Source organism: Kogia breviceps, chromosome X, assembly GCF_026419965.1.
Source record: "Kogia breviceps isolate mKogBre1 chromosome X, mKogBre1 haplotype 1, whole genome shotgun sequence".
Classification (NCBI taxonomy): Eukaryota; Metazoa; Chordata; class Mammalia; order Artiodactyla; family Physeteridae; genus Kogia; species Kogia breviceps.
This window is the reverse complement of record NC_081330.1, coordinates 130,997,963-131,574,678: the sequence shown is the minus strand read 5'-3', so window position 1 is coordinate 131,574,678 and position 576,716 is coordinate 130,997,963. Positions and strand designations below refer to the sequence as shown.

General features: G+C 41.3%; 1 protein-coding gene across 5 annotated transcripts; it reads right to left on the bottom strand.

Annotated features, from left to right (window-relative positions):
• Positions 1–233,696: 233,696 nt before the first annotated feature.
• On the bottom strand, positions 233,697–566,909 carry NLGN4X (neuroligin 4 X-linked). Of its 5 annotated transcripts, XM_067023747.1 has the most exons (9): positions 566,803–566,909; positions 566,179–566,461; positions 531,150–531,318; positions 527,111–527,201; positions 493,276–494,077; positions 359,241–359,393; positions 251,111–251,296; positions 246,343–247,132; positions 233,697–236,600 (listed from the first exon to the last, which is right to left on the bottom strand). In XM_067023747.1, the coding sequence occupies exons 5-9, from the start codon at positions 493,745–493,747 to the stop codon at positions 235,751–235,753; spliced, it is 2,451 nt and encodes an 816-aa protein (XP_066879848.1). In that variant the 5' UTR covers positions 493,748–494,077; positions 527,111–527,201; positions 531,150–531,318; positions 566,179–566,461; positions 566,803–566,909; the 3' UTR covers positions 233,697–235,750. The 5 variants fall into 5 exon arrangements, with proteins under 5 accessions (XP_066879848.1, XP_066879847.1, XP_066879850.1 ...); XM_067023746.1 differs by lacking the exon at positions 566,803–566,909 and having other exon boundaries at positions 566,179–566,692; XM_067023749.1 differs by lacking the exons at positions 566,179–566,461; positions 566,803–566,909 and adding an exon at positions 565,094–565,196.
• Between the last annotated feature and the right edge of the window lie 9,807 nt (positions 566,910–576,716).

Here is a 576,716-nt window from a genome sequence, read left to right as displayed (position 1 = left end):
GGAGACTGAAATGCATGTGCAGTATTACCTTAGGTCCAGCTGATTAAATATCAAAAATCTCAGCATTCCCAAACTTTTCTCTGGATTCTGTATTTGATTACAATAAGCATCAGGTTTTAGATGGTTCTGAATCATTTTTAACTACAGCAATTTTGAAGATATTCATGGGAAATATAATGGCATCATATCTAATCACCTTTGACCAAAAGATATTACAGCACAGAGCTGGGTAAAGCCACTGAAAATAACAACTATGGAAGTTTTCATTGGGTTTCATATCAAATAATTTATTTCTATGAAGTTAAAACTTGAACAGATTTAGAATAAAGGTATTTCCCCTAAGAGAGGTTAATGATAAACAGGCTCAAAATGTTCAAAATATCGATACTTGCTATTCCATAAAATAAATCATAAGATATGCTAAAGTTCTGGTATGTTTTCTTTAAAAAAATTTTCAAAAGCCATAAATTGTTCATCATTTTTCAAATAACAATATTCAGTAAATGCTGAATTTGCTTCAATAATTTATGTTTTAATTTTCCATATCTATTATGTTCTTCAAAATAAAATAGAAAACAGCAGGCAACAGAGAGATAGCAATTAAATTGTGCTAATTATTAATTACTTCTAAATAACTGCAAACAATTCACTCTTGGGGGTATAAATACATTTGTGACCATACACAATAAACTGTCAAAATATCTTTAACAAAAGTCAGTTAGTGAATTATGTGTGAAATCCTTACTGTGCAATCTGAAATAAAGGTTATTGACAATGTTTTCTTAACCCATGTGGAAAAGTTTGGGATCTCCATCTTCATAAAAATCCCAGTAGAGAATTCTACCAACTTTGCTCTGAAATGCAAATTAGTGTTCATTTTACTAAATATACACATTTAAGACAATTTGTGAAATGTAAATACTATTTTTCCAGTTAACACCTGTCTTTTTTGGAATTAATATACGTTGTTGAAAATATACTTCCAATAAGAATAGTCAATAGACATATAATTTGAATCCTAAATATCAACAGTCTTAGATTTAATAATCTATTAAAAGGAGCTTCAAGATGGCGAAAGAGTAAGACGCAGAGATCACCTTTCTCCTCACAAATACACCTACATGTGGAACTGCTCCTACAGAACACCTACTGAACGCTGGCAGAAGACCTCAGACCTGCCAAGAGGCAAGAAACTCCCCACGTAACTGGGTAGGGCAAAAGAAAAAAAGAAAAAACGGGCCAAATCCAAAGCTGAACCCTGGGAGCTGTGCGAACAAAGAAGAGAAAGGGAAATCTCAGGAGCAGTGGATTAAATCTCCACAATCAACTTGATGTACCTACATCTGTGGAATACCTGAATAAACAATGAATCATCCCAAATTGAGGAGGTGGACTTTGAGAGCAACTATATACATATATTTTTTCCCCTTTTTCTCTTTTTGTGAGTGTGTGTGTGTATGCTTCTGTGTGTGATTTTGTCTGTAGAGTTTTTTTTTTTTTTAACATCTCCATTGGAGTACAATTGCTCCAAAATGGTGTGACAGTTTCCACTCTACAACAAAGTGAATCAGCCATACATATACACATCCTCCCACATCACCTCCCTCTTGCGTCTCCCTCCCTCACACCCTCCTCTGTATAGTTTTGCTTTTACCATTTGCCCTAGGGTTCTGTATGTACCTTTTTTCTTTTTTTTTAGTATAGTTTTTAAAACTTGTTATCATTGGTGGATTTGTTTTTTGGTTTGGTTGCTCTCTTCTTTCTTTTATTTTTTATTACTTTAAAATTTTTTAATAATTTTTTTTATTTTAATAACTTTGTTTTATTTTACCTTCTTCTTTCTTTCATTCTTTTCTCCCTTTTATTCAGAGCCATGTGGATGACAGGCTCTTGGTGCTCTAGCTAGGCGTCAGGGCTGTGCCTCTGACATGAGAGAGCCAAGTTCAGGACATTGGTCCACAAGAGACCTCCCTGCTCCATGTAATATCAAATGGTGAAAATCTCCCAGAGATTTCCATCTCAACGCAAGACCCAGCTCTAATCAATGACCAGTAAGCTACAGTGCTGGACACCACACGCCAAACAACTATCAAGACAGGAACACAGCCCCATCCATTAGCACAGAGCTGCCTAAAATCAAAAATAAGGCCACAGACACACCAAAACACACCACCAGATGTGGAACTGCCCACCAGAAAACAAGATCCAGCCTCATCCACCACAACACAGGCACTAGTCCCCTCCCCCGGGAAGCCTACACAACCCACTGAACTAACCTTAGCCACTGGGGGCAGACACCAAAAACGAGAGGAACTAAGAACCTGCAGCCTGTGAAAAGGAGACCCCAAACACAGTAAGTTAAGCAAAACGAGAAGACAGAGAAACATACAGCAGATGAAGGAGCAAGGTAAAATCCCACCAGGCCTAACAAATGAAGAGGAAACAGGCAGTCTACTGAAAAAGAATTCAGAGTAATGATAGTAAATCATGATAAATGATCCAAATAAATGATCCAAAATCCTGGAAATAGAAAGGAGAAAATAAAAAAACGTTTAACAAGGACCTAGAAGAACTAAAGAGCAAAAGAACAGTGATGAACAACACAATAAAAGAAATTGAAAATTCTCTAGAAGGGATCAATAGCAGAATAACTGAGGCAGAAGAAGGGATAAGTGACCTGGAAGATAAAATACTTGAAATAACTACTGCAGAGCAGAATAAAGAAAAAAGAATGAAAAGAATTGAGGACAGTCTCAGAGACCTCTGGGAAAACATTAAATGCACCAACATTCGAATTATAGGGGTCTCAGAAGAAGAGAAGAAAAAGAAAGGGATGGAGAAAATATTTGAAGAGATTATAGTTGAAAAGTTCCCTAATGTGAGAAAGGAAATAGTTAATCAAGTCCAGGAAGCATGAAACACACCAAGACACATATTAATCAAATCAAACTATCAAAAATTAAATACAAAGAAAAAATATTAAAAGCAGCAAGGGAAAAACAACAAATAACATACAAGGGAATCCCCATATGGTTAACAGCTGATCCTTCAGCAGAAACTCTGCAAGCCAGAAGGGAGTGGCATGACATATTTAAAGTGATGAAGGAAAAAAACCTACAACCAAGATTACTCTACCCAGCAAGGATCTCATTCAGATTTGATGGATAAATTAAAACCTTTACAGACAAGCAAAACCTAAGAGAATTCAGCACCACCAAACTAGCTTCACAACAAATGCTAAAGGAACTTCCCTAGGCAGGAAACACAAAAGAAGGAAAAGACCTACAATAACAAACCCCAAACAATTAAGAAATGGTAATAGGAACATACATATTGATAATTACCTTAAATGTAAATGGTTTAAATGCTCCCACCAAAAGACACAGACTGGCTGAATGGATACAAAAACAAGACCCGTATATACACTGTCTACAAGAGAACCACCTCAGACCTAGGGACACACACAGACTGAAAGTGAGGAGATGGAAAAAGATATTCCATTCACATGGACATCAAAAGGAAGCTGGAGTAGCAATTCTCATATCAGACAAAATACACTTTAAAAGAAAGACTACTACAAGAGATGAAGAAAGACACTACATAATGATCAAGGGATCAATCCAAGAAGAAAATAAAACAATTGTAAATATTTATGCACCCAACATAGGAGCACCTCAATACATAAGGCAAATACTAACAGCCAAAAAAGGGGAAATCGACAGTAACCCATTCATAGTAGGGGACTTTAACACCCCACTTTCACCAATGGACAGATCATCCAAAATGAAAATAAATAAGGAAACACAAACTTTAAATGATACATTAAACAAGATGGACTTAATTGATATTTATATGACATTCCATCCAAAAACAACAGAATACACTTTCTTCTCAAGTGTTCATGGAACATTCTCCAGGATAGATCATACCTTGGGTCACAAATCAAGCCTTGGTAAATTTAAGAAAATTGAAATTATATCAAGTATCTTTTCCTACCACAATGCTATGAGACTAGATATCAATTACAAGAAAATATCTGTAAAAAATACAAACACATGGAGGTTAAACAATACACTACTTAATAACCAAGAGATCACTGAAATCAAAAAATACCAAGAAACAAATGACAATGAAAACACGACAACCCAAAATGTATGGGATGCAGTAAAAGCAGTTCTAAGAGGGAAGTTTATAGCAATACAATCCCATCTTAGGAAACAAGAAACATCTCAAATAAACAACCTAACCTTACACCTAAAGCAATTAGAGAAAGAAGAAGAACAACAACAAAAAAACCCAAAGTCAGCAGAAGGAAAGAAATCATAAAGATCAGATGAGAAATCAATGAAAAAGACATGAAGAAAATGATAGCAGAGATCAATAAAACTAAAAGCTGGTTCTTTGAGAAGATAAACAAAATTGATAAACCATTAGCCAGACTCATCAAGAAAAAAAGGGAGAATTAGAAATTATCAATAGAATTAGAAATGAAAAAGGAGATGTAACAACTGACATTGCAGAAATACAAAGGATCACGAGTGATTACTACAAGCAACTCTATGCCAATAAAATGGACAACCTGGAAGAAATGGACAAATTCTTAGAAATGCACAACCTGCCGAGACTGAACCAGGAAGAAATAGAAAATATGAACAGACCATTCACAAGCACTGAAATTGAAACTGTGATTAAAAATCTTCCAACAAACAAAAGCCAAGGACCAGATGGCTTCACGGGCCAATTCTATCAAACATTTAGAGAAGAGCTAACACCTATCCTTCTCAAACTCTTCCAAAACATAGCAGAAGGAGGAACACTCCCAAACTCATTCTATGAGGCCACCATCATCCTGATACCAAAACCAGACAAAGACAGCACAAAGAAAGAAAACTATAGGTCAATATCACTAATGAAGACAGATGCAAAAATCCTCAACAAAATACTAGCAAACAGAATCCAACAGCACATTAAAAGGATCATACACCATGATCAAGTGGGGATTATCCCAGGAATGCAAGGATTCTTCAACATACACAAATCAATCAAGGTGATACACCATATTAATAAATTGAAGGAGAAAAACCATATGATCATCTCAATAGATGCAGATAAAGCTTTTGACAAAATTCAACACCCATTTATGATAAAAACCCTCCAGAAAGTAGGCATAGAGGGAACATACCTCAACATAATAAAGGCCATATATGACAAACCCACAGCCAACATCATCCTCAATGGTGAAAAACTGAAACCATTTCCACTAAGATCAGGAACAAGACAAGGTTGCCCACTCTCACCACTTATTCAACATAGTTTTGGAAGTCCTAGCCATGGCAATCAGAGAAGAAAAAGAAATAAAGGGAATCCAAATTGGAAAAGAAGTAAAGATGTCACTGTTTGCAGATGACCTGATACTATACACAGAGAATCCTAAAGATGCTACCAGAAAACTACTAGAGCTAATCAATGGATTTGGTAAAGGAGCAGGATACAAAATTAATGCACAGGAATCTCTTGCATTCCTATACACTAATGATGCAAAATCTGAAAGTGAAATTAAGAAAACACTCCCATTTACCAATGCAACAAAAAGAATAAAATATCTAGGAATAAACCTACATAAGGAGACCAAAGACCTGTATGCAGAAAATTATAAGATACTGATGAAAGACATTAAAGATAATACAAACAGCTGGAGAGATATACCATGTTCTTGGATTGGAAGAATTAACACTGTGACAATGACCCTACGACCAAAAGCAATCTACAGATTCAATGCAATCCTTATCAAATTACTACTGACACTTTTCACAGAACTAGAACAAAATATTGCACAATTTGTATGGAAACACAAAAGACCTCAAATAGCCAAAGTAATCTTGAGAAAGAAAAACAGAGCTGGAGGAATCAGGCTCCCTGAATTCAGACTATACTACAAAGCTACAGTAATCAACACAGTATGGTACTGGCACAAAAACAGAAATATAGATCAATGGAACAGAATAGAAAGCCCAGAGATAAACCCATGCACCTATGGTCACCTGATCTTTGACAAAGGAGGCAAGAATATACAGTGGAGAAAAGACAGCCTCTTCAATAAGTGGTACTGGGAAAAGTGGACAGCTACATGTAAAAGAATGAAATTAGAACACTCCCTAACACCATACACAAAAATAAACTCCAAATGGATCAAAGACCTATATGTAAGGCCAGACACTATCAAACTCTTAGAGGAAAACATAGGCAGAACACTCTATGACATAAATCACAGCAAGATCCTTTTTGACCCACCTCCTAGAGAAATGGAAATAAAAACAAAAATAAACAAATGGGACCTAGTGAACCTTAAAAGCTTTTGCACAGCAAAGGAAACGATCATCAAAAAGAAAAGACAACCTACAGAATGGGAGAAAATGTTTGCAAACGACACGACTGAAAAGGGGCTCATTTCCAAAATATACAAACAGCTCTTAAAACTCAGTATTGAAAAACAAAAAATGGGCCAAATAGACATCTCTCCAAAGAGGACATACAGATGGCCAACGCACATGAAAAGGTGTTCAATATTGCTAATTATTAGAGAAATACAAATCAAAACTACAACGAGGTATCACCTCACCCAGGTCAGAATAGCCATCATCAAAAAAGTCTACAAACAATCAATGCTGGAGAGGGTGTGGAGAAAAGGGAATCCTCCTACACTGTTGGTGGGAATGTAAATTGATACAGCCACTATGGAAACAGTATGGAGGTTCCTTAAAAAATTAAACATAGAACTACCATATGACCCAGCAATCCCACTACTGGGTATTTATCCAGAAAAGATGAAAACTGTAATTTGAAAGGATACATGCAGCCCAATGTGCATGGCAGCACCGTTCACAACAGCCAAGACATGGAAACTAACCAAGTGAACATCAATAGATGAATAAAGAAGATGTGGTATATATATACAATGGAATATTATGCAGCCATAAAAAAGAATAAAATAGTGTCATTTGCAGCACCATGGATGGACCTAGAGAATATCATACTAAGTCAAGTCAGACAGAGAAAGACAGATATTTTATGTTATCACTTATAGGTAGAATCTAAATATTAATACAAATGAGCCTGTATACAAAACCAAAATAGATTTACAGACATAGAAAACAAACTTATGGTTACCAGTTGGGAAACGGCAGGGGAAGGATAAATTAGGAGTTTGGGATTAACATATACACACAATGATACATAAAATAGATAATCAACAAAGACCTACTGTAGAGCACAGAGAATTATACTCAATGTCTTATAATAACCTATAATGGAAAAGAATCTGAAAAAATATGTAACTGAATCACTTTGCTATACACCAGAATCAATACTGCAAATCAATTATAATTGAAAAAGAAAAAACAAGGAAAGTATGAACATCTAAGTTCATAAAACATTAAGAATAATGTCAACTTTACACCTAAAGTTTCTCTATTTTGCATGTTCCAAAATATATATTGCATTTCCACATTATCCTAACTTAGGGAAGAGAATTTTATACACAGTATGTATCACTAAATCATTTGTAACTCTTCGACTGAGTTAGCAATATTCTAGTATTGTCAGGAGAATAATATAATAACATGGAAAATCCAGTATCAGCATTGCAAAACCCCAGATTAAAACATGCAGTGTCAACCTTGCAAACTACAAATATGAGCTTGCCAAAAAAAAAAAAGCCAAGGTTTACACAGTGGATATCTTAGGAGAATTGTATCTTATACCCATCCAATTAAAAAGCACAATACTACAAAGACAAAGTAACATTAAAACCACATATTCTTGAACATTTGTGAAGAGATTAAAGTTATGTTGCTTATAACATTGGCATTTATAAAAATTTTAGGTAGGTACACACATGGTGTTGCTATGTTTAAAGTCTGAGATGAATTAGCTATATATGGAGCTCCATCAAGTTACATGAAGTAATTTCTTTGTCTTAGCCCTCACCTATGGAGCCAACTTCGGTGATTCTAGATGAACACAAACTTAATTGTGAAACCAAAAGAAATCAAATATTATAGTTGTACATATACTATATATAATATAAATACATATACTATGTTAACAATGTAAACAAGTTTTTAGATAATGTAAAATAATGGTTTGTTTTTGTATTTAGAGATACTTATTTATAATTTTTTATTGGAGAATAGTTGATTTACAATGTTGTGTTAGTTTCTGTTGTAAAGCAAAGTGAATCAGTTATACATATACCCACTCTTTATCAGATTCTATTCCCATATAGGTCATGACAGAGTACTGAGTAGAGTTCCCTGTGCTATACAGTAGGTCCTTATTAGTTATCTATTTTATATATAGTAGTGTGTATACGTCAATCCCAATCTCCTAATTTATCACTTCCCTTGCCCACGGCTTAGTAACTGTTTAATTTTAAGTAAAAGAAGATTAACAGAATTTTAATATTTTACTAATATCATAATTATTGGGAAAACAGGAGTTTAATACACAGGCACAGTACATGATATTTAGATGATCTGGTGAAAAAGTCTATTGTGGTATGAGTTTCTGGATTCTTCAAATCTTTTAAGAAGTAAATGCTTAAAATCTTCCCAATAACTCTCCTAGAAAGGTTATCCTACCCATTCACTTTTCCTAGAAGAATTGTAAATCTTCTTTTATGTGAGTAACCTTGGGGAAAAAGGTTATGGGGAGATTAAGAGAGATACTTATGTGCAGAGGCAGATATAGAATGCAATTTGAATACTATTAGGATAAATTTCGAGGATTGTTAATGCTACATGCTTTGTGATTAGCACACACCCTTCAATATAGATGTTTTAAAAGCAAACTATGAATTAAAGTTAAATTGGCATCTGGAGAAATTCTCTGTAGTAACAGAAAGCCACACATCAAGGTGTACCTAGAAGAGAGAGTAAGGAAATTTCATGGGAGAGTTTTTGTGTTGTTGTTTTTTTTTTGGGGGGGGTGTTTTTTTTTAATTGAAGTATAGTTGATTTACAATGCTGTGCCAGTCTCTGCTGTACAGCAAAGTGACTCAGTTATGCACATAGAGACATTTTAAATATTCTTTTCTATTATGGTTTATCAAAGGATATTGAATATAGTTCCCTGTGCTCTACAGTAGGACCCTGTTGTGTATCCATTCTAAATGTAATAGTTTGCATCTACTAACCCCAAGCTCCCAGTCCATCCCTCTCTCCCCTGCTCCCCCTTGATAACCACAAGTCTGTTCTCTATATCTATGAGTCTGTTTCTGTTTCATAGATAGGTTCATTTGTGCCACATTTTAGATTCCACATATAAGTGATATCATATGGTGTTTGTCTTTCTCCTTCTGACTTACTTCACTCAGTATGACACTCTAGTTGCATCCATGTTGCTGCAAATGGCATTATTTCATTCTTTTTTGTGGCTGAGTACTATTCCATTGTATATATGTAACACATCTTCTTTCTCCAATTCATCTGATGATGGACACTTAGGTTGCTTCCATGTCCTGGCTATTGAGAGGAGTGCTGCTATGAACATAGGGGTGCATGTGCCTTTTGAATGGGAGGTTTATGATCCAGCAATCCCACTCCTGGGACTATACCTGGACAAAACTATACTTCATGGGAGAGTTTTGGGTGAGAAAGTTTGGCAAGTTTTTAGTGGCCCAGGTAAATAGACAAAACTTTGTCTCAGGCAACCGCAGGTAAGCAAAGTGCTAAGGGATGCTTCTTGGAGGATGTTCTTGCAGTCCTCACAGGTGGAAATAATACACCCTGGATGTTAGGAGCACTAGTTCCATGATGGAATAATGACTCTACCGCTTAGGAACTTTATCATCTTGGCCAAATTATCAGTTTCTTATTGACCTTGTCTTTTTATCTATAAATCAGGAATCTCGGATATGACCTCGTGGCTAGTATAGTGGCCTATAGGAGATAATACAGGTAATATTCTGGGTGAAGATAACATAAGATTTCCTCTTGCAAATCTAAGTATATGTAGAGCTCTCTTTTCCTCCTACGTGGTCTTCATAGAGTCAGAGGAAGGAGGAGCAACACAGCATATTTGTTCTTGAACTGTATTATTTTGCTTGGTTTGTTCAAGACTCACCACCATATAAAAGCTGCCACCACCCTTGTAGAGCTGCTGTGTAGATGCATCACATCCATGCTTTCTAAAGCAAAACAAGGAAATCAATGGCTGCATCTTCCTCAACAGGAAGAGTCTTCTGTCCCTGGAGGAATTTCACGAGAGGCTCATCCAAAATATTCAGTCCCACAAATGTACACCATGTGTGAGACACCATATTGGATGTTGGGATGCAAAAGTGTATATGAAATGAAGCACTGGTAGAAAGGTAGAAGTGACTTTCCTCTCAATCTTCCTCCCCTTATGGATTTCCAGGCTCCTCAATGGTGATCAAATGCAATGGCAAGGAAGCCTACCTTGTAATTAACCCCCTGAGGAAAAGTGAGAGAATAGAAGGCAATAAAAGAATAAGAAGGCTCTGCTTTCACATTTGGTGAAGATAGAGTGTCCCTTTGATGCATATAACCAGAAAAAGCCAACGACAATGAGAAAAATCATTTTCTTGAGTCTACCAGAAAGTGGAAGACAAAACTTGTATGATGGCAGACATGGATATTTACCAATAAATGAAAGTCCCTAGACATAAGTATTAGGTTTTCATGAGGCAAAACAAATGACTATACATGTATCAGCTTTAAGCAATGACCTTTCTGTCTCTGTGGTACAGGAGTTTGAGCACATCACACCTGGATCATAAGTAAGACTGCAGTCTGGGGGTTGGTCAGGGCTACATTCTCTTTTGAAGGTTCTGCTGGGGAAGAACCCACTTCTGTAATACACTCAGTTTGTTGGAAGAACTCATCTCCTTATAGGTCTAGAACTTATGGAAGCTTGCTTCTTTAAAGCTAGCAATGGAGAGAGAGAGAAAGAAAACGAGAGACAGTGGTGGGGGGAAAGAAGGAGGGGGAGAGAAAGAGAGAGAGATGAGAGACACGCTAACTAAAGTTTTAATAAGCCTGACACTTACAATCAATAAAACATGCAAAATGTAAGGGGATGTGACTATTTCTTAGAAGCAAGCTTCAAATTTAAGCAGACAAAAAAGATAAATAAAAGGAACCGACTGTTGAATTGATTCCAATCACTTTGATAAAATCTTAATAGATGTAAGTGATCCAATTTTTCCACCTGAAAAGCAGATGTTATCAGGTTGGATTTAAAAATTGACATGCGCTCTCTACAAGGACTCTATATTAAATATGAACACCCATAATGGTTCACAGTTTAAAAATATGGGAAAATATTTTATCATGCAAACACAAAAACCAAGCTGCACTGGCTATATGGCAATCAGAAAATGTGCACTTCAGAGCAAGAAATAAGGGCAGGGATAAAGAAGGGTATTATGGGATGGTAAAAGCATCAACTCACGAAAAATATTTAAAAATGCTTAAATTTTTTTGCATCTAACAACTGGAATTCTAATGCCTACAGCAAAATCTAACAGACTGGAAAGAAGAAGTAAACAAATCCAAATTATAATTGGAGATTTTAATACCACACTCTTAGAACTAGTCAGATAAAACAGACAAAATCTCAGTATTAATATGGCAGACCTAAATATTGTGAACCAATATGACATAATTAGCACGTACAGACACAGCATCCAACACAAGAATATACACTGTTTTCGAGTAGAAATAAAATACTCAAATATAATTGATATGCTGGACCATAAAACGTCAGTAGATTTAAAGGATGCAAAATCATACAAGTATGTTTTCTGAGGTAGGGATGTGAAATCCTTTCCTTCTAGGTTTGTTGGCTGGTCTAAGAATTAAATTGGCATAACAGAGGTTAATAGGAGAAAAACATTTAATTATGTACACACAAGAGTCCCACAAACACAGGAGACTGCCCCCACCACACACACACCCAGGAAACGTTGGTCAATTGAGGCGTATATGTTATCCTGAACTAAGAAACGGGATAGAGACTTGGGTCTTCAAAGGGCATGGTAACTCAGAGGATAAGAAAAACAGATGTTTGGTTAAGTAGAAGTTTGATCTGCCATGCAGATAGATGTTTCAGATTAAAAGTTCTATCTGGTAACAGCTCTTTTTCTGGGAAAGGTTCCCTACCTAAATTCTTTTAAGCAGGTAAGGGAGAGAGCCAAGTTTTTCCTGAGTTTGCTGGGTCTTGATTGCCTTCAGCTTGAAACAATCCACATGCCAAACTGGCACATTTAGAGTGGCATATTATGCTCCCCTTCACTGACTACAATAGTATTTAATTAGAATAAAGCTGGAAACAAAATTTAATTGGAAACTAAAAAATATATATATATCTGGAAAGATTCTAATTACTTAGACATGAAGCAGACATTTCAAAATAACCTACAAGTCAAGGATGAGTTGAGGAGATAGTCACAATGGAAGACAGAAGATGTTTATAACTGAATGAGAATGAAAACAAAATACATAAAAATTTGTGGGATGCAGCTAAGGCAGTGCTTGGAGGGAAATTCAAAGCATTAAATGCTTACATTAGGAAACAATAAAGACTATGGATTGATAATTAAAACTTCCATCAAAACAATCAGAAGACTGAAATAAAGGGCAGAAAGCAATGCACTTGAAGGGAAAAAATAGAAAAAAGAATCATTAAAATGAAAAGCTGTGTTGCTGGAATGAACCACTAATTTAAATCTCCAGTCAGAGAGAGAGACAGAGAGAGAAACAGACAAACAGACAAACAGAACAGAAATAACCACTAACAGAAATTAAGCAATGGACATCACTAAATAAAGCATGCCATGGTATTAAGGAATGTTATGATCAACATTATACCAATATATTAGATAACTTTGATGAAATTATCCAATACATACACCACCAATACTCACTCAAGAAGGAAAACATAACATGAATATCCCATATTTATTAGAGAAACTGAATTCATAGTTAAAATCACTCTAATAAAGAAAACTCCAGGCCCAGTTTGCTTTACTGGCACACTCTATCAAATATTTAATGACAAAGCATTGCAGTGCTACACAATGAAAAAAGTAGAAAAGGAGGAATATTTTTCAGGTTATTCTAGGGAAGTCTAGATTGACATGGAAACAGAATGAGACAGAGATATCCTAAGAAAACAAATCCACACACCAATATGTCTCATGACCACAGATAGAAAAATTGTTAATGTATTCCTAAAAATAAATCCAGCCATACATACAAATGTTAATACATCATGATTAAATGAGATTTATGCCAGGCATGTGAGTATAGCTCAACTTTGAAAACAGTAATAAAAAAACCTATTTGGGATTAACAGATACTATTATATATAAAATAGATAAGCAACAGGGACCTACTATATAGTACAGGGAACTATGTTCAATATCTTGTAATAACTTATGGAAGAGAATCTGAAACAGTGTATATATTCATATATATATATATATATATATATAACTGAATCACTTTGCTGTACACCTGAAACACTGTAAATAAACTATACTTCAATTTTTTACAGTTTACCTAAATTGGGAAAAAGGGGGAAAAGAAACCTAAAAAATTATGATCATTTATAGAGAATCGGAGAAGGCATTTCAGAAAATACAACATCCAATCTTGATAAATATTCTCAAACTGGGATCATAAGAGGCCTTACTCAACCAAGAAAGACTATCTAAGAAAAATCTACAGCCATATATACATCTCACTGGTGAATGAATGACTGAATCACCCCCCGACCCCAGTATCAGAAAACAAGCAAAGATACATTCTCTTATCAGAGGTATTAGGGGTTTGGTTCCAGACCACTGCAATAACTTGAATATTGCAATAAAGTGAGTCATATGCATTTTTTTTGTTTCCCAGTGCATGTAAAAGTGACATTTACACTATACCATAGTCTATTAAGTGTACAATAGCATTTTCTTGGGAAAATAAAAACACCTTACATAACTTCATTAAAAAATACTTTATTGCTAGAAAACGTTCACCATCATATGACAATGCAGGGTTTCCACAAACTTTCAATTTGTAAAAAATACGCGGGATCTGCAGGGCTTCTCTGGTGGCACAGTTGTTAAGAATACACCTGCCAATTCAGGGGACACGAGTTCGATCCCTGGCCCGGGAAGATCCCACGTGCTGCGGAGCAACTAAGCCCATGCACCACAACTACTGAGCCTGCACTCTAGAGCCTATGTGCTGCAACTACTGAGCCCACGTGCCACAACTACTGAAGCCCGTGCACTTAGAGTCCGTGCTCCACAGCAAGAGAAGCCACCACAATGAGAAGTCCATGCACTGCAACGAAGAGTACCCCCTGCTCACCGCAACTAGAGAAAGCCCGTATGCAGCAACAAAGACCCAACGCAGCCAAAAATAAATAAATAAAATAAATAAATTTATTTTAAAAATACAGTATCTGCGAAGCACAATAAAGTGAGACACAAAAAAATGAGGTGTGCCTGTTTTGCAAGTTCTACCCAGTGCACTGAGAAAGAAGAAATGAAATAAAAAGGCATACAGAGAGACTGAAAGGAAGAACCATATCTGCCTTGCTTTGCAGATGACATTATTGCCTGCAAAGACAAGGCTAAGTGACCTCAAATAAAATCTTCGAAAACTAATGAGTTTATCAATTAAACTGGCTAAATCTTCATATCTAAAATTCCTATGCTTTTGTAGGGGAGGAACACTTTCTTTTCCTTCTAGGTTTTTTAGGTGGCGTAATTCAATTGACATAAGACAGATTAACAGGAGAAAAGCAAATTTGATTTTGTACATCCAGGAGCTCATAAAAATATAAGACAAGTAACCCAGAAAAGCGGGAAGCTTTTATATCTCTTAGACAACGATACAATAAATCCGTGAGGAAGTGGTAAGAGAAAGCAGTTTGGGCTTGAGGTAGTAAATTAGTAAAAAAGAAGAAGAAAAAAAAAAGTAACAAGGTTTGTTTATACAGACTTCTTGTTCCTGAATTCTCTGTCTCTGGTGATAAGAATGTCTCTTTCTCCTGGTACAGGGAATGTACCTTTCACACAGGAGATTTATTTCCTGCTTTCAGGAGGACAAATGAGGGTCAGAGTATCCTTCTTGCACTGGCTGTTTCTTAAATAACTTTAATTTAAAGTAAACAACATGTCAAAATGGCATATTTGCAGGCAGACTGACCTGAACCCCATTACGTTTAAATATATTAACAATGAATGACTGGAAATTAAAATTTAAGAAAAGCATTGGTAATAGCACAAAACCATAAGGAATTCAAGCATACAGCTAACAAAATGTGTGCAAGACTGGTGTGCTGAAAACAAAGTATTGATGAGAGAAATCAGAGAGGAATATTGGCCAGAAGTCAGTTCTCCTCAAATCGATCTCTGATTTAACACAATCCCCAACAATTCACAGCAAAGGTTTTGGAGAAACTCACAGCTGCTCCTAAAATTCATATGTGGAAGCAGTGAACCTAGACTAACCAGAAAAATTGGAACACAAAAGCTGGAAAACTCATACTACCTGATTTCATGATTTACTTTAAAAGTTTGGTATTCAAGAGAGTGGAATATTGGTAAAAGCATAGGCACAGGTTTTTGAAACAGATTTGAACATCAAAAAATAGATTCACATAAATTATTTTTGATATGTATGAAGGTAATAAATTACTTTTGATACCAGCATCAAGGGCATCAGGCTAATTCAAAAGAGATGACAGTTTTTCAACAATTGGTACTGGAATAATTGTACATCCATGTGCAAAAAAAAATACCCCTCCAAACATAATGCATTTCTCAGACCATACTAAAAATTAACTTCATATGTATTAGATTAAAATGGAAACCTTAGGGTTTTTTTGGTGGCGCAGTGGTTGAGAATCTGCCTGCCGATGCAGGGGACATGGGTTCATGCCCCAGTCCAGGAAGATCCCACATGCCGCAGAGCGGCTGGGCCCGTGAGCCATGGCCACTGAGCCTGTGCATCTGGAGCCTGTGCTCTACAACAGGAGAGGCCACAACAGTGAGAGGCCCACGTACCACACACACACACACAAAAAGGAAACCTTAAAAGAAAACTTTTAGAAGGAAACTCAGGATAAAATTGCTATGCTAAGCAAACATTTTTTTTAGAACACACACAAAATGATGAATTGTAAAGAGAAAAATGGAAATCTATCCAAAATGACCAGCTTTTTAAAGGACGCTGTAAATAAAAGGGCAAAGAAAAGTCACAGGCTGGGAGCAACTATGTGCAAAATCTGTAGCCAATAAAGGACTTATGGGCTTCCCTGGTGGCGCAGTGGTTGAGAATCCGCCTGCCGATGCAGGGGACACGGGTTCGTGCCCTGGTCCGGGAAGATCCCACATGCCACGGAGCAACTAAGCCCGTGAGCCATGGCCGCTGGGCCTGTGCGTCCGGAGCCTGTGCTCCGCAACGGGAGAGGCCACAACAGTGAGAGGCCCGCATAACGAAAAAAAATAAATAAATAAAAAAAAAAAAAAAAAAAAAGGACTTATATACAGAGTACAGAAACAATTCTCACAATACAATAATAAGGAAACATACAATTCCCCCCAAATCTAATAACATATTGGAACAGACCCCATACCTAGAAGTTATTTCCATGGTCAATAAGCAAAAGAAAAGAAATTCAGCATTAGAGATTTACAAGTGAAAACCCCATTAGCTTACAAGGCACATCTTTTAGAATAACTACAGGAGGGTGAAAAGTGCTGACAATGCCAAGTGTTGGTAAGGATAGGGATCCACAGGAATTATCTTGCACTGGTGCTAGGGTTGCAAACTGTAATAGCCACTTGAAAAAGCAATCTGGCAATTTCTGACATCATTTAACTTACATTCACCATAGAACCAGCTATCCCACTGCAGAAATTCAACCATGAGAAAAGAAACCATCTGTACACAGAGACCTGGATGTAGATGTTTCCATCAAGTTTATCTATGATCAGAAAAATCTGGAAACAATCCAGAAGTCCATCAATGTATAAATGGATAATCAAATTCTGGTGAAGGGGAGCAGAATATGCCACCCCAAAATATTCCTTGTTGGCAGAAGGATTATCTTGAGCTGGTTATTTCTGAGAAACCGCAGACATAGGAGGAACTTTGAAAACTGAGTAGAAGTTGCTCTATTGTAAGGACATTGACAAGAGGAATCTCCATGTGTAAGAGTGTTTCTTTCTCTGTACCAGGAAGAGAAGGATGGCTCTAAATCCCTAGAAATTCTTATCACTAGAGAAGGGAGAATTTAAATCTGTATGAAAACCATATACCCTTATTTTCTGTGCTTTTCCCCTGAACTGACTTCCCTCCCCCAACATATTTCTTTAGTCTTTAGCTGAAGATGGTATTTAAGGTGATGCCTTGGACCATTTTGGAGAATTTTACTCAATTTTCCTGGGTATGTCCCATGTATACAGGATATGTACATGTTATTAAACTTCTATTTTTCTCTTGTTGATTTTTCTTTTATTATGGGGTGAAGGTGTCTCAGCCAAGACCCTAGAAGGGTAGAGGGAAAGTTATTTGTTTTGCCTACAGGAATATAACCCTTCCATGAAATATTCTTGAGCAATATAGGAGCATACTGATTGGGTAACAATATAGATTAGTCTTAAAAGATTATGCTAAGGGCTTCCCTGGTGGTGCAGTGGTTGAGAGTCCGCCTGCCGATACAAGGGACATGTTCGTGCCGCGGAGCGGCTGGGCCCGTGAGCCGTGGCTGCTGAGCCTGCGTGTCTGGAGCCTGTGCTCTGCAACGGGAGAGGCCACAAGAGTGAGAGGCTCGCGTACCGCAAAAAAAAAAAAAAGATTATGCTAAGTAAAAGAGGTTTTAAAAGCAAATATTGTATTATTTCTTTTATGTGACATTCTGGAGAAGGCAAAACTCTGGAAAGAAGAGAAAACATTAATGGTCGCCAGGGGCTGGGGTTGGAGGATTGGGTAATGACAATATTTTTGACTGTAGTGGTGATTATGTGACCGTATATATTAAAATTCTTAGAAAAGCTCCATTAAAATAGGTGAATTTTACTGTATGTATAAAATTTTTCTTCAATAAATCTGCATGTAAAACCTATGAGATGCCTCTGAAGCATTCCAAAGTTAGCTAGAAGTCAAAAGAAATTCAATTAGAATTTGTCATTTGGATGTCCATCAACAGATGAATGGATAAAGAAGATGTGGTACATGTATACAATGGAATATTACTCAGCCATAAAAAGGAATGAAATAATGCCATTTGCAGCAACATGGATGGACCTAGAGGTGATCATATTATGTGAAGTCAGACAGAGAAAGATGAATATAATATGCTATCACTTATATGTGGAATCTTAAAAAAATGGTACTAATGAACTTATTTATGAAACAGAAATAGAGTCACAGATGCAAAAAACAAATTTATGGTTACCAAGGGGGAACGGTGGGGGAGGAATAAATTGGGAGAATGGTATTAACATACACACATTACTATATATAAAATAGATATAACTAGTAAGAACCCACTGTATAGCACAGGGAACTCTACCCAGTACTCTGTAATGACCTCTATAGGAAAAGAATCTAAAAAAGACTGGATATATGTATATGTATAACTGATTCACTTCGTTGTACACCTGAAACTAACACAACATTGTAAACCAACTACACTCCAATAAAAATTAATTTTAAAACGAATTTGTTATTTGGAAAGTTTGTCAAAAATATCAGAAATGTTTCAAAACACTTGGTCAAACAGGACCACATGTCACTGTGAAACAATAGTTACTCAATCAAAGTGACAATAAAAGATTTTAAAAGCAAATACAGTTTACTTAAAGGCCAAGAAACTCATACATTCTGTTGTCAAAAGCAGATCAATATTCTAAGAAAGCTTTGTTCTCTTAACAGAGAAATCCAATCCTGCACCAGCCTACTCTTAACAAAATCCATTTACCTAATTAAATTTAATCTAATCTTAGCCAATCCTTTTCCACAAACTTTCTACAACTTTCTGTGTCCATATTATTTATCCACATTATTTTGTCCATTATTTTCTTTTCCATTCATTCCACAACCAGCTCTAGGTCAAAACTACCCTCTTTATATTTCCTTTAACAAAATGCATTCCCAGATCATATGAACCTGAAATTCATTCTGGCCAGTTTCTTTTATATTTCTGAGAATTTATATAAGCACTTAATTTCCTTTAAGCCAATTAAATAGAATTCATTTACAAATTAATTTTGATAATACCACTCAGAGGTAAAGACATATCTATAATGAATACAGACATCCATCCATCCATACATACAGAGATCTCATAGTTTTTCTGCTTGAGTTTCTTCAGTCTCAAGAATCAAAGATGATTAGATACAGGTTCCTGAGAACCCAGATAGGTAATTTACATCTCAAAGGCGCTGGGAGAGAAATGCAAGTTCCTCCTAGAAAACTAGTTTCCTTAAACCACACATGCAAAAATCAGTTTTAGAATGTCCAGTTCCATCTCAGCTATTTTCAGGGCAAGACTTTCTTCAGTTCAGTTATAATCAACAGCAATGACAGACAATAATATATATCATTCATGTTCACATGCCTCACTTCTGGAGGAAAGTAAATCAGCATTCAAGTTAGGACGCCCTAAGGAGGGTCAAAACCAGGAAGAGAGAACAGGATATGGACTCGTGTACGAAGACACACACACTACTGAGATAAATGCCACACCAATTCCAAAAGGTTCACTTTGACACAAGAGCACAGAAACCTATACATAAGGAATTTCATAGCATTTACCTTCCCTTTTACAAAACAGTTGTAGTTGAAAGATGCTGTTATAATTTAGAGCCATTGTTCTACAGATCCAAGGAATACTAAGGCTATGCAGTGTGACAACAAAATATTTTCTTTCACTCGTGGGAGCATAGCTGACAGTCTCCCAGTTTTACAAAATACATCTTAGGAGAGTACAAGATGGAACAGAGCTCTGATTACCCATACTGAATTATTCACAGCAGGTGTTGCCATATATCAAGTAAACAGCAAACCAATTCAATGCAAAACGATCTCTCAGGGTCACAGTTCCTTAGCCCCAGAAAGGGAGATTCCCAGCCAATGCCCTGTTAGTCAGAGATGAAGCCCTATGACCAGACTTGGGTTTAAAGCAGAGAACCCTGAGGAATGCCCCACCAGAGATGAAGCCAAATGACCAGGCCTTAGTCCAAAAGGGAAAATCCCAACCAATGATCTGCCATAGGCTAAACCAACACAACAGGGAAGGATACCCTGGTATCATCACACGTGAGCTATTACCTACCAGAGATATCTCAACCAGCTAATGCAAGTACTGATGCATTCACAAAGATACAAACAACAAACATGGTCCCACAAACAACAGATCAGACCACGAAGAGTCCAAAAATTCAATTCCCATTCCCAGACGGAGGCCTGCCAACAGATGAGCCCAGCTCTGGAACGAGAATGGGTCCAGAGCAGAGGACTTCCCAGCTTGCCCATGCTGGAGTGACTCATCCCAGAATAAAACCAAAGGGGGACCATGGTCCAGGTTCTTCCCTACAGATAACCCCATATGCTGAGTGTGGCCGGCACCATCAGGGAGACGCCCTCCAACTTCCTGGGAGCAAACTGAGCTCTGGTAGCTTCTGGAGATCCAGGGAAAGGACGAGCCCCACAACTAGGGTCAACCGGTCACGGGCATGGACTTCTGGCTGGCTTACCAAAATTGTTGTTGAACCCAAGCCTGTGTGCCTGACACACCGTGAGGCCAAACACCCTGAAATGTCAGAGTCTGGAGCAGAGAAAAGCTCATTGCAAGGGCTGAGCAAAGAGAGCACGCAGCTCGTGCTCAAAAAGCCTGAACTCCCTGGTGGTTTTCAGGGAAGAGTTGTTATAAGCAACATTTGGGGGAAGGTCTAAAGGGTAGGTGACCCTTCACTGGTTGGTGGTGAGGTAACGGGGTAGTGTTCCAGGAAATCTCATCAGCCTTCTGGTTCCAATCAGTCTGGGGTCCAGGCTGATGTACTTTTGCTCAGCCTGAATTTACCATCCCCCACCTGGCGGTGGGGTGGGGGGATTAGTTCCTACAGAGGAGCTCAGGGATACATTCTTATGTATAATCCCTTGAGAAGGAACCAGGACCCTGCTCCATCCCTGTACTATTGTTTCTTGACTGTTCCTCCCTTGTTTCTGCATCCCCTCCCTTCCCTAATGAGTAGCTGTTTGCATCTGCCCTTTGGAACTCAGGGAAGGTCCTCCAGGAGGCTGAAGCCTTTTTCCTACAAACAAGAAACAGGGGGCATGGGAAGGCTTTGGTACCCAGGAGGGCCCCCACAGTGTCCTCTTTAATTTCACTACAGTGACTATACTTTTGATTTGACTAGTCCTAGCAATAAATATATATATATATATATATATTTTTTTTTTTTACAGGAAGGGGACTTTTAAATTTTTATTTAAATTTTTCATTTATTTATTTATTTTTTGGCCACGTGGCATGTGGGATCTCAGTTCCCCAACTGGGAATCGAACCCATGCTCCCAGCAGTAACAGCATGGAGTCTTAACCACTGGCCTGCCAGGAAAGTCCCCAGTCCTAGCAATACTGTCTATGGCTTCTTTATTATTTTGGTGCACTATGTTAATGGATGCAAAATACCTTGAATTTACTGTAACCTCTTACGTTCAAAATTAAGAATCTTATATTTGTACAGTATCTTACATCTGTTCTGTAAGGTGGGTAGTTGTTTGGCTGCACCCTGCACACCTGCAAGCCCTGCACTTGCGTGGCCTTGAAGCAAGGTCCTTGAGTGACACCCTACTGTGTGCAGCAGATGACAGGCAGGACACGGCTATCATCTCAGCTGCTTGGGGGAGAAGGAGACTACCACATATAGAGGGAATTGACATCAGGTGGGCTCATCCGTTACGAGGGAAACCAGCAGGGGGGCAGGGGGCAAGCAGGGAGGCAGTTACTAATTCAGCCCTATCATTAAGAGGACTGGGTAGTCCTGTGAATGAAGCAGGCACTAGTCAAGCAGGGGCAGGTACAGAGAGCAAAACAGCCATCTGGGAGGGCTTGAACTTACAGTAGTGTTTATCATTTTACTATGATGGGAAAACTGAAATCCAAAGAAAGCAATCTGTGTTCTCTCAGAGCTTCCAATCAATTAAAGCTGCAACCATCTCCAAGTTATCTTATGAGCTGCGTTCTTTCCAACACAGCATAGATCATTCATCCTTCGCATCTCTGCAAAGGCAGGTGCATCACACGGTTAGACAACACACATGGATTTTCAGGCAGGACCCAGAGGTGATGGTTCTGTCGATGACTGCTGACTGTGATTTTCTTGGAGGAAGCTAATGATGGAAGCTAATATGAATTAGAGCCATTTCCTCAAGATGAGAAATTAATCAACTAGACTCTCACAAACAGGGAGGTGTTCAGTGGTGGTTATGTTGAGAAAGACGTGAATCTTCTCAAAAGACATTAAAAATACTCCCCAGGAGCTGCAGAAACGGGATGTGCCTTTTTCTCCCTTTCCTGCTTATCTTTTTTTTTTTTTTTTTTTTTTTTCTTTTTTTTTGTGGTATGCGGACCTCACTGCTGTGGCCTCTCCCGTTGCGGAGTACAGGCTCCGGACGCACAAGCCCAGCGGCCATGGCTCACGGGCCCAGCCCCTCCGCGGCACGTGGGATCCCCCCAGACCGGGGCACGAACCCGCCTCCCCTGCACCGGCAGGCGGATTCTCAACCACTGCGCCACCAGGGAAGCCCGCCCTGCTTATCTTTGCATAGCTCTGATGCATTTATACAACTCATTATGCTAAATGCACTGAATTGCAATGATTTACATATGAAAGTGGTAGAGGCTGTATCAGGTACAATTTGCTGTTTTCATATAAAAAGATAAGCAGCAGACTGTGTTTATTCAATTCAATATATTTCACCTGAAGAAATATGGAAGCAAACAGCCTACAGTGAACAGAATGAACGCAGCTGCATAACCTGTTGTGAATACGAAGAAGACACTGTTGAAATCAGTGACAGGCCAGCACAAAAGTCATAAAACAAAGGACATTGCAAATGTTAGAATAAAGCTGAAAACTACTGAGTGTCACACAGTGCAATTACCAATGCAAGTTTCTCCATTGAGTGTAGATTACTTGATGGAAAGTCTTTATTTTTTTCAACCCCAATGCTCTTGCACAGTAGATCTTTCATTAAACTGGTAAGAAATCAAGAATGAATGAAGAATGAAAAGGAGAGAGGACAGAAGAAATAAAAGAAAGCAAGTTTAGAAGGACATTTGAGAGGACATCTGGCATTAATTAGGAATTGAAGGGGCTATGAAGGAGTCTTAGCAAAGAAACATTCGCATTCTGGCTCGAAACACCAGTTGACTTGGTATTGGAGTGGGGAGGGTGGAGAAAGGAGTTGGAAATCAGTCGATCTCTCAGGAGGAGAGATACTATTTGACCTGATTTTGAATGAAAGAAAAATACCCTAACCCATTGTTGCAAGGGGTGGGTTTCAAACCCCCGGTCCTGGCATTTTTGCAGCAATTGGACATTGATGATTACAAGTAAGGTCAGAGGAGAATAACTACAGGTTTCAGACTTGGACCAGTTTGGAGGATGGAGTGGGGTGGGAGAGATTTTAGGGAGAAAGACAAATCCGGAGTCCATTGGCCAAGGTCAATTTTGGCATCCTTGACACGTGTAGTTCTCATTTATGGAGACTCCAACTGAGGCAAGGTTGCCACTCAACCCCACTTCCTAGTTCTAGAAACCCTCAGGGGTCTGGTCATTGCCTTAAGTCTGCTCCATCCTTTCTGAAGCTCTGGGTCCACAGAACTGAGACGCCGCAAAGAAGACTGCTGATAGCGGCCATCATCCCAGCCTCCTAAGTCTCCTAGAAGGCAAAGCTGAGATGGGAATCCCTGTGCAAAGACTGGCTGAGGAAGAAGTCTCGGGAGAAGATGCTGAGGGAAGCTGAGCAGGGCAGGAGGAATCTGAAGCAAAGACGTACTCCCACCTGTAGATGATCTGTTACCTGTTGCCACAGTTCTGAAACAAAGCTTGCTGGCCCCAACTGCAGAGTTTGTGATTCATTGGATATTCCTTGCCCAGGGGGTCTGCACATCGAAACCCACCACGGTGGAGTTTACAGTACATCATCAAATGAGAACCACCCGGAGGGAACTCAGCGATGGGTTCTGTTTTGTGGGCTGTATTCATCAATCCCTGTGGCTCTATCCCATCGTGTGCTTTTCTATAGATCCATGGTACCTTTGTAGGTCTGGTACATCAGAGAGGTCTATGGAGACTTTGGGGGTTGAGTAAAATACTCTCTTCTTTTTCTTAGACTTTTAATTTTATACTGGAGTATACTTGATTAACAATGTCAGCTTCAGGTGTACATCAAAGCGATTCCATTACACGTAATGCAAAGGCATTATTTTGACTGTGGAGGGCCTTCTATATTTTAGGAAGAGTACAGGACTGTGGATATTACCATTGAGACAAAACTAGACATTTTTGATTGAAAACTGTTCTACACGTCAGGCATATCAATCGAAGCTTTAATTTTTTAGTCCCAATGTCCATTTGTGTTCAAACAAAATCTCAAATTATATAACCACTGAATTCTCCCATGATGAAGAAAAGTTAAGGTGATGATTTCAAGCACACAGAGGTATGTGGTTTTTAGCCAGAATTAAATGTTTTAAGTCCTTGCATTGAGTACTGCCTCAGAGCAACGGTTCGGATAGATAAAGCCTATGGTTTATATCAAGATGGACATGAAAGGGCTTCGCTAGTGGTCCAGTAACTAATGCTCTGCCCTCCCAATGCAGGGGGCCCGGGTTCGATCCCTGGTCAGGGAACTAGATCCCGCATGCCTCAACGAAGACCCCACACGCTGCAACTAAGACCTGGTGCAGCCAACTATATAAATAAATATTTAAAAAGAAACAAAAGATGGACATGCAGAGTCATTATCTCCAGGAGCTCAGAAGCCAGAGAGAAAATCACACGCATTTCCAAATAAAGCAAATCTAGGATGACTTCATCTTTGTGATCTCTGTGTTTTCCTTTCCCTTTCCAATCTCTCTCCTCCCTTCCCCCACCTACAACAGAAATATGACAACATACAAGAAACAGCATCTCCTGCAAGCCATCTGCCACAAACCCAATACACACGTTAAATTCCTTGTGGAAGGTATTAATATCTAGATAGAGAGAATTTTGAGTTCTGCTGTTTCCCTAGGCAACTCTCCACACATCAGTGGTCCAGATATTTATCTGTAAGAGATACGCGGCACATCCACAGAAAACGTCCGATTGGCCCGCAAAGCAGCCGATCCATTAACGACCCTGGCACTGTGTTAATTGCTGCAGCGGTGTTCGCTGGGTTTCAACCAACACCTTGGGAAATTTTCTAAGGACCAGAGGAAAAAAGCAGGATCGGTGTTTGTTTGTTTTGCGGTACGCGGGCCTCTCACTGCCGTGGCCTCTCCCGTTGCGGAGCACAGGCTCCGGACGTGCAGGCTCAGCGGCCGCGGCTCACGGGCCCAGCCGCTCCGCGGCACGTGGGATCCTCCCGGACCAGGGCACGAACCCATGTCCCCCGCGCGTCGACAGGCGGACTCTCAACCACTGCGCCACCAGGGAAGCCCATTGAAGAACTATTATTGCAGATTCTGGACACCAAAGAGATCTCCTACAATTGGCTATTCCTCTGATGACTCCTTGAGTTTGAACAATTCCAGAATATTCTTGATGCTACAGGAACCAGCACATCCATGGAAGCACCACAGAGGCAATCCACAAAGGAAACAAACTATATTCCACCAGAGAAGCAGTTGGAAGATTTGAATGGCTCATTCAATCACTGCCCATATGTCAGTAATAGGAAATACACGGCCTCAAAATACACACTTATGCAGCAAGCCACAGGGCAAGGGCTGCCAACAGAAGCTGGAGAAAGCAAGGACCAGATTTTCCCTTGGAGCATCCTGAAGGAACAAGACCCTGCCAACACCTTGACTGTAGCTCAGTTATAACCTTTATGGACATTTGGCATCCAGGACTGTAAGGAAATACGTTTCTTTTGTTTTAAAGTAAAAGAAAAGAAGACACAGTGGGGTAAGGGGAAGCTAGGATGAAGTGAGAGAGCAGCACTGACATATATACACTACCAAATGTAAAATAGATAGTTATTGGGAAGCAGCTGCATAGCACAGGGAGATCAGCTCGGTGCTCTGTGACCACCTAGAGGGGTGGGATAGGGAGGGTGGGAGGGAGACGCAAGAGGGAGGGGGTATGGGGATATATGTATGCATATAGCTGATTCACTTTGTTATACAGCAGCAACTAACACACCACTGTAAAGCAATTATACTCCAAGAAAGATGAAAAAAAAAAAAAACCAACAACCCCAAAACAAACTAACAGAATCACTTTGCTGTACACCTGAAAGTAACTCAACATCCTAAATCAACTATAGTCCAATATAAAATCAAATTTTTTTAAACAAGAACATACGGGGACTTCCCTGGTGGCGCAGTGGTTAAGAATCCGCCTACCAATGCAGGGGACACAGTTTCGAGCCCCGATCTGGGAAGATCTCACATGCCGTGAGGCAACTAAGCCCGTGAGCCGCAACTACTGAGCCTGTGCTCTAGAGCCCACAAGCCACAACTACTGAGCCTGTGAGCCACGACTCCTGAAGCCCACACACCTACGGCCCGTACTCCACAACAAGAGAAGCCACCGCAATGAGAAGCCCATGCACGGCAATGAAGAGTAGCCCTCGCTCGCCGCAACTAGAGAAAAGCCCGTGCTCAGCAACAAAGACCCAAGGCGGCCAAAAATAAAATAAAGGAAATTAAAAAGAAAAGAAAGAAAAGACTAAAGCAATTCAGAGCAATTATACTCCAATAAATAAGAAAAAAGAAAAGATAAGAAATATAGCATTGTCCTTAACCATACGGGTTCTGAAGACACCTCATGTTATTTACATTATGACATATATCATTACAACGTGGAGCAGTAAGTGTTAGGAGGAGGACATAGGGGAAATGAGATTCTCATTTCAAGTTGATGTGATGCACTGTGGGAGCACCGAGGGTAGACCACCCCGAGAAACTGACCTGAGGGACGAGATCTAAACTGGATGGCTAGGGAGGATCAGGAGGAAGAGAGACAGGCGAGAAGGCCATGATTTGTGGGTGCAATCAAGGCTGCTCAGCTTCATAGGTGGTGCTTGAAAGTCGGGAGAAGAGACCCTTAGCAGGCAAGGGCCCAGATGCAGAATGGAGTATAAGATGTGCAGGACTTTGAGGTCAGCACGGACAGGATCTCTTCTACCTGGTTACCGGCTCCTGGTAAGAGGAAAGTCCTGTCCAGCCAGGGAAGGTTCCAGAAGGAGAGCCCTTGCCCACTGAGCAGAGAAGAAGGGAAATCGCTCTCTGCCATGATCCCCACCACGGAGCACGTGAACTTGGAGGTTTCCTGAGCGAGTCAAGGACTTCTCAGGGGCTTCCCTGGTGGCGCAGTGGTTGAGAATCCGCCTGCCGATGCAGGAGACACGGGTTCGTGCCCTGGTCCGGGAAGATCCCACATGCCGCGGAGCAACTAAGCCCGTGAGCCATGGCCGCTAGGCCTGCGCGTCCGGAGCCTGTACTCCGCAACGGGAGAGGCCACAACAGTGAGAGGCCCGCATACCGCAAAAAAAAAAAAAAAAAAAAAAAAAAAAAAAAAAAAAAAAAAAAAAAAAAAAAAAAAAAAAAAAAAAAAAAAGGACTTCTCAGGATGAATCTGTGGAGGAGCAGATGGGAAATCTGCGTCTTCCGTAACGTGTTGGAGGACAATTTTCAGTCTCTGACCCAGCAAATATGGGATGGGAGCCCTCAGGAGGTAGCCCCCAAATCAGGTTCTGTTTTTCTGGAAAAGCTGAATACAATTTTCGGTCCTAACACTACCCCACTTGATGTCCTGTTTGGGTCTCTTTTAGTTTTCCATCAGACACTGAAATTTAGAAAACTTCTCATGTCTCGAGATAGGAATCGATGCCATTTTCCTTACTCACTTTGAAGATTCTAATGGTATGGATGTGGCATGCTTGGTTTAACAATTTTCACAGTGATGGACAGGTCACTTGCTTACAATTTTTAACTGTAACAAGCAATAAAAATAAAGTCTGTATGTAATTGCAATAAAAGTTATTGCAATAAAATCTGAGTATATATCCTGTATTCCAGCACAGCCAACAGAAGTGGAATGTTAGCCATATAGATAAGGTCAAATTTTCAAATAGCCGCATGAAAGAAAAAGAAAAGAATGGGAAAAATTAATTTTTTAAGTATATTTGATTGAACCCAATATATATGAAATAGTGGAATATGCAATCACTATAAGACATTGTGAATGAGATATTTTATGTTCTTTCTTTCCTACGAAGTCTCTGACATTCAGTGTGTTTTATTTATTTTTATTGACTTTTAATGGAGTATAGCTACTTCACATTGCTGTGTTAGTTTCTACTGTACGGCAAAGTGAATCGGTCATACATATATCCCCTCTTTTTTGGGTTTCCTTCCCATTTAGGTCACCACAGAGCACTGAGTAGAGTTCCCTGTGCTATACAGTAGGTTCTCATTAGTGATCTATTTTAGATACAGTAATGTATATATGTATATAACGTATATATGTATATATGTCAAACCCAATCTAAATTTTAGATTTTAAATTCAGAGCACGGCTATGTTTAGAACGGACCCATTTGCAGTGTTCATGGAAATACGTGCTCATAGGCTATTTTATTGCACCTTGCAGCTCTGTACTCCTCTGTGTGAATGTATATTCTATACACATACTGTGTACACTCTGCACTGTGGGAACACCTCTATCCCAGACGACAGTCTTAAAAATGGAAATTAAAAATCCCAGGGCAGGTATACTTTTAACACCGATATAACCCAGTAACTGTTAACATCCAGACACAGGCTAAGCATCCTGTAATCTTAGCGCTCATGGTATGTCCAGCTCATTCAAACACTCCAGGATCAAAGGGTAGGATCTTTTGGGGGGATAACCCTATAAGAATCCCCAGGTATAGAAGCACAGAACCAATTCAGCACTTCATCTGATACATGGGCTATTCGCTATGGCCAAAGGCTGTTAACAGATTTTGCATTCACTGTTAACCTAGGCGTTAATAAATTGGTCATTAAGATGTTATTAAACATTTACAAAGAAAGAATATCCCGTGGTTACAGACTCAGAGGAATCCTCAACCTCTACCACCATCCCCATGGCCAAACTTTCCTCAGGTCTCCCGTGACCTTCAAGTGGTTTATAATTAATACTGGACAAGTCTTTCAGATCACAGAACATCCCAGGTCACTTCAATCCAGGAAAAGAGAAATGACCCTCCTACATGCTTCCTTATGGGCAGATATTAAAAGTGACTCGACTTCACCTGACTGGAGAAAGTGCAATTCACCCATCGGACTTCAAATGAGCAGAACTAATTCATTCACTGCAAGGGACATCAGAAACATCCCAGAACCCTCATAAAGAGTCCACCCTATTGCACATCTGCAAACGATGGCATGAGTTTACCACAGAGGATGTTAAGGATGATATTAAAGTTTACTGACTTCTGAGCCGTACTTTTCCTAAGAGTAGACACGATATGACTGGATAATAGACTAGGCAAGCACCACAAGTTATCAAACTGGAGGCGAACAGCAAAGCACCTCTGATGGAGAGGATGCATATCTGCGAGTACGGATACCAAGGCGAGGAGGAAGCAATGTGTTCGAGGCGGCTCTCTTACAAAACATCTGCACACCTGCGGGGAAGCTTTCTCGCTTTATTTTAATTTACCAATGAATATGCGTGTCCTGGTAGAAACGGCAAAACAGGAATGTGTCACTTAAAGCAGACAAGTTATCGACATAAGTTGGCAATTCTTGGTAGTAAAGACTGGTTCTTGGGAGACATGAAAATAGGGTTAATTCTGGAGGGAAGGTCAATATCCCTGTTGTATCAGTTTAAAGGGCAAAAAAAGAGTGAGGGGGAGCTTTGTGGGCTCGGGGACAGGAAGGGATTTGTTTGTGACAAAGGACTTCCGCCGTTGGGTTTCCTACGCAGATGTGGCTTGTTAAAGGTGAAACGTTGGAAACTTAAATCATTTGATGCATTTTTTATTCTTGTAAAAAATTTACTGAGGAATAATTGACAAATGTAATTGTGTACATTTAACGTGTGTAATGTGATGGTTTGATACACATGTATATTGTGGAGTTATTACCAAGATCAAGATAATTAACATATCCATTACCTCACATAGTTAACTTTATAATTTTTTTTGGTGGTGAAAACAGTTAAGATCTACTCCCAGCTACTTTTAAGAGTAAATTCTGAGGACTGAATGCACAGCATGGTGATTATAGTTAATAATGAGGGATTATATACTTAATCATTTATTTGTTAAAAAAAAAAGAAGGGCTTCCCTGGTGGCGCAGTGGTTGAGAATCCGCCTGCCGATGCAGGGGACACGGGTTCGTGCCCCGGGCCGGGAAGATCCCACATGCTGCGGAGCGGCTGGGCCCGTGAGCCATGGCCGCTGAGCCCGCGCGTCCGGATCCTGCGCTCCGCAACGGGAGAGGCCACAACAGTGAGAGGCCCGCATACCACAAAAAAAAAAAAAAAAAAAAAAAGGAATATCTCATAAAATACTTTAAAATGCACTCTGAATAGGAAAATAATACTTTTATACCAGAAAAAAAACAGTCTCGCAAGGACAAGGATGTAAATGTCCAACAATTAAAAGAATATTTTAGTAAAGAAAATGAAAACTAAAAATACATATGCTTCAAGCGTCAAAAAAGCATTACATTATGTTCACACACCAGTGTCACAAAGCTGAAGAGCTTGTTAAGAGAAATAATGAGAAAATAAGATAGTAGACTTTTACTCTTTTTCTTAGATAGCTCTAGCAGATGCCTGTGATTTAAAAAAATTAAAAGCTGGATTGTTACTTTAAAAAAAATTGAAGATGGGGACTTCCCTGCTGGCACAGTGGTTAAGAATCTGCCTGCCAATGCAGGCGACATGGGTTTGATCCCTGGTCCGGGAAGATCCCACATGCTGCGGAGCAACTAAGCCCATGAGCCACAAATACTGACCCTGCGCTCTAGAGCCCGTGAGTCACAACTCCTGGAGCCCACGTGCCCTAGAGCCAGCGTGCTGCAACTACTGAGCCTGTGTCCTGCAACTACTGAGGCCACAAGCCACAACTACTGAGCCCATGTGCCACAACTACACAGCCCACACGCCTAGAGCCTATGCCCCACAACAGGAGAAGCCACCGCAATGAGAAGCCTGTGCACTGCAACAAAGAGTAGCCCCCGCTCGCTGCAACTAGAGAAAGCCCGCGTGTAGCAATGAAGACCCAACACAGCCAAAAATAAATAAATTAATTAATTAATTAATTTAAAAAATCAAAGATGGAAAGCTACATCTCAGCTCAATTAAATAAGCCTTGAGCCACCTAAAAAAGTGACATCTGCAAATCATTCATTCATTAGTAATATCTAAGCCAAACAACTAGTTATCTTAGATTTAATGAATGACACATTTGGAAAAATTTAAAGAGGATTTGGGCTGATGGTTATCCAGTTTTTTTCAACAAATTGCTTGAAAATTAATAACATGTGTTAAGAAGAATAGTTAAACTATCTTAAGAACAAAAAGAACCAAAGAAACCTTAACTCAATCTCAAGGGCTGACTGGTCTGTTAATATTAAATTGTCTTTTACTTTCATAAACTGCCTTCTAAGTGAACCTACTAAGAAATCTTTTAATGGTCTATACCTGGTTACTTTCTGCTCTTGGAAGTAAACTGATAACAAGGAAATTCTTTGTATTTCAGGTATCTTGTTAAGTTGTAATGTTCTCTTCCATATTGTCCAGATAAATTTGACTATTTTAAGTCTCAACGTTGATGTATTTTAAATTTTTATAGAGCAAAACTCCTGTATTAGTAGATGATTCATGTAGATCTCACACACAAAAAAGTTGCCTTTTTTGAAATGTTGGGATAAGGACAAAGTCATGTTTGAACTGCAGGGGAAACAAGCAAGATCTTTCCCTCCCTTTTACATCTTTAGATTACAGGCTGGCGTTTTTTAATTACCAGTGTAAGTGCAAATGATGTATTTTACAGTAATGTGTCTGGCAGGCTTTAGAGAAAGGAATTATTTAAACTAGGTCATGGCCCCAGTTTTGCATGTCCAGAGCTACACAGTTTTCTCCTTCACAGAGGCTGTGTTTTAAACGTTCCCAGCTGAGCTTTGTCAGCTTGTGTCGCGTGAAGAATGGTGCGTGGGTTCTCTTTAACAGAAGGTGTTAAATAATGAGGAGAGAAAAGAAGTCACACCATCTCAGCTAGCTTTGTGTCCTACACACAGCAGAGACAGAACAGAAAGGCAGGTTGTTTTTTAAAAACAGGATGTGATTTTCCTACACATACTTATACTATGCTGTGTTCTAAGTTCTCAATAGTAAACACATGTGAATGTTTAGGAGTTGATTAGAAAGGCACCGTATGAATCTACCTAAAATCGTGGCAATTTTTACCTTTTGTACAGCAATGGAGGTTTTAATTCCATTTGACTTCTGTTGGGCTGCACCCCTCACGCCTGCAAGCCCTATACTTGCCTGGCCTGGAAACGGAAGAAAGAGCCTGGGGTCAGCAACAGAGACATCAGTGGTTTAATAGATGGTGGACCTTACACATCTGAAGCAAGGTCCTGGAGTGACAACGGACCGTGTGTGGCAGATGACGGAAAGGACATGGAAACAATCTTTGCTCCTCACGGGGGAAGGAGGCTACCATTTACAGGGAGATTGGAAAGCTGGCTCAACGGTTACCAAGGAAACCAGCGGCTGGGGCAGGGGGTAAGCACAGAGGCAGTAACAGATTAAGCCCTATCATTAAAAGGATGTGAGTGAAGCAGCGTCTGGTCAAGCAGGGGATGGACAGAAAGATGACAACAGCCATCGCAAATGGGCTGACCATACACCCTCCCTTCTCAAATGGAAAAATGGGTTAAACTACACGGTTTCAGTCTCCTACCATGTACTCAATCAAACTAGATTATTAAGCATCAATCAACAGGAAATATGTATATTTAAGATCACATATACATATCTATCTATCCATCCTTCTATCTGTCCATCCATCCATCAATCTCTCTATCTACCCATCTATCATTTATCTATGATCTATCTATTTATTTAGAGAGCATTGTGCTCATGAAATAGTTTATTTATTTATCTATCGATTGAGATATAGTTAACATACCACACTGTATTAGTTTTAAGTGTACAGCATAACGATCTGATAAAGTATATAAGCGAAATGATCATCACAATGTGTTTCGTTAACATAAATCACCACATCGTTTTTCGTAGTGATGAGAACTTTTAAGATTTACTGTCTTAGTAACTTTTAAATATAAAAAAGTGCTGTTCCCAATTACACAAATGGACGGACCATCCAGACAGAAAATTAATAAGGAAACAGAAGCATTAAATGATACATGAGACCAGATAGACTTAATTGATATTGATAGCACATTCTATCTGAAAGCAGCAAAATACACTTCTCAAATGCACACAGAACATTCTCCAAGACAGATCACATCTTGGGTCACAAATCAAGGCTTGGTAAATTTAAGAAAATTGAAAACATATCAAGCATCTTTTCTGACCACGGTGATATAAGATGAGAAATCAGTTACAGGAAAAAAACTGTAAAAACACAAACACATGGAGGCTAAACAATATGTTACTAAATAACCAAGAGATCACTGAAGAAATCAAAGAGGAAATCAAAAAATACCTAGAGACAAATGACAATGAAAACACTATGGGGGCTTCCCTGGTAGAACAGTGGTTAAGAATCCACCTGTCGGGCTTCCCTGGTGGCGCAGTGGTTGAGAGTCCGCCTGCCGATGCAGGAGACGCGGGTTCGTGCCCAGGTCCGGGAGGATCCCACATGCCGCGGAGCGACTGAGCCCGTGAGCCATGGCCGCTGGGCCTGCGCGTCCGGAGCCTGTGCTCCGCAACGGGAGAGGCCACAACAGTGAGAGGCCCGCATACCGCAAAAAAAAAAAAAAAAAAAAAAAAAAAAAAAAAAAAAAAAAAAGAATCCACCTGTCAATGCAGGGGACACAAGTTCGAGCCCTGGTCTGGGAAGATCCCACATGCCGTGGAACAACTGAGCCCGTGTGCCACAACTACTGAGCCTTCCCTCTAGAGCCCGCATGCCTAGAGCCCGTGCTCTGCAACAAGAGAAGCCACTGCAATGAGAAGCCCGCGCACCGCAACGAAGAGTAGGCCCCGCTCGCTGCAACTACAGAAAGTCTGCACACAGCAGCAAAGACCCAACACGGCCATAAATACATTTATTTTTTAAAAAAGAAAACACAATGACCCCAAACCTATGGGATGCAGCAAAAGCAGTTCTAAGAGGGAAATTTACAGCAACTCAATCTCACCTCAAGAAACAAAAATCTCAAATAAACAATCTAACCTGACACCTAAAGCAACAAGAAAAAGAAGAGTAACAACAAAAAAAAACCAAAACCCCAAGTTAGTAGAAGGAAAGAAATCATAAAGATCACAGCAGAAATAAATGAAATAGAAATGAAGAAAACAATAGCAAAGATCAATGAAACTAAAAGCTGGTTCTTTGAGAAGATAAACAAAATTGATAAACCTTTAGCCAGACTCATCAGGAAATAAATGGAGAGGACTAAAATCAATAAGATTAGAAATGAAAAAGGAAAAGTTACAACTGACACCACAGAAATACAAAGGATGATAAGAGATGACTATACGCAACTCTATGCCAATAAAATGGACAACCTGGAAGAAATGGACAAATTCTTAGAAAAGTACAACCTTCCAAGACTGAAACAGGAAGCAATAGAATATATGAACTGACCAATTATAAGTACTGAAATACAATCTGTGATTTTAAATACTCCCAACAAACAAGTCCAGGACCAGATGGCTTCACAGGCGAATTCTATCAAACATTTAGAGAAATCTCTTGCATTCCTATACACTAACAACAAAAGATCAGAAAGAGAAATTAAGGGAAAAAAATCCCATTTACAATTGCAACTAAAAGAACAAAATACCTAGGAATAAACCTGCCTATGGAGGCAAAAGACCTGTACTCAGAAAACTATAAGGTGCTGATGAAAGAAATTAAAGATGATACATGTGGATGGAGAGATATATCATGTTCTCAGATTGGAAGAATCAATATTGTAAAAATGACTATACTACCCAAAGCAATGTACAGATTGTTTGCTGGTTTGTTTTATAGATTACACATATAATTGAAATCAACGTATTTTTCTTTTTCTGACTTATTTCACTAAAAGTAATGCCCTCAAGGTCCATCCATGTTGTTGAAAATGGCAGGATGTCCTTTTTTTTAATGGAAGAATAATATTCCAGTGCATAGATATACCACATATTCCTTATCCATTCAACTGTCAGATGAATACTTTGTTTCTGTATCTTGGGTATTGTAGATAATGCTGCAATGAACATAGGGGTTTAGATGTCTTTTCAAGATAGTGATTTTGTTGCTTTCAGATAACTACCCAGGAGTAGAGTTGCTGGATCATATGGTAGTTCTATTTTTAATTTTTTGAGGAACCTCCACAGTTTTCCATAGTAAAACATCTCATTTTAATTGACGTCTTACCTTGTAACCAACAGTCTAATCAGAGACTGACATGCATTAATTCATTCAATCCTCATACCATTCTGTGATGACACCGTTATCCCCATTTTATAGATAAGAAATTCAAGGGTCAGACAGCTGGGTGACTCTCTCTCCTAAGTCTCATAGTCCAGACAGACCCTCTCCCCTTGAGTCCCCTGGGTTTAACTTCTGCACCACGCTTCCAAAAAGAAACATAAAATAAAAACAAGAGTCACCCACTAAGTGAAAAAGCTCTACTTCTCACGTTAAGAAGTTGGTATGCTTCCCTGCTGTGACATTTTTGAAATGACATTTTTGAGATGAAGAAGAGATGCATCCTCGTCGGAGGTGGGAGATCTTGGGAGCCTGAGAATGTGAAAGGGTAACACTAGGTAGATCTTTGTAGTGAGGGAATAATTCTGTATCGTTTTGTTTCAATTGAAGCAGAACTGATTTACGATATTGTGTTAGTTTCAGGTGTACAGAAAAGTGATTCAGATATATATTTATATACATATCTATACACACACATCCATTTTTTTTTAGTTTGTTTTCTATTATAGGTTATTACACGATATTGAATAGAGTCCCCTATGCTCTACAGTAGGGCCTTGTTGTTGATCTTTTTGATATATGGTTGTGTGTGTCTGTTTCTCCCACACGCCTGTTCTGTAAAGGAGCTTGTTTCTGTCATTTTTTTTAGATTCCACATATAAGTGATATGCCTCCCCTCACTTCTGGCTTCTTGACCAATTTTCAAATCCAGCAGCACGGCATCTTCGAATCTCCCTTTTTGACTTCTTTGTGAGTCCTCACATCTTCTCTAGGACTGGAGCCCCCTGCCTCCCTTTCAAAAGGACCCTCGTGATGACTTTGAGCCCAGCTGGATCCCTGGAGGTCATCTCCCCACCTCTAGATCCTCAAGATAACCACACCTGCAAAGTCCCTTTGACCGTGTAAAGTACTATATTCACAGGTTTGAAATGTTACGACATGGACATATTGGGGGTGGGGGAGCGTAATTCAGCTCCCTTGAGTACAGTCAGACAAGACAGTACTAAAGGAATGAACTTGCTGTCACCTTGAATAATAAGAATTATGAAGAAGCATGGCAGATGGGAGGAAATGAGGCTGAGTTGTTTGTGGTGAGGTGGATGGACCTGGAGTCTGTCGTACAGAGTGAAGTGGGTCAGAGGAAGGGAAGCAGATGCCGTGTGCTGACACATATGTGTGGACTCTAGGGGAAAAGAATGTCATGGGGAGATTAGTGGTAGGACGGGAATGAAACACAGACTTACTCGAGCATGGACTTGAGGCTATGGGGAGGGGGAGGGGTGGGCTGTGACGAAGTGGGGGAGTGGCAGGGACATATATACACTACCAAATGTAGGTTGGATGGCTGGTGGGAGGCTGCTGCATAGCACAGGGAGATCACCTCTGTGCTTTGTGACCGCCTGGGGGGGTGGGATGGGGAGGGTGGGAGGGGGGGTGATGCAGGAGGGAGGAGATGTGGGAGCATGTGTGTATGTATAACTGATTTAGTTTGTTGTAGAGGGAAAACTAACGCACTATTGTGGAGCAGTTGTACTCCAATAAAGATGTTAAAAAAATAAAATAAAATAAAATAAAATAAAAAATTAAAAAAAAAAAAAGAAGCATGGCAGAGAAGGATGCTAGCCCCTGCCATGTAGTTATAGCTACAATGATAGGGGTGGGTACAGATCTTCATTATCTCCCGCTTTATAATTTTTCAAAATATGTTTGTATCTTTCAACGTTGATACAATTGAGTCTCTATAGAATCATACTGTGGATTCCCATGGAAAGGGAAGTATCAAGTGTCTGATACAGAAAATGGAGCAACCAAACGTGGTCGATGGTTTCCGAGTATTCTTGACTTGACTTGGAAACAGCTTTCCAAGTGCAACTGTATGCAAGTTCATGGGCAGGTGCACAGCTTGCCAGCGAAAGGCAGAGACCCAGGTGTTGAAGCTGACACCTCAGCGTTAACAGCCTTTCAGGTAAGCTGTGTATGGTGCTGTGGTTTTCACGGAGCATGGAGGGATTCAGAAGACATCAGCTACTGTCTTTTACTTTTTTTTTTTTTTTCACAAACACTAAATAAAATGTGGCACTATGGGCTTCCCTGGTGGCGCAGTGGTTGAGAGTCCGCCTGCCGATGCAGGAGACACGGGTTCGTGCCCCGGTCCGGGAAGATCCCACATGCTGCGGAGCAACTGAGCCCGTGAGCCATGGCCGCTGCGCCTGCGCGTCCGGAGCCTGTGCTCCGCAACGGGAGAGGCCACAACAGTGAGAGGCCCGCATACCACACACACACAAAAAAGTGGCATTAATTTCAATTCAGTATATTGTATAGCTCCCCCTCCAGGCAGTCTCAAATGCAGTTTCCATACTCAAAAATCTCCCACCCGCAGCCCGAGAGGCAGACATCCAAACACACCAGCGTAATTCCGTGAGAAGACTGAAGCATACATAATAAACGACAGACATAAAGCCAGGCAGGATCATCATTCAAGGTTGGCAGACCTCACGAGCCATCCTCTCCTCCTGAAGAATTATACAACGCATTCAGCTTTGCAGCGTGTTAGATTGATTTACTTGACTATCGACTCCCACCAGGACACACCTTTGTTCTGGGACTTTGGCCTTAGGTTGTCTTTTGTTTCACCTACTATTTTTCCGAATATGCTGGGTGACTATTTCTGCATGTTTGTGACCTAGAGCTGACGTACACACAAGGTAACGGTGCTTCTCAAACATGATGTGCGACCAGATCACTGATGAAATGCAGATTCTGATTCTATAGATCTGGGGCGGGGTCTCTTGCTACCCTGCTCCTGAGTGATAATTCCAACTGATGTCCTGGAGTAGCAAGTGGCTAGACAAACTGAAAAGAGACACCATTGGAAACTGTGAAGCCAGATTTCTCTATAAGATTATGTGGAGAGGCATTCTGTGATGGAAAGACGTATTCAAACATTCTGACCCTACAGAGTGGAAAACTTGGGATTTCAGATGCCTCTAAGGGTCGTAACGGATGATATATAACAAATCCACTGTGAGAAAAAAGAAAAATCTAATTGGCCATCTCTCTTGTTCACGATCCATCCATCCATTCAATCATCGATCCTTCCATCGATCCAGCCGTACGATCACTTATTCATCCATCTATCAATCAATATATATATGCATAAATGCTCAGTTGACCCTCGAACAAAGTGGGTTTCAACTCTGCGAATCCACTTATATGCAGACTATTTTCAATAGTAAACACTACGGTACTACATAATTTGCAATGTTTTGACTCCGTGGATTTGGACCTGTGGATACAGAGAGCCAACTACACATTATACGTGGACTTCCGACTGCACGGATGGTTGGCACCCCTAAGCCGCCATGTTGTGAGGTTCAAGGGTCAACCGTATTTATGAACACACACAAACAAGCCAGAGCAATGGCCCATAAATTATGATCTAAAGAAAAAAGTTAACTTCACCAGAGGACTGAGAGTGGGAAATGGAAGCAAATACAATGCCAGCGAAGGTTTTGTTAAAGAAAACATTTGCTGCTTGCACCAAAAGTGTGTATTTTAAATAGGGCTAGACGAACTGAAAGGAGACACTGTTGCAAACTGTGAGGCAAGATTTCTCTGTAAGAGCTCGCGGAGAGGCATTCTATGATGGGAATGTGTATTCAAACATTCTGACTCTAGAGTGTGGAAAACGTGGGTTTTGAGATTCCTCCAGGGGTTGTATTGTGGATGATGACAAATGCACTCTGAGAAAAGAGGAAAACACAAATTCTCTCTGTCTATCAACCATCCATCAACCCATCCATCCACATCCAATTATGCATCTATTTATCTATCCATCCATCTATCTACATATATATGCATACATGTACTTATGTATACACCCACAAGCCAAAGCAGTAGCCCATAAATTATATTCTAAAGACAAAAGTTAATTTTGTCAAGGGGTTGAGAAAGAAAAATGGAAGTAAGATACAATAAGAGCAAAGGTTTTGTTAGAGAAAACTTTGGGTGCTTGCACCGAAAATGTGTTTTAAATACAAGCTGGAGAGCCCTTCAAACTCAACGCATACACATGCCTCCTCCCTCACCCGTCCTAAAAGAAAGAGAAAATGGATGGCCACTCGGGACTGCCCCTGGACACCTGTGAGATGCTTAGCCTTGGATTCTCAACAAGGAAGGGAGCTTAGAAATTGAAGTCCACATGGTTTGTGACAATGCTTCTCCAAAGCAATTTCTCTGAATGCACAAAAACCAGACCTCTTGCAGGTTTCTAATCCACACAGAGGTCCCCAGTGCTGCCTGGTATGGGAAGCAAATGCCCGCACTGTCAGATCCCAGTTCTATTTTCCCCCATGCTTGCTAATAACCATGGCAACAAAGTATCCCTGGTGTCCTTCTTTTCATAATCTCATCTTTTATCTCTGGACATCTTCCCTTTGAATTCCTTGGGAGTTCTCCACTTTGCACATGTGTCTCGTTTCAGTATCAGACATTTAAACCGTCTGTAAAACTTTCTATTACAGACATAACTTTAAAATAAGTTGGATGACACAAGTGGCCAAAATTCTTTTACCAACACTTCCTGAAAAAAATTCAACCAGGACTTTCCTGGCGATCCAGTGGTTCAGACTCCGTGCTTTCACTGCAGGGGGCATGGGTTCCATCCCGTAGTAGGGGAAGTAAGATCCCTCATGCCACGTGGCATGGCAAAAAAAAAAAGAAAAAGAAAAAGAAAGAAAGAAAAAACATTAACCTGGTGAGATCAATACCCAGTTAACTGATCTCATACAAAACCTGACTCAGTGTTGCTCTTTCTACAAAAGTGTTTGAAATATAGAAAGCTTTGACAAAATCTAGGAGCCATCGATCTAAATGCATCTTATTTTATGTAAAATGTGCAGCTGGTTTCCTAAATGCTTTAGAACAGTTCTTGTAAACGTGAATCGCTGGGGCCCTGATCCAGAGCAGGCTTTCTGGATGGGTCTGCAGGTGCTAGATTCTAGGTGAACAGTCATCTCTGTTGCAAACAAGTGTTCCCACCTGAAAAGTTTGAGACATATTTTTAGACATTTATTTAAAATTTCACATTATCACTCCATGTGCTCCCCCAGATTATCTGAGTCTTCTGTCCATGGTATATTCAATTGTTGGCTCCAGTGGTGATCTTTGGTTATCAGGCTTATTTCCAAAGATTTTTAAAAATTAATTGAGGGTCAGATTGGACTATGGTATATTTTTGACATTCCAAATGCCCTACCAAATATCACAGAAGAAAAAAATCATACATGTGTTAGAAAATGAATAAGTACCCAAATGATATGTTTCTGACATTTTCCTCACTCAAAATATTGAAACACCTGATGTGTGTTTTCTAATCATAAACAACAAGTCAATTCCTAATCATTCTCAGAACAGTCGATGTCTTCCTTTGTGTAAGCGTTTGAAGATTAATGTAAGCCTCTGAAATACAGCTGATGTTTAAACAGAGCTTAATTTAAAGAAGGCTTTTAAAAGATGGGAATTATTTTAGGGAACGGGGAGAAACGGAGACGTTCATGGCAGCCTTTGCTTGATAAGATGGGAGGGCATCTCCCGTGTCCTGCTGGTAGTATTTGTAGGAACGTGCTTTGTGAAGAGTGGTTTCACCAAGTCATTACTGCTAACCCGACAGCCGCCAACACCAGGACTACAGGTCTGGTATCAGCACTGCTTGTACTGAAAAGGGACTAGCCTTCATACCAGGTGGCATCCTAACAATTCGTTTAGTGCTTACAGCTATGCTATATTGTAGGTATTATTACAGTCCCAATATAATGGATGAGTTGACCCCTTCTGGTGCTTCTGTAATGTGCAAATGTGTGCTTGTGGGTTTCTGTTTGCTCTATTTCTCTCCACTTGACATTTACCTGCTTCTTCTAACTGTAGACTTCAAGAGCCACAGTCAGATATTAAAAATGACGCCTTATAGGGTGCGCTAACCCACTCTCAGCACTGTGTAAAGAGGCATCCCTGGGTCTGCTTCCCTGATTGTACCCCGACTGACACACCACCTCAACTGCCAAAACTATGGTCTATGCCTTGGGGGGACTCATTCGCAGCTATTAAAATCATGGAAGGGAAGAATCGTCAGTGACATGATAAAATTAGCATGATATTTTAATTTAAAAATGCAGACTGTACACCTAAACAGAAATATAATCCTTATTTTGAGAAGCAATAAAAACAGTAAGCATGTATTTGAAGATAAGAATAGTTTCCTAGGGATTTCCCTGGGGCCGCAGTGGTTGAGAGTCCGCCTGCCGATGCAGGGGACACGGGTTTGAGCCCTGGTCCGGGAAGATCCCACATGCCGCGGAGCAGCTAAGCCCGGGCGCCACAACTACTGAGCCCGCGCGCCTAGAGCCCGTGCTCTGCAATAAGAGAAGGCACTGCAATGAGAAGCTCGTGCACCGCAACGAAGAGTAGCCCCCGCTCGCCGCAACTAGAGAAAGCCTGCGCACAGCAACGAAGACCCAACGCAGCCAAAAATAAATACGTAAATAAATTTATATTAAAAAAAGAAGTTTCCTATTCTATGAGTTTTTAAAATTCCCTGAATATTTGACAACAAATATATTTTATGTTTATCATCTCCATATACTTGAACTTATGGATATTTCTTTTCATTGTATTGTTTTGTGTCTGATTTTCACTATCTGTTGTTGTGGGCAAAGGAATAAAATTACCAACTTCCCAAATTTCTCCTATCCATTTTAAATCAAATGAATGAGTTAAAAATTTCTAATTTATCAAAAGCTTTTTCAATATATTTATTTTTCAAGGGTACTTAGAAAGTCTGAGTCCCCTTTAAAAAGTATATCCATGAACAAAAAAATGAATGAATAAAGACTGTAAAAGGTAAAAGAAAGTATAAGAGTATCTTATTTGCTGCCTAAAGCAATCCATTAATAACTGAGTGGTTCCTGAAAAAAATGAGTTATTCTTCAAAAATAGGACTGAAAACCGGTCTATTGTGCCTATACAGCTTAGGTATAATATCACTATCCATGAAAACAGTTTTCTCTACCTTCTTTATAAGCAATTTTTGAAACTTCACACTTCTTAGATGATTTTGCTAGAACTAAGTGATTTTGAAATTATGGTAGTTTTCAACTGGGATATTTAAATGAATTCCACTGGGAAATTTTCATTATACTCTTTTTTTTTTTTGCCTTGCTCATACATGACTACTTATTCCATGTGTTGTCACCAACAACTAAGTTCCATTAACTTTAATGAAAAGGTTAATGAGTGCCTAAGAGTGATATTAAAATTGTCCTTGTATTTATTCAGCCATGTCTATATATTAAGTATATAAATCAGTATATTCTCAACTCAGTTTTTTTCTTGTCCTTCACACAGATAAATTTTCGTACATTTTGACGAGTAATATGAAAAAAAAAGAGCAAAGTGAGCCATATTTTTGGCATAATATGAGATATTCAAACTCAAATGGTTTATTTAGTTGGCTCTCACGATTTTTTCTTTTTTTGATGCAGATAATAAGTTTTAAGAGTAGAAAAACAGTTTATCCCAAGCTGTCAATGTGCTGTACATTCTTGGGAAATGTTTGCATTGCTTATATCTATGAAAATTATTATCTGGTGGAATACTATAAATTTAGAAACGTGCCCCTGCTACATGTTTAATATGCAATTTACTATATTTTAATACATCTGTATCAATAATACATTTTAAATGTTTTCAAGTTCTTACAGGACACTGCATATTCAAGGGAAACTTAATTTTGATATTAAAAAAAGACCCCATTTCTATCTTTGACCTATTGCTATGAATCCATGCTCCTCTCTCCTCCAAATACTTTCTAATACTGATGACTATATGTTAAAGCCTCCTTAGAATAAAAAAATGGATGAAGGGTCAATAGAATTTTCTGGTTTTTTCTTTGTTTTGTTTTGTTTTCTTTTGGCTATGTTGGGTCTTCGTTGCTGCGCGCGGGCTTTCTCTAGTTGCGGCGAGCGGGGGCTACTCTTCGTTGCTATGCGCAGGCTTCTCACTGCAGTGGCTTCTCTTGTTGCAGAGCACAGGCTCTAGGCACGCAGGCTTCAGAGTTGTGGCGTGCAGGCTCAGTAGCTGTGGCATGCGGGCTCTAGTGCGCAGGCTCAGTAGTTGTGGCGCACAGGCTTTGCTGCTCCGTGGCATGTGGGATCTTCCTGGACCAGGGCTCGAACCCACAACCCCTGCATTGGCAGGCGGATTCTTAACCACTGAACACCAGAGAAGTCCCCTCTCGGTTTTTTTTTTGTTTGTTTGCATTATCTAGATGAATTATTTTCATTTTGCTCATATTGATATGCTTTTGGTTAAAATAAAAATTATTTCAAAGTTACCAGGGAACAGTTTTTTTTAAAGATCCTCATTTCATCTATGTGCATTGTTTCTTTTAACTAGCAGTTTTTAATCTAATTTTATGCTGTTGTTGGTTTTGGCTGGCTTATTATTACCCAGTAGTTTTGTAATATATTTTTGCCTTCATTTTCTTACTTCCCAAAGTTCTTTCATCTGTATCTGTAACTGAAATAATTAAAGAATATGCAATGTTAGACATTTTCTTGATATGCTTTTAAATAGGAATTGTAGATGTAAAAAAAGGAAAGCAACACAGGAATTAATATTAACAAACAATTTTCAGAGCAATGCATCTTCATATTTTCAAGCATTAGTAAACAACCCATTTGCCGCTGAACTACCACAAATACATATTTCAATTTCTCTTGAGAACCTCTCACTAGTTTTTTTGCAATTTAATTAAATAGCAAGGTAGCACTGATTTCATGAATCTGTGTATCAAAGCTCTCTAGAATACACTTGAGGAGGATTTTTAAAGTAAGTGTAACCCTAAAATGCCTGGGTGAATAAGTCAGTGTGCTTTCAAGTGAAATACATTTCTTTGAAGTGAATAACACAAAATTTCAATGACACCTATGATTCAGCCACTAATATTTTACAACAGTAATATCCCTTCCTGTTTCAAAACTATGGATTTCAAAGCAATCTCCATCCAGAGGGTTATACAAGTGTGGGCTTTGACTTTAGCTGTGAGCTCTTGAAACCGCACAATTCATAGGTTCCTAAAACCATAGACATCTTTCTGTCTACACTCTCTCATATTCTACGTGTAATCTGTTCGATGAATCCTTTAGGCTAAACCTTTGAAATACTCTGAGGATCAGATACCACTTCTGACCAAACTCAACAGCATCACCCTGAAGGCTGAGCCGCCATTTTTTTCCCATGAATTTCTGCATTCTTGGTCTCCACCACTCGGGCACGTGTCCGAGACATTTCCCAACACAGGTAAGCAGATGATAACCGCCTTGCTCAATGCTTTGCAACAGCTCTCCAAGGTAGTCAGTGAAACAGATTTAAATATCTGGTACCCTGTCACACTGAGTCCTCATCTTGTATTTCTCCTACCCTCCCTGCCTTCAAGTCAGAGGTTACCTGGGAGACACCTGCTCACTCCTGCCTTGGGGTCTGTGCATTGTTTGGTCCCCACATCTGTGTAGCTCCCTCCCTCACTCCTTCCAACTCTTCCTTCAAGAATTGTCATGCCCGTTTTCCTTTCCTTTTCTGCCTTTAGACCTTGGTGAAAATTGCAGCCCACAACTCCACACTTCTGCTCCGCAGCCTGCCTGCTCTACATCAACTGTTTCAATAGCACTTGTTATTCTATTTTTCTAAAATACTTTTTAGTTTATTTACTATATTCTTCATTGACTCTTTTACTAATCGTAAGACCCCCAAGGGTAAGGATTTTTGCTTTGTTCATCACCGAAGTATCTTCAGCATCCTGTCTGTGACAATTCTGTATCAGAAAACAGATATGGACCATAGGATATCACTTGTAGGTGGAATCTAAGATATGACACAAATGAACCTACCTATGAAACAGAAACAGACTCACAGACATAGAGAACAGACTGGTGGTTGCCAAGGGGGAGAGGGTTGGGGGAGGGATGGAGTAGGAGTTTGAGGTTAGCTAATGTTAACTGTTATATATAGAATGGATAAACAACAAGGTGCTACTGCAGAGCACAGGGAACTATATTCAATAGCCTATGATAAACCATAGTGGAAAAGAATGTATGTACGTATAACTGAATCGCTTTTCTGTACAACAGAAATTAACACAACATTGTAAATCAACTATATTGCAGTTAAAATTATAAATAAAACAGGTATTAAATAAATAAAACAGCACCCTACCTGGACATTTATCAATAAATGAAAATATGAACACAATTTCTACAATTTCTCTTTAAACTAACTTAATTCAATATCATGTAGTACCCATAAGGGTTAACTGCAAAGTCTGTTTATTTTATCTTTCGGCATGCCACCTGATTACTAAAATAGTTATCGCCATCGATTACATCCCTTTGCACCATTTTCTGTCCTTATGAAAGAGTTTTGGGCATTTACTCTGGTAGAGCCTTTCTAGGGAGTCCAGTTACTGAGTATGATGAATGCATTCCATGAAAACAAAAGATTGGGGCAAATGCAAAAACTCAGCAAGACTTAGAGAAAGGCATAAAACCAAACAAGAGAATACACTACAACAGGAGTGTTCATTTGAAAATGTATTAAAAAAAATCTGCCCATCAATATCTTGTAATAACCTATAAGGGAAAAGAATCTGGAAAAGAATAATATATATACATATATATACGGCTGTACACCTGAAACTAACACAACATTGTAGATTAACTATAGTTCAATCTAAAAAAATGGTTTAAAAAGTCTTCCCAGAATCATTTTTATAAATTAAACCATTATGGGAAAAAGCCAGTTTCATGTGTCAGGAAAGATTCAATAAAAACCATCAGGTTTACTCGTATCTTCAATATTTAGTGAGCACCTACTGCATATGTGTATGCAGTGGCCTAGGTGTAGTGAATAAAACAGGCATGAAACCCTCTTTGTTCCTCTTAAACATCCTTGACAGGGAACAACAGCACATCAGGAGCTCGGAAATACTTCTGTGTCTTTGCTGCAAGTGTTTGCATCCTTCAGTTTGATAAAAGTTTACGGATGCCTCTTATTTGCACAGTACCAAGGTAGCCAACAAGGGTGGAAGGATAAATGACACGTGATCTAGCCTCTCTTTACTAAGAGCCCTCCGTCTAATAAATGCACAAAGATTTGGAAGAAGGTAGGGACGTCTTTGCAATTGTGTCTTGGTTATTGTTTTGTTATCTCTCTCTCTGCTCCCCGAGATAGTTTTATATTTCAGAGTTCAAAGACATTACTGGAATCCAGTATACCTCAGGCATATCTGTGTCTTTAGGGGTAGGAATGTAACCCACTCAGAAATGGGACATGGTGTGGAGGACGGTTATGATATAGACACAGGGTACCATTGGCATATAAGGAAAAATCTGGTAACTTCTTCTTTTATAATTTTTACAATTTTTTATAATTTAAAAAATTAATTTGTTATTGACTTTAGGTAAATGTTCAGGTCATTAACTCCTTGGCAATACATTTGTAAGCAATATTATTTGCAAAGAAATTAACAGTGCAAACTACCTCTATTATAAACAAATTTGTGTGTATCCCCTTTATGTTATGGACCCTAGGATACTAATTCCCATTTGTGTCACTAAATTAAAATAATAATTGAGATGACAAAGAAGGGTCAATGCTCACAGACTGGGTGGATGACTGCTAAATCAATTGTGGAAAAATCTAAATGTAAACAGAAATAAATATCTAATGTATAATAGCTGCCTAAAGGTACTCACAGAAATGAGTAAGGAAGCAGAAGAAGAGTTTTAAAGTGGAGACTATTTAAAGGAAAAAAAATAATGATTTAAGATGGAACAAAATTACACTAGATGAAGGTGACGTTTGAAACTTAAAATATTCTGATTTTAGTTGACTTTGGATATTTAATATTTTTAGGATAATTACTAAACATTTAGTAATTCTAGTCTATTTTGGGCTCTAACATATCTATATTTTTCTTTATTAAAAATACTATATAAAATAGAATGAACACTATATAAAATAGAATACTATATACTATTTGATGTTATAGAAAATGTGTTATAATGAAAGGTATTCACCTTTGTCCTAATTTCTTTAAAAAAAAAATGGAGATGTACAGTCAGTCCTTGATTTAATTCTGGGTTGAATTGACCAAGGATAAAATACAATTCAGAGATAATAAAAGAAATTCAATTGGGTATCAGATATTACAGAATTGTTAATAATTATTTACTTTCAGAAGTAAAACTAGAATTACACATTGTTTAGAAAGGATATTGAAATATTAAACTATAAAAAATGTCATCTTTGACATCCTTTACCAGATAAAAGTGAAGCAAATACAGCAAAATATCAAACATTGTCAAATCTAGGGAAAGAGTGCTTAGTATTTATTATACACAATGCTCTACATTTCTGTACATTTGAACGTTTGGGAAATTTTAAAAATTCAAGAAAAGGAATAACGGCATTTAGAAAGAAATTCATCATTTAATGTGCATTGAATAAAATGTGAAACCTTTTACTTATTCATATTTTACTTTATCTAAAACATATCTTGTTTAAAATTTGTAGTAATGGTTGAGGACCCTTCACCAAATCAAAAGAATTGGTTGTCCTGCTAAAATACCTTTGTTTACTTATCTTCATGGGAGAGAAAACAACGGGACCAGTGCATTAATGTTTGCCCAGTCACAACTAAGCCTGTGGTGTGAATGTCTGGAGTTGCATTTTTGAGGGATTGGTGCCAATTGCACATTGTAGATGCCCAGTGAGTAAAAAGAAAATATATTCTATGTATTCAAAGCGTAATGATAAGTTTACAAGACTCTTAATTGCATCGTGATATGGAGGTGTTGACTGTCAGGGAATAAAATAATTTCCTTAGTTTTGAGAAACTTTGATTCTACCATAAAATGCTATTCAGTGAAGTTTTTATGACGTTAAGAATTCTCTTAGGCGAAGGGCTGTTTTTAGTGTTGAGAAACCACAGATGTCTGACATAAAACAGGCATGATTTTGACAAGCCTAGGTCATTTTAAAACACTGTCAGGTAGTGGTACTCTTGGAAATGTTAAAAAAGCCAGAATCACTTTCAAAGTAGACACAGAGAGAACCGGCATCTATTTCTTTGATCCTTTAAACACACCAAAGATAGTCACATTTGTATACTGGCTATTCTGTATTTTGGCAACACAGAATTAAGTACAAATTTAAAGTAGCTGATATATGGATATAAAAATAACACATCAAGAACTTTGATATCCATTGGTATTGATACTGTACATTATGTGTAAAATAAAACATTGTACTTTTATGTTTTTCTACAAAAATAATATTGTTATCCAAATTCATTTAGAAGCTGAGAAGGTAGAAACCACTAATAGATTTCCATGTTCAAGAAATATATATTCAGAGTGGAAAAAAAGTACTATTCTTTCAACAGATGCAGGAAAACATTTGACAAAACCCAACACAAATTCATAATAAAAACTCTAGTAAACTAGGAATAGAAGGGAACTTTCTGAATTTGATAAAGACTATCTATGAAAAATACAGTTAAGCCTTCTCAGTAAGACCAGGTCTAAAGCTAGGATGCCCACCTCCTTTTCAACACTGTACTGGAATTTCTTACTAATGCAATAAGGCAAGAAAAGGAAATAAAAGGTATACAGATTGTGAAGGAAGACATCAACCTGTTTGTAGATGTCATGACCATCTATGTAGAAAGTCTAAAATAACTGATTAAAAAACTCCTGGAACTAAAAGGAGATGACAGCAAGGTTGTAGGATACAAGATTAATACACAAAAGTCAACTACTGTTCTATATACCAACAATAAACAAATGGAATTTGAAACTGAAAACAAAATGCCATTTATATTAGCACCTCCCCCAAGATAAAATACTTTGATATAAATCTAACAAAATATGTACAAAGTCTTCATGAGGAAAACTACAAAACTGTGATGAGTGAAATCAGAAAAACTAAATAAATGGAGATATATTCCATGATAATGTATAGGAAGAATCAATATTGTCAAGATAGCAGCTCTTCCCAACTTGATGTATAGATTTTATACCAATCCCAATCAAAATCCTAGCAAGTTATTTTGATAGGTATGGATGAACTGATTCTAAAGTTTATTTGGAGAAGCAAAAGACCCAGAATAGCAAACACAACATTGAAGGACAAAATGAAGGACTTATGCTATCTAACTTCAAGACATACTATAAAACTACAGTAATTAAGACAGTGTGGTATTGGCAAAAGAATAGACAAATAGATTAATGGAACAGAATGGAGAGCCCTGAAATAGACACAATATAGTCAACTGATCTTTGGCAAAAAAAGCAAAGGCAATACAATGGAACAAAGATAGTCTCTTCAACAAATGGTGCTGGAACAAATGGACATCCACATGCAAAAAATCAATTTAGATACAGACCTTACACCCTTCATAAAATTTAACTCAAAGAAGATCACAGACCTAAATATAAAATACAAAACTATAAAATTCCTAGATGATAACATAGGAGAAAACCCAGATGACTTTGGCTACAGTTGTATCTTTTTAGATACAATACCAAAGATGCAAACTGTGAAAGAATAACTGATAAGCTGGACATCATTAAAATTTAAAACTTCTACTCTGTGAAAGACAATGTCAAGAAAATGAGAAGATAAATCAAAGACCTGGAGAAAATATTTGCCAACGACACATCTGCTAAAGAACTGTTATCCAAAATATACTAAGAACTCTTTACACTCAACAATAAGAAAGCAAACAACCTGATTTTAAAAATGGACCAAAGACCTTAATAAGCACCTCACCAAAGAAGATTTAATGGTGGCAATAAAAATATGAAATGATGCTCCAGACCACATGTCATCAGGGAAATATGAATTAAAATACCAGTACACATTCATTAGAATGGCCAAAACCCCCAACACTGACAGAACCAAATGTTGGCAAAGATTTGGAGCAACAGAAATTCTCATAAATTGCTAGTAGGAATAAATAAATGGTACAGTTGGAAAGTTGAAAACCAGTTTTATAGTTTCCTGTAGAACTAAACATACTCTGACAGTAAGATGCAGCAATCACACTCCTTGGTATTTACCCAAAGGAGATGAACACTTGGGTCCACACAGAAACCTGCACATGGATATTTACAGCAGCTTTATTCATAATTGCCCAAACCTGGAAACAACCAAGATGTCCTTTAGTTGGTTATTGGATAAATAAACTGTGCTAGATCCAGACAATGGAATATATTCAGCTCTAAAAAGAAATGAGCTATCAATCCATTGAAAAAACATGGAGGAACTTCAAATGCATATTACTAAGTGAAAGAAGCCAGTCTGAAAAGGCTACACACCATGTAATGCCAACTCTATGGCATTCTGGAAAAGGGCAAAACTATGTAGACAGAAAAAGGATCAGTGGTTGCCAGGGGTTAGGGGGGAGGAAAGGATGAATAGACAGCACAGAGTTTTCTAGGGCAGTGAAAATATTCTGTATGATATTATAATGATGGATACGTGACCTTACACATTTGCGTAAACCCACAGAAAGTACGACACCAAAAGTGAATCCTAAGATAAACTATGGATGTGGGGTGATTATGATGTGTCAATGTAGGTTCATTCTTGGTAAACATGTCCCTTTCTGGTGAGTGATGTCAATAACAGGGGAGGCTATGCGTGGGTGGGGGCTTGAGGTATATGGGAAATCTCTCATCTCTCCCTTTTTTTTGTAAACTTAAAACTGCTCTAAACATAAAGTCTTAAAAAAAAGGAAAATTATTCTACATTAGTAGCAAACAATATTTTACTTACTCTATTATAAATATTTCTATAATTATTATTTTCCTATTTTATATAAAGGTTTGTAAACAAAAAAGGCCACTATATCAGCCTCTGTGGATATCAATGTATTCCTATAAACAGAAGGACAATTTTTAAGGCAAATTTAATATTTTATGTACTCTACCATCACAGAAGAACCTGCTTTCTTGTACATGCCCTTCCAGGGCCTGGACAAACAGTGGTGAGACAAATAAAGCTGACTGTCCCTTTGAGGAAATACTGTATCTGACTGACTGAGTAAATGATGATGTAGCAGCTAATGCCAGATTCTAGAAAGTTCTATCATGGAGGGAAAGAGAGAGTGTGATAGTGTCCTTGGTTTTGATTGATGGTCATAATGTTCCCTAGTAGTTCTGGAGGTTGTTCCACACACAGGGGTGGAAGCTGGGTGAATAGCAGAAGGTAAAATCTTGGGGAAATGAGTGAAAAAAGTGATTGGAGAAAAGACTGGGTCAATAACAGCATTAGGGGAGCAGAGGCGGGTCCAAGATGTACTGGTCTTCAGAGGCTATATACAGCAGTTTGAAGCTTGCTCTTAATGATCACAGGAAAGCATTCGAGGGTCAAACAGAGGAGATCCTCAGATGTTCTGTGGAGAACACACCGTAGGAGGCAAGAGTGGAAAACATAAGAATGAGTAAGAATGCTCAGAGGATGTCCAGGAAGATGTTGCCGGTAGTGGTACAAATGGAATTCAAGTCAGGTTTGCTTTCAACAGCGACAGGACAGGATTTATTGACATATTTATTTATCGTAGCATGAGGCACCCCAAATCTAAATATAAGCACGTCTGTTTTGAAGATTCCTCATAGCACTAAAAATCTGTAACCTGTGAACCTCAGCAGTGCCTAGCCGTCCATGTTTCTTGGGTACCATGGATGGTGGTCTGAAACTTGGAGTGGTTTGCACATCCAAATACAGCATATCACTTTCTCTCTCCAAAGTCAGAAAAGAATATATAGATTCTTTATCTAATACACGAATTTCTTATTCTCTGAAGGAGAAGGCTGTGTCCCGACTACCGTGTACGTGTGTCAAGTCAAATTCCAGGTCCTTCCGGCTGATCACAAGCTGAAGGAAGTCCCTGCAACCCTGCCTCACTGCGATGATTTGTTTGTTGGGCTTCATATGCTAGGAGTGCAATTCCTTATTGCCTTAATTGCCAGGACTTTCCCTCACTAGTTGTTGATGATATAACTTGTTCCTTTCAATGACCAAGTAGCTCTTCTGAAAACCCACATCATGTTTCTCTAGCCCTCTCTCTACCTAATCCATCACGTTACTAAAACATTATTTCTTCATATCCTGTCTCTGCCACTAGAAAGAAACCTCTGTTAATGCAGTCTCAAAATTTTAAATTTATCTTTATTCTCTCAAAACATTCCATATTCCCTGGCCCACCGAGGGCATCAATGAGCAACCTCGATCCAGAATACAGGGAGATCCTTAATATTTCTAATGAGAGAGATGTAAAAATAAAGGTATGCAATTTGAATATTTAAATATTTAGAGAATTAGATGAAATGATCAAATCCCAAGTCTCAAGCATTTAAATTTAATATGAAATAATATCTTAATTTAGAAACATTGCTTTTTCTCCTCTACACTTCATGACATAATTTTATGCACTTTTCCATACATTTTTGAAAGTGTCTTCTCCAAAACAAGGAACCAAATGCAATCGTTCATAAACATCAAATTCATCTCCAACTAAGAAATACTTGAGGTCAAGCAGATTTTGCACCACGCAGTCACTGAAAATTTTCACGTAAGGCACAAGTGCTGATTTCTATACCGTTACAAGTCTCGTTTTCCATTCTACTGGTATCTGCAGAATTGGTCATTCTACAAACAAAGCATTTACTGTATGCCTTTTTAAAGGGATTTAAAATGTTTAAAAGTCACTTGGATAGTTTCATGTCATCAGCAAAAAAATATTAAATGTTCAATTAGTTATTAATATGCAACATATATACACTAATATATATTACTATTACTGTATAGTGTTTATACATATACACTTATATATTATATTAGTAGTATGTATATATTATTAGTAATAACATAACTATACATAATTATGTATAGTACGTACCATTAGTAATAACTAATATATGTTATTACTATATACATACAATATGCATATATGTTAACACAGACAAATAAACTTATATATTACTATATACTAGTTATTAGTAATGATATATAAAACTATATATAATTATACATATTATATATAGCTATATAATTAGTAATAACTAATGCTTATTAGTTATTAGTACATATAATTAGTTATTTGTGTATACATATACTTTTGAGGGATTATATATTATGTTATATATAATATATAATAAAATATATTGTATATTATATATGATTATATACAGATTTATAATATACAAATATATGTATATAACGTATATATATATTTATTTTGAGGGAGTCATCTGAGGCTCCTGTGCCTTCTTCAGAGATTATACAGTTATTCAAAATAAAGTAATTCATAGATGGATGGTGATATTAGTTATCTACCTCTGGGTAACAAATTACCCCTTTTTCCTTTTCTGGGGGGATCCTGACAGCAATCAGTCAGTTGTTAAATATCTCTATACGGATTCTCCAACTTGTGGATCAAATATCCACGCCAGGCCAGCTTAGAAAACTAGGCTTCTACCTTGTCTGATCCCACCGATCCCACCATGGCTTCCTGCAGGCCGGTTGTCTTTGCTAAACTTCACAGCTGTCTCCCTATTGTATCCCTGTTTACAACACTTTGCATAGGAGAAAGAAACATGGAGAAACGATGTGAACGTGCTTCTTCAAAATGTATTCCGTCTCCCCTGGGGCTCCAGGGCGGGCTGCACTCTTTCATGCTTTGCTCCAAGTCTCGGGGGCGCATAAGTTTGAACATCCCTGTCTGCAGCCCAGTGAAATCTCAGTTGATTTCCGTATTGACTGTGGTACTTAAGGATTTTTTCCCCCCTTTTATGGAGACTCACTGTTCACAGCAGAAACTCTGTTTGATTGGTGTTTGATTGACATCAGTGCTCCCCCGTATTGGCTTTGAATGCAGAAAAACTTTGGAAGACGCAGACCCCACCAGCAACGAACTGCATGGGATGTGCGTGGATGAGGACTGCAGTAAAACAGAGAGGTTCTCTGCTCCTTCAAAAGCAAACCCTCCAGTGACTCCATAATTTCGCTTTACAGTGATTTTTCCGAATGCTGAGACAAAGAGTATCTTAACTCAAGCATGGGAACCGGTTACACGGTCTTGTGATCGATATGTACCATGGCCTATTAAATGAGATGCTTGTGACTGTGCCATTTTATCCTCAAAATCTTCTCATGGTCCTCCAAAAAGATCTCGTAAACTGGGTTTTAGAACATTTTTTTCCATAAAATCTTCTGTGGTACCACCGTGTATCGACTCAAAGATGACCACGTCACACAAGGTAAGCTTTTCAAATTTAACTATAACAAAAACAAGTGAAACTACTATTTCTAGACTCTAATTTCAATGCCTTTCTTTATTTGAGGGAAATATTCATAATAGGAATGAATAAAAGTAAATAAAGAATGAGTCTAAACTTGGAAGCAACTTCAGTCCGTGGATGGATCAATAACCTTGGCTGTATGTATCCAGACAATGGAATATTACTGAGCACTGAACAAAAATGACCTCTCAGGCCATGAAAAAACATGGAGGAACCTTAATGCATGTTACTAAGTGAAAGAATCCAGTCTGAAAAGGCTACATACTGTACGGTTCCAACTCTATGACATTCTGGAAAAGGTAAAACTACAGAGACAGTAAAAAAAAAAGATCAGTGATTGCCAGAAGGGTTCTTTAAGGGGCGTGAGGAGAGGGAGAGGTGAACAGGTACAGCACAGAGGAGTCTTGGGGCAGTGGAACTACTCTGCATGGTATTATAGTGAAAGCTACATTGTCCAGACCCACAGAAAGTACAACACCAAGCGTGAACCTTAATATAAACCATGGGCTTTGGGTGATACTGATGTATCAGTGTAGATTCATCAATTTTAACAAAGGTACCCTCTGGGGTTGAGGGGGGAGTTGATAATGGGGAAAGCTATGCATGGGTCCTGGTTGGGATTATATGGGAAATCTCTGTTATCTTCCCCTGAATTTTGCTGTGAAACTACAACTGCCCTAAAAATATAAAGTTTTGGGAAAAAAGAAGGAGTCTAAGTTTTGCACAGGTAATTCACAGCCTTCATCTGCATGGTGTGATACGTGCCCACCTCTTCCAGGCCATTCTACATACACACTTGTGCTGCGGGTGATTTATTAGGCTGTAGCTTCTGAGGGCAGTGTGGTTGAGTCTTGCCACCAGGGTGGGCATTTGGGGGCCTCTGTGCCCCGCCTCACTCCGCGAGCCATTCGGGGGCAGCCACACAAAGATGGCCTGTATCATTTCCCCGTTTGGCGGCAGCCTGCAAAGCACAGGATGACGGGCAAAAGATTTGCACCAGAGGCAAGCACAGCTCTTAATACGATGCATAACACCTGTTGGGGAAGTGAATCCGCAACATCATCACCCCAACTTCTAACCCATGTCAACCACAGCCTTTTAATGCCAGCCTCAGCTCAGAAGCAGCCGTTTACAACTAAGTCAAAATTCCCAGGTGTTTTCATAGTTCTCCTTGGTCTCCAACTCAAGAAAACTAGAGCATGGAACTGCAAGACAGTGATGCTTTTTAGGGTGATTACCTTGACCTTGCTCTAATTGTAGGGCAAAAAGTTGACAGGTTGATTCTTGTTAATAACTGGGGAAAAAAGGCTCTCAAAGCTGCTGGCAACACAGAAGACTTTACCAGCTGGGTCTGAAGCTACAGGAGCCAGTGAGGTCAAGTAAGAATTTGTGGACAGTTTGGCACACGTGTTATAGATGAGAAAAAGTTTGAATGCGTAAACATTTGAATAGAAATAATGATGGAAACTTTGGTGGAATGAAGGTTACACCTTCCTCCCATGAGGATTAACTGCCAGGTTATATAGATAATATATACCTTGTTCTACTGTAAATGTGTACATAGTGTACAAATCTCTGGATTAACCATTTCACAGGGCAATTTATTATTCTTGGTGCTTTGAGAGTGATTAACAGTCATATATATCCCTCGTTTGATGAAGCCACTAAAATGTAGGAAAAGGGAGATATTATAAGGTCTTCAGCTTCATGTTGTGGAGAACTCAGCGCCATGGATACAACGCTTACACTCCTATGGAGTTTGCACACCTATGGGTGTGCGTCTCCACATCTGTAAAAACTGGGTCAGTAATACTGGGTTTTCCATGTTCAATGCCTGTGTAGGCTCTAATCTTTCTCTTTAAATGTATGTCATCCACATAATGTATCACTGGATTAAGAGGAGAAAGATGTGGGCACCATGTATAATGTACAGCTTACCCATTTGGAAGCAAAATGGGAGAACGCCAAAAAGTATTTCAATGGACGAAAGCAGAACGTGATGGCATGTAGATTGTTTTGATTATCTCCCTGCAGCACACAGATGTGTTTTCAAACACATTTTTATAAATTATGCCTTGAGATTCTGTTCAAACCATCTGACGGAACAAATAATAAAACTAGGAAATGCCTTCTATGTATCCAGACTCGGTTAATCTTCTACTTTTATGGTTGGATGACTCCCTGATAATAAAGTTTCCATCTTTCTTGCCCAAGAATTATTCACCAGGTTTACATATATTTTGTTCTTCACTAAGTGTGTACATAGCATTCAACTCTCTGGATTAACCGTCTCATCAGGCCACTAACTGTTCTCTGTTCCTGGCGCACTGCTTTTCATTCATTCTCACTTTTAATTCTCAAAAGATGATAAACTCCTAAGGGCACGTGTCCCAAACACTGGGATACTTAGAGTCAGAATGAAGCAGCTGTATCCTATGCTCACCAACACATCATTTCTGTTACAACATACATGTCCATCCTCCACTGGCTGATGTGAAAAATTTACTTCTGATAAGTTACGAGGTCCTGTTGCACGTTAGCCTGTGGATTTTGTTATGTTTTGTTTTTTGGCTGCATCATGTCTTAGTTTGTGGCACGCAGGATCTTCATTGTGGCACGCGGGATCTTCGTTGAGGCACGCGGGATCTTTCGTTGCAGCACACGAGCTCTTCGTTGTGGTGCGTAGGCTTCTCTCTAGTTGTGGCGTGTGGGTTTTCTCTTCTCTAGTTGTGGCACACGGGGTCCAGTGCGTGTGGGTTCTGTAGTTTGTGGCAGGTGGGCTCTAGTTGAGGCGCAGAGGATCAGCACTTGTGGCGCGCGGGCTTAGGTGCCCCGCGGCATGTGGGATCTTAGTTCCCCGACCCGGGTTCGAACCCCCGTCCCCTGCACTGGAAGGTAGATTCTTTTCCACTGGACCACCAGGAAAGTCCCACCTGTGGAAAGTTTAATTTTGGATGTGAAATCCAAAGGAGGGATTTTGTAAGGTGAGGGAAAAGCCTCTTATAGGTTTTGTGTTCTTGTGTGCAATAAGGTCTTGTTAAATGATGTTGACATGTCCACTGTGACTGTTTTGGTTTATTTTCTTCCATTGAACTTTAGGTATGAGTTTACCCAGGTCTGCTGAAAATTAGATGTAACTGAGGCACGTACAACAAAGTAGAAAATGTATGAAATAAGATAGGACTGAAAACATTTTTGTATGAAAAATCTATCTTCTAATCACTATGGGCTAATGATCGCCAATTAATCTATCCCTCGAACCACAGAGTTCAAGGGATATCACCAGTTGCTTCTTGACCTCACTCACTGAAAGCTATTTATTTATTTTTGCAAGTTACTTAATTTGTTTATTTTTGGCTGCATTGGGTCTTCGTTGCTGCACGGGGCTTTCTCTAGTTGCAGCGAGAGGGGGCTACTCTTCATTGCGGTGCGTGGGCAACTCATCGCGGTGGCTTTTCTTGTTGCGGTGCACGGGCTCCAGGTGTGTGGGCTCAGTAGCTGGGGCTCACGGGCTTAGTTGCTCCGCGACATGTGGGATCTTCCTGGACCAGGGCTTGAGCCCATGACCCCTGCGTTGGCAGGCAGATTCCTAACCACTGCACCACCAGGGAAGCCCCATGAAAAGTATTTTAAGTTACAGCAGTCACGTTACCCCTATAAACCTAACCCTCTTACTCTCAGAATACAGCAGCATCACAGTCCACATCATCAGACAGAAAAGCGTGCATCACCCATGACGGCTTTCTCTCTCCTGCTGCAACGCCAACCCTATCAGTCCCAGGTCTATAGTATGTGTCTGCTGAAGGAATGTGTCTGCCACTGTGAGTGAAATGGCAGAAGCCACATGCTCTGCAAACCCAGTGACGTAGGGCGCAGGACTTTGAGGTTTTTTTTTTTTTGAGGAACAGCCAAGCTTGTTATCACAGGATGGAAAACCACAGGGCCAAATGCACAAGAGGAAACACCACGAAGAATTCATAGAAGCAGAAGTGAGACAGTCCTTGCACAAGGCTCACACACGCAGGGATTCCAAAGCATGTTGGCTATTTTCTATCACATTCTTTCTGTCCTTTCTAATTGTTCTGTCATTGTAAATGGAAAATCACCTTTCCAAGAGTTCCAAGGGAATTCAAAAACTGGATGGTCATGTCCACGTATACGTGGAATCTAATACACAGCAAACTAGTGAATAAAATAAAAAGAGAAGCAGACTCACAGAGAACAAACTAGTGGTGGCCAGCGGTGGGGCATGGGTATAGGGGTGAGGAAGTGGGAGTTACAAACTACTGGGTGTAAGACAGGCTACAAGGATGGATTTTACAACATGCGGAATAGAGCAAATATCTTGTAATAACTGTAGATGGAGTGCAACCTTCTAAAATTATATGAAAGATTCAAAAATTTTAAAATTAGGAACAAAAGAATTAATTCTGAACGTTGAGTCAATACTTAAACTATCTAGAACTCTTGGGAAATTTTTTAAAAATCAAAATTCTTGGGCTTCCCCGGTGGCGCAGTGGTTGCGAGTCCGCCTGCCGATGCAGGGGACACGGGTTCGTGCCCCGGTCCGGGAGGATCCCGCGTGCCGCGGAGCGGCTGGGCCCGTGAGCCGTGGCCGCTGAGCCTGCGTGTCCGGAGCCTGTGCTCCGCAACGGGAGAGGCGACAACAGCGAGAGCCCGCGTACCGCAAAAAAGAAGAAAAAAAATCAAAATTCTTATATTCGGTCTTACAATAAAATAGCTACCAGGCTACACTTGGTCTTCAATGAAAATCCTCTACATTCGTCTCTATGTTAACAAAATGAAGTACCTATGATGTACAAGGAAACTTCCTCTCATGCTGTTTGATCTTAACAACTTGATCTAGTAAACAGCTCATAGAGACTCATCGGTAGGAATAATATTGATCCTAGTTTTCTGCTGGGGATAATTAGATTAGCAGATCCAATTAAGTAGCTCCTATCAGAACGGCCAGCCTGGAAGAAAATTTGAACTCAGTTGTCCCGATTCTTATCCACCTGCATCGTGCTGCTTATGATTTCATTCCCACAGCCAGTGTCACACTGGTTGCCAGCAAATACTGGCCCTATGTAATGTTTGTAAATTCAGCGGGAACATGTATAAACTTGAAGTTATTAGCACAACAGCCTATTTTAAATAATTTCAAGTAAGAGGCGGCAAAAGTTTATCCCACGTAAATTCTACATCAAGTCAGTATCAAAAGTATTTTCACCATAAAGGCTTTTCTCTCCTTTCTGTGACATATAAAAGCATCATTGATGGACAAGAAATGAGAAATTGGTCTGAAAGAGGAATGTTTTGCCGAAGATACAATATCCATTGTAGGACAGACGCGTGAATGCTTCATGTCACATGATCAGAGTCACTCCTTTTAGCCCTAAATCCGCAACATTCTAAAAAGACATTACAAAACAGGCTGTCCTATTGAGGCCAAATCTTTGTTTCCTTTTGGATTCAATATTCTCCTTGTCTATCGGCCACACAGGAAAAGCCTGTATTCACAAAGCAAATGAGCCTTCGACACAGGTATGTCAAGAGCATGGGTCAAGAAATTATTTCCTTCGGCCTGTTTCCCCCTTAATAAAGTTTCTTTAATTAATGTAACTGATATTACTTATACATTAGATAAATATGTAATTCGTTAGACTTGAATGACCCGTGATATAACACAGTTCTGATCTTTCATGATACTGATGTAGACATAAAGACAATGGGTTTACATTGCACAGGAATGGAGGCTAAATCGATCCCCGGGATTTTTTCTTGGTGTCTCAGGGCAATGACAGTTCCCTACATTTGTAGGGGCTGCATTTAGCCAAGGGTAGCTACTGATTTCACCACACGCCTTTGATGGGGACAGATCCAGTGATACTTGTAACCAGGATCCACTGCCTGCCAGGAGGGATTTGACTTATCACATGGAGCACGGCAGGCAAATTTGATCTCAGGTCCTCAAGTTTCCGCTAACCCAGGCAGACTTCTGTTTTTTTGTTTTTTTTTTTTAAATAAACTTTCGGTTTTGGAATCATTTTTAGATTTGCAGAAAATGTACCGTGGCAGGGCAGTGTTCCCACGTATAACCTTCACCCAGCCTCCCCTAATATTAACATCTTGCATAAACATGGTTCTTTGGTCAAAGACATAAATATAGGTAGCACACCATTAATAAGACTCCAGTTTTAATGGGTTCGTGATATTTTCTTAAATGTGTAAAGATGTGCCAGGCACCTGTGAGAGGCCAGGATGGTGCTTTATGTGTGTTTCTTTTTAAAAAATTTTTATTTTATTTAAGTATCGTTGATTTACAATATGTCATTTTCAGGTGTACAGCACAGTGACTCAGTTTTTTAAACATATACATATATATATACATACATGTATATATATATATTTTTTGATTCCTTTCCCTTACATACATATATATATATATATTTTTATTCCTTTCCCTTATAGGTGATTACAAGATACTAAGTAGAGTTCCCTGTGCTATACAGTAGGTCCTTGCTGATTATCTATTTTATACATAGTAGTATGTATATGTTAATCCCAAACTCCTAGTTTATCCCCCCTCCTTTCCCCTCTGGTAACCATAAGTTTGTTTTTGAAGTCTGTAAGTCTGTTTGTGTTTTGTAAACAAGTTCATTTGTATCATTTTTTAAGAGGCCACATATGAGTGATATCCTATGGCATTTGTCTTTCTCTGTCTGACTTACTTCACTTAGTATGATCATCTCTAGGTGCATCCATGTTGCTGCAAATGGCATTATTTCATTTTTTTTTTATGACTGAGTAGTATTGCATTGCATACTAGTATTGCATTGCATACATGTACCACATCTTCTTTAGCCATTCCTCTGTCAGTGGGCACTTGGGTTGCTTCCTTGTCTTGGCTGTTGTCAATATGTATTTTCTAAATAAATCCTCACAGGAACATATGCATACGCTGAATCTAAGATGGATAGGGTTGAGTTGTCTCAACACTGGGTGCCTTGCAATTGACCCCCAGGATTGAAAAGGAAGGACCATTTGGTCAGAAGGATAAGCGAGCTTCATTTCTCTGCTATATTGACCTTTTTGTGAGCAAAATATGTTTGCTGCTGAATCTATCCCTTGATCACTCTCATTCTGATTCAACCCAATTATATATTATATTTCAGCTCTAAATAACCAACAGAAGTGCTTCATCTTCCAAACCTCTCAAGGTTTGGAGCAGTTGGATTCTAACAGCCCAGGCAAGAATACTTTCTAGGTAAACTTTAAAAGACGGAATGACTGAAATAAGGCAACAATTTAAACCATCTCTTTAGGATCTGAACGCTTTAGTGTAAATAAATACAAACTCAAAGTAATTCTTAGTAAATGTAAGGTAGATGTTGACGGCTGTGCGTGGCAGTTGTATTACAATGAGTAGTGGCAGGTTTCTTCGGGGAATTTTATAAATCCTAAACACACTACAAAACAGCATTCATGAGTTACCTATTGATAAAATTTTTTTAATGTCTATTTTATTGAACTGTATTTTTTAAAGGTGATGTTTCCCTTGGATAATAATTCAAGTTTAGAAGACAATGCTATTTATTTTTATCTATAAACACTACTTTTCTTACAACCAATTTGTGTAGATGTTTAACACAACACAAGAATGCAGCTTTCTAAATGTCACTGGACAATGAATGCATAGGAATTTATTTGAGGGTAAATCTGCGGACCAACTCCTAAAACTGATAATTTTTAAACTACCAGATTTGCTTTCTTAAATACCATCCACCAACTATAGGTTTAAACTTAAAAATTCATCATTTTCAGAACTCCCCTGGTGGCACAGTGGTTAAGAATCCTCCTGCCAATGCAGGGGAGACGGGTTCAAGCCCTGGTCCGGGAAGATCCCACATGCCGCGGAGCAACTAAGCCCGTGTGCCACAACTACTGAGCCTGCGCTCTAGAGCCCGCGAGCCACAACTACTGAGCTCACGTGCCACAATTACTGAAGCCCACGCACCACAACTACCGAAACTCATGCACCTAGAGCCCGTGATCCGCAACAAGAGAAGCCACCGCAATGAGAATCCCGCGCACCGCAACGGAAAGTAGCCCCCGCTCGCCGCAACTAGAGAAAACCCATGCGCAGCAACAAAGACCCAACATAGCCAAAAAGAAATACATGTAAAATAAATTTTAAAATATATAAATAAAATATATATTTAAAAAAATCCTTCCCAAATGCAACCACAGTTCATTATTCCTTGTTGTCAAAATGTACCTAAAATATCTCATGATTTGTCAGCCTGCTACTGCAGAGAAGTGACACATTTTGACAACCAACTATTTGTTGACTTTGGAATTCACATTGTGTGTGACAAGTACATATTAAGATATTAGGTTTTCCTGTTCTTTCTTTCAGCCATTTCTCTTTTCAATAGGAGTTGATTTTCTGGTTCAGGTCATGATGCCAGATTCTGATTTGGTCCCCACGAGAAGTCTTTGGTCACATACAGAATGCCACAAGTGGGCAACAGGCAAGGAACACAGTTTCTACACACCTTAATAAGTGGAAAACCATGTCCCAGTTGCAGAGAAGATACCTGTAGATGTGGAGGTCCACAGACAGCATGCATTTAGACCATAAGCATTCTTTAGATTTGTAAAAAAAAAAAAAAAAAAAAAAAAAAAAAAATAGACAAGCCTAAATCATCCTGGTTGCAACAGAGTTAGAAAATTTTTCTCTACCAATTGTTATACAAGGCTGACATTTTTAAAAAGCTGTGCAATTAGGGAGATCAGCTCACTGCTTTGTGAAAACCTAGATGGGTGGGAAGGAGGCTCAAGATGGAGTGGATGTGGGGATATAGGTATACGTACAGCTGATTCACTTTGTTGTACAGCAGAAACTAACACAATATTGTAAGGCAATTATACTCCAGTAAAGATATTTTTAAAAGTTGTGCAATGTCATTAAATGATACATTTAAAAAATTGCCAGGGTCATTAAGAAAAATCAAATTGTTCAAGCACTGGATTTAAATATACTCAACAGGACAAGCTTCCAATTATAAGATAAATAAGCCCTGGGGATGTAATGCACAGCATGGTAACTGTAGTAAATAATACTGTATTACATCTTTAAAAGTTGCTAAGAAAGTAGATCTTAAAAGTTCTCATCAGGGCTTCCCTGGTGGCACAGTGGTTGAGAGTCCGCCTGCCGATGCAGGGGACACGCGTTCGTGCCCCGGTCCGGGAAGATCCCACATGCCGCGGAGCGGCTGGGCCCGTGAGCCGTGGCCGCTGAGCCTGCGCGTCCGGAGCCTGCGCTCCGCAACGGGAGAGGCCACAACAGTGAGAGGCCCGCGTACCGCAAAAAAAAAAAAAAAAGTTCTCATCACAAGAAAGATGAGACAGTAACTACAGGTGGTGATGGATGTTAACTAGACTTATTGTGGTGATCATTTCACAATATATACAAATACAGAACCATCATGTTGTACCCCTGAAACTAATACAATGTTATATGTCAAGTATATCTCAATAAAAATAAAGAAAAAGTAAAAGAAATCTGTTTCTCTCTCTACTCATCTAATTCATTATTAATTTGGAAAATTTGATGTCCATAACAAGATTATTAAGGCATGGTTACTGAGTTTATTAAAATATTCATAAAAGGGTAAGAGTTATGTTTTAGAAATTTTACTACAGAAGGTAAGTATGACAAAATCAAATTCATATTCAAGGGGAAATAAATGACTTAGGAATATAAAAGGACTTTAAACAACAGTTTAAACAATATAAGCAATCAACATTGTTAGTTAACAATTAAGCATTTTTTAATCAATACTTTGTTTTAAAATGGATGCATGAATGTGAAAAAGAGTGGAAATGGAAAGCAGTAAAATTATTCATTTGTATTAAATGCCTTTTGAAGGAAGATTAAAGAGGTCTCCTTGATTTTTTCCTTTATAAAAAGTTTCACTCTTTCACTTGTGATAATTAATCACAAATGTTAATCATCTCCAATCCCCATGCTGTTATCCAGCCTCTTTCAAGTTTTTCTCACATTTGGAAATGAATTCTTTTTGTCAGGGCTTGCAATGAAGATCAATAGTTTAGACACTGCTTATACAGCTTTTAAAAATTCAAAGAACAAAGGACTATTTTTAAAAGTTCAAAAATTTCATCATATTCTCTCTTGAGCCAACATCACGACCATATTTCTTGCTTTCATGTCAACATCTAAATATTGTAAGGAAACTCACAATGACTCGGTATATTTTACTGGGTAAAAGCAAGGCTGAGTTTGATTAAAAGCTTATAAGTGAAAACACCAACTATCTATTTCTCATTAAGGATGACTTAGTTGGACTAATAACTAGACTTGAGTATAGAACAAGTGATCTAGTTGGCTCTATAGGTTCTAAAGGATCCTAGACAAATTCCATCAAAGAATCATCAGCTCTAAAACATCCATGTATGATTTAAAACTCCCCATAAAGTGGCATAGAGGGAACATACCTCTACATGATGAAGGCCATATATGACAAACTCACATCTAACATCATAGTCAATGGTGAAAAACTGAAAGCACTTCCTTTCACATCAGAAACAAGACAAGGATGCCCACTCTTGACATTTTTATTCAACATGGTTTTGCAAGTCCTAGCCACAGCAATCAGAGAAAAAGAAAAGGAATCCAAATTGGAAAGGAAGAAGTAAAACTGTCACTGTTTGCAGATGACATGATACTATGCATAGAAAATCCTAAAGATGTCACAAGAAAACTACCAGAGCTCATCAATGAATTAGGTAAAATTTCAAGATATGAAATTAATACACAAAAATTTGTTGCATTTCTATACCCTAACAAACTATCAGAAAGAGAAATGAAGGAAACCCATTTACCATCACATCAAAAAGAATAAAATACCTAAGAATAAACCTACCTAAGGAGGCAAAAGAGCTATACTTGGAAAACTTAAAGACACTGATGAAATAAATTGAAGACGATACAAATGGAAAGATTTACTGTGTTTCTGGATTGGAAGAATCAATATTGGTAAAATGACTATATTACTAAGGAAATCTACAGGTTCAGTGCAGTCCCTATCAAATTACCAATGGCAGTTTTCACAGAACTAGAACAAATAATTTAAAAATTTGTATGGAAACACAAAGACACTGAATAGCAAAAAACAGTCTTGAGAAAGAACGGAGCTGGGAGAATCATATGCTCTGACTTTAGACTATACTTCAAAGCTACCGTAATCAAAACAGTATAGTACTGGTACAAAAAACAGACACACAGATCAATGCAATAGGATAGAAAGTCCAGAAATGAACCCAAGAACTTATGGGCAATTAATCTACAACAAAAGAGGCAAGAATATACAGTCTCTTCAATAAGAGAGTCTCTTCAATAAGTGGTGCTGGGAAAACTGGACAGTTACATGTAAAAGAATGACATTAGAGCATTCTCTAATACCATATACAAAAATAAACTAAAAATGGATTAAAGACCTATATATAAGATTGGATAGTATAAAACTCCTAAAGGAAAACGTAGAACACTCTGACATAAATCACAGCAATATTGTTTTGATCCATCTGCTAAAGGACACAAAAGCAAAAATAAACAAATGGGACCTAATTAAACTTAAAAGGTTTTGCACAGCAAACAATCAACAAAATGAAAACACAGCCTACTGAATGGGAGAAAATATTTGCAAAGGATATGACCAATAAGGGATTAATATCCAACATATATAAACAGCACATACAACTCAACATCAAAAAAAAAAAAAACACCTGATAAAAAATGGGCAGAAGAAATCAACAGACATTTTTCCAAAGGAGACATACAGATGGCCAACAGTTACATGAAAAGATGCTCAACACTGCTAATCATCAGGGAAATATAAATCAAAACCACAATAAGATATCACCTCACACCTGTCAGAATGGCCATCATCAAAAAGAACACAAATAACAAATGTTGGCGAGGATGTGGAGAAAAAGGGAGCCCTCCTACACTGTGAGTGGGAATGTAAATTGGTGCAGCCACTATGGAGAACACTATGGAGATTCCTCAAAGAACTAACAATAGAACTACCATATGACCCAGAAATTCCACTCCTGTGTATACATGCAAAAAAACCAAAAACTCTAAGATACATTCACCCCAATGTTTGTAGCAGTGTTATTTACAATATCCAAGATACAGAAGAAATCTAAGTGTCCATCCACAAAGGAATGCATAAAGAAGATATGGTATGTATTTGTGTATAATACGTGTGTGTGTGTGTGTGTGTATATACAGTGTAATACTACTCAGCCATAAAAAAGAGTGAAACTTTGCTATTTGTAGCAACATGGATGGACTTGGAAGGCATTATGCTAAGTGACATAAGTCAGACAGAGATAGGCAAATACTGTATGATAGCACTTATATGTGGAATATGAAAAATACAAGAAACTAATGAATAAAACTAAAAAGAAAGAGACACAGATACAGAGAACAAACTAGTGGTTACGAGTTGGGAGAGGGAAGTGGGGAGGGGCAACACAGGGGTCGGGGATTAAGAGGTACAAACCATTAGGTATAAAACAAGCCACAAGGATATACTGTACAACACAGGGAATATAGACAATATTTTATAATAACCATAAATGGAATACAACCATTAAAAATTGTGAATCACTATATTGTACACCTGTAACTTATATAATACTGTATAGCAATTACACTTCAATTAAAAAATTAAAAAGCTTAGCACTGTGCTAGGTCCTAGCTATTTGGAAACAAATCATAATGTCTCAACACTGGCCAGCTTGAGGGTCCTTTTGAGGTCTTTGAGAATCCTTAATCATAGCATATGGGATCTGAAAAAATGAGAAATTGGATGTGGGTAGAATAAAACAGTTGAAGGCCAAACATCACCCTTATTGAGGATAAAAGCCCAGTTGTATTGTTCTGTTCTATTCCGTTCTGCTCCATACCGTTCCATCCTATTCTATTCCATTCTACCCTCTCTTATTTTATTCTGTATCTATGGACCAGTGGGCTTTCCCATCCTGAACCCCATGATTAGAGGTACATATATACCTAGTTATATGTAACACAGCCAAGTTGAGTGGACACTACCCTCCCCACCCAAGATGCCCATGCATGTAAAACATGTAGCAGAAAGGAGTATTGGGAAGGAGGCTGCATGGCCCCTGATGGCCTTTGCAGAGGATGGAGAGAGAGAGAGAGACAGACAGAGAAAGAGAGACAGAAGGTCAGGTTTTCAGCATCCAGCTACAATTCTCTAGAGAAAGCCCGCGTGCAGCAACGAAGACCCAACACAGCCAATAAATAAATAAAAAGAAAGACCTTAAAATTAAAAGAAAAGACTGCCATACCCTATATCCTGATCCTACACTTACTAGTATAATATTTTCCCTTAGAATTTTTGTCCTGTCTGTGCATTTCCATGAACGGCTTAATGGGAGACTGACAGTTACTTGTGCTGTCCTACACACAGGCTCCTGGTGTCCTCGGTTAATCCGAAAGACATGACTTTCATTCATAAATGTAGTAAACATCATAAACCTAGCATATTGATCTGTGAGGCAAATTCTCTACAACTTATTAACTCACATTATTTATCATTTTTTCAATAATAAAACTCATCCATCACACCTCTTCCTGTTCACATATGTCATACATTTTTTTTAGAAAACAATTTATCCATTGTCAAGAGGCCATGCACATACTTTGAACCGGCACACACCCCAGGGGTTTGGGGGTGTGAAGGATAAGGCAGAGGTAATGGGGATTACTTTGAAGGGACTTCCTTCTTGCTGTTCACTAGCATACGCCTCATTTAATTTTTCTTCTCATGGTTCTCTTAGCAGTCACTTAAGGGAGAATCCTGTCATGTGGTTTTATCATCTTTCTTTAAAGCAGAGATCATTCTAAGATGCTCCATAAATCAGAGGTCTGCAGAAAAACTGGAACAGTAGAGGAAAACGCGTCCTTCCTTCCATTGGCACGGGTTTCACGAACACCTACTACATGGCCCTGCATTACAGCAGTGGACAAAACAAAGCGCCTGCGTAGCAGTGTATCTCTGAATGGAACGGGGCAGGCGATCACAGATAGACACCCGTGACGTGGGAGTTGCCAATGGCAAGAATAGAAAGAACTGGAATGCTCGTTTAGGTGGTCCTTTAGATTGTCCCAGTATTGCTGTCAACCACAGGGAAGTGTGAACTGTACTGCAGCGACGGAGGACCGTGGCTTGAATCTGAGATCTACCAATTTTCTTTTCTTTTCCTTGTGTGTGTGGAGGTGCCGGTGTGGGGAGAAACTGGCTACTTCGAACATGCAGTCAGTACCTGCTACATGCCGAGACTCTGCTAAGTATCTGAAGCATACTATTCAATCCTTGTGACAACCATACTGCGTTATGCCGTGTCGTGTCGAGGGTTCCACGTTGAGCTGTGACCTCACGCTGTGTTATCCACATGGACTGAAGAGTGTCCCCCAACCCCCAAATTCATGTGCTGAAGCCCTAACCCCCAACGTGACTCCGTTTGGACATAAAGGCTTTGAGGACGTGATTATGGTAAAGTGAGGAGAGGCCACGTGGGAACACGGCAAGATGTCCACCTGCGAGCCGAGCTGAGAAGCTTCACCAGAAACCAGCCCTGTTCACACACCATGATCTGAGATTTCTAGTTTCTGGAATGTGAGAAAATAAATTTCTGTACTTCAAGCCACCCAATCCGTGGTATTTTGTTACGGCAGCCCTAGTAAGACTAATATGGCTGCTATGTTATCTTGCTGTGTTATACTGTGGAATGGAATGTTCCATTTACCACTTTGCCACTGCAGAAACTGAAGTGCAGAGACACTCAATGATTCACCTCGAGGCACAGGGCAACGAAGAGTTAGGGTGGAAATTCCGCCCGGAACAGCCTAAAGGCAAGGCAATCGTGTGCACACTCTCTCCCGTGGGCTTTTCCACCCTGCGCAAAACACCTAACCTCTTAGGGTCACGATCCCATTGTCAGCCAATGAGGGCTCTGATGTAGGTTACAGCCCTCTGGTCTGTGGTAGACATTCATAACTCACTAGGGTCAGGAGGATATAATAATAATTACATTACTGTCCTTCAAAGACGACAATATTTAGCGTCATCTAAAGAGCTCATTGGTACTTATGGAAACCACCCCAACCTACTCCTCTTGGGAAAGCACTTCATGTTTAGATGTTTACCCTCAATTGCTTAGCGTTGGGTTAAGACAAACCATGTGTTTGGAGCTAGGGCGTGCGGTCACAGCCTGTGCGTCCAAAGTCTTGTCTACTACTCCCAGTTCTGAAATGAATGGCATTGTGATTCTCCGTCTACCTTGTTCCCAGTCAAAGGAAAGGAAAGTCACACTATCTTTGATGACTTTTTCAAATGTCCTAATTATGTAAACCCTCACGGAAGACCAGACGTACTTATGTGGATCCAAACTTAAGAATTCAGTAATCAATATAAACTTTGAATCTCTTCTCTCCCCCCTTTCATGTTCTGCCTAAATCCAACCGCTGGAAGTGGAGAAACTTGTAAATCACTGACCGTAAATAATAAAAACTGACAGAAGAGCATAAGCCAAAATACCTCTAAAGCTGTGTTAAATGAAGGCGAGAGAGTTCACGGAATGTCAGCTGATACGTATATAAAAACATGTGATGCTCTGAAGAAAAGGTGCAAAACAGAAAATGACATTTTGATTCAGGAATGGAACTCAAGGCTCATACTTTTCTTTAAAATATACAACTTTTAAGTTACTTTAGGGGACTTCCCTGGTGGTGCAGTGGTTAAGAACCCGCATGCCAACGCAGGGGACACGGGTTCGAGCCCCGGTCCAGGAAGATCCCACATGCCGTGGAGCAACCAAGCCCGTGCGCCACAACTACTGAGCCTGAGCTCTAGAGCCCACGAGCCACAAGTACTGAGCCCACATGCCACAACTACTGAGCCTGTGCTCTAGAGCCCACGAGCCATAACTACTGGGCCCATGTGCCACAACTACTGAAGCCTGCATGCCTAGAGCCTTGCTCCACAAGAGAAGCCACCACAATGAGAAGCCCATGCACCCCAACGAAGAGTAGCCCCTGCTTGCTGCAACTAGAGAAGGCCCGCGTGCAGCAATGAAGACCCAATGCAGCCAAAAAGAAATAAATAAGTTACTTTAGATAAACATTAAGTGTGCCCAGAGATCCTTTTCAGGAGTGAAAACTCCCTAAGCGCTTCAACTACTTCTACTTTGGAGTATGAGTGATTTTTATCACCACTGACACGTCTTATGTATAGGATTTTTGCCATTAAATATATACGCATGTGTATATGTCATCGTGTTTTGCCTTTTTTTTTTCTTTGCACTGCAACTGCCAGTGTTTGCTGGTGAACCCTCTGCGGAGGCTACAACTTGACCCGGTGAGATTTTGGCTCTTTGCCAAAGGTTTTCTACACCGGGTGCGCCCACGGTCTGACAGCAAACAATTCATTCAGATGGAAATTTTCTCCATCCTTCTTGCACCACTTCAAGTGTCATGCATTAAATTTTAGGTGACAAATGTAAAAACAGGTGCTTCAGCGTGTAACTTCCTAACAAGGGACCAGTTAAGAAGGACGCATGAGAAAAGGACATTACAGATGAACTGGAAAATACTGGACAATTCTGCGCAAATCGTGTGCTTTGGAAGTTGTTGGTTACTTTGGGAGATGTGGGAAAAACCAAGTCGCTAATTATGCTAAGGAAGAGACAGTTGGTGCAACCTCTCTCTGTCACCCAAATCAAAACCAGACTCAGCCAGGATGATGGCTCAAGAGGAATTCTCACTCACCCTCATGGGAATCGTGGCAATGTTTTGTGGTTACAACTAGGAAACCTATTCCAGGTCACCAGCATCAAGCTGCTTCTCTGGAATAAAAACTGGTGGGTCTCACAGTTGAGAAAGATTAGGCCAATCCCAACAGCACGATGGGGCTGCCTTTGTATCCTCGTGTTGGTGATGCAAAAGCCGCGCAAGAGCCTGGCAGCCTCCAAGACAAATGTTTGTATTCAAAATTAGTCCCCCGGGAGCTTGTATGTCTCCTCCAATAATTCGGACTTGATTTTGCAGGTAACGCGATGTGACAAGGTAACGACCTGCCAAAACGAATCAAATCCAGTCAAAACTTGAAAGACAGTGTTTTATAAGCCTGTTTGGGGTGGGAGGCGGGAGACATACATCTCTTTACGGACTACCAGCATTGGCTATTAATGTCCTTGTGGTAGATCTGAAATAAAAAACTAAAAAGTATATAAATATCCAAGCAGTTTAGTAATATATACTAAATCTCTATTTTTATATACATATTATATATTACTAAATCTCTCCATGTTATCTCTCTATATATTATCTCTCTATAAATATATCTCTCTATATTACTAATACAGTATCAGGAATATATTACTGATGTAGTAAATTAGTAATATACTAATAAATATTACTAATAATTAGAAAATATTAATATATTTAACATGTTATTAAATTTAATATATTTAACATATTGTTATATTTAATGTATTATTAAAATACATTAATATTACTAAATTAGTAATATATTACTAAATCTCTCTCTACATAGAGAGATTTAGTAATATATAGAGATATACTTGAGAGAGAGGGAGAGAGATAGTGGGAGAAAAGAATTTCTAAACTGCACAAACATTATTTACACATGAGTATATGTATATATATGATTATATATATATGAGTATAAACATACATGCACATACGCATACAGAAAACAGTAGATAGGTAAGACACCTATATTATATGTGACTCATGTTGCAATATTAGGGTTCCCAGCCGTAACCCAAAAGAATTTGTTGCTTCCAGGACAGAAAGATAAAGGGAAGGAAGAATATATATGCATTAAGGATGGGGGCCAAACGTCACCCTCACTGAAGATAAAAGCCACACTGTACCGTTCTTACTATAATAACAATACACACACCTAACACACGTATATATGTGTGTATGTAATACCCATGTATATATCTGTAATAAATGTGTAAAACAGAATTAAGGATGCAAATACAGACACATGTTAGAATACATAATACAGTGTATCAAAGCAGAATTGGCAGATGTGGTTTTCTCCATTTTTAGAGGAGGGATCTGAAATGTAGCTTTTTAAATGTGTGACAAGTTGTTACAAGAACTGTCAAGAATATCGCAAAAACTTGTTTCTGGACCCCGAAACCCAGGATCTGTGCAAAAGAGCATTTGATGCCCCCCCTCCCACCGAAACCCCATAAATATTTCAAGTACGTTCAGTTTTAAAATTCTACATAGGAAATTCTCTTGTAACAAACAGCATCCACTTCGAGGATGTCAGAAATGGCAACTGGCCCTCAAGGCTGAATTACGGTGTCTTCCTAGACAGAGTCAGGGTCCATCCCGAGGCCGTCAATACACTACACAGTAACACGGGAAGCCTCCTGGATCACATAATAAAAAGCCATCATCCCGTGCGGCCCTATCGATGCAGCCTTCTCATCTACCTTGTTCAAGCACCTCTGATACTTTCCGACTTCACTCCAGGCTGCGCCAGGAAAAACGACAATAAAGCTACTGAGGGAAAGTAACCGAGTACATTTAAAGTTATCCGTGTGGACAGAAACAAATACTTAAACTTTTCCCGTGGACTGTCCGTGATCTGAAGATTTTAGACTTGTGGGTACTGCTGTCTTGCTTCACAAGGCATTTATGAGTCATCACAACGGGCTGCAGGTCACGATGGTTAGTGATGGCTTTAAAAATGTATGTTTGTTAGGGCTTCCCTGGTGGCGCAGTGGTTGGGAGTCCGCCTGCCGATGCAGGGGACACGGGTTCGTGCCCCGGTCCGGGAGGATCCCACGTGCCGCGGAGCGGCTGGGCCCGTGAGCCGTGGCCGCTGAGCCTGCGCGTCCGGAGCCTGTGCTCCGCAGCGGGAGAGGCCACAACAGTGAGAGGCCCGCGTACCGCAAAAAAAAAAAAAAAAAAAAAAAAAAAACGTATGTTTGTTAAATACTCTATGTTACCACTTATACGTGGAATCTAAAAATAAAACGGGTGGCAAGACAGAAGCAGACTCACAGGTATAGAGAACAAATTAGTGGTGACCAGTGGGGAGAGGGAAAAGGGGAGGGGCAGGATAGGGGGAGGGGATGAAGAGATACAAACTACCACGTTTAAAAGAAACAGGCTACAAGGACGTAGTGTACAACACAGGGAATATAGCTGATACTTTACAGTAAATTTAAATGGAGTACAGCCTCCCAAAATTTTGAATCACTATGTTTTGCAATATTACGTAGGTCTCGGGTGTATATAACTACACTTTAATTTTTAAAAAATGTGGGTTTAGCTGAGTCACACCAATGCAATAAGGCAGGAAGACTGAACAGCAAAAATGCTAACTTTAAACTCTAAATTATGTAGCAAGAGCATATTTTCTAGAAGTTACTACAAATCGAAAGTCGTTTGCAGAAAGAAGTGACTGAAAACAAAACCCCAAAGTTTCAATGTATTGCTTGCCAAGCAACAGTAGCTGGGCCTATAGATCCAAGTGTGTATGAGGCAAGCAATCAGCTGCTCTTATCCTGTATTGGGGAAGTTCTGGCAAACTTTCAACATGGAATTTTCAGGGGACGATTGATGGAAACATGGTTTCTGGTGGGAGGCTGGCGGCTGACGGGCTTGCTTTCCAAAGTACAAGGCTCTGTGGCTTGGCGGGTTTCAGACGCATCATTGCTGATGCATAAGAGACACTGATGGATTGGGTCACTTGGAAACCAGTTCTGGCGTTTTACGTGGCCATGGAGGGGGAATAAGTCTTATTTTTTTCCCCCTTGAATTTGGAGCCTCAGACCTTTGCACCCTCATGCATGTCTCGTGCATGGCTGGGTACACTCTTATGTACCTTTGTCCATTTTATCTGCCTCTCCTTTACCCGCCATGTTGGTCAGTTATCTATGTTCTCTGATTGTCTACTACTTTTCGTTTGACCTCCACACCTCAATCAAACCTGTGTGGTTCTGCTTTCAAAACTTCTCAAAGCCTGCCTTCTCCTTAGGAGCAACTGTCTTCACAAGGATTTCCAGGGGTCCCATGGTCCCCTGCCTAACATTCAAAAGGTAATAGTCCCAGAGACCTCTTCCAAAGAAGGCAGATATCTGGTATCAGGAATCATACTGTCCGGACTCCTTGCATGCATCGATACCCAGTCACTTTCCTCTCTAGAAAATGTTTGGCTTGTCACTTGAAGATGTGGAGGTTAAGATGCTCATGGTGTGAACAGATGTGAATTGTAAGAAGCATTTTCGTGTCTCCCCAAATCATATTCATTCACACCTTTTCTGATCTCAGTTCTTACAATGGATGTGGGGGAAAAAAAAAAAATCAACATGTTGGGATAAAAGTTCTAAAAGGATACACAAGTACTTTTAAAACCTTGCACTAGGAAGATGAGAGTCATATGTGGATGTTTATAATCTGTATGGATTCATGAGAAGCTTGTGGTTTTCTATGTAGAAAACCAAACCCAAAAATGCCTTCAATCCTACAGCAGAGATGGCTAGACTTTCCCCGCTATCCATTTCACTTTTCCTCTTTAGTTAATGAACTGTGGTCTTTGTCCAGCCCTGGTCAGTAGGGCACAGACCGTATTTTTCAGCCCCTCTTGGGATTGGGTGTGTCCATGAGAGCACATTATACACAACTGGAGGTAAAGATGAGTTGTCTGAATAACATCCAGGAAACTTTAAGGCAGAGAGGTGAGCTCTTTACACTAGCCATTCCTTTCCTAACAGGAGGTTAAGAATTTATGTTAAATCATGAAAAGACTCTGGATCAGCAACAGGCAGAAAACCCCCTGATTTCTAATACCATCAATCACCATGTGAGTCCCAGAGCAATTATCTTCAGGCTACTTTAAGATTGATAGTCACTGTTCTTGGATGTTCAAGCCACTAAATACGTGGGATTTTGTTTTGTTTTTACACTACCAGTCCAAAACCTACATGAAACTGAGCACGGCCCTGTGGAGCTCCTGGGCACAAAAGCCTTCCTCTGTCCCCCGTTTCTTGATTACAAGAAATAGGCTTCATTCAGCCTCCATGACCTTCCCTGAGCTCCAAGGGGCAGATGCAGGCAGTTGTTAATCAGGGAAGGGAGGGGACGCAGAGACAAGGGAGGCGCAGTGAAGAAACAATAGTGCAGCCTTGGGGCAGGGTCCTGGTTGGCCCTCAAGGGATCTTTGAGCCGTTTTGCAGACACTGAAACCTCCACCGGTCAGGAGAAGTTAACCGCATGTGGCCCACCAGCATGCAGACCTCAGACCGGTTGGAACCAGAAGGTTGATGATGCTGACTGCCACTTACCTCCCTACCAACCAATCAGAAGAAGGCCCACGAGCTGACCACGCCCCCTTTGAACCATGACGAGAAAACTCCTCACTGCCCCCTCCGGGTCCGGACACAAAGTTTTTGAGGGCATTAGCCAGCTGTGGCCCCCCTTGCCTGGCAAAGCAATAAAGCTATTCTCTTATACTTTACCCAACACTCCTCTGAGATTTAATTCAATGTCGGGATACAGAGGCTGGATTCGGCATCATAAGCAACTCAAGTCTACTTTTAAATACAGTTTCTATCTTACAGTGAGAAAATGAATTCTCCCATGTCTCTCTCTTACAAATAAATTTATTACAGCCTATGTTCCTAGGGTTATACTTGAATAAAACTTGTTTGACAATAAGAATCTTAGGCTTCAGCATGGGATATCCATGTTGCATGATATAATAAACATAAGGCATATTTATGTAAAGACCATGTTTAAAATTTTTTGGAATCTGAACATTTCATTATGGGAAATGTTATTTTGAGAAATGAAAGCAGATGAGACACGTTCTATTTTCAGACACAAAATTCCAATTGTATGTACACTTTAACGTCTTGCTTCTGTAATTGATATTGGCTATGTCAACTCTTCAACTATTCGTCTATGACAGGTAGGTAAATGATTTGGGATTTCATGCCAGTGTACAAATGAGGTACGCACAAAGATTTTCTTAATAAAAATGTGTTATTGATGCAGTGCTAATCTAGTATATATTATGCTTTCTTACACATTCAAAAACGTTGCTTTTTGCCTGTTGGGTTTAACAATTTATCAATATAGATCGCCTGGATTTAAGTATCAGGTTAAGATAATGACATATACTTGAGGTACTTCAACAGATTCCAGGAAGCTTGAGATGTTTACAGCCCTTTATCAGAGGCCAGGAGGTGGGCACGTAAATGATACCCAACTTTACAAACGTTCACAGCTAGTGGTAAGAACGCAGTAGCAAAGGAATGTCATCTGTGTGGCTTCAGAGAGAAGGTGACACATAAACAGGTCTGGAAGCATGAGTCTACAATTGCCCAGCATTGAACTTCTCCCGCCAACTCTTTCTCTTGCAAGGGCTGACTACCACCTACTCTGATTCAAGTCCTTACTGACACCACCTCAATTGTGCTTATTTCTCCCTTTGTGTTTTGTTCTTCTGTTCATGAAGGGTAAGGAATAGGGGTCCCCAAGAGAGGGAAGAGAACGAAAAGATACAAACAAGGACAGATAGGAGGTGTCATCGAGTGGATGGTTAGTGCCGATTCATGGAGTGTAAGACTATGTGAATTAACCAATGATGCAAGTGGTTGATGGTAAATGTTCCATTCTTGCTCAAGCGGGGGCTACTTCAAGGCATAACAAAGGGACTACATGTGAGGGTAATTGCAAATGCCTCGTTCAACACAGCACACTGAACACTTTTTGTCCCCATCAACTCGCCAGGAGGATTAAAGGAAAGTATATGCATAAGAAGCCAAAATTCACAAGGAGAGCAAACGACAGCATATTCAAGATTTCAGCAAAATAATGCAAACTGGAAGTCAGATGGATATATGCAATGTATCCAGATTAAGATAAAGGGAGTAAAACCAGGAAATAGGACACGTCTTGGCCCCAAACACCAGGAATGCTAGTAATTGGTGGTGTAAGAGGCCTTTGAAGGTGGAATCTCAGGTGGGGGTAAAGCAAGACTGCCTTGAAACACTCAGTCTCCCAATCCCCACATTCCAGCCCACATAGCTAGAAAAGTCACCTCCTACTGGACCTGGCAGTTGACCCACTAGAGATCATTTCTCTCCATGGGCACCATCCTTCCAACCACCAACCATGGCTAGTGGGCAGGGGGTGGATTTATACAGAAAACAAGGGAATTAAGGTAAAGTCTATACATCAAATGTTGAGAGGCTCAGCCCAATCTCCAGTGGATTCTAAAAATTGTTAACAGCACGGGTTAAAACCTTTCTCTCCAGGAAAACAGAGAGGAGAAAACAGAAAAGAAACTGGCATTTACATGTCCCTATTGTCCCCCATTTAAGTGTGAGCCCCACGTGTCGGCAAAACCTGTCCAAACACAGAGCTTCCATCTTTGTTTCAGTGCCTCTCCTGTACCTATGAGAGGGCCGCTGAGGATCACCTGGCATGTGAGGCGATACTCGAAGAAGCGCAAGACAGACAAACAGAGGGAACTCTGAACAGGGGTTCTCAAAGTGTCCAAGTGTGGACTGGAGACATCTGGGGGTCCGCAAGGTCAAGAGTCTTAATAATAAGAGTTGATTTACTGCTTGCCTCTTTTTTTCTGAGAACGTACGTACAGTGATGTTTACCACACGTTACATAGACTTAGACATCACGACACGCTAAATGCAAAGGGGATAGGAGACCCCGGCTGGGTTTCAGTTAGCTAGTCATGCAATAGAGCTGCAAGAACCTATGATACTTTCTCTATTCTCACTGCTTTTTGGAAAACATACCTCCTTTTAAAAAGATGCATTATCTTTTTTTAAAATGGCATTTGTTTGTTATTTTAAACTGGATAAAAAAATCTAAAAAATTCTTATTTCTAATTTCTAATGTAGATACCAATAAACGTAACCCTCCTGCAAAAAAACTAAAATATCTGTGTGGTGCAGATCATTTCACACATGGATCAGAAAGGTGGACTGTCTCTGCAGGTGGCTGTTGCTATTAATCTAGGCTTGGTTTTTACATCCTTCCATTTTCTAGGGACAGGAATTTTTTTTCCCACCTGATAGGGTGTGTTGTAGGAGACTGCCCTTACCTTATATTTAGTAATTTCCTGTGTGTGTGTGCGCATGTGTGTTCACACATATATCCATATATATACACCATATATGTCATATATGGGTATGTATACATATATCTACAGATACTGACAGATACAGATGAGAGGGAGGTGATTTATAGATACAGTGTTGGGTTGAACCCTGCAGACCTGCGAGCCTTGTAGGTGCCCAGCATGGGGACCGAGGAAAGAGCCCAGAGATGGGGACAGAGGCAGGGGATCTTAAGCAAAAGGTCTTGGGGCAACACCTCCACCATGTCCAGCAGACGACAAAGAGGACACGGCAATAACCTTTGCTAGTCGGGGGAGAAGGAGGCTACCGTTTATAGGGGAAGTGACATCAGGTTGGATCCTCCGTTACCAGGGAAACCGGTACCTGGCTGAGGGGGCAATCAGGTAGGCAGTTACCAATTAAGTCCTATAATTTAGAGGACTGGATAATCCTGTGACCAAAGCAGTGACTGGTCCAGAGAGCGAGAGACCAGCCATCTGCAGCGGCCTGACCGTGCACTGCTCACGCCACATACCCTGCACGACCCTTGCGATCTCGGTCCGCCTCTCTTCCGAGGTGTCCCTGGGGTCAGGGGTGCAGAGGGGCGCTGCAACCAAATACCACAAACGCAACGCAGACGCCGGCAGCTAGAGAGTAGCAAGCCAAATGGCTCATCGGGCCAATTTTTCAGGAAAGTGCAGAGCAGGACAGCCAGGGCATCTCACTGTAAGCCCAGGGTCCAGACTCATTTCCCAGTGAGGCCATCACTGCCACCCGGTCCGCCAACAGATTCCCTCCACTCAAAGGACAAAATATGACATTTAACGGGCACAATACAGGAGGATCGTGACCACCGAGCAGACACAAGCAAGGACAGCCTTCCGAGATAACGTCAACCCCGCCTGTGTTTTGTGTCCTGTCCTGCAGTACCGTTCCTCACATCCACCCTCCATCCTCATAGCTGGTGCCGAATACTAGAGAGATGGCATAAGACACCACAGGGTTAAGAGAACGGTGCTTTTCCCCACTAGGGAACCTGGATTCATGATATTAGGAGTCCTACATGGGGCCGGGTAAAGACAGGTGAAACCTCTAAGTCACGTTCTATCCTGTTTCCCATGGGGGCGGCCACCCCAAACCACCAGGGACTTACCTGCCACGTCCAGGGCCATCTTGCAAGGTGTTCCCCCAGGGTAGATCCACCGGCAAAGGGCAAATGTGAGTCAATGTCCTCACCGACAGTTGCGGCAGCGTTTCAGCCCTGTGCTGGTCAACAGTTGAACTCGGATGGTGTTGACAAGTTAGTTGCCTCTGGGCTAACATGGCGTAAGTGCTGGGTCAGTGGTCCCTGGGATGGATCCACATGTTTGAGAGCAAAGTTTCCCATCGCACTTCTCATTTAAGTCATCTATTCGTAGCAGGGCAGCCGCGGGATTTTAAGGAGGCTGGAAAGGCAGGGGTTTGCCATTTGTACCAGCCCATTCCGGACCTTTATGGCTGCTGAAGTGGCTTGCTGGATCCCCATCCATGTCCGTGGGGGTCCCAAAGGTCACGCACAACTGTTGTAGAACCCAAATAGTGGGGTTGTGCATTGCCAGATGACGGGCGCCGGCTTTTTTTTTTTTTAATGTCTCCCACCTGACGTAATGCATTGATTGTAGACAGCTGAGCTCACATCCCGCTATTCCCTTGCTCTGCCCGCTTCCATGGCTGGGACCGGCAGCCCAACAGTTCTCTGGCTGCTTTGCCATTGCCACGAGCTCCAACCTTCCGGGAAACCAGCCGCATCCAAATCACAACCTGTCCCTAGGCTGATAGCCCTAAAGCTTGCGAGGGATATCATGAGCCAGGAGCACAGGGCTGCCACTTTCAAACTCCAAAGAGACTCTGAGGTTAAGAGGGCGTCCTCGATAGAGTGGGAAAGAAAGATTCTTCTCGTGGCAGTCAGCTGCCACAGGGCTGCACAAGCTAGCGGGAGGCCTCCTTGGGACCACCCCCGTAGTTTTCGATTCTTTGTCCTTATTTCCCCACGTCTCAGCACTTCCTGGGGTTTCCTCGGCCTCCTGGCTTGGCTCATCAATTTGGGTCTGCAACCAGGTTTGCAAAGCTTGTAGTTGCCCAGCCTCAAGACCAAAGAAAGAGCTGGGAGTCAGCAACGGAGACTCAGTGGTTTAAGAGATTGGGGGCCCTTACACGTCTGAAGCAGGGTCCTAGAGCAACACCCGACCACAGGCAGCAGAGAAGACACAGCCGCCATCTTCACTACGCAGGGGGCGGAGGAAGCCACCATTTATGGGGGGGGATTTACGTCAGTTTGTCTCATCAGTTACCAGGGAAACCAGCGGCTGGGGCAGAGGGCAAGCACGTAGGCAGTTACTGATTAAGCCCTATAATTAAGACGATTGGAGAGTCCTGCGGGTGAAGCACTGCCTGGTCAAGCAGGGGCAGGACAGAGCCCATGAAGACAGCCATCTGCAATGGCCTGACCAAACACGTAGACAGACGTAGAATCTCCTGGCGGCCCAGTGGTTAGGACTTGGCACTTTCACTGCAGGGGGCCCGGGTTCATTTCCTGGTCAGGGAACTAAGATCCCACAGGCCACGCTAGTGTGGCCAAAAAAGAAAGAAAAGCAGAGAGACAAATAGGTAGATAGGTAAATATATGATGGGTATGATTACCATCAGATCCTGTTTTCTCCCCCAAAACTTCTAGATAATTTGACACAAATGACTGTATTATAAAAATAATATAGTATACCTTACAGCCTCTTTTCCCCCCAAATTGTCTCATGTATTAATTACCTCATTTGAACCATCCACTAATTTCGCCTTAACCAGGGACCTGGCTCTTATTGGGTGTCATCCGTAACATTTGGAGGAACAGTGGTGAGAACGTAAATTAGACCAGCATCTTTCAGTCTGAAAGCAGCATGTGTTCATTGTTTCCGAAGAAATGCACGTTAGGTCTCCATGTTGGAAAGAGTTCCCTCCACCTCAGAACTCATCAGAACTTTTGTTTTCAAGTCATCTTTCCCTAACGTTGTGTAATGTTTCAAAACCCAATCCTCTGAGTCAAACAGTGAGTTACCCTCCACCGCTACCTTTTTTTTGTTTACGGTAATTTTCTCTCTAGCTCCCTGCAGGTGAATTCAGATCAGGAAGTAAATACGTTTTCAAGGTAGAAAGCACCATGTAATTTGAAATGTAGAATGGAGCAAATTCCAAGACGGAGGCATTTGCCCAAAGGCACAAAGTAATTATTTTCCAAAGAGTGTGTCTGCTAATCCACAACTGTCGATGCACGGTGCTTTAATAAGACGTGCAACCGAGAAGGAATACTAAACAATTCTCCTTTGTGCCGATAAACTCCGGCTCGGGTCGGCGGCCACACAATGCGACGTTCTACAAACATCATGTAAACTCTCTTCGAAAAAAGCACGGCCAAGCCTCCTTAAACAGACTCTAATTCAGCCATGTGTTGCTTCCCCTGTGTGCTGAGGTTCTGTCTGTTTATGTTCAGGTTGATGGCAAAGCTGTGAACAGCTGCTGGGAATCAGAAAGTGACGCACTTTGCGTAAAAGAGACTACAGACAAATAATGCTGTGGAGTTGACGGGAAGATAAACAGAGCAGGGGAAATGACACCCTTCTGTCATGTCGTAACAGAGCAGGACCTTATGGGGCCTTCCCAGGACAGACACCACCCCGACATAGGGCCTCCACCTGTCTCTTGTTTGTAGAAAAACTTTAGCCAAAGAACAAGTTCAATCAGAGAAGAAAATGCAGAAGCAAAGGGAAGCAGTCAAACAAGGTGAAATGATATTACGTGAGCCATTCAACAAAGTCAAGGACAGTTAGTTCCTCCTCAAGGGCGACAGATCATATTCTGAGCCATGTCCTGTGAGCTGTTCCGTAGCTACTGAAAGCCCCAGCAGGTGGAAGAAGTTAACTACATGATGACCAGACTGTAGCCAGCACATAAGCTGCCACTTTTCCGAGAACTGGCCGTAAGGGGGTGGGAACAAACCGACCCTGGAACTGAAGACTAACTGTGCTTAAAGCAATCAAGATGATGCCCATCAAACCACCGCAGGACCAATTTCAAGATGATGGTTGCAGCTGACGGCACTGTTTCTGCCTGGAGCCCCTCCTCCAACATTGTTCTGTGTCCGTGTTTGTTTCATGCTTTTCCTTTGATTCCTGATGCAACGCACCCTTTGTCATATGTTCTTGAACCGTTTACATTTTATCCATGGATACATCCTTTCATATTTTAAAATTATTCTAGGGGTCTGGTTATTCTATTAATGTTTCTTACAGACTTGAAGCACTTGTTTTTTAATTGACGTATACTTGACTTACAATGTTTCAGGTGAGTCACTTTGCTGTACACCTGAAAATTTATATATATATAATTATATAATTTTTCAGATTCTTTTCCATTATAGGTTATTACAAGATATTGAATGTTGTTCCCTGCACCATTCAGTAGGTCCTTGTTTTTTATCTATTTTATATATAGTAGTGTGTATATGTTAATCACAAACTCCTAATTTATCACTACTCTCCTTTCCCCTTTGGTAACCATAAACTTGTTTCCTATGTCTGTAAGTCTATTTCATAAATAAGTTCATTTGTATTATTTTTTAGATTCTGCACGTAAGTGATATCATATATTTGTTTTCCTCTGTCTGACTTACTTCATTTAGTATGACTATCTCTAGGTGCATCCATGCTGCTGCAAATGGCATTATTTCATTCTTTTTTATGGCTGAGTAATATTCCATTTTGTGTGTGTTTGTGTGTGTGTGTGTGTGTATTACATCTTCTTTAGCCATTCATGTGTCAATGGACATTTGGGTGAAGTACTCTTTCTTAAAATACTACAATTGGTCCATCCCTCCTCCTATGTGTTGAAATGATAGAAGAGATAAGACCACCATTTCAGTTTTTGTTACTTTGCTTGCTTATGGCTTCTATATGATCAATAGAGTCTTTGATATCCAATATCATGATTTTATGATTTTCTGCTGTCATGTAAAAGTTTAGGAAGACCGTTCCACTGCCAAATCTAGAAAATATTATCCCTCTTTTCTCCTAATAATTTTTTTTGTTTTGGTTTTATTTCAGATTTTTAAGACTTTTTAAATCTTATTTGTGCAGGCAGGAATCTATCTTTATCACCGTCCCTCTTACATAGGCAAATATCCTAACACCAGTTAGGCAAATGACTCATTGATTTGATATAATCTTCTAATATATGATAAACGCCTTATACTCTTGGATCTGCCTTAGATTTAAAATTCGGTTTCTTAATGCTATATTTTTTTCTTTCTCTGTTTCAGTTATCTACTGTTTCTATTACAGTAGTAGAGGAGGATGCATTCATAGCTGCAGAACAACTATTTTCCCCCTTAATATCTCTTTCTCAAAATCTTTCTCTTAATCATCATAGCATATTTCTCAACCCCAAAATGTGAGACTTACTTTGGTAAATTATGCCCAAACCGCTATCCTTTTGATTGACCACATCCCGCTTATAGAAGTAATTTAAGATGGATGGGTATCTTTAGCATAGCATTTCTAAGTTATAAGAAAAGGATGTGTTGGTTTGAAATAGTAAACAGCCCTAAAGCATGTGATAAGAGAACCTTATTTATACACCCGATATAAGATTCTCGGGACCATGCTGTTTTCCTGAATCATTTGTAAGCCATGGAAGCCACAGAATATTCTGATGATACATGGAAGCTGGATTTTGCATGAGCTGGTTTATATCAGACCTAAACCTGTTAAGATTTAGTAACTGATCTTGAAAGCAAAGAGCATTATGCATTAATTCACTTCTGCAGGCTTTTCATCTCAGTTCCCTCAGTTGAAAACAGCTGGTGTAGCAGGTGGCCGCAACGGTACATGCATGCAATGGTGGAAAATATCAACTCAAATTTTTCCTTAATAAAACAAATAATAGTAGATGCGACAGATCCTAACTACCGTGGTGTAGAGAAACCACTAAAAATTATTAACAAGGCATATGCTGTAATATAATTCCTTAGCTTTATAAAAATGATTGTCTTCTTGTCAGCATCAGATTCAAAATTAATCAGTGTCACTTTCTCTTCCACGTACCTAAGTAAACAAAGCCACACTAATGCAGAAGTATATGTAGAAAGCATGAATGATTTTAAGTTGCATGTGGCTGAGAACCAGGTTTCTGGATGTTTTCTCTGATCGAGTGCACTTTTACTCTCACTGGAAACAAAAAAGTGTGTGGTGAATAATTAAACAACACATTTAGGCAATGGTGTGGTGTTCATCTAAAGCAAGGACTTCGTTCATTCCTAGAAACTGCTCGATTTGGTGAGCTTTGAGAGGTAATTACTTCTGGTCCCACATAAAAACATATTTCTCTGAAAACACACACACACACACACACACACACACACACACACACACACACACGAGAAAAAAGCTCCCAATTACATTGACAGTCTTCCAAAATGATCTTTCCAAATTGAATATTTCACTTTTGGGTATTAATAATATTGTCAATTATTCAGCCTCATTTTGATAAAGAGATGGTTCATGAATATCCTACGTTTGCTTTATTTGCCGAAGCCTGTTTTCCTGAGGTCGAATTAAAGAAGGTCGGGAGACAGGAAACTCAATCTGTGGATAGTTTTAAAATATATTACAGTAAAGTTTGAGCAAAAGTTAACTTGTAATAACTTCTAAAGACCCTCAAAGAATGTAGGAACTTTTATTTTTTGTTCTGGGATCACTGAGGTCAGAGTGATTCCAGGGACCATGTAGCTGGTCTCTTCTTTTTATTTATTTTTTTTAACATTCTTATTGGAGTATAATTGCTTTACAATGGTGTGTTAGTTTCTGCTGTATAACAAAGTGAATCAGCTATACGTATACATGTATCCCCATACCCCCTCCCTCTTGCGTCTCCCTCCCACCCTGCCTATCCCACCCCTCTAGGTGGTCACAGAGCACCGAGCTGATCTCCCTGTGCTATGTGGCTGCTTCCCACTAGCTATCTATTTTACATTTGGTAGTGTATATATGTCCATGCCACTCTCTCACTTTGTCCCAGCTTACCCTTCCCCCTCCCCGTGTCCTCAAGTCCATTCTCTAGTGGGTCTGCGTCTTTATTCCCGTCTTGCCCCTAGGTTCTTCATGACCTTTTTTGTTTGTTTTTTTTTAGATTCCATATATATATGTTAGCATACGGTATTTGTTTTTCTCTTTCTGACTTACTTCACTCTGTGTGACAGACTCTGTCTCTAAGGATATCCCTATCATATTCCCCCTGATATCACCACGTACTCATATGCCTGTCATCCACATGTTTACCTTCCAGACTCAATAAGTCCAAGGGTGCTTTCTGTCAACTAAAGTAAGACACTCAACACCCAATGACAGTGATGAGCTTGGTCTTGGTCCATTGTCTGGGTAACAATGATGCGATATCCGTCCCTCTCTAAGCATCCTCACAAACCTCTTTCACCTTCCCTTTCTAGTCTCTCATTCCCATTTTGCATCCCATTGTACCTACGGGTCCTATTTGGGGATGGGAACATTTATTTTATTCTCTAGGCTTTTCTTTGTTTGTTCGTTTTCAATCTCGACCCACATCTAACCTAAATTGAGAGATTCTCTCAAGTAATTAGGACTGGCATGCTTTTCGTAAATTTTGGAATCATTATGTGATATGGTAGTGGAAATCACTGTGCTAAGTGAACAAGTGATTCTATCCAAACACAAGATGAAATGGCCTGGAAGGAGATGAAGTGGCCTCCTTTCTCCAGATCCATTGCAGAAACAGTCTAAACTGCACGCAGAGGAAACACCTGCAACGAAACCTTCCTAAAAGCCTCAGCCATCTCCTCCCACTGCTCTGGACTCCTGCCCGCCCCGGGCTATGAATTCCCCCTCCATGGGCTGGGACAGCTGCCGCAGAGAAAGAAAGCTCATCTTCATCAAAATAGGCTTTGAAGCCCTTCTGCAGATAAACAGGCTTCATTTATGAACGACTTGATACTTTGATAAAAGAACACTTTGTTAAGTGGCTTGGCTTTTGCAAACAGCCCACACAGATATTTGCATGAGTCCTTTAGAGACTATCGGACAACAGGAGATGGCTAAAAATATTGTCCCAGGCTTCTGGTAAACCTACACAATCTATCCCTTCCAGGGATGGGAAAAGATTACCGAACCCTTTGGCTTGACTTAGCTTGTGCCAAAATAGAATTCTTCCTTTGGGAACCATCTGAATTTCATGTGTGTGACTGTACTCCTCATTCCTTAATAACTTATCCACGTGAAGCAGGCTCTTTTTGAAATTTTCAGTCGAAACTAGGAGACTAGTGAGAGTGGGTAACTAGAATAGTCAGTAACAGTAAACTAGAAACTGAATTGGGTCCCTAAAACACTGTTTCCCCCAGAAATGGTGGCTCTGGTGTATTCTTGTTTCAGAAAGGCAGTGAATATAAAGCGCAGCAGGAATAGTGTGTGAAAATCTCATTTGCACTGCACTTACAATGCCTGTGGGTCTTTTAAGCCTAAGTGATGGAACGAATAGCGCTGATATTTTAGTGTATTACACGTATTATGCCAAATAGGAGGGGTGTTGCTTACTGTGTATCTGTAGGGGGTGGGGAATTTATGAAATGCCACAGTGATTTTCAAGTTAAAAGAGAATTCACATCTGATGACCTAGTTCTTTCTTTTCTTTCGAAAATCCCAAGACACAAGCAATAACATACACATTAAAATGCAATCAGACATGAAGCAAAACAGGAACATCAGAAAAACCTAAGAGAAATAAGAAAACTATTAAGAGAAGTGGGCAAAAAAGTGAAAATATCAATATCTGTAAGTCTGATGTCGCAACAATGAGGAGATGGAAATCAATCACATTCAAAATACAAAAATGAATGTTTTAAAATCCTCTTTATAGAACAGATTTGTGGTTGCCATTGGGGGAGGGGGGTGGGGGAGGGATAGATTGGGAGTTTGGGATTAGCAGATACAAACTAGTATATATAGGACAGATAAGCAACAAGGTCCTACCATATAGCACAGGGAACTTTATTCAATATTCTGTGATAAACCATAATGGAAAAGAATATGAAAAAGAATATATATATGTATAACTGAGACACATTGCTCTACAGCAGAAATTAACACAACACTGTAAATCAACTACACTTTAATCAAATTTTAAAAATAAAAATACGGACTTACCCGGCAGTCCAGTGGTTAAGACTCTGCGCTTCCAATGCACGGGACACAGGTTCGAATCCTGGCTGGGGAACTAAGATCCCACGTGCCACATGGCTAAAATAAATAAACAAAATAAATATTTTTTAAAACTCCTCTTTATAAATATACATAGAAAAATGGGACTGCTATAGAAAACTACCATGTTTTAAATTAAAAGTCAGGAGTAAGAGGTGAGATGATGCATCAATCATTGGCCAAAATGGACTAAGGGGGACCTTACAGAATAGAAGAGAAGACAGCTTTCAAGGAAGTAGCTATCAGGACACAGAGAATAGTGGTCTTTGAGAGACGCAAGATGAACCAGTTGAAACCCTCAATTGCCTGGGCTTATTGTGTTCAGAGTGTTTCCAAGCCATGATCTAGGAAGAGGAATCTAGGCAGAGACCAGAAAACTTCTCTGAATCTTAGGAGACCAAGGCAGAGAGGTTCTCAGGACAGAGTACCAGGAAAGAGATGGTTTCACCCAGAGAGAAGAAAGGAGATCTGCAAAGAATCCTCCCCATGTTGTCAGCTGAGTAAACATCAGTGCATATATATAAGGAAACAATTACTCAAGCTTCTTAAGGCTGGGAAAAACAAAAACCTAAAATTTCCCACAGATCACCCAGGACCAGGATCAGTTCCTGTTCCGACCATCCATCCTGGAAAACCTCATGAAGCTTGCATGGGATATTGGATAAGATGCTCATTAAGGGATAATTAGCTTCTACCTGACAACCAGTCTGGTCCAGTCTAACAAATATTAACAGCAAGATGTAAAAAAGTCAAGCTGTGTCCACATGATTTAAGTGTGTCCCAGAACAAATGTCAAAGATATCTATAAGAATACAAAACAAAACAAAACAAAACAAAAATATCCAGCATCCAACAAGGTCAAATGCACAATGTCCAGCAAACAATCAAAAATACTGCATAAGATACAATCATGTACAGAAACCAATTCTGTTTCTATACACTGGCTAAAGGAATCAAATCCAAAACACCCTTTATCAAAAAACGAATACCTTTGACCATGGCATCAAAAATACAGAATATGTAGGGGCAAATTGAACAAAAGATTTTAAAGATCTGTACACTGTCACCAAAAAAAGTATTCCTGAGAAATGTACAGTGTTAAGAGTCAGAAAAATCAGTATTGTTAAGATGTCAACTATCTTCAGACTGATCTATATATTCAATTACATATCAATCAAGTCCCCAGCAGGCTTTTGGGTAGAAAATGACAAGCTGAATTTGAGATGCATATGGAAATGCAAAGGATGTAGCCTGATCACAATGACTTTGAAAGAAAAGAATGAAGTTGGAGAACACACATTACACATATTACATTATTTTTAAAGCTACCATAATCAAGATGGTATGACATCACCAACAACATAGAGAAATAAACCAGTGGAACAGAATACAGTGTCCAGAAATACACACACATACGAACAACTGATTTCTGAAAAATTGTTCAAAGGTAATTCAGTGGAGAAAGGATGGTTTTTTAAACAAATAATACAGGAGCAGATATCCATATGCCAATCCTCCCCCCCAAAAAAACACCTGAGTATATACCTTGCATTAAAAAAATAACTCAAAATGAACCATGGCTTGAATTTAAATTTGGATTTAAAACCTAGATCTATATAAGAGAAAGAAATGTGACCTAGGGTTGGCCAATGATTTCTTAGATATGACACCAAAATCACAATCCACAAAAAAATTATAAACAGAACTTAAAAATTAATAGTACCTGCTCTTTAAAAGACACTGTTAAGAGAATCACAGTACAGCTTGGCCTGGCACCCTCATGGTGCGGCTTTTTAGAGTCTGAGCTCTGGGTCAGTCATGTGGCTGACAGGGTCTTGGTGCTCCGGTAGGATGTCAGGCCTGTGGCTCTGAGGTGGGAAAGCCGAGTTCAGGACATTGGTCCACCACAGACCTCCTGGCTCCATGTACTATCAAACAGCGAAAGCTCTCCCAGAGATCTCCATCTCAATGTTAAGACCCAGCTCCACTCAACAACCAGCAAGTTCCAGTGCTGGATACCCCATGCCAACCAAATAGCAAGACAAGAACTCAACCCCACCCATTAGCAGAGAGAGACTGCCTAAAATCATAATAAAGTCACATACACTCCAAAACACACCACCAGACGTGATCTTGCCCACCAGAAAGAAAAGATCCAGCCTCATCCACCAGAACACAGGCAACAGTCCCCTCCACCAGGAAACCTACACAACCTACTGAACCAACCTTACCCAGTGGGGGCAGACATCAAAAACAATGGGAACTACAAACCTGCAGTCTGTGAAAAGGAAACTTCAAACACAGTAAGTTAAGCAAAATGAGAAGACAGAGAACAAATGGCAGATGAAGGAGCAAGGTAAAAACCCACTGAACCAAACAAATGAAGAGGAAACAGGCAGTCTACCTGAAAAAGAATTCAGAGCAACGATAGTAAAGATGATCCAAAACCTTGGAATAAAATGGAGAAAATTCAAGAAACATTTAACAAGGACCTAGAAGAATGAATGAGCCAACAAACAATGATGAACAACACAATAAATGAAATTAAAAATTCTTTAGAAGGAATCAATAGCAGAATAACTGAGGCAGAAGAATGGATAACTGACCTGGAAGATAAAATACTGGAAATAACTATTGCAGAGCAGAATAAAGAAAAAAGAATGAAAATAATTGAGGACAGTCTTAGAGACCACTGGAACAATATTAAATGCACCAACATTCGAATTATAGGGGTCCCAAAAGAAGAAGAGAAAAAGAAAGGGATGGAGTAAATACTTGAAGAGATTATAGTTGAAAACTTCCCTAATATGGGAAAGGAAATAGTCAAGTCCAGGAAACGCAGAGAGTCCCATACAGGATAAATCCAAGGAGAAACACGCCAAGACACATATTAATCAAACTATCAAAAATTAAATACAAAGAAAAAATTACTAAAAGCAGCAAGGGAAAAACAACAAATAACACACAAGGGAATCCCCATAAGGGTAACACCTGATCTTTCAGCAGAAACTCTGCAAGCCAGAAGGGAGTGGCAAGAAATATTTAAAGTGATGAAGGAAAAACCTACAACCAAGACTACTCTACCCAGCAAGGATCTCATTCAGATTCAAAGGAGAAATTAAAACCTTTACAGACAAGCAAAAGCTAAGAGAATTCAGCACCACCAAACCAGCTTTACAACAAACACTAAAGGAACTTCTCTACGCAGGAAACACAAGAGAAGGAAAAGACCAACAATAACAAATCGCAAACAATTAAGAAAATGGTAATAGGAACATACATATCAATAATTACCTTACATGTAAATGGATTAAATGCTCCCACCAAAAGACACAGACTGGCTGAATGGATACAAAAACAAGACCCGTATATACGCTGTCTACAAGACACCCACTTCAGACCTAGGGACACATACAGACTGAAAGTGACGGGATGGAAAAAGATATTCCATGCAAATGGAAATCAAAAGAAAGGTGGAGCAGCAATTCTCATATCAGACAAAATAGACTTTAAAATAAAGATTATTACAATAGACAAAGAAGGACACTACATAATGATCAAGGGATCAATACAAGAAGAAGATTTAAGAATTGTAAATATTTATGCACCCAACATAGGAGCACCACAATACAGAAGGTAAATGCTAACAGCCATAAAAGGGGAAATCGACAGTAACACAATCACAGTAAGGGACTTTAACACCCCACTTTCACCAATGGACAGATCATCTAAAATGAAAATAAATAAGGAAACAGAAGCTTTAAATAACATATTAAACACGATGGACTTAATTGATATTTATAGGACATTCCATCCAAAAACAACAGAATACACTTTCTTCTCAAATGCTCATGGAACATTCTCCAGGATAGAGCATATCTTGGGTAACAAATCAAGCCTTGGTAAATTTAAGAAAGTTGAAATCATATCAGGTATCTCTTCTGACTACAGCGCTATGAGACTACATATCAATTACAGGAAAAAACCTGTAAAAAATTTTTAAAAATGGATGATAAACAATACACTACTAAATAACCAAGAGATCACTAAAGAAATCAAAAAATCCCTAGAGGCAAATGACAATGAAAATACAAAAACCCAAAACCTATGGGATGCAGCAAAAGCAGTTCTTAGAGGGAAGTCTTTAGTCATACAGTCCTACCTCAAGAAACAAGAAAAATCTGAAATAAACAACCTAACCTTTCACCTAAAGCAGTTAGAGAAAGAAGAACAAAAAAACCCCAAAGTCAGCAGAAGGAAAGAAATCATAAATATCAGAGCAGAAATAAATGAAAAAGAAATGAAGGAAAAGATAGCAGAGATGAATAAAACTAAAAGATGGTTCTTTGAGAAGATAAACAATATTGATAAACTATTAGCCAGACTCATCAAGAAAAAATGGGAGAAGACTCAAATCAATAGAATTAGAAATGAAAAAGGAGAAGTAACAACTGACACTGCAGAAATACAAAGGATCATGAGAGATGACTACAGGCAACTCTTTGCCAATAAAATGGACAACCTGGAAGAAATGGACAAATTCTTAGAAATGCACAACCTTCTGAGACTGAACCAGGAAGAAACAGAAAATATAAACAGACCAATCACAAGCACTGAAATTGAGACTGTGATTAAAAGCCTTCCAACAAACAAAAGCCCAGGACCAGATGGCTTCACAGGCGAATTCTATCAAACATTTAGAGAAGAGCTAACACCTATACCTTCTAAAACTCTTCCAAAATATAGCAGAAGGAGGAACACTCCCAAACTCATTCTATGAGGCCACCATCATCCTGATACCAACACCAGACAAAGACGTCACAAAGAAAGAAAACTACAGGGCAATATCACTGATGAACATAGATGCAAAAATCCTCAACAAAATACTAGCAAACAGAATCCAACAGCATATTAAAAGGATAAGACACCATGATGAAGTGGGGTTTATCCCAGCAATGCAAGGATTCTTCCATATACACAAATCAATCAATGTGATACACCATATTAACAAATTGAAGGAGAAAAACCATATGATCATCTCAATAGATGCAGAAAAAGCTTTCAACAAAATTCAACACCCATTTACAATAAAAACCCTCCTGAAAGTAGGCATAGAGGGAACTTACCTCAACATAATAAAGGGCATATAGGACAAACCAACAGGCAACATCATTCTCAATGGTGAAAACTGAAACCATTTCCTCTAAGATCAGGACCAAAACAAGGTTGTCCACTCTCACCACTATTATTCAACATAGTTTTGGAAGTTTTAGCCACAGCAATCAGAGAAGAAAAAGAAATAAAAGGAATCGAAATTAGAAAAGAAGAAGTAAAGCGGTCACTGTTTGCAAATGACATGATACTCTACATAGAGTATCCTAAAGATGTTACCAGAAAACTACTAGAGCTAATCAATGAATTTGGTAAAGTAGTATGATACAAAATTAATGCACAGTAATCTCTTGCATTCTTATACAATAATGATGAAAAGTCTGAAAGAGAAATTAAGGAAACACTCCCATTTACCATTACAAGAAAAAGAATAAAATACCTAGGAATAAACCTACACGAGGAGGCAAAAGACCTGTATGCAGAAAACTATAATAAGACACTGATGAAAGAAATTAAAGATGATACAAACAGATGGAGAGATATACCATGTTCTTGGATTGGAAGAATCAACATTGTGAAAATGACTCTACTATCCAAAGAAATCTACAGATCCAATGCAATCCCTATCAAACTACCAATGGGATTTTTCACAGAACTAGAACAAAAAATTTCACAATTTGTATGGAAACACAAAAGATCCTGAATGGCCAAAGCAATCTTGAGAACGAAAAATGGAGCTGGAGAAATCAAGCTCTCAGATTTCAGACTATACTACAAAGCTACAGTAATCAAGACATTATGGTACTGGCACAAAAACAGAAATAGAGATCAATAGAAAAGGATAGAAAGCCCAGAGATAAACCCATTGAGATATGGTCACCTTACTTTTAATAAAGGAGGAAGGAATATACAATGGAGAAAACATATCCTCTTCAATAATTGGTGCTAGGAAAACTGGACAGGTACACGTAAAAGAGTGAAATTAGAACATTCCCTAACACCATACACAAAAATAAACTCAAAACGGATTAAAGACCTAAATGTAAGACCCGACACTATAAAACTCTTAGAGGAAAACAGTCTAGGAGGCAGAACACTCTAGAACATAAATCACAGCAAGATCCTTTTTTGACCCACCTCCTAGAGAAATGGAAATAAAAACAAAAATAACAAATGGGACCTTATGAAACTTAAAAGCTTTTGCACAGTAAAGGAAAGCATAAACGAGATGAAAAGACAACCCTCAGAATGGGAGAAAAGATTTGTAAATGAAGCAACTGACAAAGGATTAATCTCCAAAATTTACAAGCAGCTCATGCAGCTCAATATAAAAAACAAACAACTTAATCCAAAAATGGGCAGAGGATCTAAATAGACATTTCTCCAAAGAATATATACAGATTGCCAACAAACACATAAAAGAATGCTCAACATCACTAATCATTAGAGAAATGCAAACCAAAACTACAATGAGTTATCACCTCACACCAGTCAGAATAGCCATCATCAAAAAATCTACAAACAATAAATGCTGGAGAGCTTGTGGAGAAAAGGGAACCCTCTTGCACCGATGGTGGGACTGTAAATTGATACAGCCACTATGGAGAACAATATGGATGTTCCTTAAAAAACTAAAAATAGAACTACCATACGACCCAGCAATCCCACTACTGGGTATATATCTGGAGGAAACCATAATTCAAGAAGATATGCAGGGACTTCCCTGGTGGTGCAGTGGGTAAGAATCTGCTTGTCAATGCAGGGGACATGGGCTCCATCCCTGGTCCAGGAAGATCCCACATGTCGTGGAGCAACTAAGCCTGCACACCGCAACTACTGAAGTCCACGTGCTCTAGGGCCCATGTGCTGCAATTAATGAGCCCACATGCTGCAACGACTGAATCCCACGTGCCTAGAACCCGAGCTCCGTGACAAGAGAAGCCACCACAATGAGAAGCCCGCGCACCACAACTAGAGAAAGCCTGCGTGCAGCAACGAAGGCTCAATGCAGCCAAAAAAACCAAACCAAAACAAAAAAAGACAATACACATGCCCCAAATGTTCAAAGCAGCACTCTTTACAATATCCAAGACATGGAAGCAACCTAAATGTCCATCAACAGATAAATGGATAAACAAGATGTGGTACATATATACAATGGACTACTACTCAGCCATAAAAAAGGAATGAAACAATGCTACTTGTAGCCACATGGATGGACCTAGAGATTGTCAGACTAAGTGAAGCAAGTCAGACAGAGAAAGACAAATATCATATGATACTGCTTATATGTGTAATCTAAAGTATGACACAAATGAACTTATCTACAAAACAGAAACAGACTCACAGACATAGAAAACAAACTTATGGTTACCAAAGGGGGATGGGTGGGAAGAGTTGGAAGGATAAATTAGGAGTTTGGGATTAGCAGATACACACAACTATGTATAGAATAGGTAAACAACAAGGTCCTACTGTATAGCACAGGGAACTATACTCAATATCTTGCAATAACCTTTAAGGGAAAAGAATCTGAAAGAGAAAAAATATATATATATATATAAATAACTGAGTCACTTTGCTGTACACCTGAAACTGACACAATGTTGTAAATCACTATACTTCAGTTTTAAAAAAAGGCAAATGGAAACTGAAAACAAGCCAAAAAAGAAATACTTATACATAAAATGAATATTTAATAAACTTATTTTAAAATTTTCTATTACAATATTATACAATTTTTATCACTGAAGTGAACATATACAAACAAACATCTTAAAAAAACCACTGGACATGGAAATAAACAAAATATAAACTAAATCCCAGAATGGGTCTTTAAAGAGGCAAACTGCACTTAAAAGAGACGTGGAATTATGAGGAAAGGAAGCCAAATAAACCGGATCAATATTCCCCCTGAGAAACATTGATTTTTAAGAAATGACATGTTTTAAGAAATGAGTGTTTTTCTTGATGACTTCAACAAATGAGCTTAAGTCACACCTGTTCTGGAAGGAGCCATCCAGGTGTGAAAAATTATTCCCACGGCTGATTTTGTGCATGTACATGTTCATTAGGCAGATAGTAATTTCTATATTGCACTGGGAGGAAAGGAAGAGAGAAAGGAAGGAAGGAAGGAAGAAAAAAAGTAATATGCGTTTTCATATTTTGAGGGTGCAGGTCCTCAATTTTGAATTATATGGGCCTTAGAAGCAAAGGCTGATAAATGGCAAGATTGGACAGTGTCTGTGCACGTGTGTATGTGTGTGTGTGTGTGTGTGTGTGTATGTGTGTGTGTGTGTGTGTGTGTGTGTGTGTGTGTGTGTGTAGGAAGGAGGGGGTGTGGGTGAAGGTGGGAGTTGATTAGGAAAGGTGATAGTGGAGATTCTGCATCTGAGTTGAAAACAGTATCCGCAAATTCCATTTTCAAAAAGAAAACCCCTTCTCTTGCTCTTATGTTAGTCTTTATGTTAAGAGTCTTTGTCCCTTTGGTTTGGCAGGCAGTCCTCATAAGAGGACGTAAAAATCCCAATGACTTAGGGATTTTCCTCACAGTTGCCCCATGCCAACCAAAGGCAATAGACAAATCAGGAACAGGGTCACGGAATAGCAGAGAACGGCATCCGTCATCTTGACACCGTGCCAATTCTGTCCCCGCTCCCTGGGGGCCAGCGTCTGGGTCTGCAGCTCTAATTTTCACTTCTGTAGCAGATGTCTTGGTTATTAGTAAACACATCACAAATCTATGATCTCTCTCACACGTCCGCCATGATTTCAGCTTTAGGCTCGTGGCATGCCCATAATGTGTTGGAAAAGCAGCGTAGACTACGCAGCTCAGGATTCACATTGCTTTCCTAGCCGCACAGAGCCTGGTGACTGCAGCTGTGAAACTCCCGTGCTTCCTGCTGCCCTAGCTCGCCCACTATCTTCGGCAACAGCTCACGTCCCCGTGGATGCTCCCTGAATATATAAACGTTTCCTCAGCGCCGTCTAGTCCAGAGTGGTTCCTGCTTCAAAGACCTGCAGGATTCACTGTCCTGACCTTCAACTCCTCCATCACCCAGGTCAGGCTAGGTTTATGTTTTACTTGGATGAAATTCATCCACACCTGCAAGGACAGACAATGTCGCTCCTCTCCTCAACCCTCTCAAAATATTTTATCCACCCCAAGTATCTTGAATCGGTTGGCTTTCACATACTGATGTGTAATATTTGGGCATTTTGAGCTTTCTCTTGCATCCAGTGACAGTAAAACCCATAATCTAAGTGTACCGTTCTAGGAAAGGGGAATAAAAAAACATTGGTGGCATGGGATGCAGACAAAATTCCTTTCTCCCACCAGACTAAGGAGTCTGAAGTCTGGTGACATTTTTCAATAAATAGCAGTTAATAAAGGACTGAGGTGAGGGAGTACAATAAGTCCTCTACGTACGAACCTTCAAGTTGCGAACTTTCAAAGATGCGAACGTGCCTCCTGTGTGCCAGCCGTTGTCCTGTACAACTGTACTTTTCAAGGTACTGTACTGTAAGATTTAAAATATTTTATTTTTTGTGTTTGTATTTTATGTAGTATTTGTGTGAAAACTATTATAAACCTATTACAGAACAGTACTATATAGCCGAGTGTGTTAGCTGGGTACTTAGGCTACCTTTGTTGGACTTAACGAACAAATTGCACTTACGAACGCGCTCTCAGAACAGAACTCATCCGTGTGGAGGGGACTTACTGTAGTCATTTACTGAATCCATAGGTCTTAAGTGTTCCTTAAAATACTAATATCTCAACAACTGGAACACCTGTACGATAGCCAGGTGGAGTGTTCCAGAAAAACCTAGATTTTTCCTTCCAAAGATTCAGAATGGATCCACTGGTTTTAAATCTGGTATCCAGTAGAGGGAACATAGCCAAAGCCAATTCATATACTGCCTTCCTCTGGTAAATCTCAATGTGAAATATTCTCTCCCCACTAGGATTTGAACATATCAGAGCTACTGACCCCAATTTTTTCCACCATGATCATTAAATCTGCTGAGGAAGTTCTTTCTTAAGATGTCGTTTCTCCCAACATGGCTTCAGAAGTCCTCTGGGTAACATGGATCACGGACCCATTTATCTCACTGACAAACCCTTGTACTTGTGTTAAAAACTCCCGAGCAAATCGCTATAAGGACACAGATGAGTCCCATAGATGGTAGATGGTAACTTGTGGGAAGAAATGATTTATTGTAATAAATGCATGCTGATACATACAGGTATTTTCTTTTTTTTTTATACGGGTATTTTCTAATTATATAAGTCAAAAGATTGTTATGTATGCTTGCACTTCAAAAAAAGAAAATATACAGGAAAAGATAACTGTGTTCAAGCTATATGATCAACAAGATTAAACCCAAGGGAAACAAAAATCCACAATGTACACTATCACACGGAGCAAATCATTTTCATGCATATACAATGGGGAAAAGTTATAAACATATGCATTGCTTACTTACATTAAAGATGCATCCCTTCTTACAAGCGAAGTAAATAAATCAATAAAGTATTTTTACACTAGACGCCACCTCAAGTAATTAATTTAGTGAGGTAATCGGATTGACATAATTAGCATACTGAGCTGAATTACTACTTTGTGTGACACCATCCTATCAACTAATAACCAAGGATTGGGAGAATGCTAATTTTCACATACAGAGGGTAATAAGTTGGCCACTGAACTAAGAATAGTGCCAGCTGCATCAGACCTAGAGAGAACAGAAATAAAGGAGACAGTATTGACTTAAATTGAAAAGAAAAACACTAGCTATGTAATATCTCTCAGAGATAAGGGCTCAGGAGCTAACCAACATGACCAAGAGGAAAATGGCAGAAGGAAACCTACCTGGTGAGTGATTGATTCCCATTTGTTCCTTGAGAGAGTGGAACAGATTTCCAGATTTCTCAGATGACAGTGTCGCAAAGTCCCTCTGGAAAGTTTCTTTAAAATGTAGTTTCTGGTGGCTCAAAAGCCATCATTTTCAGCAATGGTTCTCAGGGACATGCGCAAGTCACATGGCCCATGGACAATATTTTTGAAGACTGTTCGTAAGAGACAGAGGAAGACAAAGAATGAAGGAGAAAATGATGGATGGATACACAGTTGTATTTTAACACTTCATCAATTATAACTAATGAGAACCTGCTGTATAGCCCAGGGAACTCTATGCAATGCTCTGTGGTGACCTAAATGGGAAGGAAATCCAAAAAAAGAGGGGATATATGGATACGTATAGCTGATTCACTTCACTGTACAGCAGAAACTAACACAACATTGTAAAGCAACTATACCCCAATTAAAGAAAAAAGATTATAACACAACTAAATTTTTGGACCAACTGCTTTTCTAAAAAATATTTAACTAAAAAACTAGTGGATAAAAATTCTGAGTGGTTATTGATCTAATAAATGGAAGACATGGTGAATTACATGTGTTAGAGCCCCAAAGGGGATTATATCATATGCCCCAAAAATCTCCAACTGACCAGTTAGAATATTAAAGAGAAATAAAGTGAAAAAATTTTTAAAGTGGTTTGCTAAAAAATGTGATGTCAAAAATATTTCCATAAGCTATATATACTTTTATACAAATGTTTGAAAAACATTTCTTGAAAACAAACTTCATTTTGACTAATATTATAATAATTGGTAGTATTGGGTGGAACAAGAGGTTCTTTATATAATCAACTCAATGATTTAACCAAAAGGCAATTCTTAGGGGAATGTCGCTATCTTCTCTCGGAATAATTTTTAATCATTGTTTTTTTCCTAATTTTTGTCCCCTCCCTTATTCCCAAGGAGACAGCTCTTGCATAATGGAAAGGCAGTTAAAATTTGTTTGAAAGACTCTACCAGATGGGTAAGTGAAGAGCAATTTTCTAGGAAAAATAAATGAGTAGGGGGTGAGGAAAGAAAGGTCATTTCCATTTTGTTTCATTCTCAAGTGATGCTGACAATTCATGAACCATTCAGTCTATTGTCTTTGATCCTGAAGCAGTTTGTTGATTTTTTGATGACTAACACTTATTTGAAATGCATGAAAAATGGCTACTTATCTCTGAAAGATGTCTCCACTTTTTGTGTGTGAAATGTGATACTGTCCCTTGAAAATCAAGTCCATGGAACACACAAATTAAGTTATTTCTGAAATATGAAGTTAGACCCTAGAAACCAATAACCAGGCTATTGACTGTCCCAGCACCATGCCTTATAGACACTTAATAAATGCCTTCCAGGGTCCACATAATAACACTTTATTGAGTTTTAGGGGGAAAAATTAGATAGCTACCATTTTTCACTCTGCATTAAGCTGATGAATATGGAAATAATAAAACATATGATAAGATAATGCCACCACATTCAACTTACCTTGCATGAAAAGGTCATATTTTGAGCCTTTTTTTTTTTTTTTTTTTTGCTAGATTCAAATAAAGTCTCTAGACATGCAAGATGGATATTTGAAAATTGACTATGAAAAAAAAAAAACAAAGGGTACCCTCTGTAAGATAAAGGAAATCTTGCTGTTAATTCAGTTGTGCTCCCATATATATTTTATAAATTGTCGTAATTCTTCAAATATCACCAGAGAGTGGAATTTAAAAAAGCATTATAAAGTAAGTAGTTTCACTTTAGAAAAGATGTCACAATACTTAGAATTATGAATGATTTGCCTTTTAGAAATAGAATTCATTCTATTTTTTAGAGCCGTACTTTCCAGTGGAATTCTCTGCAGTGATGAAAATGTTCTATATCTGAGCTGTACAATATGGTAACCATCAACCATTCTTCGTTATAAACGGTCAGTGTCTACATTTATGTCGGAGAGTTAGTTTCAAAGAACGAGTTCCATACATGAAATTCCACACATTTCCTATAATGACATGCAAATCCAGTTCTTAAAACATCCTTTAAAAGCATCTCTACGCATTTCAATGTGTTCTGCAAGAATTATACGTACATATTGGATTATTTCCAGAATTATATGAACATATGGGAGTTTTCCATTTGCTCTCGTGGGTCATAATTCTGAGGGTTTTGTACCTCATTTCAACCACAGCAGTTTTGGACAAAATAGCCTCTTTCATGATAAAATATCTGAAGAAAGAGTTTAAGGCTCCAATGACACACTATCACTTCTCTTTGATGCCAGACCCAAAACTACAATGTTGCCTGAGATTAAATACATTATTGCTATTACTCTGATTATGATCATTGTGCTTTTTTTCTTGTCTTCTAAAGAAAAAGTAAATGCATATAAAAATCGTAGTGTTCAGTCTCAATATGTAGAACAGCTACTGTGTGTTCCCTCAGCACGTTTCTTTTTTCCCCAGTTTTACTGAGAAATAATTGATATATATATCACTGTAAGTTTAGGGCATATACCATGACGGTTCAAGTTATGTATATTGTCAAGTGATGCCCACAGTAGGCTCCGCTAACACAGCTAATAGCATAAGTGCATCGTTTTTAACACACACGCTCTCTGCCTGGATCTAGAACAGGGTGGGAAAACTTTTTCTTTGAAAAACATCCAAATAATAATTATTTTAGGCTTTGCAGACGATAAGGGCTCTGTTGGAACTATTCAATTCTACACCTTTAGCTCCCATACAGCCATAGAAATGAATGGTGGTTATTTTCTGATACAGATTATTTTATAAATTAGTTGTTAGATTGGACGTGATCCGTGGCTGTGGTTCACCAACACCTGATTCAACATATCAAATTCACGCAAACTCAATGCTTCTGTGTCATTTTCTCATGGCCAATCTGGAATGCTGACCTCTTATTTTAAGGCATGTGTTGAAACACAGGCACATACTTTTTCTTACTAATAACTATTTTCCCCAAACTCAAGCATGGAAGCAGTCAGCAGACTTGCCGGTCTTGATGGACAAGGTCACCTCGCTTAGAACAAAGCTTTTAGGCATCAGCCAAACTCCTGGAAGACCTCAAAGTTCTCTTCGAACTCTCCAGGGACAGTTTTGCAACATTCAACGATACTGCAGTTAATGTTGCTATAATTATCTGAGAATCTGTCTGACTGGATTTTGAATGGGAGTAAGTGCATTAAAACAGCACCTCCGTGTTTAGAAAAGAGAAGAACGGATTTATCTGTCGAAGCCTGAAGGAAATAATGATTCATTTCCGTTGAGCATTTAGAAGATGATAGTAGAAAACCTGCTACAGCCTGCATCTGCTGGCTCTATGTAGACTTCAAGCTTAGCGCAGTGCTGAGAGAGAGAGAGACAGAGATAGAGACAGAGAGAGAGAGGGAGAAATATTTAAATAACCATGTCTTTATTTTCTGTAGTCTGATGCTTTGACATTTGGGGTTTTGCTGTCCATAAGGGACTGCATCTCCCAGGGCTAGTGACTTCCTAGACACAGTAACTAGCCCCCAAGTGCATTTTTCAACTACAAACCAATCAGTCTAGGACCCACACCCCAATCTCCTCCTCTGTGGGGCTCCCATACTCTGGACCACCATCCACCTGCCCTCATCCCCCCCAGAGCAGGTGCCAGACACCCAGGGACAGCCCGTCTCTCCCAGATCCCGCTGAAATGATCCAAACTAGCCAATCCTACGCCTGCCTCACCGGTTCCTCCCCGTCATAACCACAGTAAAGGCTCTCTCTCCATGTTTTTCTCCCCTGCTCTCTGCTCCTGACTAGCCCTGGGGCTGTGTGCTGTACCCCTCCTTTTGGGAGCTGTAGGAAACAAACTAGTTTTTCAGTGACAGTGATCTTCTCACTTGTGAGCCTTACAGTACCTCAAATCTTCTGGGATTTTTTTGGTTTTTTGTTTTAATTTTATTTATTTAGGCCACACTGTTCGCCACGTGGGATCTTAGCTCCCCGACCAGGGACTGAACCCGGGTCCCGGCAGTGAGAGTGCCACGTCCTAACCATTCGACCACCAGGGAATTCCCACAAATTTTCCGTTCATATACTGCATTTCAAAACTATACAAAAATTATATAGTATGCTATACAGTATATTATGTATATTATGTATATTTATATAATAGATACTATATAGTGTAAATACATATGTGTATTATAGATACATATAAAATACTATTAACATGTGTATATGCATTAATATATATAGTATTTTATATGTATCTATAATACACGTATGTATTTATACTATATAGCATACTTATACAATTATATATATTATATATAATAGTATATATTTTTATATATTGGGATAGTGTATTATTTAAAACCAAAATTTATATATATATAACATATATACACACACACGTATTTGTACACATATATGTAGGGATAGTCTCTTATTTAAACCAAAATTTAAATGTATATAACATATATATGTACATATATAGGGATAGTATATTATTTAAACCAAAATTTATATATATAACATACACATATACACATTAATTTGTGTGTGTGTGTGTGTGTATATATATATATATACACACAAGTTAATGAATGCCAGACCTTCATTCAATAAATATTCATGAACAACAAATTTGAACTAGCCTCTGAATTTACAAATGGTCCTCTGTTCTTTGACATTTGTTACGATTAGTGAGACTGACCTTTTCACCATAAAGATTTCTGTTCCATGATAACCATACTGGTGGCCATCAGATCCATCTGAAATGAAATAAAAACAAAGATAATTATGGCGAATATTCAGAAGATCTAACAAATGACACCATTTACCTTGGTGACTCTTCGGAAGCAGGTAGAAGTGTTCTGAGCTGTTGTGAAAACCCACGTTATGTGGAAAACGGCTCTAATCTCCACAGGGATTTGCGACAGCAGCCTCTGGCTACAGAAGGATGTCTCACACCCAGGAAAGAACCCCTGACGGTCCACCTGGGCAGACATCAGTGAGCTACATTTTCAGAAGTGAGTCCCAAGGATGTGTTTTCCTTATTTGCACCCTTTCATTGTCCCTTTGTGCATAAATGTTACAGTACATACATATTTTCTTATCTTAGATAACACTGAATTTCCCAAAGTAAAGCATGATCCTTTGTAGGTTCTCACTTCCCTTCAACGGGACCTCCAAGCTTTCAAATCGAAGCCTCTTCTCAGCTGAGACCAGAAACAACAGATCTAAATGATAATGCTTATTAAAAAGCCTTTGTCTCCATTGATTATGCTGCTATCGTCATCTGCCTTTGCTATGTTTTTAGTCCATGTTGTGTATTTTACTTATACTTTTCATTGCCCTATCTCCCATATTTTCAACAAGATTTCCCAACGAGATAAGCTTCTGGGTTTGACATAATATCTGGAAACGTACACAGCCTTGTATGAACCGGGAAGAAAATGGACCAGCTTATTTGAAATATGGACCAAATAGAGTCTTTATAATAAGGTCTATATTTCACTCTTAGCTCTGTCTATCGACCCAGAATATTATTCAGGTCTCATCAGGCTAAAGAAAATGACAAGACACTTTTCTTCATATATTCAGCTTATTGGGATAATGTTCTAATCTAAAACCAAGTTCAACATCTTCATCTTTGAGGGCTGTGTCACCACCTTGTTTCCAAGTGTCCCCAGGAGATGAAAATGAATCCATGCAAGGCTCAGAGGCTCTATGAGTGGGAGGAAAATCACGGTCATAATTTGCACAATGCTATAATATGTTCATAGAAATGTATTCTGAAATTTAGAGGAGATAGGGCAGGGAAACAGCTCGGTGAGACATCACATGACTAGCAAGGACAGGAAAATAATTTTCCAACCTATTCATGAATTGGCATTGAGACACAGAAGATTTTAAGTACATTTGCCCATGCGAAATTAAACTTTTATATTAGTTTATAGACAGACATATGAAAATCAGGAACATATACACATTCATTAATTCCACGTGGCAAATGTTAAGTCTCTGCATCAGTTTCAATACTTTAGAATGACCTTGTCTTTTATCAATTAGGATGTGTTTTCTCAGAAATTATCCATGGTGTTTCCACAACATGGAATGGGATGAATGGGATTTTTGACATTTGAGGCAAATGAGGAATAAAAACCACAGGGCTCTGTAGCCCTGATCCACGCTCTTTCCTCCATCCCATGTTGACTCTCTGTCTTGCCAGTTAAGGGGTAAATTGGGAAAAGAACTCAGAGATGGGAAAAGAAAAACAGCTAGACAGGCAGTAGATCAGAGAAAGGAAATGCAAGACAAAGGTGTAACTGCAAGACATAGAGATACAGGAACAGACAGACACTGAAAGAGGGAGACGTCAGAGAGAAACATAAAAATAGACTCTGTTCCTTTCCTGTGGTTGCTATAGAACAAACTATCACAAACTGGGTAGCTCACAACCATGGAAATTCGTTCTCTCACGGGTCTGGAGTTGAAGTCTGAAATCCAGGTGTCCTTGGGGCTGTGTTCTCACAATATGGATGGAATCCTTCTCCCACCTGCCTACCAGCAGCCTCTGACATTCCTTGGCTTGCAGCTGCCTTACAGCAATCTCTGGCTCTGTCATTACATGAATTTCACTGTGTGTCCCTCTTTCTACCTGGAAGTCTCCCCTCTGTGCATGTTAGTTTCTGTATTTCTTCTCTTCTTATAAAGACACCAGGCATATTGGATTATGAGCTCACCCTATGCCCATATGACTTCATCTTAAATTATATCTTAATTACATCTGCAGAGACTATTTCCAAATAAGATCACAGTCACAGGGGAAAAAAAACCTAAAAATAGAGCTACTGTATGATCTGCAATCCCACTCCCGGGCATATATCCAGAGAAAACTATAATTCAAAACAATACATGCACCCCAATGTTCACAGCAGCACTCTACAATAGCCAAGACACGGAAGCAACCTAAATGTCCATCGACAGAGGAATGGATAAAGAAGCTGTGGTACATGTATGCAATGGAATATTACTCAGCCATAAAAAAGAATGAAATAATGTCATTTGTAGCAACATGGGTGGACCTAGAGATTGTCATACTGAGTGAAATAAGTCAGACAGAGAAAGACAAATAGCATATGATATCGCTTATATGTGGAACCTTAAAAAATGGTACAAATGAACTTATTTACAAAACAGAAATAGAGTCACAGATGTAGAAAACAAACTTATGGTTACCAGGGGATGGGGGAGAGGGATAAATTAGGAGACTGGGATTGACATATACACACTACTATACATAAAATAGATAACTAATAAAGACCTACTGTATAGCATAGGGAATTCTACTGAATACTCTGTAATGACCTATATGGGAAAAGAATCTAAAAAAGAGTGGATATATGTATACGTATAACTGATTCACTTTGCTGTACACCTGAAACGAACAAAGCATTGTAAATCAACTGTACTCCAATATAAAGTAAAAAGTTAAAAAAAAAAATCACAGTCACGGGTGCCAGTGCTGAGGACACCAACTTTATTGCGGCGGGAGAGGGGCAACGACAATTCCACAGATAACATAGACAATGATTTTTAAAAGTTGTAGAAAGAGCAAGAGAAACAGATGTGAAAACCTGAGATGTTTGCATACAGTAAGCATGCAGAAAGTTCCACCCTCGCTGGAAAGTTTGCAGGACAGCTCCGAAATCAAACATAATCAATGTCAAACAAAAAAAGAAAGACCATTCTCTCTACCTTGATGGTAAAAGTTCCTCGTGAAATGATCTTATAATTTATTTTACTAAAACATTTAAAATGCCATGGGTTTCTCTTCACCACACTCCTTCCCCTCTCTCTCTACCGTGGCTTATGTCAGTTTAAATTGAGGGCCACTTTCCCACTCAAGACAAGGTATCCACTCTGCTATTTGCTCCTTCTCATCAACTGTGAACAGTGATTTTGCACACTTGATGCTGGATGGATAGAGACATTCCTGCTAGCATTTCAACAGCTCAGCAATATAGCTCAGGAATAATATTTACACTCATTAGTAAGTTATACTGTCTATGATCAAGAAGGCAGGCATTTTAATTTTACCCCGCAGCACTTAGGAGAAAGGTAAATTTAGAATTTAGCACCATATAAAATGCACCATAAATGTGGCACAAATAGGATCTGTGAGCACATTTCTTAATTTCAAGGATGTAGGAAATGAGTAAATGAAGGGAGAGGTCGTCGACCTGTATTTTTCTTTGAAGAGCTGAGAAAACATGCAAAAGGCGTAAACCAATGAATCCCAAATAGAAAGAATCTTGACAAAACCTCACACATTTGGGGAAGTGTCTCTCAGCTCCCTAGAGCTTTAAGTCAGAGAAGCTAGATGTTTCTACACATCAGAGGGATTTTTTTTTTTTTTTAAGTAGCGAGACCCCAGCAATGACAGCTTGACAATTGCAACAGCGGTTGGTGGTCAAGTATCGCCCCACAACCCCACCCACTCTCATAATCCCTTCTGTGAGGATTGTCCGCTAACCCTCTGTTGAACGGTTTTAAAATTTCCACTTCACCACCAGCAGAACAGATAAGCCATTGGAGGGTGAATCAATTCTGATGACATAAAAACCGTCTCTGTAGTCCTCAAATCCTTACCTACTTCTCAATGATAACGAAAACGCATGGCAGGTCCAGGTCTCGGGTAAAACACCCAATGCAGCAGAGAGAGAAGGGAAAAAAATGCCAGAAGGCTGACAAAACCACCTGTTCATGTAGGAATTGAAGTCAAATTTCATATGGAATAAAGGGAGTGATGTTTCAGAGACTGACCTCAAATGAGTCCAGCAAAGAAAGAAGGATTATTCTAACTCTAATGCCTACTTTCGTGTGTAGTAATTATTTTATATTATATTATAGCTATGTCTTTTTCTTGTACCAATTCCTTCTTGCAGGAAGTGAGAGGAAGGAGGTAAGTCATGAGGTGGAGGAAAAAAGAATGACCTGTATTAGAGAAGGAAACTAGGGTGGTATTGTGGAAATGACTATCTTGATAGGCAAAACAGATCTAGAATCTGCAATTAGATTTTATGTGTGTTTACGCGACCCAACCCCAAATTTGGAAATCAACAGTAACATCGGGCTACACTAGCCACTGGAGGATCTTCCAAAGAACTCAAAGGAAATGTGGAAAATGGTTTCTTTTCAAACAATCCCTATGGGGGAAAAATACGCCACACTGAAATTTCCTTCCAATATTTGTTTTGTCTCAGAGTCTAAATGTTACAGTTGCATATTCCATTGTAGTTTGCCTATTTTAACAAGGGTATGAATCAAATGGCAAATATCTGACAGAGTTTAAACCTTCCAATACAGGGGTGCCCACCTGCACCCACTGTAAGGCTGAATTCTACAAGAATGCGATGCCAGAACTCTGGTCGTGATGGTTGGATAACTGTCAAGGTTCTACTGAATCGGTCATTTTACAGAATGCCTTTCACACAAAAGTCCATCTTGCACATTTATAGTCAAGATGGAGGTCAAAAGTACTATAGCAAACTCATCCATTTCTCATTAAGGAAAAAGAAATCTGATGATTTTTAGTATCAGAATTTATTTCAGGAAGACGCAAACTGCCCTTTATAGGAAGGACCGCTTTATTTGAGCTTTTAAGTGAAGCATAAAAATATCGGTAAGTAATACCACCTTTCATCTTTATAATGCTGTGGAACTTACATAGTGCTTCCCATGCATTTTCTCTTTTTATTCTTGCAGTGAAAAAAGAAATTGAGAGGAGGATATACATTACTAACTCAATTTTATAGAGAAGTGTAGCCCCAAATCATTAAGTGACTTGTACAATATCTACCACCTAGAAAGTAGTAAATAGAACTAGAACTCAAATTTTCTTTTCTTTTTTTTTATGTTTATTTTTTATTTTATTTATTTTTTGCTGTGTTGGGTCTTTGTTGCTGCACGCTGGCTTTCTCTAGTCGCAGCGAGCGGGGGTTACTCTTCGTTGCAGTGAGTGGGCTTCTCATTGCGGTGGCTTCTCTTGTGGTGGAGCGTGGGCTCTCGGCGTGTGGGCTTCAGTAGTTGTGGCACATGGGCTCAGCAGTTGTGGCACACGTACTTAGTAGCTCCACGGCACGTGGGATCCTCTCGGACCTAGGCTCCAACCCGTGTCCCCTGCGTTGGCAGGCAGATTCTTAACCACGGCACCACCAGGGAAGCCCCTCAAGCTTTCTTAAACAGTTATTTTTTTCTACTAACCTTTGTCCCCATGAATAAAACAAATTCTCAGGTGTATCTCCCATGTTGCACTAACTCTTTAGGCAGAAGTTCTGGATTTAAACCCCTGATCTGTCACCTACTATATGATGTTGGGTGGACGACTCCACTGGCAAGAATTTATAACTTTGTGATGCTGCCACGGAGCTTCTGGAATCCTACATATGGGGAAAACTGTACTGGTGGTAAGAATAGGATGTGCGGGCTTCCCTGGTGGCGCAGTGGTTGAGAATCCGCCTGCCGATGCAGGGGACGCGGGTTCGTGCCCTGGTCCGGGAGGATCCCACATGCCGCGGAGCGGCTGGGCCCGTGAGCCACGGCCGCTGAGCCTGCGCGTCCGGAGCCTGTGCTCCGCAACGGGAGAGGCCACAGCAGTGAGAGGCCCGCATACCAAAAAAAAAAAAAAAAAAAAAAGAATAGGATGTGCCTCACAGAATTTTACTGGGACAGAGAAATATATTCTGGTTCATGGCTTTTCCTTCTCCCCCAAACCACTGTTATGCCTTGGATCTCCCAGAACCTATAAGTACATTGAAAATAGTAATGGTATGAGAAAATCACAACCACTGCAAAGGATTGAGGAATGACTTGTGCTCTGAAGACTTGGATTTACTACTTCAGGACTTTTCCAAGTCTTGGAATAATGGAAGTTCTAACCATAAAGGTTGTATGTGAGACTCAGTGACTTGTAAGTATTATCACCCAAGTCTTTGTACCATTAACTGTTAGACCCAAGAGCTTTTTCTAGGAGAGGAATCTCTCCTTTAGAATCAGGGATGAGTTCCTTAATCAACTGAAGAAGTTTTTCAAGCCACAGGACACACTTGCATGGCTCCTTTTTCCCATCTGAGGGTGTGTCAGGAGGGAAGCATAGAAGAAGTTTCACTGGGGAGGAGAAATTGGGGTACTTAAAAGAAATACCCAAGCCACCCAATTCTCCTTCTTTTTTTCTGAGTGTGTAAGAGTAACTCCTGGTACTGCTTGATCCCCACCAATGGGTATTCTTTTGGAAGAGGGGTGACACAAGTTTTAGATGAGTAAGTGTAACCCACCTAGGTTTGCTGGCCCCACGCACAGCAAGACAAACGCTGAGATGCTGAGGTTTGCAGCAGAGAAAGGGTTTATTCACAAGACAGCCAAGCAAGGAGATGGGAGAACAAATCTCAGATCCACCTCTCTGAAGGGGAGGGGCTTGAGATATTTAAAAGATGAAGAAGCAGGGTGGTCTTAGGTATGGGGAAAGGTGATTGGAGGTTAGGGAAAAGGTGAGGTAATTGGTGTTCTGTGCAGGACTATCTGAGTTACATGTTTCTCATGGGATGCATGTTCAAAACTTGAGGCATTTGGGGGCTTCCCTGGTGGCGCAGTGGTTAAGAATCTGCCTGCCAATGCAGGGGACATGGGTTCAAGCACTGGTCCGGGAAGCTCCCACATGCCATGGAGCAACTAAGCCCATGTGCCACAACTACTGAAGCCCGCATGCCTAGAGCCCGTGCTCTGCAACAAGAGAAGCTGCCACAGTGAGAAGCCCACGCACCGCAACAAAGAGTAGCCTCCGCTCACTGCAACTAGAGAAAGCCTGTGCACAGCAACAAAGACACAATGCAGCCTCCCCCCAAAAAAATGGAGGCATATAGCCATACTACCCAAAAGCAATCTACAGACTTAATGTAATTCTGATCAAATTACCCATGACATTTTTCAAAGAACTAGAACAAATAATCCTAAAATTTTTGTGGAACCATAAAAGACCCAGATGGGCAAAGCAGTTCTGAAGAAAAAGAACAAAGCAGAAGGCAGAACCCCCCCTGACTTCAGACAATACTACAAAGCTACAGGAATCAAAACAGCACGGTATCGGCACAAAAACAGACATATGGATACAAAGAGCAGAATATAGAGCCCAGAAACAAACTCACACACCTACAGTCAATTAATCTTCAACAACGGAGGCAAGAATACACAATGGGAAAAAGACAGTCTCTTCAGCAAGTGGTGCTGGGAAAGTTGGACACCTGCATGTAAATCATACTAAGTGAAGTAAGTCTGAAAGAGGAAGACAAATACAATATGATATCACTTATACGTGGAGTCTAAAATATGACACAAATGAACTTATTTACAAAATAGACTCACAGACATAGAGAACAGCCTTGTGGTTGTCAAGGGGGAGGAGTGTGGGAGGGATGGAGTGGGAGTTTGGGATTAGCAGATGCAAAGTATTATACAAAGGATGCACAAACAACAAGGTCCTACTGTAGAGCACAGAGAACTATATTCAATACCCTATGATAAACCATAATGGAAAAGAACATTTTTTAAAAAAGAATGTTATATGAACCTATTTATTCTCTTCTTGTTTTCTCCCCCTCTCTGATTAACCAGCACGATCTATGCAGGTTGATTTCAGGTTTGTCTTAAAGCATAATATAGGAATAGTTTCTTAAAAACAAAGATGACAGAACAATAGTAATAACAGGGTTTCATTCCCTAACTGTTTAAAAATGCAGTCACGTCCCAAAGAGCTCTTCTTTTCCTATTATTCTTTTTTTGCATTGACAGTCTCTTGGCCATTTTTCTACTTATTAGCACTTCCATCAGAAGGGAGGAAAAAGATGTGAAACCAAGACGTGTCAGTTTGAGACACAGAGTCTTATATTAGGCCCATCACCACCTCGAAATGCCTAGACAATTCCTGCTCCCCTGGGAGTGTTCAAAGCCACCAGCCCTACAAAATCCATGTCCCTACAAAACAGCAAAGCATTTCAGCATACATGTCGTATCCTTCTTATTTTTCTGTATGATTGTGGCATTGTGCACTTCACCCAAATAGAGGCGATGAGAGAATTATAACAGGTGGGTTAGATGCCAGAGTATTAGAAACCATTATTTGCTAATATGAAAACTGCCTTAAGAACATTAAGAAAACATACTGGTTTACCTCAAAGACTAAATTTGAATATTAAGTAAACTTGTGGTTATTTTTCCTTCTTTTAGCTAATACTGACGGAAAATTCCAAAAGAAACAATTCATATAAGCCAGGGTGAATTGATTCTTGCTTTGGATAACTTGTGCTGCTTTGATAGCCATTTTATTCCTTACTGAGTTAAAATATTAAAGAATCCCACACATGCCAGAACTTAGAGTCTACCTAGAATTATTACACCTTAAAACTGACATCTAATGTATGGTCAACTAATATTGGACAAGAGAGCCAAGAATACTCAATGGGGAAAAGATAGTCTCTTCTATAAATTTTGCTGAAGAAACTGGATCCCCACATGAAAATAATGAAACCGGACCCCTATCTTATACCAGCACTCACAAAAAATTAACTTCACATAGGTTAAAACTTAAATGAAAGACCTGAAACCATATAACTCCTAGAGCAAAACACAGGGGGAAAAGCTCCTTGACACTGGTCTTGGCAATGATTTTTCTGGATATGAAACCAAAAGCAACAAAATGAAAAATAAACAAGTGGGACTAAACCAAACTATCAACAGACCCATGAAAAGGTGATGGACATCACTACATGCAAACATCAGGGAATGGACATCACTAAATGGACAGCAGGGAAATGCAAACCAAAACCACATGAGATACCACCTCACACCTGTTAGAACGGCCATGATCAAAAACACAAGCAATAACAAATGCTGGCAGGGATGCGGAGAAAAGGGAACCCTTGTATATTGTCAGTCAGAATATAAATTGCTACAACCATTATGGAAAACAGTATGGACTTTGCTCCGAAAACTAAAAATAGAATTACCATATAATGCAGCAATATCAGTTCTGGGTATAGCCAAAGGAAAAGGGTACATATATATTTACATTAGCCAAGATATATATTATATATGTATATGTATACACATATATGTATATTGTATATATAATATATATGTTTATATATAATAAATATCTTGGCTACTATGGATTATATATATATATACATATATATATATTAAAAAGAAGGAGTTCTTACCTTTTGTGACAACATGGGCTGACCTTGAGGGCATTAGGCTAAGTGAAATAAGTCAGACAGAGAAAGACAAATTCCGTATGATCTCACTTGTATGTCGAATCTGAAAAAACAACAACAACAACAAACTCGTAGAACCAGAGAGGAGAAAGGTGGTTACCAGGGGCTGGTGGGGGGGTGGAGAAAATGGGGAGATGTCAGTCAAAAGGTAGAAACGTTCAGTTACAAGACAAATAAATTCTGGGGTCTAATGTACAGCATGGTTATGTATAAATCCAGTAAACATACAGTTAACAATAATACTGTATCATATACTTGAAAGTTGCTAAGAGAGCATATTTTAAAAGTTCTCACCACACTTATTGTTATTATCATTTCACAATATACATGTGTATCAAATCATCAGATCACACACCTTAAATGTACTCAACGTTATAAGTCAACTATATCTCAATAAAGCTGGAAAAAAATAAAAATAAAATGATAATTTAAAACAGGCATCTAACGTTTTTGTCCTAAAGTCTTTTCTGACCCAAATTTGAATGTTATGTCTTAGAGTAGCTAATAAATGCATAAAGCCCAACTTTAAGAATCCTTGCTGTGAAAAGAGTTGATGTAGGGATTTTTCTTTCAATCCGTTTATTTTACAAGTTTTTGTTAAATAACAAAGTAAGATGGTGATAAAATTCCAAGGAGCACGTAATTTCCTAAGGGCATCGCCTCAAACCCCAGTGCTAGTCCTGTTCCAGGACACCCGGTGCACGTTTATTGAAAACGATCTGGCATGGAGACATTTTCCATTAGTGCTAATATGGGTAATCACACTTCTTCAGTAGAAAGTATCTTATACAGATATTGTGAAAGAGTTGAAGGTCTCTGTCATACTAGAAACCCAACCTATAAGTGGTCAAATTTACAACTGAGCTTGTCAGCAAATTAAAAAAAAGAAAAAAGAAAGAAAAAGAAAAAAAGCTGGGTAGCAGCACCAGAACATTTGACTCAAATAGATGGTTTGGATTAACGGAACGAACCATTTCTACTTCACGTTCAACAAAAAAAGCTATATTTGAAACACCCTGCCTGGTGTTCTTATAATTGTGCATATGGTTGGAAATTCCTGTCTAGGTCAAATACTGAGTAATTCAAACCTAGTAGGAGAAAGAGGAAAGAAATCAGAAAAAGTAACATATTAGCACTTTTCATTAAATAGGGTTCTGCTGGGGGAAAAACTTTAAAACTTAATGTTTTCCACTAAGTATCCCTGCTTCCTTTACACTTTTGGAAAACAATACTGGGCTTAAATTCCCAAAGTATATTTAAATTCCTCCGGTGCGGTTGCTGACAGAAATCCATGCTATTTCCTCATACTCATGTTGGGTATATTTTGTGATACGGTCTATGCCTAGTGGGCCTGAAATTTTAAATAGTAATGTTTCTGAATGCTGCAGCCAGCAGTGTTGGAACCATAAAGAGTTACTTTGCGTAATAGAGTTGTATTATTCCAGAAACCAGCTCATCCTGCTGAACAGTGCTGATGCTTGAAGGAAGCTCTCTAACCACACCTTGCATTTGCCAAGCAAAATCTAAAAGACAACAACAGCCCAAATTACATAGATGCTGCAGAATTAGAGAGGAATTAATAAAGCCTAAAATTTTTAAAAGATACATGAGGATAGGGACTTCCCTGGCGGCGCAGTGGTTAAGAATACGCCTGCCAATGCAGGGGACGTAGGTTCGAGCCCTGGTCCGGGAAGATCTCACATGCCGCGGAGCAACTGAGCCCGTGAGCCACAACTACTGAGCCTGTGTGCCACAACTACTGAAGCCCGCGTGCCTAGAGCCCGTGTTCCCCAACGAGAGAAGCCACTGCTGCAATGACAAGCCTGCATACCACAACAAAGAGTAGCCCCCCCTCGCCACAACTAGAGAAAGCCCGCACGCAGCAACGAAGACCCAACGCGGCCATAAATAAATATATTTTTTTAAAGAAAAGATACACGAGGATAAAAGTTAACAAAACTTCCTAGTATGGGTTCTTTGGTAAAGAAAACAATATAACAGATAAACTGTTTAACACGATCATCATAGAAAAGGGCAGGGAGTGCAAATGTATAACGTAGGGAATGAGCAGACGAAATCTTCGCTGTGAAGGAGATTGAGCAATCAAAATCAACTTGTTTGGTCCAGTCCGTGCAAATGCATCTGAAAGCTTGAGTAAAATGGATGCTTTGCTGTACATCCATGTTTCTCCCCCAGAAGAAAGAGAAACTGGAAACTGACTAATTATATAATCCCAGAGAGACCCAACTTCACTCCCTGCCTCACCCATTCTCCCCATCAAAGACGGCATTTCCAGATGGCTTCACAATTTTCTTCTTTGAAAACAAGATTTACTTGCTAATATTTACCCTGGTTTAGGACACAGAAAAGGCGAAATAGTTCCACGTTTGATTATGAAGCTAGCAAAGCACTGACAAAATCCAAGAAATATCAGACAAACAACAACCAATTGATAGATATGTTTCAAACAACTCGCAAATAGAACATCAGCAGGCCGATGTGGAAAGAAAAATTCACTGTGATGACTTGAGGTTTATTTCAAGAACAAATGTAAATTCTCGTGTTTATTTATTAAACGTACGACGATCATCACCGTATATATGTAACTGCTATAAGTGACGAAAGGTGTTGACTAAATGTCACTAATTTTTCATTTAAAGAAAACCCCCAGCAAAATAGAAATAGCCGTATTATATATAATGTTTATACTGATATATATACAATGTTAAGATATTTATCTTATTCATATACTTATTATGTATGGGATGGACGTTAGTTAATTGTACCTGCCACTTACTGACCTCAGTTTTCCTGTAATGTCCACATTTTGGTTGAGCATAAAGAGTGAAATGTTCATCAAAGTGAACTTTGTCAAATTTACATTTTTATGTCTCCAGGTCTACATAAGGGGCATGGAGTAATGGTAAAGGCAATAATAAATGTACTGAACTAAAAAAATCAAAGTAATGGTAAAGGCAATAATAAATGGATATTTCTACAATTGTGTGGATGTAAAGTACATCATCTGGACTTAGGCTGGAAATACAGACACCGTATTTATGATGGAAGTCTTTGACACCACATTATTTTAAATATGGAAAATGTGTCCTGCTTTCCTTCAAGACCTCCAGAAATGTGGGTGATGGAGAGTTGGTTTTCTTCTCTCCCTCTGGGATTTTTCACCATGCATCCTCAAAAGGCAGCAAGGGAGAAGTGGATTAATTAATACCATAGGGAAGTGCTCTCCCCTGCTCAGTAAACCATGCAGTATTCTAGAAAAATGTATCTTAAGAGAGTTCCCAATTAAGATGGAACTTTTGTGACCCAAAGAAATGAAACAGAAATTATAAAGCCAATGCAAGTTTGATTTATGGTACTCGGGGTTTAAGACTATTGACTCGGAGCCTCTATGAATTTACTGTTATGAGGTAAAACGACCAGAACTGAATTTGCAACAGAAAAAAAAGAAAAAAGAAAAAAATGTACTTTACTTTTTGTAGGAATGAAATACACGACAGAAACGTGAACAGAGACATTGATGTCCAAGTGATAGATACACTTCATTACTGCCCATACTTACCTATTTTATAAAATATGATATGTTCTCAGTTCAAAAAGTGCAGTGGTACATAAAACAATTTTAAAGACTAAATAATGCACGTGTTCAAATTGATCTATGTTTCCATCCAAGAATTCCATTAGAGAAAGATTAAGGGATTCTTCCACATAAGGTAGAAAATAAGAAATTAAAGTCTAAATAATTTCAGGGGAAAAAAATCAAACCTTCATATTAAGACATGATTCTGAATGAAATATGAATGAAACACATCTGTTTGGATCTCTGCAAACGGCATAAATAGCTCAGGAAGGCAAGATACAATCAACCTTTTACTGACAAAGGAGGAGGCATAGAACCGGAAAATCTCCTGTATAGTTTCCAAAAACTCAATTCAGAGTAACTCCATTTTCATAGTTTCACTGAAATAATTAAAAACAAAATAGGAAGAGAGATGTCTCTCGGCAACTGCCTTTCTTCATAGCTATGCATTTAACACGAAGATTTCCAATTTAAAAGTAAAAACAGGCAAAGCATTGTCAGTTCACATAATTGCTGATTTTTGCCTACATTTTAGAAGAAATACAGAGGAAAAACCACAGATACATTATTAATGGGATGAATTGCTTTGGACATACATATTTCACATACTGAAGGTGTCTCAAATTGACCTCATTTGGAGAGGAATAAAGAACAAAAATAAAATATGTTCTTTCTCCTTTGCATTTTATTTTTTTGGTCTAACACATTTTGTTTTCACAGAAATGGATACGATAGGATTAACAAAAAGCAGCAGAGACAGCTGGTGATGCTGAGATGGATTTTTTTTTAAAGAAAAAATTGTAAAATGCATGATGGAAAATAGAACAGAGTTCAAGTTTGAACCGTTGTTCCTTACCCAGATACCTTATTATTCAAGAGACGTTCCCTCTTATATCCCGGCTACCCCTTGATATATTCGGACATGCTGAATATACTTATATTATCTGACTTATTTAACAGGATCGTGGGGTCATAGGACATTTTGAATGTTATTTTCTGAGATCTACTGGACCTCCACAAAATCACGTTACTGAAATAATAGTTCCATAAAATTCTTCTGATTTTGACTAAAAATAAAACTACCATATGACCAGCAATCCCACTACTGGGCATATACCCTGAGAAAACCGTAATTCAAAAAGACACAGGTACCCCAATGTTCATTGCAGCAGCACTATTTACAATAGCCAGGACATGGAAGCAAGCTAAATATCCATCAACAGAGGAATGGATAAAGAAGATGTGGTACATATATACAATGGAATATTACTCAGCCATAAAAAAGAATGAAATCATGCCATTTGCAGCAACATGGATGGACCTAGAGATGATCATACTAAGTGAAGTAAGTCAAAGACAAATACCATATGATATCACTTATGTGTGGAATCTAAAATATGACACAAATGAAGTTATTTATAAAACAGAAACAGACTCACAGACTTAGAAAACAAACTTATGGTTACCAAAGGGGAAAGTGATAGGGGATAAATTAGGAGTTTGGGATTAACATATACACACTACTATATATAAAATAGATAAAGAACAAGGACCTACTGTATAGCATAGGGAAACATATTCAATATATTGTAACAATCTATAATGGAAAAGGATCTGAATTTATATATGTGTCTGTGTGTGTGTATGTATGTGTGTGTGTGTGCATGTGTATCTGAATCACTTTGCTGTACACCTGAAACTAAAACATTGTAAATCAACTATACCTCAATAGGAAAGAAAAAAAGGAAAGGAAGGAAGGAAGGAAGGAAGGAAGTTGTTCCTTAAAGTGTTCAAGTAGGCACAGAATATACTGTATTGATAGCCAATTGAAGACTGTACTCAACATGTTTTTGAGTCATTCTGATAATTTTTTTTCCAAATTTGTTGCCTTTTGCTGCCTATAAATTTGTCCTGCCTGAAGCTCTAGAACCTTATTACTATAAATATATTAATTTATATTAATCATTTATATATAATTCATTTATTCATATAAATAAAATTCCAATATAGAGAATTTTATTTATCTGCCTTGTTTTCACAAATGTTGTATTTTTGTTGGTGTTGTTGTTTGATCATTTTGGCATTTTGGTGTTTCATTATGTTAGCTTCTTACACATCCACTTTTTACACAAATAAAAGGAAATAATTTGAGTTTCAACCTGTGTAATCCACAAGATGAAGGACATTTATTACTATCAAGAGAAAGGGCATTTCCATCACCTCAGATTCTACAAGACAAAAGATAGGATAGTTATGGTTTCCATATCATTCAATCCAAAATATTTACAACTTCCCCTGTGATTCCTTATTTGACCCATGGATAATTCTGGATGATCAATGACAAAAACAACAAAAGATGTTACATCTCATTCATATTTTCATTCACTACATCCTGAAACAATATTTTTGCCATATCACATTATATAAAATATATTCTTAAAATTTATTTCACCCATTTCAGTTTACTTTTTGAATGATGGCTGCAGGTAGAATATTTAAAATTATACACGTAGCTCAGAGTTTTGGCTCACTTTACATTTCTCTTGAAATAGTCCTGGAAGCGGTCATTTACTTTAATGCAATTATAAATATTATAAAAATATGTTTACCATCTTGGTATTTGTTTTCAATTTGTCATATATTTTATTCTTCGGATTGGACCTATTTTAGCATTTCATTTTAGCTCCATTATTGGCTTTTTGTGCCTCTTTGTTTATTGATTTAGTTGTTATTTCATGGTTTACAATATTTTAACTTATTACTGGCAAATTTCAAATAATTTGTACCACTTTATATATAATGTAAGAACCTCAAATTTTAAACATCCATATTCCCATTTTTATTTTTACTATTTTTGTCTCACATTTTCCTTGTACATGTATTATATAACAGAATATTTTATACTGTTTTGCTTTACATGATAAATTGTGATTTAATGAATTAAGAGATAAAATTATTCTATATTTATCTGTATAATTACCATTTCTAACTGTCTTCATTCCTTGTGTAGATATGTTTCTATCCGGTTTTACTTCCCTTCAAGATAAACTACAAGAAATCCTAATGAAGGTGCATTGTCTGCTGAGCTCTGAATTTTCTCAGCTTTTATTCGTCTAAAAGTATTTTCATTTTTCCTTTAGTTTTGAAGTATAATTTACAGATCTATTCCTATTTTCTATTTCTTCTTTCATCAGTTTTGGTAGTTTGTGTTTTCTAGGAATTTGCCCGTTTCGTCTACGTTACATAACATGTGGCATATAATTGTTCATAGCATTATCTTATAATCCATTTCATTTAGATAAGTTTTCATGTCTGATTTTAGTAATTTGACTCCTTTTTTTTCTTGGTCTGTCTAGGTAAAGATCTGTCAATTTTGTTGATCTTCTCAAGAAACAACTCTTGGGTTCATTAATTCTCTGTATTGATTTTTGATCCTCTCTGTCATTTTTCTTTATGATTTCCTTCTGAAGGCTATTTTTACTAAATATTTAGTTGTAGATAGATAGGCGTTTTTTTCCTTTGAAGACATGGTTTCATTCCTAAGATCATAAGTAAGAAAGCTTTGAGATTTCATACACCACGTTGGAAAATTGCAAAGCTCTGAAAGAATATTGCTAATGAAGACATAGTACTTAAACTCAACAATTACATATGCCGAAAGAAATAATTTTCTGAAGTTTATCCTAAGGTGCAATTCCGTGGCAACATCCCAGGGTATCCCACCACGAGACACGGAGAGCAAGGGACACGCAGAAGAGGCTCAGTAGATCTTAGACCATTAGGAGAAAGTCATGATTGATAGGACAAAGCACCATCTGCATCCTTAGCTGCAAGTGAATTACAGAATTTTAGCGATTCCTGAACAGTTGTAAATAGGATTTTTTAAATCAGAAACTGAATTTCGAGTCTATCCCTTGGATATTATCTTATAAAGCTCTATTTCAAATTGGCTGGTCAATAAAATCCATCGTGTTCTTTAAACATCTTTATTGTTATCATTTACAAAGGTTGAAATTCATCCGTTTTAAGTGTATGTTTCAGTGACTTTTAGTACACATAGGAACTGTGATAATTTAACGATTTAAGACAAATCCTTTTTATAGCCATTATAAAGTTCTTTCCAAAAAAACTTCCCCAGATTTTTTCATCAGTACGTCTCTATATAGCGCCGGCTTCCTAAAATGTTGCACAAATGTTGATATGCAACATGGAAAAGACAACTGCGTAGTCTTAGTATAAGGATAAGGACCAGTGTAATAACTGGATATATTCTCTTCCAGGAGCAAATGAAAACGTAAAATGAATACAGTATAAAATACCCCGTGCTAGCAGACATTTATGGAATGCTTCTTTTAGGGGAGCATGGTTTCACGAGCTCAGAGGAGTGATTCTGTAATTACCCCTCTCCGAAGGAGAGGACAGAGAAAGAGGAGAAGTAGAGAGAGATATCAGGAGAGGATAAAGGACAAAGGGGAGAAGGAAAGCGTTGCCTGAATGAGGGTCCTGAGGCCCTCGGGGCGACGAAGGCAGACTTACCAAATGGTGATGCTGAAACAAGAGGTTCTGGTGGTCGCTTGTCACCCCCGGACCGGGAAGCTGCATTTGGTGGTCCCGAAGGTGCCTGGATCCTGTCCTGGGCAAAAGACCCCACGGGCATCCCATCTGGGGTGCTACAAAGTATGGTACTGACCTGGGTCCTCAGTCTCTTAAGTGAATAGAAATTGATGAGGTCACATAAGCATTTCCGGCAGGGCTTTCCGGGGACTCGTGCTACAGCAGGCAGGAGCGAAAACAAGTAACACGTGCCTCTGCACGCTCCCCGAGGTCGGCGGGCTGCTTCCTTAAACGGGGTGAGGGTGAGGGCGGATTGGGGGGTCGGGCCAGAGCGGTGGCTCAGGTGGGCTTCCTGGCCCCTGAGAAGAGGCAGTTCGTTTGTCGCCCTTCTGTATCTTATTATTCCTAATTTGCCCCAGCTGTGCATGCAAGCAGTTATTTTTAGTCCCTTTTAGTTTCTTTGTATCTATTGCTTGGGGAGATGTTTGTCCAGGTGCAAGCCCTGCAGCAAAGGCTCGCAGGTCCCAGCCCGTCTCACTTCGTGTTCATTTCCCTCAAAGCAATACTATGATGTAGGGATCCTACCTGCCCTCTCTACACCCCAGAAATAAAAGCTCTGGAAACTCAGCTTCAATGGTTCATAAGCTCCTACCTAAAAAGCTTATTAACACAATGAGTTCCTTGCTAATTCCAGGTTCATATAATTACACATTTGTGTAATGAGGACAAAAAAAGAGCTATTTTCAAGTTGCTATGCTTTCATATTCAGAACGCTGAATTATTAGCATTTTAAGATCCATAATGAACATAACGTGTGCAACAGTATTTCAGATAATGTTACGTTCTCTGAAAACTTAGTTTTCAGAGAACGTAACTGTTGCACACATTATGTTAGGATCACAATGCAACAAGCTTTTATGAATTAAACACTGTGTCTCATGTGTGTGATTTCTGCTTTCAAAACACGGAATGCGTAGGGTTTGAACTTTTGCAAAAAACCACGCAATGATCGCTATCTACTGAATTAAAGTATGCCGTCTTGTGGCAGGCATGCGAGATGCCTCAGAAATATCCCAATAGAATAAACTAAGGCGAAGGAATGAAAAAAACAATACGGAGTATATATATTGCTGTTCTCCTGTGATTGACGTTAGGAAAAGTTGGTAACAGTGAATACTGTTTCACAGATACATGAAGGTATCATTCACTCCCCGAAGTGTATGAAGGTATCATTCTGCTGTATGCACTTCACAGAGGCCATGATTGCAAAAGTCTTTGGGGATACAGGTGGGAAAGGCACCCCATAGTGTAGCCAAAGGATTTAGCCAAATACCCTCAAAGTATTGTAATCCCCCTTCACTGCAAAGTGGAGCTGTTGATGGTACCTCGCAGATTGGGTGTCAATTATTCTACTAAAGAAAACTGTAATAATGACTTTGGATTCCTGGGTAACTAAGAGTAGAAAGGAGAGAGTGGACAGATCCTAATCACATTTTCATGAGCCTAAGGTCAGTACTCATTGTTTGGTCGAACAGAAAGCTATCCATTCTGAACGTGGTGCTGGCATCATTTACTAGGAAAACTTAGGTATCTATCCCGGGCAAGAAGCCGTGCCCTATTATGCAACGGCCAAATACAAAGGAATAGGTGCAATGCTCAGTTATCCTTGAATGCCCACCTCTCAGCCACCCCTTGCTCTACAAGTATGGAGCACATTGCTTTGGAGCTGCAACTCTAGAAAAATCTGCTGTGGTTTGGGGACAAACTGGGAAACGAAGTTGTATAGTTGATTAAATGTACTGAACCTCAGATGTCTCGCTGGTTTAAGCAGGAGGAATTGGTTTTGATTTCTAAACTATATGTGTCATATGTGCAACTTTAGATTTTTTGTTGATTTCTGCTCAGAAATTATGTAAACTCTGGTGGTCATTTCCTAGAGTTCAGATTCACTGCTTTGCTTGGGTCAAAACGGCGATCCTATATTCTGTAAATACACAAGAGTCTCTTAGTTTTAATATTCACAAGTATCTTTGCTTCCTCTTGTCCCAAAGAAGACATATATCTAGAACAGTTCAAACATTCATTGTTTGCACCTGCCCCTTAAAAGAGTTTATTATTAACACACTGCATCAGGGTTCATTTTCATGGTTAATCTTAATACTTATCAACACATTATATGGATTTGTTAGTACTGAAGACCTGACTGCACAATAAAATTAAAACTCAATGACAGGACTTTAAGATGATCTTTTCTAGAACTGCATGATTAAAACATCTCATTTTAATAATTGCAGGATTTTCAAAACCACATTTGTAATAGGTACACGTGTGGATATCAAACATTCAAACATAACAAAGATATTTTGAGCACAGGAAGGAACATTTTGGATGATATTTTTTAAGATCTTTTTTTTTTTTCTGCAAAGGATTTAAAAACACCTAGTTCTCACCACACTTCTACGTTTAACACGCTAAAAAGCACACGGTGACCTTCAAAGAAGCTATTTGTAGTCGCATCCGAAGTATAGCAGAGAGTAAAAAATTAAAATGTGAGATGTGAAAATATTGAGTAATTTGTCTCCCATGGTCCATCACTCTGAGGCATCAGGCTTCCTCATCACAGTTCTAAATTAGTATCTTTATGTAACCAAGTCTGCAGAGGAGGAAGGAGTAATTTGGTAACATACAAGAAATTCATCACTTCTCTCAGATAGCTTAGATCCAGTTATTAATTACCTCTCCTTCAGGGCATCCATTAGCATCAGGGAAGTGTGGAAAAGGTAATGCAGAGAAAAACAGTGAAAAATCTCTACCTGATAGACCCCAAATCAAGGTGTTTATCTAGGAAGGTCAGAGACAGGTTCTGGGACAAAGCAGAGGGAAATAAACCTTGGCTCTAATTGCTTCAGCCTCATGAGCTCCGTCCATCCTGGACAAAAGACGCAAGACAGATTGCCCTAATGTCAAATCTAATGTAAATTCAGCTGAGTTCAGTAAGCCCTCCTGGGGCATCCAGTCACAGTAAGGCAATGTATCTCACACTCTATTGTACGTATGAAGCCCGGAGTATCTCCAAACAGAACAGATGATGATTCACAGATCTCGGATGCTGGGGCATAAGAACTCCATAAATTCATATTCAGTGCCACGTTCTACCCAGGACACAAAATACCCCATTTATATTTTGGGAAAAAGAGAGGAAAAAAAAAAAAAAAACATGCATGTGGAACTTCCCTGGTGGTCCAGCAGTTAAGACTTCACGTTCCCAATATAGGGGGCCTGGGTTCAACCCCTGGTCGGGGAACTAGATCCCACATGCCGCAACTAAAAGATCCCTCACGCGGCCACGGAGATCCTGCGTGCCACAACTAAGAGCCAGTACAGCCAAATAAATACATAAATATTTTTTAAAAGCATGCATGTGTATTTACTGGGTCATCCTAGATGAGCTGTTTCCATTTCCCAAATTAAGTGCCTCTGTTTGATACCTTCTCTTAGAGTTTTTTGTGTGTGTGTTTTGCCTTGGTGTCCGCACGGTGACATACGAAGTTGTGTGTGACTTTGGGGTTGTTTACCTTTATATTTAATACACATCTGAGCAGCTCTTTTCCATTCACGTTATCCTATGTAATTACAGAGATTGGGTTTGTTATACGCGTGGCTGGATGTGACCACTGCTCAACATGGGATGTTTTCCAGATTGGCGTTTCTCATTAAGATGGTCCTAGAAACCTAAGCTGTATCTTAATCCCAACAAACCAAGTATAGAAGTATAGAAAAGTCATTCTGGGAGAAGATCAGGGCAATTTGGATATGAATAGGTGTTAGATGAGTTTCAGAAACGATTGTGAAAGTTGTTAAGTGCTGGACTCGTGTCCTAGAGAAGCCTGTATCAATTCGCACACTCTGGGTGGCTTAAAAGGACAAAAGTATATCCTCTCACAGTCTGGAGGCCGGAAGTCTGAAGTCACGGTGTCAGCAGGATTGGTTCCCTCTAGGGATGCTGAAGGAGGATGGGTCCCATGCCTCTCTCCTAGCTCCTGGTGGCTGCTGGCAATTCTTGGTCTCCTTGTCTTGTGGCTTGATCGCTCCAATCTCTGCCTCTGTCTTCACACTTTCCGCTCTGTGTGTCTTTTTTTCTCCTCTTTTTCTGTCTCTTAAAAGGACACTTGTCATTGCGTTTAGGACCCACTTGTCAATCCAGGAACATCTCATCTCGAGATCCTTAACTTTATCACTTCTGCAAAGACCCTTTTCCCAAATAAGGTCACATTCATGACATGAGTTCCAGGTGGACACTATGGAAACAAGTCCAGATGTGATAGTAGCATCGTGTGTATTTATAACCTTCATATCTGTCAAAGCTGAGTCTTAAAGGGATGACAGGTAAGAGTGTGCTCTCTGGAACTGAGTATAACAGACTTTCTTTTTTTCTGGCCGTGCCGTGACATATGTGGGATCCTAGCTCCCCGGCCAGGGATCGAACCAATGCCCCTTGCAGTGGAAGTGCAGAGTCTCAACCACTGGACTGCCAGGGAAGTCCCCAAAACAAACTTTTAACAAAGACAAACCTATAAAGCAGAAGCAGGAGAATGAATAACAAAGGTTGGCAAATATTTACATTGGGACATCCATGGCAAATATTAATATGGGACATCCCTGATGAGTCTGCAGGAATTCACTCTTCTCTTGGGCATGTGTTTGAGAGTTTCCATAATAAACAAAGTTAGTATAAAAGTATTAAAGAGTGAGTCAGTTTTCCTGGGTCTCTCCTATGTATACATGTTATTAAACTTTGTTAGATTTTCTCCTGTTCAAAAAGAGCTTGAAAGAAAAAAAATGGCATTAACTGATTTCAGCACTAGCATGTCAAGATAAACCAAGGTAGGTGAAATGATTTGCTTTCATTCCTATGTGACAATATAATATTAAACACACACACACACACACACTCCGGTGGCATAATGAGGAGAGACCACTTAAGGGGAATGGGATGTCCCTTGGAGATGATGAAAATGCTTTGGAAGTAGCTAGTGGTAATAGTTGCAAGACATTATGAATGTACCAATGCCACTGAATTGTACACTCTAAAATAGTTAATAGTTTGCTTTTATGTTATCTGAACTTTACTGCACTAAAGAAGAAAACATCCACCTCTATTTCAACAGTTAAAACACAGTAGCCTATACCATTTCCCCTACTAGCCCACCCCAAACCTGTCTACATTTATTCCATTTCTATTGCTTTTAGGGGTAGAATGCAAGAGCATCTTAAAATTTTTAAATTTACACACACTCAATGAGCTGCATTAAAAGAAGAGTGTAATCAATATTTCATTTAAACGGCAACCGATGCAGTTCTTTTCCGTCTCCGCTTAGTGACCTGCCACTGGCATTGCCAAGATCTGAGCTCACCTGCAAATTTTTATGAGGCAAACGATGTATTGGAAGTGATTAGAGAAAACGTTCTTAAAAATCAGGTGTTCTCTCTACTTCAGGGCATAACGATGTCATAGCAATAAGCACATTTCTGCCTACCTCAGTGACTAGTGGGTACAAACGGGAGCGTAAGAAAACAATAAAAAGCTAAATCCCATTTGTTTTTGCCTCCACCAGTTAAAGTTGGGCTGTTGGCAGATGGACAGAAAAATGAAGACGGGTGATGGAGAAAAGCAGGTATTATCGCCAATCGGGTCTTCTTACCATGATCGGAGAAGCAGACTGTGTTACTTGTTTCTCCCTTTATACTCTCTTTTATCTTTTTTATTCCAAACAAACAAATTTTTATTGGAGTAGAGTTGATTTACAAGGTTGTGTTAGTTTCAGGTGGACAACAAAGTGATTTAGTTATGTGTATATATTTGCAGCAACATGGATAGACCTAGAGATTATAATACTATGCGAAGTAAGACAAACATCCTATGATATCACTTACATGTGGAATCTAACACAATGATACAAATGAACTTATTTACACGTCCTTTTATCTTTTATGTCAAGGACAGGGCGATGGCTGACATTTAAGGTTATGGGTAGACTGTGAACAGATTGGTACCCACCCCCAGTGATCTGGAGGTTGATGGAATACTGAGGTCAGGATATTGTCCCGGATAAAGGATGTGCGTGCATGTTGACGGGCATGGAGGGTGAATGATGCTGAGAATCTTCTATTCACACAGGCAGATATGCTTGTCACCCTCACCCTGCTGCCTGTCCAGAGAGGTTGAGTTGTACGGATTCCATCAGTAGGGTCCCTGACTGTATGGTCTTGCTTGGGTTTGGCCAATGGGGAGCCCTGCCAAGGAGATCAGAGAGTGGGGGGAAGGGAACATGACTGGAGGGTATTTATTCTCTTGGCCTTCTCCCTATGGTGTTTCTTAGGATGGCAGAATCTCTCAAGCAAAGGCAATTCTTATCATGATCCTTTCTCCGTGGGACCATCTCCTTTAGGTTCTGGTAACCTCCTTCCCCTTCTCCCAGTGGGCTTCTGAGCAGTAAAGATCTCCAGTATTATGACTACTTGCTGCTTCTTTGCAGTTCCCCTGTAACACAAGCCACTCTTTTCGATGGAGTCCTGGTGCATTGTAACTCGCATAATGGACCCCTAAAGATGTCACCTTCTAACCCCAGAACCTGTGAATATGTTATGTTCCATTGCAAATATAAACTTTGATGATGTGACTAAAATTCTGGATCTTAAAGTAGGGGGACTTTAATCACAAAGGCCCTTGTAAGAGAGAGGCAGGAAGATAAGAGTCAAAGAGAAGATGGAAAGATGGAAAAAGAGGTGACGGAATTCCTGGCTTTGAAGATGGATGAAAGGCCACATAACAGGTATGCAGGCCCCTCCAGAAGCTGGAAGAGGAAAGGAAATGGATTCTCTGCCAGAGCCTCCAGATGGAATGCAGCCCTGCCTAAAACTAGATTTTAGCTCAGAAAATTCCATTTCTGATTTCTGACCTCCAGAATGACCACATCTGACTGTAAGACAGTAAATTTGTGTTATTTCAAGCCATCAAGATTGTGGTCATTTGTTATAGGGAATGAATATACTGTGTAAATATGTCTTTTTAAAATTAATTAATTAATTAATCTATTTATTTTTGGCTGTGTTGGGTCTTCGTTGCTGTGCATGGGCTTTCTCTAGTTGTGGTGAGTGGGGGCTACTCTGTTGCGGTGCACGGGCTTCTCATTGTGGTGACTTCTCTCGGTGTGGAGCAGGGGCTCTAGGCGCACAGGCTTCAGTAGTTGTGGCGCATGCGCTCAGTAGTTGTGGCTCGTGGGCTCTAGAGCACAGTCTCAGTAGTTGTGGCGCATGGGCTTAGTTGCTCCGCATCACGTGGGATCTTCCCAGACCAGGGATCAAACTCGTGTCCCTACACTGGCAGGTGGATTCTTAACCATTGTGCCACCAGGGAAGTCCCTGTAAATATCTCTTTTAAATTATCCTAATATGAGTGTCATCTGTTCTGAGTTGGGACCCTGAACTGACTCGTAACTCATTGATAAAACCAGATAACGTGGAAAGACAGGAATTTATTTTTTCCACTACTAGAAGCCTACCATATGCAGTGTCCATAAATCATAAGAATCACCTCATTTAATGTTTGCTCTTTGCCCCCAAATTCATCATCCTGTGAGATGATGGGTGCCTTTGTGACAGTGTCATGGCATGGTCATTGTCACATGCTGAGCTGTTACCAAGGAGATGCTGAGATGGAGGTTGAGTAAGGTATTTGGGGGTCAAGGCAGAGGAAGCAGGACTCAGAAAGACAAGGGAGCTTGGGAAATGGTTTAACAAAGTGTCAGCCAATCCAGGTGAGCTCTGGGGTCTCTGAGACCTTGTGGAGAGGACTTGGGGAGGGGGGCTGGGATGGTGAGACTCTTATGCCCCTGACATGAAAGGAGCATAACTTTCTGAGGTTACTCTCTGCAGAGGAGTCAACCATGAAGTTGCTGAAGCTACAGAGTGTTGATAGCTCAGAAACAATAGTATTTCTCTTAAAAGGGCATCTAAACGTTACCCATACCTGCTTAAAAAAAGAAAGGACTCCCCCATACTAAAGCTGCAATCCTAGCATAATAATGGTGATAATAAAAATGACTGATGCTCATATAGCTCTTACTATGTGTTAAAGAAGAGGTGGGTAGGACCGTTATCCTTAATTTTTACAGATGAGGAAACTGAGGCCCACAGACATTGAATCGTGTGTCCAAGATCACAGAGCGAGTGACAAACTCAGGAAGGCTGACTCTAGACTCAGTGGGCTTGACCACTACGGGATCCTGTCTCCAGGATGGAGTTCCCTTTGCTCTGTTGACACACCCAAGGGGAGATGTCTTCATTTCATCCCATTGGTTTTATCTCTTCCAAATATGGTTCCAAACAAGCGTAGTCAAGATCATTATCTCTGGAGTCTGTCCTTGTCCCTCTTTTCTCTTTCTTTCCCTCTAAATTCTCTGCTGGGATCATGACACTCATTCTTACGACTTGAAAGGGACCAATATCCTGATGAGGCCCCCCCAAATGTGTCTCTAAGCACATCAGCTCTCCAAGGTACCAAACATATACAGCTACTGTTCCTTCAGGAGCTGCCGACACCTGGAAATGTCGATGGCTGAAAATGAAATTTCTACAACTTCCTCGAAGTTGGTCCTCGTGAATTGCCTTATCCCTGGTGAGTGGCCCCACCGTCCACAAAGCTGCTCAGTAGCACTATGGGTCATCATTGATTTTTCCTTCTCCATCTTCCTACATTCATATGACCATCATTTCTCATGGAACCAACCATTTGTTCCCCTACATTTTGAATCTCATGGCTCATTTCCATCCCTGCTGCTTTGATGCAGGTTCTCATTACTCCACCCCGCATCCCTGGGTGGTCTTCTTAAATGTATCACTCTGTCCAGTTTTTATCCCATCAGTTCTTCTCTACAGCAGCCACACAAACTCAAAAGGCAACTCTGATCATGGTACCCACATGATGGCAAGTATCTCAGGGTCCCACCCCCCAAAAAATCTTCAGCAAGATGCTCTTTCAAGATTTGTCCCTTCCCTTCCACTTAATCTCGTTTTCCTGCCAATTCTGCCCAGTCTCTGTTGTACCACCTCTCAAACTGCGACCATACTAAATTATTTGCATATCTTAGAGTGGGACATATTGTATCTTGCCTTATACCCATGCTATTATTGTACATACAAAACACACGGGGGTCTTGAAAAAATGCAGATTCTGACTCAAGAGGTCTGGCATAGAGTTGGGGCACCTGATTTCTAATGATCTCCTGAGGGATGCTGATGCTTGGTGTAGTAAGTTGAACGGTGTCCCCCCAAAAGATGTGTTGAAGTCCTAACCTTAGTGAATATGTTCTTATTTGGAAATAGGGTCTTTGCACATGTAATCAAGTTAAGAGGAGGTTATACTGGGTCACGATGGGCCCTATATCCAATGACTAGTGTCCTTCTAAGGAGGGGAGATTTGGACATAGAAACACAGAGGGAAGAAGGCCAGGTGAAGATGGAGGTGGAGATCAGGGTGATGTGTCTATGAGCCAAGGAATCCCAAAGATGCTGGAAATCACTAGACAATGGAAGAGGCAAGTAAGGAGTCCTCCTTAGAGACTTTGGAGGAGCTAGGCACTGCCAACATTGGGATTTCAGACTTCTGGATTCCAGAATGGCAAGAGAATACATTTCTGCTATTTTAAGATCCCTAGTTTGTGGTAATTTGTTACAGCAGCCTAGGGGACTTATGCACTGCTGGTCTTCTGGCCATACTGTGAGTATCAAGAATCTATACCTTTCTACCAAGACGCTGGACTAAGGTTTTCCTTTAAACCCTCCACATCTGTGCCCTGGTTCCCAGGACACACCTGAGTGTTGGTTCCAGGAAAGACACACACTCTAGGAAATGTTTCCAGACACGCTCCTGATGGCTTTCAGGAAAGCTCAGCAACTGTCCGATTACTTCTGAGTATTTCCTATATGCAAGACTCTTGAAGTCAATGTCCTAGACATTCCCATCTTTTCGTACACTGTCCTTAGCACAGGTCTTGACACACCATAGGTTCCTCGAGCCTTTCTGAATAAATTTATGTGTCTAGAAGCTCAATAAGAGGCACCATTGATTTCTACAACTAAAGAACAGTAAACCCTTTTCTCTGTTATGCACTGAAATGGTTAAAGAATCAGGTGGAAAAAAAGTACTACTAAATTTATGAAATCATTAGATGTCAGAGTATTTTGAATAGTGCTCCAATTATGGGATTTTAAATCTCATTCTAACCTTCTTCTTCCTGCAATAGTGTTAAAATTGTCCTTTGAGGTTGAGCGATATGGCTTTGTTATTTGTAAAACTCATCACGCAGTTAGGAACGTATTTATAAATATAGATTGCATCACAGGATATTTACTGCATACAATAAGTAAGATGTCATCCATTCCATGCCTGGAGAGCTGAATGATCACTTGTGAAAGCAATCGCCCTTTGAATATTGCTTCTAATAATCCCACCCATCATATATATTTTTTCTTACTTCATCCGTACACCACGTTAAATGTAAATACAGATCACCTTCCCAATATCTATGAAAATTAAATCCCAACACGAATGAAAATTTACAGCCCCAGCTTATATAGAGCAATATTCCTGATAGTTAAAGCATTCCAACACAGTTAAATAAAGTTAAGTGAGAAGTCTAACTGGCCGTTTTAGTTCAGCCTTGCAGCCTTCATGGCTCTCATTCACTGTGTGAAGTGAGAGTCAACATGTGCCTGCCTTGGCTGTTTACGTATTTTGAGCTCAGAACTGGGAATGGCAGACAAAACTCTAATTCAGAAAGATACCTGCACCCCTATGTTCATAGCAGCAGGATTTACAATAGCCAGTGCATGGAAACAACATAAGTGTCCATCGACAGATGAATGGATAAAGAAGATGTGGTACATGTGTACAATGGAATATTACTCAGCCATTAAAAAGAATGTAATATTGCCATTTGCAGCAGCAGGGAAGGACCTAGAGATGACCATACTAAGTGAAGTCAGTCAGACAGAGAAAGACAAATATCATATGATACCACTTATATGTGGAATCTAAAATACGACACAAATGAACTTATCTACAAAACAGAAACAGACTCACAGACAGAGAGAACAGGCTTGTGGTTGCCAAGGGGGAGGGGAGGGGTGTGGAGGATGAATGGATTGGGATTTTGGGATTAGCAGATGCAAACTGTTATATATAGGATGGATAAACAACAAGGTCCTACTATACGGCCCAGGGAACTATACTCAATATCCTGTGATAAACCATAATGGGAAAGAATATGAAAAAGAATAGACATATGTATGTAAAACTGAATCACTTTGCTGTACAGCAGAAATTAACACAACACTGTAAATCAATTATACTTCAATAAAATAAATTAAACAGAAAAAGAACTGAGAATGGACCTGTGGGGGGAAAATAACAACCCTCAAAAATGTGCACATCCTAATCCGTGGAACCTGTGAATGGATTACCTTACTGGGCAGGAGGGACTTTGCAGATGTGATTAAGGACCTTGAGATGCTGAGATGATGCTGGATTATCCAGGTGGGTCCAATGTCATCACAAGGGTCTTTCTAAGAGGGAAGCCAAAGGGTCAGAGTCACAGAAGGACCTGCAAAGACAGAAGCCGAGGGCAGAGTGCTGTGCTCTGAAGTTGAAAGCGGGCTCGGGAGCCAAGGATTACAGGCACCTCTAGAATTACAGGCACCTCTAGAAGCCGCACAAGGTGAGACTATGGATTCTCCCCTAAAGCCTCCAGGAGGGATGCAGTTCTGTGGACACCTATATTTTAGCTTAGGGAGACCCCATTTTGCTTTGCTTTGTATTTTTGAAAGATTTTTATTTTTTTGGATGTGGACTATTTTTAAAGTCTTTATTGGACTTGTTACACCATTGCTTCTGTTTTATGTTTTGGTGTTTTTGGCTGCGAGGCATATGGGATCCTAGCTCCCTGGCCAGGGATCGAACCCACACCCCCTGCATTGGGAGGCAAAGTCTTAACCACTGGACCACCAGGGAAGTCCCCAGAGAGATCCCATTTTGGACTTCTGACCTCCACGACAACGATAAATTAGTGTTGTTTCAAGGTGCTACATTTGTAGCAATATCTTACAGCAGCCCTAAGAAACTCACGCAGACCAAACTCCAGGTTGCCTTCATTTTGGTGGTTTTAATCTCCAGTGCAGATGTCAAGGATGACTCAGATGGCATGCATTACTCCTCAGATGATACGAGAACATGCAAGAAAACAGTGAAATCTAACTGTCCCTTTAGTCTTGCAGTCATGTCTCTCTACAGGGACTGAAACCCCCATTATCGGTGGGTAGGACGATGTGGAACCCAATTACTGTGTAAGGAAAAAGAAACACAGAGCATAAGAGAAAGGAAAGGACATTGCACAGTTCTCTCCAGATCTGAAATCTCACGCAAGGAGAGATTCCCCTCTACCCTGTTGGCCAACATCCACTGAACAAGCATCCTCTCATGCTGGAGAGACTGAGGTTGATTTGTGCCTTTCTCCTCGGTCAGGTGTTTGCAGAAGGCAGCATGAAGACTGATATCCCTTTATTTTAACCCAAGCAGCAAAATCACAGCTTGACGACCGTAGCTCCACCTCATCCTTTGCCTAACGCTTCTGTGCACCTCACGGCAATTCAGCGCCTTGGCCACCTGCTTGGTTGTAATGACAGCTTTGATGAAGATAAACATGTGTGGATCTTTCTGTTGAACAAGATATCATTATCCAGCCATAAGAGTATCACTCTCCCCAGAGCCAAAGGTCAGTGTACCTTGGGAGTGACGCATCTCTACTCCACTCACGGTGGATGCTCACTCGGCAAATATTAAATATCTATGAACCTTCCCGCTGACAATGGATGGTTTCTAACTGCAGGCGGATTGTCTCTGGAGAATAATGTGCAAGGTAGAAAAGGCACAGAGGTTGATTTTCTGCACTCCAAAATAACATACAGCAGGGAAAGGGATTATTCAGAAATTATCTAGCTCTACAAAATATGTATTTTTTCAATTACCGATGATCAATTCTTATATTTACAATGCCATCTCAGAGCTCCTTTCACAACTGTCTGTGGGAAGGAAGCATCGCACTCAAGTTAAATAGCCTAACGATAAATCATGGTTTTAAATGATATGACCAAATATGACCATTATGTTCAGTAAACAACATCTTTTTCTTTTCCTTAAAAGGGTAAACTGTATACAAATCATGCGATTCTAAAAATACGAAGAATGTCCAATAAAGCACACTTATAAAATAATGTATCTTTTTGGTGATTTTTCTTTTTGTAAAGGAGGGGATTGGGAAGAGGAAATCGGATTTTTGTCATGGAACTGGTGTGAGGTCACTGCATGACCCTGGCCACGTCAACAACTACAGAAAATATTCTCAGCTCTAAAATTCTAATATTCTCATTTGCAAAACAATGGCTTTGAAATTAAAATGGAAAAGTTCTGCTGTTTATGCAGAACTCAATGGATCCACACACTGGACTGAAAAATATATATATTGTGTGAATACATTATACATATACATATTTATAATGCCATTTTATATATAATACACATTTATTTATTTACATATGTAAAATATTCAATCTATGCATGCATATTTATATCCTATAATAGCTTATTAATATATTATGTTAAAATTACATTCATATTATATAGAGCAATATACAGTGTAACTTTATATTGCATATAGATATAGACATATATATTCTTTAATTTCATTTGATCCTAATATTCATACAAGGCATTGTCATAGTGTCTTCCCATTTTGTAGATAAGGAACCTGAGGCCCAGAGAGTTGGGTGAACTTTCCATTAGGATGGAACTGAAAAGGCCAGAACTGGAATAGAAATACGAGACGGTACCGGAGCAGCATTCTCTTTGATCAATCTGTCTCACTCGTGTACAGGTGTCTTAGTCTCACTCCAGACCTACAGAATCAGACTCCTGCGCAGGGCTGGGATCTATAATTTTCATGCATTTTACGAGTAATTCCTAAGTATCCCCCAAATCTGAGAATCGCTGCTTTCCCAGTTCGATTGGTTTCAAAGCCATTTTATGTTCTAAGGACTTTAGATGTTCAGTGACAATTTTGCAATGATATTTGCAGATCTTTTGGCTAATTATACACTATATTTTTCATAGAGAGATTTACAAAATGTGACTGTTAATCCTCTTAAAATCTCCACAGGGAAGATAAATGATGAGAAGTGTATCACAGATTTGCCTTAATATAGTTTTAAGGAAAGATAAAAACAGGAAAAGACATTGAAATTCTATATCAATTTGTATACAGGGAAGAACGTACTCTTAATCTGATGCACAATTACTTGTTATTGTATAGCTCCAACATTTGCAGCAGCATGGATGGACCTGGAGACGATCATACTAAGTGAAGTAAGCCAGACAGAGGAAGACAAATACCATATGACACCACTTACAAGTGGAATCTAAAATATGATACAAATGAACTTATGGTTACCAAAGGGGAAAGTGACGTGTGGTTACGAAAGGGGAAAGTGAGAGGGGATAAATTAGGAGTTTGGGATTAACATATGCACACCACTACACATAAAATAGATAAACAGCGAGGTCCTACTGTATAGCACAGGGAATTTTATTCAATATCTTGTCATAACCTATGATGGAAAAGAATCTGGAAAAGAATATACATAACTGAATCACTGCTGTATACCTGAAACTAACACAACATTATAAATCAATTATACGTCAATAAAAAGTTGTTTTGGGGGGAACTATATTCAATATCCTGTAATGAACCATGATGGAAAAGACTACGAAAAAGGATCTATGTATATATAACTGAATCACTTTGCTGTACAGCAGTAATTAACACAACATTGTAATTCAACTATATTTCAATACAAAATAAATTTTTTTAAAGTTGTTTGCTTGGAAAAAAAAATAACTGTGTTAGTTTCCTAGGGTTGCTTTAGCAACGTGCCACATACTGGGTGTCCAAAAAAGAGAGAGAGAGAGAGAGAGACAGAGAGACAGAGAGAGAGAGAGAGAGAGAAAATACGACATATTCCCTCACAGTCCTGTAGACCCAAAGTCTGCAATCAAGGTGTGGACAGGAAAGCACCCCCTCCAGAAGCCGTAAGGGGAGATCTTTCCTTGCTCCTCCAGGTCCTGAGGTTCCCTGGTAATCCTTGGCATTGTAGCTGCACCACCCCAATCTCTGCCTTCACATTTACACGGCTGTCTTACATGGCAGGCCCCCATCCAGATTCCCACTCCTCCTAAGGACATCAGTCGTTGGAGTAGGGTCCACCCCGAGGCAACCTAACCTCATCTTAACTTGATGCCATGTGCAAAGACCCTCTTTCCAAGTAAGCTTGTGAGTGACCATGAACTTGGGGAGACATTGATCAACCCAACAGGTTGACCTTCAAGCTGAAAAATAATTACGGAACTTTTGCATCATTGTAGACAAGTTTGGGGAAAATGGCTGGTGGTGTTGATTGTGTAGAGGTGACTGTTTTAGAAAACAGAGCTCCCCAGCTCTAGAGAGATGCAGTAGAGCAGTCCCTGCAGTGAACAATGTTTTATTACACACTGAAAAATTTGTTCAGAGAGTCGAAATCAAGTTAAATGATCTTATCATAAAAACGGGCAGGAGGAAACTTTTGGAGGTGATGGATGTTTATTGCCTTGATTGTGCTAATGACTTCATGGGTCCCTACATGTGTTCAAACCTATCAAATTGTATATACGTATTAAATATGTGCAGTTTGGGGTATATCAATGACAACTCAATAAAGCGTTACAATTAAAAAAAAAAAAAGAAAACCAAGAAGAAAATGCATATGTCCATAGGTCAGAGGTAAAACTATGATGACATAGGTCAGGAACAGGGGTCCATGTGTGTACGCTGGATTCCTATGAAGGAGGATGGAATGTGTTTTGGGGTTCATTTTCTGATACTATGCACAGTTTTCTGGGTGTTCCACTGACCTTTCCATAAATCCGATATTCTTCTCACATTCCTCTCCACAGACCTTTTTTTTTTTTTATGGTATTTCTGGAAGGAAGGCACAGGAATCTATTACATATTCCTTCCTTTAATTTTTTACGTAAGTGATTTTTTTCCTTCCTCTCTGCAGTGTGAGAGCATCCTTTCTCTAAGTACAAACCATGAAAGCATGTCACGGCCAAGTCACTTCCTTGAATGTTTATTACATAACCAGTTCTACTGAAGTTGCGTAATTCTGCTAATCACCATACATCACTAAAATAGGATTTGAGAGTAGAGCTACATTTTCCTGCTTATTGACTATTTTCCTTTGCACACATTTGATCCTCCCATCTACATATATTCTGTGTAATTTGTTTTATCACGGTAACTAATTTGTTGTTCCATATGCCAGATGCACACCGCCCTTACTGTCTACCTCACAAACTGATTCCCTTAAGTGTGAAATGGAAACCTCACATGAACAGCAAACTTTCACCAACGGCTTGGCATACTTTCTTTTTCTTTCTTTCTTTTTTTTTTTTTTTTGCGGTACGCTGGCCTCTCACTGCTGTGGCCTCTCCCGTTGCGGAGCACAGGCTCCGGACGCGCAGGCCCAGCCGCTCCACGACACGTGGGATCCTCCCAGACCGGGGCACGAACCCGCGTCCCCTGCATCGGCAGGCGGACTCTCAACCACTGCGCCACCAGGGAAGCCCTTGGCATACTTTCTGATGAATGCTTTAGACCCACCTCCAAGTCCAGCTTCTTCTGTTTCACTGACAGTAAAATTACCAATGATTCACTTCTGAATATGGCCAACAGCACCCTTCTCCATTTTCTAGGAGAAAATGAATCCTACACAAAGTAAACCTATCTGTCATGTGTCAAAGTGCTATTTAAATTTTGAACCAGAATTTTGTTTCAAAATGTAGTCCTATGGGATCACGCTTTTTTCCCCGATGGGAGGAAGAGACCATCGTAAGTGTTGATGGGAACGAGCGCATGCAAAGGTGCCAAGGAGGATGCTCTATAACATGGGACATCCAAATGCTTATCTGGTCCCATGTGTACAGCCCTGAGTTCAACTCCACAGGGATGAGTAGCCTGCAAGTGAGATCAGGTCAAAAATACCTCCCACTTCAGGTCTACGAGTATTAGATTTGCTCCAGAGGCTTAATCCGGCTTAGCGGTTTTATCCATGAATGTTTGTGCTCCTAAGGACGATTGGGCAGGTCACTCAAAGCCTGAAACCCTATTATCACCATCAGGAAATGTCAACATTTGCAGAGTTGGTAAGAACTCCAGGTGGAGTCTTTCCTACAAAAAGAAGGTGACATCCTGGAAAGAAAGATCATGGGCTTCTGAAGGCTTATGACCTCCAGGGGCAGCCAGTTTCTTGGCTTAAAAAAAAGATGATACAGGATAATTTTTACTTCTTACATTTATATCTTAGGTAATCACATCTGTATCAATGGTAATACATGCCTATTAAATGCACTATCTTTTTTTAAATTCTTTTTTTAAAAATTGAAAGATAGTTGATTTACTACATTGTGTCAGTTTCAGGTGTACAGCGAAGTGATTCAGTCATATATATATATATATACTTTTTCAGATTCTTTTCCATTATGGTTTATTACGAGAATTTGAACATAGTTCCCTGTGCTATACAGCAGGTCCCTGTTGGTTTTTTTAACCTATTTTATACATAACAGTTTATATCTGCTAATCCCAAACTCTTAATCTATCCCTCTCCATCCCTTTCCCCTTTGGTAACCATGAGGTTATTTTCTACGTCTGTGAGTCTATTTGTTTTTTTTTTTTTTTTTTTGTGGTACGCGGGCCTCTCACTGCTGTGGCCTCTCCCATTGCGGAGCACAGGCTCCGGACACGCAGGCCCAGCGGCCACGGCTCACAGGCCCAGCCGCTCCACGGCACGCAGGATCCTCCCAGACCGGGGCACGAACCTGCGTCCCCCGCATCGGCAGGCGGACCCCCAACCACTGCGCCACCAGGGGAGCCCCTCTATTTCTGTTTTGTAAAGAAGTTCACTTGTATTATTTTTTTAGATACCACATATAACTAATATCATATGACATTTGTCTTTCTCTGTCTGACTCACTTCACTTAGTATGATAATCTCTAGGTCTATCCATGTTGCTGCAAATGGCATTATTTCATTCTTTTTTATGGCTGAGTAATATTCCACTGTATATATGTACCACATTTTCTTATCCTTTCATCTGTCGCCGGACATTTAGGTTGCTTCCATGTCTTGGCTATTGTAAATAGTGCTGCTGTGAACATTGGGTTACATGTATCTTTTCAAATTAGAGTCAAATACATGATCTTATGTTGTTAAACTATGTAGTGATCTAAGAGCAAAGGAAATGGATAGGTTTCCATCTCAACCATCCTGTTGACTACCCTCCTGACTTTGGACAATTTAATTTTTCTGTGCCTCAATTTCCTCACATATTAAAAGGGGAAGATGATTGGACTTTTCTTACCATGTGATAAATAAATGGCATGATACGTACTGAAAGCTTTGAATCGTGTCTGCCATCTTTTAAACACACATATCTTGTTTATTAATTTTACAGAGGAAACCCTAATGGTGACAGCTTCCATCATTTGTCAGTTTTCTCGGGGACAAAAATAAAGGCTGCATGGAAGAAGAGTACATTTTGGCTGTGGAGTCTCAGAGGACACCTTTGAGATCTTCAAAGGCAGATAAAAGAGAAAATTTAGAACCCAGTCATATCACACTTGCTATCAATGGTTGTACTTGGAGGATGCAACTGGAGTCCCTATTATGATCAAATAATGGAAACCCTTTTTATCATTAAATTTGTATTATGGATATAGTTCTCCCAAAGGGCAAAAAATATCATTACAGAAGAAAGTATTACCATTTAGTTGTAAGATAAAAATCTAAATACATGATTTGGCAATAAGCTCACAGCAGTTGTTAAACATTAAAATGAAAATTTTTAAAAAAGCACTGTTTCCAAATAATGATTATTTCCAAAGTATAGTTTTTAGTTTGGGTTTTTAAAAAAATTGTCCTTTTGAGAGAATGATGAAACTGAATCAAGTTCAATACTTTGCAGTGTTTCAAATAAGCAAATAGAATTTCCCCAAAGGGCACTTCTGGGAGTAAACTGTTTATAATTTGTCCTCAAAATGTTTTTACAAAGGAAAGATATGTCCTATTTAATTTCCTATTTAAATGATTCTCAACTTCTTGTGAAAATTGCATTATACTGAATTTTTATTCTGCTATTCAGATGTGTACAAATGTGTTTGCATACACAAACACTGGCCACTAAGTTAATTTTTAAACTAGATTTGACTTTTATTTTAAACCTCCTTTCACCGTTGGCTTTGAAGTTTCTTCGATACTCCCTTTCTTGTATGTCCATGTTGAGCAAATCATGCTACTTAAAATATTAATCATTTAGCAAATGGGAAAGAGACAAGGCATCAAAAAGTTAAATTGTGTAGTTAACACTAGTTATTTCTGTGGTGGTAGGATAATGTTGACTTTTTTTCCTTTGTATGTTTTCTGCATTTCTAAAGTGTTCCCCCCGTAATTTACCTTTTAAAATAAAAGATCTAGTTTTTCCCCTACAAGCTCTTTGTCTTCATCTGGTAGTTACAGGATTTCTGTCATATTATGATCATTTGGCCTTAATGTACTTTTCCCCTTGAATTCTTTACAATATTAACTTATACTTCCACAAAAAAAAAACCCATCAAGGGCAGTTTTTGAGCTAATGATTGAATATCCTGTATCAATTTACACAACTTTAATTCACATGTATCTAACAACCTTTGCAATTTTGACCTCAAGTCTTTTTTGTCACAGTTCCATTCCATTTTTTTATGTTTATGGCATTTTGTTTTATTTTTTTTAACTTTTTATTTTATATTGCAGTATAGGTGATTAACAGTGTTGTGTTAGTTGCAGGTGTACAACAAAGTGATTCCGTTATCCATATACATGGACCTCTTCTTTTTCAAATTCTTTTTCCATTTAGCTTGTTACATAATTTTGACCAGAGTTCCCTGTGCTATACAGTAGGTCCTTGTTATCCATTACATTTTGTGAAATGCCCTCTCTCTTGCTTTTTCTAGAGTGTGCTTGGAAATATCTAACATAGAGTATAAACCATCTTACCATGAAAGTACAAGTCTTAAATAAAAGAAAAATGTTTCTGTCACATACACCCTTTATTCAGGTTATAGCTCTTTTGCTAGCATTACGAAGCCTTTGTCTCTTCCAACTTTATAGTGGGAAGGTAGACAGAGAGAAAGAAAGAGAAGTGTCACTAAACGTTATAAATATGACAGAGAACCCAGTGTGAACACATCTGGGAAGAATGTAGAACAGGAAGCAAAACAAATGAGAAAATCTACATGGTTGTTGCTCACAGCAAACCCCAGCTTCATCTTGCAACTTAGAAAAAGGACTGTCATATTTTTCTACAAGTGGACAGACTATCCGTGCTTTTGGCTCCGGGGGCCAGGTGATCACCTCTGAACTGATAAGATAAGAGCAGACCTTGGCCACAGGCAACAGAATGGGGGTATCTGGGTTCCAGTAAAACTTTACAGGAACAGGCCACAGGGCCCGAGTGCTGTGTGTAGTTGCTCAACCTCTGCTACGGACGCCACCTAAGAAGAAGTGAAAACAGGCTTCTCGCCATTTATGCAAAGCCAAGGCTTAAATTAAAAACCACCACCACAAAAAAACCAAAAACAAACTGTGCAAAATTTCTCCAACCCTCCAGAGCAGGACACGGGGTGGCTCTTCACCCAGAGTATCTGCCACCCGTTGCTGCTTCTGCTTCTCTACGTCCAGGGAGAGGGTGCAGATTCCAGGGCGCTCCGTGCACGAGGGTGCAGAAAGCGATCAGCGGCACGGGGTAGGAGAATTTCACTCTAAAGAGAACGATGCCAGTGCAGGCAGAGAAAAAGAACCCTGGGGGCCATGCGTGCTGTGAATCTGGGAGTAGCTTTAAAAAAATGTACTAAGTTCATCTCCGAAAACCATGGAAACAGCGTGAGCAGGAAGGAGGACAACGAACCAGCCCAGGAAGTCACGTGGGGAGTGACGTTTGGAACGGCGATGGCTACTCTCACGGTTAGAGCAGCTGTGAAGCCCTGAGGCTCAGGCACTGCCCTTCTCCAGCCTGTTCACAGCTACCAGCTTACCCGAGATGAGTAAGGGAAAAGCGCACACACACAAATACAGAATAAAAGAATGGGAACTACATCCGGGGCATGCAACCCAAGAACGTAAATCTAAAATAGCCCATCCCATCAGAATAGGAAAAAAAGAATCAAAGAACTGCATTAGGATCAGGATTTCATATGTCTAAATTAAACCCCAGATATAGGACATTTCATTACTTGATTCAATAACTCTTTGGCAGCGTCCACTGGGTGCTGCTTTACGTCCATGAGGGACCAGGAAGACACTATATCCAATGAGGTATCCCACCCATCCTGGGAGGGTGGGGGGCTTCCTGCCTAGTAAGGGAAGTACACAGGTAAGCAAATAGTCATGACTCAGGATTCTAAGCGAGCAGACAGATGAGGGAGACGAACGGAGATTTCATTGGGGGGATAAAGCGCTTGTGCTGGGACTGGACAGATGACACATCAGACAAAGCCAGTCTCTGGGCAACCAGAGAATTTGTCAGGTCAAGGGTCCAATTATGGGGAACGTGATATGGATCCAGTTACCGGACTTTGTTGGCAAAAGGAAGACTGTAAGAAATGAAGAAGAATCCATGTCATCAGATTTGGAGGTCCGTGAAAGGTGGTGTAACCTGATGGTGAAAGCCACGGTTAAAGCTGCGGCATGTTCAACAGCTGGTCCAGATAAGCATCCATGAACTCCTAGGTGAGCATCATTGACCGCTTGGATAAGGGTCCAGGACCTCCTGGATAAGGGTCCATTTCTTCCTGGATCATGGTCCGTGATCACCAGAAGTAAAGAGGATAAATGGTGAAGACTGAAATCCGTGTAGCCTGATAAATCAATTCATTGGTATTCATTGGAATATTTTCACTGGATACATCTTAGGAACATTTCGCCGTTTTTTACTCTGTTGAGCAATTGTGTCAGTTGCAATTCTTCTCCCATATAAATAGGATGTTTCAAATACTGTTATTCAATAGAAATGACTATACTTCCTAATTATCCAGATAGCAGCTCATTTCCTGTGGAATCCACCTCCAAGGTGTATTATTCAAAGACAGCCTATAACTAATCAGGTAGGATGAAAGAAATCATAGAAACAGGTCAGGTTTTAAAAATTAAATTTTATCCTATGATTTCAGGGAAGCTAAACTAGCAGAAAATGAAATCCCAGCCCCCAAAAAAAATTTTAAAAAAGAATTGGAAAATGAAGTTTTAGCCTCAAGGGAAATATCAGAAAATTACTAATGGGATGAAGAAACCACAGCTCAGATCGCGAGGGTGGGAAAAAAATAAAGGAATGGAAATCACTGATCAAAAATGTATGACCTAGTCTTCAACAATGTATGATCTGTAAACACTAAACTCATGTGACCTGTGCCTATGGTGGGTTTAAAAAAAAAGAAGAAGAAAAGTCATGAAGGGTAAGAGGAAATAGGTAGTACAAAAGAGGTGATTGCATTTGCCAAGGAAGGTGATATTTTGGCGACATAGGTCAGACGAGGGATAGTTCCTTTTATCACTGGGCTTCTGTCAGATGGTTCTGTTACTTGTGATTGAAGATGCTGTTTCCCCGAAGACTCCTGGTCTCAACAAGGAACATATACATCCCCTCTCTCCTTAGAACTGCCTTGTTACCCACCTGAGAACTGTTCAGGTTTCTTGGAACCTGGATTTCTGCAAGAAAAATTTGGTAAGATCACCATAAACTCAACCAAGTTATGGGTAGCTTTGGTCAAAGACAGCTAGAGCTTCCTGGGTCTTGATTTTCCTGGTGACTTCGTTGAGTTTTTCGTATTCTTCAGACAATCAGGTGGGAAACATTTGGGAAAACTCTTCTAGTCATTAGGGCTAACCCTTCCAACAGCCCAGGGTGGGTGAGAAAGACTTGTGAACTACTGAATCTGTTTGTTTTGGGTACAGTTTTGCAGAGACCACTCATATTTCCTATCAGCTCTTCATATATTGCTACTCTTTCTTTGAGAGCCCAAATAGATATATCTCATACCATCTGTATTCATCTGTTTTGCTTCTAGCCTTCTGCTTGATAGTTGGACTATTTTTGTCTCTGTCCTCCATTTTCTGCAAATTCCTTCATAATAAGTTCCATGTTCTTCACTTCTTTTCTTTTCTACCATTCTATTCCAATTTCCTGAATCTTTCTTAGACACTTCTACACTATGTTTAATTCTCATTATCAAAGTATATATTTTAAAAATAAGATCTCTCGTTTTTCTTTCCAACATATCTGTTTGGCTCACTTTCAGTTTTATCATCTCGGTTTAATTCTGCCTTCTTCTTAGATGTTTTCTTTTTGGATGAGCCTAAACTATTTTTAGCAATAAATCATTGTAATTATAGTAGTGATGATCACCTTGTATTACAGAATAAGGGTACGTGATTACTCCAGTAAAGATCTTTCAAGAACTTCACTCAGTTCTGATTCTGTACCCCAGGCATAAAGCATGATTTCAAGTTGTGTGTGCAACTTTTTTATTTTACTGTCTGATGCTTTGACTCATGGTTTATCACAGATAAGAATCTCTTTGTCTCATTTTCTCTTCAAATCTTCATTTGCCTCTACTTTTCAGATAAAATGCTCACATCCCTAAGAATCTATGCCCACCTCTTCCAAGGTTTAGTCGCTTCTTTTTTCCTTTTGTATATCTAGTATAAAATGTCTATTTTTTATAGACTTTATTTTTATTATTTATTTATTATTTTATTATTTATTTGGTTGTGCTGAGTCTTAGCTGTGGCAGGCGGGCTCCTTAGTTGCAGCATGCATGTGGGATCTAGTTCTCTGATCATGGATTGAACCCAGGTCCCCTGCACTGGGATCATGGAGTCTTAACCACTGTGCCACCAGGGAAGTCCCAAAATATCTATTTTTATAATTGATTTTAACTCATCACTTATATATGCCATCATCAATGTACATCAACCAATCAGGGGCAGAAACTACACAGGGGTTTTCTCCACTTGTCTTATAACACAGAACTCTCCACACAGTAGATACTCAAATGTTAGATGAATTGAATTGTAAGTTACATAAATTCTTTTTGAAAATGTTTATGTATAATCTTAATTTAGAGGATTTCAATATTTTGAGTCATAATAGGAAACAAAACAAAAAACACTATTTTTTGAGAGAAATCTAAATATTTTCTTCATGTAAATACATAATTAAAACAGAGTTAATTATACATATTTTGAAATTTTCATGTGGCAGAGACAAAGCTAGTACTTTCTGAGAAATTACCGGAAGGAAAGGTGGGAAATGAAGACTATAAAGAGAAAATAATTATTTCATGGAATGAAATGAATTCATTTCAAGAAACTAAACAACTGTATTGGACTTTTAAACACTTTACTCCGTCGTCACTTTATCTGACAGGATTGCCAGCAATGTGGGTTTAAAACAAAGGTAGTTTTACTTAGAAATAAATATCACCTTGTGCCAAAAGAGAAAATGTGCATGATAGAAACAAAAGCAAAAATAAACAAACGGGACCTAATCAAACTTCAAAGCTTTCACACAGCAGAGGAAACCACCAACAAAACAAAGAGACAACCTACAGACTGGGAGAAAATATTTGCAAATGAAGCAACTGACAAAGGATTTATCTCCAACATATACATACAGCTCATGCAGCTCAATATCAAAAAACCAAAAAACCCAATCCATAAATGGGCAGAAGATCTAAAGAGACATTTTTCCAAAGAAGACATACAGATGGCCAATAGGCACACGAAACAATGCCCAACATCACTAATTATTCGAAAAATGCAAATCAAAACCACAATGAGGTATCACCTCATACCTGTTAGAATGGCCATCATCAAAAAGTCTACAAACAATAAATGCTGGAGAGGGTATGGAGAAAAGGGAACCCTCCTGCACTGTTGGTGGGAATGTAAACTGGTGCAGCCACTGTGGAGAACAGTATGGAGGCTTCTTAAAGAAACTAAAAATACAGCTACCATATGATCCAGCAATCCCACTCCTGGGCATGTATCCAGAGAAAACTAATTCAAAAACATACATGCACCCCAATGTTCATAGCAGCACTATTTACAGTAACCAGGACATGGAAGCAACCTAAATGTCCATTGACAGATGAGTAGATAAAGAAGATGTACATCTATACAATGGAATATTACTCAGCCATAAAAAAGAATGAATTATTGCCATTGGCAGGAAGATGAATGGACCTAGAGATTATCATACTAAGTGAAGTAAGTCACATAAAGATAAATATTATATGATACCACTTATATGTGGAATTTAAAAAATAATACAAATGGACTTATCTACCAAACAGAAACAGACTCACAGACATAGAAAACAAACTCTTGGTTACCAAAGGGGAAAGAAAGGGGGAGAAAAATTAGGAGTATGGGATTAACAGATACATACTACTATATATAAAATAAACCGTAAGGATTTACCATATAGCATATATGGTATATTTACCATATAGCTTAGGGAATTATATTCAGTATCTTGGAACAACCTATTATGGAAAAGAATCTGAAATATATATATATATATATATATATATATATATATATATATGAATCACTTTGCTGTACACCTAAAACTAACACAATATTGTAAATCAACTATACTTCAATTTTTTAAAAAAGAGTGGATAAAAGGTACAGGGAATGGATATTATTCAAATTCAATCAAACACAGTTTCTAAATTACAAGGAAAGTACAATAAAGGACTAAAACTTAGCTGGCTATAATTAAAAGGCACATACTCTTCTAGGAACCATGAAAATATCCCCTTGAATCTACACATCAAATATGAGAGGGAGAGATTATTTTCTTCCATTTACTGTTGAACAACTGAGACAAAAAGATACTGTATAGCACAGGAAGGTCAGCTCGGTGCTTTGCGATGACCTAGAGGGGTGGGATAGGGAGGGTGGGAGAGAGGCTCAAGAGGGAGGGGATATGGGTTTGCATGTCTGCATGTGACTGATTCACTTTGGTGTGCAAAAAGGCTAGCACAGTACTGTGAAGCAGTTATACTCCAATAAAGATCTATTAAAAAAAAAAAAAGATACCCAGTAATTGCCCCAATCACACAACCAATAAAGCGCAGAACTTCTGAAAAAATCCAAGTCTTGCAAACTATTATATATATAGGATGGATAAACAACAAGGTTGTACTGTACAGCAAAGGAACTATATTCAATATCTGGTGATAAACCATAACGGAAAAGAATACGAAAAAGAATATGTATGTATAACTGAATCATTTTGCTGTGCAGCAGAAATTAACACAACATTGTAAATCAACTCTACTTCAATAAAATAAATTTTAAAAAAAATCCTAGTCTTTTCCATATACTACACTGCACTCCCCCACCCCCCGTCATCCCAAATTCTTTTTTTTTTAATTTTAGAATTTTATTTATTTTTTTACACAGCAGGTTCTTATTAGTTATCCATCTTATACATATTAGTGTATATATGTCAAGACTTGCCTCACGCACTGCATTGCTCTGGAGTTCTGATGCAGAGAGAAGTAATAAGACATAAAATTATTGGTTTCTGTTCATCTACTCTCCATGTTTTCTTCTTTCCTCCCTTCCTTCTTTCCTTTCAACTTCCATAGTAATTGTTGATTCATAAGTCGCAATTTGAATTAATCCTACAGAGGATTAATCATCTTTGTGATGATCCGCCTCTTTTAATAGCAGAAAATACTTTCTTTCAAAATACACGAATATTACATAAGATGTATCCTCAAGAAACATCAGGGTTTTCTTTTTTTCGGGAAAGAAACAAAATAATATTTCCAATATGCATTTCTTATTGTTGTTTATTCTGAATAAATAAATATATGTGTGTGTGCTTTTATATATAAATATGCTTTTATAAAACCAGATAGATAAGATATAATGTGCTTAAGGTCCAGAACATCAGGATGGTCCACACACACATATAAATTCTTATTGCTGACATGAACTGAAAAACAAACAAAAATATAGAGATATACAGGCTCCTTTTCTTGCACAGATAAAGTGGATTTTTCCAAAATCACCATCAAATCCGTTGTCTTAGGATGCCAAGTGGTTGCAGGACAAAAGGTTCTATTACTCCTTTTCTGCCTCTCTAATTTAATACCCCGTGTCATGACGTACTTATGTACAAATTGTCTAATTGTCACTAGATCATCTTCATACTTCAGTATGTAAATCGCCACAACAGAGTTCAAAGGAGGCCTTTCTTATACAGACATGTGCTTCAGAGGTACTGCTTTCTACCCAGTCTCAAATATACTTTCCTTTCGTTCATAAAACGCTCACGAATTTCAAGGGAAGAAAATGACATTCAAATGTGTCAGGCAGAAAGAGCCCCAGAAAAGATGATTCCTGTGCTCTTTGTGTTCATTTATGACGTTTTAGGACAATGATCATGTAAATGTGTTTTTGCGGAATTTTAAGGTCTGATGTATCCTGTTGGAGGGGGAACGGAAAAATTTACTAATCAGACTCAGGTCATTACCTGCCTGACTTAAACATTTACTTGGATGATCTTTTTTTTTTTTAATAATCGAAAGCTGATAAATAGAGAGCAGTGAAGGGAGATTTATAATAGGACACAAACTTCATTTTTAAGCCTCTGGCTGAGGGCACTGATAGAATCAAATACTTCTGCATTCTTTGAAGAATATAAATTGTTTCATGGCTGGCCGTTCCCTGGGACTTGGTTATTCACTGTCGGGGATCAAAGATAAGGACTGGGGTGTTCAGCTGAAATGAGAGGTGTGTACAGTGTTGATAAAAATCAGAGGCCCTTCTGATACTAATGGGCCCATCAAACAGCTCCCCAATAGAAATAGCTTCCCCAGCTCTTTGGAATCAAGCAACTTTACTTTCTTAGAGGTGAAGGAATTGTCCTACCTGTCCTGCCTTCCAAGATGGGGCCAGGCTTCGGGATATTATGCAGACAGCTTTTCTGGGGCACTGAGGAGCTTTCCTTCAATACATCCCCTGGAAACAGCAAAGACTTTTAGGATTCCACTTTGGAATTCTGCCATCATGTACTGCTCAGACCAGGGGAAAACTAAAGGAAACTCTTTTTTTTTTTTTTTTTTTTTTTTTTTTGCGGTATGCGGGCCTCTCACTGTTGTGGCCTCTCCCGTTGCGGAGCACAGGCTCCGGACGCACAGGCCCAGCGGCCATGGCTCACGGGCTTAGTTGCTCCGCGGCATGTGGGATCTTCCCGGACCAGGGCACGAACCCGTGTCTCCTGCATCGGCAGGCGGATTCTCAACCACTGCGCCACCAGGGAAGCCCGAAAGGAAACTCTTAATCTTTCATGCTTCTTCCCGATCTAGCATTTGTAATAGACATGGGTTTCAGGTGAAGTGGACGGGTATGGATTCCATACCCAATTCTAAATCGTTTTTGCTCACAGTAACATGTTCAGATTTGATTAATAATGAGATGACTTGAGTATAGCACAGAGAACTCTGCTCAATATTATGTAACAACCTAAATGGGAAAAGAATTTGGAAAAGAATAGATGCATGTATATGTATAACTGAGTCACTTTGCTGTGCACCTGAAACTATCACAACACTGTTAATCGGCTATACTCCAATATAAAATAAAAAGTTTATATAGATAGATAGATAGATAGATAAATTAATGAGATGACTTGTAAGGGAATATTGTTACATGTGGTCCACTCTGGCCCACAGTGCCCTTTACTAATCAACCCCGAGTATTTGGGAAAATGTGGGCACGTCCCTCCTAAAGAGTTATTAGCAAGTTTCCTTAGCATTCGTCCTAGTTACCCGAAGTCCTATGGAAATATTCGCTTTTGTTCTATATTTATTTTTCTGACCCAGACAATATATTAGCATTCCTCTGCTTAAAATGAAAGATGGTATTCTTTTGGGAATTTTGTAGCAACTTGAGAATAGATACAGATTTAGATGTCCATATACAAATATTAGGCTACACGCATAGAGGCGCACACAAAATCTAGTATGAACCACCCAAAGCAAACCACAAACGTTTACCCCCCACCTCCGTCTCCATCAAAAGTCTCCACTCCTGTCCTTCCATCAACCACCCAACCCCATAGAAACAGGCCCACATCACTTACCTAAGGCAGAATCAGCACTATTTGCTTTGCTTCAGGACCTCAGGCTTGTCAACACATACGGTTCACACATGTGGCGCTGGGGGGCCAGGAGCAGCACAGCTGGCATCTGCGAGTTCCTGTAATGAGTCCGCATCCCTCAGAGGACAGAGGAGGAAACTACAGTAAGCGAGGTTTCCTCATTTTTCCAGAGTTGCAGAGTTCATCCCATTGATAAGAGGGCAAGCTGAGACAGTGTACACCTACAACGAATATAATGTGATATGTCAGTTATCTCTCAAGTAAACCAAAAAAGAGCAAAGGTATTAAAATCTAGTTCTTAGCCTTCCAGCTCTCTCTCTCCATTCAGAAAAAAACTGACTGAGTTTCTCATGTGTGTGAGGTCTTTAGCTGAGTTCCATTGATTTGATGAATCAGATGACTAAAATAGAACCAGTCCCTTTCCTAATGGTATTTGGGGAGACAGAAGGTAAACAAGAAATTAAAAGGTAGTTTAAGTTCCATGGTAGGAGAAACACTGATTTCAGAGAGGGCTACCTGCCCCTGTATGGCTTGAATGGATTGTAGGAGAAATTATAATGCATGACCACATATATTTATTCTAATCAGGGCACTAATCCTGTGTGAGGACCCCACCTTCATGAACTCATCTAAATCTAATTAGTTCCCCATGTCCAAATACCATCATATGGGGGGTTAGCACCTCAAAATATGAATTTGGGGAAATACAGATGTTCATCCAGATCATGTATATAATGTATGCCTGTTCCTCAGAAAACTAAAGATAGAATTACCATATGACCCAGCAATCCCACTCCCGGCCATACATTAAGACAAATCTATAAATTGAAAAGATACATGCATCCCTACGTTCACTGCAGCACTATTTACAATAGCCCAAACATGAAACCACCTAAGTGTCCATCGAGAGATGGATGGATAAAGAAGATGTGGTACATACATACAATGGAATACTACTCAGCCATAAAAAAGAATGAAATAATGCCATTTGCAGCAACATGGATGGACTTAGAGACGATCATACTAAGTGAAGTCAGTCAAAGACAAACATCATCTGATATCATTTATACGTGGAATCTAAAATACGGCACAAATGAACTTATCTACAAAACAGAAACAGACTCACAGATGTAGAGAACAGGTTTGCAGTTGTCAAGGCATGGGGGGGAGGGAGGGAGGGATTGGGAATCTGGGATTAGCAGATGTAAACTAGTATATATAGGATGGATAAACAATGAGGTCCTATATACAGCACAGGGAACTATATTCAATATCCTATGATAGGGGCTTCCCTGCGTGGTGCAGGGGTTCAGAATCCGCCTGCCAATGCAAGGGACACGGGTTTGAGTCCTGGTCCGGGAAGATCCCACATGCCGTGGAGCAACGAAGCCCGTGGGCCACAACTACTGAGCCTGCACTCTAGAGCCCGTGAGTCACAACTACTGAGCCCGCACACCTAGAGCCCATGCTCCGCAACAAGAGAAGCCACCGCCATGAGAAGCCCATGCGCTACAACAAAGAGTAGCCCCTGCTCGCCACAACTAGAGAAAGCCCACGTGCAGCAGCAAAGACTCAACAGAGGCAAAAATAACTAACTAAATAAAATTTTTTGAAAAAGAAAAAAGAATGTCTCTATGTGTATAACTGAGTCACTTTGCTGTACAGCAGAGACTGGCACAGCGTTGTAAATCAACTAGACTTCAATAAAAAAAAGTATGTCTAGATACATTGGATATATTTATTTATCATAAGTATAACTATTTTATGTGTAATATGTACTTATACTTAATACAAATATTTGTGTTTTACCTATATACATAAGTATGTATATATATGCAATATGTATGGATATACATACTCATACACATTGTATAAAACATACATGCACACATCACATACATATGTGTACACTTGCACGTGTGCCATAATGAATCAAGCTTCATGCTCACCTGGGGCCACCTGGAAGCACACCATTCTGCGCAAACGCATCAGACAGAAAGATGAAAAGAGCGCTTTTGCTGTTCCCAATCTACTGGGCATAAAGAGCCTTTTCTGTATTGCCTGGATATGCACATGGATGGACTTCTAGCAGAAAAAGGATGTCTGAGGTTAGGAACTGGGGCGGACCCAAAGTGCCCAGTTAAAATAAACCAGTATTTATTTATGAAGGCCCTGCTGTGTACCAAGTGTTTTCTATGTCTCACCTCATTCTATAGTTTTTGTACTCTTGGAGATATGACCATCCTGGTTTTACTGGAAAGGAAAACGCAGCACGGAGAATTGACGTAAAGTTGCGACTGGAGAACTGGTAAGTCGGGGCCTGATTTGCATGAAGCTGAGCTCGCCACCAACTGCCATCAGCTTCCCTCCACCAGTGGTTTCCAGCCTGTGGTCCTCTGAGCCTTGAGACTCCACAGAGGAGGGAGACCCAGGGACCGGGCAACAAAGCGCTTGAGTTTTCTGTCCCGTGCGTTTGGCTCAGCGTACAATCCAACTGGGAGAAAATCCCACTGCTACGTTTGCATTTGGAATCCACTTGGCTGCACCACACTACGGTCTGAGAGGCGTATCCCACACCCATCTGTACCCCGGCTTTCTGTGTCCTTTTAGAATCGTTTGATCCATGCTATCTGTATAATAAATACAGCGTTCTATTTTTCATTTTATGAGGATCTTTCTAATCTTCAGGGTCCCTACTCAATGATTTATTATCGGTCAATAAGATATACTTTTGTTTCGAAACAAAATCAGGGACATAGAGAACAAACCTGTGGTAGCCATGGGGGAGGGATTTGGGGGAGGGATGGACTGGGAGTCTGGCGTTAGCAGTTGCAAACTAGTACAGATAGGATGAGTCAACAACAAGGTCCTACTGCAGAGCCCAGGGAACGATATTCAATATCTCATGACAAACCATCATGGAAATGAATATGTAAAAGAATATGTGTATGTATATCTATCTATATATCTATCTATATATACACACACACACACATATATATACATGTATAACTGAGTCACACTGTAATTCAACTATACTTCAATAAAAATTTTTTTTAAAAGAAGGTACACTTGTCTCCCCTTTTCCTATAAAAACTAAGGCATGGTCCCAACTTAATGATCCAACAGAAAAGATTCATAAAAACAACTTAACCAAATAACAGAACTGACATGAAGGGTCCTGCTGATGTGATGCCCCCTCGGTAATCGTCAGAGACAGGCTAACCACCGGCCTCTTTGCATTTGTCTTAGCTTGTGGATTGTCAGTAAGCACTGGAGGGGTCTCCAAGGAAACCATGGTGTCTCCCCACAGCTACAGCATTCTCTTGCCCTACCCTCTCTTTGGAGGGTCTATTTTATAAACTCCATATCTTCCAGCCCCTCAAGGTAAGTGAAAGGTATCGCTGATTTGTTTCATGTTCTAAAGCAGAAAGTTCTCCTGGGGTCAGGGGGCAGGAAAGAAGACGCTAAGATTTTTCTTTCTTAATGATATATTTATTCAGCTCGGCTGTAACAGCAATATTTTAAAAACAGTCCTCATTTTCCCTAGCCAAGGGGTGTGATGTTGACCAAAATACTAAATCCAGTGGACCGGTGGCTTTTGAGAAGTGCCTCTGTCAAAATCACTACAGAGAAATATCCTTTTCCTCCCTTATAAACTATTTTAGTCCCATTTCCACGACTCCTGCCCCCTGATCGCCAGTCTGGAAATATTAGTGGCAGTGTGGCTAAGAATGTCACCTGCCATATCAGCAACAAAGATGTTGCAGCCATGAAGCCCTCAGTCACTGCAGCCACCCACACCTCCGCACCCTGAGGGGATTCAGGATAGAGAAAAACAGGATATTGGCCCCAGAGAACTAAGGTGCAGGTCCAAGGAATGATTTCAATGAGACCAGACCTTGCACACAGAAATGCGCTACAATCGTTAACTTGACATGTCTGGTTTTCTCTAGTTAACACTAACCTTTTGATGTTGGAACTACTAGGTCTTTGTGGCAGAAACCCCTACATATCCAGGCTCCTGCCCTTTTTGGAGCAGTCCCTCAGAGCCATCTGAGATACTGCTTGCTGGGCTTAAGTCCTCAGAAAGTCCGCCAAATACAACACAATTCTCAACTTTCAGGTTGTGCTTTTTTTTTTTTTTCAGTTGAGAGCAGCAACTGTCTGTCTACATGGGGATCAGAAGTGATTCTATGGATAAATGCATTTGAAATGTTTGCTAATCAGACTATTCTGATGGATTTTAGTTGTTTTTTTAAAAACATTTTGTTGGAGTATAGTTGATTTACGATGTTGTGTTAGTTTCAGGTGTACAGCAAAGTGAATCAGTTATACATATACATAGATCCACTCTTTTTTTAGATTCTTTTCCCATATAGGCCATTACAGAGTATTGAGTAGAGTTCCCTGCGCTACACAGTAGGTCCTTATTAGTTATCTATTATATATATAGTCGTGTGTATACGTCAATCCCAATCTTCCAGTTTATCCCTCCCACCCCTTACTCCTTGGTAACTGTAAGTTTGTTTTCTACATCTGTCACTCTATTTCCATTTGTAGATAAGTTCATTTGTACCCTTACCATATGATCCAGCAATCTCATTCCTGGGCATATATCTGGAGGAAACCATAATTTGAAAAGATACATGCACCCCTCTGCTCATAGCAGCACTATTTACAATAGGCAAGACATGAAAGCAATTTAAATGTCCATCACCAGATGAATGGATAAAAAAGATGTGGTACATATATACCACGGAATATTAGCCATAAAAAAGAATGAAATAATGCCATTTGCAGCAACATGCATGGACCTAGAGATGACCATACTACGTGAAATCAGTCAAAGACAAATATCACACGATAGGGCTTATATGTGGAATCTAAAAAAAGGATTTTCATTTTATAGAAAAAAGGTATGTACACATTTCCCTACTTGTTCACTGTCGTGTATGAGGTAGGTTTTGAATGCTGCATTTAATATCTCTGATACATCTCCTTAGAAGAACTGTTTGCATGAATTAGAATCTATATTCCCACCATCTCCCCAGCGTGGAAAAACACGAACGTGAACATGACATCTACTAAAACAAACTAAGACAAAACGAAGGACAATGGATTTTTTTTTCTTTAAAAATAATGTAACAGGATAAGTCACTTTTACAGTCTTAGTTGAATGTATTATCGAAATTCTCCCACCGAAGGCTGCTTGACTGGAACACGGAATACGACCAGTGTGTCTAGTGCTGTCTGCAAAGTGTACTGATTTAGTGTGCGGGCAAATTAGTCCTCCTGATCATGACCACAATCAAAGGATCATCAAAGTGTCTCCCTAGCGTTATGTTTTGTTCGCCGGTGCACAAAAGTACGTGGTGCAATTAAAAGTCCCCCCTTTTTTTCTAGGACAGGAAGAGGGAGGAAGAGGACAAAAACACATGAGAGGCAGAAGGTAGGAGGTCAGGAGGGAAAAGAAGAAAAATCTCTGGGAAGATATTTTTCATAACGGGAGAGAAACAAAAACAAAACCAGACATACCTGCACATTTGTGTCCAGATGTGGCGTGATTCATTGGCCCTGGCTTTGGAAATGAGTTTCTGAGATGTGCCGACTTCCCTTGGGGCCACCATGCACTCCACACTCCCAAGTGCACCTGCCCACAGGGAAGTGACTTCTTCTGTGTCTGCAAGCCTGAAAAACCACATAAGGTTATCTTTAAAAAACACCTAAAGTTGTTTTGTTGAATGAAGGGCAAGTTTTAAATTTACTCCAAATAATGATTCTATGATTAATTAATTCTAGCTAATTTCATGGCTTTTTGATCTTTAATTGATATTCCAAAATTATAACACTTATCAATAGTAAGCTTAAGTATGTTATATTTAACTATAAACATAACTATATTTATCTATCAATCATCTATCTATACATCCATCTTATCTATCTTGTTTCTATCTATATATCCATCTATATCGATCCATCTATCATCTATCAATCCATCTATTTATATCTATCTATCCATCCATCCATCATATCTGTCTATCTATCAGCTGTATGCATACACATCAGCTATATAAAGAAAATTCACTCTTGAAACGACTGCCTATTTCTGCAGCATGCACGTGTCCCAGGAAAGATTTCCACAAAATCTGCAGTGTTTGAAACATTCTGACCAATGGCACGCCAGAAGCCATTTGGGGCCTTCTGAGGGCCCCTCGAAGAACCCAACTGCCTTTGCAACCCGGGTGGACATGGAGAGAGCAGTCCCCTTCTGGTCAGGAGAAATGTGCTCATCTTAAGCCTCTCTGGGCAGAGAAAACCATCTAGGAGTTCTTCTAGGGGCCCCGAACCGCAGGGTCTCACCAGAGAATAAGCTCGATTTGCAGCTGCTGGTGACTGAGCTGGCTCCTCTCCATCCCCTCCCTGCATCGAGACTGCCTTAGAGAAAGCAGCAGCTGGATGTATTTACGAGGCATCTGTAAATGATTCTCCCGGGCAAACACTAGCATGGCCCTCTACCCAGTAAATAAAATGCAATCTCTCCAGGCTGCGCCGGTTGCCTCGCAGGACTGACATCTACCTGGATACTAGCAGAGTTCTATCCAATTTTGACCATGAGGAATTATATTCCAGATTTGATGATTTGAAGCTGGAATACCATACTCTTGAAATAATGGCCTGGATGACCACAGTTTGTTATAACTCTATCTCCCGTTGTTAGAAATAAAATCTCTCTCTCAAAATAAAGATACAGTGGTATCAGATCAAATGTGGCAGAGAACAAACAGAAATATGCTGGTCCAGGGACAGTGTCGAATGAGCAACAGGAGGTCGTGGAGAATTTAGAAATACAGGGGGATTTGGAGAAGATGGCGGAAGAGTAAGACGCGGGGATCACCTTCCTCCTCACAGAGACATCAGAAATACATCTACACGCGGAACTTCTCCTACAGAACACCCACCGAACGCTGGCAGAAGACCTCAGACCTCCCCAAAGGCAAGAAACTCCCCACGTACCTGGGTAGGGCAAGAGAAATAAACAGAGACAAAGAATAGGGACGGGACCTGCACCAGTGGGAGGGAGGGAGCCGTGAAGGAGGAAAGGTTCCCACACACTAGGAGCCCCTTCGCGGGCAGAGACTGCGGGTGGCGGAGGGGGAAGCTCCGGAGCCGCGGAGGAGAGCGCAGCCACAGGGGCGGAGAGATTCCCGCACAGAGGATCGGCGCCGACAGGCACTCACCAGCCCGAGAGGCTCGTCTGCTCACCCGCCGGGGCGGGCGGGGCCGGGAACTGAGGCTCGGGCTTCAGTCGGATCCCAGGGAAAGGTCTGGAGTTGGCGGCGGGAACACAGCCTGAAGGGGTTAGTGCGCCACGGCTGGCCGGGAGGGAGTCCGGGAAAAAGTCTGCAGCTGCCGAAGAGGCAAGAGACCTTTTCTTCCCTCTTTGCTTCCTGGTGCGCGAGGAGAGGGGATTAAGAGCACCGCGTAGAGGAGCTCCAGAAACGGGCGCGGGGCTGCCGAAGAGACAAGAGACTTTTTCTTACCTCTGTGTTTCCTGGTGCGCGAGGAGAGGGGATTAAGCGCGCCGCTTAAAGGAGCTCCAGAAACGGGCGCGGGGCTGCCGAAGAGACAGGAGACTTTTTCTTACCTCTGTGTTTCCTGGGGCGCGAGGAGAGGGGATTAAGTGCGCCGCTTAAAGGAGCTCCAGAAACGGGCGTGAGCCGCGGCTGTCGGCGCGGACACCAGAGACGGGTGTGGGACGCTAGGGTTGCTGCTGCCGCCACCAAGAGGCCTGTGTGCGAGCGCAGGTCACTCTCCACACCGCCCCTCCCGGGAGCCCGTGCAGCCCGCCACTGCCGGGGTCCCGGGACCCACGGACAGCTTCCCCGGGAGAACGCGCGGCGCGCCTCGGGCCGGTGCTGCGTCACACCGGCCTATGACGTCGCACGCTTGCCCCGCCTCCGTGCCCCTCCCTCCCCGCAGCCTGTGCCAGAGCCCACGAATCAGCTGCTCCTTTAACCCCGTCCTGTCTGAGCGAAGGGCAGACGCCCTCGGACGACCTACGCGCAGAGGCGGGGCCAAGTCCAAAGCTGAACCCCAGGAGCTGTGCGAACAAAGAGAGGGGGAGGTCCCTCCCAGCAGCCTCAGAAGCGGCAGATTAAAGCTCCACAATCAACTTGAAGTACCCTGCATCTGTGGAAAACCTGAATAGACAGCGAAATATCCCAAGTTGAGGAGGTGGACTTTGGGAGCAAGATATATTATTTTCCCCTTTTTTCTTTTTGTGAGTGTGTAGATGTGTGCTGCTGTGTGAGATTTTGTCTGTATAGCTTTGTTTTCACCATTTGTCCTAGGGTTAGACCGACCTTTTTTTTTTTTTTTGGTTTTTTCTTTCTTTTTCTTTTTTTTTAATAGAAATTTTTCTTCTTAATAATTATTTTTTTATTTTAATAACTGTATTTTACCCTACTTTATTTTGTCTTCTCCCCTTTCTTTCTTCCTTTCTTCCCTCCTTTCTTTCCTATTTCTCTCCTTCCTTCCTCCCTTCCTTTCTTTATTCCCTCCTTCCTTCCTCCTTTCCTTTCTTCCTCCCTCCTTTCCTTTCTTCCTTCCTTCCCTCCCTTCCTCCTTCCTTCCTTCCTTTCTTGCCTTTCGATTTTTTTTCTCCCTTTTGTTTTGAGCCGTGTGGATTAAAGGCTCTTGGCACGCCAGCCAGGTGTCAAGGTTGTGTCTCTGAGGTGGGAGAACTAACCTCAGGACACTGGTCCACAAGAGACCTCTCAGCTCCACGTAATATCAAACGGCGAAAATCTCCCAGAGATCTCCATCTCAATACCAAGACCCAGCTTCACTCAAGGACCAGCAAAGAAAAGTGCTGGACACCCTATACCCAACAAAGAGCGAGACAGGTCTACAGCCCCATCCATTAGCAGAGAGGCTGCCTAGAATCACAGTAAGGCTACCGACATTCCCATACACGCCCCCAGACGTGGACCTGCCCACCAGGGTGACGGCATCCAGCCTCATCCACCAGAACAGGGGCACTGGTCCCCCCAACCAGGAAACCTGCTCAACCCACTGAACCAACCTCAGCCACTGGGGACAGCCACCAAAAACAGAGAGAGCTACGAACCTGCAGCCTGCAAAAAGGAGACCCCAAACACAGTAAGATAAGCAAAATGAGAAGACAGAAAAACACACAGCAGATGAAGGAGCAAGATAAAAACACACCAGACCTAACAAATGAAGAGGTAATAGCCAGCCTACCTGAAAGGGAATTCAGAATAATGATGGTGAAGATGATTCAAAATCTTGGAAATAGAATAGACAAATTGCAAGAAACAGTTAAAAATGACCTAGAAGAAATAAAGAGGAAGCAAGTAACGATGAGCAACACAATAAATGAAATGAAAAATACTCTAGACGGGATCAGTAGCAGAATAACTGAGGCAGAAGGACGGATAAGTGACCTGGAAGATAAAATAGTGGAAATAACTACTGCAGAGCAGAAGAAAGAAAAAAGAATGAAAAGAACTGAGGACAGTCTCAGAGACCTCTGGGACAACATTAAACGCACCAACATTCGAATCATAGGGGTCCCAGAAGAAGAAGAGAAAAAGAAAGGGACTGAGAAAATATTTGAAGAGATTATAGTTGAAAACTTCCCTAATATAGGAAAGGAAATAGTCAACCAAGTCCAGGAAGCACAGAGAGTCCCATACAGGATAAACCCAAGGATAAACACGCCGAGACACATAATAATCAAACTGTCAAAAATTAAATACAAAGAAAACATATTAAAAGCAGCAAGGGAAAAACAACAAATAACACACAAGGGAATCCCCATAAGGCTAACATCTGATCTTTCAGCAGAAACTCTACAAGCCAGAAGGGAGTGGCAGGACATATTTAAAGTGATGAAGGAAAAAAACCTACAACCAAGATGACTCTACCCAGCAAGGATCTCATTCAGATTTGATGGAGAAATTAAAACCTTTACAGACAAGCAAAAGCTGAGAGAGTTCAGCACCACCAAACCAGCTTTACAGCAAATGCTAAAGGAACTTCTCTAAGCAAGAAACACAAGAGAAGGAAAAGACCCACAAGGACAAACAGCAAACAATTAAGTAAATGGTAATAGGAACATACATATTGATAATTACCTTAAATGTAAATGGATTAAATGCTCCCACCAAAAGACACAGACTGGCTGAATGAATACAAAAACCAGACCCATATATATGCTGTCTACAAGAGACCCACTTCAAACCTAGGGACACATACAGACTGAAAGGGGATGGAAAAAGATATTCCATGCAAATGGAAATCAGAAGAAAGCTGGAGTAGCAATTCTCATATCAGACAAAATAGACTTTAAAATAAAAACTATTACAAGAGACAAAGAAGGACACTACATAATGATCAAGGGATCGATCCATGAAGAAGATATAACAATTGTAAATATGTATGCACCCAACATAGGCGCACCTCAATACATAAGGCAAATACTAACAGCCATAAAAGGGGAAATTGACAGTAACACAATCATAGTAGGGAACTTTAACACCCCACTTTCACCAATGGACAGATCATCCAAAATGAAAATAAATAAGGAAACACAAACTTTAAATGATACATTATACAAGATGGATTTACTTGATATTTATAGGTCATTCCATCCAAAAACAACAGAATACACATTTTTCTCAAGTGCCCATGGAACATTCTCCAGGATAGATCATATCTTGGGTCACAAATCTAGCCTTGGCAAATTTAAGAAAATTGAAATCGTATCAAGTATCTTTTCTGACCACAACGCTATGAGACTAGATATCAATTACAGGAAAAGATCTGTAAAAAATACAAACACATGGAGGCTAAACAATACACTACTTAATAATGAAGTGATCACTGAAGAAATCAAAGAGGAAATCAAAAAGTACTTAGAAACAAACGACAATGGAGACACGACGACCCAAAACCTATGGGATACGGCAAAAGCAGCTCTAAGAGGGAAGTTTATAGCAATACAATCCTACCTTAAGAAACAGGAAGCATCTCGAATAAACAACCTAACTTTGCACCTAAAGCAATTAGAGAAGGAAGAACAAAAAAACCACAAATTTAGCAGAAGGAAAGAAATCATAAAGATCAGATGAGAAATCAATGAAAAAGAAATGAAGGAAACAATAGCAAAGATCAATAAAAGTAAAAGCTGGTTCTTTGAGAAGATAAATAAAATTGATAAACCATTAGCCAGACTCATCAAGAAAAAAAGGGAGAAGACTCAAATCAATAGAATTAGAAATGAAAAAGGAGATGTAACAACTGACTCTGCAGAAATACAAAAGATTATTAGAGATTACTACAAGCAACTCTATGGCAATAAAATGGACAACCTGGAAGAAATGGACAAATTCTTAGAAATGCACAACCTGCCAAGACTGAACCAGGAAGAAATAGAAACCATGAACAGACCAATCACAAGCACTGAAATTGAAACTGTGATTAAAAATCTTCCAACAAACAAAAGCCCAGGACCAGATGGCTTCACAGGCGAATTCTATCCAACATTTAGAGAAGAGCTAACACCTATCCTTCTCAAACTCTTCCAAAAGATAGCAGAGGGAGGAACACTCCCAAACTCATTCTATGAGGCCACCATCACCCTGATACCGAAACCAGACAAAGACGTCACAAAGAAAGAAAACTATAGGCCAATATCACTGATGAACATAGATGCAAAAATCCTCAACAAAATACTAGCAAACAGAATCCAACAGCACATTAAAAGGATCATACACCATGATCAAGTGGGGTTTATTCCAGGAATGCAAAGATTCTTCAATATATGCAAATCAATCAACGTGATACACCATATCAACAAGCTGAAGGAGAAAAACCATATGATCATCTCAATAGATGCAGAGAAAGCTTTTAACAAAATTCAACACCCATTTATGATAAAAACCCTGCAGAAAGTAGGCATAGAGGGAACTTTCCTCAATATAATAAAGGCCATATATGACAAACCCACAGCCAGCATTGTTCTCAATGGTGAAAAACTGAAACCATTTCCACTAAGATCAGGAACAAGACAAGGTTGCCCACTCTCACCACTCTTATTCAAGCTAGTTTTGGAAGTTCTAGCCACAGCAATCAGAGAAAATAAAGAAATAAAAGGAATCCAAATAGGAAAAGAAGAAGTAAAGCTGTCACTGTTTGCAGATGACATGATACTATACATAGAGAATCCTAAGGATGCTACCAGAAAACTACTAGAACTAATCAATGAATTTGGTAAAGTAGCAGGATACAAAATTAATGCACAGAAATCTCTGGCATTCTTATACACTAATGAGGAAAAATCTGAGAGGGAAATTAAGAAAACACTCCCATTTACCATTGCAACAAAAAGAATAAAATATCTAGGAATAAACCTACCTAAGGAGACAAAAGACTTGTATGCAGAAAACTATAAGACACTGATGAAAGAAATTAAAGATGATACAAATAGGTGGAGAAATATACCATGTTATTGGATTGGAAGAATCAACATTGTGAAAATGACTCTATTACCCAAAGCAATCTACAGATTCAATGCAATCCCTATCAAATTACCACTGGCATTCTTTACAAAACTAGAACAAAGAATTTCACAATTTGTATGGAAATACAGAAGACCCCGAATAGCCAAAGCAATCTTGAGAACGAAAAATGGAGCTGGAGGAATCAGGCTCCCTGACTTCAGACTCTACTACAAGGCCACAGTAATCAAGACAGTATGGTACTGGCACAAAAACAGAAATATAGATCAATGGAACAGGACAGAAAGCCCAGAGATAAACCCACACACATATGGTCACCTTCTCTTTGATAAAGGAGGGAAGGAAACACAGTGGAGAAAAGACAGCCTCTTCAATAAGTGGTGCTGGGAAAACTGGACAGCTACCTGCAGAAGTATGAAATTAGAACACTCCCTAACACTATACACAAAAATAAACTCAAAGTGGGTTAAAGACCTAAATGTAAGGCCAGATACTATCAAACTATTAGAGGAAAACATAGGCAGAACACTCTATGACATAAATCACAGCAAGATCCTTTTTGACCCATCTCCTAGAGAAATGGAAATAAAAACAAAAATAAACAAATGGGACCTAACGAAACTTAAAAGCTTTTGCACATCAAAGGATACCATAAACAAGACCAAACGACAACCCTCAGAATGGGAGAAAATATTTGCAAATGAAGCAACTGACAAAGGATTAATATCCAAAATTTATAAGCAACTCAGGCAGCTCAATAACAAAAAAACAAACAGCCCAATCCAAAAATGGGCAGAAGAACTAAATAGACATTTCTCCAAAGAAGATATACAGATTGCTAACAAACACATGAAAGAATGCTCAACATCATTAATCATTAGAGAAATGCAAATCAAAACTACAATGAGATATCATCTCACACCGGTCAGATTGGCCATCATCAAAAACTCTAGAAACAATAAATGCTGGAGAGGGTGTGGAGAAAAGGGAACACTCTTGCACTGTTGGTGGGAATGTAAAATGATACAGCCACTATGGAGAACAGTATGGAGGTTCCTTAAAAAACTACAAATAGAACTACCATATGACCCAGCAATCCCACTACTGGGCATATACCCTGAGAAAACCATAATTCAAAAAGAGTCATGTACCAAAATGTTTATTTCAGCTCTATTTACGATAGCCAGGACATGGAAGCAACCTAAGTGTCCATCAACAGATGAATGGATAAGGAAGATGTGGCACATATATACAATGGAATATTACTCAGCCATAGAAAGAAATGAAACTGAGTTATTTGTAATGAGGTGGATAGACCTGGAGTCTGTCCTACAGAGTGAAGTAAGTCAGAAGGATAAAAACAAATACCGTATGCTAACACATATATATGGAATCTAAAAAAAAAAATGTCATGAAGAGATTAGTGGTAGGACGGGAATAAAACACAGACCTACTAGAGCATGGACTTGAGGATATGGGGAGGGGGAAGGGTAAGCTGTGACGATGTGAGAGAGTGGCAGGGACATATACACACTACCAAATGTAAATTAGATAGCTAGTGGGAAGCTGCCGCATAGCACAGGGAGATCAGCTCGGTGCTTTGTGACCACCTAGAGGGGTGGGATAGGGAGGGTGGGAGGGAGGGTGACACAAGAGGGAAGAGTTATGGGAACATATACATATGTATATGTATAACTGATTCACTTTGTTGTAAAGGAGAAACTAACACACTATTGTAAAACAGTTATACTCAAATAAAGATGTTAAAAAAAAAGAATTTAGAAATACAAAGAGCTTGGAGAAACTAACACACTATTGTAAAACAGTTATACTCAAATAAAGATGTTAAAAAAAAAAAAAAAGAATTTAGAAATACAAAGAGCTTGCTCGCCACAGAAATGTAGCAAGTCAGTTACTCCGGATGTTTGTGGATCTTAAAGAGGGAGATGACCCTGGATATTAAAACATGAACCAAGATGACTTCAACCCTCATTTACCTTCCCATTCAAGAGAGATCACTTCTGCAGGGTGAATTAAATCAGGGGGCTGGGAGCTCAAATGTAATGATGTTTTGTGGACCTCGAGACCTCTTGCATAGAATCACAGCAAACAAAGGGTTCAGTTTATACCCTAAAACTAATTACTGGCTAGTCTCTCTGCAAAAACACCACCCCAGAGTTTCAGAATGTGAAAAAATGGGCACAGACTTCAGATCTGTGGATATTCATACGTTTTCACGTGCAACCATATGCTCCTTGCTGAAGTTTTCAATCCATTTTATGAGAGCATGCGTGCGCACACACCCACCCCCCCTCCACCCCCCCCACACACGGTAATGCATGTCTCATATATCTGCTCCAATGAATTCTCGTTCTGTCCTGAAACAGGTACTTGTCTTTAGAAATAATCTTTGCATACTACTAGAATCTAAATAGGAAGAGATGATCAAGATAGTTATTTGTGGGAAATACTGTGTGCAATTCATTTTTAACTAAATATGTGCCTGTTGTCAGGTAGCAAAATGAACAGCTAATGGGTAGGGTGCTTTAGCGTCTGCACAGCCCTTTGGCAGTGCTTACGTCCAGAATTATTTTTCAAATGTGGATCCAAGTCTCCTCCTATGTGTCACGAATCAGCCATAAGCCCATGGGCGAGTTTCTTCATCCTTCTAATGTCCCCTGTTCTAAGGTATAGACATGCTATGTAGATAAGAATTAACACGCGTAAAATATGTGATGTAAAATCTGGTGATAGTGCCTATTTGGATGATGAGGAGGATGAGAAGGAAGAAGATATTGACATACATTGTTCTCTTGGGCAGAATTCCTGTGAGGCAGCACCTGATGCAAATGGCTTATTCATAAAGATTGTAAGCAAGTAATGGAAGCAAGACATTGCCAGGAGATTGATTCAATATGGCAGAGTAGAAGGACGTGCACTCACTCCCTCTTGCAAGAGCACCAGAATCACAAATAACTACTGAAGAGTCATCAACAGGAAGACACTGGAACTCACCAAAAAAGATACCCCACATCCAAAGACAAAGGAGAAGCCACAATGAAATGGTATGAGGGGCGCAATCACAATAAAATCAAATCCCATAACTGTTGGGTGGGTGACTCAAAAACTGGAGAACACTTATGTCACAGAAGTCTACCCACTGGAGTGAAGGTTCTGAGCCCCACGTCAGGCTTCCCAACCTGGGGTTCTGGCAACGGGAGGAGGAATTCCTAGAAAATCAGACTTTGAAGCCTAGTGGGTTTTGATTGCAGGACTTCAACAGGACTGGGGGAAAGAGAGACTCCGCTCTTGGAGGACACACACAAAGTAGTGTCTGCATCAGGACACAGGGGAAGGAGCAGTGACCCCAGGGGAGACTGAACCAGACCTCCCTGCTAGTGTTGGAAGGTCTCCTGCAGAGGCAGGGGTGGGGCCGGGGTGGTGGCTGTGGCTCACTGTGGGGACAAGGACACTGGCAGCAGAAGTTCTGGGAAGTACTCCTTAGCATGAGCCCTCCCAGGGTCCGCCATTAGCCCCATCAAACAGCCCTGGTAGGCTCCAGTGTTGGGTTGCCTCAGACCAAACAACCAACAGGGAGGGAACACAGCCCCACCCATGAGCAGACAAGCAGATTAAAGTTTTACTGAGCTCTGCCCACCAGAGCAACACCCAGCTCTACCCACCACCAGTCTCTCCCATCAGGAAACTTACACAAGCCTCTTAGATAACCTCATCCACCAAAGGGCAGACAGCAGAAGCAAGAAGAATACAATCCTGCAGCCTGTGGAACGAAAACCAGATTCACAGAAAGATAGACAAAATGAAAAGGCAGAGGGCTATGTAACAGATGAAGGAACAAGATAAAACCCCAGAAAAACAACTAAATGGAGTGGAGATAGGAAACACTCCAGAAAAAGAATTCAGAATAATGATAGTGAAGATAATCCGGGACCTCAGGAAAAGAATGGAGGCAAAGATTGAGAATACACAAGAAATGTTTAACAAAGACCTAGAAGAATTAAAGAAAGAACAGCTAGAAGAATTAAAGAACAAACAGAGATGAACAATACAATAACTGAAATGAAAAATACACTAGAAGGAATCAATATCATAATAATTTAGGCAGAAGAACGGATAAGTGACCTGGAAGACAGAATGGTGGAATTCACTGCCATGGAACAGAATAAAGAAAAAAGAATGAGAAGAAATGAAGACAGCCTAAGAGACCTCTGGGACAACATTAAATGCAACATCATTTGCATGATAGGGATCCCAGATGGAGAAGAGAGAGAGAAAGGACCTGAAAAAATATTTCAAGAGATTATAGTCGAAAACTTCCCTAACATGGGAAAGGAAATAGCCACCCAAGTCCAGGAAGCACAGAGAGCCCCAGGCAGGATAAACCCAAGGAGAAACATGCCGAGACACATAGTAATCAAACTGACAAAAATTAAAGACAAAGAAAAATTATTGAAAGCAACAAGGGAAAAGTCACAAATAACATACAAGGGAATTCCCATAAGGTTAACAGCTGATTTCTCAGCAGAAACTCAACAAGCCAGAAGGGAATGGCATGACATATTTAAACTGATGAAGGGAAGAACCTACACCCACTATTACTCTACCAAGCAAGGATCTCATTCGGATTCGATGGAGAAATCAAAAGCTTTACAGACAAGCAAAATCTAAGAGAATTCAACACCACCAAACCAGCTCTACAAAAAGTGCTAAAGGGACGTCTCTAAGTAGGAAACACAAGAGACAAAAAGGACCTACAAAAACAAACACATAACAATTAAGAAAATGGTAATAAGAACATACATATTAATAATTACCTTAAATGTGAATGGATTAAATACTCCAACCAAAGACACAGGCTTGCTGAATGGATACAAAAACAAGACTCATATATATGCTGTCTGCCAGAGACCCACTTCAGACCTAGGGACACATATAGACTGAAAGTGAGGGGATGGAAAAAGATATTCCATGCAAATGGAAATCAAAAGAAAGCTGGAGTCGCAACACTCATATCAGATAAAATAGACTTTAAAATAAAGAATGTTACAAGAGACAAGGAAGGACACTACATAATGATCAAGGGATGAATCCAAGAAGATATAACAATTATATATGCACCCAACATAGGAGCACTGCAATACATAAGGCAAAGGCTAACAGCTATAAAAGAGGAAATCGACAGTAACACAATAATAGTTGGGGACTTTAACAGCTCACTTACACAAATGGACAGATCATCCAGACAGAAAATTAATAAGGAAACACAGTTTTAAATGATACAACAGACCAGATAGATTTAATTGATATTTATAGGACATTCTATCCAAAACAGCAGATTACACTTTCTTCTCAAGTGCACATGGAACATTCTCGAGGATAGATCACATCTTGGGTCACAAATCAAGCCTCAGTAAATTTAATAAAACTGAAACCATATCAAGCATCATTTCTGACCACAATGCTACGAGATTAGGAATCAATTACAGGGAAAAAATCATAAAAAAACACAAACACATGGACGCTAAACAATGTGTTACTAAATAACCAAGAGATCACTGAAGAAATCAAAGAGGAAATCAAAAAATACCTAGAGACAAATGACAATGAAAACACGACGATCTAAAACCTATGGGATGCAGAAAAAGCAGTTCTAAGAGGGAAGTTTATAGCAATACAAGCCTACCTCAAGAAATAAGAAAATCTCAAATAAACAATCTAACTTTACACCTAAAGGAACTAGAGAAAGAAGAACAAACAAAACCCAAAGTTAGTAGAAGGAAAGAAATCATAAAGATCAGAGCAGAAATAAATGTAAAGGAAATGAAAGACACATTAGCAAAGATCAATAAAACTAAAAGCTGGTTCTTTGAGAAGATAAACAAAATTGATAAACCATTAGCCAGATGCATCAAGAAAAAGAGGGAGAGGACTCAAATCAGTAAAATTAGAAATGAAAAAGGAGAAGTTACAACAGACACCACAGAAATACAAAGTATCCTAAGAGACTACTACAAGCAACTCTATGCCAATAAAGTGGACCACCAGGAAGAAATGGACAAATTCTTAGAAAGGTATAACCTTCCAAGACTAAACTGGGAAGAAACAGAAAATATGAACAGACCAATCACAAGTAATGAAATTGAAACTGTGATTAAAATCTTCCAACAAACAAAAGTCCAGGACCAGACGGCTTCACAGGTGAATTCTAGCAAACATTTAGAGAAGAGCTAACACCCATCCTTCTCAAACTCTTCCAAAAACCTGCAGAGGAAGGGACACTCCCAAACTCCTTCTATGAAGCCACAATCACCCTGTTACCAAAACCAGATGAAGATACTACCAAAAAAAAAAAATTACAGACCACTATCACCGATGGATATAGATGCAAAAATCCTCATCAAAATACTAGCAAACAGAATCCAACAACACACTGAAAAGATCATACACCATGATCAAGTGGGATTTATCCCAGGGATGCAAGGATTCTTCAATATATGCAAATCAATCAATGTGATACACAATATTAACAAGTTGAAGAATAAAAACCATATGATCATCACAATAGATGCAGAAAAAGCTTTTGACAAAATTCAACACCCATTCGTGATAAAAACTCTCCAGAAAGTAGGCATAGAGGGAACTTACCTCAACATAATAAAGGCCATATATGACAAACCCACAGCAAACATTATTCTCAATGGTGAAAAACTGAAACCATTTCTTCTAAGATCAGGAACAAGACAAGGATGTCCACTCTTGCCACTATTATTCAACAAGGTTTTGGAAGCTCCAGCCACGGCAATCAGAGAAGAAAAAGAAATAAAAGGAATCCACATTGGAAAAGAAGAAGTAAAACTGTCACTGTTTGCAGATGACATGATACTATACATAGAGTATCCTAAAGATGCCACCAGAAAACTACGATAGCTCATCAATGAATTTGGTAAAGTTGCAGGATACAAAATTAATGCACACAGAAATCTCTTGCATTCCTATACACTAAGGATAAAAAATCTGAAAGAGAAATTAAGGAAGCACTCCCATTTACCACTGCAACAAAAAGAATAAAATACCTAGGAATAAACCTACCTAGGGAGACAAAAGACCTGTCTGCAGAAAACTATAAGACACTGATGAAAGAAATTAAAGATGATACAAACAGATGGAGAGACACACCATGTTCTTGGATTGAAAGAATCAACACTGTGAAAATGACTATACTACCCAAAGCAATCTACAGATTCAATGCAATCCCTATCAAATTACCAATGGCATTTATTACAGAACTAGAACAAAAAATCTTAAAATTTGTATGGAGACACAAAAGACCCCAAATAGCCAAAGCAGTCTTGAGGGGAAAAAACGGAGCTGGAGGAATCAGACTCCGTGACTTCAGACTATACTACGAAGCTACAGTAATCAAGACAATATGATACTGGCACAAACACAGAAATATAGATCAATGGAACAGGATAGAAAGCCCAGAGATAAACCCATGCACTTATAGTCAACTAATCTATGACAGAGGAGGCAAGGATATACAATGAAGAAAAGACAGTCTCTTCAATAAGTGGTGCTGGGGGCTTCCCTGGTGGCGCAGTGGTTGAGAGTCCGCCTGCCGATGCAGGGGACACGGGTTCGTGCCCCGGTCCGGGAAGATCCCACATGCCGCGGAGCGGCTGGGCCCGTGAGCCATGGCTGCTGAGCCTGCGCGTCCGGAGCCTGTGCTCCGCAACGGGAGAGGCCACAACAGTGAGAGGCCCGCATAGCACAAAAGAAAAAAAAAAAAAAAGTGGTGCTGGGAAAACTGGACAGCTACATGTAAAGGAATGAAATTAGAACACTCCCTAACACCATACACAAAAATAAACTCAAAATGGATTAGAGACCAAAATGTAAAACTGGACACTATAAAATTCTTACAGGAAAACATAGGAAGAACACACTTTGACATAAATCACAGCAAGATCTCCTAGAGTAATGGAAATAAAAACAAAAATAAGCAAATGGGACAGAATGAAACATAAAAGCTTTTGCAAAGCAAAGGAAACTACAAACAAGACAAAAAGACAACCCTGTGAACAGGAGAAAATATTTGCAAATGAAGCAACGGACCAAGGATTAATCTCCAAAATATATAAACAGCTCGTGCAGCTCAATATTACAAAAAACAAAGAATCCAATCAAAAAATGGGCAGAAGACTTAAATAGACATTTCTCCAAAGAAGACATACAGATGGCCAAGAAGCACATGAAAAGCTGCTCAACATCACTAATTATTAGAGAAATGCAAATCAAAACTACAATGAGGTATCACCTCACACCAGATAGAATGGGCATCATCAGAAAATCTGCAAACAACAAATGCTGGAGAGGGTGTGGAGAAACGGGAACCCTCTTGCACTGTTGGTGGGATGTAAATTGGTGCAGCCACTATGGAGAACAGTATGGAGGTTCCTTAAAAAACTAAAAATAGAATTATCATATGACCCAACAATCCCACTACTGGGCATATACCCAGAGAAAACCATAATTCAAAAAGACACATGCACCCCAATGTTCGTTGCAGCACTGTTTACAATAGCCAGGTCATGGAAGCAACCTAAATGCCCATCGACAGATGAATGGATAAAGAAGATGTGGTACATATATACAACGGAATATTACTCAGCCATAAGAAGGAATGAAATTGAGTCATTTGTAGAGACGTGGATGGATCTAGAGACTGTCATACCGAGTGAAGTAAATCAGAAAGAGAGAAACAAATATCGTATATTAACACATGAATGTGGAACCTAGAAAATGGTACAGATGAACTGGTTTGCAAGGAAGAAATAGAGTCACAGATGTAGAGAACAAACGTATCGATACCAAGGGGCGAAACTGGTGGGGGGGCATGGTGGTGGGATGAATTGGGAGATTGGGATTGACATGTATACACTAATATGTATAAAATGGATAAGTAATGAGAACCTGCTGTAGAAAAAAATACATAAGATGAAATTCAAAGAAAAAAAAATCTAAAAAAAAAAAAAAAGACATTGCAGGGGAAGAAGTTAAGGCACATCGTAGCTTCAGCTGGAGTTCAGCTCCACCCTGATCCTATAGGGAGCTCTGGAGTGTGAAGAATCAGGATGCTTGTCAACAACCTATAATTCACTGAGCAGCCCCCAGCACCACGAATGACGCAGCCTCAGATGCCAATAGCACCAAAGCTGGAACACTCTCGAAGGACATTTTTCTGGAGAAGAATGATCTGTGTGTGACCAGCGGTCAACACTCAGGGCAGCTGGTGATTACGTACAATGACCCCATGAAGGGAATCCGGACGGGTGACAGAATTCGTGTCCACTAGCGTTGGTCTGTCTGTATTGGGCAACTATTTCAGAAGGGGAACCATTTTTACAATAGTTTCAAATAAATCTCAAGCTTGCAATTCTTTCAAAGTAATGAACTTACGTTCATACTCCATGAATGGCTTCTGAAGAGAGACAGCAAGGTGATGGTAACCCAGCATAGCCGGAAACTTCATTTTGCCAAGGACTTGACCCCAACTGCAAAATTAATGGAAGTGCTGCAGGGAAATTCGGAAGGAGCTGATGTTCCTTCAGGGAGCAGTGACAAGTCACTGCTGTGAGGGGGTTTCTTTGCGGAGTCCGGATGGTTGTTCCCCTAGGGATTCCATTAACATAACTGAAGGGAGGATTTATTGTGTTCTGGTTAAGTGGAATGAAAGGGGCTAATTAGAAGCTGCCCTTCTTGGGACATTAATTTAATCTTGAAATTCGTAAGAGTAGAGAGGGGCCAGGCTTAAATGTTACACACAATATACGTCTCCAGTTCTCTTGAAGAGAGGGACCGTGGCTTCAGTCCATCTAAATTAGTCATGAGTCCATAGTATATTTTTATGCATTTAAGTAGTGAGACTATTTCCCGTTTTTCTCCATGATTGATACATCAGAAACATGACAAAATTAAGCAAAGTGTACCTATTTGGGAAATACGTGGATTTTCCAGAATGATATAATGTCTTGGTCTTCTGTGACTTTGAGAATACACAATAGAATGTGCAGTAACACATTTTTCATATTAAAGTGTGTTCAGGTTAATCACACCTGATCATTTGTGATTTCATTCATTTCTAAGCCAACATGTTAATTTAAAAAATACATGTATTAAATATATAATATAAAATATATTAAAATTAAAAATATATTGATGGAGAAATCAAAAGCTTTACAGACAAGCAAAAGCTTAGAGAATTCAGCACCACCACACCAGCTCTGCAAGAAATGCTAAAGGAACTTCTCTAAGTGGAAAAGAAAAGGCTACAACTAGAAATAAGAAAATTATGAGTGGGAAAGGTTCCTGGTAAAAAATGATACAAATGAACTTATTCATAGAACAGAAACAGACTCATATTTCAAAAACAAACATACGGTTACCAAAGGGGAAATATGGGTGAGAGGGATAAATTGGGAGCTTGGGTCTAACATACACACACTACTATATATAAAATAGATAAACAACAGGGACCTACTGTACAGCACAGGGAACTCTACAAAATATTCTGTAATAACCTATATGGATAAAGAATCTGAAAAAGCATGAGTATATATAAAAAAATAAACAAATAAATATATATATGAATCATTTTGCTGTATACCTGAAATTAACACATTGTAAATCCTCCAATAAAATAAATTTAAAAAAATATGTACATAAAAGCTAAATTGTCCCCTGCTTCTTAAAAGGAAACATTTTTGCAGAAACACATCCATTTTATTAAACAAATAAAATTGGAACTAGTCTTCTTGACTCTTGTTCAAGAGTAAAAAAGAAAGAAATCAGCAGTAGATAGCATATCCAGCAAGAGGGAGACTCTTCTATAAAAGTATTGATGCAAACCAAGAAAAAAATTGCTTCCAATTTTATCATTTTCTGAAATGATAAGAATCAGATTGCTTGTGTCTCTACACAAATGACCCGGCTTCTCCCAGAAGTCTAGCTATAAAATGTTGAGCTATGGGGCTTCCCTGGTGGCACAGTGGTTGGGAGTCCGCCTGCCGATGCAGGGGACACGGGTTCGTGACCCAGTCCGGGAAGATCCCACGTGCCGTGGAGCGGCTGGGCCCGTGAGCCGTGGCCGCTGAGCCTGTGCATCCGGAGCCTGTGCTCCGCAACGGGAGAGGCCAAAACAGTGAGAGGCCCGCGTAATGCAAAAAAAAAAAAAAAGTTGAGTTACGGTATGTTCTTGCTAGGATGGGCTACTCTAGAAAAATTTCAGAGCAGCAGGGATGCAAAAAAAGTGATGTCACAGCGTTGCAGAAAAAAAATAATAATTTAGAAGTACTGACAGGAAAAGGATCAGACACAGGTGATGCTGAAAGATGTACGTTGAGGTGAAGTTCCGTGAAAAGAAGGAGTGAAAAAAACACCCAGGGAATGAATTGTTAAACTATTAAGTCTTCCTGAGATAAGCAACATTTTGATTTTAACAGGTGAATTTTAACTCCCTCGTAGCTGAAAATAACCTATGTTCTTGACTCAGGTTTTGATGTAATCATATCTCTGATGAATCATATTTCTGCGTTTGTACTTAAGAAGTGTTATTGAGTGTGGCCTGCGTTTAGGGTAACATATAAATAAAGTAAATAAATGGTCATGTTACCTTCGGGGATGGGTTTGGGCCCTGATTCCCAGATGGCAGGCCTAAAAAGATGACTTCATCAGTCATTCAGCTGCACTTGATCAGGTATGGGGGTGAGAGGGACGGAGCTTTGGGACGCAAACACCATAAGGAAACTCAGCGGAGACCTCCACATCCAACAGAGCGTGCTTGCCGTGAACTTTCCTGGTCTTCAGAATTGCTGTAGAGTTAAAATGGTCATCACACCGGTGCTTGAAGAGAATAAAATCAAAACAAAAGGAGTTAGCACAGACATAGAGAGCAGACTGGTGTTTGCCAAGGGGGAGGGAGGTGGGGGAGGGCCAGAGGGGGAGGCTGGGATTAGCGGATGCAAACTAGTATACGGAGGATGGATAAACAACAAGTTCCTACTGCAGAGCACAGGGAACTATAGTCAATATCCTGTGATAAACCATCATGGAAAAGAATATTTTTAAAAATTGTATAAATGTGTATAACTGAGTCACTTTGCTTCAATAAAGAAAGAAGTGTATGTTTCTGTCAGGTATCTCTATGCTCAGCTAGGAGCAGTGCTTAAAATTTGTTTTCTTTAAAAATATTTTTTAAAATTTATTTATTTTATTCTTTTTTTTTTTGGCCACATTGGGTCTTCATTGCTGCACACGGTCTTTCTCTAGTTGTGGCAAGCAGGGGCTACTCTGTGGCAGTGCACGGGCTTCTCACTGCGGTGGCTTCTCTTGTTGCGGAGCACGGGCTCTAGGCACGCGGGCTCCAGTAGTTGTGGCACGTGGGCTCAGTAGTTGTGGCTCACAGGCTCTAGAGCGCAGGCTCAGTACTTGTGGTGCACGGGCTTAGTTGCTCCGTGGCATGTGGGATCTTCCCGGACCAGGGATAGAGCCCGTATCCCCTGCATTGGCAGGTGGACTCTTAAGCACTGCACCACCAGGGAAGCCCCTAAATTTTATTTTATAAATGTGTGAACAAGTAAATGAATGGTTAAAAGAGTATACAGCAGCGGAGGGCCCTTTAAAAAGCTCTGTTCAGGGATGCATTTTCAAATCTTTGCCAGTCCGGTGCCTCGGCCACAGAGCAATAGCTACACTTCATTGAAGAGCTACATTGTACCAAGCATTTTAGCTTCATTAAGTCAAATTCTCACCACAGCCCCCAAAACTAGGTGGAGCTTAGTCAATTGGCCAAGAATCCACAGCTAGTAAGTGCCAGCATTCGACCTGGAAACAAGACTAACTGGCTGTTAAATCTGGGGGGTTATAATTCATCCCTGTTTCTTTGGGGAGATAACCCAGGAAATAATTTATATAAAAATAGATTCCTACATACCCAAATCATCATCTCCACATATGAAGAAATCCTAAGTCAGCTCTAAGGAATCGATGGGCATTTTTATTTCTTTCAATACCAGCACCTGTTCTGACCGACATTTTTACGACCTTGTTATTACAGGTTACATTTCGTGCGATAAAACTAGATGGGTATTTAAAAGTATAGGTGTTTACAGGTCCAACTTTCTTTTCTCAATAGTAAACAGTAATGCCTTTCATGACAATAGTGACAAGGAGATTAATTAGTCTGTGTTTTTTGTTTTTTTTTTGCGGTACGCGGGCCTCTCACTGCTGTGGCCTCTCCCGTTGCGGAGCACAGGCTCCGGACGCGCAGGCTCAGCGGCCACGGCTCACGGGCCCAGCCGCTCCGCGGCACGTGGGATCTTCCCGGACCGGGGCACGAACCCGTGTCCCCTGCATCGGCAGGCGGATTCTCAATCACTGCGCCACCAGGGAAGCCCTAGTCTGCGTTTTTAAAATACTTTGTGCTTCTGGCACCTGATTCTTTTCCTCTGGTGTGTTTCCAGTGGAGACCAGAAAAAATGATGAACTCTGGAAACAACGCCTGGAATATTATTAAATTATCCTTGTCCTGTTCATTGATTTGCAACATGTGGGACTTCAGACCTTCAGACCATGTGTGTTCCAGTGATATTTCCAAACTTCCACCATTGTTATCTGTTTTCGTCCGATTGAAAATGTCCACTCGTGTTAAAGTGAGGTTTCTTTGAAATATGGCATGAGCTGTAATCACCATGATGGCTCATTTTTCTTCTGAGTAAATTTAGGAACTCACACAGGACATAATAAATGAAGCTGGAAGTTAAAATTATGATATCTTAAATTATTCCATTTGTATTTTTAAGAGGGTGGTTATAATTAATTTCATATTTACCTAATTTTGTCATTATTCATTGGATTCTTTCATCTCACCCTTATTTTGTTGGACTTTATTTCCTATTAGAGGCATTGGAGTCAAGAGGAAATAATTCACACCACAGGTAATAATGAGAAGTTAATATGCTCCAAAAAACTATCTTTATTTCTTCTGAAGTTATACCCAAAGATATATACTATGTGCCACCAGCCAAAAAAGTAGGAAAACTGCTTTCCTCCAGATACACAAAACACAACTTTGACTAGCTATTGGAGTTTCATGGTAAAACAAAACAAAACAAAAACAGCCCAGTGGGTCCCATACCACTGTTAAAATGCACCATGGTTGCTTTGGTTTTTAGGGTGGTTTTATTTCTCATCTTATTTCACTGTGAGCACATTACACTAACATGAATAATATATGTGGTTAACAGATTTATATAGGAAACTGAAGATCTATGTTCACAGGCGAAGTATCTCAGAGGGATTCCATGAAAACCTGAATAATTGAATTTTTTAATGAAAATTCCATTGATCAATCTGAGCTTGAGTTTTGATAGGAAAAGTAGGATACATGCTTGTTTCTTTACCTTTACTTCTTTACCTTTATTTCAAAGTCATGAGCGGATTCTCAAGTATTTTCTAAAGATGATCAGTGTGGCTATTTTTAGCATTATCATGAACTCATACATGCAATAAAATTTGTATTTTAATACATTAAAACCGCTATCCTTATTAATGGTCAGAGTGTGTCATCTTTAGCCAGTGGGAGCCCATTCAAGTTGGCTCTAGAATCCTTTTGACACCGTCCTAGAAGTCTTAGACAGTTTTGCTTTCCAGTAACTGCACAATTGGTGAAGGAAATTCTCCTTTATAGATCAATTCCAAGTGAGAAGTTAAGAAAGATGGGCGTAAGGAAAGTATCCCTATTTTTCAGCCCCTTATGAACAAATGGATCTCGGCAATGATCATCAAGGTCTTGTAACATCCCCCAAAAGAGAGACAACCATGCCTTTTGTTGATCCTGGTGGAAGAACTCAGTACCATTAATGAAGCAGTCTTGCTAAATTCAAGCTAGTCTTGAAACTGATCAACGTTCTAGACCCTGCCATGTAGTTGCAACATAGGTTCAGCCTACCTGATGGGAAGCTCTGGGGCTAGAATGGCCAATCAGGGTTCTCCCAAACTGAAGTAAGTGGCCACCTGCTTTTATCCCTACACCAACCATTCACGGGTCAAGGTCCACCCCTTGGGGAGAGGTACAGACTTGAAGGTAGGCAACGCCTTGCAGTCTAGGGTAGTTCTCAGGAAGGGATGAAGCTAGGAGCCTCCAGCAGCCAACATTTCCAGCAAAGAAAGAGGAGTATGCCACTCTGAAGGCGGGAGGCATTGGGAGCAGAGCATCTCCTCTTCCACCAGTCCATAGTAACTTCTCCATATCAAGCTCTCCCAAGTCTTTGAGATTTTCCTTAATAAATCTCATTGCCAATCACTCGCTGGCAACCATTCCAGGCCAATGTAAGGCCATTCTGAAAGCCACGTGTAGAGTGTATAAGAAGCCCGAAGGAATATTAATGAAAGCAAAGAAAACATGAGATCGGGGGATGATTTTTCAGGTTCATAGGCTTTGCAGTAGAGCCTAAGTGAATAGGTACCTCTTCTCTCTGGTGTCTCTGTCTCCAGTCTGATACGATTTTTCTCTCTTACCTTTAATCTGGAAGGTTTGCAGCTGTGCATCCATCATCTTTTCCCCTTCATCACCCTCCAGGTATCCGTGACCAGGAAGGCAAAGTTGACTGTGAAAATACTAAAGAAAACGTGAATATTGTTGTCATTGTATGTTAAATTACAATATACAACCTTATGTTTCTAGACCCACGGTCCTGTAACTGTACTCTAAGCTGTTCAAAATAGTGGCAATATACATTTCCAAAAACATATTTTTAATGCAATTTCATCCTGTTGTTATATAAAAGACATTGCCCAAAGGAAAAAAGAATAACCTGCCTACCTAAAGATGACTATTCTTTTTTTTTTTTTTTTTGCGGTACGCGGGCCTGTCACTGCTGTGGCCTCTCCCGTTGCGGAGCACGGGCTCCGGATGCGCAGGCTCAGCGGCCACGGTTCACGGGCCCAGCCGCTCTGCGGCACGTGGGATCTTCCCGGACCGGGGCGCGAACCCGCGTCTCCTGCATCGGCAGGTGGACTCTCAACCACTGCGCCACCAGGGAAGCCCTGACTATTCTTTTTTTTAAGAGATTTTATTCTTAACATTTTGTTTTATATACTGCCAATCATTCTCTGCAAGTAGAAATACACACTATATGATGTTTTACCATAATATTTACAGGCTGTACACATTTTTTGAAATAAGCATTTTTTCAATTGATACGATAAACAATTTCCCCTTTGCTATGAAATATTTTTCTGTCCAACCATAGTAATTGATGGAATATATATATATATTGATGTATTACTAATAATTTATCCAGCAATCTATTGCTATCTATTTAGAAAGTTGAAGTATCCTTTTTATAAGCTATAAAAGGTGGTGGGGCTGGTGGTGAATATTCTCCTTAAAAACCATCACACTCTCTCCATCATTTCCTAAAGGAAATTCCTAAAATAAATATATCATCCCTTTTTTTTAAAAATGAAAAAATTACGTTGACAATTCTTCCAGAAAGGGCAAACGACAAATCTCACCAAACCTGAACTGGGATAGATAGCTCTCATCTACAAGTCTTAGGGAAATAGATGCTTAAAAAATTGTGATGTATTAGCAAACGCACCAGATTTTGATTATTTTGAATGACAGCAATATATATTATTTTCTTTTATTATTTCATGGATGTTTAGAGAAAATTAATATGTAAAAATGGATGTAAGGCATTCGCAGTCTAATTTTCCTGTGAACATCTAAAAGGTTAAAGACCACTTACTATGTATGAGTTTGTCTGTAACAGGAAATTAACTACTCATGCAATTAACGCCTCTGCTTGGAGTTCTCCATCTGACTTTGAAGTGCTAATTACCCAAATCCAGGAAAGAAATTAAGAAATGTAAAATGTTAATTAAATTCAGAAACAGAATTAATAAGAAAACCAATGTGAAATGGAAATTAAACAAGGGGAAATAAATATATATATATATCTGTTTAGACAGCAGGAAAAAAGAATCCAAAAGAAGTACAGAATTAAAAATAGACTTTAAAAGGTCTTCGAGTGATTTTGCCCACCTTTAATAGATTCAGTGATGGTTTTTGAGAAAGTAAGTAAGCATCCAATTTCACTAATCTGTGGATGTTTCCTTCACAAAACCAAAGTCCCATAATCACATCTAATTGAAACAGAAAATCAATTTATTTTAAGATGTCATTGAAACGCCTTTTTTGGATGGAATTTGGTAGCTAGGATTATGGAATAATCCTTAACTTCCTTTCCAAGAACGGGAATCATAATTCAAATTAAACAGAAGAATAGAGGCAAGATCTACTATATTAACTTCTCAAGGAAATCTAATTCCTGATAACAGTTCCATAAACTTTCCAGGCAATTTGGGTTTTGACACAAATTCAGTGGATTAGGGATCCTTCCAAATCGGCAACGGTCATTGCAGAGAAATGGCATTTACTGAGGGTTTCCTGATAATTATCTTGTGTTACCACCTTTATCCCTTTTAACCCAAATCTGTTTTTAACATTCTGGGGTGTTCTTTTTTTTTTTTTTTTTTTTTTAGTGCTTTTAACACATGGTGAGCAGGAAGAAAATGCAATTACATTTCCTACTACCACATATTTCTGATGAAAAATATTATTGAAGATGAGGGTGGATTATGTTTTTTATATTTAACATTTGATGATGTTACTAAGATCCATCCCCGTGATGATAGAGCTGTATCAATATTACTTAATAAATGTTGTGTCTTTTCAATATGTACTTGTTTTAATTTTTACTTTGATTTTGTTTTAATTTTTACTTTGAGTTACTAAGTTTTGACTTTTAATACTTAAGTGTTTGTTAACACTCTAAATATGATTTCCCGATGAAAAACTCATATGTCAGGAAATCGTATTTAAAGTATGAATTTTTGCTGTTTTCCTTGTTCTTCGAGGTCATCAGATATGTGTGTGAGACAGCTGTCTTACCTCAAGAATTTGCGTTCTCTGTTTATTTTGTCCTATGTTTTCTTCCTTCCCTTTGAGAAGCCAGTTACAGGTGTGGTTACTGCTTCACAGGTAATGGTACTGTAAGCACACCTAGTAATCAAAGTGGAAAAGGATTATAATTTATGAAATTGATGAAGCTGGGTCCAAGAAAATATTTCAGAAAAAAAAAGAGATTTCGAGAGTCAATGGTATAAACCTTGTCTTTTTCTGGATGCATCTGAGTAACTAAATCCCAGACACAAGCTCTATGGCCCAGGTGAGTAGAAGGTGAGTGGACAATTCAGATACATATAAGCAAATACATATTTATATTTATATATAAACATTATATGTAATATATATAGCAATAGCAATGGTATATCTACATAGATATGGTGTCTATGTAGCAGTGATATCTATATTTAGAGCAATTGTATATACTTATATGTTATATGTATACATGTACAAATATATGTGTATATTTATTTATTATTTTTTTAAAAAATATTTTATTTATGTATTTATTTTTCGCTGTGTTGGTCTTCGTTGCTGCGTGCGGACTTTCTCTAGTTGCAGCGAGTGGGGGCTACTCTTCCTTGTGCTGTGCGGGCTTCTCATTGCAGTGACTTCTCTTGTTGTGGAGCACAGGCTCTAGGCACACGGGCTTCAGTAGCTGTGGCACACGGGCTCAGTAGTTGTGGCTTGCAGGCTCTAGAGCATAGGCTCAGTAGTTGTGGTGCACGGGCTTAGTTGCTCCGCGGCACGTGGGATCTTCCTGGACCAGGGCTCAACCCATGTCCCCTGCACTGGCAAGCGGATTCGTAACCACTGCACCACCAGGGAAGTCCCTATGTGTATATTTATAATGTATATTTGTATATGTGTGTGTATGTGTATATATGTATATATATATTTCATCATGACATCATGATGTGCTCCCTTCAGAAAGTATAAATATGTAAGTATAATCCATTTTTTATTCTCAAGTGGTATATATATTCCTTTTCCTATTGAATCCATCCATTCGAAGCCCTCTCAGTGAGCTTAGGAATGCTCTATTTTCTTAAGGATCATGAACAGATCCGTCCATCTGAGACAGAAAAGAGGCGTAGTTTGAAGGATGTCCTGTGGATTCACCATCTTGGACCATTTGGGGACATAGTCTGGAGGGGTAGAAATAATATGGGTTCTTTGGAAACTGTCACTCCCTAGGGAAGGTTGTGATGGAGTAAGGGTATAACGTACATCCATGTTTCTAAAGTGTATTATGACTCAGAACATTCATTTTTGAGATTCTCTGGGGGAAGAAGGTGAGGGTACGTTCTGGGGTCAAATGAGATTTATTGATTTGCAATATACATTAGAATATTAAAATTTCCTCAATATCCTTCATGAAAGATCCTGCTTTTCCAGCACCCACACACTTACGTAAATGGAATTTTCTCCTCCCTACTAAATATGGGCATAACTTTTTGAGAAATACAGTTAGAAAATGAAAAAATTACTGAACAGTAATTATTTTTATTATTGAGAATAAAAATACAACACAACCTTTGTCTTCAGTGTTGTCATCTGTACATGAAGTCGGTTGGATAAAGCAGTTTCTAAGATTCCTTTCACATTGGAAGATTTATATCTGATAACAATAATTACCTGATTTGACTCTAATTATTTTTTCTGCAACATAACAGTCCTTTGCCTCACTTTTTTTTCCATTACGCAGATTTGTTTTTGATAATAGATGTGTTATCCGGAAATACCTGTATATTATATACAATATATCCTTTTTCCATATGGCCTTACCGTCCTCCAATTTAGTAAGAACACAAAGAAATGCATCCTTTAGAATATCTTCAGTTGAATTCTATCCATTAATGCTAATTTTTCCAGCTGCAATTCATACATCATGAACACACTCATATATAGAGGGGTCCTGAAAAGATGCAAGACTTTGAAATTTCCCATCCTTCTGGATGTTGCCAAAGAACATTGTCTTTAGTTTCAAATTCGCTTCTCTCCTGGAAAAAGAAAACTGCTGACAAAATGAAAGTCTAATTAACTCTCAGGTTGGTGGGAGACATGTGTGAAATTTTTAAAAATGTGAAAGGTGGCAGTTTTCTGTCTTCATTTATAACATGTCCTGTCATCCACCTGCAAGGTTCGTCATTTCTAAATGTCTCACCTGGAAAACACACGTCGGCGGTCACAAAAGCAGGCAATGATGCTCAAAGTCATTTTAAGTGGAAGGAGTGGATGAAGTTGAAAATGCTTCTTACAAAAATGCAGAAAACAATTGGTTCTACCACATTCTTTAGTCCACTGCAAGCAACTTCATTTAGATTGGTGTAATATGCAGCTGAACCCCAAAGCAATCTAGCAATCGCAGTGTTTCTAAAAGGTTTGGACAAACATTTAAGGAAAGATATCACAGGCAACTATCCATTACAGGAAAGCATTAATACCCCAGACCTATATGCAAGTGGTGTATCGTCTGATCTAGCAAGATTGATGGTTTAATACCAAGGGGTTAAGAAGGAGTGGTGATGAAATCAGGATCTCAAAGCGGTACCTGCAGTACCAAGTTCATCACAGCCCTATTCACAAGAGCCAAGATGTGGAAACAACCGAAGTGTCTGTGGATGGATGGATGGATAAAGCAAAGATGAGGTAGACAGGTTGATTGATAGGTAGATACAAAGATAGATAAGATAGATAGTAGATAGAGAGATAAGATAGACACTTAGAAACATAGATATAGATGATAGATAGATAATAGACACACACACAATGGAATATTATTGGGTCTTTAAAAATAAGTAAATCCTGACATTTGTGACAACATTGAGGGACCATGAGAACATTATGCTAAGTGAAATAAGCCAGATACAGAAAAACAAATACTGCATGATCTCACTTACATGTAGAATCTAAAAAAAATTGAGCCACAGAGAGAAGCAGAGGGTATAATAGTGGTTTCCAGGGGCTGGGGGCTGGTAGAAATGGGAAGATATTGGTCAAGGGATAAAAAGTTCCAGTTATGCAAGGGAAATATGTTCTAGCAATCTCACATACAGCATGGTGGCTATAATTAATAATACTTCACTGTGTACTTGAAATTTACCAAAAGAGTAGATCTCAAGGGTTTTTACCACACGTGAAAACATCGTAACTAAGTGAGGTGATGGATACATTAATTAGCTTGTTTGTGGTAATCATTTCAAATGGATACGTATCTCAGATCATCATGTTGTACACATGAAACACACAGAATTTTTATTTGTCAATTATACCTCCGAGAAGCTAGAAAAACAAATGGTAAATTGTACCAGACTATACTAGCAGGATATGTTTGTCACAGAATTACATCCAAATCAATACAGTAAGAGATTAATGACAAAGTATTCACACTCTGTCTTTTTAAAATAAATAAATAAATAAATTTATTTATTTATTTATGGCTGCGTTGGGTCTTCATTGCTGTGCGCGGGCTTTTCTCTAGTTGCAGCGAGCGGGGGCTACTCTTCGTTGTGGTGCGTGGGCTTCTCATTGCGGTGGCTTCTCTTGTTGCAAAGCACGGGTTCTAGGCACGTGGGCTTCAGTAGTTGTGGCGCACAGGCTTCGCTGCTCCACAGCATGTGGGATCTTCCTGGACCAGCGCTGGAACCCATGTCCCCTGCGTTGGCAGGCGGATCCTTAGCCACTGCGCCACTAGGGAAGTCCCCACACTCTGTCTTAAAAGTCGTATAAAGAAAAGTCCTGGCAAGCAGAACACATGGTATTTTCTAGAATTATCAGGAGTTCCAGGTATGATCGTTTGCCTTCTTTAAAGGCATCAGGAAGCATCAGTTCCATATTTTAGATATTCCATTAACTTCCAGAGTGACTTCAGCAAACTCATGAAGCTCTAGGGGTCTCAGTATCATAAGTATAATTTGCCAGTTTCTCCATCAAATTGTGAATCCTGCTTTAGAGTATGTAAACCCTAGAGTGTCATCTCACCCAGATTTACTATCCTCATGGACATCTGATATGAAAAACACTGAGTCCCAGTGGAATTATTTGATGAAGGCAGACCTAGTATCTCAAAGTTCATCTTCCAACTTTGAATCCTAGGCTCCTTCTGAAATGTCATTCTACCTCTAAGCTTCCATATTTTGTGTAAATGTACATCCTTCTCTTGTAGAAATCCCCCTTTCCCTTTACATCAATTTACGTGTTCATGTTTAGATCCATGGAAGTGTTGGGTCAATGCCCCTGCCTTGGACTTTTCTCTGTCTCGTGCTTGACTCAGAACAGTTCACTCAGGGACTTCATCCTAATCCTCTGTGATGTCCCCGTATCCATCCATCTGTCAGAACGTAAGTGTATGTTTGACTCTCGTTGATAAGTGAATATTTTATCCTCCAAGTTACATGAGAAAGTCTTTATGGAAGATTCCATGATCTGTCCCATTTTTTCCACTTCCCTGCCATGAATTTTATATCCACAACCTTGTCATGTAAGGGTGAAAAAAAGGCCAGCACTGGTAGAATTATCCTTGAGTTCCAGTGGTATGCAACTGCCACCTCTCGCCTGGGCTCCAGGAGAAATACAGAAAGGACATACCAGAAACAAACTACAGACTTGACCCTAGTTACAGACTGGAGCAGAGTGGCTCAGACTAACCCATGTCGACCTTCCTTTTCAGAATTCAGAAGTGAGGTCAGGTTGAAAAACCGATAGCAAAGGTGACAAATAGAGTGGCCATAAATGGTTTTGGAAGTAATTTACACATATTTTCAAGGAGTGGCCTTTGCTCTTAGTACCTTGTATAGAATATCAACCTGCATTTTTGCCCTAATAAGTGGCCACTTCAAGGCAGGAGAGCACATCAGTGGCCAGGATCTACAATTGTGTTTCCAGGAAATCTTACGAGCGAAATTAATCCATGCGTAATCTATCTCAAGTCTTCTTAATGCTCCAGTGTGTGTCAACCATTTTAGCTGTGCCCTTTATAAAAATCAGGTCGTAGGAAAGAGAAAAGGCTTACGCATTCTCTGTGTCACAGGCAGTAAACCGATGTAAGTAGCTTACCTAATGGGAATACTTTTCATGATTTCAGAATTGGGGCCAGCAATGGCTGTCATACTAATGTTCCATTTTCCTTCTATTACTTGCCAGCTGTTGCTTTTAAGTTCTTAAAGAAAACATCACTAGGTAGTCTGAAACAGTATCTGAGAAAGCAAGTATTAGACTATAGCATCACCTCCTCAATTTTCCCTGGACTTAATCCCCTTTTCCAAAAAACTTCTCTTAAGACAGAGGCTAAACTCTTCCTGGATCCACCCTCCACGTAAGTCCCTCTTTAATTGGGCAAAGTCTTCCAGTCAACGTCTCAGTCCTTTAATCTACTTCGGAAGGCAAGATCTGTCAACATGAGAAAGAAAAACAGGATTTCTCCAAACCCATCAAAGCAATATCTAATTTAACTCATTGACCATTTAAATCATCCAAACCATGCATTTCTGAATGGCATGAGCTTCTCTTTTTCAAGAGGATATGAAAACGGTCCTTGAAAAATCTTCAACAGAATGATTTACCAACCTGCACTCCAAGGATGTTTGGATAGCTGTGTCACAACTTTAAGAAATATTCTCCTCAGACAGAAAGAAGGCACCTATCCCAGGACTAGCAAGAAGTTAGTGATGTATAATGTTCAGGTGAACATCAACCTGGGTATACAATGCTTCAGCTACTCGTCTATGAATAAGACCCAAATTGGCACCAAAGTCCAGCTTGATTTCTCTGTTACATGGGTACTACTCAGAGCCCACTGAAAATCGTACTTCACTGTTAACTTACTACTTGCTAACAACCGAAAGAGTAATTAGGGCATAACGCAGACCAGCGCATGTGTGAGAGCTAAGGGTCATTTTTGAGGACCAACTGTCAGCTCTTCAACAGATTTAAATTATCCACCTGAACGATTTCACTCTAAATCACGTATTGACTACAAGGGCAACATCACTGATAAGATTGCCCTTTGAATGGAAACCTGCAAACCACAAAATCATATCTGAGGACTAGTAGGGATATACGTTTCACACCAGGGAGAGGTTAGAAAAACAGGGAAATCCGGGATGAACCAGAGCATAGAAATGAGGTGGGGAGTACAGAACTGAAAGGTATAAGTTGGTCAAGAATATCAGCTGCTCTAAGGGGATACACAGCCTGGTACATTGAGTATAATCTTGGTCATGCTTTTTCATCCTTCTCTGTATCCATGTCCTTTCAATATATATTCCTTCTATAAGGAGATGGAGTCTATTTCCCCTTCTGTCTCCGGAATCTTTGCTGTTCCTTGTCACCCCCAGACAAGTTGTTCCATCCAGGCCATCGTAGACAAGGAATCCCTCAGGCAACTGCAAGCCAGCCTCCGTGAGGAAAGACAAGTGTCTGATGTGTACTGGCCAAAGCCATGAGGCAACTCGGCCCAGCCTAGACCTGGAAGAACCAGGAAGATGAACCCTCCCTGAAGGGATCGCTCAAAGAAAGGGCAAACTAAATGATAATCGTTGATGTTTTAACAGTAGCAGGTTAAGAAACACCACCGATGAATGTCTGGCTAGGCAAATTTCATCAAACAAGGAATAGTATTAGGCAATGGTTGTGTTAAAATGAAAGTATAGGGCTTCCCTGGTGGTGCAGTGGTTGAGAGTCCGCCTGCCGATGCAGGGGACGCGGGTTCGCGCCCCGGTCCGGGAGGATCCCACGTGCCGTGGAGCGGCTGGGCCCGTGAGCCGTGGCCGCTGCGCCTGGGCGTCCGGAGCCTGTGCTCCGCAACGGGAGAGGAGGCCACAACAGTGAGAGGTCCGCGTACCGCAAAGAAAAAAAAAAAAAAAGAAAGTATCAAGAATTGAGTTAGGAATGTCAGAAAGTGGGCGACTGCATGCAGGAGACATCAGTTCAACCTCTGGTCTTGGGGAAAATGTCTTTTTCACTTTCATAGTGTCTGAGCCAGGAGGGCATCGTTTCTACCTGCTCCTCAAGAGAAAGGATCATAGACACTATAATTCCCAAGAGAGTCTTCTTCAACAGAAAATTCTTAATACCTTTATCTTCACTCTACACGTGCATCCTTCAATTTTATAAAGTCAAATATGCCACCTCCCATCACTGTAAAAATATAATTGTTTGGACATTTTAATATGTGAGGTTACAAAGGACTGAATGCTTTCCTAAGATAGGGATTTTGAATCAAACCTATTAATATAACTTTATATGAGTTATAACTTTATATGAGTTATAATATAACTTGAATGAGCAGCGATGAGAAAATAGTCTGGGAAATGGAAGGGTCTATTGTGGGAAATTGAGCCTCTTTCTTCTATATTGCTCAGTCACATAACACTATGAACGAAGGGAAAGGTTTCCATTATGGGACCTCCAATATTCATTTGTTGGACCTTACCTAATGTCATAAATATAAAAGACTTCATGGTAGACTCACAGGTATGAAATTATGTATAAGTACATAACCATGTATGTGAATGTGCCCCAAAGGCACTGTGCATTTCCCACTAACTCCTTTTTTTCAATTAATTTTTTTGGAGTAGAGTTGTTTTACAATGTTGTGTTAGTTTCTGCTGTACAGTAAAGTGAATCAGTTATACATATACATGTATCCCTTCTTTTTTAGATTCCCTTCCCATTCAGGTCACCACAGAGCACTGAGTAGAGTTCCCTGTGCTATACAGAAGGTTCTCATTAGTTATCTATTTTACACACAGTAGTGTATATATGTCCATCCCAATCTCCCAGTTCATCCCACCCCCCCTTCCCCCTTGGTAACCATAAGTTTGCTCTCTACACCTGTGACTCTATTACTGCTTTGCAAATAAGTTCATCTGTACCATTTTTCTAGATTCCACATATAAACAATATTATACGATATTTGCTTTTCTCTTTCTGACTTACTTCACTCTGTATGACAGTCTCTAGGTCTATCCACGTCTCCCCACTAACTCTTTTTTTTTTTTTAAGTTCTTAATTTTATTTATTTATTTATTATTTATTTATTTATTTATGGCTGCGTTGGGTTTTCGTTGCTGTGCGTGGGCTTTCTCTAGTTGCGGCGAGCAGGGGCTACTCTTCACTGCGGTGTGTGGGCTTCTCACTGTGGTGGCCTCTTGTTGCAGAGCACAGGCTCTAGGCTCACGGGCCTCAGGAGTTGTGGCACGTGGCTCAGGAGTTGTGGCTCGTGGGCTCTAGAGCACAAGGCTCAGTAGTGTGGCGCATGGGCTTAGTTACTCCACAGCACGTGGGATCTTCCTAGACCAGGGCTCAAACCCGTGTCCCCTGCATTGGCAGCTGGATTCTCAACCACTGCACCACCAGGGAAATCCCTCCCTGCTAACTCTTAACAGCAGGTTTTTGCTACACATACTTATCTGGGGCAGAGCAAGAGAGTTGATATATATCCTCTATGAGGTATTCAGGCTCACCCAGGTACTATGTAGCCACATTCCAAAGGCAGGAGTATGGGATGAGACCTAACAGAAATTCTCCAAAGCACCCCTGGTCTTCACACACTGTGAAGCAACTGCCCTTTAAAGGCTGTAGGAAGAGCCTCAGTACAAAGAGAGGTCTCTCAAAAACAAATATAGGAGCAGGACTAGAAAACAAAGGGAAAATCCTTAGCAAACCGAAAAGCTGGCTGATGCTGGGCAGTAAACAAGAGAGACCACCCATGGAATGAAATCATAACAGTGCTCAGCTGTAATTGATGCTGAAAAGAAAGCCTGGAGCATGCTTTCAAAATGCTTGAAGCCATTAGTAAGTTAAATCCAACCAAAGCTTCAAAAAGCATAAATTTAGCTAAATTAGAGGTCATATTGGCATGTCCCCATACTCCAAGGGCTTGATAGAAAAAAAAAAAAAAGTGTGTTTTTTCCCTGGAGTAAAAGATTATGTATGTCACACTCTACTATTCTTTTATACAAAATAACTGATATGCAAAATAAAGATCACGAGACATCCAAAGAAATAAAAATGGGTAACTTATGCTTAAAAGAGAAAATAGTCAATGAAAACAGACACACAGATGGTCCAGATGTTAAAGTTATCAGACAGGGTATTTAAAATAGCTAAGATAGAAAGAGAGAGAAAGAGAGGTGGGGGGAGATGAGAGAGGGATGGATGGATGGATAGATAGATAGATAGATAGATAGATAGATAGATAGATAGATAGATAGATGGAACTAATGTAGAAGACAAACCAAAGAATGAAAATAGACAAACAGGAAAATAAACAAATAGGGCCTAATCAAATTTAAAAGCTTTTGCACAGCAAAGGAAACCACAAATAAAAAAAAATGACAACCTATCATTTGGGAGAAAAAATTTGCAAACAATGAGACCAAGAAGGGCTTAATTTTGAAAATGTACGAACAGTTCATACAGCTCAATATCAAAAAATCCAAACAACCAAATCCAAAAATGGGCAGAAAACCTAAATAGACATTTCTCCAAAGAAGACATACAGATGGCCAAAAAGGTAATGAAATGAGGCTCAAAACTGCTAACCATTAGAGAAATGCAAATTAAAACTACAGTGAGGTACCACATCACACCAGAGTGGCCATCATCAAAAAATCTACAAATGATAAATGCTGGAGAGGGTGTGGAGAAAAGGGAACCTTCCTACACTGTTGGTGGGAATGTAAATCAGTGCAGCCACTGTGGAGATCATTATTGAGGTTCCTCAAAAAAATAAAAATAAGGCTTCCCTGGTGGCGCAGTGGTTAAGAAACCACCTGCCAATGCAGGGGACACGGGTTTGAGCCCTGGTCTGGGAAGATCCCACATGCCGCGGAGCAACGAAGCCCGTGCGCCACAACTACTGAGCCTGCGCTCTAGAGCCCACAAGCCACAACTACTGAGCCCGTACACCTAGAGCCCAAGCTCCGCAACAAGAGAAGCCACCGCAATGAGAAGCCCATGCACTGCAACAAAGAGTAGCCCCCGCTCGCCACAACTAGAGAAAGCCTGCGCGCAGCAACGAAGACCCAACGCAGCCATAAATAAATTAATTAAGTAAAAAAAAACAAAACTAAAAATAGAGTTACCATATGATACAGCAATCCCACTCCTGGACATACAACTGGAAAAGATGAAAACACTAATTTGAAAAGATACATGCACCCTATGTTCACAGCAGCACTATTTACAACAGCCAAGACATGGAAGCAACCTAAATGTCCATTGACATATGAATGCATAAAGAAGACATGGTCTCTGTGTGTGTGTGTGTGTGTGTGTGTGTGTATAATGGAATACTACTCAGCCATAAAACAGAATGAAATAATGACATTTGCAGCAACATGGATGGACCTGGAGATTACCATATTAAGTGAAATAAGTCAGACAGAGAAAGACAAGTATTATATGATATCACTTATATGTGGACTCTAAAAAAAGATACAAATGAACTTATTTGCAAAACGGAAATAGACTCACAGACATAGAATACAAACTTATGGTTACCAAAGGGGAAGAGTGGGGAGGGATAAATTAGGAGTTTGAATTAGCAGATACACACCACTATATATAAAATAGATAAACAAGGGAATTCTCTTGTGGTCCAGTGGTTAGGACACGGTGCTTTCACTGATGAGGGCCCAGGTTCAATCCCTAGTCAGGGAACTAAGATTCTGCAAGCTGCGTGGCATGGGAAAAAAAAATAAATAAATAAAGACAAACAATAAGGATTTACCGTATAGCACAGGGAACTATATTCAATATCTTGTAATAACCTATAATGAAAAAAGAATCAGAAAATGGATATATATACATATAGTAAATCAACTATATTTCAATTTTTTTAAAAAGTAGGTATTTTGGTAAAGATATGGAAATTATAAAAAGGCACCAAAAAGAAACACTGGAAATTAAAAACTATGGTATTAAAGATGACATATTCATTGGATTCACTCCACAGGAGACTGGAATAGCAAACGAAATAGTATATGTACCTTTGACATAGACAAGAAAAGCATCCAAACTGGTCAACAAAAATTTTAAATAAAAGAGTGGAAAACAAACCAAATAGAGCATCTGACATCTGATGGACAACATCGAATGCTATAACATATGTATAATTGGTATTTCAGAAAGAGACGAGACACGAGAAGAAGCAGAAAATACTTGAAAGAAAAATGGCCCCAAAATTTCTAAAGTTGATAAAATACATCACCCAAATAAGGCAAGAAGCTTGACAATCACCAAGCAGAATAAATACATAGAAAACGATACTGGCTACTGCATAGTCACACTGTTGAAAATCAAAGATAAACCTCAAAGCAGCCAGAGAATAAAGACACATTATATTCAGGGACACAATGAGAAGGATGCAATCTAACAATTCCACATACACAAGGGAGCCTGGAAGAGAAAAGAATAAAGAATATAAATTGCTGAAAGAATTGCTCTCTTACAGACTTGCAATAAAAAAGATGTTAATGATGGAGGTTTGAAATGTAGGAAATAATGCTGTTCTAAATGAAAAAAAAGGAAAAAATGCACTCACATTTAGTAGCACAGAACAAATATTCAGTAAAAATATGGAGGATTTGAACTATGTGATCAATAAAATATACCTAATTGACATTCTTGTTACAGTACATCCAGGAACTTTATTTATTTACTTTTTAAACATCTTTATTGGAGTATAATTGCTTTGCAATGCTGTGTCAGTTGCTGCTGTATAACAAAGTGAATCAGCTATACATATACATATATTCCTATATCTCTTCCCTCTTGCGTCTCCCTCCCACCCTCCCTATCCCACCCCTCCAGGTGGTCACAAAGCACCAAACTGATCTCCCTGTGCTATGCGGCTGCTTCCCACTAGCTATCTATTTTACATTTGGTAGTGTATATATGTCCATGCCACTCTCTCACTTCGTCCCAGCTTACCCTTCCCCCTCCCCGTGTCCTCAAGTCCATTCTCTACATCTGCGTCTTTATTCCTGTCCTGCCCCTAATTTCCTCAGAACTATTTTTTTTTTTTAGATTCCATATATATGTGTTAGCATATGGTATTTATTTTTCTCTTTCTGACTTACTTCACTCTGTATGACAGACTCTAGGTCCATCCACCTCACTACAAATAACCCAATTTCGTTTCTTTTTATGGCTGGGTAATATTCCATTGTATGTATGTGTCATATCTTCTTTATCCATTCATCTGTCGATGGACACTTAGGTTGCTTCCATGTCCTGGCTATTGTAAATAGAGCTGCAGTGAACATTGTGGTACATGACTCTTTTTGAATGATGGTTTTCTCAGGGTATATGCCCAGTAGTGGGATTGCTGGGTCATATGGTAGTTCTATTTTTAGTTTTTTGAGGAACCTCCATACTGTCCTCCATAGTGGCTGTATCCATTTACATTCCCACCAGCAGTGCAAGAGGGTTCCCTTTTCTCCACACCCTCTCCAGCATTTATTGCTTGTAGATTTTTTGATGATGACCATTCTGACTGGTGTGAGGTGATACCTCATTGTAGTTTTGATTTGTGTTTCTCTAATGATTAGTGATGTTGAGTATCCTTTCATGTGTTGTTGGCAATCTGTATATCTTCTTCGGAGAAATGTTTACTTTGGTCTTCTGCCCATTTTTTGGATTGGGTTGTTTGTTTTTTTGATATTAAACTGCATGAGCGCTTGTATATTTTGGAGATTAATCCTTTGTCAGACGCTTCATTTGCAAATATTTTCTCCCATTCTGTGTGTTGTCTTTTCAATGGTTTAGAATATATATTGATTTTCAAGGGCACCTGGACATTCGCTAGCATGATGTTCTATGCCTTACTATAAACCTCATCAATCATTAAAGCGTTGCAACCATATTAAGTATTTTTGCGGACTAAAAGGATATTAAATTTTATATCAGTTGCAATTAAATATGTAGAAAATGTCCAAGACACTTTAACAAAGCAAGAGGTATGTCTGTGCATTTTATCTCTGTGTGTGTGAGAGAGAGACAATGAGAAACAGAGAAAATTCATATATTAGGAACTTAAGAAAATATTTTTTTAAAACCCAGAGAATGAATACAAAATGACAAGAAAGTTAGAAAATGTTGACATCTGAAGATGAAAAGACCACATATCAATATGTGTGTGATGGAGCTAAACTGTACTTGGACTTAAAGAAAAGCATAAAATCAGCAAAGTAAGATTTGACATTAACAAACTCAAAAAGAAGAGCAAAATAAAGCCAAAGTTGAAGAAATTAAAGAATAAAAACAAATGTAGAAATTAGTATTTTAGAAAACATGCAAAACAGAGATATCAAGATCGTTAAATGTTTTCTTCTGAAAATTTAATACAATTGATAAATGTGTATGAAGAGTGATCAGGAAAAACACAGAAAACACAAATTTCTAATGCCAGAAATGGTAAAGGGATAATAGATGTGAAAATGATGATTAGGGCACACCATGAATAACTTTATGGTAATGAATGCAAAAACTTAGATAAAAATAAACATTTCCTTAAAAAAAAAACACCATTTATCAATACTGACATAAGGAGAAATAAAATTCAAACAGATATATAACTACAAAATTAGTCTGAAACATAATAATTTTAAAATACCATTAAAAACTCCTTTCAGGCCAATAGATTTACTGGTAAATTCTCTAAAATATTTGAAGGAGATATGCCACTAATACCGCATAAACACTTTTGAAAAATAAAATGAACACTTTTCCTCTTGTTCTAAAAGTGAGCATTACCTTGATACCAAAACCTGATAAAATGAATTACTAGCAACAGTTTAGAACACTAAATTCATGAATCTATTGGCAAGAATGCCCAATAAAATCTTAGGCAGTTGAATCCAGCAACATATAAAAAACTTGTTATATTATGACATTGAAAAATGAGAACAAAGGGAAGATTTACACTGTCTGACATCAAGAGATACTATAATATTACTTTCAGTACAGTAACACTGTAACAGTGAGATGGATAAGTATACCACAGGAAGAAATAGAATATTTAGGAACAGACGCAAGCATATATAAAACATTTTCAATAAACGATATTGGAACATCACTTAGTAAACTGAAAAAGAAGAGAACCTAGATTTCTACCTCACAACAGCTAATAATCAATTCTAGATGTGATATATACCTGAATTTAAAAGAAAGATTCTGGAAGAGAATACAGAAGAATTTCACTTTACCCATAGTGTAGCAAGATTTCTTGGACAGGACAGAAAAACAACCAACCATAAAACACCTAGTGGAAAAATTATATTCGATCAAATTGATCATTTCTGCTTACCACAGAGACCACTGTGAAAATATTTAGGTTAACCATAGACTGATAAAAATTAGACACAATATATATAAAATATTTTATGTATATAATATAAACTCCTACAAAGAAGCAATAAAGGGTAAACAATGCAATAAAATGGTTAAAGACTAAAACGTGTAATTCACAATTCAATATATAAAAATTACCAATAACCATAAGAAAATTTGCTCAACCTTAAATTCAAACCATAGCCACCATAATAGTCTAAATTATAAAGACTGACGATTCCATGTATTGGTAATTACTGGGAGCAATTGGAATTTTCTTGCTTTGCTGAAGGAGTACAAAATTAGACAACCTCTTTGGAAAACTAGCAGTTTCTTACAAAGTTAAAAGTGTGCCAACCCTACAGCTCAACAAGTCCCAGTAACATGAAAAAATATGTCCATGCAAAGATATGTGCACGGATGTTTATAGAACGTATGTTTGTAACAGCCCAAACCTGGAAACAACCCAAATGTCCAACATTTGGAGAAAAGTTAAACAGTCTAATTGTCCAAGCCAGTACTAACATTCAATAAAAATGCATGATCTGTTGATACACACAGTACCATGATGAATCTCAGAAATGTTATATTGAGTTTAAAAAAAATGACAAAACATATAATGTTATCTAATGAATAAAAAGTATAAGAACAGGGAAAGCTTTTCCAGAGAGACAGAAGCTAGGTTCTGGTGGGGAGTAAACGGATGGGAAATGGTCGTATACGGGGACTTTCTAGAATAATAGAAATATTCTGTGCATATATCAGGTGATTGTTATATGAATACATAAATTGACAGAGAACATCCAACTGAGTACTTAAAATCAGTGCATTTTCTGGGTGTCAAAAGGCATCTCAATAAAAATGCGTTTTTGAATCCAACATTCAAAACCTTTTATTTTTTTAAATTTAATTTTTTAAATTATTATTATTACTTTTGGCCACGCCTTGCCTCTTGTGGGATCTTAGTTCCCAGACCAGGGCTCGAAAGCCAGGGCCACGGCAGTGAAAGCACCGAGTCCTAACCACTGGACCACCAGGAAAGTCCCCTAACCTTCAATACCTTTTAATAAAACCTGAAAGAAAATTACCTCTCTCAAACACAAGGCAATGAAAGAAAAAAGGTTTAATACCTAGTACAAATTCTATTTAAGAACCAAAGGTAAATTGAGTGTGATGCATCTGAGATTTTAGAATGAGAAATAGCTTGCAAACAGGAAAAAATAAAATAAAAATCCAGGGCTTCCCTGGTGGCGCGGTGGTTGAGGGTCCGCCTGCTGCCGATGCAGGGGACACGGGTTCGTGCCCCGGTCCGGGAGGATCCCACGTGCCGCGGAGCGGCTGGGCCCGTGAGCCGTGACCGCTGAGCCTGCGCGTCCGGAGCCTGTGCTCCGCAACGGGAGAGGCCACGACAGTGAGAGGCCCGCGAACCGCAACAACAACAACAAATAAATAAAAAATAAAAAAATAAAAATCCAGTCGGAATCCTACCAATATCTTTGGGGAAGTTTCCATTCTTCATTGGTTTATATTTTTCTTCAAATAATTCATACAATACACTCTTTTACCTATTGGCATGATCTGCTGTGTTTTAGGAGTTCAAAAAAATAAAAATACAGATGACTATGGTGTATATGGGTCAACCCATGGCTAAAAGGTGGATGGAGTTAGTGGGAATTGGTGGTAAGGAGGTTTAGCTCCAGCATTCAAATTCCGTTAGATTATATCGCACTTTTATTCAAGCAATGTCAGCCTCATATATTTCATTCGATTCTAATTTGATGCTCAAACAAGCCACAGGACTTAAATTGTTTCTTGTTGGAGTTGTGATGACAACTAAGATGTCACTAATCACTTCTGAGTTAGGTGGGTATTTAGACCCCAGGGAGAATGGATCCCTGACCCCTTTCCAAGCACAGGCTATAGCTGGTGTAAATAACAGACCTATGTACCTGTGGCAGACAAAAATGGAACTGCAGTCCTAGTTACAAATGTCAGAGAAAACTCTATTGAGACAAGAGGCAGGGGGCAACACAAAGATCATTAAGTTAAAAGGGTCTGTCACGCTCCTCACCCCACATGGCTTTGCTGAGAATGTGTCGCAAAACATTTTGGTCTCATTTGGAAGCCTTGAAGATTTCAGATTTAGCATGTACTGAGAGTTGAAGGGGAAAAAAAATCCACCTCCATGAATTTTCATGAAATGAGTAGGCTTAAAAAATGAACCACTACAGATTTAACCCATCATATCACAGAATCCTCCAATTTAAAATGCTCTCAGGAGACCCATAATGTTATATAATAGTTTCTAAGGAGTTGAAAGTTTCACGTTTTTCTCCCCAAATAATTACACGTATTTAAGATGTCTACCAAATGGAAAGATAGTATTTTTCTAGGCTCTCACGATGTTGTAGGTATGGACAGAAAAATGTCACCTGCCATATCAGTAAACAAAGGATGTTGCAGCCATCAAGCCCTCAGCCACTGCAGCCTCCCATAGCTAGGCAACCTGAGGGGATTCAGGATGGAGAAAAGCATGGTACTGGCCCTCAGTAGGTAAGGTGCATACCAAAGGAATGATTTCAGCGAGACCAGACTCTTGCATCTTCCCATATATAGAAAGTGCTAAATTCATTAGCTTGAGATGTCTGGTTTTTCTTTAAATAACAGTAATCTTTTAAAACTCTCAATGTAGGAGGCTCTACACTGTTTCTCATCTCCCAATCAGCTTTATACAAAGGCAGAAGTGAAGTGCCTGTTGATTTTGCCCATGGTCAAAGGAATCTAAGGAAGAGAATATGACATCTTTCTTTCATTGTAGGTTTTGTTGCATATATTCTCTATATGTCTGTCCTCACTGCTTTTCAATTAAGTACCATTATTGTGGTTGTTGCAAAAATAAAAATGCTTGCACTAAAAAAAAAAAGACCAAAAAAATCCCCCCAAACAAAAAAAACCCAGTACTCTCTTAATGTTCCAAGTTTTTGTTGCAAAAATTCCTATACATCCTGGCTCCTCCCAGGCTTAAGTCCTCAGGATGCCCACCCAATAAAACAATTCTCAACTTTTAGGTTGTGCATTTTCTTCAGTCGACATAGGTAAGATATTCAAATTAGATTAGCAGTTGAGTAATGCCATGCATTTCGGTATGTATGATGCACTATATGACATTTCATTATGTCATACATTTCTAGGTGTGTCGTTACTGGTGTCCATGCAAAGAATCGGCAAATCACCTCTTCGTGTGCCAGAGCGTGTGCAGTCCTCAGTGAATTTTAAGAGAGAAAAATAGATTTTTGTAGCATCATTAAGAAAATCACCAGAGTTTTTTATACCAGTCTATCATGTATGCTCTGTTAAGTTAGTGGATGAAGCAAATAAAGACATTGTGTACCACCGTTTGATCAGTTCTCTTCACTGAGATTTACTTTAAGAATGAGTTTCATAGTTCAAACAGTAAAATTTAAAATCTCTCCTCCATCTTTCTGCAGGAATGTGTCATTTTTAATCATTCATCAGTGAACTCTTCCACCCAAGCCACTTTTCCAAAATCTAAGTTACATTTTGAAGGGAAACACTTCTTAAAAACTAGGTTATAATTTAATATCTTCTTTAAATATTCAGAGCCATTTAAATGAGTGTTTCCCACACTGTATTGTGGGTATTATTTGATACCTGAAATATATTGCATAACACCTGTTAAAACCCTGTGGAATCTCTGCTTCGACAGATATATTTTAGCAGATGCTAACTTATTATCTTTAAAAAATAATGGAATTTCAATAAGATACAATATATGCACAATAGAAGGCATACATCTTAAGTATGCAGCTTCATGAATTAGAACAAATAGATGTATCCATGGAAGCATCAACCAGAAGAAAATATAAAATATTTCCATCATCCCAGGAAGGTTCTTCCTGGCCACTTCCAAAAACTTTTATATCTCAAGATAATCATGGATTAGTGTCACCTGATCTTGAACTTAATATCAGTAGAGTCACCTAGTAGGTATTCTTTTGTATCTGGCTTCTTTCATGGAACAAAATGTTTCTGATGGACATTAAGACTTCCTTCCAGTTTAATTTCATGTATTCTTGATAGCTCTGCATCACAGTCATGGAGATCATTGATCGCATGGTGTGCTGGTCAACTCTAAGAGGGACACATTTAATTACTGCTTTTGAACCATCATGCTAATCCAACTGACTGAAACTGAATTGTCTAACTGTATCTGATTTTAACACGGTGAGAAGCTATAATACGAAACAACTCGAGGAAGTGGACACAATATCAAAATGGTCCTAAGTAAAGTGGAATCTGGTTAAAACTACTTACAATAGACATTTTATCTATTGCTTCAACACTCTTAAACAGAACTCGGTAGACAGTCCAAAATCCAACATCAGCATAACAAAAAGACAGCCTATCACTCTGGTACCCACCAGGAACCAAATAAAGAATCCACTGGTGGCTTCCCTGGTGGCGCAGTGGTTGAGAGTCCGCCTGCCAATGCAGGGGACGTGGGTTTGTGCCCCGGTTCGGGAAGATCCCACATGCCACGGAGCGGCTGGGCCCATGAACCGTGGCCGCTGAGCCTATGCGTCTGGAGCCTGTGCTCCGCAATGGGAGAGGCCACAGCAGTGAGAGGCCCGCGTACCGCAAAAAAGAAAAAAAAAAAAAAAAAAAAGAATCCACTGGTATCAGATTCTACCTAAGATTTCTACCTAAGAAACATCCAGCTTTAGAAAATTCTGTTTGAGCATTCAGAATTGTACATTATTCTTTTTTTTTTTTTTCGGTATGCGGGCCTCTCACTGTTGTGGCCTCCCCCGTTGCGGAGCACAGGCTCCGGACGCGCAGGCCCAGCGGCCATGGCTCACGGGCCCAGCCGCTCCGCGGCACGTGGGATCTTCCCGGACCAGGGCACGAACCCGTGTCTCCTGCATCGGCAGGCGGACTCTCAACCACTGCGCCACCAGGGAAGCCCTGTACATTATTCTTGTAACAACTTCATGAACAGTAAGGTCATGAAAAATTCTTATGCCTGGAAATCATTTTCCTTAATGCACAGGGATTCAGGAAATGCTGGTAAGATATCATTTTCATTGTGAATCTTTGCTGGTCGTTCTCCCTTTAACTTCTTCTTTCTCTCAAATTAAGAAAGGCAGCTTGTTCCTCTGAGGATAATTTACTTTCCGAAGGAGGCATTCTTAACCACTGATCCATATATGAGTTGAAAATCCCTGAAATTGTGTTATGTGCAAAGGCACAGATGTGCATTTTTCTGGTCAAGGTCAATCATTTTGATCAGATACTCAGAGGTGTTTGTGACTCAAAGGATGCCAATAATTGCTGCTTAAATAATGACATCTAAGCTTGCCGATACCTACAGAAATGTCAGAAAAAAATAATTTCTTGTAATTCAGGGAATCATAAAGTTCCTAAAATAAAGACCAGTGATTCCTGTTTTCAAATGGCAGCAAAAGTTTTTGTAAAAGCAAAGTTTCGTCTTCTGATAAATCCTTTCAAGATTCAGACTGTTCAAAAACTAAGTAGAAAAATTAAAGAAAACAAAAATGTTTGCCAATTTTTGAATCCATGCAATTGCACAACTGTGGTTTCATACTTTCTAATCACAAAGAAGATGTACAAAGTGCATCCTTATGTGATTTTACATCGGGACAGAGTAGAAAAGCTGTACTCATAGATGTCTTTTTAGGAAAATATAGAATAGTTTCATTAATATTATAACATCATACTTGGCAGGGGGGATTAAAACATTTTTCAGTGCAATTTGATTTCTAAGAGCTGGTTTACTCCGTCAGTCCACTGACTTAGGATGAAGATGGTTAAATTTCAATCTGGTCTTTGCAAAAATAACAAGTGAGAACATTTGGGATCACAGGTCTTATTTAAAGAACTGTATCACTTGAAGCTGAAATTAAATATGTAAATGTTAATGGTTTATTTTACACAAATCAAACTTGCATAAATAATTTCATATTAACATATGTACAAGTCATTTGCTCTTATTGACCCTGATGGGCTTATCAATTCTCATAAATGTTGAATCACTTACTGGACACATACACAAACAGAGATGGGTTTTTTAAAAATCATGAACGTGTAAGAAGTCTTTGATTAACTGGGGTGAAGGAAACCACAATATTAAAACTGCATTTTAAAATTTCCTGGCTAGAAAAAAAAAATAATTCAGAGATAACCCTGAATCCTTTGGTCACACAAGCCCCAGGGCAAAAATAATGGGTTGATTTAGCTAGAACAAATGGTACTTATTTAGATGCTCCTGAAGCATTCCAAATGTTTAAGAAACTACACGCAACATGTACTTTGGAGGAGCCAAGTCTCATTTGTAACCAAAAGCGGGGGAAAAAAAGGATAAGGCATCTCATTCTGGAATAAGAAGCTTCTTCTGACATGACCACGCTTACGTCTGTAGTCTTACCTAGCTCCCTTCTGGAGCAACTAACTTCTGTCTCAGCCATGCCAGTAGCCCAAGGCAGACAACTTCATTCTTGAAAAGGATGTCATACCGATGGGCTCCCTTCTCCTTGTGAATTCCCTGTCATTCTTCAAAACACACTTTAGGTTTCTTACTCCATTAGCTGTGCCCTGAGGCTCTCTACTAGCCCAGTCCAAGCTTGGTTCGATGACATTTCTTTGTAGTCCGTAACACCCCGGTGCACCTAAATTACAGTACTTCCTATTTTGTATTTCAACTCTTTGTTGGCTCCTAACCTTGACATGGTATATGGCTTGCAGGCCGGCCCTGTGCTTTTCATAAATGGCGCCCAACACAACGGCTGGCCATATACTGTTTTCCACCATGAGTTTAAAAAACATGAACAATCACCGCATTGATATCTTCCTTTTATAGTTTAAGAACATTGGGGATACTTAATTTCTTTGGAATTTATTTTGCTTTTGGAAAAGCTGTTTCTGTTAATCCAATCCATATATACTGACTGTGAGAATTTTACCTGCATTAATAATCCTTGAAATAAAATGACCCTAAGCTGAATTTTTTTGGAAATATCGATAATTTGAGTTGCAACAATATTGGAGTTATAAATTAGATGCTTTCTTAAAAATATATTAAGAAATTGGATTGTTTTAAGGAAAGACCTAATCGTGGACAATTTTTTAAAACTTTTTCTTCCTTTCTTTGCTCCTGCCCCACTCACTCTGTCGTGTGGTTTCTCATTTTCAAGTGAATTTATCCCATTGTCTTATTTTCCATGTCATAGATTTGCATCCTCTATCAGGTTCTTGATACTTGAATTTTCAATTATTGCATAAATGCTTTCACTTATCTCTCTGCATTTTGTCTCACTTTCCTTTAATTCATCTCACAATATGTATTCCTTTCTACGCGACCCTCTAATGTTTAAGAACTTCAATTAGTCCTCATTATAAAATTCTTTCCATTCAAGACTCCCAGAAATCTGGGCTCCAGGAACTTGTCTCAACTTACAACCCAGATTACACATAACCCCATTAATGGAACTTGTACAGACTGCAGTGCCTTTGGCTGAAACAAAAATTACCAGTTCAAATTGGCTTTGAGTATTAGAACTATGTATTATCTCACAAAGTATTACATGCCAAATCAGGGGAGCTCCCAAGTGACAAATCCAGAGACCCAACAATATTTGCAAAGATTTACACTCCTTCCATCTTTCCATTCTGTCAGCTTGATCCTCAAGCTAGTTTCTTTCTTTTCTCAAGATGACAGTCCCAATCTTACATATCATACCACATATCATAGAAGAATGCAACATATACACAGTACACACAATAATGTCCGGTGGCAGAAGAGAGGCTATTTCCTCATACTTTTTCCCAAAACCCCCAATACAAGTTATTCAAACTTTCCACTTGTTTCACTCCCTAACTCATTTCAAGAAAGAGTAATAAGACCTCTGAAAATGGCTCACACCAAGAATAATGATCCTTGAATCCAAGGATAGAGTCATGAATTTTTGAGACACTTTAGGGTTGGGTTCACAGTTGAGAAATACCAGAATTATGAAAAATATCTTTCACCTGCCTGTTCAGAGTCATTGCCTATTCTTCCCTCTCCCTTGAGGCTAAACTGTGTGGGTAAAATCACTAGGCTCCTGTGAAAGCTAAAAGACAGGTTGGTAATTCCAATGGGATTCTTGATCCTGAATCAATCAAGTGGCCTTAGCATGGTTTTTCAGAAGGTCACATCACAGCTTGACCCACCCAATGAATAACTTCTCTCTGTCTTTAACTCCTTGGGCTGAGAGATGCTGACAGCTCCACTACTGCTAGCCCTGGGTTCCTGCACTAATTTCTTTCTTTCTTTCTTTTTTTTTTTTTTTTTTTTTTTTTTGCAGTACGGGGGCCTCTCACTGTTGTGGTCTCTCCCGTTGCGGAGCACAGGCTCCGGACGCGCAGGCTCAACGGCCATGGCTCACGGGTCCAGCCACTCCGTGGCATGTGGGATCTTCCCAGACCGGGGCCCGAACCCGTGTCCCCTGCATCGGCAGGTGGACTCTCAACCACTGCACCACCAGGGAAGCCCCCCTGCACTAATTTCTATATCTCTGAATAGAATTCAGTTTAATGACCCAGTTACTATTTAAATGAATCTTCTGAGATGCTTATATCACTATCTATAACTTAGATGTCATTTGGCTAGGTGTTACAAAAAGAAATATTGCTGTACATTTATAAGGAGAATGTTAAAAAGAATTAAGCGATTCTAACATTCAATATAAAATACCCACTAGAACACAAAATTTAGAGCAAATGTAACTAGAAATAAATAAAGGGTAATAATTATGCTAGGGTAAATTTCCAGTCAAATAAGTCAAGTTGTAATGCTACAGTTAGGAAATTTAAAATGCAGACAACACTAATTGGTGAGTAAATTAAGATCAACTTTAGGGATTACTGTAATTTTAAAAGACACCAAGTGTATACACTGTACATTTACAACCCATACAAGGAAATCTGAATACTACTGTCAAGGGAAAACTTATAAAATGTAGTCAAACAATTGATTTCAAGGCTTAAAGTAATGTAAACTAACATGTTCATACAGCGAAAACTTGAGTAGTTTTTGGATCAAAAAGGTCTAAGAGCACTGATAGAATATGAATACTGGCTAAGGGGGTTAGTGGTAAGTGATTCGGGAGGGTTTGAGAGAAAAATCACTTTTTAAGGGCAAAGGCATGATGAATGATTTTGAGGATATGTCTTGTTCTTTTCTCTATTTTTACAATATTTTAGAGACTAGCTTAATGGTTGTACTTGACTTGATTGGACCCAGCTGTGGTTATACATATGGACAAATAGTTTAAAACAGCTGGAATTTATGTAATGTGATAAATCTGAACTCTTTCCAGGGCCATTAAGTGCTGTGTTAATCAGATGAATGTGAAATGGGTCTTTGAGACATTGTGTTGTGTTTAGGTAAAACTTAAATCTTCCTTTTCTCAATGTAACTTCTGAAATTCTGGGTTTAAAAAAAATCACTCTGTCCAATAAATTAATTTATTAACTTCTCAAGCCTTTGTCCCGCAGAGCAAAATTCTGTTAGACCAAAAATTACCACCACCGTTTTGGACTACAGCATTTGACAAGAACTAGTCAAAGAAAAACACTGGAACTGCGTTTTATTTGGATAGCAATTGGCAATCTTTTTTTAAAATTTTTTAATGGTGAGATAGTAAATATTTTTGGATTTACGTGCAAACTACTCAACTTTGCCATCTTTGTGAGAAGGTGGCCATAAATAATATGTAACCAGATGGGTATAGCTGAGTTCGGATAAAATTTTATTTATAAAAACATTTGGTAGATTGGATTTGGCCCATGGGTCTTAGTTTGCATACACCCCCCCAACTAAAAAAGATGTAAAAAATTACAATCCCAACATCATTTTGTTTTTATAAGTTCTGAAGGTGGAACAGGGATTGTTTTGTTGATTAAAAGGGTGGGAACGCCAGTCCTATTGACTAGAAACATGAGTGTAAAGTATTTCAAAGGAAGCTCTAATGTTTTCATCAACAACAAGATAGTCTTTGCTGACTCTTCCTAATTTCTAAAAAAACAAAACAAAACAGTTCAATTCTCACTAAATTGCATTCCAAAATTATCAGGGGTTAAGACTTACTTGGAATTCTATTTGAAGACCTTCCAGTGATGAGTTTCAGGGATGCATAACAAAGTTAACGTTATTTTCCATACCAGAGAATGTTTTTTCTTTTTCTTTCTGGAACCATCCCTCCACCCTTTGGGATTCTACTGGCTTTTATCTAGTTACAATATTTAATTATGAATCTTTTCCCCCTTCTCACCAAGGGTTGAGCAAATGATCCGGCTGGGTCAAGAGACTGATGCCTAACATGTTTCATCCATTAAATAGGTGATTAATTATGCGAGCCTGAGCACAGACTGACTTAATTCCACCAACCAGAGAGAAGCAAACTCAGAAACACGTGTGACAAAACCACTAATTATTAGAGAAATGCAAATCAATGAGGTATCACCTCATACCAGTCAGAATGGCCATCATCAAAAAATCTACAAACAATAAATGCTGGAGAGGGTGTGGAGAAAAGGGAACACTCTTGCACTGTTGGTGGGAATGTAAATTGATACAGCCACTATGGAGGACAGTATGGAGGTTCCTCAAAAAACTAAGAATAGAACTACCATACGACCCAGCAATCCCACTACTGGGCATATACCCTGAGAAAACCATCATTCAAAAAGAGTCATGTACCAAAATGTTCATTGCAGCTCTATTTACGATAGCCAGGACATGGAAGCAACCTAAGTGTCCAACGACAGATGAATGGATAAAGAAGATATGGCAGATATATACAACGGAATACTACCCAGCCATAAAAAGCAACGAAATTGAGTTATTTGTAGTGAGGTGGATGGACCTAGAGTCTGTCATACAGAGTGAAGTAAGTCAGAAAGAGAAAAATAAATACCGTATGCTAGCACATATATATGGAATCTAAAAAAAAAAAAAGTTATTAGGAACCTAGGGGCAGGACAAGAATAAAGACGCAGATGTACAGAATGGACTTGAGGATATGGGGAGGGGGAAGGGGAAGCTGGGACGAAGTGAGAGAGTGGCATGGACATATATACACTACCAAATGTAAAACAGATAGCTAGTGGGAAGCAGCCGCATAGCACAGGGAGATCAGCTCGGTGCTTTGTGACCACCTAGACGGGGGGGTGGGGGGGGGATAGGGAGGGGATATGGGGATATATGTATACGTAGAGCTGATTCACTTTGTTATACAGCAGCAACTAACACACCGTTGTAAAGCAATTATACTCCAATTAAGGTGTTTAAACAAAAAGAAAAAAAGAAAAGTGTAAGCTGCAGGTCAAGCAGTTCAGGGCTCCCCTGAACGCCTTCCACAGGAGGTAAATTGACACTGCCTGTGGAAAAAAAAAAGGGCTGTTACTAGGGTAGCGACACAGGAGAGATGAGCGCAACTTCCGCTGAAGTTAAAGAGTGCAATTTTATATGAATCTGAGGTAACATCAAAGCATCCACATGGCAATGTATTTTAGGCGGTAGAATGGGCACAGGACTGAAATTCGAGAGGGTGCTAAGCATTTCAGATGGAATCTTAGGTACGTGCTGTTTTGTGAGGTGAGTAGAGCTGTGTTGAGTCATGTCGGAGACATTCCTGGGGATGTTATTTCATCGGAGGTAGTGAATGCCTGTGACAGATGTCAAAACCAAGGCCAAAACAAAGGATACCCCACAGTCGGGGCCTTTTCTTGCATAATAAAACTATTAAAATTATAGAGAACTACTCTTTCTATTTTTCCATGAAAACTTATGGATGCAACACATAATTTGAAGGACGAATGAAAACTCTCACCTATTTTTGAGATTGTCTTAATTCCTTTGCTTTAAAAAATAATCTTGATTCAGGCTTGTATGTTAGTCCAGGTACATGGAGAAGAAGACAGGACAGAGTTCATTGTGCAGAAGATTTATTAGAGGGATGCTTCTGAGAGAACACAGGGAGCGAGTCAGGAGGGACTGGGGGAACTAGTTCTCTACTTGCGAACCTAAGAGACTATTAGCCTAGAGCTGCAGTAAAATATTTATAATTGCAACTAGTGATGATCATACCAAGCGAAGTAAGTCAAAAAGAGAAAGACAAATACCATATGATATCACATATATGGAATCTAAAATATGAAACGAACTTATCTACGAAACAGAAACAGAGTCACAGACATAGAGAACAGACTTGTGATTGCCAAGGGGGAGGGGGAAGGGGAGGGATAGACTGGGAGTTTGGGGTCAGTAGATGTAAACTATTACATATAGGATGGATAAACAACAAGGTCCTACTGTAGAGCACAGGGAGCTATATTCAATCTCCTGTGATAAACCATCATGGAAAAGAATATAAAAATGTATATATGCATATAACTGAGTCACTTTGCTGTACAGCAGAGATTAACACAACATTGTAAATCAAGTATACTTCAATAAAGATATTTAGATTGATATACAAATTTGTGAGGTGAATAGGTTTAAATGACCCCCACTGTCTCAGTCCATTCAGGATGCTATAACAGAATACCCTAGACTGAGTAGCTTGTAAGCAACAGAAATTTATTTCGTACAGTTGTGGGGACTGGAAGTCCGAGACCAAGGCTCCAACAGATTTTGTGTCTGGTGAGGCCCCTCTCCCTGTTTCATGGATTCCATCTCTCACCGTGTCCTCACACGGTAGAAGGTGTGAGGGGGCTCTCTGGGATGTCTTTTACAAGGGCACTAATCCCATCATGAGGGTGCCACCTTCATGACCTCATCACCTTCTGAAGGACCTACATCCTTTGCCATTCATTCTATGGCATCCAAGGAGCAGCCTCGCTGATAGTGTTGTAATAATTTCATTATATATCAACACTGTATATAATATCCCCTTTGGCAAGAAGGAGTGACATCCTTATAGCCTAAATCGTTAATATGTCCAAAGAAATTGCTTCTTTCTCTGGTGATGATTTCCTCGGACTTTGAGCTGTTCATTTGATGCCTGTTGTATTTTTCAGCATGAATATCTGATAGGACAGCAACCTTCTAAGTCACTGAGGCTTTTTCATGCTTGGATCAACACTGACTATTCTCTGTCTAGTTAAAGAGAAACATTATTTATTTATTTATTATTTATTAATTTGTTTGTTTGTTTATTTAGTTATGGCTGCGTTTGGTCTTCATTGCTGCACGCAGGCTTTCCCTAGTTGCAGTGAGCAGGGGCTACTCTTCATTGAGGTGTGTGGGCCCCTCACTGCAGTGGCCTCTCTTGTTGCAGAGCACGGGCTCTAGGTGTGCGGGCTTCAGGAGTTGTGGCTTGCAGGCTCAGCAGTCGTGGATCATGGGCTCCAGAGCGCAGGCTCTGCAGTTGTGGCGCACGGGCTTAGTTGCTCCGTGGCATGTGGGATCTTCCCGGACCAGGGCCCGAACCCGCGTCCCCTGCGTTGGCAGGCGGATTGCCAACCAGTGCGCCACCAGGGAAGCCCCGAGAAACTTTTTTGATTTGTCATTTAATCTTCTGAAATTTATAAGCTTGAACTGAAATTGGCATAATTCATAGTTATCTTCTAACTGTGGATTTTGTGGTATGTACCATTTCTGGTTACTCCTGTATCTTATAAATACAATTCTGGAATTTAAAAAAATCTGCCATAATTTAAGATTAGTTGTTAGTATAATAAAGACAATATTAAGGCTGTATTAGGTATTAAGAGGGTATTAAGTAAACCAAGAGATCTGAACAGATCTGTTCCCAAGTCAGCCTTTGCATATATATATAAACTCTTAGTTTGCTGTTTCATCATTGGGAAGAAAAGGAGGTTTCAGTCACTCTAAATTCTGGTATTTGAATGAATACTCAACACAGATGTGAATGCAGTATTTTCCATAGGACTCAAAATATACTAATTAAGGTCATCCACCTTGAAGCCTGAAACAATAACTAAGTAATAAGGAAATGAATTACCACTGTAAAAAGAGCGACAATTTTGAGGTGCCATGGATGTGAATATCAATCTCAAATTGGTCCTATAACTTTAGGACATAGATCATCTCTCTGAATATTTATGATCTCAGAAGTATGAAAAAGTTAATAATCCCAATATGATAAGATAGTGAGGACTAGATATAAAATAGAAGGAAAGTTTCAGGCATGTAATCGATGCCTGTTAAGATGCTTTTCTTGTTTTTATTGAGAAGATGAAATCATGGCCTCATCATGACTCTGGTTTACTTGAGTGGAACTGTGGACTTCAAAGGAAAATACAGCATTATCATAAATATCTTTTCAACATGTGAAGGAACTGAACGGTTTTGGAGGACATGCGTAGCATCAATGATTCCTTGAGGCTGTTCCTTAGAAATATAAATGAAAACCAATTTGTTCATTGAAAACCATGCACAGATACTGATAATAATTACTGTATTTCCTCAACATGTTGAAGAAAGAATGTGATATTTCCCAGACTGTTACGTCATTGCACTTGGACTTTGTACATGTTAGATTATATCATTATACAATCATAAAGCCTCCATCCAGAAGTAACAACAGTGGAAAATACATCTTCTCACTTTTATTTTTCCTTGCAGATGCTTCTGGTTAGCCCAATAGATAAACAAGAGTCTAGCATGGCCCAGGCTGGGCAACGCATTGGGACAAGACATGGTACACGAGGCACCTGAACTCTTAGAGAACCAGGCAGAATATTTAGAGCTGATTTGCAAGTCAGTGGTAACCTCTCTGATAACCCAATAGACTTCCTTTACATTTCATTATATAAATACGAAAATCATCTACAGAAAAACAACACCACCCTTCAGTTTTCTGTGGACAAAACCTCAGCTCACGTTCATCTGCACACCATAGAACTCTTTTGATGCTAATGAAGAACATAGACGATGACATATATTATCCCCAGCTGAGAGGCACTCTTCATTATATGATTTGGTAGAAATGTAACCTTCTAAATAGAAATGTTAAAACTTTGACATTTCAGTAGACTGCAACGGACTATATACATGGTCAAGATGGAATGATGTTCATATTCACTATGTAGGAACATAGAAGTGGCACTGAGATAGTTGCATGGCTATGACTGACGTGAAATGCACATTAATTAAAAGAGTGAATAATCACTTTAATAAAATACATAAGAAAAGTGTGCCGTAAAATAATCACAGGACATGGAATTTAGAGAAAGTGTCACTCTAACACTTATTTTTAACTTGAATTATCTCAGAACTGGGATGTCTGGTTATAGTCTTACAAAGGACTGAAACGTCACTGAAAATATTACATGAAGAAGGATAAACAATGTTCCTTTCAAGAACTGATAGTGGTTAAGTAGCATTTCTCATTTTCTTGAAGTGATTTGTAAATGTTTTTTAATCTTCATTACCATAGGTGTTCTCTTCTACATTTTTAGTAACTGTTAAAAATGGGAGGGCTTTGGGACATCCCTGGCGGTCCAGTGGTTAAGACTCTGTGCTTCCACTGCAGGGGGTGCAGCTTCCATCCCTGGTCAGGAAACTAAGATCCCACACGCAGCGTGCCACACGGCACAACCAAAAAAAGAAAAAGAAAAACGGGAGGGCTTTGCATTGGTATTATTAATAGTAAATTTCACAAAGTGTTAAATATTTTGAAACAATCGCAAAGATTTTATCTGGAGAGGCTGAAGGGCAGAATCTATCAGTTACTATCTTTCATAGCAGTTTACATAGAGGTATGGTTGACAGTCTTCTGATTCTGAATTATATATGTGTGGTTTGGACTCCATCATTTTCATATGCCCTTTGGTTATCTTCTTGGCTTCTGGAGCTACTCCCATAGTAGATGCTAGGCTAAGAAGCAGATATAAACTGGGAACATCTTTCATCTCTTGTTCAATTACAAACCTCAGCCAGATAGTATCGAGCTGGAGGGTCGGGGAAGTTCCCCAGGGGAGACTCATTCTAAAAGAGTCCCTGATGGAAGTAGAGTACCTGATGTAGAAAAAAATTTTATGGTTACCAGGAGATAAGGGCAGGGGGAGGGATAAATTGGGAGACTGGGATTGACATATACATGCTACTATATATATAAAATAGATAACTAATAAGGACCTACTGTATAGCACAGGGAACTCTAGTCAATAGTCTGTAATGACCTATATGGGAAGAGAACCTTAAAAAAAAAGAATGGATATATGTATATGTATAACTGATTCACTTTGCTGTACACCTGAAACTAACATTACATTGTAAATCAACTATACTCCAATAAAAACTAAAAAATAAAAAATAAAACAAGAGTCCCTGATAATCCCCAAGTATTGCTGTTCACATCTTTGTGAACATTAAGTGTTGGCTGTGCCACTGATTTCCCAGTAATAGGATGTCACTTTCGTGATTAATTCATAAAAGATCTGACTTCTATCTTGTGTGACTCTATCACCTTCTTGAGTTATAGGCATTCATGAAATATGCAGCTATGTTTGAGGAGGTCCAAGTGACAAGGAAATTAGGGTGGCCTCTGGCCAATTGTTATGGACTGAATGTTTGTGTCCCCTCCAAAATGCAAACATTGAAGCCGTAAGCCCCAGTGTGATGGTATTTGAGGTGGAGCCTTTGGGAAATAATTAGATGTAAACCTAATATGAGGTTGAGGCCACCATCATGGTTACTATCCTTATAAGAAGAGAGACCCAAAGCACTCTCTCTCTCTCCCCGCCACCCCCTTTCCCAATGCACACGAAGAAGAGATCATGAGAGCACGCAGGGAGATGGTAACCAGCTGCGTGTCAAGATAAGAGGACAAAGAATGAAACCTTACCTTGATGACACGTTGACCTTGGGTTTCCCAGTCTCCAGAACAGTGAGAAATAAGTGTCTATTGTTTAAGCCCCTCAAGTCTATGGTATTTTGTTAAGGTAGACTGAGTAGTCTATGACACCAGTTGAGACCCTCCATCCAACAGCTCATGAGCAACGGAATTCTGCCCATAGCTTGACTGAGCTTGACAATGGACCCTTCCCCAGTCAACCCTTCAGAGGAGACCTCAGTCATGGCCACCACTCTGATGGCAGCCTCGTGAGGGAGCCTAAGACAGATGACCCAGCTAAGCCATCCCCGGACTCCAAACTCACAGAAACTGTGGGATAATACTTGTGCTGTCTTAGGTCACACATATGTTGTAATTTGTGATAGAGCAAGAGGTAACAACTCACAAGGATGCATGAGAGCAGGGAGAATCATGGGTTTCAGGTAGAAGGATGATAGTGGCAGGTGTTTTGGAAAAATAAAGTCTATCAGGTAACTATCCAAGGTGGTAAATCAGAAGTGGGAAATGGTTTCCAAGAATCAAAAACATGTCTCATCATTGCCTCCAACATCTGAGTCTTGACCATTTTCTATTGCATTTCTCTTTTACTTGCTTCATCATTCACAATCCTGACACAAGCAAACCCCCGAATTCAAAGTATCTTGTATGTCAGTGCAGCCTTGCTGAATTCCTGTAGTCTCTCGGGTCATTCCCTTGAACCTTTGGTTCTGGAGCACCTTTCCAAAGTTGGGGGGGGGCTGGAAATCAAGATAGTTTTGGCGCTGGAAAAAAAAATTGGGTCCCCACCCCTGGGTTTGGAAGATAGGTCACATCAAGGAAGCAGCTAGAGCGGGCTAGGTTGGCATAACTGCTACTATTGCTGGAAAAGAACTTCTCTAGAGTTCAAATCAATCAATCACAATCTTCATCTAATAAAATTATTGTTAATTAGGTCTTTTCAATCATCAAGAGGCGTCATTCATTTGCGAGGCTATGAATACATTCTGGAACAAACTTATGCAAATAGTGATTTTATTCCTTTAATCAGACGTACTCTGGTCGGGGATAGCACTAAATAAAACATTAGATATCTTCCTTCCTTCCTTTGATGTTGTAAGTCTCTTGTTCATTATTGCAATAACAAGCTCAAAGCACTCACTACATGAAAATCATATAGAACTGAATTACAACAAGCAGGTGTAACTCGGTTTAGCCCATTAAATAGCAAGGGAGACTCTGTTCTCATTTATATTTCAGTGGCATCTATCTGTGGAGACCACAAATGTCATTGCTGGCATTTAGCATGAGGATAAGAAGAGATATTAAGGGTGTAGAAGAGAGCAGTTTCTTTCAGCTATGGCAAAAGGCAGAATGAGGGAGGTTGGTCTTACATTTCAACACAAATTAGTTAAGCTGGATTTCATTGAAAATTTAGCATTCGGAAGGGTGGCCAAGTTCTAGGAATCTTCATATGGCAGAAACAACTATAACTCTTTCCTTTCCAATTCTACACCAATAAAAACAATGAAAGAGGCATCATTCATGACTCATTCATATAAATAGATGTTGAGCGATAAGTTAACTTCTCTAGCACAGGGTTCCAGATTGCAGAGTGTAAACCTACTATAGCAGAAACAAAAGTCAGCTCACATTGCGAACAGTGAGTTGAGGGAAATCGCTAAATGGGTGAAGTCGATACAAGGGATAGAAAGATGATGGGAAGTTAGAAAATAATGGGAGAAATTAAGTCATATGAGAATTTTTTCCTGGTAATTCTGCAACTTAGCAGAGGGCTAATAAGGAGGCAGTTTCTCATAAAAGGATGATTTGTTAATGACGTAAGGTCAGACTTACGGCTCTTGTCCATCAGTGCAGGGGGTTGGGGAAATGGTTTCTTTGGGGCTACACCCTAGTAGTGAACAATGAGATCAAAAATACTGTTCTACAAACGTATGGACACCAAGTGGGGAAAGCGGCGGGGGGGTCAGGGATGGTGGTGTGATGAATTGGGCGATTGAGACTGACACGGATACAATGATGTGTATAAAATGGATGACTAATAAGAACCTGCTGTGTAAAAAAATAAATTAAATTTAAAAATTAAAAAAAATACTGTTCTAAAGAGTTACGAAGTTAAAGGAATCAGCCCATGGCCGTGATAATAGAATAAAAGCATTTTAGAATACATTATTTTCTCGCGAGCATGCATTATTCTATGGTAAAATCACAGCTTGCACTGTTGGTTTCTCTCCAAGCCAAAACTACATCAAAATACGGCATGTATTAATAACTCTGCCTTCCAGTCCACCCATGATCCAAAAGTCAGGCCAGTGTACAACTTAAAAAAACCCCAAACGTATTTGATTTACGAATGAACATAGTAATCAGGATTGGGGATGGATATCCAGCTATATTTTACAAATATCTTCCGGGTGTTCATGTTGTATCACCATGCCCATTGCTTTATCTTTATTCCATCCACTCCAATCAGTTTGTTCTCCTACCAAAACTACCTTTAAAGTAGTTAAAGACTTCAAACTTTAAAGGTAGATTCTTTCAGCAATCAAAAGACAAATAGCCCAATTTTCAAAGAGAATAAAGGAATCTAATAGACTTTTCTCTAAAGGAAAGATAAAAATGGCTACTAAACATATAACAAGAGGCTCAGCGTCATTAGGAAAATGCAAATCAAAATTGCAATGAGATATCACTTCAAACCCACAGTGGCTAAAATTTATTTTTTAAAAAAAGATGTTGTGTTGAGAGGATGTAGAGAAATCAGAACCCTGATAACAGTGCTGCTGGGAATGTAAAGTGGCGTAGCTGCTACAGAAAACAATTTGGCAGGTCCTCAGAAAGTTAAATCCTCCTCCTCCCCCTCCTAACTGAACATTGCGCTTCGTTAGAAGTGACTTCTAGATGGCCAAAAAGCACATGAAAAGATGCTCAACATCGCTAACTATTAGAGAAATGCAAATCAAAACTGCAGTGAGGGATCACCTCACACCGGTCAGAATGGCCATCATCAAAATGTCTACAAACAACAAATGCTGGAGAGGGTGTGGAGAAAAGGGAACCCTCCTGCACTGTTGGTGGGAATGTAAGTTGGTGCAGCCACTGTGGAGAACAGTATGGAGTTTCCTCAAAAACTAAAAATAGAGCTACCATATGACCCAGCAATCCCACTTCTAGGCGTATATCCAGACAAAACTATAATCCGAAAAGCTACATGCACCCCTAAGTTCATGGCAGCACTAATTACAATAGCCAAGACATGGATACAACCTAAATGCCCAGCAGAGGAATGGATAAAGAAGATGTGGTACATATATACAATGGAATATACTCAGCCATCAAAGGAATGAAATAATGCCATTTGCAGCAACATGGATGGACGTAGAGACTGTCATACTGAGTGAACTAAGTGAGACAGAGAAAGACAAATACCATAAGATATCACTTATATGTGCATCTAAAAAAGGATACAAATGAACTTATTTACAAAACAGTAACAGACTCACAGACATAGAAAACAAACTTAACGGTTACAAAAGGGGAGGGGGCAGGGATAAATTAGGAGTTTGGGATTAACATATACACACTACTATATATAAAAGAGATAACCAACAAGGACCTACTGTATAGCACAGGGAACTCTAGTCAATACTCTATAATAACGAATATGGGAAAAGAAACTGAAAAAGAATAGATACATGTATATGTATAAGTGAATCACTTTGCTGTACACCTGCAACTAATACAACATCGTAAGTCAACTATACTCCAATGTAAATAAAATAAAAATTAAATTAAAAAAAAATTAATAAAAAAGAAATGACTTCTTCTGTCTTGGGTATAAGCATCCATTCCCAGATTAGATACCATATACTGTTGACATTTGCCAATTTCACCTCTTCCCTGAGCTCTGGTGTCAAATGCTTGATGTAGGCCCTCAAATATCTCATGGGTTCTCGTATTTTTCATGTCCAGAAAAGGCATTTTGATTTCTTTCCTGGAGTTCTTTCCTCCCTTCCTAATGACAAGAAGTCACACTCAGTTTTTTTTTTTTTTCAACGAGTGGACTTTTGGCTTCTTCCATATCTGCCCTTGCCTATCCAAGGGCAAGCGCATGGGCTCCTATGCCCACAACAAACACAGAAGCCATCATTTCTCTTCTGTGTTATTTCATGTAAGCCACCTCTTTTCCCCCTACCCTCCTTGGCTTGAAACGGATCTCACAACCCTCCTTGCCCTCCCCACTCCGCGTCTGCCCTCTGACAAGTTTCACGGAGTTCTGTTGATGTAAGCCTCATGTCACTGTTCTGCTAAAACCAGTCATTTCCCTGTGAATTGCCAGCAATCCACCCATCTCTCACCAGAACCACAAGGTCATAGACTTCACTCCTGCTCACATTTACAGCCTCACCTTTTAACCCACCTACTCCGTCTGCATTCCAGGCCTCCAAATCTTCCTTCAGTCCTTATAAAGGTCCTGACCTGTCAACCCATCCCCTTCTATCTACACCTTTCCTCCCTCCTATCCCTAAACATTTGCACGATGGGGTCTTTCTCATCCTTCAGGATTCAGCTCTGATCAGACTGTCTCTGTTCCCCAGGCAGCTCCTGTCCGAGGATGCACCCCACACACCTATTTTATTCCATCATCAGGTCCTGTACAATTCACAACACAGTTTGAAACCCAATCCAGAAATGGGCAGAAGACCTAACTAGACATTTCTCCAAAGAAGACATACAGATTGCCAACAAACACATGAAAGGATGCTCAACATCACTAATCATTAGAGAAACGCAAATCCAAACTACAGTGAGGTATCACCTCACACCAGCCAGAATGGCCATCATCAAAAAAATCTACAAACAGTAAATGCTGGAGAGGGTGTGGAGAAAAGGGAACCCTCCTGCACTGTTGGTGGGAATGTAAACTGATGCAGCCACTATGGAGAACAGTATGGAGGTTCCTCAAAAAACTACAAATAGAACTACCATACGACACAGCAATCCCACTACTGGGCATATACCGTGAGAAAACCATAATTCAAAAAGAGTCATGTACCACAGTGTTCATTGCAGCTCTATTTACAATAGCCAGGACATGGAAGCAACCTAAGTGTCCATCAGCAGATGAATGGATAAAGAAGATGTGGCAAATATATATAATGGAACATTACTCGGCCATAAAAAGAACGAAATTGAGTCATTTGTAGTGAGGTGGATGGACCTAGAGTCTGTCATACAGAGTGAAGTCAGAAAGAGAAAAACAAATGCCATATGCTAACACATATGTGTGGAATCTAAGAAAAAAAAAAGTTCTGAGGAACCTAGGGGCAGGACAGGAATAAAGACGCAGATGTAGAGAATGGACTTGAGGATATGGGGAGGGGGAAGGGTAAGCTGGGATGAAGTGAGAGAGTGGCATGGACATATATACACGACCAAACGTAGAATAGATAGCTAGTGGGAAGCAGCCGCATAGCACAGGGAGATCAGCTCGGTGCTCTGGGACCACCTAGAGGGGTGGGATAGGGAGGGTGGGAGGGAGATGCAAGAGGGAGGGGGTATGGGGATATATGTATATGTATAGCGGACTCACTTTGTTGTAAAGCAGAAACTAACACCCCATTGTAAAGCAATTATACTGCAAGAAAGATGTTAAAAGAAAATAACAAAACACAGTTTGAAACTGCAGCTCTGTTTCCTCGTTCATATTATTTACCTTCTCAGCTAAACTGTAAGCTCTGCTTCTACTTGAAACTGAGTGTGTCCCAGAAACACGCAGGAAATCAGACACATAAAAATCGCTCATTAAAGATCCCCGAAATAGACCAATTTTAAGAAAGAGCTTTTGGACTCAAATAATTTAGCACTTTGGGACATAAGTTCTCCTCACCTGTGAAAATGAGAACATCTCATAAGGGATGCTGAGTGTCAATATATTCGAATACAGAACAGAATTATTTTAGTGGTGCCATGCAATAAACTTCACGATAAAGTATAATTTAAAATGAAATTTCCAATGAAAAACGTTGTAGAAACTAGGCATTAGAGCTTTTACAGAATATGACCTATATATGATGCAAAGCCCGTATGTCCCCAAGGAGGGATTCACATCACATAATTCACTTCTTTCAAGAACCATAGTTGAGAATGATATATTTGTGTATATTCCTCTGTCCATCCTTTTGAAATAATTACCATCTTTTCCTAGATCCGATTTTACAAGAACCAATACAATAATAATTCTCCAATTTGTATCTGAAGCAGTGGAAATTTCTCCAATTGAGATGTCACAAATTCCCAAGGTAATATTTTGGAGATTTTTTTTTAAAATATGTATTTTCAGACGATGTAGCGTGAATCCAAGGGTATTAACTCAATAGATGTTCATAGACGCTTGTCGAAAGCTCTAGTTCACTGCTGATTGACAGTGAAGTCTAGGTTGGGATTTTCCTTCTGTTTCCTCTGGGAGATTGAATGAAAAAAGTGGTCATTGAGCTGGAAGGGAGTCTACAAGACCAGAGGATCTTCCTCTTTCAAATAAGTTTGACTGTCATGAGGCTACATAGGAAGGATGGTGATAAGTGCTTTAACAGAGGTTTTGGGAATACTGGGGGGGTGCCTGGTCCCCTGGGTTGCATCTCAGGTCAACAGGGCACCGTTGACCGTCCTTCCCTGACTTTTTCTCAAGATTTTGCTGTCAGTCCTGACACAGAGCGGATGGCGCCACCTACTGGGAAACTCTTGTGGTTTCGTGGACCACGTTTCATTCCATTTATGTTTTTTTCTCTGTTAAAATGTATAGTTTTTCTGATGATACTGTTCCTACACATGCACTGGAAAAAGAAGGAAACCTAAAGATATTTATAATATTCCTATGATTTATATGTCATGATTTACCATAGGAAGGAAGAAATGGAGAATATACGTCAGGTATCCAAGGTGAAACAGCTAGTCAGTGTGGGAGCTGGAATGGGAATCAGTGTGGTTTGAGACCAAGTTCTCTCACCTCTCACAAAATATTGTGTCACAAGGAGAGGAGAAGGGAATGGATGAGAAAATCCTGTCTAATGTTCTTCTAGTGACCTTTGCAAACGACCCTGGTCAGCTTCATAGAAAGAACTTTTAATGACTTAGTAAAACATATGGATGGATAGATAGGTAGATAGAAAGATAGACAGATAGATAAAGATAGATTGACAGATAGTTAGAGATAGAGATGATAGGTAGATGATAGATCGATAGATGATTGATACAGGATTTTATTAGAGAATAAAGATAGATAAAATAGAGATGGATAGATGATAGATTAGATAGATACTGATAGATAGATATAGAGAGATAGATACAGAGATATAAAATTTAGATTTATAAATGTATAATATACATTTATTTATATATTTCCATCCATACAAACATACATAGTATATATTTACCATCTACTGTATATATTTTACACACACACACATCCTTAGCCCTACATCATATAGTGTGTGTGCATGTGTGTGTGTCTGTGTACCTCCTTAAAATCTAGTAAAAATATTTTCTAAAGCCGGAAGCAGAAGCTGGCCTCCAAAAGACAAGACAGATATCAATCCAACTGGATTGAGGAAGAGTGACCTCGGTACTATCACCTTTTTACATTTGCAAGTAATAGCTTTTCTGTTGCTGGGACAATAACGTGCTTATGAGGGCTTTGCCCCATTGGTGTCGACTTACGTATAAGCTGGTGCTGTCTGTCTTTCACAGAGGCACACAGCGACATTAACAAGACCTCCAGTGCCCACACGATGCTCACGTGAAAAGACCAAGCTTACGTCCCAATAATCTTTTTTTTGTCTTAGGACTGCCCATTTAAATGATGCTGAAATGAACGATACAGATTGTGTTTATCTAAAGATCATTCATCAACTAGTCCAAGAAAAGTAAAGATTTATGTTCAAGTACTGGACGGAGCATTTATAAGAGTAAATCTGAAAAAGTATATAATTGGTGTGTTTCAAAAGAAAAGGTTGAATCAACTATAACCCAATGAAAGTGAAAAAAAAGTTTCTATGCCCTATAGACATTTTTTCCCCATCAACAGTTGAGTGTGTATATATATATATATATATATATATATATATATATACTGCATATATGTATGTAATATATATATTATATACTACATCTTTATATATAGGATATACTATATATGCACATAGTATATATGTATTTTTGTATTATATATAATTTTTATATTATATATATAGCATCACAGATAATAAAATTATATATATATTTTTAATAGTATAATACTAGAATATATACACCTATATATGTGCATGTATACATATCTTTTATAATGTCTCACAAAATAGTCTCTTGATGAAAGAAGGGAAGGTATGTATATAAATTATAAGTGTATCATATGTATTATACTTACTACTACACATGGATATATATTAAGACTTCCCACTGATCAAGAAACTTGAGGAAAATTTTCCAATAACTTTCTGTTCCATAAAAATCTTGGAAAATTGCCCAAATCAATGTCATCCCTTCTCTTTAACCACCCCTCACACACCAAAGAGATTATTAGGATTTAGACATCCTAACATAGTGTGTGTGTATAGATGTGTAATAACCATGGAAGGACATTTGAGTGCTTTCTTTTTACCATTCACATCTGCTTCCTTTAAGATCAGAAGCATCATGTCTGAGACACACCCCACCTACTAAATGCACCTTTCTCTTCGTTTTCTCTCCTCCTGTAAATACCAGTTGAGTAGTATTTTCAAAATATTCTCTTTTTCCTTATGCTGTGTCTGCACCGTCTCCTAAGAGATAAACAAAGCGTGTGCTTTTCTTTCTCATCTATCCCCACAGGACCTAGTTGTGTCTTAGCTGTAAAGATGCCAGATGAATAAAGAGAAAACAAAACACGAACGATGCCAGGTTGTTAAGCAGAGTTCCTAGAAGTCATCAGGATAGAGTGACATCTTTCTCCAACTATTGCCTGGGAACAAACTTGAAAGAGAATTAGATTACCCAGGACCCTTTGAGATTTGTATGCATTTATAACGAAATCTCACATCTGCCATCTTGTTTTATCTTTAACTGGACCCTGAGGTGCAAACCCTGTCCCTTTGTAGCAGGTAAACACATAGAAATTAAGTAACCTGTCTAAGGTCACTTGACCTTCACTTGGCCAGTGAAGGACAAAGCTCTAGCCCCCCTGATTTTGGTCCCTGGCTCCTGGGTGCTTCCCTCTTATTTTGATGCATGCCTTGCACGTTAACATAACAGGATTCCTTAGCAGAAAGCTCCACGTCTTTCCCTCGGGAGGTTGAATGCAGATTAGATTTGCCTATACAGGAAGATGGCTTTTATTTTACTCATCAACGCATTTCCTGTGATCATTCACTGAAAAAAAAAAAAAAAAGTATGTTCTCACATAGAGAACAGACTTGTGGTTGCCAAAGGGCGGGGGGGAGAGATGGACTGGGATTTCAGGGTTAGTAGATGTAAACTATTACATTTAGGATGGATAAACAACAACGTCCTGCTGTAGAGCGCAGGGAACTATATTCCATACTCTGTGATCAACTATAATGGAAAATAATATAAAACAAGAATGTCTCTATGTATATAACTGAGTCACTCTGCTGTGCAGCAGAGGTTGGCACGATATGGTAAAACAGGTATACTTCAATAAAAAAAGAAAAAAAAGGGGGGGAAAAATGTCTTCAAATTGCTGCCTTTATTTGTGATTCTGCAAGAACGTGCCCGGCCATGGACTTTTCTGCACACATATCTTAAGAAACACAGATGAGACCACTGATGGCATCACCATCCATTCCCACCAAGATGAGCACAGCCTCTGCGCTCATCTTAGGCTGGAAAGTAGTTTCCACCAACAGCTTGACGCTAACTAAGGCGTCAATAAGAGGCTGCAGTGAACTACATTTTCCTCTTTCTTTTCCCCTGGTTGGCTCATTAGAGATCACACGTGTCCCCACCATCTCTGCAAAGGACACAGGCTAGCAGCTGGCTTTAGAATGAAAAGGGGCATCACGGAAAGAGACATTCTGCATATATTCTACAGAGAAACATATTATTTCACCACCTGACCCTTGGTACTATATCTTCTTTGCAATAGGCTAGCCACAAATACGTGGTTTTTGAAAATTAAAATCCAAGAGGGGTCTGTTCAGGTCTCAAAGTGCATTCGATTGTCTCTTGGACACACTTCAGAGTGCTGTGGACAGACGTCCCTTTCTATAAATTAAGGGTCCTTTCCAATCTGATTCACCTGGCTGGGAGAAGCAGCCTTGCCACCCCAAGCTGGACTTGCTATTGGAAACTGCAGGCAGGAGCCGCCTTGCTTCCGTGTCATTTTGACGCACCACTGGTCTGATGGAGCAAATCATTAAAATTTTAGGCTAACACAGAATAGGGTTCATGACAAATTTCCAAGTATGCCTCCTGTAAAACTCCCTTCTGAGGCGATTCTGTTACGGCGGCACAAAAGAAAATGAAAAGGAAGATACTATCCAAATAGGATGTGTTGCACGAGGGGAAAAAATGCTGGGAATCACAGAGACTAGAAATATAGGTTTGGCCTTTCTGGAAGTAGAATATTCAGTGAGAAAAATCCCCTTAAGAGATTCAAAAGAAAGAGTGCCGCATTCATTGAAAAGACAAAGGACCACTGTTAGCCACTTATTTCTGATTTCCTCGCTTACATGTCCATCATCGGAACTCAGGATATCCTTCATAAAGTGCTTAAACATCATGCAACGGGGATGAAGTCTATAGGTAAGGGAGGAGTTGGGAAATCTATGAACATCAAAAACGAATCATTTTTGTCTGTATTAAGGATGCTGTATCTCTGATTTGTGACATTCTTACAAGGAAGAGAGACCATCTGATTTTAGGGTTGTCATAGATACACAAACTGAAGCTGGGAGAGGACATTTCAATCAGAAATGCTCTCTTTTCAGAATCTTCTCTCTCTGCTTTACCCCAGCTTTTCCTCTCTGGGTTATCAGTTTCCTACCACCTCGTGCATTGGCTTGATCTTGCAAGGGTCCTCATGTAAGTAACATGGCTGAATCTCTCTGCCTTCCTACATTTCAAACATGCCCGCTCTGTGTTCCCTTTATGTTCTTGTGAGAGGCTCTCCGTGATCTGGTCATCATCTCTGTTGTTATTATTAATCACTCTTATTTTGTAATGGAGACGTTGAGCTTTTCTCACTGAGAAATTCACAGGCTATACCAATGAAGGGAGAGGAAACGGGGGTAAAGAAATTAACATTTTATAAAGTCATGAAAGCTGAGAAAACAAGCACCCTGCCCCCCACCCCCGACACACACAATGAATGATCTGCCTCTCTATTAAAGGAAGTAAGAGACGTAACTTAAAACATGCATGAAATTGAACTGCTGTCCTAAATTATATTGAATTCAAGACAGTTGATATAGCATGTAACTGTAGGGATTTCAGTAAGGGGTCCGCCCATCTAGGATGAAGGAATGTAGCAAGGCTCAAATCACACAGTGTTTATTTGCTCCAGGATTACTGTGGTCTTTACATTCATCATATGGTATATTATATAATGAAAGTCAATTTCTGGTGCTTCTTCATAGAAATATTACATTATGTGGTTCCAACATTTCTCTCAATGTAAGTGAGCAATAAAGCATGTTATGGTAAATGAAAGAATTAAATATAAGGTACCCCAAATGTAAAATCGATAGCTAGTGGGAAGCAGCCGCATACCACAGGGAGATCAGCTCGGTGCTTCGTGTCTACCTAGAGGGGTGGGATAGGGAGGGTGGGAGGGAGACGCAAGAGGGAGGAGATATGGGGATATATGTATACGTATAGCTGATTCACTTTGTTATGCAGCAGAAACTAACACACCATTGTAAAGCAATTATACTCCAATAAAGATGCTAAACAGATATATAAGGTACCCCATGACTTTTTGGTATAGACAAGAATCCATCCATTTTAGGAATCTTGGACCCCAAGTGGACACTCTTTCTACTAAATTATTTTTTGCTGTAAATCTAGGAGCTCAACGCTCCTGTGAGGAGAAAGGTACATGCAACACTTGATTTTCATGCCCCACAGCTGAAGGTGACATTTCCTCCGATTTTGGACACTAAACACCCATAAAGATAGCATCAGTTGTGAAGTTGCACACCATTTCTTCAACATCTGAGAAGTCAAAATTGTCCATTTCTCTCATTAGCCTAATACTAGAATAATATTTCCGGGGACTATTTTGAACAAAAACTGTCATCTGCCATAGTTTTTTATAAAGGGAATTTTCATGTGTTTTGCTAGCACCCACAGATCAGCCAATGCTCACATACTTTTGCATACAATCTTTGCAGACATGATAGAAATTGTTATTTTCCCTCGTCACCCTGATAATTAATTCGAAACACAGAACTTCAGCTCTCCACGTTACATAATATCTTATAGAAGCCGCCAAACGGACAGAGACACATCCTAAAACATCAGTGTGTGCCTTATTTCTGCCGGTATGTAGAACACATTTAAATGTGATCGAAAAGCAATTTGGAAAAACAGATTGAAATCTTGTTATTTGATGGGTAGCATTTAGGTCTATAATAAAAATGGGTCTCAAGGTTGTCAAAGGTGACCATAGGTCCTGTTAAATTCTTTTCCTATTAGAAACATGGCAGCTCATAGAAAGCTGAGTTGCAGATGTAGGGTGGGAAAAACACTGCATAAAAATAGAGGAGAGAAATGAAAGGTGGCATTATACTTCCTAAATGACAACATTAAACAAAAGTAGGGTTCCTGTGTGTTTGATTTTTACAGAACCTGGGGTCTGGTCTCACTTGGGGTCTGCACGCTCTTCCAAAGATGTGAGGACCACACGAGGAGTTTCGCAACAGAACCGTGGGATTGGAGACTGCAGCCAGATCAGATAACGAAGGTTTCTGACGCTGTGTACGTCTGGGGAAATGGGTTCCTCCTGCAATCCCATGTGCAAGGGTCAGTGCATTGGGACGCATGAGGTCATAACAGACACTTCGCAAAGCACGTGCTGAGGCCACTTGGGCAGGTGGCAGGCCCACAAACGTCTTGGGGCTGTGAACAGGTTTCTCCCTGCTTTCACACCTTTCCAAAGCTGGTTTTATAAGGCATTTGGCCAACGTGCTGCAGCCGGCACGCCTTCCTCTCCTATGTTATAAATTATTTACAATGTTTCCCCATGTAACTCTATCTCCTTAGATTTTCTAACCGTCCTATGCCGAGTTTCACGTTCTATATTTACCCATTGAGGTGAGAGGCAGGCACCGGTGGCGTTTTAAAACGTTATTTCAGCAAAAATGAGATTCCAAATGTTTAACGACCCCAAATGAACCTCCGAATCGTAACTAAAACAGTAGGTGAAATTGATCGATTGTGTTTTTAAATTTTAAATCAACTGACATTCTACAAAATTCGATAAGCACACTGAAGGTGATCAGAGAGTGTGTACCAGTGTGGATGATAGGTGGGGTGGGTGGGTGGCCTTAAAAGCATTTTAAAATTCAAGGCTATCAGTTTTCTGGAGGCAAAGAAGGATGATAGTGATTTTTTTTCTTCATTTAGATTTTTCAGAATCCCTACAGGGGACATTTTTTTCTGTACTGACGAGGAATAGAGCAAAACTATTTTCAAATTGGTTCAAAACTGCTTTCAAACCCTGGATATTTTATTTCCTTACTGCGACCTTGAGGAACTCTTTGAACTTTCTGGGTTTCACCGCTCCCTTCCGTAACATGAAAGCATCTACTCTAGGAGGGTGGTATAAAGATGAAGTGACTTAGTACATCTAACTTACTTAGAACAGCATGTTTGGATTATCATTTGAAAGTTTTAAAAGTCAAAACAAGCATGGGTAGATCTTGACGATATTGTGGATTGGGTCCCAGACCACCGCAATAAGGCAAATATCACAATCAAGCGAGTTACAAGAGTTTTTCTGGGTTTCCCAGTGCATATAAAAGTGATGCTTGCACTATACTGTAGTCTATTAAGTGTGCAATAGCACTGTGTGTAAAAAAAAAAAAACAATATACAGGCCTTAATTTTAAAATATTGCTAAAAAATGCTCACCATCCTCTGAGCCTTCAGCAAAGTCATAGTAGTAACATCAAAGCTCACTGGTCACAGATACCGTTGCAAACGTAATAATGAAGAAGTCTGAAATATTTTGAGAATTATCAAAATGTGACACAGACTCCAAGTGAGCAAATGTAGTTGGAAACACGACACTGACAGAGTTATAAACTGTCTATAGACTTATAGACAGTGATAGGCAGGGTCGCCGCAAACCCTCAAGTTGTGCAATAAAATGAGCTCTGCCTGTAATTGCTCTTTAAACCGCTGACCCAATAATTTAAAACATCTCTACGCTCTTGCTGTAAGAGTTTCTCTGTAAGTAGTGAATATCCTCCGAAAGTGTTACATATTTTGGCTGTCATTATACTTTGGAAAAAGTAATTTCAACATTGCCTACGTAACAGCGAAAATAATACCTAAACAATCCCTAAGATAAACCCTGACAAGACCTAAAATTCAATAATACGGAATGCCTTGAGATATTTGTTTTCAAGCTGTGTTCAGAAAGAAATCGCAAAGATTTGACAGATGTTACCACTGAAGCGTAATAATGCTTCTAATATTTGGACTGAGGCGCCATCTAAATTCCCAGTTTGATGGGACATTTCTTAGGGCTGTATTTCGGGGCTCCAGAAACTCGCCTCCCCATTTCCCTCCTCCATCAGTGGAAACACCCAAGTGCACGGTTCTCTACGGGTCCCTGGGACGAAGCGCTTAGAATAATTGTCCTTTCTGGGCTTCTCCCAGCTGAACCCCGTGGACATTCCTATGTTTCCAGCAGCTCTCAGTGCCATCCTATTAGAAGCTAATGACCTTAGCAACTAGTCTGAAGACCTCCCTTTCAGCCAAATGTGGAAGAGCCCTCGATCTCCCCCATTTTCCCTAAAGCTCTTGCCTTGAGAAAACAGGTATTTGTAGGTTTTGCAGGTATTTGGGCTGATAGTCACTTTACAGAAAGGCAGACATGTAAAAGACCGTTCTCTATATATCCATTTCTTTCTTAAAAATTTATTTATTTAGCTTTGGCTGCGTTGGGTCTTCGTTGCTGCGCGCGGGCTTTCTCTAGTTGCGGCGAGCGGGGGCTGCTCTTCGTTGCGGAGCACGGGCTCCAGGCGCGTGGGCTTCAGTAGTTGTGGCTCACGGGCTCTAGAGCGCAGGCTCAGTAGTTGTGACGCACGGGCTCAGTTGCTCCGCGGCACGTGAGATCTTCCCGGACCAGGGCTGGAACCCGTGTTCCCTGCATTGGCAGGTGGATTCTTAACCGCTGCGCTACCAGGGGAGCCCCTATATATCCATTGCTTTAAATAAGATAATAAGAACCTGCAGAGAAAGTACCATTTTCCTCCCTTAGCAGAATCTAGATTTTTTTTTTTTTTTCTTTTTCTAATCAGGCAGCCCAGAAAAGGGGAGGTGATGAGTGCGTCTGGAGGAAGTTGTGGGAAAGAAAAAACAGCTCTGCCGTCTGACTGCTAGTAACTAGCCTGATAGTGGCTAAGTGGGGTGGGCCCCACTGCGTAAAAATAATTTGCGGTAACAGGAGATGACAGTCGTCCGCAAGCATGTGGGGATAAGATGGAAACAAGGACCGTGTACAACCACGAAAAATGACCCAGACGACTCACCTTCCTTGCGTGTAAGTTACTCAACTCCACCAAGATGGGCTTGTTCATCTCTGATGGTGGTTCTTTCTCACTTCTAGAACATGCAACTCTAAAACTATTCCATCCATCTATCTATCTATCTATCTATGTATCCCATCTTTCTTCCTCTCTCTTCCTTCCTTCCTTTCCATACCTCCCTCCTTTTCTTTCCATATATCTATCCATCTGTCTACGTATCATCTATCTCAACTATCATGTTTATATCTACCTACCTACCTACTTACATCTATCATCTCTACCAACAATCTATGTGTCTATGTATCCATCCATCCATATCTGTCTCTATATTAATAAATCATTATACATGTAGCATTCATGTATGTTTCTCTATCTACAATCTACCTATCCCATCTTTCTTCCTCTCTTCCTTCCTTCCTTCCTTTCCATCCCTCCCTCCTTTCTTTCCATATATCTATCCATCTGTCTACCTATCATCTACCTCAACTATCATGTTTATACCTACCTACCTACTTACATCTATCATCTCTACCAACAATCTATGTGTCTATGTATCCATCCATCCGTCTCTGTATTAATAAATCATTATACATGTAGCATTCATGTGTCTGTTTCTCTAGCTACAATCTATCTATCCATCCCATCTTTCTTCCTCTCTTCCTTCCTTCTTTCCCTTCCATCCCTCCCTCCTTTTCTTTCCATATATCTATCCATCTGTCTACCTATCATCTATCTCAAGTATCATGTTTATATCTACCTACCTACTTACATCTATCATCTCTACCAACAATCTATGTGTCTATGTATCCATCCATCCATATCTGTCTCTGTATTAATAGATCATTATCCGTGTAGCATTCATGTGTCTGTTTCTCTATCTACAATCTATCTACCTATCCCATCTTTCTTCCTCTCTTCCTTCCTTCCTTCCCTTCCATCCCTCCCTCCTTTCTTTCCATATATCTATCCATCTGTCTACCTATCATCTATCTCAACTATCATGTTTATATCTACCTACCTACTTACATCTATCATCTCTACCAACAATCTATGTGTCTATGTATCCATCCATCCATATCTGTCTCTATTAATAGATCATTATCCGTGTAGCATTCATGTGTCTGTTTCTCTACAATCTATGCATCTGTATCCATCCATTCACCCAATGGTTCATCCTTTCTATCTGTCCATCAATCATCTATTCAATCTACATCTATCTATCTATCTATCTATCTATCTATCTATCTATCTATCTATCTATCTATCTGTTTTTTGGGTTTATCATTCCTACTTTGTCCCCACCTCCCCTGACAGGATGACAGTAACTAATTTCTCAAACGGGCTGCTCTGTCTGCTTACTCAGCTGCTTTCACTGCACCCAGCACCATCCCACCTCATTCACACCATCCCCACAACTGCTTTTGGAGGCAACACTCTCGAATATTGCTCCCCAAATAGTTGGGGATAATTGGGAACCAGCAACACTGGCGTCATTTTGCAGGCGTGCTGGAGATGCAGAGACTCCCGCCCATGCAGTCCCTGCTGGATCAGAACCTGCTCTGTAGCCTGATGTCAGCACATCCCTGGAACAACGTCTGAGAAGCACTGATAAAAACCGCAAACATGCTCACACCACTTCTGGGCCACCTTTTACCGTCTGCTGCTCGAATTCAGGACAAGGTGCACACAGCATGCCTTGTGATTTGAGGCATGTTATCAGCTGGATGCTGTTCCTCCCTTCCTCCCACCTTAATAATAGAAGGCGACACCTTCTATTTTCCAGCCAGGACAAAGAAAAGCCATGGTTCCCCAAACTTCCCGAGTCTCCTCACTTTGAGGGTGTGGAGTTCTGCCCTCCCGAAGCATCCACCATCACTGGTTTGTCTGCGTGGATGCCCACACACTTGGAGGGATGTGGTTTGGGGCAGCTTCCTACGGAGCACTGCCCGCCCCTTGCAGACGAGGTGAAGGGGCTGTGTCTCGACTCCCACGGGCACCCTAGGTACTGTCCCCAGCACCTGCTGCTGCTATACCTGGCTGTACTTCCCTGCTCTCCCCTTGGAGTCCTAGGATGGAGAGGGCTTCTTCTTTCATTTTTAACAGAAGGCCCAGCACAGAGCTGGGGTGATGGAGACGCTTGGTAAACATTTGCCGAAACAATACATAGATCAATGAATGAACGGACGCATTTTTACCATTCGTTGAATTATTCCGAATGGCCATTCAGAACGCATCAAATGGTGAAAAAAGGAATGGTTCCCCTCTTTCAAAAATTTGCTAGAGATCTAATTTTAAATCCACGAAAATGGCATTTCCATTAAATATATATGACCTATGTTTATGTGTTCATGAAATATTATTTCCATATTTATGTTACCTATTTACATATATGTAAACACATATTTTGTATGAGATAATGTAACTCATATGCACTAGAATTATAATACATATAACATATGATATATAAACATATCTGCAATATATATGTAATATAAAATGTATGTTTTAACTATATAATATATATTACATATTATATCACATATATGGTATATATTATGTATATTATTTTATATACAAATGTATATAAATGTTTCACATAGTATACCTAATAATATATGTATCTATAATTATTGAAATATAATTATACTTTATAAATATATTTGAATATTCATTATAATTCAATTATAAATACACAGTATATTAAAGTGTTTAGTATTTGTATGTAATATATAAATATGTATGTATATATGTGTATATATGTGTGTGTATATATATATCCTGTGTACATCACATTCAGCAAACGACCCGAGTCCAACACGTAAAAAAAAATTCAGAGTTCGAATACAGCAGTCACAGTCTTTGCTGTTTTCCTGTATCTGATAATTAGCTAATACTATCATGACATCCATGAACTTGAGTTAGACACTTTTGCTGCCTCCTTCACTGGTGAAGAGTTTGGGCTCTGGACACGCGATCTTCCTTTGGATCTGAGTTCCGCTGCTGCCCTGGAGCTTAATGTCTCTGATTCTCAACAACTTCAGTTTCAAAATAGAAACAATACAGGTGCCCCTTCGGGCTACCGTGACTGTTAAGATAAGGAAGGACCAGGTGCGTGTGAGGACCGGACACGTTAGGTCTCATCCGTATGGTAGTAATTTTCTGCCTCCCCAGTTGTATTCAAACAAATTTCTTGCTGTCAGAGATTTACTCAAATAAGGCTCCCTATTAGAAAGATTTAAGGCATAGACAACAAACACAACTCAAAACCCAGCAACAGAAGAAGAAGCAGTGGCTGAAGCTAATAAACCTCTTGTTATGAGTTTCACCAACCAGAGTGCCTTTCTCCAACGTCAGGCCGGAAGAAAATCCCGAGCGGGGACCCAAAACCACTAGAAACTGATATATTACCAGCTGAGTGTGCTGTCTCTCACCTACGTCAGAGGTGTCGCTTAGCTTTTAAAGTGAAAAAGACATCTAAAGAAGGAAAAATAAATCAGTATGTTAGGCCACCTACAAAAAAAGAATGGACGCGTAAGTATTTGCACAAAGCATTAGAAAATACTGTGATATTTTATTATTAAAAATGCTGCTGAAAAGTTTATACATATGTGTCCAGCCATATATATCTTCTATCATTACTTAAGGCAAAATCAAAAACAAAATCGCAAAATAATAATCCAAGAAACCAGTAAACCCCGCGTGCCAGTGAAGGTCAAGAATAAAAGCCTAGGAAAGTTTTTTTTCTAACTTACGGGTTTTTTTTTTTTTTTCTTATTTTTTCCTCTTTTTTACAGATAGCAAGTATATTTTATTCTCATAGAACTCTATGAAGATTCTATAACTTCTTTCCATGTAGAAATATCGTTTAAGGTGTATTAAATTGCTTTTGACCATAATCCTTTGTAAAAGCTAAAGTTATTCACTTAACAAGAACTCTTTTTTTTTTTTTTTTTTCCTTATCCAAATGTCACAAGCCTGATACATTACTGTGCATGTTGCTAGCAGAAGACAATTGGAAATACTAAACAAATACTGGAATTCACATTACAAACATACCGGACCCACATTGGTGTCAAGCATCACGTCCTTTGTAGTTTCCTGGAGAGCCTATTTGTCGTAGCTTAGCTGGGGTAATACACAGCTTGCAGAAATGGCCTGACAATAGCTTTAAAAAACGATGAACAAAAATCGTACACCTCTAGCTGCAGGAGTGACGCTTCACTCTATGCAAAGTTGGGATTATATTTCACATATGTATACACAGAGAATCACTCTTAAATTTAAACCAAGATGAACAACAGAATTTATTGGATGATCTGTATGCATTTTTAAGAGCTCTCTTTTTCTAGGGGGGGCCATTTTCAAGCTCTTTGATAGACATTGCTACAGTTTTAGTTTAGGGGTTCAATAATCAAAGATTATACAAAGAGACAAGGAATTTGGACTATCTTTGTGGAGAACGTCCACCTTGGCAAAGACATTTAATGTTGGGTTTCCATGAGAACCATGCCCAGAGACATTACCTTCAAATATCTTTGGCTACTATTTCCCGGTGTTGCAATAATTTTTGAAAGACAAAACATAAAGTCACCATGGTTACTATTTTTTTTTTTTTTGCCTCCACTTTAGGACACTTGCAAAAGATTCCTTAAGGAAAATTAAAAGGATGATGAGAAAATGACAAAGTGCCAGAGGGACAAACTTCGCATCCCTGTCTCACCAATTTAAAATGACTGAATATTTCTGTGTGTTATCTTGACAGTGAAGCCATCCTAACTTCCCGGAAAACCCATGCAAAGCACTTTTAATGTTCTATCCTTTTGTTTGTTTTCTCTCTGTAATACTCGTGGATCAGTGACTGATACACAAATCCACAAATGGTAATAGTTTCAGACAAGCATATGTTTTATCCCATAAATGATATAAAAAATAAAAATCCCTGCCTACTGATAAATAAGGGACTTACAGCTTAAACAGAAAGGAAAGACACATGCCCTCTTTCAATCTGATTAGCTAAGCTGAGCAGGTATTTCATCGGCCAAACCCTTCTGCAGCTGCTGGGGAATACAGAGCTGTATTGATTGACTCAGCAGAGCTTGGCCCTACCAAAGACAAGCTTTCTTTTCCTTTTTGGCAGGACCCTGGGATGGGAAGCAACTCTTCCTCAACAGATTCAAAGAACCAGAACTACAGAACGAGACTTGTATTCTGTTTTTCCCCCCGTGGTCACGCTGCATGTGCGTGCGTGTTTCTAATTCAACAAGCTTTAAATAGGCTCCACGTTGGGGATCCATCCTGGGGTTGCAACTTCATGAAGCCTTAACACACAAAAATAAAAGTTTTCCTAAAAATAACGGTCTCCTAAGAATGCTGTCGCATGCACTTTCCAGCCCCAAAAGGGGAGAGAGAGCCTAGTTGAACAGACGGTCTAGGTCCGCTGTGTGACAATCACATCCTTCTACAAATGAAACACGTTAGAAAACCCCATGTCTGTTGGCCACAAGGAATTAAGAAGAAAATCCTCCTTTGTCCTGGAGGAGACAGAGGTGATATGACTAATGTATATATCGATTTATATACATACAGACCACAATGGAAAGCACAATCTTGCTAAAAGCTCTTTCAAACTGAAAACACCAATAAAAGCTTTTTTTTGTTTTGTTTTGTTTTGTTTGTTTTTCTCTCTGTGTGTGTTTGTTTAAACGCACAGCTATATACATTTTTTTTTTTTTTTACAAAGTTTCTTAAATAGAGTTCAGGCTGGCAAAACATCTCTTTGCACAGAACTCTACGTATGTAACTGCATAGTCAGTTCTTTTATTTTAATAATAAAATTCTACTTTTCCTTCTCTCTGGATTACACCTCCATATGCTGGGTAAAAGCCCATAGATTCTTTCTTCACTTAAGTAGAGCCATCTGTCATATGGCACAAAAAGAACTTTTATTTATTTATTTCAATTGTAATTAAAAAAAAAAATGTGTCCTCAGCTGAGTTCCAGAAGTGTCAGCTTCTATGGTCACATTGGAAACATCCAGGTCCTTGAAACTTCGATGTCCTAGTTGCACTAAAGTTTGCTGGATGGTGGAGATCGTAAAGCAGTATTGTAACAGCAATGTATACGTTTCACATTTCGTAGGGTCAGAAGTTGATCTCGTTGTACTGGGAAATGCCAATGGAAAAGGTCTGCAAGGACACAGTGGCTGCCCTTTTGCTTTTTTTTTTTTTTTTTTGTCTTAAGCCAAACATTCCTTGTTTGGAGATGTTGCTTCTTTCTTACTCTCTTCAATGTGGCTGAGGGGAAGCGCAGAGGAAGGGGAAGGAGACGGCAAAGCTATACTCTAGTGGTTGAATGCCCGTGGGGTAAATTTGTACTGTTTTGTCCTCCACTGAAGGTATTGAACGTGTGCAAAGGCTGCATCCCCGTCAGTGTGTTGGGAATCATAGTGATGGTATTTGGTGTCATAAGTGGGATGTCATCGGGGGACCTGCGCAGCGTGAGGGTGTAGTCTGGAGGGCAGGTGAGCCTCAGCGTGTCGTGAGCCTGCAGGGACTCACACTCGTGATCATGCTCCAGCTGTTTCATCTGCAGGGACATGATCTCTTCGTTCTGGATGTGAGCGATGTCATTTGTGGTATTTCTCTGGGGACTGGGGCGCCTGTGTGTCTCATGGCGCCTCTTGTCCTTCTTATAGTACAGCGCCGCGAATGCCAAGATGTTAAGGAAGAGTAAGGATGCCCCCACGGCAATGGTGACGCTCAACTCAGTGGAATAATCCCGTTTGGTTTCGATGAGGACGGTGGTGTCCTCGGGCCCCGTTTTATGAGGGTCCTTGGAGTGTTTGGGGCTGTTGGCGGGAGTGATCGCTGGGCGTTTGGTCGTGGGCCATATCTTGGCAGGAGATCGCCGAGTTCCGTAGGGAAAGGAGGTCATGTCCGGAGGAGGAACCTTTGTGGTGGTGGACACGTACTGGAATATCTCATTCAAGTTGTGCAAGTGAGGCACGAGTTCCAACCAGAAAGCCACTTTTGTGGCTCGGTAATGGTCCCTCACTCTGGGTTTCAAGCCAATATGCAGATAGAGCTGGTCTTTGGGGTTATACTTGGACCAGGCCACTTCCTCAAAGCGATTGGGTTTTGTGTGAATGAACTTGGTGTCCTGAGGAACTGGCTGATTAGGATCACTGGGGACAGAAGGGAGAAAAAAAGAGAAAGGTCACACTCTTCCACATTTCCCAAGTAAATTTTAATCAAATACAATGAAATTACAATCAGATCATCTCATGTGTTTATCGATATGCACAAAGTACTCGAGTAGCAACAAATACATGGTGTTTTAGTCCCGACGCGCTACCATTTTGCCTTTTCTTTAAAATCCCCTTACCTTTATTTTAAAAATAATTTCTGGTGGCAGTATGATAGCATTTTCATAACACTTCTACATTTTTTTAAAATGCATCCAATTATCTTCCATGATAAAGAAGGAAACCAAAAATGTGTCTTGGAAAATTTTCAGCATTTCAAGTTTAACGACTTTTGAGTCAGAAATCTCAACCAGGGTGATCTGCCCGCAAGAGGGCATCTGGTAACGTCTGGAGATGTTTTTTGGTTGTTATAAGTGAAGGGTGGTGCCATGAATGGGTAGATGCCAGGGTGACTGTTAAATATGCTCCAGGGCACAGGAAAGCCCCTCCACAGCAGAGAAGTACCTGGTCCCAGGTATCAATAGTGTTGAGGCTGAGAAATCCTGATTTAGAGGCTATGGTCCAAAATTGGTGCCATTCTCTTTCTTCCTCAAGAATTGCTTCTAAGTAAATGAATAGATATTGCGGTTACAACTAAAATGTATATTAAAAATCAAATAAAAACTGGCTTTTGTAATTACAAGATGTTAATAAATAGAATTATCCATCAGTTGTTCGTTCTCTCTCAGAAAGAGCGGTATGTACGTACTTGGAAACCTTCTGAGTCACGTAAAGATCAAACAACATTCCGTTGATTTAAGAAGTTTGGTAAGACGGTGCTTTTAGATATGCAGAGTTAAGGATTTTAGAAAAAGTACCACACTATGCAAGAAATTGAGAGTTTTTATAGAATTCGAGTGTGCATGGCAACTGTGAACCTAAGAAGTCTCCAAGGATTTACATAAGTGGACACAGGCACAGGGAGAATCGCCAAAATTGAAAGATTCTCCACAAAACATGGTACTTGAAACATCTTTGCAACCAACTCTTAAGATAACAAACAACCTCCCCCCGCCCCACAAAGAAATCATATTCTCATTTCTTCCATTATTCTTAGGCTTGGTAAAGTGAGCTGTAAAACAGGTTTCCTCTTAATGTGTAACTGGTTTGGAAAATTTGAGATCGCGCATGATGTAACGCCACCTAGTTGACACTGAACATTCAGACATGTGCAGACCCAGTTTGCTCACATCTATTGCTCCAGGTTCTCTAACTTCTATTTTCCAGGTAACACTTTTATGAAGCTGCCTTCAGCCACTGCCTGTTTGCTCACGTATCAGAAGGCTGGGGGACCAGAAGGTCCCACTGGAAGACCTAACGTCTACAGACATTCCCAAGTAGTGTGCAGGATGCAAACGATGCACTTGACCGACAGATGCATCTGCCAAAGGAAGGACTTGAGCATTCAGTCTGAGGCTGTCAAAATCATTTCCATACATTAAGTTCTGCATCTCTCCCTCTTTACAAGCTGTGAAATCTTGAGCAAATCCTTAAGCCTCTCTTAGCCTCATCTTCCTCACCTATAAAGTGGATAAGAATACTGGGATGGAAAGGAAGTGAGACAGGTTGGAAAGGAAGTGAGAAAGGTTAAATAATAACTACAATATTCCTGACATGTAGTAAGAGCTCAATAAATAGTATCCCTCTCTGTAATGCATAAATTAGAATACCTACAAATTGCTAGCGAGAGAGGACTATAAATAACATACTGTATATAGCCACAGAATATACCTAATACTATACATTCTACATAGTATATGCTACATAAAAGTATACTGTATACCAGTATATATGGTACAGTAATATACTAAATATAGTGTATGCTGCATAACAATAAAGTGTATATATGGTACACTTAATTATATGTAGTATATACTGTTTAAAAGTATACTGTGTACATCACAGCATACATGGTACAGTATATACTGTATATAGTATATGCTGTATCAAAGTATACTATACACTGTGTATAGTATATACCGCATAACAATATACTGTATACCACTGTATATATGGTACACTGTATACTGTATATAGTATGCGTTGTATAAAAGTATACTATGTATATCATAGCATATATGGGACACTATGTACTGTATATAGTATATGTTGTATCAAAATATACTGTATACCACAGTGCATACATTATATTATACACTGTGTACAGTATATACTGTATAAAAGTATACTGTATACAACAGTACATACCGCATACTATATACACACAGAGACATATATATATATATAGATGCATAGGTATATATATGATCGTAGATATGATTATGTATGTGGTATGCAGGACAAAGAAATTTTACCACATAACTGAGTACACACTAACTGCTGTGCTCTTATTAGTGAGATGATAAATATAAAAAAGTATAGGTCTTAATACTATGAGCTTTCTTATTTATGTGTTCATTTGTAAACATTTATATACTTTAAAATACTCTGCTTTTAATTCATTTTTATATTCTTATATGTTTTCGAAAAATGTTGGATTTAATATAGCACCTCATGTTTTTTTATTTGAGTCTTCTGAAATACACTGTTGGAAAATTCCCATTTAATTGGAATCTGTCATGGAGAAATTTGTCATCGATTTTTATGGTTCTAAAAGCAACGAAAGGGAGTGAGGATTCCTTCTATATTTGCATTGATCTGATTTCACGGAATTGCGTCTTTCAGTTGTACTGACCTTTTACTGAAGAGAGGGCATCTAGGAAAGAGAGTGTCTTTTCATGTAGGATATTTGTCGATTTTTTTTAATGGAATTCGGTGTACATTTGAAAGGTGAGGAAACGCATTTATTTTGTTCTCAGAGAATAGAGGATTTTGAAAATCCGGTAAGTATGCTTTAGCCCGATACAATCTATCAAAGTTCTTGGAGATGCACAGTCAGAAGCCTTAAACCAAGATAAACTCACGGCGCTTATGAAGGATCATCATTTTCCCTTGTCAAACACCCCAAAGACAGTAAGATCTCTATGTGGGATACCACTGCCTTGTTATATAGACTTTGCTTCAGCACATGGCGTGTTTTAATTCCCATGAGTAAAATTAAAGATGATAATGATTAAGGAGAGAATGAAACAGACACACCTTCTTTCTCGAGCAAAAATATCAATACCTATCCATACTCCCTGTCACCTAAACATACATTTCACCTGTCGTATTTCATTTGCGATATCATCTTAGAAGTGGAGGGTTAAATGCGTCTCCAAGGTCTTGTGGTTCATTTTATTTGCGAGAGATGGGTAACATGATCCCTTTAAAAATACCAGTGAACCCTCTGATATGCTCCTTCGGATGGTATAAGGTTTTCCTTACCCCTAAAACAATGTCGTGGTTGACTATTTGTCCTTAGACCTCTAAGAAGAAAACTACCCCCTGCACCAAGAAGTATGTGTTCAGTCCGTCCTATACGACCGGTAGAGATGTTCCTTCACCGAACTTAAAATACTTTGGGGCAATAAAGGTCACTTTTAAAACCAGGCTTTGACTGCAACTCTATCTAACCCATCTTTCCTGTTTCCTGATTTTTGCAAAGACTGAGCAAAAGTGGAAATATAAATCAATCACGGGATATGAGCAAAATCAGAAGTAGAGATGGCATCTGAATACCCATGAAAAATATGTCATCCCACCCACTCGACCTATACAAATGTATTTCAACATACTGGAACATACGTTGCTCTTCTTACATAATATACATTGGCTTATCGGCCAACAGCCTTCCCATCTCTGAATTCCAAGAGCCTCGGAGGCCTTCCATACAGAATGGTGAAGGTATTGTTCACAGCCATATCTTCTGTAGAGACCCTCATTCTACCCATTTTATCCACCTCTCCCCACACAGAACCCAAATTGCATTGGTCCTTGATCAATGAAACACCTGATTTCTACTGAGTGGCCAGGACCAACGCCTTCCCACCTATTCCCCAAGAGGTTGGGTGTGACAAAGAGTTTACATCTGTGTAATCATTCGTGAACCTTGGGATTAGTTTTAATTTTTCCCAGACCGAACTTCTCATTTATCAAAACTCTCCAAGTAGCCTTATTTCTAGCCTAATCTTAATGTCCTGGCTTCACTGTCCTTTCCCAGCGCTGTTTTGGATTGGTCTTCTCACCTGGATTATTGAAACAGTCTCCTAGCGACGAAAGCACCCTCCTCTGCTCCCCTTCCCTCCCTCCCTCCTTCCCTCCCCTCCCCCTCTTTCTTTCTTTCTTTGTTTCCTTTCCTTCCCTCCCTCTCTCCTTCCTCCCATCCTTCTTTCCTTCCTTCCTTCCTTCCTTTCTTCCTCCCTTTCTTCCTCTCTTCCTCCCTTCCTTCCTTCCCTCCTTCCTTCCTTCCTTCCCTCCTTCCTTCCTTCCTTCCCTCCTTCCTTTCTCTTCCTTCCTTCCTTCTTTCCCTCCTTCCTTTCTCTTCCTTCCTTCCTTCCTTCCCTCCCTCCTTCCTTCCTTTCTTCCCTCCTTCCTTCCTTCCCTCCTTCCTTTCTCTTCCTTCCTTCCTTCTTTCCCTCCTTCCTTTCTCTTCCTTCCTTCCTTCTTTCCCTCCTTCCTTTCTCTTCCTTCCCTCCTTCCTTCCCTCCTTCCTTCCTTCCTTCCTTCCCTCCTTCCTTTCTCTTCCTTCCTTCCTTCTTTCCCTCCTTCCTTTCTCTTCCTTCCTTCCTTCCTTCCCTCCTTTCTTCCCTCCTTCCTTCCTTCCCTCCTTCCTTTCTCTTCCTTCCTTCCTTCCTTTCCTTCCTTCCTTCCATGCCTACCACACACACCATCCCCACATTATGTTTTCTGTGTTTAACAACAAGAACAACAAATTGGCATACCAGATGCATCTACACTTAAGCTATGTGTAAGGTCAGAACTGGGAGCTCTGGTCCATATAAAACGAAGCCCCAGTGTTCACCTCATCTCAGCAAACGTATGAAGAGTCAGGATCACCGGGGTGCTTTTTACGAGGGGCAGCAGATGTGAAGTTCCACCCAGCGACCACGGCAAAGCACGTTCTGACACAACGTAATCCTTTCTTCTCAGCCATGCGTTGTGATCAGACAGCCGATAGGATACTCTTAAAAGCCAAGTCCTGTTTCCGTGGTGCTTACAGGGAGCAGTGGGCAGTACTCAAGTGTATTCCATCATATTCTGTGGGTCATTTGCCTGAGTGTGTGTTCTGGAGAACAGAGCTAAGCACCTCACCTCACACTGTGACATCAGGGATGGTCTATCCTATGCTCTTCCCTTGCTGGCATCAGATAAGGTATGAGACCCTTAATGACACGGGAGATGGTTTAACCCCATGCTGTTCCATCACCGGCACCATACTGCCTCATTCTCCTCAGCTGGACCACTTTAGCAGCCCCCTAGGGACAAAGAAATCCTCCTCCACACAGGGCTGAGCATGCCACTACCCTATGGAAAATCAATCAATGAATAACTAGCAACCACCTCATAAGCCATATCATCCACTGGCAAACACCTGAATCTCTAGACTTTGCTCAATCCCCCATTTTTTGTTAAACCATAAGCTACTGAAACGTGATCCTCCTGACTTATGTTTGAAATGGCACACTGCATTGCACGTTAGAGGAGGTTCTGAGTAACTTCCTTAAAAGATGATTTGAGGGCTTCCCTGGTGGCGCAGTGGTTAAGAATCCACCTGCCAATGCCGGAGACACAGGTTCGAGCCCTGGTCCGGGAAGATCCCACATGCCGCGGAGCAACTAAACCTGTGCGCCACAACGACTGAGCCTGCGCTCTAGAGCCCACGAGACACACTACTGAGCCCAACGTGCCACAACTACCGAAGCCCATGCGCCTAGAGCCCGTGCTCTGCAACAAGAGAAGCCACCGCAATGAGAAGCCCGCGCACAGCAACGAAGAGTAGCCCCTGCTTGCCGCAACTAGAGAAAGCCCGGGTGCAGCAACGAAGACCTAACGCAGCCAAAGATAAATAAAATTAACGTAAAAAAAAAAAAAAGATGATTTGAGTCATTCCAACGACCTTTCAAATGTGTTGTGAAAACTCATTGCATTAATATCCCCAAGTACGATTTCAGCTATGCTCCACATGGACCACAGAAATAAAAATAGCTCCTGCTTGGATAAAATCCAGATTTTTCAGACTGACATCCGAGGCCATCCATTACTGAGATCCTGTTACCACAGTGAGATCTCTACCTGGACTCGGGTCAGATGACGGCTATTCCTCCAAGCTAAGTCCTCATTCCTTCCCCATCCGATACTTTAGCATCTTTACGAAATTCCAAAGTATCCTAAAAGCGCACCACTAGTGGCCACAGGAGTATAGTGGGCCAGGGATTAAGCGCAAGCTATTTTACATCTCCACCACTGGGTTCCCCAAATGAGGGACATGAACCACGGGCACTAAGCAAAGTGATTTTAGGAATATAGAGTTATGAAATTAAAAAGCACTCAACACCTTTTTTTTTATTTTTTATTTTTTGCGGTATGTGGGCCTCTCACTGTTGTGGCCTCTCCCGTTGCGGAGCACAGGCTCCGGACGCGCAGGCTCAGTGGCCACGGCTCACGGGCCCAGCCGCTCCGCGGCACGTGGGATCCTCCCGGACCGGGGCTCGAACCCGCGTCCCCTGCATCGGCAGGCGGACCCTCAACCACTGCGCCACCAGAGAAGCCCCTAAGCACTCAACATCTTAAAAAACATGTTAAAGAACACTCAACATTTTCAATCCTCACTTAGCCGTTGACAGGTCCTGGTGACCTATAGGTTTGGTGCTAGCATTTCTCTACCATCTCATGACATTAATTTCCTTTAATTTTTCTTTCTTTCTTTTTTTTTTTTTTTTTAAACAACAAGAGAAAATCCATCTCAGAGCCTTTGGCAGGCAAGAACAGCTAATGAGAATTTAATGGCTTTATTTGGATTTTGTAGTTTTCTTTAATTAAAAGTTAAATTGATGATGAATGATCCTAGCTTTCCATTTAAGAAAATCATATAAAGTTTATTCCCAAAACACGTGAGAGAAAAAGAAAGTAGGTGGCTTTAACACAAGTAAGTCATGATTTGTGTTTAGGTGTTAAGGAATTAATGATAGGTTTGGATGGTGATGTAGTCAATAGGCATGGCCATGGTGTGGGAAACGCTCCTGTGAGCTTTTCTGCTTCAAAAGAAGGCAACACTTTGCAAGGGCAGGCATTACCTATCTGAGTTCTATGACACAATTGGGCATTGGTCCTGCCTTTAAAAGGGGTTATGCATTGAACTGTTTCCCCCTCAAATTAAGATACACTGAAGTCCTAATACCCAGGACCTCACAGGGTGATCTATTGGAAATAGGGTTAGTGCAGATGTACTCAGTCAAGTTAAGATGAGGTTATAGTGGGAATTCCCTGGTGGTCCAGTGGTTAGGACTCTGCGCTTCCGCTGCAGGGGGCACTGGTTCGATCCCTGGTTGGGGAACTAAGATCCCACAAGCCATGCGGTCCGGCCAAAAAATAAAAATTAAAAAAAAGATGAGGTCATACTGGAGCAGGATGGACTCTTAAACCAATATGATTGGTGCCCTTATAAGATGGTCAAAATAAAAAAGAACAAAATAATGCCATTTGCAGCAACATGGATGCAACTAGAGACGATCATACTAAGTGAAGTAAATCAGAAAGAGAAAGACAAACACCATATGATATCATTTATATGTGGAATCTAAAATATGACACAAATGAACTTACCTACAAAACAGAAATAGAGTCACAGACAGAGAGAACAGACTTGTAGTTGCCAAAGGGGAGGGGGAGGGGGAGGGATGGAGTGGGAGTTTGGGATTCGCAGATGAAAATTATTATACATAGGATGGATAAACAATAAGGACCTACTGTACAGTACAGGGAACTATATTCAATATCCTGTGATAAACCATTATGGAAAAGAATATGAAAAAGAATGTATACATGTCTATAACTGAATCACTTTGCTGTAGAGCAGAAATTAACACAAGGTTGTAAATAAACTATACTTCAATAAAGATAAAAAAAGAAGAAGACGGCCGTATAAAGAGAGACGTGCTGGAGACTGCCACGGTATGACAGACACAGAGCTTGGAGAGATGCAGCTACAAGTCAGGCAACACCAAACATTGCCAGCAAAGCACCAGAAGTTAAGAAGGAGCATGGAAACATTCCCCTATGGGTCTTAGAGAGAACTCAGGCCTGCGGACACCTTCATCGTGGACTTCTAGCCTCCAGAACTGTGAAGTACACTTCTGTTGTTTTAAGCTACGTCATCATTTTTGGTACTTTGTTGCAGCAGCCCTAGGAATCTAATAAACAAGGGTTACTTAAAAACCTTGCTGACTTGACCTCAATCACCTCCTTGTCGAAAAAAGAACCTTTTGGGGACAGACAAGCATCTCTCCCCGGCACGGTTGTACCGTCTCCGTTTCCCACTGTCTTTCTTAGGTCAAACTTGTAAAATGGGACAGTCCAAAGCGGGTATCCGTACAACATATTTTCCACTCAAGAAACGTGCCACGCTTTTCCTAAGACTGCAAAACCATGAAAGCACGTCCCACCAGAGTATTTGGAATCATTGTAAAGAATGACACCTGCTCACCCCCTACACATCCCCGGCATCCCCACGTCCTCTCATTAGAGCTAAATGAGGCTCAGGCACTGCAGGGCTGCTGCAGGGTGGGGCCTAATTCCACCCCCCAGAGATCCACAGGAAGATTCTCCGTCCTCCAGAGCCGGGAGGGTCTTCACTGTAGCTTTGGTACAAGAAGCTCAAGGTTAGTGACAGAAGCACAGGCAGGTAGAAAAGAATGATACCTCATTAATTTCCACAATTAGGTCACTCAACAAGAGAAAATGAAAAGATGCTCTGATATTTGTAGGTCCTTAAGATGCTGCGGAGTGTTACCTTTCTTTGTTTGCAGAGAATCTGCTCAGTGGAAAATGGGTGGACCCTGTTGTGTATGTAACCCTTGTATACTTCCTACTTTATGTAGCCAATGAGCTTTCTATATGTGTGTATAGAGAGATATACAAATATACACACGTATGAAATGTATATTAATGAAATAAACATGTGTAAATATTTATATATAAACAAAATAAATACATTTTGTATGTATATGTATATATAGAAAATAAATCTCACAACAATGGAGAAATCCTATGCATGTATATAGACACATATGCGTATATATATCTTACACACACACACAGGATTTCTCTACAGTTATGAGATTAGGAGTTATTACATGTGCATATACATATATAATATATATATTATATACACATAGAGTATTTCTAGATATTTATTATGAGATTTATTTCATTCCTTGGCTATGCATTCCACGTGGCCCATGTCTTTGGAGAACCCTATTATTTACCAAACAAGACAAGGTCCTATCTGGATTAGAAACTCCAGGATCAGTTTTCAATAGACTAGCCAAATGTATCTAAATCTGCCCCCGGTAGCAAGTGTAGCATTTTCAATACGCATCCAGCACCTTAGCAGAAATCTGACCTGATAGAAAACGATTCGGGGGCAAAGAAAAAACGAGGTCTCCCCAGACGTCGGGGGGAAAACGGACCGCCTGTGTTACCGTGGGTGCCTGCCCGCACGCCGCAGTCTAGCCAGCCATGGGAACCACGCCCACCCGGGGGGCAGCAGACAAACAGCGACCCGACGGGGAGAAGGACATACCCGGTCTTGGCGAAGTTCGTCCAGTACGTCATGACCACGGCGCTGAGCATGACGTCGTTCTTGGAGAAGTTGCAGCTGAAGAGCTCCGTCGGGCCAATCATGGGGATCCCGAAGACGTAGGGCACTTCGTCGCCGTGGGCCGAGTCCGCCCAGCTGGGCTTCATCTCGCTCTGGCAGTGGTGGTAGAAGGCGTAGAAGTAGGTCGGGGAGCCGTACTGCGCGTGCAGGTCCGCGGTGGCCACGGCGGGGGCCACCCACTGGTGGTCGGTGAACAGGGCCACCAGGGTCTTGCGCCGCGTCTCGGGGTTCTCCTTGTCGGCCCAGTCCGTGTACATGAACTTGATGGTCTCCCGCAAGGTGTCCTTCCCCTCGGGGTAGCCGTAAAGGTTGTCCACGAAGTTGGACACCGAGAAGTCAAAATCGTTGGGCGTCACGCCATCCTCGTTGTCCACGATGCCGTCCACGAACTTCAGCCCCTCCCCCTGGTTGACGCCGAGCATGATGTCATAGTTAAGGAACTCGCCCTGCTCCATGAGGATCTGAGGGTCGTCGGGGATGACATCCCCGTCGATGACGGGCCCGAAGGAGATGTGGTACGTGGCCGGGGTGATGGTCTGCTGGGTGAGCTCTTTGTAGTTCTTATTCCGAAGGCACTCCACCATATCCGTGCTGTCCAGCATGTTGCAGCCGACTTTATCTGCCAATATCCGAGTGTACTTGGCAGGCTGGTAGTTCACGGCCCAGCTGGACAGGGCCGTCCCGCTCTGGATGATGGCCTTCTGGAACAGACCTGCAGGTGCAAAATTGTGGACATGCAAATGAAAACCCGAGAGACAGAAAAGCAGCTGTTACTCAGCAAAGAAGGCTCGGATTGTCTCTCGGGCATGTGGATTTCTGGATACTGGAGCATTCAGCGCAGTCGGCATCTCTCTCTCTCTCATCTCTGTCTCGTTCTTCCCCCTCCCCCTCCTGCTGGACAGTGGTCTTATAGGATGCTCTCAGACACACACACACACACACACACACACACACACACACACACACACACACACACACACAGAGTTTAGAAAACGAGATCGCATTTACACTTTAGCGGCAGTGCTAAAAACATACAACCTCTTTCTCCTTCCCCGATTTTGTGTAATATTAGTGTCTCCATCTCCAGAATTCATAAATAAAGAGTCTCAGAGTAATCACAAACCCCAGCCTCTAAAAATATGCTTTGTGGCCATGAGAGGTCAAAGTCTGTTTTCTCTTACAGGCACCACTTTCTTAGAGGGGAAAGATCCACTGAAGTCAGTGTCAGAGTATAAATTCTGGAATGCATTTTCATTTCCAGACTCCATATACTGAAGGTGCTAAAAACATGCAATTAAAATAAATTCATTAAATTAGCTATTCCTAAGGAAATCTTCACTTGCAAGCCCCACTAAAATGTATCTTTTTTCCAAAAACAATCATTAATTTCAAAGTTGCATCCACTCAAAGCCCAGACTTTTGTACAATTTATTCTACCACATTTTATTTTTTAATTTTATTTTATTTTATTTTTATTTTTGTTTGGTTTTTTTATTTTTTTTTTGCGGTACGCGGGCCTCTCACTGCTGTGGCCTCTCCCGTTGCGGAGCACAGGCTCCGGATGTGCAGGCTCAGCGGCCACGGCTCACGGGCCAAGTCGCTCCGCGGCACGTGGGATCTTCCCGGACCGGGGCACAAACCCGTGTCCCCTGCATCAGTAGGCGGACTCTCAACCACTGCGCCACCAGGGAAGCCCTCCACCACATTTTAAACATGTCTGCTTGGTGAGAAACTTGAAAAACCTTGGGCTGTTTTATGAGTAAAATTCTGTGTAGCTTGAAATTTCCTATCGGATTAGTCTAGTATGTGGATGTCCAGAAGTAAATAAAAGTCTATTTGTAACTACTCCAGTATGAGACGGAAGGCTATAAGATCACGGTGTTCTATTCCTTATCTCTTCCTGCCGTTTCCTTGAACTCCAGCATGATCCAGCTCTGATGCCTCATAAGTCACTGGGAGAATAAAAGTATTCGGGGGAGGGGGGTCCAGAAGTCCATGCCCTGTCGATGTTTAAGGTCATACAAGCAATCGAGGATGAAGGGAACATGACTGCAGTGAGGAAAACGTGATTCTAAAGACTAGAGGCTTGGCCCACAGATGACACACAAGACTGAGCTTTTTAAAGTGATCTGCCTTTGCCCAACACATCATCAAGCTCGTCTGGGGCCAATTTCCCAATGTTTACCATTCTGTTGCAAATGAGCAAGTACTGCCTTGTGTGTCTGGTTCTCAAGGTGAATGTTTTAAAGCACCTTAAGGAAATGATGTCCATATTTGATCTATTAAAAGACATTCATAGGGGCTTCCCTGGTGGCGCAGCGGTTGAGAGTCCGCCTGCCAATGCAGGGGGCACGGGTTCGTGCCCCGGTCCGGGAGGATCCCACGTGCCGCGGAGCCGCTGGGCCCGTGAGCCGTGGCCGCTGAGCCTGCGCGTCTGGAGCCTGTGCTCCGCAAGGGGAGAGGCCGAGACAGGGAGAGCCCCGCGTACCACAAAAAAAAAAAAAAAAGACATTTTTTCATAAATGAAGAATTAGAAAAATGTTGCTAGAAGTTACACATTTTCTCTCTCTGTCATAACTGCTGGCTGTGATTGAGGTAGCTGTGTGTGTGTGTGTGTGTGTGTGTGTGTGTGTGTGTGTGTGTGTGTGTATGTTTTGGTAGGGAAGTAATACAACCTGTGATAAAACTTGAAAAACTAAAGAAAAAGTCACCCATAATTCATACTATAAAATAGGAGCTAATTTAATATTTTTGGTACCATTCCTTCTTGGTGCTTTCCCTCCCACTGGTCCGTTGTGTATAACTGTGTCCAAGATCTGCATAGTATACGGATGTCATAACTAAGGAACTCCCCCTGCTCCAGCAGGATCTGAGAATTGCTTGGAATGGCATCCCTGTCCATGACAGGGTCCAAAGGGAATGTGGTACCCGGCCAAGGTGATGGTTTGCTGAATGAGCTCTTCATATCATGTCTCCCAGGTTAATGCATATCTTAAGCACAATTCTTAAAACAAATTATTTTTCCTTTGAGTAAATGCACGTGTCATTTACAATGTTCTTGTCTTTCTGGTCTTGTAGCTTTTCCTTTCATTCTTTGCTACAAGAATGCTGTGGTAGAAAACTCCATGAAAACACCCTTTTCCCACGTGTATGTTGATTTCATTAAGTTATATCATGACAAGTGAAATTCCTAAGGCCAACAGTCTGGGTACGTTCATTAATTCTTGATTCTATTGCTGGGTTGATTTTAGAGAGCTACTTTGCAGAAATGGTGCAAAGCATTGCCATATTCATTTCTGATCTACTGATTTAAGGAATTAACACTCTTCCCCCATTAGTTTTGGCTGACATATGTTTGTTTACTACTAGAGTTGACGCTGACTATTTTGTAAATGGAGAACCATGATTATATCCATTGAGAAATGGGAAAATACAGGTATTTTCTAAAACGCTATAGGAGTCGTTATCACTAATGATCTAATTTACTCACTTTTTCCTTTTTAAATAAAGGGTTAATACAAACATAAGCTTTTCATTCTACCTCTCCTCAGCCATTACAAAATAAAGAATCAAGAAATTCAGCCTTCACAAGACTTAAAAATCATCGTCAATCGTATCCTGCTAATGAAGCAATCAAGGCACAGAAAGAGTCAGCAACTTGTCCACGACAGTGCAGGAAGAGAGGAAAAAAATGGGATGCTGTCAAATGGCACGAGGATACTTCCCTTTTTTAACATGCTTAGGGTACTTTAAAGAAAGATAATATAAGACTCTTTAAAGAAAAATAATTCCTAAGTTTCACGTGCTTTTCATAAAAATCGTTCAAATAGATGTGGTAAATCCTTAAACCAACCAAAGACACAGGCTTGCCAAAGTGTCCCAGGGCTGCCTTTTCTTGTTTTGTTTTTATTTCTGTTCCATTTTTGAAGGGAGAGCCAGGAAGTTATTAAGGTGCCTCCAGGCCCACTGCACCCAAGTTCTGTTGATTTTTCTTTTAAAAATCTCTCATCTGATATTGCTGGGAACATCCATCACCAATGGACCAGAGAGAATCGACTTGAATTAGTCTGCACCAAAGACGTGACTTTATAACCATACGGCTGGCTACAAGCTTTGTTCATCATGAAATCTAAAAATCTGGAGATGCAAGATGAAAACTGAAGTTCATAAAATGTAAAGTTGTCCTAGTAAGCTCAGACGGGCAAAAGCAGGGTGTAGGCATTTCTAAGGAAGTCATTTTCCTCCAATTAGTGTAAGCAGCACTCCCTGCCATAAGTCTAAGTGAGAAAAATATATCGTTAAGGTAGTTAATAATACTGTACTGCACACTTAAAAGTGGCTAAGAGAGGAGATCGTAAAATTCTCATCAGAAGGAAAAAAATTTGTAACTAAGTGGTGACAGATGTTAATTGGACTTCCTGTGGTGGCTGTTTTGCACTGTATACCAACAGTGAATCGTCATGTTGTACACCTGAAACTAATCTAATGGTGTATGTCAATCATGCCTCAATTTAAAAAATCAGAAAGCAAGCCTAGAGAAGAGGAGGTGGGTGCATGTCATTTGGGGGATTTTCCGTGGAGGTTTCAATAGAGACTGTGGCCTCCCTGCATGCACCTTGGATAAGAGCTCAGTATGGGTTCATTTCTGGGTCCCAGGGTTCCCTGCCCACCGTGCGGACGCTCTTATTACCTTCTGAATAGTGAGACAAGGTCAAGAGGCTGACACAGGAAGCACCCGCGCCGGAGCCGAAGATGGTCACTCTCTTAGGATCCCCACCGAAGGCCCCGACATTCTCCTCAATCCAGCGTAATGCTTGGATCTGGTCCAGGAGCCCATAGTTGCCTTTGGCCGCCTGGTCGCCGGTACTTAAAAACCCTGCGGAAGAACACAGGATATTTGGGGCTGTCACCTACAAAACATACGTCAACATCGCTGCTATTCGGAAAGACATTCCACGGTTTACTTTGTTCATTCTTCACTTTTCCTTCCTATCAATAAGAAGCTACAGTGTAGCACCTTTTCCATGACAGAAAGGAGTATATTACGTAAATAAGAGTTACAATGGTTTTTGTTTCTTTTGAGACTATAATAAAGGGTCTCATCTGGGGGTTTGTATGGGGTTAACATATACGGGGAAATGAATCTAAAATATTTACAATACACGACGCTATCAGAAACCTATACACTTGACTAGATTTAAGTTATCACTCCTGTGCATATGTCGGTTTACCTTGGGAAAACAAAGAAGGCTTCTAAAAGAAGTTTTTCAGGGCAAAACAGTGTGTGTGTTGGCATCTGTGTATAAGATTGTGTGCACTGTATGCAAAACCAGTATAGGTTTGCTTTTCCCCATTGAATTCCTCATTAATATTTTCATTTAACTCCTTTTAATGCTTAAATCTCAAAGTAAATTATAGCCATCATGTTATGCCACACTTAAGTAGTTTAGGATGCATCTCTATTTTTCTATATAAGGAAGATTTCACAGTTACATGCAGAAACTTATAATTCTTTAATCCCAGCCAAAAGCCAGTGCATATTCAAATCTCCCTAACTGTCCCCAAAATAGCATGGGCTGGTACATTTTATTTAAAAAAAAATAGGAGGATTCTGTAAATTAAGCAATGAGATTTCACTCGAGGCATCAAATTCTAAATTCTTTCTGTTTTTAAAGCTGCAAATAAGGCAATACGGGCATTTACTTGTGGCAAAGTGATCAGCTTTCGAGGTCGATCTCATTCCCTGTTACTCTAACACTGCAAAAAGATCTTGACCTGGGAACTCTGTTTTCCTCTGATGTTTGAAGTCGTTTTTGTGGAAGAGACACTCTCCCACTCAGATTCAAAACTATGAATATTTTATAAAGCATCCTCCAAGCTTAAATACTTGCACAAACTTTAATCCAACTTTATGTCCAAATCTGTCTTGAATAAGCCTTCTGGGGGGAAAAAAAAAAAGTCATAAAAAGTTGGTTGTTTTTTTTTTTTTTTCCGTCCCATTCTTATTTGCCCCTATACCAAATGCCCAATTACGATATTTTTCCTTTCTGCACCATTTCTTTATTCCAAGGGTCGTGACGTTCACCCATTTCAACGAATGCTTATTCAATAACCATGGAAAGCAGCTGCAGTGTTCATATGAAGACAGACTGATCCAAGCCCTGAAATAACAGAAATAAGAACCAATGCCTTCAAACACATCCCTAAGCAAAGCTGACAGCAATCCAAGAGGCTCTCGGAGTACCAGCCTTCTCAAAACCTGCAACAAAATCACAAAGGATGAGATCTTACACCTGCTGAGAATTGAGTCTTCCCTTCCAGAGCTTGCCTGAGTACCTGTGGGAAATGGGGGATGGGAGCCAGGAGGGGATTAGAAATGGTCTGGTTCAAAAGAAGGCAGCCAGAAGGGCTACTGTTGCTGTTAATTCTAAAATCACAGTCATTGGGACCCACGATCGCCTAGCCCTACAGGTAGATGCAAGGTGACAGCTGCCGGGTCGTACATTTAGGGCACATCGCACACACCCACTCCCCTCTTAGGTTCCTGGGGATGGATGTGAGATTAGCTACGATGAGAGGGGGTGTTCAGATGTTTCCAGGCCCTCCTTGTTCAATTGGCAGTTACCAATTAGTGTTTCATGCCCGTGAATGTTCTGGGGCCTCTTACGTTTTACATGCTTTCTCATAAAATGAATTCACGCCCTGCTTGGGGGAAAAGCCTCTTTCACGCAGCTTTCTGGACGGAACGGGCTTATAATGGCAGCCTGGGTGCCCTGTGAGAACCGTAAGACAAGCCTCTCTTCCCGCATTCGGGAAAGAGGTGGTTCATTTCTAAAGGCTCCAGGAATTTTCTGGAAGAACTGTTCTGTTTTTAACTCATCCCTCCTCTACCCACCTTCCCCCTGCTCTCGGCTCTCACGGAATGACCTAGTCGCTTACTGTTTATGGGGGGGGGGGTGGGATTTGCAACAGCTGGTAAATCGTGAGGCTTGATGAACTCAGAGCCCCTCCGTGCCCAGCAAAACATGACTTGTACAACCTCGCCAACGGCGGGCTCACTAATCTTACATACCCGGGCAAATGTGACTTCTCCTAAGAGCAGCCCGTGGAAAGCCTTGATCTTGGCAATTCTGCTCGCCTTCTGAAAGTCCTGGGGGAAACAGCTCTCCACGTGTCTCTGAACTTGAGCAAAGGAACGTGGGTTTTTTGGAAGCTGGTGTTTCCAGAGCGTCTGCCGTGGAATCTTCATTTATTGCAATATCCAGGGATTGCTTTTTTTTTTTTTTTTTTTTGGTTCTTTTTAAAAATTGAAATGATAAGCAGGTCAGAGTCCCCAATGCAGGGACAGAATGAATGCAAGTCATTTTATGTTCCCTATGACGGCATATTCCTTTCCGATTCTCATTGTCAAAACACGGTGTTGGATATAACCCAGACATAGGATGTGGGTGGGTCTCCTAGCGTGGGACTGTATGAACAACAACATGATAGCAGCGCGTCAACTGGGAAACACACACACACATTACCGAACATCGAAGCGTCTGCAGAAGTCAGTTTCCCAGATGAGCACATAACTTTCCTTGACTGGCTCTAACGCCAGTGATTTTAAACGAACAGCCCCTTTCGCGGACAAACATTCTTGGACTCCAAATCCTCTCAGCGTTTCAGCTGATGAAACATTGGCTTTTGAGATTTACCGTCTCTGAACTGAAGCTTGTAAAGCAGTAAGCCGCCGCCACTCTCCACACACAAATGAACGATGAAAGAGACGCACAAAAGAGACCATTTGAATTCACACAGATTAATGACTAGATTGATGCTGACTTTCATTCAAAGTAGTGGAAGGAACAAAACACACACACACACACACACACACACACACACACACAAATACACGGGATATGCTGAGTGCCCGTGCAGTTATGTTAAAACTTGGTTCACGGAAAAGATGCTTAAAAAACCAAAATCTCATTTCCCACCTGCGTGTTGAATGAAATGAATATAACGTACGTTGTATTTGGTCTAATATTGCTCTAGAATAGAAGGTTTCAGGGTTTCAGGATAGCTAATCATGATCTAAATGTTTCTCGTTCATTTGAGTTGCAGGGGGTTAGGAGAATGATTCTGGGCCACGTGGTTTTCTGTCCACTTCAGGTCAACAGTAAGAAACCCAGAGGTGTCAGATGTGGCTGGATTTTGGTTCGTTTTAACATGACTTTAATGCCACAGAGGACTTTACCTCTTAGGAAATAATTCATTACATATGCACAGGAGGCGTTTTTTTGATGACCATTAAACAGAAAATAATTACTAAGTGAATACAGAAAAATATCTTGTACATTTTCAGGGTGTGTATTCACCTGTAATTCGCAGAATTAATCTAGGGTCTCAACTATATTTTTAAAAGAATTATATATCTGTGTGCATATATATGTATATGTTTGCATAATGACCTATTTTGATTATTTGGTTTCTTTGGAGGAGGATTTGCAAAATACAGCAAATCACTAGCCTTTAGTATATCAGAATCCCTCCCTCATATTTGTATATATATATGTGTACAGACATATATATGTATATATATACACACACACATATATATACATACACACATATTATGTGTGTATTTGAGTGTGTATGTGTATTTGAGAGAGAGTGTGTGTGTGTATTCGTACACACAATATTTAATTTAATGGAGTAAAAGCAAAAAGGAAATATTTAAATGAAATTGTTTCAATGAGAATAGACAGAATTTACTTTAGGTCACACAAATGAGCCCAAACAGAAATCTGTGTAATGAGAATTACAGCAGAGGTAGAAATGTGAAAAACAGGCCAATAAATGCACATCTATATTCTTTGATATTTACAGGAAATTATTCACTGGGTGCGTTTATTACAAGGTGAAAGTGAAGTTTTCTTATTGGAACCATTTATGACTAACAAAAGGGCAGAGATTCTAATGGATAGGATGAAAGGCAAGGGGGGTATACATTCAAATTCCGCAGGCGTGATAGGCAAAGCTAATTGAAATTGTGTCTGTTTTTAGTTTTCATTTTACTTAAAAATGACACGAGTCATAACTGATGCTGCTTCTACGGTATCTCCTCATCAGCTCAGTATCACACAGAGCCATTTCCAATGTCAGCGGAACACATCAAAGCCGCTTATGAAGGACACACGATTTCTACAGCAGAGGTTTCCAAACCTGGGGCCCCGGATGTTATTAGTGGGATTCCCTGCACTGCGTTCATAAAGTGTATTCTATCCCCACAGAATGATTTAGAATGAGGCTGCAAAGATGTCTTAAAGTACTTTAGTTGAAATTATATGGATTCACAAAACTAAAACCAGTTATATTCTGGAAGCAAAATACAAAGTGATAAACAGTTTATTTATTACACAATGTCAATGAAAAGGTGAAGATAATTGGTAAACATGTTTCATGATGCTGAAAATTTGGCAACAGCCAGTCTGGAACCAAACCCCCTTTGAGCCAACTTTAGATTCTTTTTGGTTCAAAACCTCATCCTTGATCATTTCTCCAGATTCGTTGATGACCCAAGCTCTACTGGCTGCCAGATCCTTTTGGTTTGATTTCTGGAATAGCTCATACACCTCATCAGTCCTAGGATTCTGCACCCGCCGTGTCCGAGATAAGAGCTCCAATTCACTGCCCTCAACCTTGCTGCTTCCAATCCATTTCTACAGCATCAAACTAACCATGGAGCACCTCAGTGTATACACCTTGACAAGACTCATGAAAATGGAAATCTGAATCCCTTTGACCCACCAGTTCTACTTCCATAAATGCTTTTTCTATTAAAAAAAAATCTCTCTCTGAATGTACAGAAATAAGTCATGCAAGGATCTACAAATAGAAATAGCCATGTAAGAGTCCAATCAATTCTTATTGATTATAATTTTGAAAATCAGGATGACGGGAATCTCAACATCCATGAATGGGAGATTTGTGGCACGAATTCCGTTGGCTGAATCCACATAACGGGAGGCTCTCTGTGTGTATAAAATGATACAGAGTACTTAAATGTGTAAACACAGAACCACATCCAAGTTCTCTTCACAGAAAACCGTGAGTTGCTGAAGACTGTGTCTTATGATCCGATTTTTATGAACATCATCAAATGGGTGTGTGAAATACAAACTGAAAGGAAATCAGGCAGTTCAGAGCATTTCTCTCCGGGAAGGTGGCTAGAGGTGATTTTCACACTTAATTTTAAATATCTGTGTGTTTTTTCTTCCAACTTGTAACTGCGTTTCTAGCAATCATACACGCACACACACACACACAGCAAGCTTGTTTTAAAGTCAAATGTATTAGTGGGATGTCCAGGGCCATTCCCTGTGGTCCCATCTTTACATCTCTGGACATGCTCTACACATGCCCTTTAGCCCACAAATCTACCACATTACACGTAACTGCCCCCTGGGATATGCCCTGCCTTTCCATCTCTCTTTGCCTTTGTATATTCACTCTTCTCCATCTCTTCCTAGGATGTTCTTTACAGGGCTGCCGGGATCCTGTGAACTGCCTTCCTCCTGTAGATGTGGTCTCACATCCAACCCCACTATTTGCCCATGGGGTACAGTGCCACCCGGAGACCAGCTCTGTCACCTCCCTGGTCCAGCCCCTTACGCAGGAATCACCCGCACATACAGGCACTGCCCTTTTATCTCCTTCCCTCCACCAATGCGGGTCCCTTTTCAACATTTTCCTAAGGGTCTCAATTCTCTCAAGTCAGTAAATTGCTTTAAGTGAGTTTCTATGACAGAACTGACCACTCTAGAGGAAGGGTATCTGCCCGCAGGTCCGTAGCCCGGTTATTGCTTGTACTGGAATCAGTCAAGTCAGCCTTGGATCTGAATCTACAGGAAAGCCTCGGGCATATTACCCAAGATTTCAGAGCCCTTTTCATTTTGTTTATGGTTTCCTTTACTGTGCAAAAACCTGTAGGTTTTATAACTTACAGAATGGGAGAAAATATTTGCAAATGATGTGACTGACAAGGACCTTAATTTCCAAGGTAAACAAACAGCTCATACAACTCAACATCAAAAAAAGCAAACTACCCAGTCAAAAAATGGGCAGAAGACCTAAACAGACATTTCTCCAAAGAAGACATACAGATGGCCAACAGGCGTGTGGAAACATGCTCAACATCGCTAATCTTTAGAGGAACGCACATCAGAACTACAATGAGGTATCACCTCACACCAGTCAGAATGGCCACCATCAAAAAGTCTAAAACAATAAATGCTGGAGAGGGTGTGGAGAAAAGGGAACCCTCCTACGCTGTTGGTGGGAATGTAAATTGATACAGCCACTGTGGAGAACAGTATGGAGGTTCCTTAAAAAACTAAAAATAGAACTACCATATGACCCAGCAATCCCACTACTGGGCGTATACCCTGAGAAAACCATAAATCAACAAGGTTCATGTACCACAATGTTCATTGCAGCTCTATTTACAATAGCCAGGACATGGAAGCAACCTAAATGTCCATCGACGGAGGAATGGATAAAGAAGATGAGGTACATGCATACAACGGGACACTACTACTCAGCCATAAAGAAGAAGGAAATAATGCCATCTGAAACATCATGAATGGACCTAGAGATGATCATACTAAGTGAAGTCAGAAAGACAAATACCATATGATATCACTTATTTGTGGAATCTAAAATATGACACAAATGAATATATTTACAAAACAGAAACAGACTCACAGACACAGAGAACTGACTGGTGGTAGCCAAGGGGGAGGGGGTGGGGGAGGGATGGACTGGGAGTGTGGCGTTAGCAGATGCAAACTGGTAGATATAGGATGGATCAACAACAAGGTCCTACTGTGGAGCACAGGGAACTCTATTCAATACCCTGTGATAAATCATCATGGAAAAGAATATGAAAAAGAATGTATATGTGTGTATAACTGAATCATTTTGCTGTGCAGCAGAAATTAACACATTGTAAATCAACTATTCTTCAATAAAAAATATTGAAAAAAAAAGTAACAGACTTCAAAGCTTCATTTTTCTCAGCTGTGGAACTGAGAAGAGTAAGTATCCAACACATAACATAGCTTGGGGAACTAACTGCACTGTGTCTGATGGACAGTGTGTGTTTAAGAACAGTCACCGACTAGACTGATTTCCTGCTAGTTATTTCTGTTTCACCCACATATAGCAAGTGAGGAGAGGTGTCTGCTGGTAAATAAAATGGGTCCGTAGGGAAAATGGATTACTGGTCTACTTAGACGTTGTCTTTAAGATTATGCAGATGATAAACCTTATGTGCTCTTTGACCGCAAATGTGGCTGGTGAATAATTCCGCATGAAGGTGATAGATATTTCTTTACAGTCTATTTATTAAGCTTTTATGAGGTGCTTGAAGTCTAAAGAGAAAGGCAATGCAAAATGTGTATCACAGGTTTATTCATGCTGGGAAAATTATGGAGATGCTTATTCAAACAACAGTTATGATATACCACAATAACCCAAGGAATGTGCTAAGAGCTGAGGGAAAATGATATATTAGAGTGGATTTCCACAGATATTGGAAAAACTTACACAAACTCTGTTTTTTCATTTGTGAGCTTCAATTTGTTCTTAATAAGAATATTTTAGAACCTATTAGGATTGCAAGTCATACTTTTTGCCAACACAGTATATTTGTGAAACATACATAAGATATAATATTTAGTACCTATATGGTATTCAGGGCACCGTAAATTGCATTTAAGAAAAAAAAGATGACATACACCTCTATGTTACAAATGTGAAACATGATTTGGATAATTCCTCTTAAAGTGAACAAATTTAAAGTAGGCTGCTCTGTTCTATCCTCAATCGCAAAACAAGCATGATGGTAGTGGGGATTCCTAGTATTTACTGTTGGATATCGTCGTGGGCAGACAAGAATTAATCTGGTTTGTTCTCAGTTATCCATAAGATGATCACAACAACTGAATGTAATAAAAGACCACACATTCTTTTTCATCTCTATCAAACGCCAGCAATGTCTACTAACTCACATAATGTTTTCTGTGTCCAAAAATATTACCAAGCTTTCCGATGCTGATTTTCTCTGGGAAACTTGGAACATGATTAAGAAGACTGTTTGTTGATGGTTTCCTTTGCTGCGCAAAAGTCTGATTAGGCCCCATTTGTTTACTTTTGTTTTTATTTCTATTGACTTGGGAGAATGGATAAAGAAGATGTGGTATAGATATACAATGGAATACTACTCACCCATATAAAAGAATGAAATAATGCCACTTAAAGCAACATGGATGGACTCAGAGATGATCATACTGAGTGAAATAAGTCAGACAAAGACAAATATCATATGATATCACTTATATGTGGAAAGTAAAAAACTGATACAAAAGCACTTATTTACAAAACAGAATAAACTCACAGACATACAAAACAAACTTATAGTTACCAAAGGGGAAAGGGGGATGGAGATAAATTAGGAGTTTGGGATTAACATATACACATTATTATATATAAAATAGATAAACAACAGGTCCTACTGTATAACACAGGGAACTCTACTCAATACCTTGTAATAACCTATAATGGAAAAGAATATGAAAAAAAAATGTAACTGAATCACTTTGCTGTACACCTGAAACTAATACAACATTGTAGAAAAAAAAAAAAGAAGACTGTTTTAATTAAGAAAACCACTGGGACGATCTTAGAGGATATAACACATTAGCAACAAGGGAACAGAATGACCTATAACAGAGCTAAAATCCCAATAGAATGTTTAGTTTCAGTTAGGAAAGGTTATTGAAGAAAGAAGGCAATATTTCCCAGCAATGAGTGTGTATATACCGTCCATGTATCACACACGAAAACTGTCCCTTTAGTTGAATGCTTTGACCGTGCTCTTTGCCTTGTTCTCAGTTACTATATATTATAACTCTCCTAATATCAGCGTTTTGGGGACATTTCTGCTATTTTTCTTTCCAAGGATGGCTGGTTCACATGCCCGTGACTCTCAAACTCCTGCTGTCCTCGACCACAATGCATACTTGGGACGCCTTTTCTAAGCCCCATTAAAGTACCTTTTCTTCTTACAAGACCCCAAACGGTAGCTAATTTTGAAACTGTATGCTTTCAAATAGGAAGAGGATTTTCACCAAGTGCTCGAGACGAGATTTTGCAATTCTGTGTCCACGAAACAGGGCAGAGTTTTGATTTGTGAGCAGTTACAAAATCCCTTTGTCTCTCTTAGTGTAGTAATATTTATTGTTATAACTGCCATTGTCATTTTTGCTAACTCTTTCCTAGGGGCACATGGAGATGCAGGGAAGGCTTTACTGAGAAATTTGGATGTTAGGAATTAAGCCTCCTCCCTGAAGGAAGTAACAAAACAAAAGACACTAAATGGGTCAAAGAACAAAACCGATATGGGCAAATTCATCTCAAGAAGAAGATAACTCTCTGTTCTTACAGATTAGATGTTAAACAACTCTAATTGTACCAACTTTCTATTTAAGAACTTTTTACACCTCACAAACTTGTGCTTCAACAAAGCAGTTCTCCAGAGTCAAAAACATCAACTCTCTCATACACAGAAGGCATAAGGAGCCACCTTTGGTCCATTAAATTTTGACCATGACCCTTGGGTTCAACAAATGATCATTAACCTTGCAGTGGTCGAAAAGCTAAAGCAGAACCAGAACTGGAGTCGACGGTGGGAAAAGTACAGATTTTAAGATAATGAAAATGTAATAAAGATTAAACATTAACAAGCACATGGGGTTAACTGACAGCTCATTCAACAGAACTTCATGGGTGTATGGAATATTCCAGGCACTGCTTGGCCTTATGGTGAAGCGAAAGCCACCATTTATGAAGGGCATAAAACTAGATCTTTGACCACATGAAATTCATATTCTACTGTGTGTAGATAGACAATAAATAAAAAGTAAATAATGTATGTAGTATGAGTCTCCTATTGCTGCTGTAACAAATTACCACTGACCTAGTGGTTTAAAACACACATGTCTTTTATCTTTTTTAAAATTTATTTTTCATTTTAAAATATGCTTTTTAATTAATTAATTAATTATTTTTTGGCCGCACCATGTGGGATCTCAGTTCCCCGACCAGGGATCAAACCTGTGCCTCCTGCAGTGGAAGCGTGCAGTCTTAACCACTGGACCACCAGGGAACTCCCTACACACATATTTCTTATCTTACAGTTTTGGAGGTCAGAAGTCTAAAATGCTTCTGGAGGGATATTTTCTCTCTGAAGCTTAATGGAGAAAACGTTTCCTCTCCTTTCGTTTTTCCTAGGTTTAAGAGTGCTGGCAGTCACAAGATAAGGAGCAGTGTCTCTGGTCAGGGAGGTCACTGCAGACTTTGGTATGTTATTTTTAATGTCATCGGTGAACCTGCCAGCCTCAGCAGGAAAAAAGGGCTTGGAACCTTCCCTCACCGCCTCCTCTTTTATCAGCAACCCTATAACTGCTCTTCATAAAAAGGCAGGAAGAAAAGGGAAAAGTTCTCTCTATCCAGACACAAAAATCCTGGAAACGAGCATGTCTCTCTCTCTTTCCTTTTTGCTTCATCTGCCAGAAACTGTGTCCAATTTTATGCTCAACTCAAGTACCGAAAAGTCTCTGTTCCTTTTGTGTCTCTAGATGGAATCTGGACTCTTTTATTTTTGGGAAAAAAAAATGCATGGGGTACTATATTCTGGTGTTGCCTCAAACATTCCTTAAATTGAGTGAAATCAAATGAACATATATACATAGGCGTGTGTGTATCCCTATACGTTTTGATGTTCTAATCATTTCTAAGTGTACAATTCAATGGGATGAATTACATTCACAATGATGTTCAACCATCACCACTGCCTTTCTGCAAAACTTTTCATCACCCCAAAGAGAAACTCTCTAACTATGAAGCACTATGTCCCACTGAGTCACGTGTCCATAAGACGTGTTACCTACACATTGGGCTAAGTCCACTTAAGTAGGTGTGATACCTGTATTAATGACCAATGCCACCCTCTACCATTCCCACCTGCAATGATGGAATGGACCTTTTTGTTCCCCTCAAATTCATGTTGAAATCTTAACCCCCAATGTGATGGCATTAGGTGGTAGGGTCTTTGGGAGGCGATGAGGTCGTGAGGTTGGAGCTCCCGTGAACGGGATTTATGGCCTTATAAGAGAGTTCCCCAGGGAACTAGCCATGCGAGGACACCACTTCAAGAAGTCACCAGTCTGCACCTGGAGAGAGGGTCCTCCCTCGCCCCCAGAACTCGACCACTCTGGAACCCACATTTTCCAGCCTCCAGAACTATGGGACATAAAGGTCTGTTGTTTATAAGTCATCCAGTCTGTGGTATTTTATTATAGCAGCAAATCAGTCTGAGACACCACTACCACCTGAAACCCAGCAGGACCTTGTGGGACCTTCCCAGGGACAGATCCCTCCCTGATAGCCCCTGCCTCTTATTTGCAAAAAAGCTTTAGCCTCCTAGGTCTTCAAAGAGCAAATTTAATCAGAGAAGTGAGAAAATATAGAAACAAAGGAAAACAGTCAAGCAAGACAAAAAAATAATAATAGTTTAGCCATTAAACAAAGTCAAAGACCTTTGGTTCCTCCTCAAGGAATATAGATCATATTTTGAGCCACGTCCAGTGAGCTGTTTTGCAGATACTGAAACCTTCACCAGGCAGAACAAGTTAACTGCATGATTCCCACCAGCACATAGACCCCAGGCCAGCTGGAACCAGAGGGTTGATGATTGAGATTTCTGAAACATCACCCTGTTACCTCACTGTCAACCAACCAGAGAACTGTGCACAAGCTGATCACATACTCTGCACCCCACACTTCTAATGCTGCCTTTAAAAAGCCTTCTCTATTTATAATAGCCAGGACATGGAAGCTACCTAAATGTCCATCAACAGAGGAGTGGATAAAGAAGATGTGGTACATATATATACAATGGAATATTACTCAGCCATAAAAAGGAACAAAATAGTGTCATTTGTGAAGACGTGGATGGATCTAGAGACTGTTATACAGACTGAAGTAAGTCAGGAAGAGAAAAACAAATATCGTATAATATTGCTTATATGTGGAACCTAGAAAAATGGTGCAAACGTATCTGCAAAGCAGAAATAGAGACAAAGACGTAGGGAACAAACTTATGGATACTAAGGGGGGAAGAGGAGCAGGATGAATTGGGAGATTGGATTGATTATATATACACTACTATGCATAAAACAGATAACTAATGAGAACCTACTGTAGAGCACAGGGAACTCTACTCAATGCTCTGTGGTGACCCAAGTGGGAAGGGAATCTAAAAAGGAGGGCTGTATGTGTATGTATATCTGATTCACTCTGCTATACAGTAGAAACTAACATAACATTGTAGAGCAACTATACTCCAATAAAAACTGAGAAAAAGAAAGGCTTGTCTAAAATCCACCAGGGAGTTCAGGTCTTTTGAGCATGAGGTGCCCATTCCTGCTTGGCACCTGCAACAATGTACTTTCCTTTACCGCAACCTGGTGTCAGTAGACTGGCTTTACTGTATGTGAGGCAAGTGGACTCAGTTTTGGTTCCATAACACGCCCTTGCTGGTTAAGAGATCTGAACATCCACTTCTCCAATGAAGAGTCCTTTAAAACGTCCACCATAGCACTCAACTTGTCCGACCCCTTCACATTATTTTGCTGTTACTGTGGACGTTGTTTTGTGATCTACATTTACGTAAGTAAAGCAACTGTGAAACGCGTTTACTTTAAGAGAGAAAACAGCAAATGATGGACAATGGAATACTTCTCGTCTAATTATCCAAGATTGGTTTAAAAATCAACTATTATTCCCCAACCTAGTGAGGGTCTTGGGTCAGCCAAGATGATTCTCTACCCACAGCAATTTGCTGAACGTGGAATCATGGCTAATTTTCAACAGCATGACACTGAAATGTGGCATAACGTTGTTTCCAAGAAAGATTCCATTACATTTTTTCCCCTATAGCTAAATTCTACACTCTTACACATTGAACTGCTTTCAAGGGAAGGAATAAAATGGAAAAAATAATTTAATTGGCCATCACATGTAAATAGAAACTTCAACTAACACCTAACATTTTTACACAAAACACCTTATAATTAACAAATCCATTTTACTTGTGTTGCTGAAACTGAGTTTTCTTTCAGTTACCAATATTTCTGGCTTTTTTTTTTAAACATCTTTGTTTGAGTATAACTGTTTTACAATAGTGTGTTAGTTTCTCCTTTACAAAAAAGTGAATCAGTTATACATATACATATGTTCCCATATCTCTTCCCTCTTGCATCACCCTCTCTCCCACCCTCCCTATCCCACCCCTCTAGGTGGTCACAAAGCACCGAGCTTGATCTCCCTGTGCTATGCGGCAGCTTCCCACTAGCTATCTAATTTACATTTGGTAGTGTGTATATGTCCCTGCCACTCTCTCACATCGTCACCGCTTACCCTTCCCCTTCCCCATATCCTCAAGTCCATGCTCTAGTAGGTCTGTGTTTTATTCCCGTCCTACCACTAATCTCTTCATGACATTTTTTTTCTTAGAGTCCATATATATGTGTTAGCATATGGTATTTGTTTTTCTCCTTCTGACTTACTTCACTCTGTATGACAGACTCCAGGTCTATCCACCTCATTACAAATAACTCAGTTTCATTTCTTTTTATGGCTGAGTAATATTCCATTGTATATATGTGCCACGTCTTCTTTATCCATTCATCTGTTGATGGTCGCTTAGGTTGCTTCCATGTCCTGGCTATCGTAAATAGAGCTGCAGCTGCAATAAACATTTTGGTACATGACTCTTTTTGAATTATGGTTTTCTCAGGGTATATGCCTAGTAGTGGGATTGCTGGGTCATATGGTAGTTCTATTTGTAGTTTTTTAAGGAACCTCCATACTGTTCTCCATAGTGGCTGTATCCATTTACATTCCCACCAACAGTGCAAGAGAGTTCCCTTTTCTCCACACCCTCTCCAGCATTTATTGTTTCTAGAGTTTTTGATGATGGCCAATCTGACCGGTGTGAGATGATATCTCATTGTAGTTTTGATTTGCATTTCTCTAATGATTAATGATGTTGAGCATTCTTTCATGTGTTTGTTGGCAATCTGTATATCTTCTTTGGAGAAATGTCTATTTAGTTCTGCCCATTTTTGGATTGGGTTGTTTGTTTTTTTTGTTATTGAGCTGCCTGAGTTGCTTATAAATTTTGTATATTAATCCTTTGTCAGTTGCTTCATTTGCAAATATTTTCTCCCATTCTAAGGGTTGTCTTTTGGTCTTGTTTATGGTATCCTTTGCTGTGCAAAAGCTTTTAAGTTTCATTAGATCCCATTTGTTTATTTTTGTTTTTATTTCCATTTCTCTAGGAGGTGGGTCAAAAAGGATCTTGCTGTGATTGATGTCATAGAGTGTTCTGCCTATGTATTTCGGGCTTCTTGAGTTAGGCCTGTGGCTAAACCCTCATATTATTTTAAAAGCCTAGGGTAACACCAAACAGTTGATTAATAATGAGTTATTTTTATAAGAAAACTAGCTGATTCTCATCTAGATTTTTAAAATCACCCTCCTTGCCCCGGCTCCATATTGCGTACCTGGTAAACTGGGTTAAAAGATTTTTCTTCTCTATCCTCCCTGCCCGCATTAAACATCTACAGATCTTTTAAGAAATGCTCATGCCTAATCCCCAGTGGTAGAGATTTTTTTTAAATTAATTTTTATTGGAGTATAGTTGCTTTAAAATGTTGTGTTAGTTTCTACTGTACACCAAAATGAATCAGCTAAACGTATATATATAAAAAATATATATATATATCCCCTCTTTTTTGGATTTCCTTCCCATTTAGGTCACCACAGAGCACTGAGTAGAGTTCTCTGTGCTATATATACAGTAGCTTCTTATTAGTTATCTATTTTATACATAGTATCAATAGTGTATATATGTCAATCCCAATTACCCAATTCATCTCACCCCCCTCCTTGGTACCTATACATTTGTTCTCTGTGTCTGTATTTCTGTTTTGCAAATAAGATCACCTGTACCATTTTTCTAGATTCCATGTATATGCGTTAACATAGGATATCCGTTTTTCTCTTTCTGACTTAATTCACTCTGTATGACAGTCTCTAGGTCCATCCACGTCTCTACAAATGACCCAGCTTCACTCCTTTTTATGGCTGAGTAATATTCCATTATGCATATGTACCACATCCTGTTAATCCATTCCTCTGCTGATGGACATTTAGGTTGGTTTCATGTCCTGGCTGTTGTAAATGCTGCTGCTATGTCTGACTGACTTCACTTAGTATGATCATCTCTAGGTCCACCCGTGTTGCTGCAAATGGCATTATTTCATTCTTTTTTATGGCTGAGTAATATTCCACTGTATATATGTAGCACATCGTCTCTATCCATTCATCTGTCGATGGACACTTAGGTTGCTTCCAGGTCTAGCCAAGACCAATGGCCTTATTTTTAATTATCTTAAGGGTTATTGATGATTGCTGGTGACTAATGCCAACTTTTATTTTAAAAATATCTACTAAGTTTTTCAACTGATATTTTACAAACCCTTGGTGATGATCTTCTAGATCTGTGACTTCATTTGGGGTTTCACAAACTGGTGATTGCCTCTTGTCCTGACTTCCTCTGCATTCATTATCTGGAAACCCAGGTTCACCCATCAACTTTTGCAGCTCCTCTGAAATTCAGTAGGTATAGGGAGAGTGGAGAGAGTAGCATGCTTCTGTTTTTACATTTACTGGTGTTCAGAGAAAGTGGTTGTGCTCTGGCAATACGAACAATGAGTTGTTTTGTTTGGAAGACTATTTTTTTAGAGCAGTTTTATGTTCACAGCGAAATTGAGAGGAAGGTACAGAGATTTTTTTCATATACCCTCTGCCCTACCCCCAGCCTCCCCCTTTCTCAATATCCCCACTAAATGGTGCATTTGTTACAAGCGATGAACCTCTGTGGACATGTTATTATCACCCAGATCCCATGGTTTACATTAGGGTTCAGTCTCTGTGTTGTACATTCTATGGGTGTGACAAATGTATAAAGACAGGGATCTGCCATTATAGTATCATACAAGGCAGTGTCAGTGCCCTAAAAATCCTCTGTGCTCTGCAAGTTCACTGCTCCCTCCCCCTAACCCTTGTCAACTACTGTTCTTTTTTTTTTTTTTACTGTCTCCATAGCTTTTCCTTTTCCAGAAGGTCACAGAATTACAATCCTACAATATGCATCCTTATCAGAACTGGCTCTTTCACTTGGTCATATGCAATTTAAGATCCCTCCATGTCTTTCCATGGCTTGAGAGCACATTTCTTTTTATTGCTGAGTAATAGTCCATTGCCTGGATGGACCGTTTATTTACCCATCCACCTACTGAAGAGCATTTTGGTTGCTTCCAAGTTTTGGCAATTATGAATCAATCTGCCAGAAACATTCCTCAGAGGTTTTTGGATGGACATATCTTCATCTCCTTTGGGTAAATACCAAAGAGCATGACTGCTACACCTCTTATACCGTTAGTTTTGTAAGAAACCGCAAAATGGTCTTCCAAAGTGGCTGTACCATTATGCCTTCCAACCAGCAATGGATGAAAGTTCCTGTTGTTCCACATCCTCACCAGCATTTGGTGTTCTCGGTGTTCTGGATTTTGGCCACTCTAATAGGTGTGGAGTGGTATCTCACTGATGTTTTGATTTGTATTTTCCTGATGACACATGATCTGGAACATCTTTTTATATGCTTATTTGCCATCTGTGTATCTTTCTTTGGTGATGTGTCCGTTAAGGTCCTTGGCCCACTTTTAAACTGTTTTCTTTTTGTTGACTTTTAAGAATTCTTTGCAACCGATGACTTTTTATACTGACTATCATGATGAAAACATGGATTGTGATACATTTGTTGCGTTTCGATTCACTACATCCATTATTCTTATGGATGCCAAGATTCTCCCATTCTGGCTAATGAGGGTCCTTCCAGTTGACTTTTGAGGTCCTTGTGTTTCTCATTTCCTTGTTTTATACACATACCTATACACATACGTATACATACATACATACATACATATATATATATATATATATATGGCACCAAATTATTTACACTGGTTTTATGTTGTTAAAATAATTTTCTTCTTTATGCCCTTTGACATTCTCAGTTTACAGCACCGAAGCTGTATTGTTTCAGCAAAGAGACAGTTCGAAGAATATAAACTATACTTTAAAGAAAGCAGATACCATCCAAAATGGAATTCAGACCAACAGTTCACACCTAAGGTGTTCTGAGGTCTCAGAATAGTTTCAGGAAGCAACGAAAATGCACTAAGATGACTGCTGTTGAGTTGCTGCAGCTAACTTTCGATCAAAGGTACTTTCTGCAGCAAATCTGGAAGTAGGCTGTGTGTGGAGATGTAGCATTTGTCAACAAACTTTAAGAAAAACATCGCTAAGTGTTAAGTTTGGAGCTCAGCCTAAAGTAAATATTTCTGTTTTACGCGTTCTTCTAACAGAGGGACAGACAGTAGAGGTGAATGGATATTCCTCTTGCCCGTCTGCTCCCAAATGAACCGAGGGGAGCATAAAAGTGGGAAAAGGGGAATTTACATGAATCCTTGCAGCAGCAAAGCGAATGTTTCAGTAAGGTTCTACAACATGACTGCAGCAAACCCACAGGACTCACATCTCCCCTGCTTCCACCACCAGCGATCTGATACCAACTCCACCCTGGATCTTGAGGGTATCACATGGACCCCACGTTCCAATTTTCCCATGCAGAGCAGAGTTTTTCCTCGCAGGCGCCCTATTTTCTATAACCTCAGGGTATCCCATAATGAGCGAAACATCTTTATTTCCCACAAACTGGTCTTCTTAACGTCGTGTGTCCCCAACACAACCATGTTCCAGGATACACAGGCTGAAAGTAACTGAATTCTTATTTTTGCCAAGGCGTCTCCTTTTAAAAGCTCAGAACTTGGTGAACATTTGGGCTGAGTTGATATTTACCTTTAAAATGTTTATTGCACCTGCTCCTTTTCATTTGATCACCCATCTCCAACTCCAGAGCAAAAACCTTCATCTGCAGCTTCTCAGTTATTCAGTCCCCCATTCTAAACTTTCCTGAATGCCCAGACTTCGTTTACTGTCCTCCCGGTAAATCTTGATGAAAACTAATTTCCCTCAGAATTCTTTAATAGTTATCTTATATAAGATTAAGCTTCTAGTACAGACTCACAGGCACAGAGAACAGACTTGCGGTTGCCAAGGGGGTGGGGAGGGATGGACTGGGAGTTTGGGATTAGCAGAGGCAAACTAGTATGTATAGGATGGATCAACAACAAGGTCCGGCTGTACAGCACAGGGAACTATATCCAACCTCCTGGGATAAACTCTAATGGAAAAATATATTAAAAAAGAATGTATACATGTGTATAACTGAGTCACTTTGCTATAAAAGAGAAATTAGCACAACACTGTACATCAACTATACTTCACTTTTTAAAAACATTAAGCTTCTAGTGTTTTCTTTCAAAGCTATATATACAATCTTGTTTTTTCCCTCTACTATTTGTTTACTATCCCTTCTCTGCTCAATCAGGTTACTTCTATAAACTATATGTCTCCATATTCATATTAGGTCCCTTTGATGCTCTCATTACATGAATACTGAATGGATAAATAAATGTCCTCTTAACAGGTGACAGGTGGCCCCCTTACCTTCCCAAAATTCAGGTTTCCAATATTGGGGGTGATTTGAGTGTTAGAAGCGTACAGGGATCGATGGATAGGATGGCAAAGGTGATTAAATTGATAAAAGGCGTACTCCTATCTTAGACTGTTTGCTAGCCAGAGTCGTTTATTTTCAACGGATGGCGCATAGCAGACCTTTAGAGGTGTTGCTCATGGATCGCGCAATTATGCATTTAGCAAGAACGTGCAGCTTACCTCCTACGGCAATGATTTCCAGCTGAAAGCGCTGTATCTGGTCTTCTGCAGAAGCCCCTGGGAGCCTTACCTTCCGCTGGCAACAATGGGACACGGATGGAGCTGGCTACATGGAAACGGGGACCCCTTCCAACAATGTCACCTTAGCCTTGTCATGAAGTCGACTCCCTTGAGCTACTAATTAATCTGCTGAATGGAAAACACAATGCTTGTTGTCTGTCAAGCTTTGTTTTAGAGATACAAGCTTGTCCATTTGGAAGCAAAATGTATATGAGTCTCGTTAATAAATGACTCTACATTAACTTTTGTCTAATATACAGGTATTAGTATAGATAATAGAGACCGTAGATACCTTGTTGTACATCATAATGTTTTAAAACATATACATATATTCCTAGGCTACATTGATATTTTATACGATTGAACTTGAGCGGGTGTGTATAATCAGGGAATTATAGGAGAAAAATCGCTAAGTAGGCATCTTTTTATAATTATAGGCTGGAATAAATGAACCTTTAGCTAATATAATACAGATCAAGATTCTATGAAAGAGTGGTGGGGCAAGATAAGGGTAGGGGATTAAGAGGTGCAAACTAATATGCATGAAATAAATTGGCTATAAGGATACAACTCAGGGAATATAGTCAATATTTTATAATAACTTTAAATGGAGTACTACCTATAAAAATGTTGAATCACTATGTTGTACACCTGAAACTAATATCATATTGTGCATCAACTGTACCTCAACAGCAACAAAACAACTTGGTTCTTCAAGGGGCAGATGCACAAATACTGTATAATATTACTTCTTTGTGGAGTCCAAGAGATAAAACAAACTTGTGGATATAACAAAAGGAATCAGACTCACGTAGAGAGGAAAATCTAGTGGTTCTCCGTGGGGAGAGGGAAGGACGGAGGGGTAGGATCGGGGGAGGGGAGTCAGGAGGTACAAACTACTACGTATGAAATAAATAAACTACCAGGATATATTCTACAGCACAGCGAATAGAGCCAATATTTTATAGTCACTTTAAATACAGTATAATCGACAAAAATCTTGAATCACTATCTTTATACCTGGAATTTAATAAATACTATAAATCAGCAACAACAACAAAAAATGAACTGGCACTTGACCAGCAATACAAAACAGATGACAATTCACAATTCCTATGATATCAGAGGGTTATATGCAGCGCTAAGCGCTATTCAAAGTGTGTCTAAGAAGTTGCAGTGACCATATCATAAGGGAACCAATGAGATATGGAAATCCTCAGGTCACACCCCAGAGCTACTGAATCCAGATTTGCGGGGGGTGGGCTCAAGAATCTGCATTTCAACAAGCCCTTCAGGAGATGCTAATAAATGCTAAAGCATTTGCTTATAGTGCCTTTGACCATAACTATAATTACCTGTCTATAACTACATGGTCATACCGATAACCCAAATGAAAGACTCGGATACATATATTTAAAAGACACTGGACGGACCTAACCACGGGCTACAGTTCCACAAACAAGATAAAACACGTGCGTGAGGATGTCTTCAAACTTATGAATCAATGTGACTGTGCTCTGAGCTGCTGGGGAAGCCGGCCACTCCCTCCTCCAGGTGATACCATCTGAATCTGACATTTGTCTTTGGGAGTCTACGTCTAGACGCTTGTATGAGGTCTACGGGATTGAGCTGCCAAAGACCCACCTCTGTAAGGAAGAAATATCCGACAATCCAGGAATACTGGTTTCACCTAGACGGCAGGATAAATAGCATTTGCTCCAAACATACTGGCCACCTTTTCAATTGCCCTATGTGCTCCTTTGCTGTATTTTCTGATGTATTCCAAGGTCCTTGGTCCTACTGGTTTACCTTTTCCTTTTCCTATTTGGCCAAATTTCTTCAAACTTCCAGCTCAATGACCTACCTACCCATCAGGAGGGGCTATCCACTCATTGCAGGAAATGCTCCATCATTCCAATCCAAACTCAAGGGATGTTATATTTTTTTGCCCTTTCATATGGAAAGAAGTTACATATTTCCCCACAAACCAGTGGTTTCCTGTAGTTGTTATTTGGGGGGTGGGGGGTGGGGGCGAGCGGGGAAGGAGACGGAATGGGACAAGTACGCCCTCTAGAGCTCGACACAAGTCGTTTGTTAAAAAAATCATACGGCATTCTGCTAAGTGAAATAAGTCAGACAAAGACAAATACTGTATGATATCGCTTATATGTGGAATCTAAAAAATACAACAAACTAGTGAATATAACAAATAAGAAGCAGACATAGAAATAGAGAACAAACTAGCGGTTCCCAGTGGGGAGAGGGAAAGCGTGAGGGATAAGGCAGGGGGAGGGGATTAAGAGGTACAGACGATTAGGTATAAAATAAGCTGCAAGGATATACTGTACAGCATGGAGACTATAGCCAATATTTCACAATAACTATAAACGGAGTGTGACTATTAAAATTGTGAATCACTATATTGCACACCTGTAACACACAACATTGCAGAACAACTGTACTTCAGTAAAGAAAAATCATATGACAACCAAAAATATACCAGCTGATTTTAACATATGCTCCCTTGACTGTCAAAACTGCATAACTGTCATTACAAATAAATAAATAGGTTTGTATCTGTAGTCATAGCTATGATATGTGAAATTCTAAACCCGAGCATTTAGAAACCATCCATGGCATAGTGGGATTCCTTTGAGAAGCAGATCAAAGCCCTTTAGGAAGTTTTTGACAAGTGAATAAATAATAAGGATGTACAGTTCATTTTCTGGGTAATCTTCTACGCTGATGCATATTAACTAACTACAACCCATTAGGTCTACAGGGATGAAAGGAGCTCCCTCCAGGGAAACGTTTCCTCATGTTTCACTCTATGCTACTCAAAACTCCTTGGGGAGAAGGGTGCAGATTTGTTTGGAGGGTTTTGACTCTTTCCTTTAATATACACAAGACAGGAAAAATCATGATAAAAGAAGAAGACATTTCTCCTCCTTGTGAGATATTGAATAGCATGGAATGACGCTTTCTCCCCCAAAGTCTACTCTTGAGGAATGACAGAAGTTAAGACAAAGCATGAATTTGTTGAAAGAATAATACAATAACAACGAAGTCAGCAATGTGTAAGCCACCCTGGAGAGAAAAGAGGTTGGTGATACCCTATAAATGGCGGGTGGGATTGCCTGCAATTTCTGGCAGAGAGAAGACATGGTAACAGAAAGAGGTCAGGTGGGAGACAGGTCTGAGGCTGACTCCTGTCTCTCCCCATCGATGCCGTCCGCTAACCCCTGTCTAATTCCCCGTCCCTCCTCCTCCTCCCCACGTGACAAAGAAACCTTGAACAGCAATCAGGTAGTGGGACCCTGTGAGGCCAGACAAAAGCTGGGCTGGACTGAGAAACTGATTAAAAACAGGAAGGTCCACCCGCCACTTATGGCCACGTGTGGGCGTGTCCTATTTCGTGTCCTACCCATCCCGCACTCCCAGGGCTGGTGGAAAGCAAGCAACTGAAGCTGCCTTTTCCTGGCACTGCTTTTCCCAGAGAGTTTAAAGCTAAATTTTGAATGAGAAGCTCTTCCCAAGAGGTTTTTACTTCATCAAAGGGGTCATCAGTCATTTGCTGTATGTTAAACTCTTAAAGAAACACACAAGGGCTTCCCTGGTGGCGCAGTGGTTGAGAGCCCGCCTGCCGATGCAGGGGACACGGGTTCGTGCCCCGGTCCGGGAGGATCCCACGTGCCGCGGAGCGGCTGGGCCCGTGAGCCATGGCCGCTGAGCCTGCGCGTCCAGAGCCTGTGCTCCGCAACGGGAGAGGCCACAACAGTGAGGCCCGCATACCACAAAAAAAAATAAAAAAAAAAAATAATAAAAAAATAAAAAAAAAATAAAAAGAAACACACAAAATAAATAACTAATATGAACCTGCACAGGGAACTCCACTCAATACTGTTACGGCCTTTACAGGAAAAGAATCTAAAAAAAAGAGTGGCTATACATATATTTATAACTGATTCACTTTGCTGTACACCTGAAACGAATCCCACATTGTAAATCAACTATATTCCAATAAAAATTAAAAAAAAAAAAAAAGAAACACACAGACTCGGACCTGGCCTCAAGTCTCAGCAAATTACAGCATGCAGTAATGGTTGGGTTTATTCCCCTAAAGGGAATTTAATGTTAAAGGCAAAAATATAACTATAAACACGAATATTGAAGCAGTTACCAAACACAGACACACAGACACACGGTCTAAAGAGAAATGTCTTCTACATGAGACATAATTATAGGAACAGACCAATGTAGAAATCTCAGTAGACTAAATAAATGCATTTGGTTATATTACTGCATTATGATTATTACATGAACAGGTTAAAGAGAAAGCAAAGAAAATCTTAAGAGATGAAGAAAAAGCCTCAGTGAAACAGATTAATGAATTTACAAACATCTTATCAAATTAAGAAAGAGAAATAAACATTGCTTAATCTGAAAAAGGTCATTGATCTATACCCTACTCCCAATATTTCACATAATGATACGACATTAGAAGCTTTTCCCCAAAAGACGGAAGTCAAAGATACCCAGTCTCATTTCCACTCAACCGTATATTCAGATGCCCTAGTCAGCTCTGTAAGAAAAACAAACAAATAGTGTGATACTAAATGAAGATCCTCTATATTATTACAATATTATAGAGATATAATGTTCTCTAATACATATGAAACCCAACAATTTAAAAATTATTAAGACTAATGATAACATATGACAATATGTCTAGAGCATTAACATACAAAAGCCAATATTATTTTTATGTATCACTAACAGAGTTTAGGGGAAAAATATTACTTTAAGATGTCATTGCCAAAGTTAGAAAATGTTGATATAAAAGAAACTATACAGCTTTGCAAGCTCTAAATGGAGAAACTATAAAACTACTTGTTAAAATTTTTGGTCAAAAAACTTTATTTAAAAATAAATTGCCCCCAAGGCCTTCCCTGGTGGCGCAGTGGTTGCGAGCCCGCCTGCCGATGCAGGGCACACGGGTTCGCGCCCCGGTCCGGGAGGATCCCACGTGCCGCGGAGCGGCTGGGCCCGTGAGCCGTGGCCGCTGCGCCTGCGCGTCCGGAGCCTGTGCTCCGCAACGGGAGAGGCCACAGCAGTGAGAGGCCCGCGTATCAAAAAAAAAAAAAAAAAAATTGCTCCCCAATTTTCAAAGCTCATGGAAATGTACACTGAAAAATCCGTGGATTTTGTATGTAAATGAAACCTTGAAAAAGATATAGACGTTTACAGTCACAAGATTAGAAAAGCAAAATAAAATCTAGACAATAGCTAGTCTACTGAAGATAAAGAACAATGGAAACTCATATGCTGTTCTTTTTTTTTTTTTGCGGTACACGGGCCTCTCACTGCTGTGGCCTCTCCCGTTGCGGAGCACAGGCTCCGGACGCGCAGGCCCAGCCACGGCTCACGGGCCCAGCCGCTCCGCGGCACGTGGGATCCTCCCGGACCGGGGCCCGAACCCGCGTCCCCTGCATCGGCAGGCGGACTCTCGACCACTGCGCCACCAGGGAAGCCCCATATGCTGTTCTTGGGTGGACAAATGTGCCCAACGATTTAAAGAGTTTTTGACACTTAAAATATGCAAATATAATGCAGCACATACAGCAAATCGATTTATCCATAAAGACATTTCTACACTATTTCAACAAGAGGTATGCACGGAATATTATAGTTGCCCTGTTTACAAAAGTACAATCTGGAATAAATTTCCGGTTTCAGAAGAAGAGTGAAATATATGATGAGGTAAGTATACGATGGAGTTCTGTGTTATCAGTGAGCATGAGTGAGCTACAGCTTCAACCATCACCCCGGTTGAACACCAAAAACATGGCATTCCATGAAAAATGCCAGGTGTAGATTAACCTACAATGATCCAATTTATCGAAAACAGTCTACACTTAGTATATGAATAGGGTCCTGCTGGTGGTGACGATTTTGTGTAAGTAAAATGTAGTGATAGAAGGAAATGATAAACAAGATTCAGACAGGTTATTACTCTCCTAGTAGGGCCAAAGGGCTACAGTTTAGAAGGGGAAATGGAGGGATCCAAAAATCTTCACTGAGTTCTAGGTTTATTTTAGGTGGTGTGTACCAGGATGTTTGTTTAATTATTCATGCCCACGGATGAAACCTTCTCTAATAATAGAAAAGAAAAAAAAAAAGATTAAAATTGTCTTAAAAAGCTGGTTCCAGGACTCCATGAAGCAGCTAGAGATATTAAAAAAAAAATAAAAAGATAAATCCTTTTTGTATTGCAGGTCAAATTCAGTAGTGCAACAATCAGCATAATCACCAACCTTAAATTTTCTAATCCAGAGAAGCCAGTGGCTTTAAGTTTAAACAATGGTTTATCTGGAATGAAGAAAGTGATGTTCTAATTCTTCCCTGTCAGCTGCCAAATGCTGTTTCTCGGTCACCAGAAAAAGGGAATCTTAATTAAGTCTCCATTAGTATTTACGAAGGCATTTAGTACAACTTTTTAGAGAAACTAATGTTCTACCATTCTCAGTTGCCACGTGTGGAGAATTCATTGTTTATTATAAATTTTACCAGCAGTTTCCAGACGCAGCTGAACACCTGGGATGTTTTTGCAAGAAAGTCCCAGTCTAAACCTCCTGGAGATTCTGACCTCTTGACTGGGCTCCTGGAACTGGCAAATAATAATTGTTCAAATGGCAAGAAGAGTTAAGACAGATGATACACCTCCTAAGAGGATTCCGTTGTGCATGCAGAACTATCTTAATAAAGGCATAAGTTTATTATTATCTTCATGCAGAGAAGCCAAACTCATCTTAGGGAGAGGAGGGACTTACACTGTATTTTTGCCTAAATCATGAATGGCAGAGTGTGACTTCCAAAAGAAGAATAGATTATAAATACGTTTCAGCAAATCGGCCAGTTTGGTGAGGGGAAACATCCAGAACAAAATCTCCCGTTGTAGGTTGCCCGAAAGGTAGTTATCAAAAGGGCCAGGAGATAGTCCACTTGAAAGGTTTATCTTCCCATTATTATGATAACATGTTCTCAGTGTCTCCTCAAATCCTAAGTTAAATCTAATAAATACCAAGTGATACACACCCCCACACACAGATGAGTGGATTTCTGTATAAACTGAGAAGTAGCTGAGTTTTTCATGTTGGTACCCAAAGTGGAAAATAAACCATCCATATATAGCAGAGAAAATTGGCTCCAGAAATAAACATGTTATTTCTGGAGCCTCTATCCATGCTACATAAGAAATTGGCAGAAATGTTTGGTCAGGGGTTAGGACTTCAATGTAGAGTGAACCTTGCATTTGAGTGAGTGTTACCTATGTCCACTACAAAAATGTCCATTCTGCTGGGCCAGGCATCTTGGTCACTTTTGCTCCTGGCTGTATCCAGGTGGTACCTCTGGTACTCAATAAATATTTGTTGAAAGAATGGATCTCCAGGGATGTGAACATCCACAACGATCTCTCCATCACACAATTGCACAAGTATGTAACTGGGAAGATCACAGGTGAAGCCATGTCTATTTCACCTTGCATTCTGTACCAACAGAGGCTGACCGTGAACCTTTAACACCTGGTTCTCTAGTGGTTGAACCTTTTCCCAAAACTGCAAGTGAGAGTCTGTCCGAGTCTGTGGTATCTATCTGTAGGGCTGCAAGTCTGCAAATCTCACATCCACCCTCCAGGACCCAGACACTCATCTGCCCATGTCGGGGTTAGGGATGGGTTCCAGGGTTCAGATGTGTGGTTTTTGGGTCAGGGTTTGGGTTCAAGTTTGGGTTTGGGTTAAGATTCAGGTGAGAAAAAGGTTTTGAGAACAGGTTTGGATTTCTGTACAGGTTAATGGTTCAAAGTCAAGAGTCAAGGGGGAGAAGGTAAAGGGTTGAATATCAAAGGTCCAGGGTCAGGATATGTTTTGAATATGGATTCAGGTTTAGATTAGGGCAAGGCTAGATCTGTGTTTGGATGATGAGTTAGGGTCAGAGATCAGTGTTAATATCAAAGAATCGTCTTTGTGTTAGGGGCAGAGGTTAAAGGTCATGACTAGGATCAAAGGCCATGGGGTCAGAGTCTCTCTTTGAAGGTTGGGTTTGGTATTTGACTCAAGGGTCAGTTGTCAAGGGTTTTGGTCACGGGTCAAGGGTCAATTCAAAGGTTTACATTAAAGTTAGGGGTTGGGTTTGGTTTGGGGTTTTTGTTCAGGTTTGGATTCATGTTCAAGTTTGGGTAGAATTAGGATTCAAAACCAGCTTCCATTTAGGGTTTGGCTGAGGGCTTAGGTTTAGGTCCACATTCACTGTTGGGGGTCATGGGTCAACTCAAAGGTCAGGAATCAAGGGTTCAATGTCCTGAGCTGGTGAGGGCTGGTGTTAGGTTTCAATTTCAGATGTGGGTTCTGGTCAAGTTGCAATGTTCAGATCAGGGGTCAAGAGTCAAAGGTCAAGTTTCCAATGGGAGGAGTTAGAGTTAAGTGTCAAAAGTTAGAGGTCGAGTCAATAACCTGCCTTTAGTTTAGGGGGAGTTTTCACATTTGAGTTTGGATTTTTGCAGATGCAAATTCAAAGTCAGTATATTTTTTATTGTGGTAAAATATCCATAGCAGGAAATTTGCCATTTTAACCATTTTGAAGGTACAATTCAGTGGCATTAAATACTTTCACAATGTTGTGCAACTATCAGCCCTATAAGTACTTCTAGAACTTTTCCATCACCCTCAACACAAACTCAATATATTTTACCTTTCTGCATGTCTATGTAATTGCACGTGTGCCTACGTTCTGTCTAGATATATAAACAACAAGATGTACAAATGAGTATATGTGAGTATCTATACATATGTACAGGCATACATGCATATATAACTGATTTGTTCACTCAGTGGTTTGTTCATTTATGGACAGGATGCCATGCTAATAAATAACCTTTTCTGTACTCAAAGACATCATTTGGGTTTCAAGTGCTCTGCTAACATAAACTGGTCATAGGTCAATGGGAAGAGAAAAATTATAATTTATAAATGCATTTTCAGGGTCCTGGTATCAGGATTTATCTGAAAAATATGTAGAAGGATGTTTCTAAGTGCCTTTTAGGTCCTTTGCTAAAGACCGCCTCCTTCGGCCCTTATTTCTAGCGGGCAGGATGTTTCCAAACCTCTGAAGTCCTCCCAGGAAATGTCTATTCCGGGATTACAGGCGGGTCACAACATAAATGTTCAAGCTTGGTTTAGTGCTACAACGCATGCAGGAACAGGAGCGGGAAAGTCACGGAGCTCAGGAGGGCTGCAGGATTTGATGGGAAATCTGAAAAACACTGCACACAGAGGAAGGGAGAGTTCAGAAATATTTCATATAAGTGTGTAAATATGTAGAGGGAGGAGTGCCAAAATATTTACAATAGGAAAATTGTGAAAAATCTGACCACTGGGACGGGTTGTTCATGCGTGTCTACACGCGCGCGCGCGCGCACACATATACACAAAATCTCCGTAGCCCCCAATGGCCTGGTCTAGGAAGAGTCTCAATTTGCTCTTAGCTACAAATAGGTCAGAACATCCTTATGTCATCAAGTCAACTGGCTCAATTACTATATTTATAGAACATCCCTTTCCTGATACCTTTTCTGCTCCAAAAATAAACCAAGAAAACCTTACGTTTAAAAATAACCTTTCCCCTACCGTGCCTAATTATCATATGCTTGATCTCTTTCAACATTTCAGGCTCACACAAATATGCATCGGTTGTTAAGTTTCCCCCTTTTCCGTGCGGTTTTCTAATTATGATTTTCAGTCACCATGATGCACGTAATAAGGAGGCCCCGCGGCGAGCTCAGTTCCCAGTGACGTTCCAAAATTAAAAGAACACGAGAAAAAAAAAAAATGTCAGAAGAAACACCTAAAATAGTTGGGTTGACTTAGCAACACGAAGCATATAGGATGTGGTGTGTCGGCAAGCTCTCTTATTTTTAAGTAGCCGGAGGCTCTTTCTGCTTAGATGCTAATTTTTTATAGTCTTCCCTGGACACCTGCATTTGCTGCCCTGGTAAGACGGCTCTGAAGGCCGGATGGAAGACGATGAGCAAGTCTGTGGGTAAAAATCCGAAACGTCACCTCATCACGTTCCCTACCTCGGCTCAGCCCGCTGCAGGGCGCTGAGACCACACTGCTGCAGCGTTAAATACACCAAAATACACGGCTGCTCATACATTTCTTCCATTCCAGGCTGCCTTTCGCGGGAGAGAAATAACTTTTTCTTATACTCATTTGTGGAAAATGAAGCCATACTTTTCGGATATTCAATCAGCACCGATAACTTTATTTTAGATTTATTTGACTCTCTTATACCAGCGGCAGGTTTAAAAGTCCCTTCCATATCTTATAACCACATTTTTATTAAAATGTCTATTTTAGGCTAATTCTTAATTGAACCGCAATTTGAGAGGGTTTTTGAGGGCTAAATAGATGAGTCAAACCCTCTCTGAGAGTTGGTCTTCAATGTACCGTCGTCTAAGAAGCTAATTTTGTTGCCTTTAGCAAAATGGCTTAATAGCTATTGTACTGTTAATAAATGGGACGAAATGGTGGAATCACATCCCTGTGAAGATTTGGTGCTGCAGAGTATTTCTATTAACGTTCAAGAGACAAAGAGGAATATGTAACACAGTGGCACTGCTTGGTTCTATTTCCTAGGAAAAACAATTTTTTTGTAGAGCTGAGCAAAATGAGATGTGCAATCAGAAATTTTAAACTACCTTTCAACTACCTTAAACTACAAACTTTAAGCTACCTTTCTTCCATGACTCCGTTATAACCTACCCTGGCCCTGGAGAAGCTGTGAAAACGTAAGGGCTAGATCTCTAACTCAACAAAGCCAGGCTCTTACTTGTCAAGTCTGAGACGGCACAAGGCAACGGAAATCTCAGATCCAAAGATGAAACGTTGGTCTGGATGTTACGCTAACATTTATTATTAGTTATGAGAGGTGAAGACAGACCATTTCCCACCCAGAGCTCCATTTCCTAAGAAATTGCAACAAATGTACCAGAATAATCTAAGAACCCAAACCGGCAAGAGGAAGTATAAGGAAACACAAATATCAGAAAACTTGGGTAGGTCGGATAGAGCTTTACAATTAGCTGTCCTTACAGAGGCGTCTCATGTTGCAAGAAGACCGTGAATAAAACAGGTAAGGGTACAGATGCAAGATAACGGGGCACTGACTCTGAGTTGCAGCGAGAAAACATGCTAAATAGCAACAGTACAGACCTCGGGGGCAGAGACTGAGAAAAAAGGCAGTGCAACTTTCTTCCTAAGAACAGAAGACTTCCAAAGAACAGAGTGATCTCCCAAGGTCTTGCCTTGTTCTTTGATGTGACTGCAAGCTGATTAAAAATGCAAAGGTTGCCAACTGGCTGATTTATGAAAACGTATCCACCTTTGGACTCATCGCTGAAGACTGATGAAGGAAAACTTGTGACCCGGGATGATCCAAAGGAACAGAGGAAACAAGGTGGGAATTCAAGGACCCTCCGTCACCACATCGCTTTAAGATGAGGTGCAAATCGTCCTCTAGACAGAAGTATTTAAATCATTACCACCATATCGTTTGAGTCAGTTGATTTCAGGGAGCAGAATTTTGGGAAGAAGACAGTAAAGAGACAACAAAGTTAAGGGGTGAAAGGATTTGTGAGTCTTTTAAATAAGAAGGCAGAAACAATTGGGATGGTGTCCAGTCACAACAGAAAAGCGTGGAGAACAACTGTCCCGTGCCTGTAGGCAGTGCCCCCTGAGAATTATTATTTAGACTGGGTCAATGCATAAAAATGTGGCAGTACTTTCCTCAACTGGGCTCTTCTCCGAGATCCCCTCAGAGTGAGAAGCGTCTAGCCTAGGCTGGTGGGTGCCCTAAGTCAATGCCAAGGGTATTTCAAGCAATGTCAACGTTTGTTTATACAGGGGAACGTGGTAAGCAGAACTGTAAAGGCGCCCTCCCAAGATTCTTGCTCCCCTCCCCCGGTCATTCAATCAAACATGGATCTAGGGGCTGTTGTGAAGGGTCTCTGCAAATGTAATTAAGGGCACTAGGCAGTTGATAAGCAAGCTACCCTGGCATATCTAAGCGGGTCCAATGCAATTACATGACTTTTAAAAGCAGGAGACAGAGGTAGGACCATCCGTCAGAGCGATGCCAGGGAAGACGGGCAAGGATAGAAGAGGCAGAAAGGCCATCAGAGTGATTCAAACCATTCGCCGCCGCCATTGTGGCTTTGGAGGAAGAGGAAGGGGTCCAGGATGTAGGAAATGGTGAGGTCCTCAAGAAACCGAGAAAGACCCTCAGCCAGAAGCCATCAAGGAAATGAGCGTCTTAACCACAGGAAACTGAATTCAGCCAACAAACCAGATGTTCCTGGAGGTCGATTTGTCCCAGAGAGTCACAAGTAGGGAAGCCAGCCCAGTGCACACACTGACTTAAGCTTTGTGACGCTTAATGTAGAGAGACCAGCCAACCACTCGTGCTTCTGGTCTACAGAACTGGGAGATGACAAACGCGTGTTGTTTGAAGCCATGGAGTGCGGGATGCTCTGTTACAGCAGCCCTAGGAGGTGGACACAGGGAAATGCAAGCAGCGTTGAGCCCAAAGATGACCCTGCAATTGCAAAGGATGGGATTTGGAGAAACAAATGTGGAAACTTCTCAGAAATATATATCCACGGAGTCTGAGACTCTCAGTACCCAGTGGGTGACGACTTTTCCTTGAAAGGTAGAGAATTTAAACATATAGGATTATCAATTCTTTCTAAGTCTCTATGCCTTCCCAGGAAGATATTACATGAATATTGGCAGCTTGCCATAACTGTTTAGGGATAGAACTGTCTCATTACCAGATGCCTATCTGATAATCCCCAGATAATATCCACAGAGACTCAAATAGGACAGGGGGGGTTTGAGAGGGAAATGCATTTGTAGGCACCTTCTCTGACAATAAAGGTTATAAATGCATTGATTCCTTATCTTCTCTACTTGATGGAGGTGATCCAGAAGCTCAATGAGGAAACCCACCTAGTTTGGGGGCACCCCACCTTCAACGTCACCCCCCTAATCTTGAGTGAACAAGTGAAGCTCAGACCATCTGATTTGCCTGTGAAATGTGTTTTGTTCCAAGCCGAAGAGTCATGCATTGTCAGTCTAACCGAGAGGGGCGGCTTCCCTAACTTCTGCAGAATGCTCGGAGGGGTGATGTTCCGAGACCCTTGAGACAATTAGATATTCTTTGCTGTGAACCAGGGAGCTGCTTTATGTTCTCACTTTGCGCCTGACCTCACCCCGCCACCCAAGAGGACCCTGGCGGTGCCCTGTGCACATCAAGACACAAACGAATAAAGCACACCCATTAGAAAGAGACTTACATCAGTGGATCACCCCAACCTTGGAAACCCCTCTGGTCTGAAAGAAGAAAGTGGCCAAAGGAGAAACGCCATTCGAGCTCTACTTGAGGGTTATTTTTAGTAGGATTATAGCAAAGAGCACGCAAGCACAATCAATTGGGAGCCAGAAGACAGATGTCAGATCCCTGGTTTTGTTGATTCCCAGGCGAGAATTCCTGGCACGTTATGAAACGTTCTTTTGCCATGTGAAATATGAAGGTAATAATACTACCTTTATGTGGAGGAATAGTTCAGGGAACCAGTCAGACGGCAAATGTGCAGAATGTGAACCAGAACGGTACAAATGCTCACGTTCCATTATAAATGTAGGAGGACTAATTATTTTGGAAAACCGTGTTGAAGGCGATGCTTGTCGTACGTCAAGCATTTGACGTGATGGGCAAATCCCTACGAGAGGCAGATGTGAGTAAGTGCCGGGCATCTCCTTTCACTGTCCAACATGCAGGAGGCAGAGTAAGTAACGATACATGCCACGTCGAGGGCAAAGGGAAGCTCGTAAAGAGCGTGGCAATGCGGTGAGAAGACCGGTGCAGCAGTCAACGGTTTATAGAGAAGACTGGAGGCGGCAGTGAGACTGATGGGTTAGGTCAGCAAGAATCCTTGCAAGAAACCACTCTGAGGAGGGACCACTACGAAGTCACTGGAAACAGCAGATGCACGGCGTGACTCAAGCTCCCAGAATAAAAGAGAAGGGCATCTGCTTCGGAAAGGGAAAGTGCCATATGATTCATTTTGCCAAAGGTCCCAGCAGAAGCAAGTAGGCTGCCAGGCTGCCTTGTTGGTCTGCCTGGAGGGATCCAGTTAGGAAGGGAGTTTTGAGAGGGTGAAAAGGTATGTAACATTACAATGCAATAGCATACACACAGAAACGTACGGTTTCAGGGTCACGGCGCTCTCGATGAATCAGGAAAGCTGTGTCCCCAGGGAATTTCGTGGGCGCCATATTGCCATTAACATGGAAGCTTTTGGAAAGCACCTTACCCCATATCCAGCTCTGTGCTCCAAAGAGAAACTGCAGAAGCACGTGGGCAAAGTATTACTTGTGAATAACATATAACCAAAGGTTTATTTCTTCCCATGATCATTTTTTAAATCGGGTGTGAACCATGTAAGGTAAAAATCAGCTCCTCCATATTATCCTGCACCATCAAGCCTCAACCCTGCCATCACTGACATTTGGAGATGGGTAATTTCTTGTCAAGGGAGGCTGTCTTGGGCAATATAGGATGTTTAGCTGCATCCCTGGCCTCTATCCTCTAAATGTCAGTAGCATCTCCTCTTCCATCTCGCTGTGGCAACCAGTAATGTCTCCAGATAGTGACAAACTTCCCTGGTTGGGAACCACTGCCTAGACAATTAGACATCTGTTTATCTACTTTAATCCTTCTAAATTATTTTTCAAAAATGTACTCATCCCTTTTGTAAGCACTGAATACCATTAGACAACCCCAATATTTTTTTTTTTACAGTCTTTGAGCATGCCCTGAAATAAAACTAAGAGAGCATGACAGTATTGTGTATAGAGGATTAACTCAGTAAGTAGAGCTTCTATGGTTGATAAAGAATTCAATCAGGCCCAGCAAGCATAGCAGCGCAGTAAGACGTGAGGAGACAGAAAGACCGAGTGACTTGTAAGCATGAAAAAAAATAATTTGAAATTTAAGAGAGTATCTCTAAGGCTAAACTAAAGCATATAAATATCATTCAGGATTAGGCAAGGATTCAGAAGGATAAGGGAAAGATTCCAAAGTGTTCCAGGTCTGAGGTATATGAAAATTCTTAAACACTTGTTAGGCAGAGAGAGACCAAAAAGAATTTGAAGAGTATTTTTCAACTTTACAAGAACATCAGGAATGGTTGGGAATGAATTGAACAAAAGAGTTAAGTAGACAGATTGCACAAACTCATGAAAAGCTTGAAAACAGGAAATTTGAAATCCTTTAGAGAGACAGAAATAGCTTCAAGTGATTGTTAGACCCTGGAGATGGCTTGGTATTTGGGACAGAGGATGTGTTCCTTGTGGGGGAAGAAGATACACTACGTGGCTATAATGACGTTTTGGTGGAGTAGTTATTTTGCAGAAGTGAACGGTATTTCATATATATATGTATATATATATATATACACACACACACGTATAATACAAAATCCACATCACTTACAAACACACGTGTGTATGTGTTTGAGATGGTCAAATAGGAAATACACATTTACGAAAAGAAAGACACTTTCTGCAAGAAGACATAGATGCCCTTTCTTTATATATGTCTTATCCTTCAAATGCAGATGTTTTTCCAGACTAATTTGAGCCTGAACATGGAAATACGTATCTGTAAGTAGACAATGAGATAAATATGTAACTTAAACACTTGTTAGGCAGGGAGAGACCAAAAAGAATTTGAAGAGTATTTTTCAACTTTACCAGAACATTCAGGAATAGCTGGGAATGAACAGAACAAAAGAGTAAGTAGACAGACGCACAGTAATAAAAATGAAGGAAAACTAGTTAGAAATTCACTTTGAATTGAAAGACAGCTACAACCTGCATGTTCTATAAACTGTTACTTTCTGTGGGAATATGTTTTGCAAAATTCGTAATGTAAAAATCAATCTCTATATGACTCAAACAATGGAAAAGGCATGGATTTTAAGTCAAAATAAAAATGGTGTTGGGACTTCCCTGGTGGTGCAGTGGGTAAATATCCATGTTCCCAATGCAGGAGGCCCAGGTTCGATCGCTGGTCGGGGAACTGGATCCCACTTGCGTGCTGCAACTGTGCGTTTGCATGCCTCGACTAAGATGCGGAGCAGCCGAGATAAATAAATATTTTTTAAAAAAACTGGTGCTGACAATTTACATGGAAGCATAAGAAAAAGTAGTAAAAAGAATCTATTATTATAATTGCATCCCTGACCTTTTGCTATACAATGGAAATTATATTAGACTGAGATTATAAATGACATATACCTCTGAAATTCATGTTAACTACATCAGTCCTTAGGAACTATTAATGATAAACATGTTCATTAGGAAGCCATCTTTCTGTTTTAAAAGACAAATATTTTATGTGACACGGTACAGCGCTAAAAGCTCTTTTTTTCTCCTGTAGGAGTCTGAATAAGTGAGTCTTTCATACGGTTCTTTTGATTCAATCCACTTTGCCAGTCTCCAATTCTCCTCCCTGTCCTTCAAGCCCTTTACCTTTTAAGCTTCTATCAACCATCTAGTCCCAAAGCTGACACCACATGTTTTTGTTTTGTGTGTTTGTTACAACAGCTTTTCACTTCTGGTCTCTCTCTCTCTCTCTCTCTCTCTTTTTTTTTTTTTTTCCTGGTTTAGCTAATGCTGCGTAAAAAACCAGCCCCAAATGGAAGGTTAAAACGATAGCTTGTGATTTCTCTCTCACGATTCTGTGGATTGACGGGGCTAAACTGGAAAGTTCTCTCTTGAGATCGCTTGGGTTCTAGTCAGCTAGAAGTTAGGGATGGAATCATTTAGGGGCTCAAGTAGGTGGCTTGCCTGTGACGGTGCAGTGGCGTGGCTGGTCATTAACGTTGGCTGTCAACTGAGCGTGCAAGCTGAGGTTACTGACAGGGGCAAGTATTCCGGTGCCTGGGTTCCAAGAGTCAGTGTGCCAAGTGGTCTGAGCAGAAACCACATGGCGTCTTACGACCCAGCCCTGGAAGTCTCGGCACCTTGCTTCAAGAACCTTCTATTGGTGAATAAAGCCACTGAGGCCAGCAGAAGAAGCAGACTCCATCTCTAGGTTGGAAGAACAGCTGAGTATGAGTATTTCTGTCAATTTCTATCTATCGCAGCCAGTGTGTGAAATCCGTTTAATCCCATGGGGTGATTGATGACAATTGACGGTTAGTAGGGCCTATAAGCAGACTGCCACCTTGGGAAGAATTCGCCTCTTGACTCAGATACACTAAATGCCACTATCAAACAGTGGTGTCTGCCAGGAGCAAGAAGGACCAGTGTACCCACCGAAGACCCCGAATTACTCTGAAGTCATCCCTTTATACACAGGAAACTTGAGACTTAGCACAGATGAGTGTCTGCCCTTCCGATTGCCCAAAGGCATACATTACACATCAAATCATACATAGGGTGTCGGTCAAGAATAAAACTCAAGGCTCCATCAAGTAATCATGTGTTCCAACCCATTCACTAACCATAAAGTTCAGCCACAACGCTGTTTAAACACTGTAGATTCATTTCTATACTAGTAACGAGGATATAGATGGAATCTGACATTCGTTCATGGTTTTTAAAAACAGACAGACAACAACGGTATACATTTTCACCATCTGTTTCACCTGCAGATGTAACTGTTCATGTACAAATTCAACACCATTGACGGAGTATTGGATCCGCTATGTTTCGAGCCCCCTTCTAGGCAGGGCGGGTGGCTGGACAGTGAACAAGGCAGGCACCGTGCACGTGAACATGGAGCTGACAACCAAGAATGGAAGCCAGATACACACTGGAGACCAAAAACATCATCGTAGGTGTGAAGTCAAAGTGCAGGGCAGTGGAGATTGAGTCCAGCAAACCTAGAGTACAGAAAAGGAAGGGGCAACGGTGTGGGAAGAGGCAAAACAGATGAGCAAGAAGGAGACCATTTTGAGTCTTGAAAAGCACGTGTAGGAATGAGTGTCCAATCGCAGTGCTGCTCTAAAGACACAGAGGAGTTTTGATCACGCACTGCTTGAGACGTTACGTGGTATTTCTAGGAGGCAGTGGACTTGATGGGGCAGGAGTGGAGGTCTAGGAACCAACTGGGATTGTGTGTGGCTGACCGGTAAAGGAGAAGGTATGATGATGGCGGAAATGTTCAGACTCTCTTTCTGTGGTTTCGGAGATGGTTAGCCGTAACCATGTGTGGCTATGGAGTCCTTGGAATGTGGCTTGCACAAATTGGCATGCACTGTAAAGTGTAAAATACACACCGGATACCAAATATTTAGCGAATAGATGCAAACTATCTCATTAATAGTTTTGTCTCTACTACATGTTAAGTTACCGTTTTGGAAACTCTGGGATAAACTAAATGAAGTCTTAAAATTAATCCTACTGGCTTCTTTTTCCTCTCTTTAATGTTGCTACTGGAAAATGTAAAATTATGCATGTAGTTCATAGGACATATCTATGGGACGTTGCTACTCCAGAGAAAAGTTGTGTTTCTGAGATGTCTTGGTTTTCTATGGCTTGCATAGAACGTAGACCTACAGGGCGCTGGAGTGAACCATGAACCACGGAAGTGACTGGTATGTGTTCTGACCTGTCTTCACTCTAGCAAAACGCTTCTTTCATTCTCAGAAAGGAGTATGGAGAAAGGACAGCCCCACCGAAGCGTGGGGTGTAAGAAGGCTCAGATTCAGAGTGGTCCTTATACTTCTTTTTCCTTGTGTTTCTATTCACTGCACATCAGAATAATCGCTGAGAATCATAATTAACCTTCAGTAATTAGCATTCCCCTATGTCCAAAAGAATATGTTTATTTCTTCCTTGATCGTGAATGTTACAATGACTCACAGTGTTTTGCATTAATTATTCTTTTACAAGAAGATGCTCTCTCACTTCATAGGAGTATTACCTGCCCCCAATTCTTAGGCACCAGGAATGTTATATTTATTTACAGCTCAATAAAACAAGAACGTCCAAAAAAAAAAAACAGATGTGAGAGCCTAAGTGATATCCACAAAAACAAACAAGACACAAGAACTTCCAGTCCAAAATTGCACCAGAATCTGACCCCTCTCCTTTCCTTTTTCTATTCCAGAATCCCAGAGAAGCTATTTGATACATTCTTCTGACATTTGAGCCATTTGACAACTGATCAGAAGGACCATGAAAATTAGAAACAGAAAGCATCTTATTTGTCCTACCTTGTAGGTAGAAAGGCATTGAACTCCGACAAATTAAGCCCCGTCCTCCTTGGTCTGTCTGTTGGGAGAATAGGGTGTGAGTAACACATGATTCGAGGTGTTTGTGGAATCCTCCATTCCTTCCCAACATTTCCTGCAGCGAAGTTCAACCTCGCTACTTTGCCAAGTGCTTCAAGATGGGGCTTCTCAAGCGCTGTAGGAAGCAGGGGAATGAAGCTTGAGGGTTAACTTCTGGATTTAGCAAGTGAAAGCCCAACCAACGGTGAACTTGGCCAGAGCGATGGGGTCGAGTGGTGGGGTATATATACTAATTGGAGAGGATTCAAGAGAGGAATTGAGATAGTGAACGGAGAGACGCTACAGGCACAAAGATATGGGGCCACAGCAGGTGACCGAAGTGTGGTTAAGCATTTGCAAACGGTATGAACATGAGAATGTTTATGTGTTGCCAGGTATGTCTGGTAGGACAGGGAGAAGGGGAAGATGTCGGAATGGTGGGGCCATAGTGGCAGCAAGGTTCTTGAGTGGGTGTGAGAAGGATGGCGTTTCCGACATAAGATGGTCTAATGTTTGGGTCTCTTTTCCTCTACGCATTGTCTATTTTTATACTGGGTTGTTGCTAGATCTCTTTTTGAGTTGACCTGTGCATTTGTATGAACATATATGCCAGACAATGAGTTATATTTTAGCATAAGTTATTCCAAGTTCTCTGAAAAGTATAAAATACAAGTGGTACCAAGGTGTATCAAAGTTCTCTGTGAAGTGCATTAGCCTGTATTGGTGAAGTTGATGAAAGCCATCTATTTTAAGGAATGGGCTCCTGCCCCTGAGTGGGCTGGTAGAAACTCAGGCAGGAGTTGATACTATAGATTTGAGGCAGAATTCCTTCCGTTCTGGGAAACCTCAGGTTTTGTAAGTGGGGCTTCAACTGATTAGGTGAGGCTCACCCACATTATGGCAGGTGATCCGCTTTACTGAAATCAACTGATTTTAGATATTAACCACATCCACAAGATGATCTACACAGCAACACGGAGATGACTGTTTGGTTAAATAACTAGGCACTGTAGTCTAACCGAGGTGTCCCACACAATTAATTGAGAATCGTACAGGGGACAAATGAAAATTCTGTTATTGGGACTTCCCTGGTTAAGAATCCATCTTGCAATGCAGGGGACAGCGGTTCGATCCCTGGTCAGGGAACTAAGATCCCACATGACGCGGGGCAACTAAGCCCCTGTGTCACAACTAGAGAGCCCGCCAGCTGCAACTACAGAGCCCACGTGCTATGGAGCCCGTGCGCCACAACTAGACAGAAGCCCACGCTTCTCTCAACAAATTGGGCTGTGGAGAGTTTCTGGTGGATTCTGGCCAGATGTGCTCAGCTGAATAAAGTCATAATTTATGCCTGTATCCCAGAGCTCGAAGAAGAGGACAGCACTGGTGTTTTGTTTGCCAGGGATTCCTGGCAATGCAGACAGCTGTTGTGAAAACCCAAATTCTGAACTCCATTTCCCCTCAATCATCTGGGAGGTTTAGAGAGAAAAATCGATACTTAGGAAGACCGCGAGCTATTTGGGGAAATAAAAAGGGCTGAAGAATCAGCCCATGGTATAGGCAATTCCCAGCTAAATTCCTCCTCTCTACCCTTTACCATTCTCCTCAATTGAGAGTGGATTTGTAAAAGAAATAGCAGCTGTCTGTGCCTAACTCAGAATCCACCACTTCAAAGGGCCTTGGGATCATTTGTGTCCTCCCCTTTATCTCTCCTATGTAATATCTGTTTTAAATTTTTTAAGTTCTCAACACTTGTAAAGATCACAACGAGAGATCCAGCTTCAAAGAACATTACCACAGCTAGTATCTTCACACCCCCACCAGAAGTCGGCGCCTCTGTTTCTTAGATATCTTATCAGTGGTTGTTTCGAAACATGAAAAGGCAGGAACGTAAAATAAGTCATAGACGCTGTCATCAATTTTGATAAACTGATTAATTCAATCCAAGACTCGAAAAACATAAAACTGTCCTAAAACAAAGTTTACAAACTTGCAAAGGTGCACTGGGCTTTTGCAAGCACCTAAAGTGCACCCTACCATGATCAGCTTATCATCGCGGAAACCTTATCATCCAGCAACACCTCAGGGTTTCACTCAGAGTAACCAGATTGTAGGACAACAATCCACTTAGCACCAAAAGAGAGTCCTTTATTTATTTATCAGTAATTGATAGAGGAATAGTTCACTGATTTGAGCCACCGCCAGGTTAGAAAATCAACGAATCCGATCACCAATGAGAATTTCAAACCCCCATCTTCTACAAATGGATATTTAAAGCTCCAGTTTCATCTAAAACATATCTAATCACAAAAGGAAATATATTTTTTAGGAAGTCAAGTATTTGCTGAACCAGTAGAAAAGAACGGTAATTTCTAGGCACAAAGGTAAGAAAAAAAAATTTAGGCTTGGGCTTAATATCTCAGAGGAAACAGGGGTCTCCGTAACCAGTCCAGTCAAATAAAAAAGCCCCCAGTGGCAGAATCAAAAAGGCGTTCTGAAATAATAATGTAACCTAAATGTGATACAAAATAGCCAAATAGCGACAGAAAGATATTTCATCAGAACATTTCTTTCAGAAATGCACGTTATGACATTAACTTGCAAAAAATAACTCTCGTTCCCAGTAAGACCAATCTTAAAAATTTGAAGTATTTATTAAATTAAAGCCAAAAGGAATATGAAGGAAAACGACGGGGTGCGGGGGGGGGGGAGAGACGGAGAGAGAGAGGGGAGGGGGCAGATGGTCAGAGAGGAAAACATACAGAGAGAGTGACAGAGACAGAGACGGAGACAAAACAGAGAGAAATCATTCATTTCGAAGGGACGTCTCAGCACCGGGTTCTCAAACCTCCGCAAGCATCCTTCTAGAACCCTGGTGTTTAACAAAGGCCAGTTAAGGATAAAAATCCAACACACTCTATAACCGCCTGCCTTTGAACGTGCACATAAGTAAAATATTAACATGTGCTTTATGACTCCCTCTGTTTAGAATGGACCCTGCTTTCAAGCGTTGCTTCCAATGCCAATTTTTAGCATCATAATTGCAGGGAGAAACCAGAGCGAAGAGGAAGCGCCAGGTTCAGGATTTATTTATTTTTTTCACACAAGAAGGGTTCAGTCACTCTCACATTTAACATATATGATGTGAGGATAGCGCCTTGGCATTGACAGAATCAGGATGAAAGCCCTCCCAGTCAATATTTATTTATTTAGGAAGAAAATGAGTCATGATGTGAAATATTCATTCAAACATCCTTAATCCCACCCCTCACCCCCGGTATCTCCCATGAATATACCCAACCAGCCATGGGTCAGCTCTGCCTGATTTCCAGGTCCCGTGAGTGGACCAAACAGAGCAAGGTGGTGGTGAGGTAAAATCGCAGATCTTGCAGAGATTTCAGAATTTTGTGACGTTAACTGGAGCCCTGGAATCACCGGGTGAGCTACTGGCGAACAGAGACGTGGAGGAGGTCACAAGTCACATCTGGAAAACAATCCGTGTCAACTACAGTGATCGGACAGCACCGGTCCCTCCGTGTCGTCGAAGAGTTTCCATATAGTTTCATGTGCAACTTAACTTTTCCCGAAGAGGAGATGGGGCTTAACTCCATGGAGTTTCATCTTCCCAAGAGCATTTAAGACCAACTTTTCCCCCATGTTGGAGGGAAATAAAATATTGGTCCTTTCTTTCTTTTTTTTTTTAAGAGAGTTTCTTTTAAATGGTCTTTTCCTGGTATTTATTAGCATTGGGTGATAATTGTTTCATACATTTACTATAATAACACTTTTTTCCTTCTCTCCCACAAGGAAAAGCTTCTATCAAACCAGCCTTGTATACGACATCTCATGAATGTGTGAAATGCAGTCAGATGATAACTGCTGAGAAACCCCCTCAAGACTCAGGGTCTGCTGATAGTGGAAGGCACAGAGCAGTGAGGGAAAAAGCTGAAAGTTTCTACAAGCGGATAAATGCATTTGATGGGGTAATAATAATTCCAGAACTTGTACAGACTTCTGGACAAAAGAGTACACTATGAAATGTATTAGAATGAGTTTAAATAGGTTTTGTCTTCCCTAAACTCAGTGTTATTGTCTACCTATCTACCCCCTCATCCATCATCCATTCATCCATCCATCCATCCATCCAACCATCCATCCATCCGTCCATCCATCCATGTCGATCCATCCATCCATCCGTCCATCCATCCGTCCATCCATCATCCATCCATCCATCCAACCATCCATCTATCCATCCATCCAACCATCCATCCATCCGTCTATCCATCCAGCTATCCACCCATCCATCCATCCATATGTCCATCCATCCATCCATCCATCCATCCATCCATCCATCCATCCATCCATCCTTCCTTCCTTCCATCCATCCTTCCATCCATCTAACCATGCATCCATCCATCCATCAATCCTTTCATCCATCTACACATCCACCCAGTTCATCCATCCAACCATCCATCCACCCGCCCATCCCCCTATCCACCTACCCACTCACACCTACCCTTTCATCCACTCATCCACCCACACATCCATCCACTCATCCTTTCATCCATCCATCCATCTATCCACTTACCCTAACCTCCTATTCACCTACCCATCCATCCATCTATCCACCCACCAACCCACGCATTCATCCACTCATCCACCCATCCATCTACCCATATTTCTTTCCATCTATCATTAAATAGAGGCAGTAGAGATTCAGGAAGAAAATGCAGAATGACTAGAGCTAGGGAATGATTAACACTGCATCCTCCCGTCCTCCTGTTTCAGGGTCATTGAGTGGTTAAGGAGGTATTTTTGGCTACCTGGGGTCTAAGGAGCAATGCTAAGACCATGGACTCGATACGGCTCTGACAGGTCATACTGAACGCTTGGCACCTCATTAGCACAGTCTTAAACACGGTTTTCCAACGTAATTTGGCCTCCTAAACTTGTAATGGAACGAGAGTATTTGTATCATTTTGGCTCACATTCAATACTGCTGTCTTATCTGTTCCCTAAACTAGCCCTCCACATGATTTTATTACCCATGTCACTCGCTCGTGATTTATTTAAGATTTTCCTGCAGCAAATGCATGAGTCGTTTCCCTATACAGAAAGGAGATTGTGGAAAAGCAAGAAGTACAGCAGAGTGCAATTTTACGTAACCTGGCTGGGCTTCATTCTGTTTAGCCCCGGGGACAGCCCCGGGTCAAACCGGAAAGTCAAAGATGCAAAAAGCTCCCTAAGCGAATTTGTTTATGCAAATTCCTAGATTCATTTTGATAGGTAACAGGAACTCCCCCAAACGAAGGAGGTGATGGTAAGTTATTCTTCCCCTCCTATAAGTCTTGAACCCAAACCAGTCATACATAAAATCATTTAGTCGATGCTCATAGCAGAGACACAGGACAGTTGATGTGAATTGTCCTATGAACCTTCAAGAGGTCCAGCCTCTATCTTGTAGCTCCTTCAACTCCCACCTCTCTGAGGACAGCCCAAGGGGTGGTCCTTTAACTCTACAGGCATCAGGAAATGAGGAATTTTCCTTAGTCAGTGGATTTGCACAGCACTTGTGGGGCTTCAAGCCATGGGTGTAGGACTATGTCAAAGCTACAGACGGCTCTGGATTTGTATACCTTGATCATGCAAGTGGGGAGATGGTCTCAAAAATATTTCAGCCAATCCATCTATCTTGCGTATGTTTAACCCCACCAGTGAGAGTGCATCCTTACATTTATCCCGACTTTACAAGCAATTCACTTCACGAATACAATGCATTTCTGATATGCTGATTACAAGCAGCTGAGCTGAAGAACTAGGTTGTGAATTTTCTGATGCAGGGCTAGCTGATCACCCCTGGAGTGTGGACATGCCATTAAAATTACTGTACCCTCCTTAAAATAAATTAGCACACAGATAAAACCGTACCGTCTATGCTGTTTTTTTGTTTTATTACCTCAACTTTCCTTTCAATTGCAACAGATACCCTGAGTTTCACATCATACAAACTACAAGGCATAAGGCAAGGCTGTAAAAAGAAACTGGCCAGATCCTCTTTGAAAGCCTAAATATGAAATATTTTAGCGGGTCGGGGCTCAAGAGCTTCAAGGAATGTTTTTCTTAGTTTGTCAGTGGTTTGCTTGTATCATTAGGATTTACATTGCTCCTCCGAGGCATTGCCAACCTTGCATGAGAAAGATTAGTCTACATTTTATCAGTAACGAAAAGGGTTACCTATGGAGACCTGAGTTAATGGGTCCTGTACATCCAATTTATTCCAGTGATGTTGTAACGTGTCACTGACACTGTGAGAGGGTTAGGTCTAAATCGGATTATTTACAGAATTCTCACGAAGCACAAAAGTATAAAGGTAGGGGTTGCAACGTTCTCCATAAATGCCCTCACACAAGGGATCAAGCAAGGTGTTAAAAACAAGACAACAGGTCCAAAATGGAGTCACTTACGCTCGCCAGGTCACCCAATCAAGACTTCATTACAGTCTTGGCTCTGCCGGCAATGGAATCTTAAACCATTCAGTCAGCACTCGTTAGGTAATTCGCCTGATAAGACTCCTAACATATTTTAAAGGAAAGTAACCTTGCAATAACCAGACCACTTCTTTGCCCAGTATAACTTCCTTGCTCTGCTTCTTCTGGATATAAAAGCCTTTACTTTTCTATGGGCTCCTCAGAGCTCCTTTCTGTCTGCTTGAATGGATGCTGCCCTATGTGTATCAATTTTTGCTCAAATAAACTCAGAATTTTAATGTGCCTCAGTCTACCTTTTGATACAGACAAGCAGTTAAATAAATGATACATTCAGTTGAATATTTCTGCAGTGGTTTAAAAATGATTTATTTCTGTAAACTTCCAGAAGATGTGGATTTTAGTGAATAAAGCAAGTGGCACAGTAGTATGAATAATACGATCCCAATTTTGTGAAAAGACACTAAAAACAAAGCTGTGTATAAATGCGTGTGTGCGTGTTGCGTGTGTGTGTGTGTGTGGTGGTACGATAGCTGTATGTGATTCAACAGAGAAGTGGATATATATATACAGAAAATACTGGTGGAGGAATTTCACTGTGTACATTCCTGTATTGTTTAAACACGCTTAGGACTGAATACATTTTAAAGGGATATTTTAAAGAACATCACCAAACAATGCCATCATGGAAGAGAGAAATAATGAGCTATGGGAAGGCCAAAGGATGCCTCGTTTTGATGGAGAAGGAAGAATTTATCTTGATTATGCTGTTGTGTCTTATACATCATAGTAAAGTAATGTAAACTATGTGTGAGAGGCTTAATTTACTATCTCTTCTATGGAGCACATTAATCAGTAACCTTCCAAAGACACGATTTTTAAAGTAATGTCAAAATCGAGGGGAATTTCAGGTAAAAGAGTCTCAGGTGGGGACGTTTTTGGAAATCAGTGCATATTCATTGCAAAAAAAAAAAAAAGAAAAAAAAAGATGTCATTTCTTATCCTCTCTAGCCAGGATTGCCAACTGAGCCTGGTCATATGGTCCAACCATTAGTTCATAATGACTATAAATGTTCTACCCGGTTAGTTGAAATTACATTTTACTGTGTTGTTTTCCATAACTTACAATATCATTTTAAAACTATTTTCTTCTGAAAATGCTTACTATTTTCACACTGATAATAAACTTTAGACTTGAGGAGGGCAACTTCATGGTATACAAATGTACAGTAACACTGTAGAGTCTTCTTTACGAAAACAAGTTAAATTTCTGAGTAATGATTTTTGTAATGAGAGGTTAGGTTTCAAAATGTAACAGATATTTTGGTAGCTGTGTAATAATGTAATACAATAATAGCAATGGAAAGCTTCTGAAGCTCTCAGTCGAAACTTACCGTTACTCCATTAATAGAATCTTTGACTTTTAAAGCAGTTTTTATTACAGTAAATTCTGTAATGCCTTCAGAATTTCACCTTTGTTCTTAATAGGGAGAGATAAATTCTTGAGTTTGATATTCGCGTGCACAGAAAACCTAGCAGAGGCTGGGTGGTTATCAACATCTATATTTTAACACCATATCCCTTTAAGCTGTAAAAATGAGAATGTTAACTTGTTTTATACTAGGTTCCATGACATTTTCTAGAATATTCAATGCCATAAAAGTCAGCACAGCCATTTACATAAGACACGGGAGTTTAAACAGAAAAAGCTAATTCTGATTTACTAAAATGTCAACGTCAATTTGAAATCCTATTAAGCTTGGGAAAGAAGTTCTTTGCCATGGATACCGAAAAACATGAGTCATTTCAAACTTTAACCATGTTTCTACATTTTTGTGAACCTCTGAGTTACCTTGAGGAGGATTTATCACCTGAATGTCTTACAACATAAAACATGTATTCAACCACTCAAAGGAGGTGTTTAAGGATAGGCTTATGTCAGCTATGGATGCGTGAGTAGGCACGCGTCCCCCCTCTCCCTAAGACATGCAATAAGCCAAACAAAGAGGAACTTGCAAGATCCATCCTCATTTTACTCAGTGCCACCTTCTACCTGCCTTCCCTGCTGCTCTACATCAAGTGTCTCTGTTTCCATGTGCATGGAAATGTGAATCAAAAACTCACTTTATCTTGAGTTCTTAGGAGGAGGAGTTTCCAAACAATGAGATGAATAGAGACAGTGCTTCTCCAAATCAGCCAATAAAATAATCCATGCTATTTCACATCAATATTTATACATGTTTCCATAGAAAGAGGTGATAGAGATTCAAATGGATTAAAATAATGCCTAATACTGGGATTCTCTACTCAGACACATGCAAATTGGATGGATCATTCCATGTATCCCCTTATAAGGTAGGTAGGACCACGCTCATTGCACTTGAGAAGTGGAAGAATGTGCCACCCTCAAAATGTGTCCTGGGGCATATGGATTGTTTTGAGCTGATTATTTTGAGAAACAGGAGATGCTGAAGGTCTGAAAACAGAGTAGAAGTTACCCTTTTGTAAGAGACATTTACATTTATAAGGGAAACCTCCATTTGTAAGGGTGCTTCCCTCTCTGTACCAGGAAGGGAAGGATGCTTCCATATCACAAGAAACTCTCATCAGTGAGGAAGGCACTTACATCTGCTTAACCTTACTCTTACTCACTTTAATTCTCCTGGTCACCTCCCCAAAACTGGCCTCTTCCAGCATTTGCGTTTTGCTGAAGATGGTACTGAAGCCTCAATTCTAAGCCACCTCCAGAGAGTTACTCACTTCTTGTGAGCATCTTCCATGTAAACGTAAGGCATACATGTTCAAAAACTCCTGGTTGATTTTCTCCTATTAACCTGTCTTTGGGTACAAGGGTCCCAGCCAAGAACCTAGAAGGTTAGAGGAAATATGTTCTCTCCACACTCATTTTAAGACTCAAGAGACCAAGTTCTGATATATTGGGTGACTTTCCCAAGATCAGAGAAAGTCAGAGATGAGACTTCCAGAGAATCCAAAGCCACACTTTGCCCAATACATTGTAAGATAATTAAATATGACTACATGCATTCTTTTTCTGAATAAAGAATAACACAGCAAAAGTAAAAGTGGTAGAACCGAAAGCATACTTGAGTGTATTTTAATAAAAACAGTAGAAGAGTGTACGGATTTCCATAGCTTCCTTATAACATCTCCGTAGCTCTATAATAAACATCTTAAAAACAAAAATAAATGTTATTTTAAGACCAATACAAGTAAGTGCCTTTAATAGAGTGTTCAGGAAACACCATCTACACTGGCAGAGGTGGGCAGCGTACCCAGTTCTGAATAACTTGCCAACCATGCAAAAATAAATGAGAGGGGAAATCCCTTCTCTGGAGGAATTCTTGATTTAGAGAGCTGTTAGCACATTTGGGTGATGGACTTATCCAACATAAATCATTAAAATATTATGCAAAGTTACTAAAGTAAGTCATTATACAGGATGCAGAGAATGGTATAATTTATTCTAGTCTTAGGTAGTCTAAAAGGATTACAAATAAAATAAGAATGGGCTGCCATCCAAAGAGTGACAGAAGAAGAAAGGGAAGCAAGGTTGAACTGGCAAATTAATTTCTCCAAAGAACACAGTCCAACCACTGGTTTTCATGATAGATGTGGGCCTTTTGTACGAAAATGTAATTTAACACGTGTAGCTACATTAATGCTATGCAACTTCAAAAAGAAGACAGGATTCTCTAGATAAGACTTTCCATAATAACAGTTAAATTTTACAAGGTGTGAGAATTTCCCCATTACCCTTATGAAATTACCTAATATACACAGAACATCAAATAGGTCTCAATCAATTACATGCAGCTACGTTATATGGACCATGAGGGTAAGACATACGTATGCTGAATTGAAGCAAGAGCTGGGCAGGGATTAGTTGAAATGCCTTCTAACAACAGCCTATGTAATTGCCACAGACTGAATGTTTGGGTCCCACGTAAAATTCATTTACCAAAACCTATTCCCCCAAGGGGGAGCAGAATATATGACTCCAAGACTTTGGCATATGAATTATTTTGAGGTGAAGACGATCAAAGCCCAACAGAATCAGGAGAAAGAGCTGTTTATCTTCCCTTTAACTGCCTAAAAGAATTTGGACAGGGCAGGGGCCCTATACCAGGAGAGTGATATTAGCAGAGGTCTTTTTTTTTTTTTTTTAAACTGGCTTGCCCAGGCTGAAGGCTTTTATTTTATTTATTCATTATTATTGGAGTAGAGTCGCTTTACAATGTTGTGTTAGTTTCTGCTGTACAGCAAAGTGAATCAGTTATACGTATACATATACCACTCTTTTCTAGGTTTCCTTCCCATTTAGGGCACAGAGGTAACTTTTATATCAGAATGGCTTACTGGCACGGCATGGCAAACATTTGTTTAGCAAATGTTTGTCCTTCTCACCTTCTTGTGAACTGCATTCCTCCGCTCTGAAGCCCCCTTCCGCTTCCCCCTTTCTTCTTAGCTCAGGACGGCATAGAAGGCTCAATTACCTGACTGCCTTGGGGTCTCCTGTCTTTGGGGCTTCCATATGTACAATTTTTTTCTCCTGTTAATCTGTCTCATGTCAATATAATTATTAGATCAGCCGAAGAACCTAGAAGGAAGGAAGGAAACAGTTTTCCTTTCCTACTCCACCAATCTGTTAGGATCGGGAAGTGAGGTCTTTGGGAGGTAATCAGGTCACGATGGTGGAGACCTAAGGATGGGGTTAGTGCCCTTATAAGAGAGGCCCCAGAGAGCTCCTTCATGTTTTCCACCATGAGGACACAGTGAGAACCAGGAAGTGGTCCTCACCAAACACCAAGTCTGTGGGCACCTTGAACTTGGGTTTCCAGCCTCCAGGAGCATGTGAAATAAATTTGTGTTGTTCATCAGTCACCCAGTCTGTGGTATTACGATAGCAGGCTGAGCAGACTTAAACGCTAATTGAATGGTTTATGACAGAGAAAAAGGAAGGAGAACAGTGCTGGGCAAACTCGATGATTCACACTCATCGCGGGACAAGACCACGCAAGCGTCACACAGCCAACTTCTAACCTCTACGTCTACCTTGTCTTATTTTTTTTTAACATATATTATTATTATTATTATTATTATTATTTTTTTTTTGCAGTACGCGGGCCTCTCACTGTTGTGGCCTCTCCCATTGCGGAGCACAGGCTCCGGACGCGCAGGCTCAGCGGCCATGGCTCACGGGCCCAGCCGCTCCGTGGCACGTGGGATCTTCCCGGACCGGGGCACGAACCCGTGTCCCCCGCATCGGCAGGCGGACTCTCAACCACTGCGCCACCAGGGAAGCCCTTAACATATATTATTTTAAAATTATTTATTTTATCACTTTGGGCTGCGTCAGGTCTTAGTTGCCGCATGTGGGATCTTCATTGAGGCACGTGGGATCTTTCGTTGTGGCGTGTGGGCTTCTCTCTAGTTGAGGCGTGCGGGTTTTCTCTTCTCTAGTTGTGGCGTGCGAGCTAAGTAGTTGTGGCAAATGGGCTCGGTTGACCCGTGGCATGTGGGATCTTAGTTCCCTGACCAGGGATTGAACCCACGTCTCCTGCACTGCAAGGCGGATTCTTTACCACTGGACCCCCTTGTGGGAAGTCCCTACCTTGTCTTATTTAAGGTTACCCTAAAAGCCGCGTGTGAGAAAAGCACCAGCGTGCAAGTGGTTCATTGGGTTGGGGTTAAAGTCCGTAAAAGGAGCATATGCATGAGTGTATTTCCAATGTGGCCAACTGGAGCTCAGTTCCTGTGGAAAACCTCTGAGGAGCTCTGTAGAACACACCTCGGAACTGTCCCACTAGGGACTTCCCTGGCTGTCCAGTGGTTAAGACCCTACACTTTCACTGCAGTGGGCCTGGGTTCAGTCCCTGGTCAGGGAACTAAGATCCCACATGCCATGGGGTGTGGCCAAAAAAATAAAATTAAAAAAAAAATAAAGTTAAAAAGGAAAAAAAAAAAGAATTGTCCCACTGTCTGACAGCAGACTGAGTGAGCCACCCCTCAACCCCGCTGGCGTTATTTCAGCCGCATTGCTGGGTTGTGCTGCGGTCCGCAACAGCTTCACAGTGAGCGCTGCAAAGAAAACCACCAAGGCCTCCCCCCTTTTTTTTGGGGGTGGGACAGGATGATAATGAAATGCAGCGATTGGAACTGTCCACTGGCTGGTGCTGAAATCAGGGCAGCAGGAGATGAGTGATAGAACATCCTGTTTGCCAGACACACCGCTTCTCTGATCGCGATATTTGCATTACGAAAGTGACAAAAAGGACACAAGGACAAGGTAAGCCACTGACCCAATGCGGGACTTTTCGTGAAGAAACTACAACTCCACGCGGCAATGACCCTCGCTAAACAAACGTGTATTTTGATGGCTTAGACGTTTTACAGGGTCACTCAGTTTGAATGACGGGAAAAATTACACGTGTGTCGCCCAAACCCCACGAAAAGTCCAAGAAGCGGGTCTTAGTACCAGTATCAGTAAGCCAGATTTACCATCTTTTTCAGTTAATAAAATGTAATGCCTCATTGGCGGCAAGGGGCCCTGAGGGGGGGATGTGTCACAGGCTAGAGAGAAACAAGTCACGTGCTGGGATCCTTACAAATGTTATTGATCGTTGATCAGCCTCTCCAGAGAAACTGAAAAGGTACAGCTTTGCCATTTTCTTCATAGTGGTTAAACAACAACAACAACAGAAAAGCATCTGGCATCGTGTGCTAATTGGAGCTCTCGAAAGGGTAAATTGTGGCATACTTTTATTGCTCTTTTAATATGCTGTCACATAAACTACTACAGACAGCTGGGAAAGTGAAGAAGCAGATTTGAACATGAGTAAGATGCTGAGTCATGCATCAGCTTAACTTAAATATTAGTAAACACTTAGTAAATTAATCATTTCGATTTCCTACTGATATGGCTTAACTTGTCGTGGAATCCTCGGTGGCTTCTTTACAAAGCTGATCTATTCCTATGCCTCACAGGTCATGAAAACTCATGGAGAGCGTATGCTCTATAGGGCAATATGTAAATGTTGTGCTTAGAGCGTAAGTGGAACAGCCAATAAGGACTCTATACTTTAGAATTCTGAATAGGGGTGATTCGCCGTATACCCGCAATGGTCAGTTATCATTAACAAATAAATACACTCAAGACCAAATAAATACAGCCAAATGTCTACAGTCTTTTAGGTCACATTCAAATATATTCTGCTAAGATGCTTCCTCGTGTGATGTCCAAGAAGATAAAAGTATGACAGCAATGTATAAAATTCTAAGTTTGAAATGAGCTCTTTAAGATGGCTTCGGTGGCTAAAGCAGAAGATCCATCATTTAGTAAAATGCCAAGGTTCCACTGAATTGCCAGAATACAAATTCAGGTCATTTGGGAAATTAGCCATGGCACAAAACTGGAAATCAGAAGAGCTTGTTGGGAAACTCGATGCCTTAAAATTTGCAGGGAGAAGGTAACCATGCAATAAAAGCTACACCTGAAACTGGATGAAAAATCTGTAGTATCATTTCCATTTTTACTATTTCCAAAAAACACAGTGTCACTACACATTTCTCATCATAACCCTAAATACGGCAGGCTGATGGCTGCAAAGGTAATAAAGATCCCTATCAAACTGGAGATAAATTCAGTCTGCTGCATAAGAAACACTTCAAGGCGACTTCAGCTGACAGAATGAGGCCACTTTGTCACGGGGGAGAAAGTACTGAGTATTCCCCACTGATGTGGGGTAAGCTTGATGCCAGAGGGGGCCATTCATTTATTACCTTCTAGTGACTTGATCCAGGATGAAATACGGATTTCTATAGCAAAAATGTATTGAGGATTTATTTTAAAATATCATAAAACTGAGGACTGTCAGCTGAACGTTTTAGAAACATTCCCTGCCCAGTTCATTTTTAAGAGATCACCTATCTAAAAGCACTACCATGCTTCACCGTGGAAGCCCTGGATAACGTAGGATAGAAGAAAGATGTTCGTTTTCCCTCTGCTTCGCGGTCCCTGTCTGTTTTTTCCTGCATTTGTTTCTGTAGCGGCGCGTGAGAGCACCCTGATAAAATCAAGAGACCTAAAGCTACAAAAAGCTCAAGGAATTCAGAAAATAAAATAAAATAAAATAAAATAAAAACGGAGTCACCTTGTCACTCAGGCTTGCTCAAGGGAGTTGAATCTCAGGAGCTGGGAAATCAGTTCTAAGAAAGGGTTATTTTTACCTGCACCAGCAGCACCGTGCCTGACACACCTCGCGGAGAAGCAGACCAGACTGGCTCTCTGTCCTGCAAACCTCAGAAACACTCAAAGAAGAGCACGTGGTGGACACCCAGGTAAGATGGCAGCCTAACCTTTGTACCCGTCAGCCCTGGAGGATCAAGCCTCTCCTACTTCCTCCTGTTCCCGGGGGGGGGGGGGGGGGGGGGGGGGGGGGGGGGGAGTGAATGACCTGTGATTTGCTAATGAGTCAACCCTGCATCCATTATACCACATGGCCTTTCCCCTCTTTATGTACTTAACTCCTAGAAGTCCTGAAACTGACAGCCCTGAAAACTGATTTCCAATCTGGGTTGGATGTCAAGGAGTATGTCATCCTGTGCTTACCTCCCGAGTGCAAAAAAATCCATTTATGGATATGCCTCCACATCGGGCTGTGACCTGAGTCTCTGAGAGGAGAAGCCACAAGCTAAGCAGCTGATCAATAGATATATATATTTTTTTCAATGAATCACGCCAAAAGGAAGCAGCAAAATCCCTCATGCGGTATTTTTATTCTGACTCTCAGTTCACTGCGCCCTACTGTCCTAGACATTTCATTCTTTTCTGAAAGGGACCAGAATGGGAATTGACACTCTAAATGGACATTGGGATAGAAAATAAGCTTAGTGGGAAATTGATCTTTCTCCCCACTGCCTCCATCAAAGCACATGCTTTCAACGTGGCTTTGCGTATTCTGCAACTTGCTTCCACATCCTGCTATCTTCTTTGTCTTCTTTGTACCAACTGGATCTGGGAGTGTCATCTTTGATTGCGATGGGGTTCAGGACATGATACCCCCCAATATGGCACCTCTGTGCAGCGAATATTTTAAGGTGAAGTAGTTTGAGTAAAAGGCAGAAGCAGGAAGGTCACTCAGACCTCCCCCTTCTCCCCTGAAACAGGTCACAACACCCTCACGGGAGAGGGGCCTTCCCTGTACCAGGAGGAAGAAGCACCCTTATCTCCAAGACGAGGGGACATGAGAAGCAGCCTAACAGGCCTTGCTAAGTTCACCTCACACTCCTTAACGTACCACAGCCCAGCACGACGGTCCATTCTTCATCAAACCTGGCATGAAGGCCTCAGGTCTGTTTCTCTGGTTCTTCATTTCCTTAGGAAGGCTCCCGGGTCATGTAAAACACATACTACCTCGATCTTATGCTTTTCTACTTTTATTCTTGTCTTTGGCAGTTTAATTTCCAGACTGTAAGCAATCAAGGAAAACTTCTTCCTACAACTTTGAGTGTGTGTAAATATGGTTTATCTAAAATTTCAACTTATTTGAAAGAGAATAAACTCAGATGAATGAATTCAAGCTTCTGACTAATCAAAGTCACTCCCAAAGAGCTAATTAAATCTGAGTTCCAAACCTCCAACAGAATGGCTTGTGAGTTTTTTTTTTAAAGGTGCATTTTTCAATCTATTATATATAGAACGGATAAACAACAAGGATGTATTGTATCACAGAGAGAACTATATTCAATCTTCTGTGATAAACCATAATGGAAAAGAATATGAAAAAGAATACACACACACACACACACACACATATATATACACACAGTGAATCACTTTGCTATACAGCACAAAATTAATACAACATTGTAAATAAACTGCATTTCAAAAGAAAAAAAGGTCAAAGCTCTATTCATACTAAACACACAAACACAAATAAAGATGAATTTTTAAAAAAACTGGCCAGACACTGTAAAACTCTTAGAGGAAAACATAGGCAGAACACTCTATGACATAAATCACAGCAAGATCCTTTTTGACCCATCTCCTAGAGAAATGGAAATAAAAACAAAAATAAACAAACGGGACCTAATGAAACTTAAAAGCATTTGCACAGCAGAGGATACCATAAACAAGACCAAAAGAAACCCTTAGAATGGGAGAACATAGTTGCAAATGAAGCAACTGACAAAGGATTAATCTCCAAAATTTATAAGCAACTCATGCAGCTCAACAACAAAAAAACAAACAACCCAATCCAAAAATGGGCAGAAGACCTAAACAGACATTTCTCCAAAGAAGATATACAGATTGCCAACAAACAAATGAAAAAACGCTCAATATCATTAATCATTAGAGAAATGCAAATCAAAACTACAATGAGATGTCATCTCACACCGGTCCGAATGGCCATCATCAAAAAAACTACAAACAATAAATACTGGAGAGGGTGTGGAGAAAAGGGAACCCTCCTACACTGTTGGTGGGAATGTAAACTGATACAGCCACTGTGGAGAACAGTATGGAGGTTCCTTAAAAAACTAAAAATAGAACGACCATACGACCCAGCAATCCCACTACTGGGCATATACCCTGAGAAAACCGTAATTCAAAAAGAGTCATGCACCCCAATGTTCACTGCAGCACTATTTACAATAGCCAGGACATGGAAGCAACCTAAGTGTCCATCAACAGATGAATGGATAAAGAAGATGTGGCACATACATACAACGGAATATTACTCAGCCATAAAAAGAAACGAAATTGAGTTATTTGTAGTGAGGTGGGTGGACCTAGAGTCTGTCATACAGAGGGAAGTAAGTCAGAAAGAGAAAAACAAATACCGTATGCTAACACATATATATGGAATTTAAAAAAAAAGTTCTAAAGAACCTAGGGGCAGGACAGGAATAAAGATGCAGATGTAGAGAATGGACTTGAGGACATGGAGAGGGGGAAGGGTAAGCTGGGACAAAGTGAGAGAGTGGCACGGACATATACACACTACCAAATGTAAAACAGATAGCTAGTGGGAAGCTGCCGCATAGCACAGTGAGATCAGCTCGGTGCTTTGTAACCACCTAGAGGGGTGGGATGGGGAGGGAGGGAGGGAGAGGCAAGAGGGAGGGGGTATGGGGATATATGTATAGCTGATTCACTCTGTTATACCGCAGAAACTAACACACCATTGTAAAGCAATTATACTGCAATAAAGATGTTTACAATTTTTTTTAAATTTATTTTTATTTTTGGCTGAGTCTGGTCTTCGTTGCTGCGCGCGGGCTTTCTCTAGTTGCGGTGAGCGGGGGCTACTCTTGGTTGCGGTGCGCGGGCTTCTCATTGCAGTGGATTCTCTTGCTGCGGAGCACGGGCTCTAGGTGCGCGGGCTTCAGTGGTTGTGGCTCACGGGCTTCAGTAGCTGTGGCGCACGGGCTTAGTTGCTCCACGGCCTGTGGGATCTTCCCGTACCAGGGTTCCAACCCGTGTCCCCTGCACGGACAGGTGGATTCCTAACCTCTGCACCACCAGGGAAGTCCCCAAAGGTGCATTTTTATTTTTTTATTTATTATTTTTTTTATTTTTATTTTTTTGCGGTACGCGGGCCTCTCACTGCTGTGGCCTCTCCCGCTGCGGAGCACAGGCTCCGGACGCGCAGGCCCAGCGGCCACGGCTCACGGGCCCAGCCAATCCGCGGCACGTGGGATCTTCCCGGACCGGGGCACGAACCCGTGTCCCCTGCATCGGCAGGCGGATTCTCAACCACTGCGCCACCAGGGAAGCCCCAAAGGTGCATTTTTAATGGCTAAGTTTTCTGGACCTTTTATGATCCAGTCCCTCAGATTTAGAGGGACTTGGAGGACACACAGGAAGTGCCCTTTTTTTTTTTTTTTTTTTTTTTTGCGGTACGCGGGCCTCTCACTGTGGTGGCCTCTCCGGTTGCGGAGCACAGGCTCCGGACGCGCAGGCTCAGCGGCCACGGCTCACGGGCCCAGCCGCCCCGCGGCACGTGGGATCCTCCCGGACCGGGGCACGAACCCGCGTCCCCCGCATCGGCAGGCGGACTCCCAACCGCTGCGCCACCAGGGGAGCCCAGGAAGTGCCATTTCTGATGCAGCAGGATCACCACCTGGAGATGTGCCATCAGAACCCTCATCCATTTAACCCCCAGTGCTGTCCAAGCTTTCATGGATTTTTCTTCTCAACAAGCTCCATCCACCTCTTCTTTCCAGAACTATCATGGACACTGGTACCAGCTCATTGGAAACACAGAGTGATTAAAATTAGAATGACTGGGACAGAAAATGAACATCTATCGTGAAGTCCTAGCCAGGTAACAATAACTAAATTCTAGAAGCTTTACTTCCTGCTGGTCTCAAGCGGAGTTTCTTCTCTCCGGGAGCCAAAGCATTTCCCATGAGAGCCTCCACCATGTTCGTGCCTGGTTTCCTATGAGGTCTTTTACCTACAATGCCTTATGATCGATACCCGTCTTATTATGTCCCTCAAGCAGTTTACTAAAATTCTGTCTCCTCTGTAGATATTTCTTTCTTCTTCTCTGGCTCTAAGAAGGAAGACTCCTTCAGCTCTACCTGAACAAACGCACTCTTCTTCACCTACCACATTTAAGTAATTTGAGTGACGTATTTACATTGAAAAATGTGTGTCTCTTACCTACCCAGAAGCCTCTGCTTTCCTCTGCAGCTTTTCACCTTTAGAAGGCAGGACCTTACCTTAAGTCACTTTTTAACCAGTATAATTGGCAATAATGAGGAACCATGATGACGGGGACTTAAAGAATCTTAGAATGCCAACGAGCCACAGACCTAGTGCAATTCAAATCTTCTTCTAAAATGAGAATCCACTTTGCACCGTCTTGGCCACTGTGTCCCTCTCTGTGTCCTGGGGAAGCCCATCCCATGGCTAGAAAGCTGAATTATAAGACAATAATTGATAGTTATTAGAAATAACTAATAATTACTGGAAACAAAATCATTATTAGAAATAAAATCTCTATTACTAGAAATAATCATGGGAGACCCCACAGGCCAGGCAGAGGTTTAGCCAAACCTTCCAAGTCATGGGCAAACCATTCACCATTCTGTCTCTCATCAAGTGCCCCAAATCACGGGTGCCGAGACATTTTGACTCCATCAGTCGCCAGAGCAGAGCTTCTCAGCAGAGCAATGCTACAGTTTTTCGGGTGAACCGTTCCAGGGCTGGAGAACTGCATCTTCTTCCTAGGCACCCTGCCTGGGGCCAGCCCCAGGACAGCCCTCTAACTCACACCCCATCTGTGCCTGTTTCCCCGCTTGGTAGACCAGCTGCTGAGGTTCCCCCCGTGTTTCGGGCACTCAGAAGAATCACAATTCCCGTCCACTGAGTCTTAACGAAAGCCTTGAAGTTCTGCTTGCCAAGATCAGCAGTGATTTTCCTCAGCTACAGGAAACCTGCAGTCATGGGTGTGAATCACCACGTCCTCTCTGACTTTGAAACTGTTCCTAACAGAAGGGTCAAGTCATGACGGATCCGAGGATGATGGACTTAATTTCTCCTTCCCAGCAATGCTTTCGGAAGACAGATGCCCATTCAGCCAAGAAGAAGGGCACGGGCAGTGATGTCAACCCTTGAGTCCTATCCGGCACCATTCCTTCAATGACACTCTCCTTTTTGCGAGGGGATGACACACTTCTGTAATCAACTTCAGCTCAGCTGCCCGAATCATGTGGGCGTGATTCACACAACAACAGAGACAATGGACTCTGGGGAAATTATATTTGACAGAATTGGGATTTAAATGCAGCCGCCCCGCTATGCTGCTTCCTCAGTATCTCCTGTCTCGAGTGAACAGGAGATACCGAGGAAGCGGCGTAGTTTCACCCAGAGAGGTGAAACTATTAACTGAATCATAAACTGTGTCCTGAAAGCAAAGACCATTCTTCGTAGGTAGAAAAAGTGAAGCAGGACATTACTTTAAGAGCGCAACTTTAATGTTGTTTTATTTCACGTTCATCTTTCTGGCCAGATGCAAGAACATCCTTAAAGGCAATGAATTCATTGTTGCTCTGAGAGCAATTTGAAACATCTTTTAGGGAATGGTAATCTGGTCATCTATAGCATTGTATTGTCTCAATAAACACTATCTAGTGAATGATTAAACTGTTTAGTACATAGAAGTAATATAAAATTTAACACCCCAGGGCTTCCCTGGTGGCGCAGTGGTTTGAGTGAGTCCGCCTGCCGATGCAGGGGACGCGGGTTCGTGCCCCGGTCCGGGAGGATCCCACGTGCCACGGAGCGGCTGGGCCCGTGAGCCATGGCCGCTGAGCCTGCGCGTCCGGAGCCTGTGCTCCGCAACGGGAGAGGCCACGGCAGTGAGAGGCCCATGTACCGCAAAAAAAAAAAATAAAATAAAAAAATAAATTTAACAGCCCAGACTCAGATTGGTGTGTGCGTGTGTGGACAGGGTGCGGGGGGTATGGGTGTGTCCACAATGTCTCATCCCATTGACTTGATCCACTACAGAGTCCTCAGAAACACAAATGCAAGCCAGCAAAGCCAGGAGAAAATAACGTGGAATGTGTACCCCATTTATCATATTGATTTAACTAAGGAGAACAATCCCCCCAATCTAGTTACTCTGTGCCTTCCCACACTCCTTCTGCAGTTTTGCATTTACTCATGAAAACGGGTATTTTGAGAATGATTCCCTAGTGTTAGCCTTCTTATACTAAGAAAGAAAAGATCTGCCACTAAAAATCAAAAAAAAAAGTCTACTACACATCTAAACAATAATCCCTTACTAAACATATGAAAGAACCATAGCAAAGTATTAAAATGAATGTAACATTAATAACTACTGTAGAAGTTAGTCAACTGTATCCACGGCCTATTCTGGGAAAACTTGAATACATGATTCTTGTCAATTAAGTGATCTACATACACATGAAAGGTTGTTGTACCAAATAGAAATGGAAGGACCGAAGGAAACGTTGGTCGGTGTAGGTGGTAACACACACAGTTGGCTGTCCCAGGGGAATGGTGAGAAACCTAGAAAAAACCTAGAGTGCTGTGTTATCTCGCCTCAGGTAACCATATCAACAAGTGTTTCCAAATCCCTGCTGTCATTTGTGTCAGCATCCACGTACTGTCTGTCACTGTCACTGCCACACAGGAGGAAAGGTAAGTGGAGGAAAAGAAAACTTTGCCAGAAGGGAAGGGTTTTGAAGAGGACACGATGGCTGGGGTGTAGTCCTGGGAAGAAGGCAGGATTTGTGCAGGGTTGTACCGTCCCGGGGATGGAGTCAAGCTGTACCTCCAGGGGAGAAGGACATGTGACAAGAGGGATGGTTTTAATCCCTATGGCAACCAGCAGCTATAGCTGGGAGAAACAAGGAGTAAGAAAAACCTACACGTGAAGTCCAAAATTGAGTTGTTGCCTCAGTGCTACGCTTACAACTGATAATCTTGCTCAGATTATCAAACTAAATATTTCTGAACCTCAGTTTCCATCTCTAAAATTAGAACACATCTCAAAGGAATATGACACAGAGCACATCAAACACTGTTGGTTGAAAACCCTTAGAAAAGTGTAAAACTGAACACCAATATGAGGTGCAAATTTTTTACATCCCACATAACAAAGGGACATAAAATGATTTTTACTTAGTTCTATGTAAAATAGGAATTTATAGGAAAGCCAATATCTGAGACAACAGATCATTACAATTCAAACATGATAAGGTTTCAAATATATAAAGAGCTCTCACAAACCAATAAGAGAAAATTCACTTACATTATGGAAAATAAGCAAAGGTATAGATAGTTAACAGATAATGATACCTAAATGTAGCTTGAACACATGGACGGATTCTCAGATCATCATGCTAAGTAAAATAAGTCAGAAAGAGAAAGAAAAATATGATATCACTTGTATGGGGAATCTAAAAAAAAATTGATACAAATAAACTTATTTACAAATCAAGATAGACTGACAGACATAGACAACAAACATATGGTTACCAAAGGGGATAGCATGGGGCAGGGATAAATTAGGAATTTGGGATTAGCAGATAAAAACTACTGTATGTAAAACAGAAAACCAACAAAGACCTACTGTATAGCCCAGGGAACTATATTCAATATCCTGCAATAAACTATAAGGGAAAATAATCTGGTAAACCATATATACATATATATATATATATACACACACACACACACACACACATACACACACACACAAATATTCTGAATCAGTCTGCTGTAACCTGAAACTAATACAACATTGTAAATGTTGTAAACGTTTGTACATGTACAACAATACACGTACAATGTTCTTTTGCTACATTCACTACTTTCTTTTATTTTTTAGATTCCACATACAAGTAGAATATTCTTTCAATATTTAAAACGCTGTCATTATTACTATATTTGTTATGGTGTCTGTGATCGGTGATCTGTGATGTTACTGCTTTGACTCTCTGAAGGCTCAGGTGATAGTTTACATTTCTTAGCAATGAAGTATTTTCAAATTAACGGACGAACATTATTTTTTTAGACATTATGCTACTGCACACTTAACAGACTGTAGTATAATGTAAACACTACTTTTATATGCAGTAAGAAACCAAAAACTTCACATGACACGCTTTACTGCAGTCTGAACTTGCGTTACCTCCTAGGTGTGTCTGTGTCTCCCTGTATGCCTTCTGTTATATTGGATTTTTAACCACAGGTACAATGAACTTTTCAGAAATAAAAACAAACACCTGGTGCACTTAGATGAAAAGTCGTTCAGCTTCGGGTTTCTGAAGCACATTTGTGGATGCAATGGAAGAAACAGTCCATAAAAAGAAAGACAAATGAGGACTGCATCTAAAGTCCTGAAATGAATAACGGGAGGAGACATAAGAGCCGGTGAGGATTCAGGGAAAGCAGGAAAGGGGGAAAGAGAAAATTTAAAGAGAAAATGAACCCATGAGTTTCATTTCATACTGACTGACTTAATGATAAATTAAAAATTCTTCTGCAGGATTATCAAGGATCAAGAATTACAACAATTAAGTTGTGCAGGGACCAATTCAAATTCACCAAAGCAGGAAAGGTATGTGTTTGGAGAGAACCCCACCCTTGCATCTAAACCCCTTGAAATATTGCAAGGATATTGTACAAAGAAGACTTACTATAGTTCAATAAAACATGCAGATGCAACTGTCATTCTACATGGCCATCTTGGGCAGAATTCATATTCCACAATTGTTCAGAAAGACTATCCTGTAACTTGCTTGACAAAAGAGTGTTGTATGTTAAAAGACAAAGCCTGCTGGTTTCCATTCCTTAGCTGAAACTTCGTATTTTGTATCTCATTTTTTATATTAGGACAAGGATCTAACGGAAGCAACAAGGGCCTCCCAGCCGCAGAATCCCTCCCTCTTTATTGACCCCATAACTCAAATGTCCCTTTTGGGAAGTTCTGTTGGCCAAGAAAGGGGAGACTGGCAATTGAAAACTTCAGTAAACAGAAAGCAACATCTGTGGATTACCGTGGGATTTCAAAGCAAGAGCATCTTCTTGGAGGTATCTACCCTGAGTTAGTAATTACAATGTTTCCATGAAACATACAGTCTACTTTTATGATGTTACATTTGAAACTGCAAGCACATGACTGTATCCCTTAGGTAGACACAAAGTGACTTTATGTTGCCTAATTACCAAAGGGCACCGTACTGAGACTAGAAGATCAAACCTGTAAAGGCAGAGGTAGGGATCTTCTAGCAAAATGAGAAAACACAAGAAAAATACAAAGGTTCTTCATGTTTCCCATCCTGTGAAAACATATGACAGACAAAACACATGTGGTAATGGAACCTCTCATTACAAGTATGATTCTCTCCTGCTGTGAAATTACTCATTTTGGGAGAAGGAGTAATATACACTGATGATTTTTACCCTTTGGTTAATGTGTTCTTTTTCTTTTTTTTTCCTTTGGCTGAGTGGGGTTTTCATTACTGCATGCGGGCTTTCTCTACTTGCAGTGTGTGGGCTTCTCACTGCGGTGGCTTCTCTTGTTGCAGAGCACAGGCTCTAGGCACGTGGCCTTCAGTAGTTGTGGCTCACAGACTTCAGGAGTTGTGGCTCATGGGCTCTAGAGCGCAGGCTCAGTACTAGTGGCGCATGGGCTTAAGTTGTTCCGCGGCATGTGGGATCTTCCCGGACCAGGGCTTGAGCCTGTGTCCCCTGCATTGGCAGGCGGATTCTTAACCACTGTGCCACCAGGGAAGTCCCCGCTTAATGTGTTTTTCTGCTCCCTTGTTGCTCAGAAAATAAACAATCCCCTTTCATGGCTCAGCTGCTTATACCATAGCATTTGAAAGTGAACAGAACACTTTCAACCCCAACATTCTTTACTTTGGACCTCACAAATGATTTTGCTTCTGAAGCTCTCTGCATTAGTGTGTTTAAAGTACTTCACTCTAAGTCTCCAGCGCCTTTTCAGAAAGATAAAGAGTACAATCTTTCTATGCCTCCTGGTTCTCAGCTTCCATAGAAACATGCCCTATGATAGCAGGTTCTGATCATGTGTTTTTCTCAGGACGATAAAAGAAAGATGAACAATTTCATAGAATTATTGAAATTTTCCCATCTGCCTGTGGCATTCAAATGTGTTTTTTTTTTGTTTTTTTTTTTTGTGGTACACGGGCCTCTCACTGTTGTGGCCTCTCCCATTGTGGAGCGCAGGCTCCGGACGCGCAGGCTCAGCGGCCATGGCTCACGGGCCCAGCCGCTCCGCGGCATGTGGGATCTTCCCAGACCGGGGCACGAACCCGTGTCCCCTGCATCGGCAGGCGGATTCTCAACCACTGCGCCACCAGGGAAGCCCTCAAATGTTTTTTTTAATGAGTCCAAGAGCATTGCCTCACATCCTTCTTGTGAATATGAACGTTAGTAATAAACACATTTTAAGGCAGATCCACATTTCTTTTCTCAAAATTAGTCTCATGTAGGGGAACATTAAATTCACATGAACGTATAAACTAAAGAGAAAGGCCCAACACTTTTCCATAGATCCATTTCTGTTCCAATATGCAACATAAGTAGGCAAGTAAAATTGCCTTTTATAAGGTAAAGAATTACATAATTTAATTTATTCTCTGTTCAATTACATAGATTATACAGAAAAGAATGAGATGCAAATAAAATTGTTTCACTATTGATTAATTTCTAGATATGCCAGACTTCATGGTGTGAGTGAGAATTAGGGAGAAATAAAGAAATATTGGCCAATTTTATACCTCAATAAAGCTGAAGGGCTTCCCTGGTGGTGCAGTGGTTGAGAGTCTGCCTGCCGATGCAGGGGACGCAGGTTCGTGCCCCGGTCCGGGAAGATCCCACGTGACGCAGAGCGGCTGGGCCCGTGAGCCGTGGCCGCTGAGCCTGCGCGTCCGGAGCCTGTGCTCCGCAACGGGAGAGGCCACAACGGTGAGAGGCCCGCGAACCGCAAAAAAAAAAAAAAAAAAAAAAAAAAAAAAAGCTGAAGAAAAAAAGAAAAACTGGCAGAGATACAAATATGTATCCACTACAATATTAGGTAGGACTTTTAACTGAAAAATTTAACAAATATTCCTAGATAAATAAATAATTTCAAAATAATCTAGATGCTCTTGGAATAAGAAACATTTTGTAAGAGATTCTTGTTAATCACCTGCTTTGTGCCATATTTTTATCCTTCAAAGATTGTAAACTGTTAAACTTCTGAATATATTTCACTTAAACCATTCTCAGTAAATACTTGCAACTGGACTTTTCAAAAGAAATTCAATTAAAAAAATCATATGATCACGTATACTAGCAACATCATGCTATATTTTAATTTTTTGCATGATTTAAAAATGGTACTAAGATAGAAAATTTAAAGCTAAAAATTAACTGCATTATTCAGGTTTAGTATTTAAAATGTTCATCTACATTTTAGTAGACTCTCTTTATGTTATTTTAATAGTTCACATTATACAATTTTAGGCTAGAAATAACCACACATTCAATTCAACTCATTCATTCAGTTTTCAATGCACTGACCTTGCACATATTTTGTCAGATTTATCACTATATAGTTTGTGTATTCATATATCAAATTACCTTTCTGTGATGGGTTGGAAATAAAAAAACAACCAAAAACAAAACAAAAAACTACTCATCCATTACAGATAGTTGAAAACTGTTCTGCTATGAAATTTTCTTGAGAAATAGTAACATTTTGAAATTTCTCCATTTCTAAACTATTTGTTAACATTCTGATAACATCTAATGTTGCTCTTGTTTCTGCTTTTCACTGAAAACCTGATAGAAGTTCAACACTTGCTCCCCTGAGCTAGTTTACAAGTGTCATGTTTTACATGTTGGTGTGTGTTCATTTGGTGTGTGTGTTTCACTAATTTGAATTGAAATTCACTGCTATTAAAACATACGCCATCAACAGATGAATGGATAAAGAAGATGTGGTCCATATATAAAATGGAATACTACTCAGCCATAAAAAAGAATGAAATAATGCCGTTTGCAGCAACATGGATGGACCTAGAGACGATCATATTAAGTGAAGCCAGTCAGACAGAGACACATATCCTATGCTATCACTTATATGTGGCATCTAAAAAATAATACAAATGAATTTATTTACAAAACAGAAACAGACTCACAGACATAGAAAACAAACTTATGGTTACCAAAGGGGAAAAGAGAGGGGGAGGGATAAATTAGGAGTTTGAGATTAACAGATACTCTAAGGTAAGAGATACCTTAACTACTATATATAAAATGATAAACAACAAGGACTTACTCTATAGCACAGGGAACTATATTCAAATCCCTTAATACACCATAATGGAAAAGAATCTGAAAAAGGATGGATATATAGGTATAACTGAATCACTTTGCTGTACACCTAAAACTAATACAATATTGTAAATCAACAATTAAAAAAAATTTAAAAAATTAAACAATTAAAAATTTAAAAAAATTTTTTTAAATCCTCAATACTGAAAAATTTGGAAGTTGCTTTGCATTCCAAATAAGGCAACTAAATTGTGAAAGGATTCCCAGCAGAGTCAAATATTGAAAATCATCAATATAAAAGCCTAATTTGCATTCCTGGAAAAATATATTATTGTTAATATCCCAATAAATTTTAAGTTTTGGCATAAAATACACCCTTATTCTTTTATACTGTGCCTGGATTTCAAACAAATTCACTGTTACGGGACTGATCAGTAGATCTACAATCACAAAACCATTATCTGTTGATTATTTAATATATACAACGAAGCTTGCTATGTCCTGGGATATACATTGTCTCACTGTTTCTCACACTGACTCTGCAAATTAGCTATTGTTATTGCCATATGACAGATTGAATACACACACACTCACAAACAGCTGTCAATTACTCTGCTATTAATCTTTAAGGTCAATGATCTTACATAAAATTATGCAAATACGAATGAGAGCGTTTTGATGGGAAAAATTTAAATACCTGAATTTTAAATGAAACACTGGCTTCAGTAATTTCTATTTAAAACGCCTATGAGTTTATATCTAAAATGGCTTTTCATCATGCATTTTAAAAGATCAAACACTCTCAAATAAACCAACAGAGTCAAACTCTTAGTTCCCAGGAAACACTCAAGTATTGACTGAAAAGTGGAAAGAAACTTGTGAAAAACTGAGAGTATGACTAAGTGTTTCACGGAGAGACGTTAATGAAAATATCCTCTCATCCATAACTCTAGCAGTAACATAAATCCTAATTAAAATCCAACTTGCATGTGCTGTCTTGTGAAATGATGATTAACTGTCTGAAATTTCTTTGAAGTTTGAGTTGTTAGGAATAAGACTGGCTATTCAATGCCTGCAAAATAAAGTAGCCATACTCTAAATTCTGAACTACTCTTAAGAGAATATAGCTCTAATACAGTGTTTTGCATTTTCTCTACAAATTGGTATCTCCTACCTTCTCATTTATGTTAAAATTAGAATAAATCAGACATCTACATTAGGTAGTAAGAGATTTGGGAGTTCAAACCAACCCCCCTTTTGAGAGCAAATTAAAATGTGCATGATCAAAAAAAAATTTTGAAAAATTTCAATACTAAAATCATACTTGGAGATTACAGCACCAACACTGATGAGAAAGTGATGAAGATCCAGGTAGGTAGACCAGTAGGACAGTCCACACACAAAGCAGCTTTGCCCTAAAGAATTCTCCATTCTGGAAGAAAACATTGTGTAAGGGGGCAAGGGTTAAAGCCCAGTCTCTGTAGAAAGTGTGCAATCTGATAAACTCCCTAATATCTTCCTCCCTCCATGGGTTTCACCCTCAGGGCAAGTATGAGACAAATGCAAACTCAGACTTGCAGGGGCCTGTAGCCCACCTCCACAACATCTAGAAAATTGAGAGAACAGCAGGTCTTCATGGATGAAAGGTCCTAGAATTTGAATATCCACAGGTCATCTGCCCTGGAGGAAGAAACCACTAACCTACATCAAGTTATCACTATTAACATTTTCTTTTCAAATACCATGTCAAGTTCACAAAGATGACCAAGCACATAAAGAAAGAAAGAAGCAGAAGTAACAGTCACTAAAATGACGACTCTGAAAATAATTAAGATAGTGTAATTATCAGGCCTATATGATAACCCAGTTTTTAAAAACAATGTTCACAGAACTACAAAACTCTGCAGGGAGTGAGAAATGATTCAAAAGTTGGGTAAAAGATATCTTAAAAGACCAAGTGGACTTCCCTGGTGGCACAGTGATTAAGAATCCGCCTGCCAATGCAGGGGACACGGGTTCGAGCCCTGGTCTGGGAAGATCCCACATGCCGCGGAGCAACTAAGCCTGCGCGCAACTACTGAGCCTGTGCTCTACATCCCACAAGCCACAAATACCGAGCCCGTGTGAGAAAAAATAATGCAGAATGAAGCTTGAAAATAAAATCAGATGACAAACAAACGAAGGATAAAAATGGAGTCACAGAGATAAAGTCTAAGAGATGTGCAATTAGATTACCAATAGGAGAAAAGAAAAAAAAAAACAAACATAGCAGCAATATTTGAAGAGGTAATGACTAAGAATTCTCAGAACTTGAGTAAAATACCACTCTAAAAGCTGAGATGATTAACGAATTCTAATTGGATAAATTAAAAGAATACCATACCTAGTTGCATCACAGTAAACCTGCAGAAACTCGAAGGCAGACATTCCTGAGATTTAGATCTAGAGAATGTATCATTTTTAAAGGAGTAACTTTTTTTTTTTTTTTTTTTTTTTTTTTTGTGGTACGCGGGCCTCTCACTGTTGTGGCCTCTCCCGTTGTGGAGCACGGGCTCCGGACGCGCAGGCTCAGCGGCCATGGCTCACGGGCCCAGCCGCTCCGCGGCATGTGGGATCTTCCCTGACCGGGGCACGAACCCGCGTCCCCTGCATCGGCAGGCGGATTCTCAACCACTGCGCCACCAGGGAAGCCCTAAAGGAGTAACTTTTAAACTGACAGCTAAATTCTCTATAGCAACAATGGAACCCAGAGACTAGCAGAATGATTTTTCTGACGGCCGAAAGGGCATAATTATAAATTAAAATTCAGCGAGGATATTCTTCAAGAAGAGGGTATGAAAAAGATATTTTTAAGCAAGCTAACTGAGGTTTTCAACAGCTCCCATGCCCTGAAAACCTATTTCAGATCATCATTATATTTTTTAAAAGAGAATGCTCACAGATCAAGTTAGCGGCACAAGAGGTAATAAAGAACAAAGTGATATAACTGGGGAAATCAAAATTAATGTTGATTAAATTAAATAAACACACATTTCCTATAAGATTCCTAAAAAACTCACAAAATCAAATGGGAGTTATAACAGGTAAATTAGATGGATGAATATGGCATTAAAAGATATTAATTGTGTAGTATTTTCAGAGCAGTAACAATTGTATTAACTCAAGTTAGTGATTATATTAAGGATCTATGCTGTAATTTCTAACGTTCTCCACTAAGAGAAAACAGGAAAAGTATATTTTATCGCCCCACAGAGTGGGGAAGGCAGGGAGCAAGAAAATGGAAAAATTAAAAAGGAATAAAAACCAAGTAATTTACAAGAAAGCAAGAGAGGAGAAAAAAAAAAGTGTCCTAGTAAAAGCAGAAATTTGGGACAGAAGATTTAAACACAAATATATCGAAAGTTAAATGTGAATATAAGTGGATCTACAGTTAGGCACAAAATATGCACAAAATAAAAGTTTGTAAAATAGATTAGAAAATCCACACCATCCTGGGAAAACTTGATAAGCTTATTCTAGTAACTGATGGAACACACAAATTATCAATAAAATTACAGTACATGTGGACAAAATAAACAACTTGAGTTATTATGTATGTAGACTACTGCAAATCACTACTGCAAAATAAACACTATCCTCAAGGATGCAAAACTCATTCACAAGAAATAAAATCTCAAAATGTACCTTGAGAAAAATACATATATTTGGAAATTAAAGAATTCTCTCAGAAAAAAATTCCTAAGTCAAAGGAAAACCAATGAGAGAAATTACAAAATATTTTATGTGAATGAAAAAATACCACTTACTTAATTTGTAAGTGTAAAAAATGCTTAAACGGCTAGTGTGCATTTCTAGAGCCAAGTTTAAGGTATATATTAACAGATTAGAAATTGAGGATATTTGAAAATTAATACAATAGGCTCCTATTTCAAGAAGATAATAAAACAAAAATATGATTAATGAGATGGAAATAATAAAGATAAGAACAGTAATGAATTAAATCAACATACAGTAGAGTGAAGAAAAACAAAAGTTGGTTCATTGGAGAGTGTAATGAAAGAGCTAAACTGATGAGTTACACCAATAAAGTGAGAAGGTGTGCATTATTTTGGGAATAAAAAAAGAATACAACACCACTATATAGCTGTAGACACAAAAATATAAAATTATTAACTTATGTATTTTGATAACTTTGAAAACTTACAAGAAATGGAAAAACTTCTAGAAAACATATTACACAAAGTAATCTACAGATTTAATGTGATACCCATCAAATTACCCATGAATTTTTCACAAAACTAGAATAATCCTAAATTTTATATGGAACCATAAAAGACCCAGAATTACCAAAGGAATCCTGAGGAAATAGAACAAAGCTGGAGGCATAACCCTCTGAGACTTCAGACTATACTACAAAGCTACAGTAAACAAAACAGCATGGAATTGGCACAAAAGCAGACATATAGATCAATGGGACGGAACAGAAAGCCAAGAAATAAACCCACACACTTATGGTCAATTAATCTATGAAAAAGGAGGCAAGAATACACAATAGATAAAAGACAGTCTCTTCAGTAAGTGGTGCTGGGAGAACCGAACGGCTACATGTAAAAGGATGAAATTAGAACATTCTTTAATACCATATACAAAATTAAATTCAAAATGGATTAAAGACATAAATGTAACACCTGACACTCTAAAACTCCTAGAGGAAAACATAGGCAGAACACTCTTTGACATAAATCACAGCAACAATTTTTTTGACTCCATCTCCTAGAGAAATGGAAATAAAACAAAAATAAACAAATGGGACCTAATTAAACTTAAAAGCTTTTGCACAGCAAAGGGAACCATAAACAATGAAAAAACCTATGGACTGGGAGAAAATATTTGCAAATGATGCAACCGATAACGGATTAATTTCCAAAATGTACAAACAACTCATACAGCTTAATATCCAAAAAAACCAAAAAACACCAACCCAATCAAAAAATAGGCAGAAGACCTAAACAGACATTTCTCCAAAGAAGACATCCAGAAGGCCAACAGGCACAGGAAAAGATACTCAATGTTGCAAATTATTAGAGAAATGCAAATCAAAACTAAAATGAGGTATCACCTCACACTAGTCAGAATGGCCATCATTAAAAAGTCTACAAATAACAAATGCTGGAGAGGGTGTGGAGAAAAGTGAACCCTCCTACACTGTTGGTGGGAATGTAAGTTGTACAGCCACTATGGAGAACAGTATGGAAGTTCCTTAAAAAACTGAAAGATAGAGTTACTGTATGATCCAGCAATCCCACTCCTGGACATCCATCCAGAAACTCTAATTTGAAAAGATTCATGCACCCCAAGGTTCACAGCAGCACTATTTACAACAGTCAGGACATGGAAGCAACTTAAGTGTTCATCAACAGATGAATGGATACAGAAGATGTGTCTGTATACACACATGCACACACACACACACACACACACACACACACACACACACACACAAGGGAATACTACTCAGCCATCCATAAAAAAGAATGAAATAATGCCATTTGTAGCAACATGGATGGACCTAGAGATGATCACACCAAGTGAAGTAAGTTAAAGACAAAATATCATATGATATCACCCAAATGTGGAATTGAATTAAAATGACATAAATAAACTTATTTACAAAATAAAAACAGACTCACAGTTTTCTAAAACAAACTTATGGTTACCAAAGGGGAAACGTGGGGGGGAGGGATAAATTTGGAGCTTGGGATTAAAATATACACACTACTATATATGAAATAGATAATAAACAAGGACCTACTGTATAGCACAGGGAACTCTCCTCAATATTCTGTAATAACCTATATGGGAAAATAATCCGAAAAAGAATGAATATATGTGTATGTGTAACTAAATCACTTTGCTGTACAGCAGAAAGTAACACAACACTGTAAATCTACTATACTTCAATAAAAATTTAAAAAGAAAATCGATAAGAAAAAGATTAATGACACTATAGAAAAGTTGAAAAAAGGACACTTCACCAAACAGGAAATAAAATGGCAGGTCAATATATGGAAATGCCCCAACCTCAGGAAACCATAAATAAAAACACAGTGAGTTTCCATGTACACTCACTAGACTTGAAAAAGAAAATAAAATTCTGAGAGTGACAAATGTTGGTGCAGATTTCACGTTGCTGGTGAAAACATTTATTCCCATGTGGAAAACAGCTCATTCTTATGTAATCTCGAAGTGAAGATTTAAATTAGCAATTCCATCATGGGTAAGTACCTCAGAAGACCCACTCACATAAGAAGTGAGGATGTATTTCAAAGAATTGTTAAAACAGTAACGACTGTAATAGCCAAGTCTGGAAATAATACACTCATCTATTAACAATAAAATGGACAAATGCCTTCTGATATAGTCATGCGATGGAATACGACAGAGGAATTAAAATGAAGGAAGTAGACCCACATAAAACAATACATAGGCACTTGAAAAACACAATCGTGCATGAAGACAACACAGCAGAAGGAACAGAAAGTTCCATTTATTCAAAGTCCCCAAACTTGTCAAGTTTAATTTATGTGATTTGGTGATACCTATACTGGTGGGAAAAATATGAAGGATGCAAGAAAGTGATTTGCATGAAAGTCAGAATACTGGTTCCCACCTGGGTGGGGAAGGCATGAAGGCTGGAAGAAAACAGACGCCACTCTCTGTCGCTTAGCAGGGTTAATGGTCATGGGGATATTTGCTTTAAGTTTTCACATCGCACAGAGTATTGATGCTTATGACCTTTTCTGTGTGTTCTGCTTCAGAGCTGTTGTTTTTTTAAGGGAGCGTAAATTGAGCTGCAGCATAAACGTTGACCAATTTACCTTCTATATCGGTGTGCTCCTCCATTATTGGTACCTTCTGATGGGTGCCTTTAAATGGTCCATCTCGCCATGGAAGAAGATACCGTTAGAAACACGGCCACATCACTTGAGAGCCTTTCATGCTAACGGGGAACACTGAAAGTGGCAACTCTGTGCATCTCTTCCAGTTACTCAGGAATGGTCTGGGGAAAGCTCCCACCCTGAGTACCCCTCAGGCATCTCTAAGTTGGCACATGTTCCTACAAGACCAGCCGCTGGTTGAGAGCCCTGAGTCTATTCATTCCCAGGTGTCCAACTCCAACATAAACCGAACTATCTATACATCCCATGTGTATACTGATATAGGTAGCATGGCCTGAGGCTTATGGGAAAGTTATTTTTTCTGACTGCATGTCTGCATGTGTGATAATTTATTAGTCATCTCAAAAAGTCTACAGCAAGGGCTTCCCTGGTGGCGCAGTGGTTGAGAGTCTGGCTGCCGATGCAGGGGTCACGGGTTTGTGCCCTGGTCCGGGAGGATCCCACGTGCCGTGGAGCGGCTGGGCCCGTGAGCCGTGGCCGCTGAGCCTGCGCGTCCGGAGCCTGTGCTCCGCAACGGGAGAGGCCACAGCAGTGAGAGGCCCGCATACCGCAAAAAAAAAAAAAAAAAAAAAAAAAAAGTCTACAGCAATGACCACCGTATCTTCTTTAGAAATGTATCCAGCCACATGAAATATGCAGTTATTTCTATGGAAATGATGTTATAAAATTTTTAATTATTCAAAGACTTAAAAAAATATATTATTATTATTTTTTTTGGCCGTGCTGCACGGCTTGCGGGATCTCAGTTCCCACACCAGGGACTGAAGCCGCACCCTCAGCAGTGAAAGCCTACGGTCCTAACCACTGCAGCACCAGGGAAGTCCCTCAGAGACATTTTTTAAAAACGTGACCTAGTTCCACAGAAAACACATTACCTAGGTTTTAACATGGAGCAGGTACCATGATGGGTTACTGGCAACTGTGTAACTGGCCAGAATTAGGTTGAAGGTACATGAAAAAGGAACCACTTCATTCAACAGACCTTTAAAGGTGAGGCCGCAAAATGAGCTTTCTAAAAATAAGCACGGTGCAAATCACAGGTCCAGAGGAACGCCTCACTCAGAATAGTCAGTTTGGAAAGGTGTACGGGTGGCACTTGGGTGGCTCAAAGCATTTTGATTTGCTCTTTTCAATGTGCCTTAAGAGTCAGTTGAATCAAGCTAACATTTATTTATAGCTGTACCTTGTTTTTGAATTAAAATTGCATCACACAATTTTATTTCCATTGAAATTAAATTGATCCTACTCATCAAAACCTTGGCTGTTGCCAAATATAAATCCCTCCTTCAGGATTAAGAGCTGCCTCAGAGCAAGATATTGAAAATAAATTACCACGGGCTTTCGAGCAATTTCAAGCGAGTAGAAACAAAAATAGGTTCCAGCAATCTTATTTAATTGCAATTAGAGTGTTGCCTCTGAAGTGACTCATTTGTGTATAATCATGCCCCTTTGGGGTACAGAGTTTCTGATACGCCTGCTAAATTATATCAGCCTAATTGTGTAACAATCTACACTTATAAACCTTCAATATTTTACTATTATTTCTTAAAATATTTATCAACTAACATTGTCTTCAGGAGGTGAATGGATTAATAAACTGTGGTCCATCCAGACAAAGGGATATTATTCGTTGCTAAAAAGAAATGAGCCATCAAGCCAGAAAAAAGACACGAAGGAACGTTAAGTGTATATTCCTAAGCGCAGGAAACCAACCTGAAAAGGCTACGTACTGCATGATTCTAACTATATGACATTCTACAAAGGCCAAAACTATGCAGACAGTATATGGATCAGTGGTTGCCCAGGGTTAGGGGGTAGAGAGGCATGAACATGTGAGCACAGAGTGTTTTTAGGGCAGTGAAACCACGCGGTGTGATACCATAATGATGGATACGTTGTCCAAATTCATAGAATGTACACCACCAAGAATGAGCCCTAAGGTAAACTATGAGCCTCCGGTGGCGATGATGTGTCGCCGTAGGTGCCTCCTCGGTCAAGAATGTGCTTCTCTGGCAGGGGACGTGGATAATGCGGGATGCCGTGCATGTGAGGGGACAGGGGTTTTAGGGGAACTCTCTATGCCTTCCCCTCAGCTTTGTTCTAAACCTAAAAATGCTCTTGACGAGTAAATTCCTTAAAAACAGACAAACGAACAAACAACTGAACACCAGACTTTGGAGGAAATGGAGACTCAAATAATCCCTGAAAACAATACTGCACATTATAAGAATAAGAGAAAATGGTGCATCTATGAAACAAACTGTGATGACGCGAAAAAAAATCCCTAAAATGTTCTTAAAATATTTTAAATGTGATGGGCTTCCCTGGTGGCGCAGTGGTTGAGAGTCCGCCTGCCGATGCAGGGGACGCGGGTTCGTGCCCCGGTCTGGGAGGATCCCACGTGCTGCGGAGCGGCTGGGCCCGTGAGCCGTGGCCGCTGAGCCTGTGTGTCCGGAGCCTGTGCTCTGCAATGGGAGAAGCCACAAAAGTGAGAGGCCCACATACCACACACACACACACACAAAAATTTAAATGTGATAGCATTTTATTTTATTTAAATATTATGATTTTTAAAAATTTATTTATTTTAATTTTAAAATTTTTAAAAATTTTCTTGGTTGGCTGTTGCATGGCCTGTGGGATCTTAGCTCCCTGACCAGGGATCGAACCGGCACCGCTTGCATTGGAAGTGTGGAGTCTTAACCGTTGGACCACCAGGGAAGTCCCCCCAAATTTTATGATTTTTCAATTAAAAATATATACTAGCTGACACTGAAAATTAAACAGAAAATTAATTTCCTAGGAAGTAATGCAAAAAACAAAGGTGATAAAATATGTGAGATAGAAACTAATTAAGTAGTTTAAATATCTGACTGCTCAAATTTGGGAGATTTTTCAAAGACAAGGGTATGAAAACAGAAGGGAAGAAACTGCCAAGAAAAAAAAAAATTAAAAAACCAGAACATTTCCCAGTACCACAGGAAATGAGTCTCCAAATGGCTTAAAAAATTAAAAACTCATGCCTAGCCAAGCCACACTGAAATTTCTTGATACTACAAGGTTAAGCTCAAGATCACACGTTTCAAAAAAGAAAAACTAAACAAAGTAAAAGAACAATTTATGAACAAAGAGAAGCAGAATCAGAATTATATACAAAAGCAGTGCAAGACAAACGGACATATTCATTCTGGATTCTGTGCACTTGCTATTTCAATCATTTATGAATTGAAGTATAGTTGCTGTACAATATTATATAAGTCACGGGTGTACAACATAGTGATTCACAATTTTAAAGGTTATACTCCATTTATAGTTATTATAAAACACTGGCTATATTCCCTGTGCTGTACAATATAACTTTGTACCTAGTTTATTGTATACATAGTAGTTTGTACCTCTAAATCCCCTCCCCCTATCTTGTCCCTCACTCCTTCCCCTCTCCCCACTGGGAACCACTAGTTTGTTCTCTGCATCTGTGAGTCTGCTTCTTCTCTGTTATATTCACTGGTTTGTGGTATTTTTTAGATTCCACACATAAGTATCATACAGTATTTGTCCTTCTCTGTCTGACTTCACGAAGTATAATGCCCTCCAAGTCCGTCCATGTTGCTGCAAATGGCAAAAAACACTAATTTGAAAACACACACGCGCCCCTATGTTCATAGCAGCACTAGTAACGATAGCCAAGACGTGGAAGCAACCTCAGTGTCCGTCAAGAGATGAATATATACATATACAATGGAATATTACTCAGCCACAAAAGAGAATGAAATAATGCCATTTGCAGCAACATGGATGGACCTGGAGGTTATCCTACTAAGTGAAGTGAGTCAGACAGCGAAAGACAAATACCATATGATGTCACTTATATGTGGAATCTAAAAAAATGACACAAATGAACCTATCTACAAAACAGAAACAGACTCAAAGACATAGGAAACAAACTTATGGTTACCAAAGGGGAAAGATGGGGGGGAGGGGTACATTAGGAGTTTGGGATTAACACATACAGTATAAAAGAATTCTGCCACTTATATAACCGTAAAAGATGCAGATTCTAATTTGAAAAGATACATGCAACCCCTTTGTTCAAAGCAGCACCATTTACAACAGCCAAGACATGGAAACAACCTGAGTGCCCATCGACAGACGAATGGATAAAGAAGACGCGGTACATGTACGCAACGGAATACTACTGAGCCATAAAAAAGGATGCAATTCAACCATTTATTCTTTTTTTTTTTTTTTTTTTTTTTTTTTTTTTTTTTTTGCGGTATGCGGGCCTTTCACTGTTGTGGCCTCTCCCGTTGCGGAGCACAGGCTCCGGACGCACAGGCCCAGCGGCCATGGCTCACGGGCTCAGTCGCTCCGCGGCATGTGGGATCCTCCCGGACCAGGGCACGAACCCGTGTCTCCTGTATCGGCAGGCGGATTCTCAACCACTGCGCCACCAGGGAAGCCCAGCCATTTATTCTTTTATTCAACAAATCTTTGCTGAAGTCCTTTAAGGTTCCAAGGATTGATTTAGATGCTGAGGATAAGGCTGAATCCAAACTGATCAAGCTGGGTCACAGCATATGTTAACACACAAACACACAGCACTCTGAGTCTGGTAGGTGCAGGGTAAGGGAGGGGAGCCTTTAGCCAATAAAGCAGCCATGACTGGGTGAGTTAGAGTTAGGTACACCTCCAGCCAGGGAACGCAGCTCCACAGGTACATGGCTTATAGAGCATTTCCAGGGCTGAAGGGCAGGCTCTTTGGTTCCCTTGGCCTCCTGCCTTTGCACAGTGCACGGACTGTACAACCAAAGATGGCCACGGGTGGCCTGGGTGCACCCTTCTTAAAATTTTGAATTGCAACAAGAGTGACCCTCCTTGGGTTACAGCCTAGTTCGCCTACCACCGAAACAGCAAATCTGGGCGGGCTGACACCAAGAACACAAATGCATCGACCATCTTCTCCCCGTGAGGTTGTCACCTCTGAGACTGGCTGGCATCCAGATTCTATAGGAAAGTCGGAAGAAAGTGGAAATGGTCATTGATGTATCGGTTTATTTTGCCAGGGATGAGGAGACATCGTTCTTTGTAGGGACCGCCTGCCGTCTGCTTTCCTCACGGCTTCATCAATGCAAACATGCTGGAATCTTCCATCTCAGAGGCCAGAAAAGTGGGGGGAGAGTGGAGAAGTTTCTCCCTCTACCTCGGACGTCCTCCTCATTTCTAAAAGGAGAGGCAGACCTGCATCCCTAAGATACCGGCAGCTGACAGCCATGCTGGGAGATTCCATGGGCTAGCATGTTCTCTACGAACACGATGGAAAGAGGTGAAGTCTAGAAACCTGCTAGAAAATAAGATCTCTTCCTGGGCATGCGGCTATTCAGACAAAGACAAGAGATGCCATCCATCCATGCTAATAACAAGAAACAAGTGCACGAGGCCAGGCATCAGTGAGAAATCCTTACAAGACAGGGGAACATCGACAGTGGCTTGATAAGGCCAATGAATCATAATTGAATTCGACGATGAAGACGCTAGTCATTGCACGTCCAATGAGAAGACAGGCTTCCTGCTGCCTTATTTTACCGTCGCCTTCAGGCTTGCCATCTGATACTGTTTAACGAACAGAGGAAGGTAAAGAGAAATTTAATAAATCTCGATGCGCCGTATGATCTGACAACAGATGGACCGCCTCCAGAGGGACAGAGGTTTGCGTGTAAGGGATCCTCATACAAGCCTCCTCCTGCTACCTAGGTTTCAGTTGAAGTCCCAGAGCTGGAAACAGAGAGCTATTGATAGAAGAACACTTCCAAAGTGGCCATTCCTGCTCAGGCACTCCTATCAACTGTGCTGACACCTATAATCTGCTTATCTGTAGTCCTGGACCTCATGAGGCTTAGAGAAACAAACAAAGGTTTTCAAGGCGCAGAAAGATTAACCTGATCAAGACCGCAGATAGAGCCACAAGTGCCCAAGCTGGGATTCCTTAATCAGGGAGCGTGGCTTTAAAATCTGTGCTCTCGGCTCCTGAATCTTCAACGCCGTCCCCAAGTAGCAGCTTAAAGGGGCACCCCCATTTGCATCCTCATATTGTAAACCAAGCTTTCTCAACACTAGTGAGATGGGCAGAGATGACTCTTTACTCTTGGGGGCTGTTCCGCGGATCGAGGGATGTTTAGCAGCATCCTTGGTCCCTGCCCTTTCTAGGCGCCACGACCGACGCCTAGCTGTGACAACCAAAAATATCTCCAGACGAAGCCAAACGGCTCCTTGGAGGCAAACTTGTCCCCAGCGAGACCTAATGGCTTAGAATAACTGTCTCATAAATGAGTAAGACGATACTTTGGCTTAGAGGGTGTCGGCACCGCTGACTTCCTGAAGCAGGTAAGTCTGTGGGTGGAGCTCTGCAGGCAGCCGATCACCACACCTCACCTCCACCAGCCAGAGATGCCTGTACCACTCTCCGCTCTCACAGTGACAACGGGAAACGTTTCCTGTCGTCGTCCACCACTGCGGGGGTGCAGTGGGTGGGCACAGCTGCCACGGTGGAGAACCACGGTTCTTAACCAAGGAGACGGACCAAAGACGCAACAGCTGCTAAGAGACTTGAGTCTGGCTCTGCCGTCCTAAGCCCCCAGCCTTGTTCCGGTCTTATCAGGCAGAGAAAACAGGATGGTGGAGACTGAAGGTGCCAGAGGCTTTGTAGAGAGAGGGCCCCTGTGAGCGGTGATGGTAGTGGACCTCCTAGGAAGAAGTGTTCTGTGGTCAAACAGAAAGGGAACTGCTTCTAGAAACCAGGTAAGTGCAAGAGACTAGATCTGCCACGGATGTGAGAGTTCAAGACAAGAGATTTAACCCAAGTCAAACAAACTGCGGTGGGTCGGACCCACCACCACACCTTGGAAACCAGAAACGCCTGTGGGACCCCTGCCGTGCCCAGAAGACAGCGGCATCAGATTTTGACTCCTCTGGCTGTGTCAGAGTTTGCTTTCTTCTCTGATTCCTTTGTCTACTGTTGATGAGAAAAGGGGCCAGCGTGACTCTCCTTTCTTACGGAATGGTTCTCCTGTCTGGAGAACCAGACAGAACCTGGGGTGGCCCGAGAAAACAGAGTGAAAAAGCTTTACACTGCAGGAGACGCTGCCATAGAGCGAACTGGATAATTACCATCTGTGAGTGGCCAGAACTGCTATGCCTCTCGCCAGGTATTTCAGACGAAAATGAGGAAGAAGTACACAGACCGGATTGAAATGCAAAAGCTGCAGAAAGAATAAAACTGCTTTTCCCATTTCTGCTACACTGAATAGCACTGGTCTGCACCCTACTGGAACCCATTACTGGAAATCTACCCATAGGAGGTTGGAGAGCTAATGAACTACTCACAGGATATTTTACCCAGATACCTACCAAGCTTTGAGGGCTGGAATAAGACAATCCGTGGGGTCCCTTGAATATCTTATTTTGTTGTGAACTGTCTTCTTAACAGAACAGTGGTAAAGATTACATATCTGTCAACCAGGACCAACCTGGTGGGTGCGTTCTGCCTTCTTCCATGGAGAACCCTGCCAGCGGACCTACCCCTGAGACCTCGTTATATAAGGATGATGTCATGTATCCTGGGTCCCTTCTTCAGCTGAACACATGGCAAATCTGTGGGGAGGGACCATGAGAGAGTCAGCTCGGAGGGCAGGGCCTCTGACCTCCCGGCCACGCCCTGTAGAATGCAGTGGCCCCAACGGGACTTGCAGACCATTCTGACCTGTCTGCAACACGAAAACCATGATGCAGGAGCTTGCAATGTCCTGATGTGGGCTCCACCCCATATTTGGATATTTTATAGTTCTTTTAAGAATCCTTTTTGATACTGTTCCTTTGCCCCCGTTCCTCCAATGAATAGGTATATATTTTTAATAATCCCTCTCAATTTCATTGCATTTTTACAAGACTTTCTCCACCTCACTTGGTAAACTGAAGTAAATCCCTTGGTGAAGTGCCTGAATCCTAGTTAACAGAAAAGAACATTCCATGAACGTACGGGTCTCTTCTTTGCTTGAGGAACCTTGTGTGCAAAACTGCTTCTGGGCTTCCCTGGTGGCGCAGTGGTTAAGAATCCGCCTGCCAATGCAGGGGACACGGGTTCAAGCCCTGGTCCGGAAAGATCCCACATGCCGTGGAGCGACTAAGCCAGTGCGCCACAGCTACTGAGCCTGCGCTCTACAGCCCGGGAGCCACAACTACTGAGCCCATGTGCCACAACTCTTGAAGCCCACGTGCTGCAACTACTGAAGCCCGTAAGCCACAACTACTGAGCTCGCATGCCACAACTACTGAAGCCCACGCGCCTAGAGCCCGTGCCCCGCAACAAGAGAAGCCACCGCAATGAGAAGCCCGCGCACGGCAACGAAGAGTAGCCCCCGCTCGCCGCAACTAGAGAAAGCCCGCGCGCAGCAACGAAGACCCAATGCAGCCAATAAATAAATAAATAGATACAATCTATTAAAAAAAGAACTGCTTCTGGGTGTAGAAGGCAGTCTGATACTATAAAAGAAGAGTGGGGTGCAGGAACAATCAGATGAATCAGGGAGAAATCGGAGAGGTGGAAGGTTTGGGTAGCAACCCTCTGGAAAAGCTTCAATCAAAGCATGCTGATTATGTCTGACATTTTTCACCTATGATGCAAAAAAAAAAAAAAAAAAATTGTAGTGCGGTGGCTAACGCATTTTGCAAAGCGGGAACGGAGTCCCGTTGTGAGGAGCTGGAGAGATCTGATCTCAGGCTGGCCAGACGCTGGCCAACTGCAAGACTTGGCCAGAATTTAGTAACTACGGGTGGACTGGGCTTTGTCTCCTGGTTAGATGCTGGTTGGGGAACCAGTTGGCAAATGGACCGATGCGGAAGACAAGGCGGGGACACAAAGTTGCGCAGTCGCGATGGTAGACTTCGGAGGACCTCCACGTAAAACACCAAAGAGGAGCGACTTCAAAGAAGCGACGTTATTCACTGCTCCGTTCTCCCTGACCTGAATTCCTGGAAAGTTAGGTGTGATTACCCACCCTATGATTGAGGAAACAAATGAAAGAGAAAAAAAAAAAAAAAAAGGAGGAGTCCATCCAGATGTGAAAAGATGAGAAAAAAAGAACCAGAATGAGATTCTACTGTCCATCCTGGAGCTCAAGGCTGAGATGTTAGTGTCAGATAGAATTTTTGATGAAATCGCTTTTAAAAAATTCCACCTACATCTACTGATTCAATTTCATCTGAACGTAAAGTAGGACAGGGACAGAGGAAGTTCAGAGGGTCAGAGAATGAGATGATAAATGATTAATGGCCAAGTATCGTTGGAAGGCGGTAGAATAAAATGCTTTTGCTTTTCTCTTTCCTAATCCTCTCCCCACCCCACCTCCTCCCTCCTGATGTGCTTTAAATAAAGCAAAGTTCTTCGGCAACTAATGTTAACTGTACGCATAGTGCAATGCTTATAGTGGGGCTTCTGTTTAAAAAATCAGGCCTGTGGGATTTTTTAAAAAGTGATTTATTGAACAGGGGCTAGCATCAGGCAGGGCTAAGATAGGGGGTGCGGCTCAAATGAAAATAAAACATTGCATTCTTTTCACAGCAAGAGCCCTGCTGGGTCCCCCAACAGCCGTACCAACATCCATCCTCATTGCTTCTTTTCTGAGACCTTGATCTCTGGCGCATAACCCCAGAAGAGGTCAGTGGGCACCAGGTGTATACACAAATCCAGGCAGGCAGCATATCCACACGGCTGTATTTCTGTGAAGGAACCCTTTGTCTTGTATTTCAACTTTTTATAAGCCTGCAACAGGTTTCTTTAGAATATGTCACAGGCATAGACAGCTAAAGGTATCCTGTCACCAACAAAGACAGTTCTGCCATCACAGCAATGCCAGAGATGCTTCTGAAAGAATTCCCTCGAAAGGGGGACCCAGTTGACTCATTCAAGACAGCGCCTCTGTGGATATAAAGAAAAGATCAAAATGAAATCAATAAAGCTCATCTGATGTCTAAAGGTGTTGCGGAAGCTCAGGTCCTGAGCCTGAAGTCCAGGGAGCCCCCTTAAGGTAAAGAGTCTGGTTTTGACAACTGTGATTATAGCCTCTCTTCGGTCCTTCCCTCTGGGGTGTTTTTCTTTGCTGCTGAGTTTGATTTCAGCCCCTTTTCTGTCCAACCTGGGTCACTGAAGTCCTGGAAGATTAACACAGGGCAAAGGATCTAATCCCACAGAGCCCACGGCTGCAGGAAGCAATTCAGGAGATAATGAACAACCATTGCTTGGAAGCTGGGTCAGAGGTCATGAGAGATATTCACAACTTCAGGGGCGCCGTCCAAGGGACAGAATTGTGTGGACCTGCCCTTCAGAGATACCAGTAAGAACACGTGTCTTTTTTTTTTTAATGGAAAGTGAGGCAGTACATTGGAAGAACACAGATAAGTAAAATAATGTCCTCTTAAACACACAGTGTGTTTCTAGAAAAGCCCCCAAGGAAGAACTGTGTAATATGATCGTGCGGTCACCATTAGCCCAGTTTGTGGATCCTACAAAACTCATGTGGGACTTGAAATTCCACTTTTTGGGGGGAGGGGTAGGGTGAGGGAGAGGGTTATGTTAAAATAACAGAGCCAGGGCTTCCCTGGTGGTGCAGTGGTTGAGAGTCCGCCTGCCGATGCAGGGGATACGGGTTCGTGCCCCGGTCCGGGAAGATCCCACGTGCCGCGGAGCGGCTGGGCCCGTGAGCCGTGGCCGCTGAGCCTGCGCGTCCGGAGCCTGTGCTCCGCAACGGGAGAGGCCACATAGGTGAGAGGCCCGCGTACCACAAAAAAAAATAAATAAAAAAAAAAAAATAATAACAGAGCCAGACTCTGTGAAAATTATAAATATATGTATAATATATAAAATACATATGCATGGATATGTTCTATATATTTATATATTATATAAAATGTATGTGTATATATATAAATGTCAGTATATACATTCTATTTGTAACAAAATATATATATAAATTTTATATACACATATATAAAAAGGCTTGGGGAATTTTATATATATTTATATATACACAACTTAGGAAAAAATATATACATGCATGTATATGCTATGTACTTACATACATACATGTGTATATATATTTATGTATATTTAGCATGTATATAGCATATCTACAGCATATACGTATACACATTCATGTGCGCTTATGTGTGTATGTGTGTGTGTGTGTGTGTATAAGTTTCCGAGTCTTCTGCCTGAGCAAGTGTTTCTTCCACAGTCGCCTGAGACCCCCTAACATCTGCCGCCTATTCTTTATTTGTTAACCAAAGGGACATCCCCGCACAAAACCACTATTTTCTCTCCCTGCAGCCGGCTCTTGGAAGTTCTCCTATGCAATGGGGAGATGAGAAGTTAGTCTGCGGGAACAAAAGACCAAGGAAGGGCTCTGAGCTGGGGACCAGGTGTGGCTGTCAGGGCATCACCCCACTGGCCCAGTGGAGGACAGACACGAGAGGGGAGGGATGCCTCTGGAGAAGAGCAGGGACCCAGTTAGGGGGTGTTGGCAATGGACCACGTGTGGGAAGGTGGTTGAGGAACCAGGGGAGAGAAGGGCAAGCAAGGCGGGCAGCAGGGGAAGACCGGATGAACTCCCCGTCCAATGCTGGCACTTGGGAGTGTTCTCCCAAAGGGCATGTGTGGGGCTTTTTAAAGTATTGCATTTTTCTAATTACAGAGGATTTCAAAGAAGGATAAAAGCAAAATATTAACTCTCACTCAGAGATAGCATCCGTGAATATATGGCTATGTAGCTTACAGTATTCTTTTTTACACATACATGTTACTTAAAACTATGCAACTGAGAGAGATAAAGGGGGATAAATAGAGAGGGATAAGTTAGGATAAATTAGGAGTTTGGGATTAACATACACACACTACTATATGTAAAACACATAACCAACAAGGACCTACTGTAGAGCACAGGGACCTCTACTCAATATTTTGTAATAACCTATAATGGAAAAGAACCTGAAAAAGAATATACACACACAGACTCGCACACACACGTATGTATATATATGTATATCCGAATCACTGTGCTGTACACCTGAAAGTAACACAACACTGCAAATCAACTGTACTTCCATAAAAATATATATATCTAAATAAATAAATACTCAAAAAAACTGAAATCAAGATCATATAATATACATTGCTCGTCATTTTGATTTTTTTAAAACTTGGAAGCCTATTTTGAAACTTTTCTTTTGCTTTTCTGGCTTGGAAGTCTTTCCCCAATTAAAGATTAATTGAAATCCCCTTTATCTTACAGGAAAATATAAATTAAGTTGAATCAAGAAAAAGTAAAATAACCTGGAAAGGTTCGGGAGTCGGGGGAGAGAATGGGATTAAAAAAAAGTTATCAAAGAACTACCTAGAATAAAGTCTTTTAAATCTAGACCAGTTGGGACAAGTGACCTCTTTCAAAGTGTAAAACGGGAAACGACTTCCACGCTGTATGATCTGCCTCAGAGCACTGAGCAAGGAAGCAGAGCTTCAGCCACACGTGAACTTCAGTTCCATCTGACAGCTACTAACCAGGTATATGATTTGGGCACATGACGTATCCCACCTGAACATCTGTAAAATATGGCTAATAATCACTAGCATTTATTTAGCCTTTCCACGTGGCAGGCGTTTTTACTGGCACCTTCTGATTCACTCACAAAGAATCAGAGGACGGACTTCCCTGGTGGTCCAGTGGGAGAGAATCTGCCTTCCAATGCAGGGGACACGGGTTCGATCCCTGGTCAGGGAACTAAGATCCCACGTGCCACGGGGCAACTAAGCCCACGGGCCACAACTGCTGAGCTCACGCCGCCTCAACGAGAAAGCCGCGTGCTGCAAACTACAGAGCCCACGCGCTCTGGAGCCTGCGCGCCACAGCTAGACAGAGAAAACCCTCACGCCACAACTAGAGACAGAAAACCCTCACGCCACAACTAGAGAGAGAAAACCCACACGCCACAACTAGAGAGAAGCCGCCGCGCCGCGACAAAGATCCCGTGTGCCGCAACTAAGACCTGATGCAGCCAAAAGCAAATAAAATAACTAAATAATTTTAAAAAACAAATAATCAGAGGAGTTCTCTGATCACGTCCACTTTACAGAAGAGACAGTGAGGCCCAGAGAGGTTAAGTCAACTGCTCAGCATCACACAGATCATGGGGCCATAATATGGCGCTTATTTCACCCCGGGTAAAGGCATAAAGCAGGGGAGATGCACTTTCCAGCTGCCTTAATCTACCTTTGCTGAACACTACATCTTGAAGCTCTTTGCATCTCTTCTGATACTTCGCAAACACTCAGCATACGATACGGAACTTGCTTGTGCATCTTATCACGTCCCCTAGAGTTATTTCAAGAACACTTTTATTCCGACACATTTCTCAGCACTAGCACCATTTGCAAAGAACACTTGGCTGACACTATCCCAGGATAGGAAAGTGATTTTGTGTCATGTTTGTATCATGTTTTGTATCATGTGTCAGCAACCTATGAAAATGCTTCTGTATCAAACATATGTTAAAATGTTTGGAGAAGATGCTGAAACATTTTCTCCAGACTTTCCCAACGATTCAGGCATACAATGAAAGCATCTTGGATTTTTCTTCCAAGAGCTAAAATGGCACATTTTAAATTGCCACGGTTCCATTTTAATAAAGTGCAAGTACATAGTGAAGTAGATTCTGTTGAGAAATCTGTACAATTTGCCTGCTTGGTGCTATAGAAATTACTGCACGTCTCTGCCCTCTGTTCACAAACATTCTCCCTTTTATGGGCAAGGCTTCTCAGCAGCTTTGTCTAGCACTGAGCTTTAAAGCAAACAAAAATCCAACTAGGGCCCAGGATGGAGCAGACCCAGCCCTGACTTCTCCCACTGATCTTTCCTGGTTAATCAGGTGTGGTTGGTTCTGCAAGAGAAGAAATACATATATATTTCTTTCTACTCTTTGCCCACTACTGCTACCTGCCTGCCAGCCCTGCTTGCAGCTTGAACACTCCTGTGCTTTTGTAAACACTCCCAGCTGTGGTTTAAAGGCCAGAGGATTAATTATCAACCTAAAGAAACCTAAGTATAAAGTTCTGTACCTAAAAATCTTAAATCAGTCCATCAGCTTCTTTCCCAACATGGCCCTCTTAAAATCTTTAAACAGAACTACCATATGATCCAGCAATTCCACTCCTGGATATACCTCTGAAAAAAAATGAAAACGCTGATTGGAAAAGATACACACACCCCAATGTTCACAGCAGCACTATTTACAATAGCCAAGATAAGGAAGCAACCTAAATGTCCATCGACAGATGAATGGATAAAGAAGATGTGGTACATGTATACAGTGGAATACTACTCAGCCATGAAAAAGAAGTAAAGAATGCCATTTGCAGGAACATGGATAGACCTAGAGATGATCACACTAAGTGAAGTAAATCAGACACATACCGTACGTTATCACTAATATGTGGAATCTAAAAAATAATACAAATGAACGTATATGTAAAACAGTCTGTACAGAGAACAGACTGGTGGTTACCAGTGGGGAGGGGGTGGGGAAGAGGTGGGAGGGGATGTATGGAATTGAGAGATACTACCTATTAAGTATAAAATGCATGGGCTTCAGGGAAACATTGTACAACACAGGGAAATGTGGCCATTATTTTGCGGTGAGCTTAAGTACAACCTATAAAAATGCTGAGTGGCTGTGTTGTACACCTGAAACTAATACGACATTGTAAATCAAGTACACTTCAGTTTATAAAGAAAACTATATAAATAAACAGAAAGGCATTGCCTTTCTTGAAACCTTATCAAAAATGAGCTGTATTCACTCATCAGAAACAAGAAAACATAGGCTTCGTTTGCTAAACTAAAAGTTTCTTTGTATATACTTGCTGGATCTTAAAAACTAGAATCACATACATTAGAAAACGAATGTTGAACTTGTGACAATTCACGGCTTTACAAAGGCAAATAAATTGCAGGCTATCTTTTGCCGGTAGAGAGAAAAGAAAACAGAGCCTACAGTTAATATAGAACCAGCAGAAATACGTGGGGCTCATTTAACATAGTTCACTTAAGAAATGGCATAGGGCTTCCCTGGTGGTGCAGTGGTTGAGAGTCCGCCTGCCGATGCAGGGGACGCAGGTTCGTGCCCTGGTCCGGGAAGATCCCACATGCCACGGAGCGGCTGGGCCCGTGAGCCGTGGCTGCTGGGCCTGCGCGTCCGGAGCCTGTGCTCCACAACGGGAGAGGCCACAACAGTGAGAGGCCTGCGTAACGCAAAAAAACAAAAACAAAAACAAAAACAAAACAGCATAATTTACCATTTGCAGCAACATGGATGGACCTAGAGATGATCATACTAAGTGAAATAAGTCAGACAGAGACAAGTATCATATGATATTGCTTATATGTGGAATCTAAAATATGACATAAATGAGCTTATTTACAAAACAGAAACAGACTCATAGGTATAGAAAACAAACTTATGGTTACCAAAGGAGAAAGGGGGAAAGGGATAAATTAGGAGTTTGGGATTAACAGATACACACTACTATATATAAAATAGGTAAACAACAAGGACCTACTGCATAGCACAGGGAGTATATTCAATATTTTGTAATAAACCATAATGGAAAAGAATATGAAAAAGTATATACACACACACATACACACATATATAGTTATATATATGTATATACATATATACGTATGTATATATAACTGAAGCACTGTGCTGTACACCTGAAACTAACACAACATTATAAATCAACTCTGCTTTATTAAAAAAATAAATAAATTTTTAAAAAGAAAGGCATAATTTAAAATCGTTTTTTATTATGCTTAGAAAGAGGCAGGCCACATTCATGAAAAGAGAGTCCCAAATTTCTTAGAGAAAATTGCTGATTCATGGGTCATGATCATAGTTTTTAGAAGATTTTCACCTGAAGAACGAGAGCCCTGAGGAAAGGCAGAGCAGCTGGGTGCAGGTCTGAGAACACTGAAGGGAAAAGCATTGCATTCAGGGGTAAAACACCCCACCCCAAACCATTTTCGGAACCAAGCAGAATGACCTGATCCTGGAAGCTGTCTGAACGTCTTGGCTTTTAAATATTAAACCCACTACCTGTATGTCGAGGTAAACACCAAGTCCTGCCACAGCCCTTGGGAAAGCAAACTGGTTACTAACTCAACTTAGGATGAGCCAAAACCCTACGGACGAAATTAAGGACAAATCCAAGACGTAATACATTCGGTTCTATTTTCTTAGAGTGGAAGCTGTTCGATTTTCTTTCTTCTTCTTTTTTTTAAATCTTATTTTAAAGCAAAGGCAAATTTCACACCATGGACACTCAAAGGATGTGGGACATATAAAATTAATTGGTTAAGGAACTTGTAAGGAACTACTAGGAACTGTCTGTTTATTTGCTGCATTGAGCTGGAAGTGTCCTAAAATCAGGGAGCACCTGCCATCAGTTGCCTGTTTCTAGCCAGCCTGGCACCTGCGTGGTATGAACACAGCAGGAATTTGTGTTAAATGCATGAATGGAGACTTAAAAAATTAAATATTCTTTTAAACCCGGACTATTGTCTTGCACACCAAAAGTATATACACAAAAACACCTTTACTGACAACGAATTGCTGCCTTTCTTTTGGATTCATATTCACTCAAAATGCAGATGCACCTACATTATAAAACTGATGGAATCAAAAGATAACACTTGTTACAATGGGCTACATGTTTCTCAAACTGGATACTGTCTATTTATATGAGACCAAAAGTATCCCTAGGCAAAAAGAGAGGGCAGGATTTTAGGCACATCTACTCCTAGAAATACTACAAGGTACACTGAGGAAATGAAAACAGCAGTGTTTCATTTGATGTGAAGGGTGGGACGGGAAATGGAAGACAGGGAGGAGGGGGCAAAGATACGTTTTTCTCTTTCTGTCACTCAACATCAAGCCAATTTGTTTGTTCTTTCTGGTTCAGCAGGGTTTGGGTTTTTAGAAGAGGAATCTCGGGTTACCAAAGGGAAAAGGTGACAGGGAGGGATAAATTAGGAGTTTGGGATTAACATATACACACTACTATATATAAAACAGATAATCAACAAGGACCTACTGTATCCACAGGGAACTCTACTCAATATTCCATAATAACCTATAATGGAAAAGAACCTGAAAAACAATGGATATATGTATACTTATAACTGAATCACTGTGCTGTACACCTGAAACTAACACAATATTGTAAATCAACTCTGCTCCAATATAAAATAAAAGTTAAATTAAAAAACAAAACAGGAATCTCTTGGGGCCAATGAGGTACGTGGCTTACACACTAAGGGGTGTCTTCCCCCATTCTTCTGGGTTCCACCACCTTTTACAGGAAAACACACCCTTTTTAGATATTAGACAGCCCTGATGGTCATTTTCTGCACAGATTTCAATGTTCCATGTCCCTGAAGATTTAAAGAATACAGCTGTTTGTGGATGACTGTAGCCAGACCAGAAGAAGGTCAAGAGGAAGTATCAAGATGTAACTAGATGCTTCAGGATTTATATCAGATGCTGCCACGGTCAGGTCAAGATTGCAATTTGTCAAGTATGGCATTTGGATCAAGGGTGTCAAGTTACCAGAACCACTCAATGTCACGAAGACCGGAATAACAACTGAGCAGTCTTTTAAAACTACATTTTACTTTCGAACTACCTAAACATTTACAAACTTTTTTTAAAACAATTACTTCGCAAGAATTATTCTGGAAACTTTAAGAAGAAGCTATGATGGAGATCCTGTAAAGATGCACATACCCGCATTTTCTCACAATGTGATATATCAATATTTTGGTGTGCTGCATTTGTGACTAAAATGAGTCCCCCCCCCCCCCAAAAAAAATGGTCAGATGATATTGATACATTTCTTGGACCTTTAAGGTCATGTTAAAAAATGGCTGACGTCACACGGCATGCCCGTTACGTCAGTGCCCAGAGTCCTAGGTGTTATAAAGGCATTTGAGATGGTGTACCTCTAAGCAGTGTTCCCTGTCCTCCTGAACACGGTAGCATTTATGGTCTGACTTGGACGCCTCATTACACAGCCCTTGGTCATCCTCAGCGCCCAGCCCTGGCCAGTTCTTCTGGGAAAGGTCCTTGCATGGTTCTCGAGCCCACAGGTTAATAAGGATAAGAAAACGACAGGTTTAAGGGATGGGAATGGGGCCACCCTTTGGTCTCTCACTGTAGTGTGGGAAAAGAAAAGTGAAGGAAGATTTCCAGTGGTTGGAGAAGCAACAGAAAATAAGCACCAATTCTAAATGCCCAATAACAATTTTACTAAAGAAAATCATCTTTTCACTAAGAGTCCCAAATTTTATTACAACCCAAGCAAAAGGAAATAACATCTCGGCATTTGGCTCAAAGCTGAATAATTTGGGGGTTATGAAGAACACATTAAGAAATGGTAGAAAACTACACCAAAATGGGATCTCAAAAGACGTAATCATTCTGAAAACATATTTACCTTCCCAAATGAATTTTATTTGAACCCTGTCCTATTTTATTCACCTCTTTTTAGCATGGGGCCTTAAGCATGCCTTTGTAACTAGAAATCATATGGCATTAACAAATAACTAGCAAATTTAATTTCCCTTCTCTTTGTTAAGTCATCATTTTAACAGGTTACAAAACAAACAGAAATCAATGACCACGGACCACCAAAAAGATGAGTTGAAATTATTTCCCTTAAAGAATATTCCTTATTTTTAAAATAATCACTAAGGACGCCGCTGCATTTCTTTTCTTCAGAAACAGCAACAAGTATTCCATTGGTATATACTGGTAAATATTTAAAATCACTACTTTAGCAACTGGCTTTGTTATTTCTGAAGGAATTAAAGTGGGAGGTGAACAGTGGTAAATGCAAATCGTAAGTGGTTAATTTTTTCCTCAAACTCTCAATGATTTACATTTATATGGACCCTAAACATTCCATAAATTAAAACAATACTTGCTAACAAAACAGTGGAGGCAAATGCAAAATTAAACATGCAGATATGAACCCAAGATCCCTGTAACTAGTATGCTTATAACATGTAATTGCTGAATGGATACATATAACATTCTCTCTTTCCCACAAGTTTGCAGTTTTAAGGAAATTTCTTAAAATGCGGTCTTTTACCTGGTCAAAAGCATAGAATTAGCAACTCAAGTTCACTCTGAATTCAAGTTGAGACACTGGGGTGGAAAAGGTCAAGTTCGGCCCCGTAATGAAATGTGGTGTGTGCTGCCATGTCCTGTTGGTTTGCTGTTTGGTTTGTTTATATGTTCCTTTTAAGAACTGGCTTCAAACTGCGCTCCTTTTACACAGTTTTATAGAGGGGAGCTCAATGAGGCATGTGCCAGCTTCAAACTTTTTGTCTTGTACCGAGGTGAAATTTACGTAACACAAAATTAACCATTTTAATGCATACGATGCAGTAGACCCCGGAGGTCCCTATTTCAGCTCAATTCAACCCTGACCTCAGGTAGTCTCATCTGCCCTCTGTTAACAGGACAGACACCTCTGAATCGAACGTCTCCATCTGTACTTTTCTTCTATTACTTCTCTTGTTACATTTTAACTTTCATGGAGATTCGGACTTGAGACTCCAAGTCTGAGTGGATCCCATACCTACTTATTCCAAGGGGATAGAGAATCAATCAGTGAACAAAATATTGCTAGACATGGATAAGGAACTGCAATTTCATGTCCTGGGTCAGTAAGATGGATCCACGAGCACGAACGCCAGGTGGAAGTAAGGCAGGTATCATCTTACCTGTCACGTACACGTAAGCGACTCACCTGGCAAGCACCAGTGCTGCAGTGCGGAATGCTAACATCAGGAAAAACTTCTCTGCTGGTCGGTGAAACGCTGCTGCCTGGAGCCCTGAGAAAGGTTTCCTGCTTGCTGCATCTCCTATAAGACCCCCCCCCACCATCTCCTCCACGATCCAGAAACCCAAAATATTAACTCCTGGCTCACTAAGTCAGGACTCTGATACAGAGCCTACCATCCGAAAGAACTGATTGAGGGGTTGGTAGGTTGATGACTCTACCGTCTTCTGCATTAAATATTTTGATCCTACTTTTTAGGTACTATGTACATCACAGATCTCTTTACTACTTCGGTTCAGGGATTACTCATTTTGGGTTGTTTTGACCTTTATTTCCCACAGAAGGACAGGAAAGTTCCCACATTTGAACTTCAAACAGATGGCCTCAGGGTAAATGATAAAAGGCTAGTGCTACCAACTTTACACCACTGATATCTTCAAAAGTTAACAGACAGAAATCCCACTGCAAATTCAAGAAATACTAAATTCCAATGACTGATAATACATGTTTACAGTTCCACCTCTATCTTAAAATGTTTAATGTTCTCTAAATTTGTACGTGTGCCAAAACTTTTATTTCCCAATGGTAGACCTGGAAAGTTCTCATACAAGAAAAAAAAAAAAAAAAAGTAACTATGAGGTGATAGATGTTAACTAAACTGATTGTATTAAACATTTTGCAACACAGACAAATACCAAATTGTCCTGTTATACACCTAAAAGGAATATAATGTTACTTGTCAATTATATCTCAATGAAAGTGGGAAATAACTCTCTCAGAGTAAAGAGGCTCTCCGTGTAAATTAATTAAGGAAGGAACATTAATGAATTGGGCCAGTCGTATCAGACAGTACTAGCAAGCTTGCCCACACTACCCCCTTATGTTGAAACCAATCATTGGGCCAACCTGGAGAAAAGAAGAGTATAATTGTTGGCCAAAAGCAAAGGAAGTTTATTTCCATTCAAATAAATCTCTCCCAACAACTACCACCCCCAATTCAGGAATACATATCTTTGCTTCACAAGTAGGATTCTCTGGAAGTATCCTAGGAAACTTTCTTCTAAAATCTAAAGTTAATTTCCTTATAATGGACACTTTTATTTTCACTGGCCAAAGAGTCTGCTGCTAAAGCAATAAGATGAGGTCACCCTTCAGAAAAAGCATCACCCCTCTGTAAGCAGTGGGCTAAGGTCTCGTGGGGTTTAGGCATCTTTGTTCCCCATCCTGTCCTGTTGTCCATCCTCTAAGTTGGACCTCACCAGAGTGCAGGTCCCACCACCAGTGAGGGTCACGCCGGCATCCGAGAAGCAAAGAGCAAGGGTACCAAGTTATTCAACAATACCTGGTTAATAAGTCTCTGTGCAAGAAGCAATCGTCACTCACCAGTGTCTAAAACCAGAAAAGAGTGTTCAGTGATCTCTTTGAAGTAACGGGGGGCAAGAGTAAAAGTAAAAAGTAAATAACACCACCTCACAAATCCTGGACTCGAGCAAACCAAAGCTGCTCTAAAGGGCAGCGTGTGAAGGCACTGAATTTGAAAAGTAACGGCGAGGCATTAGAAGAAGGTCGCTCCTTTTCTGAAAAGTCCAGCAGTCACTTTAAAACTTGAGATGTATTCAAAATCCCTTCTTAAAAACCCACATGAATCTTCTTTGTTAATTTTTAGGAGCCTCCACTTAGAGATGGCAACTCCCAGATAGGGCATGAAGGAGCATTTGTAATTGGATTGCGTAAGAGAGGGAAAATGGGGAGAGAAAACAGCACAGCAACAGTTTTTGCTTTATATTTACAGCTTCGTAATTTAAGAAGAAAACGGGAGATGCGGCCCTATGCATTGCTGGAACTAAGGGACATGTTCTGGAGCCAACGAGGAAAAATGCTTTTGCTTCTTTTAAAACTAGTAGGGAAGTTTTAAAGGTTCAGAATGATCATAATTGTTTGAAATACCCATGCAAAGAGTTGAAGAAAAAGAATCTCTATCGGACACCTCTACTGTTTGGGTGTGTTTTGATAACTGCCAAAATCGGATAAAAATATAAAGATATGCAGATTAAAAATACTGTTTAAAACCTTCAGTTTTCATTCAAGGTCAAATGCACGCCACCAGCAAAACTGTCTCCATTCGAGCTAACGTACGTGGAATGAAAATAAATCCTCCGCTGATGACACTAGCAGCAGTACATGTTTCGAGGAAAATGAAACCTTTAGTATTTGCGAAAAAGCAACAGCTGCAGAAGTGGAAATAAGCACGATTTCCATAAAATTAGAGTGTTGGATGTTGACAACTTAAGAGTCCACTCACTCTGCAATTAAAAAAAAAAAAAAATGTTGAAGCTAATATACTCTCTCCTTTGTGAATGAGATTTCATTTCGGAATGTGAAGGCCAGAACACGGCCAGGAGAAATCATCCAGAAGACGTTTATTATCTGGTAAACTCTCAGCAGACAAAGACAGCGTGAGCTATGACCCCAGCCGGCAAGGAGCTAAGAAACCGGTTACAGGAAGTAACTTCATCAGGCACATGAAGAAACAAAAGCGTACGGGACGGAGTGTGGATTTCTGGGGACAACACGAGAATGCCATTGCCCCCTGTCGCTCTCAGAGAAGGGAAGTACAGAGCAGGTAGGCGGTTCTCAACCGGGTTGATGCTGCCCCACCCCCCACCCCCCGGCACCAGGGGCCTCTTGGCAACACCTGGATCCATTCTTGGTTGTCGTGACTGTGGGCTGGGAGGTGTTACTGGCATTCCAGAGGGCAGGGGGTCAGGGGTGCAGTTGACCTCCCACAGCGTACAACAGAAACCCTCCACAAAGAAGAGACACCCATTCTAAATGTCAGTAGTGCAGAGGTCCAGAAACCATGAAATCGGCAATATACTTAGAATCAGAGGTCCTTTCTTTGCCCAGAACCAGAAGTTAAACAAACAGACAAACACAATCCTCCAAAATACTAGCAAACCAAGTCCAGCAGCAGATAAAGTGGATTATACACCGTGACCAAGTGGGCACCTACTGCAGGATGCAAGGGCAGTTTAAGAGTCAAAAGTTGATTAACGTAACGTAGCAGGTGAAGAAAGAACAAAAACCACATGACAATGCTTTAAACAATGAACTCAAAAGGGATCTGGTCTAAAACAAGATCTAAAACTGTATAACTCTTAGAAAAAAATATAGGAATCAAGTGGTGAGCGCTTAGGTTAGGTGAAGACTTCGTATAAGCAACACAAAGAGCAAAGGCAGAAAGAGAAGAGAGATAAACTGAACTTCATCGAAATGAGAAACATTTGTGTTTCAAAGAGCACGACCCCCAAAAGTGGGAAGAAAACAAAATGAGAGTAAATATTTCAAGTCCTGTATCTGCTAAGGAACATGTATCCAGAACACGCCATTTAAAAAACAAGCAAACAGACATAAAAACCCTCTCAACTCGATACTAAAAAGGTAAATACCCCGCTCAAATACGGGGAAAGCATATGCGTACACACCTCTCCAGGGAAGATATACGAATGGCCAATACTCACATGAAAAGATACTCAATGTCACTAGCCATCAGGGAAATGCACATCAAAAACGGCACCACTTTATACCCACTAGGACGGCTGTAGTCAAAAAGACAGACAAGAAGGACGTGGAGAAATTAGAACCCTTATGCTGGTGGGAATGTAAAGTAGTGCAGCCACTTTAGAAAAGAATTTGGAAGTTACTTAGCTGACTAAACAGCTTTATCATACGACCCAACAATTGTACTCCTAGGTTTGTACCCAAGAGAAGCGAATACATATATCCCCACAAAAAACTTGTACATGGATGTTCATAGCATTTTATTCATACTCTCCAAAAAATGGACACAAACCAAATACAAATCAGAAGACAAACGGATAAAGAAAACATGCTATATCCATGCAGTGGAATAAATATTTGGCCATAAACAATAACCAAGTACTGATTGATATATGCTACAACGTGGATGGATCTTTGAAAACATCATGTTCAGCGAAAGATGTCAGACAGAAAAGAGCACACAGCATATGACTCCCTTTGTATGAAATGCCCGGGAAAGGCAGATCCATAGGGAGAGACTAGATTAATGGTTGCTTAAGTCTTTGGAGGCTGAGAAGAATCAATACTGGGTTTCTCCTTGGAGCGATGAAAACATTCAAAGCTTAGGGGGTGTTGACGGTGGTACAACTTTGTGAATACACTAAAGTCCACGGAACTGTACAGTGTCAATGCACAACATGGTATATAAACTATTTTAAATACAGGACACAGACAGTGAAAGGTGGGAGTGGAGACGAACCAGTGGGTCACTTACAAGAAGATAAAGAAACATGAGGATGCAGCAAAGGCCACTGACAGAATTCAGATTGTCCTAGAAAAGGCTAACAATGTATGAGTGGCCCTCAGGAGAACCGTGCTGGTGAACTAGGATTAAAATGGAGGAAGTTAGCCAACTAGAGATAAAGGGGGGAGAAACAGATAAATACGACTAAAATAAATATAACTGAAACAGTGGATAGCATGGGGAAAAAAGAAATGTAGAAATGGATAAGGCCATTTGCACAAGATTCTTTTTTGGAAAGATGTGAACTCTTATGCCTGGTTTAACAAAGAAGTATTACAGGAAAAGATGGGTGATATTTCTACATGGTATTATAAGTTTATGTTATAAAGAAGGGACAAGAGGATCTATCTATGTATATCCACATATCTCTCTCTATATATATCATATATATACCTATCTCTCTACATATATCTCTCTATATTTATCATATATATATACCTATCTCTATCTCTATAATATATATACACCTATCTCTATGTGTATCTTTATATAATATATACCTACTTACCTCTCTCTATATATCTACATATTTTATATATATACATAACTATCTCTCTATATCAATATCTGTCTATCTATCTATCTGTCATATGCCTAAGAAAAAGCACAACTGAGTCATCTAAACCATTACTGGGATACATTAGTAAAGATGTAGCAGCCACTTTGAGAGACAGAAAACATTTCTCAATCCAAACTGGAAACAATTCTTTATTCCAAAATTGTTTTCCCAACTCCGGTACAAATCTGAGGCGTCTTTGGTCGAATTCGCAGTGTTCCTCTGGGAGATGATCTCATACCTCTGTCTATATAGTGAGATGTGTATCTTTATAATAATGCATGTATTCAAGCCGCCTGGTGATGAGTCTAGACCCAGTGCACAGGACACAGCCTTTTCCCCCATGATATCGGAGCCTCGAATAAAAGCGTCTGTACTGAAAACAACAAAAACCAGTGCCTGCAGCCTCAAATAATTAAAGGGATCAAAAGTCTTGCAATTGATTTATATGCATGAAGACCCCAGCTCAACCATGTCTAATGGCTGTTATGTCAGAGGAATGTTGCATTTACCATTCTAAAACAGTTCTGATTTTTTATGCTGAGAATTGTACACTTCTTTCCAAAGAGCTATTATTATTATTAGTCAAAGGAAAAACTGCCCTACCCATTAGATGGGACTTAACCCAATCCATATGTTACTATGTAATCTTATTTGAAAAATACATTTTACATTGTTAAACGCACGGTGTATCTGCCGTTTCTGCGTTACGTTTTGATCCCTAAGACATTCACTTTGATCCTTATGTCCCCAAGGATTTATTTTCATAAAGCCCGTGACTGACTGATGTATGCACGGACAAAACTAGGAGAGTTATATTAGAACAGAATATGCCCTTTGCGGTATCCCTGCCGCGGTGCGTGTGGACATGCGCATATGCATTCCACGCTTCCTATAAAACATGCAATCCATACTTTCAGGCAAATGTGCGGGGGAAAAAAAAAGAAAAATGATCTGCAGGCCACAATTTGTATCGTGCAGGAGTGCTTCAGCCTCTGTGGTCTTTAAAAGTCCCACTCCGATTGCCTTTGAGAGATTTTTCAAAGATCTGACTTGCAAGGATTAATTCCTTGAATACACCTAGGGAAGGAAGAAAAGGTACATACGAAGAATGCAGGTATTTCTCTTTCAGGCATCGTTTAAAAACCATTTATCTGATGGAATGATTGCCAGAGACTTAATATCTAGCTCACCCCAATCAAGCTAATGTATCTTGGCTCTTAAATTCAATACTCCTCCTTGGAACTTTCCCGTTTCTCCGCTGCCCCATACTCAAGTGTCCACCACACCTTTCCTTTCGTTTAGAGTGATGTTTACGTGTGTTTTTCCCCATGAAGACAGACACCACTTTATCCTAATCAACGAAAAATGATCGACCCTTCTTTTGCTAGGTGAGAAGCAAAATGAGGAAAAGCACACAAAGCAGAGAAAGTGGTTTCTTTCATTTAGAATGGATCATCTTAAGAGACTCTGCTTTGGATGTAAACATGTCCAGGAAAAGAGCATTTTTATTTATTTATTTATTTATTTGCGGTACGCGGGCCTCTCACTGCTGTGGCCTCTCCCGTTGCGGAGCACAGGCTCCGGACGCGCAGGCTCAGCGGCCACGGCTCACGGGTTCCCGGATGTGGGATCCTCCCGGACCGGGGCACGAACCCGCGTCCCCTGCATCGGCAGGCGGACTCTCAACCGCTGCGCCACCAGGGAAGCCCAAAAAGAGCATTTTTAAGAAATGTATACCCCGTGTGAGTATTACGGACATGACACCCTGGAATCAGTTAACTGGAAAATATGTGCTTATTAAATATGAGTATCCAAGCACCACGTGTATCGGGGGCATTGTGATTTCCACAAATGGCTAGACATGTACAAGTAACAGGCCAACTTCTGTTTTTTTTTTTTTTTTTTTTTTTTTTTCGGTACGCGGGCCTCTCACTGTTGTGGCCTCTCGCGTTGCGGAGCACAGGCTCCGGACGCGCAGGCGCAGCGGCCACGGGCCCAGCCGGTCTGCGGCACGTGGGATCCTCCCGGACCGGGGCACGAACCCGCGTCCCCTGCATCGGCAGGCGGGCTCTCAACCACTGCGCCACCAGGGAAGCTCAAGCCAACTTCTTTTAAGAAATTCTGAATCGTTCATAAAGAGATCAAGGAAATTCTCCGCCATAAGGCACATGCTAGTCAATAACTTTGCACATTTGACGTTGAAAAAAAAAAGTCTTTTCTGCCTCCTCCTCACCACCCCGCATCCTTTCACACTGTCTTTATTTGCTGCAGACTTTTACTTTCCTCTGGGGCCCTCTGTCCCCGCACAGCGAGGAACCCTCTCTGCTCTGCTGCTCATCTCAACCTCTGCACAAAAGGCATCTGTCTCATGTCAGGGTCTTTATTCCACTGCAGTGGCTTCCATATCTACCCCCCGCCGTGTGCCTGCAAAATCCCAGGGGCAAAGAGGAAGCATCCACAACCAAGCCAATTCCTTAACTGCGGAACAAATCAAAGTAATGCAACGGGCATTTTTAGCCACCAGGAGGCAGAAGAGGAAAACCCAAGTAAATGACCATTGCTACAAAACCTGGCTATGATGTTTTTGTCCAGAGTGCTTGGTTCTTACCAACGCACGAGCAACCAGAGTCCAGATTACAGCATTTCCGAATGAGTATGAAATGCACAGAGAGCTATTGATGAAGATGATGAAAGACCCTGGGTGGGGGTGGGGGCAGGGCAAGGGGGAAGCATCTTGTTTATTTTCTTGTTTGCGTAACTTTAGGATCAGGGACGCTATGCCAACCCTCCCTTCCCCCTTGCACTGTGTCCACCCCATGACTGTGTCATCTAGGGGGTATACCTCCCTCTAACCCTCAGTCCGTCTTGAGCCACACCAGGGAGCTCTGCAGAAATGAGACCGGGAGCCTGTTGCCTCGCTGGCCGATCCCCTCCCCCGCCCACCACACAGGGTCTTATTCTAAGGGCTTCCAATCTTTCCTTCCACCCTCTTTCCGTTCTGGGGTTGTGACCGGTGCCACATCAAGTGCCTGGCCTCTGCCCCCCATTTTCTCACACTTCTCCCAAACTTCCTGTACTTTTCCCACTTTATCTTTTTTTTTTTTTTTTTTTTTTTTTTGCGGTACGCGGGCCTCTCACTGTTGTGGCCTCTCCCGTTGCGGAGCACAGGCTCCGGACGCGCAGGCTCAGCGGCCATGGCTCACGGGCCCAGCCGCTCCGCGGCACGTGGGATCTTCCCAAACCAGGGCACGAACCCGCGTCCCCTGCATCAGCAGGCGGATTCTCAACCGCTGCGCCACCAGGGAAGCCCTCCCACTTTATTTTTTCCGTCAGTGCAATACTTCATCCTTCCTGCCTACCCATTTAGCTTCTTACAGCATTTTTCCATCCCTAAATAATGCGCAGTTTCCCTCTGAGGATGGATAAAGGAAGCTTTTCCCGGTCACAAATCTGATCAGGGGACATCTGAGCAGAGAGGATAGAGGATGGACTTAGGGGGTAGCATGGAGACCCTTGAAGGGAAAGACGATATTTTTTTCTTTATAGATACCTTGATGAACCTGCGACTTGATAAGGAAGATGTGTTCCACGAGTAATTTAAAAGAAAAGCCGACCCAATCCAAAAATGGGCAGAAGACCTAAATAGACATTTCTCCAAAGAAGACATACAGATGGACAAGGGGCACATGAAAAGATGCTCAACATCCCTGATTGTTAGAGAAATGCAAATCAAAACGACAATGAGGTAGCACCTCACACCGGTCAGAACGGCCGTCACCAAAAAGTCTACAAACAATAAATGCTGGAGAGGGTGTGGAGAAAAGGGAACCTTCGTGCACTGTTGGTGGGAATGTAAATTGGTGCAGCCACTGTGGAGAACAGGATGGAGGTTCTGCAAAAAAACTAAAAATAGAGCTACCGTATGACCCAGCAGTCCCACTCCTCAGCATATATCTGGACAAAACCATGATTCAAAAAGCTACATGCACCCCAATGTTCACAGCAGCACTACTGACAATGGCCAAGACATGGAAACAACCTAAATGTCCACAGACAGATGAATGGATAAGAAGTTGTGGTGTGTATACACACACACACACACACACACACACACACACACACAATGGGATACTACTCAGCCATAAAAAAGAATGAAATGATGCCATTTGCAGCAACATGGATGGACCTAGAGATCATCAAACTAAGTGAAGTTAGTCAGAGAGAGAAAGACAAATATCACACAATATCACTTACATGTGGAATCAAAAAAAACATGATATGAATGAACTTATTGACAAAACAAAAATAAGAGTCACAGATGTAGAAAACAAATTTATGGTTACCAGGGGGTAAGGGCTGGAGATAAATTGGGAGATTGGGATTGACACATACACACTACTATATATAAAATAGATAACAAATAAGGACCTACTGTAGAGCCCAGGGAACTCTACTCAATACTCTGTAATGACCTATGTGGGAACAGAATCTAAAAAAGAGTGGGTATATGTGTATGTATAACTGATGCACTTCGCTGTACAGCAGAAACTAACACAACATTGCAAATCAACTCTACTCCAATAAAAATTAATTTTAAAAAAAGAAAATCTGTAGTAAAAGATAAAAACAAAGAAAAGAGAAGAAAAAAGGATTCTCAGGGTAAAAAATGGTGAAAGTACCAAAGAGTAAACATCTTTAACTCCCAAGTGAAAGAGAAATAGAAATCGGAAATTCATATTTTTCAGCAGAGGTACCTAAGGCATGTTAGAACCACTAAATACCCCTGATGTGAACTGCTTGTGCACACATGGGCTAGCTCTTTGAAGGCAGGTATCAAGCCTCTCCTCCAATGATTCCAGATCCCTTTTATGAACGGAATCTGACACGGAACAGCAATATATCAAACAGGTAAAGGTGAAACTGCTCTGGCTGATGTCAAAGGGCTCCCTCCAAATGCCAGCCCACCCACCTGCCATTTCAATGCAGACTAAGACCCCCACAAAGGAGACCAGAAAGCCACGGGCCACACCATCACAGCACGCACAGAGCTCAAGTCATGTGCCTTTCATTCAAATGCTCTTCCTGCTGTGCGTTTATTTCAAACCATTTCCATCCTACACTGAAAGTTATGACACCAATGAATGAAAGCAGTGTTACGCAATTACAATTAACAACCTTAAAGAGAAAGGCAACTTCCGAAACACCATTACACAACCTTCCCTGAGATAAAAACTTTGAGGGTAGCTACACTTCTTGAAAAATGAGTAGGTCTTTCTGATGCTTTTTTAATCCTTGAAAAAGTCAGTTATATAAACCTATGGACAACATTTCAAAAGACTATAAGATACCTGTCAGGTGAGAAGTCCACTGAAGTTGAAACAGCAGGGAAGGGGACAGGGCACAACCTCTAAAAGAATCACACAGCCCTTAAGGATCTGACATAAGCTGGTGAGAATCGGTTAGATCCAAGATGGTGGAAGATTTGACTTCCAGTGGACCTTGAACCTCATTAAATGCCCACTGTAATACATTAGCATCTAAATGACATACCTATAGGCGCCAGGACAGTTCCCAGGCCAACCATAAAGGGCCAAAAAGTCGGTGGTGGCCCAATTCCTGGAAATCTCCACCCCCCTCCCCCAAATACTTGGAATTTTGTCATGTCCCACTCATTAGCCTATGAAACTACCCAGCCCATAAAAACTAACCACCCCGTATTTCGTGGCCTCTTGCTTTCTGAGATGGGCCCGCACTCTGTCTGTGGAGCGTGTTTCTCCCAAGGCTGTTCTCGCCTTTTGAGTCAGACCGCATTCTGTCTATGGGATGTGTATCTCTCTAAATAAATCCACTTCTCACCCATCACTTTGTCTCTCACGGAATTCCTTCTGCACTGAGACATGGAGAACCTGAGCTTCATTCAGTTCTGAGACCAGCCGTGTGATCTCAATCAAAAGACAGTGGGCTCAAGTCCCAGTGTGGGTTCTGGCTGAGTTTGAGTCCCGGCCCATCGGTTCAAGTCCCACTCTGGGTTGTGCGGTTTCAAGGTCATTCTCTGGGTCAACTGTCTTTAATTCCATTTATTGGCCACAGACAGCAACAAGGCAACAGACTGGGCCTAAGAGGTTAGACACCTGACTAGCTGATAAAGCCTTCGATCTACTGTGTCTGAGAGCTCTGATTTTACAAATGCCCTCGCTGGGGCCAATACCACATCACCATGCACCATAGTGATGATCTGATGAAAATGCATCAGCGATGAAGGACCCACTTTGAGGAACATAAAATACAGCATAAGCATCGAATCGCAATTTTGTATCTAGATCAACCATACGCACATGCGACGTTTTGTGCGATTAGAGAAGCTGGATCTGACGTAAAGATTTGCACTGTTTCCTACGGCAGTTCACCTAATTAATACTGTTAGACCAGGGTTCCAATCTTGGCTCGAATCACTACAACCTGTACCACTGTGAGTCCAACCCATCACCTCTGAGCCTTTGTTTCCCCACAGGTAAGATGAGGGAAGCCTTCCAAGGGAGTGTATGCGGATTAAATGAAGGAGCATCTACAATGTCCAGCGATGGCTACACCGCAGGCGCTCCATGACTTTCGTGCTAAGGCACAGAGGTAAGATTGTTTCAAAGCAAAATGGTTTAAAGCCCGCAGGAGGCATCAAATCATAGGAAAACCAAAAAGGTAACACCCTCCCAGCTAAACTAAAATCAGCATTTGAATGGAGGTCTAATTAACCAACTGAAGATACAAATTAGAGACATTAATGAAGAAAAGCAAAGGTAAGAGCCACCCATAAATAAACTCCAGGTATTTCCATCAGTAAGTCTCAGCGAGGAGATTCCTCTTATATAGTAATGGTCTTTGAACAATCATCGTGACAGAAAAATAGAGGCAGATTTGATAGAACTCAAGTTTTAGCTATGTATGCTTTCCTAATGACAAAGGTATACAGCAGGAGGAATAGGAAATATGCTTTAAAAAGATCTCCTTTGAAAATAAATGGACCACCAGTTTGTTCATTAGACCTTGTGTGGGTATGAATCATTACTTTATAGCTGTGATGGTACATCCCAGTTTGCCTGCAATAATCCCAGTTTATTAAGAGCATTATTAACAATTTTCAAAGTGTCCCGGATTAGATAATAAATTACATGCTCAATGGCTAGCAAGGTTGTGTGACGCAGTTCTGATTAAAGAAAATATACATTGTTCAAAAAGCACGTGCGAAGATCCTGTCATCTGTGTCTTTTTACGAGCGTCTTATGATCGCTTTTGTTTAATTAAGGTGGTTCCGTTTAGACGTCAGTATTTGACAGATATTACCGTTTGGGCCAGTCGCAATTTTTTTCAGTGGATCAACAGTGAAGTTAATAAGATGTCCAAGGCTATTAATAACACTGGAAATGATCACCTGTCTGGGTTTACTGGTTCCTAGTGCTGGGCTATGAAACTTCACGTACATGAACCCATTGGACGTTTATATGCTATGTACAATAACCTTGCCAGAGAGAGAATGGGGCCACCTTTTACAGAGACTCCAAAAAAATCAGCCGACTTTCTCAATGTCACACCACAGACACCAAGTAGTTCATTCTTATCTCATTATAAAAACCTATGTTCTTTCCACACCAGCCTCCTACTTCCGTCTCACCATCAGCCATCTTTCTAAACCTTTTTTTTTGGGTAGGAAAACAGCATTTGTTACTCTGTAAGAGAACGGTAATCATCTCAAACAATGTTTTTCCATTCCTTGGGCAGAAAAATAGCATTTATGCATTTAGTACTTTTGAAAAAAAAAACTCAAACGCTATTTCAACATTTTGGTAAAAACGTCTATTCCTATCAGAGTGCTAATGGAGATGATCATCACCGTGCATGCTGTACCATTTTACTGGATCCTTTTTAAAAATATCTGGACGCCAAGGGTCTGAAATATTTTTCGAGAGTGATACTAGTGATTTCCTGCAAGCAAAAAGTAAATGGCCACTGCACAGTCTTCCAGAGGATGGTAGCCCATGCAATAAAGCAAGCCCCATTTAAAAAATCTCTATCGCCCTGTATAATCAGCCAAGTTGGCACGCTGCACTCCATCAGATAAAAGGGGGTCTGTGGTGCTGAGCTTCACACTAACTCATTCGTGGAATGCAAATAGACTGGCTTGGAGATGCTAAATTGCTTCTTTTACTTCCATATGCCATAACTCTCACAGCCCTCTGTTATCTTACCAAGATTTTTTCTTTTTAACTCTCAGCAGCAAAAGGTAAAATTAAAATTGAACAATGAGAAAAGTTCTAAAAGCAAGCTTTTTCTTTTCTTCTTTTCTTAAAAAAAAAAAAAAAAAAAAAAATGAAGGTGTGTATAATTCCCACAGTACTTTTCCAGATTCACAAATGGGCCAAACAGATAAGAGATCACTGTGTAAAGCTGCTTAATACCAGTTTTGGCGTTAAACGGGGGAGACAATCGATTTCTTTTCAAATCTAACCTTTTAAGTCACATCACCACCATGTTGTACAGGCAGTTGGACGCTCTGTTACTCCACTGAAGCAAGGACTCACCCAAAGCCCACTGCTTTGTTCAGAAAGCAGAGCCCCGAGCTGGTGATGCTACCGAGGTGCGCCCACACTGCCCTCTTTGAAAGGGCTGCTAGCAGCAAGCCCTGGTCCGTGGCTTCCTTTGCCCACCTCTTCCTCAGAATGGACCTTTTGTAAAACATCAAGAAACAACATTTCCGGTTTCAAACACCAGTAGCCAAAGCAACTAGCCAGAGGCATCTGAAACACATTCGGAGAGGCATGCCATCCTTGCTGTGCAACACGAACGGAAATCATTCCACGAAGTTCTGGCTCCTAGCACCGACGAGAAAAGAAAAGGAAATAAAAACCGCAAAACAAGAAGGCTCTAGACTCTGAGGCTTTTTGTTGTGTTTCACCTTAAGATCGTGAAATTTCCAGTACTTTATCGATGCTCCACAACGCCCAACTTTGCAAACATCTGTGGGTGATGTGCATTTCTAAATTAGAAGCTCATCTACAGCTCAGCCCTTTGCTCCGGGGTCTTCTATAGGTGAATGTCCTCAGTAGTGAATGAAATAAAATGCTCAAAACAAAATTAAAACCTCAAGTTGAAACTAAAATATTCTTAGTGATACTCGCCTCTCTGGAGAAAACATTTCAGCCCTGTTTCCTATTTGAAACAGGTCCGTTGGTCCATTTTATTTTTCCTATCTTTTACCATAACCATCCTGTGACATACAGATCTCATTCTCATAGCCACCCTGCTGTAAACTCAATTTTCTGCATCCTCTCAATGCGTTTTTGCCTTGAAAATGAACGTCGTTACACAGGCTAGGAATATTATTCACGAACTGACCGAGAGCAAAAGCTAAATCACAGAAGAAGGTAAGCTTCAAAATATGAACTTCAAAATATGTTATTTGTTTTTCCAACCCCCAGCTGGGGAAAAACCAATTTAACACCGAAACAACGGAGAGCTGCTCTTGAATTCCTATGCACTTGGCCAATGTCCTTTCATCATAAATCATAAAATTTACATAAAATGAAAAACCATCAAATGACATAATTCAAATAGGAGTCATTCCACCTCATGTAAATGCAACAGGCATGCAACTCTTCAAGATACGACAGACACAGGCAACGCGTTAAGGAATTAAGTAAAGGATTTTCCGACAAACGATGAACTGGTGAACACACCTACAAACCCACAAGAGAAAGCTAACGTCTGTGGCCATTATCTACCATTACCAAGTTATCACCTATTACCAAATGCGCTATCAGACACGTCTCCAAACTGTGTTCATTCCACAGGGCTATGTTGGCTGAGCCCACAGAAAGAAAAGTGCTTTCAATAGAATATCACGTTCAGTTGATCACCTTGGAGGCTGCATTTGTTTGAGGCGGATCCTAGGAAATGAAATTCCTGGATTAAACAGTGCAAACTTTAAAAAACAACCGCAACAAGACAGACGGCGCTGCGTGAACGTCAAGGGACAAATATATCTTGCGGCATGAAGTGAGTGAGCTCCGTGTAGTAGAAATTTCTAGGGATTAGAGTAACGCAGTTGGAATCAGCGAGCCCGAAATCAAAAGCAGAACTTCCTCGTGGCCTCCTGTGCGGTGGGTCAGCAAGACGGAGTCACTCACCTAGAATTCCCAGGCGGTAGTTAATTGTGATGACGATGACATTGCCGTAGCTCGCTAGAATACTGCCGTCAACCATGTTGCCCGTGCCCTCCATGTAAGACCCGCCGTGGATGTACACCATTACCGGCTTCTTACTGTTCTGATCATGGATGTCTGGAAAAAAAAGCCAAGTTAAGGAAACACAATAAAACATCATGCTGATTAACCGACGCTGCATCAAGGGCAAAGGACGAGGGTGACTCTTCCTAGTTGAGATTGGAATCAACTGCACGGCCCTTTTTACATTAGCTATGTTCTTGGTAAGATGGCCTCAGGAAGACGGTCACCGTGGTTAAATTTTCTACCCACAGGAAGGATGCAGGCATTGGAAGGAACGTGTATGCAGGTGTAGGTTTCTGTATGTATCCCCAACACTAAAAATGCAAGGATGGAGATGAAATACATCTTCCCTAAAGGGCGCTCAAACCCTAGAAGGGCATCTATTACAAAATATATTTTCATCAGCTAAATAAGTGTGAAATCAACGTCAAGATTATAATTTATTTTTACTGTAACGTCTATCTTCAGTCAAAGATGAGCTTACAGATTCATTTTCAACTTAACAACGAGAACATAAAACTAGTAGTGAAACCGTTAGCTCTCAGTACAGGGCACATGACGACAAAAAACAAATAAATGGTTAAAAATGATCAACGGGACAGAAATGTGTAAAAACAAAACAAAATGTCCAAGCAAGTGTTTTTTTCTCTAATTTACTGATTGCAGTAACATCCCAACTTAAGTGACAAAAAAAAAAAAAAAAAAAAAAAAGAGAGAGAGAGAGAGAGAGGAGAGCTGGAATAAAAATGAAAGTTTGGCAATGCTCCATATTTTTACAGGGGATATAAACTCCCATTGTGATTTGCAACCAGAATACCCAGTCATCATTATTTTATTGAACAATGATGTGAAAATCCTATTTTGCAATGTTCTGTGACAACAGAACTTTGGAGACCGTATGTCCATTTGTACAGCCCACTTTCTGAAAAGTTGTGATTAAATAACTTGTTTGGTGTAAATCATTCCTTGGGCTTACCTTTAATGCTGAAGAATCCTGACCTCGATTCTAATGATTTTGGACACTTACGTATGTATAGACATATATATGTGTGTGTCATTTAAATATGTGCGTATCAAAAGAAAACCAAACGTATCCATGTACATTTATTTTCATTTTTTCTTAAAGAAAAACTTCTTTCCCCTAATTGATGGACACACTTTTGAACCATCAGAAAGGAATTTTGAGGAAACACACCACCCTTTTGGATGGTGGCTGCATCTAAAATGAATTAGGACCATGATCTGAAAACACGCTCCTGGGTGCCACCGTACGGCATCCGGAAGGCAAAAGAAACCCAGTGGCCACAGTCAAGTGCAGAAAAAAGTGTCAAGCTGCCCGTGTGTCTGCAGATATTTAATCTGCCGCAGAACACTATTTTCTCCCGTAAAACTTCAAGAGGAAGTAAAAATCCTTTTTTTAATCCTTCACTCATCATAGGCTACACGGAATTTTTAAATAAATCACTGTCCCTATAGGGGTTCGGCGGTTTACACCATCCACCCCTCTCTCCGGACTCTGATTTGCTGTGTTAGCCCTTATGCACATGTTACCATTCTGCAGCAGGCTGCACACGCTACTCCACTGTGGGAAAGGAAGAAGCTGCGATTGTGAGGGCTGCCTTACGGGGTTCCCTCAGAGAAAACGTCTGGTTAACAGCTCTTACCTCCGAGACACAAAGAACAAGGCTCTCACGAGGTCGAGGAAGAAATAACCAGATGCCAGATTCGTTCCAAGTAAAAAAAATTATCACAGTTTCTTGGTATTCAAGGAAAACTAGACAGCACATTAACAGGAATAAAGGGGACGGGTGAACACTGCAAAAACAGATCCTAATGGTCAAAAGGATATAATACACTGAAAAGCCAGAAAAGAGCAAGATGCAAATTAACACCCGTAGTTGGCTACACAGGGATACGGATAAAACTACAGGTGTTCTGAGGCCTCACAAAGGAGAGGCTAGCTGCTGATTCAGGTGCACGTATGATACTCCAAGGCCATCAGAAGAACTTTCTTAGAGGGTTATTAGAAGCAGGGAGAACCCTATGAACGCAGGTCAAAAAAAAAAAAAAAATGAACTAACAGTAGTGTTGAGAGAACAGCGGGCATGAAAAAGCAACATTGGGAAAACTCCTCTCGTAGAGCCACTGATTAGAAACAAATGGAAGACGCCAGGACAACCAAGCAAGTGACAGAAAGGGACTTGGAGGACAGTCTTGCTTCCCAGAAAGGACAGCTCGCCACTGCACTGTAAGCTGCCTCTCAGCCAGAGAACCGAAGGTCCGTCGAGGGCCTTCAATGTTTTAAGGTAAATTAACGGAGATCCATGCATTTGGCTACTCAGAAGGGAAAAACATGTTTTCACCCAGCCTACACAGCCTTAGAGCCAGCAAAGCTTAACGTCAAACATTTTTTTTTTCTTTTCTTCTAAACCATTTATTCTGCTGAAGGAAGAGGATACAACGTGCTAATGATGGTTTAGATGTCATGTTAGCTTCCATCTTTAAAAAAAAAAAAAATCACTTTGCTTCTAGTGTATCATCTGTCAAACAATTTGAGATCCTTCAGGAAGAAACCCTCCACAGCAGCTAAACATTTTTTTGGGGAAAAATGTTCTTAAAGCAGCTGTGGTGTGAAGACAAAGACACATAGATCTAACTTTTTGACAAATTTCAATTCCATCCCTCCCTTTTTTTTTCTTTAAAGCTGCTAAAAGGCAGTTCTGAAAGAAACAACATCTCTTTAAGACACTTTTTCATGTATTTTACTGTGAGCCAGAGAAGATTCTTTGAAAACCCTATTTTGGAATCAGTATGTTTGAAAAAAAAAAAACCCAGTAAAAACAAACAAAAACGGAAATGCCAGCTCCCCGAAAAGTTCTACTGAGGTGTCCCATTGTACACAGAAGAAATTCAGAAGACCAAAGCTCCAAAATACAAAATTATGAAATAACATTCGGAAAGAAGAAAAGAAAGCATACATGCATGTTTTAAAATATCATTTTCTCTTCTTGTCACCAAGCCAAAAAAAAAAAAAAAAAAAAAAAAGAAAAAGAAAAAAAAGAAAAAGAGTTTCCTTGTAAATGGCATTTTGTTACTCACTTCATACTGAGAAACATTAATACATGTTCTCCCAGGTGATTTGCAGTATCTACATGGTCATTGGAATTAAAAATGACAGTGGTTTCCAAACAAGAAGAAAATAAAGCACACAAAAGTGTACTCACTTCAGATAAGGGAGGAAAAACAGGCTGAAATGAAAAAAAAAAAATAGAATGATAGATATAAAATCATGCACCAAGGTCGAGCTTTGAAAAAAAACAAAAAATACCTTCATCTTCACCACGGTCATTACTGGTTATATCATCAGCGTTTTTCTTTGTGTTGGCTCCTGGTGTCATATTGAGAAGGAAAATAAAGGGAAAAAAGAGAATTCAAAAACAACAGGTTTGTGAAAAAGTCAGAAGAGAGAGAGGTACTACCCAGTAAAAGAAAAAACAATAATGTCATACAAAAAGTTGAAATCTGTTACATTTGGATTTCAAAAACATGAAATAGGGAGATGCAAAATGCATATAAACATAAATATGTCAAGAAGAACAAATTCAAAATGTTACTTGCAAAAAATATTAGATACTCTGTGAAAATGCAGTTTGGGGGTTAAAATGATATTACTGCCAAAAAAAAAAAAAACTAATGTGAGTTAAAAAAAAAAAAAAGAAAATTATTTGAAAAAGGGTTCCCCACATTTTATAAAGAAATGCATATAAAGTATTCAAATGTTCCTCTAGTTTTAACATGTTATAATCTAGATAAATTTTTGAAATGTCACTGATACAGTTTGCTTAGGAAATTCCATAATGTAAGAGGAAACACATTTAAACAATAAACATGAAAGAACTTTAATCAAAATATCTTAAAACCAACATAGTTTCATGCATAAGAACTTAAAAGCAAAACATTTATAATAAAAATCAGAAATGTCGCTACTTTATTTAAATCATGAAGACTCACCTATCCCCAGTGGCTAGAGAATATTGCACATTATTTATTCCTTTTGTCTACTGTAAACAAACCACCACTTTCAATAAGTATTTCTGAAGTCAAGATAAAACAGTAGAAATAATTTTTTTCTGTGTTTGAAACACTTATTAAATATTGCTTGAATGTTATTGCTATTTGTATAAAGAAAGAAAGAAAGAAAGAAACGAAGTCACCTACCTGAAACATAAACCACCTTGAAATTTCCAGGTAGTCAAAATGAACAGAGGGTCCCTTAACCACGCCAAAAAAAAAAAAAAAAAAAAAAAGACACAGAAAAAAGGTAAAAAACAAAACTCTCCTATGCTCTCTGTATGCAGTGTGCCATTTTGGTTTTTCTATTTTCCAGATACAAGAAGCTAAAACACTCAATACCACTGAGTTGTTTAATTAGCTCCAATGCTTTCTTTTTATAGACAGGCACAGCCCCACAGGCATGCCTATGGCAGTTCTGGATAAGTCAAATTGTGGCCATCAATTAAAATGGTCTTTGCCTTCCTCCACGGATACAGGGGTTAAGGGAGAGGAAATTTAATCACTATCACCCATAACACTTGTAGCTGGAAAGCCTCCTTCAGTTCTACATACCTCAGAGGGGCTTAAACATATTCTGAAACCAAGATCTGAAGTTGCTGGTTGTATAGCTCAATACGGGTTGATTATGGTCAATTTCATGTGGATAAACAAGGAGAACTGGGAGGGTAGGTGGAAACCTGATTCCTTGTATTTGTTGATTTTTGAGATTTAAATTTTCCCACTGTAGACAACTTCAAGTTACCAAGCTAAAGTAATTGACAAGAGCTTGGAAAAGAAATGCCCAAGACCCTTTGAAACTCAAGCCTACTACTAGTTTCACATCATCTACCTGAAAGTAAAATGGAGTCTTCTAGGAGACCACCTTTTCTCCTGACAACACATTCAAGTCCAATACTGTCATCAGCTTAACGTGGAAATCAATTCACATCCAAAAATTCCACTGCATTGAAAGAACTTAAAACAAACTAAAAAAACAACAACAACAACAACAAAAAACTCATCAAATTAGCTCCATTGCTTTTTGGGTTGTTTTGGTCAGAGTTTATCAATATAAAACTTATTTCAAAGCTACCTCCTGGGCTGAATTTATGGCAAAATCATGTTAAGAAGCGTATAAGAAATGCCTTTCTTAGAGAGACAGGCTACACGGATGATAGAACTAAAGTCCTTCTCATTTCTGAGAAACATTTCAATTTTTTGAAGACTTTCTAAGTTTGTAGAGAAACAGGTCACCTCTTTCATTAAAAAAGAGAAGACACTAGAAAAATAAAGGTGTAGTCAAAACACATGCAATGGATTTAGGGGAGAGAAAATGTTGTCTGATGAAGGTGATTCCCTCCCAGAAAATGTGTCCCTTTAAAATGTGTCCCAACTCTCCTGGGTACCAAGCTTCCCACAGCAGTCGGCATTAAGAAAGGCCTTTAGGGCTTCGCTGGTGGCGCAGCGGTTGAGAGTCCGCCTGCCGATGCAGGGGACGCGGGTTCGTGCCCCGGTCCGGGAGGATCCCACGTGCTGCGGAGCGGCTGGGCCCGTGAGCCGTGGCCGCTGCGCCTGCGCGTCCGGAGCCTGTGCTCCGCAACGGGAGAGGCCACAACAGCGAGAGGCCCGCGTACCGCAAAAAAAAAAGAAAAAAAGAAAGGTCTTTAATTAGGACTCCATACCCGGACTGTGCCTTTCCCATGAGCCTGTCCTAATATCCGTGCCTTCGTCTGGATTTTCTTCTTATAAAACTCTTCTGTCGCTGGAAACTCAGGCGCGTGACCACTGGCCTGGCTCAAACCCAAAGGCCATTCTGCAAGGTCTGGGGTGAGTTAAATGCCAGAGCTCTTTCCCAAGACCCAATTGTCAATGTCTTCAGGCTCACCATCAATGTGTGAAATTTGAGTAATCTGAAATCCTTCCCGGGGCAGGGGGAGACGCAGCATTCAAGGAAACTTCCCTCCAAAGGTGGAGGAAGGTGTTCTAAAGATTTACAAGCTTTGAAAATTGGTATAACCTAGATACGTCACTGATTCAAGGTTAATCCAGGGTAGTCTCTTTGACTCTCTACCAAATTCCTTTGTTCAAGCAAGCGTGAATTTTAAGGGCTCTACTGAGGTATAATTTTAAGTCATAAAATCAACTAACTCATCAAGGTGTAAAGTTCAAGGATTGCTTTTTTGAGTCAATGTATGGAGTTGTGCAACCATCAGCATAATCTGATTTTAGAATATTTCCTTCACCCCAAAACGATTGCTGGTGTCCAAATGCAGGCATTTGACGTTCCTATCCTCAGTCTCACTTAGTCAACTAGTGACGTAGTCTAGATGTGCCATTTCTGTGCATTTCCTATAAATAGATTCATACAGTATGCAGTCTTTTGTGTCTTGCTTTGTTCACGCAGTATAATGTTTGCAAAGTCCATCCGTGTTGTAGCATGCATCAGTATTTCATTCCTATTACTCATACCGATGAATAATAATCCAACTCATCTGTTGGCTGCCACGCTACTTGTCTTACTTCCACTTGGTGGCCAGTATGAATAACGCTGCTATGAACATTTCTGTGCAATATTTTTTATGGATGTATCTTTTATCTTGGATGGATATCAAGGAGTGGAATTGCTATGTCACATGGCACATTTATGTTTAGTACTGTAAGAAACTGCCAGACTGTTTTCCAAATCAGCTGCATCACTGTATATTCCCATCAGCAGTATATGCAGGTTCCAATTTCTCCACCTCCTACCCAAGATGTGTTATTATCTGTTTCATTATACGCATCCTAATAGGCGTCAAGATGGTGCCTCACTGCGGTTTTAATTTGCATTTCGCTAATGACTTAATCACGTCAAGGATCTTCTCCTGTACTATCTTCTTTGGTGGGATATCTATTCAAATATTTTCCCCATTTTTAAAATTGGGTTCTTTGTTCCTTATTCTTGAACTGTAATTATATTTTTTAGAGACAGGTCTTTTGCCAGAAAGATGATGTGGAAATCTTTTCTCCTGGTCTGTGTCTTCTCTTTAGATTTTCTCAACGGTGTTTTTTTGTTTGTTTGTTTGTTTGTTTTGCGGTACGCGGGCCTCTCACTGCCGTGGCCTCTCCCGTTGCGGAGGCTCCGGACGCGCAGGCTCAGCGGCCACGGCTCACGGGCCCAGCCGCTCTGCGGCACGTGGGATCCTCCCGGACCGGGGCACGAACCCGCGTCCCCTGCATCGGTGGGCGGACTCTCAACCACTGCACCACCAGGGAAGCCCTCAATGGTGTTTTTTGAAGTGCAAAGTTTTTTAATTCTGATGAAGTCTAACTTATCGACTGTTTTTTTTTAAAGCTTGTGTGTTTGACATCACATCTAAGAAATTCCACCTAATGAAAGGCCCTGAAGATTTCATGTTTTTTCCTAGATGGTGAAAAGTTTTACTTCTTCTATCTTTCATTTACTTTGAGTCAATGTTGGCATATGATATGAGGGAAGGTTTGAAATGCATCCTTTATCCAATTATCTCAGCACCATATGTACTGAAGACACTCTCCTTTCCTCAGTGAATTGCTGTGACACGATTCTTGAGAGTCAATTGCGTATAAACGGGAGGGTTGATTTCTGGACTCTTTAATTATGTCCCCTTCTATATTTATTTTTAATATTTATTTAATTTATTTATTTGGTTGCACCTGGTCTTAGCTGCAGCTGGCAGTCTCCTTAGTTGTGGCATGTGAGCTCTTAGTTTTGGCACGTGGGATGTAGTTCCCTGACCAGGGATGGAATCCGGGCCCCCTGCATTGGGAATTTGGAGTCTTAAGCACTGTGCCACCAAGCGAAGTTCCCCCTTCTATATTCCTATCCACGTGAGTACCCTACTGTCCGAGCTTTAGACAGGGAAAGGCAAGTCCTCCAACTTTCTTCTGCGTTTTCAAGATAGTTTGGTTTTTCAAAGGTGCTCCGCCACTACAGGCGAATGTTCCAATGAGCTTGTCAACGGAAGCAAAAAACACCTGCTGAGATTTTGATGGAAACTATTTGCAAAACTACAATTTTACATTAATTTTATAGAGCAGAGTCTGACCCAGAAACATTTAGATATCGCCTTTAATGTTCCATGTATATTTAATTTCCCACCCTTTTGTTCTTTTTCCGTAAGCTGCTGCAATATTTGTTCTCTCAATTATAACTATTTAAATGGCCTAAAAACCAACTGAGTACTCTTGAGCATCGAATTTAGTTACAATCATGAACTATGTAAACACAGGTGTTAGAGGACGCAGGGAAGAAGATTCTGCTGTAATTTATTCCAGAGTAAACCCATCCCGTGGCTGCTGAAAAGGCATTTCAAAGTCCAGACACGCCATGAGTTTTCTCCTGGTCCCCAAAAGACCAGAACAATATTCATTTACATCTAATAATTAGCATCTCCAGCAAACCTCAGTGGGAAATGGCTCTAAATATTAAGGGAATACTGAAATAACTTCAAACAAATATATTCCATTATTAAAATTTAAATATGATTTTATAAATAAAATATCTCAGTGTCCCAAGTCCTGAAGGATGTCCATGTTTTTTTACACCTGTTCTTCTCATGTTCCCTTTTAGCGTTTTATCTACATCATTTTCAAAAGTCAAGCTATTTAAAATAGTACTTTGTATCATAAATGTAATAGGAACCCCTTGTAGACAATTTGGAAAACGTAGACCAACCAGAGTCAATGAGAAAATAAAAGTCTATGGAAAACTTCTAGACGCTGCAGTTAACATTTTCAGGCAGGAAACTCATTTTATAAATGTTCTTTTTCACATACATTAAGTTACGGTGCCACCAAAGTATGCAAATCATGAAATAAAGTCACCAATGGTGTTATGTGATCACGTTATCTACACAATATAAAGAAAGGACAGAACCCCCAAAAAACCTTTCCAATTATTGCTCTTAATGCAAGATATCTTATTAAAATGTATTTATCAGCTCATATTGATTTCTTTTTTTCTTTTTTTTTTTGGTCCCTTCCAAGGGCACATTCCAAGTCCTACTGAATCTTGTCATCTCAAGGAAATATCTTAAAAAGAGCCTGCCTGGCTAAATGCATTGCTTTCCATATGGAGGAAGTTGTTGTGTACTGGGGTGTGGGAGAGAGAAATGCTTTCTTGGCCTTCACAGATAGGTATGTGATTGATGAGTCAGTCGCTGGGCCAGAGAGGACTACTTCTTTAATGTAATCAATCCTGGTAGGAGACCAGCAAGCAATTAAGATACCCCGGGCTCACTCCAGCAAGGAACTGAATGGGACCTGACCCACCTCAACCTGTCCTCATTCGTTCATTCCCTGGTACCGCCCCCCCCCCACCCCGTTCCTCCTGCAAACACGTACCGACGCTTCAGGTAGGCTGGCCCCGGCCAGGGGAGGAGAGGCAGCTGACGCAGACACGCCCATCCTGAAAGAGGCCACTCCTGTGTGAGACAGACTTGCTCAGGATGGCTGGGAAGGGGCCAAGGAACATGTTCAGCCATGGCTGGGAGTTGTGTCTATGACGGGAAGGTGCCAGCTTGCTGAGCACGTGCCAGCACGCATGGGTGAGCTGGGGTGAGGGCTCGCTTTCCATAAGCGCAGGAGGTGGGCTGCTTTGAGTGGGAGGGGAAGGGGAGCAGGGCAGTCAGGAGCCCAGGAGAGGGGAGCAGGGCAGGAACCCCGCGGGGATACCTCTTCTGTCACCCCTACACCTGGATGACGGGCTGGAACAGAGAGAAACGCTTGTGGATGAAGAACGTCGCCTGCCATATGAGTAAACAAAGGATGCTGCAGCCATCGAGCCCTCAGCCACTGGCATCCAGATGGGATTCGGGATGGAGACCAGTTGGAAACTGGCCCAAGACAGTTAATGTGACATCAGAGGAATGCTTGCAATGAGCCCAGACTCTTGCATTTCCCATACAGAGAAAAGTGCTAAACGCATTAACTTGAGAGGTCTGGGTTTCACTAATTAACAGTCATCTTTTGATGTTCTGACTGCCTGGTCTTTATTGCAAAAACTCCTATACATCCAGGCTCCTCCCCTACCTCTTTGGGGCAGCCCCTCAGCGCTATCTGAGCTGCTGTGTCCCACACTTAAGTTCTCAGAAAGTCTGCCAAAGAAAACACAGTTCTCAACTTTTAGGGTGTGCATTTTTTTCAGTCCACACTCTCCACACGTAAATCATAACATATGTTCTAACCTCCACGTTCACATTAATTACCCCAGTGAACCTCAAAGACAACATGAAACATCTTATCTGTGGGTCCCTCCAATGTACGTGCCCCTTGAAAACTTGGCACCTACAGAAAAGTTCAACTTCTGCACTTGAAGAAATCAGCATAGCTGACCTACTCCTTCATGTCTGCTTCTCCCTGAAATCAGAATATCTAAACAAGACCAAGTTACATGACTAACAAAAATATGTGTACATCTGGGAAGCTTGTCTAATGGAACCTTCATCAAAAGTGATTCCCCCCAAACCAGCATTTGGAATGATTTATCTCTCTTTTTTTTTTTACATACATGCCATGGCAATGCAGGAAGGTCACGTCTCTGATCAGTCCTGAAGGCCACTCTTTCATAATGTGGGGGAAGGGTTTTGGTGACCAGAAAGCCTTAGGAAAAAGCACACCTACAAGGGGAGTGTATGGAAATTTCTTGCCCTCCAGTCATCAGCAGTTATACTTTGAAAAAAAAGTTCAGAAAGCTCTCTCTGAATTTGAAGATCTCTGCTCCAGAATACATAAAGAGAGATAGAATCACAGAGTTACTCTGTGTTCCCACCATTTGGATCTTGAAAGGCTTTATGATCTGTTTTTCCAACTGAAAAAAAAAAAAAGATGACGGACCAGTTCCAAGCCTGGGACCCCAATTTCCCCATAGCTGTGGAGCTCACAATCCAGGTGTGCCAGCCAACCACAGATGAGCATATCCTTGTGGAGAAAGACCTTGTCCAATGGGCACCTGTGAACTGCAAGCTGATCCGAGGCACAAGAACCTCCCAGCTGAGGACACTCCCGATTTCCAACCCAAAGCACCGTGCACTAAATAAAGGATGATTTAAAAAGCTGAGATTTGGTATACAAACAGCTCATACAACTCAATAACAAAAACCCAAAAAACCCAATGGAAAAATGCGCAGAAGACCTAAACACGCTTTTCTGAAGGAAGACATACAGACGGCCAACAGATGCTCTGAAAAAGAAACAAGGGCTTTTCTACTCAGGAAGATCTGCATCCGGCAACACAAAGCAAATATTTATTTAAGAAGAATCTTTCTAGAAATACAAATAGACAATAGGCCCATGAAAAGATGCTCAACATCACTAGTTATTAGAAAAACACAAATCAAAACGACAATGAGGTATCACCTCACACCCGTCAGAATGGCCATGACCAAAATGTCTACAAACAATAAATGCTGGAGAGGGTGTGGAGAAAAGGGAACCCTCCTGCACTGTTGGTGGGAATGTAAATTGGTGCAGACACTATGGAAAACTGTCTGGAAGTTCCTCAGCGAACTAACAGTAGAGCTACCATATGATCCAGCAGTCCCACTCCTGAGCATATATCTGTAGAAAACTCTAATTTGAAAAGACACATGCACCCCAATGTTCAAGGCAGCACCATTTACAATAGCCAGGACACAGAAGCAACCTAATTGTCTACCAACAGAGGAATGGATAAAGAAGATGTAGTACATGTATACAATGGAGTATTACTCAGCCATCAAAAAAGAAGGAAATAATGCCATTTGCAGCAACATGGATAGACCAAGAGACTGCCATACTAAGTGAAGTCAGAGAAAGACAAATATCATATAATACCATTTATATGTGGCATCCAAAAAATACTACAAGAGAATCTGTATGCCAAACAGAAACAGACTCACAGACACAGAAAAGAAACTTATGGTTACCAAAGGGAGAAAGGGGTAGGGATAAACTAGGAGTATAGGACCAACAGATACAAACTGCTACACATAAAATAGAAAAGCAACAAGGATTTACTTTATAACACAGGGTACTATATTCAATATCTTACAATAACCTCTAATAGAAAATAATCTAAAAAATATAGATGTTTATATATATATATACTATATTTGAATCACTTTTCTGTACACCTGAAACTTACACAATACTGTAAATCAACTATACTTTGAAAAAAGAAAAGGAAAAAAAGAATTCTGCCGCTTAATTTACCTTGGATTGTCATTTCAGGAAAATTAAAGGCATATTTTTGTGATTACAGTAAAAATAGGTCTAATTCTTTCTAACATTCTGGCACTTCAAAATGCCTCACTGCAATAATGAGAATAATAAGAGCAGTGGTTTCTTTTTTTGGGTGGAGTATGTTTTCTTTTTCTCTGACTGGCTTTGGAAGACAGAGAAAAATATGGATAATAATTTTCCTTTCTTGCTTAGCTGGAATTAGGGAGCATTGATTTCACACTTTGCCTGGTAGGAATCAAAATAAATCTAAAACTTTATAGGTGTCTGATATATGTCTATGCTTCTTTTTTTTTTTTTTTTTTTTTTTTTTGTGGTACGCGGGCCTCTCACTGTTGTGGCCTCTCCCGTTGCGGGGCACAGGCTCCGGACGCGCAGGCTCAGCGGCCATGGCTCACGGGCCCAGCCGCTCCGCGGCATGTGGGATCCTCCCGTACCGGGGCACGAACCCGTATCCCCTGCATCGGCAGGCGGACTCTCAACCACTGCGCCACCAGGGAAGCCCTGTCTATGCTTCTTATTAAAATTTCAGGGCATTGCACAGACTTCCATAAGCATTTTGTTTTTTGGGGGGGGCTGCATTGGGTCTTTATTGTGGTGCACGGGCTTCTCATTGTGGTGGCTTCTCTTGCTGCAGAGTATGGGCTGTAGGAGTGGGGGCTTCAGTAGTTGTGGCACGTGGGCTCAGTACCTGTGGCGCACGGGCTTAGCTGCTCCGTGGCATGTGGGATCTTCCTGGACCAGGGCTCGAACCTGTGTGCCCTGCACTGGCAGGCTGATTCTCCACCACTGGGCCACCAGGGAAGCCCCCATAAGCATTTTTTGTTACAAACTGTGCTACTGAAATATTTCTGCTCACAGGAATGATACATAAATCCAATTAGACTTACATCCATCTCCCCCAATTTTATTAGCACTTTTACCTGATAGAATGTATTCCCCCCTAACAGTCTCTGTGAGTTTGAGATTAAATGACAGTGTATTTAAAACTGGAACTAATTTAGTATTGAATTATGCTTGACGTTTCTTATGCATCTTTATTCAGAAACCTCGTGTTGAAAATGAAATTGGCTTTGGTTTGCCCTGAGACACCTCTTGAAATATAGTTGCACTAAAACCAAAAAAAACAATAAACGTGTGTGTGTGTGTGTGTGTGTGTGAGAGAGAGAGAGAGAGAGAGAGAGAGAGAGAGAGAGAGAGAGAGAGAGACCGCGAGAGAGCAAACTGAAAAAGATAGATATGTAAGTATGTATAACTGAATCACTTTGCTATATGCGTGAAACTGACCCAACATTGTAAATCAACTATACTTCAACAAAATAAATAAATTAAAAATAAAAGAATAAACTGCCTGCCTCAAAAGTGGCTTGTCTATCTTTACCAGGCAAATCAGTCTAGCTGTCCTTGGCTTTCCTTGACTCTGCATCTAACATGGGGACCTAGCAGGCGATCGTGTCCTCAAAATGAAATGAAGTCTAGGTTTGTACAAAATCATCTCACTCGTCAATGCCTGGCTCTGTGGTGCCAGAAGATGCAAATGATATGACCCCAGTTAAAGGCCCCAAGAAATATATATTTTTTTAAGAATCACAGGTCACTGACTAGTCTTTGGAATGTATGATGGTTATTACTTCAGAAAAGGACTACGGCCACTTTATCCACATTCGACCTTAGCTGACTGGCCACCATAGAGCTGTTCCTTGTTCTGCTTAGTTAGAAACTGAAGGATGTGCTGATATACACAACAGAGATGTCAACCAGAAAACAAACCTAAGGGAAACGACTCTCAACCCTTTTCCTTTTTCTTCTTTTTTTTTTTTTTTGGCTGCGTTGGGTCTTCGTTGCTGCGCGTGGGCTTCTCATTGCGGTGGCTTCTCTTGTGGAGCACGGGCTCTAGGTGCACTGGCTTCAGTAGCTGTGGAACGTGGGCTCAGTAGTTGTGGCACATGGGCTTAGTTGCTCTGCGGCATGCGGGACCTTCCCGGACCAGGACTCGAACCCGTGTCCCCTGCACTGGCAGGTGGATTCTTTGCCACTGCGCCACCAGAGCACTCATTCACACACACACACACACACACACACACACACACACACACACACACGTACACGCAGACTGGCACACAGCCTCCTAACACCCCAACATACACCTTCATCAAAGAGGTCGTTTCAGATCAGAAATGTGTCTGGTTCCCCGAAATGCTTGACATTTGTAAACCAAAGCCAATGTGACAGTTTTCCCTTAAAAGCGCATGCCTCCTTTTCCCATTATCACCCTAATTTTGTTTCTGTGTTACAGAAAATTAACATTCCTGTACTTGGTACTGACTACCGTATGACTAGAGTAGAAGAAAACAAATTGGGAACATCAACATAGAATATGAAGTACCCAAATATTTATGGTGACTAAGCAAAACACTACCATGATTACACCCTCAAATAAGGAAGACGAGGGAAACATTGAACTATTTCCTTTACTCCAATCATCAGGAACTTTCTGAAGGAGGAGCTTCAAAGACTCACTTAACCAGAAATACCTTGCCTGAGTCTCCTTCAAGTCTACTGGTTCCCTAGCAAGATGTGAACGCTGCCTTGCGCACAGCCAGTGACTCGTAACTGCGGGTTCATATGAGTGCCAGGTGGTGGTGTTTTAATGGCCCCCCAGTATTTACTGCATGTTTCTGCCTCCCAGATTGCGGTCATGCAGTGTGTTCTCTTACTAGATTCGGAGACTCTGATCCATCTAAATCTCCCTCCTGAGACTCACCGTCTAACTTTGAAAACCCCAGAACACCCAGCGCAAGTGCCAGCAACTGTATCGCATGCGTCCCGAGGTCTGCGCCACAGGAGGCAACCACCTCTTGATTCATGTGTTCCAGCAATGTTTCGTGGGCGTCCCTGATGACACTACGCCTTGCGTGACAATTACATGGGCGTGTCACTTACATGCCCTACAGTCCCCAAGGATGGCAGGTGCATATAGATTCTTTCCTGTGCAACCAAAACCACTTAGCTGAGGAAGACCTTGACCAGGGAGGTGCCAACACACTGCTGTGTTAGCATCAAGCGAGTCATAATCACTTGTTTTCTATGACTCGAGGCCAATGACACGGAAGGCAAGATGTTTTTTTTAAGCAAAATCCCATTTGGATTTTATTTTATTTTATTTTTATTTATTTATTTTTTTTTTGCGGTACGCGGGCCTCTCACTGTTGTGGCCTCTCCCGTTCCGGAGCACAGGCTCCGGACGCGCAGGCTCAGTGGCCACGGCTCACGGGCCCAGCCGCTCTGCGGCGTGTGGGATCTTCCCGGACCGGGACACGAACCCGTGTCTCCTGCATTGGCAGGCGGATTCTCAACCACTGCGCCACCAGGGAAGCCCCCCATTTGGATTTTAAATGCAAGATATTTTCCAAGTATTTTCAGGGATATCGTACACTGGGATCCTCAAAGCATCCTTGGGAATTACAGACGAAGGTTTGTGATCTGCACGTTTTGCTTTCTATTTTTTTTCTCATAAACTTAGATTTTAGGGGAGTTTCACATGTCAGGAAAGATTGTAAAGACAGTAGAGAGAGCTGCCATATGCCTCACACCTCTCTTATTAATATCTGGTCCATGTGTTATAATGAGTGAGCCAATGGTGAAATATTATAATTAACTGAAGTCCATACTTTATTGAGGTTTCCTTCATTTTTACCAAATGTCCTTTTTTTTTCTTTTTTTTTTCTGTCACAGGATCCTACATTCTATTTAAGTCATTATGTCTCCTTGGATTCTTCTTGGCTATGACGGCTTCAGACTTTTCTTGTTTCTTCTGACCTTGACACTTTTGAAGAGCTCTCACCAGGTGTTTTGTAGAATATCTCACAATTGCTTTTTGGGTTTTTTTTCTTTGATGTTTTTCATAACAGAACTGGGGTTGTGAATTTGGGGAAGGAAGCCTGGAGGTCAAGTGTCCTCATCACATCATATCAAGAGTGCATGTTCTCAATATGACTTATCACTGTGAATGCTGACCTCGATCACCTGGCCAAAGTCACATTTGTCAGGTTTCTCCATCATAAAGTGACTCTTCTTTTGATATTGAGCTGCATGAGCTGCTTGTATGTTTTGGAGATTAATCCTTTGTCAGTGGCTTCATGTGCAAATATTTTCTCCCATTCTGAGGATTGTCTTGTGGTCTTGTTGATGGTTTCCTTTGCTGTGCAAAAGCTTTTAAGTTTCATTAGGTCCCACTTGTTTATTTTTGTTTTTATTTCCATTTCTCTAGGAGGTGGGTCAAAAAGGATCTCGCCTGTGATTTAGTGTCCATCGACAGATGAATGGATAAAGAAGACATGGCACATATATACAATTGAATATTACTCAGCCATAAAAAGAAATGAAACTGAGTCATTTGTAGTGAGGTAGATGGACCTAGAGTCTGTCATACAGAGTGAAGTAAGTCAGAAAGAGAAAAACAAATACCGTATGCTAACACATATATATGGAATCTTAAAAAAAAAAAGGTTCTGAAGAACCTAGGGGCAGGACAGGAATAAAGACACAGACGTAGAGACTGGACTTGAGGACACAGGGAGGGGGAACGGTAAGCTGTGACAAAGTGAGAGAGCGGCATGGACATATACACACTACCAAAGGTCAAACAGATAGCTAGTGGGAAGCAGCCGCATAGCACAGGGAGGTCAGCTCCGTGCTTTGTGACCACCTAGAGGGGTGGGATAGGGAGGGTGAGAGGGAGACGCAAGAGGGAGGGGATATGGGGATGTACGTATACGTATAGCTGATTCACTTTGTTACACAGCAGAAACTAACACACCACTGTAAAGCGATTATACTCCAATAAAGATGTTTTAAATAAATAAATAAATAAAGCGACTCTTTTCTCCTCCGTGAATTTTAGAATCTCTGAAAGGAAGCAGCACGCACAGCCAAACCCAAGGAGTAGAGATTCATACTCCAGTGCCTTGAGGGAGAAGATCTCCATAAATTATTTGGAATGCTTCTGCACGGGAGGTGTGTCTTCTCTCTCCAGTGGTAGGGAGAAAGAATCATGTCCCCCTTTCCTCAAGAGATCCACGCCCTAACCCCCAGAACCTGATAATATGATATTATACACAGCAACAGGGAATTCAATTTGCAGATGCCGTTAAGGGTAATACTCACCTGACCTTCAAAAACAAGGAAATTTCTTGGATTATCCCAATGGAATCCCAAGAGTCCTTTAGAGTGCAAGATGAAGGCAGAAGACAGAGTTAGAGAGAGATTGCAAAATGCTAAACTGTTTGGTGGGTTTTATTGTTGTTTGTTTTGTTTTGTTTTTTGCAGATTAAGGAGGGCATCTTGAGCCAAGGAATGCAGGTGGCCTCCATACATTAAAAAGAAAATAAAAAATCAAGAGATGAGTTTTCCCCTAGATCCTCCAAAGGAACTCAATCCCGCCTACACCTTGATTTTAGCACAGTGAGACCCATTTGGACTTTAAAAAAAAAAAAAAAAATTTATTTATTTATATATTTATTATATTTTTGACCGCGTTGGGTCTTCGTTGCTGTGCGTGGGCTTTCTCTATTGCAGCGAGAGGGGGCTACTCTTGGTTGCAGTGCGCGGGCTTCTTATTGCCGTGGCTTCTCTTGTTGCGGAGCATGGGCTCTAGGCGCACGGGTTTCAGCCGCTGCGGCACGCGGGCTCAGTAGCTGTGGCTCGCGGGCTCTAGAGCGCAGGCTCAGTAGTCGTCACACACGGGCTTAGCCGCTCCGCGGCACGTGGGATCTTCCCGGACCAGGGCTCCAACCCGTGTCCCTTGCATTGGCAGGCGGATTCTTAGCCACTGCACCGTCAGGGAAGCCCCCCCCGTTAGGCCTTTTGACCTTGAAAACTCTAAGATAAATTTGTGTCATTAGAAGCCAGTAACAATGTGGTCATTTGTTACAGCAGCAATGGAAAACTCATATTTCCTGTTTATTTTTTCAGTCATTTAGGACCATATGGGATTGTACGTATGTATGTATGTATGGGATTGTATGTATTTTAATACCACGGTACTTAATTTTGTTCCTCAAATTGTTCTAGCTTTGGCCACTCAGAACTCTTTCAGCTGGTTTCTGTACCCCTTCAATATACCCGCATCGTTGTGGGTTTTTTCTTTGTTTTTTAAGCACTGCCTTGCTTCCTGGCACAATAGATGCTTCGGGATAATCTTGTATCTTTTCTGCCCCATTTCTAGAATCAGACATTTCTCCAAGGAGTCCCAGTTCCTTCTATTTGACGTCTTTATTTTGTAGGTCAAGAAGCTGAAGGAGGTCCAATGAGGATGATTTGCCTAAAAGACGCTATAGGACTACTTGGTGATCCGGCTAATATTTACGTCACAGGCTTTACATATATAGCTGGGTCTACAATACATGCCAGCCAGTTACGGAGTGAAAACGGCCACATGGCACTCCGTACCCTCACCGTACTGGTCCTCCTTTCACTACAATGGTTATTTCAGTAGGACGCTATGGTTAATGAAATTGCCATGTTGGCTTCATACATGCAGGGCACCGGTCCATATGCTTTGTAACCATATGAAAACTCGTCAGCAACTACTTTTGCCCCAACCGTAGAGATGAGACAACTCTACCCCAAAACAGATAAGTAAGTTGGTCCAGGAAATCAACTCGCCACAGTCTGGGTATTCAAAGCCAGAACTCAAACCCATCCTGGCAATGCGACGTCACCATTTAGCAAAGAGTGAAAAGCATTTTATGCAAGGTGGTAGGTTAGTCCCTGAGCAAGTGATTTCTGTTTTGCTCCCCCCAAATACTGGGTTGGCCAAAACCCGAACGAACTTTTTTGGCCAACCCAATAAATTATGACCCATAGATGAAGAAGCCAATGATGACATCCTAGGACCACTGGTCTAGTAAAGAAAATGAAATTTATATCTAAATAACTATGTAGATGGAGAACTCTTGCTCCGGGAAAGGCAAGAACCAGATGTCGGAATTTGAGTTTCAAAGGAGGGGTGGGGACGAAAGAGTACATGCAAAGAGACCCTTTTGACTAGAGGTAGAATTCTTAATGATCAGAATACCCTTTATCAAGGAAAGCCCACTCTTTAGGCAAGACTGCGGCACTGAACTTGAAAAAAAAAAACGCTTGTGTCTTGAATACAGTCCTGCTTGTTACCAATAAAGACATTCTTACGCTTTTCAAGCCACTGCCCCCAAGGACTCAGAATCTACATAAACGGTGTGATCACAAAATATGATCCAGCTTTATTAAACATAGTCCAATAACCTCTGAGTTACTTCCATTTTAATATTCTTGTATATTTACATTAGCAAGATATTGCTTCAGAAAATAATACTGGGTGGTAATTGCAGGATGGGATTTTCTTTAATACAAATTAATCCCATAGGCTTAATGACTCTAAGCCAATCAATCCCTTCTAATGTAAATCCATAAAGCATTTGCTTCAGGCCAAGACGTAAGCTTACTATCTCCCTAGGTATTTACAGATTTATGCTAAGTAAGTTTCCTGTTTGAAAGCATGATATTTTGAGAGCCACAGACAAAGTCATTGGCAGCCTAATGATTTCATTTCTTTGGTAATTATACGCAATTGCAGGTATTTATGAAAATCTCTCCAGTTTATGGATTTTGGTTATTATTATTCTTACTTTTAGTTGCAGAAACAGGGAATGACTAAGTCCAGCTCAAAATATTTAACAGCATGAAGTGAGTCAATAAGAAGATGGTAAATAGTGTTAAAATATATTCCATTGCCATCCTTCCCCAAGAAAAGCCATTCCCACTCCCATGATTACATCTGCTTGCTGGTCAATATCCCAACCAGCTTTCACGATTTGGATGAAACTTCTCTACAGGAACCTCTCTAAAGCAGTGACGTCCTAGGGACCTCCCTGGCGGTCCAGTGGTTAAGACTCTATGCTTTCACTGCAGGGGGCACGGGTTCGATCCCTGGTCGGGCAACTAAGAGCCCACATGCCATGCAGGGCACGGTCCGAAAAAAAAAGAAAAGAAGCGACTTCCTGATATGGTGTCCAGGTAGCAGCCTCAGATGCAAATTCCCCAACTTAAACACTCACGAAAACAAACAAGAAGCTCTGAACGTCACAGCAAATCCACCACAGCAGAAAATCCAAGGCGGCTTCTGGTGGGTTTTCTATGAACCCACTAACGACACTGAAGAGAATTCAGTCTACTACTCAGGAATCTTCTGAGGGCATTATGACACTTGAAATCATTCTATAAACCTGACAGGAAATCAATCAGTCAATCACTGAAATCTCCCCTCCTGCTGAATTCAGCCTCCCATCACAAAGAATAGTGTGTGTACAAACCACCAAACTGGGGACGTGTGCTCCGACCTCAGGGGGTTGACTGGTCATTATTTCAGGAACCCTCACGCCAACACCTGTATATATACCTTCAGATTAAACAAATTTCACATCAACCAAAACAAACAGCGAAGAGGTAGGGCTGGTGCATGGAAACAGCCAGCTGCTAACTGCTGCAGAGTTGGGACAGTTCAGGAAAAGTCTTAGATGTCCAGGGAAGTTTTTCACACGCTCAGCAAGTACAGAGTATGTGAATGTTAACACGTACTCAGATTGTCTCAGTAAGGGACCATACTGCCTGGAGATGAATATCACGTTAGAAATTTGAGAAGGAGTCAAACAGATCGACAACTGCAAAGGGTCTGCATTTCTACCCCCAGGTATGCGTGCGGGAGCTCTGGGACCACCCCCGTTGAACGACAAGGGCCTCTGGACCCTTGGCAAAGGAAAAGACCTTTCACATATACATCCCTTCTGCTGGCAGACACCTTATCTGGGTAAATCCTGACTTGCTCCAAGATGAGGAAAGAGAAAAAAGGAAAGACAGTACGCGTTTTCTGTGGAAATAAAAGCAGTGTGGAACGACAGATAACCACAGCCTTTGCAAGACTCCATGGGAACGTTTAGATAACCGTTTGCAGTTTTTCACGGAGCCAAATAAGATGCAGTTTCCTCGGTTCCAAGGCATGAAAAGGGACCAGTCTGAGATAGAAAGAAAAGAAAGGCTGAGGTGATAAAGGCTGATGAGATGGAATAGCAAGTGGAGTGAAGGAATTCAAATCCAGACTCTCTGGGAGGAAAAAGGCACAGATACGTACCTTAGATCTGAATACAGGGAAATGGACACGGATATACAATATACGGGAACCACATAGGTGTTTCCTCAGGTGTAAAGACCTTCAGAGTCTCCAAACACAGAAGATCCCGTTGGATTTTTCCTTCTCTACCCAAAACATAACACAAATGGCAACAGTGAACTAGAAAGTAACCTCACACATTGTGGTGTCCTCCGGCAACCGGTTTGATAAACACCACAGAATGTTAAAGTGAACAAAGAAGAAAGGCAAGTGTGCTGTAATCCAGTAAAGAATAAGGGTTGCTCTACACATGTTGAAGGCCAGATCCACGGGAAGCAATGTAATACTTTGCTTGCTGTCGACAGTGGAAGGAGAAAAGTCAAACGATAAGCAATGGAATACGGTCAAAAAGTATTTGCAGGATGGCAAGTAGCATTTGATACAATTGAAATATTTAATGAAAGGATCAGCGGGTCGGCAATATCTATTTTGACAGGGAATCCTTTTTCGGTTCAGTTAGTAAGGAGCTGATGTAACGCTGCAGGGAACAGGCTTTGGGAAAGGCTGAATTTTCTGGAAATATTAAAGAGGAAGAGCGATTCCTGCCTAAGATTATCTAACTGGAGAAAAACAATTTAGATCATCAACTAAGTAAAGTTAGAATGGATGACTTCTTAGTTCTAATTGGATGAATACAATACACAAAATCAACTTCTATACATGTGAATATTAACATGTTTAGAAAGAAATACTTTTCGTAGTAATAATAAACCATCTAGTAATCACCTTAAGACGTATATAACTTAACACACTGTATAAAATATACAGAATTAGGAGAGATATAAAAGAAGACTTGTACACACGTGGAAGCATTCAGTGGCAGAAGCTGAGTAACGATATTAATATATTTTCAAAGTAACTTATTAGGAACAAAATTTGGGGGTGACTGAACAAAATTATTCTAACGTTGATTCTAACAAAACTTGCAAGTGTGAATAATTTTGGCTCAAATAAGGTAGAAGGTTTTGCTGCTCTCATTATATTATTTATTATACTACTGATAATGTTACAATGAGTATGATGAGGTCCTTCTTTTCAAAAAGTACCATTAACTAAATATTTGAAAAGAGAGAAATAGAAAAACTTCATCGTAAGATAAAATTAATTCTGGATTAATTAAATATTTATTAGGTAAAAATACAATGAGCATGTGTGTGGGACTAAAACGTTTAAGTTTGCATTCTGAGCTGAAATACATTTGCTAATAAAGAAAGGCAGCACTTATTAATAACGATGTTTGTGTTATATATAAATGCACAAAAATGATTACGTAGCTTGTACAGTGACATTCTTTGAAAGCGGCCATGAGTGTACAGACACACTTATATAATGTATATACACATACAGATATAGGAATATACTTTTATCATTTACTAATAATTATACAGGAATACCTTGTTTTATTGCACTTCACTTTTTTCTGCTTTGCAGATACTGCATTTTTCACAAATTGAAGGTTTCGGGCAACACTGCATCAAGCAAGTCTGTTGTGTCATTTTCCCAACAGCATTTGGTCACTTTGTACCTCTGTGTCCCACTTTGGGTAATGTGTTATGGTGATCTGTGATCACTGATCTTTGATGTAGCTATTGTAATTGTTTTGGCATTTTTTAGCAATAAGTTATTTGTAAGGTCTGTACTTTTTTTAGACATAATACTATTGCACACCTAATAGACCACACTATAGTGTAAACAGCACTTTTATATGCACTGAAAAACCAAAAAACTTGTGTGACTTGCTTTACTGCATCATTTATTTTGTTGTGGTGGTCTGGAACAAAACCCACAATATCTCCGAGGTCCGCCTGTATATTTATAGGTATACAAACATGCATGTGTATATATATAAATATATATTATTTAAACATAAATGATAGGGACTTCCCTGGTAGTGCAGTGCTTAAGAATCTGCCTGCCAAAGCAGAGGACACGGGTTCGAGCCCTAGTCTGGGAAGATCCCACATGCCACTGAGGAACTAAGCCCGTGCGCCACAACTACTGAGCCTGCACTCTACAGCTTGCAAGCCACAACTGCTGAGCCCGCGTGCCACAACTACCGAAGTCCGCACGCCTAGAGCCCATGCTCCGCAACAAGAGCAGCCACCAAAATGAGAAGCCCATGCACCGCAACAAAGAGTAGCCCCCGCTCGCCGCAACTAGAGAAAAGCCCGCACAGTACCTAAGTCCCAACGCAGCAAAAAATTAATTAACTAATTTAAAAAATAAAATAAAAATAAATGATAAAAGCAAATGTGTATAAAATGTATATACATTTAAGTAAATAATTGAATCACTCAGGAAGTATGTATATAACCATATATATTTGTGCACACACATACATACGTATACATATATATTTAAATAAAGGTTAGCGTCACTTAGGGAATATACATATTTATATATATTTAAATTAAAAAAATATATATATATATGGTCAGAAAAGGAAGGGACTCAAAGAAGAAATGCTATTGAGTGTTAGTAAGTCAGGAAGAGACCAAAAGGAATCCACCTGCAAAGAACATAAAACATAAGAGGGGGGGCTTCCCTGGTGGCGCAGGGGTTGAGAGTCCGCCTGCTGATGCAGGGGACGCGGGTTCGAGCCCCGGTCCGGGAAGATCCCACGTGCCGCGGAGCGGCTGGGCCCGTGAGCCGTGGCCGCTGAGCCTGCACGTCCGGAGCCTGTGCTCCGCAACGGGAGAGGCCACAACAGTGAGAGGCCCGCGTACGGCAAAAAAAAAAAAAAAAAAAACAAAAAAAAAAAACAAAAAAAACAAAAAACACAAAAAAAGTAAGAGGGAGGGTGCAGAAGGAAGACCCAGATCTGTGTGGAATTAAGATAAAGATTAAAGATCATACTCCTGAGACTCACAGCCCTGTCGTTTCCAGAATAATACATGGAAAGAGGTAGACGCGGAGACCTAGCCTGGTAACTTTGTTCAAAATTAGTGACGCAAAGAAAACCAAACAGGAGGACAAGGATCCCAGAGCAGAGCACAAGTAACCTCCGTGCAACGGCAGACATCTCCGGAGGCATCCGTCGGGACTGCATGTCCCCGCGTGCCAGTCGAGGTGGGCCACGCCAAAGGCGACGCTGGCCCTCCCTGCCCCACTCCCACCCCCGCACTTCTGGCTGCGACGTGAGGGTCAGGTGTGCAGACATCCTGGGATACTCATTTTCCCAAGGGAGCCAAAGGAGCCGGGCAGTCAGAAACGCTGAAAAGAGTCAGGTGGGTACAGGTGTCATGAGGAAGCAACAGACTCAGGGCTGGCAGAGCGCGTTCTAGGCGGTGGTGGTCCACCCATCCCTGGTTCTTGGTCCTGCGACACTCCTTATGGACCCCGATCCTGCGCTCCAATGCGCTTCTATATTCTTCATGCAATCTGGGGTCTGTGTGTCTGCTTGTGATAAGCTCCCCCAAATGTCTTTAGGACCATGACAAACACGAAAAGAAAAACCTCTCTCAGCTCAGAAATCTCTGGAAGAGTTAATGGAGTCAGATCTATCGTATTTTGGCAGAAGAACCCTTGCCAAGCTGTCCTGTGAGACAGTATTTTCTGAGATGCAAGTGTGAAGAAACGATATCCTCCCTGAGGGCATCTTGAAAAATTCATATGAAGAAATGCTCCAGTAACGGAACACACTGTGGAGAACAGAACTCCAGTGAGCGCAAGGATTCAAGGAGAATCAAGTCAGAATTAAGGTTAAGGATGGGGAAATCCTGGCAGAGAAGTACTGAAAATCATACACAGAAGAATCATCATTCTAGATTTCTTATGAAACAAAGTAAGAATGTCAAATAAACATTGTTTGCAAAAAAGAATATTTTCGCTAATAATGTAATAAGAAACCATGTATAAAAATCACGATATTAAAAAAAAAACACGACTGAAAATTTCAGGCAGTAACAGGAGAAAGTAAAGATACTATGGAAAGTCACAAATTCTCTTACTAACCTACTCAATTGGGGAAATTAATGCCAAATACCTGTTTTAAATCTAAAAATAATTGGTGGCAGAATTCAGGGTATGATACTATCATTGTGCTGTATGCCTAATGATGTTTAGGGGGACAATTGTTCTCTGTTTCATTTACCTTAGTGCATGTTCCCTTCCTCGGAGATGTTATTTTAGTCTGTTTGTGCTGATATAACAGAAACAAATGTTATCTATCTATATATATATATGCAAAAGAAAATATTATTATAAAACACGCACACATATATTTTATTTATAAGCCGCAGACTGGGTGGCTTATAAATAACAGAAATTTATTTCTCAGAGTTCTACTTTGAATTTTTTTTCTCTCTAAAACTTGTTTTTTATTTTTAAATTAAAAAAAATTTTATTTTATACTGGAGTAAAGTTGGTTTACAATGTTGTGTTACTTTCAGGTGTACAGCAAAGTGATTCAGTTACACATACATCTATTCTTTTTCTAATTCTTTTCCCATGTAGGTTATAGAGGCTGGAAGTCTGAGATCCAGAAGAATGCAAATTTAGTGGCTGGTGAGGACCATCCTTCTGGTTCATAGATGCCGTCTTCTTGCTGTGTCCTCACATGACGGAAGGGGTGACGGACGCTTCTGGGCTCTCTTTTATAAGGGCACTAATCCGATTCATAAGAGCTCCACTCTCATGACCTCATCACCTCCCATAGACCCCACCTCCTAATACATCAATCTGGGAGTGAAGGTTTCAACAAATGAAATTTGGAAGGGGACACATTCAGACCACAGCACAGAAACATTTCTGTGCATGGATTCAATTCATACCATGGATTATTCCTCCTTCAATGGCTAATGCAAAATCCCCATGTTGGAAACACTTCAGGGAGCCCAGATCCATGTTTCTAAAGGAGTGGCAGAGACTCTCCATTAGCCCCCAATCACAGTGACAGAATGCTTTTCGTAGGAAGGCAAGTTGAGGTTTCCTGCAATCCATTTATTCTAAAATGCTAGGATTGAGGAGAATGTTCACAAAGAGATACTACCTTTGCCCCTATGAAGCCCACTGTCTCCTGGAATATGCAACAATTAATTCGATAATCACATCCCATTTAAAAATTCCTCCTGTGACAATGTGATGCATAGACATAGCACCATGTGAATGAATATATGACATACGTAGATCCTGGTGACCCTGTCTCCTCTGGTGGTCAAGAAATTTTCCCCTGAAGGAGTAAAGGAGCTATGAACTGAACTGGGAAGAAAGAAGACCAAAAGAAAAGTGGAGAAAAAAAAAAAAGGTTTCAGAAAAGGGGCAGGAGAATCTGATGCAAGATGAGAGAAGAGGGTTTGGGTAGCATCAGACCATGGGCAACGCTTGGTCACTGCAGTGAGCTCCAAAGCATCCCCCCAAACGCATATCCACCTAGACTCAGAGTGTGACCTCCTTGTTAGATATGGTCTTTGCAGATGGAATTAGTTAAGGATCTGGAGGTGAGATCATCCCAGATTCAGAGTGGGCCCTAAATCCAGTGATGGGGTCCTTCTAAGGAGAGGTGAGGCCAGTGGGAGACACACAGAGAGGAAGATGGAGAGAAGGTGAAGGCAGATAAGGAAGTGCAGCATCTACAAGCCCAGGACCACCAAGAATTACTGGCAGCTGGGAGAGAGACTGGATCAGACGCTCCTTCAGAACCTCCAGAAGGAACCAACCCTACAGACACCTCGATATTGGACTGTGGGCTCCTCAGCTGTGACAGAATACATTTCCATCACATTAAGCCGCCAAGTCTGCGCTCATTTGTTGTAGAAGCCCCAGAAAACGAACATGCCAGGCATTTAACAACAGTGTGGTGAACATCCCTTAAGGGATCCCCTAAGGAGTCCCGCCCCCCTTGCAAGCCCAGCTGCCTGGATACGAGCTGGGTCTGCAAAGATAGCGCAAGAGTCATCCCCGGAGTAGGGACACTACCCGGGAAATGGGTTGGGGTGCCATGTGCTCGATGAGGGCGCGCTGGAGCGGATTCTTTTCTTAACCAACTGGAGCAGAAGAGTCTCCCGCTGGCCTGGAAGAAGCGAGCAGTGGTGTAGGGAAGGGGCTTCGAGCAGCCCTCCGTGAGAGCCAGCGAGAAAGGGGGCCCTGCATCCCACAGCTACAAAGGAACTGGATCCTTCCAACACGTGAGCGAGCTTGGGAGAGCAGCACGGGCTCCAGAAAGGAGGGCAGCCCAGCTGACACCTTGATGGCATCTCTGAGCCACCCCGTGCAGAGGACCCAGCTAAGAGGCACCCCGATCCCCGGGTCACAGGAACCATGAGAGAATCTGCGGACGTTGTTCTAAGCAACCTCGTTGGTGGCCTTCGTTTAAGTGGACGGCGCCTTTTTTTCATCTGCTCTCTCTGACTCCACGTCTCAAGCTCTGGAAGGGATCTGTCGAGCCAACCCCATGCATTCCCTCAATTTCCAGGTAATGGGAGTTCTCTTGCAGACCCAAGGACGGCAGGACTTGAAGGAGTGCCGGGGCCACCAGCCGGCCATCTGGAGGCCAGCCGTGTGCCGGGGCATTTGGCCTGCCTGTCAGCTGCCCTCCTGCAGCCTGGAAGCGGCCCCGTCTGTTCAAAGCACCCCCCATGGGGCACCTCCCAACGTTCACGGGCCAGAGAGCGATGCGTGTGCTTCTGGATTGCAGCTAAAGAACACCGCATATTCCACGAACCGGCCACGGCTTCTAAATGCAGAACAGATCAGGGCCACGGCCGCCGTGCAGTGACTTCCGAGCAAAGGCATAAATTCCATATGAGCCACTGACATATTAAGTTATCACACGGCTGAAACACGGAAGGCATCACTGGATGCCGTCTGAGTTTCCCTGGTTGCTTTGAAAAGCCTGTGTGCGGCGTGCCTTGCTTCTTTTCCCCCACCTCTTCGCTTTCTCATCCACTTCCTACCATCAGCGTTCAAGCACCTGCCCCCACCCCCGCCCAAGGAAGGCACCGTCCTCACCCAGACACCCACCCACCCCAAAGTCCGCGTGAGGTTAACTGTCAAGGCTGGAAAGCCTCGTAGTGAGGTTGAGAAAGGAGAGAGAGGTCCCAGGAGCCTGCGTGTGCCCTCATGTGCCAAGCCGCCCTGTGCCCTTTTGGTCTGTACACATAGCAATCTGGCCTGACACGGGAGGCTTCAGTCAGGATGCCTCCGAAGGTACAGAGAGCGAAAATCACTCCGTGAGAGGCGAGCATTCTCGCCTACAGCGTGAATCCAAAGGGAACACAAACCGTTCACTTAGCAGCTTGCGAGCAATTTGGGAAGACGGCGTGTCTCCACTTGGTTCATGCCGACATGGAGCTGCAACTCCAGAAGCCTGCGGGCTCGGGGCAGCGCAGGGCTGCTGCGAGCATCACCGGCCAAACACGAGGGGAGACAGGCCGGTGGGTTCCTGGCCGCTCACGTGGCACAGAATCATCACGTCAGTGAAGGGGAAAAGAGGTTTTTTTTTTTTTTTTTTTTTAAAGGTCTAATCCCTGTATTTACCGGATTACGACTCTACGCTTCCGTCGGGAGAGACGGCAGCGTCTCAGATGTACAGCATAATCCCAGTGTGCTGAAGATCATTTAGAAACCACCACCAAATTTTCCAGCGGCATCTCGTAAACATAATCCCAATGAACTCTGGCCCCTGACCAAAGAATCTTTCCGTGCCTGGCACCATGCTTTACTGAAGAAGCTTTCCCCCCAAAGGGCAAGCTGAATAAGCCATTTAAAGCAGAAACAGTCTATTTCGGTTGGATGCTTTCACTGCAATGAAAACGGAGCATCAGGATATAATGGCTCCAGGCACCAGGCAGTACCATGCATGTTTTACGTTTCACCTGGAACGCTGCCGTTTCTTTGATCATTAGTCTAGGATGGACCACCTTTGTACTACAATGCAATCTGCAAAAGGAAAAATGATCTATATTAAGGGAGGCACAGAAGTTACTAAAAATCAATAAGATCCCACGCACCGTTGGCATTAGTTAGGAAGTAACTAACGATTATTTTCAAATAAAATAACTTTAGCTGCCATTTCTTCAAAGGGGAGTTAATACAGCAATTTTAATGTTTGTCCCCCAATTAGAACATCACACATTTTTTTGGAGGAATAACAAGGTGTAAGCTGCATTCTGAATTTCATCACGTTGAATCACAGATCAAAAACCATTCTTTCCGCCACCCTCTTAGAATTCCTGGATGGGGGCAAAGGTACACATTTGGAAACAGCAGCGAAAGAGGCACTGCGTTTTGAGTGTGGATCTCCATGTTGATTCCACACCTGATAAAACTGCCAGGTTTGCCTTCCTCTGCAGGCTTCTGTGGTTCTCCCATGGCACCAACCGAACACTTTCAGTCTGCCAACGGGCATCGGCCCACATCATTCAGGTGCGGGAAGGGTCAGCTGTTCTGCTGTTAAGGCAGACACACCCTACAACGACAGAGGGCTGGTGGCCAGGAGGTATCCTCGCCGAGCAGGAAAAAAACTCTTTACTGCCTACAGCTCTTGAGCACATGGCATTTGGCCTTTTTTGCCCTGCCACCTTGGGTCCAAATCCAGCCAAATGGAACTATTCCTTTGCCCACGTGACTCTTCGAAAGGATGGGCGTGCCGACGCAAGTAGCCTGCCGCCAACATTACGCTTCTCACAGGCCAACAAGATCATGAATGGAGGAGGCAGTGGTTTTGTTATTCATAACCCATCCCTAGTTTACTAAACCCAAAGGAAGCGTTTTTATTCCACCAGTAAAGAGCTACAATTTTAAGTGGTCAAACTCGTGTTGTGGAAAGATGGATAAGTGAGACGTGGGATGAAACTTAGCCTAAGAGATTTACAATGAAGCAAGCTTCAATGTCACACAGGTGTCTTTTTAAATTCTTATTGAAATATAGCTGATTTACAATGTTGTGGTAGTTTCTGGTGTACTTTTAGCAAAGGGAACTCAGTATCATGTAAAAACCTATAACGGAAAAGAATATAAAAAGGAATACACACACACACACACACACACACACATATATATATATAAACCATATGTATAAAATATACATGTATATATATATATATATATATATATATATATATATATATATATAACTGAATCACTTTGCTGTACATCATGTAAGTTTTTTGATTTGTTCTCTGTGGGCTGAAGGGTCAACCTCCCTATCAGAATGGTGGGGGCAACATGTATTAACTGGACAGAGAAATGATTATGTGTCACGTGCACTACTGCTTTGAAACCAAACAGTTAGGAAGAGATGACTGGATGTGAGCCAAAAATGCATGTGAGCATCTTTTCAGCCAGATATTATAAGCTGACAGGCTGAACAAAACAGAGCAGCTTGGCACCAGTCCACTGTGAAGATAAATTCTATTAATGAATCTAACATGCACTGCTCTGGATACAAAGTCACAAATTATTCCATACGTCTCCAAGAAAAGGAGGCTATTGACAAAAATCAGCACAAGGACATGCACGCCCTCTAAATCCAAGCAAATGTCAACAGTAATTGGGATCGGCCCAGATAGCAACACATTCCTTAGCTACTGGGGAGTGGCTTCAGGGATGCTGTGAATATTTTTAACGATACAGATTTAATGAAGTGAAGCGGCAAAGGAAAACGGAAACAACAGGACAAGACACGTAGCATTATCCATGGTGCTGACTTAAAACTTTCAGGTCATTTGAATAAATGGAACATGTCTTCACAGGGTCATAGTGGAAAACACGGAATATGCCAGAAAGCAGGTGCATAATGTTGATTAAGGCGCATGTATAGTGGGTTTTTGCCTAGACCAAGCAGCGGAGCTTTGCCAGCTTTGGAAAAAGGGCTCCAGGAACCCAGTCAAAGGAAAATGGGTTTGGTTGGCTGTCGAGAGAGAGTTCGATGCTGCAGAATCAGGTTCAAGGAGTGAGGGCTGCACTGGGGTCAGGGGATAACCAATGGTTCTCAAGCATACCAAGGTCAACATGCCTAGACAGACACCCAGAAGAAAGATAGAGTTGAGATGAAAACCGTTAAGAGATTCCAAATTATTTAGAGTAAGAATTAGTAAATGTCATGTTAATTGTTCATCAAGCAGATGAAATTACAAAGTGCCTAGATGGAGAGATGGATGGATGGATAGATTAGATAGGTAGATAGATAAGTGGATAGATAGGTAGATAGAAGAATGGATGGATGGGTGGGTGGGTGGGTGGACAGATAGGTAGATAGATGATGGATAGATAGATAGATAGATAGATAGACAGACATAGATAGATGGGTGGTTGGATGGATGGATGGATGGATGGGTGGGTGGGTGGGTGGGTGGACAGATAGGTAGATAGATAGATGATGGATAGATAGATAGACAGACATAGATAGATGGATGGATGGATGGATGGGTGGGTGGATGTGTGGGTGGATGGGTGGACGGACAGACAGAGATAGAGGAACAGAGATATCTTTTTCATATTCAAAGTTCATTAAAATGCACAGGTATATATATATAAGAATCACAGACTTTATGACCATGGGCTCACTGCTGCAGACCATCAGGCTAATTTACCATCATGCAACTCCAGGTAGGCTCAATGTTCTAATTTAAAAATAATCTACTTAACTTTTTCTGTAATTAATTACATGATGTTACCTAACAGAAGATGTTACATAAATTGACAGAACTATTAACAACCACCACCAAAGAAGACTTTATTTGCAAATAAAAGGATGAACAGTGACAGGCAAAAAAAAAAAAAAAAAAAAAAAAGCCTCCAGACGAGTCCAAAGCAACTCACCGACACCGCACTGTACGATTTTAGTCAGACAAGCTCAAGTTCTTACCTAAAATGTCCCCAATGTAATCGGTCTGATCAACTCATCATCACAAGATAAAACCTGCCTATATGCGGTAACGAACATTTCAAATTTTGAAATACCACAAAAACATGTTATAGACACATGGAAACTGTCCAGTGGAACACAGAATCCTAGGGTATGGGGCAGAATTTCAAGAGTCACAGTCACAATGAAGAGAAAAAGAGGTCTTTCATTTACTAAAAGTGAACTATTACGTTAAAAGTACGTGTATGTGTATATACAAACATACATGTAATAACTGAAGCACTGACAGCTTGGGTATGGGATAAATTACAGTTTTCACCTCTAAGACAAAGTTTTAACACTTGCCATTTGCTGTAGACAATTCTGATATCCACACACACAAAATACAATGCAATGTGTTCAAGGTATTCAACTGTATGACTGAAGAAAACATGCGATACAACTGAATTTACTGAGAAACAGAAACAGACTCACAGACGTAGAAAACAAACTTAAAAAGGTAAAAAGAAGGAAGGAGGGGAGGGATAAATTAGGAGTTTGGGATTAGCAGATACACACTAGTACACATAAAAGAGATAAACAACAAGGTCCTACTGTATCGCACAGGGAAGGATATTCAATATCTTGTAATAACTTATAATGGAAAAGAATCTGAAAAAGGATACATGTGTGTGTGTGTGCATAACTGAATCACTTTGCCGTACCCCTGAAACTAACACAACACTGTAAACCAACTATACTTCAATTTAAAAAATAAAAAGAAAATTTAAAAAAGAAAATGAATATACTCCTAAATTTACTACACACAGATCATTAAAAACTCCATGAAAATGATTTACCTGAGCAAAAAACAAAAGCAAAGGCATATAGAACAAAAGAGTTACAATATTTTGTTAAAATCCTGTTACTGAATTGCCTACTTGTGTTTTTTGCAGGATTATAAAAATGACCCATTATTAGAAATTTTTACCTTTAGTATATGAGACACAAAGGGAGTATTATGTTTTCTTTTTTAGGAAAAGACCTATTAAATTAACAGTTATTTAAAAAATAAAAGATTGACACTGGGCAATTGATACAAGTGTTTACTTGTAATTAAAATCACTGAACATGGGACTTCCCTGGTGGGGCAGTGATTAAGAATCTTCCTGCCAACACAGGGGACATGGGTTCGAGCCCCGGTCCGGGAAGGTCCCACAGGCTGTGGAGCAACAAAGCCCCTGCGCCACAACTACTGAGGCTGTACTCTAGAGCCCATGAGCCACAACTACTGAGCCCTCGCGCCACTACTACTGAGCCTGCACTCTAGAGCCCGGGAGCTACAACTACTGAGCCTGTGAGCCACAACTACTGAAGCCCACATGCCTAGAGCCCGTGCTCTGCAACAAAAGAAGCCACTGCAGTGAGAGGCCCACACACCACAATGAAGAGTAGCCCCCGCTCGCTGCAACTAGAGAAAGCCTGCATGCAGCAGCAAAGACCCAACACAGCCAAAAATAAATATAAATAAATAAATTTATTTTTAAAAATCACTGAACATGATTTTAAACATACAAGAAAAATTATGAGCACTGTACTTTTTACGTCAGCTATTTTGTCCATCTGAAGTCTGTGCCAACTGCATAACCTGCTTGAAAATAATAAAAGACAAGTGACAATATACAACCAAACGTGCTATGGATTTAATATGATGCATGTGTCTATCTCAAGTAAAGGATGAACCATTAAAGATTTAGTATTAGTGTAATCCCCAAATCCCTGACCTTTGCTCTACTGAAATATTAATCATGGAAATATGGAGAAGAAAACATGGAATTCATATGACATTACTGATCTAAGCGAATTACATTTTGGAATTGGCGGGAAAATATGCGCGGGACCACAGTGGACTTAACGTAGGTGGCCAATCTTCAGAAAAGCAGTGAATATGATTTGGTTTTGTTGGTAGCTCTACTTTACCTACCAGTGAAGAGGAAATTCATGACCCATGTGTTTATCTGTGAATGAATCTCTCCATTTACGGCACGGAGCAATTCTCTGGTAAAGGAAGAGAAGCTAAGAAACAACCATTTATGGGAATCATAGGAAACTCAGCTAACACTGGTCAGAGGGTAACAATGCAAGAGCAACACGAAACACCCCCTGACAATTTCAGCCCACGTGGATGACATTTCCTCCAATTTTCCATTTTTGTCTAAAAACCACCATCAGCACCTTAAGCTATCTGTGTCACCTGCTTCTCTAATTATGTACCCCACACAGGCTCGGTGGTTAATTATACATTCGCTTATTCCCTGATTGCAGCCTTGTTGGTTTTCCCGATGAGACTTGACGCGTCTCGTGAACCGCGTGGAAATCTACGCTCCTTTTCTAAGCCGGTGCCTCACCTGCCCACCACGATATATTTTCAACAAACAGTCTGGGCTAAGTAATAATTCACTGTCACGACACCCAGTGAGTTGTGACAAAGGCCAACTTCAGCTGAGACACCAAGGTAAGATCTGGACCGAAAATGATGAGAACTTAAGCCGGCCACTTCTTCACTGAGAACATACATTTTCTGCTCCTTTCTGTCTCCACAATATATAGCACAAGGACTCTTTCCTGAGTCAAGGCATTTCAACCAATCACCTACTGGTTTAGCAGTCACCTAACTGATTGTATAGCTGCCCCCATCACACTTCTCTGAGGCACAAATCGAACCCATGACAAATTTCTTCCGCTGGCGTGCGGAGACAGCTGTGGCCGCTCTCTCTAATTACGGAAAATACACAAGTGTATCCTCACCCCTTTCTCTTATTTATTGCTTTCGTTCCAAGAATCCACATGGTTCACATTTTAGGGCAAACCCTGAAAGGCGTTCTAACTTACACATGGAGAACTACATGGGAAAAAGGCAACCTAGTAACTCTTTCCGAGGTCCTGTGCAAACTGGCAAATACATTTGTTTCGTTCTTTTGTCATTTCCAAGATGGGAAGAGGGATATCCGACCATTCCTTCTTCTAGTTATAGAGGCATAACCTTGCATAAACCCCAATTCCCACACATCACTCTCTCAAACCTTGATTCTCGTTTGGCAAAAGCCTAAGCCTAGTGAAATCCACCTTGCCATCCAGTGCACACCTACACCTTTGCTGCAGAGCAAACACGAAGGAAAATGTAGACCCAGGAGGGCTGGTCTCAGTTTCATCTGCTGACCAAAAATCTGCAGTACGTTCAACCAGGAGATCATATTGAATTTCCCTAAATTTCCTTTCGAGTTTCCCTAAATCACTAACACCTGCTTCCTGCGTCCTCCCATCTCCGATGCCCCTGGTCCCATCTTCACGGTTGGTGTACGAGCTTCCTTCCAACTATAATGAAAAAATGACAATAATTTGAAGCAAACATCCATACGTCTCCATCAACCCATCTGCCCACACACCAGTAACTACCACAGCTGCTGGGCCTCCCTGCTTTCACTATGGGGAAGAATGGGGTTGCCATCCAAGGCTAAAAATCACACAACAAATCTCATCAACTCTTGTCAATCCAACAACAAAACACTCCTCTTGCTATATGACAGCTGTTTTCCTCTGGGGTTATTGTTATACCGTGTTATTTTTCAAAGTGCTTTCTAACTCTCTGGCTGGGAATATACACCCCCATCTGCTTGATGGCAGGGGTGGAAATGCCTTGCAGCGTCTCTCCCTGGGCGAAGTGTTCACTGCCTCACCTCACTGACATCAGATCCAGTTATCTGATCCGCTTTGGCCGACGGAGAGAATTTAGGAGTGTTGCTTCTAAGGAAAAAGCTTCAGAACTCTGATGTGGTTCCACCACGTTTTCCTTCCCCTTTGCCCTCAAGTCTGAAATGTGTCTGCTCCCTTGGCCTGTGTCCTAGAATAAAGACACGGAGAAAAGCCACAACCAATCCCTAGAGAACATGTAACGTGAGAGAGAAATAATACTCTGCGGTCACATGTCACTGGCATTTTAGGGATATCTTTTAACGCAGCATGACTTACACCAAACAGATTGATACAAGATGTTAGATCGTTCCGACTGCCTGCAGACATGTTGTGAGACCTTCCAAGTTGAAAGAAATACAGTCATTTCCTCTTGGGTCTGTATATCCCTCCAATGACTGCCTACTTCTCTGCTCCCTTATAGAAAATCTCCTCAAAATTGCTGTCTACACACCCTGACTCCAATTCCACTGCTTGGATTCTCTATTAAATCTGTTACAACCAGGCTTCTGTACCTAACAGTCTGCCAAAATTTCTGTAGCTCCACGAAGAGTTACCAGTAGCCTCTGGTTTGCTGTGTTGGTGAACTGTTTTTTCATTCCTCTATGTCCAGAACTCTCCTGGAGACCTCATTCGGTCTTGTGACTTTAAATGCCATCTATGTTGGGACTTCGATGGCGGGCCAGTGGTTAGGACTTGGCGCTCTCACTGCCATGGCCCCGGATTGGGGAACTAAGATCCCACAAGCCACACAGTGCAGCCAAAAAAGGAAGAAATACCATCTATGTTGACTAGTCCAACATTCTTCTCTTTACGCAGATCTCTCCCCTGAGCCGCACACTCTGACATCCCCCTGCCTGGAGGATGTCTCTTCTCTGATGTCCCATATACATTTTCAACCTGAACTCCCAAACCCGACCGAGTCCTCAAGATTCTCTCCACCAGATCTCTCTCCAGTTTCATTTGTGGGGATCTTGTGCTTGGATCATAAACTTTGGGAGTACCTTCCTTCCCCCACATTCCACATGCAAATAATTTGCAAATCTTATTTTTTAAAAATCTAACAACTTTTCTTCCTAATCTCCACTGCTCCCATCATAAATGTGCAGTCATAATTTCTCATGTTGACTCCGGTGTTTACCTTCTAACCTAGCTTCTGCTTTCTGTTCTTGCCCCCCGCAGGCTAGGCCCAACAAGGCAGCTAAAGTGGTCCCTGAAACCACACCTCCCCTTATCATTCCACTGCTAAGTCCCTCTAAGTGTTCTCCTTTCGTTCTCAGAATTAAAATCAAAGTTCTTCATGGCCTCATCCCACTTTGATCCCCGTCTTTCACGCTGGTGTTCCCCAATGCGACAGAAATGCTCCCACCCCAGGGCCTTTGCACTGGCTGTTCCTTCTGCGTGGAACACCCTTCATGTACATCATCCTGGATTCACTTCCTTCCTCACCTCCTTTTTACTCACAGTCTTCCTTCTCTCTGAGGTGTATGTTGACCACCCTACTTAAAAATGCACTTTCCAGTGCAATCCTAATCTACTTTGCCCTATTCTTTTCACAGCACTCATCACTTCCCCCAAATAATACATAATGTATTTAATCCTTAAGTTTATTTTCCATCCTCCGCATAGAATACATTTCACAAGGCAGGCAATTTTGTCTATTGTGTGCATTGATGCATATGCAATGCTTAGAACGATACCTGACACATGATAAGCACTAAAATATTAGTTGAAAGAATCGACAGTAAAAATCAATTATTATAAGATACTATACTGTGAATACTGTTTGGGGAATCATACACTGCTATACCAATGTGTAAAGCATAAAAAGGAATGTTTAAAAATTTTAGAGACCAATTTATTTGAAAAGTCAAATTTTCACATTAGATGAGAGATAATCATTGAAGGACACTTCAAGAAAAGGTACAGATGTGCTTCACCAAATATAGAAATACTTGAGAAGTCCTTCCAAGGTTACTGAGGCATGGCTCAGACGCCTGGCTTCCAGGGCTGCAGGTGGCTTTGATGTACTTGGCTCAGGTGGCTTCCTGTTTTTGTCACAGGTGAACTAATATTTTCTTTTATTTCTTCCCCATTTCTGTCCTATTTTTAGATATCATCAGTGAATCTAGTATATTCCCTCAGCATAGACATCTAACAAGTTGCTGAACTGTATCCATTCTCTGGTTTTCTAACAGTTGTTCCTTTATTTCTGTCACCTCCACCCCATGCTGTGCCTACCTACCCCCAACTCCTCCCTCCAGAAATCCGAAGAGTCCTGAAAGGCTCTTGAAAAGCAGGATTCACATTCGCCAAGATTTGATCAACATTTTCTCTGCTGTCCTGCAGGCTGGTAGTGAAGCTTTGCTGGGAAAGGTGTTTCCACGATTGTGAAGCCAACCTCTGACTTTCACAGGAGGACAAATGTCCACGTTGCCTCTGAAACACAGGAAACTCTGCTATTCTTCACCGTTTCTGGGACAGACGCTATGACTTTTTCCTGGGAGGCATTCCACTCCAGGAAACACAGGTACAGTCGTCTCATCTTAACACCAGGTAGGGAGGGGCACGCTTCAAGCTTGATAGAGACCATGACTGGGGAGAGAGAGGCGGCATCTTTAGGTGAGGTGTGTGTGCACCTGGGTTTGTGGGGACGTATGTGGAAACAGCGTCCAATGGTGTAACTAACGAGAAAAGCGAGGGCGTGCAGACGAAGCAGGCAGAAGTACGCAGGGCAATCAAAAGATGCATGAAAACGACCAGGACGCAAACGGATCAGCAGAGAGGGAAACATCATAATTGCTTCCCATTAAAAGCCACTACGTTTTGATTCAAAACTTTATGAAATACACAAAAGGAAAAAAGAAAGGACCCCAGGGCACTGAATTGCACACAATGGTCACTTTCTTCTTGGGCCACATCACACGGCTGGCGGGATCTTAGTTCCCTGACCAGGGATTGAACCCAGGCCCTCAGCAGTGAGAGTGCCAAGTCCTAAACCCCTGAACTGCCAGGGAATTCCCAATGATCACTTGTATCCTATTTTATCATCCAAGATTTTGGGGAGGCGGGTGGAAGATTTAGACACGGTTTCCTCCTTAAAGCTGATTTCCATATATAATCTCTGGAAATTTTGCTTTGGTGCCCGAAAAATAGAATCTCTTCATCTTTAAAAAAAAGAAAAAAAAAAAATCTCTCCATCCATATCACATAAGACAGGTCAGAAAACGTGGCCTCAGTGATTTGGTGCCTAAATGTTTATCTTGCACTTCTTGACACACCAAGATTATTTTTGTTGTTGTTGTCAAGGCTGCTTTTCAAATAATTACATTTCTAACTTTAAAATGTCAACAACTGCAGAAAACAACAAAATAAAACATGCCAAATAGTTTTCACCATCCAATTTGATTATATGTTCAACGAGTAAATAGAGTAGCTGGTCTCAACACATTATAACCATAATCTTAAAATGGATTATTAAGTATACTATTCATTTTTTAAGTGACACTTTCTGTACCAGGTTTAATATTTAATGTCACGACAGATAAGAGGTTTTAGTAAAGTATCTGTGGTTTTTAGTAAAGATAAGAGGTTTTAGTAAAGTATCTGTGGTTTTTAGTAAAGATAAGAGGTTTTAGTAAAGTATCTGTGGTTTTTAGTAAAGATAAGAGGTTTTAGTAAAGTATCTGTGTTTTGACAGGGCGTAGAATTAGGCGTGATGTTTGCCTTTCACACCCAGGGCTGCTCTAGTCAACAGTGCGACTTAATTCTTACGTTCTTCTTCCTCAGTGATTACCTTTCCTTACGGACTTCCTCTACTTTTGCGATGCTCAGTGTCTTATCATTTTTGTCATTGGCAATTCTCTTCTCTTCTTCCTCTGTCGATCAGTTCTGGCCATAACTTTCATGTCACTCTCAGACCCTACCGATTTATCTCCACTTTCTCCGCTGCATCCCCTCTGCAGATCCTTGGTGGCCTTCCCACATGGGTCTACTCTGGGAATGGTCACTTTCACTGTTTAAATACTAGTCAAGACCATGCACAAGCAAATGCATATACTTTTGCTTAAGTAGGAATCTCAGGAGACATGTACTTTGACAACCATCCCACACATCAGCCCGGCAGTTCTCAGAGTTCATCCTTAAGTGCACATGGCCTTCTGGTGCGTTTCAGCTTCCCTGGGTCATGTCGACAGTGTGCAATGACGCTGTGGTCCTCATACCCTTCAGAGATGCCCAGTCCCTTCCCATCTTCTCTTTTCTCTCCTCTTTACATTCCTGCTTTGACTGTTCCTTCTCTTCCCTCTTACCTTTTCACCACTATTATTTTCATTGTATGGTGTTCTCCTGGCACCTTGACCCCAGAGAGACCACACACGCACACACACAGACACACACACACGCGCGCGTGCGCTTATAATAAAGGTTTTGTCTTTGTAGATCCCTTCATTCCAATGTTACACTTAGACTGAGCTGATTGGAGTCAACTTCCAGGGCAATGCTGTGTGTCCTTTCACAATCCAGTGACACTCCAGGTCCTGGCATATCTCTGAGCACATGCCTGGTTAAGACCAGGTCCCCACAAGCCGGCGACGCCACGCATCAAAGACCTCTGTCCTGTCCTCTCACGTGGGCGACGGAGGGAGGACTTGAGGTGATCTGCATTTCATGTTATTATTTCTTATCACTTTCATGAAGTCTAACTCATTCTGTTTGCAAAAAAATCAACACAGATGGCACACACGTTCATGCTGGAATCACTCATTGAAATGAACACAGCAGGGACAATCCTCTTCCATGTTCTGCTGGATTCTGTTCTTCTCCAAAGCTAAAGAGAGGAGAAATGCTCTGTCTTCTGGCTCCACTTATTTTGCTTAAAAACTAAAACATGGGCTTCCCCGGTGGCGCAGTAGTTGAGAGTCCGCCTGCCGATGCAGGGGACGCGGGTTCGTGCCCCGGTCCGGGAGGATCCCACGTGCCGCGGAGCGGCTGGGCCCGTGAGCCGTGGCCGCTGAGCCTGCGCGTCCGGAGCCTGTGCTCCGCAACGGGAGAGGCCACAACAGTGAGAGGCCCGCGTACCGCAAATAAATAAATAAATAAATAAATAAATAAATAAATAAATAAAACAAAAGCAATATCCTGTTTCAAATCCCCCATAATCCATCCACATATTCATGGCATTTTGCCCTCTCTGATCCGTATTTTGAAATCCAGTCTCTTTGTGTTTACCGTACAGTTTATGTTAGCACATAAAATCTCATCTCTGAGCAAAGCTCACAATCACAGTCAAGAAGTATTACACAGTGTGTATTGGAAAGCCCAAAGGAATTTTATAAAAGAAAAAGGAGACATTTTTTTCACCGGATGAGAAGGCCAGCGAGACATGTTTACGGATCGGCTGGTCAACTACGCCTCCAGGAGCCCAGGTCACCTCTCTCTTGCTCGTGACACCGTCTTCTTTGGTGCTGAGTCCTACCCTGTCTTTACGCTTGCAGCTCCTGATGTGAGATGGCCCTGCAGCTCACCTACATCCAGGTAAAGGGAAGGGAGGCAGCTGGTGCGAGATGTCTGTGTCCCTTTTATTAGACGAAAGGAAGCTTCCTGAGAAATAGTCCCCAGAAGAGTCCACAGGTGGCTCCGTGGCCCCAAGCATCTCTCATGCTGCCCCGCAACATACGCAGGTCGAGAGGGTGTATTGGGCCAGCCGACCAACATGTGTCCAGTTCTAAGGACTGTTTGGCTCCAAATGGGAAATGCCACCGTAATGCCCAAATGTCACTGAACTAAGATTCGATCGTTTTTCCAATTCATCACATCCTGCAACTGAAAGCAACAATGTACATAAACGCTCCACTGCAAAGAATAAACTCAAACGACACCGATGTATCTAACATCCAGTAGGGAAGGGTATCCTGCTTAAGTGCTACGCGAGCTGTAAAAGAACTAAACAGAGAGTTCTGGTGCTGAGCCTTGAAGGGACAAGACTTGAGAAAGCAAAAAGCGGAATAAAAATTAAAAAACAACAAAGATCCAGACCAGAAAATAATATTATGAAAGTACTAAGAACTGTCAAAAGAAACTGCTGTTACAAAGAAAGGTGAACTATCACTAATTAATATCAGTACTATTTTCTTGTAGATTTCAAGCTTCCAAGATTAATGTTCCAGAAAGTAAAACTGAAAATTTAAGTAAAGCACCAACAGTTTAAAAAAAATCACCTGGAAATATATCAAATAATCCAGTAGCTCATTCAGAAAGCGAATGTATAAAGCATCTTGGATCATCTTCGAGAAGATGACATCCGTTACATGGATGTTATTTGCGATCGAAACACGACGCGGCCTTTGGTGGGGTGAGATCGTGTATCATACTGAAACGCAAAATGGAGGGAAACTTCCTAGATGCCTACGGTAAGATAACGGAGGTAACTGAGCAGAACTGTTGTTTCCACTGACGGAAAATAATGATGCAGGAATGAAACAGGCATGAATCGAATACAATAAAAAGCCACTATAATCATCAACAAGCTCAAACTTAATATTCGTTAAGTTTTTTCCCCCTAAGCACCTGAGACCACACGATTTGTTAAAATGAGACAATGCCGCCATTCTTGAGACGTTTCCAGATTAAGAGGGCAGGTAAATAGCAGAAACAACTATTTACAGTTTATACATTTACTATATACGCATATATATATATATGTATACATACATCTGTATAACTGAATCACTTTGCTGTACAGCACAAATTAACACAACACTGTAAATCCACTACACTTCAATTTAAAAAATACAAAATGTAATAATTGTAGCCAAGAGTTGGTATTTGTGGTCTTTTTGGATCAGTGGTGGTGGAGGGAGAGAAAAATATGCCCCACAAAGACTCGCTTAATCTGAAAGTTAAAGCCTTTATAAACAACAGTGAAATGTTCTAGAATAACACCGAAAAGCAGTGAAGCAAAAGTTGTCCAGTGAGAACTGTTCTTCCTGTGAGGAAGACGGGAACTGAAGATGCAGCCACGTTACGTGTTTGCACTTTGGTTCTTCCTCCCGCTACGGCGATGGGGCAGGAGGGGACCCCTCATCAGGTTGATATCGTCCTAATTCTGGACACAGCCAGCCCCGCTGCACCTTCTTAGACAGCAGGACATCACTTACATGCACTGTGTGCTCCATGTGCCTGGCGAGATATCTGACTGTCGCTTGAAATCCTGCCCTTGCTGTGTCACAAGCAAGATCTGAAGGTGGACGGGGACAGCAAGACTTCCTGCCAACATCGTGAAGGAACATACTTGGAGAGTGCTTTTTAGCCTGGCTGCTTGAGGGCATAAAAGCAGCACCCAGGGAGCCTTTGCAGCAGCCCAAGGATTAGGCTTGTTGTCACTGCGACATCTGCATTATAAATTCAGCACCACAGAGAGCCCATGACTACTCAACAGAGGACAAAAACATCCACAGCAAATGCATGTCCTTTTTCCCCCGCCCCGTTTCCCCACGAGCAGAGACAAGTACTGGGGTCCAATGGATGGTGCGGAGGGCTTACGTGTCCTCTCACTTTCAGGGACCGCGAGAGAAAGCTGGACATAGGTTTCCCTGATGTTTGAGGGAGCTTTGGCTGCCTGCATAACCTAGATGTCAGGGATATTTATCTTCAGCTTGTCTTTGTCTTTTCCCTTTAAAACAAATGGAGCTAATTAAGACCACAGGTGTGAGATTCTGATCTGGGACTAGTAGCCCTCCAACGGTTCCACTTCTAGGGGACTCCTCCATTTTTTAGCCCTCGGTTAGCTTCACAATTTATGTCCAGTTATCTGTTAATTCGAGACCCTCCTCCTGACATGAGTATGTGTGTTCGCTTCCCCTTAGCATCTGCCTTTGCCCCTCCCTCCCGCTTACTGAGGTCACGTTGAGTGAGTCCACCTTTGGATTCACCCTTGTGTGTATTAGTTCTTCACCACAGAGCTTATACTCTAGCAGAGGAAGCAGAGAAAACAGCTCCCTTTCACGGCTGCCTTTTTATCCTTTGTTACTCGTACCTCATTCCTCACTGAACTTCTACCCTAAGATCTTTTTTTTTTTAACATCTTTATTTGAGTATGATTGCTTTACAATGGTGTGTTAGTTTCTGCTTTACAACAAAGTGAATCAGTTATACATACACATATGTTCCCATATCTCTTCCCTCTTGTGTCACCCTCCCTCCCACCCTCCCTATCCCACCCCTCTAGGTGGTCACAAAGCACCGAGCTGATCTCCCTGTGCTATGCGGCAGCTTCCCACTAGCTATCTATTTTACATTGGGTAGTGTCTATATGTCCCTGCCACTCTCTCACTTCGTCCCAGCTTACCCTTCCCCCTCCCCCTATCCTCAAGTCCATGCTCTAGTAGGTCTGTGTTTTATTCCCGTCCTACCCTGAGGCTCTTCATGATATATATATTTTTCTTAGATTCCATATATATGTGTTAGCATACGGTATTTGTTTTTCTCCTTCTGACTTACTTCACTCTGTAGGACAGACTCCAGGTCCGTCCACCTCACTACAAATAACTCAGTTTCATTTCTTTTTATGGCTGAATAATATTCCATTGTATATATGTGCCACATCTTCTTTATCCATTCATCTGCTGATGGACGTTTAGGTTGCTTCCATGTCCTGGCTATTGTAAATAGAGCTGCAATGAACATTGTGGTACGTGACTCTTTTTGAATTATGGTTTTCTCAGGGTATATGCCCAGTAGTGGGATTGCTGGGTCGTATGGTAGTTCTATTTGTAGTTTTTAAAGGAAACTCCATACTGTTTCTCCATAGTGGCTGTATCCATTTACATTCCCACCAGCAGACAAAGGATTAATCTCCAAAATTTATAAGCAACTCATGCAGCTCAATAAGAAAAAAACAAACAGCCCAATCCAAAAATGGGCAGAAGAACTAAATAGACATTTCTCCAAAGAAGACATACAGATGGCCAACAAACACATGAAAGGATGCTCAACATCACTAATCATTAGGGGAATGCAAATCAAAACTACAATGAGGTATCACCTCACGCAGGTCAGAATGGCCATCATCAAAAACTCTAGAAACGATAAATGCTGGCGAGGGTGTGGAGAAAAGGGAACCCTCTTACCGTAAGATCTTAATTAAAGTGAGGTCTCCACTCCCTCTCCTCCCCCTGGGTCCTTGCTACTCGGTGTTGACAGAGCCACCGTGCCAGAACCTGGGGCCCGTCACACCTGCAGCCCCAACCAGCCCCAAACCCTTCGCTCTCGCCTTCAGCGTGCTCTGGGTCGTTGGCGAACCTCGCCCCGGATTCCCGCCGCGCTCCATCCTGCAACATCGCCCACGTTCCATAACAAAGGCCCCTCGGTCCTCCCCAAGTTCCGTCTCACGCTCCCTTTTTCCGCCGCTCTCCCGCAGTTCTGCTAGAAACCAGTCAAAACGGCACCTTTCTAGGACTTATTTCTTAGCGCTACAATCTAAACAGCATGAAGCCTCCCCTGTGTGCCCACAGCACGAGTCCGGGTCATGCCCTGCCCTATAGCCTCGAGTCAGTGACGTCCGTGTCTTATTTCCCTTACGGCAGAAAGTGAGTTTTTCACATTCCTCCCCAGGGGCACCCAGTGTACCGCTTTGTACAGATTTGGAACTCAATAAATATTTGCTGTTGGAATGAATTAATGCCTCGAATAAAAGCACAACAATAGCACCACACTCATATATTTCACAATTAGTATAAATGAGAATTAGACTTAAGACTGTTGGTGGACTATAGCATATTGTCCCCGATGGTGAAACGTTACCCAGAGGACCTACGCCATGTTTGCTAAATCTGTGTTACTGTGTACAAACAAAAACAGGATGGAGGCTCATGAAAGAAAATTTATTGCGCCATCATAATATTTTATGCTTTGAAGAGGAAAAATGAGTAACACGTGCCCTCTACCCTCATGATTACAGCAGAGGAGGAAAACACACAAGGGTGAGATGAATCAGGGGCGGTCATGAGACGGTATATAAGAAGCGCTGTCATCAACTAGAAAAGAGTAAAATGAAGAGACAGGGGAAAAAACGTTCAAAGTGTGGGGTGAGAGAAGATCAAGAAAGAACATTGCAAGAGGTCAAGGTTGAGCTGAGATTAAAAAGTGAATAGTGAGGAAGTACTAAAGGGTTTCTCCAGAAGGGAGCAGGCATCAGAGAGGAAAGTGACTGTTAAGCCAGGATGCTGTGACAGGGACTCTGCTCGGTGTTCTTGAACGCCCACCGAGAATCTTCCTGGGTTCAACTGAACACGCTCATCCAAGGCCACTGGGATGCCAGCCAACGTAGAAGGACACAGGAGAGGCAGCCGAGCTGGCCAGCAGAGCTGCAGCAGGCATCCGGGAGCTGCTCACTCACAGCTGACGACGCAGATTCAAAGAGGCAAGATCTCTACACGGTCCGAATCCACGGGGCTTAGCCGCTCCCTAGCGCAGAAACCCCAGACTTCACAGGAGCCAAGACTGCCTACAGATACCCCATGAGCAGAGCTTCCAGGACCCCACAGGGAACCTGACAGTTAGCAGAAGGCAATGCCCTCAGAGAAGTCTAAGGCTGTGGCATCCCCCGTGAATTCTTTTTGTTCTTTATGGTTCCTCCCAGTCCAGATGTCATTTACCGAAATGGTGATCATCTTCATGGTATGGCAAGTGGCCAAGGTCATTGTTGCCATGTCCTTAATCTGGTGGAAAGGAAAACGGAACTCGACAGCCTAACGAAGGTCAGATTCTCATGCAACAGAATGAAGGACTGGTTAGCATTTTACTGCGGACACTTTGCATGTCTGAGCCCATTCGATCATCACAGCAATGGTAGACGGTAGGGACAAGTGTCACAATTATACAGAGGAAGAAACTGAGAATCAGAGAGAGGAAGCTATCAGCCCTTGACCATGCAGGAAAAAGCAGGGAAATCAGGAATGAAACCTAGGTCTGTACGATGACAGAACTCTTATTCATATTGATTCATGGAGAACCAACAGTAAAGGTACAGAGGAAAAATGCTCAGCAAAACGTGTGATAGCAAAGGGACTTCCAGTAGCTAAAGAAAATTTCTGGAGAGCTCGCCGCATGCCAGGCACTGGACTGACACACCTAGCAGTCCCTAATTGTACAGGCAAGATTGTCAAGGAAGGAGGTAACGCAACACAAATGCGACTCCTTTGGAAGTTACTGAGAAAGATGCACTTGAGATAACATGGTTACCCTGACCAACGTGGAGATACAGAGACCCTCACAGAGAGGGTTGCATCTCTTAAGAAGGTTGAAAAAAGGGGTCCAAGGTCCACTGGATGCTGCCCTGGTCTTCACAGACTTGTGCAGCAGGGATGTAGACAGAACTTGATGCTATAAAGAGCAGGGGAGAACTAAAGTGTTTCCAGTGGGAAAGAAACGGGCCACACCTGCATCTTGTAAAGATAATTAGGTGAGTCACTAAAGATGCAGGTTCCAGAGACGGAGACGTGGCAACCACACAGGAGGACGACGACGGGAACTGGAACAGGGGCAGGAGGAGAGGTAAGAACTGAGGTCACTCTAGGAGCAACCTGTAACTCCAGTGGTTTTCATTCTCTCATGGAATGGTTCCTCAAGCCAGAAACATGAAATCTTCCTCGATGTAGCTCCTGCTTTCCCTCCCAATGCTCATCATTAAAATCAGTCTCCAAGGCCTTCCCTGGTGGCGCAGTGGTTGAGAGTCCGCCTGCCGATGCGGGGGACGCGGGTTCGTGCCCCGGTCCGGGAAGATCCCACGTGCCGCAGAGAGGCCGGGCCCGCGAGCCGTGGCCGCTGCGCCTGCGCGTCCGGAGCCTGTGCTCCTCAACGGGAGAGGCCACAACAGTGAGAGGCCCGAGTACCGCAAAAAAAACAAAAACAAAACAAACAAACAAACAAACAAATCGGTCTCCAAGACACACCAGCTCTACCTGCAAAGATCTGTGCATGAGCCCAATTCCAATGGGATACCATGATATCTACAGCACAGACTGAAAGGCTGGTTTAGCCTGAGTGCCTGGGGGAGGCAAGAACAGGTCTTGCTTACCCTTTATCAACTACCACAAGGGGAACTAACGTTTAGCATCATAGGTCTCTTCCAATGTAAACACAGTGCAACAAAAATGGCTTAATAAACAGCCCCATAAACCGGTGTTACGTCAATCCTATCCAACTCAGCCATGACTGCTGGGAATTCCCTGGGGGTCCAGTGGTTAGGACTCAGTGCTTTCACTGCCCTGGGCCCGGGTTCAATCCCTGTTCGGGAACGAAGATGCCGCAAGCCGCGAGGCATAAGCCAAAAAAAAAAAAAAAAAGTCCGCCATGATTGCAACAACTCCGAACACAAACATGACCCCAAAATAGATTAAAAGGGCTTCATGCAGTATCATTTAGGAAGAGAGAGCTTTTGATTGAATCTGGCAATTCTTCTGGTGGTTCCGACGTACTGTTTTAGAGGTTCGTGGAAGCAAATGTCTTCCATATGTAGAATGGACCAGTTCTGCTCATTTCTTAGCAGCTAAGCTTGGTAGATCGATGATGGAGTAAATGCTCGGGGGCCAGAGTTGGGACCCTCTCTTCACCAACTCGCAGATGAATTCCACGTGAAACTTTACCACACAATACAGGCCGCCATGTGATTTGAAGAAAGTTGCAGATGGAAATGCTGGACGTATTCAACCGCACGCATTATTTCACCACTTACATAAAATACCAATCAATTAGACTAACCCTATTGGTCTTTCTTATTTCCTCGGCACAGGAAAACTGGGAGAAAGGAAGTCCCTTTGGCTAATGCTCTTTGCTTCTTTATGTTGTTGCTTCTCGGTGTTTAGCATTTATTTCGAATGGATGCAAAAAAAAAAACAATTGAGGGACTATTTTTAGCATCACCTGGGATCAGAACCTAAAAGAACAAAGTCCTAAAAATATTTTCATACTATGAATATGTTCTTTCCTTAAAATTCTAAATTTAAATTTTTTTGACCTTTTTCCTTTCACTTCCTCCTACCTCTTAATATAAAAAGTGATGTACCACCTGCCATGCCTGACATTTGCACCAATGTGTTTGAAAATGTTTATGTTCAGATTTTGAGAACTAACGCATAGAGAGAAACTTACATAATGTGGTTCCATGTTTTTATATGATCTCATTTCATAATTCACTTTAGCATCAATATTATTCTGAAATTTTACAGTTTTATATACCAATATCACCTCATTCCTCCTTAAAATGTTATCTAATCAACTTTTTTCCTAGCATTAAATAGGAATTGCCCTTTATTTTTTTTTCTCATGCACCTTCTTCTTATTTCAGAAAAACTGAGCTAATCATCCAACCACCAACCCACTCAACCAAAATGGAAATTAATATCGAAATCTGGCTTAAGAAAAGACAAGGAATTGTAGGAAGACACTTCTTCACCGCATTTTTCTTTGCTTGGCAAATTATAAGATGCTCTTAGTCTTAGTCCATCACCAGCTTTGGAAACTGCAAATGGGATTTCCAGCAATGCACCTTTTCTAATCCCAAGAGCCACAGAGAAAGTAGGGTTCTCCGTAGAGTGACCCTGAACTCTTAACTGTCAAGTTTATTAAATTTCAGCAATCTTGCAAGGCTCTTTCACATGGTGAAAAGACAAATGTGTAGCCCAGAATCTTTGTCTGGGATATATTTGCCCTGTTCTTTGCACTGCTGTATTTTTGTCCTTCAGCCATCACCATACATTCCTCATCTTCATAGAGACCTTCCCCGGTCAGGCAATCTTAAGTATCCCCGCCACTCACCTAAGTTACTCTCTCAGTTCTTAGTTCCCTCATCACGGCTCGTATCACAAGCTGAAATTTGTTTTTCTTCCAATTTTCTTCTTTAATTTAAGTATAGTTGATTTACAATGTGTTAGTTTCAGGGGTACAGCAAAGTGATTCCTTTACATATATGTATGTGTGTATGTGTGTGTATACATACACTTTTTCATATTCTTTTCCATTATGGTTTATTATAAGATATTGACTATAGGTGCCTGTGCCATAGAGTAGAACCTTGTTAGTTATCCATTCTACATATAATAGTTTGCATCTGCTAACCCCAAACTCCTAATTTACCCCTCCTTCACCCCCTTTCCCCGTTGGGAACAATAAGTTTGTTTTCTATGTCTGTGAGTCTGTTCTGTTTTGTATTGGGTTGGCCAAAAAGTTCGTTTGGGTTCTTCTGTAAGATGTTATGGAAAAACCCAAAGCAACTTTTTGGCCAAACCAATAACTAAGTTCATTTGGGTCATATTTTAGATTCCACATGTAAGTGATGTCATGTGATATTTGTTTTTGCCTGACTTACTTCACTCAGTATGACAATCTCTAGGTCCATCCATGTGGCTGCAAATGGCGTTATTTTGTTCTTTTTTATGGCTGAGTAGTATTCCATTGTATAGATGTACTGCATCTTCTTTATCCATTCCTCTGTGGATGGACATTTAGGTTGCTTCCATGTCACGGCTATTGTGAATAGTGCTGCTATGAACATTGGGGTTAGGTATATTTTCAAATTATAATTTTTTTCTGCATATATGTCCAGAAGTGGGATTGCTGGATCATATGGTGACTCTATTTTTAGTTTTTTAAAGAATCTCCATACTGTTCTCCACAGTGGCCGTACCAATTTAAATTTCTACCAATAGTGTAGGAGGGTTCCCCTTTCTCCACATCCTCTCCAGCATTTGTTATCTGTAGACTTTTTAAAGATGGCCATCCTGACCGGTGTGAGGTGCTACCTCATTGTAGTTTTGATTTGCATTTCTCTAATAATTAGTGATAGTGAGCATCTTTTCATGTCCCTTTTGGCCATCTGTGTCTTCTTTGGAGAAATGTCTATTTAGGTCTTCTGCCCATTTTTGGATTGGGTGGGTTGCTTGGTTCAATAAGTGGAGGGGCTCCAAAAGGTTCATGTAACGTGCTCCCGTGCATCTGTGTTGTCTCTGTTATAAGGTACTCTTCTCCTGGCCCTTCTCCACTAACTTCTGATCTCTTGTGACTTCTAGCATCTCACTGCTGAGTATGTCCAACCTTGCCATGTTGGTGGTGACGGGGGATGAAGGGAAAGGGTTGTTTCCATGACTACAAAGCACTGCAACTCTAACTACATTCTCATAACAAAGTATCATGCCCGATGTTCCCTGTGTTATCCAATGATCTCAGCCACTGAGATGCGATGCACCATTTCCTAATTAATAACAAACTACAAGTACAGTACGGAGAATTTTTAAATTACACTGAAACCATTCAGGAGTGTTTTTCTATTGCTCCCTTACAAATGGTTTGGGGGCAGCTGAACGAGGTAATTAAATGGTGGACATGCCCTTGTAAAGAAAATTGAGGTGTGCTCTGTTCTTTTATCCTGGTTGCAGGTATGATGCTAACTGTATGTGCACAGTAGCCAGAGAGTCTAGTTGTAAAAGCTGTTAGTCCCAGCCCTACTCTGAAGACTGCTGAGTCATTTCCTTGCCCTAATTTTCCGTTTCCATGTCTATAAAATGTAGTCAATAAATAATCCCATTTTCTGGCCCTACTATGAAAATTCAGATAAGGTTGCCTTTCATTGTCTACTCAAAAGCCAACTAGCAGAGACGCACGTCCTAACCTCCTTATTGAACCTAGCTCCACCTCAAGCCCTGCCAACCCCCATCCTTCCTTAACAATCACAAGAGTCCCTTCTGACCACCTGACCCACTTTATAGTCCTGAGTCTACCTTTTCAAGTTCACTTCCCCACAACAGAACGTGCAAGTCAGGACAGCAGGGAGCCACTGGAGCTAAGGCCAGCTCTGTCCTCAGTGCTGGGCACATAGTTGCAGTTAAATAAACCCTTGTTTCATATGAGAATAAATATCCTAACACACTTAATCCTATCTGGCACATAGTAAACAACCAATGTGCGTTGCATTTATGTGTCTAAAATACCAAGGAGCCACTGGCATCACTCTCTATGTCATCTTTGTCGCACAAAGGGAAAAAAGAACTTATATGTATTGTAAAATTCACAGCTTCAAGGAATGCTTACCACAATCCTATGGTGTCTTATTATCCCAGTTTTCCAGGGAGTTGCGTTAATTCTCCCTGGATCTTCAAACAAGATCCATCCATCTGACTCAAATGTACTCTTTCCTCAGGGTGAAAAGGCTCTCTGTTTTAGGCCATCTTCTCTACCATGAGATGGGTGAAGCAGATAGATCCCCACGTCATCTTGAGGAGCTATCTACTTATTTAGGAGAGGAGGTGATGCAAATGTATGAAAAATACAGTATGAGTCTTCTGGACGTGAAAATATTTCAGTTTTAGGTCCAAGCAAATGTCTGTTCCATACAGTTCAATTTCACGTGTACCAAGAAGAAAGTCTTACGTTTCAAGTGAGTGGTCCTGACATTCAGAATCCAAGTCAGAGATTCTTCATCTTTCCTGGGTCACAGACTTTTTTGAGGAGACATTCCTTTCAAGGGAAAACACATTCTCACTTACTGAAGTGCCATAAATGTCAGGGGGGCTTCTTAGGCCCCCTGGGGATCCATGGGGCTTAGCTGACAACATCTAGTTCCAAGGATGCAAAACTATCTTCGGTTTGACTGAAAGGTGACATATAAAAGGTTCATGGTGTCAGACTTTTAGGACTAAGTGGAAATGTGAAACCTAAATGAACACATTTAGAGGCACAAACGACCAGATGTAAAAAAAAATAAGTCACGGGGATGTAACATACAGCACAGGGAATATGGTCAATAATATTCTATGAACTCTGTATGGTGTGTAATCTATTAAAAAATATCAAATTACTGTGTTGTACACCTGAAACAACCATCATATTGTAATTCAACTATACTTTAATAAAAGTAAATAAAGAAAAGTAGCACATCTTTCTTTTCTGATCTAAATGTCTTCTCAAGGGGTCGGCGTGTTTACTGATAGCCATTCAGGCCATAGAGAATAAAAGCAAACTCTCTATTATTTGGAAGGAATATATTTAGCCTGGAAATTCTCCCTAGGAAAATAACAACCATGATGCCTTTCTTTAGAAAACAAATTGACCTAGTTGATACAAGATTACAGTATTTAATGTCCTACTGAAGCCTTGATACACAATTTTCCGAGCGTTTCAAATCTCACAGACAGAAACAGTGACTGTGCAGTAGATGGACAGATGGCAAGGATTTCAGACCAGAGCCTTGTCCATAATACCTCCCTCCGCAGCTACCAACTACTCATTTGTCTACAGGTAGGATTCACATCTTTATGATAAGGTTTAGACTACAGGATCTTTAGAGATGATTGGAAATCATAGTCTACAGTCAGGGATGCACAGATCTGCATCACTTTTAAGATAATCAACTCATAAGAACCCTGTTACACAGTTGGTGGGAATGTTAAGTTGGTACAGTCACTGTGGAGAACAGTCTGGAGGTTCCTTCAAAAACTAAGAATACAGCTACCACACGATCCGGCAATCCCACTCCTGGGCGTGTATCTGGAGAAGACCATAATTTGAAAAGATAGATGCACCCCTATCTTCACAGCAGCTCTACTTACAATAGCCAAGATGTGGAAGCAACCAAAATGTCCACCGACAGATGAATGGATAAAGAAGATGGGGTACATATTATACAGTGGAATATTACTCAGCCATCAAAAAGAATGAAATAATGCCACTTGCAGCAACATGGATGGACCTAGAGATGATCATACTAAGTGAAGTAAGTCAGACAGAGAAGCACAAATATCATATGATATCACTTATATGTGGAATCTAAAATATGATACAAATGAACTTATATACAAAGGAGAAACAGACCCACAAAACACAGAAAACAAACATGGTTACCGAAGGGAAAGTGGGGGGAAGAGATAAATTAGGAGTTTGGGATTAACAGATCACACTACTATTTATAAAAGAGATAAGCAACAAAGACCTTCTGTATAGCACAGGGAACTATACTCAATATTTTGTAATAACCTATAAGGGAAGAGAGTCTGAAAAAAAATAGCTATTTATGTACATATAACTGAATCACTTTGCTGTACACCTAAAACTAACACAACATTGTAAATCAACTACAGTTCAATTTTAAAAAAAGAAGGCAGATAAAAGGTGGTCAAAAAAAAAAAAAAAAAGAATATATGTAAGGGTCACCACCGAAGCAAAAAGTCACCTGACATTACAGTATGAAATAACAGAAAGTTGTGAATATAACAGTAATTCTCTTTACCCAATGCCTACATGCACACTTTCACAAGCAACATGTGTGTTGTCTGCAATTATTTTCCTTTTTGCTAGGTTATACTTGTTCTGATTGCCTTTATTGAAATGCAATTAGGTGTCTGTTGAGTCTAATAAGAACATTTAGCTTGCTAAAAAAAAGCCATCTGATAAAGTAAAATAAAAACAGACTGCCACCAATTAATATGGTAAATAGACTCTGCATTTAGACTGTTAGAATAAAACTTTTAAATTTTTATTTTATGCATTGGGTTGGCCAAAACCCAGATGAACATTTTGGCCAACCCAATACGATTCTACTTAAACAGTGTGGTTATCAGGTTTTCTTTGCTAACAGAAACAAAACACAAGGTGGGCAGAGCAGCAAACAAGACAGCTGGTCTACCTCATGGTGGAGAGGTGGCTTAATGCTACCTCCAAACTCCATGGACCACTTGATACTGTTCCCCGTGGTGGAAGGTCCCAGAATCACTCAAGGTTGGTAAAGTCCAGGCATCAGGGTGAGAAGGTATGTCTGGGCAAGACCTTCCTCTCAGGCAGCTGGTCTGCTGGACAGTGTGGTCCCGACAAGAGGAAAGGATTTGCTTCCCTGGGGAAGGAGGCTGAGAAACATGCCAGAGGCAAACCACTCAATTAAAAGCACAATGTCAGGGGCACAAAAGGACACCGGGTCTGGAAGGCATGACGCCATCTCATTAGAGCAAATATTTTCCTTTCGTCATTAGCTTCACCTCCTGCCCATGTTCTAGAAACCAGAAACCAAAAACCTGGAACAAATCCCAAGAGGAATCAAATGCGAGGTGATGCAAGAGAAATGAGGAAATGTTACTTTCCAACATTTGGATAATGCTCCCAACAGGAATTATTCTTATTGAAGACTGAGAAGAAAAACCAAGAGACCCCTTATGTTTCTTCACCTCTGCTATGATGCGTAAAGCCTTGCACGATTCATGTCTCATTCTCTTAAATTCTCAACACTTCACACAAATAAATATTTTAATAATTCACTGAATAATTTTCCAAAATAACTCCACACATACCCCCACTTCTTTTTGACCTGAACTCACCCGAGGGGATCCTATGGTTCTAATATTCTGTAATTTGGCAAAAAAAATGATCTCTCTCATGCATTTGTCAATCCAGATATTATTTGCTAAGAAATATTTAAGATAAATGAGCTAAGCATCAGAAACACAGATACATCAAAACACACACACACACACACACACACACACACACACACACACACACAAACCCTTTATCTGTCTCCAAAAAAAAAATTCTCTCTCTCTCCTGCCTCTCTCTCCTTTCCCTCCCTCCCTTCCTCTTTCCCTCTCCCTCCTTCCCTCTTCTCTCTCCAAAAAAAAAATGAACAGGAAAAAACCTTTTTACTGGATTTAATAAATGACTGGGAGCTTCCCAGATGGAGAGTGGGGTGAGGACATCTGAGTTCAGCTCATCAGAAGGAAGGCTGGGGGCGTATGGGAGAGCAGGGTGTGCTCAGGGGCCTGTGGGCTGCTTGCTCCGAGGAACAAGAGCACAGGGTAGATGGGAGAAAGTGGAGGGAACTGAACTGGAAATAGGAGACACGGGCATATTTTAAAGCTCCTTTCGTCTTGTGCAAGAGTCCTCCCAGGTGGTACACAGGGAGATGCAGTCATGATTTGTCTCCAATTAGGAAATGAAGTCATCGGCTCTGAGAAGCGGGAAGGCGCTTATGCTGGGAGCATGGAGGATGGATTGGAGGGGCAGGAGTGACCAAGTAAGAAGCCACCCAACTGAGATAATGGAAACTAGAAGAACAGCACTCCCCACGGACATCAAGCGGAGAGCACGTATTCAGGGATCTTTCCCAGGGTAGAAATGACGGGACACCGATGGCCATTTTTACATGAGAAGTAAAACACAACTGAGTTCGTATCTTGGACATGTTGATAGGTTGGGTACCAATGACCAACCTGAGGGTGCAGAGAGGAATAGGTTTTAGGGGAAAATAATCTGTCAAACATATGGACATGTTGAGTTTGGAGGGTCTATGGAACCTTCCAAGAGAGGCGTCTAAGAGCAGTGAAGGATGCAAACACTGGAAATGAAGTTGGCAGTCTGGGTTGCAAACAGAGACAAGAATCGTTCACACAGAGGTGGCAGCTGCAGCTACAGGGATGGAAGGAGTCACTCAGAGATGAAAGATCAAGAGGAGAATGGAGACGAGAACAGGATCTGGGCGAGGCCAATATTTAAGAATCAAAGCAGAAGAAAGTGAAGGACCTCTCAAAATTGTGGAAGAGAGACAGAAGCAGACTGACAGACAAAGAGAACAGACTTGTGGTTGCCAAGGGGGAGGAGGGGGGAGGAGGGAAGGATTGGGAGTTTGGGGTCAGCAGATGCAAACTGTTATATATAGGATGGATCATCAACAAGGTCCTCCTGTAGAGCACAGGGAACTCTAGTCAATACCCTGTGATAAACCATCATGGAAAAGAATACGAAAAAGAATGTATATACATGTATAACTGAGTCATCCTGCTGTAGAGCAGAAATTAACATAGCACTGTAAATAAACTATAATTCAATAAAATAAGTTTTAAAAAAAGAATTGCGGAATAGAACCAGAGCATAGTGATACTATGAAAACCAAGGAGGGAAGACAGGGCAAAAGTGACAAGTGCCCATAAAAATGAGATTTTTAAAACCATGACTAAGGAGTTGTCACAGGGTTTGGCAGTGGAAACTTTCCCAGTCATGCTGCAATGAGATGATTTACCATGAGATGGGGGAGGGGAGCCAGTCTGGAAGAACTGGAAGAGGAAGAAGGAAGTGAAAACTGTGATTTCAAAGAACATGACTATTAATGGAAAGAGAAAGCTATGTCATCACGTAAAACGGTGTGGCCACTATGGGAAACAGTATGGAAGTTCATCAGAAAACTAAAAAGACAGCTGTTACGTGATCCAGCAATTCCACTTCTGGCATCTGTCCAAAGAAAATGAAAACACTAATTCGGAAGGATATCTGCACCCCTATATTCACTGCAGCACTATTTACAACAGCCAGGACACGGAAGCAACTTAAGTGTCCATCCACAGCAAAATGGATAAAGAAGATGTGGTACATGTATGCAATGGAATACTACTCAGCCGTAAAAAAGAATGAAATAATGCCATTTGAAGCAACACAGATGGACCTAGAGACGATCATACTAAGTGAAGTCAGTCAGAAAGAGAAAGACAAATACCATATTATATCACTCATATGTGGAATCTAATTTTAAAAATGATACAAATGAACTTATTTACAAAAGTGAAGCAGACTCACAGATTTCAAAATGAAATTTATGGTTACCAAAGGGGAAACATGTGCGGAAGTGATAAACTGGGAGACTGACACACACACACACACACACGCACAACTATATATAAAACAGATAATCAATAAGAACCTACTGTAGAGCACAGGGAACTCTACTCAGTGCTCTGTAATGACCTTCCTGGGAAAAGAATCTAAAAGAGTGGATATACGTGTATGTATAACTGAGTCATTTGCTGTACACCTGAAACTAACACAACATTGCAAGTCAACTATACTCCAGTAAAAATTTTTGAAGAAAGAATTCGGAGTAGAACTTGGACTTCAGTGATGATCTCCAGGGTGGTGATAAGGACAGCTCAGATGCAATGCTGGGGAAGGGGTTAGGAACAGAAAGGGGAGAAGTTTGAGGAATGATAACTTCCTAATGAGGACATGGGAGACGGCTGAAACCTTCCAAGTAGAGATCAAGAAGCTTACATGTGTCCATTCTTTCTAGCTCCTTTGAGTCAATGTTGATTTCAGAGACAGCACACCAGTGTTTCAACATCCCTATTCGGGACTTCCCTGGCGGTCCAGTGGTTAAGACTCCGCGCTCCCAATGCAGGGGGCCTGGGTTCGATCCCTGGTCAGGGAACTAGATCCCGCCTGCCGCAACTAAAGATGCTGCAGGCTGCAACTAAGACCTGGTGCAGCCAGATAAATAACTATTTTTTTTAAAAAAAACATCCCTGTTAAAGGACAGAGGGACCCTCATCCTTCAGTTGTATGATGAAACCACCCTTGCTCCAACTATTTGTGTTATAGGTGGGGTTTCGGGCATTTATTGTCATCTGAGGTTCCCCTAGCCAGAGTTCACACTGCATTCCAAGTCTGGACAGAGACTCTGTTAACACAGGCTCAGGGAATGTTTCCCTTCCGTCTCTGAAGATGCTCCTAGCTTGCTGGGCCGCCGAAGCTCACGGCGCCTGGCACGGAGCAGGGCCTGAAATACGCTCTGGTTGATGACGTGCATCAAGCCAGACTTCAGAAAGCCAGCGATGCCGCTCTACGGTGCCCTTTCTCGGGGGTGACTGACAGCTCAGGACCGCTCTTCTTTAAAGGATCAGACTTCAGAAAGCCAGCGATGCTGACCTACGGTGCCCTTTCTCGGGGGTGACTGACAGCTCAGGGCCACTCTTCTTTAAAGGATCTGAGCCAGGCAAAGGGCAGGGTTAAGGAGCAGCCCCCACACTGCAAGCTTAATGTGGAAGAGGGTGAGGGTAGCCTGGGGGGGGGTTTAGAAGAGCAGCTCTCTGCTTGTGCATGCTCTGACACTTCTTACTTCCAGTGTCTTTATTTTTTTTTTTAACTTTTTATTTTATATTGGAGTAGAGTTGATTAACAATGTTGTCTTGGTTTCAGGTGTAGAGCAAAGTGATTCAGTTATACATATACATGTATCTATTCTTTCCCTTTTAGTTGTCTGGGTTGTTACATGGTTATCCTGGACGTTACACAGATTCACACGGGCTATTTCACAGCAGTGCTGTGAAAAGCAAGCCAGGAAACTCACAAAAGCACTAAAAAAATTTTGACTGGTATTATTGTTACCACCACTATTACTATTACTTGTTGGAGGGTGGAGTATGTTTCCATAAAGCTCAGAGGGGATCTGTCCAACGGACTGGATGCTGCCGGAATTATGAGAAGCATGCAGATGTGCGTCAACTCCCAAGGTCTGGGAAAGACACACTGATGTAGAAGTTAAAGAGTGGTTTGGGGGAGGCCAGGGAAATAAGGTTTAGGGAAGAAAGAAAATGTTTTCATGTGTAATGGCTGCTTTCAGGATATGAAATATCATTTTTGAAAGCTAAGATGTTATAAATTAGGTAGTACATCGCTCATTTCTCTGAAGACTGAGCCAAACGAAGCAATGAATAATAGGAAACGTTATAATAAAACAGAACTATGTGCAAGCCATAGGGTCCCCTGAGTTGATTCCCCTGAAACAACGAACCACAGGAAACCTTCTGGGAACTTCTGAGATCCCTTGCCCAAATCTCAAAATCAGAGTGATGGATACAATCCATCAATCTTTCTCCGTACTGTTAAGGGGTTGGTCTCATTTATCGCAACGTACGGCTTTCCTCCACGCACAGAAACTTTGACCAAATTGATCTGGGCAAGTATTATCCCATCAGCTGAGTCCACATCCTAACCTGTGTTATCCTTCTCTGACCTATTAAAAGGCCTGCTCTGTCCATGGGTTCTCACACACACATAGATCTGCACAGCCTTCAGTATGATCTTAAAAATATTCACGTTTATTGTGACGAATTCAAAAAGTGCATAGGTGTAGGAATAGTTATAGTTTTCACTTTCTCTGCCCATCTCTACCTCTCCCCAGTGCAGAGTACCTTACTCCACTTCATAGAGGTAAAAACCATTAAGGCGTTTCTGGGCTTTTTTTTAGGCAGTGACATGCACAAATATATTCACGCATGGAACGTTTTAAATATGTATGTATACCTACATGCACGTGTGTGAATTTCTATATGTGTACATACACAAGTAACTCTCTATGCACATAGAGATTTCAGAGGTTTGTATGAATATTATGTATCTTCATATTTTGCTTTGTTTCTTCCCTTTCAAGTGAAAACTAGTTTATAAGTGTACACCGTCATTCATTTACTCATTCCCTGATGGACAGAAATTTCAGTCTCAATGGACACTGAGGTCCATGCATGCTACAGACTGAATATTTGTGTCCCTCAAAACTCGTAGGTTGAAATCTAATCCCTAGTGTGATGGTATTTGGAGGTGAGGTTTTTGGAAGGCAATCAGGTCATGAGGGAGGAGCCCCCATGAATGGAATTAGTGCCCTTAAAAAAGAGATCCCAGAGAGCTCCCTCACCCCCTCCACCATGTGAGGACACCGCGAGAAAATGGTCTCTGAACCAGGAATCAGGTTCTCACCATATACCAGATCTGTTGGCACCTTGATCTTGGACTTCCAGCCTCCGGAACTGTGAGAAATAAATGTCTGTTGTTTATAAACGCCCCAGTCTGTGGTATTTGTGTTACAGCAGCTCAAATGAATGAAGACAGTGGATCTCTGCACTTAATTATATAGGATAGATTCCTGGGAGAGAACTGCTGGAGAGAAAAGTAATCTCTTTTTAAATTTTAATATATAATACCCAGTTTCCTTCCAAATTCTCCATCAGTTCATCACCCAACTAGCAAAGTGTGAGAATGCTCATTTGACCACGCCCACAGATAAATGAATTTAGCTTTGCCACTAAGCTAGGCAAAAGTATAACAGCATAAAGTAAAATACAACAAAATTGATTTGCCTTTCTTTAAATATGAATGGGTTCGGGCATTTCTGCTGATGAGAGTTTTAGACGTTTTACTTCTTCAACTATGAGCTTCCTGATAGTTCTGACAGAGTCACTTGCAAGTTATTCCTCTCTATATTTTTGCTGCTATTTAATTTCCTGCTTTTATTCTCAATTTGCTGTTCTTATCTACACACAACTTCCATATCTTCCTGGTAGCATTTCTCGGTCTACAATTCACAGTGGGGCAGGTATTTTTGCACAAGCCAAAATTTGCAAATCTATGAGAGGGGAAAGGTGAAAAGTGGCCAAAAATGCCAACTAAAGCAGTTTCGTTTTCTATGTGACATTTGTCACGCTCCACGCATGGAACGTTTTAAATTGCACATCCGACCTTTTTAACAATAGCAGCAAATGCCAAGAGGAAATGTTACGGTCTTCACTTTGTATCCTGACGCCCTTGCAGATGCCATTTTTCACGGTCCATGGCTAGAGTTTACGATAAGACCACCAAGGTGCCCGAAACTGGCCATCAACATGTGAACAGTTTTCCATCAAGGGGAACGGGAGGCACACGTATGGCACCGTGTCGGGGAGAGTACCTTCCTCTGCTTTTATGCAGGAACGGTGCTGCATGATACCACAGGACTTGATCCGTGATAAAAAGGAAATCAGCCCTCAATATGGTGTTATGCAGTATAAGCCAAGCAAATCCCTCTATCGCCACCATTTTAAGAACAGAATTATTTTATGCTGTTAGGTGACTAAAGAGGGCTTGTGTAAGTCTTTCATCAGTGACCCTTAAGGATTTAAAACTGGAAAGGAGGAAATAATCTTTCACTTTCTCCATCCAAGCACCAAAGCTACTATTTTATATGTAGCTTTTTACCCAAAGTAACGATAGATGCTGTTGAGTTTTGAATATGTTTGATGATAATATAAAAATATACAGATATTGAATATAATGCCGGGTTCACATAGATAATGATTTTAAACTAACGAACACATCTCTTTACAAACAATGGGAGAACAATTCACATCATACAATGAAGAAAAGGAATACGTCTGGTCATTTACATTTGGGTACAGCTAACAAGGTAAGAAAAATAATGTAACTGTAAAAATTGTTGTGATTTAAGAATGACCTAAAATGAAGTATTAAGAAGTGCCTCTGAAGTATTTCAACTACATTTTCTTTAAGGAGAATGTTTGTCTGGTTATATGGATTTGGTATTAAAGTAATTTAACGATACTGTGTGATAATCTAAATGGGAAAAGAATTTGAAAAAGAATAGATACACGTATATGTATAACGGAGTGAATCACTTTGCTGTACACCTGAAACTAACACAACATTGTTAATCAACTCTACTCCAATATAAAATAAATATTAAAAAAAGAAGATAAAATAAAAAGCCCTATCTTTCCGAGTATAAGATAAATAAATAAAATAATCTATTTTTTTGAAATACTGAAAAAATAAACTAACATGGACATGCATTCTAAACTGTGAATTTTCACGTGAAATTAAGGAAAACACAACTATTTAAAAAATTTTAAACTTTTCTAGGAAAACACATCTTGACAATCTTTTTTTTTTTCCCAAAATGTTCATCCATTATTTCTTTCATGTACTTTAACTTTCAGTTCGTGAAGCTAAAGCATCAGCGTAGGCACTGACATTTTGTTTTGTCATAAACTGACCATGAAATGCAACCATCTTGATGATGACAAAAATTATTGCAACGTCAAGAATCCCAGGGATGGAAATTCTCAAAGATAATCGTTATTCGGCATAAAGAAATGAGTCATTCTTTTGGTACCTGGCAGGACAGTACCCTAAGATCTGTTCTGATGCTTCTTAGTAGCCAATCAAGTTAAAGGTTTAAATGACTGCTTTCCAGAAGAAATAAACTAAAGAGATATCACGTTACAAAAGTAAAGCATGTACAGCACGTATCAAGTAATGCCACAGATCCTTCAAATTAACAGGAGCATCTGTCATGATGCTGAGCCATAAAAGTCCAGGAAACATGAATTTTACATCTAAAATGTTTCAACTATCTTCACTTCCTCGTGTATCAGAGGAAGAAGATCAGCACCTCATATGACGTGGAAAGGCATGCACCTTCTTGCCCAAACCTACTTTCCCATTCGGGATCCACCGCTCTCCCAGTGCCCAGAACTATGTGCCACCCTGGGTTTGCCCATGCCCAGCACGGGAACTTCACCCCGTCTGTTTGTCGGCGCTCTGCTCTTTCCACTGAACGCTTTTTTTCACTGGCTCATCAAAACCTGATTCAGCCGTCAAATCTGAGACGATAACATATGGAGCCTCCTGTCCGTCTCCACAACTCGTCACATGGCTTCACACGCAACGTATACCGCGACCTCTCATTCACAAGAGGAGCTCAGCCTCAGAACTGTCTTGATCTGTCTTATGACCAAACTCTCTGCCCTACACCATGCCTGGTACCTAGAAGGCGATGCATACACGTCTGTTGCCTTGGCTTTGTTTGATCACAGAAATTAGATGTGAGATTAAAGGAAAATAAAACTACCAAACCGTCTTTTGGATATGATCAAAATGCTTTGCATATACAGGGAAGAAGTAAATACACTATTTCCTCCAAGAGTATAATTGAGGGAACTTCTCCTTTTTGAAATGTTCACTGGGTGACAATGATTATGTCACATGGCATCGGGGTTCATCCTATCTGAGACAGTGGTGTAACCCATGGCAACGCCATGCACACATCACGGGGCATTAGTGATGGAGAGGGACAGCTGTTTGGCTTTACCATCCAACCAGTCCAGGGGATCACTCCCCTCACCATGAAAAACGTGTTGTATCTCCTTTATCCTAGTTCCGGTATCACATTTTCAAAGCTTGCATTGAGTTCTTTTGGCTGTACCCTCACAAATACAGTAGCACACCAGGAAAATTTAGACAACCCAAAATATGCATGTTTCTGTACTAGGTTTTATGATTTTCTATTAACTGTTACCCCCTTAGGTATTCTATTTTAAATTATTATATATCATTTATAGTATTATGACATTTATATATTATGTAGTTATATTATTTGTTATACATACTATGCTTACTATTGATATTATCCTACTCAAAATATTACTACTGAGTAATTTTTTGCAATGAGAGGACGCCTGTCTTGATGGAAAGTTTTCAACATCGTATAATCATCAAAGTTTGCCAAGGTCCCTAAGTCATTAGCACTTCCCTGATTTTCCTTTCAAATATGTATCATTCCTATGAGCATGTTTTTTTTTTTTTTTTTTTTTTTTTTTGCGGTACGCGGGCCTCTCACCGCCGCGGCCTCTCCCGTTGCGGAGCACAGGCTCCGGACGCGCAAGCTCAGCGGCCACGGCTCACGGGCCCAGCCGCTCCGCGGCACGTGGGATCCTCCCGGACCGGGGCACGAACCCGCATCCCCTGCATCGGCAGGCGGACTCTCAACCACTGCGCCACCAGGGAAGCCCCCTATGAGCATGTATTACAGAAGATTTTCATAATATATATTTATTTCATTATTTGTCATATATACATTAACCATTATTGATGCTACCATATTTAAATCATTATTCCTTGAGTAATGTATTGCACCAAGCATGACTCTTAGCGGGCGCTTGCCCTAAAGGCAATCGCTTCTGAAATCATAAATCATGAGGTTGCATGTGGCAGATAACAATGCTTTTTATTAATTTATTTTTTTTAATTGAAGTAGAGTTGATTGACAATGTTTTAATTTCTGGTGTACAGCAAATGATTCATATATATATATATTTTTTCTTTTTCATATTCTTTTTCATGATGGTTTATTACAGGATACTGAATACAGTTCCCTGTGCTCTACAGTAGGGCCTTGTTGTTCATCTATTTTATATACAGTCGTGTGCATTTGCTAATCCCAAACTCCTAATTTATCCCTCCCTCACCCCAGTTCACCTTTGGTACCCATAAGTTTGTTTTCTATGTCTCTGAGTCTGTTTCCGTTTCAAAAATAAGTTCATTTGTGTCATATTTTAGATTCCACATATAAGAGATATCATATGGTATGTGTCTTTCTCTGTCTGACTTACTTCACTTAGTATTGATAAGCTCTAGGTCCATCCATGTTTCTGCAAATGGCATTTTTTCATTCTTTTTTACATGGCTGAGTAGTATTCCATTGTATATATGCACCACATCTTCTTTATCCATTCCTCTGTTGATGGACACTTAGGTTGCTTCCATGTCCTGGCTATTGTAAATAGTGCTGCTATGAACATAGGGGGTGCGTGTATCGTTTCAAATTATAGTTTTCTTCAGATATATATGCTCAGAAGTGGGACTGCTGAATCATATGGTAGCTCTATCTTTAGTTTCATACTGTTCTCCATAGTGGCTGCACAAATTTACATTCCCAACAACAGTGCAGGAAGGTTCCCTTTTCTCCACATCCTCTGCAGCATTTATTATTTGTAGACTTTTTGATGATGGCCATTCTCACTGGTGTGAGGTGATACCTCATTGTGGTTTTGATTTGCATTTCTCTAATAATTAGCAATGTTGAGCATCTTTTCGTGTGTCTGTTGGCCAGCTGTATGTCTTCTTTGAAGAAATGTCTATTTAGGTCTTCTGGCTATTTTTTTTGACTCAGTGGTTTGTTTTTTGATATTGAGCTGCATGAGCTCTCTGTATATTTTACAAATTAATCCCTTGTTGGTCTCATCTCTCCCAGTCTGTAGCTTGTCTTTTCTTTTTTGTTGATGGTGTCCTTTGCGGTGCAAAAGCTTGTAAATTTGATTAGGTCCCATTTGTTTATTTTCCCTTTTATTTCTATTGACTTGGGAGACTGACCTAAGAAAACACTGGTACGATTTAAGGACAATGCTCTTTAAATCTCAGTTCAGATAGGAATTTAGAAAAGGAACACTTTTGATGTGAACCTCTACTTGTGTCTGTTGTAATCGTCCAATGTTTTCCATCTGAGTTTCCCGTGCTAGGAGGTGGTCTAGACAGAAACAAAGGGGAGGTTCAACCTAACTTTCCATTCCCTTTCCCAAAGTCTAAGTAAATCATTAACACCTCTCAAGACTTCCTTCCAAAATGTCTCTTAAATGACTCCATCCACTTCCCTTCTTGGCCGTTCTGGTCCAGGTGACCAGCTCCTCTCTGCACTAACATCATCTCTCCTGGAGACATGAAGCTGACATGTTCTAACCTAATTTTAGTTTTTACTTTGTCAATATTTCTAATAATCTTAGGGTTGAGCTAAACTTTTAGTGTTTTGTCTTCCCATATTCCACTGTTACTATAAAAATCAATAGATAGGTAGGCAGATAGATAAATAGGCAGATAGATTCCACTACTAATATTGATTATATATTCCACCATTCATATATTTAGAGAAGAGCTAATTAAAATTATTTTCATCTTAAGAATTCCAAGAAGCTACCAGAAATAATAGAGTATAAGGTCAGTATCACATACCTGAGATGGAAAAATCAGTGAATAATTATAATGCCATGTCTTTACCGTCTTATTTACTTTTGCCCACGTTTTTTCTCTTATCACAGCCTCGTTTTACGAGATGTAAAAATAGTTAATATAATTAGATTAAAGCGCATGCTCATTCCCATAAAACACCAAATTTATGCTGCTATATGAGGGGATATAAAAATAGCAATACAATTTCCTCCTTTTCCCATCAATGGTGGAAGTAAGATTTTAAGATTCAATCAAAGAGCATCTCCAGAAACTCTGTAAAAATAGCACCATCTTATAATCTTACAACTTTAAAGTGAGTGAAATATCTAAAGCAGGATGTTTATAACATATGGTATATTTTAGAGCAGGGGCTATCAAACAGGGATGAGTTCGCTCCACGGGGGTATCTGACAACATGTGGAGATGTTATTGGTTTTCATTGCTTTCCATAACTCAAGGTGGGGGTACTGTGGGGATCTAGTGGTAGAAGGCAGGGACAGTGCTAAACATCTTACGATGCACATGTAGCCCCTCCCCCCAGAATAAAGAAATATCCAGGGTCAGTAGTGCCAAGGCTGAGAAATCTAGTATTACAGGGAGGAGGTGGAGGGAGGGTGGGAGGGAGGGAGGAAGGAAAAGGGAGGAAGGAAAGAAGGAAGGAAGGAAGGAAGGGAGGAAGGAAGGGAGGAAGGAAGGGAGGGAGGAAGGAAGGGAGGAAGGGAGGGAGGAAGGAAGGGAGGGAGGAAGGAAGGGAGGGAGGGAGGGAAGGAAGGAGGGAAGGAAGGAAGGAAGGAAGGAAAGAGGGAAGGGAAAAGGAGGGAAGGAAAGAAAGAAGGAAGGAGGGAAGGAAGGAGGGAAGGAAGGAAAGAAGGAAGGAGGGAAGGAAGGAGGGAAGGAAGGAAAGAAGGAAGGAGGGAAGGAAAGAGGGAGGGAAGGAAGGAACAGATGGAGGGAGGATGGGGAAACGGAGGGAGAGAAGAAGAGAGCAAACAACTTGGTATTATGATAGTCTGATATGTGTAAAAAACAGATCATTTATTCCTAAAAGTAACTCTGAAAACCAGAAATTTTCATCTCCATTTTACTATGAGGACATTAATACCTTGTGAGATAAATGACTTGCCCCAAATGTTGCGAGTTCCAAGATTCTCCTACTTCAAGACATTCTATTTATATAAAGTCAAGAATGAGAGTCAGTGACTTGACATCCTCACTGTTATAAGACTCATTCTTATGTCTCTTGTCTTTACGTTCCAGAAAACAGAACCCTCAGAAAAAGAATATACATTATCATATATGGACACAAAAATCTGGTTTCTAAAAATGCCCCTTCTTTATAGGATATTATGGGAGATGCTATTAACGGTAGAGTATCTGCTCATAGAACTTAGGCATTACGCAAAATCAATCCTGGATGGGTTTTATCCACACACAAAAAAATGGAATTACCCTTTCAATGCTATTTTTCTTCTCAACCTCCTATTTGAGATTAATAGTCATCATTACAACATGGAGCTCTATTCCTGCCAACTGCTTAATACCACAAAATCCTTTTTCATGAAACCTATTCTCTTATGGACCATGTTACAGGGTAAGAGACAGTCCAATTCTCTTTGGAAAAAAAAAATAAGTGGCTCATAGAGTAAGAGCTTATGAGAACTGGTTTTCACACCTGGCTAGGATAAACATCATTATTTCTCCCTCCCTCCCTCCCTTTCTTCCTTCCTTTCTTCCTTCCTCCCTCCCTCCCTCCCCTCCCTCCTTCTCTCCCTCTCTCCTTCTCTATTTCTCTATTTCTCTTTCTCATGTGAAAATGAGAATGTGTATGATATATGAAGTTCCAGAATGAGAAAACAGAAAGAAAGGAGAAGAGACATTATTTCAAAATTCCTTCAGTGCCTAGGTAAGTATTTAGAAAGTTCTGGTTTTTTATATATATATATGTATATATATGTATGTATATATATATACACACATATATACATATATGTGTATTATTATTTTATACATATATATAAAATACACACATGTGCACTTGTGTGCATTTAATAACTTGAATAAGTTGAACTATATTTCCCAAAGTAGATACTTCCTATTATTCATTTATACATACACATCCTAGCACTGAAACGGGTGACCTTAGTGTGTTTTACAGTTCACAAATAACACAAGTACCCTATTGAGAAGATACAGCCAATAATGAAAGAATAAAATACTTTTTAAATGACCATCCATTTTTTCACCCTAGTCATAAATAAACATCAAACACGTTCCAATGTTCTTACTTGAAAGTTACCAAAGTTTACAATTCTAGTTCTAATCAATATTCTACTGACTGTGCGCCACACAAAGTGATTTAAGGCATGGTCTCATTCACTGTCAGCCTAACCCTCAGAGAAGGCAGGTTTCTTTTTTTCATTTTACTAATACCACAACTGAGACACCAAGAGGTTACACAGGTTTTTCTAGAGTCACATAACATGTAAGTTGTGCTAAAGAATATTTTATTTTTTTTATCATCGCTCTACCTCAAAGTGTTAGAAATGAAGTAGGGCATCTAAGAGAAGAGAGTTGAAAGTCACTGCCGAATTTCAGACAGCTTTATCCCAAAGCTGTAGGGACCCATCGTTGCTTCCACCAGGCCTAAAATTAGAATGACCCCATATACCCAAGTTTGTTTGGGATGGAGGTGCTCCCCATGTCACAGGGCTTTCAGTGTTAAACATGGGAAAGTCTTACACAAACCATGATAAGTAAGTCACCATCCTGGAGATTTCCATCGTAGGCATGGAGGAGATGCTACAGAGGGTATGCGTTTCATCTCAAATATGCCTGATAATGGGTGAAGCAAACATCCTGCAGGACATTTAGAAAGAAGATCCCAGGGTTAAATAGCTTAAGTCATGTCTCTTTGTGGTCAGGGACTTGAAGACATAAACTTGGTAAGGGGTCAACAGGCAGTCTCACAGTAGAAATGGAAATCTGTACAACCTCTGTGGAGACATATTTGGCAATATCTACACAGATTTAAAATGCCACTCCAGGCCTAGGATTTTCCCACAAAAATATATAAATACGACTGGGTTCATTGTCATGGTTTGTGATAACAAGAAAAGTCTGCGAGGAGTACACTGCCAATGGCTTGCAAAATTAATTTTTTAAATGTACCAAAAAGTAAATGTCCAGTAGTAAGGTGAAGGAACCTTCCCAGGGACCGTGGAAGAATCCTGAGCCCTGCGTGTCTGTGTTGACGTGTGAGGGAAGGCGGGGCTACGGAGCATGAAGATGCCAAGTCAGGGTGTGTACTTCCAGGATGCAACCTGAGGTGGACCACGTGTAAAGGCGTAGAGTGTTCATGAAAAAAGCTGCATCCAATTAAACAAAAAGAACAGGCAATTGCTTCAAATTTTCAGTAGAGTATTATTTCCTAGGATATGTTTGCCCTAGTAGAACATCCAAAATGGCGCAGTGTTCCACGTTTATGAGGTTTAGTTGTTACATTCTATTAAAAAAGTAGCTAAGGCTTTAAGTGTGTGTGTGTGTGTGTGTGTAATTAAGGTAATGTTGACAGGTGCATAAACATAGGCTCTGAATTCCAGGTTTGAGTACATTGTACTCAGGCTTCACACGCTCCCTTGATAATGTTCTACTCTGGAGAATACATGTCACTCTCTACTCTTGAAGCAGGTTTTTAGATGACCATGAGGATAACAATGCCATTGAAAAGTAACAGGTTCAATACGCAACGTCTCAATGCAATGCACGAATCCGTGGTTGTTAAACTCATCAATGGCACTGTACCTTTCAAGCCATGGCCACCTTAAAGAAGACGGAGCCTTTTCACAATCCTCAGTGCTTAAAGACTAAAAGAGTTGCTTTTTGTTTTAATACGAAGTGTTACTGTCTGCTTTCTGTAAAGAAGGGATTTTTACCTTTTGAGATGATGTCATATAATTGCTATGAGTATCAATAATTATTCAAAGAAGTTCATGATCATGTAGGGTTTTAGACCAATTCTACCGATGTGTGTTAAGGAATAATAACCAGAATTCAATAGATTATTGGTACCCCTTGTGTCAGAGGACAAAATACTGCCCTCTCAGCTGACAGGAGACATTTGTGGTTGTTACAACTGGGGGGTACAGTAGGTGTGGGCAGCAGCATCTAGTAGGTAGGGGTCATGGATGCTGCTAAGCAACCTGCAAAGCTCAGGACAGCCCCCTCCAAATGTCAACAGCACCCATGTTGATAAGCCCTGCATTTGGGAGAGAAATAGGTGGAAAAATCCCAATGGCCCCTGGCCTGGCTCCACACACCCCCTGTGTGTAGCATCCGTATCTGGCCATGGAATCTCCAATGTCCAATGATTTGGAGTTTCAGATAGACATCTGGAAATATTCCTCACTATGAAGCTAATTATTCATTACACAAGTGAAAAAATAAAATACAACTGTGTATATATATACAAGACAACAATTATTTTCTGTCTTCCAGCCCAGGAAGAAGCTAAGTTTCACAGACAAATCCAGATTGCAGGGGACATGTCTAGTTGACTCCAAATGGGAGGCTGCTACTAAAAGCTCATCCTAGTGAGGGTTTGGAGAGCAGAGAGGTCAACCAGCTGCGAATCTAACATAGTCAAAGCCTGTCAAAGGGCAAGTCCTTCAATCTCCTTCACACTTTTTTTTTTTTTTGTAATATCTATTTATTTATTTATTTTTTAGCTGCATTGGGTCTTAGTTGTGGCACGCAGGATCTTTAGTTGTGGCACGGGGGCTCTTCTTTGCGGTGCGCAGGCTTCTCTCTAGTTGTGGAGCATGGGCTCTCTAGTTGTGGCACGTGGGCTTAGCTGACCCACGGCACGTGGGATCTTAGTTCCCTGACTAGGGATCGAACCGGCATCCCCTGCATTGCGAGACGGATTCTTAACCACTAGACCACCAGGGAAGTCCCTCCATCACACTCTTTTTTGTGTTGTCACGGTCCATTAACATGGGTACTTCCCTTGTCATCCAGCCACACTGCCTGCATATCAGAGCCAGCCTCTCCCAGGGATTAGTGGCCAAGCTGGAGTTGGAAAATGGAAACAATAATCGCGTTATTTGAAATCACTGGCATCAAAAATGCACTCTGGAATGTCCCCTGAGTCAATGTCAACCTTTACCGTGTCATGCCCAGAATTCATCTTTAGAATAAGCATCTTTTAAAAAAAACATTAATGCCGGTAAGTTATCTCCCAGCACAAGGATTGAATGGACAATGCAATCGGCATTCTGTTTTGAAAAGGAAAGTTCATGTGTCCCGAGACTCCCCAAATGCCTCTCATAGAAGAATGGACAGTGTAAGTCATTATGTGAGGAATTGAAGGTCAAAGATGTTAATTTTCTGAGAGCCTCTGTCTCTCTGACACCAAAATCTCCTGGACAGAAGCAAGCACACACCATACAACCACGAGTGTGTCATCTCACCAAAAAGAAAACGTTTCAGAAATGGTTGGCTAAAACCAACCAGTTCTGACCCAGAAAAAGGAGTTTCCAAATCAAGTTATAAATAAAATTAATCCCTGAACTCATATGTTCTACTAGTTACGTACATACACCTCGAGAATGCTTTCCTTCTTCCCAATCAGCTGGATTCCTATAAAGGATGGAAAGATTCTGTCCAATCACTGGGATCTGAGCTGTAAGTGCATTAACTAGACCTCGTGTGAGACACTCACCTCACACACGGTTACCTCATCTATTAATGACGGATTCATGCTATCCACTTGCTATGAAGCGAGTAATACCACTGAAACAGTTATGTGGCAGTTGGGATATTGAAAAGTTCTATGAAAATGTGACCAAAGACGGTACAACTGAATGAATGTATCAAATGCTGATTTCAAAGACACTTGTCCTTTTAGTCTATGGAGCTGTAAAATATAGGGCTACAGAAGATAGCATAGATTTTAAGATGTATTTACTTCAAGAAAGGATGATTGTGAAAAGACAGCCTATGGTCTGGGAGAAAATATTTGCAAACGATGCAAGTGACAAACTGCTCATACAACTCAACATCAAAACAAACAAACAAACAAACAACTCAATGGAAAAATGGGCAGAAGACCTAAATAGACATTTCTCTAAAGAAGACATACAGATGGACAAGGGGCACATGAAAAGCTGCTCAACATCACTAATCATTAGAGAGAAATGCAAATCAAAATTACAATGAGGTATCACCTCACACCAGTCAGGATGGCCATCATCAAAAAGTCTACAAATAACAAATGCTGCAGAGGGTGTGGAGAAAAGGGAACCCTCTTGCACTGTCGGTGGGAATGTAAACTGATACAGGCACTATGGAGACCAGTATTGGAGGTTCCTTAAAAAACTAAAACTAGAACTACCATATGATCTAGCAATCCCACTCTTGGGCATACAGCCAGAAAAGACAAAAACCCTAATTTGAAAAGATACATGCACCCTTATGTTCACTGCAGCACTATTTACAATAGCCAAGACATGGAAGCAACCAAAATGTTCACTGACAGAAGAATGGGTAAAGAAGATGTGGTATGTATATACAATGGAATATTAGTCAGTCATAAAAAAGAGAGAAATACTGCCATATTCAGCAACATGGATGGACCTAGAGATGACCATAATAAGTGAAGTAAGTCAGACAGAGAAAGACAAATATCATATGATATGACTTACATGTGGAATCTGAAAAATAATACAAATGAACTTATTTACAAAACAGAAACAGACTCACAGACATAGAAAAAAACCTTATGGTTACCAAAGGGGAAAGGGGGTGGGGGATGGATACATTACGGATTTGGGATTAATAGATACACATTACTATATGTTTATAAAATAGATAAACAACAAGGTCCTACTATGTGGCACAGAGAACTATATTCAATATCTTGTAATAGAAATATGTTTCAATATCTTGTAATATAGTTCCATATCTTATAATATATTCAATATCTTGTAGTAATGTATAATGGAAAAGAATCTGAAAAAGATACATATATATATCTACACACATACATACATATATAAACGAATACATATTCGTTTATTCAAAATACATATTCGTTTATTTCGATATGTATTTAAATACATATTCAATAGGTATTTAAATACATATTCGATAGGTATTTAAATACATATGTATTTAAATACATATTAAATACATATTCGTTTATTTCGATATGTATTTAAATACATATTCAATAGGTATTTAAATACATATTCGATAGGTATTTAAATACATATGTATTTAAATACATAGTAAATACATATTCGTTTATTTCGAATAAACAAATACATATTCGCTTATTTGAAAACACATACATACATATATAAACGAATCCCTTTGCTGTATACCTGAAACTAACACAACATTGTAAATTGACTATACTTGAATGAAAAATGTTTCTTTTGAAATTATTGGTCTAAATGTAGAAGGAAAGGCAAAAGACTCAAGATATCAGGGGTTAAGGAAGAGCTAGGTGGAGAGACAAAGAATAATAGTCAATTAAAAGCCATGAAAAGAGTATTCTACAAGGTAGAAATCTGGGAAAGTATAGAAATTGTTCAACATTATAAAAAAATAAAATCTATACAAATGGGGGGTACAGTGAATTTGGCCCTTTGTTATAAAAACCAAAATAAGATTTATAAGACAGGTTACAATAAGGATTATTAAATATTAAAAACATGACTGTTATTTGGAGATTAATATTTCAGAAGAGACAAATTGAGTAATAATATTAGTATATTAGTTTATCTAATATATTAGTATATTATATATATTAGTATATTAGTATAATATATATCTAATATATTAGAATATTCATTTATCTAATTTTACATCATTTTCAGATTTTAAATTTAAGATGTATTATTAGTTTAATTTTATTTTCAGTAGGAATATGATGACGGTTTATACATGTCTCAGAATTGCAGTCTTATTGTGTGGATACATTTTGAAATAGGAATAAATTATATAGGAATAAATTTAAGAAAAATGGGCAAGAGTTCTACATTGAAAATGACAGATTTGCTCAAAAAAATTAAGAAGATTCAAATAAATAGAGCACTAAAGCATGTTAATGAATTGGAAGGCTCAACAGTCTTAAAAGTTGTCAAATTATTTAGAGCCATCACCATTTTAATTAAAAAATCCCCAAATCCCATTTCTTTGTTAAAAATAATACACATTCTTTAAACCTATATGGTCTTACACAAATTTTGTTAAACTTATCTCTAAGATTTTATCCTTTAGGTTGCTATGATTAAGAGTTTATTTTCATTTTCCAATGGTTTTTTGTTGAATACAGAAATAAAAATGGGTGTTCATGTTTAATCCTGAGATCTTGCTAAAATCACTTAGTGTTTTAGCTGTTTGTAACTGCCGTAGGAGTCTCTACATAAACAAACATGTCATGTGCATGTAAAGTTGACTGCACATATGTAATTCCCAACTGCATATATGTAATGTTTTTTTTCTTTAAGCTCACTGCCCTGGTGAAGATCTCTGATTCATTGTCAGATAACAGTGGGGAGAGTGGACATCTTTGCCTTCTTCCAGACCTGAAGAGGAAAGCAATTGAGAGCCTATAATTATGTTTTTGTTGGTTATTCTCTTGAAAAAGCTTAACGTTCCAAAATGTAAGCCATGGCACAAATAAAATCTAACAAGAAAGTCTTAATGGTATTGCTGTGCTTGTTAACAACTGGGATTCTGGAGAGTCCCCTGCCCTACTCCCAACCAGCTAGCCTCTCTATGTTGACCCTAGAGCAAAAAATTACGGAACCCCCAAAATGAGAGACGTGCTTTCACAAGATGGAGGAAGAGGTAGTGAAAAGCTAAAAATGAAGAGAAACACGGTCAACTCTGAGCTTTTGCCACAAGTATGTCCCACGACCTTCACGTACTCTAAGAGGATGACTTTATCACAGATACTCTCAATTTGAAAAAACATCCACATCACGCGTCAGTTCAGAGAGGCACTCACACACGACAGCTTAGCAGTCACATACAACTCTAAGCAGTGCAACCTCAGGCTTCAAAAAAATGACAGAAGTCCTCAAATCAGAACTCTTAGCAAGATGCCACCTGAAGAATCAACATCTAGCATTTCAAACGCGTGACTGACAAGGTTTGATTGTTTGCCATCTGACTTTGGAAAGGAAAAAGAAGAAAAGAAAAAGGAAACACTTCCACGGTGAGGACTCAATCACTCTGACCTAAAAATGCGGGAAGAGGGCTTCCCTGGCGGCGCAGTGGTTGAGAGTCCGCCCGCCGATGCAGGGGACGCGGGTTCGGGCCCCGGTCCGGGAGGATCCCACGTGCCGCGGAGCGGCTGGGCCCGTGAGCCGTGGCCGCTGCGCCTGCGCGTCCGGGGCCTGCGCTCCGCAACGGGAGAGGCCACAGCAGTGAGAGGCCCGCGTACCGCAACAAACAAACGAACAAACAAAAACAAAACAAAACAAAAAAATGCGGGAAGAAAAGAAACCAATGGAAAGCTAGAAAAGCACAAGGTATGAGGATGAAAGTACATGCATTTTAGATTCATGAATCCGGCCCAGCAAAGGTCTTCTGAGAATACCAACTCCCTGACACAGGCAGCATTTTCTAGCTGCCTCTATATCCCCAAGGTTTTTCATTGGGTTAGATGGTAGTAGACGACAAAAAATGTTGATCCAAAGATTGAATATTACAGGAAAGAGGACAGGAGTTCAAAGAATCTGACTGACCCCTCCCTGCTTTTCTACTTGCCCAGCTCCACCTTTGCCCTTGTACCACACCTGTACTCTCAGATCCTGGGTTACTCCAGCCCCTCTCTGACCCCGGGGGCTTTGTACATGCCCGTCTGTCTGCCACCAAGACCTACCCTAATGACGCACCGCGATCCTTTGGCCTCCCTCTTTTCCTCATTATCAACGCAGGTCCTGTTGACCAGACCCCTGAAATGAGCCCCACCAGCACCAAATACTTATTAAAGTTCGTAATTATCCTTGTGGGTAATTAGTTGATTATCTTTCCTCCAAAACTAGACTAGAGTTTCTTAGCCTCTCTTGGCGCTATTGACCTTTGGGGTCAGAGAGTCCTCACTTTTTGAAAAATTTTATTGAAGTAGAGTTGATTTACAATGTTGTGTTAATTTCTGCTGTAGAGCAAAGAGATTCCATTATACATATATATATATATTCTTTTTCATATTCTTTTCCATGATGGTTTATCACAGGGTATTGAATAGAGTTCCCTGTGCTCTACAGTAGGACCTTGTTGTTTATCCATCCTATATATACCAGTTTGCATCTGCTGACCCCAAACTCCAGTTCTTCCCTCCCCCACCCCCTCCCCCTTGGCAACCACCAGTCTGTTCTCTATGTCTGTGAGTCTGTTTCTTTTTTGTAAATAAGTTAATCTGTGTCACATTTTAGACTCCACATATAAGTGATATCCTGTGGCGTTTGTCTTTCTCTGTCTGACTTACTTCACTTAGTGTGATCATCTCTAGGTCCACCCAGGTTGCTGCAAATGGCATTATTTCATTCTTTTTTATGCCTGAGTAGTATTCCATTGTATAATATGTACCCCATCTTCTTTATGGGTTGGATCATTCTTTCTTGTGGGAACTGTCTGGTAGCTTGAAGGATGTGAAGTGGCGTCTTTGGCTTCTACCCACTAGATGCCAGCAGTAAACTAGAGGACAATGCAAACTGTCTCAAGACATTGCCAAGTGTCCCCTGGGGGCAAAATTACCCCTGGTAATCTAAGGTACAAGCTACATTAAATTAGAAACTATGTCTGTTTTGTTCAACCTTCTATTCTCAAAGTGTAGTTCCATAGAGAACACATAGGGGGCGCTCATGACATTTTCGTGGGCAAAGGAATCCATCGGAAGTAACCGTGGGTTAATTTCAGATTTGCTTATAGCTGGTGGAATATTCTGGCACAGACAGCTCACATCAGCAAGTTTTATTTTATCAATTTCTACCAAGGTTTGAGCACTTAGTGGCTCTGAAGAATATACAAAAATGCACAAAAGCCTGGCTCGTCTCCTCCCATAACTTTTGCGGTTCTCACAATGACTCTGTTCTTCCTTCCTCTCTACCTGGTTCCTGATCACTCTCCCTGATGGCAGAACACATCTGTTCATTCCCTCGAGTACTCCATGCCATGAATCCATCACCAGGCATCCGCCTTTCCAAGCAGATGGGGATAAGAAGTCTCCCGCCCACTGTGACATCATCCAGAACGACTGACATCATCGTGTCTTGGGTGAAGCCAGTGCTCAATCAATATCTGTAGCCCTGGATTGCACTGAATAAATAAGCAGTATTTAATAAGACTTCCACACGAAGGAAGTAAAGGATGCTGGAAAAATGATCAGATGACCCTGTGATGCAGTCGATATGAAGGGAAGAGACTTGTCTCTGCTTACTTGTTGGGAAAAAAATTCTTGCTTCATCGGCCTCTCTGAGCTTTGTTTTTCTCGCCTTTTAAGTCAGGTGAATGAATGCCTTCCGCACCTCGTTCATTGCGTGCTGGGCAAAATCTCTGTGAATGGCTCGTGCTTTGGCTTTATGAAAGCAAAGCCAGAATCTTCAAGTTATCAGGTCTCACCGTCTGGAAGGATGGAGTGTTAAAAACTACAGCATAATGTATACATGCACATAAAAGTCAATGGGAGTTCAGTGGAGGGAGACTTATCTCTACCCGGGAGCAGCTGGCAAAGGCATCTTACAGAGGAGGTATCTGCTATCACTTTTTTTTTTTTTTTTAATTTGCGTTGTCTTTTTTTTTATTGTTGACTAGTAAGAGTTACCTATTTATTTAAATTTTATTTATTTATTTTTTGGCTGCATTGGGACTTTGTTCCTGGGTGCAGGCTTTCTCTAGTTGCGGAGAGCGGGGGCTACTCTTCGTTGTGGTCCGTGGGCTTCTCATTGTGGTGGCTTCTCTTGTCGCAGAGCAGGGGCTCCAGGTGCGCGGACTTCAGCAGTTGTGGCACGCGGGCTCAGTAGTTGTGGCTCTCGGGCTCTAGAGCGCAGGCTCAGTAGTTGCGGCGCACGGGCTTCGTTGCTCCGCGGCATGTGGGATCTTCCCGGACCAGGGCTCAAACCCGTGTCCCCTGCCTTGGCAGGTGGATTCTTAACCACTGCGCCACCAGGGAAGTCCTGCCATCAGTCTTAACGTGTGGGAACGAGATACTGGAAAGCAGGGAGGGGAATCAAGGTGGAGGAACATCGGCCAGACCACAGCGATGACAGTATTCTGATTCATTTATCCATCCGTGCAGCCCACAGGTATTTACTAAGCAATTCATATGGATGAGGAAGCACTAGTACGGTACTGAAGGAAACAAAACCCTATCATCTTGGAGTTTACATTCTGGGGAGGACTGTCAGAGAGGACGTACACGTACAATGACGTGTGACCCCTCTCGGGACATACGAACGCCTTCCTCCTGATGCTACTCTACATCATCCCCACGAGTGACATGTTTACACCGGACACAGACTAGAGACTGAGTGTATTTCAGAAGACAAGGGACTTGTAGGAGCTCCAGGCAGCAGGAAAATTGTGTCATCTGGTGGGGGGGGGGCATTTGAAAGGAAGAGGGGCACACAGCTAAGTGAGAAAAAAAGAAAAGCAAAGATAGCAGAGCTTTTAAAAGGGACGGCTGATGTGGCTGACACAGTGCCCTCACGTGACGTCTGTCACGGTAATCTTATTTTCACATCAAATATTCAGGGATGGATAGATACATAGATATGAAAGACAGAGACAATGGATGGATAAATACATAGATAGATGATAGACAGATACATAGATATGTAGATGCCTAGATAGATAGATACATAGATGGATGGACAGATAGATAGACAGACAGACATGATGGACAGATGGATAGATAGATAGAGATGACAGAGGTGATGGATGGATTGATACACAGCAGTATGTATGCCCGTGTTGGTAGATGAGATAATATATATGCAAATATAGAATCCTGTATATACATATGTATACCTATAGTATATATGTAAACATACATACATATATAAATACATATACAGGATCACATATATGTGTGTGTATATAGTGTTACTAGGTTACTTAACAAAGTCCTGTAACTCACGTGCTCATCTAAATTTACAGTACATGTATAAAAACTCATTCGTATGCAGAGAGGCTACTTATTAGACAGACAGGGCCAAGATATTCAACCAATTCTGTAAGTAAATACTTTGATCGTCAGCAAGTCCCTCACTTGACATCACGTAAGGGTCTGACTTGCTGTCTGAGGAAGCTGCGGACTTTCTGTGTTTGGAAATTATTAAGGTTTGAAAAGACAAGAGAGCGCTTCTTGGAAGTAGTGCAAGGCTCAGCTCCGGGGGGTGTGAGCCGGGCGTTCCGAGGCCCCTTTCCTTTGGAGGCTTTTTTTTTTTTTTTTTTTTAGCGGTACGCAGGCCTCTCAGTGTCGTAGCCTCTCCCGTTGCGGAGCACAGGCTCCGGACGTGCAGGCACAGCGGCCACGGCTCACGGGCCCAGTCGCTCCGCGGCACGTGGGAACCTCCCGGACCGGGGCACGAACCCGTGTCCCCTGCATCGGCAGGCGGACCCTCAACCACTGCTCCACCAGGGAAGCCCACACAGGTAACTTTTTTTTTTTTTTTTTCTTTGCGGTACGCGGGCCTCTCACTGCTGTGGCCTCTCCCGTTGCGGAGCACAGGCTCCGGACGCGCAGGCTCAGCGGCCACGGCTCACGGGCCCAGCCGCTCCGCGGCACGTGGGATCTTCCCGGACTGGGGCACGAACCCGCGTCCCCTGCATCGGCAGGCGGACTCTCGACCACTGCGCCACCAGGGAAGCCCCCCCCCACAATTTTATTTTTAAACGTTAATACTTCATAGTCCGCACTACAGGGAAATCCACACTATCTCTACAGGATGTGAACTGTTAGGGTGTTTCTAGCCAAACTTATTCCAGAATTCTGTGCCTATCAGAAAACAATAGTTATGGACTGTATCTGTGTAAGGGGTGTGAGTGTGTGTGTGTGTGTGTGTGTGTGTGTGTGTGTGAGGGACGCCTTTGTGTCTGAGCAGAATGGCTGTAGAAGTACTCTGTGTGCGTGCACGTGGGAATGCGTGTCCGTATTTGTGTGTATGAGCGCTCTGTGTGTGTTTGTATATACATTCCTACTCAGTTTAAAATCTATTCAACGTTTTTCAGATACTACATAGATCTCCACTTTAGATTCTGAAACTTGTAGCATTTATCCTAAAATTCACCTCCTCTGCAAACTATTATAATTGCACATTTTCTATGTATTCATAACCAGCCTAAATGCATTCTTGGAATTGCAAGTACCTACACATTTCTAGAAATACAGCGAAGAAACCTTATGTTCCCAAATGAGTAAAGAGAACCTACTGTATAGCTGTGAAAGCTGTTAGCCTTCTTTGTAATGTTCCCTAAAGGCTTCAGACAGTGTTACATATGGAGAAATATACTGCTCGCTCCTTTCACAGGTGGGTCATCTCTAACCTCACGTGCTCCTGAGTTAGCCTGGGAGGGTTATATCTGAGCGTGTTCATCACGGGTCTGTTTCCTTCCTCCTTTTCTCTCTCACTTGCATGCTGCAGGTCTTCCTGAGAAAAATACCCACAGGAATGCCTTCAGGACCTGGTTTTCTCCTGGGGATGTTTACAGGATGAGACCAGCGTTAGGACAAGAAGAGAGCAAGAACGCACAGTTAGAGCGAGAGTGGTGACAGACCATCTGGAGAGACCCGGAGCTCCCATCACCCCTGGTTCTCTACATAGTTCCGGGGGACACGCACTGTCATTGCTAAGTAGACAGCTGTGAGCCACCCGCGTGGCGGGCAAGGTACAAGGAACAACTTATATGGGGACGGAAGCAGGATCGAAGGCCCTCACGCACTGACCCAAACGGAACCAACAGATCTAGTGGGTGAATCGAAAAGGCACGTAAGCATGAAACACAACTGTTAGACACGTGTGCTGCCTCAGCCGGAGCAATAATGCTGCACGTGAGTCGGAGAGGAAATTGGATTAACGACAACAAATTACTTTAGAGCGTTTAATCAACGTCAGTTTACAAATACCTGCAAGTGTCTACCTCCATTTTATAGGAACTTAACTAACAGCCTCATATGTGTCAGTCTATCCATATACAGCTTAGAATATGGAATAACATATTTAAGCTGATGTGATTTAAGGAAGTCAAACCACGAGCCATAAAAACAGTGGCTTCAGGGCTTCCCTGGTGGCGCAGTGGTTGAGAGTCCGCCTGCCGATGCGGGAGACGCGGGTTCGTGCCCTGGTCCGGGAGGATCCCACATGCCGCGGAGCAACTAAGCCCGTGAGCCATGGCCGCTGGGCCTGCGCGTCCGGAGCCTGTGCTCCGCAGCGGGAGAGGCCGCGACGGTGAGGGGCCCGCGTACCGCAAAAAAAAAAAAAAAAAAAAAAAAAAAAAAAAAAAAAAAAAAAAAAAAAAAAAAAAAAAAACAGTGGCTTCAAAGAAGTCTTGCGTTAAGACCGTAGATGAGTGTGTTTTAAATAGACTAATGGCCTAAAAATCCTCCGTGCTCCCCTTACTTTTGCACACACACCCCCCGCCCGCCGCCAAAATCCCTAGCATCCACTGAGCTTTTTACTGTCTTCATAGTTTTGCCTTTTCAGACTGGTTTCTTTTACTCAGCGAAGCTCACTTCTTGTGAGCAAAGAATAATATCCCACTATGTGAATGGACCACAGCTTATGTATCCATATTCACCTACCGAAGGACATCCTGGTTGCTTCTAAGTTTTGGCAAATTATGAACAAGGCTGCTCTAAGCACTGGTGGGTGGGCTTTTGTGGGGACCTAAGGGTTCAACTTATTTGGATAAAGTCAAATGACTTTCGAATCCTCTTATTTTTAGCTTATCTGAGCTGTTTTGTTTCAGATGTGTCTTTTATAAGCATCATATAACTTGGCATTTTTAAAAGCCAGTTTGTGGAGAGACAGATAATGAAGCGAATATAGCAAAAATATCAACTGTAGAATCTAGGTAGTATGTATATGAGTGTGTACTGTATAATTCTTTCAATTTCTCTGTATGTTTGAAAAACTTCATGAGAAATGTTGGGGGGAAAAAACGAAAAAAACAAAACAAATTAAAATAAATACATATTGTATGTGAAGTGGGTCCAACACCCCTTGGTGCTTAGAAAGCATCGTCTCACCTGCCTTATTAAGTAAAGTATTACTTTCGTAATTAACGCCAATGGGGAAATTACCATCTTGCTCTAACTGCTGCGGAATCCCAGAACCATCCCTTGGATATCCTTCCCAACAAGGAAGCGGGAGCTTAATTTACAAAGTGAATTCACGCGGAGACTCATCCCACACCTTTCTCCACAAGGAAATGTCATTATCTTGACGGGCGCCACTTCTATTTTTCAGCTTGCATAATTTTCTATAAACACCACCCAGACATCAGTCCTTAGAGCTCAGGGAGGGAGACACATTACTTGCCACCTTTTGGAAATCAGCAAATATGACTTCTTGCTGCAGCTACTGCGTGATTTCCAGGCTCTGTTGCCCCTTTCTGCACATCTTATGTCCACTTGACCAATGACCGCCAAGACGCTGGACCCGGTACCTCAGGTCCACCACCGCTGATCTAAAACCCTTGAGAATGAAGATGCTTTGGGGGGAAAAGTGAATTTTTCACTTTTTTCATGCATAAATGCAACAGCCCTAGAGGAACCTGGAACCTCGAACCTCATCCTGTAATCAAATTCATTAATAATTCCACAGCAAACTCTCTAAATGTCCACCACAAGTTGGAAAATAAAGACCGTTCATGGACATCTGTCAGGTCGGTTATGCCCCAGATGAGTTATAAGATCATTTCCACGTCTTGAACGGGTTTCGACCTCAAACTGTGCACAAGGCACTCGGGAGGTAGGTATCTCCTGATCTCCGTGGGCCAGTCCTAAGAAAGCAGGCAAAATGAGCACCCAAGAACATCCCATTTAGAAAAAGGGCTTCAGGTTATGATCATCGAAGTTGGTTTAACACGTTGGCAGTGGAAAGCCGTGCATGCTGCCTGGGATCTGTTATGATGCATAATAATAATTCATTAGGCAACATGAACTTTCTCCAGTCGTGCTGTAAACACACACAGGGCTCGGGGGTCAGGAGCACAGCTATCCCTGCCTCACCACTTCCTGCATCTGAGTCCCTGAACAGGACACAGGACCACGCTGAGCCTCAATTTCACCTCTGCAAAGGACAAGGCACCACGTAGCAGAGGACCCCAAACCAGTGGTTAATCATTCAAAGAGACTGAATGAGTGAGGGATACCCAACTTCCCCAGGTTGTAAGTGTACTGAGCACAGCAAGCCCTGGAGGAATGGTAGCTCACGTTGCTATTGCTGGTATAGTGATAGTTTCATTATTCTCTGTGTTTAAGTTATAGCAGTATCCAGAAAACTAGATGTGGAATCAGAGGACCAGGGCTTATAATAAATGCTGGAATGGGTGTGAAGAAAAGGGAACCTCTGGACGCTGTTGGTGGGAATGTAAATCGGTGCAGCCAACTATGGAGGACAGTATGGAGGTTCCTTAAAAGTCTAAAAATAGAGCTGCCACAGGATCCAGCAATCCCACTCCTTGGTATATATCCAGAAAAGAGGCAAGTGCTAATTCGAAAAGATACATGCACCGCCATGTTGACAGAAGCACTCTTTACGACAGCCAAGACTTGGAAGCATATCAAGTGTCCACTGACAGATGAATGAATGAAGAAGATGTGGTACATATATACGATGGAATATTACTCAAACATAAAAAAGAATGAATTAATGCCATCTGCAGAAACATGGATGGACCTAGAGATTATCATACTGAGTGAAGTAAGCCAGAAAGAGAAAGACAAATATCGTATGTTATCACTTACATGTGGAATCTAAAAAATGGATACCAATGAACTTATTTACAAAACAGAAGCAGACTCACAGACATGGAAAACAAACTTAGGGTCCGCAAAGGGATAAACTGGGAGTGTGGGGTTAACAGATACACACCACTAAAACAGATAAACAATCAGGATTTATTGTATACCACAGGGAACTATATCCAATGTCTTATAATAATCTAAAATGGCACAGAACCTGAAAAAAATATATCATAACTGAATCACTATGCTATACACCTGAAACTAAAACAACATTGTAAATCAACTATACTTCAATTTAAAAAAAAAAAAAAAAAAAAGAAAAGAATTAGACCAGGGTTGACATCCCATCACATCTTGTTTCCATGCTGTCCCTCGGGAAATCGATTTCCCTAAGACCATCTCCTCCTATGTCAGCACCAACGGACTCAAAGATCCTTGTTTACTTGCCCTGAAAGTCAGTTCATCAGGGCCCTGATTCCTTCGAGAGATGGTGACAGGAACGGGAACAGAAAACGCGTTGCTTGGCGTTTCTGAGGACATGTGAAACATTCAATCTTCAGGCAGAAATTTCATTCCTCTTTAAGACAAACTGGAAATTAGAACACCTTGAAAGGAAGGAGTTTATCTAAGGCTGGGCTTGCTTGGTTACTATTTTTGGCCATATTCAAGTCACTCCTTCAAAGTGAGGTTGTCTCTCGTTTCTGTCAAGGGATCTGCTGAAATACTGGAAGCTTTTTTGATTTTTTTTTTTCATTTTACTGGAGTACAGACGATTACCAATGTTGCATTAGTTTCAGGCGTACAGTAAAGTGATTCAGTGATACACAGACATGTATCCATTCTTTTTCTCATATAGGCTTTTTTGATCTTCTCGTTGTCTAAAACATGGAGCTGCTTTGGCGACTTCCCAGGGCCAGAAGCATTGCTTCCCTAACCAGAAGGCTATGGTGACGGATCAAAGAATCGCCATTGAAAACACGTGCAGACACCTGGAAGAAACTGAAGCATTCTTGGAAGTCACTGTGGTTCAGACGACCTAAATTCTGAAGTGTGGATTGATTGTTTACCCTCTCCTTGCTCACACAGGGGCCCATGGGTCTAAGGACGAGTCAATGATGAGCCTGAACTCAGCACAAAGCATCTTTATGGTGAACTTGAATTCGACGCAAAGAATCTGTTAGACTTTGATACACCTGCGCCTCACTCAACCACAGCAAGCAGAGTTCTGGCTTCCCTGGAGAGTTGCACCACTTACCTCCTGGCCACCTGGCTGTTCTCAGCCATTCTTGTGGTAACCGAGGCTGCCCAGGCTTCAGCCAGCTTTCTGCAGGTGCAAAAGCTCACCTCACACCTGCACACCTGTCTCTCTCTCTCTTCAAGCCCTCGGGTGTCTCTGACGACTCCCAGGGAACCTTGTGGAAACTTTCTTACACTACCAAACAGGCTTGGGGGTCACCCCCAGTGGACTCATGAGAGAGGAAAGTTGTTGAGGAAACGGTTGCTCCGTTCTTCCCCTGGGAAGGTCCTCAGACACACACCAGACAGGTTTGCAGACAGCCCCCCGGGGCTAGTGAGAGCCATTCAATCAGGGCAAACCTCACTCAGTCTCACTCCTTCCCGGCTTCACGCCGCTGGGTCCCTCACTGCTACGCTTGACATGTTATTCACAGTGAACCTGTACAACACTTTCCCCTAAGCTTCTGCTTTTAGGGGAACCTGGGCTAAGAACATACTCTTCAAGTCAGCATTTTCCGTATTGCCATGAAAATAAAAATCAAGGAGGATTGGATTTCCGAAGTGACCGCCACGTAGCCACGTCGAACACCCAAGGTCTCATTTTGAATTGAACTTCCAGGCAAATCAGTTTTCACTAAAATATAAGTGTATGTTCACTTTTTCTGGAACTTGCACTGGGATTCATTGTTTCATAAAAAGATTGTTAGTGCACGCGTGCAAAATAGGATTCCACTCCTGGTTATATATCCAGAAAAGAACAAAAACACTAACTCGAAAGGAAACATGCAACCGGCTCTTCACAGCAGCAGTAGTTCCAACAGCCAAGACATGGAAACAACCTAAATGTCCACTGACAGAGGAACGGATAAAGAAGATTTGGTCCATGTATACAATGGAATATGACTCAGCCATGAAAAGGAATGAAATAATGCCATCTGCAGCAACATGGATGGACCCAGAGATGACCACACTAAGTGAAGTAGGTCAGATGGAGAAAGACAAATATATGATATCACTTATATGTGGAATCTAAAAAATACGATAAACTAGTACATAAAAGGAAAAAGAAGCAGACTCACAGAGATGGAGAAATATGAGTAGTTACCCGTGGGGACAGAAAAGGAGGGAGGGGCAAGATAATCGTAGGGAGAAAAAAAGAGTTATTATGGGATTATATGAAATCGTGTGTGAAACTTGTGAAAATTGTAAAGCCCTCTAGAATTTAAAGAATCTTTAATTCAATTAAAAAGAAACAGAAAAAATAAATTAAAACGAAAGAGCAGAGGAAACATAATGGTTAGATGGAGAAATCCCTTTTCCAGACCATCCAAGGTATTGACTGCAGAATTTAGTGTGTGTGATTTTTTGTTTTTTTTGCGGTACGCGGGCCTCTCACTGCTGTGGCCTCTCCCGTTGCGGAGCACAGGCTCCGGACGCGCAGGCGCAGCGGCCACGGCTCACGGGCCCAGCCGCCCCGCGGCACGTGGGATCCTCCCGGACCGGGGCACGAACCCGCGTCCCCTGCATCGGCGGGCGGACTCTCAACCACTGCGCCACCAGGGAAGCCCTGGTGTGTGTGTTTTTACTGCCTGGTACTCCCTCCCTTCTCATCTCTCAGGTTTTGGCCAAAATTGTTCTTCCTCTAGGAAGCCCTGCAAGCTGTCTCCAAGATCAGCTCAGATGTGGCTACTAGCTGCTCCCAAGCAGATCGTTGTTTGAAAAGCAGCATGAGACCAACCTCGTTTTAAACTAGTATTTATTTATTGTCTCTCCTCCCTTCTATCAAGAACTCTAACACCCGATGCATCACACTGACAATGTTATAAACCTTCCAAAATCAAGTGACACCTGGCCACATAGTGCACGTGTGAACCAAAGCGTTGACTCACAGAAAAGATGGGGGTTATGTAAGGGTGAAGCCAACAGAAGGAAAGCAAGAAGTACATAGAGGATGGGGTTAAACAGGACATGACCCAGCTGTCGTAATGACGGGAAATATCAACGGGTTCTCCTGTATTCGTTGACTGGCTAATCCTAATGAACAAAAAGAATGGAGGAATCGATTCATCGATTCATTCTTCTTTTAAATCTCCTGATCTCTAACTTTTGGACCCATCAATTATAAACCCAGACTCTTGATAGTGGCAAACATCAGACGTGCATTGATGACACGTGCACTTTGGGTTTATTCTCTAAGCAGTCTGGGTGAAAAATGATGCCAAAGAAAATTTAAAAACCCAAGCAAAAAAGTAGAATGTGCCAACACCATAGCTATATCTACTGTATATTTCTCTTTTGAAAGGAATGTTTTATTGTGTGACTGCAAAACTTTTCTGGATCCGTTGGGAACAGGTCTCGTAAAGAGAATAGTAACACCCCAAAGGGAAGGTTTCAGAAATAAGCCAGGTAAGATTCCAGCATCCCCTGATGGGTAGACGTGCCCTGGGTCTGGCCAGCCAAGCAGCAGAGAGGAAAACGCCAAGGTTTCACTCCACCACATGCAGGGCTGTGGATGTCTATACTCTCTTCAGCCAAGCCACGTGGAAAGGTAAACGTGCAGCCCCAAGGAAGAGACCGAGAGCCACTGCTGAATGACTGCAATATCTCTACTAGCAGACAGGTGTGCTGCTGAGACAGATGGCACCGTCAGAAGCTTTGCTTACGGGTGAAGAGCAAATCGGGGGAGAGGGAGCTGGAAGGATGTAGTGCAGACAACAGTTTCCAGAGTGCCCCGGCCTGGCAAGGCACCCACAGCGCCCTGCCCTGCCTGCCGAGGTCCCCCTCTGCCTTCACAGCCCCTACGCGAGCGAATCCTGCCCACCAACACTGAAGGCTCACAAGGAAGGGTGCTGGGGACCCTCGCATGGGCGCAGCTGAGCTATCAGAGCCCTGGGTGTCTGTGAGGCCCCCATAACTGGGCTCCCACCTTACTGGCAGGTACTCCTGGCACCTCCTAATGTGCTGCCCTGGTCACAGGGAACCTTCATTCCTGAAATACATTTAACTGTAGAACCCTGAAGTAGCGAAGCAGCGGTGAAGAGCGTCCTCCGCAAAGCCCGGGTGCTACACAGGTAAGAAGAGTCGGAATTACCAGTCTCGCTAGAAGCAGCACATCTGGGCAAAAATGCCGGCCAGAAGGAATGAAAGAAATGCATTCGGTCTTGGAGGTGCTCCTAATGTCTAGCCAGGAGAAAGAGGCTCCGTGTGCCTTTGGGAGTCACGGCCCCCAAATCTTCGAGTGTCTCCTGTGGGTGTGATTCTGAGTAAAGACGCTGCAGGGATTGGGAACGGAAGTGGAAGGCAAAGTGGCGGAGCGGACACACAGCTTTCCTCCGCTCTCCAAGAGTACAGCTCGCCTATGGAACCTTCCAGAAGCCGAAATGGCATAAAGCCAAGAAGCAAGGTCCTCAGGACACGCCTTGCTCAGGGACGCGCACGAGAAGCCGAAGTGAAGCACAGACGCTCACAGACACGGCTCAAGGCTGCGGCGGCTGGACGCTGGGATACGGAGATGCTGAGTGTGGTCCCCGGGGAAAGCGCTCGGCGGCGCCCCCTGGCGGCTGGGGAGCACGCGGCCTCTTTGCCATTTTCGCTTTTCGCCTCTGCTCTGCAGGAATGAAAATCGCCCTCGAATTTCTTTAGGGTAGCGAAGACAGGTTCTGGTGTAGGTCTTCCGTAGAAACACGGTGGTGTACAGTGAACTTTCAAAAGCGGGGAGGCGGCGTGGTCCCTGTATTTATTCCACTTGACAAAGCCAAGCACCTCATGATGGCCACAAGAGGGGCAAAGCCCTAAAAAGGTCGTGAGGCATATCCCGGGGCCATTCCCAGCTGCTGTTTTGTGAGTTACAAAGTGCTGTTGATTTCCTCACGCGGTTGTGCTTCAGGGAAAGAAAAACTATCTGAAAGCGCACTCAAGTCCAAGACACCCCTAACCTAACGCATGCCATTAGATCTTAAATTCGTCATAGATAAAATACCATATGCTGGGGATCTGCAGAACCCTAACCACATCTAAACTACGACACAAATGAACTTAATGTATGAAGAAACAGAGACAGGGAACAGACTTGTGGTTGACAAGGGGGAGGGCGGTGGAGGAGGGGTGGGCTGGGAGTTTGGGATGAGAAGATGCAAACTGTAACATATAAGGATGGATAAGCAACAAGGTCCTGCTGTACAGCACAGGGTGCTATAGCCAATATCCTATGATAAACCATCATGGACAAGAATATACATATATAAAAAAAATTTCGTTTCCAGATTATTTCCTAAAACCTGCTGTAGATAAATAACACAATACTGGATTATAACCCAAGTATAAAATAAATATCCATTGGGTCCACCTTTGCAGAAGTAAATGACTGAATAAATAAATGGGGGAAACCGGTCACATCTCTCGGGCAGCAGAACTTCAAATGATTTAGCTCATGTGAAGATACTCTGCCCTCAAGGAGAGAGAGCGTTAAGTCCCATTCCTGAAGTGTGGACCGCACAGTACCGACTTCTTTCCAAAGAGGACAGCAGGCAAAGGGGGAAAAGTCCCTTCGTAGTAGAGAACCTGAGGAACATGACCTCAGCCAGGTGACCAAGGTCGCACCGTCAGTGGTAGGTCGCGTTGAGGACAGTATACCCCTGTGATGCGACGTGACCAGAAGGGCAGTGCACCCCTGCGGGCTCCCTCTGCAGATCCACAGCCCCGGTGTAAGCATGAGGAAAACATCACACAAACCCTGATGGAAGGACAGGCTACAGGATACCCGATCAGTCCTCCTCGAAACTGTCAAGGTCACGAAAGACAAGCAAAGGAGAGAGTGTCACAGCCCAGAGCTGTCTAAGGAGCTATAAAGGCTAAATGTATTATGGGATCCTTGAAGAGAACCACATAAACGACGAAAACTGAAGCAACCTGAAAAATGTGTGAACTTCAGTCAGTAACACTGTATAAACACAGATTCCTTAATTGTATCAAATGTACCTTAGTACTACTAGAAGATGCTAATAATAAGGGAATCCAGGGTGGTATATGGAAACTCCGTGTCTCTGCAACAATTTTGTAAATCTAAAACTAGAATGAAAAGTTCAGTTTAAAAACAATTTTTGACAATATTTTCTCAGGAGTGTAATTCTTACATATTGTTTTCTCAGGAAAGTAATTCACATATATTAAAACTTAAAAGAAATATATTTCAATTTGTCATGTCAATTTATATATAACATATTTCTTGAAATTTTAAACTTGAGTAATTCAGTAAAAAGAAGAATCTAAAAATAGAAAGTAGTGGAAAAAATATTTATAAAGGAAATCGGTCGTTCATGTTTTTAAACTTACTAAGTATTACAGGAAAAAAAAAAAAAACCTAGAGGAATTTATAACTTTGCAATAAATCCCGAATTCTGAAAGAATAAAAGAGACCCACATTTACAGCATCGAGCATCATCAGGGTCCTTTTGAACACCCTGCCTCTGAGCAGGTCACTGAGGGTTACTTAATTCCGGTTGGGACACGCTTGGTTCTCAAAAAATACATATGATATGATTAACAGATAGATTTGAAGACTCCCCTCAGATCTGAGCTATTGCAGATTTTCACAGAATTAGAGCTGCTTCTCTTAAACCTACGAATCTTAAGGTGGTCAGCATTTTCAGATTCCCTCGGTTTCCTCTCCCCTGTTTCACAATCACAGATTTAAAGCTTCGGAGACTTAAGACTGCTTTTGGCAAGAAGCGTGTAGGAGAGAACAGTCTCAGCAGGATATGCGTCGCTTTTGTTTATTTATTGAATACACATTTACTGATGGAATTAATTATTGAGACAAATCCCGAAGCTCAGCTCTTGTTTATAACCTGAGGCAAAAGCATCACAGCTGTTGACCCACTCCCATCTGGGTCATTACCAGGGGCTGCTGACTTTTAAGCCACATCCTCCCATCTTCCCTGACATATGCCATCGGTGTTACAACCAAGCTAAACCTCTAATGTAATGGAAAGCTCTTAACACGAGCCAGCCTCTGTAAAATCTCTTCCTATCCAATTTGGCAATCTCACAATCTCTCTCTCTCTCTCTCTCTCTCTCTCTCTCTCTCTCTCTCTCTCTCACACACACACACACACACACACTCCAAAATCTGATAACCTGAACTACTGAAGTTGAATTCTTCTGTTCATTATTGACTTTTCTGCTTTGTTACTGTAGAGTCAGGGAAACGAAACATCAAATCACAGAATATTTTCCTTCATACATACAATTACTAAAATGAAGATACTTGGTACAGCTGTCAGGGCTGACTGCAGACAGACAACGTATTGGTGAATCTGTGAATTACTTTATCCTACGGGAAGTTCAGTAAACGTCCTTGCCCACATTCTAAATGTCTGCCTTCTCAGAAAGCACCACCTTCATCTTGCAAACCGTACAAACTCTGCTGATGAACTGCTACACGACATGTTCTCTCTTTCATTCAATCCAGAAGAACAATCCCTGACAGAAACACACACCAGTCACCATGTCTACAATTGCTGCCATCTATACCCTAGTTCTGAAGATCAACCCATTTTCTAAAGTGGGTTTTCATCTCTAAGTGGCTTCTGGGAAGAAAAAAAAAAAATTGAGGGATAATGACTGTGATGAAAGAGTGTGCTCTTTTATGAGCAAGCGGCGGAGAGGACCGTTTAATAATTCAGCAACAGGTACTCCAGGACACACTCCAGGAGGGGAGGGGAGGCTGGGAGCAAAAGGGCTGAATTTTACATGATTGCAGCAGTACAGAGGAAAACAAAATCGTGCCACGCCGGGTCCTGACAACATACGCTATGGCATGTGTCCTTTTTTTTCGATAAAAAGCTGGAAAGGAAATGTGCGTTCAGTGCATGCATTTCTCTAACAGAGCTTATGGAACGTCTGTGCTACTTTAGGTGAAGCTGGGCGAAAACACGCCTATGTTTTCAGGGCCTTTGAGTCTCCTTGGACAAAAAGACAAGTCAACCCAAGACCAAGCATCCCAGCGATGGAGTAGGAGCTGGAACAGTAATACGAGGAAGAAGCATTCAAGAATAGGGACGTGCAGAGACCAAAAAAAGCGCAGAGATGGATGGTCCCCGTAGCGAGAGAAATGCTTGGAGAAGCGGGGAGGCTAGGACGCCAAGGAAGGCATTTTGGAATTCGTCAGAATGTTTCCAGACAACACTCAGAACCGCTCCTGCATCACACACATCTGACCATGCGACCCCCGCCCCCGCCCCAAGGCAAGCCACCTGGGTGAGATGTCCAGCGGCTTCCTGTACGCTGTTAGGATGTAGAACAGGGTCTAGAGTGGGGAGGTCCCACCATCCCCTACCAGTTTTACCTTGTCCGTTTGCTCGTTGAGTTAGGGTTATTTTTACACAAGTAATAAAAAAGTTAATAAACACTATGAAAAAACAGAAGTTGGATTCACACACTCACTCTCACTCAACAAATATTGATCAAGCCTTCCTAAATGCCAAGTTGTCCAGATGCTGGGGCTGTGAGTTCTACAATGAGCACACTTCATTGTTCTAGCTGTGTGTGTGTTTCGACATGATAACTGTGGTTTAATGGACTAAATGCACTTGTTTCTTAGTACCTTGTGGTGTAATTTTGTGGCGTCGGCTCTTCCACATAACAACATCACGACTTTTCTCTGTTATTTTACGAGGACATTTCTACCCCAACAACTGCACTAACGTATCAGTTTAACGGCATCTGTCAGTCACTCTGAGAAGCTCACCTGCATTCCACACCTTCCAATCCCACCCCTTCCTGAAAGCGTGCCATTGGCAATGATGTGGATGGACCTAGAGGGTATCAGGCTGAGTGAAATAAGTCAGACAGAGAAAGCAAATACTCTGTTACCATTTCTATGTGGAATCTAAACAATAAAACAAACAAAGGTATGTGTCAACACAGAAAAAGACTCACAGATACAGAGAACAAACTAGTGGTTACCCGTAGGGAGAGGGAAGGGAAAAGGGAGTAAGATAGGTGTAGGGGACTAAGAGATTCAAACTACTCCGTATAAAATAGATACAAGAATGGATTGTACATCATAGAGAATCTAGTCAATATTTTATAATAATTTAAATGGAATGTAATCTACAAAAGTATTGAGTCATTAAGTTGTACACCTGGAACTAACGTAATATTGTAACTCAACCGCACGCCAATATAATAATTAAATAAATACACAAGTAACCGATACGCAAAGAAGAACCCTAGCCTTTCCCCTCGCCTACCTGCCTCGAGTCTGCCCGCACCTCAGTTAGGCTTCCGGATCCACCCTTCTGGATGGCTCTCCAAGCATCTCCTGCTGCCGGTTCCATCCAGCTCCTGCCCCCCCCCCCCGGCACCTGAGGAGGAGGATGGGGCTGGAGAAGGACCTCATCTCAAGGCATGTTCCAGAGCCTGTCACAGTGAGCTCTATCGACCCATCTCCTAAAGGACTATCCTATACCCTCTTCACCAGCTCCTCTGCACGGCCTCGCTCTCAGCTGAAGGTCTGAGAAAGCAGAAGAACGTTCCTCCCACCTCCTGCCAGCCCAGCCTCCTGCATCTCAACCTAGAGTCCCCTCCCTTCCCAGGCATGCGCAGAAAGGCCCCTTCTTTCCGAGCTCCCCACTCCCCGGGAGCATCCAGCCCGTCGAACTCCGTGACGTCACCCTGCAGTTGTCGCTTTCATCCTGTGTCTTGACCTCCTCTCTTCACCCGATCACGCAAACGTGCTCTGGCCTTTTTCACCTTTGCAAATCTCCCCTCCTCCAGCCCACCTTCCCTACAGCTCTTGATGGGCCCATCTCTCTCTCTGCTGCCATTTACGGCACAATCGCTTGAACCGACTGCTTTCAGCTTCTGTTCTCTGCTCTTTGCTCAGCCCTTCAAAGACGCTTTAGGCCTGACAAGTCGATGACATAGCTCCTGCCAGGTCACCATGACCTTCAGGCAACAGGCTCAGTGACCAGTCATTTCTGACCCTCAAATCATTGCACTCATCAGCAGCACTTAGTACAGTCAATCCTTTTTTTTTTTTTTTTTTTCCCCCTAAAAACACCGCAGGCATTGCATCATTGCACGCCTGCCGGAATCTAATCTGTTGTCCCCGTCTCGATCAACACCCACTGCCAGGCTCCTTGCAGAGCCGCCCCAGAGGAGGGGCATGCGGTCTGCGCAACCGGCCGTGCGTGGACGTGGACGTGGACGTGGCACCCCCCACGCCGAGGCAGAAGGCTGAAGGATGGTTGCACGTTTCCCCTCTGCCCCAAGTGCAGTTTCCTGGGTTGGGGCGGTTCCCCCAGCTTGGATTCTGGCATGAGGACAGCGTGGAAGGGGAGCAGGGCTGACACCAACCCATCTCTGGGGGGGCTTCCACAGAAAGGAGATACACCACTCAGACTGCAAATAACTGGGCTGCTGGTCTGGGGTTAATGCAGTTCCACACCATGTGTCTCTCTCTCTCTCCCTCTTCTTCCTTCCTTCTCTTCCTCTTTCTCTTTCTTTGACCACACTTGCTTCTCTTGAAAACGTGATTCGGTCTCGTAATGTTAACTCCCATCTACTTTCCGGCGTCTCCTCAAGGAGCATCTCCAGCCTATGCCTCTTGCTTCCCGTCCGCACCCCTGCAGCCAGGTGCCAATCAGACACCTCTTGTGGTTGTCCTTAATTTGTACCCGATCGATCCCCTTATTTCTACACTGTCCCTCCTACAATGGCCCTGTCCTCAGGAAATGCCAACCCCATCCTTTCAGTTACTCCGGACAGAGGACCTAGAGTCAGCCTTGAGTTGTCTCTCATTTCACATCCATCACCCATCTATTGGTTCTTCCTTGGAGACACTCCCAGAATCCGAACACTTCTCCTGGCAGCTCTCTACCGCATTATGACAAGGTCCACCTAAGTGGTCTCCCTACGTGTGCCCACACCTCCTGAGAGCTCATTTTCCAACCAGAACTCACGGAGCTCCAAGACAAAGGTAAGTCATAGCTTGTCACTCTTCTTCTCAGAGATCTGCTGAGGCTTCCCGTCCCCATCAATGGAAAACTAAAGCCCTTTCAGTGGCTTGCAAGGTCGGGCACGGTCTGATGGCAGAGGCATCTGTCTACTCTCGTCTCCACTGCTCCGCTTCAACCCTGCAGCTCCAGCCGTATGGTCCCCGTGACAGTCCTTGAACACAGCACGGTCTGTACCTCTTCAGGGACCTGGCACATGCTGTTCCCTACTTCCAGAAAGCTCTTCCCTCACTTCCTTCAGACCTCTCGGGGTGGCGTCCGCCAACCTCTGCACTTAAAGCAACAACGTGTCGGCACATTCGTGTTACGCCGCCTCGTTTAATCTGCGTGATTTTCCTCCACGGCATGAATCGCTATTGAAAATACTAGATGTTCTCTTCTTTATTCATTTAAATTCCAGAAGGGGGAAGACACTGTCCACTGTAGTCTAATATTTCACTACCTAGGAAAGTGCCACGCTCAGAGTACGTGCTCAACAAATATTTGCTGAATGATTAACTGAAAGTCTATGCTTATGAATAAAGTAGCTCACAGACAGAAGATATAGGAAGATAGGGATCTTAACCATATTCAGTGTCTACGTGGATAATCATATACATACGTTAGGTCTCGATGAAAATATCAAGAGGAATGTTGTACTCAGTGAAGCGAGCTGGTGGATGTGAAAATTTTTGAGTCAATACTTGGTGTTGAATTACTGGTTTTTTTTTTTTTAGTGCAAAACAGCCATATGAGAAAAACAAATTCAGAGATATTTTCACAAGAAATACAAGAGTCAGGTAAGAATTAAGGAGAAAAAAAATCAGGCAACGCACATTCAACCTGAGAGTTGGGAACACATTAGGGAGTGGTGGGGAGTGTGGTTATGTGGCAAAGGGAATGCTGCCTCTGAAGGAAACACCCCCTCCTCATCCCCAGTCAACCACTGGCCCAGAGCTGCCAAACCTTACATAGTTCCGACACGTTGTAAATGTGCATTTTTTTTTTTTTTTTGCAAAAATTTTCGGCATCTACAAATGGCCAGAAATTTTAATTCTGTACACTGCTTTTCCAGGGCTTGCAAAGTTATGAAAATGTGACCTCTGTAAGATACGATCAGGGCACCGTTATACAGATCTGCCTCAACGTATAATGGGGGTTACATCCCAATCAACCCACCGTAAGCTGAAAACGTCAGAAGTCGAAAATGCACTGAATACACCTAAGCTACCCGACATCATGGCTTAGAACAGCCTACCTTAAAGGCGTCCACAACACTCACATGAGCCTACATTTGGGAAAATCAACCAACACACAGCCCACTTTACAAGAAAGTGTTCACTAGCTCATGTAATTCATGGCATACTGTGCTGAAAGTGGGAAACAGGATGGTTGGATGGGTCTAGAAGGGTTGTCCGTGTATCTCTTGTTTACCCTCGTGACCACATGGCGGACAGCTCACCACCACTGCCCGGCAACACGGGAGACCACCAGACTGCATGGTGATAGTCTGGGAAAACCCAACATGCAAAGTATGATTTTTACTGGACGCGGATCACCGTCACGCTATCAGAAAGTCCAAAATTTTTTTTTTGCCAACTATGGTTTCTACTGAATGAAGATCGCATTCTCACTATCAGAAGGCCCAAAATTGTTTTGCAAAGTATGGTTTCTACTGAATGAGGATCACTTTCACACTAGCAGAAACTCCAAAATTTTTTTGCAGGTTCACCCACTGTCCCGTCGGGACCGTCTGTATTTATGTTACCGTTGGTGGTGCTGGCATATGTATTATGAGGAGAGTGACACTCCAGAAACAGCCCTAAGTAAAGAGGAGAGCAGTTAATTAATCCCCAGGAAAAAAAAAAAAATATATATATATATATGCATCGTATCCTGTTACTGATTTGCAAAGTTGCTACCTAAGCTTCACTATACGGAACAGAGGCCGGAAAAGCAACATCTAGGGTACGAACGGGCATCTCTGAGCAGGACAGAGAAAGGCCAGTCCACAAAAAGATGGGCACTTTGATTGCAAACACTGTTTCAGTTGCCTTCACTCACCCAGCCCCCAGCACAATGCTTCGCACTTACTTGGAGCACAAGAAAAAAATCTGAGAGTCAGCTGAATGAAAGAGCGGTACGGGAGCGGGTGAGTTCCTTAGTGGCGTAGTCAAGTCATCGTAAGGCTCGTCGTTGCTAATAAAATTAGTAACTTGTGGCAGATGGAAACTAGTATATATACGATGGATAAACAAGAACCTACTGCATAGCACAGGGACTATGTTCAGTATCCTGTGATGAACCATAATGGACAAGAATACGAAAAAGAATGTGTATATATATATATATATGCATAACTGAATCACTTGGCTGTACAGCAAAATTAACATAACACTGGAAATCAACTATATTTCAATCAAATTTTTAAAAAATTAGTAACTGCTGGAATTAATTAAAAACCTCCCATGAGTCAGTCAGGCGCTGGGCTACAAATCTGCACAAATTATCTCAGGAATCCTTACAAAAGCCCTGTGAGGTAGGCACAATTTTTAGCTTCCCTTTACCATCAGGTAACTGAGGTTTTCAGAAGGCATCTCACATGCTGAATGCCGGGCCTCAGAAGAGCAAGGGTATTCAAAATCGGACTCCCTCACTGCATTTCCCCTGCACATTATTATTAATATTATTATTTTTTTGGCTGCGTCGGGTCTTAGTTGTGGCAGGTGGGATCTAAGTTGCGGTGCGTGGGCTTCTCTCTAGTTGTGGCGTGTGGGCTCCAGGGCCCGTGGGCTCTCTAGGTTGCAGCACGCGGGCTCTCCAGGAGAGGCGTGCGGGCTCAGTAGTTGCGGCGCGCGGGCTCAGTTGCCCCGCGGCATGTGGAATCTTAGTTCCCCTGACCAGGGATCGAACCCACGTCCCCTGCCTTGGAAGGCGGATTCTTCACCCCTGGACCACTAGGGGAGTCCCTCTTTATTCTATTTCAAGTGGGACGCTGGTGAGCTTATTGTCAGATTTGGGGGCACAGATCACAGATCGTGCACAGATTACAAGTGCGGTAAGCACTTGTATGAAAGCAAGGAAGAAGAAAGAAAACAAATACAAAGCAGGCATGAGAATGACAAACCTGCAATTGTCTGATGCCATGTAACACATGCCCAAGGAACTTCAGAGAATACAGGTGGTCCCGCGGGCACCACCCACAGTAAATAATACCTATGATGACAAACGTCAGTCAACAAGTCTGGGTCTTTGATCTTCTCACTTCTGTCTAAGGAAGCATGAATGTATCTTTCAATGAATTACAAAAAGCTTCATCCAAAGTCTTTACATTCCAGGGAAAATCCTGTTTAAAGGGCTAAGGCCTCTAAAAAAAAGAACACCTAATTGAAATAAAAAGCATATTACCCTAAGGGTTTCAGGTAGGAGAAATCTTACTGTACAGCACCGCCTGGGTTTCAACGTATAATATTCTAGAATATTCAAAATGCTTTCTGTGGTGATTATCCTATGACTCAAGCCCACTACATTGTTTGCCTCAATTCAGGTCTTTGTGATGGTCATCAGGTCATTAAGTGCAGGATATGCAGACACCAATAGTTGGGCAACGATAAAAACACAACCTGGGGCTTCCCTGGTGGCGCAGTGGTTGAGAGCCCGCCTGCCGATGCGGGGGACGCGGGTTCGTGCCCCGGTCCGGGAGGATCCCACGTGCCGCGGAGCGGCTGGGCCCGTGAGCCGTGGCCGCTGAGCCTGCGCGTCCGGAGCCTGTGCTCCGCAGTGGGAGAGGCCGCCACAGTGAGAGGCCCGTGTGCCGCAAACAAACAAACAAATAAAAAAACACAACCTGACATAAGACGGGCATGGCAGGTTCTAATGCAATGAAAACTGTTGGCAATCCGAAAGCCCCAGACTTTTGTAGGTCTCTTGGCCCACAAGTTAACGGTAACAGATGGAGATGCAACAGGATGTTGCGAGAGAATCTTCTTGGAGCCAGGATCAATTCTTTTTTTTTTTTTTTTTTTTAAGACATCTGGAAACTGCTTCTTTTTATTTACAGAAAGAGCAAAACCACTCTTCAAAAACCCTTCAGTCACAGGATTTTCCACTCCATCTTCTGAAGAAGCCACCTCAATTCCTTTCTCTGTTTCTGTGATCCAGCTCTTTACCTCTTCTGAGATCACTACCAAAATTGAGAAACGCTTGGAGAAATGAATAGCAGTTGCGTTCTGTGGTGAGATGAAAGGGGTGCCTAGGACCTGAGCCGCCCAAGGTGAGAAAGATGGGTGAGCTTTTGATTCTGTGTTCATCTTTCCTTCTCGCTGGGTGTAGGGATCATGGCTTTTCCTCTCATCAGGATCCTGAATCAGGACATTTATGGGGGAGACCTGGGAAAACCAAAGGTCCCAAGGCTCCCGGGAACTCAGTGGACATCTGGTTTCCCACTGGAGTTGTAACCTAGCAGGACCCTACAAGGCCTTCCTAGAATAGACCCCTACATGTGTCCTTCGCCTGCCTTTTGTCTGTAGAAAAACTTTAGTCAACGAATACATTTAATCAGAGAAGTGAGAAGATGCAGAAAGACAGGAAAACAGTCAAGCAAGACAAGAGAGTAATACTTTAGCCATTCAACAAAGTCAAGGACCTTTAGTTCTTCCTCAGGGTTACAGATCATATTCCGAGCCACTTCCTTTGAGCTCGTTGGCAGATACTGAAACCCCCACCGGGTGGGAGAAGTTAACTACAAGCTGCCCACCAGCACGCAGACCCCAGACCGGTTGGAACCAGAAGGTTGATGATGCTGACTCCCGATGACCTCACCGCCAACCAATCAGAAGGTTGATGATGCTGACTCCCGATGACCTCACCACCAACCAATCAGAAGAGTGTCCACAAGCTGACCACGCCCCACTCCTTGAACACTGTAAGACTTCTCACGACACCCTCCAGGGCGGGACACACAGTCCTGAGGGCGTTAGTCCACTGTGGCCCCCTTTGCCTGGCAAAGCAATAAAACTATGTCTTTCTACTTCACCCCAAAACTCTGTCTCCGAGATGTAATCCGGCCCCAATGGCAATTAAAACAACACGATAGTGAAACACTGGAGCATTCTCTCCCCATGCCCTCCATGCAGCAGGCTGCATATTTACGACTCAACTTTGTGGGTTTCTCAGAGAAGAACCTGCCTGTAGATGGGAGAGGGGAGATGGCAGAAAAGAGTACAAAGTCCCTGGTTCAGGAGCCAGGACAAGGATTCCAGAGGCCCTCCTAGGGGGACCCCTCTCCCTTCTCCAATATACCCAGAGGCATTAAATCGAGAGCAGGGCTTTGCAGTAGTCACTGTATATAAATTACCCACCAAGGTATCTGCTAGCCCCAAGGAAATACATGATAAACTCACAGGAAATATTGTGGAGCCAGTCAGCAGCACAAACATGACAAACAAATAGGATCATCTATTTATTAGAAAGATGGATGACCGGAATAAATATAAGGCATTCACTAAAAGTATATTAAATACCCCCCAGTGAATGGTAACAGAAACAGGAACCGTTATGAAGGAGGTCAAAAGAGACACCGGGCAAGAAAAGTAAGATGATTGAACTGAAAATTTCAAAGAACTGGCTGAAATGAAAGAATTCAGCAAAATCAGCCAGTGAATACATGTTTGAGCCAAAAGATACAGTTATTTTCCCAGAAGACATCTGGGATGGAGAAACAGGAAAAACAATCCCTTATATTCAAGATATGGAAGACAAATGTACACATCTTCTAAGAGGACATTCATAAAAAGACAGCAACACAGATTAAAAGGCTGAGAGGAATTCTATTAGAAATAACAGCCAACACTCAACTGTACACTTTTTAAATGATTAAAGTGACTCATTTTATGTTTACATGAATTTTACCTCAATAAAGAAAAAGACCAAAAAAAAAAAAGAGAGAGAAAGAAAGAAAAGGAATAACAGGTTGAGACTTTCCAAGCAGTAAAGAAAAATGTGTAACGTTTAGGATTGAAAACGCGCTAATTAAAGAACCAACTTATTTAAAAAATCAAACCCGAAGAATCAACTTCTGAACCAATTACCATGATTTTTAGTAACATTAAGGACACACGATATATGTTTCAAGCTTCCAGTGAGAAAAACAGCAAACAATGTGCAAATGAAGAGAAATCACAGTAATACGGGCTTTTTCACACCAACGCAGGACAGACACGGCAACACACGATCTAAGTGGAATATTACTTTCTACAAGTTAAAGGGAGAGGAAGGAAGCCTAGGATTTTATATCCAGTAAAAGCATCATTTAAATGAAAAGTTAAACAAAATTTGCAAAAGTCTTAAAAAATTTACTGCCTTAAGCCCTCTTGAAAATACTCTTGGAACGATTTATTTCTGCAAAGAGAGACATAGGTCCAGAACAAAGCATTATAATAAAGGTAAACATAGAGCATTAGCAGCCTCAGAAAACAGTCACTTTGAGCCAAAATTCCCTTAGCATCCAGCATGGTTGGCGGTGCAGGGGGTTGAGGAGAGACATGCAACGAACATAGTAAGTCTGTATCTTGTTCTGGGGAAAATTATGAATATTGAAACGTTTGATAGGTAATACTAAGAATAGTTATAGGTCTTAGGTTAAAATCTAATTGCAGACTACAACTTTCAAGTAAGGAGAGGAAAACTTGACGAATCCACCCTATAAGAAGACAGAGGAAAAAAAACAGTGTAACAATGAAGTTAGCAATAGAATCTCAGAGTTGTACAATGCAAGTTAGGAAAAGCAAAGAAAATAAATGAAAAGCAAGCAATGTGGTAAACAGACTATACAAAAAAATGACATGAATTATAAGCTCTAGAAGAACTGTCACTGCAAAAATATAAGTGGGATAAACTGATACATTAAGATTACAAGCAGTTTTATCAACCTATTGTTGAGAGTAGATATCTTTAAAACCGAGGGCTACATAAACGAGATAGAAGAGACTAAAAAGATAGAGTATAATATAAATTCATTGAAAAACTATCTGGGATGCAAATTTAATGTCAGATAAAAAAAATCATACATGTCATGATGGGATATTAAATGCTGGGATGATAGAAAAGATGTAAATGACATATTTATGTAAGTCCCTCATAATAAAGCCTGAAACTGTGTAGAAAAGTAAATAATATAGGGCTTCCCTGGTGGCGCAGTGGTTGAGAGTCCGCCTGCCAATGCAGGGGACACGGGTTCGTGCCCCGGTCCGGGAAGATCCCACATACTGTGGAGCGGCTGGGCCCGTGAGCCACAGCCGCTGAGCCTGCATGTCCGGAGCCTGTGCTCCGCAATGGGAGAGTCCACAGCAGTGAGAGGCCCACGTACCACCAAAAAAAAGAAAAAAAAATGGAAATAATATATATTATACATGTATATGAAGTGTATGTAAGGTATATCATTAAATAACATATTTATATATTATTTAAATATATTTGTAATATTATGATCATTATACATAGTTATACATGTAATCCATAATCTATATAGTATATAATACATAATTTAATTAAATATTTATTTATAGATATTACATTTAATATATTATTATATCTTACATATAACATATATTAGTATATATTATTATAAAATATTATATATTAATGTATAATATTATTATACAACACATAACATTTAAGATAAAAGAAATGTAAGAAAAATAAAATATTACAAGAAATTAAAATAGCACCTTCTTGGAACCGATCAAATTAGGAGAGAAAACGTTACCTGATAGATATATATGGAAATCTACACCCCTCAAAACACACACGCAGACATGTATTTGTAAATATGCATATGCATGTGTATAGCACGGTGTATGTGAGTATGTGTGTGGCTTTCAAGCACACACAGAATGTTTACAAAATGTTCCACTCATAATCAAATACATTTACAAGATAACAAGAAAGATTGGAAATAAATGAGCCATGGAGGCAAATAAAAAACTAGAATGACAGTAAAAGAATAAACACCAAGTGAATAACAAAATCATGTCTGAGAGAGATGAGTAGAAATCTGTGAAATAGGAAACAAGAAAACAGTTGAGTTAATTATGAAAATGAAACGTAATTTATTGAAAAGCTTCGTAATGTAAGTGAACATCTGGTAACACTATTCGAGGAAAATCAAGAAATAATGAAAATAAATGAACAAAGGGGGAAATCAATGTAAATAATCCTAAATAAAGTAAAAATACAAACAAAGAAAACTTTAATAATATAAGAAATCCTGCTAAAAAACCTAAATTTAAATAGATGTTTGAGAACATCCTAATAAAACTTACAGACCAATAGATTTAAATAAACTAGCTAAAGACTATTAACAACATGAAGTAAATAAAAACAATGTCCCACATAAAACTCACCAGCCAAGATAATGTTCAGGCAATTTCTAGGATGCCTTTCTATTGACATTTTGTTCAGAAAACATAAAATGGAAGGAAGCAGCCAAATATTTTCGTCAGATTAGTTTAACTTAGGTATCGAAAGCAAACAAGGACCGTGCGAGATCAGAAAACCAAGTCTAGAAAGTGTGGATGAAAAATGTCGCCTGCCATATCACTAAATGCGGCGGGGGGGGGGGGACGGGACTGTAGTCATCAAGCCCTCAGCCACTACAGCACAGCTCCACTCCCCCGCCACAAAGTTGAGCCCTGAGGGGACTCTGGATGGGAAAGAACAGGATGCTTGCCCCAGGTAGCTGAGGTGCAGATCAAAGGAATGCTTTCAGTGAGTCCAGACTCCTGCCTCGCCCCATACATAGAAAAGTGCTAAATTCATTAACTTGAGATGTCTGGTTTTCTTTAATTAACAGTAATCTTTTGATGTTCCAACTACCTGGATTTTATTGCAAAAACTCCTCTGCATCCAGGCTCCTCCCCTACCTCTTTGGAGCAGTCCCTCAGAGCTACCTGAGACACAGTCTCCGGGGCTTGAAGTCCTCAGAAAGTCCACCGAATAAAACAAAACATAACTCTTACCTTTTAGGTTGGGCATTGTTTTTTTCAGTCAACAAAATCAAATCAAATTCAAATAATATTATAAATCAAATTCACTTATGAATGTACTGATGTAAACATCCTAAGGGAAATATTAACAAACCAAATTTAAGAGAGTGCTGGCAACTTTTTAAAAGTTTGCATTATGATCAAAATGGGGTTGTTTCCAAAATGCACTAATACAAAATAAATATATTATTATATCAGGTGAATAGAAAAGAGAAAAATCATGTAATCAACTGCAGAGATGCCAAGATGTGTTTACAACATTCACTACCTATTTATACTTAAAAAAATTTTTTTTCAACTTAGTAGAAACCTGGAAATCAAAGGTAATTTCTTTTATCTGATAACAGTCATTTGTAAAAAATCTCTAGCCAAAATCACATTTATTTATCAAAGTGTGTTAGATTCATTTCCTAAAAAATCATGAACAGGGATATAAGTTTGCACTAATGTAGCTCAATACAACATGGGTGTCCAGGGTCACTGCAATGACACAAGGAATAAAGGCAACAAAAGTATAAATATTCAAAAGGAAGGGAGAAAATGGTCGTTATTTGTGGATAGTTTGATCACTGTTTTGGAAATCACACACTTTAATAGGTAAGGCGCTACAAATAGTAGACAATCCAGAAAGATTGCTCAATATACAATCAACGTACCAAAAGTCAAGACATTCTTTTATACGAGGAGCAGGAAATGACATAGAATATAAGGTAATATTTACCAAGAAAATAAATTACCTAACATATAATTTTAATAAAGTCGAGTTAGAATTCAATCAGTAGTGAACTATGCCAGTTTATGGACGGAACTAAATGAATTTGGAAAGGTATCTGTTCTTCTTAAATTAATCTTTCAATTCAATACAGCTCACAACAAAGACAGCAGAAGTTTGCACAATTTGACACATTGATTTTCAATTGTATGTGAAAGAATAAACATCTCACAAAGAGGAAAGAGAATATTAAACAAGAAAAAATTGATTATTCTATTTGATTCACATCTTGCTCTATTGCAGGAACTGACTGATGGATGGGACCAAATACAAAACCCATAGGTTGCCCTATGTATATATGGTGGACGTTAGTCTCTATTGGGTTATTTTTGGCAGGCTTTTTTAAAAAAAAAATTTATTCTCTCTCAGCTCCACAGGGCTCTCTGCCCTGAACCCACAGGGAATCACTCTTGCCTCTGGCTTCCCCTGGGTTCAGCCAAGGCAGATACTAGCAGGCAATCTGGAGGGCAGAAAGAGAGAGTACCCTATACGTGTAAGACCTCCTGGCAGGTATGCGTAGCACAACCTCATTGGGTATTTGTAACTTCACATAAGGGCTCCCTACTAAAGCTATTTCAGGGTTACCGCATGACCCTGTGCTGGTTTCCCTATATCCTGCCCCCATCTTTTATTATACTCCTTTGTATGTGGGTCATCTTTCCCTATCAGGACCCAGGCTGACACCACAAATCACTGGGAAGGGATACATTGTTTACCTTATATGTTGAAAACATTGGTTCACGATTTGGAGGAAAATAACACTGGATCCCTACCTCACACCATACATACAAATTTTGTTTAGATTAAAAATGCATGGATCAGGGGGAGGAAACGGGAGACTGGGATTGACACATATACACTATTGATACTATGTATAAAATAGATAACTAATGAGAACATACTGTATAACACAGGGAACTCTCTACTTAATGCTCTGAGGTGACCTAAATGGGAAGGAAATCCAAAAAAGAGGGGCTATATGTATACGTGATTCATTTTGCTATACAGCAGAAACTAACACAACGTTGTAAAGCAACTATATACCCCAATAAAAATTAATATAAAAAAAGGCATGGACAAACCCTAACACTCCTAGAAAATTATGCAGGAAAACAATTTTGTGATCTTCAGGGAGATCAGGATTTCTTCAATATGTCCTACTTCGAAAAAGAGGTAATGGAGAAAAAAAAAAAACGTCAAGGGTTTGTCACTAAATCGAAACTATTCATTTTTGTTTCAACAAAGGGCATCAGTAAATAGGGGTCATGATGGGAGGGAACTGGGGGAAGATATCTGTACTGTAGAAAACTACCAACGGTTGACCTTTTAAACCAGACCATGCTCACCTGTGTGCCTGGTGCCCTGTATGTCTTGGCTGGAGAACCAAGAACTGGGGTCCCGAAGGCAGGTGTGGCCTGAAGGATACACAGCCGCCTGGCAGGCTCCTCCTACCCCTGGCAGCCTCTCCTGTTTACACCACTGTAAATATTCTCAATACATAATGTGCCACCCTGCCATCGTTTTCTATTCTTGTCATAGTAAGAAATAAAACTGAGAAGCCCTGGAGTAGATTATACAGGGGAACTTAAAAAGACTGCAAGTGCAGTAGAAAATAATACTATTAAGATGCTTTCACAAAACAATACACTCTGAATATTTCCCCCATCACTAAATATTATCCTATAATGCAATTTTAATGGCTTACAGTCCATGCTTATATTGTATCTATAATTACATAACAAATTCTAGACTGTTAACAACTACTGCATCCATTTTCTTTTTCTTTTTGCTATCCTAAGTGCTTGGCAATGAAAATCCCATATGCCGGCATGTTTCTGCACACGTCCAATGACCTCCTGAGAATAAAATTCCTTGTTGTGCAATGTGTGCCTGGCACACACGCCTAGCATTTGCGACCTATTGCCGTGCTTTCTCCCAGGAAGATATGACAACGCGCAAACCCTCCGGCACTGCGTGTGGAGGCATTTCACCCTATCCGCAGCTCACGGGGTTTTACGGGATGGAAGAGGAAATGATTCCGTGAAGTACAGGAGCTTCAGAGAAAACCGAGGTCCTCCTTCCGGACACAAGAAGAAAACACGGGTCTGATGTTTACGCAGAAATTTATGTCAATTTAACAGATAATTAGCATCCGTTATACTCTGTATGCCTCAGTCATTAGCAACTTCAAAGACGTATAGGGATGAATAAAACCGTTGCCTGCTGGCAAAGTACTACTTGTCCGTTTAGAAGGGAAGCAGGTCACCTAATGAAAACAGGAAAGGACGGAGAATAACTCAAAGGGCAGATAACCTCCCATACAGACAGGAAGTAGCTTTGAAGTCAGAGAGGCAGAGAAGGCATTTTGGAAAGAAGCTTGGTTGAATCCATTTATTGATGTGTGATGCTGCCTGTCTACATTTACAAGCTACACAGACCAACAGGCACCCCTAAGTATACTCGTGCATCCAAAACATTGCATTCACAGGTAGCTGACTGCTTTTTAGCAAGGTCTTTGCCTTGTCCTTATTTCTTGCAACATTTCTCTCTTTCCATGAAAAGATAACAGGTGGCAGGTGTAGGAGTTGCATCTCTGTGCCTGAAAGAGAACTCTGCTTGCTTCCTGGGTCTCCATCAAGGGTGGGTGAAAAATTGAAGAAATCCGTCTGGGTGGGGTACTTTGTGACAAAAATGTATGTTAACATTTCAAGATCCAACGAAAGAGCTCCCTCCCCCCGGAAAAACCCCAGAAAGCAAATATAAAAGAAAATCATACACAAACACCCAAGACTGACAATTTTTCAACTAAAATGTTTAAAAGATACTATTTGGGGAAGGAACCCAAGTGCTCATCAACACTTGAATGGATGAAGAAGCTGTGGTCCATACATACAATGGAATATGACTCAGCCATTAAAAAACAATGAAATCAAGCCATCTGCAGCAACAGGGATGGACCTAGAGATACTATGTCAGACAAAGACAAATATTATATGATATCACTCATGTGAAATCTAAAAACATGATACAAATGAACTTATTTACAAAACAGAAATATCCTCATAGACATAGAAAACAGTAAGGAGGTTCCTCAGAAAACTAAAAATAGAATTATCATATAATCCAGTAATCCCACTCCTGGGCATATATCCAGACAAAACTCTAATCCAAAAAGATACGTGCACCCCTAGGTTCACAGCAGTGCTATTTACAATGGCCAAGACACAGAAGCAAACTAAATGTCCATCGACAGAGGAATGGATAAAGAAGATGTGGTACATATAGACAATGGAATACTACTCAGCCATCAAAAAGAATGAAATAATGCCATCTGCAGCAACATGGATGGACCTAGAGATGATCATACTAAGTGAAGTAAGTCAGACAGAGAAAGACAAATATTATATCACTTCTACATGGAATCTAAAATATAATACAAATGAGTCTATATACAAAACAGAAACAGACTCACAGACATAGAAAACAAATGTATGGTTATCAAACGAGGGAGGGATAAATTAGGAGTTTGGGATTAACAGATACACACCACTATATATAAAATAGATAAACAACAAGGACCTACTGTATAGCATGGGGAATTCTACTCAATATCTTGTAATAGCCTATAATGGAAAAGAATGTGAAAAAAGTACACACGCGCACACACACACACACACACAGCTTTATATATATATATAAAGCTGAATCACTGTGCTGTACACCTGAAACTAACACAATATTGTAAATCAACTACACTTCAATTTTAAAAAACCTATTTGACTATCAAATGTATGGTATTCAATTTCTATACCAATTGTGAAAAAAGCTTCCTAATCTTTACAAGATTCCCCATGCCACATTTGTTTCTACAAATGTCCATCTTATAACTGGATCTTGCCTCAGTCCCTCATACAACAGTGTCATTATATTTTTACCATATTGAAATTCCACAAGAAACCTTCTGAAATGGAGAAAAGCACTTCGTGTGAATTCACCATTGCTGCTGTTGTTAAAAGAGGTATTCACTAAGGCCAGACGCTTACCTAAAGCAGACGTGTTTTTGCAACCAAGCTTTCTTTTCATTTTTAAGGTTTTGTGCCCCAGCTTTTTCCCACTCAACTCTGCTGCTGGTGGCATTAATTCTGTTTCATGCACTCCTAATAAATCACTGCAGCTCCACTCTCCTGGCTCTTCTGTAAATCTGGCAAGGATGATGTTAATTGTGCATGAAAAATATATTAAAACTGTAAATCATCGCTATTTTCAAGCAGGGTGGGAGTAACAAATCTGAAGTAACAAATCAATTCCTCTTCCCTTTGTCCCTATTTGGCCAGAGGCCATTATATTAAAAGCACAAAATCACAGGCTGTCTTTCATCAATTAGGCCTTATTGTTCGCTTCTGAATCTAATCAAGAACAATATAAAATGTACCACAAATCCCATGATAATGACCACTGACTAATTTTGTTAATGATGGTGGAAGACTGTCTGTATGGTGCATTCTTTGGAGTATTCTGATATGGGGACATTTTTGTACCAGTTGTATATAAAAGGGCCAAAGTATTTCTTTTCGATGTTTCCTTCTAGCTGTAATCATGGCATAGAGGAAGGAGCTCTTGGGTAATTCTCTATCACTTCCTAATGGCAACAGCTAAATTCTTCTTTACGTCCCATGCAATAGTAAATAGATTATTTTTTCTACCAAGGGTGAAAGATTGATCTTTTATTTTTAAATGCACCTATAGATATTCCCTTCGAATCTTGCTGCACTGCTCGATATAGACAGCAGCACAAAAATTTTTTTATAACCTAACTTGGGAAGCAGAAGCAACCAAATATAATATCTATGAATAGACTTCTATGCCACGACTAAAAATAAAAAGTAATTGAGACAACAGTCTCCTATTTTTCTCGTATGCTCTCTCTCCTCCTCTAAATGCTCTGTGTCTGGATAAAGAAGCTCAGCAAACTAATCATCAGAGAAATTAACCCATCCGTCAACTTGCTGGAAGGGTGATCTAATCCCTTCTCACTTCTCTGATGGTCCTCGGAAATGAGGTGCCACAATGGAAACAAGTAAGTCTTTCATGGTCAGAAATTCAGGCATCAGGCCAAGACAACGATGGGACAGATCACCTCTCTGCAGAATACATCAAATGACACCATCTAGATGTCAGCTGAGGCCAAGATGAAGGAGTGAACAAAGAACGGGCCGTCTGAGCAATTAATCTCCAAATGCAAATCAGAGTTTGTCATCTGACTGCTTAAAAACGTTCCTTCATGGGACTCTGGCTGTCAACAAGACAATGCCCAAAGGGGATAAAGGAGATCCTACGTGAAACACGCCTGCTGTAGTGCCCGGCACTTGCGCACGTGGTCAGGCAACGTTGGGCTCTCTCTCCCCTTCACTGCCCCGCTGGAAATCTACTGCAAGTTGGCTGCAATCTGCCTCTGCGGGAATTTACCTGACGGATCACACTGTTCTCCGTCTTCAGCGTTGCCCAAGCACTCCAGCAGGTGGGCACCAGGGAGACCCCTGAACACGCACATTGCACAGGACAGCCGCTCACGACAGAGGATGTCAGCAGTGCTGAGGCTGAGAAGTGCCAATGGTGGGAGAAACAGTGGCTGAACGCTGAGATCATAATCACTTTGCCACCACTGACGTTTTAGGAATGTATGCATTTATCCATGAGGAATACGGACTTGCTAAAAATATTAGACCTACGTGTATATACTCTGCACATGTAGGTTTTTTTGATGCTGTTGTTCAGTGCTCTGCGATGAAGTTACATGAAGAATTCTTGCAAAGAGGACAAGAATGTGTTCCACAAAGAGCAGAGTGTGGTCACGCTCCTATTCCACACTGAGACTGTCTCACCTTACCGATGCGGCCCCCCGTGCAGAGGGCTGCGGATGAAATGGAAGACATACATCTACACAGTCACATCTCCCGTGCACCACACATTAACCCGGGTACAGAGGATGCAGGGATCTCTAAAATGTGAAAGAACAGTGCCCGCTGAATATCCTCTTATCCTCATAGCACCCCCGTATCCAACACAGCAGCCCTGGGTTCACTCCTAAAGCTTGCTCGTCAAAGTCTGACATCTATTATTTAATCATCTAACCATTGAGAACCTAAAGATGGTATTACTGATTGAGCCGTGGATTATGCATGTTAGAGGCCATGGGAAAATGATGGAATGGGTCTGTAATTTGTCCAAGGTGTGTCTCAGGACGTGCAGCTACCCACGCCTGAGGCAGCTTCTGAACACAGACCTCAGCTCCTTGTTCCTTCACGGTCAAGGAGTTCTAAGGAGACTCCTCTGTGTCAACTGTCAGGAGTGGGTGTGTCCCCAGCCACCACCTTCCATTTTCCATAGCTTCCATCCATCATCTGCTAAGTTCTGGATTTGCTGGTGCCAGGGCAGGCATATGCTGGTTAGGCTCCCTGGCCGGATGTGCTAGCCACAGAAGGGCCCTGATGGGCTCCAGACAGATCCATGCTACAGAGCCTGGATGCACAAGCTGTGGTCCAAAAGGAAGAAGAATTCAAGGCAGACTGGTTCCTCTCTCTGCCCTCGACTCTGGTTATAGCCAACTTGCCCCCGTACTTTAGATATGATTCGTAAGCATGTACTTACATGCAATAAATGAAAGCAGGCTACAGTACTTCATTCCATGAATATATCATAAATTACCTCTCACCTGTTTTATTTATCTTTTATTTCCCCTATCATAAATGTAAATTCTTAGCCATAAATCTCTAGGAGCATTCACAAAAATTATTTTGTTAAAATGGATTGCTTGAGGCAGAGCTACTGGTTCAAAAGTTATGGACATTTTTATTCTTTTCACACATACTGCTATGTTGCTTTTCCAAAAAACATGCTTTTTTTTTTGCATATACCAATTTACAAAAATGCCTACCAAGAAAAGTCATGCATACACCATAAAACTCTTAAAAGAGAACACAGGCAAAACATCCTCTGACATAAATCACAGCGACGTTTTCTTGTATCAGTTTCCCAAGACAAAAGTAATAAGAGCATAAATGAACAAATGAGACCTAATCAAACTTAAAAGCTTTTGCACAGCAAAGGAAATCATCAACAAAACAAGAAGACAACCTACGGAATGGGAGAAAATATTTGCAAACGATGCAACCAACAAGGGGTTAATGTCCAAAATATACAAACAGCTCACACAACTCAATATCGGAAAAAAAAAAAAAAAAAAAAAAAACAGTAAAAAAGAAAAAAAAAAAAAGGGCAGAAGACTCAAGTAAACAAACATTTCTCCAAAGGAGACATACAGATGGCCAACAGGCACATGAAAAGACGCTCAACGTTGCTGATTATTAGAGAAATGCAAATCAAAACTGCAATGAGGTACTACCTCACACCGGTCAGAATGGCCACAAAGTCTACAAATAATAAATGCTGGAGAGGGTGTGGAGAAAAGGGAACGCTCCTACACTGCTGGTGAGACTGTAAATTGGTGCAGCCACTGTGGAAAACTAAAAAACTAAAAATAGAACTAAGATATGATCCAGCAATCCCACTCCTGGGCTTATATACAGAAAAGAGGAAAACTCTAGTTCGAAAAGATATATGTACCCCAATGTCCATAGCAGCACTTTTTACAATAGCCAAGACATGGAAACAACCCAAGTGCCCATCAACAGACGATTGGTTTAAGAAGATGTGATCTATACACACATACACACAAACACTGGAATATTACTCGGGCATCAAGAAGAATGAAATATTGCCATTGGCAGCAACACAGATGGACCTAGAAATGATCCTACTAAGTGTCATAAGTCAGACAGAGAAAGACAAATATTATATGACATCAATTATATGTGGAATCTAAAAAACTATACAAATGAACTTATTTACAAAACAGAAACAGACTCAGACATAGAAAACGAACTTATAGTTGCCAAAAGGGAAAGGTGGGAGGGATAAATTAGGAGCTTGGGACTAACAGATACACAATATTATACATAAAATAGATAAACAACAAGGACCTATTGTATAGCACAGGGAACTATATTCAACATCTTGTAATAACCTACAATGGAAAAGAATCTGAAATATACAAAGCGGAATCACTTTGCTGTACCTGAAAGTAACACAAGATTGTAAATCAACAAAAAAAGTCATGCATACACATTACTTTGGGCATAGAATATTGTTTTATTACATCTTTGCTGATATTAATAGGTGAAACCGTGTTTTCTTTTATTAAAGCACATTTAATTACTCTTAAGAAAATTATATAGGAAAGAGTCAGACAGACTTAAAGCCAAATTCTGTTTTCTTCCTTTTACAAACTGGCCAAGTTAGGTAAAGTACGAACCACCCCCGGCTCCACTTTCCTCATTTGTGACATGGTATTTTGGAGCGCTATTAGGTGTCCTCATTGATAGAGAATGTCCAAGCTTTAGTGCAAAGTGTCCGCTAGACAAGCTCACTCACTGAATGCCACCTACTATTATCTTCGTCACCATCACCATCAACACCCTCCTCACCTCTCTCACTGTCATTATCATCATTTCCATCCTCACAGTCCTCATCACCGTGACCACCACCACAATTATCAACACAAAATCACCATCTTCATCGCCATCATCACCACCATCATCAGCATCATGAAAATTATGATCATCACCATCCTCAGCACCATCACTACCATCATCCTTATCATCACCACCATCAACCCCTTCATCGCCATCATCACCACCATCATCAGCATCATGAAAATTATGGTCATCACCATCATCACTACCATCATCACCACCATCAACCTCTTCATCGCCATCGTCATCATCACCATCACAGTATCATCAACTCCATCGTGCTCATCTTGTCACCACCATCACCATCTTCATCGCCATCATCACCACCATCATCAGCATCATGAAAATTATGATCATCACCATCCTCAGCACCATCACTACCATCATCCTTATCATCACCACCATCAACCTCTTCATCGCCATCGTCATCACCATCACGGCATCATCACCTCCGTCATGCTCATCTCATCACCACCATCACCATCACCATCTTCATCGCCATCATCATCACCATCACGGTATCATCACCTCCGTCGCGCTCATCTCGTCACCACCATCACCATCTTCATCGCCATCATCACCACCATCATCAGCATCATGAAAATTATGATCATCACCATCCTCAGCACCATCACTACCATCATCCTTATCATCACCACCATCAACCTCTTCATCGCCATCGTCATCACCATCACGGCATCATCACCTCCATCATGCTCATCTCATCACCACCATCACCATCACCATCTTCATCGCCATCATCATCACCATCACGGTATCATCACCTCCGTCGCGCTCATCTCGTCACCACCATCACCATCTTCATCGCCATCATCACCACCATCATCAGCATCATGAAAATTATGATCATCACCATCCTCAGCACCATCACTACCATCATCCTTATCATCACCACCATCAACCTCTTCATCGCCATCGTCATCACCATCACGGCATCATCACCTCCGTCATGCTCATCTCATCACCACCATCACCATCACCATCTTCATCGCCATCATCATCACCATCACGGTATCATCACCTCCGTCGCGCTCATCTCGTCACCACCATCACCATCTTCATCGCCATCATCACCACCATCATCAGCATCATGAAAATTATGATCATCACCATCCTCAGCACCATCACTACCATCATCCTTATCATCACCACCATCAACCTCTTCATCGCCATCATCATCACCACCATTACGGTATCATCACCTCCGTCACGCTCATCTCGTCACCACCATCACCATCTTCATCGCCATCACCACCACCATCATCAGCATCATGAAAATTGTGATCACCACCATCCTCAGCACCATCATCAGCGTTATCATCACCATCTTCTTTTTCACTGCTCTCATCCTCAGCATCATCACCAGCATCACGACCACCAGAATCTACTACGATTATTATCTATATTTATTCATCTATGGGTTGGTTGTTCACTTTGGTCACTGGGATGTTAGTCTTTTATTTAAACTGATTTGATTTTAAAGATCAACCCAAATAAACCCTTGTTGCAAGTCCGTTAATTAAACTGCCTACAGATACAGTTTACAACTAGGTCCCCTAGGAGGTCACTTCAAAAAGTTACCCTAGGGTAGGCGATTTGGACCATGGTTTCTTTAATTATTTCCTATTTTTTTCCTAATGGCAGAAAGGAGTGTTTGTTTACACTTGGTTTAAAAATGTGTCAGGTCGAATTTTCTGAGGTCCTTCCTGTGCCTATTATTCATACACTTTCACATATCATGAAACATATGATATTCAAGTAGTGATATAACAGGACTATTATTATATATAAACACATCTTGTTCATGACTATTATAGAAAAGATCTTTGTCAGCATCACCTTCGGGGTCACTACGATGCATATTCTTGGGGCCCATCTGTCATGATCGTCTTCAGGGTCATTAAAATGCAGATTCTTGGGGCCACTCCCCCAAGTTAGTGAGCCAGTGGGGGCCTGGATGAAGCCCGGGAATCTGCACGTGAAAAACTTCCTGGTTAGTTTGGGAACAACTGCTCTGTAGCATGAACCTCGGGACTCTGTCCCGCATGTCTGTGTGTTAACTACGAGATTCCCAAATGACTTCGTGAAGGTATTTCTTTACGTCAAAGGTCAGCAAACTTTTTCTATAAAGGACAAGATAATACGTACTTTAGATTTTTAACCTATACGGCCTGTTTTGCTGCTATTCAACCCTGCCACTGTGGTGTGACAGCAGCCACAGAAAATGGGCCAATTTACTGGGTGATGTGTTTTGCAAAGAGAGGCGGTAGCAGGAGGCACTCAGCCTCTGAGTTCTACTGTCCACTCCTGCTTCATGTTTTCTGCAAGGCAGTGAGGTCCTCTTTCAGCGCAATACTTGTCCTTGCTGGGCTTCTCAGTTTTCTTAAGAGCACATCTCTCGATATTCTCGGTAGCTCAGTTGATGACAGAGCACGCTGCCGTGTAATTAACTGATCACAGTAGCTGCACTTCGGATGCTTGAGCAAAGACTTCCAATTCACTCACTCGGTCTTTTAAACAGTGCTCAGCTCAGAGAATCAATATGAACATGAGCCTCTGGGCTCCATCCTTGAACACGCGATTCATGTTCGTTCCCCACAGCCATTCGGTCAATCACGTGTCCGTCCAATTCCTCCTTAGTGTATTCTGACCCCGTGAGTCTGGAGCCCGTGTCCCTCTGGATAGTTCCATATCTCCCCAACTTGCTACATCATAGCGTCGATTACACTTAATAGTGATTCCAGTTGCTTGTCCATCTTCTCCTGTGTGGTTGCAAGAGAAGGGGTGGGACCACATTCAGCCAAGAGGCCTGACAATTAGAAGCTACCCAATAAGTAATTCACTGAATGCATGAGTCCAAGGAAAAACTGTGTATGTGTTAATGTCAGGGCCCACAGAGTAGGAAATGTTAACGAACAAAGCCAGAGGAAGTCAGTGAGGTAATAAGGTTCCTAGTGGTGCCTGCTTGGATTTACAGAGCTGCAGGAGAAGAGAAGACCAGGTTTGACCACCATCCTGAGGGGCTACCCAGGTCAAACCCTCACAAAAAAAAGCTCAATGAGAAGCAAGCAGCAGCCGGGTATGACCTCCTGTGCTTCTTGCAGAATCTCCTAATAGAGAACGGAGGAAATGAACTAACTGGTCAACCAACTTCCCAACAGCCGCCCACCACCCCCCACTGCAACTTTTCCCGTTAAAGGCTTAGGCTGAAAGTCGTTCAAATACAATTTCACTTTCTGCCAAATCAACTCCCTAAATTGGGGGATCCTTTAGCAGACCCAACCCTTTAGCTGGAATTTTTTTTTTTTTTTTGACTGCACCAAGCGGCCTGCGGTATCTTAGCCCCCCCGACCAAGGACTGAACACGTGCCCCCAGCAGGGAAAGCGTGCAGTGCCAACCACTGGACCACCAGGGAAGTGCCTAGCTGGAACTCTTAAAATAAATGGGGGGCAGATCAGGTTCCCCCCTGTCCTAACCAGTCTGCCCCACGTCAGGTCAAGTTTTCCATCTGGAGTTACAGCATATGTTACCCCTGATTTTGCCATCAGCGAACACGTTCCAGACCCAGACGTGTCTCTGGAGTGTGATGCCCAGTGTGGATCATGTCTCAACATAAATTTCCTCATCGGCTGGATGTTCCTGTCACTTTATATATATGTCACTAAGAGGTCCAGATGCTTCCATAAAAACAGCAGTAACACCTCGTAAGCAAGGTTTCTCATTTTCAAATCTCTAGGTCCTTCTTTTGGCTGAAAAGAAAACAGTGTAGGGAAGGCTTTGCCACCCATGTTCACTGCCTATCCCATTAAGCCACACTACTCTTTCCTGTCTGGTTACTATCCCGAATATGAGGACTAACAATGAACATCAATGAGTTTTGCTTGCTCAGCATGTGATTTCCCTTGAGAACTGTCTTTTCTGAATCTACCCTCAGCTGATTCCTGCTGGACTCACCCATCCCTCTTTCCCATCCAGAAATGTCTACCCAACCCAGGCCATGCCAAACCAAGGGACTCTTTCCTCTAGATATGGAAATTGGTTCAAAGTTGGCCTGTGACCCAAGCTGGGTCAAAAAAAAAAAAAAAATCATCCCCAGGCCAATACGCTTCTCTGAGTTCAATGGTGACATCACAGGGAAATGCTGGTGACCATTTTTTTGCCACCAAATGAAGACAGCCTCTCTGAGAAGTCAACATAGAGAAAGAAAGATGGACCCAACCTTTCCGGTGACTAACGACAAAATGATTCAGATCCGAGAGCACCATCTCTGAAGCTACAACCACTGATAGAACTCTCAGTGCGGAGACCCAATGAAGCCCTTTTTCCCCCTAAGTGAACTGAACTTGAACTCACTTCACTTGCCATCTAAACATTTCTAAGTAATAACCAGTTTGATGAGCTCAAAATCCACATTCCCTCCAGCCAGTGGGACTTGAGTTATAATTCGGTCAACTTTTGAAATCCATTTATTTTACCCATCACGTTCACATCCATTATTGAATGCTTCATAAAAAACGATCACAAACCTAAATGGCTTACAGCAATCTTTTTTTTTTTTTTTAAATCACAGTTTCTGTGTATCAGGAATCCAGGTACAGCTGAACTGGGTTCTCTGTTTGAGCACCTCTCATGAGCCTTCAAACGAAAGTGTTGGCCAGAGCTGGGGTCTCTTCTGAAACCTGAGTGCCTGGGCAAGATCAGACTCCAAGCTCATGTTGTTGTTGGCTGGATTCAGTTCTTTGCAGCCTGTTGAACTGAATGCTTCAGTTCCTTGCTGGCTGTTGATCAGATGCAGCCTTCAGTTTCCCTCCATGGGGATCTTTCCGACACGGCAGTTTATTCCAACAAAGCATGAAAACCAAAAAGGCAACAGAAATGATCTGCTAGTCAGACATAAAATCCAAGCCAATGCAATGTAACCATGGCAGTGACATCCTATCCCCTCCATCACATCCCACTGGTGAGAGGGAAGTCCTGTGTCCTGCCCACCCTCAAGCAGAGGGAACTCCACAAGAGCATGGCTACCAGAACCCCGGGGTAATGTGAGGCCTTGCTGAGGCAATCCATCACACATGTCCACCCCCAGTGGTGGTGATGCTTGGAAATTTCCCGGGAAATATGAGAACACTTAGGGCCTGACAGATATGGACTGAGATGTCTCAGAGGGAAGAGTTGGGCCTGCTGATGGCCTGAAGTTGATTCTCAAAGAAGACGAGGAAGTACAGGATGCAGCAGTAGGATCAGTCTTTCCTCAGGAGCGAGAGTTCAGTAGAAGGATGTCACGTTCACTTTCTGAATCATTACATTAATGCATAGAATCTTCCATTTGGAAAACCACTGCCTTGGGGGATGGGAAGCCAAGATGTTCTTCTCTGGTGAGGAGAGGGGGAGAAGACATCCAGGAGACCACGAGGGTGTCAGGAGAGCTTCCCAAAGACAGAGGCGGCTTTGGGAACCGTGAATGTGGACGACAGCTGTTGTAGCTTCTTCTGGCCGAGGCGGGAGGTAAAGACAGAAGATACAAAGTCCACGTTGTATTAAGATTGCTAGCACTACTGGAACAAATGACTGCCAACTGGGTGGCTTCAATCAACAGAAATTTAAAGGGCACACTGTTCCGCAGTACAGAAACCCCACATTAAGGAGTCGACATGGTTGGTTCCCTCTGTAGGCTCTGAGGGAGACTCTGTTGCTTGCATGTGTCTCAGCTCTGAGTTTTTGGTGTTTTTCATCAATCCTTGGTGGGTTTGGGCTTGGAGACGCATGTCTCCGTTTTCTGCGTCTCTGCCTCCATCTTCCCATGGTCTCCTCCCTGGGAATCTCTGCTGTCTTCATTCTGTTCTCCTCTTCCCCTGCCCTACTCCCCCCTTCCTCCTCCTTCTCCTCCTCCTCCTCTTCTTCTCCTCCTTCTCCCAATTTAAGCACTCAATACCTATTTATTAAATTCACCATTTGGTCATAGTGCAGGTGTGAACACCTGTGCTAAGATTCTAAGATCCAGTCTCTTACTTTTGTTTATTAATTAATTTATTTATTTGGGGCTGTGTTGGGTCTTCGTTGCTGTGCGAGGGCTTTCTCTAGTTGCGGCGAGCGGGGGCCACTCTTCATCGCGGTGCGCGGGCCTCTCACTATCGCGGCCTCTCTTCTTGCGGCGCACAGGCTCCGGATGCGCAGGCTCAGTAGTTGTGGCTCACGGGCCCAGATGCTCCGCAGCATGTGGGATCCTCCCAGACCAGGGCTCGAACCCATGTCCCCTGCATTAGCAGGCAGATTCTCAACCACGGCGCCAGCAGGGAAGCCCCAGTCTCTTACCTTTAAGAGCCTTTTTCCCAAGAGAGACCAGAAGGACAAAGTGTTCTTGGTGATGTGTTTGACTCTCTTTCCTAGGAAGGAAAGATTTAGTTTCTTTCTGACATGTTGAGGAAAACATCCACTTGGATTCCATGGGCGAAGCTTCACAGAGAAGGTATGGCTTCCTGGAAGTTTGTTTTTTCTTTTTATGGAGTCCTAGACATGAAAGAAGTGAGACTTACCGGGCTCTTTTTTTTTTCTTCTCCCACTCCCAACACCCACCTCTGGTAACCATCAATCTGTTCTCAATAACTATGAGCTTGGCTTTTTTGGGTTTTTTTGTGGGTTTTTTTGGTGGGGGGAGTGTTTAGATTTCACATATAAGTGAAAAATAAAGTATTTGTCTTTGTCTGACTTATTTCACTTAGCATAATGCCCTTGAGATCTGTCCACATCGTTGCAAATGGCAGGATTTCCTTCTTTTAATAGCTGAATAATATTCCACTGTATATATATCACCTCTTCTTTATCCACTCATCCATCGATGGACACTAGACTGTTTCCATATCTTGGCTATTGTAAATAGTGCTGCAACGAACATGGGAGTGCAGATATCTTTCCAAGTTAGTATTTTTGCTTTCTTTGGATAAATACCCAGAAGTGGGTTTGCTGGATAATATGGTAGTTCTATTTTTATTTTTCTGAGGAACCTCCATACTGTTCTCCATAGTGGCTGCACCAATTTACATTCCCACCAACAGTGCAGGAGGGTTCCCTTTTCTCCACACCCTCGCCAACACTTTGTCTTTTCAATAGTAGCCATTCTAACAGGTGTGAAGAGATATCTCGTAGCTTTGATTTGCATTTCCTTGATGACTAGTGATGTTGAGCATCTTTTCAAGTACCTGTTGGCCATCTGTATGTCTTCTTCAGAAAAGGTCTATTCAGATCTTCTGCCCATGTTTAAATTGAACTTTTTTTAAAACAAATGTGGTGTCTTATGAGGGCACCAGTCATAAGGACACCAGTCTTAACAAGGACACCAGTCGTAATAGATTTAGGGTCCTTGCTAATACAGTATGACCTCATCTTACCTTGATTACATTTGCAAAAGCCCTATCTTCAAATAAGGTGACATTCATAAGTACTGGGGGGTGGTTAGAACTTCAACATATCTTTTGGCGGGGGACACAATTCTACCCATAACTCAGGTCAAGTCAGAACCTGTGACAAGAGAAAAGACTGAAGACTACATACCCATGGCATGGTCCGTAAAAGTCTTTAAAAGATTCCACCTGATATTCTGCAGTCTTAGAATAACCATTTCATATCTCACAAAGCCCCAAATTCCTCATAGTACCTTCTCATAGCTTATCTAATTTAAATCATGACCAGAGTAATAATAAAAACAACTACACAATCTTCATTTGAAGAAAATGCTAGAGGAAGTTCATTTCCCCCTAAGTCCAGAGAAAGGCATATGAGATGTTGAACTCTTTTCCAGCCTGTGAACTTCAATTAATTTCTTGGAAATGATTCTACATCCATTAAATCAAGTGATAGATAATTGCATTTATTTTTAAAAAATTATTTATTTTTGGCTGTGTTGGGTCTTTGTTGCTGCACGTGGGAGAATGCGAGCTGCTCTTTGTTGCGGTGCGCGGGCTTCTCACTGCGGTAGCTTCTCTCGTTGCGGAGCACGGGTTCTAGGCATGCGGGCTTCAGTAGTTGTGGCTCGTGGGCTCAGTAGCCATGGCTCGCAGGCTCTAGAACGAAGGCTCAGTAGTTGTGGTGCCCGGGCTTAGCTGCTCTGTGGCACGTGGGATCTCCTCGGACCAGGGCTCGAACCCATGTCCCCTGCGTTGGCAGGTGGATTCTTAACCACTGTGCCACCAGGGAAGCCCAAGACAACTGCATTTAAAATCAGGCAACCTATGGCTTTCCCCAAACTAGGAACCTATTACTGTGTTGGCCATTCCGTCACAATGTTCCACCTCCTTCTTTTGTAACACCTCTGGAACTTTGTTATTTCAGGGAAACATGCAGTAAACAGATTTTGGCTGGGCTGCAGCTGGTAATTCTCGTGCAGGCGACGACCTGTGAGAAAATCCGAGCCTCGGTTGCAAATTCCTTCACCCTGGTGCATGCGATCCGTTTGCTGTAGGAAGCAGAGGAATCGTATTTTCTTTCATGTTCTAACTCATACTGCAAAATATATTATTGTTTTCTTAAAAAAATTATGAAAACGTGCAGTTTCAGGTTGAAAATAGATGAGCCAAGAGATGAAGGCATTGGCCAAAAAAAAAAAAAGAAAAAGAAAAAAACTAACAAGAACTCCGGGTATATACAACACATATCATGATTTGAGAGCAAATGCATGCCTATGGGTTGACATTGGCAATAATTCTTGGTACCAAGACATCCACCTAAGAGTAAGACACTCAACTGATAGGCTCCCCACAGTTGCCTAGGGAGGAGGATGAGAGGGGCCGGAAGGGCATCTGCAGGAGGAAATGAAGCCTGCTGAGGATGCTTGCAAGAGACAAGGTGGGACATAATATCTTGTCTTCAAAGATTTCCGAAGCAAGAGGCTGGGAGAGGAAGGAATCCAGTTGGCTTTGCTTTAGCTCTGTGGGTAGAGATGGCACATGGATAGGTCACCAGCCCTTGCCAACGGTGAAAGGAACTCCCTTACAAACCTGCAAACGTCTTCAGCGGCCACAGGTCCAAAAAGGGCTGCATGTCCAGGAACTGTCCGTTGTCCATTTGACCCACACATTCAAGTAGATGGTTCACTAAGTTCACAAATGTTTTCAAAGGTATACAGTCTCCTAGGGGTGTAGCCTTGTAAAATGATTGGAGTGAAGCTCTAGGAATACGGAGAAGGATGCTTCGTCTCTGCTTAGGGCTTCAGGGGGTTAATGACCAGAGGAATACTGCCCTGAGAAAGTCTGGGTGAAACGGGTCCCACAGCTCCTCCTATGTGGAAGATTTCACAGTTCTGTGATTTATGTGCTAGGTGATGCTATCACTCACCCCCAGGTAATATGATGACTGGGTAGTAGTCTATTCAACGTACCACAATCCCTTTCTTTAAAAAAATGCATGAAATGCAAACATCCTTGTACAATGTGCTACACTGGAATCTGATCTCATTATCTGATTTAAACGCAGAAGGAAATATCTAACCCAAGCTAATATGTTTTTACCAGTGTAATTTTCTTAGGGAACATACAGTTTTCTATTTTAAAATCTAAACTACTTTTTTTTTTTTTTGCGGTACACAGGCCTCTCACTGTTGTGGCCTCTCCCTTCGCGGAGCACAGGCTTCAGACGCGCAGGTCCAGCGGCCACGGCTCACGGGCCCAGCCGCTCCGCGGCATGTGGGATCTTCCCGGACCGGGGCACGAACCCGCGTCCCCTGCATCAGCAGGTGGGCTCGCAACCACTGCGCCACCAGGGAAGCCCTAAACTACTTTTTTTAAACACACAAAATGTTAGAGCAGTATCACATTACTTATCTGGAGGTACACATTATAAAATATAGAGTTATGAAAGTATTTCACTAGGTAAAAATTTGGGGGGAGCAGTAAAGCTTTTCATGATTTTAAAAAAAAATTCCAGGCAATAAGTACATCTGAATTGGGTAAGAAAGGAACCTCATGTTCTTTGATTTAACCTTATTGCACAGTCTGTTGAGAAGAAAAATATGCATTAGCACCCCTTCGGATGGAGTTTCATTTATGAATTCTCCAATGTCAAAAATATAACAATGAAAAAACTACCCAAGTGAGTACTTTGCATGTTAAACTATACCATCAAAGCACCTTCCTATAGTTCTGTTATGATTTTATCCCTCCCTGTTTGCCCATTTTATACTTTTTATGTCTTGGTCCATCTAGAGAAGGAACAAATAAGAAGCTTCATTCTGGGGGGTTCAGAAAGCCCTCCTTCCTTCCACAACACAGGAGTATATGCCTTGGATACTCATCTCAAGATTGCTGGAAACCTTTCCATCATGGATCCTCAAGGGAAACCATAACTTTCAAACTCTTTTTTTTTTTTTTTTTTTTTTCGTGGAAACTTAAAGCATTCCCTGCTTGAATTAACTGTGGCTACTGATCCGTTTTCTGAAACTTCAGTTTTTGTTCGGACTCATTTACTTTCCCATCAAAGGGCTTACATTTCTTTACATCACCTCTTGGACTTACCCAAAGCCTTGCATATGTTAAATGCAAAGAGTGAGTGATCAATATTTTTCAGTGAATCACCTAAAAAGGTTGTAAAGAGAATAAGGAATGGAGGAGAGAAGAAAACACAAAACGAATCAGAGTTGGGATCTGGAGATCCGTAGACTATCTGGCTGGGGTTAGAACTACAGCGGACACATGGGATGTGTAGATAGGGTAGATGGGATGTCAGGTGAACAGGCTCCTTTTTTGATGGAATGCTGGATTATGTCCTGTCATAAAACAGATAGAACAGAACATAGCTCAAAGCATACGTTTTAAAGAAAACTGATAGGAGTGTTTCGGAACACGTAATTTTCAGATTGTGTCGAGACCGACTACAAAAGCTCCTTTGCTTGAGACAAATCAATACTTTCACTGTTCTTCTCTCTCTGATGGGAACACACACTCCTCCCCAGGGCAAACTTGACTATTGTACACACAACCACATTCACAACGGATGAGAGAGCATCTTGATTAAGGGAAACTTCAGAGTGCTTGGAATTCACAGAGGAAGGCAGAGTCCCGTCATCTCCATGTGCTTTTTGGCTTTTTCCAGAAAACCGTAACACACTGGCTCTTAAAGGAATTGCGGATGTTTTTTCCTGTGGGCTTTCTTCCAACATCCTACACACAAACACAGCCACACAGACACACGTACACACCGCAAACTATACACCAACACCAGTCATCACCACTCCAAATAATCAGACACGTGAAATCTAACGAGAAAAATTCTCTTCATTTTTTTCCCCTCTGTTTCCAGTTGTGGAAGCGTACTTCGCCAAGCCTAAAGAGAATATTCGATTGAATTAATAAGACAGAGACCACCCTGTCTCTTGTCTGCATTTTGTCTTAACAAGTGGTTAGCACATGAATAGATCACTCTTTTTCAGACTCTCTCTCTGCCTCGGTTGCCTGTGAGATCCTGGATGATTTGTAGGTCTGGTTTACTTATGCAGGGCTGCTGTTTTGCACTCCTCACAAATTCCCCATGGTCCTCAAATCCCAAGCTAACGGATTCTCAGCTCTGTTCACTTTCACTGCAGTTGGGATGTCACTGCACCCAAAACAAGGATTCTTAACCATAAAGGAGAAAACATGAAACGAATTCTTTATGAAGGCAGCCTGGTTTAGGAAAACCAAACACCAGACCAGACAGACAGGAACCGACTTCCCAACCCGGCACTCAAGGAACTTCAGTCTTTGAACGACAGATACTGTAATGAGATGAACACTGAATTACCCGAATATTAAAGTTGTAAGAACGTACTGATCTTTTCCATTTTATAATCATTTCTTACACAGTCGCTTACTCCAAAATCACTATAACCCTAATATTCACAGGAGGTACAGTTCTATTGTTATTCATAACTGAGGTCACTCAATATTAGAAAGGTTGAAGGCTCTGCCAAGACAGTATGCAAAATAAACAAGTGTCCAAACCAGCAGTGTCTTTCGCAACAAATGAAGCTATTACACGTCCTGGGGGCGAGACTGCACGAGTACATAAGGAGGAGATTTCTGGACACCAACACATACTCTAGGAGACTAACTGCACCGCAACTTTCTATCTTGAACAGTTTGTTTGTGATGTTTATAATACGCATGCATAGCAGAGTGGGGTTTTAATACATCCTAAGTCATTTGGACTTGTTTTAATTGTTAAAAAAAATTATAAATTGCTAATGGAATTGAGTTAAAACTCATGTTTTGGAAAATGACAAGTGAAAGGGGAAATCCTCTTCTTTAGAGAACAGTTCTTCTGAATTACTCTAACAAGTATAAGGCATATTAACCAAACAGCATTATTCATAATATATATAATTTCTAAACCCACCACAGGATTATTTTTCTATTGGTGAACCTCTTAAGCTGGGAGAGAGACACACATGTTGTCAGAAATCTACTCTAGTTTAACCGTGTCCACAGAATACTAAATTCTTTTCAATTAATCCTTGTCAGGGAGATATTTATTAAATAATCTTTCCTAATTATCTTCACTAACAAGCCATTGTCTACACAACATCAAAAATCCCCCCAAAAGATGAAAATGGGAATGATTTAATGATTCTCACATAGCCGCATGCTGATGCGGATTGGCTCCAACATCTTTCTCACTGTGTTAACTTAGTCAGCTTTTAGTTTTTGCCACTAAAACTAAACTTTGCCACTCTACCTACAACTGAACTATCTGTGACTTGATGAAAAAGAGAAAGGCAATTAATTTTTCCGTTATCTCACAGAAAAAAAATAGTGCTATTGTCGTTGGATGTTCTCAGATCCTCTTCCAAGAAATGAATTTTAATGCTTTCTTGATGATTAATTTCTGTACTTCAAACAGGATGCTAAAAATCCATTTGACAACTCAGGCTAAAAATGATAAAGCTTAGGAATAAAGCAGAACAAGATAATACTCTGTTTAAAAAAAAAAAAAAAGCCATTCCTGAAATAATGCCCTTTGCAGCAACATGGATGGAGTGAGAGATTATCATACTAAGTGAAGGAAGTCAGACAAAGGCAAATATATCACTTATATGTGGAATGTAACATATTACTCAAATGACCTCATCTACAAAACAGAAACAGACTCACAGACAGAGAGAACAGATTTGTGGTTACCAAGGGGGAGGGATGGACTGGGAGTTTGGGATTAGCAGATGCAAACTGGTATATATAGGATGGATAAACAACAAGGTCCTACCGCAGAGCACAGGGCACTCTATTCAGTATCCTATGATAAACCATCATGGAAAAGAATATAAAAATGTATATATGCATATAACTGAGTCACTTTGCTGTACGGCAGAGATTGACACAACATTGTAAATCAACTATACCTTCTATTTTAAAAATGCCATTCCTCAAAACTCCCTTTTGTTAAGGCCATAGTAGGAACTGTCTGAAGTGATGGATGCTTGGTCCTGTTTCTTAAGCTGACCCCTCCAATACTACAGTAAATAGTTTTGTTATAGACAATACACATTTATTATGTACTGGACATTAGACCAATATGCATATGCAAATTAGCTGAAAAGTTCTGGTTCTCTTTTCTCCTATTAACTATGCTCCACTAACATCAGATTACAGAGTCGTTATAGGTACAAGATACTAGACAAAGCACTTCATATGGATTAATACCTTAAATCTCCCAGCTCATCTTTATTTTACACACAAGGAAACTGAGGCATGTACTAGCCAAGGAACTTGTCCATAATCACTCAACTGGTAAGGGAACAGGCTGGCATTTGCACCCTGGCAGGCAAGTTCCTGACCAGTCCTCCAAGCCGAGCTCAAGGAGTGAACCAAACTGACATTAGAAGGGGTACAGAAAAGGTATCTGCACCCCTCATCTTCACAGCAGCACTCTCTGTAACAGTCAAGCAATGGAAGCAACCCAAGTGTCCATCTATGCATGGACAAGTAAAGAATTTTTGGTGTAGATACACAATGGAATATCATTGAGCCATAAAAAAAGGAAATTCCTGCTATTTGTGGCAATGTGGATGGACCTTGATGGCATTATGCTAAGTGAAATTAGTCAGAAAATGGCAAACACTGTATTCACTTCTATGTGGAATCTACACAAAGAACACATGATATCACTTCTATGTAGAATCTTAAAAACATATGACAAATGAACTTATTTACGAAACAGAAATAGAGTCACAGATGTAGAAAACAAACTCATGGTTACCAACAAGGGGGAAAGCGGGGGAGGGGTAAATTGGGAGGTTGGGATTGACGTATACACACTACTATATATAAAACAGATAACTAATAAGGACCTGTTGTAGAGCACAGGGAACTCTACTCAATACTCTGTCATGGCCTCTGTGGGAAAAGAATCTAAAAAAGAGTGGATCTATGTATATGGATAACTGATGCACTTTGCTGTACAGCAGAAACTAACACAACATTGTAAATCAGCTATACTCCAATAAAAAATTGATTGGAAAAATAAAAAATAAACAAAAAACAAACAAAAGCACCAAACTCTTAGAAAAAGAGATCAGATTTGTTGCAGCCAAAGGTGGGGGTAGACGAATGGGGGATTGAATGAAGGTGGTTGAAAGGTACAAACATCCAGTTCCAAGACAAATAAGTACTAGGGGTATAATGTACAGTGTTCATGACTCTAGTTACCACTGCTCTATGAGATACAGCAGAGTTGTAAAGAAAGTAAATCCTAAGACTTCTCATCGCGAGGAAAGAAACTTTTCCCTTTTTTCTTTTTCTCGTACCTATATGAGAAGACGTATGTTAGCTGAAACTACCGCGATCGTTTCACAATATGCGGAAGCCACACATCATGCTGTCCCCCTTAAACTTGTACAGCAATGTATGCCAACTATATCTCAATAAAACCAGGGGGCAGGTAAAAATTAACTGACATTTTGTCAAATAAATTCATCAATAAATTATTTTTTAAAAGGATAGAGAATCACTTTCCCCATAACAGATCATATCTTGAGGTCTAGAGGGAAGGAATGCGGAGCCCAAAAGATTTTGCTAACACAGAAGAAGACATTTAGAGATACAGCTGCCATCGTGAGGGACATTCTGCCGAGACAGATGAGAAAAGACGACCATTTGGATGTTTTGGTCTATGCCATTCACTGACACCTACTCTGGACATCTGTTTTAGATGCCCGGGAAATCTTAAATGCCTGTTCATTATGTTCCTGTGTAAAATCAGTGTATCTTTTGAATATGACATTTAGTAAGAGTTGCCATAAATCTGTTCTAAAACGAGGAACCAAAAGTTGGGTGTCTACTTTCTACAGGTTAAACCTCAAATCTGCAAAATATCCACCCACCAATTGGAACCAACCTTATCTCCTTGATATGTATAAGGGAAAGCAGCAAATTTTAACTACCCAGCGTTAAAATGAGTGTGTATGTTTTTTTTTTTTTAAACCAGTTATTCTGGAGGTCAAAAGGGTAACAAACGAATTAGCATCTCAGAATGGGTAGTAACTCAGAAAGCTTAGAACAACTCTTTAGTGATGTGTATGTTGCTTTCAATTAGGGTATTTATATTAAAGGCTGGCAAAACTCTATGAGTTTCCTGTTGCCGCTGTAACAAATTGCCACCAATGTTGTGGCTTCGAGTGGCAGATATTTAGGATCTCAGTGTTCTGAAGGTCAGAGATCCACTGGGCTAAAATTGAGGGGTGGGCAGGGCTGTGCTTCTTTCCGGGGCTCAAGGAGAGAACCCGTTTCTTGTCTTTTCCAGCTTTGACAGGCTTCAGGGTTCCTCGAGTCCTGGCTCTGCCTGGTCCTCAAAGGCAGCAATGGCCACTGTGCGTTTTTTCCATTGCTTCCCTCTGGCCCTCATCACCTTTTCTGCTTCCTTATTCACAACAAAGCGTTTTTGTTATTAAATGTGGACCCACCGAGATAAACCAGACTATATTCCCTGCATCTTAAAGTCAATGGAGAAGCAAATATCATAACAACAGGGACAGAGTAAAGGGACACAGTAGGTAATTAAATAGTTAATCCCACTAGGGGATTGTACATAAAGAAAAAAGTATGGGAGACCCTGTAAGTTAATGATCTCACTCAAGAAAGCAGGCATGGTGAACCACAGAGCCAATCAGGCTTATTAGCAACAAAACCATGCAACAGAAGTACAAGACAAGCCCCAAAACAAACAAACAAACAAAAATGGTGGCATGAGACCCACATCCTGCCCAGTGAGCTCAGTGAGTTAACGACCCCTAGGACATGCTCTCTGCAGACATAAAAAGCAATAATTTATGGAATGGTGACGTTTCAGAGTGAAAGACCCTCACTGTACTGAGACGTGAAATAATTTTTCCATTGTGCCATGACAGTCCCAGCTTGACCACGTGGGGGACAAGACAACTCCCCTGCCTGGTGTGGAGAAGGAGCCTGATGTCTACCCAAGGAGGAGGAAGAGGGTGGTCTTCTCCCCCTCCCCACTTTTGAGTATAAAACTGCAGCCCACTAAGTTCTCAGTGGCTCACGGCACCCTCTCACCTACCTGCTTGTAAGCCTCACAAGTGTCCTATTCTAATAAATCACTTTTTACCTATCACACTTTGCCTCTCGCTGAATTCATTCTTTTCATTTTAATATTTATTTATTTATTTATTTATTTGGCTGTGCTGGGTCTTAGTTGTAGCATGCAGGATCTAGTTCCCTGACCAGGGATTGAACCCAGGCCCCCTGCATTGGGAGCACGGACTCTTAACCACTGGACCACCAGGGAAGTCCCTCACTGCATTCTTTCTGCACCGAGACATAAAGAACCAGAGCTCCTCAGAGCCTGCCCGAAAATGCCACCTAGAGGTTTCAATTCCATCAGCAACCTTCACCCCTTGGCCCTGTAGGGTAACATATTCAAAGGTTCCAGGGATTACGACGTGCCCTTCCTTGGAGGAGGCATTACTCTGCCTACAACAGGTCTCTGTGTGTCTCTCGAAATTAAGCATGCGTGTCTCTGTTGCCATGACAACATGTGAAGCTTGACTAGTACAGGATAGGAACTCAAAACTATCATTGGTAGGGAAGTCAGACGGCCACACCGTTGGATGAATGCATCATGACAAATCTAAAAAAAATAATGGAGTACCAAAGTGGAATACTGAATTCCAAATAGCTAACACTGTTGTGCACACATTTAATGAAATGCACTGTTATGAATTAATATATGCCCTAAAGCAAGGTCTTTGGAGAAATCAGCATGATGCCGTAATTTCCATGTGTTATTGTACAAGTGGGGCTTATTCATTTAGTAATAACCAATACTTAAATATCTAAACCTCCATGTTGATTCACAAATGGATGAAAATCATCTATTTTTAAACCCTCAAAACTCCTGACCCTATAGGTTGTGATTTTCTGTTTCTGCAAACACACGGGCATATAGCATCCCTCACCAGCAAAATTCCATTATTTATCTATTGTAGGGAGATCAAATTTACCTATTCAGCCCCTATTAGATTTCTGATTCTCCCGCCAAGATGGTGCCAGAGTGCTCTAAGAAGCCCAGAGGAATCAACAGGTAGCACTGCCTTTATTCTTAAATTTACATTGCTTCTCTGTTAGGCAGCTTTTTTCACGTTTCTATTCCCACATCCTTATTCAATCCTGAACCACAAAGAAACGGCCAAATCGTTTATGGATTCAATCCACACAATTGCACATCTATGGGTGTGTCATCAAGGAAGCTACTGATTTCTCTTCCTGGGCGGTGTAGCTGTACCCCGACCTCTCAGAAGCAGGCATTCTACTCGAAGTGCATTCCTTGTTTGGAAGGTTAACTCTATAAAGTCACCGGTTCAGAGACACCAGCATATCAAATTTACGATGAAAGCAATTTTATGTTTTTAAAAGATTTTTTGTTTGATGTGGACCATTTTTTAACATCTTTATTGAATTTGTTACAATATTGCTTCTGTTTTACGTTTGTTTGTTTGGTTTTCTTTTTTGGCCACGAGGCACGTGGGATCGTAGCCTCCCGACCAGGGATCAAACCGCACCCCCTGCACTGGAAGACAAAGTCTTAACCACCAGCCGGCCAGGGAAGCCCCATGAAATCAATTTTAGTGGTATGCGGGCCTCTCACTGTTGTGGCCTCTCCCTTTGCGGAGCACAGGATCCGGACGCGCAGGCTCAACAGCCATGGCTCACGGGCCCAGCTGCTCCGCGGCATGTGGGATCCTCCCGGACCGGGGCACGAACCCGCGTCCCCTGCATCGGCAGGCGGATTCTCAACCACTGCGCCACCAGGGAAGCCCCATGAAATCAATTTTAATCCTTTACCCTGTTTTGTTCCCACCACCCTGTCTTTGTTTCTTTTTATTCCTTTCTTTGAATAGTTCATGATGAGAAAGACCATGACCCAGATGGCTGTGAAATGAGAACTGTAATTGGTTTGGGTGGGGTTATCCACCCTCTTACAGATGCACCAGGCGGCTACTGCGGGCTACTGCACACTAGGGCAGCTCAGCACAGGGCATGGAAGTAAGGCGTCCAGTGTCAGTTTAACCCCGTGAACTCTATTCAAGACCTAGACTTTACCAGGTAATTGTGAGATCTGTCACCACAGTGACAGTAGCCACTTGCCAGACACTAGGAACATCATGAAGCTCAACCCTTTCACTTTCCCTGGGCATCCTTTGTCATCTCCCTAACAGACGCCCCCGCCCCGGTTTCTCGAGAAAGGTACCCATGCCACCTCTTTGCATCTGCACGGAGAACGGACAATATGGCAGATGCGATCCGACTTTGGAGATCACTGAATACTGTCATCGTTTATGGCAGAGCTTTCAGCCAAAGCTCACTGACAAACACCTCCCAAGGATTAAAGGTAAAAAAAAGGAAAAGAAATGTCTGCATGAAAGTTACCAAGGACACGGACACACTTCAGTTTCTATAGTAGACAGTGGTGGCTATGATTCCTCTCAATTACTATTTTTTTAAGTTCCAGGGAAGATTTCCTTCTATGTTTTTCCTTCTCCTTGTATAAAAAAGAGCACATGCAAACAAGAAGTGAGAAATGGGCTTTCATTGTAGACTAACCTTGAGTCTGGTTGGTCTTTAGCAAACATTTTAACGTGAGGTCTACATGAACAAGGAGATACCCAAGTTTTACTAGTATATATGGAACATGATTGTTTTCACAGATTTTCACTGTTGTGTCATCCAAAAGAAAAAGGGGCATTTTGTTCAAGCAAGAAAATCATTTTTCTAACGTAGTCAGAATCATCTGACGACACACACATTGGCCATGTGATCGCAGTGAATACTGGCAGGAAATAAAGTCCAAATTTATACCAACAACGTGGATTCTAAACAATCAAGTCCAATTGTTTTATCAAATATCCCTTGCTTGTGTATTTAAAACCATCAGTGGTTCCCTTTAAGACTCAGAAAGGGCGAATACCTTAAGGCATTAAAGCCAAAGGGACCATTCCTTATATAATTTTCAGGTGCTCACTTCAGCATGCTAGGGTTCTTAATTCTATTAGTTTCTCCAGATCCATTCCTTTACAGATGATCCAGGGATAACATAGAACACTATATGCTCTCACTGGTTATCACCGGCCAATAAAGGCTACAGCAATGCTAAAAAGGCAATATATGGAAAGAATTAAGTCGTTAATTATGATACCCTCCATCGATTAGACACTGCGTAAATTCAAGTCGAACAAATGGTACGTTACTGAGATAACGGAATACGAAAAGAAAATGAATGGTTATAGAAAGTAGCACGCACAGGACATTCTACGACCCTCTTGGCAAACGTGAGGCTGAGCGAGCAGGTGTTTTCTATTCAGAGTAAGGACTTACCATCCTCCGTGGGCACATAGATATTCAAATAAAGGCAGTCTTCATTCTGGTCTTGAACGTACGTCATCAGAGTATCCAGATTGGCAGTAAACCAGACGGGCAGCATGTCATGCAAGAGAGACCTCTCATCCAGGTGCTGGGGGCACACGGCGGCAAACTGCGTGGCGTTCCGAACCCCAGTCCATGAGGAGGGGGGTTCCGGGGGCTGGAACCGCCTTTCCCCGGTAGGAGGCGAGGCATAAGGGACCCCCAAGTATTGCTCCACTGGACCCAAAATCTCATTGGGCAGTGGTGTTCTCAAGCCCCGGATTTTGCCGTAATTGGTGTTGACCACAGGATACTGCGCCTGGCTGTCGGTGAGCGTGAACTTGATGGCCAGGGCGGTGATCCACAGCAGCACGTTGGAGTTCACCATGACACAGACCGGGGTGAAGACCAGCGGAAGCCATAACAGTCCCTGGGGTCTCGACATGGTTCAGCACCACATCCGCGGGCGTCCGTGCGGTGCAACGCCAAGCAAAGCAAGCCGGGAGGGGAGCCTGCAGAGGCCGGTGGCCTTCCGGGGGCCGAGACCCCGGGGAGGGGAAGGGCTTGCTAGGAAGCCTCTCCGCTGGATCATAGACAGAGCCCAAGGTTAACAACAAGGCCGGCGGTTTTCTCGGCAGCCCATTACGGGACGGCAGCCCTCTCTGAACGCTGGTGCCGAATTCCAGCCCGTGCGAGGCTCCAAGGAAGCGGTGACCATCTGACACCTCCCCGGGGCGACGATCACTTAGGAGACCTCCGAGGCAGAGCAGTCAGCCTAACGGGAGAAGAAAGCAGACAAGGATAAGGAAGGCAAGACCGCTGCCACCGACGGCGTTGGCTGTGACTTCCACCCAACCCTCAGCATCACGCAAGGAAATTCTCGTTCACCCGTGAATTTGTATATAGCGGCATCTGCGGGCAGTAGAATTTCGCCAGACAATCGCTTGTCTTAATTTCTACAGTGAGTCCCACCAGCTAGAACGATGCCAGTACTCCGGAAACACTCAAGTCTTTGTTGAATGAACAAACACACCGCCAAAAGTTACACACGTTGCACAGATAAGTGTCCTGATGTCTCCTAGTTGCACTATTATTGATAATATTAGACCATCAATGGATAGGCACTCCCAAAACACTGTTTCTCAGATGTTTAAGAAAACTGTCACCTTATATATAAAATAAACAAGGACCTACTGTATGGCACAGGGAACTGTACTCGGTATTTTCTAATAACCTATATGGGAAAAGAGTCTGAAAAAGAATAGATACAGGTATACGTTTAATTCAGTCACTGTGCTGTACACCTGAAACACAACACTGTAAATCAACCATACTCCAATATAAAGGAAATACATTTTCTCCCATTCTGAGGGTTGTCTTTTCGTCTTGTTGATGGTTTCCTTTGCTGTGCAAATCCTTTTAAGTTTACTTAGGTCCCATTTGTTTATTTTTGTTTTTATTTTCATTACTCTAGGAGGTGGGTCAAAAAAGGGATCACTGTGATTTATGTCAAAGAGTGTTGCAAAGCAGAAACAGAGACACAGATGTAGAGAAAAAAAACGTATGGATACCCAGGGCGGAAGGAGGGTGGGGTGAACTGGGAGATTGGGATGGACATATATACACTACTATGTATAAAATAGAGAACTAGTGAGAACTTGCTGTAGAGCACAGGGAACTCTACTCTCAGTGCTCTATGGGGGCCTAAATGGGAAGGAAATCCAAAAAAGAGGGGCTATATGGATACGGAGAGCTGATTCACTTTGCTGTACAGTAGAAACTGTAATACAACACTGTAAAGAAGCTGTACCCCAATAAAATTTTTAAATAAGTTCATACATACAGAAATATACGAATAAATACATAAATAAATGTGAAAAAAAACTGTCACTTTTTCCTAAGGTATTATGAGTGGAGTTCTAAAAGTTTTCCAAGGTGTGGAAAGGGAAGTGTGCATCCAAACCAGACTGGCTTCGTGCCACGTGGATATGTATCAGCGAACAGAAAGGAAGCAACATGTAACAGAAAGGGCACTGACACTGGATACTCATCCTTCTCGGGCTACGCAGTGGCACATGTCTGTAGGCTCCAGACATCATCGCCCTGAACCTCAGCTTCCTCGTAAGAAACCGAACAGGATGGTGCATCTCAAGTACATGCCGTAGCGCTTGTCACATCAAGACGCCATTCATAATTAAGAGCGTTGATACAGCAATCCCGATTTTCATGTAAAGCACTGCATGCCTTCAAGGGTAAACCCGGCAGCCTCTTTGAGAACCTTCTGGTACATTTGAGTCACCTTCTTATTGAGTCTGGGAGGAGTTAACTTTTAAAGAGTGACCTCCTTGGGAATTCTCTGGCGGTCCAGGGGTTAGGACTCCGGCACTCTCACTGCCAGGACCGCGGGTTCAATCCCTGGTCGGGGAACTGAGACCTGCAAGCCACGTGGTGCCACGAAAAAAAAAAAAAAAGGACCGCCTCAATTTGTCCCTAAGGGGATCACACGACGACTCTCCCCAGATAAACCACTGCGCGTATGACATTCAACAATGTCGCACGTGAGTATTATAAATGATGCATTAGAGACAGAAAACATTTCATGAGGTGTTGGCTGTTGCAAGGACTCTACCTTTTTTTAATCAACATTTTTTTTACTGAAGTAGAGTTGATGTACGACGTTGTGTTAATTTCTGCTGTCCAGCAGAGTGATTCAGTTATACATACACATAGTTTTTTAAATATATTCTTTTCCATGAGGGTTTATCATAGGATACTGAATATAGTTCTCTGCGATACACAGTAGGACCTTGGTGTGTATCCATCCTACACATAAAAGCTTCCATCTGCTGACCCCAAACTCCCACTCCATCCCTCCCCCAACCCCTCCCCCATGGCAAACCACCAGTCTGTTCACTACAGGACTCTACCTTTAAATACAGCATTCTTCAGCTGAAAACAGACAGATGTGTTTCTAAGGACACAGATGATTCTGGGTTACTCAGAGTCGTTCTGGACTAGAATATAATTATGCATTTCATTTCAGGGAATGGTTGAGTAGAATATGTCAAACAGATAATTTATTTTCTAATGAAACATATCTGAGCCAGATGTATCACGGAGCTAGAATCCGTCTGGGGGAAATTTTGTCATCCATGACATCCTGGGCCGAGTTCATCAGAGTTGGATGAAAATGCACTACAACACGGGATGGTAGCACTGAGAGGGAAACTTTGCAGCACACCCAACGGCTGATTTATGCGTTTGCTTCTATCTTTGTACTGGAGACAACATTTGGATTTCTGCCACAGCACGTGATCCAATTGCTGAATAATTAAAAGAGACAGACAGAAAATGTGAAAGAGGTGTTGACGGGTCTGAAATCTTGTTTTCCTGAAAGCCCTTAGAACCAGCATCAGTACTTCCTTCTCAAGCCTTCCTCATGGTCATAGGAGATGCCAGTAATTTCTGATTCTGATACACCTGGGTCCCCAAATGCTACCTCTCTCTGTGAGCTGGAGAAGTGAGCCAACCTCTCTGAGCTTTAAGCAGATGGCATGTCATGCCTCCTTTGTGGGGCTGGGCTGAGCCACAAGTGAGCAAAGGGGCAGGGCAGAGAAAAGGTCTCCTCAATCAATACCCGTGAAATGCTGGGACTCTGAACACAGACCTGCTCAAAACACTGCCGGGTACAGAGACAAAATGCAATGCAGTCAGTTCAGGGTTGTCACGAAGCAGGTACAGAGCAAGGAGTTTAAATTCTTTGAGCCTCTCTTTACTTACTTGTTTCTACCTCTCTGGGAATTAACTGAGTTGGTCCACACAAGGCGTCACATAGCCCCTGGACCGCAGGATTCCATAAAGGTAGAATTCAGTCGGCGGATTTGCTCCAGGACTTACAACGTGAACGCCCTGAGGAAGTCTGCTCCACTCCGTCATCCTGCATGTGGGTGACGGCACCTCTACGTCACATATTCGTTAAGACTGAGCAGGTGAGGGCACACGCGGACTTCAGGCTTCACCTGTATGATCAAGCCTACCTCCCCACAAGGTTCTGAGGGCCAGAGAGAGACCATGAACCAGCCGGACCTAAGAGGAGGGGAACGGGGGGGACGGGTATCTGGACACTCATGAAGTCCAGGCTAGGCATTCAAAACAATCATACGTTCCGAGCTATCTTACTTCCCGATGCTGTGGAATTTGGCAGTTTGCACAAATGGAATGCCACCACGGTCGAGCACTGCTTCTCAGACTCTGCACGGCTGACATATGGGACCACACTGCTCTGCGGTGAGGGCCGTCCTGAGCCCTGTAGGGTGTGTAGTAGCACCCCTGGTCTCTACCCACTCGAGGCTGGTAGCACCCGCCTCTCATTTTTAACAATCAAAAATGTCTCCAGACATTGCTAAGTGACCCCTGGGGGCAAGGTCATCTCAAGGTAAGAACCACGGGTGTAAATCATCAAATATGGGATTAGGGTGGCCATGTAAATGACTAAGCACCTGTAGGTACCTTTGAAAATTATCATCAGTGGCACTAGATTTATGTTTGTGTGTGTATATATATATATTTTTGTGTGTCACATTCAAATACACGGCAATTAGTGGGGGTATAGCTCAGTGGTAGAGCATTTGACTGCAAATACACGGCAATTGTAAAAGTTTTAGCAATGAAGATTTAAAAAATAAACCTATTTTAAATATGCACCCTCATCCTTGTTTAAAAATTATTGTAAATTAATTTGGGGGAGGACAAAAAAAAGACTTCTCATGTAAACGTCACACTGAAAATAACTTTTCAAGGAGTGAAATGTTGTTATAGCTACACATAATATATGTGTACAGTTAGGATACGTATAATACACATATTTATAAATATGTTATCTATTTTCTCTATAATATGTATTTATATATTTTTCAAATTTTTCCAAAAATAAAAACAAGATACTACAAAGGAAATTCTTTTTTTTTTTTTTGCGGTACGCGGGCCTCTCACCGTTGTGGCCTCTCCCGTTGCGGAGCACAGGCTCCGGACGCGCAGGCTCAGCGGCCATGGCTCACGGGCCCAGCCGCTCCGCGGCACGTGGGATCTTCCCGGACCGGGGCACGAACCCGCGTCCCCTGCATCGGCAGGCGGACTCACAACCACTGCGCCCCCAGGGAAGCCCATACAAAGGAAATTCTTGAAGAAAAAATTTTACTGAGAACAAAAGCTGTAACTTCACTGCATACATACAACTGGGGAGTTAGGAAGGCCTTGATAGCATGTTCTCCTTGCAAAAGTTGCACACAGACTAATTTCTCAGAGTGGCATTTCGACTTGATTTATAACTTGAGCAGGTAGTTTAGAATGAGCTCTACAGGTCATTCCGTATGAGGTCGTAATTAAGACTTTTGCTCCGACGACTCAGGCAGGCTAAACTATAAATGAGTCAAAGTAAAAATTGCAATAAATTTCTTTCCAAAGTGCAGATCACTCAAATTGAGATTGGTTTAATTTTACAATGTGTTTTTAATTTAGGTGAGCCCTGATCAAATTTATCTTGGTGTTTTGGCCTTCCAAGGAATAAAGTCACGTCTCCTGGCTGTTTGCGGCCTCACCTTTCCGTGGCTGCGAAACACGTTACGAGACAGAACTCTGTGGATGCATCTTCCAAAAAAACAAAAAAAACCAAAACAAAACAAAAAAGAAAGGAAAGAAAAGGAAAAAAACGAGAGGACTAATGAGGTGGAAACAGCCCTCTCCTGATGTGACTCTAAGGTCTGGGACCTGCTATCTGCTAACAAGAGGTGCTCGGAAGATCCACTTTCCTCTCACGTCACAAAAACAAGAGATGCTGGTAAAATTAATGAGCTTGTACAACAATCCTGCCACACTGTTTCCTAGAAAGTCTGCAACAGCCATTCCCCAAACTACAACCTGTAGACCTCCCCGGTTTCATCTTTGCTTTTGTTTTTGGTGAGGACACCAACGTTTCATGGTAGCCAAGTGGGGTATGGTTCACCTTGTATCCTACAACACAGATGTCTACGGTGAGGTGGCCCAGGGCACCTGTTACCTACGTGAACACCTCGACACTCTGCATCTGGGCTGACAACACACACACACACACACACACACACACACACACACAATCCCTAGTCAAGATTCCTTGATGCTGGCAATCAGCCAGTTATTATATTTTTGTGTATTTTTTCATATGCTGGCTTTGATTTTATCTCCCAGATGGGCCTAGTCACAACCTACTGTGTCTTTTGTCAAATCTTCTAGCTCTCCGCACATCTGTCCGTGTACTTCCTTTCAGTTCTAAAAACCAGATCCCATCAAAATCCACCCTTTTGAACCAAGAAGCTTAGATGTAAATAATTACAGAGTGAAGATGCCATATGTACTATCTTCAAGGTGGCTGTATGCCCAGTGGGGGCTTCAAAGCATCAACTCCATCACCTCCGTCACCATTTCTGTTCTCACACTGAAGGTTAATGGCTCAGGAAAACAACAGGGCCACAGTCGTAGGAACTGGAGTTTGCAACAAGAGCCAGAACCCAGACGAAACCCAGGAAAAAGAGTTAATGGCTTATATGTGGTCCAGTCAAGACACTGGACAGACTGGGCATATATCTGGACAAAACTATAATTCAAAAAGATAGATGCACCCCTATACTCACAGCAGCACCAGTTACAATAGCCAAGACACGGAAACAACCTAAATGTCCATCAAAAGAGGAATGAATAAAGAAGATGTGGTACATATATACAATGGAATACTACTCAGCCATAAAAAAGGACAAAATAACGCCATCTGCAGCAACATGGATGGACAGAGAGAGGATCATACTAAGTGAAGTCAGAGAAAGACAAGTATTATATGATACCACTTATATGTTGAATCTAAAAAATAACACACATGAACTTACCTATGAAACAGAAACAGACTCACAGACATAGAGAACAGACTGGTGGTTCTCCAGGCCAAGGGGGAGGGGTTTGGGGGAGGGAAGGATCAAGAGTTTGGGGTTAGCAGATGCAAACTATTATATATAGGATGGATAAACAGCAAGGGAACTATATTCAATATCCTGTGGTAAACCATAATGGAAAATATAAAAAAGAATGTATACATAACTATATCACTTTGCTGTATAGAAGAAATTAACATTGTAAATGAACTATACTTCAATTAAAAAAGGATTGATTGGATGGAAAGATACACCATGGATATGTAGGCCAGAGATATGATCAGGAATAAAGCATGGATGTTTTCTCTAGAGCAATTATGTGGAGAACAGAATCTACAGTGGACACCAAAATAAAACACCAAAACTTAGTCATAGATCAGTAAGTATTTCATAAAGATCACTACTCTAATTTCCTGGGACACAGTGGGAGATGAGACAGAATGCCTGCCCACTTGAAGATTATACTCTCATGAAAGTGTCCCTAAAAGCGGTGCTTTTTTCCTTATTCATTGTGTGTACATCTAAAGCAAGCACAGGGATTGGCATGTATTAAAAGCTCATTAAATGCTTGACTTTCTGTGTCTAATTCAACTAATACCTAATGATTTCCAAATCTAAATCAAATGTTCATAGAAGCAATACTATTTACAATAGCCAAGACATGGAAGCAACCTAAATGTCGATAGACAGATGAATGTATAAAGAAGATGTGGTACATATATACAACGGAATACTACTCAGCCATCAAAAAGAATGAAATAATGCCATTTGCAGCAACATGGATGCAACTAGAGATCATCAAACTAAGTGAAGTTAGTCAGAGAGAGAAAGACAAATATCACACAATATCACTTATATGTGGAATCCAAAAAAACATGATATGAATGAATTTACATACAAAACAGAAATAGACCCACAGACATAGAAAACAAACTTATGGTTACCAAAGGGGAAGGGGGGGAGGGATAAATTAGGAGTTTGGGATTAACAGATACACACTTCTATATATAAAATAGATAAACATCTAGGTCCTACGGTAGACCACAGGGAACTCTGCTCAATATTTTGTAATAACCTATCAGAGAAAAGAATCTGAAACAGTATGTATATATACATATATATGTGTGTGTGTGTGTGTATTTGTGTATATATATATAAAATTCACTTTTCTGTACACCTGAAACTAACACAACATTGTAAATCAACTATACTTCAACAAAAATAAATTTCAAAAAAATCTATATTTATCACTAGAGCCCTAGGGCAAAGAAAAATGTTCAACACTTAACAGAAAATTTAATAAATACGTGTTTAATTTTTTTAAAACTATTTATTACCAAACATGATTCCCAACTCTAAATCAAGTAGTTTGCAAATATGTCCAGGGTTTGTGTGGAGCTCTCTCACCAAACTCAAGTCACAGATCATCAAGGTCAAACTGTCACGTCTTCAAGACAACTGGTCTCCGAAAAATCTCACTTCTGTGCTCCTCTAACTGTCTCCATGCTTTTGCTCCACAGTTCAATAATTAGTACCATCCTTTTTCTAGTTGTTTACATAAATTCAAAGCCACCTGTGGTGGCTCCCTTTCCAAGATTCCACATACACTAAGTCCTCACATCTGCTGAGGGTCTTAACACAGGACCAGAGTCGTGGTTACTACTGGTAACCTCACTGGTTACTGGTCAAAGAGAGGGAGATCACAAAGGGTTAGCGAAAATGCAAAAGCCCAATGGCACCAAGCGTTGAGCCAGGACGTGGAGCGGTTCCCATGCCATGCCGGTGACAAGTAGTGTGGCCACGCAGGACAAAAACTTTGTGTCACAGAGGAAAGCCAGCATGCAGAAGACTTTGGTGTGGATAAGCATACACACACATATATACAAACTATATAGTTTAAATAGTTTGTATCTGCCCCATAGAGCTTCTTGAATATTCATGTCGGGAGACATACACAGACATTTCCATTTGCAGCCGTAGTCATAACAGGAAAAGAACTGAAAGAACCCAGACATCCACAAAGAGGTGAATGGATAAATAAATGCTGGCATATTAAAACAGAATACTACACACAGTGAAAAATAAAAAAACGGATCTGTAAGTTAAAATGGATAAATCCCCCCAAATAAAAAGCAAGTCACAGAAGAATACATATGGTGTGATGTTACAGATATGATATTACATAAAACTAAACAGTACATTACTTAGAGCTGTATTTGTACTGAAATACAAAAAACAGGAAGGGCATTATTAAAAGCAAATTCTGGGACAGTTAACTCCTATCCAGGGTAACAATTCACAATACAAAGATATTGGCAATGTTCTATTTTCTAGTACGGCCGTATGTATATTTGTTTAGCTTCTATGTGGATATTTATATATTTCCACGTAGTGCACATTTTATGAGCATGGTTATTTCACAGTGCCAATTTCCATCAAGAGATGCATGTCTATATAGGTTTGCCCTCACTTTATTTTCCCAAGCACTTAAAAAGAGATCTGAAATTTTAAATGAAAGTATCTGAAATTGTAAAAGGGAAGGAAAAAGATCAATGCCAAGGTTACATGCCAAGCCCAAGGCAATGGGCCATCTGCCCGCACAATCCATAAAAAGCAGCAGTGGCTGACAGCATCGCTAAAACCAGAGTCAGGTCACCCAAGACGCTACTGCCTAGGTCACTAACTAGCCAGGCGACCTTTGACCCGTCACTTAGCGCCCAGAGCGTCAGCTCTCGGGACCGTGCCAGGGGGACCTGGAGGAAGTGCCCTCTGCCGTTGCCTTCACCCTGAGCGTCCTCTGAAACCACAGACGGCTATCCTCAAAACTGAGTGTACGTGAAATAGGGAAGCGGAGGGAAGAGAAAGTTACCCAGTGAGGTAGGAAGCCGTAATTCAGGGGAGGCCATTGGGAAGACACGTGGTGTCAGAAGCAGGTAAGACAGGCTTACAACCCTATTTCTGAAAAATGTACTCTTCAGGACCACGAAACCTCTATGGGCAGGAAAAAAATGTCACTAGATTTACATTCACCTGAATTCTACAGCCAGATTCAGAACAAATATTAATTCTTGTTTCCCCCGATATTCATGGATTCTATGTACTCACACTATCCTATACAAATAATCCATTGCCGCCTTCTCATATCTGACCATATGGAGTTATTTTGCAAGAGTCGGTACTGGAAATTATGCATATATATATATATAACTAGATGTATATAGTTTTAAAATATACACATATCTACATCTAAGCTAATAATATAATATGATGCACGTGTGTGTGTGTGTGTGTGTGTGTGTGTGTGTGTGTGTATGTCTCCAAACCAACCCAGTGAGGTGTTGAGGTCCTTTTGTTCAGGTACTATGCCTTCTCCACTCTTTGTAAATCTCTCTGGCACCTTGTGCAAGGCCCTTCATGTTGTACGTGATCAATAAAACATATTATACGTGATGCCGATTATTACCCATTGCTAGATAGTTCGGTCTAAGTGTGAGCAATCTGAAAAATAGGCTCAAAGACACACCGCTAGGCATCGCAACATTTACTCATCCAGCTGTTAAGTACCTGGAAGGAGTGTGGGCAAGGACTAGGAACGTGCCTTCTAGACTTGGGCTGCCTAGAATTCAACACCATCAGCAACCACTGAAGGCTGTAAACCACCAATGCCTCCACATTCTTACCTGTAAAATGGGCACAGCATAGGATGTAACTTCAGGATATTACTGCACGTAGGTATATGGGCATATACGTGTTTGTGAATATATACACCACATACGCATATGTATGTATATGTAAATATATATACATTTGGAACAAGAAGTGTTCCCCAAAGAAACGAGAGCTAATTATAACTACTTCCTGAGGTTTTACTCAATGCTTCCACTGTGACCCACTTTAATCAATATGACGATACATAATCAAACTCCCATCTGAATACAGTCTACATTCCAGAGGATGAAGTCAAGCCTGTATTTAAATTATTACAATTAAGCAAATGCATGGTCCACTCCTTCCCATCCCCTCCTTCTGTGGGACTCTGGGCTTCTGCAGGTTGGAACTTGGGATGGAGTGTCTAAGAGACGCACTGAAACTTCTACATATGTCGAGAGAGCTGGCCCCAAGGGGTTCTGTCAGATGGTAATAGAGGCGTGAAGGACTGAAACTCAAGACTGTGAATACAAGCCTCCCAAGATTTATAGACAGTGGGAAAGATGTACCAGAAGGAACACACAGTATTGCAGTCAATTCACATCCATTGCTAGAGGATGCGCCGTTGAAAGGCAAAGACCACAGAGGATTAATAGCTAAACTTGGGAAAGAGAAGGTCCTCAACACAGCTTATTCAATCAAAAGGAAGAGACAGACAGCGAAGGAAGTCATAAGGAACCTGGACAAGAAAGGCAGAAAAAAGGCAACTCAGCATATTCCCGATGCTCTCCTTAGCTGATCTCCTGTGGGTACCATAGTAAACCCCCCTACCAGCGACTTCATTCGTACCCCCAACATAAACCTCCTGTGGACCCCATGATTTCGCCCCTACAGTTCTTGCCTGTATGAGTTTCCTCGTGAAGACAGGGTGTCTCGGGTTTGCCCTTTGACACAATAAAAAGTGTTAGTCTGTGGCACTTTACCAGTTGCAGTCAGTTTTGATGGAACCTAACTTTAAAAACTAAGGTACAGATCCATTTCCGAGGATCTCTTTGTGAGATCTCTGCAAGTAAAGTAAGGAGTCCCAGATGTTAAGCACTCTTTATTTTTTTTTTCTGCTTGTTATATCTCTTTTAGTCTTTTTAAAAATTGAAGTATAGCTGATTTACAATGTTGTGTTAATTACTGCTGTACGGCAAAGTGATTCTTTTATGCATATATATATACATATATATGTGTGTGTGTGTTTTATATTCTTTTCCATTGTGGTTTATCACAGGATACTGAATATACTTCTCTGTGCTCTACAGTAGAACCTTGGTGTTTATCCATCCCATATGCAATAGCTTACATCTACCTGCTAACCTGAACTTCTCACTCCATCCCTCCCCCACCCCCTCCCCTTTTGGCAACCACCAGTCTGTTCTCTATGTCTGTGATTCTGTTTCTGTTTCATAGATAGGTTCATCTGAAGCACTCGTAATACCATTCACTATAGAAGGCGTTCCCAGAGCTGTATAACGGGGGCTGAAGTAATCTTGATCACCGAAAGGAGATATTTACGACAAGAAGTTGAGTGAGTTCTCCTGCAAAGGAAAGCTCCTAGTGTGAGCCAAAAAGGGGAGTCCGTTTACAGACAGCCCAGTTTGACCTGGGGTTAGTACCTTAGACGCGGTGGGACCTCCCCCCGTCAGATGGTGGGCCTGCTGATCGATGACTGAACACCTGGACCCTTTGGAGTTAGTCTGGATGAGAAGAACCAAGTCTTCACAATGGAGACAAGAATCAAGAACCCTTTCAGGTGATAATGAGAAGTGTGTGTCTTTGGGTCTTTAAGAAGTAGCTTTGAAATGGCTCTTTATAGCCTCTACCGATGAACTGTACAGTGTCCAACAACAGAGAGTGTCTTCGGGATGTTTCCTGAGACACCATCCATGACTCAAGGACTGGCTCAGGCTTATATAACCCCAGCTGCAGTGTCCCACTTCTCCTCCGAAGCCTGTATCCTATTTGCCTAAAGCATACTTCATCTTATGGTGAAGGCTGTTTCACCGTATACGGGAGCCCCTGTATCTTGGACAACACTATTTTCAGCGTGACGTCCACTGTGACAGCTGGAATTCTTCTCTCATGTGTTTCTGATGGCGTAGAGTCACTTCAAGTGATGAGAGCTGATGTGCTCATACCCTGTAGGACTCTGGGTGATTAAACAAACCCGTTCTCACACACTGTATTCACCAAGCACGACTCCGTCTAAGCTCCCAGGAGAGGCGGGTTTGATTTCTGTCTTGATCACCACCATCTCCACCCTTTCCCCAGCACGTTTCCTCTGCCTTCCTCAAACAGGAAGATTCATGTGTAAAAAACCAACCCTTTTCCCAGGGATTGAGACACTCCAGAGAGGTTTCCTGTCTTAGTATCAGAAACTACCTGAGTTGAGACCTTCCATCTCTAGGAATTGACCGGGTCATCCAAGATGTGGAATGTAGGCGAGGGCTCTTCCCTGAAAACCTTTGTGTCTCATGTTAGCGTGGAGAGGGAGCAGAGAAAAGAAGAAAAGAGATGCAAAAGGAAGCAGAGAATTCACAAAGGGAGGAAAGAATAAGAAGCCTGTAGTCAAGAGACAGCCGGGGTCAAGAGTCAAAGGCAGCTCCTTGTTAATCTACCCCCAAAGTCTTACAAGCATTGGAACAATAGTAAAATTCATGCAAATGAAATTTATTGGGCCAATAAATGCAGTAAATAGCATTCAACTCTCATTGCTCCTGACACCTTTATTTTTTTTTAATAAAAATGAGGGAAGATCCTAATCCACTAGATTCCTTACTTTATTTTCACTTGCAAACACTCTCACTCTGTTCCCTATCCACTGGAGCCTAATTACCCTCTCATCCCCAGCCTCTGGCAAAATTCCTACCTACACAGGCAGGTTTTAAAAAGAACAGCTGAAGAAAGTAAATTTTTAAATCCTTTCCTCTACCCAGTTCCAAATTCAGTTTCTCTACCCAGAGTCCACCCAGGTGCCCCTGAACAGAACCCAGGGGTTCTATAAACTAGAACAGATGAGAGACATGACATCTTTGTTTTCAGTAAACGTGAAGCGAAATTTAGGCTTTGCTTCAATTATGAATGTAGGTGTAACAGACACACACTCAGTAATAGGAGAAGTCCCTGTAACTTTGCCCCAGGAGAAGTCACATATTTTCTTATCAAATTAATGCTATGGCAGATATCACAACATGCTGTCTATAGTCACCACTACTTTACAGTTGTGACAATTATCAGCCGCTTAACTAGATCTGGTTACTTAAAACACAAAAAAAGAAGCACATAAAATACTATGACACATCTTACAATCCAGCAATCCCACACCTGGGAATATATCCAGAGAAAACTCTAATTGAAAAAGATACATGCAGGGACTTCCTTGGTGGTCCAGGGGTTAAAACTTCGTGCTCCCAGCGCAGGGGGCCCGGGTTCAATCCCTGGCCAGGGAACTAGATCCCACGTGCTGCAACTAAAAAGAGATCCCACCTCAGTGAAGATCCTGCATGCAACTAAGACCCAGCACAGTCAAATAAATAAATATTTTTAAAAAGATACATGCCCCTCAATGTTCATAGAAGCACTATTTACAACAGCCAAGACACGGAAGCAAGCTCAGTGTCCACTGACGGATGAATGGATAAAGAAGATGTGGTACGAATATACAATGGAATATTACTCAGCCATGAAAACGAATGGAGTAATGCCATTTGCAGCAACATGGATGGAACTAGAGATGATCATACTAAGTGAAGTAAATCGGACAGAGAAAGACAAACACCATATGATATCACTTATATGTGGAATCTAAAAAAATGATAAAAATGAACTTATTTACAAAACAGAAACAGACTCACAGACATAGAAAACAAACTTATGGTTATCAAAGGGGAAAGGGGGGAAAATAAATTAGGAGTTTGGGATTAGCATATACAAACTAGTATACATAAAAAAGATAAACAAGGTCCTACTATAGAGCACAGGGAACTATATTCAATACCCTATAATAAACCATAATGGAAAAGAATATGAAAAATAACATATATATATATACGTATAACTGAGTCACTTTGCTGTACAGCAGAAATTTACACAATGTTGGAAATTGGCTATACTTCAATAATAAAATACTACAGCACATTTAAAGAATATCTTGATAACTATGTCAATAAAACTGGTTTCCTTTTAACGTTATTTATCTTATGACTTAAAATACTATTTTCAGAAAGGGTGTATATTTTTCCCCAAACTGACAAAGGGATCACACACACACACACACACACACACCGAGTAGGTATGGTTAAAATCCCTTGACTAACTGCCAAACTACTGATACCGCCTGCATCTCCAGCTACCCTGACCTGGTTACAGAAGGGCTTTCTGGCTGGTGGATAAGGTACATGTGGTTGAGTGAATAAAGACCACCCACTCAGCCATCTTGTAACAAGGCTTTTCTGGCTCTCCTGCCCTCCCTTCGGAAAAACTCCCCTTAGCGTAAGTCCCCCGCGAGAAGGTATGACACCTCCACCTGAAGGTCTTGCTTTGCTGTGGTCACATGTGTCCAGGTCGGGGAAGTCTTCCTGGGCATCCCTCCCCATAGGCCTTTGCGGGAACCCGACCCCACCTCAGCCTGGCTTCCCGAGTGGTCAAAGCTACGCCCACAACAAGTCACTAATAGGAATATCGGGACCAGGAATTCATCCTTTATCTACACCACTTGTATACGGAAGAGGCAGGGATCACCTCCAAGGCCAGGGCACCCCTGCACCTCTGGAATGATTCCAGCAAAGGCAGGGTCCTCCTCTCTTTCTGAACTGAAGCCACTTAAATTTTAAACCTAAAACTTGAGAATAAAGGCATGTTGAAAACTCACACGTCTTTCTAACCCTAGATACATAGAAAACGATAGCGAATGTGAGTTTCCATTTGCAACACCACAAGTGGACGGAGGCAGGGAGAGAGTCAGAAGGAGAGAAGTTAATTAATTTGCCACTGGACTCAGAAAGCTCAGAGTGGCCATCATCAAAAAGTCTACAAACGTGGGGCTTCCCTGGTGGCGGAGGGGTTGAGAGTCCGCCTGCCGACGCAGGGGACGCGGGTTCGTGCCCCGGTCTGGGAGGATCCCACGTGCCGCGGAGCGGCTGGGCCCGTGAGCCGTGGCCGCTGAGCCTGCGCGTCCGCAGCCTGTGCTCCGCAACGGGAGAGGCCACGACAGTGAACGGCCCGCGTACCACACACAAAAACAAAGAAACAAACAAAAAAACAAAACAGATAATTAATGAGAACCTGCTGTATAGCACAGGGAACTGTACTCAGTGCTCTGTGGTGACCTAAATGGGAAGGAAATCCAAAAAAGAGGGGATATATGTACACATATAGCTGATTTACTTTGCTGTACAGGAGAAACTAACACAACATTGTAAAGCAACTATACCCCAATTAAGGGAGATAAAAAACCCAAACACTTGTATGGTTTGAAAAAAAAAACCACAACAACTAACCACACCAGTCAGAACGGCCATCATCAAAATGTCTACAAACAACAAATGCTGGAGAGGGTGTGGAGAAAAGGGAACCCTCTTGCACTGTTGGTGGGAATGTAAGTTGGTGCAGCCACTACAGAGAACAGTGTGGAGGTTCCTTAAAAAATTAAAAATACAGCTACTGGGAAGTCCCTGGCGGTCCAGTGGTTAGGACTCGGCGCTTCCACTGCAGGCGGCCCAGGTTCAATCCCTGGTCGGGGAACTAAGATCCTGCAAGCCATGCAGCATGGCCGAAAAAAAAAAAAAAAAAAAAAAGAGCTACCATATGATCCAGCAATCCCACTCCTGGGCATATGTCCAAAAAAGAGGAAAACTCTAATTCGAAAAGACACATGCACCCCAGCGTTCACAGCAGCACTATTTACAATAGCCAAGGCATGGAAGCAACCTAAATGTCCATCGACAAATAAATGGATAAAGAAGATGTGGGGTATACATATACACTGGAATATTATTCAGCCATAAATAAGAATGAAATACTGTCATTTGCAGGAACATGGATGGACCTAGAGATGATCATACTAAGTAAGTCAGAAAGAGAAAGACAAATACCATATGATATCACTTACATGTGGAATCTAAAAAATGATACAAACGAACGTACTTACAAAACAGAAACAGACTCACAGCCACAGAAAACAAACTTATGGTTACCAAAGGGGAAAGGAGGGGAGGAATAAATTAAGAGTCTGGGATTAACATATACACGCTACTATAAATAAAACAGGGCTTCCCTGGTGGCGCGGTGCTTACGAGTCCGCCTGCCGATGCAGGGGATGCGGGTTTGTGCCCCGGTCCGGGAGGATCCCACGTGCCGCGGAGCGGCTGGGCCCGTGAGCCGTGGCCGCTGCGCCTGCGCGTCCGGAGCCTGTGCTCTGCAACGGGAGAGGCCACAGCGGTGAGAGGCCCGCGTACCGCAAAAAAAAAAAAAAAAAAAGAAAAGAAAAAAGTCTACAAACAACAAATGCTGGAGAGGGTGTGGAGAAAAAGGAACCCTCCTGCACTGTTCATGGGAATGTAAATTGGTGCAGCCACTATGGAGAACAGTATGGAGGTTCCTTAAAAAGCTAAAAATAACAGTTTCCGTATGATCCAGCAATCCCACTCCTGGGCATATACCCTGCGAAAACCATAATTCGAAAACACACGTGCACTCCAATGTTCACTGCAGCACTATTTACAATAGCCAAGACACGGAAGCAACCTAAGTGTCCACTGACAGATGAATGGAAAAAGAAGATGTGGTACATATACACAATAGAATATTACTCAGCCATAAAAAAAACAAACAAAATAATGCCATTTGCAACAACATGGATGGACCTAGAGATGATCATACTAAGTGAATTAGTAAGCCAGACAGAGAAAGACAAACATCTTATGATATCACTTATATGTGGAATCTAAAATAAAGGATACAAATGAACTTATCTACAAAACAGAAATACAGTCACAGATGTAGTAAACAAACTTAGGGTTACCAGGGAGAAACGGGGGGAGGAATAAATTGGGAGACTGGGATTGACAGATACACACTACTGTATATAAAATAGATAACTAATAAGGACCTACTGTACAGCACAGGGAACTCTACTCAATACTGTGTAATGACCTATATGGGAAAAGAATCTAAAAAAAGAGTGGATCTATGTATATGCATTACTGATTCCGTTTGCTGTACACCTGAAACTAACCCAACATTGTAAATCAACTATACTCCCATTAAAAAAAAATCTGCCATTGGCTGCTGGGTAACCAGAGTCTGAACTCATTAAAGCCACCCAGAAGAGATCCAGGGGTGAACAGCATGGATGGAGGCGTGCACAAACCCACTGCTTCTCCATATGTCCTACCTATTCCCTACGGTCCATTTCTAAGACAAAGGATGCGGGAAGGCTCAATGTTACATAAGCTCCAAAGTGTTTAACAAATGACAAAATCCTGAAACTCTAAAAAAAGGTAAGTCTATCCCTTCTGACTTATAACCTGTACCGCCTCCCTTTTGCATCTGAAAACTCTCTCTTGCTTTTCTTCAGTGTATATGTGGGAAGATTTCTTTCTTCCCTTCACCTCTTTCTGTACAGGGAAGGACATAAAAAGGTTGATTTATTTTTCACTACAATAATCAGCTGCCACAGATTATTTTTTCTGCGATGAATGCTTTCCTTGCCTATTTTCAGACCTCCTATTAAGAGCTATTCTTTCATTCTGGCCTACTCCTCTTAACCCAATTAAACCCAATTAAATCCTCTGCCGTGATGGTTCTATTTCCCCTACGTTTAATTATCCTTTAACTAGTCTCTGTTACTGCATGTTCTTTTCCACTGGCCCACCCCTGACGGTTATCACGTAGAGGACGTGATACACACATGATACACACACATATAAAACCTTGCTGTTAAATTTTCATCTGGCAAATTCCCCTGAGTGGAAATTTACCAACAGCCAGGGTGCCATGTGAAGACTAAACTCCTTTGCAGCTTCAAATATTGGAGACGCACAGGCTGATTGCGTCAAAGAGGCTTTAAGACGACCACCTGCAAAACAATTTGCCTCTGTTAAGAATATCCTTTGAGTTAATTAGGTCATTAGGAAAACACTGAATATATGGCAGCTCAGATGACTGCCTTCAATAGGTATTAACAAACTTTAAGTGTGTACGTGTGTACGTGTGCACATGTGTGGCTGCTTTCCCCGAGATTTTTACAGACTAGATTAAAATTAGAAGCCTCCTTCCGAGGAGGCCCATTTTGATGCTTAATTTTACTCACAAATTAAGAGCTTTTAAAAATATACTCAAGAACATCAGAAATTCATTAGCTTTAAGGATATTCTAAGAGTAAAGTTAGGAAGCCCGAACTCTTCAAAAAAGGTAAAGGAAAATCAGAAGAGGCAGGAGGGAGACACAGCCCTGCCTCCAAGGAGAACCGTCTCCTGGAAATAGGCTGGTTTTCCAGATCACAGGACGGGACCTCGAGGCAGGAGGGAACACAGATGTCTGGAACCGAAGACCCAGTACATAAGTTCTAGTGACATCCATCATTTAAGAGACTCGAGGATTAGATCCTATCACAAAGCCAGCTCTGTCAGCACTGCATGGATTTTGTGAGTGGGCTTCTCCTGGGATAAAAGGGACTTTTCAAAAATAAACACTTGGCGGATTTCCCTGGCGGTCTAGTGGTTAAGAAAGACTCTGCGCTCCCAACGCAGGGGGCAAGGGTTCGATGCCCGGTTGGGGAACTAAGATCCCGCATGCCACATGCTGCAGCCAAAAAATAAAATAAACACTTTGGTGAGCCCCTGGCTTCTCAGCTAATAATATAGAGACGTACACCCCACCTGATATTTACCGCATATAAAGTGCATTGAAGAAATGTAGGCTATACTAGCTGCAAAAGAGGATGCTATTCATAATGGCCAGCGCTGACTGGTAGAAAACACTCCTCAATGTAGAAGCTCCGGAAAGGCCAGATTATACTGAAAGGAGTTTTGGCTTCCACGCAAGCATGCTCGACCAGTAAACACATTTCTAGGGCCAGCAATGACGCCCCTCACTTCCGAGTGAAAGGACCTCACGCAAACAGACCAGCGGAACGCAAGGAGCTCCTCCAAGGAGCCACTTAAGACGACCGACTGCCCGGGAAACACAAGCTGAGATAATTGTATCTAATGCAACTTCATGCGCCATTCCAGAAACAGGAAAAAGTGGAACAATTAAATCGCAACGGAGCCATTGAACCAGCCCAGTGGGCTTCCTGTAGGACAGACAAAGCGCTCCACAACGAGAACATTCTGTGACTTCAGTTTAAAAAAAAAAAAAAGAAAAAAGAAAGAAAAAACAACCAGAGATATGAAAGGCTTTCTGAGAAAAGCATTAGGTCATTTTTCAGCAATGACTGCCTTTCTATAAAGAACACATCCGGTAATAAGGAATAAGAAACAACTGAGTCATGAAGTTTGCTCAGGTTATATCCTCATTTTATCTTTTAAGGGAAAGCGCCTTACCTCGGTGAAGGAAACCGTGGAGGTGATTTTTAAAGAGGCAGGAATCCGTGTTACTGTAGGTGCCTGGTTCTCAAAGGTGGCTGTTTATTAGAATCCTCGGGGAGAAGTGAAATATACCACCTACTCAGGCTGCACTCCAGACCGACTCTGTCAGCATCTCTGGGCTGGGGGCGGGGCGAGGCACAGGTGTTGGTATTTCTCAAACCCTCCAGGTGATTCTAATGGGTGGCCCGACTGGCCAGACGATGCTTTAGAAAAGGGTATATCCACCTACACACCCTGGGAAATTTGGGTCTTGTTTTATTTTATTTTTCCTTCAGAAAAATTTCGTTTCAACAAAGAAAGGCTCCTATGCTGTCTTCAAAGCCAAACTGTAAGTATTATTTCAGCAGCAACAATAACATCAAACAACAAATTCCTCCCCCAAGGTTCACCCCCTCCCCCATCACCATGGCTACCTCGGGAGGGGAAAGATTTTCAGGTGTCTCAGCTTTGCTTCTTCAAATACGCTCCGTCATAGTTCTAAACAGTTTGCTCCTTTCTCTTGAGAAGTCTTTTTTAGATACTATCTAGAGGTGATCCACCCTATTTGCCTCTAAATTTCCCTATACAGTTCCCACACTTTTGCTTATCTCATTTTCTAGTACAAACATCATTGTAACCGTGCAATTAACGTTCACTCTTGAACCAAGCTCTGTACTCTTAACAAAATCTTCTTTTTTGAATCACCTGTTTTAACTGAAGACAATAACAGCCTCAGAGTGTCACTTTCATACTTTCTGTGAATCTACTGTTCATTTTTCTAAAAGCTCCCACAGAACTAACGCTCATCTCAAGGACTGTCTCCACGGGATCAAATGCTTCATTTCCTTTTCGTTTATTTTTTTTCCTTGATGTCTCTCTGGAGCATCCTTTTGTGTCCCAGTCTTTGCCCGGAGTTCCCCGGGGGACTCAATTCCTCTGGCTATTTTCTGTGAAGTTCATTGTTTCTTGGAAACCATTTCCATTCACTGTGTATTCTGCTATTTGAAGGAACACATTATCACACGGCCTTCTGAGAAAAAGGGCATGAAAAGTCGATCTTTGGAGACCACGCATGAGTTCGAATTCTAGACTCTGACCTCACATGGATAGTTTGGTTCAGAGTGGAGTTCTAGGTCGGAAATCAGTTCCATCTAGGGTTGTGGAAATTTCTGCTGTTGAATCTTTGCGAAAGACTCTGAAGGGCCTGTGGCATTCTAACTACTGATTATTCGGGGGGTTTTCTCTTTTTTTTTAACTTGCCCTTCCAACCGCTCTGAGGATCTTCTCTGTGTAGCTGCTGTTCTGAAACTTCACAGCAGTGTGCTTCGGGTGTGAATTTCATTTCATTCTCACGCTGGGCATCCAATGTGCCACGTAAGTGTGAAAGCTTAGATCGTTCAATGATGGGGGTAAAATGAAAATTATTTATAAGTCTTTTCTGCCTCTTTTATTCTTTGTCACCCTTTGCTGGAAGCACTGGATGATGAATTCCTAGATTGAGACTTAATTTTCTTTCTTTCCTTTTTTTTCCATAGGTTTTATCCATAGGAAATATCTTCATATTTACATCTGGATCCATTTTTTTTTTTTTTTTGTAATTTGGCTATTATGTTACTTTTTCATAGGATTCCCACTTTTTTAAAGGATTGGTATTTTAGCATATCTCCCGCAAGTTATAGATGAGAGGGTTTTTTTCTTTTTTCACGTTTCTAGTTGGTGCTGTGTATGTTTCCTCCAGATAACTCTTTTCCATTTTTCATTTTTTTTCAGACTCTCTTATTGGAAGCTGCCCTAAAATATCTAGGGTGTAAGGCTATCTTTTCTCACTGACGAAGAAGCTCTGCGTCAGTAGGCTGTGGTCCTCAGCAGGTAGACTACTTCTATACAGTGAAAAAGCAAGTTACTCAAATGGCTTTCAGATGCTATTTGTGGAATTCTTTTCACTGCTCATTCAGTTTCCCCATAAAAAGGTGCCTCCCATACGTGTTTGCACAAGCCTAGTGGCTTTCAACTCGGGAGGGAAGTAGGGGGCAGCAGGATACCACTTGCCACTGGGATGCAGAATGTATGTAATTCCCTAATTGTTCTGTCTGGAGACTTGAGTCCTCACTCCACTAATTCTGAAGTCCCTGGGTCCTTCTCTCTTGCATTCAACTCCTCCAAATAAACATCTTCTATTTCCTTGACAGTAGGGGGAAAAACAGTACTTTGCCACATGGATGGAAAACCTCTCGTCTAACAGAAGATCAACTGAGCTTAGAGTTTTAAAAGAGGTTAAAAAATGCTTGCATTCAATCTAACCTGGATTTAAAAAAAATACGTGTGTTCCATCCAAATCCTGCACCGTTCAAAGAAGTCATTTATTTTTCTTACTCTGAGAAAAATACCACTATACAAGGACCTGGGTTTAATATAAACGGCATATAAATGGCAGGGTGGCATAAAATTAGGTAGTATTAACCAGCTAGTGAATACAACAGAAAGGAAGCAGACTCACAGATATAGAGAATAATGTAGTGGGGTTCCCAGTGGGGAGAGGGAAGGTGAGAGGGGAGAGATGTGAGGAGGGTGGTAAGAGGAACAAACTCTTAGATATAAAATAAGCTACAAGGATATATTGCACAACACGTGGAATATACCCAAAGTTTTATAGTAACTATAAATGGAGTATAACCTTTAAAATTGTGAATCATTATGTTGTACACCTGTAACTTATATAATATTGTACAGCAACTACACTTCAATAAAAAACAAATTAGGTGGTATTACACCACCTTGAAGTAGGGAGAATGCACTCCATGAAATAGAATTCATTACATTGAATTCAATGCTTTCCAAAGTCATTGAATAAATAGCTTGATGTAATGTTTTTCAGGTACATATCAAATCCTAAAGCATTTAATTTCTTTTCTTCATTTTTATCTGGCAAAGATGCCTCTAAGAAAAAAGAAAAAAAAAAATAAGGGAATTCCCTGGCGGTCCAGTGGTTAAGACGCTGTGCTTTCACTGCAGGGGACGCAGGTTCGATAGTCTGGGAACTAAGATCCCGCGTGCCGCACGGCCAAGCAAAATTTTAAAAAAGGATTAAAACAATTTTTAAATAAGTAAGAAATAGGACATCTGCAGAAACATGGATGGACCTAGAGATGGTCATACTGAGTGAAGTAAGTCAGACAGAGAAAGACAAATACCATATGATATCGCTTATATACAGAATCTAAAAAAAAAAGGGTACAAATGAATGAACTTATTTACAAAACAGAAAAAGAGTCACAGATGTAGAAAACAAACTTATGGTTACCAAACGACGGGGAGGAGCGATAAATCGGGAGATGGGGATTGACACATACACACGACTATATATAAAATAGATCACTAATAAGGACCTACTGTGTAGCACAGGGAACTCTACTCAATACTCTGCAATGGCCTATATGGGAAAAGAATCTAAAAAAAAAAAATAAAAGAGTGGATATATGTATATATAACTGAATCACTTTGCTGTATACCTGATATTAACCAAACATTGTAAATCAACTATACTCCGATAAAAATATGTTTTTTAAATGGGGAAAATAAAACCAACCTCAAAATAAGTAAGAAATAGGACTAAAAGTGAAAATTTACACAGAAATTATCTGGAATCAGGAATCAGGGTAGGTATATTAGATGCTCATCAAAATACATTTGCCAACATTGAGGTCTGACGTTTCCTCGGTGAATTTCCTCACTTTCTGCCATCCTTGTTATCCAATCAATTCAAGATCACAAGCTGTATCTTCTCCTGTTCATTTTACTTCTAAAGGGTTCATAATGGCCATGAGTGTCTTCACTCAGCCCAGGGGTCTTTAATCAAAAATTGAGTCAGCATAAACATAGAGAACAGACTTGTGGTTGCCAAGGGGCGGGGGAGGGGGAGGGAAGGACTGGGAGTTTGGGGTCAGCAAATGCAAACCAGTATGTATAGGATGGATACACAACAAGTCCTACTGTAGAGCACAGGGAACTATATCCAATCTCCTGGGATAAACCATCATGGAAGAGAATATGAAAAAGAATATATACGTGTATAACTGAGTCACTGTGCTGGACAGCAGAGATTGGCCCAACGCTGTAAATCAACTCTATTTCCATAAATTTTTTTTAAAAAATTGAGTCAGGGGCCTCCCCTGGTGGCGCAGTGGTTGAGAGTCCGCCTGCCAATGCAGGGGACGCGGGTTCGTGCCCCTGTCCGGGAGGATCCCACGTGCCGCGGAGCGGCTGGGCCGGCGAGCCGTGGCCGCTGAGCCTGCGCGTCCGGAGCCTGTGCTCCGCAATGGGAGAGGCCACAACAGTGAGAGGCCCGCGTACCACACACACACAAAAAAAATTGAGTCAATCTCATTTATATTTCTGGAAAATATAATATTCAGGGACTTCCCTGGTGGTGCAGCGGTTAAGAATCCGCCTGCCAATGCAGGGGACACGGGTTTGAGCCCTGGTCTGGGAAGATCCCACATGCCATGGAGCAACTAAGCCCGTGAGCCACAACTACTGAGCCTGCACTCTAGAGCCCATGCGCCACAACTACTGAGCCCGCGAGCCACAACTACTGAAGCCCGGGTGCCTAGAACCCGTGCTCCACAACAAGAGAAGCCACCGCTCACAGCAACTACAGAAAGACCGCATGCAGCAATGAAGACCCAATGCAGCCCAAAATAATAATAATAAATAAATAAATTTATAAACAAACAAACAGAAAACTACACCAGGATACAAATTAAGATGAATGTGTTCCAATGTAATGTGTCCGTTTATTATCATTAACATCGGACATGTCTGTTTACTATTTATAAAAAGAAAGTTAGCAGCAGAACTGGGTTAAGAAAAAAACTCTTTGGCTAGGCCATTCTTCAAAAAAGAAAAAGTTACTACTCATAGTTGCAATAACTCCAGTTAAGCAATTCTCCACATGACCTTCAGAAGGTCTAAACTGCTGACAGCACTTTTTTTTTAAAGTTCACTTTCATCTCTCGATGGTATTTTGAAAATATTACTCTTTAGTTTCTTCCCTGGAGCAAAACTCCCATCCACCAGCACAAGGCGATATCCGTTCCTCTCCACCACCGGGGCCGACATTTTTCTTTAAGTAAAGTGAAGGCAGAGCATTCTTGGAGGAAAACACTATTGCATTAGGAGACACCAATATGTTGCCTCGACCCCTTGGAGTGACAGCAACCATCACTCTCTGTGCTCAGGATGGAGCATAATTCTCGCCTCCCTTGGGGCATCGATGGCTCTCCGGAATACGCGGACCGAGCTGTGTGGATGAGGACCGCTCCGGTCATCTGGAGCGCGTGCCCTCTTTTGACAACTCCGGATCGACTTGCTCCATCTCAGCAGGAGGCACAAAGAACTCTAAGGAGCATCATGACTTCTTCAATAATCTATTATAATTTACACAGATACACGTACTACGCAAGTAACACAAATACGTAAAAGTATAAGAGACTGACGGCAGCGCACTGAGATTACCTCTAAACACAGTCTCCGCCGCTACTATTTTATCATAACATTAATTTGATCAGTAATTTTTCACCGTGTAGCGGACACTGTGTCAGATGAGGTGAGGGTTACGGCGATATAAAATATTTCCAATACCTAGATTTTTGGTCTAGGAGAGAAGTGAGGCGTTAAAGAGGCAGGGGGACTCCCATTATCACGGAGATGCTCTCTTCAGTAATGGATTTTGGGGGGGGGAGCAAGGCTTCCCTGAGAAGTGATGTCGAGGTGCAAATGGAATCAGAAGGTTGAAATGAATTTTTCCAGCTTCAAGAACGGTCAGCTGAGGGAGGAAAGGGGGGCATCCCTGCAAGAGACGTGGAGGTCTGAAATGGAACAGGGCTGGGTCTGGAAGGTTCTGAACGGTATGACATGCCTGGGACAGAGTGTATGTGGAGGGATGTCAGAGATGGGGTAGAGAGGGGAGTCTGAGGTCAGTCTACCAAAGGCCCCCAGTCTTTGTTCACACATGTGAGGCTCTCGTACACGCAGCCTCCATCAAGGGCAGAGGGTGAGCTTCCAAAGGGAGAGGAGCAAAGAAGAGGGAAGGGGCGTGGGGAAGAAAAGAAGTGAAGAGGATGCTAGGAAGGGGGGAAAACGAGAAATAAGAATGTTGTCAAAGAGATGGAGGAGAGGGGACTTCCCCGGCGGTCCAGTGGTTAGGAGTCCGAGCTTCCACTGCCGGGGGCGCTGTAGGTTCGATCCCTGCTCGGGGAGTTAAGACCCCACATGTCGCATGGCACAGCCAAAAAAAAAAAAAAGAGAGAGAGAGAGAGAGATGGAGGAGAGAGCATGCCAAATGCCAATGAAGGAGATGTAGGGTGTAGAGGTCCCTGAAGGTGACAGGTGACATGTATCTCCTGACTCACAGGATCCTAGCCTTCCAAGTGTGGCGGGTGGAAAAATGCCCTCCAAAGTCATCCGCTTCTGACTTTCCAGAATCCCTGAGAACATACAACCTTCCCTGGCAGAGAACTTTACATGGACTGTGCAGATGGGATTAAATGAAGGGTCTTGAGATGGGGAGATGCCCCCGGGTTATCTGGGCAAGCCCAGTGGAATTACAAGGTCCTTCCAGGGAGGGGGCAGGGGGCAGAGTCAGAGAAGGAGAGGTGAGAACTGAACCAGAGAGAGGTGGTGTCGGGCTGTGGGGCCAGGAACTAAGGTACGCGAGACATGAGAGAAGGTAACACGATGGATCCTCCCCTACACCTTCCAGAAGGAACCAACCCTGCCGACCCTGGTCTTTGCCCCGGACATCTGACCTCCAGAACTGAATTTGTTAATAAGGTGCGCTGTGTGTCAAACCATTAAGTTTGAGATCACCAGTTACAGTGGCAGTAGGAAATTAATAGATTGCAAAAAGAGTGGAAAGTGGGGAAAATGCACTTTGACTTCTACTTCCTTCAAGAAGACTGGCTGAGAAAAATACAGCAGATGTAGCGGTGAGAATTCAGGAGGGCGCCTTTCAGATGTGAAAGACTGACACTGCATCTCCCCACAGAGGGGCCCTTAGAAAGAACTTGATCAGAAAGATTCTCAACCAGCAGCCAGCGGAAAACATTTCTGAGAAAGTCTACACCATCAGAGCTTTAGAGCGGTCTCCCTACGTCCTGAAACGTCACATCATTTTGATGTTTCTTTCCAAAGCAGTTTAGCCATTTCAACATGAAAAAGAATGATTCCAATTTATCCTGAAGATAGAAGAGCAATTCACTGATCTTCAGCTGTGCAAAAACAAGATGGCGCCACTGTGGAAAATGACTTCCACTGTTGTCTTCTGTACTTTGAAAGGCAATGCAATGAAATGGACTTTATCCTCAAATCAGTTCAATTCTGGTCAGATATCCCTGGATCCTCACTCATCCTGGGCTACTTTACTCCTTTCAGAAAAATTTTTAAATGGTTCACGTCACATCATTTCAGAGACGGGTTCAAAGACCTGACCACTGAAATGGTAATGATTAAAAAATACCTGAGAGGAGTAAGCTACAGTAAACAAGGGTTCACTACTGGGACTGGTTTCAGTAAAATGCTCCAACGATAATCTGACATTTCCAAGCATAAAATAACCAATGACCATGATTCCACGTTCAGCCTCAATTTACCCTCATTCATTGCTTTTTGAGCGAGTACTTGGTTTAACTATTTTAAAAATATAACTTACAATATCAAAAGAATTAAATTCATTGAGATTTTTAATTAACTATGGATTATAAAAGACTCCGTGTAAATACCAGCAGCAAAAGAGACCAAAGGAACACCTGTTAGGAAATTTAAACTCTGTAGCTGATGTATTTCCCCTTTTCAAGTTTACCTTCATGATGAATCTGCAACTTTGGGAAGGTGAGAAATTAATCAGGACACATATCCAGGACGCCATTTGCTTGTTACCTTGCCAGATTTTGTTAACCTTCTTCCCGGAACAGCATAATTTGAACAAGCCAGTCAATTACCATTAAAAGGACAAGTGAAAGACTAACCATTCCCCAAGGAAGGCTTAAATTTTCTAAGTAATTGAGAAGCAAATATATCAGCTAAAAATCACAGTCCATTTCGAAGACTTAATTACAGATAAGTCAATGCTAAATAATTTATATTCTTCCATGCATATTAACCAGACCAGAACAAATAGCAGGGAAAAAAAAAAAATCTCTAGAATCAACACTCCACTGCTTCCAAGTCGTTATCACCCGTAGAAAAATGTCATGAGACACGGCATATATTTTCTTCTCCACCCAGATTCACAAAATGCAAGGAGTAAAATAATACCGATTCATCCCTGGGTGAAAAGAAGATGCCTGGTTTCCTAAAGCATAACTAACATGAGCCGGAATGACTGTTTTCTCCATCTGATACGAAAGGGTCACAGAAGGATTTTTCCGCACGCTGGAAAAGAGCCGCATCCACTCAGAGGCTGGGCAGCTCTGGACCAGTGTGCAGGGAAACGTCTTGCACAGGACAGGACCTTCTGTAGCTGGATAAAGCTGGCATCACGCAGGCTGAGGGCACAGGAGGGGGTAAGAGGACTAGTCCAAGGTCACTTGCCCACTTGCACTCCTCAGCCCGAGCGAGACCTTATGGCTACTGGTTTCCAGGAAGCACCTGTCCCTGTTAAATGACAGCAAGAAGCACGCTGACCTGCATTTGTCCAGCATTTACTGAGAATCTTCCACATGCCTTGTGCTGTGACAGGAACAAAGAAGACTGAATTCTCTCTACTTAAATTTCCAATCGCCTGCCAAGGACCCTGGGAAGGTTCACGTAAGGGATTAGGACCATTTCTCCAATCCCATGCGCTAACGGTTCTCATGTAGATTATGTTACATGCTGCCGCACTGAAGTCCTAAGTGTTCCACATTCCCCACCGCCCCACATCATGCTTAAATAAATATTTAGGAACACAACAGAAAATCTTACTTCAGCAGTCATCATGGAAAGGGAAAGAAGTAGGGCATATCAAAGGCGTGTGTTTAGGCAAACGATCCTTAATCATCTACAACAAAAATATACTTTGTTAACATTTACTACAGGTTCACAGCACGCCCAAGTGTGTGACATTCAACAGCCTGCCAGAGAAAGACAAAACAATTCCATTCCCTCCTGATATTAATTACCCACTTCAAGGAAGCGTGCTGAGTCAGAATCACCTGGCTGGCAAATGCTCTCACACACACAAAAATGGAATCAGTGAACTCCCTGGTTTTAACGGTATGGAATGCACTTCATTCAAAAGTTGAGCAAGGGACTGCCTTGGTGGCACGGTGGTTAAGAATCCGCCTGCCGATGCAGGGGACACGGGTTCGAGCCCTGGTCCGCAAAGATCCCACATGCCGCGGAGCAATGAAGCCCACGCGCCACAGCTACTGAGCCTGCGCTCTAGAGCCCACGAGCCACAACTACTGAGCCCACACGCCACAACTACTGAAGCCCGCGCGCCTAGAGCCCGTGCTCCACAACAAGAGAAGCCACCACAGTGAGAAGCCCGCGCAGAGCAGCCCCCGCTCGCCGCGACTAGAGAAAAGCCCGCGCGCGGCAACGGAGACCCAACGCAGCCGAAAGTAAATAAATAAAATAAATAAATTTATTTTTTTTTTTTAAAGTTGAGCGAAGCAAAATTTTAAAAATCACAATAATTGCTTGTGCTCAATGACGCATTCCCTTCCTCTGGATCGTGAAACAAATGAACAAAGGCATGTCAAAACCAGTCAAGGTGCTTCCCCCATGGTCAAGGTACGTAAGTATGAACCGTAGCCTAAAGGATCAGAGCGCTATGGGAAGCTATCACTACAACAGCTAGAGGCGACCCACGCTAATCAGTGTGGCTGTACCATGTGCGCTTTCTTGTGGACGGCCATGGCTTCTCCCCCTGGGGCCTATACACTCGGTTCACGTGTAAACTTCCAGGGAGACCCCAGGGACGCATACATCCCAGATTCCAGATTCCAAAGACCTGCTGTATGAGCTTGTAGCAGTGCATTCATAGAAGTCCTAATATGAAAGCAGATAGCTACAGTATTGATAATTTGTTATATGTTAATATTTGTTACCAATTTGTGGATCCAGACTAATCACCGTGAACTACGCTCCCAACTCCCCAGAGAATCTGGTCGTGGCCTTAAATATGGATCAGCAGACTCAGTGTAAAAGGTCAAAGGATGGAAAGGGTCAAAGGGTGGCCATGCCATCTCTACCGCAACCATTCAATTCTGGCACCGTCGTATAAAAGGCGCTACTCCTAAAAACTGAATCACCCACAGGCCACAGCTGGCTCACCTTAGCCTAGGTCATGTTCCATGGTCACTTCCTCAAGATTGAGTTTATTGATTGCCTCCAAAAATCAAACAAAACTAGCTTATGCCTAAAAAAAAAACCATATAGGGACTTCCCCGGCGGTCCAACGGTTAAGGCTCCGCGCTTGCACTGCAGGGGGTGCGGGTTTGATCCCTGGTTGGGCAACTGAGAGCCAGCATGCCATGTGGCATGGCCAAAAAAAAAAAAAACCACCAAACAATTATAAATAGTGTAAGATGAGCTCTTTAATGATACATTTGCCCCTTTTTTCCAGTCTAACATATACCTTTTCGGCAGAAAGGAAGCAGTAAACTAGGAAAAAAACAGGCAGTGTAGTATTGGCACAAGGTAATATTACGGGTTTGGATAACAGCTAAGAAGAAAAGGATCAAGGAGGCCCCCAAATAATTTCTATTTATATTAATTTACTGTTACATTTGTAACATATTTATATTATACATAATTATATATTACCTATATTATATTTATATTATTTAACATTATTATTTTTATCATTGTATTTAAGTCTATGACTCAGCTGCTACGCCAAATTGATTTACATAACTAATCTGTGTCCCTCGGAATCACAAAATGTTTTAATAAAAGATTCATTTGGACAATGTGTGTCCAGAACTAAGTAGCGTATAAACAAACTGCCTCAATGTTCGTATGTATTAGCCCCTAGCACAACCCTGAGAGTCAGGATCTTCAAGAGACTAGCAAATTCAGTCCAAACATAAAATACCAAACACCCTAATTCTGGTTCATCCCTCGATCCCTTCGCTTAGAAAAGAAAATCATGGTTCCCGGAGTGCCATGAAAGGCATTGTTCTTCGTTGGGTGTCAGTTGTGAACCGAACTAAGCCACCTTTGGGAACAAAATCAAGGAATGTCTACCATCAGTTCACCAACAGCTTCCCGGATGACCACGAAGATCCATTGCAAAGCGTTTCCTTCAACAGGGCTACAAAACCAGAAAGGGTTCAGTCAACGGGGCATGGAAAATGAGATCCAACGGGCATAAGCTGAAATGTTCAAGTATTCAGTAGGCCTAATGAATTCTTTCTGCTTCCTAGACAGATGTTTTTCTTCATTTATAATCACTCATTCTTCACAGGGAAAAGGGAATTGCATACGCTCTATTATTTAAACATGTCAGAAGCCTGACCACCAAAAACATACTAGTGAGCAGCAAACCTGGATAACAACATAAATGCCCTGACTCACAGGTCTTTGTGTTTCCCCAGCTGAACCCTGTTCCCCTTGTAAATGACAATCAGCCCAGTTAAAGAGTCACCGAGAGTTTAGCTGTCACTTGGGGTCTTGAGGTTTCTGCGAAAGGAAAACTCAAAATTTTGTCTTTCGTTTTTCAGCCAAGCCATCCTTGGGAGACAATAAAGTTCCAACAAAGCATCCACCACTCATCAAGTCCACCCCAAAACCGACACTCCAAAGGGCTCCCCTTATCCGAGAAGCAGTCAGACTCTAGCACAAACGCACAGATGGATAAACACCCAGTGCTTTCAAATGCAGCGTAGGGACACCAAGTGGGGGAAAGCGGGGAGGGGGGAGGTGGGGGGAGCGAATTGGGAGATTGGGATTGACAAATATACACTAATATGTATAAAATAGATAACGAATGAGAACCTGCTGTATAAGAAATAAATTAATTAAAGTAAAAAAACAAACAAGCAAACAATAAGGAGCCTTGCCCAGTTCATAAGCTCTCATTTCCTTCCCCGGACGGTGCATTTTATATCACGTTCCCTTCGGGTTTCATAATCCGAGCTGTCATATTCGGAGCTGTGCCGTCTACAGCTCTGAGTCTGATGCCAGACACATTACGACCACCTCTCCTCAGAACCAGGATGGGCTGGTTACATTAAACTGACTGCTCCTTGCACGGCAGCTCCTGAAATGATTACGATCAAGGCTGCACAGGCTTGTTGTTCGAAAGGCTGGTGGTGCAACAAGGAAGACAAATACTTGGGCAGCTTCACGCCTTGGTTATATATTAATGCTCCTCCAGATTGAAAAAAGAAAATGACAATGGAAAAAAAAAAGGGGGGGGTTCGAAATTCAGAAGACCAAGGGATTCACATACTGTGCTCTTATGGACTGTTGAACTGTATATGCTCATCTGTTTCATCTTCCAAATTTGCATGTTAACCACAAAAAGGGGGTCAGTAGTAGTCTTTCTTTATTCGTCACAAATTACCTTTGGGGAAAAAAAACCTAGCAGTTTTTTTAATAGCAGGAAATAGGAAAAGGAGTTTGGAAATCTAGTTTTTAGAAATAGGAGTTCAATGAAGGACGTGACCTTGACAATCTTTTAGAATCCAGGAAAGGTCCAGAAGTTTGTTTAGGTGCAGAAGTTTACAGAGTAAAAATAGGGAAATTAGGTGGTTAACTGTAAAGAGATGCTGAAAAGCCACTGGTGGTCTAAATTTTGAAAAATGTTTAGAAGTTATGGCACTTGGTAAGAAAGCAGGTAAATAGCCAGTATTTAATCCATGTAGTCATATAAACGGCCTCAGCAGGGCTTGAATTGACAGCTGAACCATGAAAAGTCTTAACCATTTACTTGAACTATATTAAAACACATCCCTTCTGAAATTTAAATGGGGGGGGAAGGGTCCCAATTTTGACTTGTAACATAGCTTCATTAATGTATGCTCACAAACATAGATCATCAAAGTATTGTACCCATTTCCCCTTCCTTGGGCTATGCTCTATTTCTGGCTTTCAGAGAAAGAGAAGGATCCCGCGGCCTCAGTGGACCCACAGCCCGCATCGGAAGCACGTCTGATATTTTGGATCGCACTCTTCAGGGGCTACACGCAAAAGTGATACAATGAAATGCTGAGGCCATTCAAAGGTCCCAGTGGCTTGAGATGCTTACTGTAGAAGAAAGTGGGTTTTCATTGGCCAGTGGGGATGAGGGTGAATTTCATAAGGACGGCTGACTTTCTTGCCTCATCAATGAGACAGACTCTGTACTGTGGCTGTTTGGAGACAGAAATAATTATTATGAAATCCTAAATTCACAAAGCATGCCAGTATGTATACTCCCAATGAGCTTGAAATCTCTGCTTTGTACTGTGGTGAATTTCAAATAGATTTTTTTTAAAAAGAAAACAATTTTTACCAGGAAAGTAATCTGAAAGCACTGCCAGATTTGAATTAACCAGGCTGTAAATGCATACACAAAATAAGCCAGCGGAGAGCAATGATTATTTTTTTCATACTTACCATTACATTGTCCTTTCTAAGAAGATGCTTTTAAAAATGCCACCATGGAAATCTACTTGATTTCTTTTCCATCTCAGCACATTTTTTTCCCCTGTTAAAATAAAACAGAGAGACAGACAGACAGAGACAGGGAGAGACAGAGAGAGAGAGAGAAAGAGAGAGAAATACACTCAGTAAAAGAGTTGGTGCCATTGTTTCAAAACCCTTGTTACATTCCTTCTAAGCTTTCTTTTGGGTAATTACAAAAACTAGCTAGTAGTGTCATAAAGTAATTCTTAACTGACTCCCTAATAATTCAAGCAACTAGTCAAGAAAGGGACACCTACACAGTGATGGCAAACTGTAGATTCTATATCCAACCACTTGAGCCCACAGGCAATTTGAGAATTCAGAATAAAGCAAGACAGTGGGAGGTCACCAATCTACTTCTCACCTGCCTTCACCTGGCCACCGTTAAATTATCGTTGAAGATGAATAATCCATTTAGTCCATGTCTATGTTCGATGTCATTTATTTAAGTTAAGAATTAAAAATCCTCGCACAATTTAATTTGTGAAAGCCACTCAATATGTTAGATGTCGTCTGTTTGCAAGAACCCATCCTCTGCCTGCTGAGATTTTTTTTTTTTTTTTTTCCCTTACAGCAGTGGTTCAGATGGGCGAGATCCAAGCTGCCTCGTTCTCTCGGCTCTCGTATGGCAAAACGAGGCTCTAACTGATCAGTACTCGCCTTAGGACCATTTGGCACGTTTCTTGTCATCTCACCATAGAATCTTCTCTTTAAAGGATGACTCTTAAGCAGCCCTGCTTCTTTCTGCTTATGAGTGAGAGAATCACAACAAAGCAAGTGACTCCTTGTGAGATGTTTGGACAGACTCTACCCACTTAATCCCTAACCATTTTACATCTCTAGGAAGGATGGTGAGTGGGGGGGGGGGGGGGATAAACCGTTGAACACATTTCAAGGAATATTAGTACCAAGCACGTAAAGTGTTTGGGTTTCATAGCTAATGAGTCAGCCCATTATTAAGTTGTAGGAAGGTACGGTCATAGTCTAATTATGGTTCTGACAGAACGTGTAGTTACTATTTCATAAATATTGTGTTTTTAAAAATTTTTATTGGCGTGTAGAGTTGCTTTACAATGTTGCGTTAGTTTCTGCTGTACAGCAAAGCGAAACAGTCATACGTACACCTATATTCCCTCTTTTTTAGATTTCCTTCCCATTTAGGTCACCACAGAGCACTGAGTGGAGTTCCCTGTGCTACACAGTAAATATTGTTGTTTAAAATATATTTGTGGAAATGACTTCCTATGTGCCAACAATCTTCACTGCACTCATTATTCCTGACCCTGCTACAGCCACGCAGGGTAGGTATCACAGCATGTATTTTGCATTTAGGAAAACTGATATTCAGACGCTAGCTCACGCGATCCATTTAAGCCATAAGGCAGAGTCAGACCTACGTCTACCCTGAGTTCAACGACCGCACGCTTTTCACAGAATCAAGCCGCCTCCTCATCCAAGTAGAATAGGAATGGTTGTAACAGGTAACGTGAATATGGTGGGTCAACCTTTAACATACCGTCTTATACGTGGACTCTCTACTTATTTATTGATTTATTCGACTACACAGCATGGCTTGTGGGACCACAGTTCCCGGATCCAGGGATGGCACCCAGGGCCCCCAGCAATGAAAGCGCTGAGTCCTAACCACTGGACCGCCAGGTAATTCCCACACAGACTCTTCTTAATCTTCTCAGCGAGCACAAAACGGGGGGTTATCTCCATTGTTTGAAACAATGAAATCAGGGAGGTATTAGTGAACTGGCCAAGATCACAGAGCTGTCGAGGGTGGGGTAGGGCTCAAAGCAGGTAGTCTGGCTTCCAGCAAACGTTGTCTCAGGTGGAGCCACTAATATCTTTTCTCTTCCCTGTGCTCTGTCCCCGGTCTGTGGGAATCTACACCTGACCCAGTCTTCATCAGGGACAGAAAGGTTATTTGGTATCAGGACCAGAGACAGCCTCACTGCATGAGTGAGGCATACAGTAAACACTCCCGTAATATTAGCGATTCTAACATTGCACGATTAATATCACAACTTCGAAATTGGCTCTGTTTCTGTTTCACTTGATCAGAGGTCATATCTTGGCTCACACCCACAGGTAATTGTCAAATTCACAGCTGCAGAGTTAACTAGGTGTGTGTCAGGAGAGGTCTACAAAAATTAGTGAGTTATGTCTGGTAGATGACTCTTTTCTGCCTTGGGACAGGGTTGAGAAACATGAATTCGAATTATGATTTTAGGGTGAGATTTTGTTTGCCTCTTGGCTTGCTGGATTTCGTGTATGTGTTTTTTAGGTGCACAAGGGAGAGAGAGATATTCAGTAACTAGTATGTGCATTATGAGTTTCCTTTTTTTTTTGCAAATCTGATACTGATGGAACAAAATATTCACACCCTGTAGGGTTTAATTCACGTGTCAGAAATGTCACATTCCGTCCACCCTGCTTGCCTATCTCACCAACTCCACTTCTCTTACAGGGCCCTGGTCACTACCATCAACACAGATTCCGTAATTCCTGGGACAGAGACCCCTCCCCCATATCTCCTGCAGCAGCTCCTCTCTGAAGTACCTAGGTCTTGTATCTCATGCCTATTTCCTGAGTTTTTTCAGATGCTAAAAACCACCACACGGGAGAATTTAACTATTTGATGACCACTAGCACAAAGCCCCCAGACCAACTGGCACCCTTGTGACACTGCCCTGTGACCTCACCATCAACCAATCAGAGAACAGTGCACGAGCTGAACACACACCCTGGGATGCCCCTCCCTCACCGGGCCTTTAAAAATGCTTTGCTGGGCTTCCCTGGTGGCGCAGCGGTTGAGAGTCCGCTTGCCGATGCGGGGGACGCGGGTTCGTGCCCCGGTCCGGGAGGATCCCACGTGCCGCGGAGCAGCTGTGCCCGTGAGCCATGGCCGCTGCGCCTGCGCGTCCGGAGCCTGTGCTCCGCAACGGGAGAGGCCACAACAGTGAGAGGTCCGTGTACCAAAAACCAAAAAGAAAAAAAGAAAAAAAAAAAATGTTTTGCTGAAAGCTGTGGGTTTTTTGGAGAGGAGCCACCTGTCTCCTTTGACGGCCCTGCAGTAAACCTCTGTCTGCTCCAAACTCCGAAGTTTCGGTTTGTTTGGCCTCACCGTGCATAGGGCAGACGAATTTGTGTTCGGTCACAATTCTACTATTTTTCCTGCTATGCGAGGCGAAATACATTCTAATTTTTTTATTATTATAATTTCTTCTCAAAGGATAGCCCCACACGTGTGAATCTACAACATAACATTCTCCCGGACGGCTTTTGGTATTAGAAACCTCCAAACACCAAAGGGTCAGAGAAGGGCAGTGACCATTTATTACGCCCGCCTCTTATGGCATTTTGCTGCTAACTGACTGTTATCTAAGCAGAATGCTGATCACTAACACTGACCTACGTTCAAGTAATCACGTCTTCATTTCTCTCATTTGTTTTCTGCTACATGATTCACGGGGGTCCACGAGGTAATAAGCTTTGCTTCATGTATCGGAGGCTAAGTTATAAGATAGAGTCGTGTGGCTAATAAGATATGTCAAAGGTTAAAGGCTCAATTCTCTACATTAAAACACTATTGATGTTACCAGTAAATTTGGGCTGGATGACCTATTACAGAAGTCCTGAAGACAGATAAATATGATGACAGATAGCCGATTATTTGGAAATGAATAAGAAATTACATTTTATGATTTGTTTTCATGTGAAACTACACCCTACCGTATGCAGACCATCTGTGAAGACTTAACGCTATACTTAGTATGTTATCGACTCATCTATAAAAGCTTCTTGTAAAAACAAATATTGCCTGAGATGACTGATATTAAATACTCAAGGCAAACCAATATTTATGAGTTACCAATATATTAGCAAACATTACCATAAATATCTTATGTCATTTTATTGGAATTTTACCATACAGAGAATACATTAGTCAAAGCATACAGACCTTTGGCGGAATATCGGACGTAGAAGCTAAGAATGATCTACTCCACGCTATGACAATGTTTCAAAGAAGCCTCTCCATATAATTTCACCTTTACAACTAAAGACTTGGGGTTTCACAGAGACATTCACAGCCATTCCAATTCGCCCTGGGTAGTAGGTCAAACAGATACCTAGAACATAAGGTGAAAGCGTATAAATATTTTCATAAAGGAGGACATTGATGGAGTTAGGACTTTTCAGTAGGTTACGAATATGATTTTACTCTCTGGTACCTAAATGATGTACAGTAAACTCTGTCTAGAAATCCTAAGATATTTCACTTCGCGAATGTGCATTGAACGCAGGCTGTGCACAAGATGTGAGGATAGAAAAGAAATTCCAAAGATGAATGTGGCACAGTCCTTGTTCTCAAGGAGCTTGTGATCTCCTGGAGGAAAATATCATCAAGGCAAGGACTTAGATATAATTGTAGGAGCTCCTATATCCAGAGATAAAAGAACAGAGAGGGCCATGCTCAGAAGAGGTCGCAGCTCTGGGAAACTCTTAGGAGATGGCACGGAAGATGGCTCTGAAGGAGGAGAGAGAGGAGGACCACGTTTGTCATGGGGAGAGAAGGAGATGGTAGCTATACGAGACTCTCCAGGGTCCTCACGAAGTCTGTGCCAGGACTACACCTAAGGGGTCCCAAGGTTTCGACATCACTCATGACCCGTGTCTGCATCTAGCCCTGCACGCAGATACACAAAAACAGGAAAATCTAAACTTCTTTTTAAAACCTAAAGATATTTCAGAGGTATTTTAAATTAAAAAAAAAAAAAAAACTAGTATCATTCATCATTTATTTGTCTTTTGAGTCACAATGACCTGCTAAGTTTCTAAAAGAAAAATGGGAGAACTAAGTTTGATTTTGATAGATGTTCATGAGTTGCTAAAAAAATAAAATAAAACACATGCTAAGATGGAAAGAGTACTTATCGGTAGGTTCTTATCAGCGTTGTCCTGGATATGTCTAGATGTATATATAAATGTTCCAATTAACATAAATCGCTTGAATTTGCACCCAAATTTATCTAACCCAGACTTTATCTTTCTCTCAAACAGAACTATCTTCCAAACCACATTCATTTTTAAAAAATGTTTATTTATTTTTGGCCGTGTTGGGTCTTCGTTTCTGCGCTCGGGCTTTCTCCAGTTGCGGCGAGCGGGGGCCACTCTTCATCGCCGTGCACGGGCCTCTCACTGTCACGGCCTCTCCCGCTGCGGAGCACAGGCTCCAGACGCGCAGGCTCAGTAGTTGTGGCTCACGGGCTTAGCTGCTCCGCGGCACGTGGGATCTTTCCCAGACCAGGGCTCGAACCCGTGTCCCCGACATCGGCAGGCAGATTCTTAACCACTGCGCCACCAGGGAAGCCCCACATTCATTTTTGAAAAGATGTACATTTAATAAAACATCTGTTTTCTGTCTTGGATTTGCTCCCAATTTTATGCAATGCTCAAATTGTTTAATTTTTAGCATTAAGAAAATCCGGGGGGTGGAGAGAAACAGAGAAAAATTTTCCTGAGAATTTTATTTTTTATTTATTTATTTTTGCGGAACGCGGGCCTCTCACCGCTGTGGCCTCTCCCGTCGCGGAGCACAGGCTCCGGACGCGCAGGCTCAGCGGCCACGGCTCACGGGCCCAGCCGCTCCGCGGCACGTGGGACCTTCCCGGACCGGGGCACGAACCCGCGTCCCCTGCATGGGCAGGTGGACTCTCAACCACTGAGCCACCAGGGAAGCCCTTCCTGAGAATTTAAAGTGAGTCACTGAAAATACAGACAATCAACTTTACATGGCTCTCCTCCTCCCGAATCACCCCAGAAATCTGATGAACTCTCAAGAAATTCATTTCCTGTCCACGTTTCTAATTTTGGTGCAAAGCTTTACAACAAAATTAAAAAGTACTAATGTCATCATCCAGTGAACAGTGGAAACAAAAAGTGCCACAGAGTATATTTACAGCTTTCACATAAGACTTAAAATAGTCAAGGTCCAAAATCCTTAACATCCCTAAAATGTATGCCTCTAAATTTTCTAGGCATGGACTAGAATGGGAAAGTTTTCTATGACACTGTCTTTAAAAGAAAAAAAATACAGAAAAAAAATGTGTACAAATTCTAGGGATGTGAATACTGGCAAAGATTTTAAAAGATAAATAGGCATTTAGAAACACATCACGTAAGTACGTTTAATGACCCATACAGTTCAGTACATCACGCTAGCCTATAACCAACCTGAACCATCAAGGAAGAGCCCATCTTCCCGTAGATGAAAGACCAACTCCTCCCACCACAAACTGACTCAACAATCAAAGGTGTTCTCTCCGTCTCTCCGCCTTGGCTATACATCTCAAGAAACTGTGATGCCTCGGTTGCTAACACTTGCTAACGTGCAAGATTTGATGTTCTCCTTCCTTCAGTGAATATTTATTTATTTATTTTTTTGCGGTACGCGGGCCTCTCACCGCTGTGGCCCCTCCCGCTGCGGAGCACAGGCTCCGGACGCGCAGGCTCAGCGGCCACGGCTCACGGGCCCAGCCGCTCCGCGGCACGTGGGATCTTCCGGGACCGGGGCACGAACCCGTGTTCCCTGCATCGGCAGGCGGACTCTCAACCACTGCGCCACCGGGGAAGCCCCAGTGAATATTTACAGAGTGCCTGACAACTACTCATTTCTTCAACAAACACCCAACGAGCACCCCATCTAGGCTGGACTCAAGGAAAAGGCGAAAAACATTTAAACACACACCACACGTGGTCAAGAAGGAAAAACGCAGTCGAGCGTGGGTGAGCACAGAGAAGGAAGTAAACAGCAGACGAAATATGAAAAGGACAGAGCATGCAGCCCACTCGAAGTGGGGAGAGGGCAGGGGAAGTGGCACAGGCCGTGTCCTAATTTGCTTAGTTGGAAGCCGAAAGACAACTGGTAGACCAGCAGTGCAGTCATCAGAGAACACTGCAGGATGGAGCCTGCAGGTAGGCAGGAAGCTCATTCTGTGCAAAGCCAAACAGGTCACTGAAAGGAATCTGGAGTGAATGCTAAGCATAATACGCAGCCATTCTTTGTGAAATATTTTAAGCTACGAAGGAGGAACATAAGGTCAAAGATAAATAATCTGAAAAGCCTGCCTCTATCTAGTGGCTATGTGCCTCTATTTTAAGGCACATTCCATGCTTCATTAACTTATTTTGCAAACACCTCTAGAGGTAGGTACTCTCGTATAACCCTCTTAACAGAGGAGAAAACAGAAACGTGAAAAAATCAGCCACTGCGATTCACACAGCTAGGAAGTATCAGGTGGTCTGGCTTCTCTGGTGGAAACTGGTGGGTACCAAAGAGGACTGCCAATGATGCATGTCAAAGTGAGTGAGTGGAGCAGAATCGTGGCCCCATGTGATAAACAAAGGGTGGTTATGTGTGAAATAGTGGAAAATATACATACCAGTCCTGCCCCCTGTTCTAGCACGGAGCTCCTAAAACCCTTGTAATTTCCCCAGTGATAAGAATACTAGCAGCATCTTTTGTTCTACTATTTGGTCTTTGACTCTGGTGCCTGACTCGGAGCTCCTAAACCCCTTGGAATTTCCTGGGCGACAGGAGTGTGTTTTGTCCTAATGAGATGACTCCTGGTGGGGTCCTGGGTGGCTTCAGGATGGGGGCCGAGAGCCAGAAAGACCAGGCCATAGTTAGAAGCTTGGAACTTCCGGCCTCACCGTCCACACTCTGGACAGGGAGATGTGGGCTGAAGACTGAGTCCGCGATCAGTAAAGCCCACGTGACGAAGCGTCCATGAAAATCCCCAAAGTACAGAGTTCAGGGAGCTTCCCGGTCGGTGAACACATCCCCATGCGGAGAGGTCGGTGCACCCCAACTCCGCGAGGACAGAAGCTCCTGCTGTCGGGCTCCTTCCACAGCTGGCTTTCTGTATCTCTTCATCTGGCTGTGCATCTGTATCCTGTAGCGAAGCCTTTAGTATAAAACAACCGGGAAAGCATTAAGGAAACGTTTCCCTGAGTGCCATGAACTGTTCTAGCGAATGATGGACTCCAAGGAGGAGGTTATGAGACTCTCCGATGCACAGCCAAGTGAGAGAAAAGTTGTGGGTAAGCTGGGGACCCACCGCCTGCAATTGGCTTCTGGAGTGTGGTGGGGGGGGGGCATCCTGTGAGTCCTTAATCTGTGGGGTCTGTACTAACTGCATGTTAGTGTCAGACTGAACTGAATCACAGGACCACCCAGCTGAATCACCCAGCTGGTGTCACAGAGAACAGCTCAGTGTGTGGGGACCCGGGGTGGGGGTGGGGGGGCACCGCACGCATCCGTTGTCAGAAGTATTGTTGACTCTACGAGTAAAAGAATCACAGGAGACTTTTTCCCAAGCAGCATGGGAGAGGGGAACACAAGAGCAGAAAGTAGAGGCGTGGCGGTCTCCGGGGCGGAAGGCATTGTTAACCGGGAGTAGGTGCAAACCTATGCGGGGTGGTCTGGAAGCTGGAATTTAAGGAGCAACGTGAACTGAAGAAGCAGGAAAGTCAGAAGAGCTAAGTAAAGGGATAGAGAGGCAGTAGAAGAAAGGCAGAGAGGAGAGTTTTGGAATGCAAGGAAGGATAAGGTGCCTTAGCGGAGGGTCAGTGAACGTGTCAGAGGCTGCCGAGAAACGCCAAGGAGGAAGGGGGCTTCGTTGAATGGTCAGCCCCTCCAGAGGGCAACCGATGGGGGCCAGGTGTGCTGTCCGAAAAGAAAGCAGAAGGGATGGGAGGGTAAATAAAGAAATGCTCCTTCTTAAGAGTCCCTTCAGGGCATACGCGTCAGGGCACCAGTAGGATTTTGGAAAGATGACTTAGAGCCCTTGAGAAGGTCTTGATAATGTAAATGTCAGACCAGTTTCAAAAGGAAAAGACTATCATGAGAACAGGTAGGATTGGGGACTTTCCTGGGGGTCCAGTGGTTGACTCCGCACTTCCACTGCAGGGGTTGCGGGTTCGATCCCCGGTCGGGGAACTGAGATCCCACGTGCCACAGACCGTGGCCAAAAAAAAAAAAAAAGAAAAAGAAAAAGAGAGAGGGAGAGAATAGGTAGGATTAACAAATGATCATCTGGGACTTCCCTGATGGCGCAACGGTTAAGGATCCGCCTGCCAACGCACGGGACACGGGTTCGAGCCCCGGTCCGGGAAGATCCCCACGGGGCACGGAGCAACTAAGCCCGTGCGCCGCGACTACTGAGCCTGCGCTCTAGAGCCCGCGAGCCACGACGACTGAGCCCACGAGCCGCAACGACTGAGGCCACAAGCCTAGAGCCCGTGCTCCGCAACAAGAGAAGCCACGGCAGCGAGCAGCCCGCGCACCACAACAAACGGTAGCCCCCGCTCGCCGCAACTAGAGAGAGCCCGTGTGCAGCAACGAAGACCCAACGCAGCCAAACATAAATAAATAAATTTATTTAAAATAAATAAATAATGATCGTCTTCTCCAGTCTATCCATTTCACTATAATCAAAAAATAGCACCTTCCCCATAACTGTCATTGATGCGAGGATGTTGCATCTGACGATGAGGAGCGCCTCCTCGGCTTCCGAGCCTGCTCTCTTCCCTTTGTTAAAGTACCTAAAACATCACCCCAGCTTCCGACAGTTACTTCCCTGGGAGGCCAGGGCCCGTCAATGTGATACGCCCAGCGCCTCTGGGGAATGTGACTCCTTCTCCGTTTCCGCAGTCTCTGCCATCGTTCCACCTGAACGGACGTTATTCGCCTGATGTCTTCAGCGTCCACCTACGTTGCTACCTGCCTCAAGCGTATTCAGCAGCACAAAGGTGGCGTTCCATAAATGATTCCACGCTGCTGCAGCCCTGACGGGGCCCTGCACGGCCTACAGAAGAACGTCCGTTGGCTTGACCCTTGGGTTCCACCACCTGCAATGCTCTGATTTCACTTTAACTGTCTGTACCCAACAAGAGGCACTTGAAAGTGCGCTCAACCCATCCCATCACTCAACACTTGCTGCGCCCACGTGTATACTCACTGTCCCCTTTGCCCTTCTGAAAAAATCCTCTCCATGCTCTGAGGTGCAGCTCACAAGCCATCTCCGTTGGAAAAGCTGTGGTGCTAGCCTAGCTCCCAAAGTGTATCAACACCCTCCCGCTGACCCCTTCCCCACTGCACCTGGTCTGACTGCGTGACCGGTATTAGCATGCGGCAGAAGTGATCACGTGTCTCTTCCAAGGTCAAGGTATCAGAGACTACGGCGGGTCCTAGGATTCCTCTCAGCCACTCCATCTTACTCTCCCTTCTCTCACTGCCCAGAAAGCCACTGCCAATGCCGTGCGACCAGCCCTAAGGCGAGGTCCCCAGGACAGCTAACTGAAGCCCTGTGCCGATGGTCCCAGGCGTGAGGCTCCCTTACGCCTTCAGAGAACTGCATCCCTGGTCCACAAGTGGACGGCAGCATCCTGAGAGGCCCTGCATCAGAACCACACAGCTATGAAGCTCTTGAACCCCTGACTTACAGAAAACGTATGAGATAAGAAATACTGTCAGTTTGGGGTCATTCTTTAAGCGGCCACAGGCAAACATGGAGCTGTCCTACGTGATACCAGTTTTCTAGTGGAAAATAAGATTCTGTATTCCCAGGGTCTGTGTGTTTTCCCTTCTCACGGCACGTAGGATGTGCGTGCCTTGTGGAGTAGGTGTTTTCAAAGATTATTTTGTCTTCTCTCCTGAGAATGTGATCTCGCTGGGATCAGGCCAGGGGTTGAATCTTATCAATGTTTCTCAGGTATCTAGCACAGTGACCTTCTCAAAATAAGATGTGAACACGTGGGTATCGAATGAATGGATGGATGGATGGATGGATGGATGAATGATGAGAAATGAATGGTGAGAAACTCTCACTGTCTTCAAGTTACTCTACCGTTCTGAATTACGAGCCAAGCATTTGGAGGCCACGGAGGAATAAATAACGTCTAGTCTCTGATGAGGTTTTAAGGTGGTTATTATGAATCTTTATACCCCTCACGGTCCATAGCACATGGCGGACATCCAATAAATATGCGTTGGCTTGAATGGTCCGGGGACCTGAGAACATAAAGATAACCTGTAAATCCAGAGCAAGCCTGAATGCCAAAAGCAAGCGAGGAGACCCAGAGATTTTAATACCACCTTCCGAACAGGAAAGACCAACACAGCAGGTGGCCGTCAAAAATCAGACAGCATGTGTCTGCGGACACGCAACCTGAAAGGACGGGAATGCAGCGGTCCTCACCGTGTGACCCCTGCACCGGCCGCAGCAGGTTCACGCGGGAACATACTGGGTCCCACCTTTGACCTGGCGACTCGGAAACTGAGACGGGGGGACCCCAGGGGTCTGTGATCAACAAGCCCCCCAGGGGACACTGATGCTGAATCTGGAGAAACACTGCATTCCATCATCTGCTCCGAAAGCAACAAAGATGTAAGCCTTGAAGCCTTCTTCCAGGAATAAGCTTTCCAACAGTATTATTCTGAGATCAGATTATAAAATGGAGGGGAATGGACCCCCAGGCCACGGACCTCAGGACACAGCAATCAGGCAAAACCAGGAGACCGGAAGCCAACTCTTTCAGCCACATCGCTTAGGTTGTTTTTAGCACCAGCTCTGAACTCTACCCGCTTCTGTCCCCCAGGTCTTCTCCTCTCCCACCGTCCCTTCAAGACCCTCCCAACTGGTGGTCTCAGTTCCTTCCGAAGACGTCCCGTGAACCAGACCTAAGGCAGCATCCCCTACCGGGAACCCTCCCGCTCTCCTGGCTCTGTACACGTTGACTTCGCTACCTTCATGAAAGGAATGATGTCACCTGCACGTATGTCATCACCTGAGAAGTGCCATGCGCCTCCAACAGACCACATTATCTGTGACGGAGCTGGTGCCTCCCTCTTAACTCCCGACCGCCACGGAAAGTCCAGAGCCTGCCAGACATAAGACACTCAATGCCCCATGTATTAAACATACGATCGTGCTTCTAAACGTTCTGACATTCATGCCGATTGGGAGATTTTTAAAGTTCCCATTCAGCCACTTTATAAAGGTCAAGAAATACCTCCTCAGGGAGAAGAAAAGAGAAGGCCTGAATAACTGGACAGGATGTCGCGTCGTGCACACAAGCAGGGGAAAGACAAGACGCCTGCTCTCTCGCTTCATCGTTTACGATGCACAAGCTACAAGCGGAAAATATACGGAGGCAAACGTACGTGGGACCCTATTATCTCCTCAGCGCCAGACACAGCAGAAAAAGAGGCAAAGACAAAATACGACGAATCGTACCTCCCTCCAGTTTCAATTTTAGTGCCATTTCGATTTTCTAACGTAAGTGCCACCCTGTGCTTTATGACCCAGGCTTTGGACAGGCTACAAGTCACTCAGAGGTCCACCCCTCTGAATCTGCTTTATTTTTTTTTCCCTTTTATTTATTTATTTGCTCTCTCTATGTATTTTTCTTTTTACTGGGGTATACCTGATTTACAATGTGTGTTACTTTCAGGGGTACAGCAGAGTGAATCAGTTATACATAGACATGTATCTATTCTTTTTCAGATTCTGTTCTCACATAGGTCATCACAGAGTACCGAGCAGAGTTCCCTGTGCTACACAGTAGGTCCTTATGAGTTACCTATTTTATACGGAGTAGTGTGTATATGCCAATATGAATTTATTTTAAATGACACCAAATTCTGAGTTGCAAACCCCCTCTCCTCCCAGTTCGCCTCTGACGTTTCACCAGGTCACAAGACGTTTATTGAGAAAAATCCCTGAAGCCTGTGGTCTCGCTAATTATGGTGTAAAACGAGCCGTATTCACATCAAGAGTCCTAATTACAATGATCACGGCTCTCCATTCGGGTGGAATTAGAATGGGAAAGGACATGGAGATGGGTCCCACCCCCTCATTTTACAGTTGAGGGGCAGGAACTTGTTTCCCTTCCAAGGACTATTAAAAAGGGGGATCCCACGCTGTCCCGGAAGGTGTGATGCTGTGAAAGGATTGCAGCAGCATCCTTCCACTCTGGACGAAATGGAGGTGATCCTGGGAGACAGGTACTCCGCCCCACCCCCGCACCCAACCCCGACTGGAGGAATGTATCGGAGAGACAGGACCAGGCTGAGAACAGGCACAGGGCTGGCCGAGGGGTCTGCACCTCACCTCAGCTCTACCCCAACGGGCTGCGGCGTTTTGGAAAAATCCTATGGAGAGCTGTGCATGCTGGGGTATGAGATGAGAGCCCTAAGGCTGCTGTAACTAAGGGCCGCGGGCTTCTGATGGGTTAAAACAACAGGAATGTATTCTGGAAGCCAGAAGTCCTAAATCAAGGTGTCCCAGGGTCTCCCTCCTCTTTGAAGGCTCCCGGGGAGGGTCCCTCCTGGTCTGTCCTGGATTCAGGCGGCTGCTGGCCATCCTTGGGGTTCCGTGGCGTGGAGCCGAATCCCTCTGAGCTCTGCCTCAGCACCTCCCCGTGCGACTCTGCCTTCGCCGCCGGCCGTTTCCCCTCTTAAAAGGACCCCAGGCGTATTGGATCAGAGCTCACTTCGATGACCTCATCTCCCTTACATCTGCAAAGACGCTACATTCAACCTCACATTCTGAGGCCCTCGGGGTTAGGAATGCATCATATCTCTTGGAGAAACACAGTTCAACCCACCATACTGGGTTTATGTGTAAAATGAGATGGTCGGGCTCGTGAATTTTGGGCTTTAGTTTCTAAGTGTTGAACCTGAGAAGAAATTTATGGACACTGCTCTAGTTCGCTCTTTCTTTCTCTCTCCTCCTCTCCCTCCTTCCTTCCCTCCCTCCTTCCCTCCCCCCACCGCACCTCCCACACACATTTGGAACTGTGGAACTGGAACACTCTGATGACTGGCTGGATGTATTTACCTTCAACCAGGTATTTACCGTATTTTTTATACAAAAACCACCTTCTACACATTTGCATGAAGCCAGGATGGGTGCTATCTGCAGAATTCACATCCACACGTGCACGCACCGGAAATGTGAGGATAACTGTCACCAGATTGCATGTGGGAACCGTATACGTACAGACATCGAAAGCTCTGTGCAAGAAGTGCATAATACATTCACTTTTCCTTGCCTCTTTGCATTTTCCTGGAGCCCAGCTTCTTCACCTCTTTCCTTGTGGAGCAGACACTTATTTTAAGTCTGTTCCATTGATTAATTTGAACACTGTAGGCACGGCATCAACATCTCGAACATATAACCCAGTCTTGAAAATGCAGACAGGGGGCCTCCCTGGTGGCGCAGGGGTTGAGAGTCCGCCTGCCGATGCAGGGGACGCGGGTTCGTGCCCCGGTCCGGGAGGATCCCACGTGCCGCGGAGCGGCTGGGCCCGTGAGCCGTGGCCGCTGCGCCTGCGCGTCCGGAGCCTGTGCTCCGCAACGGGAGGGGCCACAGCGGTGAGAGGCCCGCGTACAGCATAAAAAAAAAAAAAATGCAGACAGGAAAAAGTAAAACATTTCTATTTAGGAACTATGAAATGAATACAATGAAATACTATTCATTGTAGCAAACAGAAACGCTGAAGACATGTGTAAGGAAGAAAGAACAGCATACATCTCCACAATCTGATTTTACAGAATCAAACTCTTGATCATTAGTTAGAGTATCTCATCCAGACTTTCAGGAACAATTATGGAGTTGGTATCAGCAGCTTAAATGAAGCACTGGCAAAGTACTGCTATTTTATTACCATCTGAATAAAAATCGCTGTTTTTGCATAATCCTTTTATCATAAAAAATGTAGACGGTGCTCACTTATTATTGAAATTTGAAACAATAATATAAAGCAACCCATTATGCAGTCATTTATGACACATCTTACACTGCCTTCCTTTGGGGTGAGTGATACTAACTCTGAGCCTCTGAGGTTGACAATACATTTCTCGAAAACACATTTTTCCATACAAATCCATTCTGTATTCACTCACAGAATATTGTCTTCTTCTGTTGAAGGATCTAATTTTAATCCATCAATGCAACAGTTCAGAAAACATAACACCATTTTCAAGGAGTCCGGAATTCTCTGCACAGAACGTTTCCACCGTTTCCACTGATGCCACTAACTTCTCGACAACGGACAGTTCTCACCAATTTCTCTGCTCACCTATAGAACTGCAAATCATATTCTGGGCGCCAAGTGCTCACATCCTGTCTCCCCATCTACTGAGCTTTCCAACTGCACTGCGATTTCCCCCAATTTTAGGGAAGCTGGCTGCATTTCGCTTGGCCCTTTGTTCTGAAAGACACCTACAGAGGATGCGTCTGTTTTTCTTTTCTGTTTGTATTTGCTCGAAAGCTCTCCCTTACGTACATCAATTCCACCTTCCTCTGTGATAAACTGCACGATAATCACTGTCCCCAAACAGCCCCCTCACTACAACCGACACAGTTCATAAAGTCGACTCTGTATTAAAAAAGAGCTTCCAAAATAATCTGGTTACTACCTCTCATTGTGAATAGTTTGCCCAAGCGTCCTGACCACACCCAGCACACATATGGACTAACCGAATCCCAAAGACAGTGAAATTCCCCGTGTCAACACTCCTTTTATAACAGAGCTCCTTCACTTTGATGCATTTTTACCCCTAGGGGACGGATGTGTCACTGACACCCACCTAGAGGCTCTAGGGAAAGGACTATGCATCTGACAATGCATGGGCCAGCCACCTACAAAAACGAATTAGCCGCCCCAGTACCAAGAGCAGCAAGGTGCACACGTCTTTCATAAGAAAGGTGCAGTCCTGCCATATCTGAGGAAATCAAATCACATTTTAAATATTATACGGCACCTCCTAGATGGCAAAATTCTCTAAAGCATCCTTCTGTAATAGACTCCAATGATCTTCTACCAACGGTAGTTTAATATCCCTAATCTATGTTATGGAAACTTGGGTTTATGAAGCATGTGCGCGCGCGCACACACACACACACACACACACACACAAACGTACAAATATACATAGGTCATACCTTGCTGTTTCTTGCAAGACGATTTTTTAAAAAGGTTGATATGTCATTCATTTTATTTCGCTCTATAAGGTAAATATCTAAGAAGTAGCATTTGTCTCAAATATGCAGTCTTTTCCCGAAAGTGTGTATGCCATTGCGCTAAAGGATGAAAAAAACTTAGAACCAAAGAGCACGACGGTAGTTGCCAGGGGCTGGGGGGTAGAGGAAATGAGAAGACGGTGGTCAAAAGACACAAACTTCCAGTTAGAAGATGAATAAGTTCTGGGGTCTAATGTACAGCATGGTGACTCTAGTTCACAATAATGTCTTAGACATCTGAGAATTGTTGAGAGTACATCTGCAATGTTCTCACCACAAAAAAAGACAGGGTAAAGTATACAGCATGACTAGGGCGTTAGCTAACGCTAGGGCAGTAATTATTTTACAATATATATATATAAGCGTAACAGTTCATCACATGGTACACCTTCCACTTACAACGTTATGTATCAATTATATCTCAATAAAACGGTGGGGGGGTAAGGATGAAACAAACCAAGAGTGATGAGAGACCATCTTAGGTAGACATCTGCGCCTAAACTGTCTCAAGCTGGGACATAACTACGGCAGCGTGAGAATTATGTCCAACTATAACTGTGTAGATTAGGTGGCTACTGCTTAGTCTTTATTTTTGTAAATGTGATACGTAGCACGGATTTCAATCAAACTGATATAATTTGGTTAAGCATGAGTTGGCAAAGGGGAAATAATTGCAGGTGTGTGTGTGTGTGTGTGTGTATGTGTGTGTGTGTGCGCGCGCGCGCGCCTGTGTAATGATGGAACAAAGGTTACCCTCCCCCCCCCTCCATCTTCGCCTGTCCACAGTACTATGGGTACCAGATTAAATGAGGTCCAGTAAGCCCAGAGGGCACCCCCACACACCTGGCCATATTGACACAGCTTTCCTTCTGGGGACAGCACAGCCTCAGGTAAGGCAGGCTTCCTCCCTAAGGAGCTGGTAAGCTAAGACCGAGTGTGACGGAAAACACTCAGGTTCTTTTAAAAATAACCTGAGTACTCCATTTTGCTGAATCTATAACCTACTTTCATACAGAGTAAAAAGAAAGAGCAGTTCCTTCAAGAAGAATTTGCATGAAAATGATGGAGAGGGACACAAGCCCTTGCAAAGAAACTCAAAAGGTAAATCAACTACTGCAACGCACAGACCTTGGGTGAGCCAGCAAACTAGTAAAAAAAAAAAAAAAAAAATCGTCTTTGACTTTTATGACTTCATGGTGATATTGAGGAACTGTTGATAATTTTAGGAGTGGTAAAGATACAACAGCTATGTGGGAAAAAATTACTTCTTTTATTTTAAAGCAATATACTGACATATCATGAGCTGAATTACACAGTGTCATAATGAGAATGGGGGAAAAGGATGAGATTAAATACGAACGCTTAGGCTAGGCATTCATAATTGTTAAGGATGAGGGATGGGTACGTGGGATTCATTCTTCCGTTTTCTTTCGTTTATTTCTTGCAAGTACTTGAAATCTTCAACATTAAAAGATTCCATAAGATTTCAAGCACATCCAAAAGTTTTTTCTTTAAAAAAAGACAAAAGAAAAAAAGTTTATGAATCAAAACAATATACACAAATCTACAAAACAAAATAAGTAATGCCCCTTTGATGAAGAATATTGGATTTATATGTATGGCTTTGAAAATAAGTTATAGGTGCAAAACTATATAAACACTCTACCTGTCAAAAAATAAGGAAATTGCATATAAATCAATGAAGTTAGAACACTCACTCACACCATACACAAAAATGAACTTAAAATGGCTTAACGACCTAAATTTAAGACATGACACCATAAAACTCCCAGAAAAAAAACACAGGCACAACATTCTCTGACATAAACATAAACTGTAGAGATGTTTTCTTTGGTCAGCCTCCAAAAGCAAGATAAATAAAAGCAAAAATAAACAAGTGGGACCTAATCAAACTTAAAAGCTTTTGCACAGCAAAGGAAACCACAGACAAAATGAAAAGACAACCCACAGAATTGGAGAAAACATTTGCAGATGATGTGACTGACAAGGGCTTATTTTCCAAGATAAACAGTTCATACAACTCAATAAGAGAAAAACAAACAACTCAATCAAAAAACGGGCAGCAGACCTAAACAGACTTTTCTCCAAAGAAGACAGACAGCTGGCCAACAGGCAAAGGAAAAGATGCTCAACATCGGTAATTATTAAAGAAATGCACATCAAAACCACAATGAGATACCACCTCACACAGGTCAGAATGGCCATCATCAAAAAGTGTACAAAATGCTGGAGAGGGTGTGGAGAAAAGGGAACCCTCTTGCACTGCTGGGAATGTAAACTGGTGGTTCAGCCACTATGGAGAACAGGATGGAGGGTCCTTAAAAAACTGAAAATACAGCTACCAAATGATCCTGTGATCTCGCTCCCGGGCATATATCTGGAAGTGACATACACCCTCATTCGAAATGATACATGAACCCCAATGTTCACTGCAGCTCTATTTACAATAGCCAAGACATGGAAGCAACCTAAGTGTCCATCAACAGATGAACGGACAAAGAAGATGTGGCACATATCTAAAATGGAATATTACTCAGCCATAAAAAAGAATGAAATAATGCCATATTCAGCAACATGGATGGACCTAGAGATGATCATATTACGTGAAGTAAGTCAGAAAGAGAAAGACAAATACCATATGATATCACTTATATGTGGAATCTAAAAAATGATACAAATGAATTTATATACAAACCAGAAACAGACTCAACAGACACAGAAAACAAACTTAGAGTTACCAAAGGGGAAAGTGGGGGGACAGATAAATTAGCAGTATGTGATTAAGCAGATACAAACCACTGTCCATAAAATAAACAACAAGGACCTACTATAGCACAGGGAACTATATTCAATATTTGTAATAACCTATAATGGCAAAGAAAATAAATGATTTAAGACATAACCTCCTGAGAGAATTAATCATGAAGAATAATGCTTATGAAGATTTGCAACAATCCTGAAGAGGCTTTTGCTATAATATTCTGGGAAATGTAAAGTTCAGAGTGGCGTAGATATATTGGGTTGGCCAACAAGTTCGTTTGGGTTTTTCCATATCATCTTACGGCCAACCCAACAGATATATAATATGTATATAAATAAAGATATGGATAGAGATAGAAATATGGATGTAATTCAGACATAAATACTGGTTGGAACAACATGATATAAGTAAAGTTATAGATATGACATGGCTATGATATAGAATGATATAGATGATACAGGTACATAGATACTGATGGAATATACATGCATATATATACATATATGTTTATACACACATACAGATAAAGATGCACATATAGATAGATAACTAAAATATTAAAATATTCAGATTATTAAAATATTAAAATATATGAAAAATTCCGAGAGAAATTATACAAGCTGCTTAGTGTTTAACCACTGGTTTATGGAACGAAGATTGATGTTTACATTTTTTTTTTCCCCAAACTTCTATATTCCTATAACACTGTTCATCCCTTCTTTGTAAAGAAAATCACCCTGTCCTTAAAATCCCCTTGAAAAGGCTACAGTGTGCTTTGATGACTTATTCATAAAATGGACCCATAGAATTCAAAAGAGAAAGCTTCCTAAGATACACTTAAGCGATAACCACCTGTGTGCGTATTAAAATTTTATATTAAAACCCACACCATAACGTTAAGAGGATGAGATCACTTTTTAAAATATCGATCATGGCGAAAAGATGGCCACACGCCTATGGGCATTTCGGAATCTGACCTCCACGGGGTGCCAGTGGAAGTCTGGTCAGGAATATGTTCCCTCAACTTTACGCCTCCTGATAGAAAAATATTCGGATGAGCTGCGACAAGTCGTGAACCCCAGGCCACTCCGAAGCTGTGGAAAGGGCGCCTTGCTTGCGGCCCAGGCGGGCTACGGATTCGTGCGGCGAGGGGCCGTGTGCAACACTGTGGACTTCGCCAGCCCGCTGAGGTTTCCAGACGGAAGGCGGCCGTTTTGTAAGCTGAATCCCTCCCCCCGCCAGCCAGTGGGGTGAGCAGAGCTGACCCACATTGGCGAGAGTCTCACGCAAACAGTAGAGGCACGTCTGCCACCCCAGATCTTCCAAGAACAGCATCCTCCTCCCACGTCCAAACCCCGGATGGGAGTTTTCCTCTAGCCCTTCTACAATGGAGCATCATTTAGCAACTATCAAAATGAAAAGACTCTTAGGTGTCCAAGCAATGGCGACAAAGTACAGTAAGTAACAAACAGAGTAACAGCAACACGGTATTGGATTGTAATCCTACAACGTAGGTAGTATCCCAAGTATACAATAAACATCCATGAGTCCCGACAGATATAAAGGAAAGAGTCAATGAATCCATAAATGAATGAGGGAGAAGGGGCAGATCTCCCTTGCAGAGGAATTCTAAATGACTGACGTCAATACTCCATCGTCCAAGACATGCAGCTGAACCCCCCCACCTCCCCACCTTGAGGCACTTTAAATGACTGGCTTCCAAACAACAGGCTACGAAAAGGTGAGGGGGGTGGTGTGAGCCGACAGTGGAAAAACCCAGTACCTCGGCCACGGGGTCCAGGTCAACATCGACATGTTGATAGGCTGTGCCCTTGACAGGACGAGAAAGGCAACGGACTGACTCCTGCGGGTCCCCTCCTCCAGAAATGTACCCCAGCCTAAAACATCACACCAACTGCAACTGGGAGACTTCCTACGCAATATCACAAAACTATTAAAATCGTGGAAAACAAGGTCACAGCACAGAGGAGGAGAAGGAAACGTGACGGCTAAATGCACCGTGTTGTGCTGGAGGGGATTCTACGAGAAAAAGGGAGCATTAGGGTAAAAACTGGTGAAAACCACATCCAGTCTGGCGCTTACTTAATAGTACTGTGCCAGCGTTGGTTCCTTAGTTCCAACAGAAGTCCCATGGTAAAATAAGACATTAAGAGGATACGGGGTACAAAAGGCACTCTCTGTGCTTCCTTTACAGGGTGTTTTGTACATCTAGAACTATTTTTAATTAAGTTTATTTTTAAAAATGAAAACAGTACAGGCATACCTCAGAGACAGTGCAGGTTCAGTTCCAGACCATTTGTGTAAAGCAGGTCACACAAATGTTTTCGTTTCCCAGGGCGTATAAGAGTGATATTTATACTAGACTGTAGTGTATTAAGTGTGAGATAGCATTATGTCTTTAAAAATAACGTACAGACCTTAATTTAAAAATAACTTACTGCTAAAAGATGCTCTCACCATCCTCTGAGCCTTCAGCGAGCCATAGCAGTAAAACATCAAAGATCGTGGGCCATGGATACCATCACACACACAGTCATAATGGACAAAGTCTGGAATACTGTGCGAATTACCAAAGTATGACAGAGAGACACAAAGTAAGCAAATGCTGTTGGAAAAATTGTACTGAGAGACTTGCTCGACACAGGCTTGCCACAAACCTTCAATTTGTAAAAAAAAAGAAAAAAAAAAAACCACACACACAAAAACAGCACAGCATCTGTGAAGTGCAATGAAAGCAGGTCTGCCTGTATTGCAAAACTGTTCTAAAGAAAACAGGTTTCTATTTTGTGGAATTAATCAACACGGAAGAATCGGGGTGAGCATTGTAATCTCAGTGAGGCTGCGGGTGCTGACTTCCCACCCTGAAATGTTCTGTCCAAAGGAAAAATCAGCTGGCTTTCACCCTGCAGAATCAAAACCCCATCTAAGCAATAACAACAGACTTAAAACTTTTTAAAAATGCCTCTTACTGAAGTGAGAAAGGATTCCTCTCCAGAGTATTTACTTTAAAGCATCAATGGAAAAACAGCGGGTCTCAGACACAGAGAGATCTTAACCCCTAGCTCTGTGCTCAGGTTCTTAGGTGGGCAAGAGTAAAAAAGCATAAAAGCGCCATGACAAAGCAGGTACACAAAGGTGTGACACTAACACTCCAGGCTTCTTGGACGCACATTACAGCAAACTGTTATCCCAAAATACAGGGGGTGGGAGGGGAGTCACGGGGACTTACCTGGTGGTCCTCTGGTTAAGAATCGGTCTTGCGATGCAGGGGACACCAGTTCGATGCCCGGTCGGGGAACTGAGATCCCACACGCCGCGGGGCAACTACTGAACCTGCGCACCGCAACTAACGAGCCCACGCGCTCTGGAGCCCCAGCGCCGCCACCACCAGAGAGAAGCCCGTGCGGTGCGACAAAGAGCCCACGTGCCACAGCTAAGACCCGAGGCTGTCAAAAAATAAATAACTAAATATTTAAAAACAAAATCATGGGGGTCAGGAGGGGACCGTGTTGATGAATAAAGTAGAAGATTAGGCTCATGGTAAGTCAGCGTCCCCTTATCCTAACGCCCGTTTCCCTTTGGATCAGCTCAAGGATACAGGTGAATCCGCATAAAAATACACATTTAACCAAGTCACTTGCCTACTGGAGAGGCAACAATTGCCCTGGAAACGCCTCGAGGTGAAAAGACACAGACCAGCCCCTGTGAGCGCTGACTCACCCTCCTGCTCTGCCTTCTCTCCCTCCACGTGCAGGTGAAGACCCCTATGTTCACCACAAAGAGGGGGTCCTGGCGCTTTTTGCCTCTAGGACGCTTTGGTTGTCTTTAAAATTTAGGGGATGGTAGATGTTCCTTTCCTCTTGAGTCTATCTCAACGGACCAGAAAGACATGAAGTAGAGAAGGAGAATCCACTAGCGTTTGCACAGATGAAAGATACAAAGTTTTCATCTTGGACAAAACCCTGTGGGGAGGGACTTCCCTGGTGGCGCAGTGGTTGAGAGCCCGCCTGCCGATGCAGGGGACACGGGTTCGTGCCCCGGTCCGGGGAGATCCCACATGCCGCGGAGCGGCTGGGCCCGTGCCCCACAACTACTGAGCCTGTGCCCTACAGCCGCGAGCCACAGCTAATGAGCCTGTGAGCCACAACTACTGAAACCCGCGTGCCTAGAGCCCGCGCACCGCAACGAAGAGCAGGCCCCGCTCACGGCAACTAGAGAAAGCCCGCGCTCAGCAACGAAGACCCAATGCCACCAAAAACAAACAGAAAAACAAACAACAAAAAAACCCTATGGGGAGAGAGGAGACAGCATCCCTGAAAAAGTTTCATCCCTTCCTACAAATGTGCAAAACGTGGCAAGGTGTAATAAACAAGTGCAATTAATTAACGTTTCAAAAAACTGGAGAGGCATTGGGTTCTTACAGATAATAATTAAGAATCAAGAGACAAGGAAGATCAGAGGCAGCTAAGCTGCTTTCATAGCAACTCAGAAAAAAACAAAACAAAACACCTGAGTTTCAAGTAACAAGTTTTGCTTTCAATTCTGGAGTTGTTTTTTTTTTTTTTTCTTGTGTCCTCCCCTAGTTCTTTTCATCAAAGAGGTTTCTCTTTTTCAATTGCTGTGGCACAAAATACAGAAAAGTAGGTTTTGAAAATGAAATTGTGTACTTGGCTTTATTAACGTGTTTGACGATGCCTCTGATTTTACATGCTTCTCATAAAACTGGCAAAAATAGAGATATCAACTCCTGAACGTTCAGGTGTTTAATCTTCATTTCCAGAATCGTGTTTAAAAGTACTGTCCAGCTGTGTGGTTTGGAGATAAATCACTGGACCTCTGTGTGACTCAGTTTCCTTCTGTGTAAATGAATGAATACAAATGATTATTCAGTTTCTTTCAAATCCTCATAACCTGTGATTCTAAGGTATTTTCTTGCTGTATCACAAATATCCCAACCAACTATACTTTTTAAATTTACTATAGGCAAGTCAATCATGGTCTACGCTCATTTTTATATTCCTGGAATTAAAGGTGGATAAAAAGCCATACTTTCCTAGAATCACTGCATATCCTCCGTCTCCCCACCCCATAAGCTGAAACAGCCCCCCCACAAAATGTATAGTATCTGCTTGAATACTGCTTTTAATTTGAAGAGAGGATGTGTTTTCCCTGCTGAGTAGGTTTGGAAGGATATCAGACCAGAGGAGGAACAGGAGGGAGGGGAAACAGCTGTGTTTCGTCTGACCTGCTCCAGTGAGAATCCCAGCACCACTGAGACCCAGAGGGAGACACCTGATCCCCTACCCTGGCCAGGACACATCCGTAGCAACGTGGGGGTAATTGCCTCTGAAGAAAGGCCACCCTCAAGAGAAACCGGAAGGAGTAAGGAGCATCGCTTGGGAATAGATAGTTGTTTCAACACCAGTAAATCCGGGGATGCCCGCCTAGGTGGGACTGAACTCCCCTGGGCTCAGCTCCACACTTCAGGGATGCCCTCCGGCCCCGACAGAGGCCGTGGGTTTTAAGTCTGGGTTGTGCAAGGAACACCTAAGATGCGAGTCATCCACCAGAAGCTAGGAAACAAGCACAGACCAGATTCTCCCTCACAGCCTCAGGAGGACCCAACCCTGTGGACACTGTGCTCTCAGACTTCTGGCCTCCCAAACCGTGAGACCATACATTTCTGCTGCCTAAGCCAATCTGTGGTATTTTGTTACAACAATCCTGGCAAATGAATACAAACACTGTGTTCTTTAATTCTTGAACCTGATAAAAATGTAAATCGCATTTGGGGCATTTTCAAAAGGAGGTTTATCTCCAAAGCAATTTCAATACCCTTCATAAGACCCTATTAAATAAACAGATACTAACATTCCAGTGTTTAAAAAAAGAAAAAAAAAAAAAGACTGGGTTGTGATTTCTCTAAATTAACAGCATACTGGGGGTAGGGGAGGGGAGATACAGTTCACAGTTAAATATAATTTTTCAAATTCCTTCCCCTTTTACTTTTCCTTCAGTGACGTTTAAAGAGAGAAAAGGTAAATACACATCTCGGAATGATTTAGCAATAGAACTGTTAACAGTCAAGTTCTGTCAATACAAATAATGCATTTGGATTTTTCTGCTGATTCTGTTATGGTATATGCACAATGCAGAGCAACTACTGTCTTTTTATTTAAATCTTCAGGAAGACATGTGCCGCGATAAAAAGTAAGCTATTAATATTTATACATATGTCAATATATATGTATGTTTATATAATTTATATGTGTAAATTATATATAGACATACATCTATTGATTTAATCTGGTCACATCTAAATGAACAAGAAATTGGCTGGCTCTACAAAGGGCCAACATGTATCCTGATATTTTATACACATATTGATAGAACTGAGTAATTTCTTATCAATTTGGATGTGATCAACACCCCCAAACCTGTGAAATTAATACACATGCTTACTGATGTTATTTTAATATAATTTTGATAAATTTTAATAGCTGATTCTTGTTATTCATCAAAGGGAGACTTTTCAATCAATATAATCATCACATAAATTCATGGTCATCACTTTATCTGTGAAATTGTTTTAGCAGAATCATCATGAAACACCTCCACACAGATCTGAAGCGAAGCAATGTGTAAAGTACGCGTTTCTCCCCATAACGTGCTGCTGTTTCCATGATTTCCACCATGAACCAAAATTGTCCGAAGACGTGTGCTGAGATGGGATTTTTCCCAGGATAGGCATTAAGACTCTCCTCCATTGTCGTATTTTTATAACGGCTTTATTGTGATGCATCTACAGCTCACCTACCTATCACCCTTTCACTGAGGTTGGTTGGTTTTATGTTCTTAACACACTCAGATTTCTCCCCCATTGTGTTTTGCCGTCATAGCTTCTCTGTCTGATAACTTCCTTTGTCTTCTCATTTTAACTACTATTTCGCTTTGTGTAACTGTTACTTTTCCCTGACCCTTGTATTCAGGGAGAAGGTATTTTCTCCTGCCTGGCCTGCTGGGTGACATCACAGCTGCTAACCCTCAACCCTGTGCTAAGAGGCAAAGATCAATCCATAAGGAAGGTTTTTGCCTTGTGTTCTGTGTTTGGTTTTTGTTTTCAAAATGTCCTCTCCTTTTCCATGGTTCTGCTTCTCCACGGGTTCCAAATAATTTTCTGTACTGTGATCTGAACTATTCCAGTGTAAGCTTGGCTCACGGGTAATGATACAAGATGTAAATGCAGACAGACCCAGCCTGCTAGCTAAGGGCTGGGATACAGGTGCCATCCCGGGCATCTACCAGGACATAGAACCTTCTTTTCCCCAAAGCCCCTGGTTAATCCTCTGATCCTTTATCAAATCATCTCTTTGCTAATTAACCCTAGTAGCCTGTGCTGTTGAAGAAGCTAAAAATTTGAAGGTATGTCATCTCCAGCTGCAATTTATAAAATTCCCTACCTTCTCAATATTTCAGCTCTATGGCCCTAATAATCTTGCCTTCAACTATTTAAAAAAGATTTGAATTAAGTTATTTTCCTTAACACTGGATATAGAACATGAGAAGTTCAACACACACACAATACAACACACAGACACACAGACACACACACACACACCCCAGACGGGAGATTCTGAGAGAAAACTTCTTTGTTGTTAACTTGGAGTCTGGTTCCTGTCTTTTCGTGGCCACCCATCCCCCGCACACTATTTTTCCTGGGGGGCTTCGTCACATGGATAGTACATGAAAGACAAACAACCTGGTCTTGATCTGCCCCATGTCTCAGCCCTCAATCAGTGCTGAATAAGTGAATGAAACGGAAAAAAAACCCAACAAGTTCCTTTTTCCAGATTACCTTGGCAATTTAAACACTTTCAAGTAATCTTAGATCCCCTTACCTCTGTGTCAATAAGATATCATAGAAGCCTGCTATGTGACTCCAGTTAGGTAATTTGGGTAACACGTGTTGCAAAGAATCTCAAATTATGCTACGTCTCCTGAATCCATCAGTGTGAGGCTCTTCAAGTCCTTAATGCGTCCGTTTTCCATGTAAAAGTCAAGACAGGGGTATGACAGGTATTAGAGAGGCTCCCAATTATTTGATCTGGGAGCCTCTCTAAAAGAGAATCCCTTAACGAAGATGTGGTCTATATGCATAATGGAATACTACTCAGCTATAAAAAGGAATGAAATAATGCCATTTGCAGCAACATGGATGGAGCTAGAGATGATCAAACTCAGGGAAATTAAGTCGGAAAGAGAAAGACAAATATCATATAATATCACTCTGTGGAATCTAAAATAATACAAATGAACTTATTTACAAAACAGAAACAGACTCACAGACACAGAGAACAGACTTGGGGGTGCCAAGGGGGAGGGGTGGAGGGGGAGGGAAAGACGGGGAGTTTGGGGTCAGAAGTTGCAAACTATTATATATGGGATGGATAAACAACAAGGTCTTACTGTAGAGCACAGGGAACTATACTCAATATCCTATGATAAACTGTAATGGAAAAGAAAATGAAAAAGATTGAACATATACATATAACTGAATCGCTTTGCTGTACAGCAGAAAGTAACACAACGTTGTAAATCAGCTATACTTCAGTAAAATAAATTTTAAAAACAGACAATCCCTGATTTAGGAGCTTTTGACAAAGACCTTAACTAGCTGAAAAACAGATTACACGAGGGGTGGTGGAGTTTGAGAACATTATCTGTGATTTTACAATCTCTGAGACTCCGGTACATCAGAATCCATGATATTTTTCATTAACACAAAAATGATGAAATGTCTAACTTGCTTATTGATTTTTATAACGACCATAGGATACCATCATTAATTAATGAGGCTAGATCCACTACCTCATGTTTAAACAAACCAATATTTGATGGGCCCTCAATTCTTTGTTGAATCAAAGTAATCTGTTTAAATATGTATTCACTCACACAATTTACTTAAAATGAAAATCAACGTTTCACAAATATAGGGTTTGACAAACTTTTAAAAATATAAGCAGCTAAACAAATAGGGCATGTGAAGAATTCTCTTAAGTTGTCCTGGAAAATCTTCTTTGCCATTTCATTTTGCTATTCTTTCCTGACTGACGGAAAGAATTATCCTCTATCTAGTTACCTTCATTGGTCCTTTAATGCTTTAAGGACCTTTGGGTTCTCATCAGTCAGCAAACAGAAGAAAGTGAGGGGGGAGGGGAGAAGGGGGAGGGAGGGAGAGGAGGGGGGGAGTGGGAGGGGGGAGGGAGGGGGAGCCGGGGAGAGATTAAAGAAGGGAAGTCCGTAATACGTACCAGAAAACGGGAAGGGGTGATACACAAGTGAACTAAATATTTTAACAACTTCTTTATGAATATTCAATCACAGGCAAGGATTTTTGAGGCGGTATATGCCTAAATCATCTCAACATTACCAGGGCTAATTTCCTTCCAAGCTTGCAACTTGGACATGCTCAAGAAAAGTGATGAATGAAAGAAGGAAGCAGTCAGAAGCTAGTTTCCAGAAAAAGATGCGTACACCTCAGCCACCGAATTTCTTTCTTGCCAAGACTAAGGAGCTCCATCCGCGAGCCTGCCATATTGATCTCCCATCTTGAGCAAGGCCACACAGGACACCTAGCCCACAGAATCTAGCCCACATACGCTCAGACGGAGAGCCACGGCGGCCACCACCAGCAACCCGTGCCCGTGGCGGGCAGCACTGATTTGCTGTGGCTTCTGTCCTGCTGAGATAGATTCTTGGGTCTTGTGTTCTAGGCGCAGATCCATCCAGGCAGGAAAGATACAGGGTGTGACGTGATACATATGTTTCCACTGACATGAGGTTGCTTACTAAGTATCAACTAACTATGTTTCAGTGAGGGCTCTAATATGCTTGTTACCGTAGTAACAGTAATAACTCCTCTACTTCACTTGAAGGCGAAGAGGTAGTTTCTGTGGACCCTTAAATGTAGATTGTGGGGACCAGCCTGGAAATGGTCTTACCAGATATGACCCAGTTTCTTCTGGAAAATGCACATCAAACTATCTATTCATCCATCTATATATGTAGTCCCTACTTGTATTAATTATATATATAGATAGATAGATAGATTTCTTATATAAGTTAAATATGTATATATATTATGTAATACACAATTATATTTATATAATACATTACATGGCTAAATGAATTCTTTCCATTATCTATATAAAGGCTCTCCAATGAATCTTAAGATAAAGCATGTCTTGGGACTTCCCGGGTGGCACAGTGGTTATGACTACGCACTCCCAATGCAGGCAGCCCGGGTTCCATCCCTGGAACTAGATCCTGCACGCCACAACTAAAAAACACACACAAAAAAACAAAAGAGATCCCGCATGTGACAACAACAACAACAAAAAAAAACAAAAGAGATCCCACATGTGAGAACTAAAGATCATGCCAGGGCTTCCCTGGTGGCGCAGCAGTTGAGAGTCCGCCTGCCGATGCAGGGGACGCGGGTTCGCGCCCCGGTCCGGGAGGATCCCACGTGCCGCGGAGCGGCTGGGCCCGTGAGCCGTGGCCGCTGAGCCTGCGTGTCCGGAGCCTGTGCTCCGCAACGGGAGAGGCCACAACAGTGAGAGTCCCGCGTACCGCAAAAAAAAAAAAAAAAAAAAAAAAATGTTTAAAGATGATGCCACAACGAAGATCCTGCACACGGCAACTAAGGCCCGGCCCAGCCAAATAGATAGATAAATACTTTTTATAAAAAATAATAAAGTAAAATAAAGCATGTTTTGATGAGTCTTTCATCAGTTATATAAATTGTATGCAAATACAAATATATAAATGCATAGTGTATCCTATATATAGATAACCAACAAGGACCTACTGTATAGCACAGGGAGGTATACTCAATATTTTGTAATAACTTATAAGGGAAAAGAACCTGAAAAAGTGTGTGTGTATATATATATTTATATATATATATATATATATATATATATATATATATCTGGATCAGTTTGCTGTACACTTGAAACAAACACAACATTGTACATCAACTAAACTTCAACTTAAAAAATGCCTAGTGTATACACATAATTATATAAATATATAAATGCAACATAGCAATAATTATATACATACATATTTAAATGAAATTTAGCTAGCTTAGAGGATGAAGTCTTTGTAGCTATGATCTGCCCATAAAACGACCCTGTGTAAGAAATCGCCTTGTGATGCTGTGGCTCTGACTGTCCCGAGACCATCTGGGTCCACACGCCAGCCCACTGACATGTCAGGGACCTACGTCTGCTTGCAGTCTACGTGCCATCCTATTTCCAAAGAACCTGAGCCCGCTGGCAAAGTGACACCCCAGGACGGGAAACCCTCTGGCGTTAATTCACGGCTGCCGTGGCTCTCCTGTGAGCTGGGGTGGGTCCGTGCTTCTCGGTAGGTGCGCCGTGGCTGAGGGCTCCATGTGAAACTGGGGTGCAAAGGGAGTGCGGGAAGGGAGGGACCCCAAACCACAGAGAGACTGCTACGAGCTTCTCAGCTTTGGGGGCTTCCAGCCTCTCGGTGTTCGTGGCAAGTGAACTCTGGGTTTGTCGGCTGTGCTGATACGATGCCCCTGTGACTGCGCCAGGAGCTTTCGATGGCGACAGCCTCTCCACAGAGCCCTACGGACCGAGAGACACAAAGGCTTGCATCGCCTACCAGGCAGATAAAAGGGCTATTTAGTTTCGCCTTTTCTAAAAAGAGTGTCCTGCGTGATCCTTGCAAAAACTGGCAATTTCTCCATCCCAGTATGTAACCTGGAGGAACGTGGATGGACATAAAAGGGCAGCGTGTTATCCCTCCTACCATATAGATTATTTCACCCTGGACCTGGACAATGATATCTTGTAAGAAACTCTTGCTCACATCCGAAGAGAAAGCCTCAAGGAAAGCTGGAGAAAGCAGGTGCTCGCCCCTCAACATACACTCTCAAATTATCTAGGTCTCAGTGCCCTGTCATAAACCATCATGGAAAAGAACATGGAAAAGAATGTGTATACATAGGTATAACTGAATCACTGTGCTGTACACATGAAAGTAACACAACACTGTAAACTGATGTCTTTCCCCTCCAATGAAGAGTCTTTTCAGGTCCATCTCAGGTAACTCACATCATGAATTTTCTAATATCGCTTGCGTTTGGTGAATGATGGAGAGAAGAAATGGAAAATGACCAAGACAAAAATCCCGTTTTTCATTTGGGTACTTTGTTTTTTTGTTTTGATCTAATGTGTTGCCGTGGCTGAGAAAAAACATGTGATGCAAGAAACTGCCCTTGTTTACGCTGGCGCATACGGGCTACCTATGTGTATAAACATACACAGACACGCTTCCCTTCTCACCACATGCTTTTAGGCCATGATGAGTGAGAAAAGCAGTTAACAGTGACATACTTGATTTGCTTGAAAAAATGTGCTTCCTCAGACTCACAGATACAGAGGGAACAAACGAGTAGCCAGTGCAGAGAGAGAAGGGGGAAGGGGCAAGATAGGGATAGGGGATTAAGAGGTGCAAACTACCCTCCTACATGCCTTCGGTGGGAATGGAAATTGGTGCAGCTACTATGGAGAACAGTGTGGAGGCCCCTCAGAAAACTAAAAACAGAGTTACTACGTGAGCCTGCAACCCCACTCCTGGGCATGTGTCTGGAAAAGACAAAAACTCTAATTCAAAAAGACACATGCACCCCAGCGTTCACAGCAGCACTGTTTACAATAGGCAGGGCATGGAAGCAACCTAAACGTCCATCGACAGATGAACGGATAAAGAAGACGGGGTGCACGTATACAAGGGAGTATTACTCGGCCGTAAAAAAGACTGAAATCATGCTGTTTGCAGCAACACGGATGGACCTAGAGACGATCATACTAAGGGAAGTAAGTCAGACAGAGAAAGACAAATATCATGTGATGTCACTTACATGTGGAATCTAAAAAAAAGGATACAAACGGGGCTTCCCTGGTGGCGCAGTGGTTGGGAGTCCGCCTGCCGATGCGGGGGACACGGGTTCGTGCCTCGGCCCGGGAAGATCCCACATGCCGCGGAGCGGCTGGGCCCGTGAGCCGTGGCCGCTGGGCCTGTGCGTCCGGAGCCTGTGCTCCCCAACGGGAGAGGCCACAACAGTGAGAGGCCCGCATACCACAAAAAAAAAAAAAAAAAAAAAAAAAAAGGATACAAACGAACTTATTTACAAAACAGAAACAGACTCACAGATGTAGAAGACAAACAGAACACACTTTGCTGCGCACCTAAAACTAAAAGAACGTTGTAAATCAACTACACTTCCATTACAAAGAGGTACAAACTCCCACGTATAAGACAGATAAGCCACAAGGGTACAGTATACACCACAGGGAGCTAGAGTCTTTATTTCGAAATACCTTTTAATGGAGTATAATCTGTAAAAATATGGACTCACTATGCTGTCCGCCTGAAACTAACAGAATTACGTAAATCAACTTAAAGTTTTTAACAATGAGCTCACTGCTGCCCACCACCTGGCCCTTTCACAGAGGGTACTCGAGCGGGAAGAAACTGAAAACACTATAGGAACTCCATCTCGGGGGGGGGGGGGGTTCTGGCCTCCACACACGCACCTCCCCGATGCCCCGCACACCCCCATCCCCACTGGCTGTTTCTGAGACCACAGTTTGACGCCGCAGGCTGAGTAGCCAAAGCCAGCGGACCGTCAAGGTCACATAATCCACGGGTCTAAACCAAACACTGGTGACGTTGATAGACGAAACCCGGAAAACGACACCAGGTGCAAACCCCACTCACGGCTGTAAGAACACAACCAACGAGATCTTTTCCATGCTTTGCAAAAATAAACAGCGACTCACAGTAATACACCTCTCATCGCTGCCCATCACAGTTTCTTTCACTCTGATTTTCTTTTTTTTTAAAGGATCCAAAAGCTTAACCAACTTTCTTTTTCATGTAGTAAAATCGGAGGTGAAATTCCCCATTTCAAAGAAGTGCTCTTGGCAAAATAAGACTTCTTCCCCCAACACCGCCCCCCACCCGGAAAAAAAGTTCCAACCAGCCAAACAAAAGCAAAAATGGTTATCAAAGGGGAAAGTGTCAGAGGGATAAATTAGGAGTTTGGGATTAGATAACACACCACTGCATATATATATATATATATATATATATATATATATATATATATACACACAATAGATAAACAATGGGGGCCTCCTGCAGAGCACAGGAAACTACACTCAATGTTTTGTAATAACCTATACGGGAAGAGAATCTGCAAAAAGAATATACACATATATAGGTATAACTGAATCACTTTGCTGTACGCCTGAAACACAACAACTATACTCCAATTAAAACAAAAAAATGAGAGATGAGTGGGGATGAGGGTGGATGCCTGCAGAAACCTAAGAGAGTCAATTTCACAGAACGCAAGAGTAGAATGGGCGCCGTCAGGGGCAAATGGCGAGTTACGAATCAAAGGTCATAAAATTTAGATAAAGCAAGGTGAGTATCTTCTAGATCTTCTGTACAATATTGGACCTACAGTCCACAGGACGGTACTGTACACTTAAACATGTGTTTAAGTGTACAGGATAGTGGATTCTCGTGTCACATGTTTCTACCACAAAGCAATAAAATAAAAAAACACACCCTTGGGAGGACGACTTCGACATCGAAGGACTTCATCACCCAGTCAGGGATTAGCCTCTGGAAACCAAAATGGTCACCGGGATCAACACATCAAACCAAGAAGGTCCAGCTGCCATCCAAGACAGAGCGCTCCGTCACCTTGGTAAATCACTATTCATACCACACACATTTTAAATAAAACCACCAAACAAAACTGTGGGTTCTTTCCCTTCATTTGCAGAGAGCTGTGAAAGCACATGCCATTTCATCGATACCATCCTGAAATAAAGATCTGCCTCCAGTGAGGCCCTGCAGGGTTTATTCTTCCTCACTTCTTCCCTAATACGACTACTCTTTTCTCCTCTGGGATCAATTCAATAAAACCTCACCTTACTATACATTTCACGTTTGTTGGGGTTTGGTCCGTGTTCGGTCAGGCACCCCTTTTGGGAGGTGCGGGGGGGAGGGGGAGGGCGGGGGCTGGTGAGAGAAGATGCTCATTCTGGAAACTGGCCAATTTCCACCGGCAGGTGGCGCTCAGGGGTTCCACACACACCTGGGGCAGGTGATCTCAACACTGAATGTCTGAAGTCTGATATCGGAGCCCTAAGTGGCCTGGCTATGCTCCACTCCTGTGCTGATTTTACGAGCCCTTTATTTCCTTTTTGTGTCGTATACCCACCGCAGACATGAATCCTTCTCAGAGATATGTGTCCAAAGCCTATAAATGGCCAACCTCAAACTTCTAGGCGGTCCCACTGTTTTTTTCTCCCTTATTCATTTGTCCTACCCTGCCCGTCCCCAGGAAAAAGGAGGAAGGGTTTCCCACCCCGCCACTCACTCACGGAGCACAGAACAGAAGAGGCTTTGAAAGGCCAAATGTAGCTTGTTTAGAGAAAAATGACAAAACTGGAAAATATTCATGGCGTGAATGGCCCACGAATGGTGTGGAGCCCACAACAGACGACCTAATTGCCTAGAACCACGTGGGCTCTATTTTGAGGTTCTCACTGTCTCCCCTTATCCGGCCCAAAGCGGAATAGCTGATTTGAAACTGGTAGCTGACAAGTTTCAGAAATCAGCTGTCGCTACGTCCAAGGCCTGGTCTGTCTTAGAATTTTTTAACATAATTAAGCGGAAAATGAAGTGTCTCTTTTGAAAAGATACAGTATCGAGGATATTTTTTTTTTTTTAAATTGGGCAACTGACTTAAACTAAACCCTGAGCGTATTTTTCTCATTTGGGAATAAATGTACACTGTTAAGGGTCAAGAGCATTATAGAAAGTATACAGTTGTGGTTGATATATTAAAAATCTGTTTCTTACCCTTGACTTTCACATACAAAAATTCAGCTCTCCTCGGGTTTGGAATTTAAGTATATTTTTAACCAGAGAAGCCTGTCGTCAGAGTGGCGGCATTAAAGGACTTTAAATATTTTCATACGGTGGCCTCATTGGAATCACATAAATTCTGTCAACAGGTTGCACTGTTGACAGTACCTAGCTGTGCAATAAAGGTTTAGAATCTGGAGTACCAATTAAAACGGAAGAACAGTAAAGCCACGCCAGACTCTGTGCACTTGAATATTTACTTTTGTGAGAACCCTCTCTGGGTTTTTTTGTTGTGGTCCAGGCATCAAAGCACATATTCTAAAGAGTTCTTAAAGAGAAGCCTGCACATTCTGAAAGCAATGTAATGTGTATAGAGAGGAAACACTCTCATCTTTGTACAGAGACCAAGAAGCTTTCCACAAATTACTACAAAGGAAAAAACATGAAAAGGCCAAGTTCAGAAATAAAGAAAAACCCCACATACTTACTGCGGGTCTACATTCCAGCCCCCCCCCCTCAAAAAAGAACTTTTATATTGCCCACATCTATTCACTTGTAAATTTCATAGCAAGGAAATACCTGCTTTATCTACCTTATGTAGCAAATCGTCACTTATCAATTGAGTATCTTATATCTATTTTTAGATTTGGGTAAAAATTAGCTGGGTTTAGGGCCAAATGTACATTCAGCACTCTTTTTACTTAGGGGAAAAAAGAAATGCAAAGGAAAGCAACAATTCTTCCACCAAAGAATAACGTGTCAAAACACCTTGAAAACGGCATCAAAGCACAGCCATTAGTATGAAAATGCAATTATCATTAACTCCCTGCTCGAAATCATTCCGGTTTCCAAAAAATTAAACCTGTCATTTTAATCCAGTAATTTAAAACTGATGAAGTAATTTTCCACTTGCTACTTATTGGCCCTCATGATTTTCTTACATGTCAAGGAAAATATTCTTTAAAATTGCCATATATATAGATATAGATAGAGATAGAGAGATCTCCAAGTACATTTCTTTGGGTAATAGAATATTGATTCTAGAAAAAATATATAAATATCTGCAGAGGCCTCTGTGAGATTCTTAGGTTCTTACTTTAGGAATGCATTTTTTAAATCCACATTTTTAAAATCTGGAAATAAGGGATGAATGCAGCCATGTGCCCCTACACACACACACACACACACACACACACACACACACACACACACACACTTTCTACTGCATCTGCACAGGGAAATCTACCCTGAGGCTTTCCAAGGTTGGCTGTTAACCTCTTTCCAAAGCCCACTCACTAAAGGCATGAAAAATTCCCCACCCCCTCAATCTGCCCCCAGAAAGATGCAGATTTCTGTGCCAAAGGACCCTTTCTCCGGGCTCTCTCATTCTCTAGGAAAAACGCTAAGCATCGCCATTCAAACCACGCCGTTCTCTTAGCAGCTGAGGTTGCTTTGTTCTGATGCAAAGTCAGGTCTTGAAGCCCCGGTTCATTTCTAGCTGAAGCAGATACCTACCGACGATGCCTTATGCACGCACTCCTACATTGCCTGCAGAACCCTACACAAACTGGAAATTCTGCTCCCTCAGGATAACTAAGTCTCCCCAAACTTTCTTTTCTTTTTTCTTTCTTTTTTCCTCTGCGCCCCGTCCCTCCAATCGTGGTAAAAGGCTGACTCCGAAAAGGAGCTAGCTCATACCACCTCGCATCACAAAACAGTTCAACGGAGCGCGCTCAGGATGTGGAAGCCGGGTCAGCCAGGGCATGCCTTCAGGCAGCCTAGGCTGTGAGCACAGAAAGCCGTTTCCCCGCAACTGACCCAGTAGGAAGAAAAAAAAAAAAAAAAAAAGAAAGAAAGAAAGAAAGAAAGGAAAGAAAAGAAAAGAAAGAAATCAAAGGAAAAATCCACACCACCACCTTGTGGATTCTGCTCGCAAGCACAGCACCTGCCGAGTTCGATACCCGCCACCGGACACACCTCACGCCAGAGCTCCCGAGTTGGGTCCCCAGGACGGAGGGCGGCGCGCGCGCGCTCTCGGCTTCACTGCGGACGCGCGCCCCCGGCCCCCGGCGCGGCCTCCTGCGCCCCGCCCCTCCCGCCGGCCCCGGAGAGCGGCCTCGTGGCTCCAAAAATAGACGGAAAGGGGCCCACACCTGCTGGTCGCTTCTGAGAAGGGAGTCAGACCAGAGGAAAACCCGCGCCGAAAAAAAAAAAAAAAAACAAACCCCAAAACAACAGCTACGAAACAGGAAAGGGAAAAGGGGCGGCAGGGAGGGAGGCCAAAGACGCCCTCCGGGGGGGACGTCCGTGCCCAGGGCGGCCCCGGCCGGGCCCCGAGGGTGCGCGGGGGGACCCCCGGCTCCCGGGCCGCCGCTTCGGGCAGGAAGGGTGCTGGGTCTGGCGGCGGCAGGGGACACGGTGCGCAGGGCGGGCCCGGGGACGCGCCGCCCGGGAGAGCGGGCGCAGAAGGCGAACCTACCGGCGCGCGGAGGCGCGAAGAAGCCGGGGCGGGGCGGGAGGGAGGGAGGGGTGCGGGCGCGGACGGGCGGCGAAGGAGGGGGCGTCTGGGAGACCGCAGGGTGCCCGGAGCGGCAGGCAGGGACGCCCGGGGGGCCGGGGCCGGGGTGCAGCCGAGACCTCGGCCTCTCCTCCGGCCGCCGCCCCCGCACCGTCTGCGGCCGAGCGGGACGCGGGTCAGGCCGAGCCGCGCGGGGAAGGGCGGGGGGCGGGCGGGATCTGAAGCGCGGGACGGCTGCGAGCTGCGGGGTACGGCGGGGGGCGGGGGGGACGGAGCGAGGGCGGGGGGAGGGTTGTCCGTTACGTGGCCCAGCGCTCTGCGGGGGGTCCGCGCATCCGAACCGAGTTCCCGGACCTCCGCCCCCCGCCTCCGGCGAGAGGCCCGGCCCGCCATGCGCCCCGCGGGCTGCGCTCCCGGAACGAGGGTTCTCCGCGGGCACCGACGGGGGTCCGCACCCCCGGAGACCCCGGCTAGGGCGCCCGGCGCCGCTCCCCGCAGCTACCAACTTTTGTGGTCCTCGGGGAGCAGCGGGCAGCGCGGGGACGGTGCTCGGGCGGCAGCTGCGCGCCCCGCGCAGACGTCCAGGCCAGACCCCAAGGCTCCCGAAGCAGCCAAACCACCGGACCGCCCTCCCTCCTCCTCCCGCCCCTCCATCTCCCGCCGCTTGCCTTCCCACAGCCCACGCGCACGGGGGGAGGGCGGGTGTGGGTGGGGGGGCCGGTGGCCCGCTCCCCAGCTTTGCAGAAACGGCGCTAAGCTAACTCGTCTTCACCCGGGGTCTCCGGCGCGCCCGGGTCGCTCCCAGCAAAGCCCAACCAGGTCCTAATCAATCACGTGCGTTAGTTCGTGCATCACACAAGCCGTCATCTTATCCAAGGCCAACAGAGGAAGCAGGGGAAGAAAAATTCGCTTAATGCAAACCCAGCCAAGCCTGTTTTCCTTTTTTCTCTCTGGTTAACCCCCAAAAATGCACCCCGGGAGGTGGCAGCTGACAGTTTCCTTCAAGAAGAAGGAGGAGAAAAAAGCCCGTGATGGCTCACAGTTTCCAGAAGTGCTCCCGGCTTCCCCGCCAGTCCTGCTTTGCAGAGATCTGGCACTTTGCTCTTTCTCTCCCTGTACTGCAGATGTATTTTTTTTTTCCTCCTGCGTCCGCCACACTTTTCTGTTTATTTGTATGTAACACAGCGCTATTTTGTAAACACATCACACACGGCCCCAGAGCCGTTCAAATAGCTGATGGCAGCAAAATGCTTCCAAACCACGGTGGTCCCAATTTTTTTAAGTCATAAGAAAAAAACAATGTACTGTTTCTGTAGAGATGTGCACGAAGCTTGCACAGGACACGCCGTACATATATGTCCACACTCCCACCCACACCTAAGAAACGGAGCGACCGATGGAAGAAAAAGTCCTATCCAAATTTTCAAAATTAAAAAATTTTTTTTTTTTTTAATGTCGGATGAAGTGGAGAGCAAACGTTAGCAGTCGGGCTGATCATCTTTTGCTGGGAAGCACACATGAGTCAAAACGTTAAATAGGCTTTAAAAAAAAAAAAAAAAAAAACCCAGACACATCTTAAAACGGCACCTACCTTAGCCGTGGAAAAGCTGCATCGGCTGTGTTCTTTTCATGCATCCAGATTTTTCCAGGGACCGAGGCTATGATTCAGGAGGATGTACTAAGTCCAAGCGCCTTGGCTTTCTCGAATCCCAACTGGATTTGCTCCCCCCGAAGAAACGCGAGGACCACCGACACTGCCGTTTGCAGGAAATTCGTTGTTTCTGTCGTAGTCTGATGGGGAAGAAGAAACAGGAACACAGTCGGAGCAGCGTTACGTCTGAATAAGAGCTCTGTATGTAGAGACAGAGACCCGTCTGCAAGAAAAAGAGAGATTGAAGCGAGAGGTCCTGATGGCTCCCAGCTCCCCCTCTGCTATTGGACCAAACTGAATGAAATTTACAAAGCCAGCAGCCAATAGATCCCCGCGGTCGGCCCCATCGCTACAGAAACCACATCCACGGCTACAAGCGCATGCAAAGAGCAGCTAATCCCAGTGCAAACCAGCTGGAACAGAGAGATTCCGGAGCCGCCGGGGTGGTGGAACAGGTGAGCGCGCGTCTCACTGGGCCACCGTGCCAGAGCGCACGGGAAGGCTTCCCTGCCCTCTCCAGATACCCTTCAGAGACACCACATACGCCGCCGTATTTGCAAACACCTTTAACCCTTTAAGGCTATGATATCCAAGGGTGAGTGCCAGCAGTGAAAGCTCTTCCCCGGGTGTCAGGCTGACAAATGTGTTACTGTTTCTGGATCGTATTCGGCTTGTACTGGGAAACAGGGATAGACAGACAGACAGACAGACAGATAGATAGATAGATTAGCAAAATTAGAATGAAGACCTGTAAAGGACAGAATCTCTTTTATGCCCAGGTGATGGGTTAATACCTTTTGGGTTTTTTTTTTTTTTTTTTTTTTTTTTTTGGCTGCGTTGGGTCTTTGTTGCCGTGCGTGGGCTTCTCAATGTGGTGGCTTCTCTTGTTGCTGAGCACGGGCTCTAGGCGCATGGGCTTCAGTAGTTGTGGCGCACGGGCTTAGTTGCTCCACGGCATGTGGGATCTTCCGGGACCAGGGCTCGAACCCCTGTTCCCCTGAACTGGCAGGCGGATTCTTAACCACTGCACCACCGGGGAAGCCCCTGTTTGTTTCTTATACAGTAGTGGTTTTGATGAATAAAATATTGAAGAAGTTTCTAGCATCTGCCAGTTCTACTGAAATACCCCTCTTCACTTCTGGGATCCAGGATTTCATCTTTTCCAGCCAACTCAGAATTTGGCAATAGGACCTGGTATTTATCACTGGGTTAGAGGGAGCTGGCCGTCAATTGCGTGATGTCTGAAGCTCCTCTCTGATAAATCAGGGAAGGCTACAGAGGGCTGCGGCAGTCTGAACAGATTCTCAAACCAGACTGCTTGGGTTCAAGTGGCATATGATCTTTGCTGTGTGTTTAAGCACTTCGTCTGGGTTTCCGCCTCTGTAACGTGGAGAAGACAAAAGTAATCACCTTGTGATATCCTTGTGATGTTGTATGTGATACAGGACTAGGCATGCAAGAAGCTCCAAATAAATGTCTGCTTTTCTTAACCTTATTTCACAGGCCTGTGGACTTATTTATGGAAGGAAAAACATAATGTCTTCTATCCATAGGACATCCTCACAATTGCTTCTGCATTAGGCAGCAAACTCAGGCATCCAATCTGCTGTCATTATTTGGTGTGATGGCACAATTAGGGATTCCTCGGGAGTTTTAAGAGAAGGACTCTTGGAGAACATGGCCAATAGTGGGGACGGTGGTAAACACTGATTTAGGAGACCTAGTTTCAGATCAAGTGTCTTAACCCTGCTAGCTTTAACCCATTGGAAAGTCTGTTAGGTTCTGTGAACCTTAGGGAACAGATCCTTTAAACCGTGATTAAAACAGCTCTCTGTGGTTCCTTGGGACAGATAAATGAGATAATAGGCACGAAAACACACATCACCAAAAAGATGTCTATATATATCATTACAGGTACAGAGAGAATGCTATTTTCATCACTGTTATACATACAATATATATACACAAAATAGATTTATAATCTAATAATAGAAGAAACATACATGTTTTATATAAATATATATTTTTCTATCATTTAATAATTATTTAAGATCCAGTAACATACTAGTATTGCTAATAAGTAGAGTTTTCCCCAAAATTAGTAACACACATAACTGTAGACACAAAAATATATAGATAGAGGGAGTGAGAGGGAGAGAAAGGGAGAGAGAGAGAGAGAGGGAGAGAGAGAGAGAGAGAGAGACGGAGGGAGGGAGGGAGGGAGAGAGAGGGAGAAAGAGACACCTATTCTTCCCAAAGTAGAGTTTAGAAGCAGAGACTTGAGTTAAACACCATAACTTAGAGCAGGCCAGAAAGTCACTGTCTTTGCCAAGAAAGTGTGAATTCACTGATTTATTTATAAACTTATCAAGTATCTCTTGAGCACAGGCATAATTCTAAGCACTAAAAAGGCATCTGTGAGTAACACACATCCATTTATTTTTGAAGAAGCATACAGTCTAGTGGATAAGGGAGCCAACAGCATAAGAAAAAAATGATCACCAGAAGATGTGAAAATACCTATGATGTATGAATTCACAGGCATCCATGCAGATGGAAATGACGGAGAAAACAGTCTCCAGAGAAAGAGTGCTCTCAGCAGAGGAGGAACCGTAGCAGAGAAGAATAAACCTGACTCGCTGTTCATCTAGTCCGTCAGCTCTAACCTTCGTGCTCTGCTGTCTGTGCTTAGGCTGGCTCTGCACCTTTTGCAAAAGAACGCTGTGGACAGCCTGAAATATACATGACAGCACATTCTCAAGGCTCTGCCTCCCAGGCTTGACCATTAAAGGCATAATAAAAAGTTGCAGAACAGAAAATAACAATTGTGGGTTGTTCCCTGGCGGTCCACTGGTTAGGGCTCAGCGCTTTCACGACCGTGGCCTGGGTTCAGTCCCTGGTTACGGAACTGAGATTCCCACAAGAGGTGGCCCGTGCAGATTAAAAGCAAGCAAGCAAGCAAGTAACAGTTGTTCGAAGTTTTCTTGGAACATTGTATTGTGACCACAACCAGCCGATACCTCCTCCTGTTTTAGGAAAGAAGCAGCCTGGATTCTATTCTAACTCCAGTCAGATGATGCTTTGGGACACTTCTCAGTCTCCTGGTTTCCCGAATAAAGTCCTTATTCGTTGCCCCAACACTTCCTCTCTAGATTTATTGGCCTGTCATGCGGTGAGCAGTGCAAGCTTGGAATGGGTAACAGAATGGTAAATAAACATGCATCAGGTGCAGAAGTTGGGGGGAGAAACATGGAAACAGCATGGATAAAGGCACAGCAGCAACAACCTGTATGTGGCGATGCTGGAATACACAGGGTTTGGTGTGGGCAGGGTAGAGAGTGTGAAAAGAAGAGAGAGAAGACGAGAGGGTGAAGAACTCTTCTGAGACCTATTCATGGAGGGTCTTGAATACCATGCTGAAAGGCTGGAACTTATCCAGCAGGCAGTGGAGCACCACCAATAACATATGTTAAGCAGCGGGTAGGGGAGGAATAATCAGATTTATATTTTAGGGCAATTGCTCTGGTGGCAATGAGAAGAAGGGGCCAGAGGACAGAAAGCAAAGGTACATTTTCTGAGACTGCTGCAAGGATGGATCCTAGAGAAATGAAGTCCTGAGTAAGAGGGAGAGAGAGAGACAGATAGAAAGAGAGAGAGGAAGGGAGGGAGGGAGGGAAGAAACAGAAAGAAAGGAGAAAGAGAAGAAAGAGAAGAAAGAAAGAAAGAAAGAAAGAGAAAGAAAGAAGAAAGAAAGAGAAAGGAAGGAAGAAAGGAAGGGAGAAAAGAAGAAAGAAAAGGGAGGGAGGAAGGAAGAATGACCCTGTTGACATTTTTTTTAAGTACTTAAAGAGCCAGAGTATTATTTTAAGAAAAAGTGAATGTATACTTTTATGAGTTGATAATTTCCCCTAATCCTGACTTCGTCACATAATGCCAAGAAAAGCAAGAACCCAACTTAACCATTGGGAGAACAGATTGTACGATAATACAGCAAAAAAAAAAAAAGAAAAAGAAAAAAAAAGTTATAAAGTTTTAAATCCGGGGTTCTTGGAAGAGGGAGTTCTTCATGTTTCCATTTGAAATCTAATGATGGAGTGTGGTGAGTTGGGGAGACATGTCATAAAAAGGTATTAAACAGTAGGGTCCAGAGAAAGACCCATTGCTAGAGGGGCTGGATTTGATTCACAAGAACAGGAAGGAGACGGAGAAATCATCTATAAAGTACCATAGCTCTCCCTCTGGCGAGTGCAGCAACCTTGAACGATTCTAACCTACATTCTGAGATAACGTTCGTGTTCCCAAGGGCCTGACACGCTCAACCCTAAATGCAATACTGCCTAAGCCAGGCAGAGGATCAGGCAACACTAACTCATATTGGGTCTATCAGTACAATGGGAAAAATAAAATAGAACTATGATTATGTAGGATAATGATTACTAGTGCAATACTAATACATACTACTTTGTATTAGCACACACTGTTGGAGATACAAATATGAATAACCTGTAAGGTGCCTAAAGTCTAAGGCAGTGATAAATCAGGCTCTTCGATTAGTAAAATCCAAGGAAGGAGATGGTCTGTGCCATGTTAGAAGCATATGAGAGGCACAGCAGGCTTCCTGTAGGGATGATGAGAAAATTCTTCGGAGATAAACAAGGTTTCCACGGGGAACTGGAGAGCAGGGGTGGGGAATCCCTCCAAATGAACAAAGTCTGGGGAAAATAGAAAAATAGACATGGAGTAGGTAGGGGCTCTGAAAGTTGAAGGTACCTAACTGTGAGCCAGGTAGCTTGTTTAGCTAGTCTCATTCCATCTTACTTTATACTCCCAAGTTTCCCGAGACACCTTGTCCTTTCAACGATACAAAGTAGACTTCAGACCAGTTGAACTTGAAGTATCATGAATTGCAGGTTAATGTCAATCACTTAAATGACGTTTTCACACACTAGTTTACTAGTATGTACCTTTTCATACATGTTAATATCATCATAGAAATTTAGTTAGAAGAGACACAGAGATGGACCCCATTGGTTTTGTTGGTGAAGTGTTTTCTAAGCTTTAAGGAGAGTTGTTCAAGTTTATATTTCCCAACAAGAAGGTTGTACATTCCCCGAATGCAATTTTTGCTCCCGAGAAATGAAAAAAAAAAAAAGAAATCCTCTTGGGTGGGAGTCTGCTCGTACACTCCGTACCATGCCCTTGTCCTTCTGTTATTTTAAACCCCACAAAACACCATTAATTATGTAAGATGCATATACTGTGTGGCAATATGCTCTGACTTTCCATCTGATTTTTAAAAATCCTTTGCTAGTTATTATTTCATCTCCGGACATGACTGGCCGAAATGACTTTTAAATGGCCCTGATTTTTTTAAAAGGGTTCAAGCTCCTGAATTTCAGCACATTCACTGAGGCTGAGAAACCCATTAGCTACTGCTTTTGTGTGAAAACCAAGGACACTGGATCCCAGTAAGTGGCCCCAAATAGAGTTTGTTTGTTTATTTTTGGCTGCGTTGGGTCTTCGTTGCTGCGCGCGGGCTTTCTCTAGCTGCCACGAGCGGGGGCTGCTCTTCGTTGGGGTGCGCGGGCTTCTCATTGCGGTGGCTTCTGTCGTTGCGGAGCACGGGCTGTAGGCGCGCGGGCTTCAGTAGTTGTGGCTCGCGGGCTTAGTTGCTCCACGGCATGTGGGATCTTCCCGGACCAGGGTTTAAACCCATGTCCCCTGCACTGGCAGGCGGACTCTTCACCACTGCGCCACCAGGGAAGTCCCCTAGAGTTCATTTTCAAATGACCTTGCAGCAACTTTCCCACTGTTATTGCCTAAGTCTTTATAAACTTATTTCCGGGGTACTTATATATATAAATACATATACATATACACACACACACACACACACACACACACACCGATACACACATACATATATATTCAGGCATACATACATACATATACAGATGTATACATATAATACATAAAGTATATATAATAGAGAGGGGTTATATATATGTAAGGTTATATAATACATATATTTATATATTATAGTTTATAATTTTTAATATATTTATATAACATAAGTGGTTATATATAATACATATAATATACAGGCACACCTCAGAGATACTGTGGGTTCAGTTCCAGGCCAGCACAATGCAGTGAATTTCTAAATAAAGTCAACAGGTTTTTTTGGTTTCCAAGTGCACATAAAAGTTATGTTTAGCGTTGACTGTAGTCTATTAAGTGTGCGATAGCATTAAGTCTTTTTTTTTTTTTTTTTTTTTTTTTGCGGTACGCGGGCCTCTCACTGCTGTGGCCTCTCCCGTTGCGGAGCACAGGCTCCGGACGCGCAGGCGCAGCGGCCACGGCTCACGGGCCCGGCCGCTCCGCGGCACGTGGGATCCTCCCGGACCGCGGCACGAACCCGCGTTCCCTGCATCGGCAGGCGGGCTCCCAGCCACTGCGCCACCAGGGAAGCCCTAGCATTAAGTCTTAAAGAATGTCCCTACTTCAATTACAAAATACTTTATTCTAAAAAATGATAGCTACCATCGGAGCCTGCAGTGAGTCATAATAGCAACATTAAAGATAATGTGGGTCACAGACACCATAACAAATACAATCATAAGGTGAAATTCTGAAATATTCTAAGAATTACCAAGATGTGACACAGAGACACGAAGTGAGGAAACACTGTTGGAAAAATGGCCCCGATAGACAGGCTTGAAGCTCGGTTGCCGCCAACCTTCAATTTGTAAACAAAACAAAACAAAACAATATCTGTGAAGTACAATAAAGCAAAACGCAATAAAAGGAGGTATGTTTGTATAGCATTATATATGACCTATACAGGGTTTATATATATATATGTTATATATAATCCCTCTCTATAATATGTAAATATATATATATACATATACATATATAATAGTTATAGAGATGTTTATATTCCCAGAATGGCTGATCGATTCCTGATTCTGTCCTTGTATCCTTGTTCTGTGTGTACACACGACCTCACTTCCTACTTTATACCTTATACTTCAGGTAATCTAGATTTAAAAAGAAAGAAGTTTACTACTGTAGGGACAAAATAAGAACTGGTATAAATGTGCTTTGTTTATTGATGCAAAGAACCTTCTGTCTTATTAATGACCTGTACCAGCTATACCAGTAGGGAAACAGAACTTCTCTGGTGAACGGAACATGGTTTATAATTTCAGTTTAAATAAGATGAGGTTGACCAAAATATTATTAGCACCATTGCTCTCTTGTATCCTTTCAAACTCAAGGTTTATTTTGGAATCTTTTCTTAAAAATCATCATTTCAATTTTTTTTTTAATCCTTCCTTGAGAGGAGAGGGAAAGTACTGCCAATTGTGCTTTGCATGTGACATGTAAACATATGTGGATTTGCATACATGTGGAACTAGAGCAGGAAGAAGATGTATGTTAATACGAATGGACTAGTTTTGAATAGAGATCAACTTCTGTTCTAAGGCACTGGTACAAGAGTAATAAGATAATGTTTTCCTGGAATAGTCATGAATGACCCAAGTTACACAGAAAACGGTCACACCTGTGTAATATCTTCATATCAAGAAACTGATGTAAAATATGGCACAAACAAACCCATCTACAAAACAGAAACAGACTCACAGACATAGAGAACAGACTTGTGGTTGCCAAGGGGGAAGGATGGACTGGGAGTTTGGGGTTGGTAGATGCAAACGATTATAAACAGGATGGATAAACAACAAGGTCCTACTGCAGAGCACAGGGAACTATGCTCAATATCCTGTGATAAACCAGAATGGAAAAGAATACGAAAAAGAATGTATACTTATACATATAACGAGTCACTGTGCTGTACAGCAGAAATTACAACACTGTAAACCAACTACACTTCAATTTAAAAAAAAAAAAAAAAAAAAAAAGGAAAGAAGCTGATGGTATCTTCTGGCCAAAACTTGGTGAACTGAAATCCTCAGTCCAGCAGCCTGTGAGAAACTGAATCCCACCAACCACCATGTGATAGAGGAAACGGATTCTTTCCCACTCGAGTTTTCTGCTGAGACTCCAGCCCCAGCTGACACCTGGATTGCAGCGGATGAACATCGTGTTGCAGAGGACTCAGCCCAGCTATGCTCCAGTTGTAGCCTCTACATCTGATAATCCGTTACACTGTGAGCGACAGCTAATGTTACTTAAACACATAGGTATGCCTGCATGGATGCATATGGATGTGGAGGGCTGTAAAGAAGCTGTAGCAATCAGGATGGTAAAAGAATGTTGATCAAGTCGAACCAAGATGCTAAAGATTTTACAATTCGCAGTATGGGTGGGACAGCTCTTCAAGAGACACCGCAGACGAATGAACCGGAGGAAGAAGTACATCATCTGCTCGTGAAGGCTGACAAAAGGTATTAGCTTAGGGAGAGGCGGAACTTGACAACCAAATCTGTAATTCCTGCGTTCGGCAAAACAGATTTTCTGTGCTCTGGCTGAGAACTGTTTAACACTCATCGACACTCTTGATGTCTGCACAGTTTGTGACATCAGGGAATGATTAGGGAACCCACCCTCTGTCTGGCCAGCTCTGTGCTGGCCAGGATGTGAGAGTCTTGGAGATACTATTCAATTCCAAAGGATTTATAATTTCTTGATATAATCACTCACTCCCCCCACATCCTCCTGCAGAAAAATTCATTATTCCACCCCTCCCCTCATTTCAAAGTATGTTGACCTTCTGATAGCACTTAAACCACCGACTCCAGGTGGCACACAGAGGGCGTGTGTGTGTCTGTGTATGTGCATGCATCTTATCCACTGGACTGTAGGCTTCACTTAGATATCTATCCCTAATGCCTCACTTTAAAAATGTTTGCTGGGGCTTCCCTGGTGGCGCAGTGGTGGAGAGTCCGCCTGCCGATGCAGGGAACGCGGGTTCGTGCCCCGGTCCGGGAAGATCCCACGTGCCGCGGGGTGGCTGGGCCTGTGAGCCGTGGCCGCTGAGCCTGCGCGTCCGGAGCCTGTGCTCCGCAACGGGAGAGGCCACAGCAGTGAGAGGCCCGCGTACCGCAAAAAAACAAAACAAAACAAAACAAATGTTTGCTACTTTTTAGAGTTACCATATGATCCAGCAATCCCACTCCTGGGCATATATCCAGAAAAGACAAAAACTGTAATTAGAAAAGATACACATACCCAAATGTTCACAGCAGCACTATTTACAATAGCCAAGACATGGAAGCAACCTAAATGTCCGTCGACAGATGAACGGATAAAGAAGATGTGGTACACATATATACAATGGAATATTACTCAGCCATAAAAAAGAATGAAATAATGCCATTTGCAGCAACATGCATGGACCTAGAGATGATCATACTAAGTGAAGTGAGTCAGACAGAGAAGGCAAATATCATATGATATCACTTATCTGTGGAATCTAAAAATTTATACAAATGAACTTATTTATAAAACAGAAATAGAAAACATCACAGACATAGAGAATGAACTTATGGTTACCAAAGGGGAAAGAGGGGGAAGGGTGACTTAGGAGTTTGGGATTGGCATATATAAACTACGATACATAAAAGAGATAAACAACAAGGTCCTACTGCATAGCACAGGGAACAAAATTCAATATCTTGTAATAAGCTAGAATGGAAAATATTCTGAAAAAATATATATAACTGAATTACTGTGCTGTACATCTGAAACTAACACAACACCGTAAATCAACTATACTTCAGTTAAAGAAAAGATGTGTTAGTTTTAATATAACAAAATGAAATATAACAAAAGTTGCGTCCCAAAACATCAGTGGAAATTTACTGGGAAGGACAGATGTTACCTTGTCTTCCTACATCTCATTCCTGAGGGTTGAGATTTCCGCCTTGGGTAGACCACAATTAAGTCATTTGCCAACGTGATCTAATCCCGTCTTACAGTCATGAGCCTTCTGATATGAAGTCACATGGCTTTAGTAATAACATGAAAGGGTTGAAGTCCCAGATCCACACAATACCCTTGCCCACTGCATTGCCATTTTCTAGTCACGCTCGAACACAGCTAGCATGATTAAGGTTTATAAACAAGCCTGCTCTGTTAGCAATTGGGTATCAAGAGTCTTTAATGGGGTCACCTAGCACATGGGTTGCAAGACTACAGAGGAATATATTTATTCCAAGTTGGCCAACTTAAAGAAAATAAGAATAACTTATAGATATTTTTGTTATAAATTTATTATTTTCTTTATTTTACTTTTGGCTGCGTTGGGTCTTTGTTGCTGCGCGCAGACTTTCTCTAGTTGTGGTGAGCAGGGGCTACTCTTTGTTGCAGTCAGCGGGCTTTTCATTGTGGTGGATTCTCTTGTTGTAGAGCATGGGCTCTAGGTGGGCGGGCTTCAGTAGTTGTGGCACGTGGGCTCAGTAGTTGTGGCTCATGGGCTCTAGAGAACAGGTTCAGTAGTTGTAGCGCAC

Bases quoted from the DNA above. Each gene is read 5' to 3' on its own strand.
- NLGN4X (XM_067023747.1), bottom strand. From the start codon at position 493,747: ATGTCGAGACCCCAGGGACTGTTATGGCTTCCGCTGGTCTTCACCCCG. The intron at 359,394-493,275 runs GTAAGTCCTTAC...TTTTTTTTCCAG, and splicing joins CTATGTGCCCACGGAGGATG to ACATCCATGATCAGAACAGT. The intron at 236,601-246,342 runs GTATGTCCTTCT...TTCTGTCCCCAG, and splicing joins ACGAACTTCGCCAAGACCGG to TGATCCTAATCAGCCAGTTC.